At 36.6% G+C, this 491324-nt stretch overlaps 1 protein-coding gene across 1 annotated transcript; it reads left to right on the top strand.

The window, feature by feature from the left end:
- The first annotated feature begins 47073 nt into the window (after positions 1-47073).
- LOC150086760 (uncharacterized) lies at positions 47074-476143 on the top strand. The gene is made up of 17 exons (XM_090372247.1): positions 47074-48174; positions 209595-209747; positions 223699-223795; positions 234212-234336; positions 263904-264071; positions 290213-290380; positions 296645-301589; positions 301695-302713; positions 326838-327023; positions 334429-334655; positions 342785-342920; positions 367780-367911; positions 399252-399412; positions 414501-414648; positions 434175-434270; positions 454320-454353; positions 475365-476143. The coding sequence occupies exons 1-16, from the start codon at positions 47263-47265 to the stop codon at positions 454344-454346; spliced, it is 8700 nt and encodes a 2899-aa protein (XP_090228373.1). The 5' UTR covers positions 47074-47262; the 3' UTR covers positions 454347-454353; positions 475365-476143.
- The last annotated feature ends 15181 nt before the right edge of the window (positions 476144-491324 follow it).

Here is a 491324-nt window from a genome sequence, read left to right as displayed (position 1 = left end):
TCCATTGATTACCACTTTATCTTCTCCAACTCAACCATCCCTTTATCCATTCTAGCAACTTGCCCTTAATGCCACACTGCTCCAATTTGCACAGTAGTTTTCCTTGTGCAACAGTATCAAAAGCTTTCCTAAGATCCAAGTATATGATATAAAAATAATTTTTTGCATCCAATCAAATTGGTCAGACAAGATTTCCCCTTACCAAACTCTTGCTGTGTCTGAATTATAACTGAAGTCTTGTCTAGATGATCCTGTAGTGCTTCTTTAACCAGTGTCTCCATTAATTTCCCTGGAACAGAAGTTAAACTAACAGGTCTGTAATTACTTTTGTCACTCTTTGATCCTCCTTTGTGAATTGGGGTCACATTTGCACATCCCCAGTCCATGGGTCCCCTGAGTGCAAGGAAGCTCTCATAAATATGGCTAAAGGTTTGCTTACTTCCTTTGCTGCCTCCTTCAATATAACTGAATAGATCCCATCCACCCCAAGTGCCTTTCTTATGTTTATCTTCAACAATTTCTGCTCCATTTGGCTCTCATTTATTAAGAAATAATTTAGCTCATTGCCAGGGTTAACACACCTCTGGCATTCCCCTCCCAGAATAACTCCTCATTTGCAAATGTAGATGCAAAATACTGATTCAGTTTGTTAGCTACCTAAGCAGGATCATCAACAGTTGAACCCTTGACATGAAATGGACCAATCTGATTCATCCCCTTCCTTCTAGAGTTTATATAAATTACTCTTTGCATCTTTTGCCAAAGATTTCTCGTAATCTGCCTTTGCCTGCCTAACCTCCCTTTTGATTTGATTACAGACCAGCATATATCTACCGTAGGCTTCTGTATCACCTAAATTAAAAATCACAATATTCACGATCATCTGTTTATACAGCACGACAACAGTATATACACATTATTTATAACTTCGAACTTATTCAGTATCTCAGAACGTACACAGTTTTTGAATGGCAAAGTGCTGTGCATTCGAGCATGTACCGATGAAACGGTCGCCTGATTGGTCCCTTAAAAGTTGCATTCTGGAGGGCAAATAGATGTATGCTGCTATGCAGTATGTACTCAGATTTAAGGATGCATGCAGGCTTGAATCGCCCTCTGAAAACACGGCATTTGGCAAAAATTAATTTTCACTCCGCTCTCTGCTCTCATCCTAATGCGACGTCAAGGGCGGCGTAGCCTAGTGGTCAGGCGCGCGGGTGCATAAGTACACGTGCCTTGAGTGACCGGGGTCTAAGCTCGTGACTGCTGAATACGGTGCTGTTTCTTGTATTCTGTCCATCTTGTGAACTTTTCTGACCGTTTGGTCGTTCCAGAGTATAAACAGAAGATTTATTTATTTTATCTAGGGGCGCCATTTCGTCAGCTAGTCTCGGGTGTCGAAATAGCTTGACATGGAACTGATACGGTCTGTCAGTGGCGCCCCTCTGATACCAGCGCCCTTGGCACCTGCTCCAATGCCAAGGCGTTCCTATCCCACTGGTCGGTATGGAGAGCTTTGAGTAATTTTTCTTTCAGACTTCACTGTGGAGAAGTCTATGAAGAGATGCCATTCAAATGTAATGTGTACTTGTGGCAATCTCTAAAATTTCCACTGATATCATGGCAGTAGCAGAGCAGACTGTTTACTATAACGAATGTCACCAAAACTTAGATTCTGTATTGATAGTGAAACACTTTGACGTGATTCTTGACCAAGTATTTCTATTTTAGTCATAAGGCTAAATCCACTATATTGTCAAGAATTGGCACTTAACCAGGGGCATTCGGGTATGCGGCGGCCGGGTGCGAATCGCAATTTGGCGCCCCCCTTTAAAATTTTCTTCATATGTTTATGTAAGTTTCAGGTTTTCAGACACCCCTTGAACGTTGCAGCCCTTGCACTCTCAGGACGGCCCGCCTCTGCACTTAGCATAGTAACATTTGAAACAACCACAGTCCACAGTATTAATCACAACTGGTTTTTAAACTCCATTATTCCCTTAAGTTAAAAAGAAATATATATATATATATATATATATATATATATATTTAGTTTAAAATCCATTATTCCACTATCTGGTTTCCACTTTAATCCAGGTTGGGATCTGCAGAATTTGCACAAAGGCTAATTGGTCAGCAGATGTCAATATATTGTATTTTCGATGAAAATCCAAATTGTCCAGAATTAAACTATGCAACCCTTGTCCGAGGCTATTTAACTCAGTGTATAGCTACATAAGTTCCTTCAATAAAAGTTACTTTCATCCAAACAAGAAGCATTTCTCAACTTCGTCTAGTAACGGTAATGAAATCAAGTCGTTTGTACACGGTGTGAAACCTGTGAGTACTCCGTTCCTTATTAACAACTTTTTCACTGTACTTTCTAAGTTCAATCATATAATTCACTCATAACAACAAGTTCCATTTTTAATATATTATTCTTCCATAAAAATATCAAATGAAACAAAAACTTAATTCTATGTTTGAACCTAATCACAATTCCCAGTAGTTTATCTAAATAAAGCTACAAAATTTTTTCTGCAACTGAACAGCGCTCTGGAGCGGATATAATCACCTTCTTACCACGCCGAATTCAAATCCTATAAGCGAGGAATTTTAATGGCTATTTTCACAACTGGCTATTTTCACAACATGACTGAGTTGATTTAAGAAAGAGTTGTATGAATTGTCTCCCGGAAACTCGGGTTTCACAGGCCCAATACATTGACGCCTCGTTGCCTTAGTTTCTTTGCCGCTTAACACGCACGTAACCTAAATTAAATAGCCTGCTGTTCGTCTTCACAGTGTGGAAGAGCAGTAGGAATTTTTATTGGCTTTTTCCACGCCTTGACCAAGTTAGTCAGTCCTGAAGTTAATTATAGATTGTATGATTTATCTTCAGGAAATTTGGGTTTATTTTCTTTCAGCAAACAAAAAGTACACTCAAATAGCAATTTTGCTCCTGCTTTATAGAAATTTATAAGTGATTTTTAAATGGCATTTTTGTAAAGTTTTGCCCTGACATGTTTCTTAGATGAGTATCGGGCAGCTTGGATGGTTTTTATGGTCTTCATGAAGTACTATTTATTTGAGTTTTCAATTTATAGTGTGTATATAACGTTCCGCTAGCCTTTGCTTAGCTTTGCTTAACAAAAAAATTGCTGGAAGGCTACAGGACTTGACCCAAACCAGGACCGTTTGTGACCTTAGCAATGTTCCTGGTTTGGGTCAAGTCCTGTAGCCTTCCAGCAATTTTTTTGTTAGCCACACCTACTTCTGATCGACCTGTAGTCTGTAGTCTAGCTACCCAGACATTCTAACTCTTTGCTACAGTACCCTGCTGTATCGATAACGGACCACCTGCTTGTTTGTATATTTTGTTTACTGGTATTCAGTCAATTTTAAATCTTCAGCATGGCACCTAAAGAAGCATTTTCATGCAATGTATTTCTAAAACCAGTTGGTAATTTGGTTATCTGCAAAAGTTGCAGTATGATTTACTGTGATTTATGTTCACTGATTAAAACTTTTTCGAAGTCATCAAGTGTCTTAAAAAATAATTGAGGATGTCCTTCCTGTAAAAAACCTAACAATGGAAATTCGAATTTACAGTCTCCTTCTAGTCACATAAGCTAAACTGTCAGAATACCCCAACAGATGCTGATCTCCCATGCAGCTCTGACAATCTTTCATCTCCTTCTGTCAATTTATTACCATCTCCTAAACCCTCACATCATACAAGGAAGTCAACCTTAGATATCTCCACACAAAGTGAGGCCATTTCCTACCCCTCCCCCCTGCCTACAATATCCCCGAACAACGATATCTCATTTGTTACCCTGGAACAAATGCTGAGAAAACAATTTAGAGAGAATGATGATATTAAACAGCATCTTTTCCGAATAGAAGACCAACAATGCAAATTCTACCACATGCTTCTTGACCTAAAGGCAATGGTTGAGAGCCCTCCAATGCCTCGCCCTTCTTAAGTTCATCAGGTTGCTGCAGATCTAGTCCTCAGTCCAGATGCTGAAGAATTTGTTCCAAAAACAACATCAGCGCCATCTATCAAATCTAGTTCTATCTCTCATTCTCTCCGAGGGCAGAATCGTGTATCCTCGCAACGTTCTGTTCACACAGACATGCAACTGATTCCCACCACAATTAGCAATGGATCAGCTACTATTAGAGCTGGAAATTCCGGGTAATGCTTTCAAGATAAAAACCAAACATCCGACTTACGCATCCTTCAAAATTGACTAATGGATTGTGACCTTCAAAAGTATCTAAATTCTGATATCTGGCCGAATGGTCTACTCGTCATGCCATTTTATGGAACTATTCAAGGTTCTGTCAACAACTCTAGTGAGAAGTTAACGTCTAACTCTCAATCTGTTGAACTGCCTGCGTAGCTAGAGAATACCAGTCCGGGTTCGCATCATAGTCCATCATTTATCCTTTCTCCTAATACTTGCGAACATCCTTCTAACACATATGTTACTCTCAGCATTTTTCTTCAGAATGTAAGAGTGTAAAAAATAAACTGTCTACACTTATAGCACTTTTCGTTGAAGAAACTCATGACATAATTTGTTTAGTTGAAACATTTGCCGACTGGGCTAGCCGGGTGGGTAAAGTGCGTGCCTAGCAACTCAAAGGTCGCGGGTTCGAATCCCGCCTCGGGCTTGAATCAAAGTACTGTAAAAACCTTGTGAGGTGCATTATGGCCACAGAAGCCGATGTGCCAACACCTACTAAAAAAAAAAAAAAAAAGTTCAAACATGGATGCAGGAACCTCTTCAGGATGTTTTTATACTCCGGAAAAATCTCAACCACACGCCATACATGACATCTAGGATAATCGAGAGGGTGAGCAATTATTTTAAAATCCAAAATTAAAGTTATTAATACCTACAACTCCTGTTTCTACAACTTTGAAGGAATTTCTCTTATGATCCAAGTTAAAGATTCATTGCTTCAGATATATAATATTTATATTCCTCCTGGACCTACTGATGATATTATTAATGAAGTAATAACCTGGATTACCACTGTTCATAAGTCTCAATCTAACATAATTATAATGGGCGACTTTAATCTCCCCCTGCCCAATATAATTTACAAATGAAGTTGCTGTCCGATTCCTTATTAGTTCTAGGAGCTAAAAATATCAACGTCCCTGTTACAAGAGGTAATCAAGCGCTTGATCTTGAATACTCTAATCTTCAACTTCAAGAAAAACGTAGCAGCAACATTACGTTTAGATCTGACCACAAAAGTATACAACTGCAAACAGCAATTTGCTGTGGGAATCCTCCCGCCCTCTGAAAATCACCAGAAGAATATCATCAATTAAATTCCTTCAGAAAGAAAAGTTTTTAGAACTCTTGAAATATTACCCGTGGGAGTCTCTCAAAAATATACCTATTCAGGACGCCACGTTTCTACTAATAAAATCGTTGAATCAATTAAAAACAGAGTGGGCATCCAAACTCGTAAGGCTTTCTTTTCAATGCAAACAGTGGTTCAAATCCCATCAAAAATCATACTTTAAAAGGAAACAAAAATGCCACAGGCAGTGAAAGAAGTACGGGCACTTCATCAACATACATAAAGTACAAATATAAAAAGAGCAGAGCATTGTTTCAGCTCAAAAAAATTCAGGCGTACAAAAATTATTTAATGTTCAGGCTCAAGCATAATAAAAGAGCACTTTCTTCAAAAACGGGAGCTACTTGCAGCATGACCAGACTTTGGAATGGATAAAATTCAATATGGAAACATGCAATTTTGACATCTGCACTGAAGGTATACAAAGCAGATTTAAAGAATTCATTATAAACGCACATATCGCGTGCAACATGAAATGCTTCCTAATCAAGCCCTGCTAATCAACCAACTTGTTAACAAGAATGCAGTTCAGAAAATCATTAACCAATTACGAATTGATAGTAGTATAGGCCCTAACGGCATCCTTAGTTTTATTATTAAAATATCCAGTGCATTAATCATTGATTCTTTAGTTCATATTATTTCCAGGCGCATCTCCCAGCCATTCCTTCCAAGACTATGGAAGACTTTTAGAATTACCCTGATTCCAAAACAGGCTAGTAGTAATAACCATATAAGCTATCGTCCAATTGCTGTATCGTCAATAATCAGTAAAATTATTGATAAGATCATGATGCCATATCTTCAGGATGCGACTTCGCTAATGCACCCGTCAACATGCATTTTGGTCCTAGAGGGCGCTCCACAACATCAAGCCTAGCTGACACCATTGTGCACATCCAAAATGCGTTTCAGGATAAAACACAATGCGATGTCTTTTACTTAGACATCAAAGGTGCTTTCGACAACATTGATCACAAGAAAGCCATTGAAATACTAAAAATTCATTTCCTCATTGACACAATGGTTATATCCTATCTACAGTACAGCCTAAATCACAGAAATCTCATCTTCTCCACTAATACCGATAATATTCTCGTCACAACGACAAGAGGCATTCCTCAAGGAGGTGTTCTCTCCAGTACTATATTTTTAGCATCTCTTCAACCACTTCTACAAGAAATTCCAAATCTACTGGCTTATGCGGATGATTTAAAGTTGTTTATTTCCAAATCTTGTGATGACATTTCCAAGGTTAGCCATGATGCGAATTTACAGATGTGCGGAATCATCGAGTACTAAAGAATCTCAATCTGACTATAAATTCAAACAAATCTTCTCAATTAACTTATTCCTTACAGAAACAACCAAACCACATAGAAATTTAAATTGCAGATGTTTCAATTCCAAATGTATTTGCTCACAAAGACCTAGGAGTTGTTTTTGGCAAAAATCTTTACTTTAATTCTCACTATGTATATGTTGCTAAAAAAAATTCAAAAAGCAAAATGGCTGATCAAGCAAGAAACAGCGGCGATTCAAGATAGAAAAAACAGTCATGAATCATGTTCAGAGATGCATTTTTTCCATTCTGTCTTATGCCTCCGAAATCTGGTCTGGTGCTCCTCAAGTTACCGTCAAGAAATTCCTTGCCCTAGAGTATTGGGTTCTTAGATGGCTGAACAGTAAACTTCGTTTTCCCCATACAATATCCAGGCAACAGCTTTATAAAAACTTAAAAACAAAGCCTCTGCAACAGATGATCAACGAGTCTGGAGTCATTCTTCTAGCAAAGTTAATTTCCTCTGCAACCAATTCACCAAACTTAGCCAACATAATAGCTCCCACCAAGAGAGAAAATGCAAGAAACCAACAACAATTCAAATCCAAACTCTCCAGACTAAAACAAATGGACAGGATGTTCCCCAATGCATCCCTTCGCCTCGTAAACTACCACAACATTGATTGTAAGAGGTTGCTCAACTCTGAAGCCTACAGGGGTCTCATTTCCAAACAAATTACGAGAAATACAAACAACTGCCAGCCTGCAACCCAGTAACTGCATCCGAGAGCCAAATGTGATGTTCTGCAATATATATTTTTGATCATTATAATTCATATTCGTTGTTAATGTATGTATAGAATATGCTATGTATTTGTTTTTACATTTGTCTCGTTTATACTGAATTTATGCCCCTAGCCTAGTGCTGTGATGGGCTTGCTGTATTTGCAATAAATGAATATTTATTTATTTATTTAAACGTATAAAATATGCTTTTGGTGCTTAACACACACACACACACATACAAAGAGGTACGCACGCAATAGTTTAAATTATGAATGGGAGAGCTGTAACGAAAAATAATTAAATATTTCTCTTATTAAGAGATAGGAATTTGTTTTAGTTATAAATAATATACAGTTATAAATAATGGATTTTTACATTGCTAAATTATTATCGCTTTTGTAGCCTCGCATTTGACAGTATTTGAATTTTGCGTCCTAGCTCCATCTATTGATGCGAAAGTAAAATAATTCTGGAATTACTTCACTTTCACCCGGAATAATCATTTTCCACAGGAAGAAATATTCGCGGAGAAAGAGAGGAGGATGTTGATGTTATAAAAAGTCAAATTATTCAACAATAAATATCGATTTACAGATGATATGGCATTGGTGATAGAATCTGGGTAAGGACTGCAGAAATTGCTAAAGGTTAATTTGCTAAAGGAAACCTGCGATAGTTTAGACAAAACAAAATGAGAACATTCTGAACTTTCTAAAACAACTATATTCTGAAGCATGAATCTTTTATAATTATATATAAAATCCAATTAATTGTTTGGAAAATGCAAATGTTTAAAAATTCGAGAATAGTCATACATATGTAACCCTCAATACAAGGTGCGTTATTATTCTTTTAACTGTTTGGAATTTAGGGAATAAATCGTCATTTAAGGAATAATATTTTAAAATTGCACTGAAACGCTGAAGTGTGTAATACACAGTGTTCAATTATTTATAATATGTATACGGTAAGTTTAACAGAAACTCATAGTGCAAAGTATGAGAATATTAAGTCATCCTACACGATATATACTCAGTGATTATCGGATTCTGACCACCCCATCCATAATGGATTGTGTCGCACATCTCTCAGTATAGAAAGTCAAACGGCTTCCTATTCTAGAGCAGTGGCAATTTGCATCTGGTCGTGCATCAAAGTGATAAAGTAACAGTTATGGACGTAGTAAATATATCATGGAGTTTCAAAATGGTATGATTGTGAGAGCTCTTACATCGGGTGTTTCCATATCGGAAACAGCACATTATGTTAGTTGCTCATGGTCCAGTGCGGTTAAAGTGTCGAACGGATAAAACCACCTCCCGCCTACAGAACTGTAAAGGATTACGCAAGGTGAGGGAAGAGTGCAACGCATTATACGGGCTGAACGACAGGTCACTGTGCAACAGTTGACATTGCCATACAATATGGGGGGATGCAAGAATAATATCCCAAATGAAAATGCACCGCACACTCAGACGTATGGGATTCCACAGCAGGCGACACAAAGAGACAGCCTCTCCTTATCACTGATCATCGTGGATGGCGAATATTGTAGTGTCAACAACACACTGGTTGAACACTGGAAGACTGAAAAAGAGTGTGCTGGTTGGATGAGTCCAAATACCTGATGAAACGCACCGACAGACGCCTTCGTGTGTGGCGCTAGCAATACGAGTCCATGGGCCCATCGTGCATGTTGCCTACTCTCCAGGCAGGTGGCGGTAGTTGCTCAATATGGATATGTTTTGCTGGCAAGAACTAGGTCCCCTGGTGCGTATGGGCCAACGTTTAATTGATGAGGTGCCAGCTTTTACTATAAGGTCATACTTTCAGGACAGATTTATTACTGTGCGTGCACATCATCTGTCATATAGTGCCAGTGTCTCGAGAGGCTGTCCTCAAATGTTCGGTTTTGGGACCCCTCTTTTGGAATGCAGTTTTAGATCAGTGGCTTGTTAAGGAGAGTACAGAGTTTGCTAAGATAGCCTATACTGATGACCTTGTGAGTGGAGTTTCTGGGCACTCCAGACATATTGGAAAGAAAAATACAGTCAGTTTTAGATGATTTAATGCAGTGGGCCAATTTGAACAAATTGAAGATCTCTGCAAGTAAGACCTGTTTTATGGTTTTTAAGAAACAATTTGATTACGGCAGACCTCCAAGAGTTCTTGTAGGTGGAGTTCAAATTCCTTATGTTGCTAAAACTAAGTATTTGGGATTAATCATCGACGACAAACTTTCCTTTTTACCACATGTTTCACACCTAAATGTAAAAGTAAGACACTTTACAGGCTCCATTGCTAGGATTTCTCGTAAGGAGTGGGGATTGAATAAGAGGGTGTTGTCATTGTATTATAAGACTATTTTTCTCCAGATAGTGACATATGCTGCTGTTGCTTGGTTTCCTGCGGTAACTAAAACTAGGATTCGATCGAAACTTTTATCGCTTCAGCGCTCTATGTTATTAACTTTATTGAAAGTACCTAAAACAGCGCCTACAAACGCCCTACAGGTAATTGTTGGTACCATGCCATTGGATTTATTTATTGTCTACAGAGGGTTTTTGTACAAATTGAAAAAGGGTACATCAATAACGTTTTTGGATATTACAATCGATTTGGAGAATAATATTAAAGAAGAAAAACAGCGAATATGGAACAAATTAATGGATTTATGGAAGACCAGATGGGAAAGTGGTGATGTTGGAGCTGTGACGAGGAAATATATTCCCCAGGTGAACTATGCATTGGCAAAAACCGTGGCATCTTGGTTTACACCTTCTATGTACACTTCTTATTTGTTAACAGGACACGGCTCACTTAGGGCCAAATTATATGAGAGAGGGTTGGAGACAGATCCTTTCTGTACATGTGGCGAGCAAGAGACTTGGATGCATGTAATTTTTTTATGTCGGGGGTATGAAGACCAAAGGCGGATTTTGATGGCGCATATTCCTGACTTATCATTTGATACAGTCTGCGTGGGTAGCACAGTGATACCGCCACCGTCCTCCCCACACCGGGTGGAAAAGGCCCGGGTTCGAATCCAGTCGATGACGGGAGGAACTTTAGTGGGCTTTTTTCACTCCGTGGCTGAGTTAGTCGGTCTCAGGCGTAGATAGCAAGGTTTTTTTCCCTCAGAAACTGAGGTTTTTTCGTCCAGCAAAACAGGCAAATCGACCAGAGAACACACGCAATTTACAGACACGAATACGGGTTAATGTAATTTCATTTACGGGTAACCCTAATACAGTAATTTAATTTTTTTTATCATTTGATACAGTGCATTTGCTTATTGCAAATCGTAACTGTTTTAATTTATTTCAGGAGTTTTCAGCTGCTGTTTTTGCAAGAAGAACTGTTCTCAGAGCCTTTCTTGAGAGGCAAACCTAATGACTTAATTGTCTTCATGGAGTTTCACTATTTGTTTCTACATCTGGCTAGCAGCTGGGGTGCTGGACCTGATTCATGATGTTGGGTCTGGTGCTCTGGTTAGTTGTCTTTTGTACTGCGATCATGAATGCTCCATTCTGGATTCTGGGGTGCTGGATCTGATTCATTGCGTCGGGTCTGGTCGTCTAAAGGTTCTATTATCCATGGCGTTAAGTTGGAAATTTGCTGGATAGTACCGTTGTCGGTTTTGGAGGTTCCAGTGCATGTGAAACAGCAACTGAGGAAATATTCAGTTGAACTGTGATTTTTGAAGTTTATAATTGTGCCATCCAGACTATTGAATATTATTGTTGTTTTATTATATGTGGTTTTTTTTTTTTTTTTTCCTGCTGGCTCCCTGGTATGGGCAACCCGTGGCGCGGGATTGCTGGCACTCACTGGTATTGCACTACCTCCAGTGGGTGCGGGATTTCAAGTGCGAATTGCGCTACAGTAAAATCAGACTCCGGTAATTTAACATACTTTTTCAGGACTGCTTTGTAACGACTACATATTCCCAAGTTCTCAAGGTAGATTTGGGCTTATGCCTGGGAGCTACCCTGAATAAGAACACACTTGCACACACACACGAGAGTTTAATGTTTGTCAGAGCATATAATTATATGTAAATATATCTTTGATATAAATCATGTATATACTTTTATGTACATAATGTTGAAACTATATTGTGTGTAATTAATAAATGAAAAAATGAAATGAAAAAGCTCTTATGAGACCATGTGTACCCTGCCACATTGCATTTTTTCCCGGACAGAAACCAAATCTCCCAAGACGATAATGACTTCAATTCAACTGAACACCTGCGGGATTTTTTGACCGCAAAGTGAAGCATATGGGCACGCAACCGTCATCTATTCCGACACTGTGGAAAGCCCTGCAAGTAGTATGGCTGCAGATACCTACGGACGCCTTCAGATATCTAGTGGAGTCAGTGCCTAGGCGAATGGATCAACGTTCATTCAAACATTTACGTGTTACCCTAGATGATCGCAGAACTTTCATGCCACATCTAAAGTCCAAGAAAGGGAAGGCCAAAAAATGATATCAGTATGCTTGCTTATGCTTTACCCGCAAAGACTGGGATTTTAAAGGACCTGAACTCCACCTTCTTTATTCAGCTATTTTTGTACCTTTCGTAACATGCGGCGCTGCTGTATGGTTCCATCGTTTGTCCAATATCAGCACTAGGAATCTTATCCTGCAGATACAACGGTTGATGTTATTAAAAATAACTCGGGCTTGTAGAACGACATCAACAGCAGCACTACAAGTATTAACAGTATGTATCCTCCTTGACCTACAAGCGGCCTTCACAGGGCTATCAGAAAGAACAAAGAAACTGAATTCCTGGGGATAAAAACTATTGTCGATGCAGATCCGAAACAAGAACTCCGGCGTACTTGGCAGGAACTTGTTTCCCTTCTGGTAAATCCGTTGGGATGATTCCACCAAAGGCAGTACTACCAAACTATTTCTATATAATGTCTCCTACCTTGTCTGCGCGAGTAGCACAGTGGTATCGCCACCGTCCTCCCCACACCGGGTGGAAAAGGTCCGGGTTCGAATCCCGTCGATAACGCGAGGAACTTTAATGAGCATTTTTCACTCCGTGGCTGAGTTAGTCGGTCTCAGGCGTAGATAGCAAGATTTTTCCCCAGAAACTGGGGTTTTTCGTCCAGCAAACAGAAAAATAGACCATAGAACACATAGACCATAGAGCAATTAACAGACATAAGACACAGCACGGCAGATGAATTTAATTATTCGGGTGGCCTAAATATAGTTTTTTTAGTGTCTCCTACCTCAACAAACAAAGACTTGGCTGGTTCTTCCCTAATTTACATACTACCTTTCTTCTGGCAAGACATGGGTCATTCAAAAAGAGACTGCAGGACTTTGGGCTTGTAAAAGATGCCCATTGTAAATGTGGAGAACTGGAGGACTGGCACCACGCAATGCACTCGTGTAATATCTACCTGGACCTACACAATCAACTGTTACTGGATCTAAATTTAACCACACTTAGTCCGGAGAGCAACCTGTTAAAATGAAAAGAAGCGTTTTTCGCTTTTAGCATGTATGCCAAGGCAGTCTTCAAAAGGCATTGGTATCATCTCTTCACGTCTGATCCCACAACATAGACATCCAGACCAGACGTTCCTGAAACCGCTATGATCTCTCTTCGTGCCTGCTCTTCCCTCATCACCGGCCACTATCAGAATTGAATCAACACCCAACTGGACATCTTCCTCGTAGGAATAACGGCACTGAACTGATAGCAATCAAACTCACACACTTCCCATTGCACCTTGGCAGGCTCCACCACCTAATTGGCGCCTTTGTAGCCAAGTGAGCAGGAGCAGCAGTGCGTAGCACACGCTTCTTAATTAGACCGGGGTTCGAGCCCGTGACCACCAAATACGGAGGATGCGGAAAGGTCAGGGAATGACCATTGCATATCCCCAGAGCAATATGGCCTTAGTTGCTAATGCTCCTAAAAACCAAATAACAACAGCCACCTAATTTCCAAGGATGTCACTGAAATCTTTGGAAATTAGGTGGTGAAGCCTGCCAGAGTACTTAAATAATCTACTGGGTGCCTAATCTGCCTCCTCCTGGCAAAGTGTGGGCAACGGTAGATCCCAATAAGGGTCCAACGGCTAAATGTTCAGAGAAACAACAGAACATAACGCTACACAACAGACCACTCCCCACACACTTTTTAAATCTCTGGCCTCCACAGAGTTCTGTGTCACTCACAAAGAGTACAACGCGGAGACGGGGGAAACCCCTGGTGCCGTCAGACAACTAACACTTTACACTTTACTTTGCTTCCCATTGCACCTACCCAACTTTGCAGCCCTCCCTTGTTCTGCAAACTGTCTTCTTTCCCTGGCTTTCGGTGGGCTCCCAGACCAGGAGTGATTCCTACTTCTCCCTTCCAACCTCTTCTTTCCTCATCCTCCTCCTTTTACCTACTTTGTTTCCACCACTTGTACTATCTTCCCCACTCTCGTCCCTTTTTTTTTTTTTTTTTTTAATTTGGTCTCCGTCCAGAAAGCTCAGGCGATCCTGGCAGAGATCAGCCAGAGTATGAGGGTAACCTGGCTCACCTCCCAGTGGTGGTGGCTTGCAACGTAGGGTCCCATTAGCGGCCCTGTGGCCGAGTAGCCAGAGACACAACAACAGAACATAACATAACATAATACTGCATAAACCAGACACTACACTATCTTCTGGCTTATGCAATAGTTCTGCATTCCATCACAGTGTACATACGGCGTAGACGTGGGAAACCACAGGTGGTGCCTAACCCTAAATACTATGCCAATCAGTAGCGTAACTACCCTTTTTCGGGTCCAGTGGCAAAGAACATGTTCGGGCCCCTACTTAAATAATGAAAATTGCAAAAAGAGGAGACAGCCAAAGACGCTGGCTGTTGCAATTGCCTCCGGGACAGCCAGGCCCAGAGGCAATTGCCTTGCCTGCCTACATGGTAGCTACGCCACTGATGCCAATATACGCTAGCAGTGTAACCTATGGTGCCAGTCGTGTGCCATGTTAAAGGATGGACAATTAGCTGCGTGACATGCTAGAGGCCACAAATTATGGATTACAAAATTCAAAAACATTCCACGTAGGTCCAGTGAGCTGGCATAACGATTATTAATACAAGGGATGGTCATCAGGTAGAATTTAAGTCCACGGTGCTGGCATTATATAGCCAATCAAGTATTTTCTAAACAATTGTAATGGACCGATGTTGAGAGGTTTGCAAGGTTCGACAGTGAACAGAAAATATACCACTATCTGATCCTTCGCATTTTCTCTCAACACCATCCAATATCCACTTATTAAGCAGAAATATGTGCCAATTAGAATCACTGCAGCTAATTTTTATGATTAGTATAGGAACACCTCATAGCCTTAAGTAGCACACGACGGACACCAAGTGGAGGCCAAGATTAAAGAGAGCAGCGAAAATAGCTCATATGGCACTGTTGGGGATTTCAAGCCCTGCTGTGGATCATCATGGAACAAGTAAATACCTGGACTGTGTTGTGGTAACTAAGAATAAGAACAGGTACATGTATACTTAATGCTAGGAGCATAGTAATTAAAGTTGATGAATTTGAAGTATTGATTGTCATCAAATGGAGACATTGTGGGGATATCGAAGACACAATGTCTCCGATATCCCGACATGTCACCCAGCTATAAGGGATGCAGAATTTGAATGTGGGGAATGCAATGTGTACAGAAAGGAGAGACATGGAAGGAAGGGGGGGTTTTGCTCTTAGTTAAGAATTATATTAAATCTAAAGCAATGCATCAAGTTAACATGGGTGGCCAGTGTAATATAAGTCAGTTTGGTGTGACATAAGCGCTGCGAAAACAAAAAAGAGAGTAAGAGTGTTCTATAGGTCTAATGACCATTATTAGAATACCAAACAATATACAGAGAAACAGAGTGGGCCAATAAGTCAGAATTCTTATAACGGGGAATTCTGTATTTCTAGATATTGATTGGAACTTGTGGGTTGATCACTCAAACACTAGTAATACCTTTGTGAATTTATTAGATTACTGTTTTCTTCAGCAGCACGTTAGAGAAGTAACAAGAGGATGCAATGCTCTTGATCTGATCATCAGCAGTGATTCTTCACACATTAAGAATCTGCAGGTAAAAGACTCACTGGGTGGCACTGATCACAGTGTACTTAACTACAGTCAAGGGTAAAGGAATGGGCTTTTACTTTCGCAAGCGTGACTACATCGCATCCCAGAATTCAATAAGAGCAAGCTCATCTGTGTGCGCTATGACAAAATTGGTTTGCCAAGTGTGGGGGTCTAAGTCTTACCATTCGCATGCTTCTGTAAACCAAAAATGTGCTAAAATGCATTTCCGGTATAATTAAGGCACAGCTGTAGTCGAGCGTTCAGGTGCAAATACAAGTGTTTAAATCTACAGGTTACCACAAAATACTAATATTCTTGTAGTCTCTACTTGTAACTTCCACTAACCCTAAATGGCCTTCCTGAAATATAAACAGAAAAACTGATTTAATTTTTTTTTTCCTACACGAAGATTGTAAAAAAAACAGTGGCAATTTGAAAATTGTTGTAAAAAAAGTTGCTTTGCATAATTTTGATAAATGCATTGCTTCGATATAAGGTCTGGCAATCAAGTTCCAGAACTAATTCATTTTTTCGCTAGGTGGCAGAATTGCTAAAATTTAACTAATTAATTACTTTCTTACCAATACTGTATTGTATGAAAACGTAATTCCGATCGGTTGTGTATTTTAGATATACTGAAAGTTTCGTAAAAGTAATGTGTTTCAATTTACTTCTGAAGATGAAAAAATAACTTGTGGAATAGGGACGTTATTGAGGTTTTGTTGAAACTGAACGAATGTTCTCTAACATTTTTGATCATTTGAAGCAGATTTATGGATATAATGCAATATCGAGAGGTTGCAGAAGACAGAAAGGACGTGAAGGATGACACGCAATCTAAACATTAGTTTTTTTCATAAATGTGTACAATGCGAGAAAGTTTAAATACTCTGACCGATGTTTCACAATCAGAATGACAGCAACTGAGATAAATTTTGAACAGAGAAACTGTTAGGGTGTTCGTTACGCCAAGTAGGTTCTAAATAACCTGAAACGCGAATATAAAAAAAAAGGCAAGGCAACTCCAGGAGAGTCACGACCAAGAAGCTAAACAGTCTTTCAGAAAATGATTTTCCAAGGGACGCTGAAGCATTGTGACGTTTCAAGCGCGTATACACTCGTGGGTAAATTACTTTGAGGACAGCTACAAAATATAACCGGTAAATTTACAATTAAATTTTATATCGATTTAAATCAAACACTGATATCGTCATACTTCATAATCCCCAGCCACCGGTATAACATGATTCCCCTCATATCGAAAATAATAAATGTAGCCTTGGAGACTGTAGTTTCTGAGTGACCTAAAGCGACCTCTATATGTTAGCAAGTTTCCTTACATCTAGTGAAACGCCAACTGAAAAGAGAAAAGGGCCTATTTCTACTGGAAAATAGATCGAGGTCAACTGGGGCTCATGACAGGGATATGATGGATATTAAAGTGTTTCCAATTCCGCTAATCCAGAAGGTTACCATTTTTTACTTCAATAATAAAGTATCAAATGAGGGCCACCCGAGAACTGACTCATCTGCTGATGTATAATATACCATGAATTGCGTGTGTTTCTGGTCGCTTTGCCTGTTTTGCATCAGAAAACACTCGAGCTTCCTGGGGAAAAAATGTTACTATCTACGCTTGAAATCGTCTAGTGATCAAACCATGAGCGAAACTATTCTGGGCTGGGCCCTCCCGGCGAATAGTCGAATGGCATCTACGTGATCATAGTGCACGGCCCATAGTGCTCCTACGCAGTAGTATAGGCCGTACGACAGGAACTCGTGGGTGTGCATAATCCACCGCTGCTTTGTCAGTGCAGCCTGAAGTGTATTACACCTATACCGCTCGACGCTTCTGAAATTTGGTCCTCTGTTTCTACTTCCTACCCAAACAAATACCTCAGATTGGAATACTAGTTGTTAAGCTGGATGAGCAGGATGGTGGGCAGCCCTTTTACTATTTCCAGATCCATCCTCCAAGCAAATATGGGCACCACTCCCTGGAGACATCTGATGACTGCAAGAAAAGTCTCACATTAGCACGGCTTATAACGGGCCAATAGATGTACCAACTGTACCATCATTAATCTCCAGCACCCTGACTCTTGCCTCTCTCTACAAAAAATCTTAATTCTCTGAGGGATATGTTCCTGCCAATAGCCTTGAGATCTTCAACAAATTTGGCATATATCCAGATAAGTTTTGCGAAGATAAGCTCTACAGAAAGAAAATCCTAGAGAACTGTCATCAGCTGATGAATCCATGATGGACACTTGCACCTGACCAATAATGCCTTACTACAAATAATTTCAGACTATACAATTTTCAAACTTTATGTGTTATTTCAACCTTTTATATACATAAGTAAAATTCTGTGTAAATATCCCGGGTCAAGCCAGCATGTACTCTACTTTGTAATCCATTGTATATGTTTTACCTCATACCTCCGTCTGTAAATACTACACCATCCTGGCACATAGCCGACAGGGGTGGTCCGCGTTTTTGTGGATAAATAAACTGGTAACAATAATAATAATCTTTATAACCATACTAAACCAACCGTCTGACTCTTCGCGGTGGCAGACTTGGTGGTACGATGATAATTTCGCCCCTCGCTACAACACAAATAACTCATTCTATTTCTTTGGTTCCAGGTTCAGTCTTACAAGTTTGTAATGTCTACGTAGATTGCACAGTGGTATCGTCAGTGTCTTCCCCACATCGGGTGCGAAACGGCCCGGGTTCGAATCCCGTCAAGGACGCAAGGAACTTTTATGGGCTTTTTTTCACTCTGTAGCTGAGTTAGTCAGTCTCAGGCGCAGATAGAAAGGTTTTCTCCTTAGGAAAATTGGGGTTTTTCGTTCAGTAAAGCAGGCAAATCGGCCAGAGAACACACTCAATTTATAGACACAATATATATGCGTAGTTGAAGTGACTTTCTAGGTGACCCTAATATAATAGTTTAGTTTAGTTACAAGTTTGTAATAGGAACACTTCTTCATATTAACAGGAGGATGAGAAACCCACTGTGACCCTGCATGTTCCGAGTATTTCCTTCGACATGGACAGTATTATTTTATGGTAACTTCCAACACCGAATCGGCATGCCATCCACTGCCACTTCCACCAAAGAAACATGAGTCGTTGCACTTGCAGGTCCTTTGTGGCCAGATGACGAGATTGTTTGCTGTTACGTCCAGGGTACATTCACATAATGAGTGATTATCTTTTCACTGTTGATAGGCGAGAACGATTGTTGTCCTCGTTGGGTAGTTGTGGTTACAAGGTAACCACGTAACCCAACTCGTAACTCATGTTTATTTAATTGAGCAAATTTTGCCTCTTTTTGATTATCGTACAATAACTAACAGGGTAATATAATTTTACCCTGCCAAATGTTTATGGAGCCCTCAGCTCTTTTAAATTCAGGTATATCTCACCGACTGCAATGGTTAGGGACCGCAAACTTTTTATATGGGAGTTACTTATTCTCAGTAGTGGTACCACCACCGAGAATAAGTAACATTAGTCTTTTCCGCTGGTGAAGCGTTGTTTATTAGAGGTAGTAGAATATCAGGGAAACTCGTTGTGAAAGTTGTGAAACTCGTTGTTAGGTGGGTCGGAAAACTGCTAGCTTGGGGGGAGACAAAGACCAATAGATTGACAGTAGCCACTGGCAGAGGTGAAAGAGATTCTTGCACTGCTTCTATTAGAATGAGCAGAAGCCTGAAAAACAAGATGCATGGTATTTCAGAGACTGCTGGGAGCCATTGCGGTACAAGTAAACACATGGGTTGTGTTAGGGTAGCTAAGAATAGAAACAGGTGCAGGTATACTTGCGTGTACACCAATGCTAGGAGTTTAGTAAATAAATTTGATGAATTTGAGGTATTGCTCAAAACATCAAAGGCAGATATTGTTGGGATATCAGAGACGTGGTGTCACACAGATATAAGGGATGCAGAAATGCAATTTGGGGAGTACAACGTCTACAGAAAGGATAGACAGGATAGGAAGGGGGGAGGGGTTATGCTATTAGTTAAGAAACACATAAAAACCAAGGAAGTGAAGCCAGTCGACATCGCTGGACAGTGCAGTGTTGAGTCAGTTTGGTGTGACATAAGCATTGGGAGATCAAAATTGAGAGTAGGAGTGTGCTATAGGCCTAATGACTCTGATGAGTATAATAAGGAACTGTACAGGGAAATAGAGTGGGCCAGTAAATCAGAGAGTCTTATAATGGGAGATTTTAATTTCCCAGATATTGACTGGAATTTGGGGGCTGGTCACTCCCACACTAGCAGGGCTTTTGTGGATTTATTGGATGATTGTTTTCTACATCAGCATGTTCGGGAGGCAACTAGAGGGAGTAATACTCTTGATTTGATTACCAGCAGTGATTCTTCATGCATTAAGAATCTGCAGATAAATGAACCACTAGGTGGCAGTGATCACAGTGTGCTGAAGTGGGATTTACTGAAAGAGGTAACTACCATTAGGGGTAAAGGGAAGGGTTATTGCTTCCGTAAAGGCGACTACGATGGACTGAGACAGTATTTAAATTCTATACAGTGGGACCAACTGATGATGTTACCAACAGCAAATTCAAAATGGGAAGCATTCAAAGAACTTATCTTGGAAGCTACTAGGCTTTACATACCAACTAAGAAATATTGTTCAAGGTTTAGGTCAAAATGGATGTCAGATGAACTAATGAGGCATATGGCAGAGAAGAAAAATGCATGGGATACTTACAAATTAACACATGACACAGAAGCCTATGATAGATACAAGTTGATATGCAACCAAGTTACAAAGGAGGTTAGGCAGGCGAAGGCAGATTACGAGAAATCCTTGGCAAGGGATGCAAAGAAAAACAGCAAAGAGTTCTTTACTTATGTAAACTCTAGAAGGAAGGGGATGAATCAGATTGGTCCACTTGATATTGATGGGTCAACTGTTGATGATCCTGCTCAGGTAGCTAACAAACTAAATGAATATTTTGCATCGACATTCACACATGAGGAGTTATTCAGCAAGGGGAATGCCAGAGGTGTATTCAACTCTAGCAGTAAGCTACAGAATCTTGAAATAACTGGGAGTAAAGTGGAGGAGAAACTGTTGAAGATAAACACAAGAAAGGCACCCGGGGTGGATGGGATCTATCCAGTTATATTAAAGGAGGCAGCAAAGGAAGTAAGCAAACCCTTAGCCATAATTATGAGAGCTTCCATGGACTCAGGGGAGGTACCCATAGACTGGAAATGTGCAAATGTGACCCCAATTCACAAAGGAGGATCAAAGGCTGACACAAGTAATTATAGACCTGTGAGCTTAACTTCTGTTCCAGGAAAATTAATGGAGGCAGTGGTTAAAGAAGCACTGCAGGATCATTTAGACAAGACTTCAGTTATAGCTCAGACACAGCATGGTTTTGTTAAGGGGAAGTCTTGCCTGACCAACTTGATTGGATACTATGATGCAGTCACAAAAGAACTGGATGCAGGGAATAACTTTGATATTATATACTTGGATCTTAGAAAGGCTTTTGATACTGTTGCACATGGAAGACTGCTACACAAATTGGAGCAGTGTGACATTGGAGGCAAATTGCTGCTATGGATAAAGGGGTGGTTGAGGGGGAGAAGACAGAGAGTGGTAATCAATGGACACTGCTCATCGTGGACTAATGTTATTAGTGGAGTCCCTCAGGGCTCAGTGTTGGGTCCATTATTGTTTTCTGTATTTATAAATGATATTGATGATGGTATATCAAGCTTAATGTCCAAGTTTGCAGATGATACAAAGGTTGGCAGGGTTGTCAAGGACACTACTGACACTATGCTGCTGCAACAGGATCTGGAAAGGTTGAGCAGATGGGCTGAGAGGTGGCAAATGAAGTTTAACATTGACAAATGTAAAGTACTACACATGGGAAAAAGCAACCCCAGAGCAACGTATCAACTCTGTGGTACTACACTGACAGTGGTAGAGAATGAAAGGGACTTGGGGGTGATTGTGCAGGCAGATATGAAGTTCTCTGAGCAGTGCAGACGGGCTGCAAGAGTAGCTCATGGAGTATTGTCAATGATATACAGGAATTTTTCCAGCAGGGATAAGGAGGTGATTATTCCATTGTATAAGGCAATGGTCAGGCCACAGCTAGAGTACTGTATACAGGTCTGGAGGCCTCATTTCAAGAAGGATGTAGAGCTGCTGGAACGAGTACAGAGAAGGGCAACAAGATTAGTGAATGGAACAAAGGGGTGCTCTTACGAAGAAAGGCTTAAGTTTTGCAAATTACAGTGTCTGGAGACTAGGCACCAGCGAGGTGATCTGATAGAGGTGTATAAAGCCTTGAATGGTTTAAGCATGCTCAATGCTGATGGGATTCTTCCTCTAGCTCAGAAAAATCACCTGAGAGGGCATAAATTCAAATTGAGGAAAGACAGATGTAGGATAGACGTGCGGAAATTTGCCTTTAGCCAGCGGGTGGTTGGTTGGTGGAACAGACTGCCATCCCTTGTGGTGGAGGTTGATAACCTAAATAAGTTTAAGGCTCAGCTGGACAGGTATTTTGAACGAACAGAGGGGTGAAGTGGAAGTGGGTTTTTTTTTTTTTTTTTTGGCTGACGCTGCATAAGCTTGCTTTCTTGCATCAAATGCCTCTACTAATGCTAATGCTAATGCTAATGCTAATGCTAATGCTAAAGCATTCACAATATGAGATAAGACAGGAATACGAAGTTCTAATCTCGTAACACGCTATGTGGTGAGATGTGTTTCCCCCATTGCCCTATATGCCTCCCCTGTATGGACTTCCGCGCCAGCTGGCAATCTCAGGAGGTTCCTGGCAGAAATACTGTATCCTGAGGTGGCTAAATCCGCTACCTAGGAAAGGCGCTTACCACCTCTAGAAGTAACCTTCAAGCAAATCTGGATTGGGTACCCTGGCAACTGATACTAATCAAAATGAACACATCTACCCTCTCAAACTCATTATCAAAAAGATAGAAATCCCTAGCATAGCTGAGATAGTCTTTCAGCACCCAACTTCCAGCAGACTCTGCCGACATAGCCAAACTTCAGTGCAGCCACCCAGGAACAGGATAAAATCTGTAGACCGGATGTTCCCTTCCAAAACTATAGGCATGTTCCTCACCCTGAACATAGACTGTGACTAATTTTACAAAGAAAAAGCCTACCAGACAGAGATTGTGCATCGTGTATACACCATCCTCCCAAACAACTACCAGATCTACATTGAGCACAAGAAAGGTCCTACCTAATTAATAATGTGGCCTCACCTGGGACGTTGGGCTCACATTTCAGCCTCACTTTGCCAGGATGAGGCAGAAGACGTACGCTGCTCTTTGAGCAGCGCGTCAAGAGCTCGTTGGTGTGCATCAGCCAGCGCTGCTTGTTCGGCACATCCTGAGGTGCATTACGCCGATTCCTCTCTATGCTTCAGAAATTTGGTCATCTGCCCCTGCCTCATACCTTCAGAAGTATCTCAGTTTAGAGTACTGGTTGCTTAGATGGATGAACAGGGTGGTAGGCCACCCCCTAACTATCTCCAGATCTATCCTACAAGCAAATCTGGGCACCACTCCCTGGAGACATATCATCATGACAAAAAATGTCCTCACGCTTGCACGGCTTATAACGAGGCGAATTGATGCTCCATCGGTATCCTCATTAATCTCTGGCCCTAGGAGGGCAAGAGGGGAGCACCCCGACTCCTGTCTCCCTCTACGTCTTACGCTGTCAAACATCGATTCCCTGAGGAACATGTTTCCAGCCAATTGTCTTCGGATCTTTAATAAATGTAGGATCCACCCTGATAGGTTCTGTGAAGACAAGCCCTACAGGAAGGAAATCCTGAAGAACTGCTACCAGATTATGAACTTATAATACTCACCTGCTCCTGGACAGACTGTTTTTTTTTTATTTTTTTTTTTAACTTGCCTATTTGTATTTGACAAAGACTTTTTGTCTTCATGCAATCATATGTTTTGTATATTACTGTATATTTTGTACATTATTGTATATTTAATCCTGTAAATGTCTCGGGTCGAGCACGCATGTACTGTTGTTAATTGTATATGCGTTCCTCGCACCTTAGTCTGTAAATATTCACACCCTTCTGGCACAGAGCCGTCCCGGAGTGACCCAAGGTTTCTTGGGAAATAAACTGATTTTAATAATAATAATAATAATGTGACTATTTGCCTTTATATATTCAATATACATTTATGTAATATTGTCAACTACTATGTCGTTGAACTGAGATAATTCCTTAAATGTCACTCTCCTTGTGTATTAGTCATGTGACTGTTTGACTATATATGTATTCTTTGACTATTTATCTATTTATATATTCTTAGTATTCATTGATGTAATATTGTCAAATACGTTGTCTATTGAACTGAGACAATCTCTTAAATTTGTCTTTTGGAGCTTATCTAAGTTTTTGAGATGTAGTATTTGTAGGAATCTCTCTGCTTGCACACTTCTTTTTAGTTAAATAAATTTATTTTTTAAATGTAAGTTTAAACTTCCCTACCACAATTTGCATTATCGATATATTTATACGCTTTTCTTCTAATGAGAAAAGCTGCATGTTATTTATGGGCTTGTCATTTTCAGATATCATTACTGAGATAATTATCTTATTTCCACACACACACACAACCTGACTCAATTAATACAAAAATAGGGCTCCAGCGCTGCCATTAACTGTTAAAAATGCGTTTGCATTTGACTTAAATTTTTGTAACGCTAAAGTGCAGTTTATCCTGGAACTATAACGCTAAATAGCCCAAGCTCATTTAGCTAAAACGTATTACAGAATTTGCACTTCGTTACAAAGTGGTAAGTCAACAAGCAAACTGCTGAGTACATAATTGCTAGGGCAGAAGAATGCCTGCAGAATGATCTAAAATAGCTATAATCAGTAGTTCCATAATACACATTTGTATGCTATCACAAGCATTCGATTTCTTCTTTAGTTGTTTTTTTTTTTTTTTTTCAGTATTTTCAAAGTTAATACGTACCGCTTTGATTAAACTGTCATTGGATTTTCTTTTATAATAGTATTGTCTCTAGACACGATATTTTAAAATTAAGTTTTGTTATTTAAACGTAGGATAACATTTTTTGTTCGAGTATTTACAAGCGAAGCGACATCTGATATTTAAATTTAATGCTGATATGGAAGCTGTAGTAGAATTACTGTACTCTGTTTGCAATATTTTTGCAATGACATCACTATCATATTTAACCTTTAACTAACGACATGCTATCAGATGAACGCGTTGGTTCCCATACGTTTTACATTTAGGAAAGAGAAATTAGGCAATTGACTTAAATTTCAGTTTTAAAAAATCATATTTTATTTTTTTACTTGGAAAACTGAAAAAAAAAATTATGGCAGTATTGTCTCTTTTATATTTGAAGATACTTTATGGGAAGGGAATAACGAATCACGTGAGCAGTGGAGCCAAATTACTTGGTGATGTCATGGTATACACGTTGTGAAGAGAATACAGTGGCGCCCGTACGAAATCCATTGATGATGGAACACAATAAGGTGAATCTTCCGAGATCCAGTGATTAGAGAATATCGGATTCAGTTGTACTGGCAGCCTTAATTTCATAACTGGTCCTACTGCTAGTTGTATATTTTAAAATTTGCAGTTTTAGTACACAATGTAAGGATGCACTGTTCACTTTCAATCTTCAGAACTGTCGATTAATATATGCCACCTTACAAACTCTGTATGAAATGCTTATTCTCACAAAAGATGGAAGTTTGATATGGACGGCACGTACTTAAAAATTAAAAATGTTGTTCGAAGTCTGCTTAAATCCTTTAATGGTAGCGGACTGCAGATCCCAAGTTCTGTTCTTTCCGTTACAGACAAGCTAGGAATGCCACTTTTCGAGGAAAAAAATTAAAAAAAATTGTCTGGGCACTGTTTAGTGAACGACACCGGCGCCACTTAAGTTTCTCGTTCGCGGTTGCATTCCAGGCTACCTACGGTCCCGACTAAAGAGACCTTCAAGAATTCCTCCAGTCTCTGGTGGGATTAGAACCACCTTTCCAAACGAACTACAACTCTAACTAGCAAAACCACTACACTGTCACCAAAGAGTAATATAGACTATATAGAATTAATATACTGCTCGACAAGATTAACAGAAAACATGGTGTAACTCGTGTAGCTTGCGATGAAGCTGGACAAAATTTGGTATGGTGATGTACCATAGAATAACGATGATATGAGGAGACAGCGAGAAACTTTCGATAGGTTTAAAGGACATTTAAATGTATTGTATAAGGATTACCAAAAAGTTCACATTACAGAAGTCGATACAAGATGATCGAAAATATGATCACGTGACATCAGTACGGCGTATGATCTCTTCCAACAGCTAAACAGGCCTGACAGCGATGAACCATGCTCCATATAAGGGTACCTATAAGGTTTTGTGGCAACAAGTCCCATTCTTCTACCAGTTCAGACAGTGGCGTAACTATGCCAATGCGGTGCATGGGGCCCACGACCAAAAGGGGAGTCACTGCCCTCCTGCCTGAAACTGAAAATTTATTTGAGTGAAAATCTAAGTTTTTTAGTTATGTTTTATAATAAAATTTATGATGTCTACGAACAATAATTTTTTTTCATAGCTGCTGCTTCCAGGGCAATTTTTAAGGATTTTTTTTCTTTTTTTACCAAAACAAATATTTTCAGGAAAGCCCACACTAAACTTTGCATTGGGGCCCACTTTTTCTAGTTACAACGCTGAGTGCAGACCTTAGCTCACCAAGCAATATGGCCCTAGTCGCTGATGCTCCTAAAACCCTACTACAACAACAACAACAAAAACCATACGAGTCTTACATTTATTTATTTTTTATTTACTACTTCTCACCCACCGGACAAGCAGACCCTCAACTCTGGTGAGAAAGCTTAGAATTATAGAATACAATATATTAAAATTTATACACAATTAGCGCTGCACTCGGCTACGTCAGGCCTAAACTTTTAGTGTCCTCAACATACTGGAATTCCTACGAAAGTACAAAATGTGTCCCCTTCTGTAAAGTTTGATACTTAGCAAGAAAGTAGAGGGGGATGTTCCATCTGACCGAAAAACAGAACCATGAGACGAATCATCCTCCCATTCTTCCGCTTTAGCTTCATATGATTTTCCCAAGTATCAAAACCTCACTGAACGGGACACAATCTGGGTCTTTGGAGAAGGTGAAGCAGTGTTGAGAGAACTAAAATCCTTATCGATAAACAAGTTCCACAAATACTTCCAGTCTAAGCCGAAAAAAAATCGCTTCGTGTAGAGCTGCCCAAGCGAACTGCCTCAGATAAGGGCAATTGAAAAGCTGAAAATTAACTTATAAAGTCATTTTTCTAACTTTCTAGGTTGTCTAATTTGAGACAAGAGGCTGTAAGATCTGAAAATCTTACAAAAATAAAATATTTTTTTTGACTTCTGAAGTTAGTTTTCCTTTTTGGATTCTTGCCGTTGGGAGAAATGTTAATAGCGTCAGTTTCTATAAACAAGAATTATCCAGTAAGGATTGTAAAACTTAAAAGGTAGGAAGAACGAAAAACAGAAAAATTAGCTTTGCATCCGTCAAAACAGAAAACTGACGGAGAATACTATGACAAACCCAGCAGGGGGTCCGGCGCTGCAAAAACAACTTAAGTTTTATGAGGGGTCACGCACCGGAAACGCATACGGCAAAACGCACACTAGTTTCTAAAAATAGATGCTATAGTAGCTAGTGTCACAATTTGTGGTTTTTCTGAAGTGCTATAGAGACAAGCTGTGATGACACAGGAGGAGGTGTTTTGATGCATTCGGCCTACATGAAAGAGCTCAACGGATGTTAACAGGTAGGAAATAAAAAAGGAGAGGGGTATTGTGAATCACGTGCCACTAGGCTGGCTGACCTGCCAACAAATGAAAGGATAAAAATGAATATAGGAAAGAGGTGATTGGAAGAAACCCACTGTGGGGAGGCGTGGAAAATTCAGGAGTAAGAGATTGTTTTTGGTCGGGTGAGTGGGAGAAGAAGTGCGGAGGGCAGGAAGAAGAGAGTGGGTCAGTGTCAGTGAGTTGGGCAGCAAGATGAGAGTGGGTGAGTGTCAGTGAGTTGGACAGTAAGAGGAGAGTGGGTCAGTGTCAGTGAGTTGGGCAGGAAGATGAGAGTTGGAGAAGAAAAGAAAGGAATGAGTTTTTTTAGATAGAGTAGCCGGTGGAGAAAAGTGGCTAAGTTCTAATGTGTAGTGAGTATGAGGGGTAGATAAGCTTTAAGTGAACAGTTAAGTCAGTGATCTAATAAGTAGTGAGAGAAGCAGTCGAGTAAGTGGGAAGATGAAGTTGGAGCGCCAAAGTCGGTCAGACAGTCAGTCAAAGTAGACTGAGTTTCGAAGTGAGAGACGAACACGTGCCATAGAAAAGAGGGAAAATTTTTCAAGATCCTTAAAGCAGATGAGAAGGAGTCAACTCCATTATGAAGGAACGAGATTGCCTGATATTCTGAGAGCAAGTACGCTGGAGCTGATGAAATCCGAAGCCGGACAAAAAGAGTACAGCCATTCTGATCAGATGAAATTAATGCGTCCATAAAGAAATACAAAGGTACCCAGGAAGGAATCCAGCATCTTATGTCGAACGCCCCCAGTGATTGTGAGATGCGACCCAGATAGAAAGGATCCCCTACTCGCTTAGAGAAGGATGTACCGTGAAGTCTGCCAAGTTATGTCAGTAAGTGATTAGTTTGTTTAAGTACTCTCACCATCACATCGATTATAGACACTTGATAACCAATTTATCAGAACTTTTGATTGAACACATATGTATAAGTAGTACTATATTATAATGAATAAGTTAGTGAATGTTATGAACTGAAGGACATTACCCAGGGCAAGTCAATATATATAGATAAATTTTGGAAGGGAATAGATATAAAATTTTTGAAGTGATTGATACTTGTTAATATTTGGTTAAATAAGTGAATGACTAAGTATGAATTTTGAAAGGGGATAGACGGATGTCAGTAACCCCCGAATGTGCAAGTAGTTAATTGTAGAAATTTGATAGTATCGATTACCTAGATTAGAGAAGGTTGTAGGCTATAATCTGTTAGAAACCAGAGTAATGATTTATACTGAAATTAAGAGTATCGGAGCTTTATCAATTTGGAGTAGGAATTGTTTTGTAATGAAAGGAGAATGTTAATAGATTCTTTTGAAAGTTAATTGAACTCAGGAGTAAGGAAGTAGAAACATTTTGTTAGTTTAAAAGAGGAGATAGTTGTTTATGATTTATGTAAAGGAAATAGCCCTCCTTGAGTTTGCTCAATAGGCAAATTACTTTGCTCATTTACATTCTGTTATAAGAAGATGAAATTAAATCTATTTGGTCATGAGTTTAATAAATTTCTTTTGTTTGATGTATCTATGTAAAAGTGTCCAATAAACTGTATTTTTATTATACAACATTTGTGTGTCTCTTTGTTATTCTGAGAAAAAGCCTATCCAAAGGGAATTAAACTCATCAAGGAGATTTTCCCCTAGAACTTGGAAATTTTCTGTGAAGTAAAATAGTCAGATTGCGCAAGTGGGGAGTTATTATAAAAGGGGAGTTGTTAAAAGGGGAAATAATAAAATATAAATAATATATAAAATAACATTTTCCTAAAATACACCCCCCCCCCCACAATTGGCGAGCCAGCCAGGATATAATTCCCAACGGAAGGCAGTGTACCAGAATAGCAAAGAAATAAGTTAAGCCCAGTTGCTGAAACTGAGAAAAAATTCAGCTGGCGAGCCAGAATACATATCATATTGATTTAGAATTGTTGTTTAATATAAAATTGATTATTGGTTGAAAAATATTAAGGTAAATAATGGTGGAGATAAAAAGTTAAGCATTGAGTTTGATTATTTATGTGGTATTGAATTGATCATCAGATAAATTTGCTAAGATAAGAAATTTATAGATTTAAAGTGTTAAACTTTGAAACACGTTTAATTATGTATTAGTGAATTGATCACAGATTGAACTTGGATTGAGTAGATAAAGGTGAATATAAAGAAAGGAATATTGAAGCATTAGGAGTAATTAAGTGTATAGGAATTCATTATTAGGCTAAGAGATATGCATTTAGGACAGATTAAACTTAAAAAGGGCAATTATATTACTGTTAATTAATTTGTCAATTAAATTAAAGATGGCTACAAGAAGGGCACATAGCAGTAGGGACAGGGAAAGAACAGAAAATAATGGAAGGGAAGAATCAGTGGAAACAAGTTCTAGCATAATGAGTAACAATAATGGATCCCTTAGATTAAGTAAGTTCTTAAAAGTTTTTAGGGGCGAACCATCGGAAAGTGTAGACTATTTCCTGCGTAAACTGATAATGATAAAAGAAAAGGAAGGGCTAACAGAATTAGAGGTAGTCACTATGGCCGAGTTTAAATTAGAAGGCGCAGCACAGAGAAAATATTTAGAAACTACGCAGTCCACAGAAGTTGAAACTCTCGAACAATTCGAGAAAATATTAAGAAAGCTATTCTCTGAGAAAATTACCTTCCTGGAAGGAATCAATAGGCTAAGCAACATAACACAAACCAGTCGCGAAACCGTGGAAGAATACTATAAGAAGTTTAGAACAATTAAACTAAACACCGAAGTTTCCGAAAATGAAAATGGAGCTTTCGATAAAATTCTAATGGACCAGTTTTTATCGGGAATTAGAGAAAGATATAGGCGAGAGATACTAAGGAGAAAGCCAAAATCCTTAGCAGAAGCGGCAGAACTAGCCGTCGAAGAGGAGAAACTAGATTTTCACGGTAGGGGGAACACTAGAAAGGACGTTAACATATTAGTATCCGAAGGGGAAACAAAACCCGAAAACAGTAGGGATAAGAAATTAGACGGTTTAGAGAAACAGATCGCAGGGGTGGAAGCCAAATTAAACAAGTTATTAGAAGAATTTAACACCAAGAAACAAATAAAGGAAGGGAATAAGGAACAGTTAGGCGGGAATACGCGGACCTGGGGAAGACACAACCACTTAGAGGAAAACGGAGATGGAAGGGAAGGATGGAGAACTGGAGAGGCTGACAGGGGTAGAATTCGTAGGTGGTGCTATAGATGCCAGAATACAAATCACTGGGCGAGGGAGTGCTGGTACAGAAATAGGCATCACGAGAGCAGAAATGAATACTGTCACGACAGGGGCACAAATCAAAGGCAGCAAATAAGCATGAATGCTCTGCATCTTAGACGCTGGAAAAATAATTCCGGTGAAAAAAGGAGCAATAAATCAGGCAGCACAAGGAGGAAGCCACACACACATAGAAGTGAGTTTATGAATAGAGGACCTATAGTTGTGGCCACCCTAGGACATAAATGGAATCATCCAAGTCAAGTCAAGTGTTATAGGTGTAACAGATATGGGCATATCGCTAGATTTTGCCCAGCAAGAAGAGTACATCACAGAGATGAATATAAAGCTGATGACCCAAGAAATGAATGGAAACTGAAGAGGGGTCGGTTCTATCCATGGCGACCAACAAACCTGAAATCCGGGCCAAGCGAAAACGAAAGTAGATCCCATAGGATCAAAGTTGGTTATCAGATGAGAGAAAATGATGATAAATGTAAGACACCGACTGCAGTGGGGGAAGCGAAAGGAAACACAAGGAAAGGCAATGAGAGGCAAGTGCAAAGAACGAGTCAAAAGTTACCGCAAAGAAAAAAAGATGTTGATAAAGTTCTGATTGCGCAGGAAGAATTAAGAAGATTAAGGAGAAAGAGAAGAATTAGAGAAAATGACGAAACAAGGCAACAAGCAGAAAACAAAATAGTGAATGTGGAATTAGTAGAATTAACAGAGAAGGTTAGGCAAAATTCAGGGCAAATAATATTTCAAAGGGAAGAGAGACTAGAAAATAAAAATAGCAAACCTCGAACGGAAGTAGCAAACCGCGGTAGAATCAAAGAGCAGTGGAAAGAAGGACTTACGAATCAAAGTGGAGAAAGGGAAATTAAACTGAAAGAATCAAACAGACTCCAGCAATTGTATTTAGTGGGAGGATTAATTGATGAGTACATGGGATGGGAATAGTTTTAGTGAAGCCCAAAATATATATTTAATCAATGTACATGTATATAATTGTAAATATTTGGCATCAGAAGGTAGTATAAAATAAGTGGTTGTATATTAGAGAGATGTAAATAGATGTAGGCGGTTAAATTCCAGGGAAGGTGATGGAGTATAGAAAAAAAAAAAAAAATGAGAAAAAAATTTTACACAGGTGTAATTTTTTTGGGGGGAGGAGCGGCAATTGTAAGATCTGAAAATCTTACAAAAATAAAATATTTTTTTTGACTTCTGAAGTTAGTTTTCCTTTTTGGATTCTTGCCGTTGGGAGAAATGTTAATAGCGTCAGTTTCTATAAACAAGAATTATCCAGTAAGGATTGTAAAACTTAAAAGGTAGGAAGAACGAAAAACAGAAAAATTAGCTTTGCATCCGTCAAAACAGAAAACTGACGGAGAATACTATGACAAACCCAGCAGGGGGTCCGGCGCTGCAAAAACAACTTAAGTTTTATGAGGGGTCACGCACCGGAAACGCATACGGCAAAACGCACACTAGTTTCTAAAAATAGATGCTATAGTAGCTAGTGTCACAATTTGTGGTTTTTCTGAAGTGCTATAGAGACAAGCTGTGATGACACAGGAGGAGGTGTTTTGATGCATTCGGCCTACATGAAAGAGCTCAACGGATGTTAACAGGTAGGAAATAAAAAAGGAGAGGGGTATTGTGAATCACGTGCCACTAGGCTGGCTGACCTGCCAACAAATGAAAGGATAAAAATGAATATAGGAAAGAGGTGATTGGAAGAAACCCACTGTGGGGAGGCGTGGAAAATTCAGGAGTAAGAGATTGTTTTTGGTCGGGTGAGTGGGAGAAGAAGTGCGGAGGGCAGGAAGAAGAGAGTGGGTCAGTGTCAGTGAGTTGGGCAGCAAGATGAGAGTGGGTGAGTGTCAGTGAGTTGGACAGTAAGAGGAGAGTGGGTCAGTGTCAGTGAGTTGGGCAGGAAGATGAGAGTTGGAGAAGAAAAGAAAGGAATGAGTTTTTTTAGATAGAGTAGCCGGTGGAGAAAAGTGGCTAAGTTCTAATGTGTAGTGAGTATGAGGGGTAGATAAGCTTTAAGTGAACAGTTAAGTCAGTGATCTAATAAGTAGTGAGAGAAGCAGTCGAGTAAGTGGGAAGATGAAGTTGGAGCGCCGAAGTCGGTCAGACAGTCAGTCAAAGTAGACTGAGTTTCGAAGTGAGAGACGAACACGTGCCATAGAAAAGAGGGAAAATTTTTCAAGATCCTTAAAGCAGATGAGAAGGAGTCAACTCCATTATGAAGGAACGAGATTGCCTGATATTCTGAGAGCAAGTACGCTGGAGCTGATGAAATCCGAAGCCGGACAAAAAGAGTACAGCCATTCTGATCAGATGAAATTAATGCGTCCATAAAGAAATACAAAGGTACCCAGGAAGGAATCCAGCATCTTATGTCGAACGCCCCCAGTGATTGTGAGATGCGACCCAGATAGAAAGGATCCCCTACTCGCTTAGAGAAGGATGTACCGTGAAGTCTGCCAAGTTATGTCAGTAAGTGATTAGTTTGTTTAAGTACTCTCACCATCACATCGATTATAGACACTTGATAACCAATTTATCAGAACTTTTGATTGAACACATATGTATAAGTAGTACTATATTATAATGAATAAGTTAGTGAATGTTATGAACTGAAGGACATTACCCAGGGCAAGTCAATATATATAGATAAATTTTGGAAGGGAATAGATATAAAATTTTTGAAGTGATTGATACTTGTTAATATTTGGTTAAATAAGTGAATGACTAAGTATGAATTTTGAAAGGGGATAGACGGATGTCAGTAACCCCCGAATGTGCAAGTAGTTAATTGTAGAAATTTGATAGTATCGATTACCTAGATTAGAGAAGGTTGTAGGCTATAATCTGTTAGAAACCAGAGTAATGATTTATACTGAAATTAAGAGTATCGGAGCTTTATCAATTTGGAGTAGGAATTGTTTTGTAATGAAAGGAGAATGTTAATAGATTCTTTTGAAAGTTAATTGAACTCAGGAGTAAGGAAGTAGAAACATTTTGTTAGTTTAAAAGAGGAGATAGTTGTTTATGATTTATGTAAAGGAAATAGCCCTCCTTGAGTTTGCTCAATAGGCAAATTACTTTGCTCATTTACATTCTGTTATAAGAAGATGAAATTAAATCTATTTGGTCATGAGTTTAATAAATTTCTTTTGTTTGATGTATCTATGTAAAAGTGTCCAATAAACTGTATTTTTATTATACAACATTTGTGTGTCTCTTTGTTATTCTGAGAAAAAGCCTATCCAAAGGGAATTAAACTCATCAAGGAGATTTTCCCCTAGAACTTGGAAATTTTCTGTGAAGTAAAATAGTCAGATTGCGCAAGTGGGGAGTTATTATAAAAGGGGAGTTGTTAAAAGGGGAAATAATAAAATATAAATAATATATAAAATAACATTTTCCTAAAATACACCCCCCCCACAAGGCCATCTTTTTTCAGGAGAGCAGATCGGAAAACAAATCCCCCATCAGGTTATCCATCCTGGGACTTGCTTCCTCGCTCTCAAATATCCTGTACATCGGATCGGAGTGTAAGTACATGCATTCTAAAAGTATGTTGTTTATAATTTGAGTGGTAGCAATTTCATTTCAAGATAAACAGATCGAAATAAAATCCCTCCCCCCCTGCCATACATTAAAGGCTGCACTCGCTACACGCACATACTTTAAGTTGATGCTTACTGTCATAATTAACTTATTAATGTAGGCTGGGGTACAGGCAGAAACATACTAACAGAAACTACTCAAAGACACGTGTCTAGGCAATTTCGTTAAAATTTTATTCTCTTGGGTGACTTGAAAGAAATATCAAAACGTCTGAAATATTCACAAATAGGGTCACATTTTACTAATTCTCAATGATTAAATGTTTTTTTATAGTACATTAGGGTCACCCGGAAAGTTATTTCGACCTACCAATATGTATTGTGTTTGTAAATTGCGTGTGTTCACTGGTCACTTTGCTGTTTTGCTGGACGAAAAACTCGAGTTTCCGAAAGGGGGAGTGTAGTGGTTGTTGTCTCCCCTACCTCGGTAGTCACTTTTGCAGCCCACGCCTCCTAATTGAGGTCATCGTGGTAGCACAGTTGGCAGAATCGCCGTTTTCTCCCCACCGGCTGAAAAAGACCTGAGTTCGAGTCCCGTTAATAACGTGAGGAATATTTTATGGGCCTTTTTTACAACTGGCTGAGTTAGTCGGTCTCAAGCGAGAGTAGCATGGTTTTTTTTCTCGGAAACTCAGGTTTTTCGTTCAGCAAACAGAAAATCGACCACAGAACACACGAAATTTAGAGACAGTATATACCAGGGATGGGCACGCATGAGGTCAATGAGAGCCGCATTCCGGTTTTTCATATATTATAAAGAGCCACACCATAGTTACATAGTATTAAATACACAAATTCAAATTTAATTTAATTTAATTAATATGATTACATATTCTACACAAGTCTTAAGTGCTATGTAAAGTATACACATATAAGAAAATATAATTAAGAGAAAGAAAATACAAAATAATTATTTCAAAATTTTAATCATAAAAATAAAATATAATGAAAATGCATTAATAAAAAGTATAACATTTAACGAAGACCTTTGGTCAAATCTTTGAAATTTGGCGTAAAATTTGTTAAAGCCGTTCGCAGCAATTCTGTGAGATGATGATTGGTCAACTGTGAACGATATTTCGACTTCACGAACTTCATTGTGGAGTACAAAGATTCACAGCAATATGTTGTACCAAAAATTGAAATTAGGCGGCAAGCAGCTTTCTTTAAATGTGGATATTTTGATTCTGGCACGGGTTTCCAAAATTCGATTATAGAAGTAGATTTGTGCGGCATTTGCAATGCCTGATCCTTTTTCATCTCTAATAACTCCAATTCCCCAGCCGCTTTTTCAACAAGTATTATGTTTGAAATCTGCTTGCAATTCTTCCAATTTTTCTTTGTATTCGTCTAACTTTTCTTCTTTGATATTAATTATATTATATTTGCTTTTACTCGTGGAAAATGATTAAATATTTTGTTCTTAAGATCGTACACAAAAAGCCGAAGTTTAGCTTCAAAACTAAATACAGTTTGTGACAAATCAATAATATTTTTTTCCTTTTCTTGTAAAGCCAAATTAAGTGTTCGCAAATATTCTATAATGTCTGTAAGGAACATTAAGTCAGAAAGCCAAGTTTCATTTTCTAATTCTGGGTATTTTTTTTTTTTCCTTTTTCTTTTGTAAATGTTATGATAGGATTTAGGAGTTCCACAAAACGGCTCAAAACATTGTAAGTTGACAGCCATCTTACAACACACCATAGGGATTAATTCTGGGCAATTCATCTGTTTCGTCATTCACTCGCAACTCTTCTAAAAAGTTCTTAAATTGACGATGTGTTTTGGCATTTGTTCTAATTAAATTCACAATCTGCAAAACAATCTTCCACACATTTTCGTATTTGAAGTACTTCGCTATGAGATGCTCGCGGTGAATTATGTAGTGAAGAGGTAAGAAACGTGGAATTTTAGGATCGTTAAAAGACCAATGAGACCTTTGTTTTTCCCTATCATTGCAGGCGCTCCGTCAGTCGCAACACTTACAAGTTTATCACGAGGCAATTCAAACCTGTTCATTACTTCATCAAGCGCATTTCTATCATCGATACCGCGAGTTGTTTCGATAAGAGCTACTAGGTCTAACATTTCTTTCTTCACATTTACGTCTGCAGATACATAACGGACAAAAACGGCCAATTGTGGAACATCCTGAATGTCTGTAGACTCGTCGAGAGCTAAACTAAATGCTGTACAATTTTTCAAATCACACATCAAACTATTTTCCAAAAATAAACACAACATAAAATCCGTATAACAAAATATTAGTTCCTTAGTTAATTTAACAAGATTCAGTGAAAAAAGTTCTGAAATAATGAAAAAAAAAAAAACGGTTTAAATTTTCGATGGGAGCCGCACTTAACGAAGAGCCGCATGCGGCTCTGACAGCCGCATTTGCTCCTAAAACCCTACTACAACTCAACAACTCCTAATTGAGACCGCAGGAGTTAAATTTTGCCATGGTTTAGATGTTACCTGGTGCTGTTTATATATATTAGATCATATGGTAATTATATATCAATACTAGCGATATATGACAGCCAAAATATCGATATATTGAAAATTTATTTATTGCGCTTTCCTAGTTGTACTAGTAGTACTTTAGTGGGCGAATAAAAAAAAGTACAATATAAGAATTTCATTCAAATCATGTATCCAAACCAACACACATCAAATTTAGCAATATATCTTTGCTAATATAATGATGTTTAATGAAGAATACATATTTATATACTAAAACATTAATTTGCTATCCTGTTGTGAGTTTGCTATCCTTATTATCCAAGTGAATAATAAGATGATTTTCCCCCTAAAGAAATCCGAAATGTGTCTGTGCAGGTTCAAGACTGTAGTTAACATTTCTGTCACAATTAAGTGACCTTGGCTGTTTGTTTCTCTTGTATGTTTTGGTGTCTTGGAAAATGGGAACTAATTAATTAATTAATTTTTTTTTAAGCTGTATTCATACCAATTTCTCATATATTCTCTAATTCCTAGCGACTGCAGTTATTGATTTTCCATTTCTTGGGCCATATTGTGCCGTATATAATAAGTCTATAAATTATATGTTCTGTGGTCGTAGACGGCACTTTAAAATTATGGAACATTAATTAAAGTTTGTGGTGTAGGGACACATTAAGACTCCGTTTCATGAATTGTATATGTGGGACACAGACTGAGGATATAGGTTTTATTGAGGGGTGAAGAACCACACTCAAGTGTAATTATATGGTGTTCATGAAATATAAACCGGCTTTTTTTTTGTTTTTTAAAGTAGGTTAAAAATCTTGAATATCTGATCTCCTTTATTATTACTATATATTATTAAAGTTCGCGATTATAAACAAAATCTTAGGCCTTAAGGTGGAGTATATCACTATTTTCCCTTTGATGTGCTAGTAGTGTTCGCCCAAGACTTGTATCAACGCAGTGATGTGATCTTTGACGATACTGACTTAAGAAAAATGCGGTTCCACAGGAAATAATAATCATTTGTGCACATTTGTGGAGCGCTACTCCCAGGAACAAATGTTTCCTTAGCCGGAAACAGCTACATTATCGTGAAGTGTCGTGTCTAAGGGGTGGAAGTGTTCTTTGTGCGCTTTCTGACAAGCAAAAGAAAAAAAATAGAGACAAAATTATTTTTAAAAATGTTATTGTCATCGTACAAGTGAAATGAGTATATCTGGATTTGTGATATCTGAAGTTTGGTATAAGTAAAGGAATCTATTTAAAATAAACTGTAGTGCGAAAGGGTATATTATTTTATTTATTATTATTATTTTTTTAAGGGCGATGTTTTGAGGTAAGATATTTTTGGTAAAATATCTGAAGTAGCAATTAAGACAGGGGTAGGAATTTAAAACGTCATTTCAAATATATAGTACTTTTGGATATTTTTGAGTCTGAAGCTCCTTGAATTAGTTTTTATATTAATGCGTTCATTATTCATTAAGCTTAAAATATTACATGAATAGTTGTCAGGGGAAAGGTAAAGCTATGTAAAATATTTGTTTGCAACGCTTATGTAAGCTTAATCTTAAAGTAAAATCTTACCATAATTGTTGAGGTAGCTTGTGAAACGGATTAGTCCTTTCCTAAATGCAAATGAAAGCTTTGACTATATCACTTATAAACACGTTATCTTATTGTTTTATAAGATTGTCTGGAGGCACATAGCGGCAAAATTATGTGCTACCAACTGTAAATTATTATGGAGGGAGTGGATCCATATGCTCCAGAATAATGGCCAGACTGTGAGATCATTCTGTGCTACCAGAATGACCATTCTCTTCGTTTTAAAACCAAACATTGTGTAAATGGTTTTACAACTACATCCACAGCCCCTTGAACGTCTTCTTTTATTATTCAGTTTGTTCGTGACTCACCCCAAGTCACGATATTCATTTCGCAAAACTGCCCTCCGATAACTATGTATTGAATTTGTAGGAAAATGGTCGTGAACCAAACAAGCCATTTATAGACAAATATTTGTGCTCTTTAGACGCCCTTTCTCGATGATGGGCTGATCTCTCAAATATATCTGTGCAGTGACAATCAGAATATTTGGCAAGACAAAGCAAAATGGTTTGCTATCTCTATTCAACAAATAACGTTTTAATCTCTTCTGAAAAAGAATCTCTCCCACTATAAATATTTTTGGTGACTGCTGCTGCTTCCTGAAAATTTACATCAGGTCCAGGGCTACTTTATTCATTTTGCTACCATACAAGAGCCCCTTCTGGCTCTTTGAGCGCCAAGCTCCAATTATGTAGCTATTTCATAAATTTATATCTGCTTTTGCATTAAGAAACAGAATCCATTTGTTACATTAGCACACGAGCATTCGAAATCTTATGACTTAGCTGGGCTTGTCTGTGGAACAGTTTCTTGATATGAAATCTGAAATAAAAACCAGTAAAAGTGGAGGTGGATGTTAATTTTTAAGCGACTAATTTCATATTGTTTTCTTTATCGTTTCAATTACCCTGTTTTAAGTAAATGTCTGTTTAGTATATACTAAATACATAACTTCAAATTAAAAAAAAAAAAAAATCTTAAACCTCTCTCTTACCGTAGTATAATAAACGTAAGTGACTATAGTCACTCTGGAACGCCAGAACTGACAACTTTGGAACCAACAAAGAATGATATCTCAGAAACAGTCAATTTTAGAATATGAATTATAAAAAAGGAAAAGAGCATGAAAATTAAAGAACATTTGAGTTGTTTTTTTGTAAATAATTAAATGAACTGAGTTAATGAACTGACTACCTACTGAGTGCCAGGCCGTAATTTGATAAAACTTTTCTATCAAATGACGGACTTAATCTGCATGGGAGGATGCAGTTTCCAACTTTCACGTTGACGAGGACATCATATTTGACAAGTTATTGGAAACTTCAAACTCGATTTTCTAGAATAATGTAGCAAAGTTTAGAAAGAGGGGGCGTTTGAGATTTTGAAGCGGAAAACGTTTAGAAGAAAGCTTAGTTGAGTTGTAGAGTTTGATGCTAAGCACATAAGAATAAAACGTTGCTGTCCAAGTTTTAAAAAAAGAAAAGCCGAGACTCTGTGGTCGCTTCGAAGTCTGTTCACTTGAGAACAGAACCTATTGGTAGACACTTTGGTCATCCTTTGGAGTGAATTCTAAACTTCTAAGACGAATAGTACTCTTTTTCCCTTTTCAAGAACAAGACTAATGTGACGAGACAACATACATTGGAGAAAATACTTTGCATATAACAAGAGAGTTATTATCTGAAAGTTTATTAATTTTTTCTCTGCACCAAAAAGGTGATATTTTGATGTGCTCAAAGTTCACAATTTGAAAGTGTAGTGCTTAATAATGTTTTTAGTCCTTTTGACCATTGCAGTCTAAATAGTATCCCCTCCTCCCTTTCCCAAGCAGCTATTTCGAAATAGCTGATGGCTCTCTGTTTTTCATAGTAAGTATTATGTACGGTAATTATACCCATAAAATCGACAGTAAATTGAAAAAATAATATTCTATTTAAAAATCACATATTTTATAGTTTGAGTCTTATACGTCTAATTGATTAAGCATGTTAATTTGCATTACGTTTCATGTATTTTTTATTTATTTGAATGCATAAAGTTTAAACCAAAAGTAGGCAACAAATTAGAATCATCAGTTGAATCGCTACTTAGTATTAACCATACAGTGCACGTAAGTCACAGGCGTTTGCTTTACCAGTCAAAAATAAAAATTAGAAAAAAAGAACCGCAACAAAAATAAAATTTATAATAATATAAAGAATGTAAACTACCTGTGTGTTTCTCTCCTTGCGTAGAGAACTAACTACTGTATTCAGCTGACCTTTTGAATTTCCCCAAGTACTGAACCATTAACAGGAAGTGATCACTCCCTAACAATGGAATCTCCAATAAACGTAATGGCCACCCTGCATGCTCAAACCAGAGATCCAAACTTGCGATTAACACTTTCGCCCCAGTTAAGATGCACATAAGCAGTAAGTGACCGTGCTGGTTGGTCAACAACTTAAACATGTGTTTATGTAAGGGGCGGCTCCTAGAACGTCAGTTCAACTTCCGCAACAACTTAAACAGCATAATAAATAAATTATATGTTGAATATCGACATATCGTTTGCTATATATCGCTAGAATCGATGTACGACTTCGATTATGATCGCTATATCGATTTTATTTTTATTTTATTTATTTATTATTATTATTTTTTCCATCCCTACTTTCAACCAGCTCCAGTTCACGATTTCAGCATGGCAGAAGATTCCTGCTATTTAATTCTGGCCCTGATGTTTCTAAAGGGATAATCAAGGTGGGATTCATTGAGAACTGGTCATGAAATCTCATTATGAGTGTGAAAACTGGAAGCATTTTCGTACATCAAGAAAACTTCACCCTGTAAATCCCTTTAGAGATCTTATGGATAGGATTAATGCTGAAGTGTTAATCGCAAGTTTGAACTCTTGGTTTGAGCATGTAGGCTGGTCTTAAATCATTTTGATCCAGAGCACTATTATTATTGACATACGAGTACACAAGTAATATTTACAAATTTAGGTAGCCTAAGTGTTGACAGTCCATGCATCATAAGTCAGGGAGATACATTTAGGTAGCCTAAGCTTTGACAGTCTATGCATCATATCAGGGCGAACCTTGACACTCCTTAGCAGCTGGATCTCTTGAGCTTTTCCCACTGGGCAGTAGATCTCATAGCTCCATAAACATGAAGGTTTCCTGCAGTTTTTCTGATCTATATACCTTTTGATTCTTCAGAACTTGTCGAGGTCAATCGCTAGACTATATGCAATATATGAATCACCTTTCAGCCGCTAGATATTTCAGTCCGTGATATCACTAGTTTTACGTACCTATAGATTATCATCCGTTTATAAGTGACTCAAATTCATCTACTAAAACACCAAGTTTTAATTTGAGATCGTGTACTCCTCACATCGGGAACAAAGAAAAAATTGTCAGTTGCGCTAGAACTGTCTACTAGATTGACTTTGAATACACCACAGACTATACAAACGATGAACTCATGACTCATACGGAATCGCCTACAGTCATTTCCATCTGAGTCATGATATCCTTGGAAGAAGTATATTCTAAGTGAATCCTGTAGCCTCCATTATTAAGGTAAGAATTGAACTGACAAAATATTACTGAATTTAAATTAACAAAATATTACTTCCTTATGAATCACCAATACTAGAATTTCATATTAGACTTTTCGGTCAAACGTACATTGAGACGATATTTTTATATACGTTGGTAATGTTAAAGTCAAGAGCAGTAACTTCCAAACTGTAGTTTGGAATTCAACCCCTGGAGGTTGAACCGTTTCTTGAAGGCTTAAAATAAAATAAAAAATCACTGCACAGCAAATATTAACTTCTAATTCTAAAATTTAGAGTAACTCTACAGAAGAAGACCATCAGTATGAAGACGTAGAAATGATGTGTTAACGGAGACCTGAACTTCAAAGCTTACACCAAAAAGTCTACATAGTCAAACAAATTGCTATTCGCATTCCAAGCTAGGCTTCTGTCCTACTTTTCCTCATCGATTCACTCAGTACATACCACCCGACTCTGTCGCACTTGAAAATGTCATCTATATAAAATTCTCTTTGAGGAATACTGGATGACAACATGGATATATTAAAAAGTCGGCTTTCCAAAAACCGTTTCTAAAAAGTTCACTTAATATATGCTCACTTTCATAATAGGGTCAGCTAATCTAAAATTTTCTACTGCTCTACTCTAGGGGTTTGGAGAGGCGAAACAGGACGAATTCACGCACATAACTGGAATGCAACTGACAAATCCTTGACAGTAGGTTTATAAATTATCCTCAGCTGTTACTTACTATATTCAAATTATATGACAATTACCTTCAATAAAAGTATATGATAATCACCGAAACTCTCAATAGTCTTGTAATCATTTCCCATCTCCTTATAGAATTTGCAAGTTGTGAGGGCTGAAAAACCAAGAATACGTTCCATAGACTAACTGAGTTTGCGATTTTATTAAGGGACTACTCCCTTAATAAAATCGCAAACTATAGCCCGGATTGAAGAAAACTTTAAGTCTGCGAATTGATTCAAACCAAGAACTCTTAATACGGGAGGGAAGTGGCAGCAGGTCACGAAGAAAGATGAACACTTGCTGTAAATACCAATAGCCTTCGATCTTACTACTAGTATTTAAGTTTAGTATTTGTTAAAATGTATATTTATTTAGTAGGGCTTATAGATTTCAATTTAGCTATGTTATATAACATCTTTATTATTAATAATATTATTATTTAATACGTAAACTTAAGTTATTCAGGAGCCAATTACAGCTTTATCAAGTGCAGTAAACCTTCTTAACTGGATGCTCTTTAACCTGTTTTTATAGATAAGTCTGTTGAACTTATCATGTGGAGGCAGACATGGCAGTCTTTGCCTCTTGTAGTTCCTTGATTAAACTATCCCATTTTGGTCTAGTCTGTTTATTTATTTGATTATGAGTAACTGGGTACACAATACGTGTATTTAAATAACTGCATAATGCAAAGGATCAAATTTTTTTTTTTTGTAGCTGTTCCAGTTTAATCAATAGCTTGGTATAATATCTAGTAATGTACAGTATTTGAACAGTTAATCACTTATCAAGTTCTGAATAATATCAAATAACTAATTCTGCACTTTTCTTTATTTTTCGTTTAAAATCTGTATTTTTTGTTCTTTTTATATTCTGGCTATAAATAATAATAAACTCCATTCTGTAATTTATTTACTGTATTTCTGAATATTTAAATGTCACTAATAAATAAAATATGAATCGTGAAGCAAATAACAAAACTAATAAAAACAAGTGATATATAACAAGCAAATAACAAGAAATAATAAAAACAATTTCTTATTAAATCACAGCAATAAGCTTTAACCCTTTTTATAGATAATTCTGTTGAAGTTATCGTGTGGAGGTAAAAACCGCTGTTGCCTCCTCCAAGGGCTTAAAAACCTTAGCGTCGCTCCTGAATACACATTTGGATAGATCATCATTAAAGGTTACCAAAGTATGGGGCGCTGCCACTGGGGGCACTTACTTTTTTTTGGGGGGGGGGGAGAGATGGAAACCTTCTGGGATAGACCTACATGTTAATAATAAAAAAAAAAACACTGGTCGTCACATGGCGGTTATGTGATTATCACATGATCGACTCATAGGGTAGCCGGCATATGCCCATGTTCCAGCAATAGTTGAGTTCTGCCATACATGAGTGCACATTCACTGATTTTACTCCTTGTTTTATTTTATTATTATATATTTTCTTGTTAAAAATGAGTGTTAAGTGTTCTTAATAACCATTATTTCCTTTTAAAGGGCAAGTTTCTTTTCTTTTTCCTTTTAGCATGATGTCATTATTGTTTTTAAAGCATGCAGTATGTACAAGGATGGACAAATAATGGAAACACCTGCGATAAGATATGCACTAATATGGTATTAGGCCACCCTTTGCTTTTAAAACAGCTTGTATTCTGCGTGGAACAGATTCATATAAATCTTGACCCTTCTTAAGAGGAATATGGACCATTCTATGTGGAGAAACGTTTCAAGTTCCTTGAGTGACGAAAGTAGAGGAAATCTACTTCTCACTCTTCTCTCCAAATATGCCACTGTGGCTCAATAACGTTCAAGTGTGGTGATTGTGCAGGCCATGGGAGATGTTTCGTTTCAGTTTCATGCTTCTCAACCAAAATTGGACACATCTGGCAGTGTGTATCGAAGCATTATCATCTAGAAACATGGCATCGTTTGTGGGAAAACAATATTTGTACCATGGAATGAACCTGATCACTCAAAATATCAAGGTAATCAGTGGCAGTAATTCGCCTGTTCAGGGTGATGATAGGAGCTAAAGAATACCAAGATTGTTGCCGAAACCACTGTTGACCTTCTTCCATATTTGACGGTTGACGATGATGATGATTTGTCTGAAAACATAACATGTTTCCTGTCATGAAGTGTCCAGTTTTTGTGCTCCCTTACACCATTGCATTTTCTTTCTAGCATTGCCATCAGTAACCTGTGACTTGGCAAAAGCTGCTCTGCCATAAATTTCAGCTTTATGAAGTTCACGCCGAACTGCTAAAAACTGGATTGCTGAGACTCGCATTAAGTTCCGTAGTTATTTTTGAGACAGCATTTTATGTTTTCGGGCTACAATCCTTTTCACTGTCTAGCGGTCTGTTTCAGTCAGTCTGGTTTTCTGCCAAAAATCTTCCTATCAGATTTTGTTTTTCCATACTTGGTGATCATTTTCGATACAGTTGCTCTGGATACATTAAACAAATCGGTAGTTTTAGTCTCCGATGCCCATACTAACAAACAATTTGATCTCTTTGGAATTCAAACAGGTCAGTGGACCTTCTTAATGGAACTTTTTATATCACTTCTAAATAAACATCAGGTTTTATCGTCTTTCCTTCACAGTACTACTGCAAGAAAAAAAGATCATCACTGCATGTTCATAAATACACCATAGAGTCATTACAAAATCTACTAATTTCATATAAGGCGTTTCCATTATTTTGCATATTCCCTGTATATCACGAGATCAGATCATGCTATACCTGCTCTTGGCCTTGTTTCATATGTTCACACTTGTTTATGTATTTTGCAAATTCATTTGGCAATATAATAATTTTATTGATTGACTGATATAATACTTATTAAAATTTTCGTTTGCAATTATTATCGTCTTCTAATTAAAAACTGTTATTATGCATTCATATGAAGATGTATATCCCTAAAAAAAAAAGTCCAAATGTCTGACAGAACGTAACCGAACTTTATTACATTATCATCTATGGAAATATAGTTTCCGAGATACGTAGTTTCGCCTTACGCGATGATTCCTAAGTTGGCATTAATCGCATACAAAGTTATTATGTATATTCTAATGTAATTTCGAAAACTAAAACGTAACTTTTAAGATCAATTTACAGTAAATATATTAAATATACAAGCTCAAGATAGCTCTTAAAGAAAGCTAATTAAAATTAGTTTTTCTGTGAGGTAATTTGTAATATATGTAGATATAAATGCACTTAATTCATATACCGGAACATAAGAATTTCGTAAAAACTATAAATTACTTAAGTATTTATTTTTTTATATATTTTATAGTATTATACATTTATTATTATATTATTATTATCATATTTTATAGTATAATAATATATTATAGTATTTTCACAAGTTATTCTGAAAGTATTTTTTGTTATCATAGTTATTATTGGTAATTGTAACTGTAATATTCCAAAATATTCAAATTTGTAACCCTTTCTATTTTATGTTCCCCCAACAGCATAGTCTGATGATGGGTATCGTTAAGATACCCGAAACGTCACCTTAATGTATAGTAATTTAGGCGAACAGCCTAATAAACTATATTAATAATTTCACGTGGTATAAATATAATAATAACCTTTTGTTATCATCTTTATTTCTTGGAGGAAAAATAAAATTAAATGTAATTTAATCCAAGAATTTATATCTATCATAAACATAAAATTGAGAATGGCTGCATTCATTTGATTCATTAATTGCTGTTTAATACCAAGCTGCCTATATGGATTATTCATTAAAATGTAAATATATTATATAATTAGACAATAGCCGTATGTATACCTGCAAAGTGCTGCATATCCAGTCAATGCTCAAGTATCGTATTTGATTTTTTATTAAAAACATGCGTTCTACGTTTACTACTACAGCAATTTTACGTTGCTACTTCTCGTTCCGATTCTACTAGAAGAATGACGTAGTGTGACGCAATGATGACGTTTGTACGCAGCCAATGATCTGAGAGGATATTTTGACATTAAGCGAAAAAATGGAAAATGTGATGCAGAATGCCCCAAATTAATTGCTTGGTAAGGATATCGTTAATTTTATAATATTACGCAGTGAATAAATGAAACTACAGTCGTGTGGATATGTTTAAGCGAGATATCTTTTAATAATGTGAGAGCGAGCAGAAATGACCGTTAGTATCACCTTTTCACCAGCCCGTAGTGCACAGTCGCGTTTGTCAGTAGGCCCCATGTTCACCCGTAGGGTTTGCGTGGTTGGGGGAGGGAAGGAGATGGACCATAGATGAAAAAACGGTGCTCCTAGAATTGAATCGCCCTCCTGTTTCGGATTCTGAAGGTCTTCGTACGCTGTTTCGAGTGGATCATACGGATGCGTGCGCCGAAGGAATTTGAGTTTGAGCGAGGGCTGCTTGCCTTGCTGAGAAAGGAAGACGACAGTCATGTCTCGGGAAGTGTACGGCAGCTTGAGCCAAACGCAGCGGTCTCCCAGGCCATCTCGGAGATCAGAGATGGCGACTCATGGTCAGGGTTCAGCGTCTAAATATCACACATCGTCGGTATCCCAGCCTCCTTCTGCTAGAGGCAGCCCGGTATCATCCAGGACAGTGAATTCGCCTTCACAGAGCCGTAGGAGTCGCCATTACGGTGTGAGTCGTTCGAGCAACAACAGCCCACTGACCCTCCCAGAGCTGAGCGTTCCACACTCGAGCAGCATTAGCGCGTTTGGCCACGGTTACTACGGTGACGACCCTGTCAGTCCTATCATGGAAGGTCGTTCAGGAGGGACGGCGCCCGGCTCGGGATCTCACCGCAGTCGTTCGGCGACTCGTGTACCTCTTCGTAGCTATCATTCTTTAGAACGTGACCAAGAAAGAGAGTTTATGCCGATCAGGGAACCGCGTGAGCGTTCTCTAGACAGGGCCGATGTGAGCACAAGGCATTCGAGGAGTAGAGAACGTTCTCTCGATCGGACAGCTTACCGCGATAGAGAAGAGCGGGACCACGTGTCCTACAGAGATCTTGAGACTGCCATTGATACCGACCCGTATCGGGATAGTGGCCACATGTCCCGAACAACGCACAGTTCTTCCGCTTATAATCCCGATGCTAGACACGGATACAGCCGTGACATAGTCATGGAATTACAGGCTCGTTTAAATGAACTTCAAAGTCAATACGGAAGTGTCAAAAGGGAGTTAGATGCAACTACGCAAAAATTAGGTTCTAGTATGCACAGTATAAAAACGTTCTGGAGTCCTGAGCTGAAGAAAGAGCGTGCATTGAGGAAGGAGGAAGCGGCGAAATACGCTTTAATTAACGACCAATTGAAAATACTAAGAGCTGAAAATCAGGTAAGAAATAGAAAATAGTTGTACAATTATTGAGATGTCATATTTAATCTGGAACGAACCCCTTACAGAAACCGTTCTCTAAACTGTTTCTTGTCATGAAATGAAACCTTATAATTAAATATAAATAGATATTAAAGACAAAAAAAAAATGGTGTATTAGTATTTTATAGATTATATAAGCAGCAGAATTTCAAAACTCAATCTAGTTAAGTTTTTAAAATTTTAAAACAAATTTTTCTTGGTAATTGTTGAAACAAGGAGGTCTGATTGGCAGGGTATTCGTTCTCTCCGATTTATTTGTAAAACAAAGGAAGCAGATGCGTTTTTTAATTCTTCTTCGCATTCAGCAAAATATAAAAGTTGCAAATACTAAAAAATAAGAGAACAAAAATCGTTTTTCTAAAACACAGAAAGAAAGAGAGGGGGTGGGGAGGGGGAAGAATGCAGAGTACTATCAGTGTAGTCACCATGGCACTATGCCAGCCATCTGCCGGTCTGGGGACTAGGCTTTACTCTGAGCGTGTTCATGGGCCAGGTGCACCGAAACCTAGTTCCTGCTGAATAGCTATTATGCTGCAGTTTCTGTAGGTCTCGGTACAAGCTTTCGATTAGGAAACCCGAAACTATTATTTAGGGCGTTTGAAATAAGGGAGGTTTAGGGGAAGGTTTAAGAGCAATCAAGCAATTTCGATAACATAAACAGACAGTAAACAAATTGCAAAACATTTACCTTTTACCATTCGTTGTAAAGAAAATAAAAATTGATCTGGTGTTAATATATTTTCCAATTAACCCCCCTCCCCCCACCACCTTTTTGAACTATCCCAATGAATGCTATTATGAAAGATAAAAAACCAAACATTGTTAATATAAGTAAGAATAACATTTAACTGCATAGTAAATGGATTGAATTTTATTACTAATTCGAAGAATGCATTAAAATATGCTTTATCGAATAGAAATATTTGCATAAATAACAAAAAATGATTTTAAAATAATTACTCTTATCATTCTCTCGCTCACTACTTGCGTGCAGTTTTAATTTACAACACAACGCTTATTGATTTTTATTATTTTTAGTCTGCCCCTATCATCGGTTCTACTTACCAAATGCTATTTAAAGTAGTCATATATCAGTAGCGCATTATGAAAAGTTGGATTTGAATTAAGTTTAAGTACAATGTAATATAAACGACTTTTTAATCTTTTAACACTGTTCGGTTTGCTTTGAAATAAGAAAGTTTATTTTTCTCAACTTTTTTTGTTTCTGGTGAAGGTGGGGGAGGAAGTGGGGAGGGTAGCTAAATCGAGGAAGGGAAGTATGAAATCCAATCGATTACTGTTGAACCAATTTAAATTGGATACTACAAGTTAGCCATTTAGCAGCACTCTGGAACATTACAAATAATTCGCAATTATCTTGTCGTTTAATGGTAGTGCTTAGGGGGTGGAAGGAATTAGATACTGTCTGACTTTTCATTAGACCGAACTGTTCGAATTTCTATGGTTAGCTAATTAAGCAGCATACCAGAGATACGATCATTTTGTCACGTTACTATTGCCAATTAATGAACTCTGTCGACGTGGCGTTTACTTTTAATGAAAGACAACCAAATGAACGTACAGTACGTTAAATACTTTCTATTTGTTCTCCATAAGTGATTACCATGGAACATAATAACAGCGTTAGTATAGTTATCGTTAATGAAGATGATTATTTTTGTAGAATTAATACAAAAGTTTTTGTATACATTATTATATATTTATTAATTGATAATTATATAGATGTTAATTTGTTTGGAAACAGAACCAGAGTATGTCTGCCAGGTACGAAAATTGATGTGATTAACCATTCCGTTTTTAAGGATATTAAAGGGTGTCTGGTGATCCGTGAGCACTTGGATACTAATTACGTAAAATATAAATTAACTGATGCCTTGATAAAGAAATACGACGTCATACTATCTGTTCTTTCTCGTGATAAATATGTTTTACCCAGACACGATAGGGAATATATATTGAAAGTCTTGTGGATTAACTCTAGACTTGAGGGACTGTGCAAGCCTTATGGGGGGAAATTTTCTCAACGTGGCCTGCTCCAGTTAATGGAAGATGGAATTCATTTGAATAGAGGAGGCACGAGAATTTTTGCTATTATCATGGAGGCAGCCTTAAGGTTTCAGGGAAACTGTTAATTGAGAAGTTGAGGGAAGTCATTGGAATGATGCATGTTAGTAATATGGGCTAAAATCACATTTTAATGTCCCCTGAGCACATTGTCCAACCTGTAATTACCTTATGCACAGAAAGAAACATTGAAATAGGTGCAAAAATCGCCATCAATCACGTATCACCTTCACTTTCTTAAGCAATTATAAGGTTATAAAAAGCTAAAAGATAAAAATTTAATTTGTTTATATAGTAATCAGAATAGTGTAAATAAATTAAACGAATTTCAGCTTTTGATTTGGTCAGTCAGTTCTGATATAAATAATATTACCGGAGGTATGGTGCCATTTGGAGATAAGGGATAAAGAATTTCATTATTGTGTTCAGGAGAGATAGGGACAGTCGAAGGAAAGAGGGAAGCCATGCTTCTTATTAAAAGCTCTCTGAAAGCGATCAGACTGAACTCACAGTCAGATCAAGTACAAATGGATGTTGAGTTTCTGTATGCAAGATGACTTGCGGTAAAGGGAAGTCTGGGTATGTTACATTCACATTCTGAGGACTGTGGCAAACATTTCTACAGGCAACTTGAAAGGGCAGTCAAGGACGATGATCTCATTATAGGCAACTTCAGTCTGTCTCATAAATTGTAATACATGCTAAAGTTAAAATTGGCGACAAAGAGTTCTTTTCGTATGTGAATACAACGAAAAAAAGAAGAGACAGAATCAGAGAAGGTCCCTTACTGATTGAAGCGGAAAACTCATAAAAAGCCGAGAAGTGGTAAACGAGTTGAATAGCTACTTTGCGACAGTCTTTACAGTTGAAAGACCATTCGAACCACAAGGACACAGTGACAAGGTGTCAGACTGCTCTAAATTAAGCAATATATATTAATTTCGAAGAGTCAATGGAGAAACTACTGAAGCTGAACGAAGGGTAAGCTCCAAAAGTGTATAGTACACTTCCTGTTATACTAAAAAACACCGCATGTGAGTTCGTTATGATTGAGCCACCTGGATCATTTTTCATTAACACCCCCAGTGGATGTTAATAATATCATCATTAGAACCTGGAACTGGAGAAGTTCAGAAACGGAAAAGATATGATGGGCAATTATAGATGGGTGAGTTTTACTTCATTGGTGGATAAGATCATAGAGTCTGGCTAAGAATGCGATACAGAACTATCTCTATAGGAATGGTGTCCCTAATAAATGAAAACATGATTCGTGAGGGAGGTGGGGAATCTTGCATGACCAACCCAGTTGATTATTATGACCAAGTCATAAAACACTGTTGGATGCAAAAAAAGCTTCACATTATAATCTTGTCTTCTGTAAAGTTTTTGATACTGTTTGCCATGAAAGGCTATTTCCTCCAATTTATATATTATATACATTTATATATTGAGTAGTACAGCTCTGATTCATACTATCTAATATTATATAAATTGGAGGAAATTTGGATTAACGGTGATTGCTTCGTCGTGGGAGACTCAAAGGCTGACTAAAAGATAGAAAACAGAGAATAATTATAAATGTACATACCTCAGAGTTGATCAGTGTCCTTCACAAGCGGAGTGCTTCAGGAATCAGTGTTAGGACCACTTTTGTTTTCTGTCTTCCCTAATAACATTAATCAGGAAGTGCAGAGGAAGTTGTCAAAGTCTGCTGATGATTTTAAGGTAGGAAGGGTGGTTAAGGATCACAACAGACCATTTTGCTTCAAAATGACTTAGATCGGTTTCAAAAATTATCTGAAAAATGGCGACTGAAGTTTAGTGCTTCTAAATGTATGGCTTTGCACCTAGGGATATAAATCCAGGAGTTACAAATTGTGGGGGGGGGGGGGTAGTTAAAAGCGGTCCACAGCGGAAAAGCCTTAGGGGTTACGATTCAGTCGGACATGAAAATTTCCACGCATTGTAAACAGCCGGCTGTGAAGGCAGATGGTGTCTTGTTTGTGATATATAGAACTTTCGCAGGTAGAGAAAAAGATGTCATTGTCCCTCTGTATAGGACGATGGTGAGACCGAATTTAAAATATTATATTCAGGTCTGGAGGCTACAGTTGAAGAAAGACGTGGTTAGGGCTTCTAGAAAGGGTTCGAAGAAGGGCAACCAGAAGAAAGTGCGGGCTGCAAAGCTTGGTAAATAGACATCTTGGGGGGGGGAAACCCGACAGAGGTATATAAGGCCCTGAAGAAAATCAGTAAAAGGAACCAGAGGGCACAAATACAAAATTTTAGGAAATAACAGGATTGTTCTCATGAAGTTTACCTTCGGGCACCGTTTTATAAATGTCTTGCCACTCTAGTCGAAGTAGAGGGTTTGATCAAGTTCAAACGGAATTAGATACCAGAGAAGATATGAGTGAATGAGAATTCATCTTTTTATTATTTTTATTTATTTATTTTTCTTTTCTTTTTTTAAAATTTTGACAGATACAGAAAAATCCGCTTCCTTGCATCATTTAATCATTAGACAATTTAATTCATTTTTGAAAATATTTTCTAAATGTGTGGTTTTTAGATTATACGCAGTATTTGGCAAGTTGAGCAAACTCGGCGTCTCGCCAGTTAAAATTTAATTTGATAATAAATGTTTCTGAAAAGTCGACTGTATTCAAAGATATTTGAGTTTTGTGTGTTATAAATGTTCGGAGTTATTATTATGATTACAAATTTAGTATACTACTACAACACGTATGCAAAATACTGTATTTATTTTTCTTTATCCGGATGTACGAGGGATTATGTGGTCGTTTATCCAATGTTTGTTTTGATCACCAAATGCCGTGAAGATTGGTTAAAAAGAAGGTTGCAGTTTAATGTTCTGTAGTAAATTTATTTAATTGGACAATTTTTCTGTCAACGGAATTGGAACAGTTAAAAAAAAACAAAAAAAAAACGCCTCATGTATATATTATTCATCTTTGTAAATACTAGAGCCCAATGTTATTTCAAGAACAGCTTTAATTATGTAATGTTATTTAATAATGTAAGAAGAGCTTAATAATGTATAATATATTTACATTCTGTCAAATTTTCATTTGTCTTGTTCCTTTTGTTGATTTTTATTAGATTTAGAAATTGTTTTTGGTAATATTATCATTCGAAAACATCACAGAGAAATAACTTATAAATGTTGCCATCGTCAGAATGTATTTTTAAATGGTGATTATCAAAAATATGGGCGAAGGTTAGCTTAAAAAATGTGCACATTTTATGTTGATTGAATAGCACATAAATATAGAGAATTTAGTGAATAATTTTTCTGTACTTAGTGTTTATCAATGTAACAAAAGGAGAAGGTTATATGATAATTTTCGATTTTTATAAGAAGTGCTGGCGTAGTTAAAAATCCATAATTGTCAGCATGCGCACAAATGTTGCTAAAAACAGCTCAAAATGTTAATCATAAATTAAACCGTAAACTATTTTTGTATGTGTTTTTATTTGCCATATTTTCAGCCTTCAGTGTTGGGACACGAAATTTTCCAATACTGTAACATGAAGTTAAGTATGCCCTGGAAAAGCATTTCTATACTAGAAAACAAATGAATACATATAGTGGTCAGCATAGCCGATGGTCAAACGCAAAAGTACAGTAATACAACTTTTGAGTTGACCATGATTCAAGTCCTGTTGGCTCCTAATCTTGTGAACTCTTCTGCTAACCCTAATGTAGTCTTCCCGAAGTATAAGCAGAAAATTTAGGGTTTAATAGAAAGAAATGATGTTTGCAAAAGCATTGCCTAGGACTCACCACTAGTCTTTTGCTTTCTTTCTTTCTTCTGGCTGCGTATTTCAGACTTTTCTGGAAATTTTTAAAGAAATGAATTTATGGGTGGTGGCACCGACTCCAACTATCTGTGTAGAATAAATGTAACCTACTTTCTTTCTTTGTTAATTATAGTTATTCGAAAATTATATTTGTGCATAACAGTCAGTTTGTAAATGAATCAACAGGGTCATCATTAAGGAAGAAAAAATTAACACCACTGACTAAACCGAATAACGAATCGACGTAAAAATAAAAAAAAAAAAAAGGCCCAGAAAAGCTCCCCGTCATTGACAGTAGTGGGTCAACCATGTGTCCTACACTCAGTGCTTGGCTGAGTATAAACACAAAGTTTTGTGTCACCCCTCTTCTTGTCTTTCATAATATTTCCGGAGCTTGCAGCCAATGCATGTTTGGCTTACCACAGAGGACAAAATTATGTGCAAATAAACAATTCCAAACAGGGCTGTCATTCATAAGACTAAAATACTGGTGGTGTTAATATTCAATCACCAGAGGAGGTCACCAAGTGTACACCAATGAAGGTTGGAATTAAGATTGGCCAAAAGCATGTTTAGAATTCCCTTCCCTTCCCTTCTGTTCTGTAATATTGTCTTTTGAGGACATGGTAAGTACATTAAGTAGAAAATGATATACGTGTATTACTTTCTGCCTTAATCCTCAAAGGGAAGGTTAATCAAAATTAAACCGTGGATTTTGATCAAACAAACAACAGATGAGAAACAATTGTTGTTGGAGCTTAAAAACGCAGCACGGCACGAATTAGAGAGGTAGATGGCTAATGTCGTTTAGTAATCGGGCACAGTTTAAGCCACAAGATCGAGGTTCAAGCCCGTGACTATTAAATACGGTGTTGTTTCTTGTATTCTCTCTATCATATGAACTCCTCTGACCCTGTGGTCGTCCCAGAGTATAAACATAAATTTTATTTATTTATTTTTATTTCGAAGGAGTTATTTTAGTGGAACAGATGCGATCACTCTAGGAGAATGCGATGGTATTTGTAATCGGTAGCCATTTTCTGCAGGTTATTCCAAGACACTCAGTGGCTGAAGTTTTAGAAGGGCCTGGAGAGGTAAGAAACGATCACAAAGTTTCAGACGATTGTATTTCAGGTTAGTGTGGGGCTAGACCTCAAGGATGGCGGAGGGTTGTGCCTGTGACAGAAAGCCTTGATGTTTTCGAGCGTTTATTACTCCTATGAACATTTTTACCCTAGTCATTAAACGTCTCCATCTTGTTTCTAATGTCACTTAGCTTTGAAAGCCTGGATACATTTAGCTGTTCAGCCCTATCAGTGGTTCTAAATTGAGGGTGTCGGCAATGCTTATTTGTGACCCATTTCAGGGTCCGGTATTCGCATGCGAACACCGTTTTTTGTAGTGAGGGCGAAGTAAAGTAAAAGAAGTGAGGGCGAAGCATATGCCAAAATTTCACCAGCGTCTGAAATAACTGGATAAACAGTGGTTTGAGATATCTGGTAGTGGTACTACTAGAATCTTTGATACGTAGTAAGTGTTGTTTCGCTCTCCAGCTTAAGGTGATAAATCGCTTCCCGGGTATTCTCTGTGCGCATCAGATCTCAGCTTGGGATCAAAATAGACACAGAGGTCCTTACGCTGGTAACCGCTGGGAGTGCCACAAGCTGATGGTTGAATTACTGTTGGTTGCTATTTGAGTGAATAAATCATTGTTGCAGATTTAGAAGGGTTAAGGTTTAACCCAAAAATCTGCAAGTTGAAAGAGCGGTCAAGTTCTCAGTGATTGAAGAAGCCATTACCATTGGGTTTGATGACAGTGGGATTAAGTTAAGTAACTTTATATCATCGGCATATATTAAAGTTCATTTAAATTGTTCGCTTAAATTATTATCTCCTACCCATACGGATGAGTAAAATAAAACAAGAGATATTGATGCTTGAGGAAATAGTTTTTGCGTGATAGATCTGTTAGTAGTTACTACGGTCATATGGTAATGACGTCATGGGGAAGGCATTGTGACAAGGAATACAGTAATCACTTCAGTGAAGGATAACAGGTTACATACGGTATGCGAGGGGATGAACCTTAGGTGATAGTGGACGACTTTTCGTTTTTATAAGAGTACAGATATAATTTCCACAGCCGGAAGTCGCATCCTCGTCCTATATTGTAGGAACGGTATTTGATAAACATTGACTTTAGACACCATTGCCGATTTCTCAGTCAGTGGGAATTGTTGGTTTGGAAGTTCGTAACTAGACTGCTATCAGTTAATTTATCAAAGTATAATATTTTGCAGTTACAAGTCTTGAACAACATGCGAATCAAGACTCAGAGACAACATAAGATACGAAAATAATACGTAGTTATATATCTTACTGTCCAAACTCTTATTAAGGCCAATGGGTAGTTAAAGAAATAAGGCGCTGGCGACACACACTTTATTAATTAATTTCGCCTTATCAAAATATATAAACATGTTCTTACAGAAACCCAAAACTTTATTTTAAGAAATTCTAATGAGAAATCTGACCATGGATTTTTATCTGCTGACTTGAAGGCAAATACAAGTATTTCTTCAAAGCTGTGCCCATAATATCATTAAAATGTTTCTTTGATGGCATTGACCTGTATCATGATTTGTAACTTGCGTTCTAGAAAGGCTAGATCCACTTAACACGTTTAACGGAAATACTTGGAGTCTTTTAGAAGACTCATTGCTAGTGTTTGGAATGTGTTCTCAGTTCACTGATTTCCGTTTCTAAGCAGTATGTTCTGAAAAAAAAAAAAAAAAAAAAAACACCGAAATCCGACTACTCATTGACCGTCGTCTCAAAAAGGATTCACGATGAATTCCATCGAGTATTTTATGGACAAGGGTCAGAATTTTTTTTTTTTCTTTTCAAAATCGTTTCTTTATTTATCAAGGCATTCAAATATACATAATCGTTTCTAATACGTCGATTACTTTATTTTATAGGGAGGGAAAATGGTAAACTATATTCCTGGTGAGCTGGGGTCGTCCGAAAATCGCATGAACTTTAAATGATTCCATCATTTCATAGATACTTTAATTTTGTCCTTGAATTGTAATGTTGTTCGTGTAATGAGAAATGAATCCCTACCCAAATGGACACACACAATAAAGCTAAATCAGTTATATCTTATCTTTATACATTTGGAAAATTTGTGACACAACAGAGAAGTATAGTCTTGTAATTCCCTGATATTTATTAAAACAGTGTGTTGTTGAGATAGAGCTAAGCATGAACCTTATTAGTTTAAGTATCAAAGTTATGTACAGATTTGAATATTTGGTATTAGATAACACAAATCATTGATAGTTACAGCCGTTAACCGTTTGTAAATTAGTAGTTCGTTCTTGTATTACTTCTGAATTATATCGGAGTAATCGCGAATTTTGCAGACTTGAACTTGTCTCGGAGCATTCCCCTACACATTGTAGAATGTTTTCAGGCCCACGGACTAATGAGTTGAAATCCAATAGGCCGGGGTTTTCGAAATTGGAGTACCCTCAAAGTGGGAGGGGAAGCGAGCCACGTTTGATGTATCATTCCCTCGGAACTAGCGTTCTGGGATTCTGAAACAGGAGAGAGCGAATGTGAATGATTTTTCTCTCTTCATTTTGACACATATTCGACGTGTCCAATAATACTCATTTTAATGCATATGGAGAAGGATTTATTTAAAACGGCTTTTGATTATAACGTGTGGATAATATTGTAAACAATATTGAAAATTCTCTTCTTGTTCTAAATAACAAACTTTGCCAATCCAAGAATTATTATTTTCAGTTTATTATTGAACAGAAGTGGTAGGGAGAAATTAGGAAAAGAAAATTAGACAAGTGTGAAATTGTACAAATATCACCAGATCTGAGATATATATATCGATTAAGGCAACATAAATAGCTAATTTTTTTAACAACCCGGCTATAAGTGTTCATTTTTTTTTGTTGACTCAATTGATCTGCGAAATATAGTAATTACTTAGCTACCGCGCAAGATCGAAATACTCTACATGTATATAATGCAGGTCTGTTGCTGTCACGAGATCTTGCTGTCTTTTTTTTTTTTCTTTTCTTTTCCTATTCTGTGAGTTGATGAATGATGTTATCGGTTAGTTAAAAGTACCAGTTCTGTGATACCTGATAAATCCAACCCAACGCAGAAATAAGACACCAGACGTCTTGAGGTGTATGTGTCCGTGTATGAGAGAGAGACTGACTATACTACTTCCAGCAGAGTTCGCATCTAGTTACATTAAAGCAATTAATTTCATCTGGCGGCGGTAATCTAGTTAAGTCGACAGCTAATATTTGAGGACATCCTCTATACTCAGGCCCTCGTGGGTAGCACAGTTGGTAGAATCGCCTCCTCTCCATACCGGGTGGAACAGACCTGAGGTCGAATCCCGCTACTGACGCGAGGAATTTTTATGATATTTTTGTTCACAATATGGCTGAGTTAGGCAATCTCAGGCGATAGTCGCATGGTTTTTTCTCCCGGAAACTCGGGTTTTTCGTCCAGCAAATCGACCACAGAACAAATGCAATTTACAGACATATTATGTATTGCGCAATATGGCCTAAGTTGCCGATGCGCCTAAAACCTTGCAACAACCAACCTCTATACTAAACAGTCTACACTGGTGTACAAAGAAAGTGCATCACCTAGGAATTTCACATTTCTAACCCTTTTTCGCGATGATCTGTTACATTAATGACTAGCATCACAAATAGAAATATAAACAACAGATATTTATTAATAGTTAAGGCAAAGCTAAGTAATATTTGACAGGTGCTCTCAGAATATTCCAAAATGAGCATTTGCAACCTTTATACAACAGCTTTGGTAAACACGACAATTATGGCTGAAATGTTATCAGAAGCCCCCTATTTGCTTCAGTTTATCATTTTAAATGGAAAACAAAATAAAAAGTTCACCAGGTGCAAACTAATATTATCAGGGCCAGAGGCGGTTCAAAATAGTTGGCCCTGATGACAGCAGCACACTGTCGAGGCATTGACAAGATCAATTTCTGAAGATAATCAACTGATAGTTCGTGGTTCCAAACACGAATTATGGTTCCTCAGGTTCACGAAAATCTTTGGTTTCTTTCTGGCAACTGCAGATTCCACACGATGTCAACAGTTCTTTATAGGATTCAGGCCCGGGCTGTTTCCTGGCAGCTAACAGTTATAATAGACCTTTCTTCCAACCATTTTTTCACCTGTAACAAATGTAAACATATTACTGTCGAACCTCTAATGCAGAAATGAAGCTAAAGTAACTACATAAGTGCTTACTTAACACTTTTCACCCGATGACAAAGAGCAGAGTCGTCCTGAAAGATGCAGGCAGGTTGAAATAGTCTCTAATGGTTGGCAGCAATTTGCCTTCCAATATAACCAGGTATCCATTGGCATTTACGGAACCTTTTATAAACTGCAGGTTATACGAAATGCATCCCCATATCATTTGGCTGGTAGGGAATTTCACTGTAGACACCATACAGTCTGGATGGTATTCTTCACCACATCTACGGCGAATCGTTTGTCTCCCATCAGAGCAATGCAGGTTGAATTTCTTCTCGTACGAGAAAATACCTGACTTCCACTGCTCCGTGGTCCATTTGACCTGCTCCTCACACCAAATTAACCTTTTTCATTTTTTGTGTGAGGAGGGGTTTCTTCTTAGGACGACGGGCTACAAGTTCATTTTGAAAAGGCGTCTTCTGACTATTACTGCACTTGCTACCACTCTTGTATGTTCTTCCCATTTCTCTTTTCAGTTCAGACGAAGAAGCTTTAAGGCATAAGCGCTTCAAAACGCGGTCCTGGTTTGGCGTAAAGACTCGTTTGCGTCCGGTTCCTTTCTTTTTACTATAAGCAGAACCAGTATTCTTGAGTTAGGAAAGAAATCTACTCACTGTCGACTGATTACAAGACACTCTATAAGCAATATGACGGGAAGAACATCCTTCCTCACGTAAAGCAACAATAGCACTTTTTCTTTGTGGCGTCAACTGCGCCTAACTCGGCATCCTGACACAAACAAGGAATGACTGCAACTCTTGCAGAGCGTGCTTATATAGCTGAAAGTACCAGCTGATGCACTATTACGTCATCACCTATGCGTGTCAATGTTATCTGATGTAATCTGTAAGAAATATTGCCATGTACTTACGTTATTAGGACAACAATTACAATTTTAAGGGGTGATGCACTTTCTTTGAACACTTATTCATAATAAGTGTTCAAACAATTGACTTATTCATAATAAGTCAATGATAAATGAAATTTTTGTAACTACAGTAGGGAAAAATGCAAGGACAGACTGAATATTTTGAAGAAAAAAAATAGTGATCCTGTATTGAAACCTCGTTATGGCATGCTGTGTTTACGATATACATGTGGGAATCGTTTTTGCCCAGTTGTAACGTACAGGTACGATATTCAGAGCCCTTCATTTTTGCATGTTGCTTCGCCCCTTCGTCCCTTAACGTATTTTTTAAGGCAGGTTAAATCCTGCTATTCAAACCGAAAATAGTATCACATGAAAGACTGACCCTTCCGGCCGTATGGATTGATTGTTCCTTCCGAGGATATCCAACCTTTTCTTTACGGGCCATATTGACATAGACATTGCCAGATTGGATTCATAGGTAATACATAAGTAATAGCAATATGCTTTTACTATTAGATTTTAGTATTATAAAAGCAATTTGATGCAAGGAAACCAGGCTTATTCTGCATAAGCTTTAAAATATATATATATATATATATAAAAAAGCCACTTTGTTTCATTCACGTATCACTTCAGCTCTTCCTTAAATTTACACAAGTTCTCTACTTTTTACAAGATTAAATAGTAATTTGTTCCAACAGTTAAAAATTCTTTGGCCGAAACAGAATTTTATTATATCAAGTCTACAACTATTCTTACTTTGTTGTTATTATTATTACTTTTTTTATGGTGAACCAAAACATGAAATGCGTTACAGCCTATAGCACTTTGTAACCGTGAATGGGTAGAAGTTTGAGAAAACAGAAAGATACTTTTTAGAACACTAGACTTGAATTTCTATAGATTGCAATTTTCGGGAAATACGTTTGAAGGAAGGTTATTCCAAAAAAAAAAAAAAAAAACAGAAATAAAAGGAATAAATGAGAAGAAGAAAAAGTTGTGTAAGTTTGTATTTGGGTGAATGCAGTGACTGGTTCAGACTGGTTGCTTGAAACAAAAATTGAACGTCGCTGAGATAATTCATAGATGCTCAGTAAACAGAATTCGTAAGAGACGGGTCATTAATTAATCTGACTGTCCCCTTTGGATAGAGGCTAGGAAATTGAATTTGGGCGCCATTCCCCAAATTCCCTCTCAGATTCGTAGTCCTATAGTTTGTGCCACCTTCGATCCAGTCTCCATGCAGAAGACTGACCAGAGGTTTTGCAACCCACAAAACTGTGAAGGTTCTCTCTCTCTCTCTCTCTCTCTCTCTATATATATATATATATATATATATATATATATATATATAGCCTAATGGAATCATTACTACTTTGTTCCTGCTGGCAAAATTTCTTATATTATAGATAAAACATCATGTGATCCTCAAAGAGCCTGTCTACATTCTTAAGAGAACGTCATGCCAGACTGTACAATTGCACCTGTCTTTTCATTGTCAACTGCCTTGTTTATTGCTTTCCGAGTAATAAGATAATCTGCGATTGCTATCACCCAAATATAGTAGTCTAACTGCAATTTCTCTTTTAAGACCAACGGAAAAATTTATCTAGGTCTTGTTGAATTAGCGTAGCAACGTCATTACAAACAACAAGGGATCCAGTACTGAAACTTGCGAGATCATGTGGAGGTTATCAAAAACTTTACTACAGTCTAAATATATTATGCCAAAATTAGTCTTTGGTAATTTCATAAAAACGTGATTTCCCTTTAACAAACCCACGCTGTGTTTCTCTTATATTTTAATTTCTGTCTAGATAATCCTTCAGTACCTCCTTAATCATATATTCCATAGTTTCCCTGCACAGAAGTCTGTAATTACCCATTTCACCAATGCAACCACCTTTTGCAAACTGGTGAGGCAAGGCCTTACCAGTTCGCAAAAGGGGAACATTTGATGCCCCTCATAATAGATAAGGGTTTGGCAATCTGTTTTGCTATTTCCTTTAATATCACTGGATCAGTTCTATCAACTAGTGTTTCCTTTTTCACTAGCAAGTGTGATAAAATTTCTTCCAGTCTGGCGCACTATGACCATAGATGCCGATGCGCCTAAAAACTCCCCAAGCAAACAATCCCTTCCAATCCACTTCCATTGATTACACAGTCCTTTCGTTTCGTTTTTGCGGTTTCTAATTCGTTGATCGAAGAACCTGCAAAGTCTAAAAGATGTCACATGTCAACATCGATACAAAAATTCATTTAGCTAGTCTGCTAACCATTTAGATGTTATGAAAGCCATCCTGTAATGGATCAAGGTACTTCAGTCTCTTCCAGTGTAGTCAGTCGTCCTAGATTAATCCAAAAGCGTTTTATGCTTCTGTATTATTTGTAAACAGAGTAATTTTATTATGCTATTATTTCTCCCCCCCTTATATCGGATACTATTTGTTTTCCTGTATTGTTATCCCCCTCAAAACATGGAGATCCATCCCTCTTTTTTATTATTACGAATTTATACTTGTTGATATTCATCTATGAAACTTTCTTTTTCGTTATTAACGTCATCAGCTCAGTGTTCATCCAGTTTGGTGGATGTGTGGAACAAGACATGAGCAGCTTTGAACATTTCCCTTTATTACCACAATTTCCAATGAAAGGAATTCAGATAGTGCCCAAGGTCATCATAATTTCTCTTGCGAAAATTAAAAACGGTTTTTTTTTTTTTCCAACAATTCTTTATGTCCCACATAAACACATTATGATCACGCGTTAATATGGCTGGTAGTAGTAGTGGCATGTGATGCAAGAAAGCAAGTTTAACTTATACAACAAAATGCAAAATCAAATATAAGTAGTTATTTTTTAAACTTATTAAAATCATCATCATCATGGGTTCCTTCAGTCTCTACGACTGGTTGGTAGCAATGATGACTTTTTTCCACATCTCTCTGTTGAGTGCTAGCTTCTTCAAGTCCTGGTATGATCTTGTTGTTGTATCCCTTTGCAGTTGCATTATGAAATGGTTTGTCGGTCGCCCTCTGGGTCTAGTTCCCTTAATCTTTCCTTCTATGATCAGGCTTAGCATTTCACTTTTTCTTAGATTGTGTCCGAACCACCTTCCTCTTCGCTCTTTGATTAGGTTTATCATTTTTCGTTTTTCTCCTAGTTCCTCTAAGGCTTCTTCATTGGTTTTTTTTTTTCGGTCCAGCTTATTTTCTTGTATTTTTTCCAGCACCACATCTCGAATGCTTCAATTCTCTGTCCGTCTCGTTTGTTTATCGTCCAGGTTTCGAATGCATATAGGGCCGTGTTACAAACATAGGATTTTAGAATTCTTTTCCTTATATGCTCATTCAAATACTTTGTTATCAGAATTTTTTGTTTTTTCCTGAAAGCTTGTCTTGCTTGCCCAATTCGTGCTTTTTATTTCATCGGTGCATCTTGGCTCAGCATTTGCCCTATTTGTTTCCTATTTTGATGTTCATAACTTTGGGGTCCTTTGAGAATGTCATGCACTTCGTTTTATTCATATTAATTTTCATATAAAGCTCGGCTGTGTGGTTGATCAGCTGTAATATTTCGATCAGGTCACTCCTGGTTGTTACAATTGCTTGATCATCCGCCATTTATGGTCACTCCTAAATTGCTGTTTTCAAAGGCTTCTGCCATCATTTCCTCCGCATAGATGCTAAATAGGCCTGGTGAAAGTAGGCAGCCTTGTCGAACTCCTTTTTCTATTTTTGTTGGGTCTGTTTTCGAGTTTTCACTGTATACTATGCCTTTCTGGTCTTTGTACAATGTTTTTATTAAGTTTAGTATGTTTTCTTCTATTCCTATTTTTTTCAGGATTGAGAAGAGTTTTGGCCATTGTATTCCATCGAAGGCTTTCTCGTAATCAATGAAGCAAATGTAAATGTTTTTTCCTAGATCAATAAATCTCTTTCCCATGAGCCTTAGGGCTGCGATGGCATTTCTTCTGCCCATATCTTTCCTGAAACCAAATTGGTCGGGTGCTAAATATCTGTTGATTTTGTCATTGGTTCTCTGTTTTATTATTTTTAGTAAGATTTTGGATACATGTGGAATAAGGCTGATAGTCCGGTGTTGGCTGCATTCCTTGGTATTGTGCTTTTTGGAGAATGGAATCATGACCCCTGTGCATTGATCTTCAGGCCATGAACCTCCTTTGTACATCTGGTTTGTTAAGGTGAAAATAAGTTCATGTAGCTCATTACCTCCCTCTTTAATGAGCTCAATGGGCAAGGAGTCAATTCCTGCTGCTTTTCCCATTAGGCACTGCTTTTAGCGCCGCTTCAAACTCTTCTTTGATTATTGGCAGGTCTTCCGTGTTGTCTTCTGAGTCACTCCTTTTTATTTCTATTTCTTTTGGGTGGTCTTTTTGGTAGAGTTCGGTGATGTATTCTTTCCATCTTGTTTTTATTTCTTCAGGTCCTGATCAAAAGTTGCTCGTGTTTGTTGTTTATAGTGCTGGATCTTATTCCCTTCTTCCTTGTGAAGTGTCTAATTTCGTTGAAAGTTAGATCTGATCTGCCTTTTTTATCTAGTTCTTCAGTGATTCTACCTCATTATTATTACAAATTTATTTTTTTTATTATTACAAATTTATCCTTGTTTATATTCATCTACGAAACTTTCTTTTTCGTTACTAACGCATCAGCTCAGTGTTCATCAGTTTGGTGGATGTGTGGAAAAAGACATGAGCAGTTTTGAACATTTCCCATTTATTACCAGCAATTCCCAATGAAAATAATTCATATAGTGCCCAAGGTCATCATAATTTCTCTTTCAAAAATTAAACCCCCTGTTTTTTTACCCTCAATATCTTTTTAATATGTCCCACATAAACACATTATGATCACTACATGTTAATGTTTAATTTATGCAACAAAATGCATTACAAAATCAAATATAAGTAGTTATTTTTTTAAACTTATTAAAATAATCATAAGGTATTTAAATATCGGTGTAAAAATTTTTAAACAATTTAATTAAGTGTTGAAAATATATTGAGAACCACCAGAGGGAGCCCGAAACAAGTTCCCCTCCCTCAGTCAGAAAACGGTGGGGCGGCTCCCGACCACTTGTTTCTTCTTTAGTTAGATGGTTGCTTCCCTCTCGATACAAGCGACTAAGGCCATGAGGCACCAAAGTGGCGTCCGTAAATTGTGTGTTCTGTCTTTTATCTTCTTTTGCAAATTGAAAAACTCGAATTTCTGTCAAGGCTCAGAACGAATATCATTGTACTTGATTATTAAAAATATGATTTTATTAACAATATTCCGTTTTTTAAATATTATAAAAATAAAATTCATAAAAAGTCTGTAATTCAGTGTTTATTCAATCGAAAAAATCGGTTATCTTCATTTGTATCATATCCCCCAGTAAATTCAATCGATGTCTGTTTCCAAAATTGTATGGACCTCGGAGGGAGCCCTGATTTTCGTGAACTAAAAAGCAAACGTGCAGTCCTTTCTCCAGACCAACTCAGTCATCGCTGAAAAAACGCCCTTAAATTCATCTTGTCGAGATTCAAACCCACGCCTTTTGTCCGATGGCTATGTCCACTGTGTTATTCGAAAGGCGCTTAAACGAGATATTGTAGAAATAAATTATTATTATTATTATTATTATTATTATTATTGTATTTTTGGAAAATATTGTCTTATACAAGCAGCAAAAGGATGTGGAAGTGTTGATTGATAAAATAGCAAACAGAAGCAATAAATACAGCTAGAAAAATATACTTAAAAACAAAATAAGGGTATAAAGAATAAATAATGAGGGAAATGACTATCGAAAATTTGGCATATTTCGAAAGTATTTTGGAAATCACTGTATTTATTCGGAATTTCTATAAATACCTTTATAGAAATTTATTTCGCTCAAAAATGTTACCTACGAAATGACTTTAGGTCTTGCATCACTGAAATACCAAAACACGATTGCATTTTTGTTCTGGTCAGTAATGATTTGAAAGTAAACATTTTATTTATTGACATAGATTGACATCTTGGGAAAAGAATTTTTTGCGTGTTTAAAATAACTTCATGCGTTATTCATTTTTCTCAGAGAATAACTGTGATGTGGTAGAATCAAATTTTATGTTGGTTTTCATTATTTATTGCCAGTTCCAAACTTTCCTTGTTTTCCGATATTTATAGTTTTGCATAAAAAAAAAATATTAAAATAACTAAATTTCTGTTTTTGCCATCCATTGGGCAAATCCATTGCATTCCAAACTTTCATCGTCTGTGGAGGGAGGGCACTGCAACTGAAAAGTTTTTTATTATTTTTTTTTTCACACTAAAAAAAAAACGCAGAGAAAATATAGTTTTACAATTGAGAAATGCAATTTTTCACTTTTTTCGTACACTAATTTATAAAAACAGCAAAACCTAAGGTGTTTATGGGACCGAAGCTTAGTCTGATCACTTTAAATACCTTTTACCTCCCATTGCCTTTTATTGAGAGTAGTGCAATACCAAGTCAGCTCGTGAGGAAGTTCCTCCACAATATCAGATCGATACACCAAGTTGCAAACCCAAAGCTATGTACAGAAAGAGCCTGTGCCCGACATATACAATGACTTTTTAATTGCTTTCATAATTTGAGGCTTTCTTCTTATCTAAATGTTACATTCAGATCGTTTAAATCGGTGTATCCGAGACGAAATTTGAAAGTATTTTTACTTTTGAAATTTTGTTGATTGTCTTAATAATATGGGCGATTGGCATACCTTTTTAACAAACCAATTTAAAGGGTTAATGTAGTAGTGTTGACAACGTGAGGTGTAGCAGATGTAACTAGGAAGTTCGTTACGCTTAATACTCTGTAGATAAAGTCGTGAGTTGGCCCTTTTGTTTAGATTGCAACTCTGAGTCCCATCTGTCAATACTTGAGGCTGACCTCTTAGGCTGCATTTCCTTGAGGGTCCTTCATTTCTGTAGGAAGGGTGGTGATGGATGAGGTATGGGCGTTAGTTAAAAGGCACCTCACTGGGCCAGGGTGGAAGTATGGCGCCTTGGGGTGTATGTTCTTACCAAAACCATTTGTTTATGAATGAGACATGTATGGTTAGTTACTCAAATCTATGTATAGACTTAATTACACCATTTCTAATCGATACAGAGGTGGAAAGTTCAATTGCAGTACATTATTAATATAGTATTTTTTTTTAAAATGTTTTCGCATGTTTGATGATGTAAAATATCCCTCATTTATTTATATTCCGCATTATTTTTCAAATAATTTTTAGTGCTATTATTGATTAGCTTTATTGAGCTAATCCGTATAATCTGCACACATTTATTTATTTATTTATTGAAAATACGCGTCGCCATAATGTTTCCAAGGTCAACTGAAATCGAGAAATAATTGATTATTATAACTTAATTGGACACATTTATATCGAAAGGTTCCAGTTTTAAAATATTACAATCAAAAATAAATAACTGCCAGTGGGAATAGGCTTAAAATTATTAGTAGATCTCCTAATGTTTTATGTTAATTTATAATGTTTATTCATAAAACTTATAAATAAATAACAATACAAAAGGTTTATTGGCAAACACATTATGAATCATGCGATAATATTCAGAAACTTCTGCAACTAATAAAACGCAATGATAAATAAAGCATTTCCTTCGTATCTGCCGTTTTTTCCCCCAGAATACAATCCTAATGTTTAACTTTTTTTTCTGATGGACTGTATTCTGGGAGACCCTTTTGAATTCAGTCCAAATAGACCTTCAACATCCCTAAGTGCTTAAGAGGGCTTTTTTGGTGACCTTTTCGTCCTCGAATTAGATGATAAGAGACGAATTAAAGATTTACTATCAAAAGGCAGCTCAAGCTATTAGATATGCGTATCACGTATCGTGGTTCTATGAACGTCAGCTATTTTGGCCTGAAAACAGCAACTTTAGACATTGAAGGTCAACCATTCTGATATTGCCACTGCAATCATATTAACATTCTTTTCATTGTAATATAGATATTACGATACCGGGTCTTTTATGCATCTACAAAATACAATTCGTTGAATTATACGTGATGTGAAATGTTGAATTAAAATTCAGAGTTGACTATGGTTTCAGTTACTCTTATCCTAATCCAAATAACTCTTTTTATGGTTAATAGAAATACGTAAATGTCAACTACTCATTGTACCTAAGAAGAAACTAGATAGTATCCATTGTGTCAGTCGATATTAGGAATTGCTGGAACCTCTAAGAAATTTTCTTAGAATTTCTCTACCATTCTCTAGGGTCAAGTGGCGACTGATCCCATTATCTGTCCTAATTTTCTCTTTGTTCCGATTTATCGTGGCTTTATGTTTGTATCCACACTGTAGTTATAAACTGTGTGCATACAAACTACAGGTATGGTTGAATATGATGGTTGCTCCAGGCCCCTACGCAATATTAGAGTCCCGAAAAAAAAATCGTTATGCCAACTTATGGATTGAAACTGAGTTTATTTTGGACTTACTATTTTTAAAAAATTAGTTATACAGTATTACTTCTGTTTTTGGCTACATATGAAACTTTTTTCACTCGATTCGATTACGTTTATTTGTTCGAGAAAGTAGGGTTAACGTCAATCTTTATATCATGATTAATACAGAGCATTTGAGATTCCCTTTCACCTTCCATCACCAGTTAATATCGGAACATTTTTTGCAACAGAGCTCGTGTTACACTAACAGCCCTTCATTTTTTTTTTCACATAACATGTATAGAATATCCAGTTATTAGTTGATAAAGATAACATAATCGGTTGTTTTTCTTCTCAATTCTGATTAGACCCAATCGGGGGGAAGTTTATGAACTCCTGCTTCCCCTTGGAAAACTTTTCCAGTGATGGGCTAATCAAATAAATATTCACGTCATGAAAAAAAGTGAAGGCTTTACTTTTAAGTTAATTTTAAATATTAAAATTAGTTTAAAATAGAAAAAAAAAGAAAGTAAAACTGTTAAATATTTTATAAACAATACTATTAGTACAGTTTTGTTTATAACATAGTAGCACAGTAATGTATTTTTTAAACTAGATGCCCAGCTCTAAACTAATAAAAACGTACCTTAATTTTTAAATAAAATAAGCAATTGAATTAAAATTAATAGTTGAAAAGTAAATATTTCATTATTAGAATTTTTTTGGTTGGCGCTATGCGATTATTATCACTAGCAACAAAGTTCGCTATAATGTGTATTCAGAAATACTAGAGACTTGCTTGCGAAGCAATTTGAAGCCTTCAAAAACATGGCCATTTCTCAAGGTTTAAATATATCTCTGTTTACCCATGGATCTTTGGAAACCGATTTTGCAAGTTCGTCAGTACTAAACCCAAGCTTACGTAAGCGCACTACATCTAGATATTTAGGCAAACATATCACGAACTCATGGCGTGTTATATTCGAAGCCAAGGTTGGTTTTTAAAACAAACGGTAAGTCAAAATCGGTTTATATTGATCAGTTATGAAATTTTGGCGATTGTGATAATCATTGAGTATGCCAATAAGCATTTAAACTGCATAACTGTGTAGAATTTGTGTTTAAATTTAACTAGGGAATTCAAAATTTAGGATATAATTGTAATCATTAGTATTGATTAGGTCACGTGCTATTTTATCATTATATACGAAATGCGCTATTTTTAGTGTTGGCTCTAGAAACGTGGTGCTTTTACTATCAGATAGAAAAAACGTGCAACTGCTGCTTTAATAAATACATCTAACTATATGTATATACTGTAATTATTTCTGTTCTAAGTTATAATAACGTTTATCCAGCTAATTGTATTTCATCAAAAGATAAATGCTTGAATGCATCCAAAGATGAAACCATAAGGATATCACTCACCAAGTTTTTTAAGTTTCAAATATGCTCCATTACTCACTTCCTGAAAAGGGAAATAACTAATCTGGGTCATCCTTTGACGTATAATGTAATTAGCAGTTTAAAGGGTTAAGAACTTTTGTTTAACTTTAATATCCGTGTTGAAATTCTGTATATGTATCAGAACTATTTTCTTATATGAATAATTCAAATGAGACCATATCTTCTGCTTATATAAATGAAATTATGATTACATTATGTTAGTAGAATGATTTCTTTTTAATTAAAGGCCTATATTTTCGAACCTAAGTAGTGAGGATGTGTATTTGTGATACAGTTCAATAAATAATAATTATGGTTTCTAAGAAATAATTTGCTGAAATGATTCAAAGAAGTAAAAGCTGCTGAAACACGTAACACATGTTAGAGGGCGGTTATACAGCCCTTTCTCGTTGTCAGACCATAGCCATTAACTTGTATGCGACTCAACCAGCTGGGTCCTGTTGTAGTAAAAACCTACAATGGAAATGGGAGCTGTTGCATCCAGCTCACGCATGTCCATAAAATTTGATTGCCTCTCGCTTCTCTTCTGTATTTCATCCTAGGGTCATTGTGCACCAGCAGGGTTATAGAATTACCAATTGTGTGCATGTACTCTTCTACCTTATTTATTGGTTGATTTTATGGACGTAATGGCGACCAGGTCGAATGACTTTGGTTACCTCTGATGGAGGGTTTCCTCATTGGCTACCGAATTTTGTTGTAATGTTGGTAAATTGGAAAGACTGATTATAGGCATTGTCAGGGGGGGAATAAGGAACGTTCTGGAGGTTATGTTCTTCCTCTTCCAAGTCGGTGAGTATCACTGTAATGCTCTGGTTCTTTTCATCTCCTCAAGATGGTTGAGTTATTATTCTCTTAGAAAAACATATTTTTTAATGCCAGTTACTGGGAATCTCAGCAGTGAATTGAAGATAAACTGGTTTCATCTTTAATGTTTTTAAGTTATTTTCTTTAAGTGAATTATGCATTTTAGTGGCGAAGCAACAAATTTCTTTTAATGTAAAAATCAACCATATTTGGTTATTCCGTGAATAAAAAAAACTCGGGATTACTGATTTATGACAAAATCCCCTTACGATATTAATTTTTTTAATGCTTTTGTTTCTGTATGTGTCCAGCTTTTCCATATTCCACATGAGGAAAGTTGTCATCTTATATAGCACACAATATTTCCAAAAGTAACCGAACATCTACATGTTTCAATGAACTTTTTGGTGGGTATAATTCTTTTTTTCCCTAAATACCAGTGATGTCCTGATATATTTGACAATATATTGTATAGTCACATTAACTGACTGATGAGAATGCTTTCGCGCCTTAGCTGAAAATTTATTGAAGAGGTTTAAAGGTATCCTCATTGGTAGGGTTTCCACTAAACTCAGTAACACTTTAGTGCATACATAACTTAGGATATTCCATGTTTTGCATCTTTACCGAAATCAGGAAATGTCGGCTTATTACATTATCAAAGTTTTTGGATTAGAAAGTCCAGTCACTTATTTGCTAAACCGAAAGCGAATGATTGTGTCCGAGCAGAACTTTTGACAAGAAAGCAGATATCGAATTTTAGTGCTGATCTTAGTATAATTCGGATTTTTACAGCGCTGCGTCATCGATATTGTAGAAGGAAAACCTGCTTTGGTGACGCAGAGTCACCAGCCCATACTCAACAGCAAATGTATACAGTATCTATATATATTTTTGAAGACTGTCAGAATTCATGATGCATTCATGATGCCGTGCAGACCAGAGGCACACACTCTTCGTGTCCCACCCAAAATTAGGTATAAGTCTACCAAGACCTCTATTTCGACTTTTCTGTTTTATTATACCTGGGAAGGCGCGAATTTTGTTGCCCGAGTCTCGGGCTACCTTAAATGAAAAGAAAATAAAATTCCAAGAGCTAATTCTAAAACAATTATAAATACCAACACCAGGATCCTCACTCACACACGTAGGGCTGTTTGCCCTATCAGCAGATGTTTTAATAAATTCCACCAATTCGATTTACACATGCTTTGCAACCTATAATTATAAATTTATTTTATTATTTTCAAGAAACCAACAAATTCTGTAATTATTATATTTTTAATTATTCTGGGTATAAATAAATACTACCGTTTAAAGCCAGCATCAAAGAGAATGGACAAAAACATTTGTTGTTCGTTAGGAAACCCTGAAGATACTAATCTTTAGTGTTTTCTAAGGAAGAACAAATATGTTTGTCAAAAGAAATACTCAAATATCAAAACCACTGATTTGATAGCAGATAAACAGTCCAATATAAAAATGCTTAAGAACATTTAAAAAAAAAAGTGGAATTCCGTGAACTTCTTAATTGGTTTTCGACTTACTAACGGAAATTGTCAAGAACGCATTTTGAAGAGGCTCGTGTATGACGTCAGAACTGTACTTTCAAGTACGAAGTTTGCAGCTACCCATGGAGTTGTCAGTTCTCGGTTTGACATCTAATCTCAGTGGTTGAAGGGTAAGATTGGTTAGAGGTACTGGTGTAATGAATGATGTTAGGTTTAAGAACATTAATTTCCTTCGATGCAGTTCATTGTGAATTGGAGCCATTGTGCTGGTCAGTTAAAACTAGTGAGTGATGTCATAACTATTAATGCAATGTGAAATCCAGAATAAGGAAGAAGAGGAGTCTGATTTCACACATCATAAAATATATTGAAAATTTCTCGCCTGTGTCAGATTGCGAAAACAATCTGTGTTTAGAGAAATAAATTTTCTGTTTATACTCCGAGAACCACGGTCAATTGAAACGCGTGTACTGCTGCACCCTCGCGTTTTACCACTCTGCTACGGCGGCCGTGAAGCAGAGAGTTAGAGGTTCCTGTTTGTTTAACTTCCAGATTTACTAAGCTGGTTTTATACTTGAAATTAGGCTGTGAGAAAGATCTCTGCCAAAATTCGTAGACGAATGTTGGCAGCGATCTTTCTGTTATTTTTGTCGCGATGTAACTGTTATTTTAATTTTGTAATTGGTTTGCGCGGGTAGCAAAGTGGCATCCTCATCTTCTTTCTCACACCAGGTGGAAAAGGCCCGGGTTCGAATTCAACTCGGGTTGCCGAGGGAGAGGGAACACGCAATTCAAGAACAAAATACACTTGGGCACATGAATGAATATTTCGGCTGGCCCCTAGTGTGACATTTATTTATTTTTTCAACTGTTATTTACGTCGCGATAACTGTTTATTTTTGGTATTTTGAACAGATCACCCTTTGTTCTCCCCGTTATAATATCTCTAGCATAAGTAGGAAAAACTAACTATGAATATAAATCTTTATTGTATATAATTTAAATGAATATATTACATAAACTACTAGAAGGGCTTTGTTAAGCTTGTATTTATATTTTATTTTGTTGAACATGCATAAGTTGATTATTTTTTAATAAAACCTCAGTGTGAAAATTAATTTGCTAAAAGTTCGTTCTTGAATAAATATATTAAACTTATGTTGTTTTATTTAGCCCTTCTCAAAAAGTAGTGTTCGTTCAATCTTTACCCTACATTGTTTCCCATTCGTAAAAAATATTTAAAATTCTAAAATATGCCAGAAATAACTTTACGTCCGAAGTGGACCTCCAAACTAGGCATCCTTCTCTGAAGACGTTAAACGTCTATTCAGAACTGCATAAAATTGGAAATACTACTTATAATACTAGTAGTTAAACTATTAATTAAAATAACAATATAAAATTAATTAATAATACACAACTGTAAACTAGTGTACTTTAATATAAGAGGCCAATAAGCTGTTCCGCAATGTATCTCCTGTAATACTTAATGAAATTGGTACATTTTTGAAAACCTGCGCTGATATTAGTAACCTAACACTAATAGTTGAAACTGATATCGCTTTAAACTTTGAAAACATCGCATTTGAAGTAATTGATGGGAATAAGCAAAAACTGGAGATTTCGGTTAAACGAAGTTGGAAATTGCGGATAACCGAAATATGTTCTGTTTTCCTGAAATATATAGAAATAAAAGGAATTTACCTCAATGCTTTTTTGAATACTTCACCACGACCACTCCTGAATTCAATTAGACGTAAAAATATTACTCAATGGCTTCGGACCATTCATGTCTTTGAGGGAAGGATCCCCTCAAAGACATGAATGGTCCGACGTATCCGCGACCGATCACCAACGTTGGTCACCAATGTTGGTCAAAATCACCAACGCTTCAAACCACAAACATACAACTTTGAGTGCCAGAAGACATTATATATAATAATAAAATCATTAAAATGATCGCGGTGTATAAAAGTTAAAACCATTAAATTAGTTTAAATAATTTAATTTAAATCCATTTTGAATAACTTCCTTCCTAAAGCTGACCGAGACTTTTCGACGGTCTATCTTGGTCACAGGATAGAAGAAACATGAAGTAATTTAGTGTTACTTCAGGAGTGGGTCGTGGTGAAGTATTCTTCAAAAAAGCATTGAGGTAAATTCCTCTTTATTTCTAAATATTAATATAAATGTAGAATTCATTGAGCATCATAGCTCTGTTTTATTTGTCCTAATTTTCCTGAAATGTAAAGTGAGAAACACTACTCTGCAATGGATTTGTCAGAAATTTATAGTTCATTTTTGAAGACTTGTTCAAGATGATAAAAGTGCTTTCAAACGAAAGTGCAGTATCATGCCTTAAGAGTTTGAGGAAATTGTTATAAAATTCCACAAGCGATAAGTTAAAAAATTTGATTTCAATTCTTCGGTGTGCTACAGTTACAACTCAACATCCATTTCAAAGGATGATGCGAAAAGCTGATAGTTTTCTGATATCTCAGAACCTGGTTTCGAAGCCTAATATTAAAATTCAAACTTCCGTTGTATCCTTTGCTGGATTCACCTAATTTGGTTGCTTCGTGCGGAGTAGGAAATTGTGCTTTCTGATCTTTTTTTTTTTTTTTTTTTTTTTTTTTTTGATTTGGTAGTCGTTGGCGCATCGGCTTCTGTGGCCATATTGCACCTCCCAAGGTTTTTGCAGTACTTTGATCCAAGCCCGAGGCGGGAATCGAACCCGCGACCTTTGGATTGCCGGGCAGGTACTTTACCCACTCGGCTAGCCCGGTCGGCTGCTTTCTGATCTAGTGCCAGTTTCATTTTCCACAAACGTTCCCGTAACATCAATATCATTCTAAAGATCCAGAAACTGTCTCTGGAAGAGCCCTAGACGGGTTAAAATTGATTGCTAACATTACAGTGTTCATTACATGATTCATCTTCGTTGCTTTAGAACAGTCTCTGCTGGTGTATAACAGTGACACATTACTAACCCTAATGCATGACTTGTGTGCCGGTCCATCTCTTTAGTAACTAAAGCAATCAATCAGGTTTCATTCTCTACCATAGCCAGTGACTCGTGTCATGATCCCCTGTTATTTATTGGGGTTTCGTTTCACTTGTCAAAGAATCTCTTGTAAGTCGTGCGCACAAACCCATTCTCCTAACATATTCTTTCCTACTAGTCAATGCTTGGAAACCTATGCCTTGCCATGTGTTCGTGGATTTTATAAATACTAATTCATCTCATGGGCCTTAGGTTGAACATTCGTATCCTAAATAAAATATATCGCGTGTTCATCTCACCGACAATAAAAAACGGTGAAAAACAGGCTTAAACAGTCTAAATCAAAACTGGATGACTTCGAATTTCTCAGTAATGTTTTTGTTTAAATGTTGTTGGTACCACTTCTGTTTCTTATCTTCCTTGATGACATTGGTAAGGGAGTGCTAGGGGAAGTTGTTAAAATTTTCTGATGATTTAAAGGGAGGAAGGATGGTTAACGACTAGAACCAGGTTATTTTGTTGTAGTTGGTCAATCTTAGGCGGATGGTGTAGAGATTTTTTCCTGGTAAGTTATCCGGGGTTTCATTTACCGCATAACATGCAGGTTTGCTGTGAATGTACTCTGTGTACAGATATAATATGCCAACTACATCTGAAGTTTCTCTTTGTATTATTTTTTAATTTCTAATTTCTTCGAAATAGAAATTAACGCTTAAACTATATTTATTAGTGTTGGGAAATTAATGCCACAACTTGTTCAATGTTGTTCTCCTTTTATCAATAATGTATTGCAGTCGGAGTTGGAAGTTGCATAGAACATGTTCCAATGTTTTCTCCGACACAGCAAACATAAATATATATTATTATAATATGTAATAATAATGACTTATTATAAATACTGTGTAAACTTTGTTTGCAGTACGTGACATTAATAATTTAAGCAATATGTAGACTAGTTTGAGTTAATAGCTGTCTGTTAATAGAAAGTCTTAGTATTTTCGTTTGTTTCATTCAAAAAGTTTGTAATAAAAATGTGTTCTTTTTTTAAAATTCTTTTGTTTTATTTTGATGGTTCCTTTTCCCTCCCACTATAAATATGAGATTGATTTAGCGCGTGTGTTTCACCAGTGATTGGGTTTTGAAATGCGAATGCGCCATCTGAGGACAGAAAACTCACACTACGATATAGGGTAATTGAAGGGGCCCTTCTAATTCTGGAAGAAGAAGAAGAAGATCATTTTTGATATATTTTTTTGTATTAATTTAGTTAAATATTTTTCCACAGCATCACACTTTTGCAGGCGATCCCTGACTAAAATAAATGGAAATGTCGTTCACATCGGGTCAGTGCACTAGCGAAAAAGAGAGAGAGAGTAAAAAATAAGAGTTAAAAAAAAAAGGAGGTAACCTCCTTTTACTTTCTTCAGAACAACCCTTCAATCGAAAAACTGCATCGATAAAACCTGTGTTGGCCAGCAGAATGTAATGAGAAATGCCGCAGAATCGACAATGTTGGTGTCCTTTTCGTTGAAGTAATTGAAGTGCAGGACATACGGTGAAGTATTTTGTTTCTTTGCTCCCTCCCCTCCATTTCTACCTTTTTTTTTTTTTTAAAGACAAGAGATTACTTAAAAACATTTCCAGTCTGCACCAATTACAAAGGGAAATTGGGAAAAGATGACTGGTTCCATACAGATCGGGGGTACAGGCTCGTAGACCAGCGAGGCATGCAGCGAACTGATTATTGCTCCGATCAGACACCCGTTGCTATAGCAACGTGCAGCATCTGATACAGGATGCTGAAGACAAGTCTATCTACGCGTCCGAAGCGTATAAATACAGGTCGAGGAGAGGAAGAATTTTGCTGATGCCAAAAATTTTCCTTTTGTTCTTTAATAATAAGAACAATCGCAATAAAAAAAAAAATAGATCCAACACCAAAATTTCTGTCCTTAATTCCACAAAAGGCTTAGTACGAAATGCGGTATTTTTATTTTATTTTTGGCATTGCGTTTACTTCGAAGAGATCGTCAAACTGTTTACTGCAGAATAGCCCAACTCTATCTCCCCCCCTCCTCCTCATCTCTACTGACCCCATTAACTTGAACGGTGAATTTGTTGGAAATATCAAACAGAACACTAATTCCTTTTGACAAGAAAACGCATATTTTACAGTTTGGTTTGCTGGATATTTGTAAGTTAATAATCAGATGATCCAGCAAACCAAACTATATAAAAAAATTCCAGTATTATATCTTGACTTAATATTAATGAACTAATTATCAATAAGTATAATTTAAAAATTGTTAAATTATATGCGACCTTGGCACATCCATTTTAAACAGAGAAAGGTTTAAAAAAAAGCCACCATGTTGATTGAAATTTAAATAATAATAATAATAATAATTGATATTTGTTATTATTATCTCTATTAAACATTTATAACAAATACAGTTTATCGTATTTGTAAGAAATGGCACTCTTTGTCTTTAGAAAACGATTAAAATATATTGATATTAATCTATAAAAACATTAAGATAGTGATAGCTTAATTGTACATTTTTTTCTTAGAGATTCAAAGATCATTAAACATGCAGCCAACACATTTTTAAGATTACAAAAAAAAAACCAAAAAAAAAAAAAACGGAATTTAGATACAAACTACTTAAATTAAAAACTAACTCATAATGTTATAAAAGACTTAAAAAGTGAGTTTCTTGCTACAGATAGCCGTCAATTTATCTTTAAGTATTTGACAAGGAAAAGTCAGCTTGTGCAACTCCAAACAGATTACTGCATCTGCTTTGCATCACAATACGACACGAACTGGAATTCGTATCGTTTTTCAAGGTCAATCAATTCCTCTATTTTGTTTATATTATTAACTACAGTACTCTTCCTTGATTTTGTCTTTATTGTCATTATTAATAACGGATGTTAGCCAAGATTAGGCTCTGAAGAACTTCAACCCATTATCATAATTTCCTAGTAGAACAGAGTTGTTCACTTGTAACTAACCAGCCATCATTGACTGTAACGGTTGTAGTATACCGAACCAAACTCTTAATGGATATCACTCTACTTAAGAATACATTCTGTTTTGATTAAGAAAACTTTTATCTGCAGTTAAGAAGCACCTCTAAAGTACGTCACAGATTCCCAAGAGGTAGATTGTTTCTCGCTTTTGCTTGGATTGTCTATCGGGATAACTTAAAATTCTCTTTTTCCGTTCTAAATATTCTTTAAACATGCGAGTTTAATTCCCCATTGAGTCTGTCCTCGAAGGGTACATACGCTATTAGGTGAGGAGTTTCAAGTTAGGCTTGCAAGTGTAATAGCATTGTGATTGTGACTAATTCATCCCTTCGAGACGTTACTCTCGCTTCTCGTGCGTTCCATTAGGAATTGTAGCGTTGCCTGGAAAAATCTTTCGTTTACGAAATAACTCAGTTGACTTCTACTAGCAGATTATTGATTTCCTTCTGCTTCTGAATAGTAGATACATCCATCTGATAGCATCTGATATCGGACTAAGTAAGGCAGAGAGAGAGAGAGAGAGAGGTTGTTGGGTGGGAGTATTTCACATACTACGAACGGTTCTACAATCACTGGAAACCATTGTGGCCGAAATATGATACTGAACTTTGATGACATTTTGCAACAAAGAAAGAAAGAAATGAATTTTGAAAAAATAAAATTTGTTTTGCTTCCAGCATGCCGATAGTTTTAACTGTGCGTACACGAGGAAAACTGAGATTTTGGTTCAAGATTAAGAAAAGAAATTCGAACAAAAAGTTGGACAAAGATTTCGACAGTTGATGCGATTTCTTCAGAAGATAGATAAATTCGAATATAATCCCATGGATATTATCTACCTAATAAATTTAAAGCGTAAAACGTTTCGTTTTTTCGTCTCTGAACTCTTTGCTGGTAGTCAACGAATAACACCGAGGCTCTCTGAACACTGTGACAGAAGCCAGAGTTCGATTTCGAACTTAAGAAATATTTCTGTCTGCATGGTTTTTCATCATGGAAATTCGAAGTTTTTTCAACCTGCAAAATGGATTAGGAATGTAGAATGTACGACCATAGAATGTATGCAACTTATAGAAACAATATTCTGATGTTTCATGGCTTTACTGACCTTGGTCTTATCCAAACAACCCACCGCAATTGGCGACACATCATTTAGTAGCCCTGTTCTACGCGATTTTGCCCTCGTAGGTAGCACAGTTGAATGTTGAAAGTGATAGAATCGCCGACCTGAATTCGAATCCCGTCAGTAGCGCGAGGAATTTTTATAGGTCTTTTTCACAATGTGGCTGAGGTAGTCGGTCTCAGGCGAGGGTTGCATGTTTTTTCTCCCTGAAACTCGGGTTTTTCGTCCAGTAAACAGCAAATCGATCACAGAATACATGTACACTCAATTTACAGACATATTATATACAAAGCAATATGGCCTAAGTAGTTGATGCGCCTAAAGTCTCACGCCCTGACTGAATCTTGCTTTTTCATCCATCTTAATATCCAAACCGAATATGAAATGCAAGAAATTTACAGACACAATAAGCTGAACCCTCGGAGCCTGAGCGCCGGCAGTATGGTGCAAGGTGATGCAAGTGCACCACCTTTGGATTTCGAAGTAATACACAATTTTTAATATTTTCACTAATTTATTTTGGTGAACAAAAAATTTATTCCCGCATGCACCACCTTGCAAAGTATCCTACCGGCGCCCATGCTCGGAGCCCTAGTTACTTTAGCACACAAAACAAACAGCGCCTCTGGGCTTTGTTGTTGGATTTTAGGCACTTCAGTGACTTAGACTTATTGCATTGTATATATTATGTCTGTAAATTGCGCGTAATCTGTGGTCGATTTGCCCTTTTGATGTCTCGGACAAAATGGTGACATAGTTTTCCACCCGGATACTATGCCACCCTCGCCTGAGACCAACTAATTCAGCCATGTTGTGAAAAGGGCCCATAAAAATTCCTCGTGTCGTTGCTGGACTCGAACCAAAGTCTTTTCCACCTGGGGAGAGTGATGAGTACATTAACTATGCGAGAGCACTCTGGGGAGATTATTCATCCCTGTCAACAACACACGTATTCCTAAATATTTCGGTTTCTATTCTGCAGAAAAACCGATCCTTGTTGCATTTAGCTGATTTATGTCAGCTGTTTTCATTTATACGAAACAGCCTAAGTTTATAAAAGTGTCATAACCTAAACTAGAGGTCGTCAACCGTTGATAGCAACCACTGCTCTTAGGTCAATCTCGGCAATTCATGCCTAGCATTAGGAGATAGTTAGACGTGACTCATGGCATCCTCTTAATTGACCCTTGTTGACAGCTGTATGACTTGTAGGCGGTGTCAAGTCAAATTGATACTATGTAGTGTGCAAGTCGGTTACGATGACCTTTTCAGGGAATAAATCTCAATTTGTGTTCTTATGACAGTTATTGATCATTATATATTCACATGTTGGCTTTTAATTTTTTATATATTTTTTTTCAAACTGTTTTAATAATTTCGTGTTACCTGTAAGTGTTTATTTTTGTCTTTTTTTCTTTTTCTTTTTTTTGTGATGCTGAAGCACTGTCACCTAAGCTGAATGCTACAAGTTCGTTTTTGGTTGTTTGTTTTTTATTTCTTTTTCATACTTTCGGCTGCATTCGTTTAGAATTTTGTAGAAAAATAAAGGTCAAATTAGAAACTGGTTTTTCTTAAACCTGAAGTAAACAATAATGCCAATATCTCATAACAGAAACATTTGAACATACTTCAGAGAGTTTGAAAAAGCAGTGCGATCTCTGAAGAAAAGTAACCTTCACTTATCAAAGGAACTTGTGGTTCTAAGTTCTCTGTTTCAGCCAGCGGTTTTCGGATGAAGAACAGCAGAATATCTTCGCTTTCAACTTCTCCAAAGTCTGAAACCTCAAAGACAATGGATTATTTTCAGTTTTCCACTCGTGTGATAGCCATAGTTTATAATTTTGCAGTGGGCTGACTAAAGTTATGTTGCTGCCCAATGGACGTGTCAGCAAGCAAAACATGCGTATCCTTCTGTTGAGCAAATCCTCAGGAATGTGAACAGCGTCCACAACATTCTCAGAAAGTCACGGTGTAGACAGGTGTGTCATCATTTAACCATTCGTTATTAAGAATGATAAAGCAAGGTTATACCACCAGAAAATTACTGATCATTTCCAAATGGACTTGGCAACTCCTGCGAGAACGAAGGTTTTGGCTTTGACAAATCTTCCTCAAGTGTGGAAGATTTGTCAAATCCCGCAGCATGCTGGGGCTTAGACTCCACACAGAGTAATGGAATCTGAAACTCATGGAAGAACTGTTTCTTGGTCGTTAGGTAAATTACCGTATCCTGCAAATAGTCCAGACCTGTCGTTGTCTGATGGGCATCTACGGGAATTCCTGAGAGAAAAATGTTTCGCAAATTTCTGGAGGTCTATACCTATCATTTGTAGGGCTTTTATTATGTGGAAGCACCTAGTCTGGTAGAAATCTTTCGCAGCTCTTCAGCCTATTATTCTTTATCTGAAAAAAGGAATAGTTCTGAGGGTCGGTGGTGGGGCATGCCATTGACATATGTTCCAGACGTTAGGGGAGTTGATTGCGCCAACAAGAATTTTAACAGTAGTTGAAGTTCTTCTCATGCAGATAACTTGAGGTAGACGAGGGATGGATTTGGAGTTTGTCGAGGAGGAAGGCGATGTTTGTGGATTGCCCACTTCAGTATCCAGTATTCACTGGCGAAGATGAATTTCAAGAGAGAAGGTACAGCAGAAGCCCGGATTTTGGAGTTTAAATCGTCATTGGGTTGCCTGTTAGACGGCAATAATAATAGAAACAGCCATCTAGGTGGTCGCTCAGCATTACAGATAAATAGCATTATACTTATCTCATGAGAAAATTATTTATTGGTAATGTTGATCAACTCCTACTTCTTGGATTTTCAATCCGATCTTAAACGAATGGACATCATTTGATATGTTAGCTTACATTCAGCTTTAGCTCGTATGCTTTTCATCACGCTAAATATTATACAGAATTTTATTTGCGAATGTATTGTGCAGTTGTTTTGTAAATCTTAAACAATTCTCACTGAGTTTGCTGGTCATCAACAGTTTACTCATATGCGCAAGCATTTCTCTTTTTTTCTGAAACTAACCGATGTCCATTATTGGTCAGTTTTAAATGTCTGATTTTGAGTTTCTGTGTGCTATTTGTGAACAGTACATTACAAAAGGCAGTACAGTGTATGTGAGGTATCCTTTCGTATCCTCACTCAGAAACATTTCTGTGTCAAGAACTGGAATCCCTAAATATTTCGGATAACGCGATTGTAACGAAAGATAGGGTGGATCATCAAAGCTTTCGCGGGTAGCAAAGTGGTTATAATCATTGTTCACCACCACATCAGGTGGTAAAATCCTGAGCGATTACAGTCAGCGACGCAAGGAATTTTATGAGCTTTTTTTCATATTGTGGCCGAGTTAGTCAGTCTTAGGCGCAGGTTGATATATTCTCTCAGATACTCAGATTTTTTTACCGGCAAACAGCTAATCGGCGGAACAATACAGACACAATATACTAATGTCTCATAGCCTTAGTTGCGTTGACTCTTAACGCGTCTAACCTAGCACCCACAAACCTGAACACGCGCATGCAACCCATAGTATTGTCGGATCTAGTTACAAAATTAACCTTAAATTAAAAACAAACCTAAGAATATTCAAATAGCATTTAGTTTTCTTTGGATTAGGTCGCTGTAAGCTGATTCTGGGCATCCCATTTGCAAATTTCTTGGCCAAAAATAATTTGAATCGAAGTACAATTTGATATTGTGGCAAGAACAACGGCCTATAAAAGAACAAAAGAATGAAGACTCCTTACTACATACATAAAACGAAAAAAAAAAAAAAAAAAAAAACTTGAAAAAGCAAGAACAGGGAGCAAGATAACGTCTCTCTTTCCTTGGCTGACTACTAAATTATTTCTTGAGTTATTGGGTTCCTAGAGAGCTGTCTTTTCCTCTAAGTTTACTTTATGTTCTTACAGTTTACTTTAGTAAACTTCGTTAGGCTCTGTGCTTTGCTAACTTCCGTAAGTTGAGAAGGAAGTACAGCTGTTCTTGTAAATCTGAAAAATTCATTTGATATTTTATCAAAACTTCTTATTTTTCCGAAACTTTTTATATTTCCGTACTGTAATCCAACAAATTAGGTATTACTACAACATTGAAAAGATATTCCTTATCTGAAATGCATCAACCTTTCTGGTGGAGTTTTACAACGCAGTTATGTGCTGTGGATCACCTCAGAAATCGTGGATAGCGTGTTAAATTTTCAATCAACGAACCATGAAACTAAATGAAAAATAGGCTGTCAAGAAGATTGTGAGGTTGTCAGAGATTTTCTTTTTCATTCTAAAGGCGACCAGAAGATTTTGTCCTTACAAGAATCACAGATGCAGCAAACATTTGAGATGTCTTGTAGCATCTAGAAGATAACCTTTTCTTTTAACTATTGAAGTAATCGGACTGATTAACTGTGAAGAATAGAGAAAAGAAATCGGTTCAGAAGCAATCTTTAAATCTTTCATGCTCTAAATATTTAAAATTATAAATTGTTAAAGCGATGATAAACAACTGAATGAAGACAGATATATTAGGAGAAGATAGGCATAAACGTGAATCAAGAAGTTTTGATTTTGTAGTTTAATTGGATGTATTGATCGATTTTCTTGTTTTTCGGGATTAAAAACTGATTACTGGAAGAAATACCATGCAGACTTTGAGACTAACTGACTTGGCTATGCTGTAGAAAAAAACACATAAGAGCGGGGACTATCACCACACCCTTCACCACATGGTATAGAAGGAGCGATAATAACCATTATGCTAACCATATTGTGCTTCTAGTATGGATCTCATGATGATATGGTATGATAGTTGGTTTTAACCCAAACATTTTGCGTATGTGAGTTTTTTATTTTGCAGAGAGAGAAATCGTGTGAGCTCTAGTTAGTAATCTAATTATGTCTGAATTTGTTTTGAGAACATTCCTAGAACGAAAAGTTACGACATTGCTTGATCCTGTGAGTTTTTGCTGGGAACATGATGAATATTATGTAGTTTCACCATGATATTCAGGAATGCATATGAGGAAACTGCTGTCTCTCTCTTATAAACTGATCTTAGAGTGAAATGTGTGACATGATTATGGAATTTATGGATGTTGTTCTGCCGTATTAGCTAATAACAAATATGTCATCTACATCTCTTCCCAGGGTTCTGGATTTTAGACATTTTTCTTTGAGTTCTGCCTCTTGATCTCATCCATGAGGGTGAGAGGGCTCATGCTGAGCTCAGAATTTTGCGCATATATTGCGCCATTAAATAAATACTTCATATTTAATTTCGCGACGTGGCTCAGTTAGTTTATCTCAGGGTAGCGTGGTTTTTTATCCCGAAAATTCGGGTTTTTCGCCTAACAAACAGGCAAATTGACCACAGAACGCGCGCGATTTAGAAACATAATATGTATGGCTCAGTATGGCATAAGTCATTCATGCGCCTAAAACCGTACAACAACAGCAATTAATAAACAAACTTGAAATATTCACCTGGTATAAGAGTTTGTTTTATTACATAATTAATCTGTGTATAATCACCAAGTATCATCCTTTTCAAATTACATCAGATATTTTGTTTTGGATTGTGATCACCATCCAGCCCAATGGTTACGATCGCTGTCCTTTTACACCATGTGGACAAAATCTGGGTTTGAATCCCTTCAAGATGGAAGGAATTTTTGTGAAGGTTTTTCACACCAAGGCTGTGTCAGTCGGTTTTGGGTATAGTCTATCCGGATTTTCTTCCAGAAAAACAGGCGGATTACTAGAGAATGTACACAATTTATAGTCACAGTGCACTTATGCTCAATTTTAGCCTTAGTTGCTTGGAAAAAACAAAACATCAATAACAATACTCTTATGATCTGTCCTAAATGAGTTTGAATTTGTTACAAACCCATATGGCATGCAAGGACTCTATGTGTGTGTGTATTTGTTAAGCGACAAAGCAACTAAGTCTGTAACTGTGTGTATTTTTTGGTCAGTTTACCTATTTGCTGGTCGGAAGAACCCGGGAAATAAAATCAAGGTTTTCAAGAGAAAAAAATCATGCAACTCTCTTCTGAGACCGACTAACTTGGCCACGTTGTGCAAAAAAAGTTCCATAAAAATGCCCATAAGAAAATTTATTATTGAACAGAAGATCGGCTTCGATTTTTGTTTACTTTCCAAAATATCTAATACATGTATTACGATTTTAATTAAATGCAATGTATAAAATCTTCCCCTCGTCTTTTAAGTTCTCTTTAGTGGCAAAGTCCAGCTTCGTGGTCCAGTATCATAATTGTACGCCACTGTACCCTCGTAGGTAGCACAATGGTTAGGATCACTATCCTTCTACACCGTGTAGCCTAGATTCGAATCCCGTCTGGACTGGAAGAACTTTTCAAATCAAATCAGTTATGTGATGACTATCATAAATACAGCCATCCGTCGTTCTTGAGTCCTTCGGTGCAAAACAATTTCAGACTAGCTTATTATTTAACAGTGATTTAATTAAATTTTTAGTTTTCCATTTTAATTATATCAATTAATGGTGCAAGGAAGCCTGGGGCTTATGTTGCACCAGCCAAAAAAAAAAAAATTCTGAATTACCCTGAGAGAGAGAAAGAAAGAGAGAGAGAGAGAGAGAGAGAAGTAGAAGGAAATCGCCAAGAAAGAGAAGAATGATGATATCCAGCTGAGGACCCTGGGTGTGCCCAGCCCATACTCACCAGATGTGAGCTCCTGGGGTTACTCGGGTAAGAAATAATACATCAACCAGAATGCGAAACTATGGCAATTTCTTCGAAAAATACTCAAGTAATAACCTTGTCTGGTACAAATCGATTAAACAATCGATAAAATGAGTTTTTATTTAAATTCTCTTTAAATTACTTGAACTTACTGCTCTGTCAATGTTTCTTTTGCGTCCTTTGATTGTATGACCGGTACGAGAATTTTCTAAAGGAATTAAACTCAAAATTGAGTCTTATTTCGAAAGCTGAACGAATGCGCGAACTATGTGAAGTATTATTAGATATTTAATTTGTATAAAATGAGATTTTAATCCTAAGAAACTGTTCGAAATGAAATATCTACAATCGCAGTGATTTCTACAGCTTCTTCTATAAAAAGAAATAAAAATAAAGGAGTTTTATATTTATATATTTTGAAGGTAATCCAACGATTTGTTATTGAAATCTCAATTTCGTGGATGGACAGAAGATTGCATTTATTGACGTTCCATTTCAATTTCTGAACGTTGTAATTACTAGAAATTTATATTTATTTATATCGTCTTCCAGGCAGAATAATATATCGAAAAATATTTATCATTTATAAAAAAAAAACTGTAAAGACATTCTTAATAAAATATTTATAATAATTAACATTTTATTTTAGTCGAAAAACTAATAAATTTACATAAATTCAATACAGTTTTAGTGTACCTAATAAAGTGGGTACTGAGTGACCACTTTATTAGGTACATCCTACCACCTTTTTCATAAAATTGAGTATTCCTTCAGTTACAGCATCGCATATTCATACCATCCGATATGGTGGGTAGATACACAGCGATGCCATAGGTATTTCAGTAATTCAGTGCGAGAATGGGCAAGAAAAAAAGGTTAAAGTGACTGAACAAAGCATTGTTTGTTGGGGAGGGGGAAGAAGAGCTTGTTTAAGTATCTACGAGACTTCTAAGGTTTCAGCTTAAGACTGTCTCGGGTGTATCGAGATTGTAGTAATGCAGTACAACAACCGTAATCGAAGAGGCATTTCAGAGCGCACAACTCATTGTACTCTGTTACAGATGGAACGTCACAATCGAAGACCGAACCGAGTTCCACTCCTATTAGCAAAAAAACAAGTTATGGTTATAGTGGGCTGACGGACACCAAAGTTGGATAGTATATTATGTTAGTTGTCTGACAGCACCAGGGGTTTCCTCATCTCCATTTTCCCTCATCATCCACCAAAGTTGGATAGTGGGAGATTGAAAAACGTTTCATTGTCTGACTAATCCCTTCCTGTTCTTTTACGCTAATTTGAGAACCAAAATGAAGAAAACAGCACAAGTCCATGGACCCATTCAAAAATGCATGCTGGTGGTGGTGATATAATGGTGTAGGGGAATGCTTTCGTGGTGCACACTGCCCTCCCTTCATGGCTGCAGTGTATCGATCTGCGAATAGATTCTTTCAGGATAATGCACCATATTAAGGCCAGAGTTTCACCGAACTGGTTTCAGGAACACGAGGGTGAATAATACTAATTGTGCGCTGCTCTGTGCAATGTCATAGTCGTTTTTAAATAATAAAAAAACCTTCGAAGGTAGTTTAAGTCGCAGTTAGATAACCATGATTTAACCTACTTTGTAAAACCGAATAAATAGAATTAAAAGGCAATTAGAACCGGGAACTCAAAATTCTGGACAGAATCTTGGACTTTTACGCTTCACGTACTCTGGCATTCTTGGATGTGTGACATTTATTCTTAGATTAAATGTCACACAATTTAATCTTAATATAAGAATATATTAAATATCTTGTTATCATTGTTTAGTATATAATATTTATGAATTCATAAATAAATAATACTATTATTTATTAGTTAGGCATAGCAAACGACATACCAAAGCGCCCTAAAACAAAGGAATAATAGTGACGAGTGAACTTTTTTTGGTTAATAAGCACCAGTCTGACTCGTACTGAAACGGAGTAGAAAAACATCAACATCAATACATGTGTTGATATTTCTTTAAAAAATGAAAAATAAATTTTTATACCCTGTATAGCTGCTGCAATCCAGAAGGGTACATTTTATATGGGTTCGATTTCGCAGTGTACTTGACAGCATAGCTCACCTCAGAACTACAGCTAACCTTTAAAATCTCGGACACGGACGGGAAAATCCGGACGCATCATAGTCTTGTGAAAAGAGTGACTTGGCTTTTGGATAAACAGTTTTCACTTTTTGGTTTTCAAGCTTTTATTAAATCTCGAGAGCCTTTTACAGACATATATGTTACTATACAGTTTGCTAAACTGCATTACAAATTTTTAAACTTAATATGATGCAAAGTATAAAAATTGTGCAATAGCCATAGGTTGTTATTGGAACCACATGGATTTATTTATGGATAAATCAGGTTTGGTCCACTAACGTTGAGTATTATCTGTACCAATTTTATCTGTTGGTATTCCTTCGCCGGTTCCGTTCACGGATAAAACTGAATCCGATGTTTGGCAATAACGGAAAGATTTAACGGAGTTTTGGACTAGTACTTTCCGAACCGACAGATAAAGAACGTTTGTGTGTGGTCCGCTATTCGATCTACGATTGGCATAAAGCTTGTAGCTAGCAGATGTTCTGTGCCCAAAGTAGGAAGACCAGCAGGACTTCCGTAAGTGAAGAAACCGTTGAAAAAATGAGCAGGAGTCCACAAAAATCAAGCTATCGGGATAGCTTACAACTTGGTGTTCCACAAAATATAGTATGAAGAGGGCTGCATAAGTGCATAAGCCACACAATTTGCAGTTGGTACAAGCCATTACTGACAAGGTCAGACATTCTTTGTCATGTTTACTAAGAAAGCAGAAATAAAGAACTTCTTAAACGTTTTGCATTTAGTAGACCATACCATACCATGTCTAACCAAGTAACTGAAGATTGTGAAAGACGGAATATTCGAAATAGCCATGAGAGGTTTAGGTGTTCACATCATGAACTTCTCCTACATGTAATATAACACATAAATGTCACACTAGGATCACCAAGAATATTAATTCAGCTATCCAAGCGTATTATGTTAGTGAATTGCGTGTGTTCTCTGATCGATTTGCCTGTTTTGCTGGACGAAAAACCCAGGTTTCCGGAGGGGGGAAACCTTGCTATCTACCCCCGAAAACGACTAACTCAGCCACGGAATTAAAAAAAGTCCATAAAAGTTCCTTCCGTCATTGACGGGATTCGAACCCGGGCCTTTTCCACTAGGTGTGGGAAAGACAGTGACGATGTCACTGTGCTACCGCGCAGACAATATAACACATAAGGGTCGGTCACGGATACTCAAGGACACGAGTTATAAGCGTCTTTCAAAAGACGTTTACTTTGAGCCCAGAAAAATCCAATATATCGCGAATGAGCTCCTGTTCTTTTCAGACAACAAATTCTCGGATTCGACTGTTGCTATGACAATCTATAGGTGTCTGCTTTTCGTATATTTAGTTTACTTTGATAAATCGTAAAATAATTCACTCGGAAGAACCTACTTAAATCCCATTCTCTCTGACACCTTTATAGTCCAGTTCCTGTCTTTTCAATCGGATTCCGATTTTTTTTCCTGGCAAAGTATCCTCTTTAAGAAAGACATCTCTTATCTCTCAATTCATACCGTAGATTACAATGACGTGAGCCCATTTCGGTGTCCACTTATCACTGTTGGCCTCACTAAGACTTCTTTCCCCTGCATAGCCTAGAAAATTTATAGTTAGTTTAAGGAAAGTAAATGGCATCGCGGTGAAATAAACGAAAAGCATGGTGTTCACGGAAGATCCAATCACACTTGCAGTTGCTCTGGTTTTATTAAATGACACTGAATTCGCAAGTTGGATGTTAGACACAGTGCACATATAATTCGTTGAGAAAAGCTGGTGTGGTTCAGTTGAAGTGAGTTAGAACAACGGAGATCATCCCACGTATGTAGTGGTGATAGCTAAAAGCTTTTAAGAGCCCTAGCAATCAAGTAAAGAGCCTTTCTGTGACCCTCTGATACAGTCTACGAACATTCTTCCTGTAGCGTACTGGGACTCCTTCTTTGGACACTATTTTCCATCAGTGAGTAATCTCTAGACTCGCTAGAGAAATGTGTTTTTGAACTGAGCAAAACCCTGTTAAGACGTTTTCAAAGGACTTGCTAAAAATCTTACCAGAAAAGTTATTTGGCAGAAGAGAAACCCTGCTATATTTGCGCAACGCTTGTCGTGACTGGTATAAACCTGCTCTAGATTAACTCAACTTAAAAGTTCACAATTAATCTAACCAATATTACTTTTCTTTTCAATCACGATCCAACTTAAATCATTTTATTCTGTGCATGAACTATACAGAATATAAAATAGATAGCCTTTCGGTATGTACATGAAGAGTTGGGTTTGGTTTGGTTTTTTTTTAAAATAATACTTGCTGCTATTTTTTTAAAGTTTTTTTGACAGCCATTCGGCAAGAGAAGTGCAAAAATTTCATTGTTCACACTGTTCAGTTATAAGCAGACCATGTGTTTTTTTTGCTGCGGTGTTTGAAGAGGAATCACCCGGTGGCAAGATTCGGGTGCAGATTTATTTTGAGGCGCCCCTAGATTTTTTATTATTATAACTATTCAGGCTAATTGGGGAAACCCTGGGGTCCGCAACAACAACACTTGAATTAATACCATTCAGCAGACATTTTGGGATCGTTCATTCTTTTTCGAAGCCTGGTTACAGTGCATCCAGTGCGCTCCCCTTTTGCAATGCATTGGCATACAAACAATGCGACATTTCACTTATGACTACATGCAAATGTTACATCTGTAGACGTAGATTCACCAAATCGTAATTTACGTCAATAATTTTTTTTGTTTGTTTATGTTTTAAATTATTACTCGAATTACTCAAATTTTGTAATTTTTATAAACAAAAATAAATGCCATTTATTCCTTTTTTCCCCCCCTTATCTTTTTAATAGTCCGGTGGTCGGAAACATTCTTCTTGATCACCGGTCAATATACAATTTGCATTTATTAGATCAGTTCAATATTCTGAATAAAAGAAATTCATCCTATCGTAGCTCCATCTATCGAGCGATTTTCGCATTAGGAGTCTCATGTACGAGATGGGACTCAAAACTTCCAGGAATGACTTCATTAAAATTGAACTAGGATAATTATTTTCTTTTGACCCCTTCAAAGTAGTCCTCCTATGTAGTTTTATATATGAAGCCATTTTCTTCTGCTACGGCCTCAAGCGCTTCTGAAACTTGTTTACTTATACCCATCTTAATGCCCTCCACATACCCCTCTGGACTTCCTCTAAAGACCCAAAATATGCCCTATTCAGAGAATCTTGGATACTTAGAAATAGGAGAGATAACAAAAAAAAAAAAAAAAAAACCATAAGATTAGGACGTCCTCTGCAGGTGTCCAATTTGGCTCCATCCATTTGTCTAACGTCCTTTTCCCAAATATCATATCTTATTTGCGTTAGCGTGATGTTGAAACATTTTAAATGAACCAGAAATGTTCATTGCGAAGAGAATAAGACAACTGAACGACCCCCCACGCCAGCTTGCGTTTTGCCTTACTCAACAAATATGTATACCCACTACTCACTATATTTACTCCTCCATATCTGCTGCTCATAGCAGTAAAAGTGGACCAAGTCATTATGACGACACTCGCCCACCAACTTTGCGCAACGCAAAAAACGATGAGTTTGATAACCCGGGTTGAGTGGACATTTTCGACTCAGATTTCTTTGAGGTCCTCCCCAAAGGCACTCACTTAAAAATCACCTCGCCTTGCTTTTATATAGCATTAGTTAGGAATTACTACCGTTGCCATAGTGACTGGTTGTCGTGGCAGCAACTTGTTCATTTATTCGGACCCAAAGATTCTAATCACAAAGATTGGGCGTCACGTTATGGAGACGTTTTTTTTTGGCAGCTTCCATTGTCCATCAATCCGGGTTCATTGCACCAGTTTTACCCTGGCAAGAAACAACCTCTACTGACATTATCATTTAGTGTCATCTTCAACAAGTGACTAACTATCGAAGTTTTATTTAATTGATACCATTTCAGTAGATGAGATTGCAATCACATCTGAAAACACACACACACACACACACAAGCGCTCGAGAATATTCGATAACAATTTCCAGCCTCTCAAAAATTGCGCAAACAACTGTCGGATCCCTGGAGATTTGTGTGATGCTTCACACATTTCATGGCCCACCCATTTGATTAATGAGTTGCGTTAACGAAAGGTCGCAGGTAGGTTCATTTCCTTCGTTAGAATGTCATTGTTAATATTAAATATTTTCATTTAACTTGGACTGTAGTAAAACTGCAGCGGCTTTCAACTGTAATGGCGATTCATTTTGTTTTAGTTTCTCTTCAACATCTCCTAGGTGTCGGTTTTAATATAGTGTAAATTTTAATGCGCGTGTTAGCTGGAATGCTGAGGTCAGTAAGCTTATCAAATAATTGGTATTCAGTGGAGTATTCGTTCAGTGGAAAATTTTGTACTTTTAATTTGCTTTCTAGTAGGCGGCACCTTATACGGTGTTTGGCGAAGTAAGATTTCAAAGTAAGATATGCTATTGTAACGTAATTCACAGTTAACTTTATATCGTGGAGAGACTTGACTTCCTACTGCAACCTCGATTCTATTTTCCAACCTAGTGAATATAACTATCGACAGTCGTCACTATTCATGATCACTAAACACCACTCTGTATTGCACTGATTTAAATAAACATCACTTCCCTATTTTATTGAAAGCGACTGAAAATGATGTTTATTGTAATCCGTACAATACCAAGACAACTCGCTGATTAGGTGGAAGGTAACTTGTATGGGAGATCTGTGTGCTGGTTGGTTGTTGTAGGGATTTTAGGCGCATCATCTATAAATGGCGTGTGTTCTGTGGTCGATTTTCTGTTTACTGGACGAAAAACCCAAGTTTCCTGGAGAAAAAACCGTGCTATCCTCGCCTGAGACCGACTAATTCAGCCACGTTGTGAAAAAGGTCCATAAAAATTCATCCCTTCGTTGACGGAACTCAAACTCAGGTCTTTTCCACCCGGTGAGAGGAGGGCGGCGATCCTACCAACTGTGCTACCCACGAGGGCTCTTGAATTTATAAAAAATTAACAAAGATATTAATGTACATCAGAATCAATACTGACATACCTTAAATAAAAATCCTTAACCAAAAACAACTTCTGTGTTCAGATGAAATATCTGTCATCTACTTTTAACCAACATCTTGTAGAATCCATAACTTTGGAGCCAACTGTATAAAAAGAAAAAAAATCAAAGCTCTTAGAGTTTTACCAATTTGTCACTATGGATTACAGTGCTATATGACAGCGAGACACTAATGAGGTCTGATAAATAATTTTGTTTGTAAAAGTCTTACGTTTACAAAAGACTGGCAAATTCCCAGAAAGATGGCCAAGTGGAAAATATCGAATACGATATTATTGATGTATCGGAGAGAGAAAATTTTCTACAATATTGCGATGGATGATTCTATAATAAAATTCTTCGCATTTCTCTTTAAAGTTTGATAAGTTTTTGGGATAGTCTCGCATGTTCTCTTTAGAAAGTAACTATTATTAACGCCTTTTGGAAAGAAAAAAGCTGGGTATTGTATTAAATTCGATAATAAAACTCAAAATTGAATTCGAGGTAAAAATACTTCCACTCTCTTAAGATTTTCACATTTAAGAGAAGTCCATATCGGTTGGTCCAATCAAAAACATCTTAAGCATTTTTTTATCTTTAGTTTCCAAGTGCACAGACAAATCAACTATGTATGCGAACTTTATTAATTCGTCTAATATTTCAAGAAATGCGTTTTTGAAATTATTAATTTGCATGCCATCATTATTTTAGGTATGAAGTGGTAGTTTAGAACCGCCCTCTAAAGTCATTCGAAAGGGGAATTACTACTGATGAAATTTCTCACTGTGATGGATTGTTTTCAATATTCTGTGTCCATATGATTTCATTTGGATGATATACTGTATGTATTTTACAAGTGATGTCCTGTACTTTGGAAAACCTAAAATTCTTTGGCTGCGTTTCTGTTTATAGTTGTGCTGGAAGTAAGTTTTAATACATAATAATGTCATTGTATCTTGCCTTCTCCATGTCTGTGTTTCTTCCGGACGCCCCCATGTTTTGCTAGACGACTGAAGACAGATGGGTAATAAATTGGCGCCATCGGAAATGAATACATGGAACGCATTACTGGTAGTCTGGTTTGGAAGCGACTAAAAATTTAACAAAAAAAAATTAATTTTATAAGCATAAATTCAAAATATTGAAAATAATGTGGAATTTTTAATAAAAATAAATGTAGGTTCATAATTTTAAACGTCTAATTTATGCAGAAATAGTACAGCACGCAAAGATACGTGTATATGCACAGAAAACAGATCTAAATCTTGTTTATCAGGCAATCGATTAGTGTGACACTGTTTCAAAACTGAAGTCTTGTAAGAAGACAATTTGCTATTTATTATCTTATATGAATATAAGATAATAAATTCTTCGCAAATTGTAAATCATCTTCTCAAGACTTGCTTGGTAAATTTAAATATATCGTGACAGTTTTATTATGAAGAAATTTTTGTTGACCACTGGTTTTTGCACATTTTCTTGTATTATGACGATGGATGATGAAACTATTTGCTATTAATACGTATATAAGCTCAAGACTCAACAACCGGGTTTGAAGAAAAAAAAAGTAAAATGAAAAGAAAGAAATAAAAAGCTGTTCTCTTAATTAACACCACTTGTTTGTATTCATTATACCAACATGATGATCGCCATGCTTGTACCAAAACGATGTGAAAAATGGTCATCGCTCATTGGCCTGGATCGGCGAATTTCCTTATTCTAAATACAATACCGCGTGTTGAAATGGTGGGTTGGTTCAGAGTACGGGTGAAATGTCTACATCATTTGTAACCTGCACTTTGGATAAATAGCCTGTCAACTTGTCTCTACTCGGAACAGATAAGAAATAGTAGTAAGGGGTCGAGTTGACTCATGCGACAGTGAATTTTCTGTTTCAACCGAAGAAAACTATAGAGTAAATGATTTTGCCTTCTCACATCTGCTTCCCCCACCTCTGGTCACTTACTGTCTTCCTTTCCGATGGTTTATTATCCTTTCAGAAAGATAACTATTAAAATCACAAAATTCTGTACGATCTCATAATTGTTAATTATCATTAATTTTTTCACTCGTACATAATTGAATTATCCCAGCTTTTAATATGTAATTCAGTAAAACAAGGAAAAAAATTATAAAATAATTTATTTCTTTGTTCATTCATTACACATTACAAGTGACGCCCCGATTAGAATTTGTAGAGAAATCATTTAAAAAGTGAACGTTACACAATTATAAAAAAAAGCAGTAACGATAAGGTATATAATTAATAATATTGTAGAAGTATTTCCATCACTGCAAATCCGTCTGAAATGATTTACATTAAATAATAGAAGTAATAAATTCATATTGCGCTTGTTAATAAAATAAATTACTATTTTTTGTAAAAGCTATGGGTGATTTGATCATTAAGGTCGCATAAGTGGCTACCTGCATGAACACTCCTATTTCACTGAGATTTGGACAAGAATGACTAGCGTTACACAGCGCCACCTGAGATTTCCGATTTAATTTTACTATTGAAAGAAATTATTATTTTACGCGATCTTAATTTCGATATAAGCCAGTGGTATACAAAGGTTAGGGCGTGTGGGCGAGATAAATCAAAAAGTAAATAAAGAGGGAAAGACTCCGACTTTCTCTTAACATCATGGATGACTTATGATTTTAGTTTTAGCAGCAATACCATAATCGTGGTATTGCTGCGCTCACGACATTACAGCTGAGTGTTTTCGTTTAGGGGCTATTCCGTTTACTGCCACTACTCCCAACGCTCTCGTTGGTGCTAACCTTGGTACAGTAAGGTCGTAAAATACTGGTATAGTCTTGTGTAACAGACTGTGAACACATTGCCCATGTTTTTATGCCTTGGGATATTATTTCATGCATTAAAAGGTGTTTTTTTTTTTTTTTCGCCTTTTATTTAATTACGCATTTTATGTTGAAATTTCTGCATTAATGAAAATGGAACGTAATCTTATCTAACAAGCTGTAAAGAGTGTAATAAAACAATCGAACTGTATCGATACGCTTCGGTAACCTATTTTGTCATCAGAAATAATATAATACAGTACATAATTATTAACTATTACTAGTAGTAATTAAGAATTACTATGAAATTATTGGCAGTAGGTTAAGTATTACTAAAAGTAATAATAATGTTCTTGTTTATATTCTGGCACGATCCCCAGGTCAGAGAAGTTGACAATAAATCATGAATCCAATCATTAATCGTATTTAGTAATCACGCGAACTTGAACCACGGTAAACTCAAAAAGTGTGTGCGTTACTGCACTGTCTCTTTTGATCACTCGGCTACGTCAGGTCTAGTAATTAAAGTACGTACTAACCGAGTGATTTTTTAAGGCGCGTTAGCATATATACATAATGCGCCTATTCTCTTCATCATATTCATCCGTCTGTCCGTATACACATAACAACGCGACTCCCAGTGCACGCATTTTCAGGAAATTTTGTATTTGGCTTGCTAAAATCAGCTTTCGACAACGTGTCAATTCAAACACTGCTGCATATATTACGCAATTATTTCAAGGAAACCAATTCATTAATCTGTGAGAAGAGGAGTATCAAGGTGGGGGGGGTCTTGTTTACCACGCTCTTTGCACTCATTTTAGAACCATTTCTAGCGATGTTTACAAACTTCAGCTCTTATGCTGACGACTTTAAGCTGTTCGTAATCTCTTCTTCTTTTTCTTCTTCTTCAAGAGGAGTGTTTCCATTTACTATGGGTTTCCTCAGCCTACAAGTCATTTATTGTTAGGAGTTTTTCCCGCCATAAAGTGCGGTTCAGGGTGTCTTGGTTGGTTAAGCCTCGGGCTGTCATGCACTCCCGTACTCCATCCATCCATGTCCTCCTAGGTCTTCCTCTTCTTCTTCTTCTTCTTCCAGGAGGTATCCATTCCAGGATAGCCTTTGGATATCTGTTTTCTTGCATCCGTTTTACATGTCCATACCATGTTAGACGCTTTTCTTTGATGGTGTCAATAATAGTCTTTTTCACTTCCATTTTTTTCCCTTATGTCTTCATTCCGTTTTCTGTCTCTTCTAGAAGTTCCTGTTGAGCGTCTCCAAAAATCCATTTCTGTGGAGAGCAATTTGTTTTCCGCTCGCCTATTCAATGTCCAGGTTTCCGCTCCATACAATAGAAGACTTTGTACAATCGTTTTCGTAATCTCTGATGACATTAAAAGCGTTCAAGAAATAAATCAAAATACTGCTGCACAAATTAATCAACTTCTTGATTACTTATGGCATGGCTTCAACTAAATCAAAAAAGTCCTCCCAAATATCTATCACCAAGATCGGGGGGAAAAATTATATTCAATTATATTCAAACTCATAAATGGCAATAAAGTCACCAAGGTATCATCCCATATGGATCTTGGTCTCACCTGGGATGAAAACCTTACTTTCCAGGACCATTTAATATATACAAAGAAGAAAACATATGCAGCCTTCTGGGCGATCCGCCAGGAGCTTGTTGGTTTTTAGAATATATCCCTCATTTGCAAATACATTGAAAGGTGCCTCACGCCCATGGCTTTATATGCATCTGAGTTATGGTCCTCAGTCCCATCAAGTATTGCAAAGAAATTCCTGGCAGTTGAATATTGGGTTCTGAGGTGGTTGAACAGGATCCATGGCAATCCATTCACCATCTCTAGATCTATACTACATGCAAACATGAATATGACACCTTGGAAAATAAAAATTCTGGAAAAGAACTTCATCACTCTTGCCAAACTACTGACTAATAGGTTAGATTCCCCCAACGTCCAAGAAATCATCTCAGCATCAAGTATCCATCCTAGAGAGCGACATAATCGATCTTATAGGTCAACTCTTACCAACCTAGTCTGCCTTAGAGACATGTTCCCAGCAAATATTATTGAACATTTCAATCAACTGCAAATTTACCCCAACAAACTATTGGATGACAAGAAATACAGGAAAAATATCCTGGAAGACTTGCATCGAAGTCTTTGCCTACAGTGAATGCTAACGCGATCATGTCACTCTATCTACCAGTCCATCACATGCCATCTATGGATGTATACATTCAGGAACTTCACCTGTACTTGAAGACTTTGGCTGTCATTTTGATAGAGTGTAACTGAATTCATATTGGAAACTTAATTTTCCTGTGTATAAATGTTCAAACCTAAATTATCTCCCCCATATTAATGTATATATTCCTAATCTATACCAACTCTAGTCAAGTGCATTGTCAAACACTTTGAATCGTCCTTTTAATGTATATATTTTTCTAATTATGTTTTTATAAGTTCATGTACACCCTTCTAGCCAACCAACTGTACAAGGGGTGAAATCAAACTTAATAAACTGAATAATAATAATAAAACGATTTGGCGAGAGGTTCCAAATTTCAATAAAATCGGACCAATAGAAATCTGGCAATTATTTATTATTTATTTTTTTCCCCTTACATATCACATAGGATATCCATTACCGTATTATTGTAGCTAAAGCATTGGATATTATGTTCGTTGCCATGCGCTGATTGAAGAAATGAATGAGCAATGTGGTGAATACGCAGAAACGAAATTTTCGTGATTCGCGCATAAAAGTCGTTGTTTTTCGCTCTTGTTTTTTTCATAAATCATGAATTATTACTATTTGCTAACGAGCTTGAAATGTAACGCAGTATGTACATAACTTGTTTATAATTTATTTCTTTTTGGAGGCTGCGATCTCGTTTTCTTCATTTCATTTCATTATCTATCATTCTGATTTGTAGAGTTGCACTGACCTCAGTATAACCGATCTCTACAGTTTTTAGTTTCAATTCTGTGGTTATTCTTCCTGATTTTAGATCTATTGCTGAGGCCCGTTTCGAGACTTATTGGTTCCATCATATTGGCATTACATAACCTTTCTATAGGGATTTAACATCCACCTAACATAAGTGACGTTTCCAGCCGGAAGTTTTCTTCCAATCTACAGCTGGCGCTCGTTTACATTCGATACATCTGTTCACCGCTCGACCTACTGTCTGATAATGGAACCAATAAGTTCCGAAACCGGTCACAGAGGTGCCTCAAGTTTCTATGGATAACGGATTCGCTTAATGGGTGATGTTCTTCGATTAAAAACGATATTAGCTACTTGCGTAACTACATGGACAGTTGTAGTCGTTTCTGAAAAGCATATGCCCGAGCGCTGTCACTTGAGAGACCGCAGTGCTCCTTGACTATTGTATGCAAAAGTTAACAGAGAATCAATATTTTTTAGTTTTTAAGCCTGGTATTCTCTTAGTACCTACAGTGTACCAAGCTTGAGTCTGACAATTATTAAAATTATGCAAAAAGATGAAAAGATGTCTGAATGAACTTGCATTTAGTAATGAATACATAAAAATAAATACATTTATATTTCATTGCTCACAATTAACTTAAAGAAGACAATTTTTTTTTATAAATAGTCATTATTGCTGAGTGATAACGTCTTATTAAACACAAATTCACTGCGTACCGTATCATTAACACTATCATATGCTACATAATTATCTGCTGGCATAATCCGTAGTTTTTGTAATATTCTCGTAATGTTTGTAAAACTAAGGCAACTCGTGTTGAATGCAAAGTTGTTTAATGCCAGAATTAACACCACTGCGTTTATTAAGTATCATTATTTATTTGTCAAACTGAAGAGACCATAGCGCCCGAAACCCACGGCTCCCAATTCCGTGGATCCCACGGAATTGGGAGTAAGTAAGTAAGTAAGTAATCAATTATGCACAGTTAGTAAGGATTTAGGACTAAAGATGAATATGACTAAAACAAAAGTAATGATGAACAAGTATGCCACAGAAAGGGAAATAATTATTGAAGGGGCAGTAATTGAAAAGGTGGAGTCATATACTTATCTGGGACAAGTTATTAGCTGTAATAATGATAAATGGCTGGAAGTCAAGAGAAGAATAAATTTTGGATGGATAGCATTCAGGAAATATAGTCACATACTGAAAAGCAATATCCCAGTTTGTCTGAAACGTAAAATAATGAACCAATGTATACTCACACCATGACTTATGGAAGTGAAACTTGGGCACTCACCAAAAGAATGGAAGAGAAGCTGAGAACTACACAGCGAAGAATGGAACGAATTATATTGGGAATCAGACTGTTGGATAAGAAGAGAAAGACATGGATTAGGCAGCAAACTGAAGTAAAGGACATTCTTATCAAAACTAAAGAACTAAAATGGTCTTGGGCAGGACACATAGCTCGAAGACATGATGACAGATGGACTAAAAAATAACAGAATGGTACCCAAGAGGAGCTAGAAGAAATCCTGGAAAACAAAGGCGGAGATGGATAGATGAAATTCATGAGTTTGTGGGTAGTAAATGGATGGCCAGTGCTCAAAACAGAAGGAACTGGAAAGTTGCTGGAGAGGCCTTCATCCTGCAGTGGATTGAAAATGGCTGATGATGATGAAGTAAGTAAGCAGTGAAGGGCATAATCGATGATTAGTAGAAAATCGAATAGTAGCATGATTAATAGTTACTAACTACTAATAATTCGATTATATCATTCGAATGAAATAATCGAATGATTTGCCATAATCGAATGAAATAATCGAATGAATCATTCGAAAGATATGACCGTTGTCGAATGAATCATTCGATTGCTATGAGTTGTAATCGAAATAATCGAATGATTTGTCATATTAGAATGATATGAGTATAATCGAATAAATCATTCGAAAGCTGAGTATAATCGAATAAATCATTCGAATGCTATGAGTATAATCGAAATAATCGAATGATTTGCTATAATATAGATAATAGAAAATCGATCATCGTTAACTGTACAATTATTCGGGCATGACTTTCAATTCTTTTTCCTCATAATTTTTGTTACGAAATTCAGAGCTATGCTATGAGAAAACGAATTAATTTCATTAAATTTGATGATATATTTATTTTTATTTACAGTTTGTTTGTTTTGTTTTGTGATGATTTGTTTACAGTGTATAAAATGTAAGGCATAGTGAAAAAATCCTTGAAAAGGGGTTTTTGCTCTCACGTCTCACTCCTGTGGTATCTTTGCACTCAAGTGATGCTTATGAATAAAGGATAATATAATGATCAACCTTAAATTGGGAAAGATGGTATATCCAACTTAAATCCAACTTAAACCATGGAATATCCAACTTAAATCATTTTCTGGATCATTGGTACAGAAAAAAGAAAACAGCACAATTAAAATGCAGTAGTTTTCATAGTTTTACCATTTTCTTAATATTTGCATCTTTTAACCATTACTTTGTTTGTACCTTGCATACGGGGAAGTATTTAAAGATAAATAGAATAATCGTGTCATAAATTAGAACTGAAGCACTAAAGAAAGTTTTCTGTGCTTTAATTTTAATTTGTCTCCCTGTTTTAGATCGGAATACTGTTTGGATGGCAAAAAAAACCACCTCATATGACCATATAGCGAAGCATGGTTTAGAACTTTTAGAGGAATGAGAGAACCTTACGCTATGATTACTCCTTCATATTTTCTCGCTAATTTTGATGCAATTCTTTCATATTTTATGGCCCATACAACAATGTCTGCTGGACTTGACAGCCGTGCTCTGACGTTATTTATTTTAGCTCATATGTCGTACCATGTGGCACCATCCGATGGGACAGAATACGATATTTCATACGAACGAAAATGGTTTTGTACTAACTACCGCGTTTTCTTACATCATGAATTATATTTAATTAGCTTTCACTTCTTTCATCACGCTAAATAGTCTGGCCTTTTTATTAAAGTTCTTTCTCACTAAGCAGAACCAGAAAACAATCGCATCTTTTAAAAACTGAAATGAATTCTTGCTTGTTACTCTTATTGAGTTCTGTGCGTTGAAATTATGAATGATTTAAGTAAACGAACTGATTTTATTTCAAATAGAAATAAATTTGAAATACAAATGTGTGTAATTACGCTGTGGAAGAAAGCGACTCGATTTAAACAGTATGAAGACCTGGAAAGGATTAATTCTAATTAGGTTTCTGGAAATGTCTCGGTGCTTTAATGAAAACTTGAACATCTCTTCAGAGACTACCAAAGTAAAATGCCATTGAAACAAAAGAGAAAACACCAGAATTTAATAATGTAAATAATCAAATTATTTTTAGTGTTTGGTGAGCTAGTTTTTTGTATGACTAGGTTAATTTATAAAGCATGGCTTCTGAATATGGAATTAATTTCTTTAAAAGAGAAATTGGCTTCGTTGAAAAGTGGAAGAAACAAATCGAAATCGCTTTGTTCCTGTGATTCAAACAGCGGAGAGTGGGGACCATTCTATTCAGACCAAAACTTATGGAAAATTAGGAGAAATCTTTGCAAATTTGAATAGTTCAAGATAGTCGAAAACCAAGCGACTAGTTTGATATATATACTATCGAACACACATTTGAGAACATAGAAAGGGGATTATTTCCAGATTTCATGTTACTGGGACGTCATAGCTGTTGTGATGATTGTGACGACATTGATAGCATTGGAAGTGATAGCAGCTAGAAAGATCTTGGAACATATCAATCTTCTCTGGGTTTTTGAGGAACTTGTTTCAATAGACAACAGTAATTTGCTTTGTGAGACTAAAAACATAAAGTTTGCGACTAACAAAAGGGTAGCGACCGTGCTGATGATGATGAGGAGTAAATCTACGTACCATGACGACGCCCAGAAGCAGAATATTTGGAAGAGAAAGCGCCAATTCTTGAAGGTAAGATGATGTTCCTAAACCCATTGGAAAGGTTTCGGGTCGACACATATATAAATTGTCAGATTAAAAAAAGCTGGGTTCGAATTCCATCAAAACATGGGAAGGGGAATTTTATGCCCTTTTTTTTTTTTTTTTGGACGATTCGTTTTTCTCCCAAAAAAACCTGAGTTTTTATCCATTATAACTAAACAGTCAGCCTGAGACATTGGCCATCCCTGTTATCCATACTTTTTGTCATCTTAGGGCAGTGGTTCTCAATCTTTAAGTGCCATGACTAATATTCACGGCAGACATAAATAGCGATTGCGATTGAACTCAATGGAGTTTCCTCTGTTCTCGTGGCACACTTGGAAAGGGTTGCGCAGCACACCGTTTGAAAACCACTGTCTTAGGGTAACTTAGGTGATATTAATACATGTGTGTCACATTAAGCGCTAAAATAAACAAATTTTGTTGATCACAGGTTACTTTTAATTGGAAAATCGTTTAGTCCTTTAACATATCCATTATGTTTAGTAAACAGCGACATAACAACTGGGACCCAAGATCTAACGAGCTTTAGTCCCTCGAGTGGCATAAATCCTCCTGATCCTGCTGTGTCACTTAATAAGCTGTTGTTAGTACAACAGAATATATTCTTATAACATAAATAAAATTTATGTTCATTCCCATATTTTGCAGTATCATGTGTATTCGAACAGCGGCACGCCTAACTCCATACTTCCCAATAACCTACAGTCGTAATTAAAATACTTAATTTTCATTAATATTATAATTAGTAAAATATATTGTATTGATATGATATTAGGTATCGGATCAATGCGTCACCATGAATATAGTAAGCCTACTTACCTGCTAAACAGTTATACTTAGTGTATATTTATTATTAATATATGATATTAATAATATATATACACCTTTTAATTTTTATTAGGTTCTTTTTTTGCCACAAAAGCTGTTAGAAAACTCATGAAAAGTTTGAAAGATGAAACTTAACTAATGTAAAGAACTGTCATTGCATCTGAGAGAATGTGACTGGCTTTCTAGAGCAAGAATATATTGTATGCCTATAAACGTTCCTTGTAATTTGAAAGACTGTTTGGTTTCTGCGTAGTTACTATTTGATTTGATGCCTGATTTTGCGTGGTTTTGTAGTTCGTGTGTTCTATAAAAGGGGCAATTGGCAGTAAAGATAATGCTCGCCTCTTTGTACTCAAATTCATGTTCTTCAAAATGGCAAAGTTAAGCTACTTTAGCGAAAGTAATAAACAAAGTCCTAATTATGGTAAGGCACGCCATACATGTTCAAAAAATTATGCTCACAAACGACAAACGAAAGATGGAGGTTACTGACCTGTACAGTGTGCGTATCGTAAAATTGGTTTGCTTGTTCTACCTGTAGAGATTATTTATTGGTAGAGTTTTAGGAGAATCAGCGACTAAGGCCATATTGCTCCGTGTATACTGTCTGTTTTCTGTTTGCTGCACGAAAACCCCGAGGTTCCGGGAGAAAAAACCATGCTACCCTCGCCTGAGACTGACTAACTCAGCCACGTTGTGAAAAAGGCCCATAAAAATTTCTCACGTCATCGACGGAACTCGAACTCAAGTATTTTCCACCCGGTGTGGGAAGGAAGCGATCCTACCCACTGTGCTATCCACGATGGCACCTGTACAGAAGTTTATGGAATATATATACAGTATATAGAAATTTATGAATACATGTATTATAGATGAGTTAAAACTTTTCAGTTTTAGGACTTGGAAGATGTCGTTAGTTTGAATATAATTTAGTCAAGTTTCGATTACAAAGATCTTCCCGAAAATTTTTCTTAGTTTTTTCTTAGCATCCTTTGCCAAAGATTTCTCGTAATCTGCCTTCGCTTGCCTAACCTCCTTTGTGAGTTGATTACAGACTAGCTTATATCTGCCATAGGCTTCTGTGGCGCTTGATCATTTATATGCATCCCATGCATTTTTCTTCTCTGCCACGAGTCTCCTTAGTTCATCTGACATCCATTTAGGCCTAAACTTTGAACAATTTTTCTTAATCGACAAATTTGATTGGATACTATGATGTAGTTACAAAGGAACTGGATGCAAAAAATTAATTTTGATATCATATACATTTGTACTTGGATTTCAGGAAAGCTTTTGACACTGTTGCGCATGGAAGACTACCGTACAAATTGGAGCAGTATGGTATTAAGGGTAAGTTGCTACAATGGATAAAAACAGTGGTTGAGTGGGAGAAGACAAGAGTGGTAATCAATGGACGCTGCTCTTCGTGGCGCCTCCGTAGCCAGGTGGGCAGGAGCAGCAGTGCGTAGCACACGCTTCTTGATCAGACCGGGGTTCGAGTTCGTGACCACCAAATACGGAGGATGCGGAAAAGTCAGGAAATGACCACCGCATATCCCCGGAGCAATATGGCCTTAGTTGCTAATGCTCCTAAAAACCAAATAACAACAACAACTGCTCTTCGTGGACTAATGTTATTAGTGAAGTTCCCCAGGGTTCGGTGTTGGGTCCACTGTTGTTTTGTATATTTATCAATGATATTGATGAAGGTATATCAGGCTTAGTGTCGAAGTTTGCAGATGATACAAAGGTTGGCAGGGTTGTTAATGACAGTAATGGCAGTCTGCTACTGCAACAGGATCTAGATAATTTGGGCAGATGGGCTAAGAAGTGGCAACTGAAGTTTAACCTTGACAAATGCAAAGTACTGCATATGGGTAGAAGTAACCCCAGAGAAACGTACCAACTGTGTGGAACTACACTTAAGGTGGTAGAAAATGAAAAAGACCTGGGAGTAACTGTGCACTCAGATATGAAGTTTTCTGAGCAATGCAGACAGGCTGCCACGGCAGGTCATGGGGTGTTGTCAATGATATACAGGAATTTTGCTAGCAGGGAAAAGGAGGCGATTATCCCTTTGCATAAGGCAATGGTCAGGCCACGCCTTGAGTACTGCGTACAGGTCTTGAGGCCTCATTTTAGGAAGGATGTAGAGTTGCTTGAGCGTGTACAGAGAAAGGCAACAAGATTGGTGAGGGGAACTAAGAGGTCCTCTCGTTCAGTTCTGCAAATTGCAGCGGCTGGAGACTAGGCACCTGCAAGGTGATCTGATTGAGGTGTACAAGGCCTTGAATGGGTCAAGCACGCTGGATTCTGATGGGATTCTTCCACTTGTTCAGATTACGAACCTGAGGGGGCATAAATTCAAATTGAAGAAAGACAGTTGTAGAAGAGATATGCGGAAATTTTCCTTTAGTCAACTGGTGGTTAATTGCTGGAACAAACTTCCATCTGTCGTTGTGGAAGTTGATAGGTTACATAAATTTAAGGGGAAGAACTGGACAAACTTTCAGAGGGAATGAATGTGTGAAATTGTTTTTTTTTTTTTTTTTTTGATTGATGCTACATAAGCTCATACGCTTGCTTTCTTGCTTCTCATGCCTCCATTACTACTACTATTACCGAGATATTATACTTTTATCAATAATTAAAAGAAAATGCAGTGTTCTGTAATTTATACATAATTTGTAAGAGGCCTTGTTTTTGAGCATACTGAAACTGAACTTCGCAAAAGATATTAAAAAAAATCTGATAGTATTGCTAGTTGGCTATTTATCAAAATTTTTTTTGTATTTTTACTTGAAATGGAGAGGAGCGATATTGGTTAGAAGTGCTTAAAAATTGAACCTCCAATTAAATTTTCCTGAGTTATACAATATGCAATTTGATATATAAAAGACTCTAGCGGTGTAGCACAGTTTGTAGGATCGCTGTCCTTCCTACACTAGGCGGAAAAGACCTGAGTTCGAATCTCGTTGATGACGTGAGGATTTTTTATGGGCCTTTTTTCACAATGTGGCTGAATTAGTTGATCTCAGGCAAATGTAGTATGGTTTTTTCTCCCAAGAACTCAGGTTTTCCGTCCAGCAAACAGAAAATCGAGCACAGATCATCAATTTGGCCTTAGTCGCTGATTTTCCAAAACCTTACAAAATCAATATATAAAAGCCTAAAATAATTTTGAAAATGTGATACAATATCGTTTCCTTAACATTATTACAGTAGTTAGTAAACCATTTAAAATTTTAAAATCGAACAGCTAGAACCGAAGTTATGAACGATGTAACGATTTATGCGCCCGCCCGCTACTTACTCGACCGAATCAACATTAGTGACTGATTAGCGTCATTTAGGAAGTGACGTTATTTCCGTCTCGCGTTTTCGTTACCAATCAGTTTTATTTCACTCCGAAAATGTAGTAGGTGCTTCCAAAAATGATTTCATAAAAAAAAATGATATATATATTTCTGTTTTGCTACTATAAATCCAAAAATTTATTGTTTAGGTGAACTTCAGAATTAGGAAGTGACGTTATTTCCGTCTCGCATTTTCGTTACCAATCGGTTTTATTTCAATCCAAAAATTTAGTAGGTGATTCCAAAAATGATTTCACATAAAAAAAATTATATATATATTTCTGTTTTGCTACTATGAATCCAAAAAGTTATTGTTTAGTTGAACTTCACAATTACAGAAAGTAAGACCTCATTTCTTGTGTTTTTGTGGTTGCACGATTTTAGACCATTACATCTATAGGCAGTTTGAAGCTAACAGTAGAACGAATCTGTCTTTTACAGCAAATTGCTTTGGTGTTGTACTACTTTGGCAGGTGTTCTCAACAAATCATCTACTATCTGATGAGGAGGGGCAAGCCCTGATATAGACTGCCACAGCAGTGTTTTATCTTTCAAATAAATGGCTGATTAGTCGTTCGCGAAACCTTTTGTTTAAAAGTAGTGCAATACCAAAGGAACTCGTGGTGAAGGCGAAGTTAATGCTGCTAAAACAACATTAACTATTTTATAACTTCAAAATTGGAGTATATTTGAACTGTGCTTTTTAAATTTTTTTTAAAAATATAATGTTCATTTATTTTTATCATGGAACTTAGTGTGGGGAAAATAGTTAGTTTTTTTACGTTAGTTTTGCACATTCACTCGTTAAATCTTACAAAACACAAGATGTCTTCTCAAATTCAGTTCAAAATAATGAACGTATTTGCAGTAAAAAGTGTTCGAAAATAAAAACACAGCAAACATTGCTATAATTTCTGCCATCGTCTTTTGTTACAGAGGAGCAAAAACCTCATACCGACATATTTCACCACCAGTCACAATAATCCTTTAGCGGAAAATAAATATTTTATGTGTCGTAAACAAGTTTCGTTTGATAGGGAATTTTCTCTTGAGAATCCAAAGCAAAAACCCAGTGGAAGAATGTATTCTGTGTTTATACCAGCGTAGCTCCTGACAGTTCTGAAGGAAAAAATGATGAAACATTCAGCATGCTTGTCTGTTCACAGAGGCCTTAAATGGCTGACGAGGAGGTATTGTGCGCATCTGAAAGGATTTCAAATGGAGTTGAAAAAAAGATGCGCCCAGTAGGCCTGACAGTCGTCTGATATTATTCAGCTAGCGGGTAAGGTCTTTCCCTCCTTTTGGCCTCCACGTTGAAACTATCAGTAATGTTCGAACCTGATACGGTCATTTAGATTTAATGAGATCCCCTTCAGAATACTGATATTGCCACGTGGGGTATTTGTACTTAGAAATACAGATGGAGTTTACTTTCCCGTATTCTCTTATGCAAATGTTACTGATTGCCAGAGATAGTTTCTTCCTTTTACAAAATGACAAGCCTTCTGTGGCAGTATAACAGCTACTGCATTTATTTAGATGGCACTGTTGCACTGTTTTTTTCTAGTCAAAGCAGCCATTTTATTGATGCTCAACTACCATCCCCCTCATCGAGTAAAATATAGCTGGAGGGATTATATAATTCAGGAAAGGGCATTGCATATTTAATATTTTTCCCCGGACTACAAGTGAAAACTACAAACAACTGAAAAGATCTCCTCAAGAAATCTTAAAATGCATGGATTGGTGTACTACTGTTAAAGAATATCACCTCGGCCAAAGAAAATAAGCAGAGACTTACATTCACACCAGCAGCATCCATAGTAAGCATATGATAAGAAACACTACATGCTCTTCTGCTTGGCAAAGCGTTCTAGTAATACTTGTGCTAAAAATTGTTGTTCTCTTCTTCCTCTTCCCTCCCCATAAATGCGAACACCGGTGTAAATCTTCTCTTCCATCTACTGTATTATAAACATGTCTCTCGCTCTCGCTGCTTGTTTGTGTGTGAGAATCTGGCGCTACTACAGTTCGTGCATCAACCTTCTGGAAGTGTTCGTGGCCTAACATAATGTTTATTATCTCTCTCTCCTTTTGCTTGAGTCGAAATATTTCTCGCCTTCGCGTACACCTTACGACAGCATGGACTGTAACAAACTTACACACAACCCTGCAGCATAAATATAAAGGAATTTCCGGAAACATGAACCAAAAATCGAACATTCGGCCTCGGTCGAAATGTCAAGTTGAAGCGCTATATTTTTCGTATATACGTGTTAAAGTAGAAGAGGAAAGAGTAAAGGAAGTTAGGTTGCCGAAGATGCTATCCACCAACCTTAACGACTTTCTCCCAGCAAAGCTAGAGCTGTATTTAGTGTTTGTGCATATTAAAGTAGAAGACGATTCCCTCATCCAAAAAGAGAACCTTATTCCAGTACCTAATGGCTTTTTCTAGGGCTGCTTAGTGGCTTCCGTTTCTGAGATAGCGAAAAAGCGTCCATGGTAACAAACGTAATTTATTATGGTGTGCTTTTGTTGAATTACACCTATTGACAAAGACCGGTGTGATTCCCTCCATTTTGTTAAAAACATTTTTTCAAACATAAAAATCATGAATGTGTTTGAGAATAAAACCTTTAATGTACCTACTAGTATAGTTTTCTGAATGCGCATTTATAATGTTGCTATGGTAACCTGATACTTTCTTTTCAAATAGCTTTTGATTGTTTTGTGACAAGCGCGTGGTGTGGATTGGTAAGATGAATAGTTCCAGCAGGGATTTAAGTTAACGATTAATTAAAATATAGTTTAAATTAATGTTATTTATTGGAAAACTTATTTCAATATCTGAAATATTTATAGAATGCTGTACTGCAGGCTGAAAGAGAATGAATTAAGCATGGATTGATGAAATTATCGTACGATTGGCCAAAACCTGAACAGTTTGTTTGTTTGTTTGTAGTTCGGTTACTCTGTAAGAAATCTGTTAGCATATTTATTATTTATTAATGACTTTAACAGCAAACGGTATTTTGTAATTAATTAAACATCATTTTATGTATCTTCAATGTAAATTTACGAAAAATTATGAAAAACATTTGAATTTTTCTTCTGTTTTGTTTAGTTCAGAGGATATAGTTTTTATAGTATGTACTTTTAATTTAATTTTAATACATAAAGTAGATCTTTCGTAGGAATTACATACAAATAAGTTTGTCATTCATAAAACAAATTGCCTTCTGCCTGTAAAGATCGCTATTTATAGAGAGAATTTATGGAACCGTCTCTGGTGAGAGAATCCTTTTTTTTTTTTCTGATATTCCTCTTTTCTCTACTTACTGAAGCAAAGCATAGCCCTTTTAATTGGACTCATACTAATCTAGCTAAGTGTACGTAGCCCCCATTAGGTATCAATAGCGTGTCGGAGTTGGTTGATTTCAGATGATTAACTAGGCTAGGGTTCTATGGACATGCCTTATCGCCTTTCTCGATCGTTATTATAGTATTTAGTGCTCTTTGGCCCACGTCCTACAAATTATCTGTAGGACAAATATCACGTGATATTTAGCTAGTCCATCGAATTGCGAATCGGTTATAGAATGCGATAAACAAAATGGAAAGTTGGAGAAAGAGTGGTCGTTGACTCGGTCTGCATGCCAAACTGAATGACCTATTTCAGTCTAGACACTAACAAAAATTGAACAACAGAACATTTATATAATATGACAACATTGCAACAAAGAATTACACTCTGAAGAACAGTGTCTCGTTTTATGAAAGTGTCTTTAGTTTTATCATTCAGATTGTTATAAGACGTAAAGCTATTACAAAGAGTAAACTCCATAACTTTTCTTTTATAAATAATGAAAATTTAGATTTTTCGTGCAGGATTGAGCGAGTAATTATACCCTTTATTGAGGATACGTAGTTAATATTAGTAACCACAGAACTGTGGTTACTAATAAAATAATAAACAACCCAACATTTTGTTTCCAGTCAATTTTAACTTAAAAAAAACAGAAAGAAATGTATTAAATTAAGAAAATAGCCTACAAATTCGAGAACAAAACTCAACGTTTTAATTTTTTTTAAGTAATTTATGTTCATGAAATGCAGCAGTTATGTTTTAATGAATATGTATGGGCAGTAGATAAAGAATTGGGTAAACGGGAGAGCCAAATCACGTGACAAAATCATGGTAATCACATCTTGAATAATATTTTAAAAATTAATGGGCGTCATCTCCCTTTAAATTTAAGATGCGGCTTTTTATTTTATTTTTTAATATATAATATACCTACCAAATAAACAAAATCGAAGCATGAATTGAAGTAGCGATTGATTGATGTTTTATGCATTACTCTAAGTATTCTTGAGTTTTTAAATAATAAAATACTCCTGTTGTGTGTAGGTAATTTATAAGTGCTTTTTATAGCTCGTCAGTTGTCTTTATTAGGCCTTCGTGGGTAGCACAGTTGGTAGAATCATCGTCCTCCCCACATCGGGTGGAAAAGACTTCAGTTCGTGTTCCGTCAATGACGTGAGGAATTTTTATGGGCCTCTTCCACAACGTGGCTGAGTTTGTCGGTCTCAGATGAGGGTAGCATAGTTTTTCCTCCTGGAAACTCGGATTTTTCGTCCAGTGAGCAGAAAATTGACTACAGAACACACGCAATTTACAGGCAATATACACGGAGCAATATATAGCCTTAGGCACTGATGCTCCTAAAACCCTATTATAACATTTTAGCATTAGTTGAGGCATACGATGCAAGAAAGCAAGCCTATACAGTATCAGCCAAAAAAAAAAAAAAAAAAAAAAACCTTCCCATTTCATCCATCCGGTCACTCCAAATGTTTGTCTAGTTCAGCCTTAAATTTATTTAAGCTATCAACTTCCACAACAATAGAGATGGAAGTCTGTTCCAGCAATCAACTACCAGCTGGCTAAAGGCAAACTTCCTCACATCTATTCTACAACTGTCTTTCTTCAATTTGAATCTATGCTCCCTCAGGTTCTTAATCTCAGCAAGAGGAAGAATCCCGTCAGCATTGAGCCTGCTCAAACCATTCAAGGCCTTATACACAGTACTGCCATAAACACTGTCATAAAAGTAAAACTCCCGTAAAAATAGAAAACGATATCACAGAGCTGTGAGTTTTGCATCATGTGTAGTACTAATGTGTGGTTTTTTTTAACATGTATCATCAACTAGTAAAGGAAGCCAATGAAAATGGAATGGAGAGATAAAGAAAATTGGACTACTGTCATAGGTCTTCATAAGGCAGGACATGCTGTTCCTACAATTTTCAAACTGCTGAAACCACTTGGAATAAGCCGCAGATTTGTGTACAGGGAAATTGATAGGTACAATGAACAACAGAGAATTGATGACAGGCCCTGGTCCGGTCGCCCAAGAACTGTGAGGACCCCTGCAGCTATCAAGGCGGTGGAAAATAGAGAATTCGTAGGAGTCCCCCTACGAAAACAGTAAATCATGTCCAGAGAAATAGGAATTTCACCAAGTTCGATGTCACGCATAAACAAAAGTGATCTAGGGATGAGTGCCTACCGCAGGAGAACAGGTCAGTTCCTAACTCTAGCTCTGATGGAACGGAGGCAAAAAAGATCAGAGGCACTGCATTGTGGGTACGCGAATGGTAAGCATCGACAGATACTCTTCACAAATGAAAAGATTTTTCTATTGAAGAGAGTTACAACCGTCAAAATGACAAGGTGTATGCCCATAGCTCTGCAGAGGCATGTCAGGCCGTTAAAAGGGTTGAAAGGGGTCATCATCCAACATCAGTAATGGTTTGGTGGGGAGTCTCTTACGAAGGTGTAACAACGATGCATTTTTGTGTTCAGGGAGTGAAAACCAGTGTAAGGGTGTACCTGAATGATAATCTGGAGCTGCATGTGAGACCACTCAATCAGACTCTCTTCAATGGTTAGCACTGGATCTTCCAACAGGACTCAGAGACTACCCACAAGGCAAAGATCGCCCAAACATGGCTGACAGAGAGTGTGCCTGAGTTCATCAAGCATGACGAATGGCCTCCTACCAGCCCGGATCTTAATCCACTTGATTACCGTAACGTTTGTGGGCTATTTTGGAAGGGAAGGTCTGTGGTAAAAAAGGGTGCCACATTGGAGAGCCTGAAGAGATCACTGGAACATGCTGTGGTCAATTTCCAGCTGGATGTTGTGCGTACTTCTATTGATGAATGGCCGGAAAGTTTGAGGTCTTGTTTAAAAAACAGGGGGGGGGGCATTTTGAATGATTGTTGTGTTGCTTCATTTGTTTGGTGTTCAAGAATAAACCCACAGAGTTTTGAGTTCCTGTATCTTTTTATTTTGTGGCTACATGCAGTAACACATGTGACAGTATTTATGGCAGTACTGTGTACACCTCAATCAGATCACATCGCAGTGCCTAGTCTCCAAACGCTGCAGTCTGCAGAACTTAAGCCTTTCTTCGTAAGAGTACCCCTTTGTTCCTCTCGCCAATCTTGTTGCCCTTCTCTGTACTCGTTCTAGTAACTTTACATCCTTCCTAAAATGAGGCTTCCAGTCCTGTATGCAGTACTCACGGTGTGGCCTGGCCACACCTTGAGTACAAGGGGATAACCATCTCCTTATCCCTGTTAGCAAAATTCCTATATATCATTGAGAAGACTGGCAGCCCGTCTGCCCCACTCAGAGAACTTCATATCTGACTGCACAATTATCCCCAGGTCTTTTTCATTCTCCATTTCTTGTTTATGTTTGTTGAAAGACAAACCTATGTTTGAAAAATATTTTCATGAATTAAGTTACCCTCATTGTCACTTAAATCCTTTGTCATTTTAAAGTTAGTCTTGAATAATAACATTTATATCTATTTTTTATTAATTGTAATATTTATTATCCTTAAATTTATTCAGATATCCCCAATTTGTTTATACGACTTTTCTAGACGCCCACTTTAATGAGTCGAATCATGTTCGTCCGCAGTCCAAGCACATTAAACAACAGGTTGTAAGAGGAATGAAACGTTACACTGTCCATACTGTGTTGCAGCAACCGCTGTATAACTCTATATTCAAGAATTGTTTGGGAAAGACTCGACAAGCAAGGAATTTGCTGAACATACGTTATCATTTGATCTGTTCAACAACGTTTTATTATCTTCGGTTTCTGATAACGAGTAATTACCTTTGGCTTGGGTATTTTATTATGGTATACTCTGCAGTTTATGGGTATACCATTTTCAGTAGGAAGATGTTGTAATATTTATTCAATGTTATTTCACATTTCGCACTCATCATCTGCTCGTATCCGGACACTAAATTTTCTGGAAAGAGGTTGGGGTGGCGCATACTAGTTTAACGACTTGCTGGGATTCCATATATAGCACCTTATGACTTCTTTGTTCGGGATTGGGCGAAAGATGAGGTTTACAAAACCCACCAAAAAGCTTTTTGGATAGGTTTTGTAAATCTCTTCTGATAAACTGAAAGAAAAACATCTGAATCGTTTTAGGCAAAGTTCCAGAAGGCTTTATATGAGAAAATCTATGGACTCTGTACCACTTCGATTGCAGAGGCGCATGGAAAATTCAGGGGAATACTTTGAACTCTGATTTGTCATGAATGTAATCCCATTAAATATAGTACAAACCAGTGCATAAATTGTTCCTATAATCAATATTTTACTTAAATAATAAAAATAGGGAATTACTCACAAATACTCTGTAGATTTGTGGTGTCATCTACTCCAAATGATACTTTTTATTACGGGGATTATTTTTTCCATTGTTTTTCCTCCAGTTTCTGGTTTTTTTCTTCTTTGTGAATAATAAATAACTATGGCTGCATTAATAGCTACATGCAAAATTCGTTAAGCAAGCAAACACAAACTAGAAACGCTACTTTAATGTTAAATTCGGTAACACTTACCATATATGCAAATTCGTTTCTTTTATTTAGAATTTCATTAATGATAATGCCTGGACAAATGAATGATGATGTCTTCCCTAAATTGTACTACAGGTATGGAGATGTCGAGCCTCAGAGAATTGACTGCTCATTTTAATCCCTTATAGTATTCGGAGAGGGAAGGTCACGCTAAAGCAGTTCAATCAATATGTTTATTTTACATAAACCAAAAAAGAGTTGAAGTGTACCCTGAATGTATTTCGTAGCAGATAATATCCTGGTCGATGTTAAATGTCACGAAAGCAATCAATTTTTAAGTGTAACCTTCCTAAATAATAGAAGATTAAAAAGGAAATCCATACATGCGTGCGTTTCTAATCTGGTTCTATGAGACATGCGTGCGTTTTTAATCTGGTTCTATGAGATGTGCGTGCTTTTGTAGACGCTATCACTGTATATAGTCCACGTGGCTTTGCCAGTTGCTGTCTTTTTGTATTGATAGTTTAAGAGCAAATGTCGTGCATGTTTGAGAGTAAATGTGTCGGGACTTCTCTTGGTACAGCATTGTTATGTACCATACCTGTCGCTGTAAAGACATCATTTCAACAGGTGTATGCTCAAGTAATAAGGTTCTAAATTCACCTTGATGGAGAATCCCCCCCCCCAAAACCTGTCTAATATGGATTAACGCGAGAAGATTAGTTATCGTAAACTATACTCACAGATAATCTCAAGTATAAACGAGAAGAATTTTGCGATTATTTATTAAAAGTGTGGTGTAGTTTAAAGAATTTCCATTGCGCTAATAAATACTCTTTTAAGCTTTAAAACGTTTGTTGTATTATCCTTAGCTGCCTTCTTTACAAGCGTTTTGTCTACTTTGTGTCACTAAAGGCCACCCGCTATTTGAGGAGGCACAAGTTGGTCCTGAAACATCCATCATAGCAGTCTCATCTTTTAAACAAACGGACAAATTAACCTATTGGAGAGGGCATCTGTTGGAAAGCAGTGCAATACCAGGAAATACAATATTTCTGGTATTCCCTGGAAATACAATTGCTGTTTCCCTGGTTCTGTTGTGAGAATTAAGAGCATTCCATTATACGTGCAGTTTAAATTCTAGTACTCCCCGGTACATTCATTTTCTTTCTTTCATTATGAGATGGTTTTTATGAAAACGTTTTTGATTCTTTGAGTTAATCGTGAATAATGATGAAAAATTATTTCTTAATTTTATTACTTATTAAAATAAATTGTATTTGGACATTTTTTTATGATAGATCTCTTAATCATCTCTTAATAATAGATCACTAAGACTGGTATTGAAGTGTTTGACTATTTAATGATTTTGTATTGCATTTCTGTTATTCATGTTGATCTTTGCGGTATGGCTGGGATAAGAAGGTGGTAAATGGATAGAAAAATATGATATAAGCACTGTTTATATCGAATGTATTACATTTTAAAGTGCGTCTGCATCTTAGTTCTGTGGTGTCCTCACTTCTACTTCGTAACTCCATCTACAGTTATGCAATGACATGCCTTGTCAACAAGTCTCTGGAGGTTATAGAGAGAAGTCGGAGCGTTCGCCTCGCCCGATATCACCGTTCTCCGTAGTATCCTTGACGGACACCACCATCACCATTAACTGCATACCGGCAGGGAAGGGTGCGGAGGAGAAGGGGGTATATTGCGAGAGACGTCACTTAAATGAGATCGGAGATGTTGCTGTCACCATAGTGACCAGTTGCTTCGTGAGCAGGAGGTTGGAAAAGTGTGTGGTACCTTCATTGACAATAAAAGACACTACAGCTGCCATTACTGCAAGCGCTTATTAACTATTTTTTTCTTTTTCAAAAAAACAGAAAATAAAGCGAAGACAAGATCTGCATTTTTAAGATTTTTATTAAAATGCAGACTACCGACCTACAAATAACTCTAGCTGGACTACAGGATCTACTGTACGTTGTTTTATACATTTTGTCACTCTGAAAAAATAATGAATAAATAAATAGGACATCTTGATGTGCAAAATCGAGATGGAATTGCCTTTGCATAATAATGTGTAGAGATCTCGGTATCGCCAATAATTCTTTTCTATCAGAAAAGTATTCGTGGACGAATTCACAGGAGACGTGATTTTTGGTTCCACAGTGGTGTCCCTAAAGGAAACGTCAGATATGATACATTTATCGTACCTGCAGGATGCTTGCTCTAACGCAGTGTTGGAAGTAAAAAATATCGTGAGCTGTTTCGACAAGTGAGTTCTTCGATTGGGGACATTTGCGACCGCCGCAATTATAGTAGCAGATCCAAGTTCAGTACCCTAAGCGCTGTGCTGGGTGAAGTGGTTTCGACCGCGTATGCATATTGACTTAGAAATAAATATACACTCTGTGACACTGAAATTGCAGCACCCTGAAGGAATAGGATACAGGGGGTATCCTATTCCTTCTTAGAGTAACGATAGCCATGGAGTTAAGGAACACATGACAAAAGTTGCAGACGTTAACGTGTGTGTGTGTGTCTGAATATATGTAATGACAATAAAATGATGCTTACAATCGACAGATCAACATGATATAAATCCACCAAAGCTGTGGATACAAAGAGTCCCGCATCGAGTCGTACAGTTATTGAATAGTCTCCTGCAGTATTTCCCACAAAGCCTCTTGCAACTGGTCCCCAGAGCATCCGTGGTCTGCGCTGGCTGTGGTTTGTTTTGTAGATTAAGTCCAATCATGGCCCATACTCATGCGTGTTCGATGGGAGAGAAATCCAGGAGACCTGGCTGACCAAGACAGTACGTACACACTATGAAGACACTAAGAGGAATCCTTTGCGATATTTGTTCTGCCGTTGATGAACACCAATGACAACTGACTATCAAAACTCATCGCTTCGCACACCATTACACCAAGAGGAATTGCAGTATGGAGTTCAAAAATGGTTCTAGGATCATTGCGCTCACCACGTCGTCGCCACGCGTGTGTGTGTGCGGGGATCATCGGACTCCAAGCAGAAGTGGTATTCGTCGCTGAAGACCACTAGATGCTATTCTGTATCCCAGGTGGCAACAGCGCTTGGAATGGCGTTTCGCTATTCCAGGCGCTGTTTACGATGGACAGCGGTCAGGGGTAATCGATCTCATAGCTGTTATGCTCGGAGGCACCCTTCTTCCAGTCGGCGTGCATTGGTTCGACGGGTGATGGGGTAATAGCTAGCTGGTGTCACAGCTTTTTGGATGGTAGCCAGCATGGCAATAGGTGCGATGTAAACCTATCCATGGATAAGACGATCCTCCCGGTCTGTGTCGTGCTCCACTACCTATTCAACTAGCAGTCATACCTTCCGGCAGCCATTGTTGCCAACATCTTTGCACTGTGGTATTGCCACTTTGCGCTACACGACGGAGCGATCATCCAGCCTCTCGAAGGCTGGGAATCTGACCTTTGTCGAAGCTGCTGATATCGTTGTCGAACTTGACGACTCAGCATTCCCTACAATCTACTTGCACATGAAGTCGGTTCCTGCGAGACAGAAAAAAAATATATCTAATAGTTGTAACTGCGTCACACACGCGTTGATTTGAACTCCACAATCTCTGCGTTTGTTTTTATATCACCCAAAGCTTCCTCCTGATTGGTTCCATGTTTTAATTATTGGATATCTTGGCGTAACTTATCCGCCTGCTGATTTGTATGCACTTCCGATCATTCCTTCTGGGTGCTGCAATTTCGATGTCAAAGAGTGAATTACAACAGAAGAAGTTTCTACTGTGAGTTTCATATTTGGACACACTAAATATACAACTGAGCATTTTTAAACATCCATTAATTTTTTTTTCTTTTGAATAACGAGCAGCAGCGTTTCCACCCTTTGTATAAAGCTAAAAGTTTCTTTTTTACTGGTTTCTACAATAATTTTTTTTATTAGCAATATAGATTGCTAAAGTGAAATCTTCAAGAGCTGCCAAGGAAATGAGTGAGTGCGTTCACTGAAGAGAATGGGTGCAGTGTGGGAAAGAGAAATCCATAGTATATAAAAGAAGCAATTCTGACATATAACATGAATTCCGAAAAGTGCACAACAAAGCAGATATTTTACTTTAGCTGAGGTATGCTGGATTCTGTGGTTGACCTGGCTATGATATTTGGGAACCATGTAGTTCATTTTGATCCTACGCGTCTACAAGTAGGCTTTTAATATCCTGATTTGCAATATCAGTTAGTCATTTTCGCAAACGCATCGATTGTTTTGATTTCGTATTTAAAAATTAAATTTGGTTAAAATCATTAACTCAATTAATTTCTGGTTGAGACTTTTTGAATGATCTATAGGATTTATCTTTGATACAAAACTCGAGTCCAATATCGAGGACAAACATATATTAAAAAACGGTTTTGATAATGTATAATAAATTTATGAATAACTTATTTGCAAAAGATAAAGTTATACTGGCTCTGAAGACATTCGCTGCAACAGCTGTTGGTACCTCAAAGAAAATAGGCCTTGTGCTTGAAACAAATTGATATTTTTCATTCGTTTTCGTGGCTTCTGTTGAGAGACTGAAACCATCAGAGGGAAGAGAAATTGACGTTCCCCACTCTCCCAAACGGTTGCATTTTTAAGATACGGGTCGTCCATACATCTTATGAAATAGTTCGATGTTTTAAAAACGCTCGCCAAAACGTACACTATGCCAAGAGCCTGCAAATCAATAGCTATAGATATGAGAACTTCTCCATCCTCTGGTGGAAGTATCTTCTTCCAGGGACACCGGAAGAAGATATTTTTACCATCAAAGATCGAAGTGGGACATTGTTTAAAATTAGGAAATTCAATGCAGGCCAATAGCTAAGGATAATAGGTGTAAGCAGTTGCAATCCGTAAGTCTGTCTCAAAGTCTGAGCAAAAACAGGTATATTTTCAGCTATTTAGTAAGCAGCAACAGTGGTCGTCTTTTTCAGCAGTGATGTATTTGATGTCCATTTTAAACTGTTTATCAAGGACGCTTATAGATAAACAAAAGCTTCCCGAAGAAAGAATCTAGGCGCGTTACACTCTCTGTCAATGCTTGTGTTTTGCACAAGATAGGCAGTATTTTGGTCCATCCTTTCTTCGACACATCGGTAAATTCATCTACTGATTACGGGCTTGTTGAGCTAGCAATCAGGGCATCTGGATATTCGGCAAATAGCCGCAATTTATTTATATTAGTACAGTATTTTTAATTTTTAAAATTAAAAATACTTAATATATAAATATTTAAAATATTTAAAATTATAATTGTAATTTTTAAGAGAAATAATGCGATTATTATGCGTTGCTGTTTATAATTTAAATTCTAATTATTTTAAATTAATTTCTTCCAAAAACGCACACATTACTCTTGGCTTTTAATACTGATAATGGTGACATACGCATACCAGTTAAATATCAGAATATTCTGAATGATGCTTGTTTGATAACTTACGTGTTCTTTCAGTTTTACTTATGAAAATAATATTTTTTCAAAATCACGAGTTAAATCGTGAAGAATAAATATTTCCGTGGTATCCCAAAGACGAAAGGGGAGGAAGTAGAAAAAGAGTATTGATTGGATTGATGGCCAAAGTAGTAAAAAGCCTGTTTACAGAAGGTTGCGCTAACTTTACATTCTCCCTCGCTTTCCATTTTAATCAATCTTTACAGTTGTTTGTGTTCTTGTAACTCAGACAAGAACAGAGATGGAATTGTGAGTTAAAATCAGTGCGGAGCAAATGGAAAACGCGAAACTTTTCTCCCCTAAGCTTGATTCTAAGAATATATGCATAAAACCAAAATTATAATATGAATAAAACCAATTTTATATTTTAATATGTAAGAAATCGTCATATTTTTTGCATATGTTTTCACGTCCATTCGATTTTCGTAGACACCAAAAATGCAGTGGCGACCACATAAATTGCATCACTGTAAATTTTCTCCCAAAACAAGCCTTACAATTGAAATGATTGCTCATTTAGCCTCAAATTTGTTATTTCACTGAAAGCTTTAATTACATTCTTGCGCCTGTCTCGTATGGTGTGTGTGTGTGAGATTCTTTATATACCTTGGAGTTCAAAGAAAGTGCATCATCCCTTAAAATTGTAATTGTCGTTCGAATAACATAAGTGTATGGCAATATTTCTTACAGATTGCATCAGATAAGATTGACACGCGTAGGTGCTGACGTAATATTGCATCAGCTGGTACTTTCAGCTATATAAGCACGCTCTGCAAGAGTTGTAGTCATTCCTTGCTTGTGTCAGGATGGCGAGTTACGTGCAGTTGACGCCACGAAGAAAGAGTGCTATTGTTGCTTTACGTGAGGAAGGATGTTCTTCCTGTCATATTGCTTATAGAGTGTCTTGTAATCAGTTGACAAAGTGTAAAGTGTAAAGTGTATTTAGTGTCTAACGGCACCAGGGGTTTCCCCCATCTCCGCGTTGCTTTCATGGTGGGTGTACCAGTTCACTGGGAAGGCCAGAGATTTAAAAGTGTGTGGGAATTGTTCATGTGTTGTGTTCTGTACCGTTGTTCATCTGGCCATTTAGCCGCTGGACCCCTACTGAGGCCCAACGTTGCCCACACTTAGCCCCGTGGAGGCAGACCAGGTACACCAGTATTTTTAGATAAGTACTCTGGCAGGTCCTGCCACCTAATTTCCTGAGATTTCAGTGGCTAGGACCTATATAAAAAAAAAAAAAAAAGGGGGGGGGGGAGAGATAAACGATTGAATTTAATTAGGCCGAAAGAGGTTGCAAGTGTGTCGAGTTTGGCATTTAAAATTTTTACGTTGTGTGGGGCATTCGCTTTTCGCTGGCGATATAGGTAGAGTAGGGGGAGAGATGGAAGGCTGGGGGGAAAAGACAGAAGTATGGGGTCAATAGGGAAGGCGACCCCAGGTATATCAGTGGGGCATGCCCTTGCCCCACCAGAGGGAAATGAGGGGGTGGGGTGGGGAGGGGCAGAAAGCCCTTCCCCTCACCCCACCAGGGATAGGGAGAGAAAGTGGGCTGGGCAAGGGAGCCCTGCCCAGTTCGCCATAGCGGCAATTTGCAGTGCCCTCCAGCAAGTGCAGTCTGATGATGACTCGTTGGTGGGGCTTGGTCCTTTTCTAGGTGTGTGGGTTCCTCCTGGGTGCGACGACATCCTGGCTGGAGCCACTCCCATTGGTTCCTAGGTCGATGCTGTTTCATTTATTCTGCTGCATATTACGCCGTTTGTCCTTAGTATTTTGCTATCCTATCCTCTGTGTTGATGTTTTATCAGTTTGCCTTTATTTATTATTTGTGGTCATCTATTCATTGTGGATGGCTATTTCTGTTCGTCGTGTAATCAGTTGACAGTGAGATTTCTTTCCAAACTCAAGAATACTGGTTCTCTTGGTACGAAAAAAGGAACTGGACGCAAACGGGACCGCGTTTTGAAGCGCTTATGCCTTAAAAACCGTAAAGCTTCTTCGTCTGAGCTGAAAAAAGAATGGGCAGAACACATAGGAGTGGTAGTAAGTGCAGTAACAATCAGAAGACGCCTCTTAAAAAATGGACTTGTAGCCCGTCGTCCTAAGAAGAAGCCCCTCCTCACAGAAAAAAATGAAAAAGGCCCGATTAATTTGGTGTAAGGATCATGTCTAATGGACCCCCGAGCAGTAGAAGTTAGTTATTTTCTCGGATGAGAATAAATTCAACCTGCATGGCTCTGATGGGAGACAAACGATTCACTGTAGATGTGGTGAAGAATACCATCTACACTGTATGGTGTCTACAGTGAAATTCTCTACCAGCCAAATGGTATGGGGGTGCATTTCGTATCGTGGATTAGGTCACCTCCAGTTTATAAAAGGTTCCGTAAATGCCAATGGATACCTGGCTATATTGGAAAGCAAATTGCTGCTAACCATTAGAGACCATTTCAACCTGCCTCCATCTTTCAGGACGACTTTGCTCCTTGTCATCGGGCGAAAAGTGTAAGTAGGCACTTCGGTAGTTACTTTAGCTTCATTTCTGCAGTAGAAGAGTTTCGACAGTAATGCGTTTACATTTGTTAAAGGTGAAAAAAATGGTTGGAAGAACGGCCCATTACAATTGTTAGCTGGCCAGGAAACCGCTCGGACCTGAATCCTATAGAAAACTGTGGCATCGTGTGGAATCTGCAGTTGCCAGAAAGAAACCAAAGACCCTTCGTGAACTTGAGGAAGCCATAATTAATAAAATTAGTGTTTAGAATCACGAACTATCAGTTGATTATCTTCAGAAATTGATCTTGTCAATGCCGTCAGGGCCAGAGGCGGTTAAACTAAATATTAGTTTGCACCTGGTGAACTTTTCATTTTATTTTCCATTTAAAATGATAAACTGAAGCAAATTGAGGGCTTCTGATAACATTTCAGCCATAATTGTTGTGTTGTAGAAAGGTTCAAATGCTCATTCTGGAATATTTTGAGAGCATCTGTCAAATATTACTTAGCTTTGCCTTAACTATTAATAAATATCTTTTGTTTATATTTCTATTTGTGGTGCTAGTCATTAATGTAACATACCATCGCGAAAAAGGGTTAAAAATGTGAAATTCCTAGGTCATGCCATGCGCTTTCTTTGAACACCAGTGTAATTGCTACTTGGTTCATGGTACCAAATGTTAATTATGGCTTCTTTCAACGTTATCTTGCTTGATGGCTTTTTAGCAGCGACTTTCTGTCCCTTAACCCTCCAGGAGGTTTCAGTCGGGTTCGGATCATGACTATTTCCTGGCCATGATAAGGATCGGATATTGCAGTCTTGCATGAACTTCTTCACTGAAAGATTAAAAAAAAAGAAAAATTGATAAACAGTCAATGTTTGAAACAATTTATAATTAGCTTACTAGAATTGTATTAAATGGTTTGTAATGTTGTACTAACTTTAAGCGCAGTGTGGCAAGGCGCAGAGTCATGTTGGAAAACACAGTTTTCTGTTCCTTGAAAGAGGACTCTGATGACAGACAGATGAGTCTACTTTAAACTTTTTGCGTAGTAGTCCCCATTAACAGCACCATTTACAAAAAATATGTTCTGCTCACTCATTTGTTATGTATTCCCAACCATCTGGCCCAATGGAAAACTATGCTATTGATTGAATATAGTTAGGGTGATCAGCTTCGGTAGATCTACGCCGAATGTAGCATTTACTACCTGGTTCGGGGATAGCAAATTTGGATTTATCGGAGAATATTACAGATTGAAATACAGTAATTGATTCCTATTATTCGATTGTCCTATTAGCATGTTCTTTAGCTCAGATTAGTAATTGTTCTTTAGTTCAGATTACTAATTTTTTTTTCTTATGGATTTTGTCAATCAAGGCTTCTTATGAAGTCCATATGCTTACAGATAATTTATCACAAGTCTTTGTGGGAACACTTCCATCACTTGCATTTAGCCCAGTATGTTCCTTCCACATGGATTTTAAGATCTGTATTTTGAGGCAAAGACTCTTCAAAACTGTCCTGTGTTGCAGTACTTCTTCATTTTAGTCCGATTCAAGAGTTCCTCTTGAATCTCCAGTCTCGCGTTTCTTTTTAATTAATCATAACACAGTAGACTGGTTACAGCCAACTTTGGCAGCTATACGTCGACTTGAAAAGCCCGCCCTATCAAGAGCAATAATTACGTACGTATTTCCTTCTTTGGAGTTAACTGAGCTTATGTTATTATTATTATTATTATTATTGCTCTTATATTATTTCTCCCTGATTGGGGTTCCACCTCTTGACGGGTATTGCTACCAAGTACAACCACAGGGTGGTTGTTATGTCTGGTTGGTCGGGGAACTCTCTGACTATCCTACAAGTGTTCAGGATTACGACTTTCTGGAGTTCCTTGTAGGTGTTCTCTGGGAGACTTATTGCTGCTAGGTTGTTATGTAGTGTCTTTGGCACCATACCTGTGGTTGACACGATGATCGTTACTTGTTGCATATGCCACATCTCTTTGATCTCCTGTCTTAGGTCCGTGTACTTCTTGATTTTTTCCCCTTGGGTTTTCTGCAAGTTGCCAGTGTTGGGTACCTCTATGTCAATCAGATAGGTAGCCTTTTCCTTCTTGTCCACAAGGGTTATGTCCGGTCTGTTGTGCGGGATTGTCCTATCCGTTATTATGGCGTGGTCCCAGTACAGCTTGTGGCTCGGGGTTCTAGTATTGCCTGCGGTTCGTACTTGTAGTATAGTACACTTTCTTCGATCAACTGGTATTTCCTTGCTAGCTTCTGGTGTATTATCCTAGCTACCTGGTCGTGTCTATGAGTGTACTCAGTCTGAGTGATCACCTTGCATCCCGCAGTGATGTGTTGGATCGTTTCTGAGGCCAGGTGGCATCGTCGACATGTGTCATCGAACATTTCAGGCTCCTTGGCGATGTATTTTCTATAGTTCCTGGTGTTGATTACCTGGTCTTGGATGGCGAGCATGAATCCTTCAGTCTCGGGGAAGAGCGTCCCCCTCGTGATTCATGCATTGGAAGCAATTTTATCTATGTGATCTTGATGGAGATTATTGTAGTGTCTGCCATGGAGTGTCTTCTCTGCCCATCTTCTAGCTTTGTTTGTGCCTCCTGGTTAGGGGAACTCCTCGCTTAGGTTGAGTGGGGTATACCGCTTGTCTATCTTCCTTATGGCCTGCTGGAGTGCTACTGTGTTTCTGGAAGTAATCCTTCAGGTTATCTATCGCTGTCTTCTGTTGCTCAATGAGGTCTATCAGGCCCCTTCCTCCTTCTTTCCGGGCAATTGTCAGTCTCTCCATGGCAGATTTCGGGTGATGTTGGAGGCTCTTGGTCATCATTGTCCTTATCTTTCTCATGATATCCTCCAGATTGGTGTGAATTCAATCTATGACCCCGAAGGAGCATTCATTATTTTCAAGCGGCGATTATTTTATAACATGTTAGCATGTTATAAAATAATCGCCGCTTTAATTATAAATTATCTTAAAACTAGTGCAATCTAAGGACTAAATCAGAAGTACGTACTTCGAGCTTCGTACAAATAGATAAGGCGAGTTATATTTAGTGTTTAATAAGCAAATATATGTCAACTGCAGTTAGATGAGATCATTACGATCATCTTGCTGATAATTTGTGCGGAAATGAGTTGATAAAAATTTAATTTGGCCCCAGAGACTCAAAAGCCTTCGAATTCATTACGTTTCTTAATTTGTATGGTATAAATAACCCTCGGGAAAAATATTTCACTCTTCTCTGAGAACTCTGATTTCTTTTCTTTTGGTATATTTCTTTTCTACGTTAAAAATGCTAAAAAAATAGTAATTTAGGTATATCTCATATTGTGAAGGTATTCACAATATCAGATATTAATGATGCCAGTTTATAACTAAAGTAGTTGGCTATGTACAGAAATGATGAAATTGCACTAACTTGTACACCGATTAATTTAGTTAATCACAACTGCAGTATTATCTGAAGTCGACCTCGATCGAACATAGAAACGAAGTCGTTAGGGAGGATTTTTCTAATCTTTTTTAAAAATGTTTAAAAATACAATTTGTTGGGCAAAAATTTCATCATGCGCGATCGGGGCTGATCCATTAGTTCAATATACCGCTATCTCTTTTCAACATAATTGCTCTGATTATTTTATTCTATTCTATTATTCCTTTTTAATGATAGTAGATGTTATTATTATTATTTTTTAAATCTTCGTTGTATTCGTTGTCACTTATTTCCAGTGTCTTCTTATTAGATAACTTTTATGCTGATCGCCACTTTCTTTTTTCACACCTTTTGTTTTTTATTAAAATAATAGGAATAATCTTAATTTATTATTATGGATTCTGAGATATATTGACCGTAAAAACACGTTTCTTATAAAAAAAAATAAATAAAACTATAATCGCTTTCTTCAACTAATGATGAACCCATCAAAGGTCATATTGTGAAAATCGATTAGTTATGTCTGGAACAATGAACGATGCGTCATCCAGCTCGCAATAAGCTCTAAGCCAGAGTTGATCATTTGCCTATGACCTGTACCTTCTCTTACATTCTTAACGACAGGATAAATCAATTTTTGAAGTACTTACGACCTTTCATCTAAGAGGTATTAGCCTTCTATTTAAAAAAAAAAAAAAAAAATCAGTTGACTTATCTTTGACCAATGCAATAACACTTAAGATATAAGGAATGCAGAACTGGAATTTGGGGAGTACAATGTGTACAGAAAGGATAGACAGGACAGAAAGGGAGGGGGTGTTATGCTGTTAATTAAGAAACACATAAAATCAAAGGAAGTGCACCCAGTTAATATAGATGAACAGTGCTCTGTTGAGTCAGTTTGGTGCGAGATAAGCACTGCGAAAGGAAAAATAAGGGTAGGAGTGTGTTATAGGCCTAATGACTTGAATGAGTACAATGAACAATTGTACAGAGAAATAGAGTGGGCCAGTAAATCTGAATGTCTTATAATGGGGGATTTTAACTTCCCAGATATTGACTGGAACTTGTGGGTTGGTCACTCACACACCAGTCAGACTTTTGTGGATTTATTGGATGATTGTTTTCTGCAGCAGCATGTTCGAGAGGCAACCAGAGAAAGTAACACTCTTGATCTGGTTATCAGCAGTGATCATTCGTGTATTAAGAATTTGCAGATAAAGGAACCACTAGGTGGCAGTGATTACAGTGTGCTGAAGTGGGATTTACTCAAAGAGGTAACTACCGTCAGGGGTAAAGGAAAGGGTTTTTGCTTCCGTAAAGGGGAGTACAGTGGTCTCAGACAGTTTTTAAATTCTGTACAGTGGGATCAACTGACGATGTTACCAACAGTAAATTCTAAGTGGGAAGCATTCAAGGAATTAATCGTGGAAGCTACTAGACTTTATATACCGATTAAGAAATATCGTTCAAGGTTTAGGCCTAAATGGTTATCAAATGAACTAATGAGACTCGTGACAGAGAAGAAAAATGCATGGGATGCATATAAATTATCAGGTGACGCAGAAGCCTGTGGCAGATATAAGCTAGTCTGTAATCAGGTCACAAAGGAGGTTCGGCAGGCGAAGGCGGATTACGAGAAATCTTTGGCAAAGGATGCTAAGAAAAACAGCAAGGATTTCTTTACTTATATAAACTCTAAAAGGAAGGGGATGAATATGATTGGTCCACTTGACATCGATGGTTCGACTGTTGATGATCCTGTTCAGATAGCAAACAAACTGAATGAGTATTTTGCATCTACATTCACACGTGAGGAATTATTACAGTTTGAAAATGGAAGAAGGTTATCAAATTGTAGCAGTGTGCTTAATGATTTTGTAATAACTGAGAGCAAAGTGGAGGAGAAATTGTTGAAGTTAAACATAAGAAAGGCACCTGGGGTGGATGGGATCTATCCAGTTATTTTAAAGGAGGCGGCAAAGCAACTAAGCAAACCCTTAGCCATAATTATGAGAGCATCCTTGGACTCAGGGGAGGTTCCCACGGACTGGAGATGTGCAAATGTGTCCCCAATTCACAAAGGTGGATCGAAGGGTGACACGAGTAATTACAGACCAGTTAGTTTAACTTCTGTTCCGGGTAAAATAATGGAGTCACTGGTTAAAGATGCATTGCAGGATCATCTAGACAAGACTGCAGCAATAATTCAAACACAGCATGGGTTTGTTAAGGGAAAGTCTTGTCTGACAAATTTGATTGGTTATTATGATGTGGTCACAAAGGAACTGGATGCGAAAAATAATTTTGATATCATATACTTGGATTTCAGGAAAGCTTTTGACACTGTTGCGCATGGAAGACTACTGTACAAATTGGAGCAGAATGGTATTAAGGGTAAGTTGCTACAATGGATAAAAGGATGGTTAAGTGGGAGAAGACAGAGGGTGGTAATCAATGGGTGCTGCTCTTCATGGACTAATGTTATTAGTGGTGTCCCACAGGGTTCGGTGTTGGGTCCACTGTTGTTTTGTGTATTTATCAATGATATTGATGAAGGTATATCAGGCTTAATGTCGAAGTTTGCAGATGACACAAAGGTTGGCAGGGTTGTTAATGACAGTAATGGCAGTGTGCTACTGCAACAGGATCTAGATAATTTGGGCAGATGGGCTAAGAAGTGGCAACTGAAGTTCAACCTTGACAAATGCAAAGTACTGCATATGGGTAGAAGTAACCCCAGAGAAACGTACCAACTGTGTGGTACTACACTTAAGGTGGTAGAAAATGAAAAAGACCTGGGAGTAATTGTGCAGTCAGATATGAAGTTTTCTGAGCAATGCAGACAGGCTGCTAGGGCAGGTCATGGGGTTTTGTCAATGATATATAGGAATTTTGCTAGCAGGGAAAAGGAGGTGATTGTCCCTCTGTATAAGGCAATGGTCAGGCCACGCCTTGAGTACTGCGTACAGGTCTGGAGGCCTCATTTTAGGAAGGATGTAGATTTGCTTGAGCGTGTACAGAGAAGAGCAACACGATTGGTGAGGGGAATGAAGGGATTCTCTTACCAAGAGAGGCTTAAGTTCTGCAAATTGCAGTGGCTGGAGACTAGGCACCTGCGCGGTGATCTGATTGAGGTCTATAAGGCCTTGAATGGGTTGAGCACGCTGAATTCTGATGGGATCCTTCCACTTGTTCAGATTACGAACCTACGGGGACATAAGTTCAAATTAAGAAAGGACAGATGTAGAATAGATGTGCGGAAATTTGCCTTTAGCCAGCGGGTGGTTAATTGCTGGAACAAACTTCCATCTGTCGTTGTGGAAGTTGATAGGTTAAATAAATTTAAGGAGGAACTGGACAGGCATTTGGAGGGAATGGCGTGATGATTTTTTTTTTTTTTTTTTTTTTTTTTTGGCTGATGCTGCATAAGCTCCTACACTTGCTTTCTTGCATCATGTGCCACTACTACTACTACTACTACTACTACTTGTTATTGGCAGGTAGATCACAGGTTTAAGAACCTGTTACACAGTGTTAAAATTCGTTTTAAATGAGACGTATTGCAGCTGCTTTAATTATGTGATTAATTATATAAATATCGTTTGGAAAGTCTAATTATAAATGGCAGAATACTGTATATTTTAATTTTTTGAACCTCTTAGAGTTCTGGTTTTTCGACCCACACAACAAGCACACAATAGCTCGATACGGCCAAATTGCTGGTGTGCCTGAAAACCAAAACAACAATAACTTTACAACGAGTTACCTGTTATTGCACTACTTTCAAACAAATTGCAAATTTTCCATTTATCTAAAATATGAGACGCCGCTGTAATAACCATTTTCAGGACTTGCTGATCCCTTTCCAGACAGCAGATGGAATCTTTTAAATAAAAGACGAAAAAACAGAAAAGAAAAGAAACCATTTGTTTTAAAGTTGTGCAATAACAGAGAAACTCGTTGCGAAGGCAAAGTTTTTTTTTTTTTTCCTTCCTGCTGTGGGCGATGTATTAACCAGACTTTTAAATCATTCTAGCTAAAAAATGAATTATGCTTGCAGGTGACAGTAAACAAAATAACGACAGATCTGTTTCCAAGATTTTCTTATTCACATAATTCCAAGAACTCAAAGCCACTTGTTAGCATAAGGTAATATAAAAAGAATTTTTCGGGATACTTTTTGTTTAATGAAATTTATATGGGTGGGAGAAGAAGGACTTAGAATGCTCCTAAGCATTGGATTGACCTACCAATGACGATTTCTCTTTTGTAATTTTATTTTTAAATAGACGCACAGTGCTTGACACAGAGCAGATCTGAATGAAATCCGTTTAGAGATTAACAAAAACGCCCGTGTAATTTCACGAAATATTCACAGAACACACGGAGTTCTAAATGCTCATGTAGTAACGCCCTTATGGTGCAACTGCACCAGAGCTGTGAGCGTGGGGGTGAGGAAAACAGAGTACACGAGAAAGTTACCTTAAAAAAATAAATAACTCCATAAGTAACTTGTGGAGTTATACTTCGCAACTGCCTTGCCATCATTGCAACACCAGGGTGTCTACCCACCCACCGAAGAGAAGCCAATCTGCTCCGAAACGGTGCCGCTTGGGTGGTGGCATTCGCAATATCATGGCAACTCGTTGTGAAAGTATTCACATAATGATGTTAATCTTATAACTATTTAGTAGTTAGCTGCTAGCAGATCTGATGCATTTGCACTAACTTGTAAGTAGAGAATCTACCTTCTACTTAATTCATAAAAAAAAAACAAAAAAAAACAGGTAACGTACGCAGGGCAGTCCGTTACATTTGAGGTGAGTTTGATTTTTATTTAAAAAATTGTTTTCTTTTTCTGTGATTAATAGAAGGGAAAAATAAATAATTAATTATGATACCAATAAATTATTAATTAATTAACTAATAATATATAAAAATAATTGTTTTCGCCCCGCTGCATATACTGTACCTCGCAATTTACTGGGTTTTTTGTAAATCCACTGGTGTATTTTATAATCTATTCATGATCTTGGAAAGATATTAGGTCTTTCCAATAGTTGGCAAAACGACTCTTTTTAAGATTCAGTTCATGTTGGTGAATGGATTCAATAAATTGGGTCTTTTGGGAGGATTCGGTTTTTTAAATAACTGACCTTATCCTAATTAAATAATAATATTTAAATAATTATAAATAAATGAATTATATTTATTGTAATAATGAATAGTACACAATTACCCGTCTCGATAGATATGCCGGGCACGTATTGGTTAAGATAAAGTAAATAAATGCAGCACACATATGCAAATTGATAGTTTGTAATGCTCACGAGCTGTATGTATTAAATAAATTTTCTATCTATACTGTGGGACGATTAGATACAGTCAAATGAGTTTACAAGCTAGAGAGATACGAGAGCATCACCATATTTAGCAGTCATGTGGGGTTGAACCAGTCAACTCAAATGCGTGTGCTCTACCCTCGCAAACCTTTATTACGCCTCAAAGAAGCCATTTTCAGTGAATGTTTACTAACTTAGAGGTTGTTTGCAGAAGTTTCAATGAAAAATTTTAACCGGAATGCTTGTTAATAAATTATCTTAGTTTTAATAGTAAAGGTATATAAATTATATTTTCGATACGTATGATGAACCGGAAGGACGTCTCAATCTCAAGAGCCTTTAATACTGAGCTTAGATATTGAGCCCCCCCCCATAAATTCTGCGTTGCTTATCCTTAAATAACTTAAAACGTTTGGAATAATATATCGAATCTTGGGGAGTCACTTCTGTGATTCAGTACTTTCAAATTATTGGAAAAATTCGTTAAGAAGTTTTAATCATTAAAACAAGAAAGAAAGAAACCTTCTACCAGGAATGTCAGTAATCTGCCATAATCACATTTATAAACTTGAATTTTTCAATTCTGTATTTCAAATAATAGAACTTTACTTATTGCTTATTATAACTACGATACGCCACTATTTATGGATTTTTTGCTATAGGTTTTTACTGTTTTTGTCTTCACTATGTCCGGAGATCAGTCCGCAAGTAATAACTCCAGTCCCAGTGAATAAATTTCCATAAAATTTTATATTTGGCTCTTTTAGAAAAATTTGTCGAACCACTCGTAAGTTTATTAAAATCGACCACTAAAAATTGGGAAATTCCTATTTCTTTATTCGTCCGTCCGCATGTAATAACTGGACTTCCAGTGGACGTATTTTCATGAAATTTTATATTTGGCTCAATTGTAAATGTCACGTATTTTTGCACACCTATATTTTATATTTGTCTAAAATTTGCCATTTATGCATAAATAATAAACTATATTTAATATCTATATTCAGAGTTATTTATTATGTTAGTAAATATTGGCTTTTAATATTTAGTGAGATTCGTTTCCATATTCAGCTAGAAATAACGAACTCCTATAGTATTTATCTGAGAACAGAACCAGTATTTTAAAAAGGGTTTTTGCTAATTAAATTACGTAGGTTTGAATTTGAGAACAAAAACAATTCTTTTTAAATGCACAAAGTTCTCTTCCTTTCACATCACTCTTAAAACGAAATGATGTTAGCAAAACTTCACCTCTTAATCAAAAAAAAAAAAAAAAAAAAGATAAAACTTCGTAAAAGTAATTATGGTGGTACGTGATCTGATATTTTTAAAACACGAACTTGTTAACGTTTGACTACATTTCCATTTTCAGCATTTATGAATGTGTTCCTCAAATTTGTAAATAAATTTAAATACGTAATTTTTTTAACTTTGCAAAAGGAGTAATTTAATATTCCACTTCCTTCCGCTTAATGAATTTAGTCATGTAATTCTGTTAACAGTAAACAAATTTACTTATTTCCTGGGATTTTTATGCAGAGAGAGAGAGAGAGAGAGACACCGAGGATAATGATAACTTTCCAAATTGAAATTCCTGAGTATTTATTGCTAGTTCGAGTGCAGTAAGGAGGAGGAAGATGCAAAGGCACCTAACAAAGAATGTACAGCAAAATACATCAACATTCAAAACAGGTTGTGAACTAGGTAAGGTGATGCGTTCCATGCACAAGATACTAAAAAGAAAAAAAAAAAATATATATATATACAGGGCGTCTCAAAAATATTGGTACAAACGTTTAGGGGAGGTAGGTAACATCTAAAGGAATGCGAATCGCATAGGAACCCATAGCCGGAAACGTCACCGTAAGTCGGTAGACGGCGCTGTTCATCAGTTCGCGAGAGGAAAATTTCTGGTTTACTCATTCAAGCAGTAGTCGCCGCACGAAGAGCATGCATCGATATACGAACTGTGAGCTGGCAGACATGCACCTAGTGTATGGATTAGAAGAGGGCCCAGTTTTTTGCAATATCCGTTTTACCGCTTTTAATTATCTGACTGAGCCGTATACACTCAGTCAGATTTTATCCGACAATGACCATGTGTCTGCTGTTTTTAGCTATTTTAAATCAATAAAAGTTTTTACTTGTATTTAAAATGTATATGTTATTGTTATTTCTTTATTGATTTATTTTTTATATGTTTGTTATTATATATCTTGACATGGTGGCCTAACTAATTAGGTCACTGAGAGCATAATTTTTTATATATTACCTGGTCTTGGCGCATTATAGCCTTAGTTGCTAATCCGCCAATAAACAAGGAGAGGGCAATGGACGAGCCGCTCAACGAATTTATGGAGACCGCTTCCCAGACAGACAGACAGACATGTACCGGACCACTGTTTGTTTGCGCGTGTGCATCAAAATTTGTGCGATTATGGGTCATTTAGAGGTGACTGGAGTAGTGCGGGCAGACCATTCGACGTGAACTCCCGCCATGGAAGAAAGTGTGTTGAATGCCCTCTAGAATAATCCTACTACGAGCACACGTGCCGTTGCCTCTGCCTTAGGAGGTCTCGTTGTAGTGTACAGCGTGTCTGGCACGACGATTCCTTACACCCCTTTCATCTCCAAAGGATTCAGTTACTGCTCCCCCAAGATCATCCTGCACGTGTGGCTTTTGCGCAGTGGTTTCTCCAAGAAAGTGTTCAACAAGACTTGAATTTTCCAGTCTATGTTTTGGTCATGGATAAGGCTTATTTCATTCGGGAAGGCTTATTCAATCAGCACAATGCTCATGTGTGGGCTCACAACAACCCACACGGTGTGCGTCCCCATGCGGCACAACATCGCTTCGCAATAAATGTGTGGGCAGGTATGGTCGGTGACTGCTTAGTCGGCCCATACCTTTACCACCCCGCATGAACTCCGCTAAATATCGGATCTTTCTTGAACAAGTTCTACCAGGGTTACTTGACGATGTTCCAGCAAATGTGAGACGCAACATTTGGTTCCAACATGACGGGGCGCCTGCCCATTATGGAAGGTGAGTTCGCGACCATTTGAACAGGCGTTTTGGGCGTCGATGGATTGGCCGTGGTGGACCTGTTGCCTGGCCCCGCCCCCACGCTCACCTAATTTATCGAGCCTTAATTTCTCTATCGTGTATGAATCGCCTGTGGAGACGGAAATGGATCTCTTGGCGAGACTCGTCTGCGCTGCTGCTACTGTCAAAGAAACTCCAGGTGTGTTCGACCGTGTCCGCCAATCCATGCTGCGTCGGTGTCACGCATGCATCGCGTCTCATGGTGGAACCTTCGAGCATCTGTTGTAACATCATGAAATGCATCCATCTCGTACTCCATTGTTAATATTATGTCAAATAAATGTTTGCCACTAATTACTGACTTGTGTCATTTCTGCTTCTTGTGCCTCTGCTACTATTTTCCCGTGACGTTTCCGGTTATGGGTTCCTATGCGATTCACATTCCTTTAGATGTTACCTGCCCCCCCCCCCTCTAAACGTTTGTACCAATATTCTGGAGACACCCTGTATATATAAAAAAAGAGCCTATCACAGCAAGCATCTTCAAGGGAAACTATCCTGGATAGACTGTCATTATTATGGTCCCCTAAAAATATCTTCAGGGGACCATAGTAATGACAGTCTATCCAGGATAGTTTCCCTTGAAGATGCTTGCTGTGATACGCTCTTGGGGACCATTTGGTATGAATTCCGCTCTCTCTCTCTCTCTCTCTCAAACCAGTCCGAACACGTGCCGCAACCAGTTAACATCCTTTTACTGTCCAACTTCAAACTCACAGAAATAACTTTTCTTCTTCCTCATTTATTTCTTCAACTTCCGTTTTCTGGAACCTTACAGCTTTTTATACAATAGGTCTAGCAATTTGTGCATGGAACACATCCCCTTGTTTAGTTCACAGTCTCTTTTGAATATATATAAATTTGTTTATTTATTTATTATGTGTAACTTGTGTTTTAACAAGATGAATAACACGTTTAAAAACAAAAGCGTTTACTTTTTAATTTTTTATTGTTAAACATAAACATTGCGATTTGTAGTAAAGTCAAATAGACTGAAGGAAGTTTTTATTTATTTATTTTCATCACTTAAGTCTATTAGAAATATAAAAGAAATCTTGTGACAGCCGACGAAACTGAAGGTATATGTGTTCTGTTAAAATATACAGATAAATTAAATGTAATATATGCAGTTAAAATTTAACAGATTAAAAGCGTAAGGCGACAAAAACATAAATTTTAGAGGATTAGTTAAAATCAATAAAAACAGTATAGACAAAAAATATCTTCCGGAGTGATGTACACCTTTCTCAACTACTGGCCATATTTAAGATGTTTGCCAGAGCTCATCGTGGTGTAGGATGATGGCCTCCATAATAGGGTGTATGTGAGTTCCTCTGTTCCGATTAACATTTGTATCCGATATACACAAATGGGGCGCTTCCGACCATTAAAAGGCGATGTGAGCAGTCTAAAATCTCAACGTGAGGACTTTGCGAGTTATCCATCCAGTGATATTCTTCAACAGCAGAATGTGCAAAATGAGTTGGACTAATAATACCAGATCTCTCAGAACTATTGGTGAAACTGTCCAGAAGGCTGATAGTCTCTGGTTAGTTTCAGATAACACTTCCCACAATCCGGACACGTAATCCGATAAACGGATTCCTCTCCTCTGATTTCTCTCTAAGCATTAGTGACTGCGACTTCCTACCAGGGGGGTTGCATGCGACCAATACGAGCGTTGCAACACCCTAGTAAAACGTTTAGATGCTGGGTAGTAGGGAATGTATGCGAAGGCAATTATTTAATTGTCAGAACCGAAATGGGAAGCCAAATCACCGTCTAGTTGAATGAATCTATCAAGAACGTGAGGGGGCAATATCCACAGTTCAGCAAATCCGTTCTGATCGCGGTAGTCTCTTTCTTCCTGTGCCCTGATTGCGGGAAGTGTTTATTGGTGACCACAGGCTGTGTGATCGGATTTCAGAGCATGATGGGGCTATCAGTCGACCTAATTTTGCAAATTCTGAGCAGAGCATTATTGAACGGAACAGCGCGTTAATTAATCTTAATCCACGTTCTCAAGTTGAAATCTTGGACTGCGCCTATTCCAAACATGGAGCCTTCGTTCATGCTTAGAATCGCAATAGAGACACCCGTATAAACCTTGTTACGGCAGTTATTATCCTATAGCATTTATGAGAGCTAACGAACATCTTATAATGTGGCCAGTATGGGCCATCCTCTTTGCCTAGAACCTGCCTAATACGTATTTCATATTTTTCACTTATTATTTTTTAATTCTATCCTTTTTTCCCACCCTGCATTTTTTTCTGAGCTATGTTTCATTTTTCCTTTTGTATTCCCTCTTTTTTGTATTTAACTTTGTAATCCCGTTCAAGGTAAATTTGGAGGTCACGTGCTCTCCAAACGTGTGTTTTCTTGTTATATGGTGATAAGCTGCAGTACTGTTCTTCCCATTGTCTGGCTGTGTTTAGTAAAATGGACGAATCTGGCTAATTTATTTCTCAGATTGATCATTCATCAAAGCACAGCATTAAAGCTGATTGTGCAGGTTGAAGATTTCATTTCTGAGTACCAAAGATTTTTACCATGCTCCAACGATATTTTTTACTGTATATTTTATTTTAACAGTACCCCGATGCACAAGCCCTCTTTCTAACTTTATTACGTATAACCGTGCACGCCTGCCCGTTAAATTTTATTCTGGCTGTACACTCTGATTCCAATTATTTCTTTGTCTCTTTCTTTTAATTTCCTTACAGAAACTACAAGAGAAGACAACGAACGTTATCGACCACCACAATGATGACAGGCATGAATGGGTTTGCTAATTTAATGCGAGCTCTGAACACTTAGAACTCTCAACGCTGGGGTTGTTACTGTGATGTATCGTTTCCGACTCTTGGATGAGCAGTGAAGGTCTTTAAGCACACGTTTGATCTACTAACGTGTACTGCTTTATTATAATCTAAATTATTGAGTCTATTTTTGGTTATTAATTTAATGTCCGAATTAAAGTTATTAAGTGAACTTCATAAAATTAAATAAAAAAATATTAGAATAAATAAGGAATCCATATTAGTGTCCTGATGATTATGAGACATCGCCAATTGACAACGTCAATCAGGAACAATTTGTGGGACTCTTCTAATAATTTATAATTGTCAAAAGTTTTGTATCTTTCACGGTCAGCTGAGAAGTATTAGGTGGTGAGATTTTATATTTTCCTGCTTTGAAAAGAACCAAATAAACCTTTCACTTGTACTGAAATAGTTACTACTACACGTATAGGACAATATTTTACCGTGTTGGAACATTTCGTTTTCATCCTGAGTGATTAAGAAGTCAGTGTACTTATCTTTTTGGCTCAATCCCTGTCTCCAGACATCTCTCTACGAGTGCTTGTTTATTTTGGTAGAAGACACCGGACGATGAGTCACCAGTTATTTGGGGAACTCCTGGCTAATAATTGCGTAGCATGTGTAGCCACTACACAACGCTTTCACCACCTGCCTTTTCTTGCAAACAAAATGTACAGTAACTATCTGTTCCCCCCATATGTTCCCCTCTTTTGTATATGTAGGCTATATTTTGTATCGTTTAATTTTCAGAGGGATTTTTTTTTTTTTTGTTGTTGTATCCCATCTCAAGTTAAATTTCCAATTTAATTTGAGATGCGATATTAAGATGGATTATAATTAACATATTTATAAATTTATTTATTCGGAGCTGAACCTTAGGCCATCATTATATTTTTAGCGTACATATTTTATATACAAATCATATAATATCATCCATAAATATATATACAAAATACCTTCAAAAATGTTCACTAACTCATCACAGTATTTGGCCAAGAGTTAACATTCAAATATGGGAATAAACTCTGATCCGAGCAGTTGTACTAATCGCGTTTTTCGACCAAATTGGATAGAGAAACAGTTGGTGATAGACATTTCAACAACTTCTCTGGGGATATAGATCACCTAGTCACTGGAGATGACTGTTTTGGTTTCGGCCGACGATCACAAAATATTCTTTGTGTGTGTGCCCGATTCTTACTTGATTCTTGAGGTCGACTTCCAAATCCTGAACGCGCGGTAGCATCACCTGTTTGAAAGCGGTCGAACAGCTGTTGAGTTGATCGGAGATGAGACACTTGGATCCTCCACGAATAGCTGTCTCAGAATGAGGGAAAAAAAAGATGAGGCCAGCCAGGAATTTTACGTTTACAAGAGGCGCCTTTCTTAAATAAGCTATGGGAACCTCGGAATAAGCTTTGACCATGGCTACGGTCCTGAGCTGGGGTAATGTTGGAACCATTGTCCTTTCCTACTATTTTAATTGATGGAAGCCCCACTTGAGGAGCTAATATGCAGAAGCGAAAACTGGTTTGATGGTGAAGGGGGCTTCCGAGGTCCCCACTCTGCCACATACAATAGCGGGAAAGGACAATATTTTCGGTGTACTTGACCATGGTAGATTTGTCAGTGGCATACTGAAAGTGCTCTTGACATAACTATCTAATAGATGGCTGAAGACCATGAAGTGATGATAAAATAGCAATGATTGAGTAATATATCAACATTAATTTTGCGAATGTTATTTTAAAAAATTCATCCAAATGCTTACACCATTACGACAAACGTAAACAAACTACCAACCTGAACGCCGCATTCCACCTTTTAGCTAGAGAAACCTTGCCCTGTACACTAGCAAGAGGAGAGGGGGAAAATAAGGAGGATACAGTACCTGGATTTGCAGTTTTTCAAGGTTTTAATATTAACTAATATAAACACAATGGGGGGGGGGGAGAATCTTTCACTTTGCACCGGGGCATGCATTAACTCTCGATAACCCTGCCTGCACAGCCCCAACGTCTCGAATAGTCACCATCAATTCTTTAAATGCCGATCTCCAAGTAATTTTCCAGTGGGTCAAAGAAAACTTCACTCCTAAAACTCAGTCGCGCCTTCTTTCTCTTAAAAAGAGTCTACTGCTCCTATACTCATCTTCGATAACGCGCAGATTTGTAGACAAGATAACATATCCTTTTTGGATCTGACTCTTGGAATAAGCGCATTACAAATATTGCTTCCTCTGCATCAAAAAATTGGCTTTTCTGAATGCCCTGTGTTACTCTTCTTCTAAACAACTATTGTACAAACGACTCTGTACAAATTTCAAATTCGCTCTACCATGTACGAATACCGCCTACCAAACAACTACTGACTGTGCAAATCTCAAATATTCCCTACTTTAAGAGTGGTTTTGTTGTTCCCAAAACCTCTCTTAAATTTCTTGACTTTATTCCAGAGGTCAATCAAGTTATTAAAGTCTCTCCACTGTCTATTTCATAGACGTTCTGTCTCTGCTGCATGCCCTTTCTATAGATACTTTCATGTCTACTGTTCTTCTGAATAGCATATGTAGTTCCATCGCTCTCACTTGTGTTTTCTGGAACAACCTTCCTTCACATGTATTTCCTGAAAATTACAATCTACAGAAATATACTCCACGGGAGGGCAATTTGTTTTGTAAATTCTTATTATATTCCTATTCTAAGAGCATCTAAGCATTCCTAAGTCACATAACAAACTTGGCTAAACTGCAATTCTGTAAAATACCATTTAGCATTTTTTGAGATTTTTTGTTTTCGGAAAATATCAAAAAATCCCATAAACAATCATTGTGCCTTTTATTCATGACGTCTCACTATTGGGAAAGACACGGCCTTACCCCCCAAAACATCCACTGTCCTTTTTAAACAGAAATAGTAGTCAAATTAACAAAATAACGTAGCATATGAAAATACTGTCCTATAAACAGTCTTTTACGTGGAGCTGTACATGAAAATTCCACACAAATAACTGTTTATACGACAGCATATTCTGCATTATTTTATATTTTAATATTTACATATGCTACGTTATTTACTAATTAATGAGGCATATTAAATGTTGTAAAAACAAAGCTAATAATCGTAAGTTTTAAATTAAACAATGCTTAAAAAGTTCGAGTAATTTTTATTAGGTACGTGGATTTTATTATTAAATTCACTTACTCACTCAGATGTCTTGCGGCTCCCCAAGCCTTCGACGATTACGTTGTACGCCTCAGGATTACTAAGCTTGGCGGTCCTTATTATATAACATAAATACTTTTATATCATCTCTAAAAACGAAAAATGGGCGCTCTTTCGCTCGCTCGACTGATGCATTTGACACGGGAGTACTTAAAGTTTTGAAAACAGCATCGTTACAGAATCATTTTTGAATAAATTACACACAGCTGTGCATCTAGAAAATGGCAGCCATGTAGATTTAGAAATTTTGATAATACTGCATTTGTTTAACTTCGTAAATACGAAACGTGTATTTCTTATTTGGATTTATTCGGTAATTTAACTACATAAATGTAAAATAAATACATTCAGCCATTTTCGGAAAACAGAACAAAACAAAAAATCATTCGAGGAAGTTTTTAACTGTAAATTTTAACACATTCAGAAACAAAAAATCATTCCAGCACGTTTTTGAATGTAAATTTCAAAAATCATTCCAGGAAGTTTTTAAAACGTAAATTTCAAAAATCATTCCAGGACGTTTTTAAATGTAAATGTCAAAAATTATTCTAGGAAGTTTTTAAATGTAAATTTCAACACATTCAGAAACAAAAAATCATCCGAGGAAGGTTTTAAATGTAAATTTCAACACAGTCAGAAACAAAAAATCATTCCAGCACGTTTTTAAATGTACATTTCAAAAATCATTCCAGTCAGTTTTTAAAATGTACATTTCAAAAATCATTCCAGCAAAGTTTTAAATGTAAATTTTAAAAATCATTGCAGGAAGTTTTCAAAATGTAAATTTCAAAAATCCACTCAACCTGTTTTCGTTATTGTTTTCGATATAAATGGGTGATTTTTATTTTATTATTTTATTTTTTATTTTTGGGCACGTTTAAATGATTATAACTTGTTAGACAAACTTTAACTGTATTATAATACAGTTAATACAATACAATTATAATACAATTAACTGCTTCTAATTAAGCCCTAATTCCTTATTATTTGTGTAGTGTTATGGAAACATCACGCGTCTGTGTAGTTTCTTTTTTTATCATACTCGCAGTTCCACCTCACGTCAGCATGGAAGAAGTCATGCACTTCATAACTGTAGTTGTTCAAATAACAATTACGAAGTTCATGCGTCCGTTGCAGTTCGGATCGACTTTGATTGCACGATTGAGACCCGTGAAAACTGTTAGGGTCCAGCACACGAAATTTTATTAATTGCAATTCTCTCTTGTGTGTGCAGTTATTTGTGGAAACAGTTAATGGAATTTCGTTTAAGATAAGATATTGCATAAAGATAATAACTACCTTGTTGGAGTATGCTTAGGGCATGCCTAGAAATTCAGTGAACGGTAAATATTAATGAAGGCCAATCTGATTAACATAAGAGAGCGCAGGTTATTACTTTGATGGATGAATGGTTGGCAAAGACGATATCAGATATGGAAACATGCGTTCTCATTCATCTTACCTGAGCCTTTCAATGAACCGAATTCGCTTTTTTTTTAAAAAACAAATGTTAATTTCCTCCTCCCTAAAAGAATATGAAAATTGCTCCTTCTGATTCTAAAATTTGTTCTAAAATATGTTTTGATTTTGCAGTAGTTAATTCAACATCTAAATATTATATACTTCAGGATTTCGATTTCATGAGATTCAGGATTAATATATTTTAAATAAACTTTAAGCACCTTTTTTGTATTTTACATTTAGTCCTATTAATAAAGAGTAATTTCTTTGATAAAAATTTCCTCGCTTGCTGACCTTAGCAATGTGTATAGAGTATTTATTCTTTTCTTCTAACTGTTTTTTTTTTTTAAATGAATTCTGTCTCTCTCTCTCTCTCTCTCTCTCTCTCTCTCTCTCTCTCTCTCTCTCCAGACTTTAAAGAACTGAAAGTCCTTACTGCTAACTGCATTTGCAGCAAGAGGTTTTACTTCTTTAACGTCTCGCGCAATGTCATTTTTTACGACACTATTTTAGCTTCCCAAACTCATTCCCTCATCCATCCAGTCTGTGATCTCCCCTAAAATTTGACACCCGATGTCAGTAGTGTTTTTTTAATGCACTCTACGTTGTGCTACTTCTAACGTAACACATGGGAAGCAAAAATGAATAAAAATAAAAATAATCAGGTCGCTTTAGAAAGATGATAGATTGTGATTAATTTCCATGCTAACTAAATATAAGAGCTCCGTAGGGACGCCATCTTCGCCTCATTCAACAGTCTTTATATAAAGATTTACTTTTATTCTTGAACAAGATAGCAATGGTCATTGGACATATCAAATTATTTCTTAGACAATAAAAAATAATTATTTTAGGATTGTATTAGCTAAGAATCCTCGCGTGTGTTACAGTGGTTGCTGTCCTTCAACGCTGTGTGTGGAAAAGGTCTAGATTCGAAACTACGTGAAAATGTGAAAGAAATTTTTACTAGCATTTTTCGTGGCCGAGTTAGTCGGTCTCGGATGAAGTCGGCCCGTTTTCTCCAGAAATTCTGGTTTTTTTTAATCGAATTGAACAGCAAACCATCAAGAATACGTGATGCCTCATTGCCTTAGTTGCTTTGGCACCAGAACAATATAGTTATTTTTTTTTCAGTAAATTCTATCCCTTTCAACCTAGATTCCCAAAGTCTGTGCCTTACATAGATGTAAGTTACATACAAGATCGTTTAATTCGCTTTGAGTTATAAGATGAAGCTTGTTTGGGTCTGAGCAACCGAATTCTCATTCACAGCTTGGATGGGCTGTTCGCTTGGGTCATCTATGTTTTCTCTTCTAATGACAAAGTCTGTGGAGAAAAAGGAGCAGGTAGTCCATCACTGTGACCAACTGGTCTAACGTACGACGGATTATTCGGATACTCAATTTTTTTCTCTTTCCCATTCCATCCTCCAATTTGAGTTATGAGAAAATTGATATTTTCTAAATGTAAATTTAGTTAGCCAATCATGCGACTGCTTGACGTCCTTCATACCAAAGGAACAGCGAATGGCAATGATATTTTGCGTATATTTTTCAACCAGCTTCTGAGACACGAAGCACAATTAGTGCAGCATATAAAGATTCCATTTCTTGTCCTGATCACCTAATTTTAACCAAAATAAATTCCATATGCTTTCTTTAATAAGTGAGTTTATATTGTGCGAGATTTAATTGTATAATCATCGCACACATGACAAAGGCTATTTGGTCACTGGGAAAGCTACCTGCAGTGACATTTTAAAATATGGTCAGCTGCAGTTGATGCCAAAAACTATAAAAATCGACTGATTGACCTGACTGAGAGGTTTGCTGTAAACAAAATTTCACATGCAAAACTGCAAATTCCCTTCTCCCTAGCAGGACCAAATTATGTGTATTTTCGCCGCTGCAGGCAGAACCACGCAAAGTTATTTCAGCGCTTGACACAAACAGCAAATACGCAGTATTTTCAACTATGTTTCTGCTCCTGTGAGCTGGCGCCAGGATACAGTAGCTTCCAGGCTTCCATGTTGACACTGCCCTGACTGCAATTCTTCACAATCGATCAGTTTTTTTTTTTTTTATTCATTCGAATGAAATATTAAGATAAATCGCTACCGAAGTTTTTTTCACTCTGTGTTTTAATTCCTTCATATCACGCAAATGTTGAAATAATATTTTTAAGAAGAGCGAAACTGACAAGAAGTCTTTGTGGAAGTCTTTATGCAAATCCTGCTTTTTTGTTTTTAATTTAAAAAAATACAAAATTTACATACTTTTAATTACAAAATTACGAAAAGTATCATTATTATAATTGTTACGAATAGGATTATGTATTTTTTTTATGTAAAATGTATTTTACTAACTGGTTAGGATTTTCCTTTAGTTAATTGATAATTTTATTTGAACCAAAAATAGAGTTACAGATTCTTTGGGGACACTTTTATGAAATATTAGTGTTGCTAATATTAGGCTGCCCTAGAAAAGTCAAGGAGGTAAAAATTACATCACCCTAAGGAGTTGAAGAGAAATCTTCCCACGTAGTAACATTAACGTAGGAAGTATGAAAAGTAGAAAACTGGATGAGTTGTATCGAACGTGAAAGGCAGTAAACCCAAGGTGCTGCTTTGTCTTTCAAATTAGCTGCAAAGTATAACTTTGAAGAAAATATAAAGTGTTTTGCAACATACTCTCATATAGCTTTATGTATTTGCATAGGTATCAAAACATAAATCTGTAAATTAAGTTTTTTTTTTATTAAAAATTGTTTAAATACCGGTTTATAAACTTTTTTTAAATTATATAACTTGCTACAGAGTACGGAACGCAGATGTGTCAGAATACCAGTTAAGGACTTCTCTCGTTGTAGAATGCATCTCGCATGGGTGGCATTTAGCACCGACTGACTATACTTCTAGTTTATAATTACGTACTTTTTTTTTCTTCCATATATTTCCACATTAATGGGTAATTAATGGGTGCTGCTTTTCGTGAACTAATGTTATTATTTTTATTATTATTATTATTATTAGCCATATGGTGCAAGGAAGCCTGAGGCTTATGCTGCACCTGGCGAAAAAAAAAATTTCTGAATTACCCAAAGAGAGAGAGAGAGAGAGGTAGAGGTAGAAGGGAATCACCAAGAAAGAGAAAAATGATGATATCCAGCTCAGGACCCTGGGTGTGCCAAGCCCATACTCACCAGATGTGAGCCCCTGGGGGTTATTAGTGGAGTCCCACAGGGATCGGTGTTGGGTCCTCTGTTGTTTTGTATATTTATCAATGATATTGATGAAGGTATATCTGGCTTAATGTCGAAGTTTGCAGATGATACAAAGGTTAGCAGGGTTGTTAATGACAGTAATGGCAGTGTGCTACTGCAACAGGATCTAGATAATTTGAGCAGATGGGTTAAGAAGTGGCAACTGAAGTTTAACCTTGACAAATGCAAAGTACTGCATATGAGTAGAAGTAACCCGAGAGAAAAGTACCAACTGTGTGGTACTACACTTAAGGTGGTAGAAAATGAAAAAGACCTGGAAGTAATTGTGCAGTCAGATATGTAGTTTTCTGAGTAATGCAGACAGGCTGCCAGGGCAGGTCATGGGGTTTTGTCAATGATATATAGGAATTTTGCTAGCAGGTAGAAGGAGGTGATTGTCCCTCTGTATAAGGCAATGGTCAGGCCACGCCTTGAGTACTGCGTACAGGTCTGGAGGCTTCATTTTAGGAAGGATGTAGATTGGCTTGAGCGTGTACAGAGAAGGACAACAAGATTGGTGAGGGGAATGAAGGGATCCTCTTAAAAAGAGAGGCTTAAGTTCTGCAAATTGCAGTGGCTGGAGACTAGACACCTGCGCGGTGATCTGATTGAGGCGTATAAGGCCTTGAATGGGTTGAACACGCTGAATTCTAATGGGATCCTTCCACTTGTTCAGATTACGAACCTAAGGGGGCATAAATTCAAATTAAGAAAAGACAGATATAGATTAGATGTGCGGAAATTTGCCTTTAGCCAGCGGGTGGTTAATTGCTGGAACAAACTTCCATCTGTCGTTGTGGAAGTTGATAGGTTGAATAAATTTATTTTTTCAACATTTTTTGCCTGTCCAATATTTTTTTGGACAGGCATTTGGAGGGAATGGTGTGATTTTTTTTTTTTTTTTTTTTTGGCTGATGCTGCATAAGCTCATACACTTGCTTTCTTGCATTACATGCCACTACTACTAATACTACTACTACTACATTTTACTTTTATTTTTGCTTCCCTTAGAAAATTTTCGAGTGTTTATTATTATTATCGTTTCTGGCAAGGGTAGGTCCACGCATACATTCAACTACCTCTCCATATACGGAGCCCTCCTCTTCATCTATCATAATTTTCCTCAATATCTCACTTCCCAACACGTTCCAATTCGATAATTCCTGAAAACCATATGGAAGAATACAAAAACAAATACAATAATTTTAAAAATAAGATTGACATCTACTTTTAAATAGTTATAAATTCTCTAATTAGAGATAAAGATGGTGTTTTAGTAAATTTTATTTATTAAATCTTATTTTTTAAAAAAGTAAAAGTAATTTTTGTCAATTAACTTAAAAAATGCAAGATTTTTATTTAATAGGTCATTCAATATATGAATATTCCATATCGGTATCCTAAGAGTTAAAACTGAATCGATTGCCACTTTTGTTCTTAACATAAAATGAAAGAACAATTATTTTAGGTCTGTTGGATATTTTAGTTTGTCGCGAACTGGCATATTTAAATTCGTCTTCGTGCACGAATATCATTACGCCCTTGTGTTCGACAGTAGCGCAAAGTGCTGATCTGCAATAGCTATCTTTAACGCATTTCATGTCTAGACGTGTATAAGTACTGCTTAACAGCTAATTTCGATTCCAGCAGCGAATTTTAAAAAGACAACAGCAGCACTTTGACTGTTCACTGCCTTAAATGTGATCGTTAAAGGGATTTATGGAATCGGACAGACATAATAGCTAGTGTGACGTACTTGCTATCGGCATGCTAACGATTATGGTCCTTCTGGTATCCCATCTGGCCTCTGGCAATTAAGAACACGGATTCTAAGAGGAAGTGGCCGTTGCCTCCCACAATTGAGATCGGAGGTAGTTCCATCTTTCTTTAACGACTGCTGTTCTCGTCATTAGATACATTTGCAATGTCCTGGCATTTCTTTTCGATGGTTTGCGGATGGTTTGCATAGCGAACTATTTCAGTTAAAAACTAGTGCTTCTCTTTCGACTATGTATCAGAATGAAAGTTTGCTTGGGGGCGCATGCTGCAGTATATCGATGATGGTGTCTCTTTTATCTCCTGTTCTAATGTTTGTTTATTATCAGCATACAGATATTAAAGATTTCATTTGTCAATAAGTAGATTTGCTGAAATACCAGATTTACTGGTGTAATTCTCCCTCTGACGTGATCACTTGCACCTATCTTTTGAACAGATATGATAAAACATTTTTAGATATTCTTCGAAATATACCACATGAAATAATGCTTAACATAGCTCAAACCGCTTACACTAAATAAAGAATCACAATCACCCTGATGCACTAAGAAATTACTACCTGCAACCTACTGATCCATAACCAGAAATCAGCATAAAGTATAGATGAAGAAATCTAACACAAAGGGGAAGACTTGGAGCCCTTAATAGGGATCTCAGGAGGAAATATAGAGTATTCTTCCAGAAACGAAAGGTTTATTCTCAAGAGCATGGAAACCAATTAGAATAAAGACAATTTACGGACACAGTAGTGGTCTTAAGTTTTCTCTGCAATTGCTGAACTGTAGAGGAAAGAACAGATCTTTGATATATTCCCGTATTGGTTGAGACTTAAAAGCCTTTTATGCCAAACATAATCAAATTTCTTTAAAATGCCTAAAAGCAGCTTCAGTTTTTCCGAACTTTTCCAAAGAATTTCCAACAGCAGATAGACAATGGTGTGTTTAGGCATAGGTACAATAGCGCGCCCGCCTAGGGTCTCAGTTGAAATATACGTTGAAATAGACTTTTGCAACAATAGGGGTTCCCCAAAACTTCTCAGCCTTAATGCCTCAACTGATTTAAAGATAGGTGACATGGCATCATCAGAGAGGACCCAATCTCCATGAAACTTAGACAAGATTACTTTTTGCATTTCTTTAAACTTCCACTAGACTTTCGACGACCTAGTAAAATGTTCCAAGAGTGATTTTCATAACGTACGTGTCCCGGCCATCTCCCCTCTCCAAGGAAAAATCGAGTTCATGGACATCGGCCAAGAGAGCACTTGGGATAGACATGGACAATCTTCCATGTAGAGGAAAAACGCCAGTTGACAATCAGAACAGGAGTTAACCTGTGGCGCACAGGTTTCACAATTGGAGAAATGTCTTCAGGATTATTTAGAAACCCTAACCATTCTTTCTCTCAATCTGTCTATCAATCATCCACCCACAACACTAATTGTGTATTTTTGAATAAAAATTAATCTTTGCATGACAAAAAGTGACCTCCGTGAATCGGCGAGTTGTGAAAATAGGGGTAGGTAGGTAGTTAAGCAATATCGCAAGCGGTAGATGTGTTAATATTCTTATAAAAAATCTAATTCCATGGGAGGACTTCCTATGGCTAGGCACATACTAGCAACAACACTGTTGCAGCCATAATTTATGATTTTTAATTCTAGTTAAATGATGGACTTCATAGAGAATGTACGTGTACCTACTTTAAGATGCAAAAGATGCAAAAGAGATATTGAGAACATCCAATAATTAAGTGAAAAACGTTTAAAGCTTCAGTTTTATAAAATGTACAATAAAAATGTAATTACTCTAAAATAATACAATATAAATACAATACAGTACTTCAGAATATTTTCATAGATCAGATTACTATAATACAGTAGTAATCAAATTACTACAAAGTCTCTTAACTACTTCTTAATGAAAATAGTCTTAGAAATTAGTTATTAATTTTCGACTATTACTATTTTTTCTTATTACTATTTTAAAATTATTTGATATTACTATGGTGTATATAATTATTGGTTTCGATTAATAAACTCGATTATTTTGTCCAAAAAATTAGGTGGAATGCGGTGTCAAGTGATCTATAATTATAATTACTGCGATGTTTTATGTAATGTTTTTAATTATTTAAGATACTTTCTACGTAGGGTTGTTAAACTATCAGGAATTTCAAAAATATATTTCCAAAAAAGTTGTTGTTGTCGTAGTAGGGTTTTTAGGAGCATCGGCGACTAAGGCCATATGGCTCCGTGTATACTGTTTGTAAATTGCGTGTGTTCTGTTTGCTGGACAAAAACCTGAGTTTCCGGGTGAAAAAACCACGCTCCTCTCACCTGAGACAGACTAACTCAGCCATGTTGTGAAAAAGGCCCATAAAAATTCATCGACGGGATTCGAACTCAGGTCTTTTCCACCCGATGTAGGAAGGACGGTGATTCCACCGACTGTGCTACCCACCAGGGTCCGAATAAGTATGGGCAGCTTCGATAATTTGGTACTGCTTGTTGGACTGCAGATTTTATTTATACATCGTTGGTGTTCTCTCCATCTCATAAAATAAACTATTTTTACAACAAACGGCTTTGTTATGAAAATACCATTATATATCCGCAGAGAGCAATTGTTTCATCAGTACGTTTGAACATATTCAAAAATGTGTTCCGTTTCATACAGACAACAGTTTCTTCTACAGTTGTCTGTATGAACACAACAGTTGCTTCAAGAATAGAGCACGTTGCGCCCTCGTGGGTAGCACAGCTAGTAGGATCGCTGTCTTCCCCACACCGGGTGGAAAAGACCTGAGTTCGAGGTCCCGTCGATGGCGTGAGGAATTTTTAGGTGCCTTTTTCACAATGTGGCTGAGCTAATCGGTCTGGGGGGAGGGTAGCATGGTTTTTTCTCCCGGAAATTCGGGTTTTTCGTCCAGCAAACAGAAAATCGATCTCAGAACACACGCAATTTACAGACAATATACATGGAGCAATATGGCCTTAGTCGCTAATGTTCCTTAAACCCAACAACAACAGAGCACGTTGCATCTTTCCAGTTGGACAAACAAAACAAAAATCCCAACTGAAGTTACCAGAGCACGCTAGTCTAACAGTCCAATTAGTTTTAAAACAGTGCAAAATACAATGTTATTTAACAATAGCCAAAGAATTCATAAAATATCTTCTAAATTACATGTTCGGATTCTCCTCAAAATTCCATTCTTTAAAGCAGTGCAGTGCCAACACACCCAATCTAATCACAAATAGCTACATAAAAAGATATAAAGCGGCTATGAGAATGTTACTTTAAAAGGAACAAAGAGTAGTTTCAGTAGTGAAGGCAAGTAGAGTAAACAGAGTCCTTTGCAAGTCACTTCCCCGTGAATATTAACTTTCCTTTTTCTTAGAAGTTCAACAGCGCAGAAGGCGCTAACCTATGAGGGTGTAATTACAGAGTGTAAAACGTGTATTCATTCGTAATTTTCCCACAAATTACTTTTCAGCTCTGTTTGCTACCAGACGTTTAAGATAATTGTCTGCAAATTACACGAGCAGAAGCAACTTTAGTATAAATGATTATATTTAGCATTGCATAAGGAAACCGATGCTAAGAATGATGCAAGAATTTTCCCTTTGAAACAAATATCCTTCCTGACGTAATCTAGAATTGTCTCACATATTCAGTTGCTAATTATATTCGCAATCTTTTAGCCAGAGCATGAGCTATAAGTACAGTATTTGAAATATAAAGACTCCTACAGGTGCTTTGTTGATAGGTGATGTTGAATTGGCTGTCTTCCACCTGGCCAGTGGCTTCAAACTATGGACGGCATTACCCGAAATTTTTGTTTGTTAATGACCTGGCTACTGATAAAATAAATTTCCTTTCAGATGCACTGTAGTTGTAGCAATGACCGTGGTATTGGAAGTTGGTGGTATTCCAAACAATAATTAAAATTTCAACTGATGTTGGCCCGTTTTTTTTTTTTTTTTTTTTGTTAGTTATTGGCGCATCGGCTTCTGTGGCCATAATACACCTCCCAAGGTTTTTGCACTACTCTGATCCAAGCCCGAGGTGGGATTCGAACCCGGTTGCCAGGCAAGCACTTTACTCACCCGGCTAGCCCGGTCGGTGTTTTTTTCTCACTATATGTATTTAAATATTTAGTTTTCAAATGCATAAAGCCGAAAAAATGAGACAAATATTATTACATGATACACTATGATTATCAGCACTGTAGGTACGCTATAAAATATGTTCGTCAGTATATGTACTGTATTTAAATCATTTATTATTAATTACCTACAAGCGTTAACAAATAGTAATTATTCAAGATTGATTTAAAAAAAAACTAACAAAAAACAACGCCTGACCAAAATGTACTGACCAAAAGCATTTCGTTTCTGAGTATCCGCCATGTTCTAATTTATTCCTCTAATGGCGCATGGCAAAAAAAAATAAAATAAATAATAATAATATCCAGTTCTTCAGCTACAATATGCAGTATATGGATAGCGTATGTGATATGAATGGAAAAAAGAAATAATAATTTTGGGATTTATATTGGTCTGATTTTATTAAAATTTGAGAAGACTCAATAAATCGTTCCAAACTAGCGAAATATAAAATTTTATGAAAATGTATTCACTGAGAGTCGAGTTATTACATGAGGACGGACGGCCAAAGAAATAATAATTGCTAGATTTCTATTGGTCGGATTTTAATTAAATTTGGTATTATCCTACTACGCGTCTCTATTACATGCGAACTGGCGGATGGATGAATGAACAAAGAAATAATAATTTCCGGATTTCTATTGACCCAAAGGTGATCAATTGTATGATTAGAGATTTTGAGCATGTTCTAGAGGGGATGCAATTTTATTTTAATTGTTATAACTATTTTTTAAAATTTTAAATGTATCTAAGTTTTGTATAATTTATTATTTTAATTATATAAATTATTTAAAATGTATAATAAAAGCAATTCAATATTTTAAAATTAAACAATACAAAACTATTGAAGTTTATTCTAATTTTTAAAAAAATCTACTAGTTTTGCTCGAAATTTGTTTAACGCACGCAAAGGCATTAAAAAAAAAAAAAAAAACCTCGACCAGTCTCTCCAGGTTGTCTATACGCTGAACTAGATTACGAGATCACGTAGGCAATAAATAATAACAAAACACATGAAAGTACAGAACATCCAGTTTCAGTTATGAAGTAAAATTGCAAACTTTATGTACAAGTATATTCATAATCTTTTAAAGGAAACATTACATTTCCAGAGATTGAGTACTTCATATACCATTATTAGGTATACAGCAATTCACTTTTATTATTTTATAGTAGGAAGACAGCGCCATCTTCATAAAATCTGCATATTTCAGCTGAATAAATCACGTTTTTAGAGCAAAACAAGGAAAACCACGAAAAGTTATTTGTACTGTGTTTATTGTTACAATTTTTTAAAAAATTTTTCCCTTATGCTAGCATAATTAAAGCACCAAAAATAAGAATTATTCTTGAAGAGTCTGCTACAAGAGAATTTGACTGTGAAAAGAAAACAAATTAGCCCAAAAATAGCCACCTTCTACTACTTTATCTGGAGTTTATTTATAGCCAAAAATCGATGGTAAAATTAAGGTGTTTTATGGGTACTTTCTTCTTTGCTCGGCTTGCTGATGTTCAGAAAATCCAGAGCAATGAAAATAAAAATTAATTTTTCCTTTTGATTGGTATTTGTGGGTAGCGCAGCTGGTAGAATCGCAGTTCTCCCCATACCAGATGGAAAAGACCTGGGTTCGAGATCTGGGTGATGAAAGGAATTTTTATGGGCCTTTATTATTATTATTATTATTAGCCATATGGTGCAAGGACTGAGGCTTATGCTGCACCAGCCAAAAAAAAAAAAAAAAAAAATCTGAATTACCCTGAGAGAGAGAGAGAGAGAGAGAGAGAGAGAGAGAGAGAAGAATGATAACATCCAGCTCAGACCCCTGGGTGTGCCAAGCCCATAATCACCAGATGTGAGCCCTTTTACAAGATGGTTGAGTTAGTCGGTTTCAGACGAGGATAGCATGGCTTTTTCTCCCGGAAATTCGAGTTCATCCACCAAACAGAAAATCGATCACAGAACACTCAATTTATAGAGTCTATACGGAGCAATATGGCCTTACTCGCTAATGTTCCTAAAACCCAATAACAATAACAACAACCTTTTGATTAAAATAAATATATAATATAAAGAGGAACTACTTACGAGATATGTAAATATGTCATTATACAGTGGACAATTTCCTTGATTTTATTTTGTTAAAAGAGGTTTAGGTGTTTGAACGAAGCGAATAGATCAAGAACGAAAACGCTTGACCTTCTAATAGGCGAAAACCTGTAACTGGTAGCTAAATTATCCCTAGCACTTCAAACACTCCTCTGATGTGACAACATTATGGTTTCTTTATCCACGTCACTTTCGATGATACTAAAAGAGGCATCTATAAATACTTTTCTACTTAAACCTTTCAAGCGTCGAGCATATATTAGTTCTCTCTCGCTGTTGTCCGCTGAAAAGTGGTACGTAAGACGACACTATGTAACAACTTTCAATACCGTCGACTATAAAGTGTTAGGTTAGCTGGAAGCTGCGAAGCATCTCTTCGAACAATGTCGCTTCTACCATCTTCTGTTTTTTAACTGTTCTTCTGGTTCCGATGGTTGTAAAGTTTGTCGGACGCCACGGAGCGTCAGATTGGTAAAACTACTCTTTATAGAAAGTGAGTTGCTGTCTTCCGTAATGGAAATTCATGAAATTCGTGTCATTTTAGCTCTTTCTTGACACTTCTCTTTTTAGTATAAACCAAGACTTCGCATTATTTGTACTGAAGCCATTTTAAAATAGTAGAAAGACTTAAAATTGTGAAGGGATTATACAGAAATAAGAATACTTTTTATGAGTGAGTTTTATTTTATTTCAAGATATCTTCGAAAACAAAGTGCCAAAATAAATTTATATTGCTAACTACTAAAAATAAATAAAATAGACATTAAATTTAAGAGCATAAAGTTAAGTTTTATGGTTCAAAGAGATTTATAAAAAAATAATCTTAAATTCCAGGTTTTTTTTTTATTAATATTCGGCTTTTATAAAATATTTTTGCTACTTTTGTGTCTCCTATAAAATTATATTCAATAGCGTTACCCTAAAAAGGTTACAAAAGCTGGAGTCTCTTAATATGCGTAGTGTTCTGTGTTGTTATATTTTACAATGTACACAGAAATTTTTGAATACCTTTAGAATTTCAAGTATATATAAACATTTTAAACACAAATGGTAATTCAGTTATACAAATAATCTGCAGCCATTGTCAATCCACTGCAGGATGGGGGCCTCCTCAACAAGTCATGTTGAGGGAATGGACCATAATCTACCACGCCGGTCCAGTGCTGATTGGCAGATCGATTGAATTTAACAGTCAATGGCTTGAACCCTGGAATATCCAAGGAGCGTGTGCTATTGCCTTCCTGCTCCTGACCATTCAGCTACGGTGGCCTATAATACAAATACTGTATACTCATTTATATTTTTATACAGACTATATATTTTACATGAATTTAATATACCTTTATTTTTCTATATACTGAGTCAATAAATTTTTTACTGATAAAAAGTAATACTGAATTTATTATTAAGAAAAAATTAATAGCCTCTTTTTTTAAGATTAAGAGTAGTTTCCAAAATGTAGTATAGTATGAAAATACAAGTCTGCGGGGTTGTCACAATTCGCTTCTACTATTTTGAAAATTAGGTTTGTCAGAAATTCCAATAATGAATAATAATGATCGTTATGAAGTGAAATTTAAAAATGAAAATATTAAAAATAACCTTGACCCAGAAGGTGAAACGAAAAGAAATGTAACTTAAAACAACTCTTATTTTTAGCAGCAGAAGCAGTAGCAGATACATCGTTAACTTCACAAGAAACACAATTCTCTTTCCATCATGCGTGGAAACAGCAGGATTCTCAACTTTAAACAAAAGGAATGCCGATAATCTCTAAAAATAGAGAAACTTTTCGAAGAGCGTTTCTTTTTCCCAGCCAGTTTTGCCGAGAAATCTTTAAAGAAATCAAAAGGCACACACACACACAATCCTCCTACTGTGTGCACACACAGAAGAAAAAAAAAAAAAAAAAAAAAGAGCTGATTACATTGACCTGTTTTTGTTAAGAGGTTCAAAAAAGAGACATAAATGTCATAAATAATTTCTGCTGAAGTATTAAGAAATAATCACCAAATAATAATAACATCCAAATCGCCATTGTATTCAGTTTTAATGTAAATCGACGCCTTTTCATTTTCAAAACATGTCTATTTTCAAAGTTTCAGAATATAATTAATTTCTCTTTAAAATTCAAGTTATCACAAAGTGTTTGTTAGCGATCTGCCATTGGAAAGTCACATTGATTCACCTGAATAATTTACTTTAAAAACTTGTCTTGCTGCTGAAATCACCTTCTGTTTTGAGTTCCCAATTGATCCACGCAGATGTTAAATCACTGTTCACATAAGTTCATGTTCCTCCATTATTTATTAACAAATGCAACTACTCGTATATAAAGCTTTCCAAGAAATTGAAAATCGATTCGAATATACGGTAGTTCAAGAAGAAGAAAAGGGAAGGACCAAATCAAGATTGGTGTATGTTTAATTACAGGAGTATGCAAATTTCCGTCTGATTTAGTGAAACAGAAAATATTTCGAATTGCTGAAATGGCTTTTGCATATTAGAATATATTAATTTTCCAATTTGCGAACTAAAAGTTCAATTTTATGAACTTTCTTTAAACTGTATAGTACGTTGCCTTTTGAAAGCAAAACGAAATGGAAATACTTTCAGTGTGTGTACATACCTATGATGTACATATACATAAGGTAAATATGTATACTTACAACTTCGCTACCTAAATATTCCCCGAATTATTAGGCACATAATAAAAGTTCCTCTGGGGGAAGAATAAAAATACTTATTTTATATTGCTAAAAAATAGCTGAAACCATAAATTTCTTTTCCCATAATTAAAAAAATAATAATAAGAAATCAAAAAGAAGATGACCTGACTTTTAAAGAAAATGGGAAGTGAGAGACAGTGTCCTGAATGGTACTGAGTGGAAAGTGGGATTAGTAACCCTCTTAACACCTCTCTATCCCGACAAAGAAGATGTTGTTTTTGTAGAGTTTTAGGAGCATCAGCAACTAAGGCCATATTGCTCTGTGTATACTGTCTGCAAATTGCGTGTGTTCTGTGATCGATTTTCTGTTTGCTGGAGGAAAAACCCAAGTTTCCGAGAGAGAAAAAACCACGCTACCCTCGTCTAAAACCTACTGACTCAGCCACGTTGTGAAAGAGGCCCATAAAAATTCTCCACACCATCGACGGGACTAGAACTCAGGTCCTTTTCACCCAGTGTGGGGAGGACGGCGATTCTACCAGCTGTACAACCCACGAGGGTCCACAAAGAAGACTGAGAAGGATAAAAAAAAAAATTGTCATTAATGTAAATTAATTTTACTATTTTGTTTGTCTGCGCGCGTAGCACAGTGGTATCGTCACTGTCCTCCCCACGCCGGGTGGAAACGGCCCGGATTCGAATCGCATATAATATTTCTAGGACATTACCGCTATGGTGGCATTTGGGTAGCCATTTCCAGCTACCCAAATGCGAAAATACGATCACGTGAGGAACTTTAATGGACTTTTTTTTCACTCCGTGGCTGAGTTAATCGGTTTCAGGCGTAGATAGCAAGGTTTTTTCTCCCAGAAACTGAGGTTTTTTTCGTTCAGCAAAACAGGCAAATCGACCAGAGAACGCACGCAATTTACAGACATAATACATAAACGGGTATATGTAATCATTTACAGGAGACTAATATAATAATTCGATTTTTTTTACTATTTTGTTTATTTTATAAAATTCAAAGTTTGAAAATACAGTAATTACTTAGAAAACAGTTTGGACAAATCATCTGTCACTTTACTGCTTTGATAGGGAAGTTGCCCTCCTACCCCGTGAAATTATAGCTTAACGACATCTATAATCGTGCGCTATTTGTAAAAAAAAAAAAAATATATATATATATATATATATATATATATATATATTTACAACATTTCAAATAGCATCGAAGCTCCACACTACCAGGTTCGTCACCGCGGAGACAGGAGCCCTAGGAATCAGGGAACCCGACAGCGGATGTAGTGTGAGTGTTAAAGATTATGTGAGAATGGTTCGTCAATCTGGGGCCACAATCTTTGGCTCTGAGATTAAAGAACAGAAAATAAGCTTTATAGACACGGACAACACTTGTAATTAACTTATGCTGTAAAAGAAAAGTGAACGGAATACCTAGGAGACCAAAATATTAATAGCTACACGCAACTGTAAACAATAGCTGGAAATGGCTACCCAAATGTCACCATAGCTGTAATGTTCTAGAAATATTATACTTATGTTAATGGCCGTGTACTGTTGCATCTTCCTATTTTTCGTGAACTACAGCTTGAAGTGGAGTACGGTCAAGTTTCCATCCGTGACAAGTTGTATGCAATTGCTTAGCACACTACAATTTTGTTTTGCAAAATTAGTGTTGCTACCAGGCTAATCCTTTATTTTCTCATTAATGTAGCTAGTAAAGGTTCACAACAACATTATGGTTGTTGTGAACCTTTTGTTAGACAAAGAGCATGAAAATTCTTGAGCTCACAAATAATAATAATTTATTTAGTATTACTGTATTTAAAAAAATGTACCTACATTTTTAGGGCGAAGCCAGGACAAGGACTCCTCTTTACGTCACTTTTCTCCGGCCCTATCTATACAGCAGTACACCGTTACAACCGAGAAATTATATTTCGGTTCTAAAAGAAAATTAATTTATTTTTACTGTGATGTAACACTGTATATAGAAAATATAGTGTAAGTTTTGCATTAAATAAAGAATGCATCATCCACGAGTTCAGGAGATTAGTGTAGACTTAAATGCAGCCTCTTAATCCCAAGGTACTTTTCTCTATGCATCTTAGCAAGGATTTCTTGACACATTTCTTCGACACTTTTTGTTGTATACAAAAAGTAATATCGATGAAATACGTACATCGATGGGACACCATTTCGAAAAGAAGACTTTCAATATTTGATTGAAGCGAAATTGTCAACCACAGGATTTCCTATAGAATTCTCATCTGTTAGAAGACCTCCGATCTTATTCTTGTGACAGTTCATAACAGCGAACTCTTGTTTATACATAGGTATCTGGGAGCCATTTGAAGTTACTGTGCTCAAAGAAAGAAAGAATCGGGAACGTGGAATCTATCGGTCGAGTCCTAGTGCCTTCCAGGCAAACATTTGTGATCCCAAAACGGAATAAAATATTTTAAGAGTACACAACAAAAGAAATTTTCAACTAGAACGGCTGCTGAGATAGAATGCAGAATAAAAATACAACGGTGATTCAAATAAGATTTTTTTCCTTACCAACTGGAATTACATTATTTCTGTAAATAATTTCCAAATATTTGCAAAATTATATTTAGTAATCTGGTATCAATTTCGTGTTTTTAGCTTCTCAAAAACGTGAAAGTCTCTAGGCCACATGTGCGAAATATAAGATTGGTAAAGCACTTTCATGGTTGAAGCGTTTGAGAATTGCTGATTGTGTGTGTGTGTGTGTGTGTGAAGTGGTTTTTGATCATTGTCAAGAATTTTTCCTGTACCACAATTTTCATGGATGATGAAATAGACATATTGATGAGCGATACCTTCTTCTGTAAGAAATTGGATCACATTGCATTGAGCTATAATGATTGTTCTTGTCACCGTGAACGCCATCATTCCTCACTGCTGTGCATGCCACTATTACCGTTTTTTTTTTTTTTTTTGATATATTTGTTTCTTGCTGTTTGCAGTGATCTATTATTAGACAAAACATACTCACAAATAGCAAAGAAACAAAAAAAAAAAAAAAAAAAAAGAATCAAATGGATCGTTTACTCACCTAACTTTTCAATTGTAAGAGAAACCGTTTAATTGTGACCATGTTGGCCTCTTTATCTGACAAACCAACACAACCGAGTAATCATAATTAAGGCGATCATCAAAGGGAGGAGGAAAAACTATGACTCCTTTGCTCTCTAACAAGCTGGAAGCATTGATGGTACTTAATGCTTACACAGAAAGTTTTATTGACTAAACTAATCAAATGATTTTTATAATTGGAACATCAGTGCTTTCTTCAAAAATATATTTAGTAATGCTTGATTTAATATTTAGTTGTAAAAATATTTCAAAAGCCAAAAGAGATCTTTATATGTTTAGCGAGTCAGTATGCTTATTAAAAAATATTTTAAATTAATAAAAATTGCTTAATTTATTTTTATGCTTTTTTTATTATTTTTTTCCAATCGTAAAAATCGCTAATGCTGTTTTCGCCTTCTCAAAGCTGTTAAAACATACTAAATATTATCTGCTGAGGGACCAGCAAGTCCTGAAAGAGGCTATAATAGCTATGTGTAGGCTTTTGACAAACAGCACGACAGATTAACCTTTAGGCGACACCATTTGTTTATTTTATTTTATTTTATTAATAACATCATACACAACAGCAAACCAGTAACAACATATGATACAGAGTTCGAGATAACAGAACATGGAATAGTGCAGTACTAAGGCTGACTAGTTGTTTTAGTAGGGTTTTAGGAGCATCAGCGACTAAGACTATATTGCTACGTGTATATTGCGTATGTTCTGAGATTGATTTTCTGTTTGCTGGACGAAAAACCCAAGTTTCTGGGAGAAAAAATCATATTACCCTCTCCTGAAGCCGACTAACTCAGCCACGTTGTGTAACAGGCCCATAAAAATTCCTCCCGTCATCGACGAGACTCAAACTCAGGTCTTTTTCATATGGTGTGGGAAGGACGGAGATCCTACCAACTGTGCTACCCACGAGGACAAGGTGACTAATGGTAAAGGCATTAAAACCATTAAGACATTTACTAAAAGGCTGAAATCCTGCGGCTACAGAAATACAAAAGACAATGCGCAAGTCTTATTTTCAGGATATACGTTTCTACTGCATACCATGTACCTAACTCCACTACATACCATGTACCTAACTCCACTACAACACTGCTTTCTCTTTCATTTTACAGCAGCCATATTAGGGGGAAGTAACAGATATGCCAATAGATCTATCTAATAGATCAATAAGATAAATGCGGAAGGATGCTGCAGTTTTTTTATAGGAGTAAAATTGTTCTCCCAAAACTTTTCACAGTTGTTGCGGTTAGTTTCTCCTGATAAGTTTTTATTTTCAGATTCTTTGTTTGAATTCCCATTTTGATTCAAATCTATTATATCTTTTTTTTTTTATGTTGATGTTAAGATGTAGTTATATGCCATATCTTGTAAAGCCCTCTGACCTGCTCTTGCCATCCCAGAGCCTAAATAGAAAATCATCTAAGTGTTTCTTTCTTTTGTCGGAAGAAATTGGATCTTTGAGGTGCCACAAATAAAGTTTTTAAGGGGAACAAATTGAATTATGCACTAGAGATCGATGGGGGTAGGAGAATTCGGAGCATGAGTAGTAGTGGATGTTAATGAATTTTGATAAGAAATTGATGGCAACTCTGATGAAGCATTTGTAGATTATCTGTAGGATGATTCTGTGATTGAAAAAAATAGTTGGAATGGCCTAGATGAAATGGATAGATTTCCTGTCTCCTTAAATCCAAACACCTACCGATGACGTCTTTTTCCAAGATTTTCATAAAAGATGTCCTGCCTGGCATCTTCTAATCTTCCTATCTTTATGAATTTGTAGCCATGCATTCGCTTTCTAATTAAATATAATTTTTTTTTAAATCGGAAAGAACTTCGATCGAATGGTTGGCGTACAGTTGTGGTATAGCTTAAGAAACAAAGAATTATAACATCACTTTTATTTTCTATTTCAAATTCATTTTTCATTTTCAAATGCATTGCGATGAGCACTATGGCCATCTGAAATTGGTAAAGTTTTATCAGCATTCACTTCATTGAAGAACTTGAAGAAAGTATTCACTTCATTGAAGAACTTGAAGAAAGTATTCACTTCATTGAAGAAACAATTCATACGCGACACTCTCCTAAATGTGAGTGAGAGGCTTATACCACCACGCGATCTTAAGCATCTTATATATATTTACACCTTCCCACCATGTACCATAAAAATCTAACAACAGATTAAAACTAAATAATTTAGGTAAAACATGATGATAATCTATCGGTAACAAAGATGAAGGATTCCTTTTGGAAAGAGAAATAAAAATATACGCCTTCCAAATTACAAATGAAGCAAACTGGCTTAACTTAGGAATGTAATTCCTGCAACTTTTCTACTCTTCCTCACACATTTACACCGTGTGATTGAGCACAATGAACTGCAATAAAAATAAAAAATAAGCAAAGATAAAGCGGTATCTGGGAAAGGTTTACACTAAGTCTACCTTGATTAGTATTTCTGAGTCTTTTCTCCCCTCTTTCTGACTACGTTTTCTTAACTGCTGTTAATATTCATAAATTAAAGCAGGAGATTAGCATAGAAATGTTAGCCAAGTTCACTTCCAAGTTGTAGAATTCTTTGGACGAAGAAAGAAAGGAAGGTTTTTCTTGGTAAAGAAACAGGCTCTTAAAATCTCCACGAAACTTTTCAACAGCTCTTCATCATAACGATATAATTAGCTGAACTTTTCAAAGGCTTCACCACTCTCCAAGCAGTGTAATTAATCCGGCATATTGCTAATGGTAGTGGTGGTTTTTATTGTGTGCTAGCGATCTGAAACCTTTGTTAATAGTCGGTGTAATGAGCTGGTGGGTTTTGGAACAGGTGGTTACATCATTGTAGTCCACAAATCTTCGGTAACAACCTTGTGTTTGTACTGATGACCTAATTCGCTGGATAAGACAAGGAGCGGATAAGATTCGCCATTCTTGTAGTGAATTATTTATCATTCTGGAGGTTGCGCCTTCTGGTGGTAACTAAATAACACCCTCCGAGAAGCGAGGTACAAACGAAAGAAAATACGAGGTTACTGCTCCAATGCAGAAGAGAAAAAGTAGCAGAAAGAATGAGGATGCTCGTGGGACTTCGCATCTCACCGATCATCACAGAATTGCGGAGGCTGAACGTTTAGGCACCGGCTGCAGCTGGCGTAAATGTTCCTCCGTCGCCCCCCTTTTTTTTTTGTTTGTTTTGCCAACTCTTCTTGGAAAACGTAACTTGACTGAACATTGATAATTTGGCTGAGGTAATGTGGCTTAATAAAGAAAGAAGAGATGGGTATGTCACGATGCTCATGAATAGATTGGCGTGACATTGCATGTTAAATAAATAAACAGTAAGATAGAAGAAATCGGCCCAAATTTGTGGATCTAATTAGGCCCAGTAAAGATTCATGTACCACGTGCTAATGGAATAACGAATGCTTCTAATTTCTGGTGTATCACGAAGGAATTTTTCTGATCGAATGCGCTAACTAGTACTCGTACTTTATTTCCTATAAATGTTGACTTAAGAAAAATTACTCACTTGATATATAATTTATCTTCAAGGTTTAAGAAGCGCAGTCAATAAATCTGTTGTGTCTCTTAAAGCTTAATCAAAATTCACCTCAGAGGTTGACTTATTAATAAAATGCAATTGAAGTTTTCTTTACTTTGAACTACAAGTAGTATTAGAATATATCAACATTACTGGAGATTTCCAGAAGCCATTTTATACCGTTATTAAAATACCTTGTCAAAATTAAGTGAGGTCGGCATAATAGGGCCGGCCTTGAGCTGGAGCGAAGCCTGGTTCGAAGAGCTAATCATGGGACCCGTCTTTGCAGGCGATAGAGAGAAGACCAGTGTCAATTATAACACTTCACATTTCTCGCCCACCTTTAGATGTTCTAAAGACTAATCACCGTGCTCCCCCACACGGAGTGTAAAAGGCTCAAGTTCGAATCCCATAAATTATGCGCGGAACGTTTATGGGCTTTTTTCATTCTCTGGCCGAGTTATTAGGTTCTCTCGGAAACTCGGTTTTTCGTCCAGCAAAACAGGAAAACCGACCATGGAACACATACAATTTATGGACTTGGGTGGATGATATTGTTCTTGGATAACAATTTATCCAAGAACAACCTATCTATGAATGCAAGGATTTTGTTTTCATTTGCAAGTTTTGTGTACTGCAGATTATAATTATTTTTTCCACAATAAAGTAGAATTCTTTTTTTTTTATACTTTTAATTGCAGCACTACAATTAAAGGTCTGCTATGTCACCATTATTAAAACGACTAATTAATAATCATGTTTTATTAATTAGAAATTTAAATTGGCTTTAACATGAAGATATATTTTGTCAGTAATATCGTTCTCAGCGTAGCACAGTTGTCAGGATGGAAAGGACCTGAGTTCAAGTCCCGTAGATGACAGGAGGAATTTTTATGGGCCTTTTTCACAACTCCAGAGTTAGTCGGTCTCGGGAGAGGGAAGCATGGTTTTTCCTCCCGGCAACTTGAGTTTTTCGTCCAGCAAACAGAAAATCGACCTCAGAACACAGACAATACACACGGAGCAATATGGCCTTAGTCCCTGATGCTCCTAAAACCCTACTACAACAACAACAACAGAAATGTCGTAGTCGAGTCGTTTGTAATTCGATTTGGAAATGTAATTCAATTTGGAAACATTTTAATTATAAACGGTTGTCACACTTTACAGTTGTCTCCAGCAACTTTTACAACGTAGGCCGACACGTTTATAGATTTTTATATCAATTCGAGGGATGAGTTCGAAATATTTTAGAAATATGTTGTTCTCTAACCAAAGAGAGCGAGAATTGAAACAAGATCGGAGTTCTGTACTGTCAGAGGAAGAATTAATAATTTTCTAAATCTTTGGACCTTCCAGAAGCAGTTGTCAAAAGTTTTGAACTACAACAGATTGTTGTAGGTTAAAACAGATGACTGTGCTGCAAAAACTGCATAATCTTTTAAAGAATAAAAAAATTCTACTAGAAAGCTCTCTATAGTATATTACTTTCCCATCAGTTTATATTTGTTACAATCGATCCTCTTAGGTGTTTAAAATTGACCCACATATGGGACAATTGCTGTCATGCTTTCTTGTGAAAAAAATTTCAAAATACAACCGCAAGATAAACTTTACAGTTTTTTTAAGATAAAGTGTATCTACAGCCATGAAAGCATAGCCTATCTTGTACTTAATTTAGTAATTTTCTTTATAGATAGTTTCGCTATAGAAGAGAAATCTATAAAGAATTCAACATATTTCAATCCGTTTACTTCTCTGTGTTTTGTTCCTTGACGCTTCCAAGGCATTCATCAATTTTTCAGCCTTGGATATGAATCTAACCAGTCATTTCTTATGTAAATTTCTTAACAGCAGCCGCAAAGATAAGTAGCATCAAAAAAGCATGGGTTTGTTAAAGAGAAATCTTGTCTGACCAACTTGATTGGATACTATGTTGTGATCACAAAGGAACTGAATGAAAAAAATAATTTTGATATCATATATGTACTTGAATATCCAGAAAGCTTTTGGTACTATTGCACATAAAAGACTGCTGTACAAATTGGAGCAGTGTGGCATTAAGGGCAAGTTACTGCAATGGATAAAGGGATGATTGGGAGAAGACAGAGAGTGGTAATTAATGGACACTGCTCTTCGTGGACTAATGTTATTAGTGGAGTCCCCTCAGGGTTCGGTATTGGGCCCATTGTTGTTTACTATATTTATTAATGATATTGATGAAGGCATATCAGGCTTAATGTGCAAGTTTGCAGATGGTACAATGGTTGTCAGGGTGGTTAATGATAGGAATGATGGTATGCTACTCCAACACGATGTAGAAAAGTTAGGCAAATGGATAGTTGAACTGCCCATTGATAAATGATAAATGCAAAGTACTGCATATAGACAGCAGTAACCCCAGAATAACGTACCAACTCTGTGGTATTACACTCAGAGTAGTAGAGAAAGAAAAAGACCTGGAGGTAATTGTGCCGTCAGATATGAAGTTCTCTGAGCTGTGCAGACAGGCTGTCACGAGAGCTCATGTCAATGATATACAGGAATTTTTCTAGCAGGGACAAGGAGGTGATCATCCCACTGTATAAAGCAATGGTCAGGCCACATCTTCAGTATTGCATACAGGTCTGGAGGCTTCAATTTAAAAAGTATGTAGGCTGGAACGAGTACAGAGAAGGGCAACAAGATTGGTGAGGGGAACGATGGAGTGCTCTCCAAGAAAGGCTTCAGTTCTGCAAATGGCGGCGTCCTGAGACTAGGCACCTGGGAGGTCATCTGATTGAGGTGTTTAAGGCTTTGAATGATTGAGCAAGCTCAATGCTGATTGAATTCTTCCTCTTGCTCAGACTACACACGTGAGGGAGCACAAATTCAAATTGAAGAAGGGTTGTTGCAGAATAGATGTGAGGAAGTTTGCCTTTAGCCAGCGGGTGGTTGATTACTGGAAGAAACTTCATCTGTGGTTGTGGAAGTTGACAGCGCTTAAATAAATTCAAGGAAGAACTAGACAAACTATTTGGGGGGATGAATAGGTGAAATAGGAGGAGTCTTCTTTTTTTTTTTTTTTTGGCTAATGCTGTGTAAGCTTGCTTTCTTGCATCATTTGCACTAATGCTAATGGTAATAAGAGCAATGTTATCTCATCACCTATGCCTATAGGCTTTGGTTTTGTGACCTTTTTCGTAAGTGAGTACTACAAAGGGTACTAGGAAAGTTTTGCAATATGACACAACAATGAATCACAGAAAGCTGCTTGTTGCTGCATGTTGAGACATGTTCATACGTGCATAGTAGCCGCCGCGCCAAGTCGATGGGCTCAGTTATTCATTAGTAGTGAGAGTGTAAAGTGCTTGCGATGGCATCATGGTCACAAAATGAGATAAGGACAGTTTTGCGGTATAATTTCGTGCGTGGTTTAACCATAGACCAGTGCTTAGAAGAAATGACTCTTGCACTAGATGATGATTTTCCACATCGTACAACGATATTCAGGTGGTATAGAGAATTCCAAAGGGGAAATTTCACTCTGGAGGATTCTGAGAGGCCGGGAAGGCCACGAACGTCAGTTACGGAGGAAAACGTTACTGCTGTGAGGAAAATGCTTGACGAAAACAGGCAAGTGACCTACCAACAGATAGAGGATACTTTGGGCCTAAATGCACCAGCAATTCGTTCGATTCTGCAAGATCATTTGCACGTGAAGAAACTTTGTTCTCTCTGGGTGCCGCATCAACTGACTGAAGAGCAGATGACACGACGTGTGACTTGGTGCCGGGAGATGTTAAAAAAGTTTGATAAGGGACAATCTCGGTATGTGAACAACATCGTGACAGGTGATGAGACTTGGCTGTACTATTACGATCTGCCGACCAAGGCTCAAAACAAAGTTTGGGTCTTTGATGATGACGACACACCCGTAATTGTCAGAAAATCCCGATCTGTAAAGAAGAAAATGATAGCTGTATTTTTCAAATCGAGTGGAATTGTGGAACGTGTCGTTTTGGACACGCAGAAGACAGTCACAGCTAAGTGGTATACTGAACAATGCCTGCCTAAAGTCATTGGATCTATGAAGAACCTGCGGCCAAAGTCAAGAATGGACACCTCGTACCTCCATCACGATAATGCTGCAACTCACCGCGCCAAAGCCTGCACCGAATATTTGACCACGACAGGACTGAAACTTCTCGAGCACCCTCCCTACAGTTCATACCTTGCTCCCTGCGACTTTGCACTGTTCTCGCATGTGAAAATGAAGCTAAAAGGGAGGCGGTTTTCCAGTGATGAGGACCTTCTACGGGCTTGGGACAACGAGTGTGCTTTACTCCCTAGTGAAACTTGGCAGAACTGGTTTAAAGATTGGTTTCGGAGGAAGGAGAGGTGTATTGAATGTAAAGGAAATTACTTTGAAAAAATTAAATAAACAAAGCTGTACTGCAAAACTTTCCTAGTACCCTTTGTATATATGCTTACCGTTTTCTTTACAGTTTATTCCGCAGTAATAAGACAGAGCAAAAATAATTGAATGAAGGAGATGGTGGTTCTTGATTTAGATTTCAATGTAATACACCACTATATGAAAGGTAAAAGATGAGTTTATTAAAGAGCAGTTACTTATATGGTGAATACGTGATTAAGTAAGAATTTTCATAGCAACTTATATGCCGAAATATATGGTGTTAGTTTTAGTTTCACGACACTGACACAATCGGGGATTGCATACTGCAATATAAAAATAAATTTTCTAAAAGTCGCTCTGCATCTGATAAGGACAAATCTTGCACCACGGGTAAACACACTGAAAGCCTGCCCTGCAGTATAATAATGATGAGGTAATAAACGAGGGCTGTTTGAAAAGTAAGGTAACAGATATTTTATAAAAATATCTGTTACCTTACTTCCAGTCCCGACCTTGTTCTTTCTTACTTTCATCTGTTCAGTCCTTTGAAAAAAAAAAGTAATGATCACCACAAATTTATACAGCTTGTTGAAACTTGGTTGAATGGAAATGGCCTTGAATTGTACGACTTTTGACGTACGACTGCAGTCGTAACTTAAGAGTACGACAAGTTCCCGAATATGAGGGGTGTTTATATCGAAAAGTAGTGCACTAATGTGCCTTCATTTGTGTACCATTGCACTGTTCTATGATTAAATCTTCTGTCACAAAATCATGTTACCTTACTTATCAAGCAGCCCACATATAATGATCTATAAGAATATATTGTTTTCCGTTAGTTTTGGTAAAATTGGAGTATAGGAACAAATATATTCTTTAATAAAAACTCTGATTATGCGTTGTAGTATTTTTTTTCCGTCTACGAAATAACCTCCAACTGCGAAAACCCGTGGAGAATTCCACAGCAGAAAAGACTATGGAATTGATGTTGACAGGCAATGGCAAGACTTGTGCATTAAGGTAATGTTTCAAAAGTTGCTCGCGAAGCGCTCGGATTTAAAAAAAAATCTGAAGAATACGCTTTGCATTTTGAATTTAAGTTCTCGATGGATCGCCAAGTTATTTCGTGGATTTATAGGAAAGATACTTTTTATCCGCATCACTGCAGTATCCAGAACATGTTGTGATTGCAAACAACGATTGTTTATTGTTTAATAAGAGCAAACATTATCTTAACAAAAACTGAGGGGGGGGGGAAGAAACTCCTAGAGAAATGGCACTGTGTGTATTTACAAACACGAATAGTTTCAGGAATACCTAACCCGAAAATTAAACCACGATGTTTAGATAACCGATTTTCTTCCACTAAGTTGAAGAGCATGAATAATACCTCCCTATTGACGACTTTTCCAAAAAGGAAAAAAAAAAGAGTGTTGCTCCGGATAATTGCTCTGCCCATTTCACCATTAATCATTTTGCCTTTATCAGTAGAATTTTTTTTTCTTTTTTCAAACTTCGTACACTTTACCTTCACTTCTTAAACCGCCCGTGAATCGTTTATTCTTAAGTCGTTCGCTGTTTGTAAGAGAAATGATCGTAGCTCAGTGTGAGATGGTATTATTGCTTACAAGAGCACAAAATTGGGCCCTTTCTCCGATCTCCTCCTTATTAAAAGAATGAGTAACTCAGATGTCAGCAGATTTAATCTATAAAAGCAAGTGCTTCTAACTCCGGGAGTTCTTTATATCGAGACTCGTTTAAATCTGCCCATTATATAATATCAAGTAACCAAGTATTGTAATTGGATTTGTTGTGATCCCCTTGATTAGAACTCATAGCAACGTAAGTGCAAACAATATTCTGGCTATCAAAGTGCCCAATGAAGATGTGAATTAATCCAGTTCATAAACATGGAAAATATATGATTTTTCCTAGAGTTAATGTTCTAAATGGCTAGTAGATGTTTGCTGTATGTTTTAAAAAGGTTTCTGCGCGTGCTACTATGAGTAAGCACGCATTGTTTGCTATATACTTTAGATAAACTACAGTGGCACTCATTGGCCTGTATTTGGCTTCACCGCAAGGTTCCTATGTAGGTCAGGGAAACCGACTTTAAATCACAAGAAATGTTTACTTCATTTGACAGTTAATTTTACTGAGCTTTTAAAGTGATGCTTATTTATTAGACAGATACCTGATAAAAACATTTCTAACGGTTAGATTTGTAGGGTAATAAACAGAATAGACCATGTTCAAACGTCTAGTTCCTCACATGCTTTCTGGAATAAAGTTGTCGGCCCTTTTACATCCTAAAACTTTTAACACGGTAGTGTTTTTCGATGCTACTGATGTCCGCGGTAACCTGGACATGAGTAATAAGTTACTATAGGTTGGACATCGTTAAAGGTAACCTATTACGGTCAAGTAAATCTGTAGATGTGCTTCCATTCTTATATGGTTAACGTCGGCGTATCCAAAATGGTCCGAGTGAGTCAAGTGCCATCTTAAGGAATCATAAGTACAGTATATAAGAAAGAATACAGGTAGTCTGTAGTATCAGTTTCTACGTATTTCCTTATATTTCTTCAAGGAAAAGTCTGCTGCTGCTCCCCTGCTCATTTTCAATAACACTCAGTGTTGTAAAAAAGATAATATATCTTTATTGGGGATTACCCTACTCTTGGCATCACAAATATTGCTTCCTCTGCATGAAAAACTGGTTTTTCTGTTTTCGCTCTGGGAGTTACTCTTCTAAACAGCTGCACATTCTGTGCAAATCTGAAATCTGCCCTGCCATGAAATATTGTTCCCACATGTGGTGCCCCCAGAACCTCTCTCAAGCTCCTAGACTTCTATTCAGAAGAGGGTAATCACGTTAATTAATGGCCTATCTCTTACGAATTCATTCTACCTTCTGTCTCATTGACGTTTAGTTTCTACTGCATGCATTTCTATAGATACTTCTATGGGCACTGTTCTGCTGAATTGGTATCTGTAATTCCCCCACTCTCTTCCAAATCAGTCCGAATACATGCCGCAACCAGTCACCATCCGTTTACTGTCCAGCTTCAAACTCACAGAACCAACTTTTTTTCTTCCTCATTTATTCCCTCTACTTCTGTTCTCTGGAAAAACCTTAAATTTCCCATAAATTACAATCTACTCAAGTGTAATGCCAACAAGTATCATCTATTTTCTCAACCTTCAACTCATGCTCAGTGCTCATTACTATAGGTTCTGATACATTTTGTGTTTGAGGTTTGTATTAAAAAAAATTAAGTATTATGAATGGTGCATAACTCGACACAGAAGGGTTGGGATGGGCACAATATGAAGGATTTTTTTTTCTTTGTTTTGTAGACGAAAGAAACCAGTTTTTTATCTTTCATACATTGCATGAAATATGATATGCTGGCCGTTGATGTCTTTAGATGTAAAATCTTAGTCAATACTGGCTAGTCAGTGAAAGTTTTTCAATTGCGCCTGAATTGGGGATCTTTTTTCCACCCTTCTAAGGAAGTTCAGATCCATATTAAGAGCATACTAATTAATAATAACCATGTTAAGTAATACTGACGTTTTTCTTCGATCATTGCATACTTCCTATTCAGTTGCTTCAACAATATCCCATTCTGAATATTTCTTCAGAAACACCATGCAGTTAACTCAAAAACACGGTGATACAATGTCACATACAAGAAACATCAGAGTCTAGGATTTTTGACTATGATTGTCCTTTTGCATTGTTTCTATTGACTTATCCTGTAATTTTTATGGAAATCTTAAGAATGAATGACTATCCCGAGATATCATTTCCACATATTCTTTATTATGATTCCTGTTTTTACGTATCTTTATCCCTCTCTTTCCTTCCCATTTTAACTCTTGATTTATTCTTGGACATTCTTTCTTTCTCTCAGGTTAAGACAATTCTGTGCCTTTCTATTTAAGCGCAAGATTTCTCCTTGATGTGCGAAACCCCAAGATGCTAGGCGCCATCTGTGTTTTCACTTTCCGTGTAACATTTGGAATTTATGGATTCTTTTTCCGTTTGCAAGTATTTAATAATTCTCAATATTTCTTATGCAAAAAAAAACTATTACGTTTACAAACCGAGCAATTCTTGTGTCTGCTATTTCTTATCGATCCGTTGAAGACAAGTACGTTCTGTAGCGCCATTTGCCCAGGGCACCTTTTACAGAGTGCGATAACTGGCAGACCTCCGTGGACAAATTGGTTTATATGTGCGTCTCCCGGTATTCTATACAAACCATCCCACTACCTTCACCACCAACGCCTGTGCTTACGAACAGCAGTAATTTGATAAGAGGCACATCTCACACCAGTGGCAGGTGTAGTTGTTTCTTGTCTCCCCGACGCGATAACGGTGTTCGACGACAAGGGGTCATTAGATCCTCTTCACCGTACCGCCGGAAGTCATTCAGATATGGCCCCTTCGAAAGACTTACGGTCCAGATTTAAGGACTGGGCTACAGCTGCAAGCGTTTATGATATTTTCCGGAGGTACATTTTAGTGATTCTACTTCCGGTGGCGAACGTGCCGGATACCGCTGGTAAGCTACCGGTGCGTTTAGTTTTCTGGCATAAAAAAAATTCATGAAATGTAATATTGATCGAACACTGACAGCAAAATCCTTTCTTTTTTTCATGCAGCTTTCTGACATCGGAAATATTAATTCATATACGAATGCTGTTTTTTGGTATTACCAGCATTCATATATTTAAACACGGTGTTCACTCCTTTTATATTTCTGCAGTCTGACTAGTATTTCATGAATTACACGAGCCATGTGCGATTTTTCCCCTTGGAGTGATATGTTTAAGGCGTAATGTTTTTTTTTTTGTTTGATGGGTTTTATACTGTCTATATCAGTAAGGAGCAAACTTTTTTGACAGGAGGGGCCAATTCAGAAGGAAAAACATGTTTGCGGGTACATTATAAATGATATGATATCTCTGTTTTTTATTTATTTATCATTAATGACATTACAAATTAACTAATGCCTCAAACTAAGTAAGGGTGATTGATGGTCGACGGAACTTTGTCTTCTAACTTCTCCACTAATGTTGGTGTTCCCCAAGATTCAGTTCTTTCTCTCACACTTTTCCTCTTGTATATTAATGACCTTCTTCCGCTGAGTGAAATCCTATCCATAGTCTTGCTGATGATAGCACATTGCATTCCACCTTCCAGTTTGAGAAACCTTGCCCCCCCCCACGAACAGCTTCAACTTTTCGAATATCCGCTACCAATTCCTTAAATGCTGATCTCCAGGTAATTCTTCGGTGGGGCAAAGATAACTTAGTTAATTTCAATCCTCCTAAAACTCAGTCCTGTTCTATATCTCTCTAAAAGGAGTCTACTGCTCCTATGCTTACCTTCGATGACATTGAGATTTCTTGACAAGATCACATATTCTCTATTAGGGATTATCCTGATTTCTAATCTCGCTTGGCATGTTACATCATAATTAGCAGCCTATCACAATTATTTCTTTCTTTGCAGCTAAAACACTGGATTTTCTTTTAGGCTTGCGGTGTTACTCTTCTTCTAAACAGCTACTCACTTTGTACAAATCTCAAATCCCCCCTACAATGTAACTTTGTTCGCACATCTGGGGTGATGCCACCCAAAATCTCTCTTAAGCCTTTAATGGCCAGCCTCTTACAGTCTCCACTGTCTCATAGACATTCAATTTTTGCTGCATGGCTTTTCTATAAATACTTCCATAGGCATTTTTCTTGTGAATTGGTATCTGTAATTCTTCCATTCTCTTCTTAACCAGTCCGAACCCGTGCCGCAACCAGTCACCATCCATTCGCTGTCCGACTCCAAACTCATAGAATAAACTTTTCTTCTTTTTCATTTATCCTTTCTGCTTCTGTTCTTCGGAACAATCTTCCTTCACGTGTATTTCCCGAAAATTAAAATATCTATGAATCTAATGTCAACAAGTATCTTCTGTCTTCTCAGCCATCAATCCATACACTCTACTAAGTACTATTTGTTCTAATACTTTCGTATTTTGGGGGTTCTCATTAAAATAATACCTGTATTGGGGGCAGTCATTTTTATTATACATGAAATAAAATTTGTGAAAACGTTGACAAAATGAGAATTTCGAAAAACAGAAACTAAAGATACAAAAAGATACATAAAACAGCAAATCAACTAAAGAATACAAGCAGTTACGGACATAATATGCTGACCTCTCATAACCTTAGTTGTTTTGGCAGTTAACTTAAACTTACGTTGCTAACGTGAATCTGAAACTTTAAAATTCAGAAATATCTGATACTTTTGAAAAGGTGCTATACATCAGATCCACTGCAATGGCCTTTTTGTATTTTTGCGATAACCGTCTAGAGAATTTATCTTTATGGTTTGTGTGTCCGTGATGCAAATATGCTCCCGACAGCAACAAGAAAGTCCGGATTACTTACCGACTTTGACGCGCAAAGTGATTTATAAAAGAGTGTAGATAATGGGTGTATCAATTGAATGCTTTCTGGCCTTGTCCTCTTTCTCGCAAGCACTCAGTGATCTATTTAGCTTGGAGTGGAAGATGACGAAAAGAAAAGTGATCTATCTCCACAAAGTTGTTTGGTGTGACGGTTAGATGCGTCTCCTTTTTGGAACGAAAACATTGGATTTGCAAATTCATGCGAACACACAGAAACGAGGAAGAAAAAGTTTGTATTTCAGGGACACAATGAATAAAAATCTTTCTCTCATTACCATGAGTTTTCAAAAATACAGTAGTCAGACAGTAAAATCACTCCTTTGATGATTTTGGCGTTAGATTTTTTGCCAGAGTACCCATCAAATTTACTGCCATCAGACTAGTCAGTCGGTGATGGTAAATTCACCAGGTAAGATCACAATAGTATTATATTGGATCCTATAAAAAAAAAAGAAAAGAAAAACGTCATTGTACTCGCTAGCATATATCCCTTCTTGTCTCCTGGATTCTTGTAGACACAAGTAAAACTAGATTGCTCACATTGGGAAACAAAGTTATAAATACGTGACGGAATTCAAATTGGGAAACACAATTGTTAATTTGTAAATATCTGACGCATTTTTTCTTTCATACTAAAAATAAATTAATGATATCCCTCTTGGACGTTTACATTCTCATCGCATGACAAAATAGTCGATTATTGAGTTTTACTAAGACGTATCGCTACTTTTATTGATTCTGTGTTGTTGAATTTTATTTAAAATAAAAGCATTTTAGAATCTTTAAGTTAATTGTGAATAATGAAATTTCAGTTAATTTTCTTAAGTTTAGTAGTTACTAAATGAAAATTTATTCCCAGGCCTTTTCTCTTTTCCAAAATGACGCCTCTGTGATGCAAATACAAGCAATATTGTAATTTATCTTTGGTCAATTTTATTAAAGGACATCGCTTTTAATTGTATTTATCGATATTTAAGCATAAAATACAACAGCGGTTTGGAAAAACTGAATGAAAAAAATTTTTTATTATGATAAGAGTTTTGTGACGGATTCTCTTCATTGTTGCAGAATAATTTTGTACACTTTTGTTTGTTATAATTAATCTTTAAAACCCCTATTTTTTTACTATATCATTTTTAACTCCATATTTTAACTTTGTCGATACTATTTCCACGTATGATCGACCCCAAAAAAAGTTAAGGTGCATCTCACGTTCTCGACAAACATCAAATATCTGTACCTTTGTCAGAAGAGAGAGAGAGAGAGAGAGAGAGAGAGAGAGAGAGAGAGAGAGAGAGAGAGAGAGAGAGAGAGAGAGAGAGAGAGAGAGAGAGAGAACGCCAATCGATCTGTACTTCTTGACACTACCGGAACATGCATTACAAGCACCATCAAGGAAGATATATACTAGTCACGAATGCATTTCTGATGCGACTTGCTCTCTAACTAGTTTCGTGAAAAAAGTATCGTAAACTATGGTCCTCTGTTCGTTCGTATTATTCAGCCACCTGCTGATAAATCTGATTTTCCACAAGGTCAGAGTAAAAAGCCACCTGGACCTACTGCAAAATTCGATTGTTAAGTGAGAAATCGGAATCACAGAAAAGGACAAAGAAAGGTTAGTAAATGGCTTGCCGATAACCCGAGTCAAAGATACCCCCATTTAGACGGTACATCTGTCACATTGACCGGATTTAGTAAATCTCATGACGTTGGGAAAGATGACTGCTCTTCTGCTGTATTTTCTATACAGACAGGACGTTAAGGTCACGTGAACAATCAGAACTACAAATCGGTCTTAGACTTCTGACCTGTGGTACTTAAGTCGGCACACGCTTTTTTTTTGTTCTTTATTTTTACCTCCTGAGTAATCTTTTCTTTGTTTGGCACATTTTCAACTGTAAAGTGTATCCGATATTTTTCAAATTGCTTTCTCTTCTCATTTGTATTCTGGGGTGCAACAAAATATTTGTTTTAACATTTGGCCTCAGTGACAGTCAACAGCCAAGTAATCCCTTTTGCTCATCTGAAACTAATATGGACAATTTCTAAATGGAACAAAGTTTTTTTTCTGTAATCCTTAGTTTGCATCTGTAAAAATTATATTACCATTGTCATTCTTAAATTTTTACCATACTTTTACTAATGTTACCGTATTCGGCCCTTCGTGGATATTCCCTCTACCGTCCACGTCCAGTTTCCAAATAAACAAAAATACATAAATGGTAAACTTTATGCAAAAGTTGTGAATATCATATATTTCCAAAACAAAAGTTTATTGACTTCGTCTAGCCGATGTTCATGACAAAATTTAAGTTATATTTTTTATTTATATTTAAGTTATCAAGTCTGAATACCTTATCTTCTCAATTCGGAAAAGGTTGTGTTGACCGTGCATCCTTCTCGACGACTAGCTCTCGCGTTAAAGCTGTTAACCGACCAGATCAATCAGTCGTGAACACGCCGCCCACTACTCGCTATGAACGCAATAGAGAAGCAGAAGATTTCATTGAACACTCTTCCGAGAGAAATAAATCATATCTAAACGCGCTCAAGCTAAACCTGCCCCAGGAAACAATAGGTGGTGTGCCACCCGACGCAGTTAGCTACGATCAGTACATAAATAAAAATGCCACGTTAAACGCCCATGAACTCAACCCAGGAAGCCACTCGTCAGCTAGGCCTAAACAAGACCGAACCACTGCGACCAGCTGGGTGATGGGTGCCGAACCGGGAAATAACCAGACAACCAAGTGCAAGACGGCCAGTAGAAAAAGTTTGAACAGGAAGAAAACGACTTGGACGGGCACCGCACTAGCCTCGAAGCTTCGGCCTTTCAAACGGGATGGTTCTTCACCCAGACTCCCCCCCAGCAGTTTGTTTGTCTCACGGTTGGCCCCAGACACTTCAGCACAACTCGTAACAGATGTACTGATTGAGGAATTACAATTAGAATTAAAGATTCAGAGACTGAACACTCGAAGCACAGCATATGCTTCTTTTCGCATCTATTGTGATCGAAGTCAGTTTGAAATGATTGGAACGTGCACCAAATGGCCCCTCGGCACCATCATCAGACCATATTATGAAGCACGAAGTAGAAAAGAAGCGATATCCATAAACGCTCCTGAGATGTGTCCACAACAGTCCAGACTCTGACTATACGATGTATCTGTATTCTCCACTAAAACCCCAACTGCTCTGCATGGGAATAGCCGTAGGAAAAACAAGGTAAATCCATACTTCGCCCTTAACATACCCACGGAAAGGGGGCTCCCAGCGGTCATTGAAAATGATGAGATTGAAAATTACCCAAAATCTTTATCATCTCTCTCCTTGAATTTTGCGATCCCTGTCATGGTCTCAACATCTCGAAGACCAGCGCCGCATCACAGACGAATCAGACCACGTACATCCCTCGCCACGGTAAAGAGAACAGCTTCATTCCAACTCCTTTTCCAAAATGTGCGATCCATGAGGAATAAACTGAATGAAGTTGAGGAGCTTTTGCTGTCCAGTACAATGGATGTGGTTTGCTTCGCAGAAACCTGGCTTGACCCCAATGAAGAAACACTTTCCTCTACTTGGCCTGCAAGGTATCAGATGGTGTGCACGTCAAGAGAAAACCGGAGGGGAGGAGGAGTTGCGATTTTCTTCAAGGAGCAAGTATTTTCTATCCTCCACTCAGTATCGAGCCAGTCCGACTCTTTCGAGGCAGTTCTAGTTACGCTAAAACTTAAAAACAGTAACAGCCAGAACAATTCTCTCGACATTGTCGCAGTGTATATCCCACCGGTTCCAGACGCACAAGTAGTTGATGAACTCCTCAATTGGTTGCTTAACCATCTCCATTCATCACTGAAACACGTCGTCTGTGGGGATTTCAATCTCCCGAATACTCAGGGAAACCTCAGGAGGAGACTGAGTCAGCATCTAGGTATATTAGGTCTCAAACTGGTTAGCACACCACCCACGAGGGGCGAAAGCACATTAGACCTTGCGTTCGTGTCAGCAAATTGTGTGGCTAATCGAAATCCTACAAGCAACATACAGTCTGATCACAACCCCATCATTCTCTCTGTGCAAATAGAAATGCCCATCATTTCTGGAAGAAGGAAAGTCACAACCAAAACAATTACAGCGCCCAAATACCTTAATCCTGAAAAGTGTGTCTATGCGGCTCAAGCAATCCCATGGGTTGTCCTTGAGGAATGTGATCCCGAACTCGGGATTGACTTGGTGACAAGATGGATAGCCACTGTTTCTCTCTATGCTGCAACGAAGAAACTAACCATCACAGAGCATTCAAAGGCCTGGTGGAATCCAGAAGTCTCTGAAAGTTTCCACGCTAAACAGAATTTACACAAAAAGTGGAAAAACTCCGGGTCACCTTCGGACAGAACTGCCTATTCCCGAGCTAGGGCGCTTTTTATTCGGAACAAGAGGAAGGCAATAAAACTTCACTTAGAGGATACCATAAATAAGGGGAAGCCCTTCCATAGAATCCAATCAGAGGATGCCATTGACTCACTCAATATGAGGAGCTGGCTCGACCATATAACTAGGTTCGCTGCTCAGCCAGAATCCACTACACCAATGGAATTCCCAATCAATCCGATGTCGACAGACCCTTTAAATTCAGTTCACCTCACCAGAGACCAGCTGATCGACGTAATGAATAGCTTAGCACCTACGGCCGCATCAGGTGCCGACGGAATTCCTCAGTTTATGCTGAAATGCCTCAGTACATTTGTTGTTGATCCAATCCTGTCCTTATTTAACAAGATCCTTAATCAAAACTTCTTCCCTCCTATGTGGCATGTCTATCTAGTAAGACCGCTGCCGAAAACACGCTCTGCTTCTCAGCCCAGTCACTTCCGTCCAATTTCCTCTGCATCATGCCTATTAAAGCTCTTTGAGAAAGCTCTTCTAAGAACATTAACCATCCAAATTATGCCACAACAGCTACCCCAGATCCACTATGCTACCCGGTCAAGATCCACCGCTACAAATCTAGTCACCACCACTACCACGATCCTCGAGGCATTTGAGCACCGTTCTGAAATCACCGTTACGTATATCGACGTCCAGGCAGCATTTGATTCCGTATCCGTTCACGCATTGGCAAGGCTACTACGTGAGTATTACCTCATTGGTGGAGACGTGCTCTGGTTTATTCAGACAATGCTGGAGAACAGGACCATTATTGTTCGTGATGGAAATATGCGCCATACCAGGACCATTACAGCTGGAGTTCCACAAGGCGGGGTCCTGTCCGGAATCTTGTTCTCAGCTATTCTCGTGCCATTTGTGATAGGCCGAACTGACATCCTCACCTTTGCCGATGACATAAAACTGTTTACTCCTATCAAACCTGGAGACACTGCTGAATACATCAATACCTTAATCCTTCAGAAAATCCAGAACCTTGAGGCCTTCCTCTCCGGTTTCGGACTTCAAATCAATCCTGAGAAGTCAAAACAGTTGACTTTCTCTCTCAAACGTAGCCCAACAATAGTACAACCCATTTTAAGAGGATGCGCGATTTCTGCCGTCCAGCAACATACAGATCTGGGCGTTATTTTTGATCAAAAGCTCTCCTTTGTACCGCACATAGACAACTTGCAAATAAAGTTTTGTCGAATCCGGTGGATGATTAAACAACAACTAATGCACGTCCATGACCAGGCTGTTGGGTGCAGATATATTAAGACATGTGTTTATCCGGTAATATTGTATGGCGCCGAAGTCTGGACCTCAACTACTACGACCCATCTTAGACGGATTTTCGCGGGGGAATTCTGGCTACTGAAGTGGGCCATATGGAAATTTCGGCTTCCCTCTACACCAAGGACCACCCAGATGGCGACAGCTCTCAACATGAGACGTCTTCCTGCCATCATTCACGAGAGAAGACTCGTCTTTGCCATCAAAATGATGGTCGGCATTATTTCAGTGCCAGATTTCTGGGCTAACTGTGGATGGAGGATCCCGGTCCCAAGCCTTAGGGCTAATCCAATCCTACAGGCCACTCCAAACCGGTTAAAGCTAACTGAGCGGTTCCTACCCGTGCAAATGCTGCAAGACATACAGTCCTTGGACGGCGACCTCTACAAATTCGCAGTCGACAAGGAATATAGGCAGAAAGAACTCGGTCGACTTCCTTCCCAGGACCACGTTAGAGGACAGTAGACCCTGCTCCCGGAGACCTATTCATCACTGCCCTGAATCCATCATCCCAGTGTACAAACCTTTCAGGAGTCATAATGCTCTTTTTTTTTTTTTTTTTTTTTTTTTTGTGTTTATTGAATTATATGATTTCTTTTATGTAAACCCCTGGCTTGTAGCCGTGAAGGGAGTTGTATACAGCAAGGTGCTTTCTGTATATAATAAAGAATTCTTCTTCTTCTTCTTCTTATGAACCCTACTTTTCCATTTTGGAAAATTCCATCCTAACACGTTAAAGGATATGAAGTTTAAATCCATTAGCAAACAAGCTACGAGATGCCTGTTAGTTTTACATAACCCGTCTAGCCGATAAATATGCTGACAGTCTGAATTTACTAATGTGACTCAGTGTCACTTGAAATAAATGTCTTCCTGTTATATAAAACCCTGCAGAAAAATGTCAGGTTTTATTAGAGACAGCTGCTCCACTCACTTCGATCCTTTCGACCAACTCATCAACAAGGAAATGTTTATCCACTGACATTGCGATTATGAATGGATTCCCACCGTGTTACTGAAAGAAAAAAAATTGCTTTGAAAGAGATTCTTATAATAATAGTCAATTATGAAATATTATTCGAATATCGGTAATGGTTATTTATCTACAGCCAAATAAACTTTTATTTCTATTTTAAAATTTAGTTCGTAATTATAAGTTACAAATAAATGTATTCTTCTTCTCTGCTTTTGAATTTAAATAATATATTTTTGTTTGTAAGGACACCATGATAAAACTTGTAATTCCGCAGATTATTATACTAGTGTTTAATAGCGGCTAGCTGCACTGTGCTCTTTTGCTGTTGTGAACATCGGTGTCATTAATAATTTTAATTTTTCTTGAATTTTTAAAATTAATTTTAATATATTTTTTTAAAATGTGTGGAACAGTTAACTTTCTGGCATAATTTAATCATATTCTTGAGATTACTTCAAGAGAATGGATTTGGTTAAACTATATGTGGTATCAAACGTATCCAAAGTTGAGTCAACAGGGCACGCTGCTGTAGCAATAGTAGTAGAGTTTTAGGAGCATCGGCGACTCCATGCATATTGTCTGTAAATTGCGTGTGTTCTGAGGTCGATTTTCTGTCTGCTGGACGAAAAACCCGAGTTTTTTGGAGGAAAAAACCATGCTATCCTTGCCTGGGACCGATTAACTCAGCCACGTTGTGAAAAAGGCCCATAAAAATTCCTCCCCTCATCGATATTACCCGAACTCGGGTCTTTTCCACCCGATGTGGAGAGGACGGCAATCCTACCAACTGTGCTGCCTACGAGGGGGCGGCTGCGACAAAGTCATAACACGTTTAGACACGTCTCAGCGATAATGAAGATGTGTTTTCATGTCTCGTCGTATTTCCTCACTCTTCAAGTGAGGAAATCTTTGGGCTAAGTGCATCCGCTCAGAAGGACACTAGTTCAAAGGGGATTGTGTCATCTACCCTGTAAGTATGCTTGTCGCTATATTGCAGTAGTGCGGATACTTTTTGAACAGCGAAACGTTTTGTTACACTTTCAAAGTAAGCACTGTATGTCTTGCTTATTTTATTCTTGAGGAAGTTTATAAATAGGATATTTCTAGTTTTCTCTGAAATAAACTAAAAAAAGCTATTCAAAGCTACTCTTTCATATCTATTAATCTCAGTGAAATAGCTATGGAAGAGTTAAATTTATCGTGTTCCTCTGATAATACTAACAGTATAAGCTATCAATACTATGAACTTTCTATGAGCAAAAAATGTGTTGGAATTAAGGAAGGGGAGGAATTTTCATAAATCTAGATAAAGCATGTGAATACGTATTTATGCTTTCGAATTGTTTGTAGATGTTACAAGTAAGTAAATGAAAATTACGATTAATTCCATGGTATCATTTATTTATTTAACAAATGGGAAAAATTCAACAACAAAAGTTAATTAGAAAAACCGTCTGCTTTTCGTGAGCAGAGGCATTCGCTGAAGAGAAAGTGGAGTCCATGGCACATTAGTTATCCTGTCGTAGACGAAAGTTCTTGAGATGCGTATAGTGGTCTTCTGAGAAATCAGTTGATATTTTTTAACTAAAGCGGACGTTCCGTTAATAAAGGTAAATTTCTTGACCTCTAGTTCAGTAGGAAGAATGTGAAATATAAGCTTTTGTCGTGTGAGTGATAATGTAAAATAGAAAGACATTAAGTCTTTCGAAAGGTGAGATACCTGATGATTTTTTTCTGCACGGATTCGGGCATATTAATTATTTATTGTTCGTAATCGATTGGTCAAGAGGTGGGGGTACAGTGGTATATCAGTTTGAATTGACCGTGGTTCCAGCTCACGTGATATAAACAGAAAATTTGTTTATTTAAACTGGATGAGGGGAACATTTTATTAAAGGGACAAGGCGTTAAACAACAGATGTACAATTTTAGAGTCCTGGAACTGGTACCTATTCCTTTTAATGATGTCAGACTATCTACAACGTAGATTTTTAAGATTTTCTTTCTTCGACGACACGGTCAAAGGAGTTTACAATATCAAGAGAGGGAGAATACAAGAAATTCACCGTATTTAGCAGTCATGCGGACTTGAATCACGGTCCGATTAAAAAAAAATACATGGTCTTAATTCACATAGCAGAAAAAAACTTGCATTTAAAACGAGTAGCCCTTGAATTGCACTACTTTCATTCAGATGGCCTCTACAGAAAGTTAATTGGCCATTTGGTTAAAAGATGAAACTACTATAACAGCTTGTTTCAGGAGAACCTCTATATATATCTCTCTAAAATCCGGCACTTCTGAATTCAGAGGGTTTGACATGTTGGGATTAATTCTTAGTCCGTTAGACTTTGACAAGCCAGTTATCAAAAGAGATATCAGTAGTTTTCACTCTGAGTTTGAATGATAAGCCTTATTTACCTGCATTTTTTCTCTGTAATCATAACTTAGTCAAATTCATAAAAGTAATAACATCATTTTTTTACACTTTCAAAGTGAATACCACTTTAGTTTCGCTTACTGCATTCGTGAGTAAGTTTATAAATGGGAAAGTTTTATTGTTACTCTAAAAAATTGCTCTTTCCGTCTACTCACCTCCGTGGAACAACTGGTGATGCAGCTAAATGCATCTTGTTCATCTAAAAACTGTCCTTTCATCCTTTTATTTTTCATAAGCTATCAATATTATCAACTTTAAATCTCTTTCAGTGCTTTTAACTCCATTCGTCTAAATACTTTTGACAGTTGTTTGCTGAGTCTATTAATAGTGATCAGCGACTAGCTACTTTTAATCCACCATGTAGCTCAAACTTATTTCCTCCTTCGTTTACACACACTATCATTATTCACCAGTAAGGTTTATTAAAAGTCAGCACTCTGATCAGCATATCTAAAAATTCGAAATTCAACAGAAATTAATAACAGACTTTGAAACAACAAAATTTGAAATTAAAGAAATTAACAACAAGCAAGCAAAAATCTAAATACCAATTGGAATCTCATCTGATTTCTTATTTACGTCATCACAATCTAAGCGTGATTATCTCTGAATGAATATTCCTCTACAAAAAGAACGTTATGCCTATCTTTATTTATACACCATCAATAGGCAACACGCATTTCCTTCTTTGATCACCGGTTCACCAAACTCATTTTTTAAAGACGTGCCAGCGTCGTCTCTCATTATATCTTTTAGCAATTCGTGTCTAGCATCAAACCAGTCTTTGTCATAATGTCAAAAAAGAACACGGAACGGAAAACAGCCAAAATGGAATATTTATATGTACTAATTAATTAAAAAATGTTTCCATTACGATAACTGCTGTTTTATCTGGGTATTGTGATCGCCTAAAAATGCAGTTTACATGGATTAAAGTAAAGATATGTGAGAGAAAAATAAACAAACTCCTTTCTTTACAAAAAAAGAGAGATATCTTAAGAGAGTCATAAGCGATAAGCTCAAGCATGATATTCTTTATGCGTTCGTGTTTAGAAGGCAGGACACACTTAAAGCATTTCTCAACTTTTACAATTTTTTTTTGAATGTGGTTACGAGTAACACAGGAGGTCTGAATGCATTTTCGTGTCTTTCAGCTACTCACCACACGAGTCTATAGAATAGTTCCGTATTCCATTAAACATGCTGAAGTCGGTTAGCACGTGATCTTTCCCACTATGGGTGGGCGCATGTTTGCCATTTCGACACTAGAGTGTATCTTATAGCACCGGAAAAATACATTCAAACTCAGTGTTCATTTGTGATGTATTGTATTTTACTGACGTGCATAAAAGTATGGGAGACTTGAAAAAATTCTTATGATCTTGGCACATAATATAATGATTCTGTTAACAATGAGGTTACGGACTCCAGCTTACTACACGAAACTTTATAGAATAAGTTGGAGCCTTCTACATCATAAATACTTGGAATTTCATTATTAGTGGATAATATTCGTCTGGTTAGTGGCTCCAGATTAATGACATTAAAACATGAACATTTTATGATTTAGATTTTTTGCCCTTTGAATAGTATTGACTTTCAGTTAGCCAGCTACTAATAATGAAATATGTGTATGAATTATCTATTGGGACTGTCTCCATCAATAAATGTAATACTCATAAGTTAATATATAAAGGAACACAAACCAAATGTTTTCAGCTTAAAATCAGCATTTTCCTATTGGAGGACATCTGTATTCTGTTAAATCTGTTATGGAGTATGGGTATATAATAAATAAATTTTCTGTTTATACTCCGGGACGACCAAACGGTCAGAGGAGTTCACTAGATAGACAGAATACAAGAAACCGCACCGTATTTAGGAGTCACGGGCTTGAACCCCGGTCAGGCAAGGCACTTGTACTTATGCACCCGCGCAGCTAACCACTCGGTTACGGCGACCAAATTTTTTTTTTATTGTTAGTAACTGATTGCTTACTAGCTTTTACATATGTAATGTTTAAGCAGTGACATCACAAATTAATTATTTTTCTTTCGAGAGTGAAAAAATCATGCTTGTTTACACATGTTGAAATGAATTAAAATTTTTGTGTTTCTGAAAACCTTTAAATTTCATCGCTTATCAAGGTCTTCATCAAATTTCACTTATTATTTTATTTATTTGTTTTTTTTTATTTATTTATTTTATTATTTATTTTTTTGGTGGATCAATAATATTGATTAAAAACATTCAAATGAATTAAAATCCTTGCATGTTTTAAATCAGTGGTTCTCAAAGTCAGCGATACTGCCCACCTAGGTAATCCCCGGTGGGATTGCCTAGGTGGACGTTAAGAGGCAAGGGGCGGTGAGGGTGCGCTGGTGGGGATAGGCCCTCCTGGCGTGTTGATCGCTTATTTACGATTGACAAAGGCTAGAGCCCAGGGCGAAATACCCTTCCTCGTTTCGTATTTAAAGTTTTACCGCTCTTATCACTCTGAAAACTATTTCCTTTGGTTACTTCCTTTGTATTTACAATGAAAATGCAAGGTCCTTATTGCATTTCCAACATCATATTTTGTGCAACATGGTTTTAGTGTAGTCATCCAATTCTCTCCTAGCAAAGAAATGGACTCCAGATTACTAAACGTGGTGATTTAAGACTCCTGGTAAGTGACGTTAAAGCAGACATTGAGAAAACGTGATCACTTCATCAAGCCCCGCCATCGCATTAAAAATTTATTGGACAGTGAAGTTTTAACTAAATGTGGTATAAATGACTATCAGATTTTGAAAAGCTGATATCACTGGATTAAGTTCATCAGTTTTGTTGAATTAATTAAACTAAAAGGTTTTAATCGGATTTTAAATAAATATGCAACTAATTGTTACTGTTTTGAATTTTATTGAGTTATTAGCTTCCTTAGTGAGTGTTATGCAAACCGCTAGTCCTGACGTAGCCCAGTGGTCAGGAGCGAGAGTGCATAGCACGCGTTCCTTGAATGGACTGGGGTTCAAGCCCGTGACTACTAAATACGATAAATATTTGTATCGACGATTTATTGTAAACTCTACTGACTTGGTTGTCGTGCCGGAGTATAAACAGAAAATTTATTTAGTCTAAATAATGCTTTTTATAGTGTATCGTTGGGGATGAATTTATGAAACAAAGGGGGACGGTGGCCGAAAAAGTTTTGGAACAATAATTACACAATTTCAATTCAGTTTTTAAAAGAAAACATTCCTATTACATTCCTGGGGGCTCACTGAAAAAAAAAATATTCTCCAGTTGACCATTCAGAATGATAATGCACTAATATTAAATTAATTCATGGAACGATGTTTTTCCCTCTGATTCTTTCTAGCTTGCAATTTGTTTTTGTACTTTTTGAAAAAAATGATACACTTATTAATGTTATTCTAATTGTGTTAGCACCATTATCAACAAAACTCATAAGCACTATGAAACTACTTTTCATAGACATTTCGTTGTTATCTGTGAATAATAAAAGAGCTATGTTAGAAGATTGCTATAACTTGAGAATAGTAGAAAGTTTTACTTGTAATAGCATTGAATTGTTCAGGCATACCGGCATGTATGGGAACATACTTATCTGAGGCTTATGACACCATAAGTGAACCGACTTACGTGTGTCATAAGCCCCAGAGAATGGATTTCAATGGAACTAACACACCTCACACCGAGTGGAAAAGATCTGAGTTCAAATCCCGTCAATGAAGCGAGGAATTTTTATGAACCTTTTTACAACTTGGCAGAGTTAGTCGGTCTCAGGCGAGGAAACATGGTTTACTGTAATAAGCTTAACAACTGTTATATTTAAATTTAAATATCTATTTTTTTTTTCTTTCGGTGAACACTTTATAACATGAGAGTCTATGGAAAATCTCAATTTACTTAAAGACATTTCACTTAAAGACTGGTTTTCAAGGTATCTAACAACTCTGTCGTTAAGCAAGGTATGTCTGTACATCGAAGTTTGGAAGCATAAAGGATTGACAATTCCTATACAGATCGTACTAACGTGGAACACTGAGGAACAGAAAACTAAATTATTAGGAAAACGATCGATATCTTAAATAGTAGAAACGATTGATAACAGTCGTGAACACAGTGGGTTGTGGATTTTTTAGCAAGTGTAAAACCTTGAAAGTGAAACGTCCTTGTCATTGGACTTGTCTTCATTAATAATTAAAATTATCGCTTTTTGTGTTTATTGTTAAAATTATTGAAGATTCTATTAAAATTGTTATCAATTAAATTAATATTTAAATGTTAATAAAATAGGCAAGATTTTTTTTATCTGAATTCTGAGTTTTAGTAGATATTAGATTGTTAATGATATTAATTAATTTACACTGTCGCTGCAAAGTATTCTTTGAAAATTATCCAATATTTAATTAATATCGATTTTCACGTTTTAGTTAAATATCATAAAATAACCTTTATTACATTGTTCACCTAGCGGTAGAAATATGAATAAATTTCAATATCGATTTTTCACGTTAGGCCAGTCTACAGAAATATAAAAGTTACATTTTATTTCGTTTCAGTACTGGTTACTACTTTTAATTTCATCATGGATATTTTCTTCAATAAGAACTGGAGTCCTCTGATGACAAATAATTCGTCCGTATTTTTATGAAGTGCAAATCTAAACTATAAAATTTTATTAGTGATCTGCCGTTGCGACAGTTTTAATAGATTATTCTGACAACTGACGTATTGCAGTTATTCTAGAAGTCTGTTCTCGGAATTTATATTAAAACTTTTATTTATAATCCGTTGTTTGTATACTGGGCCAGAGTTTTCAGTAAGCAATATTTTGGAAGTAAGTAACTGTCTGTGATTTTTTTTTAAACTCAAAACTATGTGTTTGTAGAAAATATGCCATTAAAAATATTCAGGAAAAGAAAATCTATTGATATTCTTGAAAGGTGGGAGAGAGAGAGAGAGAGAGAGAGAGAGAGAGAGAGAGAGAGAGAGAGAGAGAGAGAGAGAGAGAGAGAGAGAGAGAGTTTTACGTCAATAAGACAGGATTTTGCAACTGTAATTTATTTTATTAACGGCAAGCGTTATATACAACTATGCAACGCATTCATGGTTATATCCTACATCAGCAATCCAATTGCACGAGACATTTATGACAAGCAAAAATGATGGAGTATGCTTGCTGATAGTGAAGAAGCAAGCAAAAAAAAAAAAAAAAGAAAGAAAGAAAGAAAGAAATCATAATAATAATGATACAGCAAGCATCGGTGCTGGCGCTGAGGGCGAGACCAAATAAAATAAATAAATAATTAAAGAATAAAGTTTTACTCGATTATGAGAGCGCAATTTTTCTCTGCATATATGAACACATTTACAAATAAATGCTTTTCCGTGGTGTATGTTAAGTAGACGAAAACAATTGGCCACGTTTCATAGTGTAATGTATAATATGAAGTTCCATTTCTCTACGTTAGGTAAATCGTTGTATTTACAAGCAGTATTTGGATTAAAATATTTAAATAATTGCGCAGAATTATTACATTTTGCGTATTATTTCCATTGTTTTTGAAATGTTTTTATTACTATGACTATTATTATAATGTATCCAAAAGGTTATGATGCGCATTCTATTTTCTCTCTGATGATTTTTCCATGTTCGTTACGAAAACTAGTTAAATCCTAACTGCGCAGATGGCTATCTGTTATATTAATCGATATTCAAATAATCTTTTTAGTTATTTAAGATACTTGTATTGGAATGTATTTAATATTAGTGTAAGATTAGTATTAAAACAACCATTTTGAAGAGCTGACTTCTCTTCGTTGTTGTAAGTAGACTGAAGTTCACGAGAGAATCTAAAATAATTGGAAATTTGAGAATTAGTATTTTGATTTATCATAATCGTAAAAAAGACTTCATGTTTGAGATTACCATAAAATAACCCCTGGGGCTCACATCTGGTGAGTATGGGCTTGGCACACCCAGGGTCCTGAGCTGGATATCATCATTCTTCACTTTCTTGGTGATTCTCTTCTACTTTTGACTCTCTCTCTCTCTGTCTCAGGGTAACTTGGGAATTTTTTTTCTTGGTGCAGCATAAGCCTCAGGCTTTCTTGCACCATATGGCTATTAATAATAATAATAATAAAGAAGAAAAAGAAAAAAGAAGAAAACATCTCAATACAAGACTACCTCAATTTAAGATGTGAGTATCATAGTTTGGTTTGTGTGCTAATAAGATTAAGGCAAAGAAAAGAAAAAGCGATGTAAACGAATTGAAGAGAGAATAAATTTTAAGGAACAGTATGCTGATTTACTTCCATTGACATAGGAACATATACTTAAAATGCAATATATTAATCCTCCTGATGGTAATCTATTATATCTACTATCTATTAGATCTACTATATCGTAATCTAAATTGCGCCACACCATCAGGCATCTCTCATATTGTGAATTTATACTTCGCGACTGGGTTGGCATCATTTCCAATACGCTCTGAAACGGTGCCGTATGGGTGATGGTATCCTCTGAGAATGAACTCAACAATATGGTGAAGCGTTACTTATTCGAGGTAGTGCAATATCATGGCAACCCGTTGTGAAGGTATTCACAATATGAGATATACTTAATGATGCCAGTGCCAATTTATAACTACTTAAGTAGTTGGCAATGTACAGAAATGATGCAATTGCACTAACTTGTATATTAATCCTCTTTAAAATAAAAGTGATTACGCCCCCAATAGGAGAGTCAGTGAACACTGTGTATAATCAACCCATGGGCTAGAAATCGAAGTTTATTTTTTGTCTGATTATTATGAATACGATAGCTCGAAGTAATCACATCTCTGATGATATTTGTGTCTAGCTTTCCTTTCCCTCAAAATTAGATGGTATAACTTTGAGAAATGGTTTCTTTAAAAAGAATCTCCTAATTAGCATAGTAAACGAGTAGCTACTTTAGGCTTAGAGAGGTACAATTTAAACTTAATGACCAACGGTAGGAGAATGTTCTGCGAGAAACGATTGCCTTGTATCAAAATCCCTCTGGATCAGCGACGAAGTGTTCCTTAGGTTCAAACTGTCGAGGACTCGGAAGCACAAACGAACAGCTAGCAAACTAAATTAACTACGTAAATCTGCCAATGCAGCCTACTCTCTACCATGGTGAAAATAATTAGCAAATTGTAAACCTGCCTTGTAAAACGTAATTGATAAAATTTCCGGACTTTCATCAATACTTTTTGTCACAAGGGTAACAAAACATCTAAGGCACTTGTTATATTTTTGATAAATGTACAAATGATTGCCTAATAAACTTTCTTTGAGTCGAAGATTGAAAATTAGTTCGTGGATAAATTTTTAATTTCTTGTCTATTTTGCATTTATGTGTGAATTATCTGATGTAGTCTTCTCCCGAGTTATTTATTATTGTTATTTATTATTAAATTTAATAATAAAAATATTTATTATTATTTTTTTTTCTAATCATCTTATAAATTCTGATGATAGCCAAGGATATTCTTGTAGCATCAACCGCAATTGTCTTAGTTCACCAGTTGTAGTGGATGGCACTGTATATTTTTTTTTCTGTGCGATGCATGTGTGTTTGCCGGGGACGATCTGCATATTGTGCGGACTGAAAAAACTGGAATAACTCAAGGGATGATCCCTGCTGCTTTCCCCTTTCTACATCAGCTGACTATCTTCCAGACCGACGAGAATCCGTCCTTCATACACGAATTTGAACAAAAACCTGTCCAAATTATTAACTGCGAAAAAAAAAAAAAAATCGTTTTGTTTCTAATCTGACAACTAGCTAAAAATATGACAGAATTAAGGGCCAATTGTGGCTAGTATAACTAATGTTTATAACAGCTAAAAAGAAATTTACTACTCATTACTTGCGTGATGACCCATGCAGGAACTTAGGCAACAGTTGATTGAAAAGGTTTGAAGAAATTGGCCAAATGAATGATCGAATCTGCTAAGGAGAATGCTATGTCCTTTTGGAAGCATGTGTAAACAGTTTATCAAATTAGATGTCATTGAAGAAATTCTTGAAGACCTTTGTCTACAATAATGCAGAACTATGTTCTGGATCAAAGTATGGCAGAGGGAGAAGGATCCCACATTGAAAATAATTATGCATAACAGAACTCAGACTTATTCTTTTAATTAAACATTCGGCACTGTATGCTTAATAATTAAAAAAAAATAGATTTAAAACTTGTTGCATATCTTTTTTCCGTCTATGACTAAATGTATATAACACGCATAGAGTAGTTGCTAAAAAGGCTTTAATTCAAAAACCTAAGGGCTACGTTTCGATCTCTATGATAGGCCTGAATGGTCAGGAGCGCGAGTGCAGTAGCACACACTCTTTGAGTTGACCGGGGTTCAAGTCGTGACTGCTAAATACGATTAATGCTTGTAATGATGATGTATTGTAAACTCTAGTGGTCGTGTCGGCTGAAATTACCATACATTTCTGCTGCAGAGCAGTGTATTGGAAGAAGGCCGTTTTAACCACACCCCATCCAGCTTTCCATTTCGTTTTACAAGTATTCGGTGAGGAATTTTGAGTCAGCCCGTCCAACTTTTCGGTTTCATTGCCCACAAATGAGTGTCTTGTATGACTTGGAGCGTTGTAGTGCTGATCCTGATAGAACCCTTTTCAGTAGTACTCTCACAGTGTAGGTAGCTCATAATTGTGAAAAACGTCCTGGTACTGGACGTTTTTCGTCAGGTACTGTATAAATGATGTATTAAAAAATAAATATCGAATTTATATCAAACCCGTTTTTTATTATTGTAAAACAAAACTCAATAGCTAATTACAGATTAAGATCAACAGAAATACATACAAAATGATCGGTGAAAAAAATCTACGAAGTAAATAAAGCTAACTAGGTAGTAAGCAATCTTTATTCACATTAACAAAAATTCAAACCTTAAGTAAATGAATAATATCTATATAAATAATAAGATTTAAATTAAAGTATGCATGAACATAAAACCTCAATAACAATAATAAATATATACATGGCCTGTATTATATGCAGATATAAATGACAAAATAAAAATACATAATAAAATATACAGTAACGTAAATAAACACCGCAGGAAAAAAATACACATACACACATATAATAGTTTTGGAGTAATTTTAAAACAAATCATTGTAATAAGTAACCAACTGTATATGTTAAATCTGGTCTATATACACAAAAAGAGTTTTATAATAAATATTTTAAACGGTAATGAAAATTTTGTCTCCTAGCCTTTTTAGTCGAAAAAATATCTATAATTTCGTTGAACTCAACAGAATTCGCTACACCGTTTTCTATGATTAAGACGGACAAATCGCTAAGTCGATCTTGGCCTATTGTGTTCCTTATATATGTTTTAATTTTGAAAAATTCCTTTCAGCACCAGCCACAGTACCCGGCAAGAATATATAGAATATAAAACATGCCGTTATAACGTCTGTTACAGATTTGTTACAAATGCAGATAACGACGTGTTTTTAATTAAAATAAGGTTGCACAAGTTCCGAATTGAATTAATTTTTGAAATTTCTTGTCCTAAAGATGATCTTAAATTTAATAACTGCTGTGGAAAGTAATCAGAAATATCTTTATTGTATTGGTTTTGAAATTCTACAGCCACTTGTTGCAGAGCTTCTAGAGCTTCTCTTGTAAATCTTTGGATTTACAGAAACCCTTTGGATTCTATACAGTGAATAATGTAACTTTCAATTTTGCTAGCTGATTGATCTTTTATACTATAAAATCCCAAAAAATCGCTCATTTATAATGATTTCTGATGGTATATCATTTTCTGTTGTCACAGTAACATTACGAAATATTTGATTCATCTGATCAGTTTTTGTGACATCCTGGGTAGTGTCCATGATTACGGAGAAAAACGGTGCAGACTTTATTTCATCAATAATAACATTTTTGACTTTCTCAGATAAAAGACAAATAATTTTGTTTTCAATAGTTGGACTCAAATATGTTGACCGGTAATTTCGTTTTGAAATTAATTCTTTTAATATGGGATCATAGTTTGATAGAAGCTCAATTATAGACAAAAAAATTCCACTTTTTATATTTTTATCATTCAGATTTTCTCGGTGACCTCTGAATGCCATGAGTGTTGAGTCAAAATTTTAACGTGCAGTTTTTTGTTTAAGTCTAGCTTAAAATTTAAGACTCATTGGTGCAACTGAGCATAAAAATAATAACTTACCCTGTTAAGCGTGAGGTGTTTCGAAAACAGCTTCAAAAGGGTGAATAATAATAATTGAACTCATATAAGATAAGATTCAATAGCTTCACTAAAGCCTATTTTTGGTTTAAAGTGCAGCGTAGCTTGGTATAGGGTGAAAATTTGACGGCTTGTGATTGGTGCAGACGGGAGACAACAGATGCAGACTGTCCTAATGTTTATATTTATGTTAACCATTGTTGACACTGATCAATCCGACTTACGTCCTTCTCTTACTGCACACGATTTATGGTTATGACATATTGGTCTTCTTACCTGAATACGAGTATCTGTTTACGTCCGCCCCCTAACTCTAATTTTTAATCTTAACTTGAAAGTTGTCCCCCCCCCTTGAAAAAAAGTAATAATTTCTATAATTTCTACTCAATTTACAAAATTGAAACTTTCAATATACATAAACAGAAGTATATTCTTTGATTTCCTACCTTTAAATTGCAGCAAAAACTATTAAATCACTCGAGCTTACGTCATTAGCGTTACCAAGGTGATCCAAGGAGAAAATAAAAATGTAAACAACTTTCGTGGAAAGCAAACAGTTGAGCATCATTACTTGCGAGCACTATTTTGCATGGCTCTCTCACAACAGTTTGCTTTACTGCTTTTCGTAATTGTTGTAAGAAAGAATTGCAACGAATTGTTTTTGAAAAACAAAAATATCTTCTTTCCTTTCTTCAGTATGTATTGTATCTACTAACAAAAAAATCAAGGAAATTCATCTATTGGAAGCCATGCTGGAAACGGAAAGGGGAAAAAAAAAAAACTGTCGTAAAACTGATTACCACAATGCGCATTTCATAAAAAAAAAAGTTCGCTTTATTGTAATTGTTTTTAGAGGACTAAATCGGAACAGCAGTTTCATGGATGTATATTTGATCTTCTTACTAACTTTCAAGAAAATATTTCTATTCATAGCTGCTTTATAAACTTCGAAAACTGATGTCGAAGGAACTTCATGCATCTCACCTGGTGTGCAAACAAAAAAAAATATATATATATATGCTAAGAGTAACTGATTGGAAAATTGTAATTGTTACTGAATACTTCGATATTTCCTTGATATGAATTTGATACAATCAAAAAATTTCAAGAGAAAAATTGAATTTTCATTATCACACACACGCCGGAAAAATTCACCATAAATGTCATATGTTTGGATGCCTGGATTTCATTCTGAGCTGCAAATGTAATTTTAATTTCACTTCTCTTGCGCTGACAGAGTAGCTGTTTGGCGAATGAAGGAAAACAGGGTTCATTTTCCTGAAATTTCCAGTTCCTTTCATTCACTTGGGGGAAAAAAAACTCCTTAGGGGAGGGAGTTCACCCTTTCTAGTTCGACCCTAGGAGAGAGAGAGAGAGAGAGAGAAATAAAAATACCCTTTTGGTGGGGAGACAGCCAGGAGGTTGTCAAAGCTTCAGAGATCTAACTTTCATCAGAGATGCTGAAGTTCTAATAAGTCAGTTTCATCGCGGATGCGGAAGTTCTAATGTCTATTTCTTTATTGCATTCAGTTTCATAACAGACGCTAAAAGTTCTAAGTCAGCTTCATCCTAGCATTAGGCTTCGGCTCCCCAGACCAGGCCAGCTCCTCTCTCACCCCATATGTTTTATTTATTTATTTTTTCCTTTATTTTATTTATTATTATTATTATTATTATTTATTTATTTTATTTTATTTTATTTTTTTGCTTGTGTTGTTGTTCTAGCAATCCATCCTGGATTGAGGCTTCTCTGGTTCGGGATAGTCCTTCTCCTCTTTCTCCTTCCCTCTCTTCATCTTATACAAGTTTTTCTTTCCTCCCTGGGAAACTCGTTCCCCAGGGAGGAGGGCACTGATCACTGCTTCCATGTAGCCAAAAGGCCAAAACACAACATCACACTACAGAACACACATATGAGCTCACAAAGTTTTTCTTTCTTGTCACTTTCTTCCGTGTCGGATGAATTTTTTTTTTTTTTTCTCTCACTCTTGCCTTCCTTTTCGTCTGTCTTCATCCAGTATGGGATATTCCTATGTGCTATGTGGAATGATTTTTTTTTTTATTTTTTTATTTTACACGACACACACTGGCCTTACCTTAATAGAGTCTGTAAAACTGAACAGAGCAACGAAGCGGAGATGAACTTTTGTTCTAGGAGCCGCCCATACAAAAACACAAAAATAAAAATAATAAAAAAAAATTAGCATTATAGCTCTAAGTCAGCTTCATCTTAGGATGCAGAAGTACTAATAAGTCCGATTTTGGTCTGGTGCGAATTTGAATGCAAATGACTACGGTTACTTTCTTTCGAGTGACCACATGTTTTCGTCTTGTACAGATATTTTATTGTGGATACTTCCTTCCAGTAAAATCATTAGTAGTAGCGCTTTATTGTACTAAAGTAATTCGTTTTGTGGGGGGAAACGGTTTTCATACCTGATTCATACTCGTTATTCATACCTGATTATATTTTTTTTCTTCCTCTTTTACACACAAGTTTTACACACCAATTGCCTTGCCTGCCTACATGGTAGCTACGCCACTGGAACGTGCCAAAGAAAAGAGAAGAAAAATGCGCTAATAAAGATGTGGATGCCGTAAAAAAATAACCGAAATAAATAAGTAATAAGGCATTTGAGCATAAAAAAAAGTCCATCTCCATTTTATAAGATATCGCTTTGGTTTAATGGAAACGCCTAAGTACAACTGGCAGCTGTATAGGTTAAATATTTAATGAAAATTGCTTTCATTGGTGATGGTGTTTTCCTGAATGTTTTTCTGAAGGGTGCCGTACGGTTCTTGCCTATCAACTGTATTATTCGCGAACAGAGTAGGAAGTCGTGTCAAGCGTGACGTCACTGTATGATTAAAATGCACGACAAAGGAGATTACCCGTATAAGTTCATTACTATCATGCCTGTATCCGTTGCTATGATTAAGTACGGTTCTTGCCCGCAATCGATTTTTTAATTGCTTACACCTACTCACAATGGTTATGAAGACTCCTACCTTGAGGTTTATGGCGGAGCTCACTGAATTAGAACAAATCGTGCATATAGCATTTAGCTCCTTTCATTGTTGTTTTGTTGCTGGGAGAAAGTTATTATCTCACTGTTGCTGCTATCATTTAGTGAATCAATCGTAATGTGTTTTAAGATTATGTTGACAGCCCAGTAACAAATTACTCAACTATTCTCGCATCCTCTCCCCCTCGTTTCTAAAGACCAAATTTGTAGTTAAACCAGGGTGAAGTAACCCGTTTCACATTTGATCCTGCATCGCCTTTGAACATACAGTACATAGTAATACCTTCATCCATTATAATTACTAGGAAACCCAGTCTGTATGCAGGCCATTAATTATATGTACAGGAAGTTCCCGTTGTTTTTCTTAGTTACATTCCTACAACGGCGACGTACAACGAACAATGGGTCTGATCAAACTCCGTACTTGCAATGACATATTCCACGAAAGGTATATATTCCAGACAGAGAGGTGGAAATGTGTAAAAAGCAAAGCGTTCTTTAAGATCGCATTTATCATATATAACAGAATATCACTAAATAGAAAAACAATTGGTGGCTCAACCCCATCCTCACTTCGTGTAGTTTTGCTTTCTCTCCCACATCAAGTTCTCAACTCGCCAGCTGTTTTTCTCCTTAGTATAAACTTCATGTAATGTGAGCTAAAAATAAACAAGAAGTCACCAGTTTATTTCTGCAAGGGCTCAGATAGTGCGGACTCATTTATCTTTCGGTTTTATTTGCTCTTCTCTCTCTTTGTAAATTTCTTTACTATATGATAATACTCTTGAAGTATCAAGCCATCCGCGAATTGCATTAAAAACATTTTCGCACTGTTGTAGGAATTGTAGTTTAGGTACGTTTGAATTTCATTAAAAAATTTAGAATAATTGTAAGAAGTATATTAAAACATTTAAATATATTGTTAAGCTTTTTAAAATATTCTTGAAAACATTTAAATATATCGTTCAACTTTTTAAAATATTCTTGAAAACATTTAAATATATTGTTAAACTTTTTAAAATATTCTTGAAAACATTTAAATAATTGAAAGTAACACCACAGTTCCAATGAAATTTATAAGAAATTTAAAAAAATCATAATATTAAATACACAAGGAAAACTGATTTTACAGCAATATGACTCGATGCAACTATAACAGACAGTAGTGTACACGTGGCGACGATGAATTACAACGAAACGACGAACAAGGGCAAAGAATTACAGTGAAATGACGAACAAAAAATAACCCCAGGGCTCACATCTAGTGAGTATGGGCTTGGCACACCTAGGGTCCTGAGCTGGATATCATCATTCTTCTCTTTCTTGGTGATTCCCTTCTACTTTTCTCTCTCTCTCTCTCAAAGTAACCCGGGAATTTTTTTTTTTTTTTTTTTTTGGCTGGTGCAGCATAAGCCTCAGGCTTCCTTGCACCATGTAGCTAATAATAATAATAATAATGGATGATGTTGCAGAGAAATATTAATCATACTGCATCGAGTGTGGCACAAGATAAAGTCACTCGCGTTCAGGCCTTAGGCAGAGGGGTCGGTTCGAAAAATCAGAGATGGTCTCCCAAGGAAAACAGTGGAGCGAGTGGTGCTGTCTCCCATATAGCTACCACAAGAGAAGGGCAAGATCATCCAGCCCACCAACTGGAAGTGCTTCCTGCGTAACTGCGCTAGTGACCACCCAGGAAGGGAGAAAACACCAACGCGTGAAGTGGAGCATTGAAATGAATACGTACATCATGCAAGCATACTACGAAATAATGAAGCTGGAGACCGATATGAAAACTTACAGGGCGAGACTACATACCAAGTGGCTGGAACGATTCCCAGATATTCAGGTCACCGAATAGTGGATCAGAGAAGGACCATCATCACAAAGAACCTGATAGCTCCTGCAATCTTGGAAAAAATCAAGCAGGACATGAGCGATCAACTACAAAGGATAAAGAATATGGAGCCAGAAGCCACCAACCAGAGGAGGAAGAGCAAGAAGAAATACAACCTACAACAGCTGAAGTGGAAAGAGATGAGGTCATGATATCCAGAATAGAGGACGAGTGGAAGAAGGCCCTAACAGAATTCAAAGGAATGGACCCCACAAAGACTCACGTGATACCGAAGCAGAGGCTGAATAGAACCTTGTGAAGAGTCACAGACCACCTGAATTGGCACATAATACCACATGACCTCGACAGTAATGGTGCAACACTGGAGGCCATCCACACAGCTGTGTATTATGGTGCAGTAGCAACGATGATGATTAACGGAAGAGAAGCGAGAGACCAGCAGCAGAAGAACTGAAAACAGAAGGAACCACCAGCTTAGGAAAGAAGCCATCAGCAGAAGATAGAAGAATTAAGAGTCAAGAAAGGCCAACTGACCTAGTATCAACGGGGCAATAGGAGTAAGAAATTAATTGGAAAAGTGAAGAGCATCCTCAAGAGAGACAGCATCCACAGCAAACATGAAACAAAAAATCAGAGAATAGGAGAGTATTTGGACACATTGAAGCAGAACCTCCTTGAACTCAGCAAGAGACTACGCCGATACAAAGAGAGCTCCCAGAGGAAAATAAACAACCGAATCTTCAATGAGGACCAAAGAGGCTTCTACAGGAATCTCAGTTGTTGTTTGTTATTTGGTTTTTAGGAGCACTTGCAACTAAGGCCATATTGCTCCGGGGATATGCAGTGGTCATTCCCTGACCTTTCTGCATCCTCCGTAGTTGATGGTCATGGGCTCGAACCCTGGTCTAATCAAGAAGCGTGTGCAGCGCACTGCTGCTCCTGCTCACCTGGCTACGGAAGCACCATTGAGGAGTTCTGGGGAAACATATGGAGCAGTGAAGTAAGCCTTAACAGCTGAGCAACCTGGATAGAACTAGAACGCAAGAAAACCAAGGACACACAAGAAATGAGAGGGTGGGAGATTTGGGAAGAAGAAGTAAAACAGACGATCAAGAACTCTCATAACTGGCAAACTCCAGGAATAGATCACGTCCACAACTACTGGTACAAGAAGCTCCCTTGCACACAGAAGCACCTGGCAGAGCACTTCACTCAATCAAATGATAAGGCACCCAGAGACAATCCCGAAGTTTCTCACTCAATGAATCACATATCTGAAGCCTAAAGATGAAGTACAAGAAACCTGGCAAAATATAGGCCAATCACCTGCCTCCCAACAATGTACAGCATCCTGACCAGCTGCATAACCAGAAAGATATCAGACCACTTCAAGAGCCAGAACATAATGGCCGAACAGCAGAAAGGATGCAAGCGGCTGAGCAAAGGATGCAAGGAGCAATTAACCATAGATGCCACGGTTATGGAGCAAGCCTAAAAGAAGCACCGCAACATGTAGACAGTCTACATCGATTACCACAACGCCTTCGACTCCGTGCCTCATAGCTGGCTAATAGAGGCGCTGAACATCTACAAAGTCAATCCGATAGTGACAAACTTCCTAGGAGAAATGATGGCATTAAGGTCGAAAACATCACAACGAGGCCAATCCCCATCAGGAGAAGAATATTTCAGGGAGATGCCCTGAACCCATTGTGGTTCTGTTTAGAACTTAACCCCCTATCCACCATGCTTAACAGTAGCAAGTACAGGTATAACCTCAAAGAAGGAAGGAAGAATGTGTACATCCTCACCCACCTGATGTATATGGATGATATCAAGCTCTATGCGGGAACCGAGAAGCACCTCCAGCAACTACTCCAGATCACCAAAGAATTCAGCAATGATATTAGGATTGAATGTGGTCTTGATAAATGCAAGACCCATTGATTGCACCAGGGAAAATTAGTCATTCGAAACTACCTGCTGCAGACTGGTAAAGAAATCGAAGCCATGGCAGAGGGAGAGGTCTACAAATACTTGGGGATGATGCAGGCTCAGCAGTTAGAGCACAAGGAAATTAAGGCCTGCCTGACTGAAAAATACCATCAGAGACTTAGAAGCCAGCTGAAAGCAAAGCTGAATGGAGGGAACACAGTTAAACCCATAAACACCTATGCAGTCCCAGTGCTAACATGCTCCTTCGGGGTCATAGATTGAATTAACACCAATCTGGAGGATATCATGAGAAAGATAAGGACAATGATGACCAAGAGCCTCCAACATCACCCGAAATCTGCCGTGGAGAGACTGACAATTGCCCAGGAAGAAGGAGGAAAGGGCCTGATAGACCTCATTGAGCAACAGAATACAGAATAGTTAACCTGAAGGATTACTTCCAGAAACACACAGCAGCACTCCACCAGGCCATAAGGAAGATAGACAAGCGGTATACCCCACTCAACCTAAGCAGGGAATTCCCCCCCACCAGGAGGTACAAACGAAGCTAGAAAGATGGGCAGAGAAGACACTCCATGGCAGACATTACAATGATTTCCATCAAGATCACATAGATAAAATTCAAAAGCTCACGAGTGGGATGCTCTTCCTCGAGACTGAAGGATTTATGCTCGCCATCCAAGACCAGGTAATCAACACCAGAAACTATAGAAAATACATTGCCAAGGAGCCCAGAGTGTCCAATGAATGATGCTGATGATGCCACCTGGCCTCAGAAACGATCCAACACATCACCGCGGGGTACAAGGTGATCACCCAGACTGAGTGCACTCATAGATATGATCAGGTAGCCAGGATAATACATCAGAAATAGCAAGGAAATACCAGTTGATCAAAGAAAATCTACCCTACTACAAGTAGGAACCCCAGGCAGTACTAGAGATGCCAACCCACAAGCTGTACTGGGACCGCACCATAATAACGGATAGGACAATCCCACACAACAGACTGGACATAACCCTTGTGGACAAGAAAGAAAAGGCTACCTAACTGATTGACATAGCAGTACCCAACACTGGCAACCTGCAGAAAACCCATGGGGAAAAAATCAGAAAGTACATGAACTTAATATCTCTAAAGGCCTACAAGGCTGGGACAATTCATGTTGATGATTAAGCTTCACACCAGCCAGAAGATAAATAAATTCAATACTTTAACTAAAAACACTTTATTTAAAATAAGTATAAAATAAATATATGTTTACAATAAAAATATAAACAACACTGATAAAATATACTAATACACCGCATACATTCCCTACTATCTGGGCCTTTCAGACCACATTGCACATATAATTCGGGGGTGTCAGATACGCTGTGTGCAACTCCCAGGTCGGAGGTTGCACACAGCGATATCTCAAGTTAAAGACCCCCGTATCCAAAGAAGCCAGCAGTGGGGTGTTTTACGAAATCAAATGCCCGGATTGTGGGGTGTGTTATGTGGGTGAGACGGGGCGGCGATTGAAGACCAGCTGGTGGGAGCATGTAAACGCAATAAAGTCCGCAAATTATGGGAAGTCTGTTGTGGCAGAACATTTCTGGGAGAAACAACATCAAATTTACCAGGGGGATGCTGTCGTCACAGATCAATCACAAGGGTTCTGGGACCGTAAATGGCTTGAGAGCTTATGTATTGGGGCAGCTAGCAATACTATTAATAGAGATAGGGGTGTGCGTCTACACCCCCCCCCCCTCCTGGAATCCATCGTTCTTGGACGTGATGAACAGTTTCAGCTAGCGTGCTCCCGAGCCATTTCCGGTCCCTGTGCGCAAAGGATGTGCCGCACAGTAGACATATGCTGCTGAGGAAGGAGACTGCTGCCTCCGAAAGTTACAGCAAATTTTATCACTTTTAACTTCTATATTTAGTATATTTTATCAGTGTTATTTATATTTTTATTTTAAATATATATTTATTTTATACTTATTTTAAATAAAGTGCTTTTAGTTACAGTATTGAATTTATTTATCTTCTGGCTGGTGTGAAGCTTAATCATCAACATACATGAACTTAAGACAGGAGATCAAAGAGATGTGGCATATGCAACAAGTAACAACCATCCCGATCATTGTGTGAACCATGGGTATGGTGCCAAAGACCCTACACAACAGCCTAGCAGCAATTGGTCTCCCAGCGAACACCTACAAGGAACTCCAGAAAGTTGCAATCCTGAACACCTGTAGGATAGTCAGAGAGTTCCTCCACCAACAGTAACACCAGATATAACAACAACCACCACCCTGTGTACTTGGTGGCAATACCGATCACGAGGTGGAACCCCCAATCAGGGAGAAATAAAAAAAGAGCAATAATAATAATTATTATTACCAATGGCAATGCGTATAACAAATTTGTACAAAAAAATGAGATTTTATGGGTACTTTTTTTACTACATTAAGAATAAGTTAAATCTTAGAACAAAACTTACCTTATATTATGCATTAGTGGATTCCCAACGCAATTATTTAGTAAATGTGTGGGCATGAGCAAATATAATTGAAATAAGGGTAATAAACAACTTAATTAACAGGATTTTGAGTCTTTTAATGGGGACAAACTTTTGGAATGACCTGAATAAGAGAAGGCAATTTTTGTTGAAATATAAAATACTTTATCTAGTTCAAAAATGGAAGTTAAATTTAATCTTGAAAAATCTTAACACTATTTTTGAAGAGTCGAATTTGCAAAGGAATGTCGCATAATTTAAGGAACCAAAAAGCAATTGTTTTGCCTCACCCTAGGGTACTAAATAGATTTGGAGATAGGTATACAATGAATATAATAAACAACTTGTTGGCTAGTGTAGATTTCAGGCTCAGGAGAAGTTATTCTAGCTTAAAATTAAAATTCTTAATAAGAAAATTTTTGATACTCAGTGATACAGTAGATTAGAATTGCTATACAGATAAATTGCTATCTCTGTTTGCAGTGTGGAATGTACTATGTGTTGTGATTCCATTATATTTTCTGTTAGATAACAAATTTGTATGGAAAAACTGTTGTAAATGAAGAATTAAAACTTGTCAAGAAATTTACTTTTCTTAACAAGTTCATTTATTGTAAACAAATTCTCTTGATGAAAAATAAATTGTATTGCATTGTATTATTATAATAATAATTATTATAATAATATAATTATTATAATTATAATATAATAATGAGGAGTTCCTGTAATTTAATTATTCACCAGCTCTTTCGGAAAATTGCTTTTTCGGCGGTGGCTTACTGGCCACTAACATGATTTGCCAGTTAATTAATCGCTTTGATGTACATTTTATTCTTTGAAGTTGGTACCAGGACTGCAGATTATTCTTTTAGAAGTAATATTGCAGATACCATAAATAAATCACTGCCTGATTCATTAACACATAACTTGGAAATTATGAATGAATTCAGTAAAATTTCTTGTCCTTAACAAAACAGGTATTGGAGAGATTCAGTAGATAAAATAAAAAAATAAAAATAAAACGTGCCTGTTTCACTAGTGAATACAATACATTAAAACAATGTGATGGTTTTCCATCTCATGTTTAGCATAGACCAGCGGTTCCCAAACTTATATATTACAGTATTAGTTACCCAATCAGTAATTAATCGTAAACAATATAATTAGTTATACACTTTTCACTTCTATTAATTACAGAAAAGAAAAAAATTAAATTAATTTAAGAAAAAAGTAATGTAAGGTCCAGTGTACATTATCTAATTTGTTACTTTATAAACACTGATAAGTTTTTGTATGTAAAAGTAAAACTGATAAGAAGTTTTGTTAGGCTATATGTCACTCCTCTGTTTTGGACAATATGGTGGATATCTCGGTTTCATTAAGACCTACCTCACTGAGAAAAATTTATGAACTTCCAGGAAATTTTAAATATTATGATATATAGATTTCTAATTTGTATGCTTAATTGTGTCAGGAGGGAAATATTCATCATAGGCACCTTCTCTTCTGGATTCGATATTATTTATACTTCGGCAAACCCACAAAGTCAGAGGGTTTAGAGCTAATAATTTTATAAGAATACAGTTATTACTGATTTAGCAGTTGAGTTTAGCGTATTACCAATTTAGCAGTTTAGTGAGCTCGAACCATGGTCAATTCAAACGCATGTGCGACTGCAGTTCTGTATTTGACCACTCGGCTATGTTGCGTCCAGTTTATGAATTCCGCAAAACACTTTTTTCTATTATAGTATTTTTACTTTTGTCATATAGCTTACTAAAGTCTTCATTAATAGTAATGGCCTAATTAAATTGGAATCATTGACTCCATGTTAACTCCATTAATCATTAACTCCATATTAATGATTCTGTTCCTTACAGTCTAAATGAAATAAATTTGAGATCTTTCACCTCAATGTACATTGGCACCTTTGGTTGGATCCTCAGCCCAAACTGCAAAATTAGTTCATTGTGAGAGGGCTTCATAGATGCACCCACGGGAGGGGGGGGGGGTAAAGTCTCCCAAAGAACATTTTGTTTTATATTATATAATTGCATTGCTGTGTTGCTGTAGTAGGATTTTAGGAACATCAGCGACTAAGGCCATATTGTTCCGTATGTACTGTCTGTAAATTGTGTCTATTCCGTAGTCGATTTTTCTGTTTTGCTGGTTGAAAAACCTGAGTTTCCAGAAGAAAAAAAACCATTCTATCCTTGCCTGGGACTGACTAACTCAGCTGACACTTGCTGACACTTGCAAAAACCAGAAGTGTGAGAACCCTCCCCTTTCCAAACAAAATTCTTAAGTGCACCACTGGAGGGATTTTATGAACTTTGCAGGAAGCAAGTTGCATTTTTTTTATTATTATTATTTTTTATCTCTTGATAAAATTATTGCATGTAACTTGCTATGAAGTGTCCTGCGTTAAATGCTATACCATGAAAAGTGAGAAATAGGAATATATTGTACTTGGAGGAGAGAAGAATAACACCGAAGAGCCTCACACTGGCACTCTGTGCCAGAGAGGCGTGAACATCTTGACCACCCAACATCATTCAAACCAGCGGCTTCGATCAGTGCCACCTTATCAAGGTGGCACTGCTTCCATTCACTCCTTTTAGATAAATAAACCCTCTGTTTCCATCACAGCCATTTCATAATTCTCTATCTGGAAACTTCTAACCGTCTCGACATTAGATATATATTTCTTGTCTGTTTTTTTATATTTATATATACTTCTGTAATTTTAATTTATAAAAATCATATAATTATATGATTATATAATTATATTTAATTAATAACTACTAGGGGTCTCTGCCCCCTGCTTTCTTTACTCACCAACCCCCACAAATGCTTTTCTATGTAATATATAGAGGTATGATGGAGTAAGTCAAATCTTTTCTATGTAAAAGACACACCTGTTGAAACACACTGATCGATATCTATTCTAATATATAAAAGAAAATAGAATGTATAAGAAAAAAAAAGTATAAAAAGTAAAATTGCATAAATATTGAGTGAATGAAAGTTATTATAAATTGCATGTTCTATCTTAGCCTCTTCACAGGACAGACTGATGGCTATGCAGGCCCTAAGGGGCCTCGTGGTTATCCAAGCTGACACCATGCTGTAGCTTTTCCTAGCTGGCCTGGTGTGGGATGCTGACACTGGCATTTTGGGTAATCACCAGGCCAGTGTGGGACAGAGCTGCAAAAAGCATACTCCACCATAGGGATCTCTTTCCCTATGTTGTTTTATGTGCATCATTACTTTTGTTTTAGCCATATTCATCTTTAGTCCAAAATCCTTACTAACTGTGCATAAATGATTAAGATTTTCCTCTAATTCTTTGGGGTCGTAGCTTATGACCACAATTTCATCGGCAAATCGTAAATGGTTTAGGTACTCTCCATTCACATTGTCTCCTTTCCGTAACTAGTCTAATCTTCTGAAGGCTTCCTCAAGGGCAACAGTAAACAGCTTCGGAGATATTGTGTCTCCTTGTCAAACTCCTTTCTCAATTTTAAATTTGCTACTGTCTTTGTCTAGTCTAATAAATGAGGTAGCGTTCTCATATATTTTCTTCAAAATCATAATATATGGGATATCTATGCCTTGTCTTTCCAGTGCCCGAAACATTGCCTTATGCTGTACGGAGTCAAATGCCTTTTCATAATCCACAAATGCCAGGCATAATTGTGTTTATATTCATTTGCTTTCTCCATTATCTGTGACATTACGTGAAGGTGATCCATAGTCAAGAATCCTGTCCTAAAGCCAGCTTGCTCTTTCGGTCGATTCTCATGAAGTATTCTTTCTAATCTGTTAGTAATGACCCTTGTGAACAACTTGTAGATGTGGGATAACAAGCTAATTGGTCTATAATTTCCAATTTCTGATTTATCTCCTTTCTTATATAGCAAAACTATGACTGCATCATTCCACTCCTTAGGCATCACACCTTTTCTAATGCATTTTGTGGAGTCTTGCCAGTTTTTGTGCCTTGTCTCTTCCTCCCAATTTTAACAACTGTACAGTAACTTCATGTTCCCCCGGGGCTTTCTGATCCTTCATTTTCTTCAACGCATGTTCTACCTCATCAGGAAGAATATCAGGTACGTTGTATGTGTTACTAATTTGTGATCCATTTTCCCCACTGCTGGCATCATTCTCTCGCTCCTTGTATAAAGAATTATACAAGGAGCGAGGGAATTAGTAGTCTTCTACTATTTGAATTATTCAGTTTCTGCTATTTATAAGTACACCATCATTATTCTTCAGTTTCAGTATCATTTGTCTTTCTGTATTATTGCTCATGGCTGCTGATTTAAGTCCTTTGTTTTCCCTTAATGCTTGTTCTACTTTTCTTGTGTTAAATCTTATGTCCTCTCTGAGTCTCTTTCTAATGGTTTTGCATATCTCGGTATACTCAATTTTCTCCTTGCCAATGTTTATCTTGCTCTTCATTTGTCGCCTTCGGTTCATCATAACATGTGTTTCTTGACTAATTTTTTCTTCTTTGGATTTCTTTTTTCCTATAGGTTTCTTGGCTGTGATATTCCTTGGAAAGTTATAATATTCCTCGTTGATATCTTGGTCCTGAGCAGTGTGTAGAAACTGAAATTTTTTCTTAAGTTCCAGTACATACTGCTTTTTCCCCTCTTCTGTTATCTGAAAGACCTTTGTATTATTTACTTGAGTCAGTTTTTTCCTTTCCTTTCCTACATCTATATCAAGTGTACATCTTACCATTCTGTGATCACTTCCAACATTTACCGTATTCAGGACAGTAACACCATTCACAATATATCTTCTGTTAATGAGGATGAAGTCGATTTCATTGATTGTTAATCCTTTTGGACTCTTCCATATCCACCTTCTGTTCACCCTTTTCTTGAAAAAAAAATGTTCATTACTGACAATCCTTGAGATTCTGGAAATTCCACAAGTCTTTCACTTCTTTCATTTCTTTCACCAATTCCAAAATTTTCCATAGTTCCCCTTTCTGCACTGTTTTGTCTTTTTCCAACCTTAGCTTTGAAGTCCCCCATAATAATAGTGTAGTGGGGGGTTTTCTGCTCATCATCTAGAAGACCCTCAATTTCGCTGTACATTTCTTCAACCTCTACATTATCATGGCTTGATGTTGGTGCATAAATCATTATAACCTTTAGCTTGTACCTCTTAGAAATCTTGAGTATTATTCTTGAAACCCTTGGTCATGTACTTTTGTATTCCAGAATGTTGTTTTTTAAATCTTTATGGACCAGAAACCCAACTCCACCTTCACTCCTTTCACTGTTTCCATTGGTGTACAGCAGATTTCCACTTGATAAACTTATAAGTGATTAATTTCTTCTTTTTGTTTCAGCCAAACCGATGATATTCCAATTCACATTTTCTAATTCCTTTTCCAGCTCTACACCGATATGTCTTCACCGATGAGCGATCTTACATTGTAACAGGCCAAATTCAGTTTCCGTGCATATGGCAGCCTGGTCATACCCCGAGATTCTTAACACCCTCTGCTTCCACTCTGATCCTCTTGCTGTTGTAAGAGGGGGAGTCAAAGCCGCTGGGGACTGAGGGCCATTTGTTTCATCGTGCTGGCATATGCTGGAGGGTTTGGTCTTTTCCTCTTCACCCTGACCAGACATCTTGAAGAAAACCACTCTACATGTTCGTTGCCACCTAAGTGACATAACAGGGCTTACCATCGAGAAGGTGTGCATGAGTAGTTTTTAGGGAGGCAGGCCAACTGGACTTCTCCTAAATATTCTGTAATAAGATATTGGCTCCATCAGTGTTTTAGACTGAGTGACTGATAACACACAGAATACCTGTTCCCTTCTAAGCCCCTTAGAATGTATATAACTTAACAAAACTCTTTAATACTTGTATTATTTACCGTCTTTAAACTTGCATTGATAATGTCCTAACTAGAAATGCGTAGTAGTAAGTGGTTATTGCTTAAAAGATAAATTTTAATAAGTTTAATTTTTTCTTAATAAATTAAAATTAATATCAGTGGTATGTCAGCTTTTATAGAGAATGTTTTTTTGAAAATAGCAAAGTAATAAAACAAAAGTTGGAATTTTTTATATGATTATTTTGTCATACAAGTTTACTGAATCAATTATGCCAAAACCAACAGTTGAACTTGTTTCTTGAAGTTTAGTTAGTGTAGAAATAGTTGTTCTTGATTGAAATTATTATTTAAAAAACTGAACTTAAGTAAAAGATTTTTTCTTGCAATGTGTTATTTCAGAAACAGTCAGCTTTAATACGGCAACTTGAAGAAGAACTTAGGTTGACTCATATGAGAAATCCAGATGTTGAAGTTCAACAGCATTTTGAAGCACTGTATGCAGAGAAAGAACATATGAGTAAAGAAATATTTCTTTTGAGAGAAACCATTAAGGTAAATTTATAACTACCAAGAAATCTATTTCTCTCTCTCTACATTTTGTTTAATATATTAGTTTGTCATTTTGTAATGCAGAGGATATTTTGTGTGTTACAGGAGAGAATTAAAAAAATAAAATAAAATTATTTATGGAAAAATAAGAAATAAGTATTATCAATGGATGATATACAGAAACTTTGCCAGCAGGGCTAAGGAGATGATTATCCCTTTGTATAAGGCCATGGTTAGGCTGCATCTTGAGTGCTGTATGCAGGTCTGGAAGCTTCACTTTAGGAAGAATGTAGATCTGCTGGAATGGGTACAGAGAAGGTCAAACAGACTGGTGAAGGGAACAAAAGGTTGTTCTTACCTAGAAAGACTTCAGTTCTGCAAATTGCTGCATCTCAAGACTAGGCACATGCAGGGAGATCTGATTGAGGTGTTTAAAGCCTTGAATGGAGTGAGCAAGCTGAATGTTAATGCCATTCTTCTACTTGCTGAGACTAACACATGAGGGGCATAAATTCAAGTTGAACTAGGATGGTTGCAGGCTAGATGTGCAGAAGTTTGTCTTCAGCCAGGTGGTTGGTTGTTGATACAGGCTTCCATCTGTTGTGGAAGTGGATGTGGGTTGAATAAATTTGAGGAATAACTAGACGAATTCTTGGAGCGTAAGGATGGGTGAAGTTTGTTATTTGTTAGTTTGTTTGTTATTTGGTTTTTAGGAGCATTAGCAACTAAGGCCATATTGCTCTGGGATATGGGGTCGGCATTCCCTGACCTTTCTGCATCCTCCGTATTTGGTGGTGACGGGCTCGAACCCCGGTCTAATCAAGAAGCGTATGCTACGCACTGCTGCTCCTTCCCACCTGGCTACGGAGGCGCCTAATGGGTGAAGTGTGTGTGTGTGTGTGTGTGTGTGTGTGTGTGTGTGTGTGTGTGTGTGTGTGTGTGTGTGTGTGTGCGTGTGTGTGTGTGTGTGTGTGCGTGTGTGTGTGTGTGTGTGTGTGTGTGTGTGGTAGTAGTAGTAGTAGTAGTGGCATGTGATGCAAGAAAGCAAGTGTATGAGCTTATGCATCATCAGCCAAAAAAAAAAAAAAAAAAAAATCACACCATTCCCTCCAAATGCCTGTCCAGTTCCTCCTTAAATTTATTCAACCTATCAACTTCCACAATTACAGATGGGAGTTTGTTCCAGCAATTAACCACCAGCTGGATAAAGGCAAATTTCTGCATCTCTATTCTACATCTGTCCTTTCTTAATTTGAATTTATGCCCCCTTAGGTTCGTAAAGTGAACAAGTGGAAAGATTCCATCAGAATTTAGCGTGCTCAACCCATTCAAGGCCTTATACACCTCAATCAGATCACCGCGTAGGTGCCTAGTCTCCAGCCACTGCAATTTGCAGAACTTAAGCCTCTCTTGGTAAGAGGATCCCTTCATTGCCCTCACCAATCTTTTTGCCCTTCTCTGTACACGCTCAAGCAAATCTACATCCTTCCTAAAATGAGGCCTCCAGACCTGTATGCAGTACTCAAGGCGTGGCCTGACCATTGCCTTATAGAGAGGGACAATCACCTCCTTTTCCCTGCTAGAGAAATTCCTATATATCATTGACAAAACCCCATGACCTGCCCTGGCAGCCTGTCTGCATTGCTCAGAAAACTTCATATCTGACTGCACAATTACTCCCAGGTCTTTTTCATTTTCTACCACCTTAAGTGTAGTACCACACAGTTGGTACGTTTCTCTGGGGTTACTTCTACCCATATGCAGTATTTTGCATTTGTCAAGGTTAAACTTCAGTTGCCACTTCTTAGCCCATCTGCCCAAATTATCTAGATCTGGTTGCAGTAGCCTGGTCTTTGAGGTTGTCTCAGATATGCCGGACAAGCTGTTCTTGCTAGGGACAAGCTGTTCTTGCCTGGGAGTCTAAAACGCTGATGGAACTGATATTCGAGTGACACTCAAGTCAAGTGGACCCAATTTCGGCGAGGTCCGGACGGTCTATGACAGCCAAATCCTCTGCTTCCACCTTCACGATGGTGGGACTGTTACTAATCCTGGGTATAACCTCCATGCACAAGTGCATGGTGGGTGTAAGCAGGGGTCGAGGTGTGGCGCCCACACCACATGGAGGAACGCCGCCCCTCTATGTTACCAGGCAGTACTAGGTGGTAGATGACTCTCATCAACTGGTGAAATACCACCACTTCGCTTATTGGAGGCTTGAAGTGGTGGAATCTATGTTTAGTCTCTAGAGCTAAGGTCCAGCCAACCCTTCCCTATCTCTTCCATCACGCAGTATGATTGATGATTTTTGAGGTTATGATGAATGTCGTGGTGAGATACAATATTCCATACATTTCGAGGGTACAGCTCTAAAACGGTGTTCGCAGGCCAGCCGCTAGATAGTACACCGGACCAAACCTATTGGCAACTCTCTAGGGGGCTTCCGGATCAGCTAGTGTATAATCTTGCTACCTCTACTCTGCCAGATAGTGACTGGAGGGAGTCCGAGTAGTGTGTACAGGGAGCATTGTCGAGGCCACGTTATGTCAAGGATCTGGGTATATTCTTACCACATGTACGCCATATCCAAAAATTTCATTATTCATACAGCATGTCCCACACACTTTTTCTTACTATTGAATACACCATGAACTGTCAAAATAATAGAGCAAACTTATCTGCTAAAAGATCTAAACCTCCCAAGGACTTCCTAATTCATTTTACAAATATACGTGGTCTCAATTCCAATCTCAACGATGTCCATTTCCACTTGCAGTCTTCCAAACCCCATGTACTTTTTCTGACTGAATCTCAGTTATTGGTTGATTCAACTACTGCACATCTCAGATGTCCAAATTATTTGCTGTATGATTCCCTTCGCCTCAAAGGTGGTACTTGTGCATATGTCCGTTCTGATATTCCCTGTCAGAGACTTGGCAATTTGGAATCTCCTCTCTTTGATCTTCTCTGGCTTAAAATCTCTCTACTTCATTGTGTCAAATTCATCTGTTGTCTCTACCGTTCTCCCAACTCCACTAATCACTTGGAGCTCTTTCACTTCCTCTCTTTGCAACTTGGCTTTCTCCAGTCCAACTTTGCTAACAGTGAGGTAATTTTCCTTGGTGATTTTAACGTTCACAACTCCAGCTGGCTTCCGTTTTCTAGTCACACCGACACAGCAGGTCGAGATGCTGAGGTTTTTGCAATTACTAATGACCTTGCACAGATTGTTCATTTACCTACAAGAATACTGGACAATCCTAATCATACAGCCAATACGCTTGATCTTTTTCTCACAAACAACCCTTCCAGGTACACAGTCGAAGTGAGAGATCCTTTAGGCACTTCAGATCACAACTTGGTGATTGTCTCTTCTCCAATGGAACCTTTATCTCATGGCTATTCCCAACATCGTATTGTTTGGCATTACAAGAATGCAAAATGAGATGACCTGCGAGACTTCTTTTCCTTGGTCTGATTACTGTTTCAAAACTTCTGATGTCAACGTTTGCTCAGATCGTGTCAGTGAAATTATTCTTGCAGGAATGGAATCCTTTATCCCACACTCCACTTTAAAATCTCGTCTTTTATCTAAACCTTGGTTTTCCAATAAATGTGCTAAGGCTGTTCAAGAGAAGAACATTGCATATTGTAATTGGCTTGTTTCTAATTCTTCAGTTTCATTTTCTGCATACAACAAAGCTCACAACAATTGTAAAGCAGTTATTAATCAGTCCAAACTAGAGTTTGAGCAGGCTAAGAGTAGAAAACTTGCTTCTTGCCCTAATGGTAGCCACGCATTCTGGTCTCTTGCCAAAGCTATTGGCCGCAACTTTTGCCCATCTCTGCTCCCACCTCTGTCCAAACCAGATGGTTCTGTTGTCACTTCAGCCAAGGATAAAGCTGACCTGCTAGCATCCCATTTTTCTTCTAGCTCTTGTATTAATGATCTTGGTAAAACACCTCCCACCATTCCTAACACGCTCCATTCAATGCCTCCTGTGGTCTTCCATCAAAAGGATATCAGAAGGATTTTGATGAATCTTGATGCTAAGAAAGCTCCAGGTCCTGATGGTATTTCTCCAGTTGTTCTCAAAACCTGTGCTCCTGAACTTACTCCTATTCTTTGCCGCCTTTTTTCACTTTCTTATTCCAAAGGTGTTTTTCCTTCTGCTTGGAAATTTGCTCATATCCAGCCAGTTCCTAAAAAGGGCGACAAATCCCTCCCATCCAATTATCGTCCCATGGCAATTCCTTCTACTCTTTCTAAAGTAATGGAGAAATCAATTAACCGCGAACTCTTAAACTACCTAGAAACCTTCCGTCTGATCAACGATCGCCAGTATGGATTCCGTCAGTGTCGATTCACTGGTGATATTCTGGCTTATATTACCCATTTATGGACTAATTCAATGGAAAGGTTCGGTGAAACACAAGTACTGTAGTTGCTCTCGACATCTCAAAGGCTTTTGATCATGTTTGGCATAAAGGTCTTCTAAACAAACTTCCATCTTATGGTTTGCCAACTGTTTTTAGTAATTGGTTATCCAGTTTTCTCTCTGATCGCTCACTGAGGGTGATGGTAGATGGCTCTCTGTCTTCTAACTTCTCCACTAATGCGGTGTCCCCCAAGGTTCAGTTCTTTCCCCCACTCTTTTCCTCTTGTATATCAATTACCTTCTTCCATTGACTGGAAATCCTATCCATAGTTTTGCCGATGATAGCACATTGCATTCAACTTTCCATTTTGAGAAACCTTGTCCTGCTCAATCAGCTTCAAGTTCTCGAAAATCTGCTGCCAATTCCTTAAATGCCGATCTTCAGGTAATTCTCCAGTGGGGCAAAGACAACTTAGTTGATTTCAACCCTTCTAAAACTCAGCCTTGTCTTATATCTCGCAAAAAAGGATTCTTCTGCCCCTATGCTTATCTTTAGTGACACTCCGATTTCTAGGCAAAATGATATATCTCTTTTGAGGATTACCCTGTCTTCTAATCTCTCTTGGCACAAGCACATTACAAATATTGCTTCCTCTGCATCTAAAAAACTTGGTTTTCTCTTTCGCTCTCGGCGTTACTTTTCTTCCAAACAGCTGCTCACTCTGTATAAATCGTAAATCCGCCCTGCCATGGAATATTGTTCCCACATCTGGGGTGGTGCCCCCAAAACCTCTCTCAGGCTTCTTGATTCCATTCAGAAGAGGGCAGTTAGGTTAATTAATGATTCATCTCTAACAGAGTCTCTCCACTCGCTTTCTCATAGACGCACTGTTTCTGCTGCATGCCTCTTCTACAGATACTTCCATGGCCACTGTTCTTCTGAATTGGCTTCTATAATTCTCGCTTTCTCTTTCAAAACAGTCCGAACACGTGCCGCCACCAGCCAACATCCATTTACTGTCCAACTTCAAACTCACAGAACCAACTTTTCATCTTCCTCATTCATTCATTCAACTGCCGTTTTCTGGAACAACCTTCCTTCATACGTATTTCCTGAAAATTACAATCTACAGAAGTTCAAGTCCAATATCAACAAATATCTTCTTTCGTCTTCTCAACCTCCAACCCAAGCACAGTACTAAGTACTGTAGGTTTTACTACCTCTCGTGTTTGGGGTTCACATAAAAAAAAAAAAAAAAGTAGCGCACTGCCATTACTGTCATTAACAACCCTGCCAACCTTTGTATCATCTGCAAACTTCGACATTAAGCCTGATATACCTTCATCAATATCATCGATAAATATACAAAACAACAGTGGACCCAACACCGACCCCTGTGGGACTCCACTAATAACATTAGTCCATGAAGAGCAGCACCGATTGATTACCACCCTCTGTCTTCTCCCACTTAACCATCCTTTTATCCATTGTAGCAACTTACCCTTAATACCATTCTGCTCCAGTATGTATGATAGTCTTCCATGCAAAATAGTGTCAATTTCCTGAAATCCAAATATATGATATCAAAATTATTTTTTGCATCCAGTTCCTTTGTGTGTGTGTGTGTTTGGCTGATGTATTATAAGCTTGCTTTCTTGCATCATTTGCCATTACTACTACTACTACTGTATTTAACAAAATGTATGATATTCAAGGTTATAATGTTACTTTTCAACATAGTTACCACCTTGACTTAAATCTCTCTCTCTCTCTCTCTCTCTCTCTCTCTCTCTCTCTCTCTCTCTCTCTTATATCTTGGAGTACCAATTTCTTAATTGCGATTCTTCCCCATCTTCAAAAAATTGGCCAGTGAAATCCTTCCAGGTTCATAAAGAGGTGAACATCATAGGGTGCAAAGTCTTACTTGTATGGTGGAAGGCCCAAACTTCTATTTGATGTGCAACAGTTGCTGAATCAAAGCTTCTTTATGAAATTGCATTATTATGCAACAAGATGCACTGTGGCACAATACAACCCTGGACATTTTTATTAGGTGCACTGCTGCACCCTGCAGGGCATTTAAGAGTAGTGAGAATTGCCACTGTTTATTGTTTTTCCCTGCAGGAAAAAGTTTTTGTTGGCAGTATGTCCTGATTTGCTTCAGAAAATGGTTGACAAAAACCTCTCACTGCAGAGATTTAGGCAACCATTGTTGTTGTTTTGAATTTCTTGGTAAATGGCAGTGATGTACCTTTAAATTCTGGGGTTACATGATACACCTGTGTCTCATCACTTGGGATGATGTGATACAGGAACCCATCACCTTCCCATGATAATTTGGCAAATATTGGTGAGAACATTTCATGCAACTTGAGTAATGCTCATTCTTATGAGCATAGCTCAACTAATTTAGTGCCAAATGATATTCTCCACTGTGCGGTAAGACAAGTTCAGTTAATTTGTATTGCCATGTAGTTTGGAAGGCCATTCCTTTCCCTCTCGTGGCATCAATGCAACAAATGTTCTTGTACATTTGTAAAGTGTTATGATTTCTGGCTCACTGATTGTCTTTGACATTTGCTCTGTCATTATGAAACATTTTTTGCCACCTTTTGCCTGTTTTCTTGGCATTATATGAGCACCACACAAATAATCTTGTGATCTCCTTTTGCTTACAAATATCAAATAGCATCTTACACTTTCACTTTTGACCCTATGTTTACTATGTCGGCATTATTTAAGTTTATATTAACAGTGACTGATGAGTGTTACAATCAAATGTGCGTGCCACAAGATATTACTTTCCTGGTAGATGGCTGAGTAGCCTTCAGATTTGCATGAATTTATTTATTTTTTTATATATACAGTTCTTCTGCCTTACTTTTTTGGGAACACACACACATTCATCTCTTCCTGTTTTATATCTCACTGTCACCTTTATATTTTTTTTAATCTAGCCTGAATACTTAAATTTAAAAATTTGAGTACTGTACTAGCACTTCCTTATTGTATATATATTTTTGGTTAATACATCTGATTCTTTTCTATCTATAATTTCATCTATCAAGCTTGTGTAAGACAAATGTCACTTAATCCTTTTAGGAATGAGTTCACCAGACAATGCTGAGTCTTAGAGTGTGAATTTTCTACCAACTTTGTGGAGTGTTTCTTTATGGAATTTTGAAAATTTATAAAAATGAAAACTTGGTACATAAATGTTTTTAAATATTAAGTTGTTTTTATTTTGACTTGGTTGCCCAACATTAGTGTGAAATTATTATAAAAAAATCAAATCAGAATTTAAATCTGTGAACAGTTGCACGAAGGATTGAACTTCCTCTGTGCATGTGGAAATAAAAATCAGCAAAAAATAATTCAGAATTGTTCACTTTTTTGATGCCACATTTATTTTCAATCTTTTCTGAACACAACTATGAAAAATCCATTTTTTTATATTAGAACATATATTTTTAATTAATATTTGAAAATAAAATTCTCTTTAGCCCTGTCAGCTAGTGAAATTCAAATTGAAAGACCCACACGCTTTAACGAACATATGCAATTAGATGCTTTTCAGGAACAGGAGTATGTGCATCATGAAACACGCTACTGTTTCATGATGCACACGAAACAATCAGTAATGCAATCAGAGAGCATTACTAATTGGAGGAAAGTGCATGTCACTAAAGCCAGTTTGCCATCAATAATTGTACATGACAGATGCTACTCACCATGTGCATATAATTAGTTTTAACTTAATTCATGAATTTTTTTTTGATTGTGCAGTAATTAGCAAGATTTCTGAAATTTTCAGTGAAGAAATCAAAGAAAATGTTTTAAAAAACAGCTCTTAGGAGTTTTAGCTGTGTGGGTAGAGTAGATGAGCCACGAATTTGTGAATTATTTTCTCATCAATTCTGTGTGCCCAACTTGGGATTTTTAAAAAAATTATAAAAATCTGCAAAAACCCATAAAATATTTTCAATAAAAAAAAAACAAAAAAACTCTTTGTTACTTCTTTCTTTGATGCAGTAATATCTTCTACATCTAATTATGTATCACTAGATTCAATTTCACTTACTTCTGGATCTGATTTCAAGAGAATTTTGGCTTTTGTAAACCTAGTGCAGATAATGGCTGACAGGTGTTAAAACATATTGAGAAATTCATCCACCAGAAGTTGAATTGTGTGTATGTGTGGGTGGACTCCTTCAATTTTAAATGCCACTTTTGTACTGCTTATTTCTAGAATTACTTGGAAACACAGATAAGAAATGTCAGGATATACTGGAATATTTCAAGGCAATTTATCCATAAATGACACATTGTTTGAAACAACTTTGAAAAATGTATACATACATATTCTGGAAAAGGTTAAGCAGTTTATGTTAAATATTGAAAGTAATACATTTATTTTCAAATATGTACATATTTATTTTACATTATATTATACGTGATTTTATATTATACATTATTATGATAATATTTGCACATACTGTATATACATCAGGAAACTCATCAAAATGATTTTCCTGACTGTGACAAAACCAATAAAGAAGGTGCCTCCATAGCCAGGTGGGAAGGAGCAGCAATGCGTAGCACATGCTTCTTGATTAGACCGGGGTTCGAGCCCGTCACCACCAAATACGGAGGATGTGGAAAGGTCAGGGAATGACCACCGCATATCCCAGAGCAATATGGCCTTAGTTGCTAATGCTCCTAAAAACCAAATAACAAACAAACAACCAATAAAGATACCATGGAAAGCAAGTTACATTTATATAGATAACCTCAAAATTGTTTTTAAGCTAATAAACTCTGGCTGCTTTTGACTATATGATCTCTGTCGATCACATTTATTCTGTTACCCTTGAAACTTTCTGTTCATTTATATGCCTTCTTTGTTTCATACTGATATAACACTTCTGATTCATCCTGGAGTGTTTCACCTCCTTAGATCATAAAAGTTAAATTACCATACTTTGCTGAACAGTGGTACTATCCCAAAAAACTGAGCACACATGTTCAATCCATAGCCACATGAGATACTCTAGATGAGCAGATGACCTAGTATTGTTTTTAAATTTATCTCAGTATGTTGTATTCTTCATTTCTGTATCTTTTTTTTTTATATAAACCCCAAACACGAGAGGTATTAGAACCTATAGTACCATGCTTGGGTTGGAGGTTGAGAAGACGAAAGAAGATATTTGTTCACATTGGACTTGAAATTCTGTAGATTGTAATTTTCAGGAAATATGTATGAAGGAAGGTTGTTCCAGAAAACGGCAGTTGAATGAATAAATGAGGAAGATGAAAAGTTGGCTCTGTGGGTTTGAAGTTGGACAGTAAATGGATGTTGGCTGGTGGCGGCACGTGTTCAGACTGTTTTGAAAGACAGAGCGGGAATTATAGAAGCCAATTCAGAATAACAGTGCCCATGGAAGTATCTGTAGAAGAGGCATGCAGCAGAAACAGTACGTCTATGAGACAGCGAGTGGAGAGACTTTGTTAAAGATGAATCATTAATTAGCCTAACTGCCCTCTTCTGAATGGAATCAAGAAGCCTGAGAGAGGTTTTGGGGGCACCACCCCAGATGTGGGAACAATATTCCATGGCAGGGCGAATTTACGATTTATACAGAGTGAGCAGCTGTTTGGAAGAAAAGTAACGCTGAGAGCGAAAGAGAAAACCAAGTTTTTTAGATGCAGAGGAAGCAATATTTGTAATGTGCTTGTGCCAAGAGAGATTAGAAGTCAGGGTATTCCCAAAAGAGATATATCATTTTGCCGAGAAATCGGAGTGTCACTAAAGATAAGCATAGGAGCAGAAGGCGCCTCCATAGCCAGGTGGGAAGGAGCAGCAGTGCGTAGCATACGCTTCTTGATTAGATCGGGGTTCGAGCCGTCACCACAAAATAGGGAGGATGCGGAGAGGTCAGGGAATGACCACCGCATATCCCCGGAGCAATGTGGTCTTAGTTGCTAATGCTCCTAAAAACCAAATAACAACAACAACAACAACAACAATAGGAACAGAACAATCCTTTTTGTGAGATATAAGACAAGACTGAGTTTTAGAAGGGTTGAAATCAACTAAGTTGTCTTTGCCGCACTGGCGAATTACCTGAAGATCGGAATTTAAGGAATTGGTAGCAGATTTTCGAGAAGTTGAAGCTGATTGAGCAGTACAAGGTTTCTCGAAATGGAAAGTGGAATGCAATGTGCTATCATCGGCAAAACTATGGATAGGATTTCCAGTCAATAGAAGAAGGTCATTAATGTACAAGAGGAAAAGAGTGGGGGAAACAACTGAACCTTTGGGGGACACCAGCATTAGTGGAGAAGTTAGAAGACAGAGAGCCATCTACCATCACCCTCAGTGAGCGAACAGAGAGAAAACTGGATAACCAATTACTAAAAACAGTTGGCAAACCATAAGATGGAAGTTTGTTTAGAAGACCTTTATGCCAAACATGATCGAAACCTTTTGAGATGTCGAGAGCAACTACAGTACTTGTGTTTCACCGAACCTTTCCATTGAATTAGTCCATAAATGGGTAATATAAGCCAGAATATCACCAGTGAATCGACACTGACGGAATCCATACTGGCGATCGTTGATCAGACGGAAGGTTTCTAGGTAGTTTAAGAATTCGCGGTTAATTGATTTCTCCATTACTTTAGAAAGAGTAGAAGGAATTGCCATGGGACGATAATTGGATGGGAGGGATTTGTCGCCCTTTTTAGGAACTGGCTGGATATGAGCAAATTTCCAAGCAGAAGGAAAAACACCTTTGGAATAAGAAAGTGAAAAAAGGCGGCAAAGAATAGGAGTAAGTTCAGGAGCACAGGTTTTGAGAACAACTGGAGAAATACCATCAGGACCTGGAGCTTTCTTAGCATCAAGATTCATCAAAATCCTTCTGATATCCTTTTGACGGAAGACCACAGGAGGCATTGAATGGAGCGTGTTAGGAATGGTGGGAGGTGTTTTACCAAGATCATTAATACAAGAGCTAGAAGAAAAATGGGATGCTAGCAGGTCAGCTTTATCCTTGGCTGAAGTGACAACAGAACCATCTGGTTTGGACAGAGGTGGGAGCAGAGATGGGCAAAAGTTGCGGCCAATAGCTTTGGCAAGAGACCAGAATGCGTGGCTACCATTAGGGCAAGAAGCAAGTTTTCTACTCTTAGCCTGCTCAAACTCTAGTTTGGACTGATTAATAACTGCTTTACAATTGTTGTGAGCTTTGTTGTATGCAGAAAATGAAACTGAAGAATTAGAAACAAGCCAATTACAATATGCAATGTTCTTCTCTTGAACAGCCTTAGCACATTTATTGGAAAACCAAGGTTTAGATAAAAGACGAGATTTTAAAGTGGAGTGTGGGATAAAGGATTCCATTCCTGCAAGAATAATTTCACTGACACGATCTGAGCAAACGTTGACATCAGAAGTTTTGAAACAGTAATCAGAACAAGGAAAAGAAATAAAGAAGTCTCGCAGGTTATCCCATATTGCATTCTTGTAATGCAATATGGGATGACCAAACAACATGAGGTTGGGAATAGCCATGAGATAAAGGTTCCATTGGAGAAGGGACAATCACCAAGTTGTGATCTGAAGTGCCTAAAGGACCTCTCACTTTGACTGTGTACCTGAAAGGGTTGTTTGTGAGAAAAAGATCAAGCGTATTGGCTGTATGATTAGGATTGTCCGGTATTCTTGTAGGTAAATGAACAATCTGTGCAAGGTCATTAGTAATTGCAAAAGCCTCAGCATCTCGACCAGCTGGGTTAGTGTGACTAGAACACGGAAGCCAGCTGGAGTTGTGAACATTAAAATCACCAAGGAAAATTATCTCATTGTTAGGAAAGTTGGACTGCAGAAAGTCAAGTTGCAAAGAGAGGAAGTCAAAGAGCTCCAAGTGATTGATGTAGTTGGGAGAATGGTAGAGACAACATATGAATTTGACACAATGAGATAGAGAGATTTTAAGCCAGAGAACATCAAAAAGAGGAGATTCCAAATTGCCAAGTCTCCGACAGGGAATATCAGAACGGACATATGCACAAGTACCACCTTTGAGGCGAAAGGAATCATACAGTGAATAATTTGTGCAACTGAGATGAGCAGTAGTTGAATCAACCGATAACTGAGATTCCGTCAGAAAAAGTACATGTGGTTTGGTAGACTGCAAGTGGAAATGGACATCGTTGAGATTAGAATTGAGACCACGTATATTTGTGAAATGAATTAGTAAGTGCTTGGGAGGTTTAGATCTTTTCGCAGATAAGCTTGCTCTATTAGTTTGACAATTCATGGTGTATTCACTAGTAAGAAAAAGTGTGTGGGACATGCTGTATGAAGTAATGAAATTTTTGGATATGGGGTACACATGGTAAGAATATACCCAGATCCTTGACATAACGTGGCCTCGACCCGCATACACACTACTTGGACTCCCTTCAGTCACTATCTGGCAGAGTAGAGGTAGCAAGATTATACACTAGCTGATCCGGAAGCCTCCTAGAGAGTTACCAATAGGTTCGGTCCGGTGTACTAACTAGCGGCCGGCCTGCGAACACCGTTTTAGAGCTGTACCCTCAAAATGTAAGGAATATTGTATCTCGCCACGATGTTCTTCATAACCTCAAAATCATCAATCATACTGCATGATGGAAGAAATAGGGAAGGGTTGACCGGAACTTAGCTCTAGAGACTAAACATGGGTTCCACCACTTCAAGCCTCCAATAAGCAAAGTGGTGGTATTGCACCAGTTGATGAGAGTCATCTACCACCTAGTACTGCCTGGTAACATAGAGAGGCGGCGTTCCTCCATGTGGTGTGGGCGCCACACCTCGACCCCTGCTTACGGTGGTTCACACCTGGGTGGTCACCCACCATGTACTTGTGCATGAAGGTTATACCCATGATTACTAACAGTCCCACCATCGTGAAGGTGGAAGCAGAGGATTTGGCTGTCATAGACCATCCGGACTTCGCTGAAATTGGGTCCACTTGACTTGAGTGTCACCCGAATATCAGTTCCATCAGCGTTTTAGACTCCCAGGTAGCAAGTACAGCTTGTCTGGTATATCTGAGAGAATGTCTGTGACAACCTCAAGGACCATCATTTCTAACATTCAGTTTCTTTTGTTTTGGTATTTTATTTTTATTTTGGTATCTTTAGTTCTGACATGCTACCAGTATTTTAATATAAAAATTGCCCGTACATTTTGAATATGTACTATAAATATAAAAATTGCCCATACTTTTTAAATATTTATATATATCAAGAATTTGCTAACTCTTTTTATTATATTGATTTTACTTCATTAGAATTAAAAGCAATTCCTATAAAAATTACCTTGAAATTTGAGAAGAGAATGCCAAATAGAAATTATTATGTATTTCCTCATGGTTTCTTGCTTTGAAACCCTCCAAAAAGATTAAATACATTATACTCATATTGAAATATAGAAAATGAAAAAAAAAAAAAACACATATTAATTAGATGTATAGATTGACAGACAGAGACAGAGATATTTACTCCTTTTCATTTTCAGGAATTAGAAATGAGGATTGAAACTCAGAAGCAAACACTAGGTGCTAGAGATGAGAGTATCAAGAAACTGATGGAAATGATGCAAACTAAAGGAATTGGTAAATAAATAATTTTGATAAAAAAAAGACTTCTAGCAACTTTTTCATTTTGCATTATTGTTGGGTACTCCTCTTCCAGTTGTATCTAATTTTGGAGGTTTCAGGAAGGAGCATGTCCTTTCTGTCTCTGTTTGGTCACCATCTTTTGAGATGGTGACCAAACAGAGACAGAAAGACAGTAACCGAACCATAATTTATCGGGTTCATGTTGTATTTGTTACTTATTCTCAAGTCTGTACTTTCATCAAAATGTAAATGCTAAGAAATTTTGTTAAGGTGCAAAAACTGTACTTTATGGAAAAATCTATATAAAAAAAACATTTCTTGGGGAGTGATTGTAATGTCATAAAATGGGTATTATCCAAGGAAATTTCAGTTATTAAAAGGAAATTGGTCAGGGCTTTAATTTAATTGCAGGAAAAGGGATAACGATAGACTCAGATATTTCTTGATGTTGTTGTTGTTGTTATTTGGTTTTTAGGAGCATTAGCAACTAAGGCCATATTGCTCCGGGGATATGCAGTGGTCATTCCCTGACCTTTCTGCATCCTCCGTATTTGGTGGTCACGGGCTTGAACCCCAGTCTAATCAAGAAGCGTGTTCTACGCACTGCTGCTCCTGCCCACCTGGCTACGGAGGAGCCGATATTTCTTGAACTCTTAACTGAAGATATTATTATATGCTCTTTGATAGTAATGCATTATTGGAAGTGTTTAATGGATTTGGAGACCAGAAACATAAATGTTCCATTTGAGAAGTATTGAAAAAGAAAGATGCCAAAATGGATGACAGGAAAGCTGAAAGACTTCATTTAACAAAGAAAAAAGCATGGAACAATTATAGACTGTGTGACACTGCTTCATTTGATTACTATAAGCAGATATGTAATAAAATCACTGATGATTTTCAGAAGCTGAGTGTCAAAAATTGCTGGCAAAGAGAGATAAGAATGGGGAAAATTAGTTCTACTCATGCATGAGTGAAAAGAAGCACAAAGTAAATTTGGCAGTCTCCCCCACAAGATCAGAGTGGTTGTATAATTTACAATCCAGCTGAAATGGTAGCTGTGTTTAACAGATATTTTGCAGCTACCTTTACTATTGAAACCATGTTAGTGCCCAGGAGAATAGTGAAGCTGAGTTGAAGCATTACGATATAAGTGATATAATGATATCAGAGAAACGCCTGTTTAAAAAGCTTCCGAGGCTGAGAAGCCCCAGGGACAGATGGTGCACATTCAGTTATACTGGAAAAAGCAGCAAGTGAATGCATCCACCCATTAGTAATGTTAATAAGATCAGCATTAGATTTGGAATTTCCTGTTCGACCGGAGAAGAGCCAATGATGTCTCACCAGTCCGTAAGAGAGTAGCCAAAGAAGTAAGAGTCAGTTGCAGACCAGTCTCATCAAATTCTGTTGTGGTCAGTAAGATTATGAAATCTATGATTAAAGATGCAAAACAGAGCCATTTTAACAAGAATGGTATTTTAAATTGGTTTCAGTGTGGTTTTGTAAAAGGGAGATCTTACCTGATTATTCTGGTGAATAATCAGGCAAGATTTAATTACTGTGATATGGTTATAAAGCACAAAGTTGGACGACAAATGACTTTGGCATATATATTTGGATTTTAATAAAGCTTTTGATATAGTTCCTTGTAAGAAGTTATTGTATAAATTAGAGCAGGTTTGGATAACAGGGAAGATCCATTGATGGATTGGGGTTGGTTGAAGGACAGCAGAAAGAAGGTGGAAGTGGGATCCCTCACTGATCAGTGCTCAGACCTCTCTTATTTTTTTAGCTTTATAAATGATATTGATGAGGGAATACAGTGGAAGCTGTCAAAGTTTGCCAATGACTTTAAAGGTTTGAAGATTAGTTAATGATTAGAATCAAGCTATGCTGCTTCAAAAGGATTTGGACTAGCTGCAGGTATGGTGTAGAATGTCAGCTAAGTTTAATGTTACCATATGCAAAGTATTGCACTTAGAAATCAGAAACCCAAGAGTAGTTTATAGATTAGGGAAGATACGAATTAAAAGCTGTCCAGAATGAGAAAGACTTGGACATTATGATACAGAAAGAAGTGAAGTTCAATTTGCAGTGTAAGTGGATGGCAAGAAGGGCATATGGTATTCTGTTTGTGATTTATTGGAATTTTTCAAGTAGAGAGGAGGAGGAGGAAGAGAAGATCCAGGTCTGGGAGCCACATACAAAGGAAGAAATAGACCTTCTGGAGAAGGTGAAAAGAAGGACAACTAGATTGGTGAAGGGCACTAATTATTATTCCTCTGAGGAATAGCTTAGAAGTTTAGATGTTCAGATTGGACATGTTGTGGGGGGGGGGTTAATTGAAGAGTATAAGGCTCTGAGGGGAATTAGCAAAATGAATGAGGGAGGAGTATTCTTACTGGCAGGTGAAACAAGAACTGGATGAGACAAACTATGAAATCTTAAGGAATAACCATATGGAAAAATTCAAGGAAGAATTGGAATCTTTGATGATGAGAATAATATGATTTTTTTTTCGGCAGATGCAAAATAAATTTTCTCCTTGAATTAGTTATACCATTTTAATACTAATACTAATACAAACTCCAAAAATTATTCCTTTTAGCTAGATCAGTAGCAGTTTTTATCATGCTGTAAATTATAGCTGTACTCCAAAATGTTGCATCTTGGAACTATTTAGATACAGAAAACAAAGATACAGATAATGAAGAGAAGAATAACATCAAAATTTTATTCTCAACAAATGATGCTCAGATGGCACTAATGACCTTAAGAGTAAGAGATCTGCAGATTTACTTAACAAGTACAGGTCAATGCTGAAAAAAAAGTCACAAGTTAGGGTTAAATTTGAAAGTGTCTGAAATTCTGCCCAGGCACAATAGGAGGGAGTATACAGTGAGAGCCTTGTCAGTAAATTTGGCCCTGGAGAGATTGTGCAAGGCTCGTGGTGTAGAATTTTTTTCAGCTTGGTCTGTGCTTGCTAACAGAAGAGGCGCCTCCGTAGCCAGGTGGGAAGGAGCAGCAGTGCGTAGCACACGCTTCTTGATTAGACCGGGGTTCGAGCCCGTCACCACCAAATACGGAGGATGCGGAAAGGTCAGGGAATGACCACCGCATATCCCGGAGCAATATGGCCCTAGTTGCTAATGCTCCTAAAAACCAAATAACAATAACAAGCTAACAGAAGAGAGTGCTTCTACAGGGATGGGATACACTTAAATAGAAAGGGTGCAAGAATATTTGCTGATGCTATTGAGGCAGTGTTAGGTGGGTCAGAAAATTGCTAGCTTGGGGGGATTCACAGACTAAACGATTAACAGTAGCCACAGGCAGAGATGAAAGTGATTCTTGCACTGCTTCTATTGTAATGAGCAGCAGCCTAGAGAACAAGTTGCTGGGGATTTCAAGAGCTGCTGGGAGTTATCATGGAACGAGTAAATACATGGGCTGTGTTAGGGTAACTAATAGTAAGAACAACTGCATGTATACTTGCATGTACACCAATGCTAGAAGTATAGTAAATAAATTTGATGAATTTGAAGTGCTGATCAAGGCATCAAAGGCAGATATTGTTAGAATATCAGAGACATGGTGTCACACAGATATAAGCAGTCACAGAATTGGAATTTTGGGAGTACAATGTGTACAGAAAGGATAGATAGGGTAGGAAGGGAGGAGGAGTTTTGCTGTTAGTTAAGAAACACATACAATCTAAGGAAGTGCATCCAGTTGACACGGGTGGACAGGGCAATGCTGAGTCCGTTTGGTGTGACATAAACACTGGGAAAGGGAAAATTAGAGTAGGAGTGTGTTATAGGCCTAAGGACTCTGATGAATACAACGAACAGTTGTGCAGAGAAATAGAGTGGGCTAGTAAATCGAAATGTCTTGTAAATGGAGTATTTTTACTTTCTAGATATTGACTGGCACTCGTGAGTTGGTCACTCACATGCTAGCAAGACTTTTGTTGATTTATTGGAGGATTGTTTTCTACAGCAACATATTTGAGGGACAACCAGAGAGAGTAATATCCTTGATCTGATTATCAGCAGTGATTATTCATGCATAAGAATTTTTAGATAAAGGAACCACTAGGTGACAGTGATCACAGTGTACTGATGTGGGATTTACTTAAAGATGTAACTACCATCAAGGGTAAAGGGAAGAGTTTTTGCCTTGGTATAGGTGACTACAGTGGTCTCAGACAGTTTTTAAATTCTACACAATGGGATCAACTTATGATGTTACTAATGGTGAAGATGCCTCCATAGCCAGGTGGGCAGGAGCAACAGTGCATAGCATACACTTCTTGATTAGACCGGGGTTCAAGCCCTTGACCACCAAATACGGAGGATGCGGAAAGGTCAGGGAATAACTACCACATATCCCTGGAGCAATATGGCCTTAGTTGCTAATGCTCCTAAAAGACCAAATAAAAAGAACAACAACTAATAGTGAATTGGTGAATGGTGCCTTCAGAGACTTAATCTTGGAGGATACTAGGCTTTTCATACCAACTAAGAAATACTGTTCAAGGTTCAGGCCTAAATGGATGTCAGATGAATTGCACTTGGTCATCGTGCAACACAGCGGCAACCCCCAAGGCAGAATGCACTGGTCCCAAAAGGAACTAGTAGTTGTTGGTGACTCTATTGTCAGGGAAACGGGAAACATGCTTTGTAAAAAGGATAGGTGGAACAGGACCAGGGTATGTCTGCCAGGGGCAAAGGTTGATGACGTTGTAGAGCGGATATCATCTTTTAAGGACACAAAAGGTGATATAGTTGTACACGTTGGCACTAATGATATTAACAGTAGGAGACCGGCGGAATTACTTAACAAGTACAGGTCACTGATGAAAAAAAGCCGTGAATTAGGGTTGAATTTGAAAGTGTCTGCAATTCTGCCCAGACACGATAGGAGGGAGTATATGATGAGAGTCCTGTCGATCAATTCGGCCCTGGAAAGATTGTGCAGGGCTCAAGGGGTAGAATTTTTTTCAGCCTGGTCTGTACTTGTTAACAGGACAGACTGCTTCTACAGGGATGGGATACACTTAAATAGAAAGGGTGCAAGAATTTTTGCTGATGCTGTCGAGGCAGTGTTAGGTGGGTCGGAAAACTGCTAGATTGGGGGGATACAAGGACTAATAGATTAACAGTAGCCACTGGTAGAGGAGAAAGTGATTCTTGCACTGCTTCTATTGGAATGAGCAGCAGCCTGGAAAATAAGATGCAGGATATTACAGAGACTGCTGGGAATCATGGGGGTACAAGTAAACACATGGGTTGTGTTAGGGTGGCTAAGATGAAGAGCAGATGCATGTATACTTGCGTGTATACCAATGCTAGGAGTTTAGTAAATAAATTTGATGAATTTGAGTTATTGGTCATAACATCAAAGGCAGATATTGTTGTGATTTCAGAGACGTGGTGTCACACAGATATAAGGAATGCAGAACTGGAATTTGGGGAGTACAATGTTTACAGAAAGGATAGACAGGATAGGAAGGGAGGAGGGGTTATGCTATTAGTTAAGAAACACATAAAATCCAAGGAAGCGAAGCCAGTCGACATCACTGGACAGTGCAGTGTCGAGTCAGTTTGGTGTGACATAAGCATTGGGAGATCAAAATTGAGAGTAGGAGTGTGCTATAGGCCTAATGACTCTGATGAGTATAATAAGAAACTGTACAGAGAAATAGAGTGGGCCAGTAAATCAGAGAGTCTTATAATGGGGGATTTTAATTTCCAAGATATTGACTGGAATTTGGGGGCTGGTCACTCACACACTAGCAAGGCTTTTGTGGATTTATTGGATGATTGTTTTCTACATCAGCATGTTCGGGAGGCAACTAGAGGGAGTAATACTCTTGATTTGATAATCAGTAGTGATTCTTCATGCATTAAGAATCTGCAGATAAATGAACCACTAGGTGGCAGTGATCACAGTGTTCTGAAGTGGGAGTTACTCAAAGAGGTAACTACCATTAGGGGTAAAGGGAAGGGGTATTGCTTTTGTAAAGGCGACTACGATGGACTGAGACAGTATTTAAATTCTATACAGTGGGATCAACTGATGATGTTACCAACAGCAAATTCAAAATGGGAAGCATTCAAAGAACTTATCTTGCAAGCTACTAGGCTTTACATACCAACTAAGAAATACTGTTCAAGGTTTAGGCCTAAATGGATGTCAGATGAACTAATGAGGCATATGGCAGAGAAGAAAAATGCATGGGATACATACAAATTAATGGGCGACACAGAAGCCTATGATAGATACAAGTTGATCTGTAACCAAGTTACAAAGGAGGTTAGGCAGGCGAAGGCAGATTACGAGAGATCCTTGGCAAGGGATGCGAAGAAAAACAGCAAAGAGTTCTTTACTTATGTAAACTCTAGAAGGAAGGGGATGAATCAGATTGGTCCACTTGATATCGATGGGTCAACTGTTGATGACCCTGCTCAGGTAGCTAACAAACTAAATGAATATTTTGCATCGACAATTACACATGAGGAGTTATTCAGTGAGGGGAATGCCAGAGGTGTATTCAACTCTAGCAGTAAGCTAGAGAATCTTGTAATAACTGAGAGTAAAGTGGAGGAGAAATTGTTGAAGATAAACACAAGAAAGGCACCTGGGGTGGATGGGATCTATCCAGTTATATTAAAGGAGGCAGCAAAGGAAGTAAGCAAACCCTTAGCCATAATTATGAGAGCTTCCTTGGACTCAGTGGAGGTACCCATGGACTGGAGATGTGCAAATGTGACCCCAATTCACAAGGGAGGATCAAAGGCTGACACAAGTAATTATAGACCTGTGAGTTTAACTTCTGTTCCCGGAAAATTAATGGAGGCACTGGTTAAAGAAGCACTGCAGGATCATCTAGACAAGACTTCATTTATAGCTCGGACACAGCATGGTTTTGTTAAGGGGAAGTCTTGCCTGACCAACTTGATTGGATACTATGATGCAGTCACAAAAGAACTGGATGCAGGGAATAACTTTGATATTATATACTTGGATGCAACAGTATCAGAAAGGCTTCTGATACTGTTGCACATGGAAGACTGCTGCGCAAATTGGAGCAGTGTGGCATTGGAGGCAAATTGCTGCTATGGATAAAGGGGTGGTTGAGGGGAGAAGACAGAGAGTGGTAATCAATGGACACTGCTCATCGTGGACTAATGTTATTAGTGGAGTCCCTCAGGGTTCGGTATTGGGTCCTTTATTGTTCTCTGTATTTATAAATGATATTGATGATGGTATATCAAGCTTAATGTCCAAGTTTGCAGATGATACGAAGGTTGGCAGGGTTGTTAAGGACACTACTGACACTATGCTGCTGCAACAGGATCTGGAAAGGTTGAGCAGATGGGCTGAGAAGTGGCAAATGAAGTTTAACATTGACAAATGTAAAGTACTACATATGGGAAACAGCAACCCCAGAGCAACGTATCAACTCTGTGGTACTAAACTGACAGTGGTAGAGAATGAAAGGGAGCTGGGGGTGGTTGTGCAGGCAGATATGAAGTTCTCTGAGCAGTGCAGACGGGCTGCAAGAGTAGCTCATTGTGTATTGTCAATGATATATAGGAATTTTTCTAGCAGGGATAAGGAGGTGATTATTCCCTTGTATAAGGCAATGGTCAGGCCACACCTAGAGTACTGTATACAGGCCTGGAGGCCTAATTTCAAGAAGGATGTAGAGCTGCTGGAACGCGTACAGAGAAGAGCAACAAGATTAGTGAAATAACAAAGGGGTGCTCTTACGAAGAAAGGCTTAAGTTTTGCGAATTACAGTGTCTGGAGACTAGGCACCAGCGAGGTGATCTGATAGAGGTGTACAAAGCCTTGAATGGTTTGAACATGCTCAATGCTGATGGGATTCTTCCTCTTGCTCAGAATAATCACCTGAGAGGGCATAAGTTCAAATTGAGGAAAGACAGATGTAGGATAGACGTGCGGAAATTTGCCTTTAGCCAGCGGGTGGTTGGTAGGTGGAACAGACTTCCATCCCTTGTCGTGGAAGTTGATAGCCTAAATAAGTTTAAGGCTCAGCTGGACAGGTATTTCAAACGAACAGAGGGGTGAAGTGGAAGTGGTTATTTTTTATTTATTTATTTTGCTTTATTTTTTTTTTTTTGGCTGATGCTGCATAAGCTTGCTTTCTTGCATCAAATGCCTCTACTAATGCTAATGCTAATTAATGACGCTCGTGGCAGAGAATAAAAATGCATGCAATGCATATAAATTATCAGGCGACACAGAAGCCTATGGCAGATATAAGCTAGTCTGTAATCAAGTCACAAAGGTAGATTATGAGAAATCTTCGGCAAAGGATGGAAAGAAAAACAACAAAGAGTTCTTTACTTATGTAAACTCTAGAAGGAAAGGGACGAATCAGATTGGTCCCCATCACAAATCAGAATAGTCAAACCATCTATGTTATAGATGGTTTGACTATTGATGATCCTGCTCAAGTAGCTAATAAACTGAATGAGTATATTGCATCTACATTCACACATGAAGAGTTATTCAAGGAGAGGAATGCCAGAACTTTATCAAACTCTAACAGGGAGCTAAGTGATTTTGTAATAACTGAGAGAAAAATGGAGAAGAAATTGTTAAAGTTAAATATAAAAAAGGCACCTGGGGTTACTGGTAACTGGATAGATTTCATCTATCCAGTTATATTGAAGGAGGCAGTGAGGGCAGTTAGCAAACCCTTAGCCATAATTATGAGAGCATCCTTAGAGTGAGGGGAAGTCCCCTTGGACTGGAGATGTGCAAATGTATCCCCAATTCACAAAGGGAGTTAAAAGGGTGACACAAATAATTATAGACCTGTTAGTTTAACTTCTGTTCTGGGAAAGTAACGGAGTCACTAGTTAAAAAGGTGATACAGGATCGCCTAGACAAGACTGCAGTAATATTTCAGAAACAGCAATGATTTGTTAAGGGGAAGTCTTGTCTGACCAGTTTGATTGGATACTATGATGTGGTCACAAAGGAACTGGATGCAAAAAATAATTTTTTTATCATATACTTGGATTTCAGGAAAGCTTTTGATACTGTTGCACATGGAAGACTGCTGTACAAATTTGAGCAGTATGGCATTAAGGGCAAGTTATTGTAATGGATAAAGGGATGGTTGAGTGGGGGATGGCAGATAGTGGTAATAAAGGGACACTGCTCTGCATGCACTAATGTTATTAGTGGAGTCCCCCAGGGTTCATTGCTGGACCCATTGTTGTTTTGTGTATTTATTAATGATATTGATGAAGGTATATCAGGCTTAATGTTCAAGTTTTCAGATGATACAAAGGTTGGCAGGGTTGTTAATGACATTAAAGACAGTATACTACTGCAACAGGATATAGAAAAGTTATGCAGACAGACTAAGAAGTGGCAATTGAAGTTTAACATTGACAAATGCAGAGTACTGCATATGGGTAGCAGTAACTCAAGAGAAATATACCAACTGTGAGGTACTACACTCAGGGAGGTGGAGAATGAAAAAGACCCGGGAATAATTGTGCAGTCAGATATGAAGTTGTCTGAGCAGTGCAGACGGGCTGCCAGAGTAGGTCACGGGGTCTTGTTAATGATATACAGGAATTTTGCCAGCAGAGACAAGGAGGTTATTATCCCTTTGTATAAGGCAATGGTCAGGCCACACCTTGAGTACAGGTCTGGAGGCCTTATTTTAGGAATAATGTATGTTAGAATGAGTACAGAGAAGAGCAACAAGATTGGTGAGAGGAACAAAGGTTTGTGCTTATGAAGAAAGGCTTAAGTTCTGCAAGTTGCGGCATCTGGAGAATAAGCACCTGTGAGGTGATCTGATTGAGGTGTATAAGGCCTTGAATGGTTTGAGCAGGCTCAATGCTGATGGGATACTTCCGCTTGCTCACACTAAGAACCCAAGGGGGCATAGATTCAAATTGAAAAAAGACAGTTGTAGAATAGATGCGGAAGTTTGCCATTAGCCAGCATGTAGTTGATTGCTGGAACAGACTTCCATCTGTTGTTGTAGAAGTTGATAGCTTAAATAAATTTAAGGCTGAACTAAACAAACATTTGGAGTGATCAGATGGGTGAAATGGGAAGGGTTTTTTTTTTTGGCTGATGCTGTATAAGCTTGCTTTCTTGCATCATATGCCTCAACTAATGCTAATGAGGGATTCAGTTATCTGAGTCTTGACCTTTTATTCATATCATTTGTGAAATTGAAGAAAATTGACACATTTAATTGACATGTTTAGCATTACAATATAATATTACTTATTGCTTTTCTTTTAAATTTATTTCCAGTTAATATATTGCTATACATGCAAACTTGAACAGTTTTCATATTTTATAAAATAAAAGTTTGATCACAAAATTACTTCTCTTAAGGGAGCAAAATCATTGAGGAAGAGAGATTAGAAACAGAAAAAGTAAAGACAAAGCTTCTAGAGACAGAGTCAAGAGCAAGGCATCTTGAAAATATTCTAGAGGTTAGAGATAAAGACTTAGGCAAAGTGAGTATAATTTTAACAGTGCAGTTATATTTGAATGTCATTGTTGGTGCAAATGGGTTGTAATTCCTCTTCAAACAAGCAAATAGATGCAAGTTTATAGGAGTTGTCATTGTTTTCCATTCTCTGGGTATATAATATTTATCTGGTATGTAAAATTCTTTAAATTTTGAAGATTCTGCTAGATTGTTAATTATATTAATGCTACAGTATATTATTGATTTATGGGTATCTGAAAATTTTTATTTACTTGGATGATTATAGAGCATATTAATATTGAGAAAGTTTTCAAGAATTCATAATGGTTTAAATGTTAACTATTAAATGAGGTTTTCTAGTACTGATAACTAAGTCTTCAGTCATTATTGAAATTGCACATGATAAATAAGCATGTATGAACAGTACAGTTTTGTGAGTAAATGCAATGAAACTTGGTTGAGAATGGGATTTTCTGATTAAAAAACAATTTACTGTGGCATTTATATAAATAGTTTGACAATTATCCCAGCATGATATGCAGTTTGTTATACATTATCAGAACTATTTTTGAATGAATTGATTCATGATATTAGCCTTGAGTTTTGTATCTATGAAAGTGAATCTTATGTCATTCAAAACTTATTAATAGGAATTGAGTTTATGATATTGGACAGGATTTAATGAGTTAATTTTTAAACACAAAGTTAACTTAATTGATGTGTTTGCACAAATGACAAACTGACATTATAAATCAAGTTATTATAAGCATCAAAATAACATAGTGTAACAGATAAGAGTTACAGGCATATTTTTATTATTTCAGGTGTATGTGATCAAATCCAGCAGATTTTTTTTTTTTTTTTTTAAATATCTGTTCCTTGATTCTTTAGAAAAAAAACTTGAATAAAGTGATATAAATGAGAGACATAAATAAAAAGGTATGTCACTGGGAAGGGAATTTACTAATTAAATGAACTAACTACCAAATATTAAACTGAAACTTTATTTTTTTTATCTTTATAACCAACCTCCACAACATTCAACAATCTATTGGGGTCACAAATATTACAGACAAGTCAATTACAGAATCTGACATATGTCCAGGTAAAGCAAAATGAGCACTTTGCATATGTGTCAGAGAAGTATATTAAATATGTACTCATAGTTCTAAATTTCAACATTTTTAACACACATTCTCATATATCTTTCAATACAGTTTTTGTTTAAAAAAATTTATTATTGAGTTAAATCATTCACTATAAAACCTAAAATGTCACTTCAGGGGTAGGAATTTATTAGCAAATTAAAGTTATGAGTAAATATTTTTGATCAACAAGGCAGGCTAAGACCTCTCATGGAATGTCTGCACTGAAAATAATCTGTAAGGAGTTTTATTTTTCTAAAGTAATACATTCTAGTGAAAGATGTTGCTAACAACCAAACTTAAACTAAACTGAAATTCAAGCATTGTACTTAATGGTATTGCTTATTTTTATTTTTAAATAACTGTTTTGTTTTATTGGTTAACAATAATTACTTATATCTTTAATTTGGTAATAAAATATTTTTGAAAATTAGACTTTATTGAAAGATATTTGAGAATATGTTTTGGTAAATGTTAGGAGTTAGTACTATAGTATAAGTTTGGCATTTTTTTTTTTTTTTAAAATATCATTATCCAAGATAGTACTTTAAATCTTACCATGGGGATATGCTGGGTTAGGTCAACTCGTAGATTACTTTCCAACATTGATGATCTCCGTATATGATAAACAATAATATGGTTACTGATCTAAAAAAAAAAAATAGCTAAAGTGGATTTCTTATATTAAGACAGTATATTTTGTGTAAGACAGTAAGTATATACGTATATAAGGTACAGGCTATTAATCCAACTATTAGCACTTCATTTTATTTATTTCATCTAGTCTAGTTTTAACCTAATTCCTAACTCTCCCTCTCTCTCTCTCTTTCTCACACACACACACACACACACACACACACACACACACACACACACACACACACACACACACACACACACACACACACACACACACACACACACACACACACACACTCACACTCTTTCTCTCTCTCTCTCTCTCTCTCTCTCTCTCTCTTGCCGCTTTACTTTTCCATTTATAACAAATTTATCGTATGATACCCTCTAAAATTAAGAGCTTTAGTGTAATATATTCACTTGCTATTATTTCAGCATTGTGCCATAATTACTTAATGTACATGTAATCTCATTGTTGGATAACTAAAGAAAGAGCTGCTTCTTGATCTCCAAATTTTTGTAGCCTTCTGTTTAATAGAATGTCAGCATTTTTCAAGACCATGATGATTTTTCTGATAAAGAAGGAGAAAAATTTCCCCCCTTTATTGTAAAAATGTGATATAAAATTTGTGTGGTATTAAAATTAATATCAATTATATACTTGTAGTAAGTTTTTTTTATATAAAATTAATTGATGTGTTTTATTTCTAATTGGTAATTGAGAACTTTTACAGATCTGGTTTCTGTTGGAGGAAAAAATAAACAATTATATATCTTCTTTTTGAAAAGATTTGTTAAATGACCAAGGACACATTAGAACTTGCATCAAATATATATATTCGAAGGGTTAAAGCATAATTATGAATGTACTACACTGATTGAGAGAAATTTTTAGAAGCACTTGCAAAAACTTATTGAGACAGTGTTTTCAGAGGTTGCTGCATTTGTAAAATAAAATAAAAATACAAATGGGCAAAACTTAGAATATGAATAAAAAAGACATATTGAGAGAAGGACATTAAGAAAGAATAAAAGGGGATTTTCTGCCCAGGACATATTTTTGTCAGAAACCGTAAAGAATGAGCATTGCATCCAAAAAACATGGGGTACAGCATTTCAATAACCATTAAAAAAACTAGGGCCAGGTTATAAGACCATAGCTCTGTACCATGAAAACTATAGTTGTGCAAAGTACTTACTATTCAGACTGAAGAAGTCTCAATATTTTTTTAATTGGTGATATGGTCTACAAATGGAAGTAGACTGGTATGAAATCATCACAAAACACCTAGAAAACCTCCAAAGCTGATTGAATGTATGTTGACATTGTTGCAACACACAAGCACACAGCAGTTAGATGATTGGGATGTATGTTATCACCAGTATAGTGTGCAGGATGCTGCATGATATGGATCACCACTGTCATGTAGCCATCTACAAGCCACTAATCAACCCTACTAATGCCAAACACCATCTAGCTTTCTGTAGGGCCCTCTGTTCTTGGACCATATACAATGGAAAGCTGTGGTTTGGAGTGATGAGTCATAGCAGGTACTCAGTCTACCAGTCTGATAGTGTTGCACCTGAATGTGGTAGATGCCTAGAGAAACCTGACAGTTAAGTTTGGCAGAGAAAACATGATGGGGCTGTTTTTCATGGTTTGGCCTGAAACCATTGGTTGTTTTGGAAAAAAACCATGAATGCTGAAGGCTTTCTAGACACCCCGAACAATAATGTATTACCTGTGTTGTAGAAGCATGCTGTGGAAGGTTCATACCTGTATCAGCAGAACAAGCTCTATGTCATAATTCTCACATTGTGAAAGACTGGTTTGAGGACATGAACATTGAAAAGCTGGACCAGCCAGCCCAGAGCCCTGACTTCAGTCCTATAGAGAATCTCTGGAATGAATGAATGTTGGACTGTGTGTGATGAGAGATTGCTCAAAAAACAGAGCTGAACTGGCTGAAAGGCTAAAGGTTTTCAGCACAAGTTAATAGGTTTCCTGTAAATATGTAGGTATCCAGATATTAATGGTAAGGCTGTGTACTTAATAATGATGAACCAATGATACATACCTAACAATTACAGAACATGTGCCATATGTGGGAAAATATGCTATCACAAGGGTACTCATGAATAGGTTATATAAAAGAAGTATGTTTTATTCAAAGACAAATTTGTTTTATGGTCTATCAGCCACATATAGTTGTGGAAACTGTAAGCAAAATTATGCAGAAACAAATGTCTTGTTATTAACTTACAAATATTGCTAACTTTTTATAATATGAATAAAAACTTAGTCAGAGTTTTTTTTTTTTTTTCTGTACAGTACACTAAAACATATTTTTCTTTCAGCTTATTTTTAGCATACAGGTTGGAAAAGGTTTGCTCTTGCTGGTATATATGCATATATAATGCATATATATCAGCAGTGTACGTATCACTTACTTTAATTGATATACATGTCAATTAAAATTAATTATTTTAGTTATAGTCACCATTTTTGTAAATTTTAACATATGTTTCATTAATTTAAGTTTAAAACTAATAGTAGTCTGTTAGTATTATTAGGGAATTTTGTAGTAATATGGAAAATGCAGATAAGAATTTTATAGAATTGGAAGATAATCGAGCTAGGGACTTTTCATTATTCATAATGGAGCCTCTACGTTCACTGTAAGCCAGTATTACAAATTATAATCAAGCTAGAAAGTATAATTTACAGAATATGGTTCAGGTGGGAAAGTAGGTTGCAATTCAGAGAGATGCCAGTGTATTTATCCCACTGTAAGGAACCTTGGGGTAGATATTTAATAAATTCGGGATGGGGTTGAAGTTAGAACACAAAATTTAATGGTATTTAGAATATAGGTTGGGCATGGGGGAGGAGAAATGGCAAGCATGGATTGTGCCTTAGTAATCATAATGCATTGAGAAAAGAATGGTTTTTAAATTAAAATAAGAAATGAAATATATATGCAATCAAAATGAAAAATAATATGAGAAAATGTACCCTATAGTCTACATAAATCAGTCTACCCGACCCATCCTCTCAGTTGAAGTCTGGATGATTGATTTCTGTGGACTATAGAGGATGCATTCTCTTATTATTTCTCATTTTGATTGCATATATTTTATTTCTTATTTTAATTTAATACCATTCTTTTCTAGGTGCTTTTTGATTCCTGGACTCAATTCATGCTTGTCCGTTCTTTCTTTTTTCTCCCTCCTTAAATTTGTATGCATACCTTTACTACTAACCCCACCCTACTAATCTAACTCTGACTTTATTAAACTTCTACCCACAGTTCCTTACACCAAGACAAATGGCTGGTCTCTTTGAACTGTAACCTACTCTCCCACCTGAATGGTAGATACTAAATTATACTGTCTACCCTTATTCTATCTTATAATAATTTGTCAATCTTCATTTATTATTGGTTTGTGGAATGCTTTTAAAAAATATATTTAAATGTAACTGTGCCAGTATTTTTAAATTAAAGTAATTAAAATGTAGGTTTACAGTTTTATTCATATTTTTGTATCTATGGGGTGTTTGTTTTGCATGCTTTGCCATGTTATCATTCTTGCCTGAGAGATGGTAAACATGCACGAACCATGTATATTTGTGAGTAGCTATTGTTTTGGAATTCTGTCATTTGCTATATAGTGGAAAGGCTTAATGACAGAATAATAAAATATTTCCTGTCTTTCCTGTCAGCAAATGACCATTATTGTGGTACTTAGATGCAGGACTGCATGAAGAATTACATTGCAGCATCTCAGTGCCTGCAATATAATGAATACCCTGTATTATTTTTATAAAACATATATAATCTTCTCTTATTATATTAAAAGTTATTGGATCTCTGTTATTTTCATTTAATTTTTTATCTCACTGTATCATTACCTTTATACCAGGATCTGCAAAAAAAGAAGTCTGGTTTTCAACTGCAGAATATTAAAAATGGAAATGACAACAAAGTAACCATATTAGAGGCTATTCTTGAAACAAAGGTATTGTAGGTTGCATTAAAAGATGGTTGAGTTTAAAATTCAGCCTTTTCCCCCTATTCATGTTGTCTGCACTCTGCTACTTCTTTCTTGTGTTTCTCTGAAAGCTTAATTTTGAAATATATGCATATTGCAGAAGGGAAAGAACAGATAATATTCTAGCTTAAGTCCTCAAAAAGAAGTATAATATTGATAATTTCCTTCCTTCCTTCTTTCCTGTATCCAAGATTGCACTTTTGTTTATATATATATATATACACATATACAGTAATCACATTAAAGAGTGTTAATGCATAATTCTCCTAACACTTAATTATTATAGCACTTTAAATTTCATTATACAGTTGTTTGGTTGCCTCAAATGTTCTAATAATTTTCTTTAATTTCTTTATTAAAGTACTAAATCTAAAACTTTGATCGTAGTTTATAAATTTTTTGGCAAGATATGTTGTGAACAAAAATATCTTTGTTAACAGAAAACCTGCTTTTAATTTGCCGACAGGTCTTCCTTTGGGAAAGTGCTTCTTTGTATAAATTATGTCATTTTGTAACCTAAAAATAGGCAAGAAATAATTCAAAATGTTCAACTTTTTGATGCCATTCTATAACATTGTAGTGGATGCAACTATGAATAAATAATTTTTTAATCAACTGGCATAGTTGATACATAGGTACTTCTACTTGTGTAATGGGTCTAATGGAATTCACTCACAAATGGGTGAAATTTCATTGATAATCCTTGTAGTGTTTTTTGTTTGTTTTTTTTTTTTGTTTTTTTTAATAGAGTTATTCCATTCTATTTCATTGAAAATGAAATAGAATGGAATTTGTGCATGGCTCAAATGAAATAGATTCCATTCTATTTCATTGAAAATGAAATAGAATGGAATCTATTTCATTTGAGCCATGCACAAACAGGCAGTCCCTACAAATTTTGAAAAATTGCAATATATAAATGAGTTATTTATGGGAAAATCAGTGTTATGCAAATAGAGCACCTTGTATAAAGTATGCCCAAATGAAACTGAGCCCATATTTTTTATTTTTTTTACGGTCAAATTATTTAATTTCCAACACAATTAATGTTGCAGATCAAAAGGAAACACAATAATTGAGGAATAATATTCACATTGATGTCACCTGATTTAAATCATTCTGGCATATTTTATATAAGGGTGTTCCTATTTGTGGGTAACAACTTACGAAGTACTTGGTTTTTGTGTATTAAAGCAAAAATTGCATGTATTTTATAAAAATGATTAGTTACAGGAATGGTTTTGTTAAAAATGAAATCTTATTAAAACAGTGTTATTAAAAATTATCACTATTGCTTTTTAGAGTTTAACTAGGATGATCCAATGTTTGATATAGTTATAAATAATTATAGCTATATAACTATATAGTTAATATAAAATTAATGTAAAATATGAAGTTCTACTTCAAGAATCTTTGATAGAAAAATACAATGAATGCAATATAAAAATTTGGAATGCAATATAAAATATTGCATTCCCAAGTTTATTCTCCTTTAATCCTTTGTTTTAAGTGTTTTTACAGAAACATATATTTCAAATACGGAAAGCATTTAAATCTCTATTTCAGATGGAGCTTACATACATTGTATTTCTAGATTTATTCAAACATCAATAATTTTTAAGAAAATGGATGATAAGAGCTGTGATCTTCTGGAATTACTTTTAACCAATTACTGATGCTTTACTCTGCAACTCCTTCAAAACAGTCATTTTTTTGTTATATAGGAATATGTATGCTCTTCCCTAATCACAGCATTCCAAGCAGCCTATGGAAATCAAGACTGAAAGTTCCTGTGCATAGTAGATACACTAATAAGCATCCTTGTTAGTGCCTAGACCTTCATCTTTACTGATTGCAGAGATGACTGGGATGATATAATGGCTAAAACTCCTCTGGCCGGACTGATTCATGTCAGACCACGTTCCTACAAACCTGACATTGTGCTTAAAACATTATCGTGCTAGTACGTTGTTGTTGTTATTTGGTTTTTAGGAGCATTAGCAACTAAGGCCATATTGCTCCGGGATATGCGGTGGTCATTCCCTGACCTTTCCGCATTCTCCGTATTTGGTGGTGACGGGCTCGAACTCCGGTCTAATCAAGAAGCATGTGCCAGGCACTGCTGCTTCTTCCCACCTGGCTACGGAGGCGCCTCGTGCTAGTATATTCAGAATCCAGTTCCATAGAGTTGCCACCATGAAAGTAGTATTGAATCGTCCAGAATTTCATGACCAAGTGGGATGTGGTCATGAAAGTTATTAACATTATGACCAGTAGCCCCAGACAACAAGAAGCAGTACCACATCATATGTTTCTCCATACTTCATTATTTGGCTAATGTCCGCCAACAGACAGTGTGTTTTTTTAGGCCTTCTCCAAATTTCACATCTACTCTCTGACCTAAGCATGTAGAATGACTCATCACTTTGTAGGTCTTATTCTATCATTCCAAAGTTTAAGAACAATAATTATTGCTCCACTTTGCTTGATGGTTGGCATTTGTTATTGTTATAGATCTGTGAGTTACACCACTTCTTGAAAGCAGAGGCTGTGGTGCACCCTACACATAGTAAGTATGCTTAAGGCTACTCTTGCTGATGCATGGACTTCTAGCATCACTCAGGATGATGTTATCTTTTTTGGGATTATCTATCTATTTCATAAGTGGTATTCACTGACGGGATTGTTACTTTCTGTTTTTTTATAACCTTCATCACCTATCTTTTTACTTAGCTACAGCTGCTGTACCACACAGTGATGATATGGCATCTGATAATCATGCTTATTTGAAATTCTTTAAGCTTTGTAGTGCAAATCATACTGGCTGCTGCTGATATCTATGGTAGCAGCCATAGATATCAGCAGCAGCAGCCAGTATGATTTGCACTGTGTGCAGTATGATATGCAATATGAGCAATCAGCAGCAGCAATAGAAAATAAAAAAATTAAATTTTTTTATTTTCTATTGTTGTACAGTACATCATTGTAAATTCTGTGGAGCAGTTATCTCTTATTAAATTTTCTTTATATGAACAAATGCAGTACAGTGTTTTCTCCTCTAAATGTCTGTGTTAGTTCTGTTTTGAAATAGAGTGGTTTGCTGTGCCATAGTTGCCATTACAGTAAACCCCCGCTATTCGTGGGGGTTACGTTCCTGAGAAATGTCGCGAATACTGAGTTATGGCTCCCATAGTAATATAGGGGTTCTGTTCCAAAGTATGAAATATATAAGAAAAACTAGTCTAAAATTTTGTCTATGTATGTGTTATATGTACCTTCATAATATGACTATGTACATAGACAGTAGTGAAATGCAAGCATATGGCATCGAAATGAAAATAAGAAACAATTTAATATTAAATGTAATATTTATTAGAAATTTCAAACAAATCTTTCAAACCAGCACCTTTGCTGGCTAAAAAACTTATCCCGCCAGAGCTATCACCAGTTTCGCTAAAGTGTTGATAAAGGAGTTTTGCCTTTTCACGAATGATGAGTGAACTTAAAGGAATTTTATTTTGAGTTCGGTCTTCTATCCACAGATTTAAAGCCTTTTCCATATTTCCTAATTTAACATCACGAGTTACAGAGCAAATTTTTGAAACAATTAGCGCGTTTTCACGGACACTACGGCGGATTTTTTCTTCCGATTTTTTGATTGATCGTAACGTTGACTCATTGATTTTATAATGTTTTGCCACTGAGGAGACGCTTTGACCATTAGAAATTTTGTCTAATAACTCAATTTTATTCGCTAATGTCATCACCTTCTTTGATATTTTCACATTTCTCTTGTTATTTGTAGCCATATTTTTGTACGGGTTAGAAAGAACTTGTTCACAATAAAGTCACTTTCGTCCGTTAACACACTCGAAAAAGTCTGTTTTACACTGCAAAACGGTAGATTTATCACTTTTGTAAGCATATCAATTTATAAATTGATAAATTTATTTAATTTATAAGCATATAAATTAAAAGCAAACGACAAAAACTTCCATTACAAGCGCATAACACATACTGAACAAGGATTAGCGAGAAACATCCACGCTTGCGATTTTGTCACCCCTCTCCCCCCACCCACTGAGCGCTGTTTTGACCGGGAAAGATAATTGTAGCCATGCCCATGTTTTTTTATGGCGGATAATATTCACGGCGCTTTAAAATTCACATTTTTTTAGGTTTCATTTTATATTAAATCAGCGATCGCGAAACCGCGAATACAGATACCGCGAATAGCGGAGGTTTACTGTATATGATTGAAAAGTCATGCCACATATTTTTTTTTCCCCAAAATAGTTGAACATTGAACTGAACCAATGCAGTCAGTATTTTTGTTATTCCTACTAATGCATATGAGATTTCTTGTATGTGTATGTGTGTTCTTTATGTCACAGTACTGTATTAGACAACATGACAGACAGTAGCATTTTGCAGGTATCAATTTTTTTCACCTATTGGCATCTGTTGGCAAATGAAAGCCATGTATGGTGATGATTGAGTAGATGTGAACACCTGATGATGTATTTTATTATTATTATTGGCCATATGGTGCAAGGAAGCCTGAGGCTTCCTTGCACCATATGGCCTGCACTAGCCAAAAAAAATTCCTGAGTTACCCTGAGAGAGAGAGAGAGTCAGAGTCAGAAGTAGAAAGGAATCACCAAGAAAGAGAAGAATGATGATATCCACCTCAGGACCCTGGGTGTGCCAAGCCCATACTCACCAGATGTGAGCCCCTGAGGTTAGACAATGGACAAAATTGTAATTATCAACAGCAACTGACATGGCTTACCCACAATCTGTCAATAAAATAATCAAAGAGAGCACATCTTTTTTCTCCAGAATGCTAACATTAATGGTTGCATAAAAAAAAATGGGGTAGGGATCCCCATTTTAAATTACCACTGTGTTCTGTGTGAAAGAATAGAAGATAGAGAACCATATATGATAATATTGGCTTACACTAATTTATGACTGAGAGTAAGAGTGTAGCCAGACACTTTTCTTTCCTGTGTACAAGAATATGGATGCTTTTTCCTGATTCATGGTTGCAACTCTAGAAGATGTATAGCACTTAATTTGCATTGAATTCTTCTTGATTGCTGCTCTGAAATAGGACAATTAATTTTCAAATAAAATGATCATTAACAGCTATTGATGTTTTAGGTGTCTGAAATAAAGAAAAAATTGCTATAAGTTAAAATGGCCGTTGAGGTAGATAACAAATTACAATAGCAACTAAACAGATTTTTTAAAAGACTGAAGCCAGATTCAGTGATGCAAGAAAAGTAAATTCGGGTAATGGTTTATTTGTATTATTAACTTTACATAATGCTGATTTCATTACTAACATTATAAACTGAGTTGGCTTTGCATTTAGCAACACATGCACAACACCTCTTAGAGTCACCTTTTTTCCCATAGTACAGCCAGTACATGTCTTTGCATGGACTCCACAAGGTGTTACAGCATGTCCTGTGGTAGTGCTATCCATATGTTGCACATCACAGTCTCAAAAAATGTGTGAAATGTGGAACGTTTGCTGAATTTTCTAAAACGAGACATGATCTAGCCAAGGATGATATCTTTCTGTGTGCTAGATGCCTAGAGTGTCAAGAAATTAGGTGCCAACTCAGCATTCTTATGGGCGTCTATGAGAGCTTGAGGCATAGGGTCAGTGCCCACAAAGAAATTAATATGAGGGGACCCATCAAGCTCTCAGCTGCCCAGCTCAATTGCTGAGCTCACTCCTCTACATCAGGCAACACAGAGGCAATCTCCAAGGCAGAATGCACTGGTCCCAAAGGAACTAGATATTGTTGGTGACTCTATTGTCAGGGAGACTGAGAATTTAATTATTTTTTTTTTTATAATTATTAGCAATATTATGCTGCACCAGCCAAAAAAAAACAAAAAAAAAAAAAAAAAAAAAATCCTAAGTTACCAAGAGAGAGAGAGAGGAGTAGAAAGGAAAAAGATGTAACTACCATCAAGGCTAAAGGGAAGGGCTTTTTCTTTCGTAAAGGTGACTACTGGGGGTCTCAGACAGTTCTTAAATTCTGTACAGTGGGATCAACTGATGATGCTACCAACAATGAATTCTAAATGGGAAGCTTTCGGGGACTTAATTTTAGGGGCTACTAGGCTTTTCATTCCAACTAAGAAATACCGTTCAAGGTTTAGGCCTAAATGGATGTCAGATGAACTAATGAGACACATGGCAGAGAAGAAAAATGCATGGGATACGTATAAATTAACACGTGACACAGAAGATATAAGCTGGTCTTTAACCAAGTCACAAAGGAGGTTAGGCAGGCAAAGGCAGATTACAAGAAATCCTTGGCAAAGGATGCAAAGAAAAACGGTAAAGAGTTCTTTACTTATGTAAACTCTAGAAGGAAAGCGATGAATCAGATTGGACCACTTTACATAGATGGGTTGACTATTGATGATCATGCTCAGGTAGCTGATAAACTGAATGAGTATTTTGCATCAACATTCACACATGAGGAGTTATTCAATGAGGGGAGTGCCAGAAGTTTATCAAACTCTAACAGGTAGCTAAGTGATTTTGTAATAACTGAGAGCAAACCGGAGGAGAAATTGTTGAAGTTAAACATAAAAAAGATGCCTGGAGTGGACGGGATCTATCCAGTTATATTAAAGGAGGCAGCAAAGGAAGTAAGCAAACCCTTAGCTATAATTATGAGAGCTTTCTTGGACATTGTGGCATTCTGGGCATTGTGTTCTGGGGAAAATAATGGAACCACTGGTTAAAGAAGCATTGCAGGATGTGACCAATTTGATTGGATACTATGATGTGGTCACAAAGGAACTGAATGCCAAAAATATTTTCGATATCATATACTTGGATTTCAGGAAAGCTTTTGATACTGTTGCACATGGAAAACTGCTGCACAAATTGGAGAGGTGTGGCATTAAGGGTAAATTGCTACAATGGATAAAGGAATGGTGGAGTGGGAGATGACAGAGAGTGTAATCAATGGACAGTACTCTTCTTGGACAAATGTTATTAGTGGAGTTCCCCAGGCTTCAATGTTGGGCCCTTTGTTGTTTGTATATTTATCAGTGATATTGAGGAAGGTATATCAGGTTTAATGTTATCCCCGGGGGGCTCACATCTGGTGAGTATGGGCTTGGCAAACCCAGGGTCCTGAGCTGGATATCATCATTCTTCTCTTTCTCGGTGATGCCTTTCTACTTCTCTCTCTCTCTCTCTTTCTCGGTGATGCCTTTCTACTTCTCTCTCTCTCTCTCTCTCTCTCTCTCTCTCTCACACACACACACACACAGGGGTAACTTGGGAATTTTTTTTTTTTTTTTTGGCTGGTGCAGCATAAGCTTCAGGCTTCCTTGTACCATATGGCTAATAATAATAATAATAATAATAATAATAATAATAATAATAATAATAATGTCCAAGTTTGCAGATGATACAAAGGTTGGCAGGGTTGTTACTGATAGTAAAGACATTATGCTAGATAAGGATCTAGATAAGTTGGGCAAATGGGTTGAAAAGTGGCAACTGAAGTTTAACATTGACAAATGCAAAGTACTGCATATGGGTAGCAATAACCGAAGAGAAACGTACCAGTTGTGTGGTACTACACTCAGGGAAGTGGAAAGTGAAAAAGACCTGGGGGTAATTGTGTAGTCAAATATGAAGTTTACCGAGCAGTGCAGAGGGGCTGCCAGGGCAGGTCGTGGAATCTTGTCAATGATATATAGGAATTTTGCTAGCAGGGACAGGGACGTGATTATCCCATTATACAAGGCAGTGGTCAAGCCACACCTAGAGTACTGTGTAAAGGTCTGGAGGCATCATTTTAGGAAGGATGTAGAGTTGCTAGAAGGAGTACAAAGAAGGGCAACAAGATTGGTGAAGGGAACAAAGTGGTGCTCTTACCAAGAAAAGCTTAACTTCTGCAAATTGCAGCACCTGGAGAGTAGGTACCTGCGAGGTGATCTGATTGAGGTGTATAAGGCCTTGAATGGGTTGAGCAAGCTGAATGCTGATGGGATTCTTCCTCTTGTTCAGATTAAGATCCTGAGGGGGCACAGATTCAAATTGAGGAAAGACAGTTGTAGAATAGATGTGCGGAAATTTGCCTTTAGCCAGCGGTTAGTTGATTGGTGGAACAGACTTCCATCTTTTGTTGTGGAAGTTGTTAGAATAAATAAATTTAAGGCTGAGCTGGACAGGCATTTGGAATGAATGGAGGGGTGAAATGGGAGCTTTTTTTTTTTTTTTTTTTTTTTTTTGGCTGATGCTGCATAAGCTTGCTTTCTTGCATTGTATGCCTCTACTAATGCATCCAATAATGCCTTCACATTATCAGGTGGATGGTCACAGCATCGAATGTTCTTTTCCATTAGGTCCCAAACATACTCAGTTGGGTTGAGATATGGTGAATTGGGCAGACATGAGAGAATGGACAATTCATTGTCATGTTCCTGAAACTAATTAGCAACCTACTTGGCCTTGTGGTATGGTGCATTGTCTCTTTGATAGATGCTGGAGTTTTTTGGATTTGCTGTCATCATGAAGGAGTGTACTTGGCCAGTGACAACAGAAAGATAGGCAATCCCATCGAGGTGTTGATTAACAGTGATCTCTAAACCATAATACCACCACCTCCAGCCTGTTGAATTACAACAGTGCATTCAGATGCCATGACCTGATAGTACTTTCTCCAAATGCAGGTATATCTATTAGCATGGTAGAATTGGATATGGGATTTATCAGATCAGGTGGCTGATGTGTCCATGCAAGTTGCAGTTTCTTGTGTTTTGTAGGGAACCGATGAAAGCTGTTGACTGTCATAGCTAATATGAGCTAATGTCTGGTGCAAGGGAAAATAAATGACCTTGTTATTCCTGTGTTCTACTGGGTGGTTAGCTTGGCCACTGTGCTGTGTTATTGAGATGAGTCACATGACACTCACCACTGGCGTCCACCACACTTGACTGTCTGACATGTGACCTTTGGTTATTTGTGCAACTGCTGCTGAGCCAGTCATGGTAGACTCATGATACCACAGACATGGGACGCTTACCCATGTTGACATAGTTAAGTGCTCCCATTTTGGTACCTGCACATCTTGTTCCAACAGTCATTTCATGTTCAAAGTTGGAAAGATCTCGCCACCAACTTATCCTTCCTCTCAGACACTCAATAGCTGATTACCATGTGTGCAAACTACAATCTTATATCAGCTGTTTCTGACTTTGAGTCTTCACCAGCATCACAAATCCATTCTTATACAAGGGGGTGTATATTATACTGCATTTGTTCATATGTATACTATAATTTGGTGTACACTGCCTGTTATTCACACACCTCTCATCATAGGCAAGAAATGTTGGGTTAGACAATATGATATACCTATGAGGTATGTCATATTGTCTCATTAAAAATGTATTGTAGTGCCTCATTAATTTAAAATGTATTGGGAGAAGAAGGTAACATCACAATCATAGATTTGCATGCAGCAGATGAATGGTTCACTCATGTATCAATATAGCGTCTCCAGAACTTGGACTACAGATATCTGGCTGCCAAATATGCAAAAATTAGAAGACTGCATTGCAGAGAGGCACCAAAACATCATTTTTACTAGTACAGCACCCAGGGAACTCAGACCATTGTGACTATTCATCTGTATAACAATTTGAAAGTTTCTTGTGTTTAAGCAGAATAGATGAATCCATTTTCAGTTTTGTCTTGATTGGTGGCAGTGGTTGCTGTAGCATTAAAACCATGTGATGTGGTCAGGTGAATTGCTTCACATTGTTTAGTATCGATAGGTGCATGAGGATATGGAGGATTCCACATGAAACAGTGAATCCCAAATGCCTCCTGCACTTTATACAGGTTTTGCACCTGCACTTTGTACAGTATTAGTGGTGGTGGTGTGCTTGTAAGTGTAAGTGTGTTTAGGGTCAAGTGGCACCAGGGGTTTCCCCATCTCCGCATAGTTTACATTGTGATGTATTACAGTACACTGTAAATGCCAGAGATTTAAAAGTGTGTGGGTCTTGGGTCATTTAGTGTCATGTACTGTTGTTTTTCTGGTCATTTAACCGCTAAACCCCAATTGGGACCCAACGTTGCCCCACTTACGCCCCGTGGAGGCAGACCAGGAACCCAGTAGCTTATATGCACTCTGGCAGGTTCTGCCACCTAATTTTCTGAGATTTCGGTGGCTACGACCTTAAAAAAAAAAAAAAAAATGGGGGCAATTAAGTTTAGAAAAGCCAGGAGAAGTTAATATGGTTCAGTTTTCAGTTTAGAAATTGTTAATTTTGATTAGTTATGTGGGGTTTACACTGGCATATTAGTCAGAGTATGGGGAAGAGACTGAAGACTGGGGGGGGGGAGACAGAAGTATGGGGTCGATAGGGAAGGCAACCCCAGGTGGTCAGTAAGGCATGCCCATGCCTCACCAGGCGAAATATATGGAGTGGTAGGGGAGGGAGGAAACAGGAAGACCATCTCCTCCTCCTCCCCCCTGCCAGGGATAGGAAAAAAGGTACCAGGCAAGGGAGCTGGTAGAGATCGCCATTTGGCTACATGGCAGTGAGGCTGCAGCAGTCGTAGTGTAGTCATAAGATCATGTCCGGTAGTAGAGTCACTCGTGGGACAGTGTCCCCGTCCAAGTTGAATGTCTTTGTTTTTGGTTCTCTATCTTCATTCAGTATATTTGTCAGTTTCACTTAGGTCTCATATTTGTTGGTACATAGGCAGGGTTTCTTGGTAGACAGCTAGTAGCGTCCACATAATTTTCATTCCAGGGTGTGTCCTAAAGGATGTTTTGATTTTTTTTCTGGCTGGTCGTCTTTCACTCCTGGTGTATTGCATATAGCCTTCTCCTTCTTGAGAAGAGTTCTTGAGTGAAGTTGGTCAGGGCTCTGTATTCCTCCTCTGAATCCAGTAGGTGAAACTCTTGCCCTCTGGGGAGGTATCTTATACTCATGATTAGAATGCACCTGAGATCCTCGTATTGCGGACAGTCGTACACGAGGTGTTCCCAGGTTTCGATCTCTCCACATGTACAGCAGGGTCCTCTACAAGGGTGAAGTCCATTAACTTTGCATTAAAGGGGCTGTGTCCAGTTAGCAAGTATGTTGTTTGCCACCCCGGAAAGAACCAAGTAGGCGATTTTGGATAGATTTTTTCAAGTTGCGGTAAGAAGTTGTGGGTGATTGCTCCTTTGGTTGTTTCTGCCCACCTGTCCTGCCACACCTGTAGCAGGTGAGACTGAAGCCGGATCTTTTCTGCCTTATAGTTGTTTGTTGGGTCTATTGTAAATTCCAGGATAGTGGTGGTTATTCCCTTAGATAAGTAGTAGAGGAGTCCTGTTCTTGCAATTTCAAGATCAAGTGGAAGTACTGCTGCTATCACCTGAAGTGCTGGGTTACTCACCGTTCTGCAGGCGCGGGTGGTAGTGAGGAGGATGGTGTGTTGAATTGCATCCAGGGTTTTTTTATTGATGACCAAGGCAGTTTTGTCATACCAGATTGCTGAAGCGTATGTAATTATTGGGAGGAAGATTGTCTTGTAGTATAAGGCTAGGGTATGCTTTTTGAGACCCCAATCTCACCTTGTGACCCTAGCTACCATGGCAGAGTAGTTTCTGATCTTTTTTCTTAGGAATTTGAGATGTGGTTGGAAGGATAAGTTATTGTCTAGTACGACACCCAGGTGTTTTAGTTGACTAGCAAACTTGATAGTTGTCCCATCAATCTTAATCTGGGGTGGTCGTTTCAGTTGCAAGGTTCCTTTGAGCAGCGCCGACAATGTCTTTGTCTGTGAAATTGTTAAGAAATTCTTCTTGGCCCACTGTTGGAGTATCTGCAGGGCCTGATTAGCTTGGATTTCCAATTGGGCTCTGGAGTTTGCTTGCACTGTCAAAATCAGGTCATCTGCGAAGGCCTGCACCCCCACTGTGCCTAGGTCCATTCTCAAGAACTCATCAAATACCAAGTTCCAGAGGAGTGGACCCAATACAGACCCCTGTGGACATCCTCTGTGTACTGTTCTTGCGATCTTTTTGTATGGAGTGTTTATCTCAATTTTTCTTTGTGAGAGATAGGTTTCTATGACTTTATAAAGGTTGATGGGTACGTTAGCTTCCCTGAGTCTGCCCAAGACGCTAGGCCACCAGAGTGAGTCGAACACCCCGGCAAAGTCAATCGATATTATGAGGAAATATTTGTTGTCACATTCTGTGACCTTGTTAGTTAGGTTTCTGAGGGCTTCTGTTGTGGAGGATCCCGGTTTAAATCTAAACTGATTCCCAGCTAGGAGGCCAGCTGCTTCGTAGTGTTGGAGGATTCGTTTGTGCAGTAGCCTTTCAAATAATTTGCTAACTACTGAAAGAAGTGCGATGGGCCTGTAGGATATCGGGCACTCTGATTTCTTAGCCGGACTCTTGATGATAAGTTTGATGTTGGCCGTTTTCCATTTTGTTGGGAATTTCCCTACCTCTAGGCATCTGTTGAACAGGGTCAATAGAAGTTGTGGTGTATATTCTATTACTTTTTTAAGTATTTCGGGTTCTATCATGTCTAGGCCGGGACATTTTCTCTTTCTTATCCGGGCGGCAGCAGCTGAGCTCCTCCATGGTGAAGGGGGCTCCATGATTTGTGTATTGTAGTTCAGGTTTTCTTGACAGAGATGATTTTGTTCCTGTAGAGTTGGGACCACCGGTTCCTTGAATATGGCATTACGATGTTGTCCACCGATTATTCCCAAGTTGTTGTCATTTGACCTTGTGGGGTTCGTGTGGTAGTCACTACCTCCCCCCTAGGGAGTTTGTTGGTAATAACCCTGTAGGCTGTTCCCCAAGGGTCATCATTTCCAGTTGTTGTCACTAAGTATTCTCAAGTTCGTTCCTTACTTTTCCGGATGCCGTCCGTGTATCGGTTTCTGGCTTCCCTATAATGTTGCCTGAGGGCTTCCACTTCAGCGTCTGGCCACGTCCTGCGCGCTAGTTGAAACTCCTTTCTTCTTTTGGTTACCACTTTGCGGAGGGCACTGATTTCCGGAGTCCACCAGGGGTTGACTCCAGGTTTCAGGTTCTTCTTTTTGATAGCTTCGTTGCTTGTATCTGTGATTATTTTAGTTGTATTATCTTGCAGTACGTCTGGGTCGGCTTGTGGGTCTAAACTTCCTGGATTGTGTTCCACCGCTTCATTCAGTAGGTTTCTGAAGAGCTCCCAGTTGGTACTGGCGATAGCGTATCTGCTTGGCTAGTGGTGTTCTTGTTAGGACTCTTGTTATCTTGTAGGTTATGACCCGGTGGTCCGAAGTGGTCCACGAATCTTCGACCCTCCAATCAGTCATGAACCCAGCAAGATTTCTTGATGCCAGAGAGATGTCGATCGTGGCCTCCCACAGGGTATTACAATAGGTTGGCAGATGATGTGGCTGGTTTAGAACAGTAAATTGGGAGCCCATGAGGAAGTCCTCCAAAAGTTGGCCGTTTCTGGTACCTCTTCTGTCTGGTGTAGTGCTATGCCATGCTGGCGAACGACAGTTGACATCCGCGCCGATGATAATTTTTTGGTTAGGCAGTGTATCCAAAAGTCGTTGTAAGTAGTTTATTACGAAGGTTATTTCTTCTCCTGGTCGGCAGTATAGCGCCACCACGTAGAAGGCGCCTAGGGCTGTGATAAGGTGTGCGCATGCGGCCCAGGTCGTGCAGAATTGCGTGATCCTGGTGGCTGTGATGTTCTGTTTTCTGTTCAATATGGCCGCCCACGGGGTATCTTCATCTGTCTGAATAATTTTGAAGTGCAGTGGATAGCCCCTGACCAGCTTTTTATGTACATACGGCTCCTGGAGTAGTATAATGTCTGCATTTTCCTCCTCTGCTTTTACTCTGACCTGGTTGGCCACCGCTCTGGCCCGTTGTGGTGGTGTGCTTGTGTGGGAACTGTTTCTCATAGTATGGCACAGTCTCATTATACTAAAGGAGGGGGGCTATCATTTGGAGGATATTATTATTATTATTAGCCATGTGGTACAAGGAAGCCTGAGGCTTATGCTGTAGCAGACAAAAAAAAATTTTGAGTTACCCTGAGAGAGAGGGGGGAATAACCAAGAAAGAGAAGAATGATGATATCCAGCTCAGGATCCTAGGTGTGCCAAGACCATACTCTCCAGATATGAGCCCCTGGGTTTCAGCAACCAAGAAATCTTATGGATGTAATGGTTATTCCTCAATTGGAATGGAATAAAACATCACTGGAGGCACCTTTACACTCCTAGCTAATTCATGTATGCAAGATTGCTGCCATTGTCCTCAAAGGTTGACCTACTTTTTTTTTTTTATGATAAATCTCAAACACAAAAGGTAATAGAGCCTATAGTACTTGGTACCATGCATGATTTGATTTGATTATCAGCAGTGATTCTTCATGCATTAAGAATCTGCAGATAAATGAACCACTAGGTGGCAGTGATCACAGTGTGCTGAAGTGGGATTTACTCAAAGAGGTAACTACCATTAGGGGTAAAGGGAAGGGTTATTGCTTCCGTAAAGGCGACTACGATGGACTGAGACAGTATTTAAATTCTATACAGTGGAACCAACTGATGATGTTACCAACAGCAAATTCAAAATGGGAAGCATTCAAAGAACTTATCTTGGAAGCTACTAGGCTTTATATACCAACTAAGAAATATTGTTCAAGGTTTAGGCCAAAATGGATGTCAGATGAACTAATGAGGCATATGGCAGAGAAGAAAAATGCATGGGATACTTACAAATTAACACATGACACAGAAGCCTATGATAGATACAAGTTGATATGCAACCAAGTTACAAAGGAGGTTAGGCAGGCGAAGGCAGATTACGAGAAATCCTTGGCAAGGGATGCAAAGAAAAGCAGCAAAGAGTTCTTTACTTATGTAAACTCTAGAAGGAAGGAGATGAATCAGATTGGTCCACTTGATATTGATGGGTCAACTGTTGATGATTCTGCTCAGGTAGCTAACAAACTAAATGAATATTTTGCATCGACATTCACACATGAGGAGTTATTCAGCGAGGGGAATGCCAGAGGTGTATTCAACTCTAGCAGTAAGCTACAGAATCTTGAAATAACTGGGAGTAAAGTGGAGGAGAAATTGTTGACGATAAACACAAGAAAGGTACCCGAGGTGGATGGGATCTATCCAGTTATATTAAAGGAGGCAGCAAAGGAAGTAAGTAAACCCTTAGCCATAATTATGAGAGCTTCCTTGGACTCAGGGGAGATACCCATAGACTGGAAATGTGCAAATGTGACCCCAATTCACAAAGGAGGATCAAAGGCTGACACAAGTAATTATAGACCTGTGAGCTTAACTTCTGTTCCAGGAAAATTAATGGAGGCACTGGTTAAAGAAGCACTGCAGGATCATTTAGACAAGACTTCAGTTATAGCTCGGACACAGCATGGTTTTGTTAAGGGGAAGTCTTGCCTGACCAATTTGATTGGATACTATGATGCAGTCACAAAAGAACTGGATGCAGGGAATAGCTTTGATATTATATACTTGGATCTTAGAAAGGCTTTTGATACTGTTGCACATGGAAGACTGCTACACAAATTGGAGCAGTGTGACATTGGGGGCAAATTGCTGCTATGGATAAAGGGGTGGTTGAGGGGGAGAAGACAGAGAGTGGTAATCAATGGGCACTGCTCATCGTGGACTAATGTTATTAGTGGAGTCCCTCAGGGCTCAGTGTTGGGTCCATTATTGTTTTCTGTATTTATAAATGATATTGATGATGGTATATCAAGCTTAATGTCCAAGTTTGCAGACGATACAAAGGTTGGCAGGGTTGTCAAGGACACTACTGACACTATGCTGCTGCAACAGGATCTGGAAAGGTTGAGCAGATGGGCTGAGAGGTGGCAAATGAAGTTTAACACTGACAAATGTAAAGTACTACACATGGGAAACAGCAACCCCAGAGCAACGTATCAACTCTGTGGTACTACACTGACAGTGGTAGAGAATGAAAGGGATTTGGGGGTGGTTGTGCAGGCAGATATGAAGTTCTCTGAGCAGTGCAGACGGGCTGCAAGAGTAGCTCATGGAGCATTGTCAACGATATACAGGAATTTTTCCAGCAGGGATAAGGAGATGATTATTCCCTTGTATAAGGCAATGGTCAGGCCACACCTAGAGTACTGTATACAGGTCTGGAGGCCTCATTTCAAGAAGGATGTAGAGCTGCTGGAACGAGTACAGAGAAGGGCAGCAAGATTAGTGAATGGAACAAAGGGGTGCTCTTACGAAGAAAGGCTTAAGTTTTGCAAATTACAGTGTCTGGAGACTAGGCACCAGCGAGGTGATCTGATAGAGGTGTATAAAGCCTTGAATGGTTTGAGCATGCTCAGTGCTGATGGGATTCTTCCTCTAGCTCAGAATAATCACCTGAGAGGGCATAAATTCAAATTGAGGAAAGACAGATGTAGGATAGACGTGCGGAAATTTGCCTTTAGCCAGCGGGTGGTTGGTTGGTGGAACAGACTTCCATCCCTTGTCGTGGAGGTTGATAGCCTAAATAAGTTTAAGGCTCAGCTGGACAGGTATTTTGAACGAACAGAGGGGTGAAGTGGAAGTGGGTTTTTTTTTTTTTTTTTTGGCTGATGCTGCATAAGCTTGCTTTCTTGCATCAAATGCCTCTACTAATGCTAATGCTAATGATTTGAAGGTTGAGAAGATGAAAGGAGATATTTGTAGGCATTTGTATTTGAATTTCTGTAGATTGTAATTCTCAGGAAATATGTATGAAGGAAAGTTGTTCTAGAAAATGCAAATTGAGTGAATAAACGACGAAGAAGAAAAGTTGGTCTGTGAGTTTGAAGTTGGATGGTAAAAGGATGTTGAATGGTTGCAGCACATGTTCGGACTAGTTTGGAAGAGTGAGAGCAGGAATTATAAAAGACAATTTTGAATAACAGTACCCATAGAAGTATCTATAGAAAAGGCATGCAGCAGAAACAGAACATGTATGAGACAGAGAGTGAGGCGACTTTGTTAGAGATGGGTCATTAATTAGCCTAACCGCCCTCTTTTGAATAGAGTCTAGAAGCCTGAGAAGGGTTTTGGGGCACTATCCCAGATGTGGAAACAATATTCGATATTGGGATGGATTTGAGATTTGTACAGAATATTTAAAAGAAAAGTAACACTGAAAGTGAAGGAGAAAACCCAGTTTATTAGATGCAGAGGAAGAAATATTTAGTAGTAGGAATGTGATGCAATAAAGCTATTAAAACTGTACTGTAGTATAATTCACATCAAGAATGATGAATATTGCTTTTATACCATCATTAATAGTTGCTACTTTACTGTCAGAGAGCTTGTATTGCAAATATGAAATCTTTAAATAGTAAATTAGAAACTTTTAATGATATTACAAATAGCTGAATATTCATGTAATATTTAGTTAATAATCTAGTTATAAGTATTCTGTTTTGTAAATGATTTTGAACATTTTTTGTAACAAAAAGGGAGAAGGAAAAATAATTTGCTTACAATTATAGGCTGAAATAAAGAAATAACAAGGCATGTATGAACACAATCACATACAACACATAATATTGCATAAACTATAATTTTTTTCCAATTCATTTATAAATATAGTTTTTATTTTCTGCTTGCTATATTTTCTTTTCTGCTACTCCTTCTTTTTGATAATATTTAATTATATTAATGAGTATTTAAGTTTTTTCATAAGAAATTATATAGTAATTTCTTTGATAAGAAATTATATAGTAGGAAAACAAAGTGGTCTATTATAATTACTCTCCTTAAGACTTCTCATTTATAATATATAAAGTTATTCTTATAGATTATTTTTACATTTCACCAATAAAATTTTCTTTTCTCCTCAAGATAGTTTTTGCCAGGTACCCATTGATAAAATCACAAAATATGCAGTTGTTATCTTCACAGACCAACAATAGGAAAATTGTCGACCACATATTGCCCCCTCAACCACCTGTATTCAGTACATTTATTAACAGATTTCCTTTTTACAAAGGAGGTATGTTAATAAATATATTGAAGAGTCTTCTGTATAATTTTTAAAACAGTCCATAAAGTATACAAAAATAAGCTAAAAGACACTTAGAATGCATGTTGATATCCATAAAATTATCACCCTAAAAAATCACTGTAAGTGCACCACTTTTAAAGAATGGCATTATTAAAAAAGCCTGCGCTGCTATATTTTTAAATATAAGGAACTGCTTTAACTGTTTCAAGGATTACTACTGGTCTTTTATAAGATAGCAGGCAGCCTTGATTAGCTCTGATAAAGCAGTTCTATGTGAGTTGCTTTGTAATATACAAAAGTTAAAACTTTAAGTATGTAATTTAGGAAATGCTATGTGGCCTAGATTGAGAGGAAACAATATTTGTAATGTGCTTTATGCCAAGAGAGATTAGAAGTCAGCGTAATCCCCAAGATCTTGCCTAGAAATCGGAGCGTCATCGAAGATAAGCATAGGAGCAGAAGAATTCTTTTTGCAAGATATAAGACAGGACTGAGTTTTAGAAGGATTGAAATTAAGTTATCTTTGCCCCACTGGAGAATTAGCTGGAGATCAGCATTTAAGGATTTGGCAGTGGATACTCGAGAAGTTGAAGCTGTTTGAGGAGGAAAAGGTTTCTCAAACTGGAAAGTGGAATGCAATGTGCTATCATAAGCAAAATTATGGATGGGATTTCTTGTCAATGGAAGAAGGTCATTAAGATACAAGAGTAAAAGAGTGGGGGAAAGAACTGAACCTTGGGGAACACCAGCATTAGAAGACAAGTTAGAAGACAGAGAGCCATCTACCATCACCTGCAGTGAGCAGTTAGAGAGAAAACTGGATACTCCGTTGCAAAGAACAGCTGGGAAATCATAGGATGGAAGCTTATTTAGAAGCTTATTTGGAAGCTTTATGCCAAACACAACCAAAAGCCTTCGAAATGTCAAGAGAAATGGCTTGAGTTTTGCCAAACTTTTCCATTGAATTTGTCTATAGATGGGTAACATAAGCCAGAATATCAGTGGAACGACACTGACGGAATCCATACTGGTGATCGTTGATCATATGAAAAATTTCCAGATAGTTTTAAGAGTTGGCAGTTAATTGATTTCTCCATTACTTTGGAAAGAGTAGAAGTAATCACAATGGGACGAATTGGATGGAAGGAATTTGTCACCCTTTTTAGGAACTGGCTGGATATGAGCAAATTTCCAAGCAGAAGAAAAAACACCTTTGGAATAAGAAAGTGAAAAAAGATGACGCAAAACAGGAGTAAGCTCAATAATGCAGGTTTAGAGAACAAGTGGAGAAAAACCATCGGGACCTGGAGTTTTCTTAGCATCAGATTCATCAAAATCCTTCTGATATCCTTTTGACGGAAGCCCACAGGACGCATTGAATGGAGTGTGCTGGGAATGGTTTGAGGTGATTTACCAAGATCATGATTACATGAGTTGGAAGAAAAATAGGATGCTAGCAGGTCAACTTTATCTTTGGCTGATATGGCAACAGATCATCTGGTTTTGTCAGAGGTGGGAACAGAGATGGGCAAAAATTGCGGCCAATAGCTTTGGCAAGAGACCAGAATGCTCAACTATCATTTGGACTAAAAGCAAGTTTTCTACTCTTATCCTGTTCAAAATCTAGTTTGGACTGATTAATAACTGCTTTACAAAGTATAAATAATACTTAATAATAATTTTTATTATTATGCAATGTCGCTTTTAAAAACATAGTACTGAAAATAGTTTATAATAAAAATTCAGAAATATTATATGATTTCAGAGAATATAGCCTTAGTGGTTCACATTAAAAATATTATGTTGAAAGGGGTTCGCGATAAAAAAATATTACATCGAAAGGGGTTCGCGATAAAAAAATATTACATCGAAAGGGGTTTGCGATAAAAAAATATTACATTGAAAGGGGTTCGCAAGTCAAAAAAGGTTGGGAACCGCTCTTCTAGATAATTCTATTCTTCTTGCACTGTAGCGGAGGGATCCTTTTCTGTTTCTGCATGATAGTGCATATATCATACTGCACAGCCTACAGTGACTTGGTTTTTCCAAACCAAGTCGCTGTAGGCTATGCAGTATAGTATACCTTCATTGGCTTGTCCATAACTCCAAACTTAACTCCATTGCACACCTTTGGAACGACTGGAATGTAAGCTTTGGGCTAGGCTACTGCACTTGCGATCAGTAGTTGTAATTGAGTGCTGTATCAAAGGAGGAATGGATCAAAATACTGCCTTCCTTTTATCAAAATTGGTTCAACATCTGCTGAATTAAGGCCAAAGGTGGGGCTGGCACATTATTAAATATTGTATCATTAAAAGATTCTTTGAAATGTGCAGGTGTCCAGTTACCTTTGGCAGTATAGTGTATATAAACCATATTATTATTATTATTATTATTAGCCATATAGTGCAAGGAAGCCTGAGGCTTTTGCTGCACCAGCCAAAAAAAATTTTCTGAGTTACCCTAAGAGAGACAGAGAGAAACAAGAGTCAGAAGTAGAAGGGAATTGCCAAGAAAGAGAAGAATGATTATATATTCATTACTAATATAATTGAGATGAATCCAAAATTAATAACCATATTAATAAACTGTTTTAAGAGTCTTATGAGAAAATAAGTAATAGAAAGATACTTATTACTAATATAATTGTAATAAGTATATTAAGTATTGTAATTAGCAAAATTAATAACCATATTAATAAACTGTTTTAAGAGCTTTATGAGAAAATAAGTAATAGAAATATTGGCTGTCATTTATTATTCATGACTTTGGTCGGCATCTTTTTTGATGGGTTGACTTTTTTTTTTATAGACTAAAGAATATTCATTAACCCTTTCTAGAGTATGCACATATACTTCCAAGTACATTTCAAATAATGTGTCTGTCTGTGTGCAAATTGTCATTAAATCTTACAGTGAGTGCTGCCTTTTCTCATCTGTGTTTCCAAGTAATTGTAGACACAGTTTATAATAGATGGCAGTGCCAAAATAGCTATAAAAATTGGAGGAGGTGATCATACCTGTTAACCTCATTTGTGTGATTGGACTTACAAAGGCCAAAAATTTTATCAAGTGATACATAAATAGGTGTAGAGGATATGATTGCATCCAAAAAAAAATACGAATGAGTTTTTTTTAAATTCTGATTTGTTTTTTTGATAATAATTTCACTCATAATGTTGGATACAAAGTTTTCATTTTTATAAATTTTCAAAATTCTACAAAGAAACTCACTCCACAAAGGTTTGGTGAACTCATTCCTGAACAGATTAAAGGAATAGCAATAATTTAATAGTAATTGCTGTTATTTCTTTAACATGTTCTGGAGTGAGGTTTTAATGTTATAACAGTAAAATTGTTCAAATACCCACATCACACACTTGCTGTTTCTAAGAAAAATGGAACTTTTTGCTGTTACTAGTTATATGATATTCTAACAAAACTGCTACTTAAAACACACACGCACGCACATGTGTGTGTGTGTGTGTGTGTGTGTCTGTGTGTGTGTGTTGTTTTTAAACACTGATCACATCGTTTTGCAAAACTTTATTTCCAATTCTTGAGTGAAAGCTGATTTAACACTGTTTTTTCAGATAATATGAATTGCAAGATTTTGTTTTTACATTAGTTTATTTTAATTTCCTGTGAAATTTGTGGGAATTTGTTACATTTCTTTCTTTTTTTTTTTTTTGTTCTGAAATTTTGAAATAATTTTGCATGTTGTTCACTTTGATTTCTTCATTTCACTTTCATTTTGCATGAAATATAACATTTTTTTTTTAACATTGCATGTGATATTTTAATATGTTTCTTAAAACAATAAGACTTGCAATTTTTGACAGCTATCCATGTTTTCAACCAAAAATTATTTTACTAGTAATTTAACTACCTAGGACGCCAGAATAACGACTTTAGAAGGTGAAATTGAACTGCTTGAAAAGGAACTTGCACAACTACGTAACACAAAAAAATTTGACAGTGTGAATTCCCTTAACTTATTAGATAACCAGACAAGTGAACAGCTGTTAGAGAAACATGCAGAGTGTAAACAGCATTTTAAATATAAGGTACGTAGTTATAAAATGAATTGTGAGTTCTTCAGATCTCTAAATACAGGGTCATTGAAAAATAACTCCAGTATCTTTAAATTTAATGTCTTTGATATAATTTATTTTTCATTTGATGCATATTTGATTCCAGATGATTGCACAAGATATGGTAATATTCTTGTATCATCTATATTGTAAATTCCTGTGACCCTTTGTGGCCATAACTAGATTAAAAATATGGCATGTACATTGAAAAATTTATGATGTTTTAGCTCCTTTTCATTCCATTCTATGGCACATGTTTTATGCAGAAAAAAAATATGTGCATGGAAAGATAAACTGATGATATTTATATGGTTGTTGGAATTTATGCAGAAAGAGGAAATGCAACTTCAATCCTCTTTCAGCAAAATGGTACCTCTTCATTTGTGGATCTCTAAATGTTTAGTTTCTGAATTAATAGATTGGGTGTTGCTAATATGTGTGGATAAATGTCTCCATTTGTTTGTCCTATGCAGAAAAAAAGAGGAACTAAAATTTCGTGAAGTTTTTCCAATACGTTATAATAAAATTTATCATTATAAGATTTGTTATAAAATCATAAAATATTAGCTACTCTTTCATGGGATATTAAATTTTATAATACTAGAGTTTTTTTAATTATCCTGTACCTGATTATTTACTATTCTTTTTATTTGGTTTTCATCTTGTTAGAATGAATAAATATATATCTATGATCTGTAGAAGAGATCAAGATATTACAGATATGTAGAGAATTGAAATTCTTTACATATTTGTTAAAAGGCAATGTGTAATTTATGAGTTAGAAAACAAAATGGTTGCCCTCCATGCTCTAATTAATTTTGATAAAAATTAATATTTTAAGAATTTTATAAATGGTATATCTGAAGATCTCAAACCATAGATACTGAATTTCAAATAAGATCAAGAAGTCTGAAAAATTATCTTTACTACTTGCATCACTTTTTCTCTCCTGGTCTTTTGCATTTTTAATTCCTGATTATGAAAATCTTTTTAATCTTATGATTGTGTGCATCCTTCCCTTTATTTTCAAGATTAACCTCTAAAAAGACATTTTGATGTGTGCAGATTGCACTAATCCTAATTAAATTAGATTATTGGTAATAAAACAGGGCATATTTTCAGATATGTACTTTTAATATGTATATTTTTTTATAAAATATGGTGGACACAACACTTGCATTATCATAATAGTTTTGATAGAATATGGCACTACTTTTTAACTTGTTTTCCTTATATGAATATACACTTTAATATTACTTAAATGTATTTGACTAAATATTTCTTAAAAATAATGAATTCTTCATTTCATTTTTCATAATTCAGCAATTTAATGAAGTTGTTGATATTCAGTCATGATGTCAGTGTTTGTAACTTCAAGAAATGCAGAACATCTGTTTACTGTTTAATTTTTATTATTTCATTGGTATGATTAAATATTCAAGATTTGTTTAAAAGTGTATTGCTTCTTTAATAAAGCATAAAGGTCAGCCTTTTGAAGAGCATTATCAGAGACTTTTTATTTCGCAAAGTAGATGTGAAAGTTAAGTGTAATTCAGTATCATTCTCTTTACTGTAGATTGAAGAATTAAGAATAGAACTGAATAGACGTGATCAAGAGATTTTAGCTATGGGAGCTAAAATGAAAACACTTGAAGAGCAACACCATGACTACCAACGTCACATAGCAGTACTAAAAGAATCCTTGTGTGCAAAAGAGGAACATTATAACATGTTGCAAGCTGATGTAAGTTTATTTTATTCTTTCTCTTTATATGTATTTTATTTATGCAGAAAGCTGTTGCAGTATAATTATTTATATAAAAATATAATTTTAATATATTCTTTCTTTGTTCACCACCAGGCATATCTCAGGTTATCATATATGTAATAGATGAGTATAAATTCTGATTTTATGTTAGAAATACTAAATTTCAAAAAAAAGTAGTTTTTTTTGGATTTCATTATTTGTTTTAAAATGGAAAAATATGTTCTTTTTTCAAAGTAATATGTCTATTTCTTGAAACCAGTAAAGAGTTAAAGTGATAAGTATAGTTAAAATGATAAAAATTCTTTGTTATAATTGGGCTTCCATATAGGAACTTAAAACTTTACTTTTTCAAAAAAAACGTTTGTGTCAAGAATGAAGTAAAGTGATATGCAAAACTGAACAAAAATTTTAATAATAATATAGTTATTCAAAAGGCTGACTAGGGCAATGTTTTCCCATCATTCATTGTAATGTTTTTGTGGGTTCCAATTTCCATTGTTTACCCTATAATTCTTTTCTTTTTTTTTTTTTTAAGAATGCAAATAGGACCAACCAAATCATTCTTGTTTTTAAATGTACTGTTTACTCATGTATAGTTATTGGCAACCTGCTTGGCAATGGAGCAAATATGCAGTGACTGACTGTAGGTGTATTGTAGGATTAGTTCAAAACAAGATAGAAACAGTGAAGGGATGTTAACTCCATTCTAATTGTTCAATAGGTGAATATTGAGTGAATGTGAAGTTTTTTTCCAAATAGTTTTATCTTCTTCATTAAAAAAATAAAACAGAATTATGCACAGCTAAACAAGAGAAATAGAGAATAGCTAATCAAGCTGAATTACTATGAATGTGAGGTATGCTTTATATGTAAGTTCCTTTAAGTTATACATATAAATTTGGTTAGAAGAAGAAATTTTAAAAAGCTCAAAATTATAAAATAACTAATGCTATTTGGCGTTATTGAAATTATGTAAAGTTAGGAGGACTACCTTGGCCTTTCATGTGCTTTAGTGGCCAGCAATATCCTGTTAGCTGCTATAACATATGAAAACTGTTTAAACTGCTGCAATGGTTTTAATGCTCACATCAGAACAAAGACCTGGTTCTAGGGGATTAAGGGATTATAGATTAGTTATGCAGCTATCTGTGTAGGTGTATTAAGACTTATGTTAGAAGGGATAGTAAGGGATTCTTTATTTGAGTTATTGACATTTTTAAATCTGTTTCTTATTATTTTTATTTGTTTGGGAAACCCTTCTAGTGAAGTTATGAATGTAGTTATTATCTATTTGTATGCCTTTTATTCAGATTAATATTATTGATTATGCCTATAATGAAACTTTATAAAGTCTGCATTTGTGGTAGTAGTAGTAGTAGTAGCATGTGATGCAAGAAAGCAAGTGTATGAGCTTATGCATCATCAGCCAAAAAAAAAAAAAAAATCACACCATTCCCTCCAAATGCCTGTCCAGTTCCTCCTTAAATTTATTTAACCTGCCAACTTCCACAACGACAGAGAGAAGTTTGTTCCAGCAATTAACCACCCGCTGGCTAAAGGCAAATTTCCGCACATCTATTCTACATCTGTCTTTTCTTAATTTGAATTTATGCCCCCTTAGGTTCGTAATCTGAACAAGTGGAAGGATCCCATCAGAATTCAGCGTGCTCAACCCATTCAAGGTCAATCAGATCACTGCGCAGGTGCCTAGTCTCCAGCCACTGCAATTTGCAGAACTTAAGCCTCTCTTGGTAAGAGGATCCCTTTATTCCCCTCACCAATCTTGTTGCCCTTCTCTGCACACGCTCAAGTAAATCTACATGCTTCCTAAAATGAGGCCTTCAGACCTGTACGCAGTACTCAAAGCGTGGCCTGACCATTGCCTTATACAGAGGGACAATCACCTCCTTCTCCCTGCTAGCAGGGAGAAGGAGGTGATTGTATTTTATTGGTGGTTAATATAGAGGTATATTTGAAATCCTATTGGTGTTTCTCACTCCAAATGTGGTAAGCTGGATCTGATTTGGTTATATGACTGTGGGCTATGTGTGACTTATGTTCTTACAGTCTTTTGAATAGCCTTTCACTTTATCCAGTATAAGATTTTTGGCAACCTCCACATTGTAAATTATACAAAGGATATTTTATGGATAGAATAAGGAAGAGAGGGATAGGATTTTAATGATAATTTTAATGGTGTCGACCCTGATGAATTTGGTGTTTATCCCATATTTCTTTAACTTGTCACTAATTTGGAAGCATAGGGAGGATGGTAATATATTGTCTTCTTCAAATACGATTTTTGGATTTTTGTTAGTTGAGGATCTTTTGAGTGATTTTTCTTTTGCTATTTTAATAGTTTTAGCTGTTGTTTGTGTAGGTAACATTGTTCCTAAAGATTTTGAAAATTTTATTGATTTCTTTTTGAGGTTTTGTCTTTACATAAATGGTATGCTTTTCTTTTATGATTTTATTTAATATTTTAATATTGTATAATTTCATAATATAGGCTCTTAGGATTTGGTCTGTTTTGGTATTCATGGGATGATTGGAATTGTACTTTAGTATAATTTCCATGTCTAATCTTCATCATTATTAAAGGATTCCTACAATTCCATCATTAAAGACCCTTTTGTTTTTTGCATTTCCATCATTCCATGCAAGCATAATGAACAAAATTACTAATTTGTTGTAATTTTTTATTATTTGTTTATTTAGTTGTCACTCTAAATTTTACCTGTCTCTCCAAACTTTTGACTTGTTTTTGTGCAATTCAATGCTGATGGGATTCTTTCTCTTGCCCGTACTATACATATGGGGAGGTATAAATTCAAATTGAGGAAGGATGATTGCAGAATACATGGCAGAAGTTTGCCTTCAGCCAACAAGTGGCTGATTGCAGGAACAGGCTTCCATCTGTTGCTGTGGAAGTGGATAGTTTTAATAAATTCAAGGAAGAACTAGACAAACTATTAGAGGGGATGGATAGGTGAAATGGGCTTTTTTTTTTTCTTTTCTTTTTTTTTGCTGCTGTGGTATAAGCTTGCTTTCTTGCATCATTTGCCACTACTAATACCAGTACTAACTAATTTTCATTCCAAATTGCTCAAAACTTTTATCTAAATTATTCCGAGATTTATAAAGATCTTGAAAGTTACTATTTAATAGCACACATCATCAACATACAAGAATGATCCAATTTTTAAATTTCTTGGTGATCTTAACATATTCTTTTATTGAATGGCCTATGGATATTATAAAAAGTGGCAATAAAGTGAAGCCCTATACTGCATCATTCCAAGGTTTGTTAGTACCTGAGGTGTACATATATTTATTTTTTGGGAGGGGCAGAATTTAATTTTTGAGGTGGTGAAAATTGGCAAGTTAACAGCATGGAAGCACAAAATATTTAGCATAATGAAAATTTCAAAGTGATTACTACATTACCAACAGTATTGGGATTAAAAGGCAACAATGATTTACAAAACAGATTTAACACAGTTCTATACAATATGTAGTTTTTGTTGTTTACTTTTCACCACTTCATTAAACATATCTGTAGGTTCCTCCAGTAGGCATATTGCTTGGGCAAATGAAGTTGGTTCCAGTGATGAACTCTTGCATATAGTGGGGGGGGCATTAAGGGTTCAGAGAAACTGCTAGTTTGGATGGTTAGAGAAGTTGGTACACAGTCATCTTAGATTAGTGGTATAGGATGAAATTACACTTATACCCTCCTGAGAGTATTTGTGAGCAACTATTAATTACTCTAAACTCTGAAAGGGAAAAAGTAATAGAAGTAACGTCCACCAACAATCAAGAAGCACATGAAAAAATACTTTTAAGTACCTATAATGGTGTATCAGAGCTATCAAAAGCAGGAAAGTACAAAACTTAATTTTGCCTTTAAAGTTTGGTACGTTATAATACCAGGAGTATTGGAAACAAATGAAATTAATTTTTGTTTTTGATAATGTCAGATAATGTTGATGCTTAGTTGGCAACTCTCTGGATTTATGATGGAGAACCCATCTTTTTTCACTTGATTTGATCCTTCTCCATCTCATCATAATAATGTAGTTGGCGACAAAGAATTTTTGCAAAAGTTCAGTTTCTCTTCTCACAAAAAATAATAAAACTATGTTAAAATTGTTTTTTTTCAAGATTTTGCAAATTTCCACTTAGTTTCATTAATGAATTGGCCATTATGTATACTGTGGTAAGTACATTGCAGAACAGAAATGAGTAATAACAGTGTGTTTTGTTATTTTGGGCAATCATTTCTTAGTACTTGTGTAGAGCAGAGCCAATTAACACTATCCTTTGGTAAGATACCAAAGAAATATGATGTAAAATTTCAGAACACACACATATGCAGTATTTTCCGTGTGTCACACAATCTGAAAAGTTAACGTTTGCCTTTTGTGTACTGTACATAGATGTGATTTTTTTCACTTTTAAGTGGCAGAAACTTGATGTAATCGGACATTTGTGAATTAGCATTAGCATTAGTAGAGGCATATGATGCAAGAAAGCAAACTTATGCAGCATCAGCCAAAAAAAAAAAAAAAAAAAAACCCTTTCACTTCACCCCTCCGTTCATTCAAAATACCTGTCCAGCTGAGCCTTAAATTTATTTAGGCTATCAACTTCCACAACAAGGGATGGAAGTCTGTTCCACCAACCAACTACCCGTTGGCTAAAGGCAAATTTCCGCACATCTATCCTACATCTGTCTTTCCTCAATTTGAATTTATGCCCTCTCAGGTGATTATTCTGAGCAAGAGGCAGTATCCCATCAGCATTGAGCATGCTTAAACCATTCAAGGCTTTGTACACCTCTACAGATCACCTTGCCGGTGCCTAGTCTCCAGACACTGTAATTTGCAAAACTTAAGCCTTTCTTCGTAAGAGCAACCCTTCGTTCCGTTCACTAACCTTGTTGCCCTTCTCTGTACTCGTTCCAGCAGCTCTACATCCTTCTTGAAATGAGGCCTCGAAACCTGTATACAGTACTCAAGGTGGGGCCTGACCATTGCCTTATACAAGGGAATAATCACCTCCCTATCCCTTCTAGAAAAATTTCTGTATATCATTGATAAGACACCATGAGCTACTCTTGCAGCCTGTCTGCACTGCTCAGAGAACTTCATATCTGCCTGCACAATTACCCCCAGGTCCTTTTCATTCTCTACCACTGTCAGTGTAGTACCACATAGTTGATACGTTGCTCTTGGGTTGCTGTTTCCCATATGTAGTATTTTACATTTGTCAATGTTAAACTTCATTTACCACCTCAAAGCCCATCTGCTCAACCTTTCCAGATCCTGTTGCAGCAGCATAGCATCAGTAGCGTCCTTAACAACCCTGCCAACCTTTGTATCGTCTGCAAACTTGGACATTAAGCTTGATATACCATCATCAATATTATTTATAAATACAGAAAACAATAATGGACCCAACACTGAACCCTAAGGGACTCCACTAATAACATTAGTCCACGATGAGCAGTGTCCATTAATTACCACTCTCTATCTTCTGCCACTCAACCATCCCTTTATCTATAGCAATAATTTGCCACCAATGCCACACTGCTCCAATTTGTGCAGCAATCTTCCATGTGCAAAAGTATCAAAAGCCTTTCTAAGATCCAAATATATAATATCAAAGTTATTCCCTGCATCCAATTCTTTTGTGACTACATCAAAGTATCCAATCAGATTGGTCAGACAAGACCTTCCCTTAACAAAACTATGCTATATCTGAGCTATAACTGAATTCTTGTCGAGATGATCCTGCAGTGCTTCTTTAACCAGTGCTTCCATTAATTTTCCTGGAACAGAAGTTAAACTCACAGGTCTATAATTACTTGTGTCAGCCTTTGATCCTCCTTTGTGAATTGGGGTTACATTTTCACATCTCCAATCTGTGGGTACAACCCCTGAGTCCAAGGAAGCTTTCATAATTATGGCTAATGGATTGCTTACTTCCTTTGCTGCCTCCTTTAATATAACTGGATAGATCCCATCCACCCCAGGTGCCTTTCTTGTATTTATCTTCAACAATTTCTCCTCCACTTTACTCTCAATTATTACAAGATCATCTAGCTCACTGCCAGTGTTTACTTCAACTATGGCATTCCCCTTCCTGAATTACTCTGCATGTGTGAATGTAGATGCAAAATATTGATTTAGTTTGTTAGCTACCTGAGCAGGATCATGAACAGTTGAACCATCGATATCAAGTGGACCAATCTGATTCATCCCCTTCCTTCTAGAGATTAATAAGTAAGCATTAATGACAGCATGCAGTGCATAGAAAGAAAGAAAGAAATGTAAAAACATATGTTGCATTTCACGGTGGTGATGATGTCATATGAGCTGAATGCTTATTTGCCACTTCCTCTGAGTTCTGCTGCTCATATAGGTGTGTTGTTTAAAAATATATTTCCTGATAATGAAACAGAAAAAAATATGATTGTTGAAGAACAGAAGCAACATGCATTATTGGTAAAATTGCACAGATAAGGAAAAAAGTAGTGATGACTCTGAAAATTGGGTCATTTTTGATTGCTACAGGTGGCAGTAATCAAAGTGATTCCAAGCTATATCTCATTGTGGTGGCATTTTGTAATTATAAAAAAATCATCAAATCAAGAACAGCTTGCTCTTATTTCTGGCACTGGAAGGAGACTCCGGGGGATGCTTATCCAGGGGATACAGCCTAAAAACTGGTGTAGCAAGAGTATTAAAAGAGGAGATTGAGTACTGGATGCTAATAGGCTGTCTTTGCCATCTTATTAATTTGTGTGTCAAAAAAGGATCATTCCACTGAAGTAAAAAGGACTTTTAAGCATCTGCATACATGTTGGCTGTCTTTGGTTAAATGTGTAACTAGACTGGTAGAGTAGTGGCCACCATTGACAAGTCTGTTTAAAGAAGAGGTTAGAAGTGATGAAAGAAGCAATATCAGCACTTTTCAGAGTTAACAAATTGAAAATTACAGCAAGTGATCACCAATGAGTTCCACTGACTTACATTCAAATTCAGATCCAGTTCATGATACAAAAGTTTTGAAAGAAATTGATAAACTCAAGAAAAAGAACTTCTGAATCCCAAACTTCTGATGGAAACAATTCTAAATAGGCCAAAGCAAGCTGATAATTCTAAGCATGCTTTCTTCACTCTTGCAGAAAGTCTGTTAATCCTTCTCTCCTCTGGCTTAAACAAAACAATTAGTTTATTCCTTTTAAATGTTATGACAGTGTTTGAAAATCTGTCTGTCATTCTTCAATCCAACATACCTCACATCCATGCACTGAGGTCATTAGCATTAGCAGAGGCATATGATGTAAGGAAACAAGCTTATATAGCTACAGCATCAGCCAAAAAAAAAAAAAAAAATCCCATTTCACACATCCATTTGCTCTAAAATTTTGTCTAGTTCTTCCTTGAATTTATTTAAGCTATCAACTTCCGCAATGACAGATGGAAGTTTGTTCCAGCAATCAACTACCTGCTGGCTAAAGGCCAATTTCTGTGCATCTATTCTACAACTGTCTTTCCTCAATTTGCATTTATATGATGGCTTGTAATCTGAGCAAGAGGAAGAATCCCATCAGCATTGAGCCTGCTCAAACCATTCAAGGCCTTATACACCTCAACCAGATCACCTCGCAGGTGCCTAGTCTCCAGTTGCTGCAATTTGCAGAACTTAAGCCTTTCTTGTTAAGAGGATCCCTTTACCAGAGCCATGCTGAGGGTGAGGTGAACGAGGCTTTTGCCTCAGATTAAAAGCTGAAAGAGGCACCAAAAGAAAGATTAAATCATTGCCATGATTAATAGTAGGGTGCAGTTTTTCATTCTTGCCTCAGGTACTTAAATGGCTCAGCACGTCCCTGCCTTTTACCCCTGATGGTAGTTACATCTTTAAGTAAATCCCACATCAGTACACTATGATCACTGCCACCTAGTGGTTCCATTATCTGCAGATTCTTAATGCATGAAGAATCACTACTGATAATCAGATCAAGAGTATTACTCCCTCTAGTTGCCTCTTGAACATGCTGCTGTAGAAAACAGTCATCCAATAATTCTACGAAAGTCTTGCTGGTGTGCAAGTGACCAACCCACAAGTTCTAGTCAATATCTGGGAAGTTAAAATCCTCCATTATAAGACATTTTGATTTACTGGCCCACTCTATTTCTCTATACAGTTGTTCATTGTACTCATCAGGGTCAATTAACCTATAACCCAATTATTATTATCATTTTTGCTTTCCCAGTGCTTATGTCACACCAAACTGACTCAACATTGCACTGCCCATATATGTCAATTGGATGCAGTTCCTTAAATTTTGTGTTTCTTAACTAACAGCATAGCCCCTCCTCCCTTTCTGTCCTTTCCATACAGATTGTACTCCCCATATTCCAATTCGGCATTATTTATATTTGTGTGTAACCATGTCTCTGATATCCCAACAATATCTGCCTTTGATGTCGTGACCAGCACTTCAAATTCATGAAATTTATTTACTAGACTCCTAGCATTGGTGTACATGCAAGTATACATGCACTTGTTCTTACTCTTTGTTGCCCTAATGCAGCCCATGTATTTACTTGTTCCATGATGACTCCCACCAATCTCCAAAATCCCCAGCACATTGCTTTCTAGGCTGCTGCACATTCTAATATTCTGGATATATTGAAGAATGTTATTTGACAATTTATTTTATGAATAGTTTTCAGCTTTTCCACTTTGGAAATTATTACTATAGCAAACTAAACGAGAAGGATGATTCTGACTTAGTCATAGGCATTCCTACTGCCAAGGTCATGGAAAGTTTAAAACAAGAGAAGATTCTGTTCTTTTGCCCAGTGAGAAAGTACGTTATAGCTGCATGGTACTTTTTACCACATGACGCGGTTTCCATTGAAAAATGATGCTATTATAAATGCTGAGGTAACATTTATTAGAACTGTCATCATTTGGAAGTGCACCATTTTCAAATTTGAAATATGTTGTGAACAAGTTTTCATTGTTGTTTAGTGTTAATAAAGATGAAGAATAGATGTTTTTCAGCATCAGTTCCATCAGTTTCAGTGTAAGATTGCAGTGGTTTTTGGTTGGAGAACTGACAAGCACAGAAGGAAGTTTGAAATATAATAAATTACCCCAAGTCATGTTTGGCATTTTTACAATTCCTCATAGCAGGGCTGACAGTGAGTTAATATTCAGCCTGTTTAGAAAAACAAAAACTAGATGACATTCTCTTTCTGGTGAAGCTTTGGAAATGCTCCTGACCAAATATGAACAGCAGGACCATCGTTGTGAATAAGGCTTTGACTTTCCTTTTTTGAAGAGGACAAAGTCTGCAACAGTATCTTTCTTGAAACAGTCAAAATCAGTTGATATCTAATAGAATATCCAAACAGAAATCCACAGACAGAAAAATGTTAGATAAATCAAAGTGTTAAAGCATACTATACTTGTAAACAATCGTATGCCTGTACTTTGAAATGAAATGAAAATATTTTGTAATGAAATTTAAGGTAAGGAGAATGGTTAATAATTCGAGCCAGGCCATGATGCTTCAAAAAGACACTGTTGCACATGTGATCTAAAAAAATGGCAATTAAAGTTTCATTCTTCTAAATATAAAATTATGCATTTGGAGAATAGAAAACTTGGAGTCATGTATAACCTCAAGAGAATGAACCTAAAAGTGCTTCAAGATGAAAAAGGCAGATGTTATGATGTAGTCTGATGTGCAATTTTCCAGGAGTGTAAATAGTTGGCTAGGAAGGCATATGGTGTGCTCGCCATGATTTATAAGACATTTGCTAGTAGGGAGGACATCATTATTCCTCTTATACAAGATTATGATTAGAGACACATTTGGAATATTATATTTGGGTCTGAAGACCACACCTAAAAAAAAAAAAAAAAGACAACTCTTCTGGAGGGGAGTTCAAAGAAGGGTGACCAGATTAGTGATGAGTAAAAATCGAAACATATATGAATAGCCAATTAGGTGTAGAATGAAATAATGTAAATTAAGAATAATCTTATATTTAGTATATAACTCTGTAAATTCTCTGAGCCAAACACCAACCTAATTACTGTAGTGATTATTATATTATGGCCATTATTGTTACACTAAATAAGGACAAGTATTATCTTTGTGCTATCATAGTTTATGCATGTTTTTCTCTTTAATTTACGTACCTGTTAGTATTAGTGTCAAATGATGCAAGAAGGAAAGCTTATACAGCAAAAAAAAACTTCCCACATCACCTGTCCATCTCCCTTGAGTACTTTGTCTAGTCCATCCTTGAATTTATTCAAATTACCAACTCCCTCAATAACAAATGGAATTTTGTTCCGACAATCAACCAACCTCTGACTGAAGGCAAACTTCTGCACACCTGTCATACAACTATCCCTCCTCAATTTGAATTTATGCTCCCACGTGTGCATAGTCTGAGCAAGAGGAACAATCCCATCAACATTGAACTTGCTCAATCTTTCAAATCTTAAACACTTCTCAGGTGCCTAGTCCCCAAATTCTACAATTTGCAGAACTGAAGCCTTTCTTGGTAAGACTACTGTTTTGTTCCCTCACCAATCTCATTGCCTTCTCCACACCCATTCCAGCAGATCTCCATTGTTACTAAAATTAGGCCTCCAAACCTGTATGCAGGTTTGGAGGCCTTAGAATGCAGCCTAACCATTGCTTTGTACAATGGGATAATTACCTCCTTATCCCTACTATCAAAATTCCAATATCATTAACAAAACACCAACCTTTCATCACCGCCTGTCTGCAGCATTCAGAGAACTTCATATCTCACTGCATAATTACCCCCAGGTCTTCTTCATTTTGTGCTACCCAGATTAACACGCCACACAATTGGTATGTTAATCTGGGATTACCTATATTCAGATAATCATATGCAGTACCTTGCATTTGTTAACATTAAAAATGTTAAACTTCAACTGCCATTTCTCAATCCACTGCCTAATTATTTTTAGATCTTGTTGCAGTAGCATACCTTGATTACTGTAATTAAGTAACTTTTGTATCGTCTGAAAACTTAGACATTAAGCTTCATATACCTTAATTTATGGCATTGATAACCACTCTCTGTATTCTCCCACTCAACCATCCTTTTATCCAAGGCAGTAACTTGCCCTTAATGTCATACTGTTCCACTTTGTACAGCAGTCTTTTATGTATCAAAAGCTTTCCTGAAATCCAAATATACAATATAAAAATTATTTTTGCATCCAGTTCCCTTGTTACTGTATCATAGTATCTAATGAAACTGGTCAAACAAGATCTCCCTTTAACAAATCTGTGCTGACTGAAGTATAAAACTGCACTCCTGTCTAGATGGTTCAACATTACTTCTTTAACTAGTGATTCCAATATTTTCCTTGGAACAGAAGTTAGCTAATGGGTCTGTAATTACTTATGTCACCTTTTGATCCCTCCTTGTGAATTGGAGGTACATATGTGCATCTGCAGTTCACAGGAACCTCCCCTGAATTCAAAGATGCTCTCATAACTATGGCTAAGGCTTTACATAAAAAAGGCACCCTAGGTGCCTTTTTTATGTTTCACTTCAACAATTTACCTTCCACTTTCCTCTCAGTTAACACAACATCATTTAGCTCCCTATTAGAGGGAAGGCCAAAAACTTTTGGCCTTCCCTTTCCTAAAGGATTCCTCGTGTGCGATTGTAGTGCAAAATACCTATTCAGTTTTTCAGCGACCTAAGCAGGATCATCAACAGTTAAACCATCAATATCAAGTGGGCCATAGTGATTAACCCCAGGGGCTCACATCTGGCGAGTATGGGCTTGGCACACCCAGGGTCCTGAGCTGGATATCATCATTCTTCTCTTTCTTGGTGATTCCCTTCTACTTTTGACTCTCTCTCTCTCTCTCTCTCTCTCAGGGTAACTCGGGGAATTTTTTTTTTGGCTGGTGCAGCATAAGCCTCAGGCTTCCTTGCATAATGTAGCTAATAATAATAATAATAATAATAATAATAATAATAATAATAATAATATCCCCTTCCTTCTAGTGTTTACATAAGCAAAGAAATCTTTGCTATTTCTCTTTACATCCTTTGCCAAAGACTTCTCATAATCTGCCTTAGCTTGCCTAACCTCCTCTGTGATTTGATTGCAGACTAGTTTATATTTACCATAGGCTTCTGATAATTTATATGCATCCCATGCATTTTTCTTCTCTGCCACAAGTCTCATTAGTTTATCTGTTTAGGTCTAAGTCTTGAACAGTATTTTTTAGTTGGTACAAAAAGCCTAGCTTCTACAATTACTTCCCTGAACCTCTCATTTAGAATTTGCTGTTAGTAACATCATCAGTTGGTCCCATTGTATAGAATTCTAGTCACTGTAGTCACCCTTATGAAAAAAAAAAGCCCTCCCCTTTACCCTTGACGATAGTTATGTCTTTAGGTAAATCCCACATCAGTACACTATGATCACTGCTGCCAAGCTAGCCTTTTACTTGTAGATTCTTAATGCGTGAAGAATTGCTGCTAATAACCAGATCAAGAGTACTGCTTCCTCTTATTGCCTCTCTAACATGCTGCTGTATCAGTCATCCAATAAATTCACAAAAGTCTTCCTAGTGTGTGAGTGACCAACTCACAAGTTCCAGTCAATATCTGGAAAGTTAAAATCTCTCATTATAAGACATTCTTATTTACTGGCCAAATCTTGTTTCTCTGTATAGTTGTTTGTTATGCTCATCATAGTCATTAGATATATAATACACCTACTCTCATTTTTGTTTCCCAGTTTTTTATTTATTTATTTATTTATTATTATTTTTTATTATTTATTTTTTATTTATTTATTTATTTATTTTTTTCTCTGGCCTCCAAGTTTGGGCAGCCTTGGGGGCGGGATTGCTGGCACCTACCAGTATAGCACTACTTCCGGTAGGTGCGGGATTTGTGCATTACAGCACACACAGAGAATGGTTGATCCAGGTGTTGGTTAGTCCCTGGTGGCGAAATGGCCTGACATAACACTCTTTTTTCAGGCCTGTTTTGCAGACGTTCTGAGCTTTCACAGGAGTAAAAGGTGGAGATGGGCTTATGTCTAGGAGCCACCCTTCATATCAGGACACACACACAATCAAATGTACAGAAAGACTACAGTATGTATAAGAGTATGTATATAGAATCTGTATATAAATTGATTAATATATCTTGAGAATGTATATACAGTTGTGTGTTAATAAAAAAAAAAAAAAAAGAAGTACTTATGTCCCACCAAATTGACTTAACATTGCACTGGCCACACCACCCACGTCAACATGCCTTAGACATTCCCTTTTGTTTAAACATTTCCTTCTGTTTAAATGTCCATCTTCATCTGTAAAAACTGTCTCTCCTTTTAACAAGCACAGTTAATGCTGAGAAAAATTCTACCCTATGAGCATTGCACAGTCTCTCCAGTGCCAAATTGATTGTCAACGCTCTCATTCTGTACTAGGGCTTGCATAAAACCGAGAATTTTCAAAACCGAACCGAAGTTTACTCTTAAAACCGGTTTTAAAACCGATTTTCTCAGTCTTAGGGAAAATAATTAAAAGCTTATAACACAGGTATTTATTTTATCTTGGGTAGATTGTACAAATCGTAATCAAATCTTTTAAACAAAATCTATCACCTCTTATAGTAAAAAAAATAAAAAAATTAAAATGTTCCAAAAAAAGTAACCAGCTTGAGATTATACAAAATTACAAATTGTATTCAATTCCTTTGAATAAAAACTATCTTCTTGTATAGTAAAAAAAATAATAATAAGCCCTATAATAATAATAATAAGCCCTATAATAATAATAATAATAATAATAATAATAAATAAATAAATAAAAATAATGTGAAAAAAAAACAGCTTGGGGAAATTACTTTACTATTTATTGCTCAGCTTTTTTCTGAAAATGATCCTTTAAAAAACACAGTATATTAAGCATTTTTCCTGATAGATTTGACCTTATTTTTGTGTTAAAGAGACCAGTGATCGAAAACACTCTCTCAGATTGGACACTTGTTGGTTTAATGATCAGCAGTGCTCTATAAACTTTCTCCAGCTTTTCACTTCTACTGCTAGTTGCCTCCAAAATTTTAAATTCTATGCTGATTTCCAATTCACTCGGATATTTTGAAGGCTCTTCAGTTAATCTCTTTATTACACTACAATACTCTCGCATGAGTGTATCTCCAACATCGGAACTAGACGAGTCTTTGTTTTCTTCTAAAAGAACAGTTCGTTTATTTTCAGTTTCTTCATTCAACGCTAAGACTCCTTCGGAATGTTTTGCAAATAATCTCTGATAAATCTCTTCAGCACGCTTTTTCAAAACTTGCTTACTTGGAAAATCAAAAGTTCTAAAAGAACAGTTCGTTTATTTTCAGTTTCTTCATTCAACGCTAAGACTCCTTCGGAATGTTTTCAAATAATCTCTGATAAATCTCTTCAGCACGCTTTTTCCAAACTTGCTTACTTGGAAAATCAAAAGTTCTTGAATCTGAATCTGCTTTCCTAAACTTTTTGGGGTTGTGTAGATATCTCAGCAAAGCCACAGTTGGCAATTTCGTCTTGCATTGTAACGCTGCAAAAGGCTTTGGTGAAACTTTAAAGTAAATGGGTTTTCTGCTGTATCAAGCTTAGCAAGCAGAAATTCTATTGAAGACTCTGCTTTAAGTAAGTCTGTATCTTCTGAGGTTATAGCCTTCAGAATCATTTCAACAGGTCGCAAAGTTTCACGTAGCAATTCAAGTGTTTTCCAGTCATCGTCAGACACAGCTTCAGTTGACAGTACTGCACATAGAGCATATGGAATGAAATTTTTCAATTTCAAAAATCTCTCAATCATATAGAATGTGCTATCCCATCTAGTTTTGCAATCTAATATAAGTTCATATTCTTTCCCATTAAATTTTGCTTTAACAAAATTTTGTAATATGTCATTTTTGGTAGGCGATTTTCGAAAAAGCTTGCAAATTTTTCTGACTTTGTTAATAGTTTGTGCAATATTGGCCATCGGATTGAAGAAATAAATGAGCTCATCGGTAAAGTCGGTTTGATAAAGCATGCCTTGCTATCTTTCTTCAACTCCTTCATCATCACTACTTTCTTCATTATTTTCATTTTCTTCATTGTCTTTGGGAGACTCAGAGACTGTGGCACCATAAATGATTGCTTTTTCATAAAGTACATCTATAACTGACAGATGCATACAATGGGCTATTCATTGTTGATGATTAGGCGTAATTTGCTTGCCAAACTTAATCATCATTGCTGCTCCATCGGTGGTGCAGGCAACAATATCCTCATCCAAGTTCAAACCAAATTCCTTCAAATGTCCATCCACAATTTGCTCAGTTCTTCTGCTATCAAGTGAACCATTAATCTCAGTAAGACCTAACGACCAATGATTGTCTTTTGAATGCACATTTATATTCATATACCTTTTATTTTGTATAGACGTATATTCGTCTAGAGTCAATGAATACTGTTACCTTAAAATAAAATAAAAAACATAAAGCAGTTGAACGATCCAGACAAACGAACAAACAAAAGAAAATGTGCGTAACAAAAAACTATATTCGAGGGCTAACTAAAAAAAATATTTGAATCTGGTTTTAGAAGCTCGGTTTCGGTTTTAACAACTCAGTATGAAAACCGGATTTAACCGGTTTATAAAACCGGTTTGCAAGCCCTATTCTGTACTCCCTCCTATCATATCTTGGCAGAATTACAGACACTTGCAAATTTAATCCTAACTCGTGCCTTTTTTTCAACATTTTTTTTTTTTTTACTCTTAAGGGATGAATCCCGCTAACATAGATGATTTGACTATTGATGATGATGTTGATAAAGTGAATATATATTTTGTATCTACATTCAAACATGAGGAGTTATTCAAGGAGGGGAATGCTAGAAGTTTATTAAACTCTAACAGGGAGCTAAGTGATTTTATAATAACTGAGAGAAAAGTGGATGAGAAATTGTTGAAGTTAAACGTAAGGAAGGCACCTGGAATAAATGGATTCTATCCAATTATATTAAAGGAGGCAGCAAAGGAAGTAAGCAAACCTTAGCCATAATTATGAGAGCTTTCTTGGACTCAGAGGAGGGAGGTCCCTGTGGACTGGAGGGGTGCAAATGTATTCCAAATTCACAAAGGGGATCAAAGAGTCACACGAGTAATTACAGACCTGTTAGTTTAACTTCTGTTCCAGAGATAATAATGGAATCACTGGTTAAAGAAGCATTGCAGGATCATCTAGACAAGACTGCAGTAATAATTCAGACAGATCATGAGTTTGTTAAGGGGAAATCTTTGTCTGACCAATTTGATTGGATACTATGATGTGGCCACAAAGAAACTAACTGGATGCAAAAAATAATTTTGATATCATATTTTTTGGATTTTAGGAAAGCTTTTGATACTGTTGAACATGGAAGACTATGTACAAATTGGAGCAGTATGGCAGCAAATTGCTGCTATGGATAAAGGGATGGTTCAGTTGGAGAAGACAGATTGGTAATTAATGGACACTGCTCTTTGTGGACTAATGGTATTAGTGGAGTCCCCCCAGGGTTCAGGGTTGGGGCCATTTTTGTTTTCTCTATTTATCAATGATATTGATGAAGGTATATCAGGCCGAATGTTCAAGTTTGCAGACAATACAAAGATTCGTAGGGTTGTTAATGAGTAATGACAGTATGATACTGCAAGAAGTTCTAGAAAAGTTGGGAAAATGGGCTGAGAAGTGGCAACTGAAGTTTAACATTGACAAATGCAAAGTACTGCATATGTGTAACAGTAACCCAAGAGAAATGTATCAACTGTGTGGTACTACACTCAGGGAAGTGGAGAATGAAAAAGACCTGGAGGTAATTTTGCAGTCAGATAAAAAGTTTGCTGAGCAGTGCAGATGGGCTGCTAGGGCAGGTCATGGAGTCTTGTCAATGATATATAGGAATTTTGCTAGCAGGGACATGGAGGTGATTATCCCATTGTACAAGGCAATGGTCAGGCCACACCTTGAGTACTGTGTACAGTACTCAAGGTGGAGTACTTGGAGGCCTCATTTTAGGAAGGATGTAGATTTGCTAGAAAGAGTACAAAGTAGGGCAACAAGATTGATGAGGGAAATAAAGGGGTTCTCTTACCAAGAAATACTTTAAGTTCTGCAAATTATGGTGCCTGAAGACTAGGCACCTGCGAGGTGATCTGATTGAGGTGTATAAGGCCTTGAATGGGTTGAGCAAGCTCTATTGCAGATGGGATTCTTCCTCTTGCTCAGATTACGAACCTGAGGAGGCATAGAGTCAAATTGAGAAAAAATGGTTGTAAAATAGATGCAGAAGTTTGCCATTAGCCAGTGGTTAGTTGATTGCTGGAACAGACTTCCATCTGCTGTTGCTGGCAAAGTTCATAGCTTGAATAAATGCAAAGCTCAGCTAGACAGGCATTTGGAGTGAAGGATGGATGAAATGAGAGGGTTTTTTTTTTTTTGACTGATGCTGCATAAGCTTGCTTTCTTGTGTCATGTCTCAACTACTGCTAAATGCTAATGATATTAAGAGTAGGAAATACCAACAATATCACTTTTCGAGCCCTTGAAAGATGATATCTTCTCCACAACATCATCAACTTTTGCCCTGGTAGACATATTCTGGTTACAGTTCTATTATCTCCCCACTAAGCTCTCTTCTGTCATATTGTGACAAGCAAAATTATAAAATGAAATGTTTGAAAATTTTATTTTATTCATATACTAATCCTTACTACTCTCTTCATGAGAAGCTCTTGCCTTGTCTCCAGCCTGAAACATTGTCTTATGCTGTATGGAGTCAAATGCCTTTTCATAATCCACAAATGCCAGGCATAATAGTGTTTTATATTAATTTGCTTCTCCATTAGCTGTGATATTATGTGAAGGTGATTCATAGTTGAGAATCCTGTCTTAAAGCCAGCTTGCTCTTTCAGTTGATTCTCATCAAGTATTCTTTCTAATTTGTTAGAAATGACCCTTGTGAACAACTTATAGATGTGGGATAACAAATTAATTGGTCTATAATTTCCAATTTCTGATTTATCTCCTTTCTTATGCAGCAAAACTATAATTGCATTATTCCACTCTTTGGGCATCATGCCTTTTTCTAATGCATTTTGTGAAGAGTCTTGCCAGTTTCTATGTCACGTCTCTTCCTCCCAATTTTAATAACTCTACAGTAACTTCATCTTCTCCCGGAGCTTTTTGATCCTTCATTTCTTTAACGCGTGGTCTACCTCATCAGGAATGATATCAGGTATGTCGTATGTGTTACTAATTTGTGATTCATCTTCCCTACTGCTGGCATAATTTCCTCGCTCCTTGTATAATTTTCTATAGTAGTCTTCTGCTATTTGAATTATACCTTCTTAGCTATTTATAAGTACACCATCGATATTCTTCAGTTTCAGTATTATTTGCCTTTCTATATTACTGCTCATGGCTGCTGATTTAAGTCCTTTGTTTTCCCGTAATGCTTGTTCTACTTTTCTGGTGTTAAATCTGCTTATGTCCTTTCTGAGTCTCTTTCTAATGGCTTTGCATAACTCAATATACTCAATTTTGTCCTTTTCAGTGTTTATCTTACTCTTGATTTGTCTCCTTCAGTTCATCATGACAAGTGATTCTTAACTAATTTTTTCTTTGGATTTCTTTTTCTTTTTACCTATAGGTTTTTTGGGATTTGTCACTCTCAAAAAGTTGTAGTATTCCTTGTCCATATCTTGGTCCTGAACAGTATGTAGAAGCTCAAACGTGTTCTTAAGTTCCAGTACATACTGCTTTTTCCCCTCTTCTGTTATCTCAAAGACTCATATTATTTACTCGAGTCAGTTTTTTCCGTTCTTTCTTACATCTATATCAAGTTGCAACTTACCATTCTGTGATCACTTCCAACATTTACCTTGTTCAGAACAGTAACATCATTCACGATATATTTTCTGTTAGTGAGCATGAAGTCGATTTCATTAGTTGTTAATCCTTTTGGGCTCTTCCATGTCCACTTTCTGTTCACCCTTTTCTTGAAAAAAGTGTTCATTACTGACATTCCTCAAGATTCTGAAAATTCCGCAACTCTTTCACCTCTTTCATTTCTTTCACCAATTCCGAAATTTCGTATAGTTCTCCTTTCTGTGCTGTTTTGTCCCTCTCCTCCCTTAGCATTGAAGTCCCCCATAATGATAGTGTAGTGGGTTTTCTATTCATCTAGAAGACTCTTAATTTTGGTGTACATTTCTTCAACCTCTTCATCATCATGGCTCGACATTGGTGCATAAATCATTATAACCTTTAACTTGTACCTCTTAGAAATCCTGAGTAGTAGTCATGACACCCTTGGTGATATACTTTTTAATGCCAAAATTGTTGTTTTTCATATCTTTGTGGAGCAGAAAGCCAACTCCACCTTTGCTCCTTTCACTGTTTCCATTGATGTACAGCAGATTTCCACTTGATAAACTTATAAGTGATTAATTTATTCTTGTTTCAGCCAAGCTGATGATATTTCAATTCACATTTTCTAATTCCTTTTCCAGCTCAAATATCCTACTTCACTGTTGAGCAATCTTACGTTGTAACAGGCCAAGTTCAGTTTCCGTGTATGGCAGTCTGGTCGTGCCCAGAGATTCTTAGCACCCTCTGCTTCCACTCTGATCCTCTTGCTGCCATAAGAGGGGGAGTGAAAGCTGCTGGGGACTGAGGGCCATTTATTTTGTCGTGCTGTTATGTGCTGGAGGGTTTGGTCTTTTCCTCATCACGCTGACCAGGCATCTTGAAGAGAACCACTTTACATGTTCGTTGCCACCTAAGTGACGTAACAGGGCTTACCATCGAGAAGGTGTGCATGGGTGGATTTTAGGGAGGCAGGCCAACTGGATTTCTCCTAAATCTGAAATAGAAAGGTATTGGATCCATCAGTGTTTTAGACTGAGTGTCCCAAACTAAACACTAAGCTTTATGACAGGGGACATTATCCTAATAAAAAACATAAGCTCCTGTGCCATAAAATTGCACCACTGTTGGAAGAACAGCATTATTTTTTGAAAATGAACCACAAATTTTATCAAGAAACTTATGCAGTAAATTAATGCTACGTTTTGGGTTATATCTGGCAAGGTGCGATTCTGCTACCATGGCACCAAGATACCCAAATAATCAAAATAAAATCAAATCATAAGAATAAAAAAAAGACATATCAATACTACAATGGAGATGCACCCTCACATCCACCAAGGTGTGAGTGACACTTTAATAATAAATAAATGAAACAAAGCCAGGAAACATGCAAGCACCACCTTTTGAAGGGAATATCAATGCTTATGAAAAGGATTATATTTTGTTCTTTGACTTCTATCCAGCCAAATGTCCCTATATGATCTGAACATAAAGAAAACTGTTTACCTGTTTACTGCTCTTTATAGGTAAATAAGCAAAAATTAACAAGTGAAATGCAAATTATGAAATTTAAAAAATATGAAATATAAAGTTATGAAAATAAGAAAGTTTTTTTTCATTATATTTTAATTTACTTTGACATTTGGCTCCTTAATTATTATAATTTCTTTATTTATTTATATTCTGTTTAATATGATTTAGACATTAATTACCATTTATAACAGAATTTTCTTATATGCATTTGATTTAGACCTGTTGCTTCATCAACATTCAGATTTGCATTTCATTTGTTATGTTTGCTTATTTTATTTATTTATTATTTTTTTTAATGAAAATCTCAAACACGAGAGGTATTAGTACTTATAGTACTATAGTACTATAAGATCTATAGTACTTAGTACCATGATGAAAGACATGAGGAAAGACAGATGTAGGATAGATGTGCGGAAATTTGCCTTTAGCCAGCGGGTGGTTGGTGGGTGGAACAGACTTCCATCCCTTGTCGTGGAAGTTGATAGCCTAAATAAGTTTAAGGCTCAGCTGGACAGGTATTTCGAACGAACAGAGGGGTGAAGTGGAAGTGGTTATTTTTATTTATTTATGTTACTTTTTTTTTTTTTTTTTTTTTTTTTTGGCTGATGCTGCATAAGCTTGCTTTCTTGCATCAAATGCCTCTACTAATGCTAATGCTAATGCTAATGATTGGGCTGAAGCTTGAGAAGATGAAAGAAGATACTTATTGACATTAGACTTGAATTTGTATAGATTGTAGTTCTCAGAAAATATGTATGAAGGAAAGTTGTTCCAGAAAATGCAAGTTGACTGAATAAACGAGGAAGAAGAAAAGTTGATTCTGTGAGTTTGAAGTTGGATGGTAAAATGATGTTGACTGGTTGCAGCACGTGTTTGGACTGCTTTGGAAGAGACAGCAGGAATTATAGAAGAATTCAGAAGATCAGTGCCCATGGAAGTATCTATAGAAAAGGCATGCAGCAGCAACAGAATGTCTGTGAGATAGAGAGTGGAGAGATGCTGTTAGAGATGAGTCATTAATTAGCCTAACTGTCCTCTTTTGATTGGCATCTAGAAGCCTGAGAGAGGTTTTGGCAGTACCGCCCCAGGGAAAAATATTCCATGGTAGGGAAGATTTGCAAGTTTTACAGAGTGGACAGCTGTTTGGAAGAAAAGTAATGCTGAGTGTGAAAGAGAAAACCTAGTTTTTCAGATGCAGAATATTTGTAATGTGTGCGAGAGAGAGAGAGAGAGAGAGAGAGAGAGAGAGAGAGAGAGAGAGAGAGAGAGAGAGAGAGAGAGAGAGAGAAGTTGGGGTAATCCCCAATAGAGATATATGATCTTGCCTAGAAATCAGAATGTCATTAAAGATAAGCACAGGAGGAGAAGAATCCTTTTTACAAGATATAAGACTGGACTGAGTTTTAGAAAGATTGAAATCAATTAAGTTATCTTTATCCCACTGGAGAATTACCTGGAGATCAGCATTTAAGGAATTTGGTGGATATTGAGAAATTGAAGCTGTTTGTGCAGGGCAAGGTTTCTCAAATTGAAGGTGGAATGCAATGTGCTATCATCAGCAAAAAAATATAGATAGGATTTGTCGTCAATAGAAGAAGGTCATTAATATACAAGAAGAAAAGAGTGGGATAAAAGACTGAACCTTGGGGAACATCAGCATTAGTGGAGAAGTTGGAAGACAGAGAGCCATCTACCATCACGAGCAGTGAGTTGTCAGAGAAAAAACTGGATACCCAATTGCAAAAAACAGGTGATAAACTATAAGTTGGAAGCTTATTTAGAAGACCTTTATGCCAAACATGATCAAAAGCCTTTGAAATGTCAAGAACAACTGCTTGAGTTTCACTGAACTTTTCTATTGTTGTCCATAGATGGGTAACATAAGCCAGAATATCATCAATGGATCTACACTGGCAGAATTCATATTGACAATCATTGATCAGATGGAAGGTTTCTAGATAGTTTAAAGAGTTGATGGTTAATTGATTTCTCCATTACTTTAGAAAGAGTAGAAGTAAGTGCAATGGGACAATAATTAAATGGTAGGAATTTGTCACCTTTTTTAGGAACTTGCTGGATATGAGCAAATTTCCAAGTGGAAGGGAACACACCTCTGAATAAGAAAGTGAAAAAATGCAACACAGAACAGGAGTAAGTTTAGGAGCATAGGTTTTGAGAGCAAGTGGAGAAATACCATCACAACTTGGAGCTTTCTAAGCATTAAGATTGTTCAATATTCTTCTGACATCTTTTTGACCGAAGACCACAGGAGGCATTGAATGGAGTGTACTGGGAATAGTGGAAGGTGGTTTACCAAGATCATCGATACATGAGTTAGAAGAAAAGTAGGATGCTAGCAGGTCAGCTTTGTCTTTGGCTGAAGTGGCAATAGAACCATTTTGTTGTGACAGAGATGGGGAAATGTTGCAGCCAATGGCTTTGGCAAGAGACCATAATGCTCGACTACCATTTGGACAAGAAGCAAGTTTTCTACTCTTAGCCTGTTCAAAATCTAGTTTGGACTGATTAATAACTGCTTTACAATTGTTGCAAGCTTTAGTGTAGATAGAAAATGAACTTGGAGATTTGAATACAAGCCAGTTGCAGCATGCAACATTCTTATCTTGAACAGCCTTAACATATTTACTGGAAAACCGAGGTTTAGATAAAGGATGAGATTTTAAGGTGAAATGGAGGATTTCATCCCTGCAAGAATAATTTCACTGATGCAATCTGACCAAACATTGACATCAGAAGATTTGAAACAGTAATCCGACCAAGGAAAAGGAGAAAAGAAATCTCACAGATCATCCCAAAATGGGATGATCTGTGAGATTTCTTTATCACAACATGCATTCTTGTAATGACAAACAACATGAGGTTGAGAATGGCCACGAGAAAAAGGCTCCCTTGGAGAAGAGATCATCACCAAGTTGTGATATGAGGTGCCTAGAGGAGCACTCACCTTGACTGATTACTTAGAAGGATTGTTTGTGAGAAAAAAATAAAGCATGTTGGCTGTGTGTGGTTAGGATTGTCTGATATTATGTTAGGTAAATGAACAATCTGTACAAAATCATTAGTAATTGCAAAAGCTTCAACATCTCGACCAGCTGGAGTTGTGAACATTAAAATCACCAAGGAAAATTATCTCACTGTTAGGAAAGTTGGACTGGAGAAATCAAGCTTCAAAATGAGGAAGTCAAAGAGTTCCAAGTGATTAGTGGAGTTTGGAGAATAAAGGCAACAGATGAATTTGACAGAATGTGGTAGAGAGATTTTAAGCCAGAGAAGATTGAAAAGAGGAGATTCCAAATTACTAAGTCACTGACAGGGAATATCAGAATGGACATATGCACAGGTACCATCTTTGAAGAGAAAGGAATCATATAGCGAATAATTTGGGCAACTAAGATGAGCAGCAGTTGAATCAACCGATAACTGAGATTCAGTCAAAAAAAGTACATGGGGTTTGGCAGACTGTAAGTGGAAATAGACATCATTGAGTTTGAGATTAGAACTGAGACCACGTGTATTTGTGAATGAATGAGGACGTGTTTGGGGGGTTTAGATCTTTTGCAGATAAGTTTGTTATATTAGTTTGACATTGCATGAGGTATTCATGAGGTGAGCAGAACATTCTGTCTTCAGCCACTATCTGGCACAGTAGAGGCAGCAAGATTATATGCTAGCTGATCCAAAAGCCTCCTAGAGAGTTACCAATAGGTTCGGTCCAGTCCAGTCGACTAGCTAGCAGCCGGCCTGTGAACATCATTTTAGAGCTGCACTCTTAAAATGTAAGGAAGATTGCATCTCGCCATGATGTTCATCATAACCTCAAAAGACATCAATCATACTGCATAATGGAAAAGATGGGAGGGTTGCCAGAGCTTTGCTCTGGAGACTAAACATCGGTTCCACCACTTCAAGCCTCTACTAAGCAAAGTGGTGGTATTGCACCCATTGATGAGCGCCATCTACCACCTAGAAATTTAATCTATGCAGGCAGTAGTCATGGCATATGTTATGCTTTTGAGTTTATTTTGTTTGTTATTTTCTTTTGTGTTTAAATTGTATAGCAACATCCATTTACATTTGGCTGGATAGTGGTGAGTGACCAAAATAAAATAATTTTCAGAGTTCAAAAGCACTGATATCCACTTAAAGAGGTGGTGCTTTAGAGTTCCCTGGCTTTATTTAATTTTTTTATTATTTAAGCAATACTCACACCTTGGTTGGTGTGAGGGCATCTCCTTGGGTGGGAAGTTGTGCATTTGAATCAGTGATGGTGAGCATTGTTTTGTCTACTTCTTGTTTTTATGATTTTATATAATCTTGATTGTTATGGTAGCAGAATTGCACCTTGCCAAGTATAACTTTAATTTTAGCATATATTTGCATTAGAAATGTAGTCAAATATTTGTATTAGTTTTGTGCTATATTTAGAGTCTTTTCTACAGTGGTCTTGGAGACATAATCATATTTGTTTTTATAGTGAAGAAGGACATTATCAAGGAGTCAAACTGGCATTCTTTTTGTAATGTGCTATCTATGAATGCCACTGCCCCATGAAAAGCAGGCCAAACATACCAGACTTTCACTACTCTGTTTCACAACTGGGATGGTTCGCTTGCATATGATGTTTGAGATGTGAAGATCTCAGAATGTTTTTTTGGAAGTTCCAAAATCTGTTATGCATTTAGGCAGAATTATCTGGCCCTTCCACACTGCCTTCCATATTCAGAATTTTCTGCACTTGTTTTGCATGATATGTTACAACTAACACCTCTACCTTTCTGTAGCTTCAGCTTCATTTATAATTTTAAATATTTCAGTACTTTTGGTAACATGCTGTTCTTCAAGCACAGCACATTTATGAGGAAATTTATGATGAGTCCATGATTTTTCATTAGTTCTGCATATATAAGTTGTTCTTGTAGAAAATGTTGCTACCTGTGCACCTACAGTTAGCTATAGTTGCTCTGTGTTATCTTGCAGGGGAAGGTCCAAAAGACCTCATAGTTTGTGCCAAGTTTTCTGACAGTTATAATATATTTTATGAACTGTTAATACTCTGATTTATAAACAGTATCTATGGCATCACAAATGCAGTTTTGGGCATTTGAAGAAAATAAAGTGAAAATTTGAATGGGGTTTTTTTTTGTTTTTTTTTACTGTATATGATGATATTTTCATAACAAAAGTTTAATTGTTTAATTTGGCCATTTTAAATACAGTTAACCAGTATTTGTCATCTGTCATCTCTGATTATTTAATCAAATTATCATAAAAATACATTTTAATATTTACAGTGATGATTATTTTACTTTTTTTTTGTCACTAAGTTTATTAGAAACATGAAAATAAAAGTAAATATTCTTTAAAGAAATTATTCACTGAGTTTCATTCTACATACTATATAAAACTGATAGCTGCTTTGTGAAACTTAAGAAACTTTTTGAATAAGTATTTTTTTTTTTGCCCTGGGTAAGAAACACTGGAAAATTTATTTTATTGTTAGTAGTTAAGGAGGTATTAAATTTTGATTAATTGTATCAAAATTGTTGATATTACTAGGTGGAGGAGCTGCGGCAGCGACTTGAAGAAAAAAATAAATTAATAGAAAAAAAGACTCAACAAACAATGACATCTACACAAGATCGAAATAGACTCACACAGGAAGTGCAAGAACTCAGGGATCATATGGATATCAAAGACAGAAAGATAAATGTGCTTCAGAGGAAGGTTGTAAATTTGATTTTTGCTTGTTTTGAAGGGATGCTATACACTGTTTCTTATTCCTATAAGTCAGTTTAAACTCCAGGAAGTTTCTCTTTAAGAATGAAGAACAGAACAAGTGTCATGCACTTGATATGTAGTCATTATCACAACATGCAAAATATGAAAGCAGAAAGATTATTCATAGAAATGTAGTCAAATATTTGTATATAATGATAATATTAAAGGAAATCAGAATCATGATAAAAATTAAGAATGAAACAAAAAAGAATTAGTGGATATTTTGTTACACATACTGTGGTACTAAATTGTGATTCTTAACACATCCTCAAAAAACTATTTCTTATAGGAATAAGATGGGTGTTATTTATCCAAGTTAATTAATTGGTCTTCAGTATTTAGTATAATATTGCTTAATGTTTTTAACTGATTATATTAGCAGTGTTCAAATTTATTATGATTACAAAATTGAACAGCAGAAAACATTATGCAAATAGATACATGTTTTTTGTGATGTATTAAGTATAACTTTTAGCTATAGAAAAATGATCTTTAGTTAAAGAAATTATGTTTAGATAATTTAAGAACCACCATATAATGTCAAATGGAAACCTGTTTTTTGCAAGTTTGCTTAAACATGTGAACAGGTTTCAAATTCTTAGCAGGGAACACTTTGTTTTGTCGTGTATGTTTTATGCTGCATATCATTCTGTGGTGTGGAAGCAAAGCATATGTAACGGCAATCACATGCAGACCAAAATATTAGAAACCTCTGTCATAATATGCACATGCATTAACACAGGGCAGGAGTCATACAAGTCACACACTGCTTGATGAAAGAAGACCCTTGGCTATACATGTGAATGTAATTCCAAGTTGTGAAGAAATTTTCCTTCATATCTTGAAAATATTTTGTATATCTTTCATACCTTGAAAATACATATTAAATTTTTGGTGTTCAGCAATTGGTATGCTTTTGCAGACTACTGCTCTTACTGGATATCTGTCTAGGACTATTGCTAAAAGGTATATGAGACTGGAAACTGGTGAACAAGGCACATCTAAGACTGTTCAGGCTAAGCACTGAGATATCCTTCCATATCTCAGTGCTTAGCCTGAAGTTTTAAAAATTTCCTTGTGTTGAATTCTGAATCATCAGTTCCATAATTTTCTCTACCGCCGAAGTCAGATTGACTAGGCTATAGCCATTTACTGCACTGTTAGAGCTGTTTTTATGGATTGTGATATTAGTATTAGCAATAGTATTAGTATTAGCAATGGCCACATGGTGCAAGGAAGCCATAGGCTTTCTTGCACCATGTGGCCATTGCTAATTTATAACTCGCTGGCTAAAATAAAACTTCCTGCAATCCAGCCTAAACATCTCCCTCTGTAATTTGAAATTATGGCCCCTAGTTCTAGAATCATTTATAACTGTGAAAATTTCATCCTCATTCATTTTACTTATGCCTCTCAGAGCCTTAAACACTTCAATCAAGTCTCCTCTAAGGTGCCTAGTTTCCAAGCTCTGCAACCCACATATTCAAAGTCTTTCCTCATATGGACGCCTTTTTTTTACCACCCTCACCAGGCGAGTTACCCATCTTTGGACCCTTTCAAAAAGCACAATGTCTTCTTAAACGTTTGCACTTCTCCAATCCACAGGAGAAGTGCAAACATTTAAGAAACTTTTAAAAAACTCCTGAGAACCTGCTGTTGATACCAAGCAAGCTAATAGGAGTCATTTCTTTCCTTTCCATTTAGTGGTTATATAAGCAAAGAATTCCATCTTGTTCTTTGTACTCTTAGCCGAAGATTTCTCATAATTTTGCGTGCTTAACCCTTTACTTCAGTAAGCTTTGAAATTTCAACTCTATTGAAAGCTGAAAATAATGGAGTAGTAACATGTTCAAAACACCATCTGTGGAGTGGCCTTGCCAGTGGGTACTCAATATAATCAGGATGGTGCCCAATTCCATCATTATGATAATTCAAAATGCTATATCCACTGCACAAACAAAACCAAAAGAAGAGCAGATTAAATGAAGAACTAAGTCAAGCAGATAGGTATGATACAGGGTAGTCCAAAAGTCAGACCTATAGCTATTTTAATTAATACAAAGACAGATCTTAATAAATGTTCAAATTTTTCTCCATGAAATCTGATGGCACTTCTATTCAGTGAATTAATGAAGCCTTGATGTGCCTTAAGCCATTGATGCTTATTTTAAAACATTTCATTTTTATTTGCACCTTCTCTTCCTTGCTTAAATTTGACTGTCCTCTTTCACTTCTTGTGTTAATAAAGAGATGCTTTTGCTGCATCAGGTAAAAAACAAAAATTATCTGAAATAGTTCAGTAAAAAACATTATTTTAGTAAAAACATTGTTTTTGTAATAATTTAGAATCTTATGGGATGCTCCTTATAAAATTCACTTTCACATGGAATGCAACTTTTGGACTACCTTGTACATGAAGCTAATTTACCTGTGTTCCAAACCGTCTAAATAAGAAATTTATAGGATTATTTCAGTTTTGAATAAACAAAAGTTCTTGATTTTATGTAATCTTTTTTGTTTTAATTAGTATTATTAAATTATTAGTATTATATCTTCTATACATTAAAATAATTTTCCTCCTAATGATATTTATTCAGCCAATGGGAAAAGAGGGATGCAGATTACATGTAATATGTAACAAATACAAAAATACAGAAGCTTGTTTTACTGTGGTAAAACAAGCTTCTCTTTAAGCATGGTCACATGCTATGTTTATCTAACATGACCACGCAGTACCATTCTTGATTTCCTTATGTAACGTATTTATTTAAATAAACTAAATGCAACAAGGCATAATATTTTAAGACTCTATATCTATATAATATCAGTGTAGATACACTTAAAGAAAAACTAGAATCGTAGTGTGAAAGGCACCCACTGATGAAAAAGCCAACTAGCTTTGAAACTGTCCATCTGGATGGTGGTCCGCACTGAGAATAAATAACAATAGTCTTCTCTATTAGTGAAGTGTTACTTATTCGGGATAGTGCAGTACTTGGTAACTCTGCCAACCTGGTTCAGTGGGTTGGCAGATCAACTGTATTTAGCAGTCAGGGAACTGAACCCTGGTCTACTCATACTCAAAGAGCATGCCCTATTGCACTCCTGCTCCTTACACACACAGAGGGAAAGCCCCCTAGTAAATATATTATTATAATATATATATTATATGTAAAAATATATTATTATAATATATATTTTAATATATATAATATGATGGCCTCCATAACTGAGTGGTAAGGAGCAGGAGTGCAATAGGGCATGCTCTTTGAGTAGATCAGGATTCAGTTCCCTGACTGCTAAATACAGTTGATCTGCCAACCCACTGAACCAGGGTGGCAGATTCACTCCTGCAACATGACTTGCTGAGAAGGCCTCCATCCTGCAGTAGATTGACAATGGCTGCAGATTTATTATACTATACTGTCAAGGATCATTAGAAGATTAATACAAAGAATTTCAATGATTTGTAGTTAGTAATATCCTTTAACTATGTTGTGCATGTTACCATATTTTCTAGTGTGTAGAAGATGCTTTTTTATCTTAAAATTATACTATATCATATGTAGTAAGATTTTAAGGCCAAAGAAACTAGTTGTTTCCTTGGTCTTATAGCAGGCTTGAAGGAAGCTATTCCAGTTAAATTTACAAAATTGAGCACAAATGTACTCACAGAATAAACTTGTATGCCTCACTTAATGTAGAAATGTGCTTAGTTATGTTAAGTGAAACATGTTTTCTAATATATATACAGTACAGTGGTACCTCATATTATACTGCTTTGCACTGCAACAATTTGTATGATACTCTAGGGAAAAAATATCAAATTAAATCAAATATTAACCAAGAAAGTAAAGTATAATGTGTAATAAATGAGTTATGCTAAAAAAATAAGTTCCCATTGCAGTTTCATGATTTTACTTGTCACTCATTTGGAGAGATCTGGATTCAAGCCTTGTTAGAGGCCAGAGGAATTCTTAAATCCTTTTCAGTCACAGCTGCAGCTGGCCAAATCTCAGGTGGAGAGAATAGGGTTTTTCTTATGTTATTCTAGGTTTTTCAGCCCATGCAACATATATATATATCAGTCTGTGAATTTATGCTTGTACAGGCATAATACACACAGCTTAATACAGTATTGCCTTAGATGTTAATACACTACATAAATAATAATAAGAGTTAAAAAATAAAATCATGCAGTAAATACCAATTTGATAATATAAACCAGAGCTGTGATGCCCAATATATTCTATGTTGATTTCATTATTTGTAAAAGAATAAGAGAAGTTTACTTCAGTATGATATGTAGAACACTTCCATATGATACTCTCCAGAAATTAAAACAAATATAACATTACAGTAAAAAGTAAATCAAAAACAATTAAAAAATCGAAAGTATTACATTACATTAAAAATTATAACTCAATTGAACACAATTAAAAACGATTGAATGCAATAAAAATTAATTAAAAGAATTTAACATCAAATTTTGCAAAACTATTTTCCTTCCTGAAGCTGACAATGCTTTTCAACCGTATCTCATGAACACAGGAATGAAAATTACAGGATATGTGTGAGCATGAATCTTAAATAGGGATTATTTGTCTTCACACATGTGCATTTAATTTTGACAGTTTCTGCAATTATATGAAACTGTTAATTGCAGAAACTGTTGAAATTAAATTACATGAGAATTCTGTTAATGTTCTCCATCCATATCTAATCTTCGATTTGTGGTCTTTCACGTGCATGCACGAAGACAAATAATCCCTATTTAAGATTCATGCTCACACATACCGTAATTTTTATTCCTGTGATCACGACATACGGTCGAAAAGCATTGTCAGCCTCAGGAAGAAAAATCATTTTTCAAAATTGACGTTAAATTCTTTTAATTAATTTTTATTACGTTTGATTGTTTTTAATTGTGTTCATTTCAGTTTTAATTGTGTTCATTTGAGTTTTAATTGTGTGCAATTGATTTTTTAATTGTTTTCAATTTATTTTTTAATGTAATGTAATATTTTCGATTTTTTTAATTGTTTTCAATTTATTTTTTACTGTAATGTTATATTCGTTTTAATTTCTGGAGAGTATCATACAGAAGTATTTTACTTATCATATTGAGGTAAACTTCTCTTAGTAAATACCAATGTCCAAGTATAACTCTGTTTGTTTATGTCATGCACACCAGTCAGTATTCATACAGAGCGGTCACATACTCACATTCAGCACACTTACTGAGCCTCGTGTTAGCCACTGTGTTTTTGTGCTTTTTAGAGTTTATATGTTAATTTTCTTTATCTGCAATCATATTTGTCATGTCATAACACCAGTATAATGCTTGTATGCAAGATAAATACCAACAGAATAGCACTGTATTTAACAGTGATTCCCAAGGAAGCTGTTTAAGCAGTTTAAACATTATACATGGTGCCATTTAAAGGGAAAATTTTTTGGCTCTAAAAATTAAGGTGGATAATATTAGACAATAAATATAAAATAAATGTAAAATAATGTAAACCTTTAGCCTCAAGGCTGTGAGGGAGTATCGTATTTTATGGTAGTTTCATTGATGCTATTAAGATTATCAGTATTATTTTAAATCAGTTTAGCATGATATAATAATTATTTAATGAAGCTTAAGACCAGAAATATAGTAATAAAAAATATTCTGTAAATTTATAACAGCACTCATTACTTTAACTATATTGTCTGCCCAGCTTGTAACTTATAGTACCTTTCAAAACAGTGTGATCATAAATTATTAAATTTAACCCATGTTCTTATGTTATTTTGACCATTGTTTGGGAATATAACTGTGCCACTGCAGTTGCAGTAAGTAGAGTCCAAAACCAAGAAAGATATCTGAATTTTTAAAAATTTTCATTTCGTCCCATGCTCAAAAATAACTCATGGTCCCATGATTTATTTTTTTAGTGGAACAAATTTTCTATAGCTGCAGCACTGCCATAGTTGCTATATTATATGAAATAAAAATGTAAAGTACAAATACTTGTAAATAAATTTGTTTTTTAAGACCAATACTTACAACAGTTTCATTAACCTGAAAACAGCTTACTTTTTTCGGTGATTTTGTATACTGGGTAAAATGATAATAACACATGGTAAAAATATATATTATATTTTCAAATTAGTCATCATGTAATATACACTGTTTTTTTATTATTTATTTATTTTTTTACTTAGATTGAAAACCTGGAGGACTTATTAAAAGAAAAGGACAATCAGGTGGATATGGCTCGGGCAAGGTTAACTGCCATGCAAGCACATCACTCATCTTCTGAAGGTGCTCTATCAAGTTTGGAAGAGGCAATTGGAGACAAAGAGAAACAAATTGTGCAAATACGAGAGCAGAGGGATCGTGCAGAACAAGAAAGAAATGAAGAAAGAGAACTCCGTGAACGGGAAATTGCTGAATATAAAATGAAGATGCATTCCGTAGAAAGTGAAATGGAAAAGTTACAGGTGAGATTAGAAAAAGCTGCTGCTGAGAAAGATAGGATAGAAGGAAAGTTAGAAAATTCACAGTCAGAATTAGGACAAGCAAGGGCAGAACTTGATAAAACACAGGGGGAAATACATAAAATTCAAAGCGAATGTGATAGGAGTAGGAGTGATTATTCTCGACTTGTACTCGACAATGAACGTTTGCGAGAACAGTCAGAAAGGTTACGGGCTGAATTAGAAAGGTCTCAGAGTTCATTAGGGAAATCTCATATCTTTCAATCGGAAGAAGTAGATAGGTTGCAAGAAAGATTGGAGAAGGTGCAGTCAGAATTGCGTAGAGCTCAGGCAGAATTGAGAATGAATCAGGCAGAACAGGATAGGGCCAGGGGTGAGGTAGAACAGTTGCAAGAAAAGGTGGAAAGGTCACAGGGGGAGATATATAGACTAAAAGCCAAATTAGAAAATTCACAAGCAGACAAAGAAAGTTTACAAGAAGAATATGATCGTGTTCAAGCTGTTGTTGCCCGTTCACAATCAGAAAGAGATTCTGCACATGCAGAAGCAGATAAATTTAGAAATGAACTTGAGCATGTACAAACACTGCTCAATAAAACTCAGTTACAACATGACAAAACTCAGGCTTCCTTAGATAAGGCACAGTTAGATGCCGACCGTATTCAAGACAAACTGAATAAAGCAAATATAGAAATTCGAAGAGTCCAAGCAGAACGTGAACGAGCCCAGAGTGAAGTTGAAAATTTTCAGGCTCAGTTGACTCAGTCACAAAGTCAAGTTCAGAAATTTCAAAAAGAGAAAGAAGTTATACAGTTAGATGTTGATAAGTGGCAGGAAAAATGTGATCGTATTCAATCCCAAGTACAGAGGTTGCAAAAGGAAAAGGACCTTTGTCACATGGAGATGGAAAAACTTCAGGAAAAGACTGATTTATTACAGGCACAGTTAAATAAAGCACTAAAAGATAAAGAGAATAGTCAAGCTGAATTTGAAGTGGTAAGAGATAGATTAGAAAAAAGCCAGAATCAACTAGAGAAGTATCATGCTGAATGTGATGTTTCTCAGACTGAGAGTAGAATATTAAAAGAAAAGGTAGAAAAACTTCATTTGCAGTTACAAAAAGCTCAAGAAGAGAAAGAAATATCTAGAATGGAATATGAAAAAGTTATTGAAAAGTCAGATAGGTCACATACAGAAATGTATAAACTACAAGCAAAATTAGATCAGGCACAAGCAGAAATTGATCGCTTATCCTTAGAATTAGAAAAGACACAAATGCTGTCTAGTAAAGCTAAGGAAGAGCAAAAAAATTCCCAAGAAGAAATTGAAAACTTACGTGATCTTTATGCTAGAAATAGTACACATCTTAGCAAAACAAAAGAATCTGAAGAAAAACTTAAAGGAGAACTTGATCGGTGTCAAATGGAATTAGAAGTTGTTCGTGATAGGTATGATAAATCACAGAGTGAACTGAGAAAAATGCAAGTGGATCGAGATAAACTCCAATCAGAGGTAGATAAAATGTCCATTGAGATAGATAAAATACAAGCACAAGTTGGAAAGACACAGACAAGCCATGAAAAATCGCAAGAAGAGCTATCCAGACTTCAGAATGAATTAGAAAAGGCATATGAAAAACTAGATAAATCTCAGGCTGAATTAAGAAGAACACAGAATGAAAAAGATAAACTTCTTACTTCTACTGAAAATTTAAAAACTGAAATTGAGCGATATCAGTCTCAGGTATTAAAACATCATACAGCCCAAGAAAGATCACAGAATGAAGTGGATAGGTTAAGAATTGATATGGAAAAGATCAAAGATAAATATGATAGAGCACTTTCTGACCTAGAAAAATCCAATTTAGAAAAAGACAGATTTAATCTTGAAGTACAGAAATTACAAAGTGAAATAGAAAAAATGTGTAGAGAAAAAGGAGTTTCACAAAGAGAATACGACAGATATAAAGATGAAACTGATAGATTACATGTTGAGATTGAAAAATTTAAAGACAAATATGAATCTCTGAAATTAGAACTACAGACTGTACAGGATGGGAAACATCAACAGCAGGCTGATATTGAAAAATTAAGAAATGAGTTAGAAATGGCTCAGTTGAAAGCAGAAAGATATATAAATGCTGAGGAAAGGCAGAAACAGGAAGCAGAACGTGCAAAATTTGACCTTGAAAGAACGCTTGAAAGATTAGAAAAAAGAGAAGTTGAACTAAGAAGAGCTCAGGAAGAAATGAATTCCTTAGAAGGAGAAGTTAGAACATTGCATTCTTCATTGACACAGACTCGTTCACAACTCGAAAATTTAGAATCTAATCAGTCTATGTCAGAGACTGATCTTTATCGAGCTAAGAATGAAGCAGAGCGACTCAGAACATTGTTAAACAAGTCAGAGGCAGAATTGCACAAGACCCTGGCAGAGAATAGTCGCTTACATATGGAAATTGATAAGGAAAAACAAGAATTAGAAGATTCTCAACAATATATTTCCAAATGTCAGAAAGACCTTAATTCTTCTAATGCTGAATTGGAAAGAATGCAGAGACAACTAGAAACCCTTCAGGAGAAACTGGAAAGAACAGAACAGGATCTGCATAAGACAGTCACTGTAAAGGATGAGTTACAGAAAACAGTTCACAAATATGAAATAGAATTGAGTCATAGCAAAGAAGCTATCAACAAGACAGAAGAATTTCATCAGAAATCCAAAGCAGAATTAGATTACTCCCAACATGAACTTTTAAGAATGAGAAGAGATCTCCATGATTTGAAACAACAGTTGCAAGATTCTTCTTCAGAGAATAAAAATTTGCAAATGGAATTAAATAGGTGCTTGGAAACAGTGACAAGTCTTCAAAAGAAGGTAGAGAACTCAGAAAAGGAAATGGTTGAACTGAGAGAACAGAATAGAAAACTGAGATCGGAACAAGTAAGTGAAAAGGGGCTTGTAGAAGGAGAACTTAAAAGAGCACATGACAGACTTTATACATCAGATATAGAGAAGAAAGAGCTACAGTTAGAACTTGTACAAGCTCGTGAAACTACATCTTACATTCGTAAGCAGCTAGATGAGTCCCAGAATCAATTGAGTGAAGCAAAAGAACAGAACAAGAAGTTGAGATTGGAACATGAACAATCAGAAAAACCTTTAAGAGAAGAACTCAGAAAGGTAAAGGATCGTCTAGAAAATATGAATGAAGAAAAAATGCAGTTACAAACAGAACTTTCCCAATCCTGTGAAACAATTTCATCAGTAAAATTCCAGTTAGCAGAATCACAGAGCGAACTTCATAAACTTAAAGACCAAAACAACAGGCTTAAATCTGAGCAAACCAAAACACAATATACGGTAGAAGCAGAGCTTCATAAATTGGAGGATGAGCTTCAGAAAACTGATTTAGAAAATAAAGAGCTTACATTAGAACTTTCAAAAGCAACTGAAACTATTTCAAATATTCAGCAACAGTTGAATAATTCTCAAATTGAACTTGAAAAAATGAAAGAACAAAATAAAAAGATGAAATCTGAGCAAGAAAAATCACAACGATCACTTAGTGAAGACTTCAGAAAAATGGAAGGTGAGTTTCTTAATATAAGTGCAGAGAATAAGGAACTTAGGCTAGAATTAGCTAAAACATATGAAACTGTTTCTACTCTAGAAAGACAGCTGGATGATACACAGTCTCATCTTAGCAAAGTAAGGGAAGAAAATAAGAAATTAAAATCTGAACAGGAGAAATTGCAAAAATCACTTAGTGAAGATCTTAGGAGAGCAGAAGATGAACTCTTTAACAGAAGTGCAGAGAATAAGGAACTTCGATTAGAACTTTCTAAATCATATGAAATAATTTCTAGTACCCAAAACAATCTGGATAAGTTACAAGCTGAATTAAAGAAGCTAAAAGAAGAAAATAAGAAATTAAAATCTGAACAAGAAACATCACAGAAATCACTTAGTGAAGATCTCAGGAAAATAGAAGATGACCTTTTTAATACTAGAGAAGATAATAAAGAACTTCGATTAGAACTATCCAAATCATATGAAACCATCTCTAGTACTCAGAGAAAACTGGAAAAGTTACAAGTGGAACTCAATAAAGCAAAGGAAGAAAACAAGAAATTAAAATCTGAACAAGATAAATTACAAAAAACATTGCAAGAACTTCAAAAAATAGAAGATGAGTTTCTTAACACAAATGTAGAAAATAAAGAACTTAGGTTAGAATTATCAAAGTCATATGAAAAAATTTCTGATACACAGAAACAGCTAGATAATTCACAGAAGGAAATTAGCAAATTAAAAGATGAGAACAAAAAGTTAAAATCTGAACAAGAAAAATCACAAATATCACTTGGTGAAAATTTTAAGAGAATAGAAGAAGAGCTTCTTAATGTGAGTGCAGATAACAAGGAACTTAGGTTAGAATTGGCTAAATCATATGAAAATATTTCTGGAACTCAAAAAGAACTAGAGAAATCACATACTGAAGCTAATAAATTAAAAGAAGAAAACCGGAAATTAAAGTCTGAGCAGGAAAAAACACGCAAAGTACTTGAAGAAGATTTCAGGAAAATGGAGGATGAACTTCTTAATACTAATGCTGATAATAAAGAATTAAGGTTAGAATTATCCAAATCATATGAAACCATTTCTAGTACTCAAAAGCATTTGGATAAATTGCAGTTAGAATTAAATAAAGGAAAAGAAGAAAATAAAAAATTAAAATCTGAACAGGAAAAATTACAAAAAACACTTCAAGAATTCAAAAAAATGGAAGATGAACTTGTTAATACAAGTGTGGAAAATAAAGAACTTAGATTAGAGCTCTCTAAATCATATGAAACTATTTCTTCTGTTCAAAAGCAATATGATAATATGCAAATTGAACTAAATAAAGTAAAGGAAGAAAACAGAAGGTTAAAATTAGATCATTCTAAACTTCAAAAAAGTGTCGAAGTTGATTTCCAGAAAACAGAAGAGCAGCTATTGAATAGTATTTCAGAAAACAAAGAATTGAGAACTGAACTGGCTAAATCATATGAAACAATTTCAATATTACAAACTCAATTAGATGATGTACATAATGATGTTCAAAAGCTTAAAGATCAGAACAAGAAATTAAAGGCTGAGCAAACAAAATCTCACAAAACTGCCGAAGGTGAGCTGCATAAATTTGAAGAACAACTTCATAAACAAAGAGAAGAAAATGAACATCTACATGCAGAATTGTCAAAAGCTGTAGAAACGGTTTCAAATCTTCAAAAGCAATTAGATGATGTATCAGCAGAATTACAGAAAGCAAAGGAGTTAAATAAACACCTCAAAGCAGAGCAGAATAAAATTCAAAAGTCATATGAAGCAGAGCTAGAGAGAATAGAGCAAATGCTGCAGAATCGAAATATAGAAAATGAAGAATTACACTCTCAATTAGCACTCTCAGTGGAATCAGCTTCAACAGTTCAGAAAGAACTTGATGATAGCAATGCAGAATTGCAGAAGTATAAAGAACAATTAAAAATTTTAAAATCTCAGCAAGCAAAAGTTCATGAAGCAGATTCAAGTTTGCAAGTAGAGAAAGAAAAGGTTGAGAAGGAATTTGAAAAGTTGAAGAAAGAACTAGATAAGCAAAAAACAGAAACTCAAAAAATGGTTCAAGAGGTGCAGCAACTGAAAAAACAACTAGCAAAATCACAAGATGAAGTGAAAAGCTTTGCTACTGAAAGAGAAAGGTTTCAATCTCAATTGGAAATGTTAGTTCAAGAACTGGAAAAAAGAGAGGTCAGTGATGTAATCACATGCCGTGTTTGCTGCCTGGTTTCTTTATTACTGCTCCTTCTCTGTATATTTTTCTTTATTCTGTCTTTTAATGTGCAGTTTCATTTGTTCTTTTTATTTTTTATTTTTTGCTTGGTTTCAAATTATTTTGTGAGGAATTTTAAGTTCACCTTTCATTTCTGTTTTTTTTTTATATTCCCTGTTTGTTTAAGTTCATATTTAATTTACATAAACACATTTCATATGAACGTCCATTTCATTTTTTTGTTTTAGGTGACTTTTATTTGTCCACTTGCATGTATAAATATCAAGGGCACCAAACTTCTGTTATTTTATTTTAATGGTACCTTTCTACTGTAATTATACATTTTAATAAATATGCATGCAGTTTAAATATTTTAGAATTGTAAGTTATTGAGTGTTAAAATGAAATTATTGAATATTTTAAGTTGATATTATTAGTGTGCAAGGTTGAGGAAGACATATATTTGTAATTATTCTGTACAATAAGCTCCTATCGTGAGGCTTTTCTTTCCTTTCTTTCTTCCTGTTTTTTTTTTTTTTTTTAAATTTATGGTGATTAAGTTAGAAATGAAAATGTTTTCAGTGGAGTCCTGTGAGTTGTCTTTTCATGTGCTGTATATTTTTACACTTCATGGATACTTTCTGTAAATGTTAACAAAGCACCAATTAGATGTGCACAAATGAACAAACTGGTGTGAATAAGTGCATGTTGCTTGTGTAATGTACATAATAATGACACAAAATTGTTAAAACTGTTTAAAAGACAAGTACTTTTATAAACTTTTATCGTGCTTTTGCCAAAAAAAAATTCATTTGAAAATTCTGCAATGATTACCTTGCAGTCATGTGAAAATTGTGATTATACATATAAATAAGCTTACTGAAAACTAAATGTAACAATTATGCAACTCTGTAAAAGTCCACAGTTGATAATCATTTATATATACATATTGTTTGCTTCACCTTTGTATACACAATCATGTTGTCTAATGTGCATAAAAATTATTTCTTACTAATTGCAAATTTTTACATTAATGAATTAATTTTAAATGTGAATAACCCTTATTAAACCGTGTGAATTAGATGAAACCGTCATCTAATTGTTATGGAAAATATTCAAAGGATTTATCCTCGAAGGCACAATTGTATTAGTACCAGTTTCAAGTTCCTTGAACATAAGATGCCAAAATGGGTTCCAGGTGGGGTTAAGAGTTTAATTAAGAAAAAGAAACAAGCATGAGACAGTTACGGACAAACATGTTATTTTTATTTGTGTGCTCATTGCAAGAGAATATGTAAATAAGCCACTGATGGGTTAAGGGTGAAAGCTGATTACGAAAAAGCTCTAGCAAAGAGAGCTAAGAACAGGATAGGATTGTTCTTTTCATATATGAATACAAAAAAGAAGATAATAAATCAAATAGGTCTGAATTGGTTGCAATGTAAGTTCCATATAAAACCAAGCAGAAATGGCAGATGAATTAAACAGATGCTTCTTAATGATTTTTTACAGTTGAAAGTAATCCCAAATCTCTGGGGAATGCTAAGGAATCAAATTGCTGTGAAATAAGTGATATAATGATCTCAGAGAAGTGTTTTTTTAGAAAAGCCACTAGAGTGCAGTGCTTCAGGATAGGGTGATATATACATTCAATTGTAATTAAAAGTTTGCATGTGAGTGTATCAAGCCATTGGAAATGTTAATAGGAGCATCATTAGGCTCCACAAGGGTCCCATTTGACTGGAGATGCTAGTGTCTCCAAATCTACAAAGATAGTGCTGAGGAGGAGTTCGATAACTATAGGCCTGTGAGTTTAACTTCTGTGGTAGGAAAAATTATGGAGTCTGTGGATTAAGGTAAGATCATGCCTGACCAACATGGTAAGTTACTGCTCAATTTGACCAGCCTGCTTTTTCAGCATCCTCCTCCTGCAATATTTTCTTAAAGGTATGTATGTGTTCATGGCTTCTATGATTTTTGCTTTAAAAGTATTTTCCATATTTCAAATGTATTCTTCATTCCTCGACAATCAGCCCAATTCATAGATGCCATATAGCACCTTAAATTGCCCTGTCTTCTGAAGTTAAAATCTGTACTTTTACCTTTAACTACTGCAACAACTTTCTTCATCTTCGAACTGATAATTGTATGATCACTTCCTGACAATGGTTCCTGTACTTTAAGTTCTGTGATGTTGCGACTCTTTAGTAATGATGAGGTCAAGAATATTCTCACCCCTAGGACTTTCTCTAACATGCTGGTACAAATAATAATCATCTGGTTTATTTTAAAAATTTTTTCCCATGGTGAACTCTCTCCCACTTATTCAAATCAGTCTAGGGCAGATTAAAGTCACCCATAATAAAACATTCATGCTTGCTTGCCAATTCCATCTTCATGTAAAGACGCCCTCATCCTATTCTTCACAATCTTCCGGTCTGTAGATTACTCCGACTCTCATTATACCTTCCCTTCCAACTAACTCACACCACACAGTTTCTATTCTGCAGACTGTCTTCAGACTCAGCAAAAGCTCTTTTGTGCTCAGGCTAAGAAGCATGACCCCCTCCACCCCTTCTATCTTTCCTAAATGCATTACACATACTATAGTGGAACTGGTCATCCCTAATATTTGGTTGCCACCATGTTTCTGTTAGCCCTATTATATCAGCATTAATTGTCCTAACTAGGAGGTCAAATTCAGCCATTTTATTGACAACATTCCTGACATTACTATAGACCCAGTTGAGACTAAATAATCTTCTTTGGCTGTTGTGGCAATAAACAAGAATTCATGAGGTGAGTGCAAGCATTACTTTGACCCATATCATCAGATAAATGTTAATCTAAATTACCCTTCCCCCCCAACTTGCAGTTTCCCTGAACCCTTAGGGTAATCTTAATGATACTGTCAAATATTCTTGCACTGCTTTTGTTCAAATAAATACCATCTCTACAAAATAGTGTCCTTCTACTTACAAATATCGGCCATGCTGACACCCCCCCCCCAAGAGCCTTGCAGATTCACTCAAGTCTCGAGTTAATCCACAAGGATTTCAGCATATAATCCCTCCTGTCATTGTCTGGGCAGAATTGCAACATACACATTCTGACCTAACTCGTGGTATTTTTTTCAGCATAGTCCTATATTTATCCAACAGCTGTTCAGGTCATGTATGTTTAATATTGTTAGTCTCCACGTGAACAATAAAGCTCTCTTTATTTCTCTTAAAATCTGATAATTTATGATAACATCATCACTTAGTGCTCCTAGCAAGCACACTCTGGTTCTGGACCACCTATCTTTATTACATAAAATGTTAACTTTTCCAGACAATAGAGTCTCCCAATAAAACTAGATCTCCTTTGACCAGAACAGTGTGCATTTGACTATTCTTTTCTGGGCCCTGAATCAGGGGTGCATCACTTGGCAGGTCAGGGGATAGAATCCCCGATAAGCTCCTAGTTACATTTGTTTCTAGGGCAAGTACTTGTTTCTTCAGTGACTTAAATACTTCTCACAATGCCCTGAGTTGTAATTTGAAATCGGTACACTTCTTACTTGCAAAGAAAAGAATTCCCAGAGGAGCTAAATCTGTCTACTAGTCTTGCCTTAGAATACATGACACAGGTTATACAAACAATGAAGTCTCAATGCATACTGGAAATGCCCACAAGCATTTCCGTTTGAATTGTGATGTCCCTGGACTTTGTATTATGAGTGGATCTTGAATCAACCATAATTTAAGTAGAATTTGAACTTCAGAAAGATTACGAAATTTAAATTTACAATATATTACAGAATTTTTGTTAACAAAATATTGCAGAATTTTGGTTAACAAAATATTGCAGAATTTTTGTTAACAAAATATTGCAGAAATTAAACTTTTGACAAAGCTTTGATCACTAAAGAAGTTAAATTTAAGCCACAGAATGAAAGTTACGAAGTTTCCTCCAAAATATCAATAACAAAGGTTATGTGAATAGTAAGCATAGTTTTCGAAATACTTTACAAATTTAAACTTACAATATACTATGGAATTTAAATTAACAGAGTATTACAAAAATTATCCTGCTGACAAACACTAGTGAAATTTTATTTGAGCTATCCAACAAAAGTTACGAAGTTCCCACTAAAATATCAATAGCAAAGGCTATCTGAATTTTGATTTATTTTTCTCCATACACATTCTAGGGCATAAGAAATAAATACCTGGTAAAATCAGTAAATTTTGAAATTATCTGATAAAAATTTTACTCAAAACTAAGCACATGAAAATCCACCATTCTGAATTTTCACTAGGTACCCCATGGTACTGCTTGAGATACCCCCGGTTGAGAACGACAACTCTAATTCAACACCTATTGCACATACTTCAAACTGGGCGAAAATTTTTCTTCTTGTATTTTAATGAACCATTTCCTCAATAAATATCATCATTGATTTCAAGGACACCCTGTATAGGATAAGTCTACATATATATTAGTATACAAGCTCCTCAAGAAGATTTTATGTAAAAACAGCAGACATTTCATTTTTGTGCATTTGCCATATTGCACATTCATTCCTTTAATCAGTACACAGTAACAAACATAATATTTAGCGCTTCAGCTACGATATACAGTATATGGATAGCCAGTGCTTTTTTTTGTAAAAAAATAGGTACCGGTACTCATTCTTTGCTATCAGGAAAAATTGAAAATTAAAAGGATATGAAAAGTACTCTTAAATTTTATTTATTTTTTCTGATATTGTTACTTTAGTAGTAATGTTTTTGGCACCTCCGTAGCCTGGTGGACAAGAGCAGCAGTGCATAGCACACACTTCTTGATTAGACCAGGGTTCGAGCCCGTGACCACCAAATACGGAGGATGCGGAAAGGTCAGGGAATGACCACCACATATCCCAGAGCAATATGGCCTAAGTTCCTAATGCTCCTAAAAACCAAGTAACAAACAAACAAGTAATGTTTTTAGAATAACAACAGCAAATTAAGTATAATAACACAGTTTATTAAGTATAAATTTATTATTCAAGCATATAAAAAAATAAGTAAAATGTATGTAAAATAAGAAAAAATAATAACATAAGTAAAAATAATTTCATGATAAAGTTTTTGTAGAATATTACAAATTTTTATTAAGTTCTCATCCGACACCCAATGCCAGGGATCAGCAACCTTTTTTGAGTGAAGAGCCATTTTTTATCTAATAATAATAAAAAAGAGATAGAATCCGAAGAGCCGCACCTCAGCTCAAGCGGGAGTAGGAGCGGGGGAGAGACAAGAGTTTTTTAAGAAATGGAATAGAGTGGAAAGGTGTTTATTAAAAAAATTTATTTTTTTTTAAATATATTTATTTATACTGAAAAAAACGTAACAAACATCCAATTAGGTACAAATTAGCATTTAGCATTAGCATTAGTAGAGGCATTTGATGCAAGAAAGCAAGCTTATGCAGCATCAGCCCAAAAAAAAAAAAAAAAACCCACTTCCACTTCACCCCTCTATTCGTTCAAAATACCTGTCCAGCTGAGCCTTAAACTTATTTAGGCTATCAACCTCCACCACAAGGGATGGAAGTCTGTTCCACCAACCAACCACCCGCTGGCTAAAGGCAAATTTCCGCACGTCTATCCTACATCTGTCTTTCCTCAATTTGAATTTATGCCCTCTCAGGTGATTTTCCTGAGCTAGAGGAAGAATCCCATCAGCATTGAGCATGCTTAAACCATTCAAGGCTTTATACACCTCTATCAGATCACCTCGCTGGTGCCTAGTCTCCAGACACTGTAATTTGCAAAACTTAAGCCTTTCTTCGTAAGAGCACCCCTTTGTTCCATTCACCAATCTTGTTGCCCTTCTCTGTACTCGTTCCAGCAGCTCCACATCCTTCTTGAAATGAGGCCTCCAGACCTGTATACAGCACTCTAGGTGTGGCCTGACCATCGCCTTATACAATGGAATAATCACCTCCTTATCCCTGCTGGAAAAATTCCTGTATATCATTGACAATACTCCATGAGCTACTCTTGCAGCCCGTCTACACTGCTCAGAGAACTTCATATCTGCCTGCACAACCACCCCCAAGTCCCTTTCATTCTCTACCACTGTCAGTGTAGTACCACTGAGTTGATACGTTGCTCTGGGGTTGCTGTTTCCCATGTGTAGTACTTTACATTTGTCAATGTTAAACTTCATTTGCCACCTCTCAGCCCATCTGCTCAACCTTTCCAGATCCTGTTGCAGCAGCATAGTGTCAGTAGTGTCCTTGACAACCCTGCCAACCTTTGTATCGTCTGCAAACTTGGACATTAAGCCCGATATACCATCATCAATATCATTTATAAATACAGAAAACAATAATGGACCCAACACTGAGCCCTGAGGGACTCCACTAATAACATCAGTCCACGATGAGCAGTGTCTATTGATTACCACTCTCTGTCTTCTCCCCCTCAACCACCCCTTTATCCATAGCAGCAATTTGCCTCCAATGTCACACTGCTCCAATTTGTGTAGCAGTCTTCCATGTGCAACAGTATCAAAAGCCTTTCTAAGATCCAAGTATATAATATCAAAGTTATTCCCTGCATCCAATTCTTTTGTGACTGCATCATAGTATCCAATCAAGTTGGTCAGGCAAGACTTCCCCTTAACAAAACCATGCTGTGTCTGAGCTATAACTGAAGTCTTTCTAAATGATTCTGCAGTGCTTCTTTAACCAGTGCCTCCATTAATTTTCCTGGAACAGAAGTTAAGCTCACAGGTCTATAATTACTTGTGTCAGCCTTTGATCCTCCTTTGTGAATTGGGGTCACATTTGCACATTTCCAGTCTATGGGTACCTCCCCTGAGTCCAAGGAAGCTCTCATAATTATGGCTAAGGGTTTGCTTACTTCCTTTGCTGCCTCCTTTAATATAACTGGATAGATCCCATCCACCCCGGTTGCCTTTCTTGTGTTTATCTTCAACAGTTTCTCCTCCACTTTACTCCCAGTTATTTCAAGATTCTGTAGCTTACTGCTAGAGTTGAATACACCTCTGGCATTCCCCTCGCTGAATAACTCCTCATGTGTGAATGTCGATGCAAAATATTCATTTAGTTTGTTAGCTACCTGAGCAGGATCATCAACACTTGACCCATCAATATCAAGTGGACCAATCTGATTCATCCCCTTCCTTCCAGAGTTTACATAAGTAAAGAACTCTTTGCTGTTTTTCTTTGCATCCCTTGCCAAGGATTTCTCGTAATCTGCCTTCGCCTGCCTATCCTTTATTAATGTGACTTTGTTGATGAACTTCTTGAGTGAGTCTCTTAACATCATGCGAGTATGTCATAATTAAACATGCTGAGCTTTAAACATGCTCGCATTGTTCAGACGACGGTTTCTTGATATATTTTTAATATAGTTCATGTTCAAAAATATTTGCTCACAGAAATACGTCAAACCAAAAACTGAGAGAAGTCCAAACGCAAATATTTTCAAATTTATATATGGGTCCGGTAAGCTATTCCACGAATAAACACAATGTGGTCTGCATTTTAAACTCATCTATCGCTGTCCATTTGTGTAGAATTGCAAGGGCAGCCTTTTGCCTCTCAAAATCCTCAATTTCAGTTTTAAGGCATTTTAGTCTTGCACTCCACATGTCCTTGATTTTTAAGTCCTCCAACTCCATTTCAAATTGTGCTTCATGTGAGCTGTAAAGTTAAAGAACCGCAGTTACGTGTTAAAAGAGCTGCATATGGCTCATGAGCCACAGGTTGCGACCCCTGTCCTATGCCGACTTCTTTTCTTTCTCTTTGTGTGTCAGTTGCTGAATGATGTTTCCGAAGCAGCCATGAATCGACATATTTTGCTGGATCGAAGCGGGTCAGCGGCGGGCCTACAATTTTAAGAAACAATAGTGAAGAAACTGTTTTTGTTATCAGCAAAGCGCTGGTTGGGCTGGCGATCAGATTCATTTGTGAAAATCCTCGTTCACATTCACTTGCTGAAATTGGTATCGTACTCAGAGGGTCTTCAATTCTGAAACCTTCTTATCAAATAGGTATCCGTGAAATCCACGAATTGCATCTCTTTCATTTAACTGTAACCTAATTGACAATTTTCTAACTTTGCTTTCACAAAATGCCAACAATTCATGTTTAGAAGGATTAATACCTTCGTTGTCCTCGTTTTCTGTCTCTCGTCATCACTATTGTCACTAGTTCTTAAATTTGAATTTTTTCTTTTCTTTTCTTTTTTTTTTTTGTAACTGTCCAAAATGTCGGTGTCATTCGGATATTCAGGTACTGCGACCATGTAAACAGAGATACGGGAAATTTATTGAAAAATGTGGATAACGCACTTCCGCGAAACAACAGATGATTATTTGTCGGGGTAAAAGAAAATCACTTTTCTAATTCTCAAACAGGGCCTTACAGTTGATTCACAGAGGTGTCCAATGGCCCGCGAGGAAAGTGAACTAAAACAGCATTTTAAATTTTGTTAATTATCAAAAAAATGCTCATTAAATGTAAATGTAAGAAATCTAACTTTGAATTTTTTTGAATATATGGCCCCTGTATGGGAAAAGGTTGGACACCACTGCAGTAGAAGGTGGGCCAGAGCCCATTGGGAATACACCTTGATCTGCTCACTCTTGACTAGCGCGACTCCTCCGTATGTGGGACAGGTGGTTGGATAGGTTTTACCAGGTACCACTGAGTTGTAGAATGCGCTAGCTCTCTTAATTCGCGCAGCAGCATTAATTGCCTAAATTGCCTGGAGGCCAGAAATGCAAACAGTGCGTACCGAGTTAATTCTCTCCTAATCCGTTCGCTATATTAAAATTTTCTTCACTCAACCTAAAGTATTTAAATGTAACTTCCAAGGGGAAGTCAAAATAATTCACTATAAAAGGACTTCGTTAAACAGAGGTCCGACTGAGTAATTTAGAATTATAAAAATGGTTATACAGTTTTATATAGAAATATCTTAACTATAGACAGTAAAAAACAAATTTAGTTAAATAATTTTAAGCTTATTTCAATAGTAGGTAAACATGTGAAAAAAATTTAGGACTATTACAAATTTCAAAGTGCACTGCATCCAAATGTCACTGTTAATAAAGGTGCCGGTACGCCATACCGTTGCGTACTGCCTCAAAAAAAGCACTGTGGATAGCCTATGTGATAGGTATGAAAAAGAAAAAAAAAAAGAAATACTAATTGCAGGAATTCTATTTGTTTGATTTTAATAAAAGTTCAGATGGCCCAGCGAATCTTTCTGTAAGAGTTAAAATATAAAATTTCATGAAAATACATCCATTGGGTGTCGAGTTATTACATGAGAATGAAGCAACTTGGCAAAGACAATGGGTACCAGTGGCGTAACCAGTATGGGGCTGATGGGGCTGCAGCCCCCTCCGAGCCTATACTCTGATATTTTTACTTTGTACTACTATTTTCCATATTTCAAAACACTATTCCAATTTCAATTTAATTACTATTTGACAACACCGCACAAACAGAAGTTCAACTATGTCCCTTACTGTACTGAAGTTATCAGCTCGAGCTCCAAGCTCTGCGTACTTTTGCCACCATGCATCTGACTTTCGCAGCTTTTGTTTGGCTGGTTCAACTGTAAATATGCATAATAAGTAGGTAGGCTAATATCTAACAAGATTTTCAGCTTAGTTGTAAAGTGACATCAGTGCGAATTGCAGCTTTTGTTTGTAGGTGTTTCTTTGGTGTAGTTACAATTTGTGTTTCTATGAAAATTTATAATCTATGCTTGGATAAATTTAATTGCAAGAGGCAAAAAATAGAAAGGAGGTAATTAAATTTTAAATTGGTGTATAAAGTTTATATTGAGCATTTGTAAAAAATTTAGATTTCATTTCGTTGATTCTCACAGTTGCTTTTGTTAGGCTTTAATTTACCAGCATACGTTTATTGACTAAATTACTCAATAAAAAAGATAAGCTTTTTTCATTAAAAGTAAATGTTCCACATTATATTTCACTTTTTTCTTCATACATACAGTTACAATCCCAAACTCGGTGCTAAGCTTGGGGATCTAGCAAACTGCATGTAAGAGATATGAATTCGGTTAAATTGGGGCAATGTTGGGTAATTATGGTCTGATAATGATCCATTGAAAAATGAATAAAGAAGTTTACTAGAGGATTAAATTTGAGAACTATCTGACCAGCGGCACAATTTTTATTTGACAGAAAAACTAAAAACACGTCATCCTCAGAAGTTAAAAGCAAAAATTCAAAATTTTACATATTTTCGAAATTCTCGAAAACAAAAAAAAATTATTTTTCAACGGATTAGGCCGCCAATTACGCAATTTACACCAATTTAACAGAACTTGCATCTATTTCTGTTTCTGAGATCCTCATGCTTAGCCTCGAATTACCCCCGTATAAAATTTCGCTTGACTTGAGGTTTCTGGTTTTTTTTTAGATAAAATGGAAAAACGAAAACAAAGTTCAATGTTGCAATTTGTGGCAAAAAAATTCAAAACGAGTGATGATGGTGCATCTGAGCATCAAAATTCTGTTGAAGTCCAGGATATGAAGTCAGCAAACAGAGGAAATTTAAGTTCAAATCAATGAAAAATGTGAAGTTAATGATATTGCGTTACTTAAAAACAAAAAAAATGTTTATCGTGGATTTAATCAAGACTTTGGGTATTTGGGTTCCCGATTCTAACTATAAATTTCCTGGATCTCCTGATCAAAAAGAAAAGTTTAATAGACATTTTAAATTTTCTTGGTTGGGAAAATACAACTGGTTAGCCTATTCAAAAATAGAAAATGCTGCATATTGCAAATATTGTGTTCTGTTTTCTAGTACATTGTCTGATTATAGGTCATAATCAGACTCAACAGGTTGGACATTTAGTGAAAACTGGGTATAATAAGTGGAAACATGCCACTAGAGATTTTAACTTGCATACTACTACTACTACGCACTATCATGGAATATCCTTACGTCAAGCTAATTTGTCACCAAGTTTGCCACCAAGTTCTTAGTGGCAAATGTTTATCCGTACAAGAAATAAAAGACTGGTGTCAATAATTACAATTATTCTACTTTGTGGAAAGCAAGGAATACTGTTAAGAGGTCATTGAGACAGTGGGCCCATTAATTTATCAGAAGCTGTAAATTACAATAAAGGAAACTTTCAAGCTTTGTTAAGGGAACAAGTTGATGCCAGAGACACTGTTTTAGAAAATCATTTAAGAACTGCCGGTAAAAATTCATTATACACTATTGCAGGTATCCAGAATGAAATAATTGAATGTTGTGGCTCTATAATTCAGAAACAGATTGTGAACAAAGTGGAGAAAGCTAAATATTTTTCTGTGTTAGCTGATGAAACTACAGACATTTCAACAAATGTCTCTTTGTGTCAGATATGTAGACGAAACAAATTTTCAAATATGCAAAAATTTTCTTTCATTTACCCCTCTAAGTTCTGCAACTGGTGAAAATATAGCAAAAGAAATAATTAATCAACTTGAAAAATTTGTGCTAGATAATGAGTGGCAGAATAAATGGCGTCCAGGCTCATATACAAGAATTAAACCCAAAAGCACTTTACGTGCACTGCGTATCTCATTGCTTAAATTTAGCAATTTCGGATTCATGTGATTTGCAAGATATTCGAAACTGCATGGGAATCATTCAAAAAGTTTACGCATTCTTTCAGTATCCAAAGAGGCAGTTGGTATTAGAAGAACAGATAGAAGAATTGTGTCCGAATTCCAAGAAAAAGCATAAAAAAAAAATGTGCCCCCACTAGATGGGTGGACAGGCATGAATCTGTAATTATATTCATCGAATTGTTAGAACCGATGTTTGCAGCATTAACAGTAATAAGCTCATGATAAGATAAAGATACAGCAACAAATGCACAATTACTTCTCAATTCCATCTAGAACAGTAATTTTTTGGTTGCTTTATATATTATTAAAAAAGTATTCAACAATAGTATTGGCTTGAGTAAATACTTACAAACCATTAATATCGATCTAAAGAAAGAAATTATCAGGCTAATTTGTTAAAAATAGTACTACAAGAAATGAGGTCAGATGGTGACAAACAATTTCATCATCTTTTTATAGAATTTCAAGGTTTATATAAAAATTACCAAATAAGTTTGAAGGTACCACGAATTACAGGTCTTCACACCGACTGCTGTAATATACCGTGTGATAATTCAGAGGACTATTTTTGGATCTCGACTTTTGTGCCGTTTTTAGATAATGTCTTAAAGCAGATCGAGTCTCGTTTTTTAACACATAAGGATGTTTTATCTTCTTTTATGTGTCTCCTTCCAAAAAGTAATGTTACTGAAGATATCTATATTCAAAATTTACGAAAACTATTTTCATTTTACGCAGATGACCTTTTAAATAGCGATAACTTTGTTAATGAAAATATGTTAATTTCTGAATATAATCTCTGGCAGAAGGGATGTACTGAAAAGCTATGAAATACTGTGTCTGCCATAGAATCCTTAGCAATGTGTAATAAAGATATATATCCAAATATATATCAGTTACTGAAAATATTTGCCGCTTTACTGGTGTCCACTGTGACAGTTGAAAGATCTAATTCAAACTTAAATCATATAAAAAGTTATTTAAGAAATCGTATGGGGGAGGAAAGGCTGGAGGATTAGTTCTTTTGAATATATACTATGACATAATCATTAATCCTGAAGAAGTCATAGATCTTCTTGGAAAGAAAAAAAGGTGTTTAAATATAAATATATAACTAGTGTACGTTTCTAACACCCACTTAGTATTTTGTTGAATACAAATGTATAGTTTTATGTTATTTTTTCTTATTTTTGTGAAGAGTATAAAATGTTTATTTATTATTTATTTATTTTTTATTGTAGGTCCTTGAAATAAAGTTTGTGAAGACAGTTATTTTGTTATTTTATTTATCTATGTTCAATTTGTTTTTAAAGCTAAATAAAAAAACATGCACAAAAAAAAAAAAAAAAATTGTAAAGGGATAATGGTCCAGGGGGATCTGTAAAATTTCAAAATTTAAGGACTAGTAGTAAAAAACCTGTGTACAATTTTTCTCATGTGCAGCACCCCCTCCCCCCGAGTGTATTTTATGGTTACGTCACTGATGGGTACTTTATGCATATATTTGCAAATGTGCCTAAAAATTGTAGATTCTAAATAACAATATACATTTCTTTTTGATCAGATGGATGGTTTTTAAATGAATTAAAACTATGTCAGTGTACTCTGTAATACTAATATATGTCTTTAACCTCCTTGCATAGTAAAAAAATGAGTAACTAAAAATTAACAATGTTATCAAGAGTTTTTTTTTTTTGAAGAAACAGTCTTGTCAAAGTAGCTGTGTGATTTTTTATGTAGATTCTGAAGGAACATGTATAATATGGGAATCACTATTTTGGTGAATGGGTATACTGCATTGCATTTTTTTTTCATAATTTAACAAACTTAATTAAGTAAACAATACATTTAACCTGAACCATATGTTTCAGACGTCTGGGTCTCCTTCTGCCTTGGGAAAACTTAATTTAACAACAGAATTAATATTTAAACATAGTAGCTAAATATAGTACATTCAGCTTTGTTTATTTGTTAATTTTGTTATTAAATGTAGTGCATTTAGCTGCTATACATATTTTTTAATTTTGTTATTAAATTAGTTTACTCTGGCAGCAGGAGGCACAGACCAACAGAACATGATTTATTTAAGTAATCATATTTGTTAGATTATGACAAATGATACAATATAATGTGCACATTCATCAAAGTACAATTTTTCAATAAAAAGTTGAACCTGAATAGTGCAAAAAGAACACCAAATTTATATATTGTATTTTTTTTCAGCAGATAATTGAATTGGATAGTTTTTCATTTTAATAACTTTTAAATTTTACTACATGTTATTTACAAATATCACTAAATATTTTCTTCATCATTTTTATCAGAATCTTTAACATGTGAAATAATGAAACAATTGAAGTATTCTTTAGTTCTGAGTGCTGAATTTGCTTATGATTGATTTGTCAAGTTTATAACTCACTGCAGATTCATGGAAAATCTAAAATATGAACACCTTTAATATTAAAAATCAGGATGTTTGTTATTCTGTTTTTTCTGTTAATATGACTGGCACATGACACAAAATAGTTAATTGTTAACAAAATAATATCATTTATAACATGAAAAATATTTTATTTATTTTTAGTGTGTGTGTGTGTGTGTGTGCGTGTTTTAAATTATTTTGAGTTAAAGTTTTGTTTTACATAGTGCATTTTTATCTGTTTAATGTGAACCTTTTTTTTATTATGTGTCTTTGTTAATCTTTAAAAAAATCAGTTTTTACCAGTTGTTATTCTGTTCATTTTGAATCACATTGTGTCATGAATATATGTATAGGTTAATTTAAAAATTCAAAATGATTTTCCCAATTTCATAAATAACAAAACCAATAAAGATACAGTGAAAATGAGTTACATTTAGATAGATAAACCCAGAATTTTTTCATTGTAATAAAACTGTTTTCTTTTATGTGGGAATGCTGAGTATTAGTATTAGCCACATAGTGCAAGGAACCATCGGCTTTTGCTGCACTGGCAAAAAAATAAATAAATAAATAAATAAATAAAATATATATATATATATATATATATATATATATATATATATATTATTATTTTATCTTTCTATTGTGGTTTATTGTGTTTATTTTCTTAATTACGGGTGTTTTCTACTCATAGGTATTATGGTTAATACATTACTGGTCTTTAAGCTAGCCTAAACTCGGTTATCTTAAATGCCTCGGTTATCTTAAATGCCTTGGGCATTTAAGATAACCGAGTTTAGGCTAGCTTAAAGACCAGTAATGTATTAACCATAATACCTATGAGTAGAAAACACCCGTAATTAAGAAAATAAACACAATAAACCACAATAGAAAGATAAAACAATAATATGTACTCTGTTCGTACCCGGGCATTGCTAAAACAGCTACCGGGACAACAGAAAAATCTAGAAATAATTTAAAGAAAAACCACTATAAAAGTATATTAAAAGTAAAATACAACATAAATTATCATATTACTAAAGAATAATATATATATATATATTATTCTTTTGTAATATGATAGTTCATGCCGTATTTTATTTATAATTATAGTAGTTTTATTTAATTTAATTTCTTACTAGCTTTTTCTGTTGTCCCAGTAGCTGTTTTAGCAATGCATGGGTACAAACAGAGCACATATTATTATTCTTTTGTCTTATCTTTGTGGTTTGTTATTCTTTTGTATTAATTTTGTTAATTACAGGTGTTTTTTACACATAGGTATTTTAGTATAGAACAGTTATGTTCTATACTAAAATACCTATGTGTAAAGAACAGTTATGTATTTACTAAAATACCTATGTGTAAAAAACACCTGTAATTAACAAAATTAATACAAAAGAATAACAAACCACGAAGAAAAGACAAAAGAATAATATATATATATATATATATATATATAAATTAATGCATTCTATATATACGTGTGTGTGTGTATAAAACTGTAAAGAAGGAATATATATATATAAAAAAAAACAGAAAATGAGTGAAGAAACAAATAAATAAATAACGTAGACAAGTGGAAATGGAAGATACGTGATAGGAATGTGTGTCAAAAAAATTTAGAAAAATATTAAGTATAGGACAAATATAGCCACAATTATAAGCCAGTAAATAATAAATTTAAACCAGTGGCAACTTGAAATAATGCTGAGGTCAAAAAATGTGAAATATCACTAAAATGACAATAAACCAACCACAAAAGAAAAATAGATATAGGACAAAAAATGCAGTACTGCTCATGCATTTTGAATGTAATGCAAATTATTGCAGCAAACAGAGACAGACATGAACTAAAATTCCAGCCTGCCGAAGCAATAAAATCACATCAGAGAGGCCCCAATGCAGTAACAATAAGAAGAGAAAAGCTTAAGCACCCACCGCTAGACCAGACTACCACCAAAAAGAAAGAAATGAAGTTGATAACAAAAAAAAACAGATTATAGACGATAGTATGAGCATATAGTTGGATATAGTATAATAAGAGCTATTGTCTGCTCAATATCTCCTATATTTTTTGTTACTTTTAGTAAATAATACATTGATTACCTTGATCTCTTTATAAGAAGGCTTCTTATCCAACTCTCCTAGTCCATCACATAAATTAATTAAAATACAATGAATTTAATAAATTACATTTTAATGTGTTCCATAATGATAGCTACAACGCCGACCTAACAACCAGGAATTACCATCGAAACCCCAACCCAACTTCAAAACTATCAACTGTGATGCAACCATCAGTACAGGAAAATATTATGTCAAATTTACTCATAGTTGAAAGAACAACTAAATAAAAAATACATGAAGACAAATTTCTTCCTCCTTCCTAGAACACATTAAAATGTAGCTTATTAAATTCATTGTATTTTAATTAATTTATGTGGTGAACTAGGAAAGTTGGATAAGAAGCCTTCTTATAAAGAGATCAAGATAATACCTGTATTATTTACTATATATATATATAAATGTTCAAAATGCAGTGATTTCCCAGCCATTATTGGCCTTGTGCCTTTCTGAAAAGTTGTGGCATAATGGCCAATCTATTTTACTTTCTGTTTATTTGTTTCACCATGTTGAAACAAACAAACACTATGTTTCACCATGTTTGTTTGTTTCACCATTGTTGTGGTTGGTATTCATCTCTATCTGTAGTGATATTTTATGTAATTTGGACCGGTGCCATCTAGGGTGTGCCACTAAATTTGATTAATTGGCATTTTCCAAATGTATATTATTTGGTATTTTTATTAATTGGCATTTCTTCTAAATTATATTAGGAGTGCATTCCTTCTGTAACACCCTTTATCTTGATTTATCCCCCCTTTGTTTATTGCTGTTTTATGTACTAGTTTACATTTTGTTCATCACTTCCTTGGCTTGCCGTACAACTGACACATCTTTCATTTATGAAAATTATATATAAAATATTTTATTATTAAATTAGATTTAACATAGCAGGAGGATGCACAGACCTTGAAAACATCTGATTTATGTTAGATGTAAAAGGAAAATAAACAACCTATATCTTTCTTTCCTTGCTTAGATAACAGTCCAGCTGCCCTTTGAATTTCCCCAAGTTATCACCCTCGTCTGCCTCCAGTGGTTACTTATTCTAGTAATTAATCACAATGGCTAAAAGTAAACTTCCTACAATCCAGTCGAAATCTCATTCGCTGTAATTTGAATTCATGGCCTCTAGTTGTGGAATCATTTATAACCACAAAAATGTTACCATCGTTAATTTTACTTTTTCCTCATGGAGCATTATAAACCTCAATCAGATCCCTTTATAAAGTGCATGGTTGTCAGGCTCAGTAGCCCAGATATTTAAAGTCTTTCTCATACAGGCACTTTTTTGCAGATCTCACCATTTTATTTTGAGATGTAATATGAGGACAATATATTATATATTCTAAGATAATCTATCCCAAGATATTTAAGATATCCCATCCTAATATAATAATAATAATTATATTATTATAATATAATTATTATTATTATAATAATTTGGAGTTTAACCTCAGCATTAATGTGCATGAAGTGGACTTCCTGCATTGAATGATCATGTAAAGGCTTTTAAAAATTGTTTGTGATATGATATTGTTTCAAGTCAGATTTCAGTTATAGATCAAAGATCCTTTATCAAAATCGAAACTTTACCTGGTTAAACATCAACAGTAATTTAGGAATTGTTGCAGAAAGTGTGTGATGAGTCAACAGTAGATTATAGTGCAATTTCATGTTGGTGTCAAAGGTTTCATCAAGGTCAGACAGTGTCGAAGACAAGCAACACTCAGATAGACCAAGAACATCTATGGACAACACATTGGCAGCCATTATTATCACCATTCTGGCAGAAGCCAGATGTACGACCTGTGAAGAAATAGCTAATGAATCTGGAATACTGATATCATCTGTTTATCAAATTTTTCTAAGGTGTTACAAAAATGAAAGGTTGCTACTGATGGATCCTACATTTGTTGTCAGATGAACAATGACCAAAGTGTAAAGGAATTACAAAGCAGTTATTCACATATCACTGGAAGAAGATGAAGAATTTTTAAAATGCATTTTTGCCATTGATGAGACTTTTTTTCTTTTTTTTTTTTTTCAATCGTACGATGTGAGCAATACACGAAGGAACCAGTTTTTCCCTGCTTCCTTTGTGTATCGTGGCCGTGAGGTCCAACCGGAGAGTATGGCACCATCGTAATATCGAAGCCCGAGGCGGGATTCGAATCCGAAACCAGACAGATTGCAGGTTCCAGGCAGGCAGGCACTTTACCCACCCTGCTAACCCAGTCAGCGATGAGACATTGACATGTAACTTTGAACTTGAACTGAAATCACAGTATGCTCAGTGAAAGTGTCCATCTTTGCCAAAGCCCTTTTAAATGTTATTGGCAACTATCAAAGGTGAAATAAATGGTATTTCACCTTTGATAGTTGCTGATCACGTGCTATTTGGAAGATCAATAATTGGAAGCTACTGGGCAACACTTCTTTGTCAGAAATTATGCTTGAAAATTCATCAGAAGGAGCCACAGATGCTGGCAGTTGGTGTACCCATACTCCATGACAATGCAATGCAGGGCCTCATATATGAATTTATAAGAATGCTTTACACAGCAGTACAGCTTGTTTTCTCTGATTGCATGTGGGAATCACTCTGTCATTTTCTTTATAGTTCTGATACAAGTCCTTGCAATTACAATCTGTTCCCCAAGCTCAAGAAACCATTCTGTGGACAAAAAATGTATGTTTAGAAGCATTGAGTGCAGCCATGACCCAATGTATGAGACAATTAAACAGCATTCAAAACATTACCTGAACATTGGAAAGCAGCCATAAGACATGAAGGTGTAGAAAATTTAAAGTTTTAATGTAAATTATGTTATAAAATAAATCGATTTTATATTAACCACTTTTGTGCATTACCTTTGGGATAACCCTCATATATGAAAAATGGTTTACCTTCCACTACTGCCAGCAGCTATGGCATTTTAAAGGAAAAGATATGTGAGGCTATTACTTGCAGACCCCTTCTCAGTTCAACATATTATGGAATGTATGGAAAGAAAGTTTGAATTTTATTAGTGCAGAAATACTTTTTGAGTCTGTCTGCCTAAATATGAGGGCTGATTTAAATGTATTTAGAGTGAATTTGTAAAACTAAAATATTGTACAAAAATTGTAGTTTAATCTCCCCCCCCCCATTCCTCTTAGTGCTGAAAGCAACTTTCAAACTCATTTTGTGGGATCTCCAAAAGCTGCTCATCACAGTTTGTTTAATTGTTTCTTAATTCTCAAATCCTTTAAATTTTTTTAGTATAGGGAACAGAAAAAAATAAAGCATGAGGAGCCATATCTATGAACTTAGGAATACTTTTATTAGTTAAAAACAAGTGAAGTGAGCAAGCTTTAGCTATGATATATCTCTTTCCCAAATAATCAGTTAAAATTGCCTGGCAAATATGTACTTCTTCAGTCCTTTCAAGGATGGTTATTGTTTTATCAAACAAAATTTAAGGCATATATATTGTTTTTCGTACTCTCAGACATGGTTAAATGTGAACATTACAAAAATATTCTGGCTTCAAATGTTAAGCATGAACAACTAAGGCAGCAGAAGGAATTGTAAACATGCTTGAATATGCAGTAACACATTAGGCTACATTCATTGAAGTAGTACCCCTGTACAGTATGATTTATCAGAGATATGCATTCAGTTTTGTTATGAGGTGATGCAGCCAAAGCTTTCTGGACTGGGTGCATGGAGTGCTAACCACATGAAGTATAGCAGTATGCTATGCCATTAGATGCTGCTGAATTAATTCATCGTGAGAGGCTGGCTAGTTTCAAGCCAGTAGAACAGGCTTTTGGGCAATTGGTGTATCGTATGATTTTTGTAGCAGAGTAAGATGGTAGATATTAAGGAACAGCAAATTTCATGAAGTCATAAATAGCTTCAGAGACATAAAAATGCTTAAATAAACATTTGGTGATGATACTATGGGTAAAACAACCTTTTCAATGGTATTTGTGTTTCCAAGGCAGTCACACTTCAGTTGAGCATTTTGAGAGTTCAGGTCATCCGTCATCAAGTTAGACTGATGAAAATGTTGGAAAAGTGCATCAAGTCATCCATAAAGACAAACAACATACATTTATGATATTTGTGACATTCTAAGCCTACCATGTGGTATGTGCTGATGCATTTTTAACTGAAAATTTAAACATGAGGTAGATTACTGAAAAAATTTTTGCAGAGTGCCAAACAGAAACAAAGTAGCTTTCTATGTGGAGGGAGCTGCAAGCACAGGCCAGAAACTTTCTTTCCAAGATGGTAACAGGGGATGAAAGCTCAGTTTATGGTTATGACCCAGAAACAAAGCAGGCCCCAGGAACAAAACAAAGCAGAGTAGTGACTACTCGGTGGAAATGTCCATCATTGGATACTACGATGAGGTTACAAAGGAACTGGATGCAAAAAATAATTTTGATATCATATACAGTAGACTCTTGATTTTCCGGGATAGATAGTGAAAAACAAATCCCGGATAATCGATTTCCCGGTTAATCCAAAAATACAGAAGTCTCCGACATACATAAGAGATACATTCCAGGACTTCTTACTTCGTCGAGTTTTACATAACTCGGGAATGCCTAATAACATTTTGCTACTAAATTATTATTGAAAAATCTGAATTCAGCGCGATACTTGTTAATATTTGACCATTTTCATACATCCTTATTAGTTTAATTTTCTGATCCAAATCGACTATTATCACCCCACGCTAGCTCACATTTTGCTAAAGCACATTTCTGGATGTCACCACCATAAAACAAAAAAACAATTTGCACCTTCCGTATTATTGGGGTTTTCTGTTCGTGTATCTAATTATAAACGGGTAGTAAACTCGATGTTATTGCATTTGCAAAAATTTTTGATAGCTGGAATTCTGTGGGTTTTTACGTTATTATGGTGAAATACGTGTCCCCTTCACTGAAATCTCCAGTCATATAAAAAGAAAACCAAAAACAAATTCTAAGAATCTTCTCTTTCTTATTTTTTTGCTTGTTACTCCATATCTCACTCGTGCAATTTGTGTGTGCCATGATCGTAGTTATTGATTGCTTATTTTATTATTTTTTTTTGTTGTTCATTTTAAATTTTACAATCCTAAAAAAAAAAATTGAGTGAAAAAAATTTACGTAAATCCTTAGTTGCGTAAGTTGAGGACTTACTGTATCGGAAAATGTTCAGCAACCTACGCAAAAAAATATGGCAATAGATAAAAAACGAAAAACTTACTGCCCACTCCTTGTGTGTCCAATACAATGCTTCTCTTTATTTTTTGCAATGTCAATTTTAAGTCTATAGCTTTCCTATATTTTTTATGATGTTGCATATGGTTTGGTCACCAACATTATAATGGTTCATTAGAGATTTAATGGATGCACCGTTTTCAAACTTTTGAATAATTTCAAGTTTTTCAAGTTTAACTGAAAGAGCAACTCTTTTGCATTTACCCATCATTTTCGCGATTTCTAAACAAAAAAAAAAAAATTTACATTCCTGACATAAATAATGAAACAAAATTTGTCTTTTTGTGGTGCAATGGAACACAACAATCGATGCAACGCAATAAAACAAACTAAACATTTCTTCTCTTTTTTTTTGAGCGGCAGGTGTGAAGACAGCAGGGGTTGCAAGATAATAGGCACGTTAATCTCCCAATGACAACTTATAATGCCGCTTGTCACTTATTTACGACCTGCAAAACATCTGCTTATACCTATTCTATTTATTACTTGAATTTTATGATTTCTGGTTGGTTTTTTTTTTTTTTTTTAATTGGGAACCTAGAAGTGTCCCAGTTAATCCGATCCCAGTAAATCGAGAGTCTGCTGTACTTGGATTTCAGGAAAGCTTTTGATACTGTTGCACATGGAAGGCTGCTCTACAAATTGGAGCAGTATGGCATTAAGGGCAAGTTGCTGCTATGGATAAAGGGATGGTTGAGTGAAAAGGACCTGGGCATGGTTGTGCAGTCAGATATGAAGTTTTCTGAGCAGTGCAGAAAGGCTGCCAGAGTAGCTCATGGGTTCTTGTAAATGGTATGCAGGAACTTTGCCAGCAGGGATAAGGAGGTGATTATCCCTTTGTATCAGGCATAGGTCAGGCCACATCTTGAGTACTGCATACAAGTCTAGAGGCCTCAGTATGAGTACAGAGAAGGGTAACGAGATTGGTGAGGGGGAACAATAGGTTGCTCTTACCAAGAAAGTCTTAGGTTTTGCAAATTGCAGAGTCTGGATACTAGGCACCTGTGTGATGATCTGGTTGAGGTGTATAAGGTCTTGAATGGTTTGAGAAGGCCCAATGCTGATGGGATTCTTCCTCTTGCTCAGATTACAAACCTGAGGGGCCATAAATTCAAATTGAAGAAAGACAGTTGTAAAACAGATCTGCGGAAGTTTGCCTTTAGCCAGCGGGTGGTTGATTGCTGAAACAAACTTCCATCCATCGTTGTGGAAGTTGATAGCTTAAATAAATTCAAGGAAGACTGGACAAATGGATGGGTGAAATGGGAAGGGTTTTTTTTGGCTAATGCTGTATAAACTTGCTTCCTTGCATCATATGTCTCTATTAATGCTAATCTCCACATTAAAAAAATGACAAGGCAAGTCAGATCAAAAATCAAGAGCACAATGACTGTTTTCCCTGACAATGAGGGAATTGTTCATCAGTTTCTTCTGCCAGGCCAAATTATAAATCATCGCTTCTACACTGGAATCCTAAGGCATTTGAAAAAGGTGTCGAGAGAAAATGCCCAGACAAATGGTGCACTTGGGATTGGCTTCTGCATTATGACAATGCACCAATCCACACAGTTTTGTCAGTTCAGCAGTTTTTAGCCAAGAAAAAAAACTGGCAGTGGTCCCACACCCTACTTATTCTTCCAATCTGGTCCTCTATGATTTCTTCCTGTTTCCCAAATGAAAATCTAATTAAAAGGACAAAGATTCAAAGACATCATGGTGATTAAAGCAGAATTGCAGAAAGTATTAGACAACATCACAAAACAGGAGTTCCAGAGATGCTTCAAACAGTGGGAGAAGTGCTAGAATTGATGTATAAACTCTGGAGAGGAACTACTGTGAAGGGGACAGTGCCAACATGTAATGAACATAAATCTGAATTAATTTTATGCCTTAGTCTGGAAACTTTCGGCTTGCAATTCATACTTTTTGATCAGCCTTGTATAACTATGTATTTTGGCATCTCTGTGTATGAGTGAGTGTTTGCCGTCAGTTATGGTCATTAGAAAAGTGGTTCTCCAGTAAAATAAAGTAATATTATTTTACAGGAGAATAGCAATGCCCATTGAATAGAAAAACAAATCAATGTTCAGCAGTACTGGAATGAAGTATTCATACAGAAATGAGACTGAATTGAAGGAAACAAATAGCAAATTTGTTTAATATAATATATATATTACACAATTTTTTTTTTTTTTTTATGCTGTCAAGCCTAGAACTATTGAGAAATAAGTTTTATACATGTTCACATTTCACAACATACATACATACATACATAAAAGTTTGTATGTATGTATCTGTGTGGTGAGATCTTATATCACAAATTATTCCTTCCTTTTTTTTTTTTAAAGGGAAGGGTAATTTACAAAATAGCATCTTTTCAGTAGAATTACCATAGCTTTAAAAATTTTCCTCTGAAGTTTTTATATTAAAAGAAAGATCTCCTAGATAGAATATTATTATTCTGTATTGTTTTTTTTTTTTTTTTTTTTAAACAGTCAATTATAAATTATATGTTGATAAACAGCAGAAATATATCATTTGTAGTACAGGTAGATTTGAATGATAAAATTATACATGATGCTTATAAATCATTAAAATATCTAATTGTAATAACTGCAGGCAGATCTACAGAGTTTACGTAGTCAGAGGAGGCAGAGTGTTAGTGAAAGTCAGCAAAAATTGCAGGCAGAGCTGGCTACACTCCAGAAGCAGCTTGATGAGAAGCAAAAAAGCATGGAAGAACTAGAAAAGAAACTTAAAAGAAGGAATGAAAAGATGCATCATTTAGAAACTCAGTTGCAGCAGGTAAAAAATAAAATAATGTCATTTCTGAATAGAATTTACTTTTCTTTTGAGAAATAATTTTGTATATACGGTGCTTGAAGTATACAGGGCTTTCAGCCTTGAAATATGTGGCAGGATGGTTTGTAGATTTCACAAATAAGCTCTGGGGTTACTTAAAGCCCATAAAAAGGTAGTAAGATGGTTTTCTGGTCTGCTGAATAGAAATCAGATAGCATCCTGCTCACTTTAATCATTTTAAACTCCAAATATGTGATTAATTTCATATTTACTTATTTGTATACAGTGAAAGCCCACTTTCACTTAAAATAAGAAAATATTATAATTGTCTCCATTATAATAATAATCTTCTTTAGAGTCAAACAATCACAGAGAATGGTATCTCTAATTTTCTCCTTATTGTGATAGTGAGGAATGACCCATATCTTTTACAATTTTTTTAAGCAAAACCTGTAATTTTAAAAGGTATCAGTTTGAAATTACATATTTTCCAATGTAATTTCAAAAGGATTTCAAGAAGTGCTATGCATTTCCTAATGCACAGTTTGTTCTGCAACAAACATATATATATTTACAACTAAATGTTTTTTATAATCTATAAAAAAAGAAATCAAAGGCAGGTCAAGTTACAACACTGTGGTCATGCTTTTCCTTAATTTTGAAGAATAAAAACATGGGTTATCCTTAAGTACAAGGTTCTTACCCATGGATCTTTGCAACAGAGTGATGGGCAGGTCTAGCTCCATCCACTACTTCAGAGTGATTGGAAGTCCTGGGATGGAATTCATTTCCCAATTTTAAACTAGTGGCAAAGGGGGAAATTTCTTCCTGCAATTTCCCCCTTGCAGTGTCAAAAGGGGATAACTGGAAAAAATTTCCCCCTTTGCCGCTGGTTTTAAATCACGAAATGAAATTTAGCACAGGTATAGATAGCAAAATGGCATTCACTCTAACCCAAAATCATGGTGATTAACAGCCAAGCACTGTGAAGAAGTGGGAGGAGCTAGACCTACCTGTCACTCATTATCACAAAGATCCATGGGTAACTGAAGACTAACCAAAACATGATAACACAACACATGTTAAATGGCATAAATGGCAATTAAAATTAAAGAAGAAATACACATATTACAAAACATTTAGGAGAAAAATTACATTATTTCTCTAGTTTAAATTATATTCAGAAAGGATTTATATCAGTGCTTTTCAAACTGGGTGTCGGGAAATTACTGATCTAAAAAAAATTAAAAAGTTGGCAAATAATAAAATAGGATGAACAGAGTGTATATGGACAAACTTTCACCACCAGTTAGTACTTTACGGTAATTTTTATTTTCATAACACTGAATGGAATGAACAAATCTACAGCAACAGCTGACTTCTATTCATGGTTAAGTTTGGTTTGTTGATTCTGATACCTGCTGCACCACTCTACTATTGAGTAATTGTGTGTGCCAATGTAGCTGTTTTGCTCTTCAGTATTACGTTAGTTGTATACTCTTCTGCAATAATTTTATATTTTCTAGGCTTGATTGATTTAAGAGTGGTATGAATGGTAGTCAAGCATTCTGATTTCTTGTCAGAGCTATTGACTGCCACTTTTGCTCACCTTTACTCCCACCTCTGTTAAAACCCAATGGTTCTAGAGCTAGCTCAACTGAAGATAAAGCTGACCTGCTGGTATCCTACTTTTCTTCTAACTCTTGTATCAATGATCTTGGTAAACCATCTCCTACCATACCATTACCTCCTGTAGCCTTCTTTCAAAAGGATGTCAGAAGAGTTTTGAATGGTCTTGATGCTCAGAAAGTCTCAGTTTCTGATGGTATTTCTCCACTTTTTCTCAAAACCTGTGCTCCTGAACCTACTCCTGTTCTCTCTCTTGCCTTTTTACGCTTTCTTATTCCACTGGTGTTTTTCCTTCTGCTTGGAAATTTGCTCATATCCAGCCAGTTCCTATAAAAAGCTACAAATGCTTCCCATCCAATTATCATCCCATTGCACTTACTTCTACTCTTTCTAAAGTAATGGAGAAATCCATTAACTGCCAACTCCTAAACTATCTAGAAAGAAACTTTCCATCTGATCAGTGATCACCAATATGGATTCTGTCAGTGTCGGTCCACTGGTGATATATTGGCTTATGTTACCCATCTGTGTACAAATTCAATGGAAAAGTTTGGTGAAACTCAAGCAGCAGTTGTTCTTGACATTTCAAAGGCTTTTGATCATATTCAGCATAAAGGTCTTCTAAATAAGCTTCCATCTTATGGTTTGCCAACTGTTTTTTGTAATTGAGTTTGTTATAGGCCAAGTGACCATGATGAATATAATGAACAGCTACAGACAGAGTGGGCCAGTAAATCAGACTGTATTATAATGGGGAATTTTAACTTTCCAGATATTGACTGGAACTTGGGTTGGTCACTCATATAGTAGCAGAAAATTTCTGGATTTATTAGATGACCATTTTTTTAAACTAACTTGATAGAGAAGCAACAAGAGAAAGCAATACTCTTGATCTGATTGTCAGCAGTGACTCTTCATGCATTAAGAATCATCAGTTAAAGAAACTAAAAGAATTTTGATTTCACAAAGGTGACTACAATGGTTTTAAGTATTTTTTAAATTTAAAAAAAAAAATTATCAGTAGATATTAGCATTAGTAGAGGCATATGATGCAAGAAAGCAAACTTATACAGCATCAGCCAAAAAAAAAACACTTCCACTTCACCCCTCCGTTCGTTCGAAATACCTGTCCAGCTGAACCTTAAATTTATTTAGGCTATCAACTTCCACAACAAGGGATGGAAGTCTGTTCCACCAACCAACTACCCGCCGGCTAAAGGCAAATTTCTGCACATCTATCCTACATCTGTCTTTCCTCAATCTGAATTTATGCCCTCTCAGGTGATTATTCTGAGGCACCTCCATAGCCAGGTGGGAAGGAGCAGCAGTGCGTAGCACACGCTTCTTGATTAGACCGGGGTTTGAGCTCGTCACCACCAAATACGGAGGATGCAGAAAGGTCAGGGAATGACTGCCGCATATCCCGGAGCAATATGGCCTTAGTTGCTAATGCTCCTAAAAAAAACAAACAACCCTCTCAGGTGATTATTCTGAGCAAGAGGAAGAATCCCATCAGCATTGAGCATGCTCAAACCATTCAAGGCTTTATACACCTCTATCAGATCACCTCGCCAGCGCCTAGTTTCCAGACACTGTAATTTGCAAAACTTAAGCCTTTCTTCGTAAGAGCAACCCTTTTTTCCATTCACTAATCTTGTTGCCCTTCTCTGTACTCATTCCAGCAGCTCTACATCCTTCTTGAAATGAGGCCTCCAGACCTGTATACAGTACTCAAGGTGTGGCCTGACCCTTGCCTTATACAAGGGAATAATCACCTCCTTATCCCTGCTAGAAAAATTCTTGTATATCATTGACAAGACACCATGAGCTACTCTTGCAGCCCGTCTGCACTGCTCAGAGAACTTCATATCTGCCTGCACAATTATCCCCAGGTCCTTTTCATTCTCTGCCACTCTGAGTGTAGTACCACAGAGTTGATACGTTGCTCTGGGGTTGTTGTTTCCCATATGTAGTACTTTACATTTGTCAATGTTAAACTTCATTTGCCACCTCTCAGCCCATCTACTCAACCTTTCCAGATCCTCTTGCAGCAGCATAGCGTCAGTAGTGTCCTTAACAACCCTGCCAACCTTTGTATTGTCTGCAAACTTGGACATTAATCTTGATATACCATCATCAATATCATTTATAAATACAGAAAACAATAATGGACCCAACACTGAACCCTGAGGGACTCCACTAGTAACATTAGTCCACGATGAGCAGTGTCCATTGATTACCACTCTCTGTCTTCTCTCCCTCAACCACCCATTTATCCATAGCAGCAATTTGCCTCTAATGCCACACTGCTCCAACTTGTGCAGCAGTCTTCCATGTAGAAGCCTACTATAAGTATAAACTAATCTCTAATGGGATGAACCACATTCACTAGATATGAATGGCAAACCTATTAATGATTGATAATGTTGACACTCTGAATAAATATTTTACATTTGTATTCAAATGTAAAGAAGGTTTTAGGGGTGAGGGTACCTCAAATATACTTAATTCTGACTGGAAGCTAAATGATTTTGTGATAACTGAGAGGAAAGCAGTAGAGAAATTGTTGAAACTAAAAGTAATTAAGTCACTTGGAGATGACAATCTAACCAGTTATATTAAAAGAAGTAGCACAAAAGAGGTACTCCTAAAAGCTTTGACTATAATTATGAGCACATTCTTGGATTCACAGGAGGCCCAGCAGGTTGGAAATGTCCAAATGGCTCTCTTATTCAAAAGAGGGATCAAAGGGCTGAATAAGTAATTACAGATCTGTAAGTGTGGCTTTTGTTCCAAGGAAAATAATGGAATCAGCAGTTAAAGAAGTAATTCAGGAACATATCTTGTTAGTTACTTGATGCAGTAACATAGGAACTGGATGCAAAATAATTTTGGCATCATGTACTTTGATTTCAGTAAAGCTTTTGACCTTGTACCACATGAATGACTGTTGCACAAATGAAAGCAGTGGGGTATTAAGAGCAAATTATTGCTGTGGAAAAAGGGATAGTTAGAGTTACACAAGAATGAGAGAGAGAGAGAGAGAGAGAGAGAGAGAGAGAGAGAGAGAGATTATTAATGTGCACTGCTTTTCCTGGATTAATATGATTAGTAGAGACCCTCCCTCGGATTCACTGCTCGTCCCTTGCTGTTTTTGAATAATATTTATTGATGATATTAATGAAGGCATACCTAGCTTAATGTTTAAGTTTGTAGATGACACAAATATTGGCAGGGTGCTTAATGACATTATTCAAAGCCTAAAAAATTCAGACAAATGACTGAGATGTGGCAGTTGACCAAAGTGAGGTTTAGCATTGATAATTACAACTATTGCATATTGGTAACAGTAATCCTAGAATAACATACCAGTTGGATGGTATGACACCCCAAGTAGCAGAAAATGAAAAAAAAGATATTAGATAATTATACAGTCCAATATGAAGTTATCAGAGCAGCTTAGCAGGCTGCTAGAATAGTTCATGAAGTTTTTTCTTTTTCTGATATCCTCAACCCTAAAAACTTCTTTTTTTGTCAATGATAAACATGAATTTTTCCAACTGGGACAAAGGATAAGGCCACATCTTGAGTACTGCATACAGGTGTGGAAGCCTCATTTTAGAAGGTGTGGATCTGTTAGAACAAGTGCAAAGAAGAATGCCCATTCCAAGTGTTAGAGGCATAATAGGATACTCTTACCAGGAAAGACCTGAACTTTGTAAATTGCAGTGTCTGAAGAAAACCAAGCACCTGTGAAGAGACCTGATTGATGTTTTAAGGCTTTAAATGGATTGAGTAAAATAAGAGCTGATGGCATCCTTATTCTTTCTCAGATGTCACACATAAGGGTACAGAAAATTTAAATTGAAAAAAGAATGGTTGCAAGATAGGTGTGTGAAAATTTTTTTTTAGCAAGAGAGTAATTAGTCATTGGAACAAATTCATCCGTTTTGTGAAAGTGGGCAGTTTAGATAAATTAAGGTACTGTTAGACATTATTAGAGGGTGTTTTTTTTTTTGGCTGATGTTGTATAAGCTTGCTTCCTTGCGTCATTTTCTACTTCTAATACTAAATAAAAGAAAAGTAAATATGCAATATTACTATATCAGATTTGTTAACAATATTTAACTTTTGTAAAGAATAGACTATTAATCTTTGCTACCAATAAATAACAAACTGAAAATTAAAATTAAAAAGTATAAACCCTCCTTGGGTTAACAAAAAAAAATTTCTTTAAAAATGTACATTTAATGTTTTCTGAAATGTTCAGTGTGATAATCTCAAACCAAGATATAGTTATAGAACCAGATATAGTTGCCCATCATAGCATCAACCCACCTTCTTTGATACTTCTCCATTTACTGTATGGCCTGATGGAATCTCTCCCCATGCTTTTCATTAACATTACACAGATTTGTTCCAAAAAATCCATTTGTTTTCTAGTTCTTGTGAAGTCAACATCATTAGTTGTTATAATAATAAAAACTAATAATATACTTAATTTATGGGCCAATAAATATGCCACCTTTCAACTTTTGCATTGGACAATTTTGGAAATATAGACTGTATATGCTTGAAGGTGTTATCTTCTAGTGTGCGTGTGTACTGCAAAACTTGGTGCCACCAATAATGTTTTACTTCACCTGCTTCAAACATATGTAATATCCACAAACATAGCAGAGTGAATCTGGAGATAACTTTACAGGTTCTTATATATCACAGTATCGGTACACACTTATGGAATACATGTAAATGCCACAAAAGCATAAAATCTTTAATTGCCACCAAAGCATTAGTGCTATATTAAAACTAGTGACAGTGTTGGATTCAGTGCATGAAGTACATATAAGAAACAGTTAAACATAAACTTTTACTTATTGTTATTAGAATTATTGTTATTGTAACATATTATTATTTTACATTGAGTATTGTGTTCTTTTGTAATGTCAATTCCAAAACCAGCAATTGTTTTACAGTATTTTATTTGTTTTCACTCTCTCTCTCTCTTTTTCATATAATTTTACACTGTGATCAATATTACAGCTGAGTATTAATTTTTTTTTTTAGTGACGTGATTTGACATAAACTTGCTTCAGTAAAAATAAAACTGTGGTGTCAGCAGTTTTAACAAAAAATAATTTTATTAAATTCATCACAATTTTTTCCGATAAAAAACTTCATACATATATTGAAATTTTAATAGAGACACATAATTGGCTGATCATTTTTATTCAAGTGATTGGCAATGAAATGTATTATTATTATATTATTATATTAAAGGTTAACTTTTTCCTTCAAACCAGCTGTCTACATTTCATCAAAAGAAGAATATAGAATGGCAGAAATTGTAGAAATACTTTCCTGGTTATTGCAAGGAAAATATTTCGACCAAAGAAATACTTTGATATTTGCTCATGACAGTCTGGTGATGAGGTTCCCAACAGCCAAAACTTGTTGGTATGATGAGATGATCCCATATTAGTTAATGCTCCCTCCCCTTTTTGGAGAGATAAGTAGCTGAGTCACTCATTTTTGAAATTTAAAGCGTTCTTGGTAATAGCCAAATTATGTTATTTCTATATTTTGTTTTAGATGCAAATAACTGATTAAAAGGCAGAATTTTGCTCATCTTTATTATAATTTAGACCAGCAGTCAGCATAGGCTTTCAATATTCCTATTCTTTATTAATTTATATAATTTAATTCTGTGTCCATGCGTGCTGTAATTTAAGTAAAGATTCTTAATGTATTCAGAAAAAAATTTTATACTCTTTTAAAGCTGCAAGCTGCATCAGGGCAAAATGAAGTAGCAGAAAAACAAATTGCAGACCTTCAACACAAATGCTCACAACTAGAAAAAGCCCATTCTGAAAAGGAACAGGAAGCAAAGAAAGCTCGAGATGATGCAGGTCGCTCACAAGAAGAATTAGAAAGGCTATTACAAATTATGTCTAATATTGAGGGAGAAAAGTTTACACTTAATAAGCAGATAAAAGACCTTCAAGAGTAAGTTATCAGATTAATAATAATGCGTTACTTTCTCATTAATTTTAATAGAGAGACAAAGAGAATAACGTCATAACCTTATTCATTTACTGAAAAGATTTTTTAATTGATTTAAAATATATAATGTTAATGCACTGATAAAATATATTATTTTATCATAAGTCTAATTATGATTTAAAAAAAACAAACCTGCTATCCACATATTGTCCTATTGCCCTTAACTTCAGCCCTTCTTACCAGAAATGGAAAGATCCATTAATAATCATCCTTATAGATTCCACCACTCTTTAGTCTTTGTGGATTCTCCAATTTATGTCTTCCACTTATGAATAAATTTCATGAAAATTTGGAGAAAGTAAAAGTTTCTTTTGACTTTTCAAAAATGCATTTAATCTGTTTAACATAAAGACTTAAGCAAAGTTTTCTCTTTGAGCACACACACTGCTGATGGCTCTGATGGAAGATAAAGAACCATCACTCATGTTGGTTCTTTATCTTCAGATTTTTCAACTAATGTTAAAGTTCCATGAGATTTTTTGCTTTCATCTAATCTTTATCTTCTGTTTATCAATAATCTTCTATTCACTGCCCATAGTTTTGCTAGTGACAACCTGCTAAACCCCTTCACTGTTCAAACAATCACAACTCTACGAACATCTGCCAGCTTTTTAACCTATAAGCAAGGGTCTGTAGGTCCATCAATTCCTGTGGTTTTCATGAACAAAAATAAAATTTCTAGCCTGCTCAGATTGTCTTGTTATTGATGATAGAAAAAAATCTGTTTGCCAATGGAGGCAGTAGTTATCAAAAGTCACAATGCTGTTTATGTCTTTCACCAGATTTTAGAGAATCTATAATTTTACTTTAATTTGAGCCCAATCATGCAAGAAGCTGTCAGAAATATTTTGGACACTTTTAAAGACTATCTTAGAGGAGTATTTATATATTTAGTGGCTGCTATATTTATATCATTTGGCCACTTATATATGAAATTTATACAAATCTTAATATACTGCTCTCTTGTCACAGAAGGTTAATAGTTTGAGAAAATATTCAGAAAAAGTTGTTTTTGCAAAGGTTTTGTCATGAGGGATGGACAGTTGACACTTTTAAAAAATATCATACATAGGTTATGTTGCAAAAAAAAATAGAAATATCTGTTGTTATTGTGAATGTGTTATTTTTATTATGCATATAGAATTGTTTATCAGCAAAAAAAAGTCAATAAATTGTACAATATTGAACTATACCATGTTGAAATTAGAATGGATATTTGGGAAGGCAAGAAAGGCATTTTCATAAGGCATTCTTATGAAAGTAGAGAATGCCTGCTGACATTGCTTTGTCTCTTCTGCATCTAGTGCTATTGAAGGAAGCAAAATTTGTAAAATAAGAAGCTAAAAAATCAAATAAAATAGAGTAGAAATTATATAAAACAAGGAATTTGTCTGCTAGAGCCCGTGGTCATATCAGGCATCCCCAAAGACCTTGCTGAATGAAAAACGGTACCATAGCCACTCATCCCAGCCATAACTCTAAACCCTGCGACAGGGCTTGGATGAGTGGCTGTGGTCCTGTGTTATGAACACATTAATCAAAAGATGCTTATCAAATCAAGAAATGAAGAAATAGAGAGAGAGAGAGAGAGAGAGAGAGAGGAAGAGAGAGAGACTTGAACAAATATTTAAATACTTCCAGATCATGATTAGTGCCATTTTTAATGGAAACTGTGATAGATTATCAGAAAAAAAATGCAACTCCTCTAGCTGAACCATTGTGAAAAAAAAAGTGAAATAAATAAACCTGTATTAAAAAATTTGACACTGAATATACCTAGCTAGAACTGGAAATAATCCATACATGGGGTAAAAAATAAAAAAGAATAAAAAATGAAATTATACGAAAATATACACAAAATAATTAGTTTCTTGAGCTCTATAATTCAAGAGATCTATAAATTAATTTGCTGTTTGCTGTGTTTCTGAACCAACTTCAGGATTCTCTTATCGAGTCTGATGAGGAAATAGTGGGCAACTCTGAGTGAGATACAATGACAAATGAATTAAAATTTGCTTCTGTATTATAGAGATTAATGAAGTTTATTAATTTCACATGATGTTTTTTGTATAATTTAAGAAAGTTCAACAGTCTGCATGATGTCTTTCATTCAACACACAAAAAATTAAAAAACTGAGAATAGTATAGGCTTAAAAAGTTAATGATGCATTGCAGCATAGTCTCCAAAATAAGTATTAATGGTAGACAACTCTGGTTAATATGCAATTGCATTATATGTCCAAAAATTTGTATGCAGTTTGCATGTAATTGAATGCTATCCAAACTTATATAGACACCTGTTTTTATCTCATTATTCTATGCCTACATATTATGATGCCCTTTATGTGCTATATTACGAGATATTTTATTTTTAGAGTCAGTCTAGCTTAGATGATCAAATGGTTAAAAAATTGAAAAATATTCATAAATAGATGCACTATATGCACTATATATAGATAAATAGATACATAAATAGATGCAGAAATCTCAAAGAATGAGAATTTCTCAGAGTGCCATATAACTAATTATGTGATTTTTGGAACTGATATATTTATAGATTAAATGATAATTTCTCCAGACTATTCTTTAATAAGAAATGGTTAATCTACTTAACTTTAGCCTTTCTAAAATCAGTTCCTGTCTTCTTTCTTGCAAAAAAAACTATTGTTTTTACTTGCTTGTTCTTATCTTAGTAATACTCATATTTCTAAACAAGATCACTCCTTCCTATTTGGAATATACTTGACCTTTAATCTTTCTTGGCACATATGCAGTGGAACTGTTGTAAGTTGAATGTGCATAACTCGAATTTAGAGGGGGCTTAGAGGGAAACAGGTATTCTGTATGTTATCGGACATTCAGTCTAAAACACTGATGGATCCAATATCTTTCTATTTCAGAAGATTTAGGAGAAGTCCGGTTGGCCTGCCTCCCTAAAATCCACTCATGCACACCTTCTTGATGGTTAGCCCTGTTATGTCACTTAGGTGGCAACGAATGTGTAAAGTGGTTCTCTTCAAGACGCCTGGTCAGTGTGAAAAGACCAAATCCTCCAGCACATTTTTTTTTTTTTTTTTTTTAGGAGCATTAGCAACTAAGGCCATATTGCTCCTGGAATATGCGGTGGTCATTCCTTTATCTTTCCGCATCCTCTGTATTTGGTGGTGACGGGCTCGAACCCCAGTCTAATCAAGAAGCGTGTGCTACGCACTGCTGCTCCTTCCCACCTGGCTACAGAGGCGCTTCCTCCAGCACATGATAGTAAGACGAAAAAAAAATGGCCCTCAGTCCCCAGTGGCTTTCACTCCCCCTCTTATGGCAGCAAGAGGATCAGAGCGGAAGCAGAGGGTGCTAAGAATCTCTGGGTACGACCAGGCTGCCATGCACGGAAACTGAACTTGGCCTGTTACAACGTAAGATTACTCATCAGTGAATACAGGATATTAGAGCTGGAAAAGGAATTAGAAAATGTGAATTGGAATATCATCGGTTTGGCTGAAACAAGAAGAAAGAATGAATCACTTATAAGTTTATTAAGTGGAAATCTGCTGCACCAATGGAAACAGTGAAAGGAGCGAAGGCAGAGTTGGCTTTCTAGTCCATAAAGATATAAAAAACAACATTTTGGAATTCAAAAGTACATCACCAAGGGTTTCAAGACTACTACTCAGGATTTCTAAGAGGTATAAGCTAAAGATTATAATGATTTATGCACCAACGTCGAGCCATGATGATGAAGAGGTTGAAGAAATGTACACCGAAATTTAGAGTCTTATAGATGAACAGAAAACTCACTACACTATCATTATGGGGGATTTCCATGCTAAGGTTGGAAAGAGACAAAACAGCACAGAAAGGAGAACTATACGAAATTTCGGAATTGGTGAAAGAGTTGTGGAATTTGCAGAATCTTGAGGAATGTCAGTAATGAACACTTTTTTCAAGAAAAGGGTGAACAGAAAGTGGACATGGAAGAGCCCAAATGGATTAACAACTAATGAAATCGACTTCATCCTCACTAACAGAAAATATATCGTGAATGATGTTACTGTCCTGAACAAGGTAAATGTTGGAACTGATTACAGAATGATAAGATGCACACTTGGTATAGATGTAAGAAAAGAAAGGAAAAAAACTTTCTGAAAGTGATAAAGTCCAAGAAACCCATAGGTAAAAGGAAATCCAAAGAAGAAAAAATTAGGCAAGAAACACTTGTCATGATGAACTGAAGACGACAAATGAAGAGCAAGAAAAACACTGACAAGGACAAAATTGAGTATACTGAGTTATGCAAAGCCATTAGAAAGAGGCTCAAAGAGGACATAAAAAAATTTAACACCAGAAAACTTGAACAAGCATTAAGGGAAAACAAAGGATTTAAATCAGCAGCCATGGGTAGTAATAGAGAAAGTCAAACGATACTAAAACTGAAGAATAACGATGGTGTACTTATAAATAGCAGAGAAGGTATAATTCAAATAGCAGAAGACTACTATAAAGAATTATACAAGGAGTGAGGGAATGATGCCAGCAGTGGGGAAAATGGATCGCAAATTAGTAACACATACAACATACCTGATATCCTTCACGATGAGGTAGAACATGCGTTGAAGAAAATGAAAAATCAGAAAGCTCCGGGGGAAGATGAAATTACTGTAGAGTTGTTAAAATTGGGAGGAAGAAATATGACACAAAAACTGGCAGAACTGAACAAAATGCATTAGAAAAGGTGTGATGCCTAAGGAGTGGAATAATGCAGTCATAGTTTTGCTGCATAAGAAAGGAGATAAATCAGAAATTTGAAATTATAGACCAATTAGCTTGTTATCCTACATCCACAAGTTGTTCACAAGGGTCATTACTAACAGATTAGAAAGAATATTTGATGAGAATCAACCGAAAGAGCAAGCTGGCTTTAGGACAGGATTCTCAACTATGGATCACCTTCACGTAATGTCACAGCTAAAGGAGAAAGCAAATGAATATAAAACACCATTATGCCTGGCATTTGTGGATTATGAAAAGGCATTTGACTCCATACAGCATAAGGCAATGTTTCAGGCACTGGAAAGACAAGGCATAGATACCCCATATATTATGATATTTAAGAAAATGTATGAGAATGCTACCTCCTTTATTAGATTAGACAAAGACAGTAGTAAAGTTAAAATTGAGAAAGGAGTTCGACAAGGAGACACAATATCTCCGAAGTTGTTTACTGCTGCCCTTGAGGAAGCTTTCAGAAGATTATACTGGTTACAAAAAGGAGTCAATGTGAATGGAGAGTACCTAAACCATTTACGATTTGCAGATGACATTGTGGCCATAAGCCACGATCCCAAAGAATTAGAGGAAAATCTTAATCAGTTATGCACATTTAGTAAGGATTTTGGACTAAATATGAATATGGCTAAAACAAAAGTAATGATGAACAAGTATGCCACAGAAAGGGACATAATGATTGAAAGAGCAGTAATTGAAAAGGTGGAGTCATATACTTATCTGGGACAAGTTATTAGCTGTAATAATGATAAATGGCTGGAAGTCAAGGGAAGAATAAATTTTGGATGGATAGCATTCAGGAAATATAGTCATATACTGAGGAACAATATCCCAATTTGTCTGAAACGTAAAATAATGAGCCAATGTATACTCCCCACTATGACTTATGGAAGTGAAACTTGAGCACTCAACAAAAGAATGCAAGAGAAGCTGAGAACTACACTGCGAAGAATGGAATTATATTGGGAATCAGACTTTTAGATAAGAAGAGAAACATATGGATTAGGCAGCAAACTCAAGTAAAGGGCATTCTTATCAAAACTAAAGAACTAAAATGGTCTTGGGCAGGACACATCTCGAAGATATTATGACAGATGGACTAAGAAAATAACAGTATGGTACCCAAGAAGAGCTAGAAAAAAACCGGGAAGACAACAACAACAACAGAGATGGACAGATGAAATACATGAGTTTTTGGGTAGTAAATGGATGGCCATTGCACAAAACAGAAGGAACTGGAAAGTTGCTTGAGAGGTCTTCATCCTGCAGTGGATTAAAAATGGCTGATGATGACGATGACGATGAACTCTAATTTTCCATAACCTGGAGTGAATTCATTTTATGGAAAAAATCCCTATCTTTTCCTTGTTATTTTTTTTCCATAACTCAAATGTTTTATAACTTGAAGGAGAAAACATTTCCTAGTTAAATTTTTTTATTTAAAAATCAAAGTTTTTGGTAAATGTGTCATCTTATATTTACAATATTTGATTTCACCCAACCATCAGGTTTTTTCCAAAATATTTTATACAGTAAAATGTCAGTCTAACAAATGCCAAAGTAATGAAATATTCAGTAAAACAAAATCATTTCCTGTCTCCTGTCAATTTACTGTGTATCTTTATGTAAAATTGTTTCATTTCAACAAATATCATTGTAAGGAAAATATCAATTGAGCAGAATAAAAATTCATCTCATGATGAAAAATTATAATTATTATAATTTTTCATCATGAGATGAAAAAAGATATCTGTAAAAAAGAGTTTGTAAAAAAAAGAAATCCGTAAACAATATGACACACTTTTTGTGTGGCTCTTAGTATCTGATAATGCTGGAGTGATTTACTAACTAGGCAGTTAATTGCCTGCTCAAGATTAGTGCTTTTGATCTGTCTTCTTGAAGTCTTACTTGAGTAATTTTGGAAGTGACAGGTATTGTTTATGTAGAGTTACATATTTTATTGGACCTGCTGATAAATAATGCACCAGTCTTATTGAAAGTGTTTACAGTCTTTTGTGAAGGAGTACTTTCAGTACAGAATTCAATGTATTTTTGTAACTTGAATTTTCTGTAACTAAAATAATTTTAAGTTTCCCTTAAACTGTGTGTTATGGGACTTTAGTAGTGTGCACACTACAGTGGTTATAGCACACCTTCCCTTGAAGTTCAATTTGAAGTTTACATAATATCATGAGACAGCTGCACTTATTATGGTTGTATAAATTTTAAATGGAAAAGACTGTAACTGCATGTTTTCTTCTTTTTATATAGGAGAGGACCAATAAATTGAGGACCATTTCCTCCTGTATTTTGGATGGCAACCCATACAGGACTGCATTGCTATTCATGCCATTAAAGATTTGCTAATTGAGATAGCCTGCTGTCTGCTGAGAGGCTGATATGTCTTGAAATAGACTATCATATCAGTGTTTCATATATTAAATAAATAACAGAATAAACTTTTGCTAACATTATTTGTTTCAAAGTAGGCATCTTAATGTGACTTGTTGATACCAACTTTCTTCTCTTTTAAGTATTAAGACCATAAGTTATTAAACATTACTTTTAGCCATTGAAATTCTATTGACTGCTAAATACATAGAGGAACAAAGTAGTTCTCTATTTTACCAATGATAAAGGTACTTAACCACCATCTCCCTATCTTTTTCACTGATAAATAGAGAGAAATCATTTTGACTAGCGTGGCCATTTGATCCCACCCTTTCCCAAAATAAGCTTTAGATTTCTTGCATTTGTCTTATAATTTTATCTATTGCTGTTTTTGAATGCATGTTTTGCTATAATATATGGGAAATTTGCTTATTGTCATATTAATTATTATTATTATTATTATTAATAGTAGTAGCAGTAAAATCACTGTGCTTTCAATCTGTTATTAAAATCTAGCTAGTTGTGTTTTAACCTTCAAGAGAAATTAATTAGCTACACAGTTGCACAAAACTCGTTTATTTGCAGCAGTACATTATGGTTTCATCATTACATTTTGAAACTTCTGTTAATTCTTTCGGAATAAGAAATTGACAAAGGTTCTATAATCTGTTGCTGAAAATAAACTACTTTTATTATTGTGGTATAACTATGTAGCTAATTAATTTTCTCTGGCTGTTTTACCTCAATAAATGATAAATAGATACTATTAGTTTGTTCCACCTATTTTAAATTACTTGAAATTTTCGTAAAGAAACAGATGATACCATTTGCTGACATCTATTGGGTGTTATTTTTAGATAGTAATGTTTTGAATAAATCTATCATTTTCTGATTTTCAGTGCTCTAAAAGATAAAGAAGCAAAATTAAATAGCCTAAAAAGAAGCCAGCAGACAGAGAAAACAAAAAGTGCTCAAATGTTAGAAGAGGCTCGCAGAAGGGAGGCAGAGATGAGTAAAGATGCCTCAAAAGCACAGGTAAAATTCAGTAATATCCAGTGAAAATAAAATCAGAAAAGTCAGGTAAAATGGGTTATATATATAATTATAACATAAGTGACTTAGTTCTAGTGTTGAGTATTTATAAGAATTAATTATTTTTTAATAACCATACATTAAAACTGCAAGATTTTTTCCAAAAAATTTACCAATTTAGTCTGGTGAGTGCATCACAACTATAGTAGATGCACAGCTATTTTTGTTCATATTGAAACTTATAAAAACATTAGAATATTAATTTTTTTTTTAAATCAGTATAACCATTCTTTCTTACTGGCAGTTTAAGATTAAAATGAACACCAGGGAAAAAAAATTATTTCATCGTTTATCTTAATTAACATTTGCTTTCCTAGCTTCCAGATAGTGGCATATATTTTTTTTTCTTGGCTTAAGAATATGACAGCACTTAACAGAAAAATTTTAGTTTTTAAAATTGTAAAAAAAAAAAAAAAAACAGTAATCACCACATATAATACTCATTATAATATTTTTTGAAAATAATTAATATTTATCAATATTAGCACTGTTGCACATACACTTTGTGTATTTTATACACAATAATAGCCATAGTGCATAGCATGTGTAAATGTTTAAAAGGGTCATTCCAGAATTTTTCATGCATGTGATTAGTAAACAACAATATAATATAATAAAAACAATTTGCCCTGAAAAGTTGTCTTTCCCTTACTCAACATAAACATTATCCAGTTAAAAGGGTATCTCCCATCACTGAGACTATCAATCACAATGTAACAACCACACTCAGGCAATGTAATGATCCTCTAAGAGTTGAGTTGAGTTAGCACCTGCAGATTCATTACAGCATTCTTTCACCTGAACAAGCAAAAAAAAAAAGTAATTTCATAGAGATAGGTCCATGGAATAAGAAGGTTATGTCAGCACCTTCCATTCCTGCATCTGTAGAAACTGTTGACTCTCCAAATAGTAATGAAGTGCTGTATTCTCTTAAAGGTAAATGATATAACAATTGAAGCTACTTCCAATGCAGTGTGCATAGCATCCCTGCATAAAGTACCATCAACAATGACACTAGGTGGCATGGGATGGTTAAACATAAGATCCTAATGGGTGAATAGCACATTTCACTTTTAAATCATCTTAGCTGCATCTTGTATTTCCTTATCCAGAGTTAATTCATTATTTCCCTATTATCAGTTTCATACAATGAGCCATTGGTCCTTAATCCTTTTCGACATTTCTGAGGAGTTTCCCTAAACAACACTTAATCACTGTCTAAGCATCCATGCACATAAAGTTCGCTTGCATTTTTTCGTGATCCACAGCTAAGGATTGAATGAACACACACTACCTCCATGCCATTTATATAAAATGGACAATTGACACTAGCACTATATCTAATGGAAATTTTCTCTTACACACTTGTGCTGTCATATAGGAAACTTCTGAAATGCTCTTGTAGAGTCACTGAAAGTGATTTTGAGAACTTTTTTGTTTATAATTATTTACATACTGTTATTTATATTATGGCTGTTCAAAAAGAATTCAGACTGCTATGATATAATGACAGTAAACAAACTTATGGGATGGGAAACTTAATCCCTTTTGAAATAGTAGTAGTAGTAGTAGTAATTGCAAATGATGCAAAGCTTTATTTGCCATTACTACTACTACTTCAGCAAGCTTTGAAACCAGAAAAAAAAAACACAGTTCACCCATCCGTACCTTCCAAGAATTTGTCTAGCTCTCCCTTGAATTTATTTACCCCATCCACTTCCACAACAACAGATAGAAGCCTGTTCCAACAATCAACCACACACTGCCTGAAGACAAAATTTCCACACATCTATTCTGCAACCATCCTTCCTTAACTTGAATTTATACCCCTTCATGTGTGTAGTCTCAGCAAGTAGAAGATACATTAGAATTAGCATTAGTAGAGGCATATGAGGCATGAAAGCAAGCTTATATAGCATCAGCCAAAAAAAACCTTCCCATTTCACCCATCCATTCACTCCAAATGTTTGTCTAGTTCTGCCTTGAACTTATTTAAGTTGCTGACTTCCACTAAAACAGATGGAAGTTTTTTCCAACTATCAATCACTCTCTGACTAAAGGCAGATATTTATGTATCTATTCTACAATTGTCTTTCCTCAATTTGAATTTATTCCCCCTCAGGTGAGTAATCTGAGCAAGAGGAAGAATCCCATTAGCATTGAGCTTGCTCAATCCATTCAAGGCCTTATACACCTCAATTAGATCACCTCGCAGGTGCCTAGTCTCCAGAAGCTGCAATTTGCAGAACTTAATCCTTTCTTGGTAACACCAACCCTTTTATTCCACTCACCAATTCTCGTTGCCGTTCTCTGTACTCATTCCAGAAGCTCTACATCTTTCCTAAAAATGAGGTCTCCAGACCTGTGCTCAAGGTGTGGTCTGACAATTGCCCTATACAATGGTCAGACCACACCTATACAAGAGGACAATCACTCCCCCCTGCTAGCAAAATTCATATATATCATTGACAAGACACTGTGAGCTACTCTTGCAGCCTTTTGCACTACTCAGAAAACTTCATATCTGATTGCACAATTATCCCCAGGTCCTTTTCATTCTCCACTACCCTGAGTTTAATACCACCCAGTTGATACTTTAATCTGGAGTTACTGCTACCCATATGGAGTACTTTGCATTTGTCAATGTTAAACTTCAGTTGCTACCTCTCAGCCCATCTTTCCAACTTTCCCAGATCCTGTTGCAGTAGCATACTATCATTACTGTCATTAACAACCCTGCCAACCTTCGTATCATCTGCAAACTTAAAGATTAACCCTGATATACGTTCATCAATATCACCGATAAATACTAAAAACAACAATGGCTCAACACCGAACCCTGGGGGACTCCACTAATAATATTAGTCCATGAAGAGAAGTGTCCATTAATAATCAGTCTCTGTCTTCTCCTACTCAACCATCCTTTTATCCCTTGTAGCAACTTGCCCTTAATGCCATACTGCTCCAATTTGTACAGTAGTCTTCCATGTGCCACAGTATTAAAAGCTTTCTTAAAATCCAAGTATATGATATCAAAATTATTCTTTGCTTCCAGTTCCTTTTTTTTGACCACATCATAGTATCCAATCAAATTTGTCAGAGAAGACTTCCCCTTAACAAACCCATCCTGTATCTGTACTATAACTACAGTCTTGTTCAGATGATCCTGCATCGCTTCCTTAAGCAGTGACCCATTATTTTCCCTGGAACAGAAGTTAGACTAACAGGTCTGTAATTACTTGTGTCACCCTTTGATCCACCTTTGTGATTTGGGGACACATTTGCACATCTCCAGTCCATGGAGACCTCCACTGAGTCCAAGGAAGCTTTCATAATTATGGCTAAGAGTTTGTTTACTTCCTTTGCTGCCTCCTTTAATATAATTGGATAGATCCTATCCACCTCAGGTGCCTTCCTTATGTTTAACTTCAACGATTTCTCCTTCACTTTGCTCCCAGTTATTACAGAATCACTTAGCTTCCTGTTAGAGTTTGATAAACTTCTGGCATTCCCGTCCTTGAATAACTCTTCATGTGTGAATGTATATGCAAAATACTCATTTGGCTTATCAGCTACCCGAGCATGATCATCAATAGTCAAACCATCGATGTTTTAAGTTTACCAATCTGATTCATCTCTTTTAGAGTTTACCTAAGTAAAGAAATCTTTGCTGTTTTTCTTGCATCCTTTGCCAAAAATTTCTTGTAATCTGCCTTTGCCTGCCTAACCTCCTTTGTGACTTGATTCAGACTAGCTTATATCTGCCATACGTTTCTGTGTCACCTGTTAATTTATATGCATCCCATGCATTTTTCTTCTCTGCCATGAGCCTCATTAATTCATCTGATATCCATTTAGGCCTAAACCTTGAACAGTATTTCTTAGTTGGTGTGAAAAGCCTAGTATCCCCAAGATTAAGTCCCTGAAGTGTTCCCATTTAGAATTCACCATTGGTAACATCAACAGTTGATCCCACTGTATAGAATTTAAAAACTCTCTGAGACCACTGTGGTCACCTTTACGAAAGCAAAAATCCTTCCCCTTACCCCTGATGATAGTTACACCTTTAAATAAATCCCTCATCAGTACACTGTGATCACTGCCACCTAGTAGTTTCTTTATCTGCAGATTCTTAACGCATGAAGAATTACTGCTGATAATCAGATCAAGAGTATTACTCCCTCTGGTTGCCTCTCAAACATGTTGCTGTAGAAAACAGTCATCCAATAAATCCATAAAAGTCTGGCTAGCATGTGAGTGACTAACCTATAAGCTCCAATCAATATCTGGAAAGTTAAAATCCCCATTATAAGACATTCTTATTTACTGGCCCACTCTATTTCTGTGCACAATTGCTCATTATGTTCATCATATTCATTAGGCCTATAACACACACCCAACTCTCATTTTCCCAGTGCTTATCACACACACCACACTGATTCAACATTCTGTTGTCTACCAATGTCATTTGGATGCACTTCCTTAGATTTTATGTTTCTTAACTAACAGCACCGGCCTCCATAGCCGAGTGGGCAGGAGCGGGAGTGCAGTAGCATACACTATTTGAGTAGACTGGGGTTCAAGCTCCTGACTACTGAATACGGTCGATCTGCCAACCCGCACTGGACCAGCGTGGCAGATTATGGTCCATTTCCCTCAGCATGAATTGTTGAGGAGGCTTCCATCCTGCAGTGGGTTGATAATGGCTGCACTTTACTTTTTTTTTTTTTTTTAACTAACAGCATAACCCCTCCTCTCTTCCTGTTTTGTCTATCCTTTCTGTACACATTGTACCCCCCAAATTCCAATTCTGCACTGCTTATATCCATGTGGCACCATGTTTCTGATATCCCAACAATATCCACTTAGATGTCTTGACTAGCACTTCAGTTTCATCAAATTTATTTACTATACTCCTAGCATCGGTGTACATGCAAGTATACATACACCTATTCTTACTCTTAGTTACCCTAACACAAACCAGGTATTTACTTGTTCCATGATGACTCCCAGCAGCATACCGTTAACATTCAACTTACTCAATCCATTCAAAGCTTTAAACACCTCAATCAGATCTCTCCACATGTGCCTGGTCTCAAGACACTGCAGTTTGCAGAACTGAAGCCTTTCTAGGTAAGAGCACCTTTTTGTTCCCTTCACCAACCAGTTGCCCTTCTCTACATCCGTTCCAGCACATCTACATCCTTCCTAAAGTGAGGCTTCCAGGCGTGTATACAAGTACTCAAGATGTGGCCTAACCATAACTTTATACAAAGGGATAATCACCTCCTTATCCCTGCTAGCTAAATTTCTGTATATCATTGACAAAACACCATGAACCGTCCTGGCAGCAAGTCTGCACTGCTCAGAGAATTTCATGTCTGACTGCACAATTACCCCCAGGTCTTTTTCATTCTCCACTACCCTGAGTGTAATACCACACAGTTGATTAGTTACTCTTGAGCTACTGCTACCCATGTGCAGTACCTTACATTTGTCAATGTTATACTTCAACTGCCATTTCTCAGCCCATTGACCCAATTTTCCTAAATCTTGTTGCAGTAGCACATTGTCATTAGTGTTGTTAACCACCCTGCCAACCTTTGCATCATCTGCAAACTTAGACATTAAACCTGATATACCTTCATCAGTATCATTGATAAATATTGAAAACAACAATGGATCCAGCACTGAACCCTCGACAACTCCACTATAATATTAGTCCACGAAAAGCAGTGCCCATTGATAACCACTCTCTGTCTTTTTCCACTTCGCCATCCCTTTATCCATAGTAGTAACTTAGCCTTAATTCCACACTGCTCTAGTTTGTACAGCAGTATTTTATGTGCAAGAGTATCAAAAGCCTTTCTGAAATCCAAGTGTACAATGTCAAAATTATTTTTTGCATCCAGTTCTTTGGTCATTGCATCATAGTAACCTATCAGATTGGTTAGACAAGACTGCCCCTTGATAAATCCCTGCTGTGATTGCAGTATAATTGCATGCCTGTCCAAATGGGCCTGCATTACTTCTTTAACTTTATTGATTCCTTTATTTTCTATGGAACAGAAGTTAAACTAACAGGTCTGTAATTACTCATGTTGCATTTTGATCCACCTTTATGAATTTCGCACTTCTCCAGTCCAGTCCATAGGGACTGGAGAAGTGCCCCTGAATCCAAGGATGCTCTCAGAATTATGATTAAAAGTTTGCTTACCTCCTTTGCTGCTTCCCTTAATATAATTGGATAGATTCCATCCACTGCCTTTTTTTATGTCTATCCTCAACAATTTCTCCTCCACTTTCCTTTCAGTTATCACAAGGTCATTTAACTCCTCATTAGAGTTTGATAAACTTCTGTCATCCCCTTCCCTAAAGAATTTTCTTCCTTAAAATATAATATTCCAAAAATACTTCTTAATAGCCTACACTCTCCTATTTGGTTTAAATTCACACCACTGATTTTAAATTAAAAATGAGAACACAGATCCTCTCTACAAGAAAAAATCACAATTGGCCTTGGATGGTACAAAACAGTCACAAGCACAACCACTCCAACTTGAAGAAAGCAGCACACCAATTATTGAAATAAAAAACAATAACAACTCCAAAATTGAAAATAATCTTCCTGAATGCTGGACAGTGCAACAATATAACAATTTTAAAGAAAAATATGACGGACTGGTAATTTTTAACAAAAAGTTAGATTGCAAGTATTGTGCAAAATATGACTTTATAAAAGAGAAAAGTGTTGACGTGTCAAAAGAATGGAAAAGAATGGCATCAGGGAAAAATAAAGAGGTACACTAGGCTTCTCTAAGGAAAAAATATGAAAGAACATTTTTCATTAAAAGCTCATAACATTTGTAAAGCGAACTTAAAACAATGTGAGCAGGAGTCAATAACAAAAGTAATAGATACGATGAGTGAAAAATATTTAAGTGCTACTTGTAGAGTACTTAATACAGTTTACAGGCTGGCAAAAAGATGTAAACCGTTTTCAGACATAGAAGATGAGATAGAAGTGCAAATTAAAAATGTATTAGATATGGGAATAGGAACACATTCTCGTAAAACTGCTGTGAAAGTAGTTGATTTCATTGCAAAGGAAATTAAAAAAGAAATATTTAATAAAATTATTGAAAATAATCTGAAAATATGTTTGATTATTGACGAAAAGTATAATAATTGCAAACCAGTTATTATACTTTTCTTAAAAGTTGAGGATTCAGTTACATCACCAACAATTTTCATTGAACTAGTTGAACTGGAAAAACAAGATGCAGAGACAATATGTTCTTTAGTTATGGAAAGTTTAAATGATGTTGGGCTTACTAAGAACTACTTAGAAAAAAATTTAATAGGATTTTGCTCCGATGGTGCCAGTATTATGCTTGAGAGAAAATCTGGAGTGAGCACTAGGATTGCAAAAGAGTTTCCAAACATAATAATATGGCACTGTTTAAATCATTGCCTCCATCTTGTTTTAGATGAATCGATAAAGGAAATAAAGCAAGTAAATCATTTTAAAATATTTATTGATAAGGTATATACTATTTTTCATCAATCCAATAAGAACCAAATTGAACTTTCCAAAATATCCGAACAACTTGGAATTTAAATTATAAATATTAGTAGAGGTTTGGGACCAAGATGGGCTGACTGTAGTTTAAGGTCAACCCTAGCTGTGGCGTGCTTATCCAGCGCTACATCACTATTTTTATTCAAATAAAAAAGTACTTAGGTATGGCTGCCCGTCTTGAAAATATATATTTTATAACTGATTTGGCATTGATGATTGATATTTTAAACACAATTTCTCTTCTTTCAAATGCACTGCAAGCAAGAAACATAGGCATACTAAAGGCTGAAAAACTCGTGATAAGATCTATTAAAGCATTTCAAAAGCTCGGAAAGGAAAAGGGTCCATATGAAAAAAAAGCTGATGAATTAATTTACTTCAGAAACCTTCAAAAATATAAAATTTGTATAAAATCATCGATTTGTCGGGCTTCCTCGGGAGAGACTTTTAGAAAACATCGTAAGGATATTTGAAAAAAAGACTAATGGATTGTGAACATTTAAAAGCAAGTTGTAGCCAATTTCAAGGTAGGAATAAATTACAATTTCTCATTTTTTAGAGCCAGATAACTGGAATATTGAAGAAGTACTAGTTCCATGGAAAGCAGCTGAAGAACAATTGCTCATATTTATTGACATTTTTAATTACCAAATTGATTTTAATGATTATCGAGATTTCGTGGAAAATGTTTTAAAAAATTCCCAGAATTATGCAATTCCTGAAAGTGTTCAAAGAGCTAAAAATATTGTCAGAACAATTGCTGTAAGTTCAGCAGAAGCGGAAAGGGGTTTTTTAAAGATGAACATAATATGTTCAGAGAAGAGAAGTCGCCTAACTGTTTCTAATATATCAAACACAATGACTATTAGTCTAATCAGCCTACCTCTAAAGGAATGGGATCCTACTCCTACAGTGAAAAGATGGTTAAGGATAAATCACTAAGCCATTGATGCTCGGATAAAAGCGAAATTGCAAGTGAGGACGCCAATCAAGAAGCAATAATTGTTTTTTGTCAGGTATTATTTAATATTTTTTCATTAATATTTTAAAACTCTTTCTTATAACATAATCTAGTTTTGTGGACCTTTTTTATTGTTCTTATTTAAGTATTAACTGCATGAAATAATAAACTACCTTTCGGTATATAGTTTTTTTTATACCTAGAATGGTCATTAGGGCAACGAACCGGTTGTTAAATTATTTGAATCCCACCACTGGTGCAAGGGGTGCACTGCACCCGGGCGCCAACCATCAAGGGGCACTTGAAAACCTGAAACTTACATACACATATGAAGAAAATTTTAAAAAGGGCCAAATATCAATTGGCACCTGGGACCATATACTCTAGGAACGCCCATGATCACTTAGGAGGCATCTCTATAAGCTTTTAGAGATGAAATGCATGATATTACAGTCCAATAACCTGCCATAGCAAATATAGCCTGTTAGACAACTGATTATTGGGTGCATTAGAGTTGTACAAATTTGTTGCATTTCTCTGAAAAAAAAAATAAGTTTAGGACTGTAGCTGTGTCATGTCCCATTATGCTGACATATGATAATTCTTTAGAAAATGCATGCTGGATGTAATTTATCTTCCAGTTATGATGCTGTAATACATATCTACTGTAAATTAAAATAAATTTTAAAATTTATGGAATTATGGATGAAATTATGAAAACTTTATAGGATTACAGTGAAATATGAAAGAATTTTTTATATTGTTAAATTTTGTTTTATCTGATAATAACAATATTGTTACATAAATGAGTAGTGCTATATTTATTGCATATAATGTGAACTCAGTTTTAGTGCACAAACCAAAATTTAAACATTTTGAATAACATATTTAGCATGATCCAGCTCATTTAATAAATTGAATGTTCGTATACTGGCTTGATATCAACAAGGGAAGTGTTCATGATTAACTAGTGTTATAGTTGGTTGGGTAGCAGCAGTATCAAATATCAGTGATGAAGTTTAACAGCATCACATCATCTGTTGTTAGATTATTTATAGAGCATGGTGAGTTTAAGTATATATACAATTATCTCCTAAATCAGGGGTGGACAACCTTTTTTGGGTGGAGGGACAATTACTTTGAAATAAATATGGGTCAATGAAATTTTTAGAGACTTTTATATATACCTAGATTTTTAAAGCACTTATATGGTGCTTAAAAAATAAAATAAACTCATGTTGAACATACTTTGTTTATTTGCATGTGCAGTAATTCTCATTGTGAATAGTTTTTTGTTATAATAATAAAAAATTATAATACAGTGAAAACCTTTAAAGCAGACACCATTGGGTCAGGAGAAAGTGTCCACTATAGGGAATTTTCTGCTTTACAGAGGTCAGTGTAACTAGTTGCAATAATTCGGAGAAATGAAATTCACTGTAACTTGTTGCTTACTCAGAGTGTTATTATTATTATTATTGTACATGTGTGTTTCAGTTAACTTTTAATAAATAACACACTTTTAGCAAACACATAATGAACTTTTAGTAAAAATAAATATAAGTGGCTTTTTCAGAGAATTTAATTTTGGCAGTTTCATTTTGATTGTGGATAATTAGATCACTTAGCTAGTCCATATTCATTGTTTTTGCCAACAGAATTCTTTTAATGACATAGGATACACTTCTCTTTTTAACTTTCTGCTTACAGCACTGCCACAAACAAAAATTTAATTTCATAAAAAATTAGCACATGTAAAATGCCTAGGAAAATTTCAACTAGTTTTCCAAGAGGGAATCAGCATACATGAACCATCACCATTTCTCATTGCCAAGAGAAAGTGGTGTGTAACAGCACAGGAAAATTGTCATCTTCCCTTGGTCAAAAAACTGGACACCACTGTAACTAAAGCAGTTATGAAAGTAAGGTCAAGTATCACATAGCATTTTTATTGAATATACAGGAATATCAAATGTATGTACAGGGTGTCCACAATACTCCTTTACAAAACTAAAACATTACTGAGTGAATAGGATACATGATACAAATCTGAAACCACTTCTAAGTGATAGAGGATATCTTAAAGTTGTTATTCAGAAATTGTAAAATGTGTGTGCTGCAGTAGAGGGCACCATCATCATCATCTGTCATTGTTCTGCTATTCCACGAGTCGCCGTATGAAGCTTCGCCACCATGCCCTGTCCGTGTACTTCTCTCTGTCATTGATTTCCCTCCAGTTTCCTCCTCTCTTAATGACATCGGTCTTTCTCATCTCTTGCCATCTCATTCTTGGTCTTTTGCCTCTTAATTGTAAATCAAACATTCTTCTTGGCAAACGCCTCTTGTTCATCCTCTTGACATGTCCAAACCATTTCAAATGGGACCTTTCAATCCTATTCTGAAGTTTTTCAACCTGAATTCTCTCCCTAATCATATCATTCCTGATTTTGTTGCATCTTGTCTTTCTAGCTGTGCTCCTCACAAATCTCATTTCTGCCCCCTGAATTCTGCTTTCATCCTTTTTCCTCATAGCCCAAGTTGCAGATGCATACGTCAGAATTGGTATGTAATAGGCCTGATATATAGCCTTCTTACACTTCAGTGGTATGTTCCTGTTCCAGATCAGATCACTTATCTGCCTATAGAAATTCCCGCCCGCTTGTATCCTTCTACTTATTTCTTTGTCTATTACTCCAGTCTTTGTAATGGTGCTTCCTAGATACTTGAAGTTGTTAACCATTTTTAACTCTTTAGCCATCAAGCTCGCCACTCCTCTTTAGAACCATTACTTCACTCTTCTCATGACTGAAAACCAGTCCAAATTCATTGGCCATGCTAGCCCATATATCAACTTGCTGTTGCACTTGTTCCCTGCTCTCTCCCCATATGCAGAGGTCATCTGCGAAGAGCATGACTTTCATCTGGTCCTGTCCAAGTTGTTCTACCACTCTACGTTGCTCATCATTAATGACAGCTATGAATAGGTGACAGGATGCCTCCTTGCCTCAAACCTGATGTTATTGCAAAGCTCTCCATCAACCCCATTATTGTTCTTACTTTGCTCACTGTATTGGTGCACACATTCTCAATTCTCTCCACAAGATGTTCCTCTATCCCCAAGTTTCTCAAATCCTCCCACACTTTCTCTCTCTTTATGGCATCAAACGCTTTCTTTATATCCAAAAATACCTTCCATAATTCTTTATTGTGTTCATAACACTTTTCCATCAGTTGCCTGATGCAGAAAATTAGATCCACCATCGATCTGCCAGGCCTAAAGCCATACTGTTCCTCAGCCATCCTATTTTCAATCGTTCCTCTTATCTTCCGCTCTAACACTCTCTCATACAGCTTATTCACACGTGATGTCAGTGTGATGCCTCTATAATTGGAACACTTTTTCCTGTTCCCCTTCTTGAACAACGGGATGATCAAACCTTCTTTCCAGTCCTTCAGCACTTGTCTCTCATCACAGATCTTACAGAACAGTCTGTATGTCCACACTATCCCTGCCTCACCTGTAGCCTTCAGCATTTCTTCATTTATCTCATCCATACCAGCAGACTTACCTGTCTTGATGTATTTCCATGCCTGCACTACATCATTCCACATGTCAACTCTGTCTGCTCTCTCTCCGTATCTTCTCTTCCATCCCCTCTTCTATGATCAACCTGCCTTTGTCCCTTTTGCTGGTTGTCCTGCACGTTCAACAGATTTTCAAAATACTTCTTCCATGTTTCTCTTATCTCTTCATCCTTGGTTATTAGGTTCTCATTCTCGTCCATCAAGTATTTGATCTGTTCACCATCTCTTCTGCTATTCTTCACCATACCATACAGTGTCTTTTTATTACCATCGATATCTTATTGTAGATGGCACCATAATCACAAAATTGTAATCATGGAAAAATTTACCAACAAAATTCAATACTCTTGGTTTTATCATAGATCAGTGGCTTCTGTACAAGCTGTAACTTCTCTCATTGCATCCTCAGACAACAGTGTAACCTGTACTGTTGACCTTGGCATATTAAGCTCACAACTGGCATGTCATATGGGTTTCCCCAGGGTTTTGCTTTAAACTTCCTCAAACCAGCTCCACTGTGCCCTAACTGACTTTTTTTCACCCATCACCTCTATCAAGATGACTACACAAACAGGCATCTTTTATGAATTTTCTGTACCATTGTAGAATTGTAGGCCTACTCAGTGCCTTCTCTTTAAACCATGTTTGAAATGTACACATAATAGTGGTGGCAGATTGCTGCTTGTGAATCAAAGTATGCATTGTGCATTCTTGTGGTTGGTAAATTCTTCTGTAATTATGCTGCCATTTACTATCAAGTGGATTTTTCTGGCTGGTGAAAAATATAAAAAAAAAAAAAATAAATAACTTGGAGATATCCAGTATCCTGGATGTGATTTCAGATTTGTATTGTGTACCCTATTTACACAACACTGTTTTTGTTTTGCAAAGGAGGTTTATGGACACAGAAAATCCCCATAGGCTACTGGTAAAAATTATCTATGTGGTCTTCACCTTCACTTCTCTTCATTGCCTGTTAACAAAGGAAAATGTGTTTGTGTCAAATTATCTTTGAAAGTGTCCCATCTAGGGAGGTTGAAAATACCAAAAGGACACCTGTTTGTTTTAGAGAGAATCCAGCATCTATATTATAGAGAGTATCCATTTTGGAGAGGTTATCTAACATGTAATTTCTAATACTTCTGGCTGGGACCTAAGCTAGAATGGCCACAAGAAGTGTCCCTTTTAGAGAGGTGTCCATTAAGGGAGATTTCACTGTATTTTATTTTATATTTTTTGTTTATTAAAATTTGGATTATTTCAAAGTTTGTTAAAAATTAATCTTATTATTAAAACAAAATAAATAACAAAAAAAAAAAGTTGTATTATTACATTAATAATACTGTTTCTAAATGATATTTAATACAAATCAGAACAAGTTTTAATAAATAATATAATCATAATAATTTATATTTCAGACCTAATACAGTCATTGTAACTGGGTCTCTTTGACCGATACATCAATATTTGTTCAGTTGCTGTCGGGAGCTAGATACAAATTATTATCTAAATCAATGTTTGTTAAACGAGGATTAAACGACGATATTTTGATTTCGTTGTAGAGAACAATTGCTTACATTTGTATGTGCTTCCAAATGATGATGATGATATTTTTGAGTGTGAAGTTGAGTCAACATTTTTTAAAGCACTTTAATAAAATTCATTAAATTTTGCTTTAATGTCCGGTCATTTTTTATTTCTAACTGTTTTTTTTAACCTTTTTAATGTCATTAATAGAGAAAGGCAATGAAAATACCTCAAATATAATATCCTATTCTTTAAAATCTTCAAATCTGCTGTCAAAATAGAAGCCATTTAAAATACTGTATTTGTATAATTATTAATATCAAATTTTGGAAAATTATACAAATTGCCCTTTAGATTATTGTTCTATAAGATGAGTTTGCTATAAAATAAGCTTATTTTTGAAATATTCTGCTTGTCCATAGTTGGTTGACATCTTGGTTTTGCTTTTAAGATACGAAATGATCTTAGTATTTGCATATTAAGATCATTTATATTCATTCACCGATCATTTTTATTAAGATCGGTGAATTGTAATATCCACAAAAAAGCCAAATCTGCTAAACCACAATTTTTCAAAAATGTTTATACCTGGCACTTCCCTCTCCCCTCCCCAGACAAAATATTTCATAAATTTCAGTGGTGCACTATGGCCACAGATGCCTATACGCCTAATAAATCCACAAAAAACATAAATTTCACACACCCCTTACGGAACAAGTGCAAATAGACAGATTTGAAATAAAATTTAGATATAAGTATCTATAAAAGTATGTATAAGTATACATATTTTGTAAATTAATATATTAATATATCAGATTATAGATATGAGAGGGCATAAATTCAAATAGAATATGGAACAAGTAAATACATGGGCTGTGTTAGGATAACTAAGTGTGAGAACATGTGCATGTACAGTAATACTAGGAGCATTGTAAATAAATTTAATGATTTTGAAGTACTGATTAAGTCATCATCAAACATTGTAGGGATAGTGGATACATGGTGTCACTCAGACATAAGCGATGCTAAATTTGATTATAGGGAGAACAGTGTATACAGGAAGTACAGACAGGACAAGAGGGGTTGAGGGGTTATGCTCTTAGTTAAGGAGCATATTAAATCTAGGGCAGTGCATCCAGTTAATGTAAGTGACCAGTGAAACGTTGAGTCATTTTGGTGTGATATAAGGACTTAGAAAACAAAATTGAGAGTAGTAGTGTGTTATAGGTCTAATGACTGTGATGAGTATACTAAACAGTATACAGAGAAATAGAGTGGAGTAAATTAGAATGTCTTATAATGGCGGGGGGGATTTTAATTTCCCAGATTTTGACTTGAATTTGTGGGTTGTTCACGCACACACTAGCAAGATGTTTGTAGATATCTTGGATGACTGTTTTCATGTTAGAGAGGCAACAAGAGGAGGCAATATTCTTGATCTAGTTATCAGCAGTGATTCTTCATGCATTAAGAATCTACAGGTAAAAGATGCACTGGGTGTCAGCAATCACAGTGTACTAATGAGGAATTTAATTAAAGATATAACTACTGTCAAGGGTAAAGAGAAAGGCTTTTGCTTTCATAAGGGTAACTACAATGGTTTGCATGCATCGGGACCAACTGATGATGTTACCAACAGCAACTTCTAAATGGTAAGCATTCAGGGCATCCATACTAAATGGTTGTTGTTGTTGTTGTTGTTTTTGGTTTTTTTAGGAGCATTATCAACTAAGGCCATATTGCTCCGGGATATGCGGTGGTCATTCGCTGACCTTTCCACATCCTCCGTATTTGGTGGTGACGGGCTCGAACCCCGGTCTAATCAAGAAACGTGTGCTACGCACTGTTGCTCCTTCCCACCTGGCTACGGAGACGCTACTAAATGGTAAGTATTCAAGTAACCATAGAAGCTACTAGGCATTTCATACCAGTGAAGAAATACTGTTCATGTGTCTCAATAGTTTTAGGTCTAAAACTATTGAGACACATGACAGAAGAAAACTGCATAGGATTCATATAAGTTATTAAGTGATACAGAAGCCTATGGTATATATAAATTAGTCTGTAATCAAATCACAAAGGTGGTTAGGCAAACTAATGCAGATTATGCGATGTCTCTGTCAAAGAAATGCAACAAAGACTTCTATGCTTATATTAACAGTACAAGGAACGGATGGAATCACATCGGACCACAATATCAATGGGTTAACCATTGATAATCCTGCTCAGTTTTCTGACAAATTGAATAGGTATTTTGCATCTACATTCACACATGAGGAATTCTTTAAGGGAGGGGATGCCAAAAGTTTATCACACTCTAATGGGGAATTTATCACACTCTAAATAACTTTGTGATAACTGAAAGGAAAGTCGAAGAGAAATTGTTGCAGCTGAACATATAAACAGCACCTGGGGCAGATGGAATCTATCCAATTATATTAAGAGTTGCAGCAAAGGAGGTAAGTAAACCTTTAGTCATAATTATGAGAGCATCCTTGGATTCATAGGAGGTCCCTATGGACTGGAGCTGTGCAAATGTATCTAACCAATCTTGTCTAACCAATCCAATAGGTTACTATGATGCGGTGACCAAGGAACTGGATGCAAAAAACAATTTTGATGTTATATACTTGGCTTTCAGTAAGAATTTTGATACTGTTGCACATAAAAATCTGCTGTACAAACTGGAGAAATGTGACAGTAAAGGCAACTTACTGCTATGGATAAAGGGATGGTTAATTGGAAGAAGACAGAGAGTGGTTATCAATGGGCACTGCTCTTCGTGGACTAATGTTATTAGAGGAGTTCTCCAGGGTTCAGTATTGAGCTCATTGTTATTGATGCAGGTATATCAGGCTTAATATCTAAGTTTGCAGATGACACAAAGGTTGGTAGGGTGGTTAACAACACTAATGACAGTGTGGTACTGCAACAAGATCTAGAAAAATTAGATCGGTGGGGTGAGAAATGGCAATTGAAGTTTAACATTGATAAATGCAAGGTACTGCATATGGGAAGCAGTAATCCCAGTAACTTATCAACTGTGTGGTACTACACTCACAATAGTGGAAAATGAAAAATACCTAGGGGTAATTGCGCAGTCAGATATGAAATTCTCTGAGTAGTGCAGAAATGCCACCAGGGTAGCTCATGGGGTATTGGCAGTGATATACAGAAACTTTGCTAGCCAGGATAAGGTGGTGATTATCCCCTTGTACAAGGCCATGGTTAGGCTGCATCTTGAATACTGTATACAGGTGCAGAGAAGGGCAATCAGATTGGTGAAGGGAACAAAAGAGTGTGTTTACCTAGAAAGGCTTGAATTCTGCAAATTGCAGCATCTGAAGACTCTTCATCTGCATTGAGATCTGATTGAATGTTTAATGCCTTGAATGGATTGAGCAAACTAATTGTTAATGGAATTCTTCCTCTCGTTGAGAATACACACATGAGGGGACATAAATTCAAGTCGAGGAAAGATGGTTGCAGGATGTGTGGAAGTTTTCTTCAGCCAGTTGGTAGTTGAGCGTTGATACTGGCTTCCATCTGTTGTTGTAGAAGTGGATGATTTGAATAAATTCACTGAAGGACTAGACAAATTCTTGGAGGGTATGGATGTGTGAAAGGGTTTTTTTTTTTTTTTTGGCTGATGCTATATAAGCTTGCTTTCTTACATAATTTGCTACTACTATTACTACTACAAAAAACAATTAAGGAAGGATGGTTGTAGGATAGATGGAAGTTTACCTCCAGCCAGCAGGTTGTTAATTGGTGGAACAAACTTCCATCTGCTGTTGTGGAAGTGGGTAGTTTAAATAAATTCAAAGAAGAACTAGACAAATTATTGGGAGATTGGTCAGGCAGTGTAGAAATTTTATTTTATTATTATTTTTTTTGGCTGATGCTTTATAAGTTTGCTTATAAATCATCAGCTTCATACCTGGATTAATTTGGATGTATGTTACTGCCTCTGCAAACATAACCTATAATGAGGTTGCATTGTTGAAATGGCTCCTCCAAGGTCATTCCTAAAAACTGCTCCGGCTCTCCAAGTTTGAACTCAGTGTTACTATGTAATAATTAAATTGTGCCACCCATGCAAAATGTTTGTCCATAATTTGTTGAAAAAGTGTTTCAAACAAATAACATACTTCCCCCCTCACAAAAAAAAGTAATAAACCAACTGTGCCTTCCTTGGAGAGGGGCACACTTTGGGAATTCTGTGCTAATAAATTCTCATCATGAAGCTCTGAAACAGGATTTTCTCGAAATATATGAATATTTTCACTTTTTTTCTGAAATCATAAAATCTTTTTTGCCTTAGGAAGGCATGTTACTTCACAATAATATGTAAAATTAGATGTACAGTAAACCCTCGCTAATCCGGTTACAGTTTATCCGGATGTCGGATAATCCAGATCAAAATATGAAAAATTCTGTTTGCAGTTGAGTATGTTGAAAGATATGGGATTTAGGAAGGCAGATGAGCAACTCTGACTGCATGCTAATTGAGTGCACAGAAAGAGAGATGGAACATACATTACATTGTCTTTCGTGTTGTTCAGTATCATTGTTGACTCAGAATCGGACGGATCTTATTGCTTATATCACTTCATTTGTGTACTTCTTTATATGTATCTATATATATAAGTTGATGTATTTTACATAATTATGGGTTCTAAATAATTAAAAAGTAGAATAAAAAAAACAAAACACATTACTTTAACTATCATTAACAAGCTCAAAGTGGTAGAACAACTTGAAAATGGTGTTCCTTGAAAAAAAATTGCTGAAAAATTTGGTATTGATACAGCTAACATTCTGTGTCAGATAATAGAAAACAATAAGAATCTATAAAGACATGCTTTAAAATTAAAATTTGATATGGGGAGTGATAAAAGTAGTGCATCAAATAGACATTAAAAAAGCCAAAATTTTTGCAGTAAGAAGTAGTATTTAAGTGGTATTGATCCACTTAAATGCCTCTTGATTGTTGCTGTGAATATAGCAACGATCAAGTGGCATTGGCATGTGATGCCAATGCCACCTGCCAATTGTATAAAAAGACAAAATAATACATTTATCCATTGACAATACATTTATCCATCGATAGATGGATAAATGTATTGTCTCTTTATAGTTTTTAAATAAAGGCTCTACGGTGATTTTTATTTATTTATTTTCATCAGCACTACCTATATAATTAAAATTTTCATTTATTTTTGTTCTGAGTTTTGTCTTTTAGGGCTATCTCTTGCTTCACTGATCCGGATTATCGCTTAATCCAGATGACCTCTACCTCCCCAATTAATCCAGTTTAGTGAGAGTTTACTGTATTTAGATTCAGTATCTGTAAGTACCTCATGGAATTCTCAGTGATTCAGAGATGATTTCATCTGTAGATAATCCTTTTAACTCATTATAAAGAAGTCGACATTCTTTCATGATTTCTTTTATTTTTTGAAAAATATCATCGGTGGTAGTTTTACTTTTCATGAGCTCAATGATAATATTTCTTCTGCAATATGAAAATACGAAGTCCTCAAATAAAAATCGATAACTGAGCAGAATCTTTTGTCTGTGCTTTCATCAAATGCCAATTTCAAGTTTATTCTAACTTTTAAGTTCTAGATTTTAAAGTTTCTTGAAACATTTTGGTATATTTCATTAATAAATATAATATTTTCCAAAATGAACTGATATTTTAAAAAAAAATCTCTTCTTTTCCAGGCACAAAATGTCAACAATTTCTGAAATATATCTTTAATCAACTTGCCATCAGAGTATGCTTGGAGTTTTTTTTAGCTCTTTTAGAATTTAGAATGAGACTGCATTAAAACACTGTCTTTATTACATTTCACAAGTTGTGTTTGCACTAGCAAGAGACATTTTCATATTTTGAATTTTGTATGTTCTTATTTATCCTATAATTTTGTCATAGTTTGAATATTTTGTCTTATAATGTCTTTTGAAATTATATTCTTTACATATGGCTTCAGAGCAAATTAAACATATTGGTCTGTCTTTATATTCTATAAAAAAAAAGTAGTCTTTCCATTTCTGTTGTTTTTCATAGTCTACCTTTTTTATTTTGCTGGGTGCACAGTAACAGAAAGGAGCTGTCACGGCCTGGCTATATGCAGTGTTACTTATTTTCCACCTGAGCACAGCATGAAGTACAGTAGGTTGAAAAGTCAAGCAAAGCATTAGCATTAGCATTAGTAGAGGCATATGATGCAAGAAAGCAAGCTTATGCAGCATCAGCAAAAAAAAAAAAAAACCCTCCCATTTCACCCCTCCATTCATTCCAAATGCTTGTCCAGCTCAACCTTAAATTTATTTAGGCTATCAACTTCCACAACAAAAGATGGAAGTCTGTTCCACCAATCAACTACCCGTTGGCTAAAGGCAAATTTTCACACAATAACACAACCCCAAAAAGGATACAACCCCAATTACGTCACAGAATTTTTCATAATCAGTTGATTTTTTTAGCGTTAGCATTAGCATTAGCATTAGTAGAGGCATTTGATGCAAGAAAGCAAGCTTATGCAGCATCAGCCAAAAAAAAAAATAAATAAATAAATAACATAAATAAATAAAAAAATAAATAAAAAAATAACCACTTCCACTTCACCCCTCTGTTCGTTCGAAATACCTGTCCAGCTGAGCCTTAAACTTGTTTAGGCTATCAACTTCTACGACAAGGGATGGAAGTTTATTCCACCAACCAACCACCCGCTGGCTAAAGGCAAATTTCCTCACATCTATCCTACATCTGTCTTTTCTCAATTTGAATTTATGCCCTCTCAGGTGATTATTCTGAGCAAGAGGAACAATCCCATCAGCATTGAGCATGCTCAAACCATTCAAGGCTTTATACACCTCTATCAGATCACCTCGCTGGTGCCTAGTCTCCAGACACTGTAATTTGCAAAACTTAAGCCTTTCTTCGTAAGAGCACCCATTGTGCCACCTATGCAAAATGTTTGTCCATAATTTGTTGAAAAAGTGTTTCAAACAAATAACATACTTCCCCCCTCACAAAAAAAAATAATAAACCAACTGTGCCTTCCTTGGAGAGGGGCACACTTTGGGAATTCTTTTGTTCCATTCACTAATCTTGTTGCCCTTCTCTGTACTCGTTCCAGCATCTCTACATCCTTCTTGAAATGAGGCCTCCAGACCTGTATACAGCACTCTAGGTGTGGTCTGACCATTGCCTTATACAAGGGAATAATCACCTCCTTATCCCTGCTAGAAAAATTCCTATATATCATCGACAATACCCATGAGCTACTCTTGCAGCCCGTCTGCACTGCTCAGAAAACTTCATATCTGCTTGCACAACCACCCCCTGGTCCTTTTCATTCTCTACCACTGTCAGCGTAGTACCACAGAGTTGATACGTTGCTCTGGGGTTGCTCTTTCCCATATGTAGTACTTTACATTTGTCAATGTTAAACTTCATTTGCCACCTCAAAGCCCATCTGCTCAACCTTTCCAGATCCTGTTGCAGTAGCACAGTGTCAGTAGTGTCCTTGACAACCCTGCCAACCTTTGTATCATTGGCAAACTTGGACATTAAGCTTGATATACCATCATCAATATCATTTATAAATACAGAAAACAATAATGGACCCAATACTGAACCCTGAGGGACTCCACTAATAACATTAGTCCATAATGGGCAGTGTCCATTGATTATCACTCTCTCTCTTCTACCCCTCAACCACCCCTTTATCCACAGCAGCAATTTGCCTCCAATGCCACACTGCTCCAATTTATGCAGCAGTCTTCCATGTGCAACAGTATCAAAAGCCTTTCTAAGATCCAAGTATATAATATCAAAGTTATTCCCTGCATCCAGTTCTTTTGTGACTGCATCATAGTATCCAATCAAATTGGTCAGGCAAGACTTCCCCTTAACAAAACCATGACTTGTCTGAGCTATGACTGAAGTCTTGTCTAGATGATCCTGCAGTGCTTCTTTAACCAGTGCCTCCATTAATTTTCCAGGAACAGAAGTTAAACTAACAGGTCTATAATTATTTGTGTCGCCCTTTGATCCTCCTTTGTGAATTGGGGTTACATTTGTACATCTCCAGTCCATGGGTACTTCTCCTGAGTCCAAAGAAGCTCTCATAATTATGGCTAAGGGTTTGCTTACTTCCTTTGCTGCTTCCTTTAATATAACTGGATAGATTCCATCCACTCCAGGTGCCTTTCTTGTATTTATCTTCAACAATTTCTCCTCCACTTTACTCTCAGTTATTACAAGATTCTCTAGCTTACTGCCAGAGTTAAATAGACCTCTGGCATTCCCCTCGCTGAATAACTCCTCATATGTGAATGTCGATGCAAAATATTCATTCAGTTTGTTAGCTACCTGAGCAGGATCATCAACAGTTGACCCATCGATATCAAGTGGACCAATCTGATTCATCCCCTTCCTTCTAGAGTTTACATAAGTAAAGAACTCTTTGCTGTTTTTCTTTGCATCCCTTGCCAAAGATTTCTCGTAATCTGCCTTCGCCTGCCTAACCTCCTTTGTAACTTGGTTACAGATCAACTTGTATCTATCATAGGCTTCTGTGTCACATGTTAATTTGTATGTATCCCATGCATTTTTCTTCTCTGCCATATGTCTCATTAGTTCATCTGACATCCACTTAGGCCTAAACCTTGAACAATATTTCTTAGTTGGTATGTAAAGCCTAGTAGCTTCCAAGATAAGTTCTTTGAATGCTTCCCATTTTGAATTTGCTGTTGGTAACATCATCAGTTGGTCCCCCTGTATAGAATTTAAATACTGTCTCAGTCCATCATAGTTACGAAAGCAATAACCCTTCCCTTTATTCCTAATGGTAGTTACCTCTTTGAGTAAATCCCACTTTAGCACACTGTGATCACTGCCGCCTAGTGGTTCATTTACCTGCAGATTCTTAATACATGAAGAATCACTACTGATAATCAAATCAAGAGTATTACTCCCTCTAGTTGTTTGTTTGTTTAGTTTTTAGGAGCATTAGCAACTAAGGCCATATTGCTCCAGGATATGCGGTGGTCATTCCCTAACCTTTCTGCATCCTCGTATTTGCTGGTGACGGGCTCGAACCCCCGTCTAATCAAGAAGCATGTGATACGCACTGCTGTTCCTTCCCACCTGGCTACGGAGGCGCCCCCCCTCTAGTTGCCTCCTGAACATGCTGATGTAGAAAACAATCATCTAATAAATCCACAAAAGCCTTGCTAGTGTGTGAGTGACCAGCCCCCAAATTCCAGTCAATATCTGGGAAATTAAAATACCCCATTGTAAGACTCTCTGATTTACTGGCTCATTCTATTTCCCCGTACAGTTTCTCATTATACTCATCAGAGTCATTAGGCCTATAGCACACTCCTACTCTCAATTTTGATCTCCCAATGCTTATGTCACACCAAACTGACTCCACACTGCACTGTCCAGCAATTTTGCACTGGCAAGCCATTTTATCAACATTTATTTACAACAAGTGCTATCCAGATACAATATTTACATGGGCTGGAGTTGGCCGATGTGGATGGGGTTGCCCACCCCTGTCCTAAATTATCACTCTTTGTAGGTACTGGGATTTACACAGACATAATGTCATTTTTGAATTTGTTTAGGATGATTCTTTCTTTTTTTTTTGTTATAAGAGCAGTAGTTCTCAAACTATAGTAAAACATACTTTATTCACACAGACTTGAACGTGATTCTCTCTTAGCAGTTTCATGAAAACATAAAATCTTGATTTCCCCACATAAGGTGATACTATTTGCAAAAAAATCCCAGCTCTTGTTCTGAAAACTGCAGATTAACTTTGCTTAATGATAATTCATTTAATGGTTTTATTATAATGAAGCTTGAAAATTTCTGCCAATATTTTGTTTGCAATATCCCCCCCAACTTATAATTTTGTGAATATGAATGAGACTCGCCATTACAAATGTGAATTGGGATGCGATCATTAGCAATAATGTTTGAGTGGAGAATGAGTTAAAATTTTTGGGAAATACTGAATAAGAGGATGTTAAATCATGATATATACTAGATCAAGGTGGGTTTATGATGTTGACATATTTGTTTGATACCAGCTTCCATGAATAAGCTTACTGACTCTGAACTATGTATTATATAGAGCTGTGCCTTGTTGATTTGAGGACTGTCATAAATTAATGCTTATTGGTCCAAAAATACTGAGGACTATATCAGACAGAAGAGTAAGGGGTCCCCCCCCCAACAGCTATTTAACACGTTTTTAGCTAATTGTCATAAAGCTAGCAATTCACAAATACATCTTGACTTCAGAATACAATAATTGCTTGAATACATTTACTTGAATAATTTTATTTGTATTTTATTTCAGTTTATTAAAATTACAGATCATTTGCTTTTATTAGTGAATAATGATATATCCAAGCATTTTATTTGATTGAAAATACTAAAAAACTGAGTGTATTATATGCTAATAAATATATCAGCATTAGGTTTTTATACTGTTTGTAGTTGCTCATGTTAAACAATCATTTAAAATTTCTAAAAATTATTTAGCATTTGTGAAATTTATTAACTTAAAATTTACAGTCTCATAAAAAATTAATTTAATGGAACTAAATTAATAGATATAAAAATTTTTTACTGACATTGAATATTTTATATTGATAATATCTTATTCCTTTTCCCCCCACTCTCACCCTAATAGCCATCTGGTGGTGCTGCTGGCTTCTTTTCTAGTTTCTTTTGAAGTATGTTATTTCTGTGAGATTAGTTCTGTTTCATTGTTGGATGTTTTGGGATGCCATTTGTTTGATGCAGTGGCTGTCTTCCCCTTAGTTCCATCCTGATTGCTTTTGGCTGGTTGAAGGGACCCAACTGTTATGTAAATTTTCACTGTTGTGTAAATGCACTTGTGAAGGGAATATTTTCATAAATGTGTGTTTTAGTTTAGCCATATCACTATTTGCTTTTGTTTTATTGTTGAAGTTTTATTTAGTTATGTTTTATTTGTTTTTTGAATGAGTAAGCTTTTTTGTTTGTTAGCTCACCTTTCATTGCTCTTCCTATCATGCTTCCCACACATCCTCTCCCGATTCCCCTCCCCTTCACTGTTTATTCCCATTAGGAGCAAATAATGCAGCAGAAAAAGAGGATTGAGGAACTGGAAGATGCTGTCAGAGAAAGTATTCACATTACCGCTGAAAGAGAGGTGGCCGTGGCACAAAAGGATGCTATTGTTAAAGCTGCAGAAGAAAGGGTAGGTTTTGCAATAGTTTCCATCTTGTGTTTTACTTTTATTTTGCTTTTCACATTCAACTTTTTGGTCTTAAGAACACTACTGAATTGTATGTAAGGTAAAATTTAACCAATAAATAACCAGTTTGATTAAATTAATTACCCTTGAACTATGTGAAATTATTAATGCTGAAACTACAGCACATTACATATTTACATATTAACTACTACCGTTAAAAAAATAAAACAATAATTATCTAATTAACAAACTAACCAAATTAATTAAACAATTAATTTTTTAATACTCTTGCCACAGAAAAACCCTCAGCCTCATAATCTTAATTTGCATATTTTCATATGTTTCAGCTTTGTTGATTTGCCATTAGTTAATTCAAAAATGCAAAAATTTACATTTCACATGTTTACATTACATTTCACATGTTTAGTTTCATAAGTTAGTTTGAAGAGGGCTTGCCATTGCTTAAGATCATGTATTTGTAGATAAGTTAGTTTCTCTCAATTTGTTCTGTTTTAAGTCATATAGTGGCAACAGTGAACACTTGGCTGATTTTCAGCAGTTCACTATGGAAAAGAAACTACCCACCTCATCTGCCAGTTGCCTAAATAATTTTTATAATCCTTTTTTTGAATTATTTTTTAATATTTTTTGTGTAATTTGTAAGATATATTAGTAAAGCCACAAATCTTCAGGAAAATAGCCAAAATAATTCCATATATTAATAATTTTGTCTAAATATTAGAAATGTTGGCTATTTAAGATATATAAATATAATTCTTACTTAAATTTATTCAAACTATCCACTTCCACATCACGAAATGGTAGTTCTCTCTGGCTGAAAGCAAATTTTCGTATATCTATCATGCAGTCATCCTTTTTCATCTTATGTTCCCTATGTATGTCATCCAAGAAAGAGTAAGGCTGCAATTAGCAATTAGTTTACTCAATTCATTTAAAGTTTCAAACACTTAAATCGGGTCTCTTTGTAGGTGTCTAGTTTCCAAGTTCTGCAGATTTCAGAACTGGAGTCTTTTGTGGTAAGAGTATCCTTGAGTATCCTTTTGTTTCCTTGACTAATCTGTTTGCTCTTTTCTGCGCCCATTCAAACAATCAAATCCAATAGATCCACGTCCTTAAAATGAGGCTTCTAGACCTGTATGCAGCGCACAAGATATGGCCTATCCATCACCTTATACACCAGGATAATCATCTTCTTGTTTCTGCTGGCAAAATATATGTTTATCATTGACAAAACTCCATGATCTGTTGTAGCAGCCTGTCTGTTCTGTTCCAAAAACTTCATATCAAACTGTACAATTACCCCTAGATCACTTTCATTCCCCAGCATATCGAGTGTGATACCACCTAATTGTCCTGGGATTACTACTGCCCATATGCAACACATTGTATTTATCAATGTTAAAACTGAATTGTTATGTTTCTGCCTAAGTTTTCTAAGATGTGTTTCAGAATTCGAGCCATGTGGGTGGCAATACATAGTTAAATTTATTTATTATAACTACTTAGATTTCACAAATGTAATGTTTTGACGTAATACATATAACCACTTAGATTTTACAAATGTAACATTATAAAAATTCATATAAACATAATTCAATAGGAGATAAAACTCGATACTGAAATATATATATAGTGTTATTACTGCATTGGGATATTAATAACTGAGAGTAAAGAGGAGGAGAAACTGTTGAAGATAAACACAAGAAAGGCATCTGGGGTAGTAGTAGTAGTAGTAGTAGTAGTGGCACATGATGCAAGAAAGCAAGTGTAGGAGCTTATGCAGCATCAGCCAAAAAAAAAAAAAAAAATCGCACCATTCCCTCCAAATGCCTGTCCAGTTCGTCCTTAAATTTATTTAACCTATCAACTTCCACAACAACAGATGGAAGTTTGTTCCAGCAATTAACCACCCGCTGGCTAAAGGCAAATTTCCGCACATCTATTCTACATCTGTCCTTTCTTAATTTGAACTTATGTCCCCGTAGGTTGGTAATCTGAACAAGTGGAAGGATCCCATCAGAATTCAGCGTGCTCAACCCATTCAAGGCCTTATAGACCTCAATCAGATCACCGCGCAGGTGCCTAGTCTCCAGCCACTGCAATTTGCAGAACTTAAGCCTCTCTTGGTAAAAGAATCCCTTCATTTCCCTCACCAATCGTGTTGCTCTTCTCTGTACACGCTCAAGCAAATCTACATCCTTCCTAAAATGAGGCCTCCAGACCTGTACGCAGTACTCAAGGCGTGGCCTGACCATTGCCTTATACAGAGGGAAAATCACCTCCTTTTCCCTGCTAGCAAAATTCCTATATATCATTGACAAAACCCCATGACCCGCCCTAGTAGCCTGTCTGCACTGCTCAGAAAACTTCATATCTGACTGCACAGTTACTCCCAGGTCTTTTTCATTTTCTACCACCTTAAGTGTAGTACCACACAGTTGGTACGTTTCTCTGGGGTTACTTCTACCCATATGCAGTACTTTGCATTTGTCAAGGTTGAACTTCAGTTGCCACTTCTTAGCCCATCTGCCCAAATTATCTAGATCCTGTTGCAGTAGCACACTGCCATTACTGTCATTAACAACCCTGCCAACCTTTGTGTCATCTGCAAACTTCGACATTAAGCCTGATATACCTTCATCAATATCATTGATAAACACACAAAACAACAGTGGACCCAACACCGAACCCTGTGGGACTCCACTAATAACATTAGTCCACGAAGAGCAGCACCCATTGATTACAACCCTCTGTCTTCTCCCACTTAACCATCCTTTTATCCATTGTAGCAACTTACCCTTAATACCATTCTGCTCCAATTTGTACAGTAGTCTTCCATGCGCAACAGTGTCAAAAGCTTTCCTGAAATCCAAGTATATGATATCAAAATTATTTTTTGCATCCAGTTCCTTTGTGACCACATCATAATAACCAATCAAATTTGTCAGACAAGACTTTCCCTTAACAAACCCATGCTGTGTTTGAATTATTGCTGCAGTCTTGTCTAGATGATCCTGCAATGCATCTTTAACCAGCGACTCCATTATTTTACCCGGAACAGAAGTTAAACTAACTGGTCTGTAATTACTCGTGTCACCCTTCGATCCACCTTTGTGAATTGGGGACACATTTGCACATCTCTAGTCCGTGGGAACCTCCCCTGGGTCCAAGGATGCTCTCATAATTATGGCTAAGGGTTTGCTTAGTTGCTTTGCCGCCTCCTTTAAAATAACTGGATAGATCCCATCCACCCCAGGTGCCTTTCTTATGTTTAACTTCAACAATTTCTCCTCCACTTTGCTCTCAGTTATTACAAAATCATTAAGCACACTGCTACAATTTGATAACCTTCTTCCATTTTCAAATTGTAATAATTCCTCACGTGTGAATGTAGATGCAAAATACTCATTCAGTTTGTTTGCTATTTGAGCAGGATCATCAACAGTCGAACCATCGATGTCAAGTGGACCAATCATATTCATCCCCTTCCTTTTAGAGTTTATATAAGTAAAGAAATCCTTGCTGTTTTTCTTAGCATCTTTTGCCAAAGATTTCTCGTAATCCGCCTTCGCCTGCCGAACCTCCTTTGTGACCTGATTACAGACTAGCTTATATCTGCCACAGGCTTCTGCGTCACCTGATAATTTATATGCACCCATGCATTTTTATTCTCTGTCACGAGTCTCATTAGTTCATTTGACAACCATTTAGGCCTAAACCTTGAACGATATTTCTTAATCGGTATATAACGTCTAGTAGCTTCCACGATTAATTCTTTGAATGCTTCCCACTTAGAATTTACTGTTTGTAACATCGTCAGTTGATCCCACTGTACAGAATTTAAAAACTGTCTGAGACCACTGTACTCCCCTTTACGGAAGCAAAAACCCTTTCCTTTACCCCTGACGGTAGTTACCTCTTTGAGTAAATCCCACTTCAGCACACTGTGATCGCTGCAACCTAGTGGTTCCTTTATCTGCAAATTCTTAATACACGAATGATCACTGCTGATAACCAGATCAAGAGTGTTACTTTCTCTGGTTGCCTCTCGAACATGCTGCTGCAGAAAACAATGATCCAATAAATCCACAAAAGTCTGACTAGTGTGTGAGTGACCAACCCACAAGTTCCAGTCAATATCTGGGAAGTTAAAATCCCCCATTATAAGACATTCTGATTTACTGGCCCACTCTATTTCTCTGTACAATTGTTCATTGTTCTCATTCAAGTCATTAGGCCTATAACACACTCCTACTCTTATTTTTCCTTTCGCAGTGCTTATCTCACACCAAACTGACTCAACAGAGCACTGTTCATCTATATTAACTGGGTGCACTTTCTTTGATTTTATGTTTTTCTTAATTAACAGCCTAACACCCCCTCCCTTTCTGTCCTGTCTATCCTTTCTGTACACATTGTACTCCCCAAATTCCAGTTCTACATTCCTTATATCTTTGTGACACCACGTCTCTGCTATCCCAACAATATCCGCCTTTGATGTCTTGACCAACACTTCAAATTCATCAAATTTATTTACTATACTTCTAGCATTGGTATACATGCAAGCATACATGCTCCTATGCCTATTCCTTGTTACCCTAACACATCCCATATACCCAACTATTCCATGATGACTGCCATCGTCCCTGAAACCCCCAACACCCCTCGCTCCAGGTCGCTTCTTATTCTAATAGAAGTTGTGCAAGAATCACCTTCACCTCTGCCTGCGGTTACTGTTAAACTATTAGTCTTTGTATCCCCCCAAACTAGCAGTTTTCCGACCCACCTAACACTGCCTCGATAGCATCAGCAAATATTCTTGCCCCCTTTCTATTTAAGTGTATCCCATCCCTGTACAAGCAATCTCTCCTGTTAACAAGTACAGTCCAGGCTGAAAAAAATTCTACCCCTTGAGCCTTGCACAATCTTTCCAGGGCCGAATTGATCGACAAGGCTCTCATCATGTACTCCCTCCTATCGTGTCTGGGCAGAATTGCAGACACTTTCAAATTCAACCCTATTTCACGGCTTTTTTTCAACAGTGACCTGTACTTGTTGAGTAATTCCGCCGGTCTCCTACTCTTAATATCATTAGTGCCAATGTGTACAACTATATCACCTTTTGTGCCCTTGAAAGATGATATCCGCTCTACAACGTCATCAACCTTTGCCCCTGGCAGACATACCCTGGTCCTGTTCCACCTATCCTTTTTACAAAGGATGTTCCCCGTTTCCCTGACAATAGAGTCACCAACAACTACTAGTTCCTGTGGGACCAGCGCAATCTGCCTTGGAGGTTGCCGCTGTGTTGCGTGATGACCAAGTGCAAGCTCTGGTGTTGATGTGGGCAGCCGAGAGCCTGATGGGCCCCTCAGTTTAGATCTTTCGAGAGCATCCACCCTGTCGTTCAAACTCTCATATAGGCCCATAACAACGCTGAGTTGTCGCCTGATTTCCTTACACTCCTTACATCGCGCACACACAAAGACATCCCCCATGGCAATATCATGTTCCGTTCCAGAGAGTTCGGCAAACATTTCACAAGCTGCACATTTTTTTAGGCTGTGATGCGTTGGAGAATTGCCCCCCTCAGTTCTCCCCCGAGTCATAGCACTCCTGCCAGTTTGTGCCCGTTGCTTTGCTGCTCTAGTCTGGGGCATGGTAGTTTAAATTAATAAAATCAATAAATTAAATATCAATAGTATTTGAATAGAAACTATTAAATAGAAACAGTGAAGCGTATTACTATATAATTATGCGTTAGAGCTACCTAGCTACCTCAATTAAAAAATTTGAATTCCCTACCACTATATCCAAAAACAATGGCTACAAAAATGGAACGAAATAACAGTTTTACCTATCGTAAGTAAAATCCACAAAAACTCTTTATCTAAATTAAAAATAAAAAATAACCAGCGTAACTATAACTATATGACTACGTATTAAGTACAATATAAAATAACAATCATGTAAATAAAAGGCAAACACTTATCGTTTTTGCGGAGCCTGTAACTGACAGCTGTAACTTTTAAAGAGATTCAGCGCCCTCTATGGGATGGGATCTATCCAGTTATATTAAAGGAGGCAGCAAAGGAAGTAAGCAAACCCTTAGCCATAATTATGAGAGCTTCCTTGGACTCGGGAGGTACCCATAGACTAGAGATGTGCAAATGTGACCCCAATTCACAAAGGAGGATCAAAGGCTGACACAAATAATTATAGACCTGTGAGTTTAACTTCTGTTCGAAAATTAATGGAGGCATTGGTTAAAGAAGCACTGCAGGATCATCTAGACAAGACTTCAGTTATAGCTCGGACACAGCATGGTTTTGTTAAGGGGAAGTCTTGCCTGACCAACTTGATTGGATACTATGATGCAGTCACAAAAGAACTGGATGCAGGGAATAACTTTGATATTATATACTTGGATCTTAGAAAGGCTTTTGATGCTGTTGCACATGGAAGACTGCTGCACAAATTGGAGCAGTGTGGCATTGGAGGCAAATTGCTGCTATGGATAAAGGGGTGGTTGAGGGGGAGAAGACAGAGAGTGGTAATCAATGGACACTGCTCATCGTGGACTAATGTTATTAGTGGAGTCCCTCAGGGCTCAGTGTTGGGTCCATTATTGTTTTCTGTATTTATAAATGATATTGATGATGGTATATCAAGCTTAATGTCCAAGTTTGCAGACGATACAAAGGTTGGCAGGGTTGTTAAGGATGCTACTGACACTATGCTACTGCAACAGGATCTGGAAAGGTTGAGCAGATGGGCTGAGAGGTGGCAAATGAAGTTTAACATTGACAAATGTAAAGTATTACATATGCGAAACAGCAATCCCAGTGCAGCGTATCAACTCTGTGGTACTACACTGACAGTGGTAGAGAATGAAAAGGACCTGGGGGTAATTGTGCAGGCAGATATGAAGTTCTCTGAGCAGTGCAGACGAGCTGCAAGAGTAGCTCATGGTGTCTTATCAATGATATACAGGGATTTTTCTAGCAGGGATAAGGAGGTGATTATTCCCTTGTATAAAGCAATGGTCAGGCCACACCTTGAGTACTGTATACAGGTCTGGCGACCTCATTTCAAGAAGGATGTAGAGCTGTTGGAATGAGTACAGAGAAGGGCAACAAGATTAGTGAATGGAACAAAGGGTTGCTCTTACGAAGAAAGGCTTAAGTTTTGCAAATTACAGTGTCTGGAGACTAGGCACCGGCGAGGTGATCTGATAGAGGTGTATAAAGCCTTGAATGGTTTGAGCATGCTCAATGCTGATGGGATTCTTCCTCTTGCTCAGAATAATCACCTGAGAGGGCATAAATTCAAATTGAGGAAAGAATTTAGCCAGCGAGTAGTTGGTTGGTTGGTGGAACAGACTTCCATCCCTTGTTGTGGAAGTTGATAGCCTAAATAAATTTAAGGCTCAGCTGGACAGGTATTTCGAACAAACAGAGGGGTGAAGTGGAAGTGTGTTTTTTTTTTTTTTTTTTTTTTTGGCTGATGCTACATAAGCTTGCTTTCTTGCATCATATGCCTCTACTAATGCTAATGCTAATGCTAAAGTTTAGTGTTATATTTTTAATTGTATTGAAATTGAATTGAAATCATGCCTCAGACCAGAGCTGCAAAGCACTGTGGGAGTACTGTGGCTCAGGGGAGAACTGACGGGGTGGTTGTTCTCCGAATCACAGCCTTTTGAAATGTACTGCTTGTTTGATGTTTGTGAAGCTATCAGGGATGGGACATGATATTGCCAAGGGGAATATCTTTGTGTGTGTGCTCAATGTAAGGAGTGTTAGGAAATTAGGCGCCAACTCAGCAATGTTATGAGCCTTTACGAGAGCTTGAAGAACAGGGTAGATGCCCTAAAAGGATTTAAATCGAGGGGCCCATCAAGTTTTTCAGCTGCCTACATCAATGCCAAAGCTTGCACTTGAACATCAGTCAACACAGTCGCAATCCCCAAGGCAGAATGCACTGGTTCCACAAGAACTAGTTGTTGTCGGTGACTCTGTTGTCAGGTAAACGGGGAATATATTATGCAAAAAGGATAGGTGGAACAGGACCAGGGTATGTTTGCCCAGGGCAAAAGTTTATGATATTGTAGAGCAGATATCATCTTTTAAGGGCACAAAAGGTTATACTGTTGTACACGTTGACACCAATGATATTAAGAGTAGAACGGCAGAATTACTTAGCAAGTACAGGTCAATGTTGAAAAAAAGCTGCGAGTTAGGGTTGAATTTTAAAGTGTCTGCAATTCTTCCCAGACAGATATGATAGGAGGGAGTATATGGTGAGAGCCTTGTCAATCAATTTTGCTCTGGAGAGATTGTGCAAAGCTTATGGGGTAGAATTTTTCTCAGCTAGGACTGTGCTTGTTAGCAGGAGAGACTGCTTCTACAGGGATGAGATACACTTAAATAGAAAGGGTGCAAGAATATTTTCTAATGCTATCGAGGCAGTGTCAGGTGGGTTGGAAAACTGCTAGCTTGGGAGTGGGGGATACATGGACTAATAGATTAACAGTAGCTGCTGGCAGAAGTGAAAGTGATTCTTGCACTGCTTCTATTAGAATGAGCAACAGCCTGGAAAACGAGGTGTAGGGGGATTTCAGAGACTGCTGGGAGCCACAGAGGAACAAGTAAATACATGGGCTGTGTTAGGATAGCTAAGAATAAGAACAAGTGTATGTATAATTGCATGTACACCAATGCTAGGAGTTTAGTAAATAAATTTGACGAATTTGAAGTGCTGGTCACGACATCAAAGGCAGATTTTGTTGGGATATCAGAGATGTGGTGTCACACAGATATATAAGGAATGCAGAATTGAAATTTGGGGAGTACAATGTGTACGGAAAGGATAGACAGGATAGAAATTGAGGAGGGGTTATGCTATTAATTAAGAAACACATAAAAGAATTGCAGCCAGTTGACATGGGTGGACAGTGCAGTGTTGAGTCAGTTTGTTGTGACCTAAGCACTGGGAAATCAAAATTGAATGTAGAAGTGTGTTCTAGGCCTAATGACTCTGATGAGTATAATGAACAGCTATACAGAGAAATAGAGTGGGCTAGTAAATCTGATTGTCTTATAATGGGGGATTTTAATTTCCCATATATTGACTGGAACTTGTGGATTGGTCATTCGCATAATAGCATGGTTTTTGTGAATTTATTGGATGATTGTTTTCTACGGTAGTATGTTCAGGAGGCAACCAGAAGGAGATACTCTTGATCTGATTATCAGTAGTGATTCTTCATGTATTAAGAATCTTCAGATTAAGGAACAACTAGGTGGCAGTGATTACAGTGTACTGATTTACTTAAAGATATAATTACCGTCAGGAGTAGAGGGAAGGGTTTTTGCTTCCCTAAAGGTGACTACAGTGGTCTCAGACAGTTTTTAAATTCTGTACAGTGGGACCAACTGATGATGGTACCAACAGCAAATTCAAAGTGGGAAGGATTCAAGAAATTAATCGTGGAAGCTACTAGGCTTTTCATACTAAGAAATATTGTTAAAACAGTTTCTTAGTTGTTCAAATATTGAACAACTAAGAAATATTGTTCAAAGTTTAGGCCTAAATGGATGTCAGATGAACTAATGAGACGTGTCAGAGAAGAAAAATGCATGGGATACATATAAATTAACACATGACACAGAAGACTGTAGTAGATATAAGCTGGTCTGTAATCAGGTCACAAAGGAGGTTAGGCAAGCAAAGGCAGATTAGGAGAAATCCTTGGCAAAGGATGCAAAGAAAAACAGTAAAGAACTCTTTACTTATGTAAACTCTAGAAGGAAAGGGATGAATCAGATTGGTCCACTTAACATTGAAGGTTTGGCTATTGATGATCATGCTCAGGTAGCTGATAAACTGAATTTTGCATCTACTTTCACACATGCAGAGTTACTCAAAGAGGGGAATGCTAGAAGTTTATCAAACTTTCCTAACAGTGAGGTAATTTTCCTTGGTGATTTTAATGTTCACAACTCCAAATCGCTTCCGTTTTCTAGTCACACCAACCCAGCTGGTCGAGATGCTGAGGCTTTTGCAATTACTAATGACCTTGCACAGATGTTCATTTACCCACAAGAATACAGGACAATCCTAACCATACAGCCAACACGCTTGATCTTTTTCTCACAAACAACCCTTCTAAGTACACAGTTGAAGTGAGAGGTCCTTTAGGCACCTCAGATCACAACTTGGTGATTGTGTCTTCTTCAATGGAGCCTTTATCTCATGGCTATTCCCAACCTCATATTGTTTGGCATTACAAGAATGCAAAATGGGATGACCTGCTAGATTTCTTTTCTTCTTTTCCTTGGTCGGATTACTGTTTCAAAACTTCTGATGTCACTGTTTGCTCAGATCGTGTCAGTGAAATTATTCTTGCAGGAATGGAATCCTTTATCCCACACTCCACTTTAAAATCTCATCCTTTATCTAAACCTTGGTTTTCCAATAAATGTGCTATGGCTGTTCAAGAGGAGAACGTTGCATATCATAATTGGCTTGCTTCTAATTCTTCAGTTTCATTTTCTGCCTACACCAAAGCTCTCAACAATCGTAAAGCAGTTATTAATCAATCCAAACTAGAGTTTGAACAGGCTAAGAGTAGAAAACTTGCTTCTTGCACTAATTGTAGCCGAGCATTCTGGTCTCTTGCCAAAGCTATTGACTGCAACTTTTGCCCATCTCTGTACAAACCAGATGGTTCTGTTGTCACTTCAACCAAGGATAAAGCTGACCTGCAAGCATCCCATTTTTCTTCCAACTCATGAATTAATGATCTTGGTAAAACACCTCCCACCATTCTCAACATGCTCCATTCAATGCCTCCTGTGGTCTTCCGTCAAAAGGATGTCAGAAGGATTTTGACGATTCTTGATGCTAAGAAAGCTCCAGGTCCCAATGGTATTTCTCCAGTTGTTCTCAAAACCTGTGCTCCTGAACTTACTCCTATTCTTTGCCGCCTTTTTTCACTTTCTTATTCCAAAGGTGTTTTTCTTTCTGCTTGGAAATTTGCTCATATTCAGCCAGTTCCTAAAAAGGGTGACAAATCCCTCCCATCCAATTATCGTCCCATTGCAATTACTTCCACTCTTTCTAAAGTAATGGAGAAATCAATTAACTACCAACTCTTAAACTACCTAGAAACCTTCCGTCCGATCAATGATCGCCAGTATGGATTCCATCAGTGTCGATCCACTGGTGATATTCTGGCTTATGTTATCCTTCATGGACTAATTTCTCGGAAAGGTTCGGTGAAACACAAGTAGTTGCTCTTGACATCTCAAAGGCTTTCGATCATGTTTGGCATAAAGGTCTTCTAAACAAGCTTCCATCTTATGGTTTGCCAACTGTTTTTAGTAATTGGTTATCCAGTTTTTTCTCTGATTGCTCACTGAGGGTGATGGTAGATGGCTCTGTCTTTTAACTTCTCCACTAATGCCGGTGTCCCCAAGGTTCAGTTCTTTCCTCCACTCTTTTCCTCTTGTATATTAATGACGTTCTTCTATTGACTGGAAATCCTATCCATAGTTTTGCCGATGATAGCACATTGCATTCCACTTTCCATTTTGAGAAACCTTGTCCTGCTCAATCAGCTTCAACTTCTCAGAAATCTGCTACCAATTCCTTAAAGGCAGATCTCCAGGTAATTCTCCAGTGGGACAAAGACAACTTAGTTGATTTCAATCCTTCTAAAACTCAGTCTTGTCTTATATCTCGCAAAAATATTCTTCTGCTCCTATGCTTATCTTTGGTGACACTCCGATTTCTAAGAAAAATTATATATCTCTATTGGGGATTACCCTGACTTCTAATCTCTCTTGGCACAAGCACATTACAAATATTGCTTCCTCTGCATCTAAAAAACTTGGTTTTCTCTTTCACTCTCGGCGTTACTTTTCTTCCAAACAGCTGTTCTTTACAAATTGCCAAATCGTCCTACCATGGAATATTGTTCCCACATCTGGGGTTGTGCCCCCAAAACCTCTCTCAGGCTTCTTTATTCCATTCAGAAGAGGGCAGTTAGGTTAATTAATGATTCATCTCTAACAGAGTCTCTCCACTCGCTGTTTCATAGACTTACTGTTCTGCTGCATGCCTCTTCTACAGATATTTCCATGGGCACTGTTCTTCTGAATTGGCTTCTTTAATTCCCGCTCTCTCTTTCAAAACAGTCCAAACACGTGCTACCACCAGCCAACGTCCATTTACTGTCCAACTTCAAACTCACAGAACCAACTTTTCATCTTCCTCGTTTATTCATTCAGCTGCTGTTTTCTGGAACAACCTTCCTTCATATGTATTTCCTGAAAATTACAGTCTACAGAAGTTCAAATCCAATGTCAACAAATATCTTCTTTCGTCTTCTCAAACAACTCCAACCCAAGCACGGTAGTATATACTATAGGTTCTAATACCTCTTGTGTTTAGGGTTTACATAAAAAAAAAAAAAAAAACTCTAACAGGGAGCTAAGTGATTTAGTAATAACTGGGAGCAAAGTGGAGGGGAAATTGTTGAAATTAAACATAAGGAAGGCACCTGAGGTGGATGGGATCTATCCAGTTATATTAAAGGAGGCAGCAAAGGAAGTAAACAAACTCTTAGCCATAATTATGAAAGTTTTCTTGGACTCGGTGGAGGTCCCCATGGACTGGAGATGTGCAAATGTGTCCACAATTCAGAAAGAGGGATCAAAGAGTGACACAAGTAATTACAGACCTGTTTGTCTAACTTCTGTTCCAGGGAAAACAATGGAGTCACTGCTTAAGTGGTCAAAAAGGAACTGGAAGCAAAGAATAATTTTGATATCATATACTTGGATTTTAAGAAAGTTTTAGATATTGTTGCACATGGAAAACTACTGTACAAATTGGAGCAGTATGGCATTAAGGGCAAATTGCTGCTTTGGATAAAGGAATGGTTGAGTGGGAGAAGACAGAGAGTGGTGATAAATGGCCACTGCTCTTCATTGACTAATATTATTAGTGAAGTCCCCCAGGGTTCAGTGTTTGGTCCATTGTTTTCTGTATTTATTAATGATATTGATTGAGGTATATCAGGCTTAATGTCTAAGTTTGCAGACGATACGAAGATTGTCAGATTTGTTAATGACACTTAATTGTAGTACGTTGCTGCAACGGGATCTAGAAAAGTTGAGCAGATGTGTTGAGAGGTGGCAACTGAAGTTTAACATTGACAAATGTAAAGTACTGCATATGGGTAGCAGTAACTCCAGAATAACGTATCGACTGTGTGGTGCTACACTTACAGTGGTAGAGAATGAAAAGGACTGGGGGGTAATTGTGCAGGCAGATATGAAGTTTTTTGAGTAGTACAGATGATCTGCCAGAGTAGCTCATGGTGTCTTGTCTATGATATACAGGAAATTTTCTAACAGGAACAAGGAGGTGATTATCCTCTTATATAAGGCAATGGTCAGACCACACCATGAGTACTACATACAGGTCTGGAGGCCTCATTTTAGGAAGGATGTAGAGCTGCTGGAATGAGTACAGAGAAGGGCAACAAGATTAGTGAATGGAACAAAGGATTGCTCTTATGAAGAAAGGCTTAAGTTTTACAAATTACAGTTTCTGAAGACTAGGCACCTGTGAGGTGATCTGATTGAGGTGTATAAGGCCTTGAATGGTTTGAGCAAGTTCAATGCTGATGAGATTCTTCCTCTTGCTCAGATTCCACATTTGAGAGGACATAAAATTCAAATTGAAGAAAGACTGTTGTAGAATAGTTGTGCGGAAATTTGCCTTTAGCCAGTGGGTGGTTGATTGCTTGGGCAAACTTCCATCTGCTGTTGTTGAAGTTGACAGCTTAAATAAATTCAAGGCAGAACTAGAGGATGGGTGAAATGGGAAGTGTTTTTTTTTTTTTGGCTGATGCTGTATAAGCTTGCTTTTTTGCATCATATGCCTCTACTAATCCTAATTCCTATCAGTACCTGGGCTACCAGCTTTTGACAAACTTAGACAGTGAGGTTGATATGCCTTCATCAGTATTGTTAATAAATATTGGAAACAGTAAGGGCTCAGCACTGAACTCTGAGAGATTCTACTAATAACATTAGTCCAACCACACTGCTCCAATTTTTATGGCAGTCTTTCATGTAGAACAGTGTCAAAACCTTTACTGAAATTTAAGTATACAATGTAAAAATTATATATTACATCCAGTTATTTTGTTACTGTGTCATAGTAGCTAATCAGATTTATCGGACAAAATCACCCCTTAACTAATCTGTGCTGTGACTTCCATTTACTTCCCTTCCTATCAAGATGATTCTGCATTACTTCTTTACCCACTGACTTCATTATTTTCTTTGGAACAGAAATCAAGTTTACAGGCCTCTAATTACTCACTTCTCTCCTTTATCATCCTTCATAAATAGGAGAGACATTTGCACCTTTCTGACCTATAATGACTTCCCTGAATCCAAGGATTCTTTCATAATTATGGCCAAAGGTTAGATTCACTTATTTCTTTTGTTGTTTTTTTAAAAATATAATTGTATAGATTCTGTCAGTGCCAGATGCCTTATTTACTTTTAATTTTAATAATTTATTTTTCACTTTCTTCTCAGTTATCACAAAAGCGTTTATCTCCCAGTTATAACTTGGTATACTTATGAGTATTTTCATTGAATAAAAACTTTTTTAAAAGTTTTAAAAAACCTTTAAACCTTTTTTTCAATCTAAAATATTTAGTTTCTAGCAATCTGAATAGAATCATCAGTAGTTATGCTAGTCATATATAATAGACCAGTGTGGTTTGGCCTTTTTCTTCTAGTGTTAACATAAGCAGAGAATTTTTGCTCCTTTTTTTTCAAAAGAGTTCTCGTAATGTATCTCAGTTGCCTAACCCCATAGTGACTTGACTGCAGACAGTTTGTACTTACTGTAGGTTTCTGTGTGCTCCCTATTAATTTATGATCATCCAGTGCATTTTTCTTCACAAGTCTCATCAGTTCATCTGACATCCATTTAGGTTTAAACTTTGAGCAGTATCTTTTAGTTGGTATAAAAAGCTTGGTGGTTTCTATGATTGCTGCTCTGAATTCTTTCCATTTAGAATTTGTAGTTGGTAACCCATCAGTCCCACTGAAAGGGGTTTTTAAAGTAAGACCACTGTAGTCACTTTAATGAAAGCAAAATCCCTTTCCTCTACTCCATTGACATTAGTTATACCCTTAAGTAGATCCCATATTGATATATTATGATCACTGCCATCCAGTAGTTCACTTTAATGAAAGCAAAATCCCTTTCCTTTACTCCATCGACATTAGTTATACCCTTAAGTAGATCCCATATTGATATGTTATGATCACTGCCATCCAGTAGTTCCTTTTTTTTTTTAATGCATGAAGAGTCACTGCTGATAATCAGATCAAGGGTATGCTTTCTCATGTTGCCTCTCTATCGTGTTAGTGTAGAAATAGTCATCTAATAAATCCTGAAAATTTCTGCTTTGGTGTGAGTGATCATCCCACAAACTCCAGTCAGTATGAAAGGAAAGTTAAAGACCATCATTATAAGACATTCTGATTTACTGTCCTTCTGTTTGTCTGAGTAGTTGTTCATTATACCTATCACAATCATTTGGCCTATACAGCAGGCCCCCGTTATAACGCGGTTCACTTTACGCTGATTCACTATAACGCTGTTCTTATATTATAACCCGTATCTGTATTATAACCCGTATCTGTGTCGTTATAGTGATCTATAACGCTGTTACAGATCACTATAATGCTCTTTTACATATTGCATTTTTGGCATATTTAATGAAATCGTTTCATTTGATGGAGTCGATAGCTTGAAAATTAATATAAAAATACGGTTAAAACGTTTCCCACGCCGACCTGAGAAATATTCCCACGCTCAGTGAAATTCTCTCGCGCGCTAATTTAATTGCAGTACAGTGACTTGTTACGTAGTTCGGAGATCAACATTTTAAAAAATTATCACGTATATTGCTTGTAATATTTGCATTATATGCATTTATCCGAAGTCTAGTCATCACTCAGTACCATATCAGACATCGTGCGAAATGGACAGTTTACTTGAACATTGTATCATAATTAATGCAACCAGTGCAGTTACATTTTCGAAGAGTTAATAATGGCCGATAAGAATGAAAAAGCAACAACACCTGAGCGCAATACGAAGACTATAAATGTAAGGAAAAAGACTGAATTTGAAAATCAAATTAGACGTTTTGAAGCGAATCGATTCCGGTCAAAGACAAGCGGATGTGTGCCAAAATTTAGGACTTGCAAGTTTAACTGTAAGAACAATTATAAAAAAAAATAAACAATTAATTTTAGCAGCGGGAAAGATAGCTGTTCCACTACAAGCAACTAGGGCTAGGCTGGCTATTAGGATTGAAATGGAAAGACTAACTAATTTTATTCAAGGTAATATCCAATGCAGAATTCAGTTGTTAAATATTATAAATAATAAAAAAGAGAGAGAGATTAGCCTATATGATGATCTGAAGAAAACTCACCTAAAAAAAAAAATTGGAACCATTTAAAACTAGTAAGTGCTGGTTGAATAGATTTAAAATCTAGGGAGAAGCCGCAAGTGCAGATCAAGGAGCCGAAACTTTCAAAAAAGAACTTGTTAAAATTATTGAAGAGGGGTATTGCATGTTATACTTCTCAACAAGTTTATAACATAGATGAAGCAGGACTTTTGTGGAAATGAATGCCTAAAAGAAGTTTCATATAGAAAGAAGAAAAAAAATGCCAGGTTTCAAAGCGGCGAAGGATCGGTTGACTTTATTGTTGGGTGGTAATTAAACTGTGGGGATTTAAAATTAATACCCCTTTTAGTTTATTTGGAAGAGGGCCAAAGATCAACCAAAAATCGACACATTTTTCTTAATTAAATTCATCAATTAAATTAAATCAATTAAATTCATGATTTTAATTGGAATTTTAAGTTTAATTTTGATACGTAAGTAGTTACCATATAATTATATACGTATGTAATGCAGAATATTTTATATGTACAAATATTTGAATATTAAATATTTTAACTGATATTTGTGCATCTTTTCACTACCGTTTATTATTGATTACGAAATAGCCTATGGCACCGACCGCAACTCACAAATACATATGTTACCTTATGAGAATGTGGCGCTCGCTTAGTGCGGATTCACTTAGCGCTCTGTTTTTCCGGAATGCATTATCAGCGTTAAGCGGGGGTCACCTGTAGTAGACTTCTTTATCCCTACAATGTCTGCATTTGATGACTTGACCAGTACTTCAAATTCATCAATTTTTTTTACAGTACTCCTAGCATTAGTGTGTACAGTCAATTCTGCTATAACGAGCATTTTAGCAACACAAATTTGTTCCAACGTGACTGATATATTAGGAAACAATGCAAGTATAATGTGATTTTCGCATTGGCTTGTGTGTGATTTCATCTGCGAGTAACATCAGGTGAACGCAAAACCCGGCACCGAGTTGAATGTAGAGACCTCGCAGCAATACATACAAGTTTATGAAGCTTAAAAAGTGCAAAATGTCAAATATGTGAGAGCTATATTTCCCATTTACTGTAGTTGTATTGGTCGGAGATACACTGTTATCATTTGTTGTATTCACAAGATAATAAGTGATACTATTGTAGGCCAACTCATGTTTTCAGGACTCACATTTTTCTGTTCGAACAGACATTTCGCGAGGCTTGATAGCATGAACAGAGGAGCACATTTCTGGAGGTCATGACACGTATTTCACGTATTTCACCATAATAACGTAAAAACTCACAGAATTCCAGCCATCGTTATTATCGCAAATGCAATAAGATCAAGTTTACCACCTGTTTATAATATATTGCGCTAACAGAAAAGCCCAGTAACCCGGAAAGTGCAAATTGTTTTATGGCAGTGACCACCAGAAGTGTGCTTTAGTAAAATGTGTGCTTGCGTGGGGTGATAATAGTGAGTTTTCGCCTTATCCGTGTGAAGTTCTTTTCAGAAAATTTAATTTTGACTGTTATCATGGTGCCAACTAAGAGAAGTGACAGCACTACTAGTAAATCTACCAAGAAAAGGAAAGCGATCATTTTGGATTAGAAACTTAAAATAATAAGGATGTACGAAAATGGCCAAACATTAACAAGTGTCGCGCGGAATTCAGATTTGTCAGTGGCAACAGTGAACACAATAGTAAAGTAGAAAAACAGAATATGAGAAGTGGTGAAGCGATCGGCACCAATGAAATTAACTATAATAACCAAGGCTACAAAATACAAATCAGTTTTTACAGTACGATAACATGCATTTTTTTCTTCCTTTTATGTTTTCTTTTCTTATGTGCCACTGGCTACTTCACTGCTGTCCCCAGATAAAGTTTTTAATTGAACTAATTAAAAATATATAACTGTTTTTCTTCATTCGTCTGAGGATATTATGTGGTTTTTGTAATTTTGGCATATCAAAGATATAGTAGCAATATTTTATTAGTAATTTCCGAGTTAGTTACGTAAAACTTGACTTACATAAGAGATATGTTCCAGGACTTCTTAGTGAAGTCCTGGAACATATCTCTTTTGTATGTCTGGGACTTGCTGTATTTTTGGATTAACCGGGAAATCGATTATCCCTGAACTTTATTTTACCATCTATCCCCGAAAATCGAGAGTCTCCTGTCCTTTGAAATTTAATCCTAAAGCTACTTTTTTTCTCAACATTTTCCTATACATGTTAAATAAATTTTCAGTTCTCTTATTCTTATCATTAGTGCCAACAAATACAACATTATCACCTTGTGTGCACTTAGAAAATGGTAACTGCTCTACTATAATAATAACTTTAGCTCCTTGCAGACATACCCTGATTCCTTTCCATCTATCATGAAGTGCCCTCCCTGAAGGTTTGTCATGCTGTGATAACCTTATTCTTTCAGTTCTTTTGTATTACTTTGATTTTAGTTAATTTCTTATTTGGAAGTCTGTGTTTTTCTACAGGAATGGAATTCTGAAGTGTTTGTGTGTAACATAGGCAGCAGTATCATATCAACTTTGTAGAAAGCTGTTGGCTTTTCCAATGGTGAAAGTAGGCTTTCATTGTTTATTTTAATTATTGAAAAATTTAAGTTTTTGAGGTCTTTTTATTAATATTGCTGTTCATACCTCTTAAAGTGATTTTATTCTAGGTTAATTAAGCTTTCATCTGGTAAAAGATAAACAAATAAGAGAATCGTGGGTTATTTCAAAGAAAATAAGCTTAATAATGGTATATCTTCTTATTCAGACTAAGGCGCATTTAGGGCTAGAGCCTCAAGCTGCGAACAAATTTAGACTATGTATATGCCCGTTGTGAAGGCATTCACAATATGAGATATAACCTAAAACGATGCCACCTTAAAAATTTTCTGTTTATTCAGAAATGGCTGTGTATTATGATGCTAAGCACTTTATATACATACATCTTCTTATTCATTAAATTGAAATTTAATCACATCAATGAAGATATCCAAATTCATACATTGAGTGAGTGCAGTTCAAAAAAAAAAATTGGTGCACAGAGCATTTACAAAATATAACTGTCGTCATTACTGATAATAATGATGAAATTTTTTTCAATAACAAGGTTAAAGCATGTTACAGTTTCATGAGAAAAAATATGGTAGCCTAGATCTTTCACTGATTTTGACATGATACTTTTGTATTCATTTTTACTAAATTATTTATTTTTTACGTTTTTCATGAGTGGTAATGTTGCTAGCACTAGACAGCCAGTCACACAGAGTATCAGAAGTTATTCAGCATTATGATTTCTTTTAATCTAAAACTAAACAGAGGTGAAAGTGATTCTTGCACTGCTTCTATTGGAATGAGTAGCAGCCTGGAAAGAAAGGTGCCAGGGATTTCAAGGACTGCTGGGAATCATTATGGAACATATATGGAACATTATGGCTCGTGTATTTACATATATAACATATAGTAAATACATGAGCAGTGTTAGGGTAACTAAGAGTAAGAACAGGTGCAAGTTTACTTACATGGACACGAATTCTAAGAGCGCAGTAAATAAATTTGTGGAATTTGAAGTGCTGGTCAAGACATCAAATGCGGACGTTGTTGGGATATCAGAGACGTGGTGTTACATAGATTTAAGGAAAGCAGAATTAGAATATGGGGAGTACAATGTGTACAGAAAGGACTTTCTATTCCATTTATTTAAACACATAATTTTATATACAAAACTTAGAGATTTATACACAATTCTATATACATTTACAGTCTCGTTATACATATATATCATGCATATATATCATAAATATATAACATATATATATCTGCAATTCATAAAGGGATGGTTGAGTGGGAGATGGCAGAGAGTGGTAATAAATGGACATTGTCTACGTAGACTAATGTTATTAGTGGAGTTCCCCAGGGTTCAGTGCTGGGCCCATTGTTGTTTTGTGTATTTATTAATGATATCGATGAAGGTATATTAGGCTTAATCTCCAAGTTTGCAGATGATACAAAGGTTGGCATGGTTGTTAATGATAGTAAAGACAGTATGCTACTGCAACAAGATCTAGAAAAGTTAGATAGATGGGCCGAAAAGTGACAACTGCAGTTTAATATTAACAAATGCAAAGTACTGCATATGGGTAGCAGTAACCCAAGAGAAACATACCAACTGTGTGGTACTACACTCAGGGAGGTGGAGAATGAAAAAGACCTGGGGTAATTGTGCAGTCGGATATGAAGTTCTCTGAGCAGTGCAGATGGGCTGCCAGAGCAGGTCATGGAGTTTTGTCAATGATATATAGGAATTTTTCTAGCAGAGACAAGGAGATGATTATTCCTTTGCATAAGGAAGTGGTCAGCCCATACCTTGAGTGCTGCATACAGGTCTGTAGGCCTCATTTTAGGAAGGATGTAGAGTTTCTAGAACTAGTACAGAGAAGGGCAACAAGGTTGGTGAGAGGAACAAAGGGGTTCTCTTACCAGGAGAGGCTTAAATTCTGTATGGTGCAGCATCTGGAGACTAGGCACATGCAAGGTGATATGATTGAGGTGTACAAGGCCTTGAATGGTTTGAGCAGGCTCAATGCTGATGGGATACTTCCACTTGCTCAGATTAAGAACCTGAGGAGGCATGGATTCAAATTGAGGAAGGACAGTTGTAGAATAGATTTGTGGAAGTTTGCCTTTAGCCAGCAGGTAGTTGATTGCTGGAACATACTTCCATCTGTTGTTGTGGAAGTAGATAGCTTAAATAAATTTAATGCTGAACTAGACAAACATTTGTAGTGACTGGATGGATGAATTGGGAAGGGTTTTTTTTTTTTTTTTTTTTTTGGCTGATGCTGTTTAAGCTTACTTTCTTTCATCATATGCCCCAACTAATGCTAATGCTAATGTCATGTTACATGTGACCTTCTAGTACATTATGTGCATTTGTCCTGGTATCGAAGGTTGCTCCTAGGCAAAAGCCCATCTCCACCTCATTCATCTTTGATGCCTCTACGAAAGTGGCCTGAAAAAGTGCTACTGTCGGGCCACTTTGCTACCAGGGAGCAGCCAATACAAGGACAGCTGCTGCCTGGTGCCCGAGCACGAGGAGCCAGGCCCAGGTCTACTGTCTCTGTTTGTTCATGCCAAAATTAGCATTAGCATTAGCAGGGCACATGATGTAAGAAAGCAAACTTATGTAGCATCAGCCAAAAAAAAACACAGACTCTTCTCATTTCACCCATCCACTCGCTCTAAATGTTTGTCTAGTTCTGCCTTGAATCTATTTAAGCTATCAATTTCTAATCAACTAAAATGCACAAGTCCTGCACCACAGAAGGTAGTGCAATACCGGTGGGTGCCAGCAATCCCACCCCAAGGTTGCATGGACCTGGGAGCAAGCAAAAAAATAAATAAAAATTTTGAACCAGTGTAAAAACCTCCACAATTAAACTTAGTACCACTGAGAAGCAATTTTTATATATACAAAGCTCAGAGTTTCTGAGAACAAGAAAACAATATATAATTAAATTAAATACAATCAACTAAGTTTTAAATACATAAATACTCTTAAAGGATATAATGTGGCTAGAAGTCATAGCGATTTATAATTCAAAAATTGCCTGTTTCTTCTATTTGTTGTGAAGTCCTTAGTTCAGTTCTTACTGCAAAAACAGTTCTTAAGTAGGTTTGCAATGCAGTAAAATTATCACAGTCTTCAACTAGAATATTTACATTGTTCTCCAATAAGTTTGGAACCACAGTCATTAAATTTGCTCTAAATTATGAGTACAATGGACAGTTCATTCCATTGTACTCACAATTTAGAGTGAATTCAAGTTTCTTTTTCTCCGTGTGTGCAATACGGATTAGGCCCCAGATCACACTCAAATAACTTAAAATGGAGGGACCCATGCCCTGTTAGCAGATAAGAAGTTGTCATAGAAGGCCTAAACCATGAAATAACTCCAGGGGTTATTGAAAATTCCACTTTCCCAAAGTCATTCTCATCCCATCTTTTTTGCCAGACACCAGTTGCTTCCAAATCCTTTTCTTCTCACTTTTGATGTCATTGGCTGGGTCAGTTGTAATTCCAAGCAGTGTCTTAGACTGTCCTTTTTTTGAGTAGAAGTCAAACCCCGGAAAGCAATGTATAAATCTACAGGGATCGTACTGCCAAGTATTTGTCAGAAGAATGGATCTTTGCGTGGAGATAAGTTTCTGTTTCACTTTTACTTTTGATACTTTTTGGTACCAAACATTTGCTGCATATGATATAATAGACAAGAATATGGTTTTGTAGTAAAGGGACAATGTTTTCATTGATAATCCCCAGTCTTTTTTGGAGATCCAAATGACACAGGCTGAGAAATTACAGATTTTGTCCTTGAGTTTTATCACATGAGGCAGAAAACTGAGTTTATCATCTAAGGTGATACCTAGGTATTTAGTTTGGGATACATAGGGGATTTGAGTATTATTTAGTTGGATTCTGGGAGATCTGTTATAGTTAGTGATTCTTAAAAGTTATGAAAGTAGTTTTGCTGGGAGATATTCTCAATTTGTTAACTGTAGCCCATGCCATGAAATCATCCAAGACAGGTTGTATTTTTTCTTCAATTTATCTCTTTGAGCATCCATCAAGAACAATCACCAAGTCATCAGCATAAGCCATCTTGTTGATACCATCGTGTACTCTCATTAACCATTGATCTAGTACAGTGTTCCAGAGGAGGGCCCCAACACCAACCCTTTGGGGCATCCTCTGGAAACCTGAGCCCAGTACATAAGCTGTTTAGCCACAACCTTGATATATCTGTCACTGAAGTACGATCACAAGACACTATAGATGTATGCATTGCAGTTTGCGGATCTCAAGGACCTGAGGGCACTTTCCCACCATAAAGTGTCAAACATGCCCTCAAATTCAACAAACACAGTAAGTTCATATTTAGCAGATGAGTTGAAAACATAGTTGGTCAGAAGATTTATAGCTTATTCAGTCGACTGCCCTTTCTTGAAGCCGTATTGTGTTTCTGAACATAATTGATTTTCTTCTAATATATTCTGGGGGCTAACGTTTACTCAAACAACTTCGCCAGGTTGGCTAAAAGCGAAATAGGTCTGCAGGCCTGAGGGTCTGATGTTGATTTCCCGGGCTTATATATCTTTAAGAGAGCTATTTTCCATTGACATGGGAATATCCCCTTGAGTAAACACTTATTCATCAAATGTAAAAGAATCTGTTGGATAGACTTCAAAAAATTTAACTATGACTGTATTCTCAATTAGGTCAATACCTGGACATTTCTTACCATTGAGCTTTGCCACTGCAGAACCCTTGTCCAGGAGTGTAAAGGGTTCGATGTCCAGTGGTCCTACATAAGTTTCATTATCTTGACGTATTTGCATTTGTTCAGGTGAATCTAGATCTGATATATTTTTGGGTAATAGGTTGTTAATTATGGTCTCCATCGTAGCCATCCAGTCTTTAGTCTCTTGTCCATTTACTTTAACTGTGTTATAAACATCTCCACAAATCATTTTGTTCCTTAAGATACAGTAAACCAAACCCCACGGTTCTGTTTCCAACTTTCGTAATGAAATTTTGCCAACATATTTCTTTGGAGTTGACTATTGCCTTCTGATAGTTTTTCCTGAGATTGCTATAAGCTTCCTTATATAAGTTATGACATCATCAGCCAAAAGGTGCCTATGTCACCGGAATTGTTTTCTAGCCTGTTGTACTTGCTTTCAAAGGTTACTTAAGTCTGAAGACCACCAAGGAACAGAAGTTCATCTAGTCTGTTTTCTTTTGGCTGAATACTCCATTGCCAAAAACAGGTGGGTCGGGATGAAAATTGTAAATTACAGTGCCGTCATAGCATTTAAGCTGTTTATAACATCTGCAGTGAAAATGGTGAAAGGTAATCATCGAATTTATTCCATTTAGTGTTATTCATTGAAAAACATTTAAGGTCTTGTAGCTGGGAATCATTATATTGCTGTCGTGGTTTCAAACCAAAAACAATAGCACAATAGTCACTATTTACAAGGGCTGGGATAACATCCCAGTCTGAAAGAATTTCATCTATTTTAACTGTGGTAAGAGTAACGTCTATGTTGGATTTGCCATTCACAGTAGAGAATGTGAATGGCTTGTTAGGCAAGTTTTGCACACCTAGGTTGTAGGATAAAATTAAATCCTCGGGCTAATCCTCTAGGGTCAGTAAAACCACTGTGCCAGAAGTTGGATTTGGCATTTAGATCCACTGTTATTATAAGATATTTAGAAGCAAATTTAGTACAGATGTTGTCCAAATGATGGAGAATCCGTTGTATATCTTCATTTGGCAGACAGTAGACAGATGCAATGTAAAAACTTATGAAAGGTGTGGAAATCATTAAACAATTCACAGTGTCCATGCATAAACCCATAATGTTGGTAACAACCAGATCATTGTTTAAAACAACTGTGGCACTTTTTGGAGGATTGTCTAGTGAATGAACGATTCTTGCCAAGGTGGGAAAACCCATAACCTTATGGGCCCCACCCTCTACCTGCTAAGAATGAAAGGGTTATGCAGATAATATCAATATTATTTTCAAATGCTGTTATTCTAATCTCATCCATTGCCACTCTGGAGCGCTGACTGTATACCTGAAGAATTTTGATACCATCAAATGTGATATTACTTAAGATCGGATTCCTATGGGCCATATTAATCATACTGGGTACACTAAGCTGGGAACTAAGCTTCTATCGATCATATCCATCACTTTAGCATACTCCGGACAGTGGCTGTCTCAAATGGAGTGCTAATAGTCCCTTTTTTTTTTTCTTTTTTTTTTTACAGTTCACACATTTAAGCCGATCTTCCTTATGTGTTCAATTGGCAAATATGTGGCTGGTGTTAGCACAGTGGCCACAAGAGACTGTTTAGTGGGTTCAATTTTGTGCTGAGTGACCATGCGCCAAGCAGCGAAAGCACCTTGTAACCACCTTAAAATGGTGGAACTTATGGGATGTAAATCCTAAATAAATACGGTCATTTTGCATTAGAAACTCAATTAGCTTGGGTGTAAAATCAATGACCCAGTTAATCACAAGATTTCCTGAGCCTGAGCTAAAGCAAAGTGTTGTTCATTGAATCACCTCATCTTGGTCAATCCCAAAATCTTTGAAATTTTTAAGAAACAAATCCTATAAATGTCTTCTTTGGGTACACCATATATTAGAACCATGGGGTTTTGGAGCCGAGGTTTTTTCCATATTTAGACCTGCTCCAGACAAGGTAGCTGAATTACTAATTACTCTAGTGTCATCTGGCTTAGTTGTTTCGACTAAGAGGCCTTTGTTTCTAAGCAATCTAATGCTTTTTTATTTTGATGCTATGATGCTCTTTTTTGATCATCACAGTTACTGCGTTTTGAATTTCCTGCCTGAAAGAAAGACTACAGTCAGATGACAGTCTCATAATTATAATGTTGTTTGGGTCACTAACATTTACAGTTCCAGTATCCAAAGATTCCTCATCTGTAATCTTTAAAGCAGACAAAGTCTGAGTCTTCTTAACTTGTGACAAATGTTGGGTTTCATGTGGGACTATCTCACCACATCCAGAACTGGCAAAGCCCCTAACCATATCGGCAAAAGAACCTTTTTTAGGTTTTTCTTTAAGCAAGTTGTCAAAAAGTTCAGCCCTTATTTGTAGTTCTGATGATCTCACTTTCAGTCTTTCATTTTTAATTATAAGCGCTGTTGTAACTGACTGTAGGTCAGACAATAGTCCCTGAATAAAGTTTGAGGCATTTTTTGTTATTTTGCTGGAATCAGCAGCAAGAAACTCCCCCAAAGCTCTCCTAATTGGCACCTCCATAGCCAGGTGGGAAGGAGCAGCAGTGCGTAGCACACGCTTCTTGATTAGACCGGGGTTCGAGCCCTTCACCAACAAATACGGAGGATGCAGAAAGGTCAGGGAATGACCACTGCATATCCCGGAGCAATATGGCCTTAGTTGCTAATGCTCCTAAAAACCAAATAACAAACAAACAACAAACTCTCTTAATTTTTGTCACAGTGGTATATACTGTATTAGCATCAAAGGACTCATTTAGGTTCAGGCCCTCCGTAAAGGAGGCATTCTGCATTGTACCAGCTGTGACTTGATTAGTATCCATACTCTTATCAGGTTGCTTCTCCTGACTAGAACTACTGGTTTCTAGTGTAGAGTTAATAACTTTTTCCTCAGGTGCTGATGCCTTGTCACACTGAGAAATAACTATTTTATGACATTTTTTGCCCATAGATTTGGTCGAATGCTCATATGGGTAGAAGTAACCCCAGAGAAATGTACCAACTGTGTGGTACTACACTTAAGGTGGTAGAAAATGAAAAAGACCTGGGAGTAATTTTGCAGTCAGATATGAAGTTTTCTGAGCAATGCAGACAGGCTGCCAGGGCAGGTCATGGGGTTTTGTCAATGATATACAGGAATTTTGCTAGCAGGGAAAAGGAGGTGATAGTCCCTCTGTATATGACAATGGTCGGGCCACGCCTTGAGTACTGCTTACAGGTCTGGAGGCCTCATTTTAGGAAGGATGTAGATTTGCTTGTATGTGTACAGAGAAGGACAACAAGATTGGTGAGGGGAATGAAGGGATTCTCTTACCAAGAGAGACTTAAGTTCTGCAAATTGCAGCAGCTGGAGACTAAGCACTTGCGAGGTGATCTGATTGAGCTGTATGAGGCCTTGAATGGGTTGAGCATACTGAATTCTGATGGGATTCTTCCACTTGTTCAGATTACAAACCTAAGGGGGCATAAATTCAAATTGTGGAAAGATAGATGTAGAATAGATGTACGGAAATTTGCCTTTAGCCTGCGGGTGGTTAATTGCTGGAACAAACTTCCATCTGTCATTGTGGAAGGTGATAGGTTAAATAAATTTAAGGAGGAACTGGACAAACATTTAGAGGGAATTATTTTGTAAATTTTTTTTTTTTTTTTTGGCTGATGCTGCATAAGCTCATACACTTTCTTTCTTGCATCACATGCACTACTACTACTACTATTACTATGAGAAATCTCTGGCAAAGACTTCTTTATTTATGTAAACTCTAGAAGGAAGGGAGGTGAATCAGATTGGTCCACTTGACGTCAGTGGTTCGACCATTGATGATCTTGCTCAGGCAGCTGACAAACTGATTGATTATTTTGCATCAACATTCACACGAGAAAATCTGTAGGGAAGTGGTGGCCAGAAGTTTATTCAAACTATAAGAGAGAGCTAAATGATTTTGTGATAACTGAGAGGAAGGTAGAAAAGAAATTGTTGAAATTAAACATAAGAAAGGGACATGGAGTGGATGGGATCTATCCAGTTATATTAAGGAAGGTAGCAAAGGAAGTAAGTAAACCCTTAGCCATAATTATGAGGGCATCCTTTGATTCAGGGGAGGTCCCCATGGACTGAAGAAGTGCAAATGTATCCCCAATTCACAAATAGGATCAAATTGTGACGAATAATTACAGACCTGTTAGTTTAACTTCTGTTACAGGGAAAATAATGGAGTCACTGGTTAAAGAAGTAATGCAGGATCATCTAGACAATGCTGCAGTTATAGTTCAGACACAGCATGGGTTTGTTAAGGGGAAATCTTGACTGACCTATTTGATGGGATACTGTGATATGGTCACAAAGGAACTGGATGCTAAAAATAATTTTGATATCATATACAGTACTTGGATTTTAGGAAACCTTTTGATACTGTTGCACATAAAAGACTGCTGTACAAATTGGTGCAGTGTGGCATTAAGGGCAAGTTGCTGCTATGGATAAAGGAATGGTTGAGTGGGAGAAGACACAGAGTGATAATCAATGGACACTGCTCTTCATGGACTAATGTTATTATTAGAGTCCCCCAAGATTCGATGTTCAGCCCATTGTTGTTTTCTATATTTATCAATGATATTGATGAAGGTGTATCGGGCGTAATGTCCAAATTAGTATTAGTATTAGTATTAGTAACGGCCGCATGGTGCAAGAAAGCCTATGGCTTATGCTGCACCAGCCAAAAAAAAAAAAAAAAAAAATCCGAACAAAACAATGATAAAAAAAAAAAAAAAAAAAATAATAAATAAATAACTAAATAATAATAATTAATAAATAAAAAAAAATAAAATAAAAAGGAAATTAAACCTATCATCCTATGTGCTTCCCTTACCCGAAAGTACTATCCAGATGACCTTTGAATTTCCCCAAACTGTCGGCCTCTACCACCCATGAAGGCAACTTATTCCAGTAATTTATAACTCGCTGGCTAAAATAGAACTTCCTGCAATCCAATCTAAACATTTCCCCCCGTAACTTGAATTTATGTCCCCTAGTTCTAGCATCATTTATAATCTTGAAAATTTTGTCCTCATTCATTTTACTGATGCCTCTCAGAGCCTTAAACACCTCAATCAAATCTCCTCTAAGGTGTCTAGTTTCCAAACTCTGCAACCCACATATTCGAAGTCTTTCTTCATAAGGACGCCCTTTTGCCGATCTCACCAGGCGAGTTACCCTTCTTTGCACCCTTTCAAGAAGCTCGATGTCTTTCTTCAGGTGCGGTCTCCATACTTGAACACAGTATTCCAAGTGTGGTCTAACATAAGCCTTATATAATGGGATTATCACGTCCCTATCTCTACTTGCAAAAGTTCGATAGATCATCGATAGGACACCATGGGCCTTCCTTGCAACCTGTTTACAATGCTCAGAGAATTTCATGTCTGACCGTATCGTAACACCCAAGTCCCTTTCCTCCAGTACTGGCTTTAGTTGAACTCCACCAAGTGAATAAGTTTTTTTGGGATTACTGTTTCCCAGGTGTAATACCTTACACTTTGTTGGATTAAAGCACAGCTGCCATTTTTCTGACCATTCCTGAAGTCTATCTAGGTCTCTCTGAAGAAGCTCAGCTTGACAGTCATCATTAACTACTCTCCCAATTTTAACATCATCTGCAAATTTAGACATCACGCCCTCTATCCCTTCATCAATGTCGTTTATGAAAATTAAAAACAACAGTGGTCCTAATACTGATCCTTGGGGAACCCCACTTCTTACATCAACCCAATCTGAGGAATAGCCATTTATCACAACCCTCTGCCTCCTGCCCTGAAGCCATCCTTCTATCCATCTAAGGATTTTCCCAGTGATTCCAACCTGTTCCAGCTTATAAAGCAACCGCTCATGTGGGACTGAGTCAAAAGCTTTGCTGAAATCTAAATAAACAATGTCGAAATTATTCCCTAAATCCAGCTCGTGAGTGACCCTTTCGAAATAGCGAACCAGATTTGTTAAACATGATTTTCCCTTTACGAAACCATGCTGAGTATCCTTGAGAAAATTTGCAGATGATATAAAGGTTGGCATTGTTATTAATGACAGTAATGGCAGTATGCTACTGCAACAGGATCTAGAAAAGGTGAGCAGGTGGGCTGAAAGAAAAGTGGAAACTGAAGTTTAACATTGACAAATGCAAAGTACTTCATATGGGTAGCAGTAACACCAGAGTAATGTACCAACTGTGTGATACCACACTCGGGTGTTGTGGAGAATGGAAAAAAACCTGGGGGTAATTTTGCAGTCAGATATGAAGTTCTTTGAGCTGTGCAGAGAAATTGAGAAAAGAAAAATTGAGAATTGAGGAAAGATGGTGCAGAATAGATAGATGTGTGGAAATCTGCCTTTAGTCAGTGAGCAATTGATTGCTGGTACAAACTTCAAAGTGTCATGGATGTTGATAGCTTAAATAAATTCAAGGAAGAACTAGACAAACTTTTGGAGGAAATGGATAGGTGAAATGGTGTGTGTGTGCACATGCGTGCGTGCATGTGTGTTGTTTTGGCTGATGCTGTATATGCTTGCTTTCTGCCATCATGTGCCACTACTAATGCTAATGTCATAATGATCACTGAACTCCCAAAGAGAGATTATTTTGTCAATTAAAATAGGGATCAGCCAACTAATTTCAAATGGTAGGTAAAATAGTAAATGTCCATCATTAATGAGTATTAATTTAGAAAACCAAGGTAAGTTGTCAAGGTTTGATGATGATTCGAAGGTAGGAAGTTGTTAAAAATCTTAACCAGGCCACGTTGCTTCAAAAAGACTTAAAGAACTAAGTGTCTGAGAGGTGCTTCTATATAAAAGATCTTTAAGTGGAATTAAACTTCCATCTGTTGTAGCAGAGGTCAGCAACTTAAATAAGTTCAAGGCAGAACTAGACTAACATTTGGAGTGATGAATGGATGGGTGAAATGGGAAGGGTGTGTTTTTTTTTTTTTTTTTTTTGGCTGAAGAAGCTATATAAGTTTGCTTTCTTGTATCATACGCCCTACTAATGCTAATGCTGAACAAAATAATGAGACAATAATTGGTTGCAATAATATTTGACCAATTTTTTGAAGTTCCACTTTGTTAGGTTGATTATGAAGATATTTCTTAAGCCAATTAGGGGGTTTAAGTAGACAAAACAGTTATTAAATAATGTTTTTCTTAAACTGTTATACTCATTAAAAACTATAATAATTTTTTATTCCAGTTTCTCTCCTCCTTCCAATAAAGGTTTTTGCCAAAAGATAATTCTTGGCTAAATGCCAAGAAATATCATTTTTCAAAATTCAAAATATCAAAATTTTCATTTTAATCAACAGTATGGATAATATTAGTAAAAGTTTAGTTGAAGTTCTACTAAGAATAGAGTACAGCAGTGTGCTGATTTAAATGTATTATTACTTTCAGATCAGCAGCCTTCAGGCAGAAGTTAGATCTCTTCAGAATGCCTATAATGCTAGATGCACTAATTGTCCTTCCATGAAAGTAAAACTGAGTGAGACAGAGAAGAGGCTGCATTCCTTACTTTCAGAACGGAAGCAGCAATTAGAAGAGCTATACAAAATGAAGTAAGTGCTTAAATTTGAGAGAGAGAGAGAGAGAGAGATCTGGTATCACTGACCTTGTGCCCAGATGACAATGGAATGCTTTAGAATCACAGGGTACTGTGCACATAGAGTGATTGTGCAGAGCTGCTTTGAAGAGCATTCTGAAAAAAATGTGGCATTTTTTAATTGGGTTCCATAGTTTTCATATTTGAATCCATTTGAGAACCAGTAGAATCATTCAGTTATTCAGCCATTCAGCTTCACTATGATGTTCAACGTGAGGTTTCTTTTCTTTTTATTTGGAACTTTCAACCTGGTTTAACAATGTTTCATATTTGGAATTAATTAAATACTTTAATTAATGAATTCCAAATACAGATTAAATATTTTAAGTTAATATTTATTAATTAAAAATAACCTTAGATAATTTAGAGCATTAAACCTCTTGTCTATGTATATTTTTAACAATTATTTTATTTTTCTTGAATAAATGCAAGGCTTCCCTAAATTATCTAAGCTGGTTTCATTTGACATCTTTAATCTTTGTAAGTTAAATCACAATGGCATTCTCAAGTGTTGCACTGATGGGGTGCCTGACCTCTTAGTGATGAGCTGATAATAATGCTGGCTTGCAGGGAATTTGTGATCGAGCTAATTATAAGTGTCCTTTAGAATTTGTATATGCCAGGGTTAAAAAATTAGGCTCATTTTTCTCCATCACATATAAATTTCGTGTAAACTGTCTTACTCTTTTGTGTTTTTGAATAAGATATGTAAAAATGATATTGTATTTTTTTGTATAATTTCAAGGTTTGTAATCACTGGTTACCGGTTTTTCTAGTATGATCATCGCAAGCAGAGAACCTTCCAGAAGTGTTGAGAATGCATAGTTCAAGACACCATTACTATATAAGTGGTCAGCAGACTAGGAACCATCATTGTCTATACTATTTTAGTTTGTACAGAACAATTTGATTAGAAGGTGGGTAGAATGGCAAATGGTAGGTTTGCTACTCCAACAAGATCTGGACAAATTAGGCAGATGGACTAAAAAATGGCAATCGAGGTTTAACATTGATAAATGAAGGGTACTTCACTAGGGCAGCAATAATATCAGAATAACATACAATTTGTATAGCACCAAACTCAAGGAAAATGAAAAAAGACTTAATGGTAACTATACATTCTGATGTAAGTTCTCTGAGCAGTACAGATAGGTTTTTAGGAGAGTACATGGGATTCTGTCAATACAGGGTGGTTATAAAGTCCTTGTGCAACTTTAAACTTTAATAACTTTGGATGTACACATGATAGAAGCACACTGTAAATGTCATATACATGTAAAAGGTGAATTCTTAAAGTTTTTTTATGTATTAGTGTTATTAATTTTGGGTTAATTAATTTTTATTTCTTTTCAGGTCTTTCAACTGATTGAAAATGCCAACAGTAGAATAAAAGGTCAACTGTGTGTTATGGCTCACAGAATTGAAGTCCATAACAGCTGTGAGAAGACAATTCACTGTTCATTACAGGAAAGATGCACCACATAGGAACTCAATTAACAGTTGGATAACAAAGTTCAATAAACTGGGTCTGTGAATGATAAATCATGATCTGGGAGGCCACGAATCAGCAAAGAGACTGTGGCCATAGTCCAGGTAGCATTTGAAAGGAGTCCACACAAGATGGTGCAGTATGCATCTGCTGAACTAAACATTTCGCAATCAACAGTGCACAAGATTCAGGTGGTTCAAATGTTACAGAAAGAAGACTACCAAGCAAAATTGGATTTCTGTCAATAGATGAAATCAAAAATGGACAATTCCCATGACTTTCTTGAAGAGTTGATATTTTCTGATGAGGCTACTTTCCACGTTTGTGGCAAAGTCAACCACCACAATTGCTGCATTTGGTGAAGAGAGAAACCTCAAGAAATCTAGCAACATGAAAGAGACTCCCAAAAAAATCAATGTCTTGTGTACCCTTGGGAAGTCACATTATTGGTCCTTTTTTAAAGAAGAAATGGTCAATGGTGAATATTTCCTTGAAATGCTGCAGGATTTCCTCATCCCTGAACTATGATAATTAAATCTTTCAGACAGCACCTTCTTTCAGCAAGACAATGCACCTTGCCACTATGCTACAAATGTGCGACCGACTTTTGAATGACATCTTCCCAGATAAGTGGATTGGTATAGCTGGACTAATTGCTTAGCCACTTCACCTGATCTGATGCTACTGGGCTACTTTTTATGATGTCATGTTACAACCGTTGTGTACCCAACAAAACCATGTTCTTTCAATGAACTTAAGGTCACGATCACAAATGCAATTCATGAAATTACTGAGCAGCAGCTGAGGAATGTTTTCAACAAGTTGGAAAATTGATTTGAAATATGTGTCACAAATGATGATGGTTTGTTGAAGGTTAAAAAAATCAAACTGCATTTCTTTAAAACTTAAGATTTCAGCTTTTATATGCCATTTACAGTGTGCTTCTATCATGTGTACATCCAAAGTTATTAAAGTTTAAAGTTGCACAAGGACTTTTAACCCCCCCTGTATAATGGAATTTTTCTAGAAAAAACAAGGAGGTGATTATCCCATAATATAAGATATGGGATGATCGTCCATATGGAATTTACAAACCCTGGCATATACATGGTATATATTTGTCTAATGCATACATACAGATCTAGAAGCCTCAGTTTACAAAGGATATAAATCTGTTGGAATAGGTACAGAGAAGAGCAACAAGAATTGTCAGTGGAGCACAAAAGTACTCTTTTGTGTCTGCTAAAAAAAAAAGACCTGATTTCACTTAATTGCTGCATCTGCAAACTGGGCATCTGCAGGGAGATTTAATTGAAGTGTTTTAAGGCTTTAAATGGGCCGAGTAAACCAAACTGTGATGGCATCCTTACTCCTTTTCAAATGACACATACAAGGGAACATAAATTTAAAATGGAAAGGACCATTGCAGAATAGACACACCAATTTGCTTTCAGCTAGAGTAATTCATTGTTGGAATAAACTTCTGCCTAGTGTGGTGGAATATAGTTTGAATAAATTTAAAGGAGGATTAAGCGTATTATTAAAAGGGATAGGAAAATGAGTTTCTTTTTTATTTATTTTTTATTTTATTTTTTTTGTGGCTGATGCTGTATGAGCTTGCTTCCTTGTGTCATTTTGTCACTACTGGTACTAATACTAAAACTGTTTATTTCTGTGTTTTTAGGTTTTGTAGTGCAGTAACAACAAGACAGAATGTGTAAATAAACTTGAAATATTTTGCTACATTTATGGTAGTTTTTTTTTTTTTTTTTTTTGTAAAAAAAAAACAGAGTAAAACATCACAGAATTTGTCAGAAGGCATATTGTTTGTGTATTTCAGGATGAAACTTGGCAATAAAGATAATTTTTGATAATTATTGAACAGTTGAGGAAATTAGGACAAAATGAGAAACCTCATTGCATTTTGATATTCCCATTGTCCGGAAAACTGAAAAGCCACGGAAATGACTGTGATATTTATTTATCTAAAGTGCAGGTGTATAACACTAAAAATAAAAAGGACATTTTGTGTACGAATCTGTTATCATGCATTGAACCTGACATGCCTATGCAATCACTACTAGAAACTCGCAATATAATTTAAACATTAGATACTGTTCCCAGCATGAAAATGGTCATGAACTAGAATAGTTTACAGAAAACAAGATGGTTTGGTGAAAGATTTGGGTCTTCTAAAATCTGCTGTGAAGATTCTGGGATCAAGACTCCAATTTATAAAGCTATTCTCCCCAAGGACTTTTTTTTGGGGAGGGAAGTATGGATGCATGAGCAGTAGAACCATTATGCTTTTGGCTCACTTAAAGGAAATGTATGAAACCTCAGACTTCCCATTATTACATCAGTAAATTTCAGCATAAAGGGCATAATTAGCCTTTGTTGAGACTTGAAGGTTCTATGCATTAGCATACCCTGAATGAGCCATCATTCAAGTTACACTAAAATGCTATGTTTTGTATATGAATAACACAGCAAAGCCAAAAGTCATCATGGTCAAGGAAGCAGTGGTCATGCAGAGATATCCTTGTACTTCAGAAAGTATTCAATTAAAAAGTTTGAGAAACCCAGTGAAAGTACTATTACCTCTACTTCATATCAAATCAAAGTTAATAAAGGAACTTGTAATGGCTTAAACAAGGATGATAATTGCTTTAACCTTCTGAAAGGAGTACCTGAAGATAAAGTATGCAAAACTATTCTTTCTAATTTAAACAAAATCTATATGAGTGACATCGATGCCAATCTGTGAATTCTTCAGTTATTGTGTTTATAATCAATCTGCTTCATTATTTCGCTATTGAAGAAGTTTGCCATAAAATATAAAACAAAGCAATTTCTTAAGCTTATTCATATTAATTATCTAGCTTTGAAAAACAAGAATTTAAAATTAACATCTTTCCTGTCCAATTATTAAAGCACACTACTGCCACACTTGATCCATGCATTTACCAATACAAGCATTCACTTACTTCAGTTTTTTACATCTCTGTAGTGAACTATTTCACTTGCTGACAGTAAAGTTAACACTCAAATATGGGCATTTTTAACATGTGAAAAAAACATGTTTAAAAGTGTGACAGAGGAGGCTTTATTGTAAAACAATTATTAAAAATATATGTTCTTAATATAAAAAAAAACTATATTTTTAAGTATTGTGTTTATAATAGATTTAAAATAAATTGTGGCATCAAAAAGTGAAGAATATGAAATTTTTTCATGCCAGGTTTAAGGTTATAAAATTTGAGACAAAAGATCTATAATTTATTCCAACAAATTTCATGATTCTGCATATAATACCCACTTTTGTATTATTACTGTTTTCTTCGAGTTATGTTTTTCAATTATGTGATAAACAAAAAAAACAGTACAGAATTTGTTATTTGGATAAATAAAATAAGGAAAATCATGATTTCCTTTTTTCCAATTCAATTTGTGGAAAGCCATTATATGATACAAAAAAAATAGATGTCAATTTTGAAATTAGCCTAGCAGCCTTAGGAAAGGCAACATTGAAACAGAAATCCTGTGTTTAAGTTTCAGTGTGAAGCCTATATAATATACCAATACTAGCCATCTAGGGAGTGGCACCATATTACAAATAAGTAGCCTTAGAAAATTGCCCTTTACTTGTAATATACCACTAAGGCAACTCATTGTTATAGCCTTACACCAACTGGATACCATTTATAAAGACTTTTGGTATCTTAATCTGATACTGGTATGGCATCACACAGGTTCACAACTATAAAATCTACTCCAACTCTGCAATGGTTCACAAATATTTTAGTCATAAAGAATAGCAAAATTTGTATAAATAGCATATAATTTGTATTTAAATTCAAATATTTTTTGTTGTCAAAATTATAATTATATTAATAGTTGTGAAACAACACACACACACACACACACACACACACACACACACACACACACACACACACACACACACACACACACACACACACAGTTTTGTGCATAATTCCATTCACAGCAAAGGAACAGATCACTAGCCCTAGTGTATAGAGAGTGAATTCCTCCATTCAGTTCCTTTAGTTATGTTTATTGATTCAACTAATGCTAATGTTATTTATATTTTTAAATATTACAATACAATTTGATAAGTTTATCAATAAACATAACTAAAGGAACTGAATGGAGGAATTCACTCTCTATACGAGTAGGAGACTGGCGGAATTACTTAGCAAGTACAGGTCACTGTTGAAAAAAAGCCGTGAATTAGGGTTGAATTTGAAAGTGTCTGCAATACTGCCCAGACACGATAGGAGGGAGTATATGATGAGAGCCTTGTCAGTCAATTCGGCCCTGGAGGGATTGTGCAAGGCTCAAGGGGTAGAATTTTTTTCAGCCTGGTCTGTACTTGTTAACAGGAGAGACTGCTTCTACAGGGATGGGATACACTTAAATAGAAAGGGTGCAAGAATTTTTGCTGATGCTGTCGAGGCAGTGTTAGGTGGGTCGGAAAACTGCTAGTTGGGGGGGATACAAGGACTAATAGATTAACAGTAGCCACTGGCAGAGGTGGAAGTGATTCTTGCACTGCTTCTATTGAAATGAGCAGAAGCCTGAAAAACAAGATGCAGGATATTTCAGAGACTGCTGGGAGTCATTGCGGTACAAGTAAACACATAGGTTATGTTAGGGTAGCTAAGAATAGAAACAGGTGCATTCATACTTGCGTGTACACCAATGCTAGGAGTTTGGTAAATAAATTTGATGAATTTGAGGTATTGCTCAAAACATCAAAGGCAGATATTGTTGGGATATCAGAGACGTGGTATCACACAGATATAAGGAATGCGGAACTGAAATTTGGGGAATACAATGTGTATAGAAAGGATAGACAGGACAGGAGGGGAGGAGGGGTTATGCTATTAGTTAAGAAACACATAAAATCCAAGGAAGTGAAGCCAGTCGACATCGATGGACAGGGCAGTGTCGAGTCAGTTTAGTGTGACATAAGCATAGGGAAATCAAAATTGAGAGTAGGAGTGTGCTATAGGCCTAATGACTCTGATGAGTATAATAACATATTGTACAGGGAAATGGAGTGGGCCAGTAAATCAGAGAGTCTTATAATGGGGGATTTTAATTTCCCAGATATTGACTGGAATTTGTGGGTTGGTCACTCACACACTAGTCAGACTTTTGTGGATTTATTGGATGATTGTTTTCTACATCAGCAAGTTCGTGAGGCAACAAGAGGGAGCAATACTCTTGATCTGATTATCAGTAGTGATTCTTCATGCATTAAGAATCTGCAGATAAATGAACCACTAGGTGGCAGTGATCACAGTGTGTTGAAGTGGGATTTATTCAAGGAGGTAACTACCATCAGAGGTAAAGGGAAGGGTTTTCGTTTTCGTAAAGGCGACTATGATGGTCTGAGACAGTATTTAAATTCTATACAGTGGGACCAACTGATGATGTTACCAACAGCAAACTCAAAATGGGAAGCATTCAAGGAACTAATCTTGGAAGCTATCAGGCTTTACATACCAACTAAGAAATATATTGTTCAAGGTTTAGGCCTAAATGATTTTTTTTTTTTTTATGAGAACCCCAAACACGAGAGGTATTATAACTTATAGTACTTAGTACAGTGCTTGGGTTGGAGATTGAGAAGGCGAAAGAAGATATTTGTTGACATTGGACTTGAACTTCTGTAGATTGTAATTTTCAGGAAATACGTATGAAGGAAGGTTGTTCCAGAAAACGGCAGTTGAATGAATAAATGAGGAAGATGAAAAGTTGGTTCTGTGGGTTTGAAGTTGGACAGTAAATGGATGTTGGCTGGTGGCGGCACGTGTTCGGACTGTTTTGAAAGAGAGAGCGGGAATTATAGAAGCCAATTCAGAAGAACAGTGCCCATGGAAGTATCTGTAGAAGAGGCATGCAGCAGAAACAGTGCGTCTATGAGACAGCGAGTGGAGAGATTCTGTTAGAGATGAATCATTAATTAACCTAACTGCCCTCTTCTGAATGGAATCAAGAAGCCTGAGAGAGGTTTTGGGGGCACCACCCCAGATGTGGGAACAATATTCCATGGCAGGGCGGATTTGCGATTTATACAGAGTGAGCAGCTGTTTTGGGAGAAAAGTAACGCCGAGAGCGAAAGAGAAAACCAAGTTTTTTAGATGCAGAGGAAGCAATATTTGTAATGTGCTTGTGCCAAGAGAGATTAGAAGTCAGGGTAATCCCCAAAAGAGATATATCATTTTGCCTAGAAATCGGAGTGTCACTAAAGATAAGCATAGGAGCAGAAGAATCCTTTTTGCGAGATATAAGACAAGATTGAGTTTTAGAAGGGTTGAAATCAACTAAGTTGTCTTTGCCCCACTGGAGAATTACCTGAAGATCGGCATTTAAGGAATTGGCAGCAGATTTTCGAGAACTTGAAGCTGATTGAGCTGGACAAGGTTTCTCAAAATGGAAAGTTGAATGCAATGTGCTATCATCGGCAAAACTATGGATAGGATTTCCAGTCAATGGAATAAGGTCATTGATATACAAGAGGAAAAGAGTGGGGGAAAGAACTGAACCTTGGGGGACACCGGCATTAGTGGAGAAGTTAGAAGACAGAGAGCCATCTACCATCACCCTCAGTGAGCGATCAGAGAGAAAACTGGATAACCAATTACTAAAACCAGTTGGCAAACCATAAGATGGAAGCTTGTTTAGAAGACCTTTATGCCAAACACGATCAAAAGCCTTTGAGATGTCAAGAGCAACTACTTGTGTTTCACCGAACCTTTCCATTGAATTAGTCCATAAATGGGTAACATAAGCCAGAATATCACCAGTGGATCGACACTGACGGAATCCATACTGGCGATCGTTGATCAGACAGAAGGTTTCTAGGTAGTTTAAGAGTTGGCGGTTAATTGATTTCTCTATTACTTTAGAAAGAGTAGAAGTAATTGCAATGGGACGATAATTGGATGAGAGGGATTTGTCACCCTTTTTAGGAACTGGCTGGATATGAGCAAATTTCCAAGCAGAAGGAAAAACACCTTGGAATAAGAAAGTGAAAAAAGGCGGCAAAGAATAGGAGTAAGTTCAGGAGCACAGGTTTTGAGAACACGTGGAGAAATACCATCAGGACCTGGAGCTTTCTTAGCATCAAGATTCATCAAAATCCTTCTGATATCCTTTTTACGGAAGACCACACAGGAGGCATTGAATGGAGCGTGTTAGGAATGGTGGGAGGTGTTTTACCAAGATCATTAATACATGAGCTCAAAGAAAAATGGGATGCTAGCAGGTCAGCTTTATCCTTGGCTGAAGTGACAACAGAACCATCTGGTTTGGACAGAGGTGGGAGCAGAGATGGGCAAAAGTTGCGGCCAATAGCTTTGGCAAGAGACCAGAATGCTCGGCTACCATTAGGGCAAGAAGCAAGTTTTCTACTCTTAGCCTGTTCAAACTCTAGTTTGGACTGATTAATAACTGCTTTACAATTGTTGCGAGCTTTGGTGTAGGCAGAAAATGAAACTGAAGAATTAGAAACAAGCCAATTACGATATGCAACGTTCTTCTCTTGGACAGCCTTAGCACATTTATTGGAAAACCAACGTTTAGATAAAGGACGAGATTTTAAAGTGGAGTGTGGGATAAAGGATTCCATTCCTGCAAGAATAATTTCACTGACACGATCCGAGCAAACGTTGACATCAGACGTTTTAAAACAGTAATCAGACCAAGGAAAAGAAGAAAAGAAGTCTCGCAGGTCATCCCATTTTGCATTCTTGTAATGCCAAACAATACGAGGTTGGGAATAGCCATGAGATAAAGGTTCCATTGGAGAAGAGGCAATCACCAAGTTGTGATCTGAAGTGCCTAAAGGACCTCTCACTTCAACCTTGTACTTAGAAGGGTTGTTTGTGAGAAAAAGATCAAGCGTATTGGCTGTATGATTAGGATTGTCCGGTATTCTTGTAGGTAAATGAACAATCTGTGCTAGGTCATTAGTAATTGCAAAAGCCTCAGCATCTCGACCTGCTGGGTCGGTGTGACTAGAAAACGGAAGCCAGCTGGAGTTGTGAACGTTAAAATCACCAAGGAAAATTACCTCACTGTTAGGAAAGTTGGACTGGAGAAAGTCAAGTTGCAAAGAGAGGAAGTCAAAGAGCTCCAAGTGATTAGTGGAGTTGGGAGAATGGTAGAGACAACAGATGAATTTTACACAATGAGGTAAAGAGATTTTAAGCCAGAGAAGATCAAAGAGAGGAGATTCCAAATTGCCAAGTCTCTGACAGGGAATATCAGAATGGACATATGCACAAGTACCACCTTTGAGGCAAAAGGAATCATACAGCAAATAATTTGGACATCTGAGATGAGCAGTAGTTGAATCAACTGATAACTGAGATTCAGTCAGAAAAAGTACATGGGGTTTGGAAGACTGCAAGTGGAAATGGACATCGTTGAGATTAGAATTGAGACCACGTATATTTGTGAAATGAATTAGGAAGTCATTGGGAGGTTTAGATCTTTTCGCAGATAAGCTTGCTCTATTATTTTGACAATTCATGGTGTATTCAATAGTAAGAAAAAGTGGGTGGGACATGCTGTATGAAGTAATGAAATTTTTGGATATGGCGTACATTTTGCTGTCAGATGAACTAATGAGACATGTGGCAGAGAAGAAAAATGCATGGAATACATACAAATTAATGGGCGACATGGAAGCCTATGATAGATATAAGTTGGTCTGTAACCAAGTCACAAAGGAGATTAGGCAGGCAAAGGCAGACTATGAAAAATCTTTGGCAAAGGATGCAAAGAAAAACAGAAAAAAGCTCTTTACCTATTTAAACTCAAGAAGGAAAGGGATGAATCAGATTGGTCCACTGGATATTGATGGTTCAACAGTTGAGGATCCTGCTCAAGTGGCTAACAATCTAAATGAGTATTTTGCATCTACATTCACGCATGAGGAGTTATTCAGGAAGGAGAATGACGTAGGTAAAGTAGACATTGGTAGTGAGCTAGATGATTTTGTAATAACTGAGAGGAAAGTGGAGGAGAGATTGTTGAGGATAAACATAAAAAAGGCACCTGGGGTGGATGGGATCTATCCAGTTATATTAAAGGAGGCAGCAAAGGAAGTAAGCAAACCCCTAGCCATAATTATGAGAGCTTCTTTGGACTCAGGGGAGGTACCCATAGACTGGAGATGTGCAAATGTAACCCCAATTCACAAAGGAAAATCAAAGGCTGACACAAGTAATTATAGACCTGTTAGTTTAACTTCTGTTCCAGGAACATTAATGGAGGCACTGGTTGAAGAAGCACTGCAGGATCATCTAGACTAGAATTCAGTTATAGCTCAGATGCAGCATGGTTTTGTTAAGGGCAGGTCTTGCCTGACCAATTTGATTGGATACTATGATGTAGTCACAAAAGAACTGGATGTAGGGAATAACTTTGATATTATATATTTGGAACTTAGAAAGGCTTTTGATACTGTTGCACATGGAAGACTGCTGCACAAATTGGAGCAATGCGGCATTGGAGGCAAATTGCTGCTTTGGATAAGGGGATGGTTGAGTGGCAGAAGACAGAGAGTGGTAATCAATGGACACTGCTCAACGTGGACTAATGTTATTAGTGGAGTTCCTCAGGGTTCAGTGTTGGGTCCGTTGTTGTTTTCGGTGTTTATGAATGATATTGATGATGGTATATCAAGTTTAATGTCCAAGTTTGCAGATGATACAAAGGTTGGCAGGATTGTTAAGGACACTACTGACGCTATGCTGCTGCAACAGGATCTGGAAAGGTTGAACAGATGGGCTGAGAGGTGGCAAATGAAGTTTAACATTGACAAATGTAAAGTACTACATATGGGAAACAGTAACCCTAGAGCAACGTATCAACTCTGCGGTACTACACTGACAGTGGTGGAGAATGAAAAGGACCTGGGGGTAATTGTGCAGGCAGATATGAAGTTCTCTGAGCAGTGCAGACGAGCTGCAAGAGTAGCTCATGGTGTCTTGTCAATGATATACAGGAATTTTTCTAGCAGAGATAAGGAGGTGATTATTCCCTTGTATAAGGCAAGGGTCAGGCCACACCTTGAGTACTGTATACAGGTCTGGAGGCCTCATTTCAAGAAGGATGTAGAGCTGCTGGAATGAGTACAGAGAAGGGCAACAAGATTAGTGAATGGAACAAAGGATTGCTCTTATGAAGAAAGGCTTAAGTTTTGCAAATTACAGAGTCTGGAGACTAGGCACCGGCGAGGTGATCTTATAGAGGTGTATAAGGCTTTGAATGATGGTTTTAGCATGCTCAATGCCAATGGGATTCTTCCTCTCGCTCAGAATAATCACCTCAGAGGGCATAAATTCAAATTGAGGAAGGATGGATGTCGGATAGATGTGCGGAAATTTGCCTTTGGCCAGCGGGCGGTTGGTTGGTGGAACCGACTTCCATCATTTGTTGTTGAAGTTGATAGCCTAAACAAATTTAAGGCTCAACTGGACAGGTATTTCGAACGAACGGAGGGGTGAAAGAGTAGTGTGCTTTTTTTTTTCCTTTTTTTTTTTTTTTTTTTGGCTGATGCTGAATAAGCTTGCTTTCTTGCATCATATGCCTCTACTAATGCTAATGCATATCATGCAAGAAAGCAAGCTTATACAGCATCAGCCAAAAAAAAAAAACTTTCCCATTTCACCCATCACAAACATTTTAGTCACAAAGAATGGCAAAATTTGTATAAATATAATATAATTTGTATATAAATTCAGATATTTTTTGTTGTCAAAATTAATAGTAATAGTTGCAAAACAACAGAGAGAGAGAGAGAGAGAGAGATTATGCATAATTTCATTCACGGCAAAGGAACAGGTCATTAGCCCTATTGTATAGAGAGTGAATGCATTCAGTTACTTTAGTAATGTTTACTGATAAACTTATCATATTTTATTGTAATATTTAACAATATAAATAACATTAAAATTAGTATTAGACTTAGTTGAGGCATATCATGCAAGAAAGCAAGCTTATACAGCATCAGCCAAAAAAAAAAGAAAAGAAACATACCCATTTCACCAATCACAAATATTTTAGTCACAAAGAATATCAAAATTTGTATAAACAGTATATGATTTGTATATAAATTCAGATATTTTTGTTTTCAAAATTATAATTATATTAATAGTTGGGAAACAACAGAGAGAGAGAGAGAGAGCAAGTGGGAGTTTTATTGTGCATAATTTCATTCTCAGCAAAGGAACAGGTCATTAGCCCTAGTGTACAGAGAGTGAATGCCTTCATTCAGGTCACTCCAAATGTTTCTAATTCAGCCTTAAATTTATTTAAGCTATCTACTTCCACAACAACAGATGGAACTCTGTTCCAGCAATCAGCTACCTACTGGCTAATGGCAAACTTCACACATCTATTCTGCAACTGTCTTTCCTCTATTTGAATCTATGCCCCCCTCAGGTTCTTAATCTGAGCAAGCGGAAGTAACCTGTCAGCATTGAGCCTGCTCAAACCATTCAAGGCCTTATACACCTCGATCAGATCACCTCGCAGGTGCCTAGTCTCCCGATGCATGCAACTTGCAGAACTTAAGCCTCTCCTGGTAAGAGAACCCCTTTGTTCCTCTCACCACTCTTGTTGCCCTTCTCTGTATTCGTTCTAGTAACTCTACATCCTTCCTAAAATGAGACTTCCATACCTATATACAGTACTCAAGGTGTGGCCTGACCATTGCCTTATACAAAGAGATAATCACCTCCTTGTCTCTGCTAGCAAAATTCCTATATATCATTGACAAAATTCCATGACCTGCTCTGGCAGCCCGTCTGCACCTCAGAGAATTTCATATCTGACTGCACAATTACCGCCAGGTCTTTTCATTCTCCACCTCCCTGAGTGTAGTACCACACAGTTAGTACGTTTCTCTTAGGTTACTGCTACCCATATGGAGTACTTTGCATTTGTCAATGTTAAACTTCACTTGCCACTTCAAAGCCCATCTGCCTAACTTTTCTAGATCCTGTTGCAGTAGCATACTCTCTTTACTGTCATTAACAACCCTGCCTAACTTTGTATCATCTGCAAATTTGGACATTAAGCCTGATATACCTTCATCGATATAATTGATAAATACACAAAACAACAATGGGCCCAACACCGAACCCTTGGGGACTCCGCTAATAACATTAGTCCACGTAGAGCAGTGTCCATTTATTACCATGCTCTACTGTCTCTCACTCAACCATCCCTTTATCCGTTGCAGTAACTTGCCCTTAATGCCACGCCACTCCAAATTGTACAGCAGTCTTCCATGTAGAACAGTATCAAAAGCTTTCCTGAAATCCAAGTATAGGATATCAAAATTATTTTTTGTATCCAGTTCCTTTGTGACCACATTGTAGTATCCAATCAAATTGGTCAGACAAGACTTCCCCTTAACAAACCTGCTCTGTCTGACCTATTACTGCTGTCTTGTCTAGATGATCCTGTATGACCTCTTTAACCAGTGACTCCATTATTTTTCCCAGAACAGAAGTTAAATTAACAGGTCTATAATTATTTGTGTCACCCTTTGAACCCCCTTTGTGAATTGGGGATATATTTGCACATCTCCAGTCCATGGTGAACTCCCCTGACTCTAAGGATGCTCTCATAATTATGGCTAAGGGTTTGCTTACTTCCCTTGCTGCCTCCTCCTTTATAACTGGATAGATTCCATTCTGCCCCTGGTGCCTTTTTTTATGTTTAACTTCAACAATTTCTCCTCTACTTTGCTCTCAGTTATTACAATATCACTTATCTCCCTGTTAGAGTTTGATAAACATTTGGCATTCCTCTCCTTGAATAACTCATGTGTGAATGTAGATGCAGAATATTCATTCAGTGTATCAGCTACTTGAGCAGGATTATCAATAGTCGAACCATCTATGTTAAGTGGACCAATCTGATTCATCCCCTTCCTTCTAGAGTTTACATAAGTAAAGAACTCTTTGCTGTTTTTCTTTGTGTCCTTTGTCAAAGATTTCTCATAATCTGCCTTTGCCTGCCTAACCTCCTTTGTGACTTGATTACAGACTAGCTTATATCTGTTGTAGGCGTCTGTGTCGCCTGATAATTTATATGCATCCCATGCATTTTTCTTTTCTGCCACTAGTATCTCTACTGTCTCTCACTCAACCATCCCTTTATCCATTGCAGTAACTTGCCCTTAATGCCATACCGCTCCAATTTGTACAGCTGTCTTCCATAAACCTTAAACCTCATTAATTCATCCGACATCCATTTAGGCCTGAACCTTGAACAGTATTTCTTATTTGGTATGAAAAGCCTAGTAGCGTCCAATTTTAAGTCTCTGAAGGTATCCTGTTTAGAATTCACCTAATAACAAATGATTGTTATTAGGAAAGCATATGTGAATTCTTGTACCTGATTGAATTAATTCCATGTTGTTAACTGCTAGATCTGAATGTTTTATTAATATGTGTATAAATTGCAACAAATAGTCTCTTACATACATTTTAACATTTAGACAAGAAGCTCTGTCTGCTGCTATTAGTGAAAAAGATTCACATTTGGCAGTGCTGGAGATGTCTGGTATTAAAAATGCTAAAACAGCAGAGGAAGTTGATAGATTAAAGGCTGAGAAAAGGTGTCTTGTGGAAAAAATTAAGAGTGAGGTAGGTTTGTTACCAAATTAATTTCTGAATATTTTTATATAAATGCATTTAAGAATATACAAATAAAACAAAATAAATTCAGACCTACTTGTTAAAACATCTGAATTTTATTGATTAAGATTTGTTCGGCTCTTTTTATTTGTATTTATGCTTTGCTTTCATTTTATTATGTTACTGTAAAATAAATTTCCTGAAAAAGGGCTCAGTAGCTTGGAATCATAATCCTTAATTCTTAATGTTTTTGGTTATAACACAGCAATAGCCACAGCAATAAATATTTGACTATGTAATTAAAATAGCATAAAATCATAACATAAGGATTTACAATTTCCATTTCGGATTTACCATTTTCAGTGTACAGGCAACTCCTATAACACAGTACTTCTACAACACAGTTTTGCTCTAACAGGATTGATAAATTTCGGCAATCCTCGCACAACATGGTACTTATATAACACGGTTTCTCTCTGACATGGTTAAAAAATTGCACCAAACCTCACATAACACAGTATTTTTGAGCTTTTGTGTGCTGAAAACTCTGCTATTATGTTGGATTTAATTTTCAAATTTTCCATTCTTTTTTTGTAAATCCCCACTTTTGGCTCGCTAGTCATTATACAAAAAAAAATTATTGGGAAATCCCCATGTTAGGTTGTGTGCTATTGAACTTGTAGGGAAAAAAACTAGATTTCAAAGTTTTATTGCTATTGGATAACACACCAGGCCATCCAAAAATTTAACTCATCCAAATGTTGAAGTAATGTTCCTACCACCAAATACAACTTCTTTAATTTACCTTTAAAACTCATTACATCAGAAAATCATTACAATGGAATTTGGAAAAAACTGATTCGAATCTATTGAAGTGTTGGAGCCATAGAACATTTTTCAATTGTGGACTGTATCGGAATCATAGCTCTATCATTCAAAGTAGTAAAACCAATAGTCAATGTTAACTGCACGTTGGAAAAATGTATGGCCAGAGTCAGTTCATTCGGGAAATATGGTCGAACCGGCATAAAATGGAATCGGTACAATGGTAGAACTTGCTAAGTTGGTAGGAGGGGAAGGTTTTGATGATATGACTACTGAAGACGTTCAAGAATTACTGGTAGAAAAAGAGGCTGGCGAAGCGGATTTGGTGGAAATGGCATCAGAGGTAAACCAAAACAATTTAGAGGACAATAGCACAGATGAAAATTCTGAACTTCCAAAAAGTATATGGGAAGGCATAAACTTAGCCAAGCAGTTAGTATCTTATTTTTTAAATGCAGGTCCTTCAACTAAAAGGAGCACAAAGTTCAAAAGTGAGCTTCAAAAATGCTTAGCTTGATGCCATAAAATTTACAAAGATCTATCAAGCAAAAGCAAACAAACCTAGATTACTGATTTTTTAGAGAGAGCAGAAGAAAGTTGAGAAGGTAAAGATATTCTGCAACAGAGAAAATGTTTTCATTTGATTGTGATTAGCAGCGATAAAGAGGAAGAAAATTAAATGAACATATATTATCTGGCATATATGTATCACAGTGTGTAAGACTTTTGTTAAGTTATTACTATTTTTAATAAAAATTAACTTTCCGATAATTCGAAAAAAAATGGTGTATTTTTGTTAGCTTTTGGAACATAACCTCCCTTTTTGTACTAGTTCTTAGTTCCATATAACATGGTTTCGCACTACACGAGATTTTATAAAAACCTAACTACCGTGTTATACCAGGGTTACCTGTATATTGAAAATGGTAAATCCATAAAATCTACAAACTAAAATAAAATAGATACAGTAGGTCATCAGTTATCGGGAATAATTAATATCAGACCTCTTCTGGATAATCAAACATAAGGTAAAAGAAAAAGACTTTAAATATTGTGAAAAACAGATTTATTTAATTTAAAAAATAATAATAAAAACTTATACATAAAAATTTGCACATTTACATATCTATGTATATTCAGATAGGTATTTTACTGAAAATTTTATTTATAATATGTAAAAAAAAATACTATGTAAATAGTACATATAAAATAATATGTAGGAAAAAATTTTAATTTAAAGTAATTTTTTAAAATAATGTTTGATCATTTTTTGTTTCATTTGTTGTGGCCTTTTTTTTTTTTTTCTCCTACTAAATCTCAAGTTCCTTAACAACATCACTTTGATTATATCGCATTCTTCCTGTTTTTCTGCCCATTTTAGTGCTGTTTCTTTTTGTTGACATTTTAATGTAAAAAACTGAGAAAAATAATAAATTGCACAGTTTTGGGTTGATATTATTCTTACCAAATCTGGAGCTAAACTAAACATAACATGAAATGAAGAGAACAAAATATGCCATGGAAAATTGGGTACATGGAAGGAAATGACTAAATTCTATCACTTATGGTTTCCTAATCCAACATTTCACCAGATATACAAAGTAAAAGAACAGCTAGAAATATTCTTGTAACATAATAAAAATTTGTTTCAAATACTACCATTAATAAAAAAAAAAAAAAAGAAGAAAAATCAGCCTTTCAAATTATTCCAGATAACCGACATTCTACTGCATATAAATGAGCAGCAGCCCTAGAGAGCAAGTTGCTGGGGACTTCAAGAGCTGCTGGGAGTCATCATGGAACAAGTAAATACATGGGCTGTGTTGGGGTAACTAAGAGTAAGAACAAGTGCATATATACTTGCATGTACACTAATGCTAGAAGTATAGTAAATAAAATTGATGAATTTGAATTGCTGATCAAGACATCAAAGGCAGATATTGTTGGAATATCAGAGACATGGTGTCACACAGATATAAACAGTGCAGAATTGAAATTTGGAGTACAATGTGTACAGAAAGGACAGACAGGGTAGGAAGGGAGGAGGGGTTATGCTGTTAGTTAAGAAACATATAAAATCTGAGGAAGTGCACCCAGTTGACATGGGTGGACAGTGCAATGTTGAGTCTGTTTGGTGTGACATAAACACTGGGAAAGGGAAAATAAGAGTAGAAGTGTGTTATATAGGCCTAATGACTCTGATGAGTACAACAAACAGTTGTGCAGAGAAATAGAATGGGCCAGTAAATTAGAATGTCTCATAATGGGGGATTTTAACTTTCCAGATATTGACTGGAACATGTGGGTTGGTCATTTGCATGCTAGCAAGATTTTTGTTGATTTATTGGAGGATTGTTGTCTACAGCAACGTGTTCGAGGGGCAACCAGAGGGAGAAGTACCCTTGATCTGATTATTAGCAGTGATTATTCGTGCATTAAGAATTTGCAGATAAAGGAACCACTAGGTGACAGTGATCACAGTGTACTGATGTGGGATTTACTTAAAGATGTAACTACCATCAAGGGTAAAGGGATGGGTTTTTGTTTTCGTAAAGGTGACTACAGTGGTCTCAGACATTTTTTAAATTCTGTACAGTGGGATCAACTGATGATGTTACCAATGGTGAATTCTAAATGGGAAACCTTTCCTAATAACAAACATTCATTATTAGGTGAATTCTAAACAGGATGCCTTCAGCAACTTAATCTTGGAGGCTCCTAGGCTTTTCATACCAAATAAGAAATACTGTTCAAGGTTCACACCTAAATGGATGTCGGATGAATTAATGAGGCTCATGGCAGAAAAGAAAAATGCATGGGATGCATATAAATTATCAGGCGACACAGAAGCCTACAGCAGGTATAAGCTAGTCTGTAATCAAGTCACAAACGAGGTTAGGCAGGTGAAGGCAGATTATGAGAAATCTTTGGCAGAGGACACAAAGAAAAACACCAAAGAGTTCTTTACTTATGTAAACTCTAGAAGGAAGGGGCTGAATCAGATTGGTCCACTTAACGTAGATGGTCCAACTATTGATGATCCTACTCAAGTAGCTGATAAACTGAATGAGTATTTTGCATTTACATTCACAAATGAGGAGTTATCAAGGAGAGGAATGCCAGAAGTTTATCAAACTCTAACAGGGATATAAGTGATTTTGTAATAACTGAGAGTAAAGTGGGGGAGAAATTGTTGAAGTTAAACGTAAAAAAGGCACCTGGGGCAGATTGGATCTATCCAGTTATAATGAAGGAGGCAGCAAGGGAAGTAAGCAAACCCTTAGCCATAATTATGAGAGCATCCTTAGAGTCAGGGGCGGTCACCATGGACTAGAGACGTGCAAATGCATCCCCAATTCACAAAGGGGGGGTTCAAAGGATGACACAAATAATAATAGACCTGTTAATTTAACTTCTGTTCTGGGAAAAATAATGGAGTCACTGGTTAAAGAGGTCATACAAGATCATCTAGACAAGACAGCAGTAATAGTTCAGACACAGCTTGGGTTTGTTAAGGGGAAGTCTTGTCTGAACAATTTGATTGGATACTGCGATGCGGTCACAAAGGAACTGGATGAAAAAATAATTTTGATATCATATACTTGGATTTCAGGAAAGCTTTTGACACTGTTGCCCATGGAAGATTGCTGTACAAATTCGAGTGGTATGGCATTAAGGGCAAGCTACTGCAATGGATAAAGGGATGGTTGAGTGGGAAATGGCAGAGAGTGGTAATAAATGGACACTGCTCTACGTAGACTAATGTTATTAGTGGAGTCACCAAGGGTTTGGTGTTGGGCCCATTGTTGTCTTGTGCATTTATCAATGATATCGATGAAGGTATATCAGACTTAATGTCCAAGTTTGCAGATGATACAAAGGTTGGCAGAGTTGTTAATGACAATAAAGACAGTATGCTACTGCAACAGGATCTAGAAAAGTTAGGCAGATGGGCTGAGAAGTGGCAACTGAAGTTTAACATTGACAAATGCAAAGTACTCCATATGGGTAGCAGTAACCCAGGAGAAACATACCAACTGTGTGAAACTACACCCAGGGAGGTGGAGAGTGAAAAAGACCTGGGGGTAATTGTGCAGTCAGATATGAAATTCTCTGAACAGTGCAGACAGGCTGCCAGAGCAGGCCATGACGTTTTGTCAATGATATATAGGAATTTTGCTAGCAGAGACAAGAAGGTGATTATCCCTTTGTATAAGGCAATGGTCAGGCCACACCTTGAATACTGCATACAGGTCTGGCGGCCTCATTTTAGGAAGAATGTAGAGTTGCTAGAACTAGTACAGAGAAGGGCAACAAGAGTGGTGAGAGGAACAAAGGGGTTCTCTTACCAGGAGAGGCTTAAGTTCTGCAAGCTGCATGCATCTGGAGGCTTGGTGCCTGCGGGGTGATCTGATCGAGGTGTATAAGGCCCTTGAATTGGTGAGCAGGCTCAATGCTGACAGGATACTTCCGCTTGCTCAGATTAAGATCCTGAGGGGGCATAGATTCAAATAGAGGAAAGACAGTTGTAGAATAGATGTGCGGAAGTTTTCCTTTAGCCAGCGGGTAGTTGATTGGTGGAAAAGACTTCCATCTGTTGTTGTGGAAGTTAATAGCTTAAATAAATTTAAGGCTGAACTAGACAAATATTTGGAGTGACTGGATGGGTGAAATGGGAAGGTGGCTTTTTTTTGGCTGATACTGTATAAGCTTGCTTTCTTGCATGATATGCCTCAACTAATGCCAATGCTAAAACTGTACATAAATAAATAAAAAAGATGTACCACTATACCCTAAATCAGAACAACTATTTGTGTCCATAGAGACGAGGATCTTGGAAAGAGAGAGAAAGGTTAGTGCAAATTGTAGGTATGTAATAACGTGCTCCATATTGTCATGTGGTCTTACGTGTAATGAGATAAGGTGGAGCGAGCCATATTCACATGATATGTATTCAAGGAAGAAGTAGACAACCTTTTGGAGTGAATGGATGGATGAAATGGAGTGTTTTTTTTTCAGCTAATGCTATTTCAGCTTGCTTTCTTGCATCATATACCGCTGCTAATGCCTGAGTACAGGCAGCAGTAGGAGTGCAAAGTGAGTTCATCTTAGTGACTGTAATATGAGTGTTTCTGACAGTAACCCACCCAAGAGGTGTCATTAAGACACTCAATCACTCACTCACCTTAAAATATCTAGGGTTGCCTTGAGTTCTGGGCAAATGAGTGTAAGACTGTTAAATCAGAATTATATAGATGTTCTATTAAGATAATTAAAAACAAAGCTATGATGCTCACTGAGTTTTACATTTGTACATTAATATATAGAAATGAAGTGGAATTTACCTCAATGCTTTTTTGTAGAATACTTCAACACAACACACTCCTGAATTCAATTGGACATAAAATTATTTCTTAATGGTTTCCTTCCCTCAAAGACATATGAATGGTCCGATGTATCTGCTATCAATAGCTAAGGTCCCCCAACCCAATCACCAACACACAATGTTGCGTGTTGGTGGTTTGAAGGAAGAAAGCTATTAAAAAATAATTTTACGTCTGATTGCATTCAGGAGCATGTTGTGTTGAAGTATTCTACAAAAAAAGCATTGAGGTAAATTCCTCTTTATTTCTTTATATAGATGTTCTGTTTTCCTGCGACGAGTTTGAGTGATCCACAGCAGAGTGAGAACACTGGGCATTGATCTGTAAAAAATCAAGTGTGTGGTTATTTCTTCTGTTGTGGCTTGGATCTATAATCAGTTTTTAACTGAAGGATTCTCCTAGTGCTTTCAGCTAGACATTGCATGAATCATTTCTGATTGAGTGGTCAGATTGCAACTTGGTGCCTTTACAGTTGGAACAGATCGGTGTTGGTCCTTATTGATGCAATCCTTGAATTCATGGCCATGCATGTTTTCTTTCTGTAAGCAGGTATATTTATTGTGGTTGAACTTGAGACACTTAAAACACTTTGGAATTGGAAAGTGCTCTCTGAATCTGACTGCTTCAGCCGATGTATATGCAATTTTGAGATTTTAAGGCATTCTTCGGTGCAGTATATCTTCTTTGATTTTACCTTGTAAATAATACTGCTAATTTTACAAGTTTGGGGGTTGAGTAACCAAGGGTGAATCGAGGGTGAGTCACCAAGGATGGCAATGAATATATAGATGTGCTTTTTGTAAATTTTGAGGTTCGTTTCACAAAATTATAAGTCCAGATAGCTCGCAGTATTTTCTCATAGAGTTACTATATGGAGAATGTAGGAAAAATTCAGACGTTAATAACTCTACAACAGTTAGTGCAACAGTGAGTAGGAACGACAAGTTTTGTCGTGGAGTAATTTAAGCTGTCCTTGAAGGTGGTATTCTTAGTTTTTAGAAAGATGCAGTTTTTTGAAAGTTATAAATGATGGATGAAATCCTATGTTAAGCTGTGGAGAATAGCTCCATAGCCATATCTGGAAAAATAATGACAATAGAAAGATAAAAATTTAGCATTAGCATTAGCATTAGTAGAGGCATTTGATGTAAGAAAGCAAGCTTATGCAGCATCAGCCAAAAAAAAAAAAAAACCACTTCCACTTCACCCCTCTGTTCATTCAAAATACCTGTCCAGCTGAGCCTTAAACTTATTTAGGCTATCAACCTCCACCACAAGGGATGGAAGTCTGTTCCACCAACCAACCACCCGCTGGCTAAAGGCAAATTTCCGCACGTCTATCCTACATCTGTCTTTCCTCAATTTGAATTTATGCCCTCTCAGGTGATTTTTTTGAGCTAGAGGAAGAATCCCATCAGCAGTGAGCATGCTTAAACCATTCAAGGCTTTATACACCTCTATCAGATCACCTCGCTGGTGCCTAGTCTCCAGACACTGTAATTTGCAAAACTTAAGCCTTTCTTCGTAAGAGCACCCCTTTGTTCCATTCACTAATCTTGTTGCCCTTCTCTGTACTCGTTCCAGCAGCTCTACATCCTTCTTGAAATGAGGCCTCCAGACCTGTATACAGTACTCTAGGTGTGGCCTGACCATTGCCTTATACAATGGAATAATCACCTCCTTATCCCTGCTGGAAAAATTCCTGTATATCATTGACAATACTCCATGAGCTACTCTTGCAGCCCATCTGCACTGCTCAGAGAACTTCATATCTGCCTCCACAACCACCCCCAAGTCCCTTTCATTCTCTACCACTGTCAGTGTAGTATCACAGAGTTGATACGTTGCTCTGGGGTTGCTGTTTCCCATGTGTAGTACTTGACATTTGTCAATGTTAAACTTCATTTGCCACCTCTCAGCCCATCTGCTCAACCTTTCCAGATCCTGTTGCAGCAGCATAGTGTCAGTAGTGTCCTTGACAACCCTGCCAGCCTTTGTATCGTCTGCAAACGTGGACATTAAGCTTGATATACCATCATCAATATCATTTATAAATACAGAAAACAATAATGGACCCAACACTGAGCCCTGAGGGACTCCACTAATAACATTAGTCCACGATGAGCAGTGTCCATTGATTACCACTCTCTGTCTTCTCCCCCTCAACCACCCCTTTATCCATAGCAGCAATTTTCCTCCAATGTCACACTGCTCCAATTTGTGTAGCAGTCTTCCATGTGCAACAGTATCAAAAGCCTTTCTAAGATCCAAGTATATAATATCAAAGTTATTCCCTGCATCCAGTTCTTTTGTGACTGCATCATAGTATCCAATCAAGTTGGTCAGGCAAGACTTCCCCTTAACAAAACCATGCTGTGTCTGAGCTATAACTGAAGTCTTGTCTAAATGATCCTGCAGTGCTTCTTTAACCAGTGCCTCCATTAATTTTCCTGGAACAGAAGTTAAGCTCACAGGTCTATAATTACTTGTGTCAGCCTTTGATCTTCCTTTGTGAATTGGGGTCATATTTGCACATTTCCAGTCTATGGGTACCTCCCCTGAGTCCAAGGAAGCTCTCATAATTATGGCTAAGGGTTTGCTTACCTCCTTTGCTGCCTCCTTTAATATAACTGGATAGATCCCATCCACCCCGGGTGCCTTTCTTGTGTTTATCTTCAACAGTTTCTCCTCCACTTTACTCCCAGTTATTTCAAGATTCTGTAGCTTACTGCTAGAGTTGAATACACCTCTGGCATTCCCCTTGCTGAATAACTCCTCATGTGTGAATGTCGATGCAAAATATTCATTTAGTTTGTTAGCTGCCTGAGCAGGATCATCAACAGTTGACCCATCAATATCAAGTGGACCAATCTGATTCATCCCCTTCCGTCTAGAGTTCGCATAAGTAAAGAACTCTTTGCATCCCTTGCCAAGGATTTCTCGTAATCTGCCTTCGCCTGCCTAACCTCCTTTGTAACTTGGTTGCATATCAACTTGTATCTATCATAGGCTTCTGTGTCATGTGTTAATTTGTAAGTATCCCATGCATTTTTCTTCTCTGCCATATGCCTCATTAGTTCATCTGACATCCATTTTGGCCTAAACCTTGAACAATATTTCTTAGTTGGTATGTAAAGCCTAGTAGCTTCCAAGATAAGTTCTTTGAATGCTTCCCATTTTGAATTTGCTGTTGGTAACATCATCAGTTGGTCCCACTGTATAGAATTTAAATACTGTCTCAGTCCATCGTAGTCGCCTTTACGGAAGCAATAACCCTTCCCTTTACCCCTAATGGTAGTTACCTCTTTGAGTAAATCCCACTTCAGCACACTGTGATCACTGCCACCTAGTGGTTCATTTATCTGCAGATTCTTAATGCATGAAGAATCACTGCTGATAATCAAATCAAGAGTATTACTCCCTCTAGTTGCCTCCCGAACATGCTGATGTAGAAAACAATCATCCAATAAATCCACTAAAGCCCTGCTAGTGTGTGAGTAACCAGCCCCCAAATTCCAGTCAATATCTGGGAAATTAAAATCTCCCATTATAAGACTCTCTGATTTACTGGCCCACTCTAATTCCCTGTACAGTTCCTTATTATACTCATCAGAGTCATTAGGCCTATAGCACACTCCTACTCTCAATTTTGATCTCCCAATGCTTATGTCACACCAAACTGACTCAACACTGCACTGTCCAGCGATGTCGACTGGCTTCACTTCCTTGGTTTTTATGTGTTTCTTAACTAATAGCATAACCCCTCCCCCCTTCCTATCCTGTCTATCCTTTCTGTAGACGTTGTACTCCCCAAATTGCAGTTCTGCATCCCTTATATCTGTGTGACACCACGTCTCTGATATCCCAACAATATCTGCCTTTGATGTTTTGAGCAATACCTCAAATTCATCAAATTTATTTACTAAACTCCTAGCATTGATGTACACGCAAGTATACCTGCACCTGTTTCTATTCTTAGCTACCCTAACACAACCCATGTGTTTACTTGTACCGCAATGGCTCCCAGCAGTCTCTGAAATACCATGCATCTTGTTTTTCAGGCTTCTGCTCATTCTAATAGAAGCAGTGCAAGAATCTCTTTCACCTCTGCCAGTGGCTACTGTCAATCTATTGGTCTTTGTCTCCCCCCAAGCTAGAGGGGTGTGGTGCCTCGTAGGGTGTGGTGTCAAACACCAGTGCCTGGTTGCTATATTGCTCTGTGTTTGAGAATTTTTATATTCAGTTTTAACACGAGGAGTCTCTTTTAGGAAAAGAGACTCCTCATCAGGCTCCTAAATTTGGTACTTTTCTCATAATTTCAATTTCAATAGATACCAAAAATTCAGCTACCAAAAATTCATAATGGCAAAAAATTCAAGATGGTGGCACCACATTGTTGGTGGACTATTTCACTTCTGTAGCTGACAGTACACTAAAATACAAGAAGACAAAAGCACAAAATCTGTGTTTCTCCACTTTTAAGGTACTGCTAGTATTCCTAACCCAGTCAAAACCCAAATATTTAGCGCAGCTGAGTCAGAAATAAGTTGACCAGCTTCACCAACAATCACACACTGCAGCGACATGGTAGTCAAGGACTGTAGTAACACTGTCAGCATTGAACAGTAAATACTTGGCCATCCTGACAGTTACAACTGTGAAAAACTCACCACAGATAGAAAAACTTGTTTTGTTAGGAATCACATCCAGTATTTGGCATGTGTTAAAACTGAATATAAAAATTCTCAAACACAGAGCAATATAGCAACCAGCCACTGGTGTTTGGCACCACACCCTACGTCTATGAAACATCAAGTGAAAAGTGTGGTACCTGTCTAACAGCACCAGGAGTTTCCTCCATCTCTGCACTATGTGAAACATCAGTGTAAAGTGTGTTAGTTGTCTGATCCACCAGGGGTTCCCCCATCTCTGCATTGTGAACTCTCTTTGTATGACACAGAACTCCGGAGTCCAAAGATTTAAAAAGTGTGTGCGGAGTGGTATGTTGTGTAGTGTTATGTTCTGTTGTTTCTCTGACCATTTAGCTGTTGGGACCCACCGTCGCCCACACTTTGCCACGAGAAGACATGTCAGGCACCCAGTAGATTATTTAAGCACTTTGGCAGGCCCCGCCACCTATTTTCCGAGAATTTCAGTGGCAAGACCTATATAAAAGGGGGGGGGGAGTGAACACTAGAATTTGGAAAGGCTGAAAGAGGTTTACAAGAAAGCAGTTGAATTTAGATGTTAATTAGAATTTGGCGGCATTGTTAGGGGTGTACTCGGTCAGTTTAGTTAGGGGGGAGACTGGGGGAACGAACAGAAGGATGAGGATGATAGAGTAGGCATCCCCAAAGAGGTCAGTGGAGATGAGCCCCACCAGGTGAAGTATGGGGGGGAGACAGAGACCCATCTCCTCCCTCCCCTGCCTTGGAATGGGGTTTTAAAGGGAACCGGGTTTGAGTACCCAGTTCAGATCGCCAAATGGCATGTTGGCAGCAAAGCCACAGTATGTCTTCAACAGTGATGGTTGTCAGGTCCATGTAGTGTCGAATCCGGTAGGAAGGGCAAACTGTCCATCCCGCTCTGGGGGTGGATATGTTAGCTGGCAGTGGGGAACCCACCAGGCGATGGGGGAGGAATAATCCTTCTTTGCTCAGTGGGGGGTGGGAGAGACACATTTACTTCATTCATAATCTGCATTCTCACTCTACTTACATTCTATTTTTATACTTTTTTCTTATAATTTATATATATATTTTTTTTTCATTAGGTTATTTATATATATATATGTTTTTTTTTTTTTTTACTCACTCGTACATCTTTTTTTTCAGGGGGGGATGCAATGGTGCATAATGTAAATTTAAATACTAATACTTAATAATTAAGCTAAATAACAAAGCTTAAAACTAGGGTTAGTGTGTACTTAACTGTAACATTTATGGTTTGTGTTCTTTTTCTCACACACTTACACTCTCATTCATTCTTCTGGCTTTCATTTCATTTGTTCGACTCTTGCTTTCTATCCTGCACTCTCTGGGCACCTCAACTTACTGTTATTCTTCAGTTGTGGTGCAGGCCTAGCTGAAAGTTTTTTTTCAGGCCAGGGGAGAATGCAGTGATAGTGTTTGTGTTGTTAGAAAATGTTTGTTAGTATATATAAAGTAATGTAAGTTATTATTAACTTTGTATTCTTTCAGCCAATTACATTTGTTCTTCCACTCATTCCCATTCACCATAACATTCATTCACTCTCTTTCCCTCGTGCTGGGTCACGCTTTCTTTCACCATAATTGGTATTTGTTTCCTTTTACCATAATTCCTAATTCACTCTTTCACTCAGCAACCAGCCTATTCATTCTGCCTTTCATTCTCATTCATTTTACATTGCATCCCCTCACTACCTGCTATCAGCTTACTGATATTTTTCAGCTAATCTGCTTTCCTGGCTGCTTGTACATCTCCCTTCCCTACATGGTTACTTATTTGGTGTGGGATCCCAGGTTCCTACACATGGTAGGGTAGTCCTGGGGGGATACTAAGGTAAACCAGAGTGCCTAGCTATCAGGGTGCAGAATACTGCTGTCCTGACAGTTTTTAAATCATCGTCTGGGCGTGGTGCGGGACATGGACAATTTTAACTATTGATTATTGTTTAATTGCTGGGGGGCTGAATTGCTATTCTTTGGATAGTTCTGCAAATTTCAAATACTTTCTGTGTGAAGGTTGTAAAGGCTTTTTAATTTTTCTCTTCTATAATATATTGAGGTAAACTCCTCGTATTATTTTACTAATACTTCTATAATGAACAGATGTTCTTCTCCCCTGGGAAGGGGGCCAGTCTCTGCTATTAGTTGTGTTCGGGGGATGTCATAAATTACACATTCATATAGAATGTGTGTCCAGTCTTCACTCTCACCACAGGTGCAATTTGGATCATCAGTCAGCCCTAAGGAGGTTAGTTTTGCCTTTAGGAGCCATGACCTGTCAATATGAATCTTGTAAAAAGTCCAGAGGCATACCACTTAGGCGGCTTTGGGCTGACCATTGCCACCTGTGGCAGAAACCATTTGATAACCTCTGGTTTCCTGCTCCCACTTTGTTTGCCATAGCTCTTGGAGCTTTGTGGCTATTCTTTTTCTTTCAGTGTTGAACATGTTGGTTGTATCAAGGGCTATCCCCAGAAATTCTGTGGGTATGCCCTTTTTAAGTCTATACAAGCCTCTTTTGGCTACTTCTAGGTAAAGTGGGAGAGTTCCGGCCAGCAACTGTAGTGCAGGTGTTCTCATTGTGTGACATGCTCTGGTAATGGTGAGAAGTATTGTCCTTTGTATCGATTCTAATTTATTCCTGTTTCTTACTATGGCCGAGCGGGTGAACCATGCACCAGCTCCATTGGTGATAACAGGTAGGAACATTGCATGGTATATGATTGCCAGGGTCTTTCTTTTGAGCCCCCAATTTGATCGGCTGATCCTGGCAATCATACCTGCATAATTTCTCACTTTCTTCGCCAAGTAAGTCAAATGGGGATAAAAAGTTAATTTTGAATCAAAGACCACTCCAAGATATTTTAGTTCTGTTACCATTTTTATAGTAGTTGTGTTAATTTTGATTTGTGGACGTCTTCTTATGTCTAAATTGCCTTTTAGAAGTATTTGTTTGTTTTTTTCAAGCGATATTTTAAGCATGTGCATTTGTGCCCACTTCTGCAGTTGCAAGAGGGCAGCATTTTATCTTTGCTCTACAACCACTCGCTTGTTACCTTTTACAAGGAAAATCATGTCATCTGCAAAGGCCAGGCTTTCCACAGGGCCCAGATCCAAGGCCAGAAATTCATCCAGAACAATGTTCCTGACTAATTTCTGGCCTTGGATTAGGGCCATGTGGAAAGGCTCCTGTGAAACATCAGTGAGAGTTGTCTAGTCTGGTCTTGCCATAGAGCTTGGTTTCAATGACTTTGCAAAAATGCAAAGCTCTTGAAATATCTGTGGCAAACAGCCAGCAGAAACAGACATTCACCTGGTGTCTGGCATGTGCCATTGAGCATCTGTGTCTCAATTCAGGGGATGAACCTTAAATTCTAAGAAATATAATATGTTAAAAACTTTATTATTATTGGTCTCTCTTGTTTACATGTCTGATATTCTATAATTGAATGTAGCAAATCATAATTAAATTTTTTGGTGAAAGTAAAGAAAGCCTGCATGAGAAGCATGCAAAAGTTCGATGAGATTTACTGGTAAAAGTACTTTGCCGTAACAGCATTTGTATTGTTGCTCACTTGGTAAACAGGCGGTGGGTGTTATCGGTCAGGAGTAGAAATTGAATCCCATGGGAGATTGAAACCCTCCCGAAGTGGAGGGGGGTAACCTGACCATTTTTCTTTAGAATCACTGGTGGACTAGTGGATAAATTGTTTATTAAGAAAAAAAAAAAAAAATGGCAAAGGAGAGGCACAGCAAACTTCAAAAAAATTTACCGGTGAAACTACATTACTAACATTTTTTACGACGCCAGAACTTCCAGTATGATTCTGTTCGTGATTCGATTAGTTAATTCGATTAGTGATTCTAAAGAAAAAAAGGTCAGGTTAACCCCCCCCCACACACATTTCAGGAGGGTTTTAAGCTCCCATGGGATTCAACTTCTACTCCAGACTGATAACACCCACTATCTGTTTACCGAGCGAGCAACAATACAAATGCCGTTATTGCAAAGTACTTTTACTGGTAAATTTCATCGAACTTTTGCGTGCTTCTTCTGCAGGCTTTCTTTACCTTAGCCCAAATGCCGTTACGGGAAAGTACTTTTACCGATAAATTTCATTGAACTTTTGCGTGCTTCTCATGCAGGCTTTCTTTACCTTAGCTAAATTTTTTTTTTTTTTTTTTTTCAATTCAGTAAAATAAACTAAAAATTAATATTTTATAATTAAAACAAAAAAAGTGTCTCACAGAAGCCACACAAGAATATTTGTTCCCTTTATGGTGTGAGTCTTGGGGGAGGGGAGATTAATTAAATTATGTATGTATGCTTTTTTATACCACACTGCAATATTTTGTAAAGGACCAACATCATAAAGACACTCATCGTTGCTGAGACTGCCTTTCTTCTCTGCAGTTAGTGAATTCGAAAAGTGTAAAGATGTGTAAAATAAAATAAAAATTCAGTAACTTTATTTCTATTATTTTACTTTTTCACACTCTGACTGTGCTAGCTATCATATATGCAAGTGGTGTTTGAAAAGTTCATGGCCTGATTATGAAAGAATAGCAGTACAGCATTAAAAATTTCAATATTTGAATATATGGTCAAGGTCATCCAACAATAACCTTGATCACATATTCAATTGTAGTAGGCAGGACTCACTAATTTAACCCCAGGGGCTCACATCTGGTGAGTATAGGCTTGGCACACCCAGGGTCGTGAGCTGGATATCATCATTCTTCCCTTCCTTGGTGATTCTCTTCTACTTCTCTCTCTCTCTCTCTCTCTCAGGGTAACAGAATTTTTATTTTTTTTTTGGCTGGTGCGGCAAAAGCCTCAGGCTTCCTTGTACCATATGGCTAATGATAATGATATTAATATCCATCCCTATATCTAAACGCCAAATCTTAGCAGCCTTGAATTCAACCCCATCCTCTACAGCTGTGAGTGCAGATAGGATACCCCAGTTCATGCTTAGATGCCCTGGTCCATATATCATCCAGCCCCTTGTTAGCATCTTCAATGCAGTACTAACCAAATGCACCTTTCCCCATCAATGGAATGGCTATCTGGTAAGACCACACCCAAAAATTAATAAGAACGCCATCATCCATCATTAGAGAAACACTTGAAACCCATCTCCAATTCCTCGTGTCTCCTGAAACTGCTAGAAAGGAGAGCAAGTACCTGCCCTCCTATGACTGCTTGAAGACCACTACTGCATGGGGGGGGGGGATGCATTGCATTTTCTCTTATCACTCCTTCAGAACTGTGCAGTCAAACTCCATAATTCCAACAAAATCTATACTAAGCAAATATCTACAGGAGTACCACAAGGGGGAGTCCTCTCCAGCCTCCTCTTTACTGCCATCATATCCCCTTTTATAATCCAGAGACAAGATATATTGTCTTATGCTGACCATTTAAAAATACTGACCTCCATCCCAACAAATGCAGACCTCAATATGATCACAGAGGAAATTAACAGTGTGCTCCTTGCACTAATAGGCTACCTCAAACAATTTTGCCTTAATATCAACCCAGCAAAGTCTGAGTGCATGCTCTACTCCTTGAAGAAAGAGACAACAACCATCTTGCCAAATATGAACAGAGTTTCCATACTTCCTGTTTCATATCATTTAGATTTGGGGGTTGTTTTTGACACAAAGCTGAGATTTAACCATAACATCGACAAACTCATCAAGTGGGCAGCGCACCTCAAATGGAGAGCGAAATGGCACCTGCATTATATCTCAGACAAGGTCACAGCAACAAAATATGTCAGGACTATCATATATCCCCTGCTACTTTATGCAGCAGAAATCTAGGAGTCAGCAGCACCCATGAACATAAAACCTATCTGGGCAGTGGAATACTGGCTCCTCAAGTGGGTAACCTACAAACACAGAATACCACCCCAAGTCCATACGACTGAAATGGCCCTGGCCCTGGGAATTCCCAGGCTGCCCTCTCTCATTGAAGAAAGAAGACTGGTAATCACAGTAAAGATACTGGCTGGTCTCATCACATCTCCTTCTTTCTGGGATCTCTGTAGCTGGAGGATATCACCTGCCCAGCTCAGTGCCACCCCAACAATTTGCCCTCTTCATTCATGCCTCCACTTATCAGATCACTTCCTACCCTACTAGATGCTCAGACAAATCCAGAACATCGATGCCAACCAAAAGAAATTTACTGTTAACCGACACTATAGACACGGGATTCTGGGCCCCACATGTCCCATGGCTCCCAATTGCTCAGCATGGACAGAGGGCATCATTGAAACAATCTAGTCACATGCAAATTCACCCCAGGTTCCGTCCAGTAAGGAATAGTCAATGAAGGTCCGGACAGTCTACAAAATGAAAAACCTTCTCTTCTTTGTATCTAAGCCAGCATGCTTTTCAATCACCACTTTAATGCTCCTATTAATTATTGAGCACACCAGGAGCCAAGGGTATGTGCATCGACTGCCTCTGTTCATGCTGTTCTCTCACATGAACTACGAAGACAAAAATTGGGACTTTCAAGTGTATCAAGTGTCATTTTGTTTATTTAATTTTAATGTTAGGTTACGCCAGTTTTTATTTAATGTAATTTTGTTTAATGTCATTTCATGTCATCTTAATATTTTATCTAACTTAATGTCATTATGTATGTCATTGTATCATCTTATTTCAGTTAATGTCCTATATTACTTAATGTCAATTAATTTATTTCTGTAATATATCTGGTTGTCATCATCTCTGTAAGTGTCAACCCCTGGCTTTTTGGCTGTGAAGGGACATTGCAACACTGTCCATGCTTGTATCTATTACAAATGAAGGTGGTGCAATAAAAGACACACACACACATACACACACACTCTCTCTCTCTCTCTCTCTCTCTCTCTCTCTCTCTCTCTCTCTCTCTCTCTCTCGATACCTGAGTATATAAGGATAGCAGTACAGTGTTAAAAATTTCTGTACTTAATGTATAACACTTCAAATAGTAAACCACCAAGTTTCATGAGGCTTCAATAATGTCTTTTTTTTTGGATTACAGGTCCTGAAGTCAACAAAGTTGTGTGAATGATAAGAAAAGATGGGCAAAATCAGTCACAGTGAAGTCATTCAGTATTTGGGCAAAAATGGACTAATGCTAAAAGCAATTCATGAGGAAATGGTTACAGTATTGGGGGATGATGTCCCCTCCTATTCCATAGTTAAGAAGTGGGCAGCAAAATTTAAACAAGGGTGAGAGGGCCTGGAAGATGACCCATGCTGTGGAAGACCCACAACATTCATCACTTCAGAAGTTGTTGACAGTGTGCATAATCTGGTGATGAGTGATCAATGAGTGACAGTATGGTACATTTCCAGTGTCTTAGGCATCTCATCTGAACATGGGTACCACATAAGAACAGAGGTTCTTAATATGGGAAAGGTGTCAATGTGACGGATCCCAAAGTTGTTGACAACAGATCAAAAATCCATGAGTTATCAAGAAGTGAAATAACCATTTTCATCATTTCCAGCAAATTTTCTTGCAAAGTTTATGACTGTGGATGAGGTGTGGGTCCAGCACTTCCAGTTATAGACAAAGGAGCAGTCCAAACAGTGGGAAGAACAGCTCTTATTCTTATTATTACTAGCCATATAGTGCAAGGAAGTCTGAAGCTTTTGCTGCACCAGCTAAAATAAATTTCTGAGTCACCCTGAGAGAGAGAAGTAGAAGGAAATCACCAAGAAAGATAAGAATGATATGATGATATCCAGGTCAGGATCCTGCTTCTCCGCTTTAAAGAAAGCCAAATCAGTTCTTCCGCTGGCATGGGGTTTTGGGATGCTAATGGAGCATTGCTAGTGGTGGATTACCCTCAGAAAGGCCAGACAGCCACAGAAGCATATTATGCAGACCTGGTGAGTAATTTGTGGGAAAATATCAAAGACAAATGCCAAGAAAAACTGAACAAAGGAGTCATGCACCACCAGGAGAATGCACTTGCTCACAAGCCTGTCATTGCCACAGCTGCATTGAAATCTTGAACCATCCCCGATATTCACCAGATCTAGCACCATCAGACTTTCACCTGTTTCCTAATTTAAAAAATATCTGGCTAGCATGTGTTTTGCCACATCAACAGTGATACCATTGCTGCAGTGGATGCATTCCTTGAGGCCCAAGAGGAAACTTTTCTCACAGCTGGAATCAATTCATTGGAGCATTGGTGGTGAAAGTCTATTGACTCCAAGGGGGACTTTGTTGATAAATAATATGTTACCAGACTCCTCAGATAAACCCTTCATACTCAGGCCACGAACTTTTCAAACATCCCTCATATTTTGTCACTATTTTCCTAGTTGTCAACCCACATTTTATTATTTATACTCCAGTGGTGTTTTGCTACATAAATCACATCTGTGCATATAGAAGGCATGAACTCATTTTTCTAAATAGTTTGGGATAGTTATATCATTCCATTCATTAGTTTACAATGGAATTTTAATTCACTTGACTCTTCTTTCTGTTAATGCCTTATCTAGTATATTCCATTCCAGTAGTTCAGCTTAGGTGTTTGACTGTCATTAACCCTGCAGTTATTAATTTAGGTATAAGCTCTTTTCTATTTTCCAGAATGAAAATCTTGTGAAGGTATTGTCAGATTTTGGTGATATTCCAGCAAAACCTAATGGTAAAGTAGAAGAATCACTACTGGAAGGAACTTTGCAGGTAAATTTCCTTTATTGTTATAAAAACAGTTCTCATTTTATTCGAACTGCATATATTCTACTTGAACACAATTAAAATATATCCAGTATTTATAATTTAAAAAAATGTTTTTTGCTTTATTCATATGAATTAGCTAGTTTAAATGTAAATTAAATTGCTTTATAATATATCTCCTATGATGTTTTTTGAAGTTTTTTTCTACCTTAACAAATACACTGTCCAGTCAAAATGTTATGACCATGTTTTTAGCAATCAGCCATCTCCTTCCCATCCCCTGCCTGGTGGCACATGTGTCACTGTGAGAACCACTAAATGTGATACTGCAGGTTTGTGACATGTGGTCCATGTGAAGTACTTGATTGATATGGGCAAGGGATGTGATTTGAGAGACCTTGAAAAAGGGATGATTATCGGGTACCAGTTGAAGGGTGGCAATATTATGAAAATTGTAGATCTTGTGGGCTGTTCGTGGAATGCTGTAGTTAAGGTGTTTCAAGAGTGGACTATTAGTGAAAAAAGCGCAGGTGCTGAGCCAGTGGCGGGTACCCATGCCTCACTGACCATCATAATGTGAATGTAGGCAGTTCCACCTTGTGCAAGCCAATAGACGGAATGCAGTGGAAAGCAGTTTAACCAGGATGACCAGCAGTGTTCCTAAGACCACGATCTAACAAACTCTATATCTGCTGCTGGAGTAGGTGCCCATCCAAGTTACTTGTGCTTATGGTTGCCTGTTGCCAACTATGTCTAAAATTTGCATCTGAAGGAGTCATTGAAACATGACAACTGGAAATAAGTTGCTTTTCCTATGAGTCATGTTTCCTGCTGTGCCACATGGATGGTAGACAGAGGGCACAGTGACAAACTGCATAAAGAAATCACTCCAATGTCCAAGTCCAACAGAAATAGCAGGTGGCGGCGGTGTTTTGGTAAAGTGTGTTAGTTGTCTGATGGCACCAAGGGTTCCCTCATCTCTGCATTGTATTCTTTGTAAGTGACACAGAACTCTGTGGAGGCCAGAGATTTAAAAAGTATGTTGGGAGGGGTTTGTTGTGTAGTGTTATGTTCTGTTGTTTCTCTGACCATTTAGCCATTGGGCCTCTATTGGGACCCACCACTGCCCACACTTTGGCACGAGGAGGCAGGTCAGACACCCAGTAGATTATTTAAGTACTCTGGCAGGCCCCGCCACCTATTTTCCGAGGATTTCAGTGGCAAGACCTATAAAAAAATAATAATAATAAAAATAACATGGGGGAGACACTAGAATTTGGAAAGGCTGAAAGAGGTTTACAAGAAGGCGGTTGAATTTTTAGATGTTGATGGCAGTGTTTTGGTATGGGAGATGTTTTTGTGGGATATGAGGGCTCTCTCAGAGTCCTCATATCTCTAGACCACACTCTGAATGATAAAAACTACCTATTCATTGTGGCCAATCAGGTACATCCTTTCATGGTGACTGTCTCCTTGGATGGTACAGGTGTGTTCCATCAGGATAATGAACTCTGCCACAGTGCCCATTATTGTTTCAGTAGCCCATTGAAAACGAATGTGATTTCCAGGTGCTACCTTGGCTGCCAAATTTTCCAGATATGAATCCCACAGAACATCTCTGGGATTACATCAATCAACAGATCCAGCATTTGGATCCTCCACCATGGATGACTATCACAGATCTGCAGGATGCAATCCTGGCGATATAGTACAACACACCTCCTGTAATGTTCAGAGGCCTTAATAGAATCCATACCTCACAGTGTGGTGCTGATTTACTGGCAGCAAAAGGAGATCATGTCTGCTATTAAGTATGTGGTCATAATGTGTTGACTGGCAGTGTGCATTTAGTTTAAACATAAACCGACCTTGCATTCTTCCTTCTCCTGACTCTCTCTTCAACATCCATCTAGTTTTTGTGTTGTGTGCTGCAGGTCCTTATATATTACATTTTTTGGAATATTAAATATTAAAAAAATATTTCTGTATCTTGTTATTTTTCACAATAATATTATTGAAATTTTTTTTTTATTTATGGCACTTCTCTCTTCTCAGACTCTATAATTTGTGTATTCTTTAGACTTGCATGTTTTCTGTTATTTGTGAAATTCTAAAATCAGCTTGTATTTTTCTAGAAAAATTTGGATAATCAACAAATGAGATGGGAAGTCTTTCACTTTATATGACATAGCCAGGTGGGCAGGAGCACCAGTGCGTAGCACACGCTTCTTGATTAGACCGGGGTTCGAGCCCGTGACCTCCAAATACGGAGGATGCGGAAAGGTCAGGGAATGACCACCACATATCCCTGGAGCAATATGGCCTTAGTTGCTAATGCTCCTAAAAACCAAATACAGTCTGTCCTCGTATAGCATGATAGTTGCGTTCCTAGAAACCCTCGTGCAATGCAAAATCGTGCAATATAAACAACAGCCCCTATGGGAAAAGTAGGGTTAGGTGCCGACCACCCAAGATTGAACACACATTTGGAACCAAAACATTACCAAACACAATAAATAATCGGGTAATTTTAATTGTTATAAAATACTTACGTATTTTATAACGATTAAAATACGTAATAAAAATAATATTATATTATAATAAAGTATTTTTAGTATTTTTTACAGATAAAATATGTATTTTATTCGTAAAAAATTTATTATATTAAATAAAATATTCGTAATAAAATACTTACGTATTTTATAATACGTAAGTATAAATTATAATACGTAAGTCGTAATAAAATATTGCTAATGCTTTTGCTTCTATCGTAAGCAAACTTGCTTTTTGTTTGATTTTCTATCCAAAGAGATGACAGCCGTTCCATTTCTTCCAATTCTTTGTGTCTTAATCTAATGGATTTTAATTACACTTTGAGTTGTTCCCGCTATGAAAGTTGTTTTTATTTTCTCTGCATTCTTTGTAATTCTCCGCGTTGCCTCATTTAGGTCTGTAGCACGTGCAATATCACATGGTTTTTCATTTCGCTCAAAGCGTTTCACAATTTCATAATTTTTCTCTATCGACAGAGGCGGACAGAAGCTTTACGGGGGAAACCACAGTGGGCCGGAGGCCGGTGTGATTTTGGCCATAAACCGTAGTATGAGGCCAATATAAATTTTCCCGGTTAAGAATTTTTGATCCAGTCCGCCTCTGTTTATCAATATTGCTTTTTTTTTTTTCTCTGAATCTGCAGTGTCTTAGCCAGAACGCTTCCTTTTCACACCTTTTAAGTATTTTACTCATTTTTAGGGAATAAAGCACAATTACAAAACGAGGAGGCACACTTGATACACATAAACAAAGCTGCGCACGTGTAGCAACTGAACAAACAACACCGTAAAGGCCGAGATACACTATTAACACCTCACATTTTACTAAAGCACATTTCTGGGGGTTACTACCATAAAACAATAAAAACAATTTCCAGTTGCGTTTCTGCTAGTGGAATCTGTTATAAACTGGTAGTAAACTCCATCTAATTGCATTTGCGATTATATCGATAGCTGGAATTGTGTTGGTTTTTACGTTATTATGGTGAAATGTGTTTCCCCTTCACTGATATAAAACACATAAATACATTGTCAGAATCTTCTTCGTTCCTATCGTGTTGCGTTCAGTTGGGGTGATTCCGCATTCGACTGCCATTTCTTGTAAACACAAAGGCGAATCGTGTATAAGCGAATTCGGTTCGTGTTATATAAGATAACGTTCCCCTATTTATAAATCGTGTATGATCGAATTCGTGTAATGCAAACGCGTGTTATACGAGGACCGACTGTAACAGCAACTTTATATGATTAGAGGATCAAATCACTTGTTTAAGGAAAAACTTGGATGCTACTCGAACCAAAATAAATTATATTTACGTGGAGCTTTCAAGAAATGTTTGATTAAGAGGGGACATATTCCCCTTCTGCCCACCCCTGAATATGCCCCTCTGTCCATCTGACTAAGCCTTATACACTCAGTCAGATTTTATTGGACAATGACGACAACATAACCCTTATGTAATGAACGTGGGATAGTATTAGATGCCCCAGCTGATGTTGCAGATGAACTCAACAGCTACTTTGCATCGATATTTAAAGAAGAAAAACCCTTTATGTCAATGAGAAATTATGGGAGTAAAGTTGAAAAATATGTAATTAATGATATTGATACTGAATTTTTCACATGATTATTTAATGAAAAAACTTCGCAGCCTACAGGCAAGTAAGGCTCCTGGGGTGGATGGCATATACTCTATAATTTTAAGGGAGGCAGCAAGTGAATGCATTGAACCATTGAGACTAATTATGAGAGCATCACTGGACTCAGGAGCGATTCCATTGGATTGGAAAAGTGCTAATATGTGTCGGATACAATAAGGGTGGTTCTAAGAGTGCAGTCGGAAATTACTGACCAGTCAGTTGAACTTCAGTTGTAGGGAAAATCATGGAGGCAATGATCAAGGGTGGAATTCAGGATCACTTGGATAGAAATGGAATTCTGAAGGATACGTAGCATGGTTTAGTAAGGGGAAAATCATGCTTAACAAATCTGGTTAGCTGTTTTGACAGGATTACTCATGAGCTGGATTTAGGGAATAATTTTGACACTGTTTATTTGGGTTTCAGCAAAGCATTTGACTCAGTCTCGCATGAGCAGTTACTGGAATAGGTTGGAATCACCACAGGGAAAATCCTTAGATGGATGGCAGTATGGCTTTGGGGCAGGAAGCAGAGAGTTGTGATAAATGGTTATTCCTCAGATTGGGTTAATGTGAGAAGTGGGGTTCCCTAAGGATCAGTGTTGGGACCATTGTTGTTTTTGATTTTCTTAAATGACATCGATGAAGGGATAGAGGCATGTTGTCTAAATTTGCAGATGATGTAAAGATTGGTAGAGTAGGTGATGATCACCACCAAGCAGAGCTTCTTTAGAGTGAACTAGATAGACTTCAGGGATGGCCATAAAAGTTGCAGCTATGCTTTAATCCAGCAAAGTGCAAGGTCTTACATCTGAGGAACGGTAACCCCAAAATAATTTATACTTAGTGGAGTTAAACTTAAGTAAGTAGCAGAAGAAAGGGACTTGGGAGTTATGATACGGTCAGACATCAAGTTTTCCGAGCATTGTAGACAGGTTTCAAGGAAGGCTCGTAGTGTCCTATCAATGATTTATCGAACATTTGCTAGTAGAGATAAGGACATCGTAATCCTGTTATATGAAGCTATTGTTAGACCACAGTTAGAATACGGTGTTTGAGTGTGGAGACCGCACCTAAAAAAATGACATTAAGCTCCTTGAAAGGGTCAAAAGATGGGTAACTCGGCAGGCGAGTTCGGCAAAAGGATGTCCTTATGAGGAAAGACTTCAGATATGTGGATTGCACAGCTTGGAAACTAGGCACCTTAGGGGTGACTTAATTGAGGTGTGTAAGGCTCTAAGAGGCAATATTAAAATGAATGAGGGTTAAATTTTTACGGTTATAAATGATTCTAGAATGAGGGACCATAAAATCAAGTTACGGGAGGAATGTTTAGACTGAATTGCAAGGAAGTTTTATTTTAGCTAGCGAGTTATAAATTACTGGAATAAGTTACTCACGTGGGTGGTAGAGGCTGGTAGTTTGGGGAAATTCAAAAGTCAGCTGGATAGTTATTCACAGGAGGAGGGAAATGCATAGGTTGTCTACTTCCTTTTCTCTTATTATAATTTATTAATTATTTATTTTATTTTATTTTATTATTATTATATGTTTATCTTATGTTTATGTTAATAGCATTATATATATACAGGTGACCCCCGCTTAACGCTGATCATTCGTTCCCGAAAAACAGAGCGCTAAGTGAATCCGCGCTAAGCGAGCGCCGCTTTCCCATAAGGTAACATATGTATTTATGAGCTGCGGTCAGTGCCATAGGATATTTCCTAATGAATAATAAACAGTAATGAAAAGATGCACAAATGTTGGTCAAAATATTTAATATTCAAATATTTGCACATATAAAATATTCTGCATTGCATACGTATAATTATGTGGTAACTACTTGCGTATCAAAAGTAAATTTAAAATTCCAATTAAAATAATGAATTTAATTTAATTGGTGAATTTAATCATGAAAAATGTGTGCATTTTGAATTGAACTTTGGCCCTTTTCCAAATAAACTAAAAGGGGTATTAATTTTAAATCCCCCGCAGCGTTAAAACCAACAATAAAGTCAACCGATCCTTCACCGCTTTGAAACCTGGCATGTTTTTTTCTTCTTTCAATATGAAACTTCTTTTAGGCATTCGTTTCCACAAAAGTCCTGCTTCAGCTATGTTAAAAACTTGTTGAGAAGTATAACACATAATACCCCTCTTCAATAATTTTAACAAAAGTTCTTTTTTGAAAGTTTCGGCTCCTTGATCTGCACTTGCGGCTTCTCCCTGGATTTTAAATCTATTCAACCAACCCTTACCAGTTTTAAATGGTTCCACTTTTTTTTTCTTTTTTTTTTTTTTTAGGCGAGTTTTCTTCAGATCATCATATTGGCTAATCTCTTTCTCACTCTTTTTAATATTTAACTTAACTGAATTCTGCATTGGAATATTATCTTCAATAAAATTAAAGTCTTTCCATTTCAATCCTAATAGCCGGCCTAGTCCTAGTTGCTTGCAGTGGAACAGCTATCTTTCCCGCTGCAAAAATTAATTCTTTATTTTTTTATAATTGTTCTTACAGTTAAAGTTGCAAGTCCTAAATTATGGCACACATCCGTTTGTCGTTGACTGGAATCGATTCGCTTCAAAACGTCTAATTTAATTTTCAAATTCAGTCTTTTTCTTACATTTATAGTCTTCGTACTGCGCCCAGACGTTGTTGCTTTTTCATTCCTATCAGTCATTATTAGCTCTTCGAAAATGTAACCGCGTTGGTTGAATTAATTACGATACAATGTTCAAGTAAACTTTCCGTTACGCATGATGTCTAATACTCTACTGAGTGATGACTAGACTTCGGATAAATGCATATAACGCAAATATTACAAGCAATATACTTGATCATTTTTTAAAATGTTGATCGTGGAACTACGTGACAAGTCACTGTACTGAAACTAAATTAGCGTGCGAGAAAATTTTACTGAGCGTGGGAAAATTTCTCAACTCGGCGTGGAAAACGTTTTAATGCTGTTTTGGTATTCATTTTCAAGCTATCGACTCCATCAAATGAAACGATTTCGTTAATATGTCAAAAATGTAATCTGTAAAAGAGCGTTATAGTGATCTGTGACAGCGTTATAGTCAGATACGGGTTATAATATAAGAACAGCGTTATAGTGAATCAACGTAAAGCGAACCGCGTTATAACGGGGGCCTGCTGTACACTGAAAGGACAAAATTCATGGAATACCTGGTTCCTGAGCAATGTGACACTGTCACCTCTCTCGCTAGTGGATGAACCCACCGCTTGGCTGGTATATAGGTACATTGCATTCACGTAGATGGTAATTCGATATCAGTATGGATAAACGTCGTGAGTTAACCAACTTTGAAAGAGGGATGATAGTGGGTGCCCAACTCGTGGGTCACTCTATCGTGAAGGTGGTACAGAAATTGTGCTATAGCCATGCGAAAGTATAAAGAGTGTATCGGGAATACACTATTTCTGGGATAACATCTTATTGTGGACGGCACTGTGGGCAGAGAAAAGTGTTGGATGAATGTGGCTGTAGACATCTGTCTCACATTGTTTTAGCCAACCGGAGAGTGACAGTGGCACAAATCACTGCCAACTTCAATGAAGGAGCGCCAGAAACGTCTCAACAAAGGCGATCATTAGCTGCAACTAGGTTATGGGAGCTGCCGACCCACCAGAATCCAATTGCTAACACCACGACACAGGACTCTATGCTTCAGCTGGGCAAAAGAACATCGGCACTGGACCTGGGATGATTGGAAATGAGTCTCCTGGTCCGATCAGTCCCATTTACAGTTATTTTGAGCAAATGGGAGGGTGCGGATCTGGCAGAAACCGCACAAAACTATGCACCCGTCATGTCAACAAGGAACTGTTCAGGCAGATGGACAGTCAATTATGGTCTTGGGCATGTTCAACTGGCACACGTTGGGATTTCTGGTATGTCCATCTCCGAATGGTCCAGGTTATATGTCCATCCTTGCAGACCATCTGCATCTCTTCATGGTCATTGTGCACCCACAGAGCAATGGACTCTTCCAACAGGACAATGTGCTTTCCCACTGGAACAAACTCCTACTAGTTACCACTGAGCTGTGGTGACTAGTAGTAGTAGTAGTAGTAGTGGCATGTGATGCAAGAAAGCAAGTGTATGAGCTTATGCAGCATCAGCCAAAAAAAAAAAAAAAAAATCACACCATTCCCTCCAAATGTGTATCCAGTTCCTCCTTAAATTTAACCTATCAACTTCCACGACCGATGGGAGTTTGTTCCAGCAATTAACCACCTGCTGGCTAAAGGCAAATTTCCGCACATCTATTCTACATCTGCCTTTTCTTAATTTCAATTTATGTCCCCTTAGGTTCGTAATCTGAACAAGTGGAAGGATCCCATCAGAATTCAGCGTGCTCAACCCATTCAAGTCCTTATAGACCTCAATCAGATCACTGCGCAGGTGCCTAGTCTCCAGCCACTTCAATTTGCAGAACTTAAGCCTCTCTTGGTAAGAGGATCCCTTCATTCCCCTCACCAATCTTGTTGCCCTTCTCTGTATACGCTCAAGAAAATGTTCATCCTTCCTAAAATGAGGCCTCCAGACCTATACGCAGTACTCAAGGCACAGTACTCCCGACCATTGCCTTATACAGAGGGACAATCACCTCCTTTTCCCTGCTAGCAAAATTCCTATATATCATTGACAAAACCCCATGACCTGCCCTGTCTGCATTGCTCAGAAAACTTCATATCTGACTGTACAATTACTCCCAGATCTTTTTCATTTTCTACCACCTTAAGTCTAGTACCACACAGTTGGTACTTTTCTCTCGGGTTACTTCTACCCATATGCAGTACTTTGCACTTGTCAAGGTTAAACTTCAGTTGCCACTTCTTAGCCCATCTGCCCAAATTATCTAGATCCTGTTGCAGTAGCACACTGCCATTACTGTCATTAAAAACCCTGCCAACCTTTGTATCATCTGCAAACTTCGACACTAAGCCTGATATACTTTCATCAGTATCATTGATAAATATACAAAACAACAGTAGACCCAACACCAAACCCTGTGGGACTCCACTAATAACATTAGTCCATGAAGAGCAGCACCCATTGAATACCACCCTCTGTCTTCTCCCACTTAACCATCCTTTTATCCATTGTAGCAACTTACCCTTAATACCATTCTGCTCCAATTTGTACAATAGTCTTCCATGCGCAACAGTGTCAAAAGCTTTCCTGAAATCCAAATATATGATATCAAAATTATTTTTTGCATCCAGTTCCTTTGTAACCACATCATAATGACTAATCAGATTTGTCAGACAAGACTTCCCCTTAACAAACCCATGCTGTGTCTGAATTATTGCTGCAGTCTTGTCTAGATGATCCTGCAATGCATCTTTAACCAGTGACTCCATTATTTTACCCGGAACAGAAGTTAAACTAACTGGTCTGTAATTACTCGGGTCACCCTTTGATCCCCCTTTGTGAATTGGGGATACATTTGCATATCTCCAGTCTGTGGGAACCTCCCCTGAGTCCAAGGATGCTCTCATAATTATGGCTAAGGGTTTGCTTAGTTGCTTTGCCACCTCCTTTAATATAACTGGATAGATCCCATCCACCTCAGGTGCTTTTCTTATGTTTAACTTCAACAATTTCGCCTCCACTTTGCTCTCAGTTATTACAAAATCATTACGTATCCTGCTACAATTTGATAACCTTCTGCCATTTTCAAACCTTAATCATTCCTCATGTGTGAATGTAGATGCAAAATACTCATTCAGTTTGTTTGCTGTCTGAGCAGGATCATCAACAGTCGAAGCATCGATGTGAAGTGAACCAATCAGATTCATCCCCTTCCTTTTAGAGTTTATATAAGTAAAGAAATCCGTGCTGTTTTTCTTAGCATCTTTTTGCCAAGGATTTCTCGTAATCTGCCTTCGCCTCCCTAACCTCCTTTGTGACCTGATTACAGACTAGATTATATCTGCCATAGGCTTCTGAGTCACTTGATAATTTATATGCATCCCATGCATTTTTCTTCTCTATCACGAGTCTCATTAGTTCATTTGATAACCATTTAGGCCTAAACCTTGTACAGTATTTCTTAATAGGTATGAAACTTTTAGTAGCATCCACGATTAATTCCTTGAATGCTTCCCACTTAGAATTTACTGTTGATAACTGTTTTTAAATTCTGTACAGTTGATCCCACTGTACAGAATTTAAAAACTGTCTGAGACCACAGTACTCCCCTTTACGGAAGAAAAAACCCTTTCCTTTTCCCCTGATGGTAATTAAATCTTTAAGTAAATCCCACATCAGTACACTATGATCACTGCCACCTAGTGGTTCCTTTATCTGCAAATGCTTAATACACGAATGATCACTGCTGATAACCAGATCAAGAGTATTGCTCTCTCTGGTTGCCTCTCAAACATGCTGCTGCAGAAAACAATCATCCAATAAATCCACAAAAGTCTGACTAGTGTGTGAGTGACCAACACACAAGTTCCAGTCAATATCTGGGAAGTTAAAATCCCCCATTATAAGACATTCTGATTTACTAGCCCACTCTATTTCTCTGTACAATTATTCATTGTACTCATTCGAGTCTTTGGACTAGAACATGGTTCGAAGAGCATTCCGCAGGTTTTACCACCATGGAATGTACTCCCCGTTCACTGGACATGAATCCTGTGAAGGATCTTTGGGATGCTGTGGAAAGGCCCGTTTGAGCTTTGGATCCTGCGCCCAGGAATGCAACAGAATTATTGACATTGGTGCAACCGGCACGAATGGAAATACCTGTGGAATGCTTTCTTGAACTAGTGGACTCTAATGCCTTGCAGTGTGACTGCCTTATCCGGGCGAAAGGTGAGCCTACCCATTCCTAGGTGGGCATCCTATGATTTCTGTCCATTCGTGTGTGTGTGTGTGTGTAAAGATAAGCAGCAGCCATTATCAATCAACTGCAGGATGGAAGTTTCCTCAACAATTCATGTTGAGAGAAATGGACCATTAACTGCCACGCTGGTCTAGTGTGGATTGGCAGATTGGCCATATTTAGCAGTCAAGGGGTTGAACCTTGGTCTACTCAAAGAGCGTGTGTTACTGCACTCCCGCTCCTTACCACTCAGCTCCATATATATACTCTATTATTTCTTATTATATGATTTTTGCTACAACAACAATTAGGACCCTGCCATAAATTATATATATATAATGTTGTTAACTATAAATATATATACAGGTTGAGTATCTCTAATCCAAAATTACAAGCTAAAGGTTATAATGATTTATGCATCAACATCGAGCCATGATGATGATGAAGAGGTTGAAGAAATGTACACAGAAATTGAGAGTCTTCTAGATGAGCAGAAAACCCACTACACTATCATTATGGAGGACTTCAATGCTAAAGTTGGAAAGAGACAAAACAGTGCAGAAAGGAGAACTATAGGAAATTTTGGGATTGGTGAAAGAAATGAAAGAGGTGAAAGACTTGTGGAATTTGCAGTATCTCGAGGATTGACAGTAATGAACACTTTTTTCAAGAAAAGGGTGAACAGAAAGTGGACGTGGAAGAGCCCAAATGGATTAACAACTAATGAAATCGACTTCATCCTCACTAACAGAAGATATATCGTGAATGATGTTACCATCCTGAATAAGGTAAATGTTGGAAGTGATCACAGAATGGTAAGATGTACACTTGATATATATGTAAGAAAAGAAAGGAAAAAACTGAGTTGAGTAAATAATGCGAAGGTCTTTGAGATAACACAAGAGGAGAAAAGGCAGTATGTGCTGGAACTTAAGAACAAGTTTGAGCTTCTGCAGACTGCTCAGGACCAAGATATCAACAAGGAATATTACAACTTTCTGAAAGTGATAAAGCCCAAGAAACCTATAGGTAAAAAGAAATCCAAAGAAGAAAAAATTAGTCAAGAAACACTTGTCATGATGAACCGAAGACGACAAATGTACAGCAAGGTAAACACTGACAAGGAAAAAATTGAGTATACTGAGTTATGCAAAGCCATTAGAAAGAGACTCAGAGAGGACATAAGAAGATTTAACACAAGAAAAGTAGAACAAGCATTAAAGGAAAATAAAGGACTTAATTCAGCAGCCATGAGCAGTAATACAGAAAGACAAATGATACTGAAACTGAAGAATACTGATGGCGTACTTTTAAATAGCAGAGAAGGCATAATTCAAATAGCAGAAGACTACTATAGAGAATTATACAAGGAGATGATGCCAGTAGTGGGGAAGATGGATCACAAATTAGTAACACATGATATTCCCGATATCCTTCCTGATGAGGTAGAACATGCATTGAAGAAAATGAAGAATCAGAAAGCCCTGGGGGAAGATGAAGTTATTGTAGAGTTGTTAAAATTGGGAGGAAGAGTTGTTAAAATCCTTGCACAAGCATCATAACAGATTGTAAAGAATCCCTGATGAGAATCAACCAAAAGAGCAAGCTGGCTTTAGGACAGGATTCTCAATTAAGGATCACCTTCACGTAATATCACAGCTAATTGAGAAAGCAAATGAATATAAAACACCATTATGCCTGGCATTTGTGGATTATGAAAATGCATTTGACTCCATATAGCATAAGGCAATGTTTCGGGCACAGGAAAGACAAGGCATAGACACCCCATATATTATATTTAAGAAAATGTATGAGAACACTAACTCCTTTATTAGGCTAGACAAAGACAGTACTAAATTTAAAATTGAGAAAGGAGTTCGACAAGGAGACACAATATCTCCGAAGTTGTTTCTGCTGCCCTTGAGGAAGCTTTCAGAAGATTAGACTGATCGCACAAAGGATTCAATGTGAATGTAGAGTACCTAAACCATTTACGATTTGCAGATGACATTGTGGCCATAAGCTACGATCCCAAAGAATTAGAGGATAATCTTAATCAGTTATGCAGAGTTAGTAAGGATTTTGGACTAAATATGAATATGGCTAAAACAAAAGTAATGATGAACAAGTATGCCACTGAAAGGGACATAATGATTGAAGGAGCAGTAATTGGAAAGGTGGAATCATATACTTATCTGGGACAAGTCATTAGCTGTAATAATGATAAATGGCTAGAAGTCAAGAGAAGAATAAATTTTGGATGGATAGCATTCAGGAAATATAGTCACATACTGAGGAACAATATCCCAATTTGTCTGAAACGTAAAATAATGAACCAATGTATACTTCCCACCATGACTTATGGTAGTGAAACTTGAGCACTCACCAAAAGAATGGATGAGAAGCTGAGAACTACACTGCAAAGAATGGAACAAATTATATTGGGAATCAGACTTTTAGATAAGAAGAGAAACATATGGATTAGGCAGCAAACTCAAGTAAAGGGCATTCTTATCAAAACTAAAGAACTAAAATGGTCTTGGGCAGGACACGTCTCAAAGACATTATGACAGATGGACTAAGAAAATAACAGTATGGTACCCAAGAAGAGCTAGGAAAAAACCGGGAAGACAACAACAGAGATGGACAGATGAAATACATGAGTTTGTGGGTAGTAAATGGTTGGCCATTGCACAAAACAGAAGGAACTGGAAAGTTGCTTGAGAGGTCTTCATCCTGCAGTTTATTGAAAATGGCTGATGATGATGATGATGAATCCAAAATGCTTGGAGCAGAAATGTTTCGGATTTAGGATTTTGAAATAGATGGCATGGTGGAAATAAAATTTAGATTTCATGCAAAAAATTCAGTTTTATTTACCAAAAAAAAAAACATGATGATCTCTGCTTCCAAAAGAATATAAATGCAACAAACAAAAATATAAAGGCAACAAATACTAATTGAAAATTCATATTTCATGCGAAAAAAAATTGCTTTTTATTTACCATCTTGAGAAGGAATATCACATATCAGTTGAGGGACCAGGAACTTGGTCCTTTGGGAATGAGGGTGACATTGTGCTGAATTACCTTTTTAAATGTTTCTTCCAGTGTCATTTGCCTTATTAACAAATATTTTTGTCATAGAAGTCTCTTTTATTTTATAAACTGACATTATTTCTTGTTCTGTTATAAAAGCATGCTGCTGTAGTCCTTCAGTGAGTTAATCACACTTTTTCACCATGTTGTCTTTGGGCATTTTTACTGCAGTGTTAACAGTGTCATCTTCATTGTCACTATTACCATAATTGCCTTGATTCAAAACCATTTCAGCTATTTTACCATCAGCCATTGAATGAATAACTGGGGCGTCATTATCAATGTTAAAGACTTCTTCGATATCCACTTTGTCCAACTTACTTACAGACTCTAAAGGCACTGTTTTTGCATATGTAAGGAGTTCTGATATTTTTCTCAAAATCATTAGTTTCATCATCATCACTGAGCATAGTCGCAGGCTAGAGGTTGTACCAGGTGTGTCTTTAGTCACTGAGATCAAATGTTTGCAACAGCATATACGGCATACTTCAGGTTATACTCCTTCTTGAAACTTTCCACACCCACGCCTTTTTTCACTGTTGCCAGCATGCTGTTCAAGAAAGTGTTTTTATATTTACACTTCATTGATCTAAGGATACTCTGGTCACATGGCTGAATTAATGAAGTCACGTTTGGGGGAAAAATACATGCCATAAACATTATTTTTGATGTGCATTTCAGCTGGAGGATGAGCAAAACAGTTGTCAAGAAATAACAAAATCTTGCAGTCATCATCCAGTCCAGCTTCCCTGCAGTGAGCATGAGCTGCTGGTACAAAATGTTTGCGAAACCAATCAGAAAAGATGTTCCTGGTGATCCATGCCTTTTTGTTAGCATAATAATGGACTGGTAAGAAATTCACTCCTTTAAAACAGTGAGTACACAAGCTTGGCCTATCACAGCAAGTTTGCACTTATGCATGCCAGCTGCATTAGTACATCCCAGTACAGTTAATCTGTCCTTGGCATACTTAATTCCTGTTGGGGCTGTCTCATCAACTGTAGTTAGTGTCTTCCTTGGGCAATAACACCAAAACAATGATGTTTCATCAGCATTATAGACTTGTTCTGCCATCATTTTTTCATCAGAGATGACCTTGGCAAACTCGTCTAAAAATTTAAGGCTGTGTCTCTTCTTGAGTTTCTGTAACCAGTCTGTTGAATATTCACAGTTCACTTCAATTTTCAGTTCTTTATGATAGATCTTTGCTTGTTCCATGATCAGCTGAGTGGCAAGTGGCATGTGTTCAGTGCAGTGCTGATGGATCCACTCTTTCAAAACACAATTGAGATCTTCATTTTTAGCTTTATGCAGTGTTTTTATATTTTTCAAAACTTACCATCAAAATTGGTAAGTTTTATGCTATTTAGATTTAATTATGAGTTTGTCTTCTCGTCTTACAAGGCTTAAAAACCAATGTTTTCCCTCGTTCTTCTCCCTTAAGGTGCAGTCATTCCTCAGAAATGCTGGCATTACAGTGTTGGACTGGCCCAGCAACAGTCTAGATTTGAACCCTATTGAAAATTAATGGTACATATTAATGTCATCTAAAATTGCTCAGAAGAAGCCAACAAGTAAGATTCAGCTGCAGGAGAGTATTGTAAGGGTGTGGTACCACGAAATTGGCCAACCATATATCCAGAAGTTGATTAACTCTATGCCAGATCGTTGCAAGGCTGAAATTGCAGCTCGAGGAGGAACGACAAAATACTGAAGACTTATTTTGCTGATTTACAGATAGTACTATTACATTAACTTGTCATTTCAATTTGTACACATAAATGCAAAAAAATGTATGTTTGGTTGTCGTGATTGCCATTTGCATGATTTCTCATATTTCCATTAATTACGTATTTTACCCTTTGGGAAGATATTTATGGCAATTAGGCATATCAGGTCGAGTCTTTTTATTGGATTTCATTCACAGAGATATTTATATCTCATCTAACAAATGCATTTCGAACATTTCTGCAACCCACAATGCAGTGCAAAACACATTATTTGCAAAATTCACAAGTGATGCAGTTTTTTTGTCCACCAGTGTAGAAAATTGTTAACATTAAATTATTATATAAATAAACAAAAATGCTTATATAATTATTTATAATAATTTTATATATATTTTTATATAATTATAAAATTTTTATTTTAAATAAAAATTCTTATATAAAATTATTATATAATTAAAAATAAGAATGATTATTCTTGTTTTTGTTTGTACTTTGTTAATAAACATTACTAAAAAAGTTACCAGCTCATTACATTATCATCTATTTTTTTTCAGTAGTAAATTATAAGAAACAGTATGAAAAACATTCTGATAAAAGATTTTTTTTATTGTAAAGTGTTACTATTAAAAAAATGTAAATATTTTTAAGAGTTATAAACCATTAAACTTCGGAAACCTGATTAGGTATCTTTGTGTGGTGCAAACCTTGGGCATGGCAGCCCTGCTTGTGACTTCTGAAACTACTGACTGCCAATTAGCATGCAGTTATTTAGCTATTTTGCTGAGTGGGTCCATCAGACCAGGTGGCACTGCTGCTGGCTTAGTTTGAGCTTTAAATACGCTAAGAATTCTTAGTATCAGGCTGTTTTCATAAATTAAGTGCACCACCATTATTTTAGTATTTACAGTACATATAGAACACACAGTAAATGATTAATATGAACGAGTATGTGCTGGGGTGGGGGGAAGAAGTGTTCAATATTCTGATTCAGACTACAGCCACTCCCTGACTTATGTAAGGGTTGTGTTCTGTGGAACTCTACGTAAGTCGAATTTTACATGCTGGAATTTCCCTAAATGCTTATGCAGCACTCACTCACAACTATACCCTGAATTTGATTGAAGCAAAAAAGAAATGTTCGGCGAACATGTAAATAGAATTATTTGTTCCATTTTTTTTTTTATCTCATGCATAGGAAAAATTACAAAAGTGTGCAATTACAAAACTTTTAAAATTATAAAATTACAAAAAAAGGGAGGGGACAGGCATAACGTTAGCAAGTTTTACCTTTCAGCATCACTGCCAGAATTAATTCTCCAGTTGATAAGCATGCCACTGTGGACGATGCGGGCTGTGGAGATTTAGAAGGGGTTTTTTCCAGCATCACAAAATTTCTCTGCAGCTGCAGAATCGGCACTAGCGACTTCACCGCATACTTTAATGTTTTGGAAACCAGCATGATGCTTGAACCTATTAGACCACCTGTTGCTTGCCACGAACTTGGCTTAGGGTTTGCCATACTTATCCTTAATATCTTCATAAATACTTCTTGCCTGAATGGCCATTAGATTTAGAGGCAATTGCTTCTGAATCTGATTTTCCATCCATATTATTAATATCTTTTCCATCTTCGATATAGCACCTGAACGTTGTTTTGTGATCACTCTTGATCTTAAATGCGTTGATCCTTTGACATGTTATTTTATATGTGCACTGTCCCTTAAAATAGTTTTCACTGTTGAAGCAATGAGACCTAATTCCATGCAATAGGTAACACATTTTGTACTTCTTAATTAATCATCTTCATTTCTAAATCAATTTTGTTTTGTTTCCTAGCACTTGCACTTCCCGTTGGTACCTTTCCCTTCACCATTGTAATAAGTAAATAGGAATGAAGAGAAGATTCTGAAAACTTATTTATGTTTTTTATATGATTGAAGATTTCAGTGAAACAAGTTATATGATATTGTTATATGATATTTACCATAATACTGTAACATAAAAACCCACAGAATTCCAGTTATCGGTATTATTGCAAATGCAATAAGATCGAGTTTACTACCCGTTTATAATAGATTGTGCTAACAGAAAAGCCTAATAAACCCGAAAGTGCAAATTGTTTTTATTGTTTTATGGTAGTGATCTCCAGAAATGTGTTTTAGAAAAATATCACAAAGGCGTTCAAAATTGATTCTTATAACGGAACATATGATAACAATGAAAGTGTAGTGCAACTGCCATTATAAAAATGACCTTTTAGATAGATAAATAGCTTAGTTATATAGCGAAAATTTCAACTTCAAAGATCTTGGAATGAATTATTGGGTTCACATAACGATATTTTCACGATACCTCCATTTATTCCTATGGGATGCAAAATACATTTCCACGATTTTTTTAAGTTTGCACCTGTCGGCAAAAACTTATGTCAAGTTGAATTTCCATAAGTCGAGTATTACGTAAGCCGCGGAGTGCTTGTATTAGCCTTATTACACTATTTTTTATAGGAAAATGATTTCCAAAGTTTGTAGTTTCACCTTACATTGTGATTTCTAGGAATGTATTGAATGCAATGATTTCTAGGAATGCATATATATATTCATTAACTATTTTGTGAAGGTAACATATCAGTAAATCTGTGGAATAAATGATTGAAAGTTTATTGATTACTCTAAAGTTTATAAAAGGTTTTACACTGCATTTATTGATGTTGTCTAATTTTCATGCTTACCAATGTACTCTGTAACCTCTTTTACTCTATAGACTGTTTATGGGAAATAAATGTAAAGATATATTAAACTGAAAAATAATTTGTGTACTTGTATATCCTTACTAAAGAACTCCTTTACAATTTCAAGCAGACTGCTTCCAAAATGGCAATGCAGTACAACCTGTAGTAGCGATTGTGACAACTGGAACTCATCCCCAACCCACAAAGAAGCTATACTAATGCTGATTAAGTTTTAATGAAATCTTCAGTACAGATGAACAGCCATACTACACTTGGTAGACTGATTAAGCAGATATAATGCACACAATCATTATTATGTTGTTTTAGTCTATATTGTAAATAACTGTGTATAATAAATGAAGAACACAAAGTATAAAGCATGCCACAGTCATTCATTAAACTGTGACTAAAATATAAACCAAATTCAAGTGGGTAATTTTTTAATTTTTTTTATTGTTGATTTTTATTACTTTTTTTTAACAAAACTACAGTTTGATCTTTAGTTTTTTTAAATACTATATAACATTAGAACATCTTCTCTTGGAAGAAGTTACTTAAAACTTATATACATAACTTATTGCATGAAAAGGTCTAAATTACACCAACAAATTCATCGATTTTGTTAGGCTGAGTGCAAACTAATTGTGTTCAGCTACATGCATAATAGTGTGGGACTAGTGAATATAAAATAACATCTAAGAATGTTATTTTATAATTTTAACCACATTAGATTTTTTGAAACAAAAAAAAAAACACAAATCTTTTGGTATATATATTATATTAATATATATATTAATATATATTAATAGTATGTATATTAATATAAAAGCAAGGTCAGGTACATAATTAAAACCAATTGTAACCAATGAAAAAATTTCTGGGACAAGCCTCTCTGGTCTGTTTTGTTTTATAGTTCTTTCATTATAAGCATACAAAATAAAATATAATTTACCAATAAAATAAAATTAAAATAAAATATAATTTAAAATAAAATAAAATGCAGTATTAAACTGCATAAATTATGTAAAGTATAAAAATGTTTAGCTGTGTATATATAAACTTTAAAATTAAATTAAAACATTAAAATCACCATATGCCATCTTAGATGACATATAGCCATTAAATACACTTCCATGACATTTTAATTTCATTTTGTTACTTATATGTACATAATAACTGTATATTTTTTGCACGTTACTATTTTTATGTAGCTGAGCTGATATTTTAATTCTATGTAAATTATATATTTGTTCTATGTGAATTATATTTTACTTGATCCCTTGTTGGTAAATGGTTAGTGTGTTTTAAAGTTTTTGTGTATTCTGTTACTGACCTCAGAGTTTCTTTCATTATTTAGATAATTTGCATTCTTAATTGCACTATCAATTATAAATTTTTCATTTTGTGATTCTTACAATAAGATGAAATATTTTCTTTCAGGATGCAGAAGATGGATTAAAATCGTAATACTGTGGTATGTTATGGTTTGTTTTTAATTTTTTAAGAGTCAAAAAATAGAATAACATAAAAGGACAATAAAAGGGGTAGGGGTAGAATTAGGGGTAGCTCAAGGGGTAGAATTTAGGGGTAGGGTAGGGGTAGCTCAAGGGGTAGAATTTTTTTCAGCCTGGACTGTACTTGTTAACAGGAGAGATTGCTTCTACAGGGATGGGATACACTTAAATAGAAAGGGTGCAAGAATATTTGCTGATGCTATCGAGGCAGTGTTAGGTGGGTCGGAAAACTGCTAGCTTGGGGGGAGACAAAGACCAATAGATTGACAGTAGCCACTGGCAGAGGTGAAAGAGATTCTTGCACTGCTTCTATTAGAATGAGCAGAAGCCTGAAAAACAAGATGCATGGTATTTCAGAGACTGCTGGGAGCCATTGCGGTACAAGTAAACACATGGGTTGTGTTAGGGTAGCTAAGAATAGAAACAGGTGCAGCTATACTTGTGTGTACACCAATGCTAGGAGTTTAGTAAATAAATTTGATGAATTTGAGGTATTGCTCAAAACATCAAAGGCAGATATTGTTGGGATATCAGAGACGTGGTGTCACACAGATATAAGGGATGCAGAACTGCAATTTGGGGAGTACAACGTCTACAGAAAGGATAGACAGGATAGGAAGGGGGGAGGGGTTATGCTATTAGTTAAGAAACACATAAAAACCAAGGAAGTGAAGCCAGTCGACATCGCTGGACAGTGCAGTGTTGAGTCAGTTTGGTATGACATAAGCATTGGGAGATCAAAATTGAGAGTAGGAGTGTGCTATAGGCCTAATGACTCTGATGAGTATAATAAGGAACTGTACAGGGAAATAGAGTGGGCCAGTAAATCAGAGAGTCTTATAATGGGAGATTTTAATTTCCCAGATATTGACTGGAATTTGGGGGCTGGTTACTCACGCACTAGCAGGGCTTTTGTGGATTTATTGGATGATTGTTTTCTACATCAGCATGTTCGGGAGGCAATTAGAGGGAGTAATACTCTTGATTTGATTATCAGCAGTGATTCTTCATGCATTAAGAATCTGCAGATAAATGAACCACTAGGTGGCAGTGATCACAGTGTGCTGAAGTGGGATTTACTCAAAGAGGTAACTACCATTAGGGGTAAAGGGAAGGGTTATTGCTTCCGTAAAGGCGACTACGATGGACTGAGACAGTATTTAAATTCTATACAGTGGGACCAACTGATGATGTTACCAACAGCAAATTCAAAATGGGAAGCATTCAAAGAACTTATCTTGGAAGCTACTAGGCTTTACATACCAACTAAGAAATATTGTTCAAGGTTTAGGCCAAAATGGATGTCAGATGAACTAATGAGGCATATGGCAGAGAAGAAAAATGCATGGGATACTTACAAATTAACACATGACACAGAAGCCTATGATAGATACAAGTTGATATGCAACCAAGTTACAAAGTAGGTTAGGCAGGCAAAGGCAGATTATGAGAAATCCTTGGCAAGGGATGCAAAGAAAAACAGCAAAGAGTTCTTTACTTATGTAAACTCTAGAAGGAAGGGGATGAATCAGATTGGTCCACTTGATATTGATGGGTCAACTGTTGATGATTCTGCTCAGGTAGCTAACAAACTAAATGAATATTTTGCATCGACATTCACACATGAGGAGTTATTCAGCAAGGGGAATGCCAAAGGTGTATTCAACTCTAGCAGTAAGCTACAGAATCTTGAAATAACTGGGAGTAAAGTGGAGGAGAAACTGTTGAAGATAAACACAAGAAAGGCACCCGGGGTGGATGGGATCTATCCAGTTATATTAAAGGAGGCAGCAAAGGAAGTAAGCAAACCCTTAGCCATAATTATGAGAGCTTCCTTGGACTCAGGGGAGGTACCCATAGACTGGAAATGTGCAAATGTGACCCCAATTCACAAAGGAGGATCAAAGGCTGACACAAGTAATTATAGACCTGTGAGATTAACTTCTGTTCCAGGAAAATTAATGGAGGCACTGGTTAAAGAAGCACTGCAGGATCATTTAGACAAGTCTTCAGTTATAGCTCAGACACAGCATGGTTTTGTTAAGGGGAAGTCTTGCCTGACCAACTTGATTGGATACTATGATGCAGTCACAAAAGAACTGGATGCAGGAAATAACTTTGATATTATATATTTGGATCTTAGGAAGGCTTTTGATACTGTTGCACATGGAAGACTGCTACACAAATTGAAGCAGTGTGACACTGGAGGCAAATTGCTGCTATGGATAAAGGGGTGGTTGAGGGGGGGAAGACAGAGAGTGGTAATCAATGGACACTGCTCATCGTGGACTAATGTTATTAGTGGAGTCCCTCAGGGCTCAGTGTTGGGTCCATTATTGTTTTCTGTATTTATAAATGATATTGATGATGGTATATCAAGCTTAATGTCCAAGTTTGCAGACGATACAAAGGTTGGCAGGGTTGTCAAGGACACTACTGACACTATGCTGCTGCAACAGGATCTGGAAAGGTTGAGCAGATGGGCTGAGAGGTGGCAAATGAAGTTTAACATTGACAAATGTAAAGTACTACACATGGGAAACAGCAACCCCAGAGCAACGTATCAACTCTGTGGTACTACACTGACAGTGGTAGAGAATGAAAGGGACTTGGGGGTGGTTGTGCAGGCAGATAATGAAGTTCTCTGAGCAGTGCAGACGGGCTGCAAGAGTAGCTCATGGAGTATTGTCAATGATATACAGGAATTTTTCCAGCAGGGATAAGGAGTTGATTATTCCATTGTATAAGGCAATGGTCAGGCCACACCTAGAGTACTGTATACAGGTCTGGAGGCCTCATTTCAAGAAAGATGTAGAGCTGCTGGAACGAGTACAGAGAAGGGCAACAAGATTAGTGAATGGAACAAAGGGGTGCTCTTACGAAGAAAGGCTTAAGTTTTGCAAATTACAGTGTCTGGAGACTAGGCACCAGCGAGGTGATCTGATAGAGGTGTATAAAGCCTTGAATGGTTTAAGCATGCTCACTGCTGATGGGATTCTTCCTCTAGCTCAGAAAAATCACCTGAGAGGGCATAAATTCAAATTGAGGAAAGACAGATGTAGGATAGACGTGCGGAAATTTGCCTTTAGCCAGCGGGTGGTTGGTTGGTGGAACAGACTTCCATCCCTTGTGGTGGAGGTTGATAGCCTAAATAAGTTTAAGGCTCAGCTGGACAGGTATTTTGAACGAACAGAGGGGTGAAGTGGAAGTGGGTTTTTTTTTTTTTTTTTGGCTGATGCTGCATAAGCTTGCTTTCTTGCATCAAATGCCTCTACTAATGCTAATGCTAATGCTAAAACTAAACCTTAATTTAGAAACCTTCAGGAATAAAAAAAATGTATTTTAATTTAAAAGAGCAGATATAGCTATAGATATGTGCAACTATATAATTTAAATGTTGCACAAGTGCAAAGGCATCATTCTGTATATAACTGTTACAGTAAATCACAGCTTGCATATAAAGGCATCATACGTTGTTTCATATTATGAAGTAAATCAAGGTACCTCACTTTTAATCTTCAAATTAATAGCACTTCCCCATAAAGAGAAGTAAGAATATATTGCTATTTATTCTCAGTAGTGCTATCTCCCAGATGGATCATTTCAGGGATTATATCTCCCTTCATTGGTAGGTAATTAGGCATCCTCAGTGGAAGAGTTGGCAATTCAGCTGTGATAGTTTGTGATAACAGTATGACAGTTATAAGCATATTGCGAACGAACTACCGATGGGGTGAGACAGACAAAAGCTGAGTATGGGTACTACTTGGCAGGAGATTTAAGAACAGGGACAAGGGGGTGGAGGGTTCTACTCATATATGTGAGTACAAGAAAGAAGAATAAATCAGATAGGTCCCTTACAAGATGGAAGCAGGCAACACAGACAATTCAGATGAAGTAGCAAATACGTTGATTAGGTACTTTGCAATGATAACTGTAAATGAAAGTTTGTTTGAACCAAAAGGAAACAGTGAAGAGGAGTAAGCTTGCTGTAAAATAGAGGATATAATAATCTCTTAACCAGTTTATGTTAAAACCTGTGAAAATTTGCAAAATTTTTGCTGCCAGTACCAGCTTCAAATATTAGGCAAAAAATTCTCAAATTGGAATTTCTGCCATTGGCACACTGTGAAGCTGCAGTCATAACAACTACTCTGGAGAGGCCTAAGCAGTGGTGAACTCATGTGTCTCAAACAGAAAGGAAAAGAGAAGCAATAACTTTGAATTGATTTAAACAAAAAAATATATATATATAATTATAGAGGCCATAACATTTGTTGACAATTCCTTCCAATCATGACACATGGAATCAGTGGTGAGCTGTGAATATTTTAACAATAGGCTCGCAGTTTGTCCGACTTTCTACCGAGTAAATTTGATCGGTCACGGAAATGACATCATCCGCGGCTTCCACTAGAGGCGTTTCCCATGCTCGCACTACTAGTAGTGTGATTAGAGCGTGTGACGCATTTTTCGTGACCGGTATGATATCTCGATCAGGGGCTGATTTAAGGGTGTGGACAGATGCGACTTATTACCCCCTTAACCATGCATGTAAGTGAATGTGTAAAACGTTCCTAGGTCCATCTAAAAAAAAAAAAAAACTTAAAAACCTGGTCGTCATGCTTCGCCATGTACGACAGTGTCTGGAGTTCTAACTTTTTAGAAGTTTTGAATACTATGAAATCGCAATCATGCTTCCTGAAGTTACTACTGCAGTAAGTATGATTGCAACAATACAAATATTTGTCAACACTTTCTTTTTTTGTCTCGCATTTTCATTATATTCCATTGTTAGTGCCCCTAACAGCGGCGTATGTCGCTTCAACTACAAGATCGGTACATCAATTGGTGCTATTTTACAGACCTATTTAGATACGTTGCACTCACAAGTATACATACATCTCTTACTTTAGTTATCATAAATCCATTGTATCTTGTCTTCCAGAAATTATGAAAATCTGTGAATGATCAATAAAATATTTACAATAAGAAAGCTCTTTTATTTCATAATCGATATATACAAATCAAAATACTTAAAAGAAATGTGAAAGATGTTTCGCATAAACCATCTACTCTGCGTGCTCAACACATGTGTAACTTTTTTATTCATTTTTTTTTTTTTTTAACAACTAGGGAAATATGATGGATACCAGTAGCGTAGCTACCCTTTTTCGAGCCCGGAGGCAAAGAACATGTTCGGGTCCCTACTTAATTAATGAAAAAACAAGAAACAGCCAAAGACGCCGGGCCTCTTAGGGCCCTTGCCTGCCTACATGGTAGCTATGCCACTGATGAATACATTTTTTTCATGATAAAATTTTAATATTGAGAATAAAAAAATAATATGAAATATTTCCCACATCACAAATAACATAAAAACTATCACAAAACATTCCACAATATAAAAACAAATATTACATAAAAAACAAACACAAGAAAAAGTACACAAAAATCACAGATTATATGAAAAAAATTATTTCACAAATATTCAAGAAAAAATTATTCTAAAATTGCCAATTTACTTCTTTATTAATATTTGTTGTCGATATTCTGCTTAGCTGAATAGCTGAGCGATGATTACAGAGGAATGATTTGACATAAAGATCCAGATCAAATTGAAGCAATGGTTTTCCATTTAGACGTATGGTCATCATAATCTGCAACGTACACTGAAAGCTCACTCGACTTCAGCACTGCTATTCGCAATGGTTTCAAAGATATTTTCTGGCTTTTTTAATTCAAAAGGTAATTTCACTCGATTTTAAAGATAAACTGTCTTCGACAAAATCTCTAAAATCATTAATTTTTATTTCATATTTTATCAGAAAACAAATTTCTTATTCGGTTTTCACCCTCTTGCCACCGAGATGAAAATTCATTCCACAATTTCGGGTAGCATATGTTTAAAATTTCTTTCAATGGTATCGTTATTTTCTTTATTTAATTTAAAATTGCCCTGTTGCATTAATAACTTATCCTTTAAGGATAACACAATGCATTTAATAACTTGTCATGAGGTCATTTTTTTACTTTCGATTTTGATTCCTTCAAATTCTTCCCACTTCAACATGCTCTCAATTTCAGCTTCATAATTTCCTTCAGAATTTTTCAAATTAGCAATATCACTGATAGTTCGAATAATTAATTTATATGCTTTTACCATTGTGATTCTGTAAAGCTTCTGAAAGGTAAGAGAGCTCCTGCAGGATGTCAATCATTACTGCTAAATTGTTAAGAAATTCCAAATTTAAAAGTCGATTTAATAATCCGGAATATTTAACTTCTGATTCAAAATGTTTGCACAAAGCAGAATGATTCCTCCAACCCACAATTGCCGTTCGGAAGCTAAAAGCTGCTCATCGTGGCCCGAACACACAACCGATCTTTATAGTTTCCACATCAAGTTCTTTAGCAGTTATCCTTAATTTGCGCTAGTTTTTTGGAGATTGGTGATATAGTTTTTTTTTTTTAATTATTGCCTGTATGGCATTATATTTTAGAAAATTTTCTACACAGTGAAAGGCTCGACAAAGTTTCAAAATCTGCCAACATTTCATATTCGTAAAGTTCATATATCTTAGTTGCCTCAATCCCCCCCCCCCCCACGTTGCTACTCTCACTAGTTCTTTGAATACTGTGCAAAATGTTGGAATCACATGGATATTTAGCTACTGTGACCATGTAAACATAGACAGGAGAAATTTACTGGAAGGTGTGGATCACTCACTTCTCCGAAAAACATATGCCCGTTTGTCGGAGTAAAAGGGAACCACAACACACATTGACCAGAGGCTATAATCCGTGTCGAGAATCTTCTTAATCTTCTGACTGGCTATGGAAAGCATATTGACTAGCGTGACTTCTCGGTATGTGGCTGCATAGGTTTTATGGACACCACTAACATTGTGAAATGGTAATCCCTTTCACCCTTAATTCGCACTTTCTAATTATTTAAATTGCCTAAACGCCAGAGGTCAGAACAATGCATACCCAGTTGTCTCTGCTAATCCGTTCTTTACATGGAAATTTTCTTCGTTCAATGAAAACTATTTTAAATGTAATTACCAAGGGGAAATAAAAACAATTCGCTATAAAGAAGTTCATTAAACAGAGGTCCGACTAATTAAATCAAAAATGAAGCATTTTTTAAATACATAACCGATCGATTGTGCCATGAAAATGCTGGGAATGGGGCCCCTCTCGCCCCACCGTAGTTTAGGCTCTGGATACTCGATAATTGCATTCAGGATTTCATTTGTAAAATAAATTATCATCTCAACGAAGGGCTCACAGATTTTCAAAAAAAATAATAATGGGCTCTCGCGAGTCCATGCGAGCCCACTATAGTTCACCACTGCGTGGAATCCTGTAAACATTCTGTGACTTGCAATGCGGTGTAATGGACAACAAATTTTAAGTTTTATATTTTTGTTTTCCTCACAAAATATAATATATAACATCCCATGGATTTTGATAAGCTGAAATGAAATTTGAAGTCAGATAATACCTAGCATCTACAGATTTATAGAGGAATATAAGTTATACTTATTGAAAATTTTAATTAAATTTTCAGGTTTATTACAATAAAGGGAATAAAAAATATAATCAATTAATTTTTTTTTTTTTTTTTTTTCATTTGTTTTGTAATGATCACAAGCCTCTCCAATCAGTGTCTAGGAGTGGTCTGCTAGCATACTGAGCTTTCGCCTTCCTTGGTGATATTTCTCCATGACAGCAATGTCTTGGTGAAAACATTCATCACAAATGTGTCCAAGGTTATCTGTGAAAAAGTCTGAATTGGAATGGAGGAAGCTTAGTTTTATAGATATTGCAGCTGAGATTTTGGTAGGTTTGTGATAAACTCTCAATCAAGATTTTATAGTTATCTGCTCTCTTGTTGTCCAAAAAATGTTAATAAACTTTCTTGAAGGATTTTTAAGCTTCTATTTCTAAAGGATTTAACATCTTTTCCAAATGTATATTTATTCAGTAACTTTTTAATCTGTAGGACTGACTACTACACCTTCATATGCTTTCTTTATTAGGAACATTATAAACTGTGTGAGATTTAATTGTGTAATCAGTGCACACATAACAAAAGCTATCTGATAAATTTATTGATGAAGGTATATCAGGCTTAATATCCAAGTTGCAGACAATACGAAGGTTGGTAGGGTTGTTAATGATAAGGACGGTACGCTATGGCAACAGGATGTAGAAAAGTTGAGCACATGGGCTGAGAGGTGGCAACTGAAGTTTAACATTAACAAATGCAAAGTACTGCATATGGGTAGCAGTAATCCCAGAGTTACATACCAACTGTGTAGTACCCCACTCAGGGTAGTGGAGAATGAAAAAGACCTGGGGTAATTGTGCAGTCAGATATGGAGTTTTCTGAGCAGTACAGACAAGCTGCAAGAGTAGCTCTTGCAGCTTGTTTGTCAATTGGAGTTGTTACCCCGCACACACACCCGCTACATTTACTTACCTAGGCCTTGTGTGTACTAGGGTGTGGCCGCATTAGCACTAGTTGGTCTAGGCATAACTTATACTTTTTATTCTAAGTGTAGTTATGTCGTTTTCGACTCTTTTTCTTTTGGTTGGTCATCTTAGTTTACCTTAACACGTTCATCTTGCCTATATAGCTCTGTTTATCGTCTAGTGGTTTTTTATAGGACAATCTCATATACCCTCAAAAAATGTAGAGTAAGAATATTTCATCTACTCTGCACTTCTTGCAGTGTGGACTGTAGCGTTGTTTTTATCGGGTAATCATGCAGTTGATTACTCGACACTGCAATTAACCTCTAATCATGTCTTAACAGTTAGCTTTAGTGGTTGCATGTGAGGTTTTGGCAGAGAATGAGAAACTCCTATGGTGCAAACATAATAAAGTTTAATACAAGAGAAAGTAAATCTTACATAGATATAAATTCATCAAATCATTATGATAATAATAGGATCATGTTCTTTGGGGTTATCATTCTTAAACGAAGGTACAAGTTACAAGATTATAAGAGGCTAGAAAGAATCCATCTTTTCATTTGCATACTATACCTTTTCAACTAACTCACCCAACTTAAGATATTGCCTATCGCTTGAGTAGCTAATGCTCCTCGATACTCCGTTACTTCGGCCGATTCTCTCCGTTGCCTTAACAGGGGATCGCAGTATTTTCTCCTCCGTTCTCGGTCGCTGGTTCTTCTCCCTCGATCACTGGTTCTTCTTCCCTCTTTCTCCGGTAGTCTTTTTGCTCTTCACGTTCTCTGTCTTCTCTCCCTTCCCTTCTCCCGAGGACCCGCTTTAATACCCCTTGTTTTCCCCTATTGTTTAGACAATTCCCTTTCTCTTATTGGAGAACTCCACATCCTCGCACATTCGGACTCTACGTCAAGGAACACTTCATCTTAAGGAGCGTAGTGATCATCATCTCTCGATTACGCCATGCCATGTATCAAACATTCTGGCCACACGTGTAGACACTTCACCAGCTCCTTATTAGGAAAATGAAGAGTCTCTAGCTTACATATTCACCGAGTTTATGATGCTCAGAGGAATCTACCATATCCGTTCACACGGGTGTCTGTACCTCGTTCTCTCTGATTTCCCCCCTTCCCCCTTTCTGTCGTCATCATTTGCATGTCCAGCTAAGCGCATCTCTCCTGTGTTTATAGAAATCTAACCCGTAAGTGGCTCCCAAGATAGCATCGCTGGCCAGAAACTGCAGGCTTCTGTAGAGTTTTAGATAGGCTTTCTTTTTACATAGTTGCTGTGGCTAATTTCGCCATCTTTTTAGACGCCATTATAACAGGTTCCAATTTAAATATTTAAGGACATCTGACTTGCTTTAATACTCAGTTTTAATAACTCTAAAATTGTTAATAAACGAAGTTTTGGATAATAACTAAATAGGGGAATTATGAGAAATTAAAATTAATATACTTATTATGGATTAAAAGGGAAAGGCGGAATTAGCACTGCAACAGAGTCTTGTCAATGATATATAGGAATTTTGCTAGCAGGGATAAGGAGGTGATTATCTACTTGTATAAGGCAATGGTCAAGCCACACCCTGAGTATTGCATACAGGTCTGAAGGCCTCATTATAGGAAAGATGTTTAGCTAATAGAATGAGTACAGAGAATGCCGACCGGGCTAGCCGGGTGGGTAAAGTGCCTGCCTGGCAACCCAAAGGTCGTGGGTTCGATTCCTGCCTCGGGCTTGGATCAAAGTACTGCTGTTGTTGTTGTTGTTGTTATTTGGTTTTTAGGAGCATTAGCAACTAAGGCCATATTGCTCCGGGATATGCGGTGGTCATTCCCTGACCTTTCCGCATCCTTCGTATTTGGTGGTGACGGGCTCGAACCCCGGTCTAATCAAGAAGCGTGTGCTACACACTGCTGCTGCTCCTTCCCACCTGGCTACGGAGGCGCCAAAATCAAAGTACTGCAAAAACCTTGGGAGGTGCATTATGGCCACAGAAGCCTATGCGCCAACAACTACAAAAAAAAAAAAAAAAAAAAAGAGTACAGAGAAGGGAAATGAGATTAGTGAGTGGAACAAAGGGTTGCTGTTACCAAAATAGGCTTTAAGTTCTGCAGATTTCAGCAACTGGAGACTAGGCACCTGCAAGGTGATTTGATTGAGATGTATAAGGCCTTGAATGGTTTGAGCAAGCTCAGTGCTGATGGGATTCTTCCTTTGGCTCAGATTCCACACCTGAGGGAACATAAATTCAAATTGAAGAAAGACTGTTGTAGAATATATGTGTGGAAATTTGCCTTTAGCCAGCAGTTGGTTGATTTCTGGAAAAAACTTCCATCTGTTGTTGTGGAAGTTGACAGCTTAAATAAATTCAAGGCTGAACTAGACAAACATTTGGAATGAATGGATGGGTGAAATGGGAAGGTTTTTTTTCTTTTCTTTTCTTTTCTTTTTTGGCTGATGCTATATAAACTTGCTTCCTTGCATCATATGCCTCTACTGATGCTAATGCTAAACTCTGTGAGATTTAATTGTGTAATCACTGCACACATAACAAAAGCTGTCTGACGAATTAATGCACACTGACATGATATTAAAAGCAAGTTCAGCTGCAATTGACAACTATAAGAAGAGCATGAGTTTACTAGTTTTACTAATATGTCTAATATGTAAGAATGTTAACTCACACATTTGGAACTCTGGCTGATTGACCTGTCCAGGAGGTTTTCTTTATGTCTGTATAATATGCAGGAAGCAGGTGTAGGCAGAATAGTCTAGAAATTGTTGGAACTGACCATTGCAGCAAGATCTAGAAAACTTCTAACTGCAGATTTTAACACTAAAATATGAAATATCTTGCAGATTGAAGGTGCTAATTTAAAATGGCACATGTTCAAAATCAGCGTTAAAGAGTACACTAGGTCCACCATATTTCTATCAGAAAATTTTTTCATTGTTCAGTGTAACAGTTCAGATCATTACCATATAGCATGACCTGATTGTCCAACTTTTTGATGCTCATGTTAAGAGTGTTAATTGCTTTGTGGAAACCAATATGAAGGCATTACAGACATCTATCAGCTATCTGATGAGAAAGAGCATACTAGACTTTATCAGCATGATGTGGGTTCGAGAGTAGCCTGTGCGGCCGCATCTATTTTGCAGCTCCTGGAGAAGAGAAGTTTTTTCTGATTTATTTTCTGTTTTATTAGCTTAAATTGGCATATTTACTTATTTTCTAGAGTAGTTTTATAATCATAGTTAGGATACTTAGTTTAAAGTTTAACTTGATAGAGATTTTGTGGGTATTACTTAGTATCGGTAACGGTATCAAATCCACGTGTTACAAATTGCAGCTCCATTGAATGAGAGGTTTTTAACCGTATTTAGCCGATTTATTAACCAATTGTTATATCAAATTATTATCTATAAGTAGCTATAGACATAGTCAGGATCCTTAGTTTATTCTAAATTGAGACAGCGAGATTTGGAAGTTAATCAATACTTAAGAGTCCGTAGAAGTACCGTTCGTAATTACCGCCATTGTAACATGATACAGCATATCCAGAATTCGATAGCATTAGCTTTGTATAGTATAGTGCATAATATAATATTGTCAATTAATCAGTAAATCTATTAATCTTGTTAAACTTCATTGTCAATTAAATTGTACTTTTAACTATATATATATAACGACTTAGAGTACAAACGTAACAAATAATTAATACATAACTTGATACGGAAGTTATATAAAGGGAACTCGTAGATAACACTCGATACTGAAAAATAAATATAGCGTTATAACTGTGTTAGGATACAAGTTTAAGGTTTTAATTTTTGTTCTGAAATTGTACTTTTATTGACATTAAATCGAAATCATGACTCAAACCAGAGCAGCAAAGCAAAAGGCTCAAGCTAATGGGAGTGCTGTGGCTCAGGGGAGAACTGATGGGGGCTGTTGCCCTCTGAATCACAGCCTTATAAGATGCACTGTTTGCTTGATGTTTGCTGAGCAATCGGGTACGGGACATGATACTGCCATGGGGGATGTCTTTGTGTGTACACGATGCAAGGAGTGCAAGGAAATTAGGCGACAACTCAGTGTTGTTATGGGCCTATATGAGACCTTGAAGGACAGGGTGGATGCCCACGAAGGAAATAAATTGAGGGGCCCATCAAGCTCTCAGCTGCCCACATCAACGCCAGAGCTTGCACTTGGTCATCTTGCAACACAGAGGCAGCCCCCAAGGCAGAATGCGCTGGTCCCACAGGAACTAGTAGTTGTTGGTGACTCTATTGTCAGGGAAACGGGGAACATGCTTTGTAAAAAGGATAGGTGGAACAGGACCAGGGTATGTCTGCGAGGGGCAAAGGTTGATGACGTTGTAGAGTGGATATCATCTTTTAAGGGCACAAAAGGTGATATAGTTGACCACGTTGGCACTAATGATATTAAGAGTAGGAGACCAGCGGAATTACTTAACAAGTACAGGTCACTGTTGAAAAAAAGCCGTGAAGTAGGGTTGAATTTGAACGTGTCTGCAATTCTGCCCAGACACGATAGGAGGGAGTATATGATGAGAGCCTTGTCGATGAATTCGGCCCTGGAAAGATTGTGCAAGGCTCAAGGGGTAGAATTTTTTTCAGCCTGGACTGTACTTGTTAACAGGAGAGATTGCTTGTACAGGGATGGGATACACTTAAATAGAAAGGGGGCAAGAATATTTGCTGACGCTATCGAGGCAGTGTTAGGTGGGTCGGAAAACTGCTAACTTGGGGGGAGACAAAGACAAATAGATTAACAGTAGCCACTGGCAGAGGTGAAAGAGATTCTTGCACTGCTTCTATTGGAATGAGCAGAAGCCTGAAAAACAATATGCAGGATATTTCAGAGACTGCTGGAAGTCATTGCAGTACAAGTAAACACATGGGTTGTGTTAGGGTAGCTAAGAATAGAAACAGGTGCATGTATACTTGCGTGTACACCAATGCTAGGAGTTTAGTAAATAAATTTGATGAATTTGAGGTTTTGCTCAAAACATCAAAGGCAGATATTGTTGGGATATCAGAGACATGGTGTCACACAGATATAAGGAATGTAGAACTGGAATTTGAGGAGTACAAGGTCTACAGAAAGGATAGACAGGATAGGAAGGGAGGAGGGGTTATGCTATTAGTTAAAAAACACATAAAATCCAAGGAAGTGAAGCCAGTCGACATCGATGGACAGTGCAGTGTCGAGTCAGTTTGGTGTGACATAAGCATGGGTAAATCAAAATTGAGAGTAGGAGTGTGCTATAGGCCTAATGACTCTGATGAGTATAATAAGATACTGTACAGGGAAATAGAATGGGCCAGTAAATCAGAGAGTCTTATAATGGGGAATTTTAATTTCCCAGATATTGACTGGAATTTGTGGGTTGGTCACTCACACACTAGCAAGGCTTTTGTGGATTTATTGGATGATTGTTTTCTACACCAGCATGTTCGTGAGGCAACTAGAGGGAGTAATACTCTTGATCTGATTATCAGTAGTGATTCTTCATGCATTAAGAATCTGCAGATAAAGGAACCACTAGGTGGCAGTGATCACAGTGTGCTGAAGTGGGATTTACTCAAGGAGGTAACTACCATCAGAGGTAAAGGGAAGGGTTTTTGCTTTCGTAAAGGCAACTATGATGGGCTGAGACAGTATTTAAATTCTATACAGTGGGACCAACTGATGATGTTACCAACAGCAAATTCAAAATGGAAGCATTCAAGGAACTAATCTTGGAAGCTACCAGGCTTTACATACCAACCAAGAAATATTGTTCAAGGTTCAGGCCTAAATGGTTGTCAGATGAACTAATGAGACATATGGCAGAGAAGAAAAATGCATGGGATACATACAAATTAATGGGTAACATGGAAGCCTATGATAGATATAAGTTGGTCTGTAACCAAGTCACAAAGGAGATTAGGCAGGCAAAGGCAGATTATGAGAGATCCTTGGCAAAGGATGCAAAGAAAAACGAAAAAGAGTTCTTTACCTATTTAAACTCAAGAAGGAAAGGGATGAATCAGATTGGTCCACTGGATGTTGATGGTTCAACAGTTGAGGATCCTGCTCAGGTGGCTAACAATCTAAACGAGTATTTTGCCTCTACATTCACACATGAGGAGCTATTCAGGAAGGGGAATGTCGTAGGTGAAGTAAACATTGGCAGTGAGCTAGATGATTTTCTAATAACTGAGAGGAAAGTGGAGGAGAAATTGTTGAGGATAAACATAAAAAAGGCACCCGGGGTGGATGGGATCTATCCAGTTATATTAAAGGAGGCAGCAAAGGAAGTAAGCAAACCCCTAGCCATAATTATGAGAGCTTCTTTGGACTCAGGGGAGGTACCCATAGACTGGAGATGTGCAAATGTAACCCCAGTTCACAAAGGAGGATCAAAGGCTGACACAAGTAATTATAGACCTGTTAGTTTAACTTCTGTTCCAGGAAAATTAATGGAGGCACTGGTTAAAGAAGCACTGCAGGATCATCTGGACAAGAATTCAGTTATAGCTCAGACACAGCATGGTTTTGTTAAGGGCAGGTCTTGTCTGACCAATTTGATTGGATACTATGATGTAGTCACAAAAGAACTGGATGCAGGGAATAACTTTGATATTATATATTTGGATCTTAGAAAGGCTTTTGATACTGTTGCGCATGGAAGACTGCTGCACAAATTGGAGCAGTGTGGCATTGGAGGCAAATTGCTGCTATGGATAAAGGGATGGTTGAGTGCCAGAAGACAGAGAGTGGTAATCAATGGACACTGCTCAACGTGGACTAATGTTATTAGTGGAGTTCCTCAGGGTTCAGTGTTGGGTCCATTGTTGTTTTCTGTATTTATAAATGATATAGATGATGGTATATCAAGCTTAATGTCCAAGTTTGCAGACGATACAAAGGTTGGCAGGGTTTTTTTTTTTTTTTTTTTTTAATATTATTATTAGCCATATGGTGCAAGGAAGCCTAAGGCTTATGCTGCACCAACCATAAAAATTCCCAAGTTACCCTGAGAGAGAGAGAGAAATCACCAAGAAAGAGAAGAATGATGATATCCAGCTCAGGATTCCGGGTGTGCCAAGCCCATGCTCACCAGATGTGAGCCCCTGTGTTAATCTACTTAACTACTGAAGAATAGAGGACTGACATGGAAGTCAATATGATAGAAGTCTTGCCCCCAGAAAACAGATTATGAGAAGCATTTGGAAAAACTGATGAAACTCTCAAGTATTTTTGCAATAATCATCCTCTCTTGAATATGATGAAGCTCTTGAGTATTTTTGCCAACATTAAAAGTGAATTGAAAAATGTCTTGTCACTATATTATACAATTTTATCTGAAAAATTACGAAAAAGAAACCACTCAATTCATTATTTGAAGGTAAAGAAAGTCCTTCTAGAATAGATCTTCCCCCACCAATCTTACAGCATCCATATTTAAATATTAGCATTAGCATTAGTAGAGGCATACGATGCAAGAAAGCAAGCTTATTCAGCATCAGCCAAAAAAAAAAAAAAAAAAAAAAAAACAACCACTACTCCCATTTCACCCCTCCATTCGTTCGAAATAACTGTCCAGTTGAGCCTTAAATTTGTTTAGGCTATCAACTTCAACAACAAATGATGGAAGTCGGTTCCACCAACCAACCACCCGCTGGCCAAAGGCAAATTTCCGCACATCTATCCGACATTCATCCTTCCTCAATTTGAATTTATGCTCTCTCAGGTGATTATTCTGAGCCAGAGGAAGAATCCCATCTGCATTGAGCATGCTCAAGCCATTCAAAGCCTTATACACCTCTATCAGATCACCTCGCCGATGCCTAGTCTCCAGGCTCTGTAATTTGCAAAACTTAAGCCTTTCTTCGTAAGAGCAACCCTTTGTTCCATTCACTAATCTTGTTGCCCTTCTCTGTACTCGTTCCAGCAGCTCTACATTCTTCTTGAAATGAGGCCTCCAGACCTGTATACAGTACTCAAGGTGTGGCCTGACCAATGCCTTATACAAGGGAATAATCACATCCCTGTCCCTGCTAGAAAAATTCCTGTATATCATTGATAAGACACCATGAGCTACTCTTGCAGCTCGTCTGCACTGCTTAGAGAACTTCATATCTGCTTGCACAATTACACCCAGGTCCTTTTCATTCTCTACCACTGTCAGCGTAGTACCACAGAGTTGATACGTTGATCTGGGGTTACTGTTTCCCATATGTAGTACTTTACATTTGTCAATGTTAAACTTCATTTGCCACCTCTCAGCCCATCTGCTCAACCTTTCCAGATCCTGTTGCAGCAGCATAGCATCAGTAGTGTCCTAGCCACTGGCAGAGGTGAAAGAGATTCTTGCACTGCTTCTATTGGAATGAGCAGCATAGTATCAGTAGTATCCTTAGCAACCCTACCAACGTTTGTATCGTCTGCAAACTTGGACATTAAGCCTGATACACCATCATCAGTATCATTTATAAATACAGAAAACAACAATGGACCCAACACTGAACTCTGAGGAACTCCACTAATAACATTAGTCCACGTTGAGCAGTGTCCATTGATTACCACTCTCTGTCTTCTGCCACTCAACCATCCCTTTATCCATAGCAGCAATTTGCCTCCAATGCCACACTTCTCCAATTTGTGCAGCAGTCTTCCATGCGCAACAGTATCAAAAGCCTTTCTAAGATCCAAATATATAATATCAAAGTTATTCCCTGCATCCAGTTCTTTTGTGACTATATCATAGTATCCAATCAAATTGGTCAGACAAGACCTGCCCTTAACAAACCCATGCTGTGTCTGAGCTATAACTGAATTCTTGTCCAGATGATCCTGCAGTGCTTCTTTAACCAGTGCCTCCATTAATTTTCCTGGAACCGAAGTTAAACTAACAGGTCTATAATTACTTGTGTCAGCCTTTGATCCTCCTTTGTGAATTGGGGTTACATTTGCACATCTCCAGTCCATGGGTACCTCCCCTGAGTCCAAAGAAGCACTCATAATTATGGCTAGGGGTTTGCTTACTTCCTTTGCTGCCTCCTTTAATATAACTGGATAGATCCCATCCACCCCGGGTGCCTTTTTTATATTTATCCTCAACAATTTCTCCTCCACTTTCCTCTCGGTTATTAGAAAATCATCTAGCTCACTGCCAATGTTTACTTCACCTACGACATTCCCCTTCCTGAATAACTCCTCATGTGTGAATGTGGATGCAAAATACTCGTTTAGATTGTTAGCCACCTGAGCTGGATCCTCAACTGTTGAACCATCAACATCCAGTGGACCAATCTGATTCATCCCTTTCCTTCTTGAGTTTAAATAGGTAAAGAACTCTTTTCTGTTTTTCTTTGCATCCTTTGCCAAGGATTTCTCATAATCTGCCTTTGCCTGCCTAATCTCCTTTGTGACTTGGTTACAGACCAACTTATATCTATCATAGGCTTCCATGTCACCCATTAATTTGTATGTATCCCATGCATTTTTCTTCTCTGCCATATGGCTCATTAGTTCATCTGACAACCATTTAGGCCTGAACCTTGAACAATATTTCTTGGTTGGTATGTAAAGCCTGGTAGCATCCAAGATTAGTTCCTTGAATGCTTCCCATTTTGAATTTGCTGTTCGTAACATCATCAGTTGGTCCCACTGTATAGAATTTAAATACTGTCTCAGACCATCATAGTCGCCTTTACGAAAGCAAAAACCCTTCCCTTTACCTCTGATGGTAGTTACCTCCTTGAGTAAATCCCACTTCAGCACACTGTGATCACTGCCACCCAGTGGTTCCTTTATCTGCAGATTCCTAATGCATGAAGAATCACTACTGATAATCAGATCAAGAGTATTACTCCCTCTAGTTGCCTCCCGAACATGCTGGTGTAGAAAACAATCATCCAATAAATCCACAAAAGCCCTGCTAGTGTGTGAGTGACCAACCCACAAATTCCAGTCAATATCTGGGAAATTAAAATCCCCCATTATAAGACTCTCTGATTTACTGGCCCATTCTATTTCCCTGTACAGTATCTTATTATACTCATCAGAGTCATTAGGCCTATAGCACACTCCTACTCTCAATTTTGATTTTCCTCTGCTTATGTCACACCAAACTGACTCGACACTGCCCTGTCCATCGATGTCGACTGGCTTCACTTCCTTGGATTTTATGTGTTTTTTAACTAATAGCCTAACCCCTCCTCCCTTCCTATCCTGTCTATCCTTTCTGTAGACGTTGTACTCCCCAAATTCCAGTTCTGCATTCCTTATATCTGTGTGACACCACGTCTCTGATATCCCAACAATATCTGCCTTTGATGTTTTGAGTAATACCTCAAATTTATCAAATTTATTTACTAAACTCCTAGCATTGGTGTACTCGCAAGTATACATGCACCTGTTTCTATTCTTAGCTACCCTAACACAACCCATGTGTTTACTTGTACCGCAATGACTTCCAGCAGTCTCTGAAATATCCTGCATATTGTTTTTCAGGCTTCTGCTCATTCCAATAGAAGCAGTGCAAGAATCTCTTTCACCTCTGCCAGTGGCTAGGACACTACTGATGCTATGCTGCTGCAACAGGATCTAGAAAGGTTGAGCAGATGGACTGAGAGGTGGCAAATGAAGTTTAACATTGACAAATGTAAAGTACTACATATGGGAAACAGTAACCCCAGATCAACGTATCAACTCTGTGGTACTACGCTGACAGTGGTAGAGAATGAAAAGGACCTGGGGGTAATTGCGCAGGCAAATATGAAGTTCTCTGAGCAGTGCAGACGAGCTGCAAGAGTAGCTCATGGTGTCTTGTCAATGATATACAGGAATTTTTCTAGCAGGGATAGGGATGTGATTATTCCCTTGTATAAGGCATTGGTCAGGCCACACCTTGAATACTGTATACAGGTCTGGAGGCCACATTTCAAGAAGGATGTAGAGCTGCTGGAACGAGTACAGAGAAGGGCAACAAGATTAGTGAATGGAACAAAGGGTTGCTCTTACGAAGAAAGGCTTAAATTTTGCAAATTACAAAGTCTGGAGACTAGGCATCGGCGAGGTGATCTGATAGAAGTGTATAAGGCTTTGAATGGCTTGAGCATGCTCAATGCCGATGGGATTCTTCCTCTGGCTCAGAATAATCACCTGAGAGGGCATAAATTCAAATTGAGGAAGGACGGATGTCGGACACATGTGCGGAAATTTGCCTTTAGCCAGCGGGCAGTTGGTTTGTGGAATAGACTTCCATCACTTGTTGTTGAAGTTGATAGCCTAAACAAATTTAAGGCTCAGCTGGACAGGTATTTCGAACGAATGGAGGGGTGAAATGGGAGTAGTGGTTGTGCTTTTTTTTTTTCTTTTTTTTTTTGGCTGATGCTGAATAAGTCTGCTTTCTTGCATCATATGCCTCTACTACTAATGTTCAGTCAGAATACCAGATCTTTCAGACCCTTTCTGAAAAAAAAAAAAGGATCTTAAGGATCTATCTCCTTTGCGGTCAGAAACATAGCTATAAAATTCTGACTGAATAAAGGGGGCAAGAAGTATTGCAGTTTCTCCACACTAAAAAATAATTTTTGTTCTTTAAAATCAGAGTGCACAAGTTATATACAATGTGCCCCCAACAGATGATGCCAAATAATGCAAGGAAGCAAGCTTATTTAGAATCAACCAAACAAAAAACTACTATCCACTTCTGCAACACCAGATGGAAATTTGTTTCTGGTGTATTGTCGAAGAGAGAGTAAGGATGCTCTGAATATAGTTTACTTAATCTATTTTAAAGCCAATGCAAAGTATTTATAGAAATAACTTATAGTACCGGTAATTTTCATCATTAAGTTTTAGCAAGAGCTTATATTTTTTATGATACTCACCTCTTAATCCATATAGTTTAAAGACTTGGAATTTGAAAGTGAAGGTTAAGTTGAAAATGCCCCAAGGAAAAAGGAGTGCACTTCTCTTTACTTAGGTTGTCATCCATGATTAAAACTGTAATGCAAACTGAGTAACCAAGGGTCTTAACGGAAGACTTTCATAAAACATCGTCAGTTGGTTATTTCAAAAAAGAAGATTGTGTGTTTTTTACAGTTAAAACTTAACTCCCAGGATGCATAGCCAAAGCATGTTGGAAATTTTGTGTTAGATGCCATATTGACAAAAGTTTGACTGGTAGTTTCATATTCAGGATCACATCTTACGAGTTAGTTTTACTAATGTTTAAAGCCTTAAATACTTCAGTCAGATCTGAAAGGTGCCTAACGTCTATGCACTTCAATTTGCAGAACTGAATGTCAGACTAGAAAATTGACTAGAAAACATTTGATTATAACTAAAAAAAAAAGGTTAGATGTATTTTTTTTTAAAATCAGTACCATTATTATTAAATCATCAAACTCTTTCATATTTCATTGATACTAATAGCTCTTTTGTATTAATTTACAGATTTTTATAATTTGCCAAGAAAGTGAATCTGGACAGAGATTTTATATATTATATGGACATTTTGAAGTTATAAAGGTTAGGAGAGAACCTCCACACTTGCCAGCGCCTTTTTCTCTCCGTCTTCCCATTCCTTCTGCAGTTAGAATGCAAAATAGGAAAGTACTGCAGTTTAGGAGCGATATTGTGGACCGAGTGGAGTTTATCTCTTTTGAATATTCACATCCAGTGCCATATTCTCCCAGTCCCAAAGCAAGTTTATGCATCCTCAGAAGCCATTGGCCTGTGCTGCATTATCAGTGAAAAGAAACAAGAAGAGGAGGAGGAATTGAAGGATACGTATGCAAGAAAGCAAAAAACTGCCATAAACTCCTAGTTTTACTGAACTTGTATGTACCTTGCTGTTACACAAAACAAAAGAAAAAATTATTTGGTGCTGTTTCAACTTCTAGCATTTCCTATGTATAAAGTTGCACCAAATGGTGGATATCTTCACTCTTGCTGATTCTCCTAAAAATTTTTCCTCTTGCCTACCTTCTCTGTACAGAACCTGTTGTCTTGTATAATGTCTAAAGCTCATGGTAGTTGGATCAGTTTTAACTGCGACCACCAAATGATCATTATCATCATCATCCTCTTGCTTCCTTGAAGAATTGTTTCATAGAGACCAGTAAGTTAAGCTGATTCTGAACAAATAGTGAATACAAATCTATGACACATAGCGTGTAACTTTTTAAATTGTAATACTATTCCACCGTCATTCACACTGTAAAATATCTCATATAGGCAGAAATCTTAGTTACATGTTTGCATCGTAAATCATGATATATGAAGTTGGCTATTTTCTTCAGAAAAATACATTCTTTAAGAAGATATAAATTAAAAGAATTGAATCTATGTTGATTCACATTTTTTTCTATAACAAAATTGTAGAATCAACATATTTTCATTCTGAAATATATTTCTTGAAGTAGTTAATATTGAATGTTTTTAATACAAAGAAATTATTAATTTGAAACTTTTATAATAGAGAATTTTATAGTGATGGCCGCTCAACATATTTATTTATCAACATGAGTTTTCAAGTATTTTAGTACATTATTGAAACTTGGAACAATCTTTTGTAAGCAAAATAAAGAAAGAAAAATTCAACCAGTACAAGAGAGAGAGAGAGAGAGAGAGAGAGAGAGAGAGAGAGAGAGAGAGAGAGAGAGAGAGAGAGAGAGAGAGAGAGAGAGAGAGAGAGAGAGAGAGAGAGAGAGAGAGAGAGAGAACAAAAATAAATTCAAAGCAATTAATCACTGTTTTTGACCACATTTCATGATATAGCAGTATTTATAGGAACATATTAAAATTGTTATACATATAAATTAATTCAAGTGCCAAATACCTCAGAAATTAGGATCAGGCATTCACAAGTTTGGATGACTGGTCAGTACTTATCTATGACATTGACAGTTCATACATTTCGCTCATACACCAAAATCATCTTCATTATGGCAGTTACAGGATAATATTTTTATGATAAAAATAATGGTCCAAGTTTCATTTTTGTACTAATAAATCATTTTGCATATGTGCACATAAGGATTCTAAATGGCCGAATAATAAAAAACACTTTATGACATTCCTAAATTCATAATTTTTTGTGTATTTTACATTAACTTGTATAGAAATGAATTCTGAATTGCATATATATTTTTTAAATTCATTTCACAAGCATTAAATAATTTTATTTAAACATTTTTTAGTAAACAGTGACACTTTTCAGCCATTGACAATCTCTGATTTGAGAATTGGGCTGGCCTTTATTTAACTCCTACTGTTATTATTATCCTGGAAGAAAAAGTTATAAATAATATTTGTCTGTGCACCATCCAGAAATTAGAGCTCAGCTGCTTGTAACTAGCTGCCACCTTAATTGCACAGGAGATCATGTCTTTAAAGGAACTAGATAACTTTATATCTTTTGGGTATAATCCAGAGAGTGAGTTAATATTATGTTACTTTCCTCACATAAACTATTCAGTAAACAAAAGCTTTCTTTTCAGTGGCTGATCATTAATTGCCATTATAGTATAATAATGCTTTATAAAAAGCTTTATAAAAGTTGTTTTCATTGGTTGGCTTGTATAACACCTTGTGATGATGATTGTGTTTCCATTTTTTGAAATGGAACATGGATCATTTGAGATAAGCACATCACTGCAACAGATTAATGAATTGTTTGATCAGAATATGCATCATATAGTTAGTCAGATTGTTACTGTCACATTCATAGATGGATACCATTTATTGATTATTTACAGTATTAGATCCTTCAGCCTTGAGTTGGCAAAATCCATGCAGTTTAAGACTCTTAGACTATTGTTAAGATAGTTAATGCATGCATAGATGACTTAAAATATCTCAGAAGGTTTTTATGTTATCTTTATACTATATATATATATATATATATATATATATATATATTTCTGTAGTCTTTTCTTTAACCTAGCAATAGAACTATTCCATTTTAGTACTGGTGATGTGCCAAAATTAGAAGCTTATATAAGTTTCTAATATAAAAAAAAAAGCTTCGAAGAAGCTTTTTTTTTTTTTGGAAAGTTCTGTTCTAAACACTAAGAATACACTGTATTTATTAATCACAGCAGTATATCTTTTTTGAAAAAAAAATTTTTCATAACGTTAGTGAATTGTAAAGGGGGTGATTTTTTACTTAGATGGGTTTCTGAAAAGTAAGGTAACACATTTTTTTCTCTCGATGATGTTTAATGATACGAAGTTGAAATTACACACCAAGAAATAAGTGAACATGCACTACTTCTCCACAAAGCCTCCAGTTTTATTGATGCATTTGTCCCAACGATGGATCAGTTTATCAATACCAGTACTGAAGAAGTCCATGCCCACACACAGTAACCAACATTGCACTGCCTGATAACTTCCTCATCCTTAGTGAAATGCTTTCCTGAAAGGTGTTTTTTCATAGGGCCGAACAAATGGAAGTCTGAAGGTGCTAAGTCTGGGTTGTATGGGGAATGTGACAGAGTTTCCCAATGATTATGGTGTAACCACTCATGAGTGGTGTGGAGTTTCGTTGTCATGCAGCAAAATCACACCACTTGTCAGGAGTCCTGGTTGTTTGCGTCAAATGTTAGTTTTCAGTTTTTCCAACATTGCACAGTAAAGCTGTGCACTGATTATTCCTCCCTTCAGCAAGAAATCCACTTGTTTGCTCTCCAGAGTAAAGTGATGAACCCATGTTTCATCTGCTGTGACTATGCGAGCGAAAAAATCATCTCCTTCGTCAGTGTATCGCAGCAGGTTCTCCAGACACATCCCCGTGCATTTTGCTTTGTCCTCCTCTGACAATTGTTGTCTCACCCAATGGCAGCACACCTTTCAAAAGCCAAGGATATCGTGAAAATTTCATGAACAGTCGACTTACTCACGTTCACTATTTGTGCAATGTCACACAGTTTCACTCGCCTGTTTACAAGAATGATGCCCTTAATGCATGAAATGTTGTCTTCTGTCTTGCTCAATGAAGGCCTGCCTGCCTGTCTGATGTTGATCTTCAATGTCAACAAGGCCTGCTTTAAATTCATTGCACCACTGCTTCTTTGTCATCACCTTTTCACCATAACAGCAACCAGTTCACGGTGAATGTCACTTAGTGAAGACCCTTTTGCTTGCAAAAAGTGAATAACTTCACAAACACTTGTTTTGGACCACACTCGCATGGTAACCACCATTTTGCAACTGGAATCTGCTGTGAGGCTACAGTACTGTAACACTGCACTGGTGGTCTTTTTGAATGTGATTAATGGGTCTATCTGTCCACTGCGTTTCATCTCATTCCCTTTCACCATTATTAAGAAAAAAAATGTGTTACCTTACTTTTCGGAAACCCCTCATATTTCTCACTGAAATTTTTATTTTCCTGATCAAATACAAATAATTGAAAATTGCTGTGTTAATGTTGCTTTCAGAAACTTGTTTTAACAAAAATAACCTAAATATAATCATTTTTGACTCTTTACAACGTAACATAATACGGTACTTTAATATAAGCCCAAGGGGCCAAGTTTTTGCACCTAGTAGAGCAATAAAATTATCAAAAGCCCAGTAATTTCTCATAAGAAATAGCTTTGGCAACAACACAGAACACTCTCCAGAATTAGTTGGAACAGAATTTATTTTTTTTAAAAAAAAAAAAAAAGTTATGTGAGTTGGTTGCATAGAATGCTGGTTGACACCCAAAATTTTCACATAAGTGGAATTTATTAACCAGCCATGTCTGAGATTGTTACTGAAAAATAATTAGTCTGAACATGAATACCACTTAATTTTTGCACAGGAAGGAGTTTTATACCAGTGGGGTGTCGTAAGAATTACAAGCAACTTATTGCTATGTTAATAAGGCACAATCCCAGTAAAACAGCCATCTGATGATGAGCATCTGCATAAACATAGACTCCATTAATATGGACTATTTCTTAAAAGGTGTTAATTTTTGTCCTTTGGTCACTGTTTTTTTAAGTGCCTTGTTCAAAATTTAGTCCACCAGTAACAGTTGAACATGTTGTTCACTTACGGGAAATAATATATGATTTTGATTATGTATAAAATCTGAGAGAACAGTGCTTTCATGTGTTATATCACATAAGAATCTATTCAGATTATAAAAGCAAGTGATTGGAATTTGTGTTGCTATGGATTAACACCATTGTTCAGTTTAATTTGTCCATACCATACTTGATCTAGCAATTTTCAAAGGGTGTCAGTGTGAAATAGAAGAAAGTAGTATCACTTTCTATGGTATATGGAACATCATGGCACCTCTCTAGCTGCATTAAAAACACAAAAGTTTAATTTTGGAATATACACAAGGGGTGGTCAGTAAGTATTTACCCTTATCCTAGAAATATTTCAGTTAGAGATTTGGAATTTGGCTAAAAATTTCATCCTTCTGTATGTAAATATCTTCTAGAACTAAACATTTTTTCATCTTTCAATAAACTCTTTCAGGCCTCTTGAACAGAACTCTTCACTGAACAGAAAACCACGCTTACACTTCATTAATTACCTCCTCACTTTTCTAAAATCTGTGGCTCCATAATGTTTACTTTATTTTAGGGAAGTGGATGAAATTTGAAGGTGAGAGTAAGGAGAAGGCAAATAAGGTGGGTGCTGCAGATGTTAAAAGCCACACCTGATTGCAAAATCTGCTGTGAGAGCAGCCTTGTGAGCAGGAGCGATGTTGGCTAGGAGGCAGACACCTTTGAATAGCTTCAGCTTGATAGCCTCTCTTAACTTTCCTAGGAGGTTTCTGTAGTGTGTGTGTGTGTGTGTGTGTGTGTGTGTGAGAGAGAGAGAGAGAGAGAGAGAGAGAGAGAGAGAGAGAGAGAGAGAGAGAGAGAGGGGGTTTAACGGTTCATAAGCTGCTGTGGCTATAATGCACCTAGGTTTCTGTACTACACCCCAGTGATGCTGTTGCTTTTTTGGGAGGCAAATTGTAAGGATGGCACCTTTAGAATCCCAGAAGGCTGACAACATGACCATGTTGGCAGACAATTGAACCTTGGCTCTTTTTGGAGACTGGTTTTTGACTTACAATTCAGTCAAAAAAAAAAAAAAAAAGTTCCAACAATTGTTCTAAACCTCATTTCTGTGAAGCTTTTGAGATGTCAACAATCTTCGAACCCATTGAGCTGCCACCTATGAACCATGGCTAATGTTCACTTAATTTTCTATAAAATTTATAGTTATATGTCTATCTTCAAGGACTAGCTGTTCCACTCCTTTGCCGTACAGATGAGAGATAATTTTATAATGGATTTGACTTCATCCTTCTCCATTCTCACTGTATGGCTCTAGTTCAGTAACCAATGGATCTAGAAAAAAAAATAATACATTTATTTATGAAACTTAGAAGGGAAGTATTTACACACCCACACACACGCACGCACACACACATAATTGTATCCCTAACTCAGATATTTCTAGGGGAGGGTAAATAATACTTATTGGCTGCCCCTATACAGGGTGTTTCTAAAGTAAGTACAAAAAATTATATAAGCATATATCTGATTCTGAACAGTTACATAGCTATGGCTGTTCAAATTTTAAAAAATGACTATGAAGTTTTGAACGATAAAAATAAAAAAAATAAAAAATAAATGCAAACAAGCAGCCAATTACCTTTTATGAATAAACAGTTTTCTAGGTTCATGTCTGCTTATTCTTATTTACTATTTTTTACCATTCAAAACTTCATAGCTGTTTTTCAAAATTCAAACAGGCATTCTTCTGTAACCATTCAGAATTGGAAAAGTGTTTTTTATAAATGTGGTGTTTAATGTTTATATGCCAGCACAACCACATAGATCAGGGGAGTTTATAACTAATCATTTTGACAATGAATACAATCATTAACCATATTTAGCTGCGGTTATGTGGGCTCGGACCATAGTCAACTCGGGTGCATGTACTATTGCACATTTGTGCTGACCTACATAAATGACTTTTTTTCCCCCTTATTTTGGAACTGAGAATATGTTCCAGAATTTTTTTTTTTTTTCATACTTTTAAAACAGCCTATATATATTCCTATATAAAGATGTATATATGAAAATATTTCTCCTTCTAACACACTACTTCTTAATTGATATTAACATTTGGTCTAACATATTAATTAGGAAAATATTATAATTATGTTGTGATATTGCAAATCCAGTACATTTAAAATGAGCTCAGTAAATAATATATACAAAATTATGAAAATATATTCAAAAGTTGATTCTGTTACAAGGACAATGACTGGGATATAATTTTTTATTCTGAAAACATGAGCCAACATTTAAAATAATCGATGATAATTATGGTTTTAATACCTACAGGATTTAAGTGAAAGAAATTAATGAAGCTTGGATGATTAATAAGCATACCCACATTCTTTATATTTCAGTAGTCAAAAAATATTTACCATTATAAGTGCTTACTGTTTTTTTATGCTGCAGTAAGTTGCCTATTGAAGTATTAATAATAATCACGTATTAATTACACAGGAAAATACTCATTTCCTATTTTCTAATTTTGAATGCTATAATGCTCAGATATCAGGTTTACCTGCTGGTCTCCTTCTGCAGTTATAATCTTTCTAAAAAAATTTTATAAATTTAATATACTTTGAGTTTTCTTTTTGTTACTGTAAGGTAGTCAGCATTAATAGTTTTCCTTCTATACATATGCTACCTATACATTTAATTCATTATAGAAATAATATTTTTTTTTTCTCTTTGAATGTTGGTATTTAGCATTTGCCTCAGAACTATGCAATATCGGAGCACCCTAAAGTGATGAGGCACTAAAATATCATAAGTTGAGTGCCATCATACTCATCATCAATTTTATTTTACCCTTTATTTTATTTGTCACTAGTCTCTGAACCTGCTTATATGTATATATATATATATGTATGTATACAGACTAATAAATTAAGAAATTATATATAATCTATATAATATATATATATATACATACTTACATAACTGTGATTGTATTCCCAATAAGAGAAAGACTGTTAAGGCATATATCACTACTTAATCATGGCTAATTTTCCTTTTAAATCTTTAAATCTGGTACTGTTAGGTTTATTACTAGATATAAATTTTCCATTTATCTTAATTTAACCCATAAAAGTCCTGTTAGCAGTCATTCAAGAAGCAATATATATATCATTATTCATGGTAAATACCTGTTTTCATCTTCCAGCCAAATTTTAATCTTTCTGCTTGTGTTCAACTTTTAATTTATAAATATAGATCTAATGGCAATAATAAAGATCAGTTGAAAGTCAATATTTCAGAATCACGAATTGTAATGATAATTAAAAGTTTTAATAGATGTATGATGAACTGCAAAATTGGTGAAATGTGCCTAGAAAAGAAGCACAATGTTATAACTTTTATAGCTTTTATTCTCTTAAAAATAGTATATGTGAAACTATGAATGAATAACTATACAACTGATTTCTCTAGTCACATGTCAAAATTTGAAACAAATATCTTTTGTTCAGAGAGGGCCTTTAGTCAAACTGTTCAGAGGTGTTGGTATTTTGCACATTTAGTTTTTTGTATTTTTACTTTTCAGAGGAAAGTTCCAGCATCCTCTGAATTACTCACAATACCTCCTCTCTTTTTTATACTCATTGGATCTTGAATATATTATCAAGATAACGTGTCTGTTTATAGCTAAAGAAGTCTAACACATCCACATATGTAATATGTGTATATTTCTATGTGTGCGTTCAAGTTATATATTTCATCTGTCACGTCTGTGTATTCTGGTAATGCTTTTGTAAAGATTAAAGGCGTAGAGTATTTATTGCCATGGGCATCTCAAAGCTCTCTAATTTTTATGTAGGCTTTGAAGGTTAATTTAAATAGAAGATACTTTTGCCTGTGCTGATTTTCCTATATGGCAGTCTCTTTATTTTAGCTTTGGAAAAGAAAATTTTAAGTTCTTCTAGTCCAGGTAATTCTTAATAAAAAATAAACCGATTATCCTAGTCTTTGAATTTTGTTTACAGTGTCTGAAATATATGCAAGTACTTGTAAATCCTTTTGAAAACTATTTAAACATTGCTTTGAAGTTTAAGCCTTCAAAAAGCAAAGTTAATTACAGAACTGAACCATTTCAGCTATTCTGTTACTATTTGGAGAACAAAAAAAAAGCAAAAGGATTAAAAGTGTTTATATAAATAACTAGTGTTTCCCAATGTGTGCCTGAATTGAGATTTCTCCCAATGTCTTTGTAACATTCAGCCTCCTTCATCACCTTTCACATTACCAAATGGACCGAAGTATCACATAGATGCTGGATATAGCATATCTGTTAAAGTAAAAGTACTGGTTACAAATTATTTGCATAATTGTTGGATATATTCATTGCAAGAGTATCAAGCATTGTTGGATACATGCTTGTACTGTCTTGTATCTCAGGTACTACTACTATTACTACTACTTCCATCTGCTTGCTTGGCAACAGTGTTTCAGATTAATGGGTTACATGTTGATATGATACTCCAGTTAACTGTGATTCATCATAAGCTCTAGCTTTTATTGTGTAAAAGAAACTGGGTGATGATAGTATTTGAGCAGAATTAGCAAAAAAATTGTTATCATTAGAGTCCTAAGGATTTATTCAAATTGAGTGCAGTGTAATTTAGTGTAAAATCATATATCATCCATAAATTGGTGAGGTTAATATGGGAAGCAAGTTTAAAAATTTTAATTATAAATTTAAGAAACAATGGTGCAATTATTTAGGTGTTAATTACTGTTTCTAATCTTGTGTGGTGTACAGTTTTCTCAATTTCCTATTAAGTATTGTCTCATGGAAGTGAAATAAATTATTACCATAGTTATATTAAACAAATGAAAAATGGTAATTTTCTAAAAATAATATTCTTTTTAGAAAACAATATTTTTAAAATGTCATAATGCAAAATATAAATAAACCTTATAACATATATGCATACATTCAATATAAATCATACCAAGTTTACCGATTATCAATATTGTGTACATTTTTCATTAACCCTATTGTACAGATCTTCTGTTAAGACATTATGTAAAAACTGTCATGCCAACACTTTTGTTTATATAAAATAGGGGATTACTGGGAATCATCATTCCTAAAATTGTTTGTTCAACATTTCCAGTGAAAAAAGGAGGACAGTACATAATGTTGTCATCAGAAAGTATTCTGAAAACGTACAGGTGATCTTTGTGTTTGTTGTGAATAAATACTGAAAAGTTATTTCAATAGTTTTTCCTTCATTTAATAAAGCCTTTTATAATTTTATTTTATAATAGAATAATTTTGGCACCATATATACATTTTGAATGTAATACATATTTACCTTTAGGCTACATTCTACTGCTCCATTACCTGTCTAGGGTTAAGTCAGCGAGGTCAGTTTCTTGCATTTTGTGTATTGTTGGTTAAAACCTGCAACTGTTATGCAGTAATTAACAGTAGGACGATGGTCACTTTCAAATATAATGGGATTGTCCATTCTAAAAATATCCCTAAGATACATAGCATAAATTATAATGAAATAATTTTTATAATATAGACTTTTGTATACACTAACAGTTTAACTGTTAAACAATATTCAGGAAATCACACTTTCATCCTGTGTAGAAAACTGTATACTTATTTAGTAATACTAAATGACATAACAGGTTATTAGTCTGAAAATATTTTTTTTTACTTTCCTATAAGAATCTATTTCATTTATGTGATGTTATTAAATAAGCATTTACAAAAATGAGAAAAGGGTTAGGTGAGGGGTACTGATTGTACTCCTCATATAAAGAATGTATTATTAAAGAATATAATATCAGTGTGTAATTAAAAAAACTTTTGGGAGACTAAACTCTCTTTTTTAGTGTGCATCTGGAAAGGCCATTAGGATATGCATCATTGCATATATTTGAACTGGATTAAGCCATATTGGACTTGGATTGTCAAGAGAGATTCCAAACTGATTACTTTGTCAGATTGAGAGTAATGATGGTGTCAAATGTGGAATGTATTGCCATACCTGATTGCCAGCCTTAATGGAGACCAAATTTAAAATTAAATTTCTTTATTATTGTTTTATATTTGTGGAATTTCAACAACAGAGATCAAAACATAACCATACATCCTATGTTTGATACCATCATTGCCCTCTGTGACAAACACTGGAAGCAAATCATTCAGATTTTACAAACCTTTCAGGCTAAGCAGGAGGAGGAGGAGGATTGTAAGAGAGAGAGAGAGATTGCCCTCAATTCAACACAGTAGCCTGGCAGAATGTAGCCAAGTGGTCACTGTTAGAGTACAGTAGTACATGCATTTGAGTTGACCATAGTTGAAATCTGTGACAGCTAAATACAGTTAATGATGATATATTCTTTTCAAAAAATTATTAGTTGTAAATTCCTCTGTGTGGCCATTTTAGATTATAAACAGAACATTTACTCAGACAGGCCCTAGTACTAGACTCAGATCCAGTACTAGGGCCTGTATTAGTGGTACTGGATCTGAGTCCAATACCACTAATCCTTTCTGCAGAATAAATATTTATTTTGTTTTTCGTCAAGCAATTTAAAATTAAATTTCTTTATTATTGTTTTATATTTATGGAATTTACCTCATGGAGAATATACCCATATTTCAACTACAATGCAGTACAATATAAAATATATATAAGCATATTCTTATAAAATAGGTATGAGTAAGTTTTATTAAAGTTATTTCATTACGACATGTCCTGTACATTTTCAATGAATAATATGGAATAAAATTGTAAATTTAAAAGTGTATTAATTTGAAGTACGAAATTCAATCATATGTCATTTTCTTTTCTTGGCAATCATATATTTCTTTTGTCTGATATGAAAATTAAGAATAATTATAATGGACTGGACAATTTAGACATACTGTGACCTCAAATTAAAATTATGCATGCACTTTTATTAGGTCATTTTAAACAACAAACTTGAATGGAAGCTTATTTTTTTTTTAATTCAATGATTTATCACTTTACAGAGTTATAATCTAATAAACTTCTAAATGATAAGTAACAGTTTCCTGTTTATGCTCAAAATACATTCAAATATTTCTGAGTGGTGAGAAGTAAATTGCTACTAACTGTTAATGTTAGCATACTATAGACTCACTCTATGGTTAGTAACAGATCAGATAGTGACATTTGTTACTAACCATAAATATTAGTTGCTGATCTTGAATAGAAATAATTGTCCCTAAATCATCAACCCTCCCTTAGAATAGAAGATATGAGGAATTCTAATATCTTAGAAATAGAAGGGATGTGAGAGTGATGGATAGTAACCCCAGAGTAACATACCAGCTGTGTGGTACAACACTCAGGGTAGTGGAATGAAAAAGACTCTTTGTCTCTCTTTTTTTCTCTTTGTTAGTTGTTGGCGCATCAGCTTCCGTGGCCATAATGCACCTCCCAAGGTTTTTGCACTACGATGATCCAAGTCCGAGGTGGGATTCGAATCCACGACCTTTGGGTTGCCAGGCAGGCACTTTACCCACCCGGCTAGCCCGGTCAGCAATGAAAATGAAAAATGAAAAAGACCTGGAGGTAATTGTGCAGTCAGATATGAAGTTCTCTGAGCAATGCAGACATGCTGCCAGGACAGCTCATAGGGTTTTGTCAATAATATATAGGAATTTTGCCAGCAGGGATAAGGAAGTGATTATCACATTGTATAAGGCAGTGGTCTCAAAGCCCCCGAAGCAATTTTACACTGCCCGTGAATACATTTCAGTTATGTATTTGCTGTAAATATGGTGTTTATAGTTATAGAGATATGGACGGAGCTTATGTGCGTGACTGCTATTAAAGGAAAAAGAGATAGAATGAATAGGTTGGGGCTTTGTCTTTGTCACTGTATGCTTGTATACAGTTTTTTTCGCAGCTGAAAATTAATAAGTCTAAGAAAAGAACCCTATTGACTGATGAGCATCTACAATCCGTGATGAAGATAGTTTCTAGTAATTTTTCTCCAAGGCTACAAACTTTATCAGAATCGAAACGCCATCAAGTGTCAATTTGTAGTAAGAAATAAAGAAGTTTATAATTATTTACATACAAACATATGTATATAAATACATATGTTTGTATGTAAATACAGACACATACAGAAAATCGACACATACAGAAAATACAATTTTTTCTGTATGACACATACAATTCTGTATGTGTCGAAGAAAAATTTAATAAATAAAAGAAAGAGTATAGGTTGTCATTATTTATTCTCAAGTTTTGTCCCACTTGGAAAGTTTTCATAATTTGTTTATTTTTAGTTTAAGTTAAAAGTAAGTTATTTAGTGGTTAATTCAACATATTAGAATTATTTGAAATAAATGTCATATTTGAAATAAATTGACGTTTGAATTACAAAGTGTAACCAACAGAAATTTCTTGCAGGTTCCAACCCTTAGATTTCAGATAGAAAATAAATATAAATTTGAATTTTTTCCTTTCATTATTATTATTATTATTGTTTATGTATGTTTTGATAAATATTTAGTAAGTGATTGGGCATCTAAAGAAAATAGAAAAGAAAATTTAACCGAAAGAAAGTCTCATAATTTTAGCCAGGGAGAGAAGGAGAAAAATATGTTTGAGAAATAAAAAGTAAGTATAGAGAAAAACATTGTAGAAAATACAATTGAACATTATTGAAAGAAATTTTCAATTAAACCATGTTCGAGGCAAATTAAATTTTAAAAGTAAAATTTCCAAACTAATTATAAACTTACACGCAACACACGATACACGCGTCATGCATAACACCAGATTATAAAGGAATGGTATCCATACATTAGGGGTAAGTACGGTGCAAAAAAAAAAAAAAAATATATATATATATATATTCACTCTCGTTTTGTTAAAAAAAATTTCGGCCCCTCAGCTGCTTTCAGATTGTGCATTCGGCCCGCATGCAATTTGAGTTTGAGACCACTGGTATAAGGCAATGGTGATGGATGTAGGAAGGATGTAGATCTTCTGGAACAAGTACAGAGAAGGGCGACAAGATTGATGAGAAGTAAAAAAGGGATGCTCTTACCAAGAAAGGCTTCAATTTTGCAAATTGCAGTGTCTGTAGACTATGGACCTGTAAGATGATCTGAGTGAGGTGTTTAAGGCTTCCTAAAATTAGGCCTCCAAACCTCTATGCAGTACTCAAGGTGTAGCCTGACCATTGCTTGAATGGCTTGAACAAACTCAATGCTAATGGGATTCTTCCTCTTGCTTAGACTATGCATATGAGGGGGAGCATAAATTCAAATTGAGAAAGGATGGTCTTTTCCATTAGTTGTTGTGGAAGTGGATAGTTTGAATAAATTCAAGAATTAACTAGACAAACTATTGAGCAGATGGATAGGTGAAATGGATTTAATTTCTTTTTTTCTTTTTTCTTTTTTTTTTTTTTTGGTTGATGCTGTATAAGTTTGCATTTTTGCATCATGTGCCACTAATACTAATACTAATATTTTATATGCCAATTAAATCAAAGAGTGGTCAAATTTTCATGGTATTATCTCTATGAAATTCCTAAATACCATACATGATATTCAGGAATTTCGGATAGATAATATCAGTGTAGTTTTTTTTTTTTTTTTTTTTGCCAGTGGGATTTCTCCAAACAGATATTTTGTTCAATATATCTGTATCATTAGCTTTAATCCCATTCAACTTGCCACCTTGAACTAATTTTGGAAACAAGAATAAAGAGGTGACTTTATATAATTATATTTAGCATATGATGCAAGAATGCAAGCTTATACAGCATTGGCCAAAAAAAAAAAATCCCATTTCACACAACCATTTGCTCTAAATGTTTCTCCAGTTCTTCCTTGAATTTATTTAAGCTATCAACTTCCACAACGACAGATGGAAGTTTGTTCCAGCAATCAACTACCTGCTGACTAAAGGCAAATTTCCAAACATCTATTCTACAACTGTCCTTCTTCAATTTGAATTTATGCCCCCTCAATTTCGTAATCTGAGCAAGAGGAAGAATCCCATAAGCACTGAGCCTGCTCAACCCATTCCAGGACTTATACACCTTAATCAGATCACCTCGCAGGTGCTTAGTCTCCAGATGCTGCAATTTAAGCCTTTCTCGGTAAGAGCGCCCCTTCGTTCCTCTCACCAATCTTGTTGCCCTTCTCTGTACTGCTTCTAGCATCCTTCCTAAAATTAGGCCTCCAAACCTCTATGCAGTACTCAAGGTGTAGCCTGACCATTGCCTTATACAAAGGAATAATCACTTCCTTGTCTCTGCTAGCAAAATTCCTATATATCATTGACAAGACTCCATGACTTGCTCTGGCCGCCCGTCTGCACTGCTCAGGGAATTTTATATTTGATTGCACAATTACCCCCCAGGTATTTTTCATTCTCTACCTCCCTGAGTATAGTACCACAGAGTTGGTACATTTCTCTTGGGTTACTGCTACCCATATGCAGTACTTTGCATTTGTCAATGTTTAACTTCAGTTGCCACTTCTCAGCCCATCTGCCCAAATTTTCTAGATCCTGTTGCAGTAGCACACTGCCATTACTGTCATTAACAACCCTGCCAGCCTTTGTATCATCTGCAGACTTGAACATTAAGTCTAATATACCTTCATCAATATCATTGATAAATACACAAAACAACAATGGGCCTAGCACTGAACCCTGGGGGACTCCACTAATAACAGTAGTCCACGTAGAGTAGTGTCCATTTATTACCACTCTCTGCCATCTCCCACTCAACCATCCCTTTATCCATTGCAGCAACTTGCCCTTAATGCCATACTGTTCCAATTTGTGCAGCAGTCTTCCATGCGTAACAGTATCAAAAAACTTTTCTGAAATCCAAGTATATGATATCAGAGTTATTTTGAATACTGCATTGCAAGTTTGCAAAGCTCATTTTGGGAAGTACATAGATCTATTGGAAAGTATGCAAAGAAGAGAACAACATTATCTGGGGACACAAAAAGGGAGGCTGACATGGCCAAATTGCAAGGGTATGGTAGTATATACATCTGAGTTGAATGTGGTTTAAGCCCACATTACTGATCAATGCTTCTTGTATGCTTCAGTGCTTCAAGTATTTCTTTTCACATTTCATGTGAACTCCTCTGATGCTATGTGTTCATCCTAGAGTATAAACAGAAAATTTATTTAGTTATTTTTTTTTTTATTCTTACAAGAACTTCAGTTCTGTAAATAGCAGCATCTGGAAACTAAACAACTGCTTGGAGACCTAGTTGAAGTGTTTACGGCTTTAAAAGTATTGGGTAAATTAATACTAATGGCATCTTTGCTGTTTCTTATGTGGGATCTTTACTCTTACACACATATAGGAA

Source organism: Mastigoproctus giganteus, chromosome 4 (assembly GCF_048544385.1).
Source record: "Mastigoproctus giganteus isolate SK-2022 chromosome 4, ASM4854438v1, whole genome shotgun sequence".
In the NCBI taxonomy this organism is placed as follows: Eukaryota; Metazoa; Arthropoda; class Arachnida; order Uropygi; family Thelyphonidae; genus Mastigoproctus; species Mastigoproctus giganteus.
Note: the sequence above shows the minus strand (reverse complement) of the source record. Positions and strands in the feature narration are given on the sequence as shown.

What these genes read in the sequence shown, in the direction of transcription:
- LOC150086760 (XM_090372247.1), top strand. Translation starts at nt 47,263, where the DNA reads ATGTCTCGGGAAGTGTACGGCAGCTTGAGCCAAACGCAGCGGTCTCCC. An exon ending in AAGAACTGGAAAAAAGAGAG is followed by an intron (nt 302,714 to 326,837) that starts GTCAGTGATGTA and finishes TAATAACTGCAG; the next exon opens with GCAGATCTACAGAGTTTACG. An exon ending in GAAGAGCTATACAAAATGAA is followed by an intron (nt 399,413 to 414,500) that starts GTAAGTGCTTAA and finishes TTTAACATTTAG; the next exon opens with ACAAGAAGCTCTGTCTGCTG.